General features: G+C 37.8%; 1 long non-coding RNA gene across 1 annotated transcript; it reads left to right on the top strand.

Annotated features, from left to right (window-relative positions):
- The first annotated feature begins 231,878 nt into the window (after positions 1-231,878).
- LOC131415326 (uncharacterized) lies at positions 231,879-573,446 on the top strand. Its single transcript, XR_009222414.1, has 5 exons — positions 231,879-231,925; positions 377,297-377,409; positions 379,784-379,984; positions 415,362-415,646; positions 573,386-573,446. It is a non-coding gene; the product is annotated as an uncharacterized LOC131415326 (long non-coding RNA).
- Positions 573,447-576,716: the final 3,270 nt, after the last annotated feature.

The raw sequence follows: 576,716 nt of genomic DNA, 5'->3' as shown, positions 1-576,716 counted from the left end.
GAGATAATATTTTTTAATATAAAATTTACTGATGAAATAACTGTAAATAAAAAAATTTATTAAAGTGCCTTGGTTTTATTGGGAATAAAATTAATTGCTCTTACTAAAACATAAACAAGCAAAAACTGGATTGAGAGTACACTGTCCTGTGGCTAGGTAGCAGTGGTGTGCTGGGTAGAGAAAATGAAGACATGATGGGAGGAAGAAGGGCAGGGAAGAGCTGAGGATGGGGCTGAGAAGAGAGGTTTTTCTTCTGTCCTTGACCTGTTGCGTTGTTTTCACTGGATCATATTACCTCCTATTGCCACAGCAGGCTAATCAAAGGATCTCTGGGACCATTTTTAGGCATTCTTTCTACTACCATCTTGGCCTCTATCTAGACTGAAAGTCTAAGGTTCTTTCCTTATTTAACATTTAGAAAGATGCTCTCTGAGGCTGGAGGAGATATAAGTAATTTCTTTCTTTTTAAATGCTGATACATCTAATACCTTGCTACTCAAAGTATAGTCTATGGACTAGCAGCACCTTCAGCATGGACATCACCTGGGAGCTTGTTAGAAATGCAGAATCTCAGGCCCCACCCTGATCTACTGAATCATAATCTGCATTTTAACAAGATCTCCATGGGATTCATATGCACTTTAATGCCTGAGAAGTACTGATCTAACATATTTAGTTTGCATTCCTATAGGGTCTTATCTACTCCCAGGGTGTCAGTAATTTCTTGGAATTGGTTTAATTGGGGCTGTACTCTCTCTTAATTAATCCATTATCACATTTGATCCTCACAACAAGCCTTCAAGATACCTTAATCCTTACCTTGCTGACGAGACAGTTAAGTAATTTATCCGAGGTGACACAGCTAGTAAATGGTGAAGATGTTCTACTTGGGTCTGACTGATTCCCAAGTCTTTTTTCTTTTCCTACACTACATTGCTTTTTCTTGAACTCAATCCCGAGTAATTGTTTACGCATTAGGAGAATAAAGCTTATTAATTAAAAAAAAAAGTAGTAAAAGAGAGCACTTTTGAGTATGTTAAAAGAAAGAGAGGTTTCAATCATTCGAAGATTCTTTCAAATAGTATTTCACAGTTCTGGTGATAAAGCAAAGAAGTGAAGCATCGTTGGTCCCTGGCTCTTGGTGTAACTTGGGGATGTGAGAGGATTGCATCCTGTCATACCCACACTTCATCCTGCCCATCAGCTGACTTGCATCTTGTTGCTGCTGAGGCAGGCCCCATCTGCCTGTGTTCAAGCCTGTGTTGAGCCAGGTGCTAAGAGCAGGACTGATTGTGTTGTGTTGCAGCTGCCCACACGCTTCCCTGCAAACTGTGGTTCAAGAGCTGTGAAACTATTTGCATTTTCAATCTATCGGATGGCTTTGAACAAAACCAGTGCCCATATGGCTATTTGAATGCTTTGTATTTGCCAAAAGAGTGTGGAACTTATAGCTACCAACCAAATTATTAAGAAATACTGTATTTTCAGAATAGCCATATTTTCCAGGGAGAGGTGCCAGTGAAGAAACCCTATAAAACACTGGATATGACCCTGATCACCCTTTGTTCTTGGAAATCTCCATTCAGCTGCAAAAAATAGAGGATAAAACCCAAAGCAACTGACATCTGCTTTGAGGCTGGAGGACCTTGTGTCACTTTAGCTCTGGGGTTGAAACACAGGTGGACTTGTTTCAAGCTGGGTAACCATTTAGTGTGGGATGTCCACACTGCACAAACATATCTTGGGGGAACTAGATAATGCTTTAAAGTAAACACTGGATTAGAAGCATGAAGTGAGAGTGGGGCATTCCAGTATCTTGAGAATAGAACTGGGTGTACATGGGGGCGCAGCTTTCAGTTGGGTGAAGGCAGGGGAAGCACCAATGTTTCTTGGTCGGTCTTAGGGCTGTTCTCACACTTAAAGGGGATTCTGTTGGCTCAACCTTTTATAGAGCGTGCGAGTTCGTCGGTGGAGGAGACCTGCCTCGCCGAGGTCTCTTTCCTTTGCCCTGGCCGGCCTAAAGTGATGACCTTGAGGGCCTCCAACCTTAGGAGCTTTCAGAGCCACATTGGCCGCCTGGGAGCAGGCCTGATGGCGGCGCCCTCCTCACGCGCTCCAGTCACCTTGTCCTTCCCTCTAGCTCTCTTTCTGAAGTTAGCAGAAGACTGGGACTCGGGTCGAGAGAGGAGTCGTGGATCCTCAAGGATCGATTAACTTGGGGGCCCCACCCCTCTCTTCAGAGCCAGCCAGCCCAACTCGGAGAACTCAGAGTCAGCCTCGGGAGTAAATCTCTTTGAGTTATTATTATTATTTTTTTTTAAAGGGCAAACACGTCCTAAATGTCAGTCCAATATCCACTGGGGCGAGCGACAGCAGGTAATTGGAAGCAATTAGCTGTCCCCCTGCTGGGAAGCCGGGCAATTACCTTTTTCTCTCTTCCTCTTCCGTCTTTCCTTCTCCCGTAGAAGCCGTAGAAGCGTTTTGCTCCCTAAGCAGCAGCGTACGCTGAGCTGGCACAGGAATGAGGGATGAACTGAGGAGGGATTCGGTCTCCTCCTCCCGCCGCCGCGGTGGCCGCCGGCAGAGCAGTGCATTGTGGAGGCTGAGCGCGTCCCGGCGGCTGCAGCCGCGGCCCCGGGATCGCGCGGTGGGGAGCTGTCCGAGGTGCTGACCGTCCCGACCAGCAGCCGGTCCGCGCCCTGAGCGCCCACCTGCACCGGACCCCTCCAAGTCCTGGCCTTCCTCCCACCCTCCGTCTGTCTGTCTGTCTCTCCTTACCTAGGGTGTAGCGGCTGGAGGAAATCATGGTGTTCGCTCCAGGTACACTTGCACTTTGCTTTTTCACCAGGTGTTGGCAGGGAGCGGGGAAGAGAAGGGAGAGGACAGTGAGAGAAGGCCTTTCCCTTACGACCCATCTGCGTGTTTTGGAGTTACTCTGTGTGAGCAAGGAGCAGGAGAGTGTCTCTCTGCGGCGTCTTCGCTCCTTTCCCAAGTACCGCCGCATCTGTCCTCTAACAATCTCCAGCCATCGTCCCGCCGCTGTTCTTCCCGCCTGGCTCCTACATATCCCATCGGAGCTCAGGCACCTTGAGAACTGGGACCTTCGCCAGCAGCACAGGCGCCTACGTGGGCGGGAGGGTGGAGAGATGGGGCAAAGAGTAGTGGGCTTCTGGTTACTTCGGTGGGAAGCCTTTTCACTGCCACTTCCCCCCTCCGTCAGAAGTGGCAAAGTGACCCAGTTCTTCTCGACCTCCTGAGGAGAGAAGTGGGTGAAGCCCAGGGGAGTGGGCCCAAGGGCAGAGGAGCGATACTCCTTAAGGAATTAGATCTGAAACTCCGGTCGGAGGCTGCAGCCTACTGCGGCGGCGCTGGCGTTTGCAGTCTTTTTGGAGCTGCCGGTGAAGGACTTGGATCTCTTTGTTGCTGTCTGTGGCTACAAGTTGGCGAAGAGTCAGATTTGTTTGCGGTTGACCGGCTCACCGACGTGTACGTGTGTGTGCAAAGACCTGGGTGTGTGTTTCAGGGGAGGTCAGGCGGAGTCAGGGAAAGCGTGGAAAGCGTGGTCATTGTTAACGCACACAGCTGTCTCTAGGGATAGATACAAAGTTTTTTTTTCTTTTAAATTCTGGGCTCTGCTTTCATTAAAGACTGCTGTGGAAAACAGCAAGTAGGGAAAAGGGTAGAGAGGGTAGAGGGGGCTAGAACTCTTTAACTGTGTTGTGGTTCTTTAACTTGAGAGGTTGTTTGCATTTGCTGTGGCCATAAACCTCAAATAGCTGGAGAAGAAAGGTATAATGCATTTTTAAAAGGGAAGAAGTGAGTGTAGGCTTCAAAAAATTCAATTAGCAAAACTTGAAAATGGGAAGTTGCAACCCCCACCAACCCAAATCAGGATGCTAGCCGGGGATGGAGGAATGAGTTTCTGTCAGTTCTGACAGTCACCACAAGCAGTGGCTCAGAGGAATGCATTAGAGGAGAGCCTAGAAGCCCTTCTGCTGCCCATCCCAAATAACTCAGGGGGAGAAATTGTTCTGTACAGTGAAGGGCATTCAGTCAGCACAGGATCTGTGAAGTCAGAAAACAACAGCTCTTTGTTGCATATATAAACTACTTAACACTTCATAAAGCACTTTCATGCCGCTAACTCATTTGGTCTTCAAATTACCCTCTGAGGTAAGCAACATCATCCCTATTTTATCCTATTTCCCTATTTTACCACCCTTAGGGAGGCTGATTCCAGACAGTCTTGCCAGCCTCAGCTGGAGTTTCCTGACCTCAGATTCTGTCTCTTTTTCCTATACCTCAGAGCTTATCTTCCTGACAAAATGCCTTACCAGTTTCAGGGATAGATTGTTTTTTGGTTCAAGGTCAGATGTAGCCAAGGGGAAGTGTCCTTCCATTTTTGAGATGGGGGATGGGCTGGTGTTGTCCAGAGTTAGGGTTGCTGGGTGATGTTAACTTGACATTCTCTAAAAGCACGTTGTGGGTGAAGGATTGTGTAATGAGCAGTGGGGCATTTCTGGAGTGGACTGATTTGGCTTAAGCAGCCCACTATTTGGACAGGGCTTTACTTTCCCATTTTTCTTCCAAGTTTTGTACTGATATTTTTTTCCTGTGAGAAAAGTAGAAGTTATTCGTAACTGTCAGAGATGGAGTTAATTGACCTGGTTAGGATAAGTACAGAAACTTGTGGGGAGATACTTTTTGAACATTTCTTCGATTTTGAGTTTCTCTTGAAAAATCATAAGCATTTGAGGGCAATAAGAACAGGGTGCTAAAAATATTGTCAGATTAGCTTCTCATCTACTGATCATATGTCTTCTAACTCATATAGTGATATTTTTCTGAAAGAAAATCAGAATGATGAATTGTTTTTGAACTCGGCCAGATTTTCAACATTACAACCTCATTTCTAGGACTATTGCTCTTCTAAATCTCTATAATCTGGGGATCCAGATGTTTTGTACTAGTCAAGGGAAATGCTCCCCCACCCTTTCTCCAAGCCAACCTAACACTCAGGAAGGGAAGGAACAGAGGAATGTGCTATGATCACTCCAAAATTAATAAAAAGTGTTGGATAATCCAAGGTGAATATAACAATAAATTAACAATGAGCTGTTTATAAAATTGGGTCAGTGGGTACTATGCCCTTCAAAACCTATTATAGCTTTTTGAATTTTAGCAAAGGGAAACAAGAACCCTGAGTTCTAGTTCCAGCCTTGCCTCTGTGGACTGGCCTGCCTTTGAACCATTTGCTGCCTCTTTGCTTACCTTAAAGGCAAAGGTGAAAAGTGACAGAGATTCGTGAAGAAGGTTTCAGTCTGGAAGTACAATGGAATGAGGGGGAAATGGAGTAGGACTTTATATAACCATAATTAGGGTTCACTCTTATCATGTGGTATAAAATATCCTCAAATTCTCTTGTGTCAGTTAATCTACAGATTGTAAGGAACAGGGCTTATGTTGGGCAGGGTCTTGGTTTACGTAGGACAGACAATTCAATTCTATACTTTTCCTCTTTCTTACACTGTTCATAGACTTTTTAATTTAGGAAGGTTCTAGTTTTGTACATACCAATTTTTAAACCCCTTAACGGTAAGGGGCCATGACTACTAATTATTTAAGGATTCAGTTACCCGAAGCCTGTCACTCTTTTGTTCTCCCCTCCAAAGAAATTGTACAAAATTAATAACAATGGAATGAGGAATAATGTATAGATACATTAATTTCTCTGTAAGTACTGTATATCCCTAAATACAAGTTAAACTAAGCTGGGGTACATGGCTGAGGTTCAAGGCCAAAATGAGGCCTCTTGCTTCCCTTTCCTAAATCTCTTATCTATTCCTCCTCCTTACTTCCACTCACACTGCAGGTGGGATCTTTCTTTCTAGAGCAATGTGAGAAGATTTAGAAGCAGACCACCAGGGCCAAAGGAAAGAGGATGACACAACCAATATACGCAAAAATATTTTGTCTCCTATGCATAATGCTAAGCTGACCCAGGTTACTTAGTGTGTGGCTATAGGAAAAGCTTCCATTTGGGCCACAAAAAAAAAAGTTCTGGGAGGAGATATGGTGCTGTTGGTTTTGTGGGGGAATATCAAGGCATTCTTACCAATTTGTGGAAAAGTCAAAGTGGAAGAAAGGAGAAAAACCACTGGACAGTGGTGTTGGCAGTGAAAAAGTACACAAGAGAGTGTCAGGATATTTCTTGGCCTATTGCAGGAAGAGAAAGAGGATATGCTCACAAATTCAAATGTCTTTTCAGTGCCATGATTTTACCCAAAGAATTCCAGACTCTGAGCAATCAGATTGGCAGCTTTTCCTCCCTTGAAGAAGAGCTAGTAATGAATGGAGCGTGAGGTGGATCATTGTAAATATCATTGTAAGCCATTAGACAGCCAGCTCCTTGACTTCTTAGTTTGAAAAACATTAGCAACAATAGTTATAGAGAGAGTTATCAAAAATATTTAAGAAAATATCTTATTTATTACAACATAGTTATAGCTTTTATTTATTTATATAAACCTCTTACCGATTCTTGGGAGATCAATGAATAGTTAAATTATATATCAGACTGTCTTAACTGTAAGGTTGACAATCTGCCAACCCAAATAAATTCTCTTCTGTTGACATAAATTATTTTTTACATTAATTTATTATTTTAAAAAATTAAATACAGTTACATTGATTTTTTTAGTATACAATTCTTTGAGTTTTAACACATGTATAGAGTTTTGTAATGACCACAGAACAGTTTCATTGTACTGAAAAATCTTCTTCTGCTACCCCTTTGTGGTCAAACTCTTTCCCTCTCCCCTAACATCTGGTGACCACTGATCTGTTTTCCATCCCTATAGATTTGTCTTTTCCAGAATGCCATATAAATGGAATCATACAGTGTGTAACCTTTTGAGACTAGCTTCTTGCACTCAGTATAATGCCACTGAGAGTCATCTATGTTGTTGCATGTATCAAGAATTCATTACTCTTGATTGTTGCATAATATTCCATTTAAGTTGGAATTTAAATCATTGAAAGACATTTGTTTTCAATTTTTGGTGATGATGAATAAAGCTGCGATAAACATTTCTTTACCTGTATGTGTGAACATAGATTTTCATTTGTCTAGGGTAAGTACCTAGGCTTGTGAATACTGGATCTTATAGTAAGTATACGCCTGACTGTTCTCCAGAAAGGCTATACCACCAGCAATGTATGAGAATTCCAGTTGCTCTGCATCTCTGTCCTTCTGATAGATGTGTAATGATATTCATTGTCTATTTAATTTGCGTTTCCCTAGTGACTAATGATTTTGATATTTTTTTTCAGGAGCTTATTTGCCATATGTATATCTTCTTTGGTGAAGTGTGTTCAAATCTTTGAAGTCTGTTCAAATCTTTTGCCCATTTTTTGGGGGGATGTTTTCTTTTCGTTGAGTTTTGAGAGTTCTTTGTATGTTCTGGATAGAAATCTGTTATTGGATATGTGATTTGCGAATATTTTCTTCAGTTTGTGGCTTGACTTTTCATTCTTTGAACATCACCTTTTTTCAGAGCAAAAGTTTTTAATTTTGATGCAGTCTAATTTATCAATTTTTTCTTCTATAGATTTTGCTTTTGATGTCGTATCTAAGATCTTTTGCATAACCCAAGGTCAGGAAGATTTTCTCCCATAGTTTTTTCTAAAAGTTTTATAATTTTACATTTAAATCTAATCATGGGATTAGGTGTCCACCCTCATGATTTCATCTAAAACTAATTGTCTCCTAAAGGCCCCATCTCCCATACCCTCACCTTGGAGGTTAGGACTTCAACACATGAATTTTGGAGGCACACAACATTCAGTCCATAATAAGTTGGTTTTTGGATAGGGCGTGGATTATAAATCAAGGTTCATTTATTTTGCCTATGAATGTCCAATTGTTCTAATGCCATTTGTTGGAAAGGTAATATTTCTTCATTGAATTACCTTTGCAACTTGTTAAAAGTTAATTGGCTATATTTGTGTGGGTCTATTTTTGGACTCTCTATTTCATTTGTCTATATATCTATCCTTCCATTAACACCATGCTATCTTGATTGCTGTAGCTTTATACTAAGTCTTAAAATCAAGTAGTGGGAATCCTCCAACTTTGTCTTCTCTTTTAAAATTGTTTTGACTGTTGTAATTCCTTTGCCTTTACATATAAATTTTAGAATCAGCTTGCCTATAGCTACATAAAACACTGCCAAGATTTTGATTGGAATTCTGTGAAATCTATAGATCAGTTTGTGGAGAATTACTATTATTAACTATGTTGAGTCTCCAATCTATGAACATAATATGTCTCTTCATTTATTTTGCTCTTCTGTGATTTCTTTCATCAGTATTTTGTAGTTTTCAGCATACAGATCTTGCATGTGTTTTGATAGATTTATATACCTAAGTATTTCTTTTGGGAGGAGCTACTGTAAATGGCATTTGAAAACAATTCAATTTCCAAATATTCATTGCTAGTATAGAAATATGATTGATTTTTGTATGTTGACCTTGTTTCCTATGATTTGCTTAGCTCTCTTATTAGTTGTAGGAACTGTTTTGTAGATTTCTTAAGGGTTTTTATGTAGGCAATCATGTTGTCTGCAAATAGGGATCATTTTATTTCTTTTCCAATTTTATGCCTTTTTGTGTGGGCTAGAGCTTCTAGTACAATATTAAACAGAAGTAGTGTGAGTGGACATTCTTGCCTTGTTTCCAGTCTTAGGGGAAAGCATGCAATCTTTCACCATTAGGGATGATGTTAGCTATAGGATTTTTTGTAAATGCTCTGTTAGGTTGAAAAAGTTCCTTTCTAGTACTAGTTTGATGTGAGTTTTTATCATCAATAGATGTTGAATGTTGTCAAATGTTTTTTCTGTTTGTAATGATGTGATCATACAGGTTTTCTTCTTTAGACTGTTAATATGGTGGATTTTGTTTTTAGTCCAGTTGATTCTGACTCCTAGCTACCCTTTGTACAGCAGAGCAGAACCCCGGTTGGTCTTTTTGCACTATCCTCTCACCTTCTCGCACTATATCAGACAATACTCCACTGCTATTCACAGGGTTTTCATGGCCAATTTTTTCAGAGGTGAATGGCCAAGTCCTTCTTCCTAGTCTGTCTTAGTCTGAAAGCTCCATTGAAACCTGTCCGCCATGGATGACTCTGCTTGTATTTGAAATCCTGGTGGCAGAGCTTTCAGCATCACAGCAACACACAGCTGCCACAGTGTGACAACTGACATATGGGTGGTATGGTTCCCTCACCAGGAAACCAACCCTGGGCCTCTGCAGTGAGAGCACTGAATCTTAAGCACCAAACCACCAGGGCTAATATGGTGGATTATGTTGATTGATTTTCAAATGTTGAACCGCACTTAGACTCCTGAGATAACACTCATTTGGTCATGATGTGTTATTCGTTTCATATACTGAAGGACTCAGTTCGTTAATATTTTGTTGAAGATTTTTTTGGTCAATGTTCATGAGAGATATTGCTCTATAGTTTGCTTTACATGTACCATCTTTGTCTGGTTTTGGAATCAAAGTAATGCTGTCCCTCATAAATGAGATGGGAAATGTTCCTTACTCTTCAATTTTCTGGAAGAGATGGTGTAGAATGGTGTAATTTCTTCCTTAAATGTTTGGCAGAATTCATCAGTGAAACTGTTTTTCTAGATGTTTTCTTTGTAGGGAGCTCTTTAAACTTGAATTCTTCTTCTTCTTTTTTTTATTGTGAGGAAGATCAGCCCTGAGCTAACATCCGTGCCAATCCTCCTTTTTTTTGCTGAGGAAGACTGGCCCTGGGCTAACATCTGTGCCCATCTTCCTCCACTTTATATGGGACACTGCCACAGCATGGCTTGCCAAGCAGTGGCTCCGTGCGCAGCTGGGATCCGCACCCGGGCCGCCAGCAGCGGAGCATGCGCACTTAACTGCTACGCCTGTGGCCAGCCCCTGAATTCAATTTCCTTAATAGATACAGGACCATTCTGTTTATCTTGAGTGAGCTTTGGTAGTTTTTTAAGGAATTAGTCCATTTCATCTAATTTATTGAATTTATGTGAATAAATTTGTTTGTAATATTCTTTTATTATGTTTAATAGGTGCAGGGTCTGCAGTGATATCTCCATTTTGTTCTTGATAATGGTAATTTATGTTTTTAATTTATTTTTCTTGTCACTTTGGCTACAGGTTTTTTTTTATTGTTGTTTTTATCTTTTCAAAGAAACTTCTTTTTGGTTTTATTGATTGTCTTTCAATGTTTTCAATGTCATTCATTTCTACTCTTTATCATTTCCTTATTTCTGCTTGCTTTAACTTTATTTTGCCCTTCTTTTTCTAGACTTAAGATTAAACTTAGATTGTTTATTTGAGGTCTTTCTTTTTTCTAATATAAACATTTAATGCTATAAATTTCCATCTAAGCATTGGTTTAGCATATCTTACAAAATTTAATGTTGTGTTTTCATTTTCATTCATTCATATTCAGAAAATATTCAAAATATTTTCTAATTTTACTTGATACCTCCCCTTTTTCCCATGAATTATTTAGAAATGTGTTGTTTAGTTTCCAATTAGTTTGGGATTCTCTACATATCTTTCTGTTATTGATTTCTAGTTTAATTCCATTATGGTCAGAGAATAACCTTTTTGCGATTTCAATCATTTTTAATTTGGTAAGATATGTTTATGAGACAGAATATGGTCTATCTTGGTGAATGTTTTTATGTGCACCAGAAAGAATGTGTATTCTTCTCTTTTTGGGTGGAGTGCTCTATAAATGTCATTTTGATATAGTAGGTTGATAGTGTTGTTCATTTCTTCTCTATCCTAGCTCATATGCAGGCTTCTTGGTCCATTGATTACCAGGAGAGGAGTGCTGAAGCCTCTAGCAAAAATTGTGGATTTTTCCATTTTTTATTTTGGTTTATCATGTTTTCCCTTGTATTTTGCAGCTCTTTTATTAGCTGCATATATCTTTAAGATTGTTATGTCTTCTTGACGAATTGACCTTTTATCATTAAGTAGTGTCCCTCTTTATCTCTGGTAATTTTTCTTGCTCTGAAGTCTATTCTGACTGATAATAACATAGCCACTCCAGCTTTCTTTTGATGTTTGCCTGGAATTCATTATTCACGAATTTCATATTTACAAATTTGCCTACTCATTAAAACCTATTCGTAAAATAGATCAACCAATATCAATACTTGTAGCACTTTCTCTGTTATTCAAGGACGTGCACAGAATGGCAAAAAATTTGAGTTGCCTGACATGCATGTTCCCAGCTGAGGTTGAAGAAGGCAGCAGTTTGCTTTCTTGTTTCAGCTCTCATACTGTAAACAAGTATGTATTAGTGGTCTATTTAGTTTTTCACACATTTGTGCTTTTTGTTGGTGTTTTCGCTGTTTAATATGGCCCTCAAGTGCAGTGCTGAGGTGTTGTCTAGTGTTCCTAAGCACAAGAAGGTTGTGATGTGCCTTATGGAAGAAATTGTTGGATAAGCTCCATTCAGTTATGAGTTATAGTGCTGTTGGCTATGAGGTCAATGTTAATGAATCAATAACATATGTTGAATAAAGTGTCTTTAAACAGAAACACACATAAAACAAGGTTATGTATTAATCAATTAACAAAAATATTGTGACCAGAGGCTCACAGGAACGTAACCCTGTGTTTCCTTTAGGAGCAATGGTTCCATACTTGTTAATTCAGTGTTTGCAGCTACTTTATAGAACATGACTATTATGAATAATGAGAATAGACTGTATATCGTTTCCCATCGTTTTACTTTTAAATTACCTTTATCATTATATTCAATGTGGGTTTCTTATAGACAGCATATTGTTGGAGCTTGCTTTTTAATCAAATGCATAGAGTTTTAAAGGCAGTTTAAGTTAGCTACTGAATGCCTTGATGTCTTCCTTCTATAATTACTGCATTTTCTAATTCCCCATTATCATTTAAAATTAAATAATATTTCATCATTTGAATTTTTTGTTTTAGTTTTAGAAATTTTAGTGAGCATAGATAATCAAAAAGAAAATAAAAATCATAATATTATCCAGCAGTAACCACTGTTAATATTTTATACATAACTTCTCAGATCTTGTCTCTATGAATATATCTCCCACTTTTTAAAACAAAAATGTTATCTTGACATGCATATTATTTTTTGACATGATTATTTACACAATGTACTGTTAGCATCTTTTCATGCCATTCAGTTGTCTTCTATATAACATTAAAAAAAACACATAGAGCAAAATGTGTCATTATACCTATTTTTACAAATGATAAAAGTAAGGCTCAAAATGCCTGACTGATTTGAGGTTGCAGAACCAAGATTTGACATTGGATCCACTTATTTGCTATATACAACATAGTTTTCAAATAAATAGCAAACAACAATTTGCACACTAGAATTAGAGACAAAGAAAAAGAGTCAAAACTGATCTCCTTTGGAGAAAATCTTCTGTATATTGAGCACGTCTTCTTCCAAGTTAGGGTTTCCAAGGTGTTCTCCTCTCAACCACACAGGAATGGGCTCTCTCCTTTCACACTTCCTGGATTCTTCATCTTCTCTGGGCTGCTGCTCTTAGTGATAGAGAGTGCAACAATGGACAGGTAGGATTGCCAAAAGTTGACCAGGAGAATAAAAAGATCCAACAAATTTACACAGTGCTTTATAATTTTCACAGCATTTATATTAACTAAGTGCCATATGCAAGATATTTCTTGAGTTGAGAATAAATGGCTTTGGGCTAGGTATAGTCTCTCTTCCAAACAACTGATGAGAATTTTTCAGTTCTTCCATGGCAATTCAAATAAGAGGCAAAGTTGGTTGCTGCAGAAGCTTGGGTTTGGGGACAGATAGGCTTGGGTTCAAACAGCTTACCTCTTCCATGTCCACACTTAGTGGCATTGGGTAAGTCATCCAGTCTTACTGATTTGCTCATTTATAAAATGAAGATTATAATATCTATTTTCCAGGGTGATAATGAAGATAAAGGTGAAGTGCAGTAAGCTAAATGGTAGCTATACTGATGTTATTGTTTTAGAAGGGAGTGACTAATAATGTGTTTTTTATATACGTATGCACGCATATGATTTCAAGATTGGACCTTCAGTCTCGAGGAGCTGTATAGTTGATTCTTTCTGTGGAATATGACTGACTTACTGGTTCACTATGTTACCTGGGTAGAGGTTATGAAACTTTAAAGCAAAATGCTATGACAAGCTGAACTGATGATAAAGCAGATGTCTGAGTGCATCCCAGGATGAATAAGTTATGAATCATGGAAAATTGCTGTTTAAAGGCTAGCAGCTGCATGCTTGAAAGCAGATGGCCATCTTGCTGATCTGAATAATTCTGATCTTGTCTAAATTTAAAAGCTGAATGATGATTTTCTGATGAGGGTATAATGCATTATGTTTTTAATATTTAACTACTTAGTTAGGGTAAACTTGTATTTTGAGATTTGAGATATTATTTTACATTTACTATGCCTTTTTTTTTTTTTTTTTTGGAGACTCAAGTTTCCATTCTGTGTTCTTATGTCATAGCCACACACACATTCTTAGATACTATTCTTTGAACAATTATCTTTGGTCCTACATAAATATTCTTAGGAAGAAAACTATTTTTTCTTCTTACAAAGAAACTTTGTTGGTGAAACAACCACACAGTCACTAACTAGAGATTAAGAGAGAGGTTGGAGTTTTCCTGACATGCTGTGTGACTTTGAGTTAGTTAATCTGCTTCCTGTGCCTCTTTCCCAATCAGTTTCTAAATAGTCATCCTCAGCTTTAGAGGTTTAGTGTCTTAGTTGTCAATACAGATGTTTATTGGGCAGAGGAGATAAACGTAAGAAAAGGCTACATTTGTAGAAGACCTACTGTGTGCTAGGTATGTCACATGCATTTTTCTTAAAGCAAGGAACAATTTTATAAAGTAAATGCCAAACGAAAACTGTTTTTCTTTAACTTGAGGCTGAAATGCTGTTTCATTCCAAATAGTCGCAGATGATCTATTGCTGAACCCAGTAGACAGAAATGAAATGCCATCTCCCATTCTTTTAAAAAATTGTTTTTGTTTTTCTTTAAAAGGAGAGAAATAGTGCCAATGGTACTCAAGAAATACACTCAAATTATGAATGCAATATCTCTGTTCTGGCCACCTCTCATAACCCGCATATGATGGGTCTGTTTGGTATTTAGACAGGAGGCCTCCATGGAATCCACATCTTGTGTTGTCTGATGGAAGTTGTTAATTTTTATCTCCATGGAATTTATTTCTAACATTCTTGTGTACTTATTTCTGCCTTTCCATTTTAATTTTACATTTTTGCAGGTATAAAAAATAAAATTATATGTTTATTGCAGTACCATAGATGAGATTTTGATCACCCCTAACCAGGCAATTTGGAATGAAGATCCCTATAGCCTTAATTGCAATCTGACTCATGCTTCAGAATAGCTTATTTCACCACATCATCAGGCCATGCTGTACAAGTCAATAAATAAGAACTGTTTTGCTCTAAAAATAACCCATGTCAAGGAGAACAATATTTAAAGCTTCATTTATCTTGCCATCCTGTCTTGTGCCTGCAGGGCGATGCTAGTTGGGTGGAGCTGTGGGCCATTAGACTGGAACTCAGTGAAAAGAGTAAGTGTGACCACTCCTCCACCCAACACCTTAGTCCAGAGCAGATCTCTTAGTGAAGGTCACTTGCAGCCTGCCCTGGGGAAAGAGATAGTAGTAGCCTTGGTGGGAATGGAGCTGAGGATATCAGAGAAGGCCATAAAAAGGTGAGTGTGGATGGGATATGAACCCTTTAGATATTTACATTCATTCATTCAACAGACATTCACTGCCTGTCTTCTCTGAGGGAGGTGCTCTGCTAGCTGGTGGGCACTAGGACTTTAATATAAAGAAGTATGCTAAAAGGTTAGAGTTCTGTGACTGAAGGGCAGAGAGTAAAGGGGATGAAGAGAATGGATGGGGTAAATCTGCTGGGGAAGAAGTGGCTTTCTTGCCTGCATCTGATTCTTCCTGGGGAAGACTGCCCTGGGGAATGGTTAAAGCCTTATTCCAGTAGGGAAACCCACTTCTATGGGCCATCCTTTAGGGCCCCTGGGCCATGCATAAGGGCTCTCTTTGTGAGTGCTGGAGTATGGTATGGGGAGGCAGTGACGAACCAAAGGAGAAAGAGAGACTTCCTTTTGTCTTGTGTTTTTAGGTACATAAATGCCCCTTATAAAGAAAAGGTCTCTATTACCTTTAAATGACAAAGATGCCCTTAAGGCAAGAGCATATTAAAGACCTTGAAAGGAGATTCTCTAAGAGAAGCAGATGTATTTGATCTGGGCATGAATCTGACCCCTGAAGTTTATCTTCTGCTTGATCATCTCCCTTTGATGACCACTGCCACCACCAGGACAGGATGAGGGCATACTATGCTCTTTTTAAAGAGTTGCCTTGAGCATGGATAGACATATCTTTTCCTGTTTCTCCAAGCATAGCTCAAGTGGACTTTCATTCAACACTAAGGGACAACCCACAGGAAATTAGCATACAAATACATTAAAAGGGTCAGAATTTTGATCTGATCATAGATATGTTACTTCTTGGTCGCTGTTCCAGCTCATCCCATTACTACCTGTGCTATAGCTCAGGGGTTCTCAGTGCTGGCTACATGTTAAAATCACCTGGGAAACTTTTAACATGTATCAATGCTCCAGGTCCAACCCAGGCTGGTAAAATAAAAATCTCTAGTGGTGTGCCCTAAGCATAAGCGTTTGTTAAAAGCTCTCCAGGTGGCTGATTGTGCCTTTGGGCTGAGAACCACTGATCTAACTTCCAAGCACAAGCATACCAGGCAGGCGGCTTGCCTGATTCCTTACCTTCTTGTTCCTCATGTGCCTTCTCTTAGAACAGGGCACATACAAGTGCTTGGTACATGTTGGATAAACAAATGAATGAAAGAACAAGTGCTCATCTTTCTTTTCACCTCATAGTCATCCCATTTAAGTAAAAACCAAGAGAAGACTAACTCTGCTACCCATATGGGTCCTTTACATCTAAGCCCTGCCCCAGTTTGAGGAAGATACCTTTTCTGGTCATTGGCAGGACTGTAGGATTGTCACTCTTTAGAAACGGGGAGTGGTCTTGTCCCGCATGTTCATGGTGAGATCTCAACCATTTAATGACCATAGCAATCATACAACCAGGATTATACGCATCAATTAACAAGAGAGTCTGTATATCTGTAGGCAGATGAGTCCTATCGTGGCTAGGCTAGGGGTCAAAGCTGAGTTATCAGGCTTCCAGTGCAGGGCAGAAGGCAGGAGCTCATGGCCCCCAGAGGGACATCAACCAGGGCTTTGCACTGGGGACCTTGGGGGTAATATCCCTCCTGCCTGGTGGTTTGCCTGCAGGCATGACTCTTAGGTACTGAGTCACAGCTGGGGAAGGAATAAGGCAGAACCCACGACATGTGTGCCAGAGATTCCTCCTGGCAGGGTTGATGCTCTGTCCTCTCCAGTGATGTTCTAAGTAGCTTTTCATGTTTCTACAATAATCTGGGTCAAATGGAGAAATAAGGACAGTTTTCTTGGTTCCACATTTCAGAAGGGCACATTACCACAAATTTCAAACACAGAAGAAAAGAATCAAGGTAAGTATATTATCAAATCAGACATATTTTTGATGTATAATTTAATTTAGGCTTAAGATTTATATTTTTGTTATATAATTTAACTTAGAAGCAATTTACATATGGTAAAATAAGAACAGTGTATTTAACATTTGTAGAGTGTTGCATGCAATGCATGAGTCTGAAAATAAATATCTAATGCTACTTAATATGCTAAGTGTCCCACTTTGTTTTGGGAATCCTGGGATTGAATTGCCTAAATGTTTTGTTATACTGCCATAAAAGGCAATTATATATATTTGGTCTTTAAAATGATTCGTTAGACTTCAAATCTTAAAAAAAATATAATTCATAGTTAATATATGAATTATACAGGCAGCATGGCATTGGAAAACATTACTTGGCTTGGAGTCAGATACCTAGCTTTAATAACAGGATTTTCTACAAGCCTGCTATGTGATTTGGGGAAAGTTATTTAGTTTTTCTGAACCTCAGTTTAATTATAGAATAGTAATAATAACCTTTCTTATCATATCGGGTTGTGATAATGATTTATAGAGAAATTACTATAAAAGATGTTTGTTAGATTATGTACCACATAAAAATTTGAGGTATAATTTGTATTTAATTTTTTAAACCTTAATTAGAGGCTCACCTTGCGTGAATCTATAAGAAAAAAGTCCTATGATAGCCTTAACTGTTTTCCACCTTTTTATGAGCCCATTGCTGCCACTGAGCTAACTGAAGTCCCGACTCCATTTGGTGCTGGACTTTGGGAATTGCTGTATTTTGCTGCATCCCCAAGACCAACAAACCTTGAAGCCACAGTTGGTCTCTGGGTGGAACTATATGTACTCCTGGAAGTACGTGAAGACTTTCCAAGGGGTATGTGGATACAGGGAGAGTTTTAAGAGAATCAATTTCTATGTCATTATTTTAAATATATGTTCTCAAAATTAATTTGCTTGAAAAACCACCTGTGGTCTGCAGTTTCCATTATCTAGCCACCACGTTTATAATTGTCCTTTTCTCTTTATACAAAAGAGATATGTCTCACCCTCCTCTAATCTTACAATGTCCTGAAATGGAAAAACCTGAGAGGCACCAAACACTCAGGAAAGGATCTTAAGTTCTAGCGTCTTATCACCGCACTTAGATCTTACAGAGTCTACAGAATTTAAAACCCTAGGCTTCCATAGCACTTTCATAGTTTAGTCTTTACTAAACACACACTGTCTAGGGCAGTGGTTCTCAACCACAGGTATTTTGTCCCCCTCCCCCTTCTCTGGGGGAACGTTTGGCAAGGTGTGGAGACATTTCTACTTGTCGTGATTGAGGGGTGCTACTGGAAGGGCCAGCTATATAATTTGTAGTGCACAGTGCAAAATGAAAATGCGGGCCCCCTTGTTTAACAAGAAGGACAAAATGTCATTAAAGGTACTAAAATACAAAGCTTTTTCCTTTCTTCTTTGGTCTCCATCTCCCTTTCCCCGTGCCTTTCTCTCTCTACTTGTCATAGTGTTTTTAATTTGCTACTTAATGTTTTCCTAAGTCAAGAAAAATTAAAATTTTAAATTATTAACATGAATTTTTTTATTCCACTTAATACCATGCAATACTAGTTTTAAGTTAAACATGACATGTCGCACAATTTGAATTTCGTAGCTTGTGCGTGCACAAAACTTATTTAACTATTTTTATTTCACGTCTTGAAATGCACATGATCTACCAGCATGCCCTCCCTTTGGCTTACCGATGAGTCAGAGAGAACTGAAAGTAGAGCAACTAAGGATCACTCTATCTCTCTCTCTCTTTCTATGACATCATTTTCAGCATAAGTGGTCGGCTAATACAGGGAAGTTACGAGAGAAAAAAAGAATATTCGAGGGTCCCTTGGTTGTTCATGTTTCTAAGAATGCCATTTCCTTCTTTCTGTCTTCTAAGTAAGTTGTGGTTCTAATAGCAAGTGTGGTCTCCCTCCAACCCCTCACTCAGTTGTAGACATAACACACTTAACTCATACTTGCTTTGAGGTTTGGAGCCTCACTGCACTCACACACACCATGATCCACTGGAATTCTGTGCTCATGGGGCATTACTAAAGCCATATGTATATGCAAATTGGGTGACAAGGAATGACACACTGTGTGCATCTCCTCTGTGCAGGCATATGTTCCATTGTCCCATCGAACTTCACTCACCAAATGCAAGTTCAAAGATAAAATTATTAAGAGTTTCAATATGGCAACAGCAGAGCACTAAATCAAGTACAGGTTTCTTCTGAATGTGGGGCTCTGTGTGACTTCACATGCCTATGAAGTTGGCCCTGGCTACTGGCATCCAGTTTTCAGAGGTTAGAGATGCTGCTAAACATCTTGCAGGACCCAGCAGAGGCCCCCACATCAAAGGCACTGCTGGGGAGGTTGGAATTCTGTCTTGGAATAGTATCCGAGGCCCGCACACAAGACCAGTTCTCTCCTTTTCAGTAGAGTTCTTCCCATGGTGGGCCTGCTCTGTGTTTTACAATGTCATGGTCACTCCACCTGAGACAACCACTTTCTGCTCTTTGAGAGATTATTTACTCTGCAATGGCCAGGCCCCTCAGCGTTTCATCTGAGCAGTCAGTTTTGCTTACTGCTGTTTGCTGTCAATTTGCTGATGAGACCAGACAAGGTCGCCAAAGAGGACCTTGACCACTCCTGGATGTGGTACATGGACCTCAGCATCCCTGTAGGCAGTGCCCCCTTGAAAGGGAATCCTCATGAGCACTGCCTCTCCCATGGGGTATGGCATTGGGAGAGGTGGCCCTCAAGAGCTTGGACCTCCTTATGTGATGGCTCCCAGGATTGTCTAAGCAGGCTAGATCATCTCCAATACCAGAGGCCACAGCACAATTGCAACTTCCCTGCAAGTCTAAAAGTTAAAAAAAAATTGTTCCTGAGAGAAAAGCTGGCTTAGGCAGCCAGGAAACCAGGGGAAGGGAGCAAATATTAGATGTAGAACGAATGCAGGAGAAGGGCTGCCGGCAAGCGCTCAGAGCATCTGTCTTGGATTTTGGTCTTCACGTGCCAGGAAGAGTGCTGGGAGTGTGTAAGCAAAGATCCTAGACAGCCCAGAATCAATCCCCCACCCCATTTTTCTGGCTATAATTCTATTTCTGGGTCTCTAACCATGCACAGCAGATGGCAGAGAGGGATCATGTCAAATAAAGCCCAAGTGGGACAGTGCTTTCACAGCACTTGCTGCTGCTGCTTACCGCCATCAACGTAGTCAAGTGCTTAATGATCACCAACCCCACCACGCTTCTGGACTCCTAGGGTTCAGGATTATTCTTTAAACTTTTTCTCTGAATTCCCAGCATCTATAACAGAGCTTGGTTCATATTAATTAATTATTTATTGGGAAAACCTTATGTGCCAGACCTGGGCTAGTCCTAAACAGACGTGACCCCTGCTCTCAGGGGGCTTAGCATGCTTAGGCACAGAAACTGGAAAAACAATATGTGCCAGTTGTCTTGACTATGTTTTCTCCTCCAAAGGAAAGTACATAATTTTATTCCAACTAGAATATAACAAAAGTCAACCCCCCATTTCTGTTCTGACTCACAATAGAGTTGCCAGCTGCTTTTGTTGGGCTTTCATGTCACTGATGGCTGTTTCTTTTTGGACATGAGGAAAAGGTCAGTATTTTGAATCAATGATTTGGAAAACAAAAAAAAAGTTGGGACAGCTACAAAATATAATACAACATACATAAAAACCAAGTACATTGCCCCATGATTTGATATTTAAAAATTTTTATTTCTACAAAAGCCTTTTAGCAATTGTGTTCATTTAGTGCCAAGGAAATTCACATGTATTATGCAGCAGTGTTATGGTCAGTAAAAGCGAGTTCCCTCCTGGGAGAGGATCTGAGCACTTTCATGGTTAGTAGTAATTAGAATGGTTTATTACGCTCTTTATTTTGCCAATTATAATATCAACTTGTAGGATTTTAATGATTAAATAATTTTAATCAGTTGTGAAATGAAACATTTTTTACGCATTGTAACTCAGACAATGTTTAAATAAGATTTTCACCAAATAATTTATCTTGCTTCAAAATGTCTAATTATGCTGTAAACTTTAAAACAAAAAGTGTATAATTTAGATACCACCCTATTTTCTTCTATTATAACTCTTTCCTTCATTGGCAGGACCCTGATCTTTATAGTCTTAATATGTTCCTCAGAGGGAGTTTGATAGATATGGTAAAATTGAATTGAGTCAGGCTCCTTAGAAATTGCTTCTCTCAGCAGTAAAATTTCAATTTCCTGTGTTTTTGGGAAGTATAAGTAGAAGAGGCCAAGAAAAACTCTTTTCCGTTATAGGGTTTTTTTTTCCCCTAAAATATTGTTATCAATTATCTTAGCCTTTGGTAACATAATTTCTTGGGGGAAAATAATACAATTGTATAAAAATTATGTAAAATATATAATATATTAAATAATTTGGTTAGGTAAGGTGCACTATGAAATACCACATGGAATAAGTAGGGCTATGAATCAATGACTAACCATTCTTTCAATAATTACTTGTTAAGTGGAAGTATAATATAGTGTCTAAGAGCCCAGCATGTGGAGTCAGACTGCCTGGGTTCAAATTCTGCTTACAAGCTGCGTGACCATGGGAAATTTACATAGTCTCTCTTTGCCTTAGTTTCCTCATCTGCAAAATGTGGATAAAACACTATCAACCTTGTTCTAGTCATTTATTACTGCATAATGAACCACCACAAAATTTAGTGGCTTAACAACATGTTCATTTCATGTTCATTTCAGTCATGAATCTGTAATTTGGGGCGAGGGTGGGAGATTGGCAGGGACAGCTTGTCTCTGCTCCACTTGGCATCAGCTAGAATGACTTGAATTCTGGGGGCTGGAGTCATCTGAAGGTGCGTTTACTTCCATGACTGGTGGTTGGTTCCAGCTGTCAGCTAAGATCTTTGCTGGGTGCTGTTGGTTGGAACACTGATATGTGGCCTGGGTCTCCTTGCAGCATTGATGGCTGAGTTCCAAGAAGAACATCCAAGGGAAAAAAAGCCAGGTGGAAGCCCTATCACCTATCCTTGGAAGTCATGCCATGTCCCTTCTACCATATTCTGTTAATTGAGGTGGTCTCAAATGCTCACACAAGTTCAAGGGGAAGGAAAATAGACTCCATCTCTTGATGACTGATGGCAACGTTCTGAAGAACGTTGGGGACCAGAGATATTGCTGTGATCAATGTTTGAAAACACAACCTTCTACTTACTTAATATGGTTTTCATGAGGATTAAATGAGTCAATTCATACAAAAATATTTGCCACATGTTAAGTAGTAAATATGAGTGTGTAGTATTATCATGGAGCATGTGAAATATGCTAGGGGAGTGTATAAATTCTTTGGTTTGCAGAGACTCAAAATTCTAGAGCTGCCAGTCTAACCCTGAATTTACGCATAAGGAAATCGAAGCCTAGGGGTTAAGTTGCTCAGTCATCCAGTGAAAGAACTGGGGTCATGAGGCCAAAGTTGTGAGTACTTATTACTTACAGTCAGACTGTGGAGTATGGAAACTTACAGAGCTGGAAATCGTGGAAATAGACCTCTAAACAGTTAATTAAGTCAAGTGATACATGCTCTGTCTCCAGAGATCCTTGGAATCAAAGATAGATTTGACATAAACAGGCTAGTTCTTCTCTTTAAGTTGTAGTATATTTGTGTTCAGTTGCAAAGTTGGTTTTTTGCCTTTGTTTTGTGATTGATAGGATCAGATAAATTTCTGTCAAAATTACTAGTGCTACCTATTTTGCCACATAATGCATAATAGGCAGTATTTTTGTTAAAAATCAGAATGTTTTTGAATATTCCAAATTTATGAATTAGTAATACAGAAGGTATGCCAGTCTTATATACAAATATAATTGTACCCAATATAAAATTTCAATGGTTACAGTTATTAAAACTTTAGACTAGTACGAGACTGAAAAGTAACTATAATCGCTGGGCATTGGCTATAATGGTAGATATGAATATAAACAGGTTTTAATGAGAGTATACTCATTTTTTTCCTAGAGAATTATGTAGGTAGTTTATTATAATGCCTTGTCTTTTTGGTCAGAAATATGTTAATTGGATAAAAGTGCTTTTCTCACTTTTAGTTTATCTCGATTTTCTGAGTCTGTCCATTAGACCTTCTAGGTACCTCAGAGGAGATTGGAGCTGCCAAGTTAGCTGATGATGGGCACGTCAAACACGATCCATAGTCATGGTGCTGGTGTGGGGAAGGATGCTACATTACCTTGTAGGCCATAGACTGCTAGTAGATTTCATCTCATATTCCAATTCAGTCTGGCTTCCTAGAGCTGAGCTGTGTAGAACTCACTGAAGAAGAGGGCCTTGGCTGATGAATGGTGGCTGGCATGGTCTCAGGCAGAGTGGGTGGCTGTGCTGACATGCTGTTTATTTGCTGTCCTTGCTGTGATTTTTCATCCAACCCTCCTGTGATGGTTAATTCTGTGTGTCAACTTGTCCAGGCAATGGTACCCAGATTTGGGTCAAACACCACCTAGATGTTGCTGGGAAGGTATCTTTTAGATGTGATTAACAGTTAAATCAGTAGACTTTGAGTATAGCAAATCACCCTCCATAATGTGAGTGGGCCTCAGCCAATCAGTGGAAGACCTTAAGAGAAAAGACTGAGGTTCCCTGAGAAAGAAGGAATTTTTCCTTCAGACTTCCCTTGGGCTCAAGACTGCAGCCTCAACTCTCCAGCCTGGTGGCCTGTCCTTCAGATTTTGGACTTGCCAGCTCCCACAATTGTGTGAGCCAACTCCTTAAACCTCTACCTCTACCCCTACCTCTACCTCTCCATCTCATGATCTCTATCTCTATCTCTATCTCTAGCCTATTAGTTCTGTTTCTCTGCAGAGCCCTAACTAACATACCTCCTTTAGGTCTCTTTTGTAGTTCCACCTGCTTTTATTAAGAATTGCCTTATGTGGAGAGACGAGCACCTGTTTATTATCCATGTCATCCAAATGCCACATTTCTAGGGAGTCTAGATTTGTAGGCAGGAACCATAAAGAAGTGTTCATACTAAGATAAAGACACACCAATTGGTAATAGGTTTCAAGATAAAGTAGCATTTAAACAGTATAAGATATGGAGATATGGAGACAGCATGGTGCTGAGGAGGAATGGGCGTGAGTTTTGGGACTGGGCAGCTTGGATTTGAACTGTGATCTGCAACTTACTGGCTGTGTCACCTTCGAAAAGGTACTTAGCCTTTTTGAGGTCCAGCTTTCCTCACCTGTAAAACAGGGGAAATGATACCCCCCTTTTGAGGTTAGTAGATAATGTAGGTGCTCGATCAATGGTGGCTACTTTGGCTGTTCCGGTTGTCAAGAAGGGCTGTATTAAGGCAATGGCAAAATAAGGAGGCAGGTTATGTTTTTATTTATTGCTTCCTTCTGTTTGCTAAATAAAAATTTTTCAAGTTAGCCTCCTCCCTTTACTTCACCCACCCCTGCTTGCAGACTGTTCATTCATATCAAGAAGTAAGTGATAAATAAGAGCACACACTGTTACCCCATTTTTGGTAATAGGGCTTAAGAATAAGCAAAAGTGACAAAATTCTGGCAGGAACCACAATGCAGGGGAAATCATGTTCAGACTGAGTTGGGGGCGGGGAAAGGAAATGGTAGTGTCCTCTGCAATCAGTCAGCCCGTGCACATGGTCCTATCTTTCTGCCTGCATGTAGGAAAACAGCACTGCTTCCTAACAGTGTTCAGAGGAGTAAATGAGATAATTCACAAAATGTGCTTTACTGTGTCAGGGACATAGCAAGTGTTCAAGAAAGGTTAGCTAGAAACAGTAGCAGCTGCAGCAGCAGTAATTTTATTACAAAGATTGGCCTAGATCACTTCAGGTGGGGTGAAAGTACAAAAGAAGACTACATGGGGAGGTAAATGTGGTGTGTATTCTGGCACCAACAGACTGTAGGAAAAAGCTCACACTGGGGATTAGTGAAAAATAAAATATTTAATGTAGAGCCAGGACAGTGTCATAAAACTCAAAACACTGTTATATGATTATTCTTGCCACTGTTTGGCAATGGTTTATGAGACTCTGCCCTGTACAACATCACTTCTGTTGTAAATCTATTTGTTATAACCTCTTGATGCGATGATGTTGCCTGTTATTTCTGCGAAGTTAACAACATCGATGGGGCAAACATTAATCCTTGACTAAACAGTAGCAACTCCTCTTTCATCTGTGTTAAGAGTCCTGATTTTGTCCTGGTATCGACCTTTCATCCGTGTGACTCAGGTTACTGCTGACTAGGCTAGGCTATAATGATGGTTCCATGTCTATTGCCAGTGATTGGCCAGGGGTGGCCATATGACCAAAGGATAAGAAAGGAAGCCTACTGGTTGAGATGTGTGTGGAGGGGGGTGGAAAGGGTGGAAGGCATCTAGCAAAAAATTTCCTAGCTCTTAGAAACAGTCACAAGGAAGGAGTCCACTTTCTGCCACTGGCTGTTGCTTTAAGAGGATGTGATACGTAGATCTATTGCAGCCATCTTGTTGACATGAGGGAGAGACTAGTCATCATTTTATTTTATTGTTGGTATACTTTTGCCAGGGAAGAAATGCATATTGTCATGTTTTTATTCTGGATGAGGACAGGGCTGAAGAAGGAGGATGAATGCATATTGCTGTTGTCTTTGAACATTCTGCCTGTGTCGAATCCTCCTTCTCACTTCTGCCTCCACAATACTGTGGATTCTGATCCCAGAGTTTCTCTGTTCTCTTAGGCTGAACTGAGTCCCACTTTCTTGGCAATCCTATTATGGTATACTCCAAGCTGTGGCTTTTCCTGGCTATTTCCTATGTCTACTCAATCCCATATGCTTTCCTTCTTCCAGAAATTTGTAGACATCTCTATTCGTTGCCACTCTCTGTTCCATTCTCTCTTCTTTTCATGGTTGTAGGTTTATTCTTTTTTGTATTTTTATACATTGAAAGGTACACAGGCTAATGCTTGTACTTAGTTGATCATTATCATTATTTCTTTTGTTAATTATTCATTATAATTAACTCATATTTCTGTTGGGATTGTTACCAATTTGCAAGACCTATTTTCATGTTAAGATATCAACCCTTTTCACATATATAACAAATATTTTTCCTAGTTTATTACCTTTTAAAAATTATTTGTGTTTTTCATACCAAAGATTTTATTGTAGTACAGTAAAATTTATCCATCTTCTTTGTGTTTTCTTTCGTTTTTATTCTTAGAAGGGCTTTTTCTTCCCCAGATCAGATATATACTCACTATATTTTTGATCCTCTCTTCTTCCTTTTCTTACTTTTTGATCCCAAATGTGCTGAATTTAACTGATCACATTCCTCAGTTCATCGTCCATCATCATTGGTTCATGCAGAGTCTCTATTTTTCATTTTATTATTTTTTGTTTGTTCATCCTCCAGCCTCAGTGCCATTTCTCTCCATTTCATTTCTCCAATCATAGATATCTACTTTAGTGTCTATAGTATATGTTTTTCAGTTTTTTAAAAAAAATTCATTATTTTTTTCTCCATTCTCACATTAAAAAAATTTTTAAATGTTTATCCAATGTTTATCCAATTTTCTCAGTGCCTTTCTCTGCTCTTTTGAACTGCCATCTTTGCCAAATTCCAGGTACCAGGCTTTCTAACCTGTTCCATTTACCCATCTGTCTGTTTTGGTGCTAGGATCACAAGGCTTTAATTATTATATAATTTTCAAAACATTTGTATGTAGGAGTGAAAATCACATGTAACGTCCTTCATGTGTCATTTAATTCTCTTTTCTCTTTTTTAACATGATAGAGAAGGGAGACCATTCTTTAATAATTAGCATGTGTATCTATATTAGCATAGCAAATTGCTAGTCACTGTTACCTAAGCGGATCACATGCTACATTGTGCAGATGGTGAAAAACATGGAAGATGTGACTTTAGGAGCAGAAACATATTTAAAAGAAGTGCCTGTAACTAATTCAAAAGGAAACAGATGCTCACTTGTTTTTGTGAACTCTGGTTTAGAATTACTCAAGATGCTTACTGTGATTAACATTCTTGCAACCTTAAATCACGCTCTGTCAACTCTTAAGAAAACAATTTCAAGTGTCATTTTGAGCACTGGGGAAAGAGGAACCAAGAATGAAATCAGGTTTTGACCTTCTTTTTATCCATGTTGAGCGGACTCTTCTACTTGAAGTTGATTTTTATCAACAACTTTTGTCTTTTGTGCATGTTTATCATTGAGATATGGTTCAAATATGGTTTTCGTTCCACGAAGTATGTGGAAATATGCTGGTCGGCCCTGAGAATCAGGTTTTCTGCTTTTGGACACAAAATGGTGCCTTGTTCCATGAAGAAGCACTGGACAATGGTTCTATGTGCCTCCAAAGGCAAAATGAGAGGGGAAAAGTTGGCAGCTCACTACTGCATAAAGAGTCAAATTTATTGATTCAGAGAAATAAAAACTCCAGCATTTCATTATGGCAAAACAGCAAAAACCAAATGCATTGCTATAAAACTTGAACATTTTAATTTCTACCAATAATCGGTAATGTAACAGTGATTTGGAGGGGGGCTTATACATAGATGACAACATGACACTTTAAGTAATTTGTTATTTAGTTCAGAGAACTTTCTCACTAATAGATGTTTATAATCATTCTGGATACTATTTACATTTTAATTAATTTGCTAAAAATCAGATAGTTTAAAAGTGATGAAAATAATAGCTTATCATAATAATTGCATAACACATTTTAGAACGTTGACTATTAGAGGAATTTTTCTCTTCGGAAAAGGAAGCTTAAAGCTAGACAGGTCAAATGAATTGCCAAAGTGACTTAGTAGGTTAGTGGTGAAGCTGGCTGCAAGTCCAGACCTTTATTTTCAGCCCAGTGAGTGTTCGACCATGTAGGAACTGCACCTGCTTTCTGCGAGGATCAACTGGCAAAGGCCGTTTGGAGCACAGTGTGAAGGTTTCTGAGGATACAGCCACGAAGGATTGGCAGTGCCTGCCTTAGACGAGGCGTCTATCCACTCTTCCTATGTTACACCTTCCTTTTACTTCGAGAGACCCATTTGTAGATATTCTTAGCTTATCTGTGAAGGATTCCACTTAGGCCATATTGGACGTGTGGGTGAAGCTCCCTTTCACCTGATTTGAGGACAGGTCGTGAAGGTAGAACAGATGCTCAGATAGAACCCTTAGTATCCTGTCTTTGGAAACTCTCATCTGTACTTTAATCGAAAACTGGGTGAGGTCCCAGAGTGTCATTATTCTCACACTGATTTTAAGGGTTTAAGTGCATTCTATAATTACAGAGAAGAGATAGAGCACAAGGAAGTGAAGTGCTTTGTCATTGCTGCTGTTCTTTCTTGCACCTTACTCATCATTTCCTACCACCCTTGGGGTGTTGACAGGTATCTGCCAGGCAGGTCTTACGACTTTCTAGTTATGAGCTGAGCATGGGATAGAGCCAGTAACTGATGGCCCACTTTATCTGCTTTTGTTAGGTACTAATTAAAGTCTTGGATGACATTTCCCCTTGATTAGCAGAACCACAGGTTGAAACATATCAATAGGATGTTTTGCTGGGTTCGTCTTTCTCTTTTAATGGGCACTTATACTGATCTGTATTTCCTTGGTTAGTTTTCACGCTCTGCAACCTGCTTGGCTGGCAGATTGGAGTTAGCATAAGAGAGACACCGGTTGTACACAGCAGGAATGAAATAATGAGTTGAAAATTATTTCATAGGTTAGAAAGGTGAAAATTAATTCAAATCATTGATGATGATGTTACAAATTTCATCTTTAGACATAATGGAATAAAAATTAGTGGTTTTTACTCCAATTCTTTAATATCCATTCAAAAAGACCAGTGATGTGGCAATTTCCCTAACCCATCATCACTGGGAATGCATTATTGCACCAATTTATTTTTATGTTATGTGGGTGATACAAATGTTATGAGCTGCCTTTTATATAAAGAATGACACTAATGTATTATGTATTACTTGTAAGGCAGGTGCTTGTAAATGTTTTCAAATGTGATGAAGTTTTCTTAAGCTAATCACCTTCTGGTTCCCTTCCCCCATGACCATTGGGGGATACACTGAAGAAAGCTTACATGACTGAGAGATGCTATCTATTTCTAGAACGGACTGAGGACTCCTGGCTCATCCTATACTGTAGGTATGACCTTGACCTTCTTAGCTCTGTGCAAAACAGTTGAGTTCATTGGATTAGAGATAATGTAGTAGAAGTTAGATACACATTTTTTACTTGCTTTCCTGAGGTAATTTTTTTTCCAGTGAGTGAAAAATTCATTTGGTAAAATAAATACAAAATTGTCGTATATCTGCAATCCACCAGTGGCTCTAAATTGTGTTAGGTCTACCCCGGATCACAAGCAGTGAATTGTTTGCTCCTCTACTTCGCTGAGTTCTAGGCTGTTAAGGCAAATGAACTTTGTAATGATAGTAGGCACTAATAGAGTATATTTTCCATCCTCTATCATTTTGCTATGAATTAATTTATCCCTGCCCCTGGGGTAACATGATTTTATATAAAATCACTTCCATGTGCTTTTAAATTCAAATATGAGTTGGGTTTTTTTTCGCTGTCCTTTTTTCATCTTGGTCTAGATTTTCTACACATAGTTAGAAAATATTTTCCAAACACAGGTGCAATATCTTCCTATGATATATATTCAGATGTGTAATGATCTTTTCTGTTGGTCTGTTAGAATTGCACCCCCCTCCCAGTTTTCTAAAAAGACATAATTGTTATACTGTCAGATTTTTAAAATAAACTGCCCGGTACATTATGTGACTCACATAAGTACACCAGATGGATCCAGAAGATATTGAGTCATATTGTTCAGCCTTTTGAACACACATATTGATAACATTATCTGCCAGCATTTCTTTTTTATTGTTTGCGAATATTCTACATTGATTCACCTGTTAATGCTTCATGAGATTTGAAACTGTGTCTTTTAATTTTCTTACTTCTTAGAACCCATTTTAATTCATACCTATTACTACCAATCAGGTATGGAAATTAATAGCTTGAAGGCTGCCAAGAAGACAACATAACTTTAGTTTAATATACAAAGAATTTAAAGCATATATATGAAAGGAAATTTTTCCATAGGTAAGAGCTTCTAATTTGATGGTGTTTCTGGCCATTTATGCCTTTGGCCTCACCACAAAGTACGATTTGAATATTTTCCACTTGATTTACTTCCATCTCTCAATGATGCAAAAATTATCATCGAAGCAGTTTCATTTCCCCTCAACAAAAGGTTGTTTCTTATATTGTCCATGAACCTGAGTGCTTTGACAATTTTAACTGTAATGAAAGAGGAAAACCTTGGAAATGATGCTAATCTCCAAAACCCTGGTTTGAGACCTAGAGAGAGAGTAGATGAAATAACAGTCAGAATTTTGAAATTAATGTTTAAACCTTGTTGAAGATTAATGACTGATTTGTTTCCCAAAGTACAGTACAGATTTGGCAATTAGCTAATTCAGTAAATGGAAAAAGCCCACCTTGCACTTTGGGGCTTGAATCATGTGCTTGGTTGTCCCCATTAGTTAAATAAACTGTGAAATGATCAATATCCACTGAATCTCCTCATGCTCTGTGGGTATAGACTGAAGATGATCCTTATATAATGGGGTGGCCCATGGGAAACCTGCCTCAGAATTACCAGCAGTAACGGCTAAATATGTAAATTCCTGAGCCACATCCCATACAGTCTTCACTGTAACTAGCAATCCTAGGTGGTTCTTTGGATACCGGATTTTGAGAACCACCAACCAACCAGAAGCTCAATGACCTGCCTGAGGCCTGTCCCTTAGATCTGACCCTTCCTGTAACAGATCATCCTCTTTATCTCTTCTCCCTTTGTGCTCTGCTTTCTACCCCCCTCCCCCACCCGTCTCCCCCCCCCCCACCCCCGTGCCATGACGGGGCAAGGCCTTTCTCCTTTACACCACTGGTAGTGCTGATTTTAGGTCATTCTAAAGAGAAATCTGCAAAATGAGAATTCTGAACTCATGGAGGAATTTGAAAGAAACCCATCAGCTTTATGTATATTATGTATATATAATAAACATATATATTATGATGTGATATATATATATATCACATTCAACTCTTCATAGCATTTAGATATTTATTATAATTTTTATCCTCCTATTTATCCCATGAAATATACGTGGGAAGGCATTTCTATTGTGATTTGAAAGATGAGTTAAGCTAGGCTAGAGGGTTAAGAGGCTTGCTCATAGGACCAGATCATATCCTATGTCTTCTGTGAACATCTTGAGGACCAGAAAATGTGGACTATCTCAATATCCCTAATGCCTAGCACGTTGCCTGGACATAGTATATGCTTGATAAATGTTTGAATGCCTCCGTGTATCATTTCTCTCCTCTGGCAGGCCCACCACTCCCGGGCAAGAGCAGAGAGAGCAGTCAGAGCAGGGGGTTGCCTATACTGCTCTGAATCCTTACACAGGGACCAGGAGATGAGACGCACCTGTCCCAGTCCTGCATTCCTGATTTCTGGGGTTTCTTTCTAAGAGAAGATGCTAGTAAATAAGCCAGGTGAGACAATGTGGCCATGAAACTACATTATTTGTTATTTTCACTAACTTTGACCTGAGTCCCTAGAATCTCTTTAGAGTTCATCAACTCAAGTTAGCCCTTTTATACATAAATCCTTTACAGCTGAACTGCACAGTTTCCCCAGAGTTGACTTCTGATGCCTGTCCTTTATCCTATGTTCTAGAACCCTGCTCTGATTAGTACATTCCACTCAACGAAAACAAAAAAATGAAACGTTAGTGCTGTGTTTTCTCTAATGCGATAAAAAACACTTACCTTTTAAAAAGACTAACTTCTCACTCATGTTCTACTTCACCAAGATAACTTTATTTGTCCTCTCTGCCAAAAATCACACCATCTTATCCTTGAAATCCTCAAATGCTCAGATTTTGCTTTGAAGGAAAGGATACTAACCTGAGGATGAGGAGATCTGAGCTCTTCACACAACATAGCACGTTACGTTGTAAAATAAGGACTTGGAATAGATGTTCTCTACAGTATTTTTGCTCTTCATTTCCAAGACTCTTATATTTCCCTCATCTCAGCAAAGTAAAAGAAGATATAGGCAAAGTGTTCCAAATTCTGCTAACTCCATGTCTATGCAAAGTTGCTCTTACTTATTATAGGAAGATTAAAATTCAATTAAAATATGTTGACTTGTTACTAAGTATTAGGTACTGTGTTAGAACATTTTATATTAATATATATGTGCATTTATTTTTAATTTGAGTCTTACCGTGATTCCATGAATTAGGTTCAATAGTTGATAATTCCCTTCTGGTCATGATGAATCTATTTCCAAAACCTCATATGGGTGATTAGAACAAGTAGATCAGTAATAATCAGTAAGAAGTCAGAATGTTGAAAACATAATGAAGGAATTTAACCAAATGGACTTATACAGAGCAATATACTTAAGAACTTCAGGATACAAATTCTTTACAAGCACACATGGAACATTTACAAAAACTGACACATAGGCCATAAAAAATTTGAAAGAATTAAAATCAAACATCTCTCTTCTGTGATGAAAATAAAATTATAGTAGAAATTAAAACAAAAGGTAAACTGTAAAACCACTATATACTAAAAATTAAGAAGTATACTTCTAAGTAACCTATGGGTCAAAGATGAATCATAATATAATATTAATTATAATTAATTAATATATTTAATAATATTATATAATATTAATGATAATATTTGATGTGTAAAAATTATATATCAAACCTGAAGGAGTGTAGCTAAAACAATACTTAGAGGGAAATGTACAGCCTTAAATATTCATATTAGAAGAGAAGAAACACTGAAGATTAATGAGATCAGTATCCATCTTCAGATGTTAGGAGAAAAAAAAAAAAGAAAAATTAATCCAAAGAAAGCATAAAGAAAGAAACAGTAAAGTTAAAGCAGAATTTAGTGAAATAAAAAAACAAACGATAGAGAGGATCAACAAAGATGGAAATTGGATTTTTGAATAGAATAATAAAATTGATATAAGAAAAAAGAGGGAAAGCGTATAATATTAGAAATAAGTTACCTAACTATAAATGCTTCATTAATTCAAAAACGTAAGAAGAGAACACTCTGAACAACTTCATGGCAAAAATTTTGAAAATTTAGATCAAATGGACAAATTCATAGACAACTTATTAAAGAGACAATTTGCCACAACTGACTTCAGAACCAAACCCAAACCCAAACAACACAAAAGAAGAACTCCAGACCCAGTGGTTTCACCAAGTAAGTTCTTTTAAATATTCAAGGGACAAATAAAATCAAGTTGTTATTAACTGCTGTAGAAAATCAAAAGAGAGGAAGCATTCAGAAGCTCATTTAATGAGGCTGCCAGAATCTGTCAAGGATGGTATGAGAAAGGAAATTATAGGCCATGCTCAGCCAGGGACATAGGTGCAAAAACTCTAAATGAAATATCAGCAAACAAATTCAGCAATGTATTAAAAGAATAATATATCACAATTGAGTGGGTTTATCTAAGGAATGCAAGATTCGTTAACATTAGAAAATTGGCCAATGTAATTTGCAACATTAATAGATTTAATGAGATTAAATCATAAGTTTATCTCAATGGATGCAGGGAAATTATTTGACAAAATTTGACAAGCATTCCTGGTAAAAATTCTTAGCCAGCTTGAAATAAAAGGAAAATTTTTTACACTTATAGATGGTACCTACAAAAAACTCCAGCAAATATCACACTTAATGTTGGGATGAAAAAACTTTTTTCTTCGAGATTAGGGACAATACAGGAATCACTACTTTTATTTGACCTTTTACTTGAGGCTCCAACCAGTGTAGAAAGGTGAATAAGTAAGTAAATAAATAATAGAAGGCAGAAAGATTTGAAAGGAAGACAGAAACTTGTCATTGTTGGGGGATGCTATCATTGTGTATGGAGGATTCAACAGAATAATGATTAGAATTATTAATTAATAGGAGAACACAGTGAGTTTTCTCACTGGTTCACACAGTTTAAATTCACACAGTGAATTTAAAATCAATAACTAACATAAAAAGATCTATTTCATTTCTATACATCAGCAACAAACACTTAGGGGAAAAAAAAAACCATTGGCTGTGGTATGAATTTCCTTGCGATAAATTTAACAAAAAGCATACAATACTTTTATGAAAAAAACTTATAAAACTTAAAAAAATGAAAGGAGACAAATAAATGGAGAAATAACAGTATGGGCGTGGAACACAAGACTAAAATACATAAAGATGTAACTCTCCTCAAGTGGACCTATAGAGTCAGAGCAATCCCAACCAAAATCACAACGGGCTTTTTTGTTTTGATGTTTCTGACATCTTGATTCCCAAATTCACATAAGAACTCAAAGGATCAAAATTAGCTAAGACATTATTTACTAAGAAGGATAATATGGAGACACTTGCTGTTCCAGATATTAAGGTTTATAAAGCAAAAGTATTTAAGGCAGAGAAATTGGTGCAGGTCAAATAGTCCAACAGGAAAGAATAAATAGTTGAACAACACACCCCCACACATGTGGACACCTGATTTATGATAAAGGTGCCATGGCAGGTCAGGAGGGAAAAGACAGACTTTTCAAAATCGAATTCTGTGGCAACTCACTATCCATGTGGAAATGCATGAAATCACAGCCCTATCTCACACCATGCACAAAAATTGATTCCAAGTGGATTAAAATCCTAAATGTAAAAACAAAATGGCAAGGTTTTCAGAAGACAATAGAGGAGGAGAACTTCGTGAGCTCAGGAATGAGAGATCATGACCGCAAAAAATCACTGACCAGAAATGAAAAAAACATGGTAGATTTGGATACACTAAGATAAACAACTTCTCTTCACTAAGAGAACCACAGACTGAAGAGGAAAAAAACCCACAAAGAGGGAGAAGGTATTTGCTGCACATATAACTGACAAAGGGATTGTGTTCAGAATATATGCAAAACGATAAAGAAAAGGAAAACAACTCAATTAAAAAATGGGCAAATAACTTAAATAGGTGCTTCAAAAAGGGGAAATCATAATAATCCTGAAAAGATGTTCAACCTCGTTAGTTAACTGGGAAAAGCAAATTAAATCCATGAGATGTAATTACATGCTTACCAGTTTGGAAATTTAAAAAATATGGCGTACTAGGTATTGACTAGGATTTTGAACAATGGGAATACTCCTTGCTATTGGGAGTGTAAATTTGTACTGCTCCTTTGGATAACAAGTTGGCAATACTCAGCGAATTTGAGCATGCTTATTCTCCTCAACCCGGAAGTCTAATCCTTCTTCAGGATCTTGGAACTTTTGCACATGTGCCTTAGAAGGCAAAGTCAAGAATGTTTGCAGCAGAATCATTCATAATAGGTAAAAATTAGAATCAAGCCAAATTCTATTAATAATAGAATGGATTAAATATTTTGATCTAGTCATTAAATGGGATGCTATATAGCAGTGAAAAGGATCAAACTAGAGCTACAGGCAACAATATAAATATATAGCAAAATATTAAAGAAAAGCAAGAGAATGATTATGAGAAAACTCTGGAGATTGTCGACCCTTAGCAGGAAGGAGGGGGTGTGATTGGAGAGGGGCACTCAGGTGGCTTCTAAGATCCTGCCAATCAATGTTTAGTTCTTATATGGAGTGATTAAACTCCATATGATTAAACAAACAAACTAAAAAATTATGCCAGAAGAATTTGTGGCTGAGGAACTTGAGGTTTCATGAAAGGAACTGTAGGCTATAAATCTCTCTGTGCAAACCCATGCAAATATCTTATTTTCCCTAAATAAAGCAAAAATGAGAGCACTTTAAAGAGTATATCCATGTAAACTCTTGCATCTTAAACTAGTTATAATGTGTCTCGTATAATTAATATCTATTTACCACAGTTTTCTCCAGAAACTTTTAAAGGCACTGTCTACAATTTCAATTAGATGCATGTAATTTAATTTCATTTTGGGGTGGCTAATTTGCATCCTCAGAGATATTGTTTCTCTTTTCCTCCCTGGCCTGCATCTCTCCCTCCCTTCCTTCCTAATTTTTTCCATATCTGGTTCTTCTTAGACCAAATGCTCAGTACATTTGCTATGCTCTGATTTGGAGTTCTGGATGCTGGCAGCCAAAGCTCCCCATACACAGGGTAACACACATGAGGTCAGCCCCCCCGTCACACAGTTCTAACAAATGCTTCTGAAGTCTGGGTTTATCTTCCTCCAGCCTCTTTTTCCTTTTTAAATATCATTGAAAAAAAAAAGACATAAAACATCTGATCTTGTTCTTCACTTCCTTTTCACTTCCAGCTACCTATTCTCTTTTTCTAATTAACCCCAACACAGTCAAGACAGCCAAGATTCTCATGGTTATATAAAAAAGGCACAATAAAAGAAAAGCCATATATACTAGAATTTTGGCCAAGGCAACTCATGGTTGGTTGAAGGAGTTTTGTATTTCTTTGTCCAATTTGTAGATAAAGCAATGGTGACTTTTCCCATTCCTCTGCTTTAAAAAACTAATCAAATGTTTCCATGTATATTCATGTGATTTAACTCTGACAAAGCTGAGGCTTATTCAAGCGAGCTCAGAAAGGCCCAGAGATGGGATTCACATTCCGTGCCTCTAGGTCTGGGGCCTTCTCAGCACAGGCCAATGGCTGCAGATTCATTATATACTGAGGTGTGCAGGGCTCAGGGCTTTTATAAATGTGTGGAGAGTGTTTTCATGGCAAACCATTGATCGATAGGAACAAAATCATCTGGGAACATCACTGGACCCAACTGAAGGGAGCTTGTTTACATACTGCCTTGTTCTGAAAAGTTTTGAACACATTTGAAACCAGACGGAGGGAGCTGAGAACTGACCCTTAGAAGGGCTTATCGGGATGCAAAAGGAGGAGAGAATGGAGAAAACCAGGAAGACAGGAAATGAGGGATATGAACTTGTAAAATTTCAAAAAAGGTAATTGGCCTAGTTCTATGTGGCCTGGAAATTGGGGCAGCTTTTGTGATATTCTTAGTCCAGTGTGCTTTCTGCACTGTTTTTTCTGCGGAGGGTCTGAGCTGGGGCCCAAAGAGCATCTCTTCAGCTGTTTCCTCCTGTGCTTGAACTCTAATTGCATTGAAGAAGCAAAATGTAGCGAAGGAAGCCAAGAGCAGGAAATTAATGGGAACAGAAAGAGAGGGGAGGGAAGGACAGATTGGAAAATGGAAACGGGAAAACCAGTGCAACAGTCATTCATTGAACAAATACCGAGTGCCCACTGTGAGCCAGTGCTGTGCTAAGTCCTGGGGACTGAGTGGTGAGCAAGACAAACCAGGGTCGTGTCCTCGGGAGCCAATGCTCTGGTGAGGAAAGATGGACGCTCACAGGCCATGCTGCCATTAGCAGATGGGACACGTTAGCTTCGTTTCTGATGGCTGCACACTCATTCCCTCCTGACAAGAGACTTTCAAAGCAGTGTTGCGTATGCAAGGCTTTTCTTCTCAGTACTAGTGTCAGAAAGCTAAACGCAGTATCGCTGTGAGGTCGAACACCTGTGTAAAGGTTTTAAATTTTAGACCAATATAGACTGCTTGGAATCTGTAAAAATAGACCCAAACTCTTTTTAATTTTGTATTTTGATTTATTTAAAAGACACTTAGGTACTGCTCACTTTAAGTCGCACATCTAAGCACTTTGCAAATATTCACTTATTTAATCAACCTTATCCTTAATATCCCTCATAAGACTCTAATGAGGGAGGTGCCATTATTGCGCCCATTTTATAGGTGAGGAACCTGCCTCGCCCAGCGTCCCACAGCATTATGGACGGAATGCTTGTGTCCTCCCAAAATTCATACATTGAAATCCTAAGCCCCAAGGTGATGATTTTAGGAGGCAGGGCTTTGGGAAAGTGATTAGGTCATGTGGGTGGAGCCCTCATGAATGGGATTAGTGCCTTATAAAAGAGACCCCAGAGAGCTCTCTCGACTCTTCCCCCTTGTGAAGATGCAGGGAGAAGATGGTCATCTATGAGACAGGAATTGGGCCCTCCCCAGACATCAAATCTGTTGGCGCCTTGGTCTTGGACTTCCAGCCTCCAGAACTGTGAGAAATAAGTGTTTGGTGTTCAAGCCACCCAGTCTATGGTGTTGATGTTATAGCAGCCTGAACAGACTAAGACACACGGTGAGTGCTAACAGGCTATTCATACATTCAAAACTGGACCTTATCTGTGATGAATTAGATACAAAGCCAAGTAAGAGAAAGAGGGGGGGCGTGAGGTCGGACAAGAGGCAGGTGCCTGGTCAGCAGGGCCCTGAAGGCCATGGTGAGGGGTTGAGCTTCATTCCAACTGCAGTGGGAGGCCAAGGAAGGTTTTGAGCAGTCGAGTGACATATTGGGTTTCCATTTAAAGAGGTTACTCTCGCTGCTGTCATGGGAGCAAGTGGAAGGACAAATGGAAGGTGTAATCACAAGACGATGATTTGATATGGAAAGAAAACAATGAGGAAGCGAGTGAGGGCATATGTTGACGTGTTTTCCAATTTGTGCAGAGAAGGAAATCATCTTGAGGCTGTATTACTGGCTGCCAACTCTTTGCCTTCCTGAAGACTAGGCGGCAGCAGGAAGGTGTCATGGAAAGGACTCCAGAGCATGTGGTTCTAACCCAGCGCTGGGACTCACAGGGTGGGATCCCAAGTGAATGACTCCATACAGTATCTGGGCCTCCATTTTCCACTTAAAAAATTGAGAAAATTGATTCTTTATCTCTGTTAATCTTTTTAAGTCTTAAAATATTTTTTGGTGCTTAAAACTGTGAGAAATCTTACACATTACATCCTTCCTGAAGGTGAAAACTTGGCCTGTCTTGTGCAAACCTGGTACGTTTAGACATTTAATAAATATTTCATGAGTAACTATTTAGGACAGGGTAGAATTTGAGGAGAGCTGGTGGAAGGCTTCTAGTTCCGCACCATGCCCTGGCCCCTACCTGGCATTCCATCATCAGGAATTAGTTTATAACATCTGTCTGCTTTTTATGGCTTCTAAGGTCCCCAGCCTGGGGCGGGAGCAAGAAAGACCCTGGGGCCATGGAGCTATTTCAAGGGACAGGGATGCCACATATGCGCCACACACTTTTGGGTTGGAATACACAGTCTCACATAACTCCTGCAATTTTGCGAATGTATATGGAGGCTGTTGTGATTAATAACATTCAAATTCATCTAAAAGCATTACTGAATTTGTAGCCTCTTTTTGTCATTGTGTCATGAAAGGATATGTGAAATATTTTGACATTACACAGGAATCTTCTTCAAAAGGTTGGGAGTTACTCCTTCAAGGAGAGGAGAATAGATTTTACTTTATGTCAGAGCATAATCTTTCTCTGGTTAGCCTCCTGAGATTCTTACTATATACTCATGTCCTCCAGGGATGAATAATTACTTTTGAGAAATTATTTAGTTAAATTCTAGACTAGCACTTTCTGATGACTGTCACATTCTTCTGAAAAGAATTCCATTCCTTCTTTAGCAGGAAAATGGTGATTGTGAGGATTATGCTCATTAGAGAGAATAGTTTTTTAAGGATTCCTTTAAAATCACTCAGAGAGCTAATTATCAGTTCCTTCCTCCCTCCCTCCCTTCCTTCCTTCTTTGTTCTCTCGCTCCCTCCCTCCCTTTGTATGATGGATAGGAAGGGAGAGCATGTGGCTCATTTTGCCTAGGAACTTGAAATCTTTTGTTAAATATTTAAGAGATCTGATAATTTGGTCAAGTAATTTTCATCTGAATGAGGACGGGAAACCTCTGGACTGTGTTTCCAGCCACTCCAGCAAACGTGGGAGGATGAATCTATAAATGGTCAGACCGTACCTTGAATGTGCTAGTTACTCTAAGTGTGTTTGATAAAATAAAACAATACTCTTGTCTCATGGGTCATGGATTTCCCCTACTAACACTCACACACACATTTACACACTGACACATCCCCACATCCAACACACACACACACACACACACACACACACACACACACACACAAGCTATCCAAGAACCAGGGCAGACCTCCTGTCTTCAGTTCTGTGGCAACCCTAGGAGTCGCCACCAAGGGGCAGCAGAGGCTGCAGAACGGGCCATGGCCCAGCTGGGGAGGTGGTGGACTGGGAGCTGAGTCTGGGTGGGGGAGGTACGTGTTTAGGGGCAAAGACCTAGTTCTGAGGATGGGAAGAGAGTATGTGATCCCCAGGGTTCCACGGTTTGTTCTGCTTTCCATTCAGGTCTCGTGTTGCTTTCTTTAATACACAGGCTCACATGGTGCTTACTTTTTCTGTCCTCTAAATACCTGACTCCCATATTTCCAAAGAGCAGTCTAGGCTGTGCTGTCCCCACCTACTCTCCCTTCCTGGCATATCGCCAGGGCGGGAAGGAAGGAGCTGACAGTTTGGGCCAGCTGGGTTTGTTGGGTGACTCTGGGAGGGGGGTGGGCACTGGGTGACATGGCCGCTCTGGAGGAGTGAGCTGGTTAGAGAACGTGAGATGACAGGCAATGGCCGTTGTGAAGGGTGGGGAGGCCCCATCTCCTCCCTCCCGTTTCCAAGATGGCGTTTTCACAAGCATTTTTCCCACTGCAACTTTCTCACATGAAAAGCCTTCTTCCATGTCTTTGTGTTTCCATGACAAAAACCACTTAGTTTAATGTAGCCCGATTTATCAATGTTTTTCTTTATGGTTACTGCTTTTTGTCTCCTGTTTAGGAAATCTTTGCCTACTCCTGGGTCATAAAGACATTCTTCAAAATTTTCTTCCAAAAGCCGAAAGTCTATTATTTCAGAGCAGTTTTAGGTTCATAGCAAAATTGAGTGGAAATTACAGAGATTTCACATATGCCCCCTGCCCCCACACATACATAGCCTCTCTCATTATCAACATCCCCCACCAGAGTGGTGCCTTTGTTACAACTGATGAACCTACATTGACACATCATTGTCACTAAAGTCCATAGTTTACATTAGGGTTCATTCTTGGTGCTGTACATTGTATGGGTTTGGACAAATGTGTAATGACATATATGTATCATTATAATATCACACAGAATATTTTCACTGACCTAAAAATCCTCTGTGCTTTGGATTGTTTTACTTTTAAAATATAGACATGAAATCCACTTATGTGTAGTGTAAGGTAGTCAAAGTTCTTTATATTTCTGTATGAATAACTACTAGGCCCAACCTCATTGCTTGAAAATACAGTTCTTTCCCCACTGCACTACACTGTCATGTTTTTTGTAAATCAGATGACTGCATATGTGTAAGGCTGTTTCTGGACTCTATTCTATTTCTTTTTCTTGTGAGGAAGATCAACCCTGAGCTAACATCCATGCTAATCCTCCTCTTTTTGCTGAGGAAGACCGGCTCTGAGCTAACATATATTGCCAATCCTCCTCCTTTTTTTTTCCCCTAAAGCCCCAGTAGATAGTTGTATGTCATAGTTGCACAGCCTTCTCGTTGCTGTATGTGGGATGCGGCCTCAGCACGGTTGGAGAAGCAGTGCGTCGGTGTGCGCCCGGGATCCGAACCCGGGCTGCCAGTAGCAGAGCGCACTCACTTAACTGCTAAGCCACGGGGTGGCCCCAGCGCTCTATTCTATTTCATTGGTCAATTTTTTGTGTGTGTGTGAGAAAGATTAGCCCTGAGCTAATATCCGATACCAATCTCCCTCCTTTTGCTGAGGAAGATTGGCCCTGGGCTAGCATCTGTGCCCATCCTCCTCTACTTTATATGGGACGCTGCCACAGCATGGCTTGACAAGCGGTGCGTCAGTCTGCACCCAGATCCGAACCTGGGAACCCCGGGTCACTGAAATGGAGCACGCGCACTTAATCACTATGCCACTGAGCCAGCCCCTCATTGGTCAATCTTTCTATCCCCATATCAATATCATACTTTCTTAATTACTATAGCTTTATAACTGGTAGTGACAGCTGGTAAATTAGGTCTGTCCTATTTGCTGTACTTTTTCAAAATTACCTTTGCTATTATTTGCCAAGATACTCAAATTTGATTTCTTGATTAAAATTGTCTTTTCCTTTTCAGGTTTTATTGGCACTATTCCTTGTGGCTTTCCTAAAAGTAACATATTGCAGGCCAGTAATATTGTGTAAGTTAAATTATACTCTAATATAATGCAATAGCTCTACAAGGTAAAAGCTTTCTAGGAGATTGTGAGTCAGTGAGTCACATGTCTCTCCTGCTCTCCAAGGCCAGGGAAAGAATTCTCTTTCTTTTCCCGTTGGCCTTTCCAATTTCCATCTGTCTTTCAAGTCCTGCTCCAAATCCTGCATGTTCCCACCTCGATTACATAACTCTCTTCAGACTCCTCCAGCTGCCCTGCGTGGCACAGATTTGATGATGCACTGCAGCTTTCCTCCGAGCAAAAGACCCAGCGCCTCCCAGCCTCCCAGGACCTGCACGTCTGGGCTGGCCTACTTTCCACAGTGTCATCTCCTGTCTCCTCCTCCCCCAGTGGTCGCCCAGCCACTCAGGCTGCCTTCAGTTCCCTGCTGGGCCCTGGTCCTACACACAACGGGATTTGATCTTCCTGCCTGATGTCTTCTTCCCTTTTGGCTCCCACCGCCTTCCTTTTATTGGTTAACACCTCATTAACCCTCAAATGCCCTGTCTGGGCATACTTCCCTGACCCCCAGACTAGATCAGTTCCTCTTGTAAAGTGCTCCCTGTGCCTCCCTCATGGCATGTGTCACAGCTCAAAATTATAAACTTGTTTGGTTGTTTGAGTAACACCTGACTCTTCCACTAGACAGTAAACTCCAATAAGGCAGAATCCATGACTGTTTTGCTCAACGTTTTAATCTCTAATACCTAGCCTAGAGTTTGTCATGTAGTAAGTGCTCTGCAATTCTTTTATGAATGAATGCATGAATGAATGAATGAAGCACTTTGGCCTGGTGGCCTATGTTACTCTCCATAGTACCATGCATATAGATGCTCAATAAATATCATTCTGATTCACCTCACTATGTTCGATAAGAACTATTTTTTTTGCTGAGGAAGATTCGCCCTGAGCTAGCATCTATGGCCAATCTTCCTCTATTTTGTATGTGAGCCCCTGTCACAGCATGGCCACTGATGAGTGGTGTAGGTCCACTCCTGGGAACCGAACCCAGACTGCCAAAGCGGAGCGCGTAGAACTTAACCACTAGGCCACTGGGGCTGGCCCTTGATAAGAACTTTTAATCAAGAACTCCATATAGTGATGAGTAGCTTGCCTCATTCTGAAATGGTGTGCCTGGCCATCCCAGGCAGAGTCGGGGTGATTCTTAATTCCCCATACCTGATTTGATGGGGTGGTGGTAATAATGGGACATCACTGAAATATGACTTAGAAGTGTCCTACATCTTGCCTTCTGTGTCTCAAATCTACTTTTTGGAAACTCTAAAATGCTGCTGCTGCTTTAGTTGTGGTGCATGCAGATGCAGCGTTTAGTTATGGTTTGGCAGGAAGCTGGAAATTCGGAGGCTGTGACTTTCCATTCCTGAGAAGTCACATAGCTTTAGCTTGCTCAGGGGCAAGGCAGAGTGGCCAGGACGGCTTTTGCAGTTGGCGTAGATGAGTGAGATCTAACATCTGGGCTTTCGTGGAAAATTCCTATAGTTACAGAGCAGGAAAATAGACTACCATTCCATTAATAAAGGGATCAGAATTAGTTCTTATTCTCTGTGTTCCATATGCTAGTCATTGATGAATGATAATACTGTCTTTACAGCCTCAAGCAATCAGAGGGCAAGATAAAAAATATGCTCCATGGTCAACCTCAGCAGCACTGAGCGCTGGAGATTTGGGCAGGCAGTGGGGGCAGAGCCCTATCCTGCTCTGATAAGGATGTCTGTAATTCACATATGACCCAGTGGGGAGAGATGATAGAGATGCTGCTTATGATACAACCTCTGCCACACTCTTTGTGCAATCAAGGGAAAATCACTAATCGGATTCTGCCTCAACATGAGAACACTGACCTTTTCTGAAGGTCACCTCACTGGAATGTAATAGGGTTAATGTAATAGAGGCAAATGGCACTTAGGTTCTTAAGGGAAAGAAACAATGTAAATTTTTATCAGGGAGATCTTCCTATGTTCGTTAGAAGCATGATTTTAATAGATATAAATAAGGAATTAAGACCGATTATTAACCATGTTGCTATTGAGTTCCTCAGGCACCTTCAAGTGGGGCAGGTGAGAATGGCATGTGGAACAGCAAGCTCTGAGGGGAGAGAGGAGAACTGCAGAGCTCAGGACAGCCTGTGGAAGGCTGGCCCCCATGGGGTGGGCTTGGTGGTCACAGGAATGCATGACCACAGGGATACCTGAGTGTGTGTCTGTGGGGGAGGAGGCCGGTAATGATTCAAGGTGGAAAGACACTGAAGACAAATTTAGTTACGTCACATTCTTGACTTCAATGTATTTATATTGAATATATTTAGAGTTTAAAGCTAATTAAATCGATTCATCATCTTTTTTGAAATACAAAAATGGTTTTGTAAATGCTAATTAGGCTAGAGGACATTTGCATCATTTAAAACTAGGCAATTGGCCACCTACAACATATAGGTGATTCATTAATTTCAAGTAAATGTAATGCATGTAAGTAAATGGCAAGACTCTGAGGATTTCTGTGGTTGGCTCTGCCTTCTGTCGGGTTGTAATGCACTTCTGTACACTGTACTTATATTAAGGGTCTCCACCAGGATGTTCTCAAATACTCTATTCTTTCAAGTGAATGCCATAGGAGTACCAGTTGGTTATTATACTGGATGAAGCCAGTCTTGTGAATGCCTGCTCTGCCCATTGTGCCTTGCTAGGCATGGGGCCTAGGTGGTTCCTTCCTCTTAAGTAGCTATGTTCTTACCTCTTGATCCAACCTCTCAGGCCACAGCTGATTGGACTACAATGAGCTGTGGGCATTTAATCTGTGGCTGGCCTAAGAGGTGGCCTGGCATGAAAAGGCTGTTTTTCAGGGATAACGGTGGTATGCTGAGTCTTTCAGTTTCTCTCTCAGGAATTTTAACTGAAGATGTGGCAAGAGTCAGTCAGTTGCAAGCAAAACCTTAGTGGAAATACCCTCAGAGAGAAGGCAATATGTAAAAGCGTCAAGAACTACAAGTCATGAATAAGCAGAAACAAGAGTAAGTAAATGCCATGAAGTTGCGGAGACTCCAGAAGAAAGGGAGAGTTGTTAGTTGGTAGCAGCAGATGGAGAGTTGAGACTTTAATGGCTGAGGATAGTCTAGATAATCCAGTTACTTGAGCTATATTGGATTCTTCCAATTTCTGAATTGCAGTGTGAGGCTCAGCTAAATATTTCCATGATGCCTGGCTATGACACAAGTATCCTCATAGTAACTGCTGTCCCTACTCCCCCCGTAACTTAAGGTACCAGAAGAGAGTATCTTTCCCTGCACACCAAAGAGCCTAACACACAAGTATGTATAGTCATGTGTCACTTAATGACAGGGATACGTTCTGAGAAATGCCTCGTTAGGCAATTTCATTGTTGTGTGAACATCGTAGAGTGTACTTACACAAACCTAGATGGTATAGCCTATTACACACCTAGGCTATATGGTACTAATCTTATGGGACCACTGTTGTATATGTGGTCCATCATTGACTGAAACATTGTTTTGCAGAGCATGACTGTATGTGGTTTGCATAACTTTGTTTTGCTTTTATTGCCTTTCAAGCGCTCTGGGTGGCTTTCTCCCTCATCTTCATTCCTTACTTTCTCTTTTCCAGCCAGTTGCCACTTCCTATGTCCCACATCCTCCACTGCAGATAGATATTCATGATCCAGAACAGAGTGGTAACGAGGGCAGTGAGGGTTAAACCAACCTTGCCAGTCCAAAGGGTCCTCCAGACACGGCTTTGCACAGACTGCCTTTGACTTTTTAATCAATTTATCTTCATACTGGATGGATGAAGACATGGCAATTTAGCTGAGATATTAGGTTGCAGCTAAATTTAGAGTAGATTTTCTCTTCTCTCTCTGCCTATTATTAAGGAATCAGCTTATCTTATCCCTAGATTCTTCCTTCCTCCATCCAAAGACAGAAAAATAGATGCACAGCAGGGACATTTTAGAGTTAACACACATCCAGTTTGGCTAAGATACTCTTTCCAGGAGCAAGCATGAACCTTTTGAATGTCTTTTTGTTTGTCCACACATGTATGCTGTACAGTGGTAGTAGACAGAGCTCCCTGAGTATCAGGTTTAACCTCTTGCAAGTATACACTCTCCCTTTTCAATTGAGCCTTGGCGCTTGCATGGAAGTAATTTTAAAAAAATCCTGAATTGCTTCTTTGTTTTAGCATTAGAACTTCCCAGAGTTTTAGTAGGGCATATGGCTGCCCAGTTTGCAACTCTGTGTCCTAGCCTCCTTTGTGACTAGATGTGGCCATGTCACTCAGTTTCCCCCAACAGAATATGAGCAAAGTGATGTTTGCAACGTCTATGACAATTCTTTAAAAGGAAACTGCTTGCCCTCCGTTTTCTCTTTTGCTACTTTCCAGCCCCAGATGGGATATTGGTTAACCAGCTTCACTCATACAGTTGAGGTCAATCTAGTAGGAAATGGTGGAGCTATAAGATAGAAGGAAGTAGAGTCCCCAGATAACCTGGTGGAGCACAGCCACCTACATACTGGGTACCTCTAGGCTGTTACATGAGAAAGCAACAAATATCTCTTCCTTGTGTGAGCTGTTCAATTTTTGAGTTTCTCTATCACAACAGTTTAATCTATACTGTAACCAATACACAGTGGTGAGCGTTTACTATGGCTTACTGTGCGTCAGGAACCACATTAAGTACTGAATAGGTGTTAGGTCACTTAATTCTCTAGGAATCATCCTAAAATAGATACTACTTACCCGTTTTACAGATGTGCAAACAGGCTTAGAGAGGCGAGGTGACTTGCCCAAGATTGCATGGCTGTTAAGTGGCAGAGAAGACTTGAACTCAGCTCTGAAGTACTTCAAAACACATATTCTTAATTGCTGTGCCCTCATGTCTCTTAACATTACTGTTTACTCTTTTTCTACAGAGAGTATGCAAAGTATTCTTCTCTGCCAATTTAAAGTTTCAATCTGTTACACATTGTAGCTCTGGACTCCTTCTCTGCTCAGTTTGGTATAGATTGCTCATTTTAGCTTACTTTTTGGGGGAGGGGGACAAATATTGTTCTTTAGTTTTGAATAGAATTATCTTGCCTTGTTTGTTAGATTGTAAATCCCTCAGGAGACGGTGCTGGTGACACAAATGCTGAATAAATGACAATTATATGTCTAAAGGGATAAGGGCTTTCTGGTCTTCAGAATGACTCGATATTCTCTTCTGTGATGTCGTTCTCATGGGTGTATAAATTCTGTTGTTAATGAATCAATCCTGGTGAACCCCCTCCCCTCCTCCCTTTAAAATACATTTTCATGGTAGCAGCAACTTTGAATAGAGGAAACATCTGAGAAGATGATTTTTAATAAGGAACGATGTCCATTCTATTTATCACTATAAATATAAGCTGGAGGAATTTAAAATTTTCGTGATTGCACTTTAGTCAAATGTTAGGTTCATGATTATTCTGCCATATCTGAGTTAGTAATAAGTTTTCTGCATAATAAAGGAAAATCCAAAGTAACACTGCCTTAAATAAGCTATTTTTTTTCTAACATGGAAAGAGGCGTCAGGGTGGGCAGCTGAGGACTGATATGGTGGCTTCTTGGCCACTGGGATCCCAAGCTCCTTCTAACTTTTTCCTCCCAAATCCCCGAAAATGGTTTCCACTCTAAAGGTTCCCTCATGGTTCGCAAGAGCCCCTGTAATGACAACCATTGTGTCAGAGCAGCAGGCAGTAGGATGTGGAGAGGGAGAAGGGACTTTATCTACCTATTCCCTTTTAAAGATCTTTTCCAGAATTTTTACTAAGTGAATTTCTACCTCATTGGTCAGAACTTAACTATACCTAGCTACTTAGCTGTCCAAATAAAATCAAGGCTTTGTCTTGTTTTTAACTAAGGAAGAAAGGGAAGAATCAATGTTGGGTAGACTGCCTCGCCTTCCAGTTAGAAAATTCCCACCATTCTAGATCAGGGATTGGTAAACTATGGCCCACGGGCCAAATCTGGCCTGCAGCCATTTTTTTGTAAATAAAAAGTTGTTGGAACAAAGCCATATGCATTCATTTATGTGTTGTCTATAGCTGATTTCATGTGACAACAGCAGAGTTGAGTAGTTGTTACAGAGATTGTATGGCCCACAAGCCTAAAATATTTCCTGTCTGGTCCTCTATAGAAAAAGTTCGCCAACCCCTGTTCTAGATCAAGGAGGACTGATTCTGATGAATGAATGGCTTTATTCCTTGAGATGCTATTATAGGAGCAGAGTTGAGCTTAATATGGATTCAGTAATAATCTATTCTTCTCTAACCCCAGTGAGGGTATATCTATTAGGCATATGTTTGGTTGCAAGTAACATAAAACCTGACTAATAGTGGATTAAACAAAAAGGAGTTTGTTAATCTCACATACAAGTCCAGAAATACATGGTCCGGGGCTGATGCAGATGCTCAATGATGCCTTCAAAACTGGGCTATTTTTTTCCTCCCCAGTCATGCAGAGAATGTTGGCTTTCATCTCCACGCTTATTGTGAGACGGCCGCAGCGCCTAAAGGCATTATGTCTGCATCCCGTGTAGGAGGAAGGGGAAGTGCCAAAGGCCAAAGGGGCATGTGTCGTCCCTTTCCAAAAACTTTCCCACAGATTCTCATTGGCCAAGGCTATGTCTCATGACCACCCACCACTAGCAGCAGAGGATTCTGGGGTGGTGAGAACAGAAGTTGGGCACATTACTGGGGCAAAAAAATGGAGATTCTACTGGAAAGGGAGAAGGGGAGACAATAGCAGTATGTGCTACAGAGGGCTGCTCACAATTAACTGGGCCACTCTAGCATGTTCTCATAGCCTCACTTTCCCTACTGCCTTTCCTACCTGCGCTTCCCGTCACAGTTCCCAAAATTAATTTTGTTCTTTTCACCTCCCTCTCATATTTTTGTCTAGGTGAGAAACCTGGAAATGAGCCTGAGGAGGTGAAGCTGCAGAATGCCAGCAAACAGATTGTGCAGAATGCCATCCTGCAAGCTGTGCAGCAAGTCTCCCGGGAGAGTCGGCGGAGGGAAGAGAGAAGCAGCGGCAACCAGGGCAGTTTCCAGCTGGGTGTAGCGGAATTAACCAAGAAGCATGAAAAGAAGTAACACAGTGGATTGGGCTCTTGTCATATGCTTGGTTTCCAGCCTTCCTCTTAGTATAGGATGCGTCGCCAAAATGTTGCCAGTAAAGCAAACCAAAGTGTCATTGGCACCTAGCAGTAGAATGAATTCACACTAGCCCTTGGCTGAGAAGCACTGTTGTGAAAAAGTGCATTAGATGATTCTGTTTATATTAATGCAGTGCCTCTGAAACACAGTGGGGCCAAACACGACACTGTAATTGCAAAAGTAGTTTTGTGGAACAATTTATTTTTAAAGTTCTTTTTTAAAAAAATGATTCAGCCTTGTTTATTTACTTCTGCCTTTTATGCATTCTTTCTGTGAATTTAACCAGCAGTCCTTTTTGCTGAAATACTGAATGCAGTACTGTGCTGTTTATAATATTTAAAAAAGACGTGCTGGAAAGGTGAAGGAATGGAGTTTCAGTCACCTTCACACATAGAATTGGGGGCTTATATAAAGTGGGTTCAGGTCCAAGATCAAATTAGGCAAAGGCAACTTCTAAGACCCCGTCCCTCAGGATCTTACCGAGGCATGTATTTATATTACTTTTATGAGAGGAAGAGTTTAGCTTTTCAAGAACTCAGTCTTTTAGTCTCAGTTCTCTCAATTGTTTGATAGTTGGTGTTTACTCTCTGTGTGGAAATCCTTTGGAAATATCATGGATTTCTTTTTCCATCTCCAGATTAAAATAAGACAAGTGAATCTATATGCACAGGTTGCCGATGACTCAGTTCTTTAGCAGCTCCATGGAGAACAACTAGAAGATTCCATCCTGGAGATTCACTAGGGTCTGGTTATGGGATTTAGTGTCCTTGGAAGGAGCTCTGGGGCCTTATAAATGCTATGTTGCCATCAGGCCATGCATTTGCACTAATACTACCCTAATAGGAACTTTTCTTTTCCCACCTACAAATTAGAATTATTTTTTTGAGATTTTGAAAATCATACGTATCAGGAAGGAATAACACGTAAAATGGAAAAATCATTTTCTCAACTCTTTGAAACATGAAAATACAGTGGGCACAATAAAGTGGCGGTGTTGTGAATGTGGTTATGGAAATGTATGTGTGTGTATGAATAAAGCCATATCTGTTGCAACAGTGTGACTTCTCCACTCCCATGTGGATAATGCACGTCTTTCTGGACTCTTTAAAGTCCCATTTCCTGGCTTCACAACAGTTATTGAGTTGGTGCTACTGGGGACAGAGAAAGAATTTAACCTTTTTTTGTTAAAAAGCTTTTGGCTTCAGAGCACCTATGTCTACATTTAATAGTTTTTTAAAAAGCAAAGTATTAGCATATAAAATGTGACTGATATTAAGATATACTTCTAAAATTCCAATATGTTACACTTTCCAGAATAGATACTAGTGATAAATGAATGAAAACAATCTCTTATCAGCTCTGTTAGACTATCTCACATGATACACAGATGGAATAAATTCATAGGGAAAACGGCAGCAGGAGCGAGCAGAGGGGTTAAAATTTAAATATGGTTAATTCATAAATTTTTTTTAGCAGAACTCATGACAATTGAAGAATGAGTTTAAGTTGACCTGAAGTCATATAATTGATGTGATATAATTGCACAAAGTAGACTGTGGGAATGAAGGTATTAAGGGAAGTTATTCAGGAGTATCCACAAGTAAAAAAAAAAACCCAAAGCTTTGTAGTTTGCAAGTGACCTGGCACTATGTCTACTAAGATGTCTGGATATAATCAGCCTTCGATCTTGCTGTCATATGGCAGAAACACACAAATGTGCTATCTTTCCTCTCTGGTGTGTCTGTGCTAATACATTGGGGATCTTTGAGAACATGTGCTTAACCTCTGTATTTAAATGATATTTATAAAAATAAAAAATATCCAGCTTTGAAATATGTTGTCATTTTAAGCAAAGTTTCCTATGCCCTACCATTTGGCTCACTTTATATGTGGACCTTACATTCATACGGCACCACGAGGTTTCCCAGGTCTGTTTTCCAAACCCCTAGAAATCAAGACCCTGAAAGAGCTTCTTTAGTGGGCTTCACTGTAACTGTCTGAGGAAAGCTGTGGGATGGTGGTTCCTGAGGCTTGAACTGAAAAAGGCGTGTGCTAACAAGTGGCCTTTTGTTCTCAGGAGATAATGGTAATTGGATCAGGAAAGTTGAGTGTCTTTCATGATCTTTCTTAGTCGGAAAGTCTATAGCAAGGAACAGAGATGTTGATAAGTTCTTGGAAGAAGAAAAGAGTTAATCAACCCTTGCACTCAACAGATAGGGGCCATATTGGCAGAATCCTAAGAAAGCTTTGCCATAAAAATAAAGGCATCTATTAGACTCTTACTGGTATCTCTCCCAGTGTAAAGTTATTGGCTTTTACCAGACAGAGAAAGACAAACATGGTATGATTTCACTCATATGTGGAAGATAAACTAACACATGGACAAAGAGAACAGATTACTGGTTACCAGAGGGGAAGGGGGTTGGGGGTTGGGCATAAGGGGTAAAGGGGCACATTTATAAGGTGACTGAAAATAACAATGTACAACTGAAATTTCACAATGTTATAAACTACTATGACCTCAATAAAAAATAGTTATTGGCTTTTAAAGGGGCTTACAGAACTTCATTTAGCATAGGATTAAGTTGCGCCTCCACTTGGTTATTATCACAAAATAGCACACAGCTTTTAGTTTTAGGAATTAGTGGGAACGCTTATTTAATGTCCTTTATCTTCTTGACTAACTACATGGTAAGCTGTGCGTGGGTCTCCCAGCTCTGTGTTCAGCTGTTCGTCTTTTGCGTTGCCTATCTCTGGGGTAGAACTAGAGAAAGAGATCCTTTTATGCTACTTTGTTTTTCTGTAATCATCTATCCAGTGTGAACAGTATTATAAATAGATACAAAAAAACTTACTGCTTCCTCCGTTTTTGTCTTTTAGCTGCTAGTCTTCCCTTATGGTGTGGTTTCAGGTTACAAATAAATGAATCAACCATTTAAAAATAATCATTAAATTTATGCTATTCAGGCTATTTTCAAGGTTTTAAGGTCTCTTTAAAAAACACAAAAAAGAGGGAATTTTAAATGTATCTACTGTAACAGCTATTTGAATAAAATACAGTACAGAATGAAATCTCTGAAAAATCTGGTAACTAGGCTAGCAATGATAGTACTCAAACAGATGTAAAAACTAAATACTCCAGTTTATGTAATTCCTCAGTTTATGTAAGGAGAAAGTGGAAACTACAACAATACTATCATCTCTAGAGTGCATGAAAGTTTTCTGAAATATATTACTACCCCTTAGCCATTTATCTCATTGTCACAACCTCACAATAAGGTGTAGCTGGCAAAATCTTACTCTCCTTTTGCAGATAAAGTCACACTGAGTCTCAGAGAGGATAAGTATATCACAGGTGGTGAAAAGTGGGTACTATGGGGCATAAGAATACACAAATCACTGATCTTGATTTGTGAGCATTTGAATCAGCTAAGGACTTTATGAATATCAATTCTAGGGATATCTATGTTAAGAAGGAAAAATAAAATTGCCTCAGAGAATACCTTTCTGAATAAGAAATGTAACAAAAATAACAATGGGCCAGCAAAAATCATCATCAATAGAAAAAACTCAATGTCATTACCCTCCAAGAGTGATAGCTAAGCAAAGAAACGGGCAACTCCAGAGGGAACAGAATAGAAAATCACAAGAGAGTATGGCACGTCCACTTCCTTTTCTTCTGCTCCTCAGAAGCCACAGTGGTAAGTCCACAGAATCTTGACCAGGTGTGGGAAAGACGAATGAAATGGGTGACTTTATTGTTTGTCTTCTGGCTTCAGTGTGGTAGAAATGACTGCTGGGAAGAGATAGGTGACATAGGAGAAGGGACTTCTCTCGGACAGAAGTGATGACCTTGTTACAGAAATGAAAAAAGAAAGAAAGAAAAGAGAGAAAATGCATATTAAAAGCCCTCATCATGGGGCCGGCCTGTTGGCGCAAGTGGTTAAGTGTGCACGCTGTGCTGCAGCGGCCCGGGGTTCGCTGGTTCGGATCCCGGCACACACCGATGCACAGCTTGTCAAGCCATGCTGTGGCGGTGTCCTGTATAAAGTGGAGGAAAATGGGCATGGATGTTAGCCCAGGGCCAGTCTTCCTCAGCAAAAAAAAAGAGGAGGATTGGCAGATGTTAGCTCAGGGCCGATCTTCCTCACACACACACAAAAAAACCCTCATCATATTCTAGGAATATGGATACAAATGCTCAACAGCCATATTTCCAGAATAAAAGACAAATTCTTGAAACTTCTAGGCTGAGAGAAAGTCATTGACAAAGGTAATATTTCAGGCTGGCATCAGAAGATGTCATAGCAACATTCAATACCCTGACGTTGGGGGGAAAGGCAACAGAGGAGCTCTGAAGGGAGGAAAATGTGAGGTAAGGATATTGTTCTCAGCTAAGACGTCACCCGAGACTAATGGCAAACATAAAAAAACAAAAAAATCTTACAGGTTACCAGTCCTCAAGGGCCCTTCTTAAAAACACTGCTTGACTGTGAACTTCAGCAACTAAAAGATAAATCAAAATGAAGAATCTAGAGGTAGGGAAGCTGCAGTAAAAGGACCGGTGAGGAGCAGGGCCTTCACTTAACTATCAAGTGAATATGACATAATTGTGAAAATTAGGCTAAAGTAAAAAAGGTAAATTGTTATATCTTGACAGTATAAAAATATAACTAACAAAAATCAGGAGATGGGGCAAGGGAAATGACATCATGCTAATGACTTCATCTGTTAGAGAAAGAAAGAATTTATATGATCTTATGTTGAATGATCTAGTTAAAACACCCCAAGGACACCAAACTCTTAATAGATTTCATAATTCCTTTCCTTACTCTTAGAGGAAGGTATTAGAAAATAATATCTTGTGATAAAGATTAGTTTAAAATTTAGCAATTCCTTTAGTTTCCATTTAGTTTCTTTTTCTTTCATTAAATTAAAAATATATTAAGTGATATACATATAAAATCCTTTGATACCATACATGACCACTATTCACTCTTCTACTGAAGCTGACCACAAAGACTTGCAGCACGTGAAGACCCAGGGTGATCTTCACACTGAGAAAAGTAATTCCTTTGATTATTAGACTTCGGCTACAGATGGTCTATAGGCTAAGTAATAGCAGAAGAAAAGAATGGCTTTATTCGCATCGTGCTTTTCAATTTTAAGGCAAGTCACTATTGTGTAGTAGATCCTCTCTTAGCTGATTTCTAATTAACCAGTGCTTGCTCCACATGCCTGATACTTGTGTCTAAGAATTGACTCTCTTGCACACCCTTGCACTAATGCTCCACTAACTGAGTTGTATGTGTAGCTGACACTGTTGGTGGCCATTCATATTCCCTCTGCATTTGCCATTTTCCTGTGCACAGATGGCTTCTTACTGCAAATAGCTATCACTTTTTGCCTGTGGGCTTTTTCTAGCTAGACCACACAAGGAGCTGAGAGCAGCAGGGAGCTAAGTCCCCGGGAGCAGCCTCCAACAATGATGGATGGGAGCTGGAGCCTAAGTACCCTAGCCTCCTGGCCCCCCAGGTGGGACAACTCTGAGGCACGGTCCACAGTCTCCTAGCAGTTGCCAGCCTGATGAGTCCCACGTGTGCACAGCTTTCCCTTTTTCTCTCTCTCTCACTTCGCCATCTTCTCACCGGTGCTTCCTAGGTGAGCTCCCAAATGAGATACTTTCACTCAAATCCTTGTCTCAGGGAATTCTTCTCAGGGAAGCAAACTTCAGATGGTGGTATTATGGTTGTTTCTTATCAAAGAAAACAGGTTACTAACAACTTGTGTTTTGTTGCAGGAAAATTGAACCGGTCTTGCTGCAGAGGTGATCCGCTCCACCAGATATTGAGCAGTAGCTGGCGTCTTTCAAAATAAATCCCCAGAGTAATAGACAGTGAGTTGGTTAAGAAATTAGATGTGTTGTGTATTTTAATTTTATTATTGGTATCTTGCTTGTCTTAAGATTAATTTTTCTCAGTTCTGTTTTCTGAGATGGCTAATTTATAACAATTGGATCCAAATAAATACCAAATAAACAGGCACAGGAGGCAGCTCTGCTAAGGCAAAGTGGTGGAGAGACCATCGCCAGACCATACACCTTATGAATTTAAAGAAGCGAGATTCAACAAACAGGGAACAAATTTCAAGTCCAATGATTTTAGGAGTGCCTTCCTTGCTGAAATTGAGTCTTTTTTGGCAAGTCTTGGGAGGGAGTCATCCTTTTGAATTTACTTATTGTTTTGCTTATGCCAAATTTACAATTAAAGGTTGCCCTTTGAAATCTGGAGAAATAAATTCATGTAGATCTATAATTTGCCCCTAGTTTTTAAAAAGTTCAAAGTTTATGGTAAAAGGCAGTGCTGTTGGAGTCAAGAGAGCACTACTCTGTCAGCCGGGTGAGCTGGGTTCCTGCTCCATGTGCAGTTGCTAAAATCACCCTGTGTCGGTCGGTCCTTCGCAACATTTATCACGATCTACAATTGCATATTTATTTTTTAGGTTATTTTTTAAATTTCTGTTTCTTTAGCTAAACTGTAGGCTTCATGAAAGCTGGCAACGTGTCTGTCTGGTTTAACCTGTATCCTAACGTGGTCTCAGCAAAGAGTAAGCATCTAGTAATTACTTGTTGAACAAACCAATAAATCACCTGCATGACATTAACAAGCTTGTTAGTTTTTCTGAGCCTTGGTTTCCTCATCTGTAAAACAGAAGTTGGCCAAGGTGACCACTAAGCTTCTTTCTAGTTCTAAAATTAAGTGATTCTGTGTTTTCTCTTTTTTTATTGAGGTTTCATGTGAGTGTACAGCTTGATGAATTTTTATATTTTTAGCCAAGTAAGTGCCACCAGATTGATATAGAACATTTCCAGCACTCTAGCACATTTTCTTAGGCCCCTGCCAATTGATACCTCCCCAAAGCTTACCATTCTGACCCCAAAAATCATAGATTAGTTTTGCTAATTTTTTTTCTGTGAGGAGGATCAGCCCTGAGCTAACATCCGTTGCCCATCCTCCTCTTTTTGCTGAGGAAGATTGGCTCTGAGCTAACATCCGTGCCCATCTTCCTCTACTTCCTATGGGACGCCGCCACATCATGGCTTGACAAATGATGTGTCAGTCAGCACCTGGGATCTAAACAGCTGAACCCCAGGCCGAGGAAGCTGAGCGCACGCGCTTAACCACTATCGCCACCGGGCCGGCCCCGAGTTTTGCTAATTTTTGAACTTCATATAGATGGACTTATACACTATACACTCTTTTTTGGTCTTTTTTTCCCCTCAACATTTTGTCTGTGAGATTCATTCACGTTGGTGCAAATAATGGTAATTTGTTCTTTTTATTTGCTGTGTTTTCTATTACATAAGTATACCATTACTTATTTATCAATTTTATTAGAGTTTCCCCTCAATTTTGGTTGTTACAAATAAAGCTGTTACAAATATTCCTTTACATATCTTTGGGTAGGTATATGCCATCTCCTTCGGGTAATACCTAGAAGTAGAATTGCTGGGTCGTAGTGCATGTGTATTTACTAGATTCTGCTAAAGAGGTTTCCAATGTGGTAGGACTAATTTACCCTCCTACTAGTGGTATATGAGAGTTCTATTGCCTCAATTTTTGAGGCAGACCTCATCCTTCTAAAGGGACTTTGTTTCCTGAGCATCATGAGATCATGGGAAATTTCACTTTGCCTTTCTAAGCCCTTGGTTCTTCAGAATCCTACTTGTAGTGCCAGAATTCAGCAAGAGTCCTTTGGGGGGAAAACTGGCCTCATTTTGGATACTTCAAGTTTCTATTCAGTCCATCTGACTGCCAAAAAGCTTGCTGATTTCATTTTCCTCCAGTCCTCACCCAGGGTCAGCCAAGACGCCTCTCCTCTCCCCCTCATAAGAGAACAGCTGCTGATAGTCAGCACACCCGGGAAAGATTTCCACTAATCTGGAATTCCAGTTCTTTTGGTTCCCCTTGCCTCCACACCACGCTGCTTTATTTAAAGTATACTGTTTGTAATTTATCCACTCTTTTTTCTAGTTGCTACAGTGGGAGCATTGGGCTACATCTTTCCCAGAAGCAGAAATCCTCTGATTCTATGAATTATTTATCCAGGCATGTCAGCACCAGTGATACTGTACCAGTTACAGATCATATTTATGATACTGGGATTTCATATAAGAATGAAAACCAATTTTCACTTTCATTTGCTTTAGAATCACAACATTGGAAGCAACCTTGAGTAACTGCTTATACTACTGATGTGCTTTCTGATACACAGTGGTTTGCAATGAGGAAATTTTGATAGGATCATAGCCATTTAACATTACCCTTGAGGTAGGTCATAAAGGAATCCAACACTATTAGATAATAACTCTCTTTATCTCTTGTCTTTTTTGTCCAACTTTCTGCAAACCCTCTTGTACTCTTCTTCAATAATCTCTTTCCTACCTCCACCAAGCTTCTGCCTCATCACCATCCCTTAACAATTTTGAATCCAATTGTGAAAGCAGAAGAGGTGAAAGAAAGAAGAGAAAAGAGGGAAAGAAGGCTAAAATGAACCAGGAAAGTAGTAAGTTTTATGCTCAATGTAGAAATGTGCATGATCACATGCATGCACATATGTGTTTGTGTGTGTTAAGGTGTATTTATATCCTAAGTCTGAACATGCACGTTTAGGATGAAATTAAGTAAATTTTTTTTGTCTTGGTTATAAATGAAAATAGGGCTATTGTGTAACAACAATTCACATAAGTATTAAACAGAAACAATTTGCATAAAAAATAATTATTTAGACTTTCACTCTTTTTCAAAACTGAAGCTCTATGGCTTTAGGACAAGTAAAAACAGTCCTCTTCAAACATATGACCTCTTGATTTCCTAGAAACTTGCAAGCCAAACTTCCAAAGAGAATTCGTTCATTCAAAGTTAGTGATGAACCTCAGAGCCTTGTTATTGTTTTAGAAAAAACAAAACAATCTACACAACAAAAATACCTTCCATCCTCCTTGTAAAATAGTTTTCCTTTTGGAGTAGCTTAATTTCCTAATTTGTCTCAAGTAACTTACTTTTATTTTTATTAAATTAAAAGTTTATTGAAAATTAGAGTTCACGTTGAAATAATATAATTATTAAGCCATTGTAAACCACTCTCATGCTGATATTTATTCAAAACTAATTAGCTTTGTGACCTTAAGAAAATGAGTTTATCTTTCTGGTATGTGTTTTCATTATTTTAGAAAAAGAGGATCATTATACCAGTCCCACTTGTTATTAGTCATGTTACTATACGATTGGTATCTGAATGTTGGTGTCATTAAATTCAGTCCTGCGGAAGGGCCCAAGAACTAAACCAATGGAGAGCTCTTGAGGCAAATGCATCCTTAACACCAACCAGACATCAGCGCCAAGATCACTATGTGGTTTCTTAACCTGGTGAAACCAGCAGGATAAACCTTTTACCTAGACTAGTAGAAGGCCTGAGCGTCCTACTGTACACCTGCTCTGTGTTTTTTTCTTAAGCCCGCCTTCATTATTTCTTGGCTCCAAGGACAGGGGAAATCCTTGACAAGGTCTTTTCATACCATGTGTATAAGAGGGTGAGAACCATCAAAAGGTTGGTCTCATACAGAAAAGAGTTCCAAGAAAATGTAATTTTTTCTCCAGTCCAATTCTATTTAAACTACCCGTAAAAGCTACATCCAATCTCCTAAAAGCTATGTTCCGTGGTGAATGACCCAGTTATAGATTAATGAGGATTTCCTTTTGTCCTTAACCCACAAAAAAAGAACTCTGGATGTGGAGTGAAAGGAAGTGCCTCGCACTCCCTCTAGAGAGAGAAGTGTGCTATTAACATTCCTCCAGAGGATTAGTTCAAGAAATTGTGAACGAATATGTATAGTTAGAAAAGTTTAAAGTACCATGCAAATTCATTCAGTTCAGAACCTATGATACTAGGCACTATGTGACAACCCTAATTTGCCTAAAACATGGTTTTAAGGTAGAGGAAAGGGAAGGGAGGTAAAATGTTATTTATGCAAATGCATATAATGTAATGTAGAAACTAACCGGTTTATTAAAATAGATACAAAATGGTGAAGGAGAGTGGGAAAGGTTTCACGGAGGAAATGATATTTCAGTGGAAATCTTTATGATCTAGAGAAACAGAAGAAAAGGAAAGAAAGATCATTGTTTTTTTGTCTTTTTTTGTTTTTTGTGAGGAAGATCAGCCCTGAGCTAACATCCATGCTAATCCTCCTCTTTTTTTTTTTTTGCTGACGAAGACCGGCTCTGAGCTAACATCTATTGCCAATCCTCCTCCTTTGTTTTTTTTTTTCCCCAAAGCCCCAGTGGATAGTTGTATGTTATAGTTGCACAACCTTCTAGTTGCTGTATGCGGCCTCAGCATGGCTGAAGAAACAGTGCGTTGGTGCGTGCCAGGGATCCGAACCCAGTAGTGTAGCACTCGCACTCAACCGCTAAGCCACGGGGCTGACCTGGTAATTGTTTTAAATAAACTTTCTAAATTACAATCTTTAATTTTTTTGGATTTCAAAAATATGTTTTTCATATATCAAAAATACTGTGTAAGTTGTAGACTTCTCTACTTGTTTAGCTTCCTCTCCTGTCACTTTCTACCTAACACTTTATGCTCTAGTCATTCTAAAATACTTGTAGTTTCTCTTGGATTTCACACTTGAGTGTCTGTGATCATGTAATCTCCTCTACCTAGAACATTTTCCCCAACCTCTCTTATCTTGAAATCTTTTATTCACTTTTAAGAATCAGCTCAAGTATCTTATCTTCCTGGAAGTATTTCTCACATGGCTACGTTTTCATTCATTCGATCAATGAGATTGGTCTAAACATGGTCTTCTGTGTGCCCAAAGCTCCCAGGGATGCCTCTATCTTAGTATCTACCACATATTCTTGCAATTATCTACTGAAGCATCCATCTCCCTGCTAGATTATAAATCCTCCTAGGGCACAGGCCATGTCTTAGTCATTCTTGTACTCACATGATATAGTACAGTGCCTTGAATGTAGTTCGTACTTGGTAAATGTGGAATTGAGTTATACTTTTAGCTCTTCCAATGTGTATTCTGAGCTGTGCTGCGTTTTAGGGATGGTGCACAGATGAAGGGGGGGGTCCCGCTTAGTCTGGCCTTCCTTTATTTTGCGTGTGTGATGAAATGGGTGAGGGAATTTTGTTACCCCTAATTACAATGCTCTTTGGCAGCTACTAAAAGGTGTGTGAGGACTAAGATTTACATTGTCTTGTGACAGGAATTACTTATGTCAAAGGGGTATTCAATAGCAGTCCATACCTCAAGTCAATGAATCAGAGAACTCTCAGGCATAGTACCAATATTGATGTCTGTTGTAAAGAAAGTAATCACTTTTATGTATTATTACAGTTGAGAGTGATCTGCCTCTAATTTTTCAGTAGCCGTGTAGAAAGGTTTAAAGAGATCTTCAGACCTTATACGGATTCTACTTCTTTGTATCATGTCCAGTAAAGTCAGCCCTCTCCATACTGCTCATTCCTACCCCCATCTCTTCCTCTGTTGTTAAAAATCACCCCCTCAAGTGTACTGAAAGCATTACCAAACCAAAGAGAAGAACATGACTGCTGAGCAGAAGGTGAAAAGTGCTCAGGAGGAAGAGCCTTAACTGTGATTTATAATAAGACCCCTCAAGACAGGAGCGAACCAAAGGCTGAATTAAAATGAATTTGTTGGATCCTTCAGAAAAACTATATCTACACACTCAAGACCTGAAGACTACTTAAGAATTCCACAGGATATTTTCCTGTGCTTTTGGATGTCCCTTGAATTTTTTTTTCTCTATCTAATTGAGAATTTAAGATGGTGGCTTAAGTAACTTAAACCTAAGTGGCATGATAGAAATTCTGCTATCAAGAAATCAGTTTGAAGAGACTAATGGAAATTTTGGAAAATAAAGGTATGAATACCATTAGAAAAGTGTTAATAAGCTTAATTTTTCTGATTTATTAACTATTATTTTAAAATGCTTTGGCCTACCTAGGTATATTCCATGCCCTCCCATGGGCACTACTCTTGCCTCACAAGGTGCTACTATTCCTTAGTCTTCAGCTTTCTGGGCTCTTCATCTGTCAAGTGCTCATGTAAATTATAATAATTATAATAAAATAGCTGCAGAATCCATGAGGGCAATAACCACGACTCCTTTGCCTGGCACAGAGGGGGTGCTCAATATACATGTTTTGGATGAATAAATAAATTAAGTAATTAATAGAACTTTCAATGAATTAATTAGCATTTATTATGTACCAAAATCCATGTTCCATTGGTTGCACGCAGTAACCAATGTAATCCTTAGCTCTCTATAAAGTGTGTACCACAATATGCCCATTTTACAGTTTGGGAAATTGAGACGAGAAGTTAAGTAACTTAACCAAAGCTGTCCTCTAATAATGGTGATATGATAAATGGTGAGATCAGGATCTAAAGAAAAGCATCCTGCTATTTGTAAGTTGTGACCATAGCCTGTTGCAGAGCCGTGTGGCAGAGTAGGAAGCACCATGGGAGTAGCCAGAAAACAAGGCTCCCATTTTCCCCTCTGGTGGGCATACGACCTTTCCCAGCCTGAGCGCCCTCACGTGTTAAGTGTGGAGGGTAACAGCCTCCTCCCTATCTTCTGACAGATTATTTGAGGATTGGATTTAGACCAAGGTGATTATAAAAGGTCTGGCAGGGGCCAGCTGGTGGCGCAAGTGGTTAAGTGCGTGCGCTCTGCTGCGGCGGCCCGGGGTTTGCAGGTTCGGATCCGGGCGCGCACCTACGCACTGCTCAGCAAGCCATGCTGTGGCGGCATCCCGTATAAAGTGGAGGAAGATGGGCATGGATGTTAGCCCAGGGCCAGTCTTCCTCAGCAAAAAAAGAGCAGGATTGGCAGATGTTAGCATAGGGCTGATCTCCTCACCAAAAAAAAAAAAAAATGTCTGGCAAATAAGTAAATGTATTTTTGAAATACTAGGTAATGTGGGAGTTGGGAGAGAGGTTACCTTCTCTCAGAGTTTACTAAGCTGAGGAAGCTGAGGGCTTGGGGGAGCTTCAGATTTCCCTGGAAATCTTGGTCAGAGTCAAGGGCATTGGGAGTCAGATATGGGAAGAAGAGGGACCCTTTTTTTTTTTAATTTATTTTTTTGGTGAGGATACTAGCTCTGAGCTAACATCTGATGCCAATCCTCCCCTTTTTTCTTGGGGAAGAGTGGCCCTGGGCTAACATCTGTGCCCATCTTCCTCCACTTTGTATGGGACGCCGCCACAGCATGGCTTGACAAGTGGTGCGGCGGTGCGAGCCGGGGATCCAAAGGGCGAACTCCGGGCTGCCAAAACCGAACGCGCGCACTTAACCACTTGTGCTGACCCCAGAACCCTTTTGTTTTTAAACAGAGGTTGGTATTTGCAGAATCTACATACATATATAGATCATAGATGCTAATTGACCTTAGAAGGCCTTAATCAATACTATAAAGTATTTTGTTAATAAGCCTTAAAGTGCATATTAGTAATTAAAATGTGATCAGAGAACGTTTTTAGTCACAGAATGATTCTTTCTGTTTGCTAAAGCTTCTTTTTGTGCTGTATCTGGAACATATCTCAGGGTTCTCTTCAAATATGGGATAAAAAGGTTTTTCTCATGGTATTAAAGATGCGGGATTATCTAACTGAATTACGAAGGGGTGATCTCTTTCCATCCCCCACCCCTGCCCTCCTGCTTCTTTTCATAATTGAATTAACATGCAATTTAAATAGAATGAATTATAACCCATCAGGAGATATACTTTAATAGCTGCTGGAACAAAAACTAATAGGAAAATAAGCTTAACTGAATCTAAAGTTGTCTTAAAATTTAATTTGAAATCGGGTTTTGAATCACTTAATGTATAAGTTCCGGAGTTCAAAAATGTGATGTATTTCGGTTTTTCTTGTTTTTGTGTTATGTGTGTGAAAATTTGACACATTTCTAAACTATGGAATTTAATTGTAGCAATAGTGGCCATATTGACTTTGATCATTTATAATTAACCCTGTATAGTCACAAAATTTTAGAACTGAAGGAGACTTTCAGCATAGCATTTCTCAGAGTTCTGTAGAAGCCTAGTCCTGTAAGATGCTCTGGAAGGAAAATTGCTCTCCATCCAGTCAAGCTGGGAAACATTGTACACCAGAGCTCACTCTTGGAAATTGACAATGCACAGGAACTTATTAAAGACTCCAAGAATTTCTGCGATAATGAAACCTATCAATCTTTGTTTATCTGACTGTAGGTTTCACCGTGGAACCTTTCTAGCTAAACAGCTGCTAGTGACTTGCAGGGAAAACACTTTGAGATATTTAGTTCCAGGTCAAATGACTTGCTCATGGCCACACAAACTCAAGGATCTTGATTCCCAATCTACAACAGGTAGCTGATATGCTTTCCCAAAAGAAAAGAAAATGTGGTTGTTATGGCCTATTTTTAGAGAATATATGGTTACTAACTAGAGATTGCTTTTTTTAAATGTGCACAAACCATCTCTTTAATCTGTTCTGAAATGTTGCTGGTTGTTGATATCAAGTTCAGTAATTAACACTATTTGAAACTTGACACACTTGCCAATTTTTAATCGTCTGGTGTCTTTTTCATTTGTTTTGGTTTCCCAGAGATTATTGATAATGGTGCTGTAAACACATATTCAAGTCTCATGATATGATTCTTCTGGTTTGGATATTTAAAACCTTTGGAAGCAACAAATTACTCTGATATAATTACCTTGTATATCTTGGTTTCTTTTCCCCTTTAACCTTTATTTTGCCTTTTCCAATTCTTCTCCTTCTTAAAAGAAAAAAATGGAATATTAGTTTTATTTCTGTTTATTACCAGTTCTATACAACATTAATGGAGTGTAATTTAATTTAATATATAATATTTGTATATTGCCCTTTGGAGCTGTAGATAAAAACGTTAAATATTTAAACAATTTTGCTCATGATACGCCTATAATTTGAATTTAACCCTGCAGTATTTCTCAACTTTACCTTGAAAAATTAACTCTTCCATTTGGATTAATCTTTGATTAGTTTAACATGTTAGTGCCCACCTCCCAACAAAAAGGGAAAACTGATATAATCCTGGCTATCATCTGCATTAACAGCAGAAACTATCCCTTGTATTAATAGTAATAAGTTCCTACTTGGGATACTTGTGAAACTCTTAACGTAAAGCTTCCCTAAAGATACGCTACAGCTGACAGAGTCCGCAGGCTGGTAATATAAAAAAAGAGAATTTGGAGGGGCCAGCCTCCAGTGACACTTATTACTGAAAAGCCAGAAAACCTGAAGCCTACAGGGGATACGATTCAGTCCTGCAGCTTTGAGAAGGTACAATACGTATAATGGTCCAGAATGTTGTCCTAGTAGTGGAACTGTTCCTATACTAACTATTGATTTGATGGTCAACCATTGAGAATACTTTTCTTTGAGAAAGGTTAAGAGCTTGATATTATGGAGGGTTCCGTTCTATGTGAAATGATGAGGTATGGAAGTGAAAGGCCTGGTAAGCCTCAGAAAACAGCTGGTGGGAGAGTGGGGGAAGGTAAGAGGTGTGGGATACAGACCCAGGTTTCAACCAGGCATTGTTTGAGACCTACTTAGTGTGATGCATGATGCAAGGCAAAAAAAACGATTCCAGGTAGCCTAGCCACATAGTAATAAATACCATTTCCTAAGCTTCTGCTATTCCAAGTATTTTAAAAGTATAATTTCATTTAATCCTCAGCAAAGCCATGTTAAATATCGTTATCCTCATTGTACAGATTTGAAAGCTAAGGCTTCAAGGCGGGTAAGGAATTTGTTGAAGATCCTAGAAAGTAGGAGGGCCAGAATTTAGATCCGAGTCTGTTGCTTCCAGAGTCCAGTACCTTGGCCAGTTCCTGGCTATACTGTCAACTGATAAAAGTGTCCAGGCAAGCCGTTGACCCTGACTGCCCAGGATATCTAAACAGAACAAGTACAGCAGTAGGGACATTTGGCAAAACATTCACTCACCTACCATGATCTGAACTTTAAGATGTGGTGCTAAGCATCAGTAATGAATTAAACGTAATATTTGCTGTAGGGAGGTCTCAGTCTAATGCTTGAGACAACTACCTTCAATGCATTTGGACAGCAGGAAAGAAGATGTTAAAGCATTTGATTTTGCATGCCTTCTGACGGGGCATGTGCTTCTCAGATCCCATAGCCTTCGTCACTTCCTGCAGTGATTTGATTCACCTGTTTTCAGTATGCTCCCAACCCCTAAGATGTTTGGGTTGGCAACTTGGCCCCAGAATTTGCTGCATAGAGGAGGGACAAGCAATGTTCAATAGATCCAGTTGTAGTGAAATGATGAATATATGAGCAGGAAATAGTGTGGCATATTTTATTAATTTTATATTTATCAATACTTTCTTCCTACCCTATTTTATGTATAATTTTCCCCTAATTTTAGTAAAATTAGGGGAAAATTATACATAATTTGCTTCTATTTTTTTAATTTATGATAGTTTAGTGTCTTCCTAGTTTTCTTCTTCTTTTTGCCTTTGGTAAAAAAATTTAAGTTGTATTTTTATTGCAAAAGCAATATATATTTATAAACAGAGAAAAAAAATCACCCTTAATCCTATTACTCAAAGGCAAACACTGTTACTGTTAACTTCTGGGATTTAACATACAGATATATGCATTTTTAAATTTTTTACAAAATTCGGACATTCTTTCTATGTTGTTTATAGCTCATTTTTTTCCTACTTAGCAGGCTATTATATATGTTTCCCCCATATCATTAAACATTTTAACTTTTGAGTTACATAGAGTTTTGTTGAAAGGATATGTCATAATTTATTTAATCAATCTTCTATTGGAGGACATTTTTTGATCTTTATATTAATGACTTTTATCTACTTTTAACCCGAATTTGCAAATAAATATCCAATGTGCATTGTCTGATTGTTAAGAAAGAGTTAAGTTCCTCCATGATTCTTAGCATTGTCAGTGCTGGTGACTTGAACAGCTCTGCCTACAATTTCCTATTAATGTTTCTGATATGAAAGGAGCCAAAGACGGCATTTTAACTAACCCTTGACAGCACATGTGAAGCAAATGAGGAAACAAACCTTCAATGGCTCTAAACTTGAGACCTGACTCACTTCTCTTGCTCGACACTAGGTGTCACTTTAGCTGTTGAAAAGCAGTATCAGGCCATCTTTAGAAACTGGCTCTTCAGAGTAAACATTTAGGCTTAATTTCTGCCAAATCTTTTCAGCGATGATTACTTACACTCTTTTTTTTTTTTTTTTTTGAGCTTTCTCCTCTATGACTTCCCTACAGTAGCACCATTAGGCTGGCTTAATCAGATGAGTACATTTCTGCCTCATTTTGTCTACTTTTTTTTAACCTCCAAAATATTAGTTTTCTTCTCCCTCTTACCTTGTTAGTCTGAACTAAAAAAAAACCCAAAACCCAAAATAAACAAATGAAATCCAAATGACCAACCAACTAACCAAAAAAACCTTGATTGAAAGTGCTATAGCATCTTAAGTTTGGGGAGTCTCAACTCAGTTGTAACATCCGGCATAAGTAAATAAAACTTTCTTTTAGTCTCCTATTAAATAATGAACGTGACCTTTCAAAAACCATGCTTATGAATTATCTGTATGTTAATGATTTGTGGGCCAAGGTTGAATCTGGCTCCATATTTTGTCATCATCTTGTTAAGTACTCACACTCAAGGTGTATGTTTGTATATATGGAGAAGAAAACTTGCTTCAGGGATGCAATAAGAAGGCACAAGCCACATTAAACTCTTTTTGATTGCCACAAGTGGTTACTTTCTTGGGTTATCAGATGAGTAAAATGACACTGTTGAATCTCCTTTACAAAAGGGCAGATCATTGGGAATTAACCTATATATTAGTTAGATTAAGTTTGACAGTGATGGACGTACAAATTTCCCAACCAGCTTGCTTGCGTCTCTTGTTGGGGCAACTAGATTAATTTCAATTGTTCAGGGAAATGAGTGTATTTGTGCTAAAAGCTTTATTTTATTTTATTTTTCTAATTCAGCTTATTTTCCAAGGATAAGTTTCTATAAATGGAATTACCAGGTCAAAAGGTATGCACATTTTTAAAGATCTTAATACATATTACCAAACTGATTTTGAAACAGATCAACTGATTCTTAAGGTAGAACGGCCATGAATTTGTTCTCCCACGTTAGATTCTTAATTTAGTTGGGGTTCAATTACTCAAGACATGACCACTTTAGAGATGTTTGAAGGTTTTTCTCCTTCAGTGCAGATTTATAGGATCATCTCCTTTCTTTCAGAGAAAAGTAGCTCTCTATCTTTTTTGAAATGTACCATATTACATTCAATGAGATCGTTTGCAATAAATTGTAAGGCTTTGGTAGACCCATTTGATAGTTCTCTTGTTATCTTGGAATTTGTGCTATATCGACCTGCTGATTTTATGGTTATATCATATTTTCCAAACATCCTTGCAGATTTTTTCTTGCAAGTTTTTTCCAGCCTTGTCTTCTATGAGTTAAAAAGCAGACTTAATATATTAGTAAGAGGACAAATCTTTAAATTACTTTAGTCTGTTTTCCTTCCTTATTTGATTTGTAGCTGAGACGCAGGCATTATTCTTAGCTTTCTGATAATCTCTCTGGATAAGCTCTGGGGTTGGCATCTATGATACCTGAAAAAGTCCTATCTCTTTAAAGGACTGTGGGCCTAGGATGAGACAGACAAACCCTTAAATCCTGTGGATCATATACCAGGGCTCTCTGACGTGCAGTCAGTTATGTCCCCTGTCTGCTGGAGAAAATCTGGTTTACTCCTTTGATGCTTTTGAGCCACTTATAAAAGATATACTAACAGGATGCTATATACTAGAAGTAAGAAAAAGATGCTGTAGGCTAGTTATAATACTTTAATAATTAGTACAACTCTAACCAGAATTTTAGGTTTGCCTATATAATTATCTTAAAAAATAAGCTATTACTAGCTGATTACTAAAACAATACATACTAATAAAAATTTGGTAAATGAAAAAAGTACAAAAGAGAAGTATTAGGAATCTTTTGTGATCAGGTGACAGAAACCCATCCAAACTAATATGAACACAAGGAGAAATGTATTGCTCACATAAATAGAAAGTCAGGGGTTGATGAAGTTTCAGGAAAATCTGGATCTAAGGGTGATCTTCTCTCTAGAGAGCATATTTCTTGAGAGAATCTCTCTTTCTTTCTTTTTCTCTCTCTCCCTATTTTGTACCTACTTTCCTATATCTTGGCTTCATGTCAGAAGACTGTCTTAATGAGGTGGCAAACCCACCACAACAAGAAAGGTCACACTGGCAACTCTAGGTTAAAAGTGGCTTTACCAGCTGATAGTGATCCCCAAGAGAAGAGAGGACCTCTTTTCTGATGGCTCCAGGAAAGGTGCTGACGGACCAAGTTCAGAGCCTGTGCACATCCCTGAACTAACCACTGTCACCAATTGTTTACCAGCATTCTCTGGCTGGGCCTGGATCCCATGCCTTTCTCTGCACTCAGTGATGAGAAGGTCAAGCTACCTAAAGCTCATAGAACGGTTACCCATAAGATAGAGGGGTTGTGTTACATAAAATAGTGGAAAACGGATGTCTTCTGGGTAGAGAGAACAATGGCTACTCTAGTTATCTGCAGAAGAAAATAAAATTTATAGTGATACTACTCAGAGATAAAGACCAGTCACATTTTTAGGTATATCTTTCCAGTTTTAAAATGTATACATTTAAAAAAGTTAAGCCCATCCTGTTTATATCTGACATTTTGTTATGTTTTCTTTTTATTTAACAACTTATTGCCAACTTTGCCAGTATCATCTACTTGTACATTCAAATGCTTTTAACAACACCTAATTTATCCAGTGGTAATTCTGTCCTTCTATTACATCTTGAAGTGAAGAGGCTGTTATATCCCTTCTCTATGGTTTAGCACTCAATGAACATGTATGTTCCAGGCTTCAAAACTACCCCACCTGCCGCCCAAGTTAGAGTTCTCGACATTGTCTCCTGTTTTCTATGCTCATGTATTGTAATTACAACTGGACTGTGTGTTTATTGGCGGGGTTATTTCTCAGAACCTCTCTGGTTTCTTGACCAGTCCCAGATACCTCCCTCCCTGTCCCACATGAGCTCCAGGGCAGGGCTAGGGTAAGGATAGGAGGTGCTTGCCTTGTCTCCCCAGTTTAAGAGGGTGCCAAAAAACTCAGTCATCAAAATAAGTAATATATTAATGAAATAATCTCAAAATCAAAATTAATGCAAACCATAAACATGATGAGTTGTCCATGATGAACTAAATAAAATTTTAAATAAAGAGAGGGTGAGTATTACTGATTGTCCTTTTGCATCCAGTATGGCTTAGCACAAACATTGATGCCAAGGCCCTGTCGAATATGTCTCCCTGCTACCCATGCAGTGCACTTGGGTGTTCCTCCCCTGTGCTGATTGCACTGAGGGAAAGTTCAGGTTCCTATATTACCCATGATTAATTTTTGTGTACGTAATTCATGTGTATGATATAATAATTAGAAAAGAGAGACAAGAAAAATCACATATGATACTGCTACCAGAAATAACCATTCATATTTTGCAATGCTCTATTTACAAAAATGGGAATATACACACACACACACACACACACACACACACACCCCATATGTACCAGTACGTACTTTTCTTATTTATAAATATGGAGCAATAATATTATGTTATGTTAATAAATACATACCTACATCATCATACCTTATTTATTAACATAACATACCTGATGTTAATAAATACATACCTACATCACCATTTTTAATTCTCTTTGATACCTATAACCCTGCCACCCTGCCTTTATTCCTCTCTTTCTGCCAGTGCAGATTTTTCAGTGATACAGGTCCTCCCCATCCTAATCTCAATCCCAGCAAAGACCAGTTATTTGTGGGTGGAGGTGGGGAGGTCTGTGATGGGTTGGTACATTTTTGCAAACGCAGAGAATATCTCGACTTTGAGGGCCTAGAATGTGTCTGGGTCATATGTCACAAAGGGGACAGTGGGGAGAAAACAGTTCTTTAGGTTCAAGCCGTTCATCCTCTCCTTCCTGCCCTCATCCATTTCACAGGTCTTTGACTCATATCGCCATTTTCGGTCCTGGCATATGGTGATTCCATTTCCCAGCAATTTGTGTGTAGGTGGAGCCATGTGATATATTTTGGCCTTTGAAACATGGGTGGAAGTTGTAGGGATCACTTCTGGGCTAAGGCAGAGTAAATCCCTGCACAGGGGAAAACAAAAAGTCCTCTGTTCAGAGGACAAACATCATGAAAGTGGTGTAGTCTTTACAGCTGCTGACTTTACATGCATGAGGAATACACATTTATTGGGTTAAATCACTGGGATTTTGAGGGTGATGTTCATCACAGCATAGTCTATTCTATCCTCAACAAATTTGTTTACTTTGATGTTATCACCTTGAATGATAGCTGCCCTGGGTCACAAAGGGAAAGCAATTCCAAAGCTGATTTTTGGAATTTATTAGTCCAGGAGCTCAGGGAGCCTTTTAGTAGATCCATAGGCTCTTTCAGGTTCAAGACTGGTTTGGAAAACCCTTCCTGATAAGATTCTACAATTTTGAAACCCATGAGGAGGAAAAAGAAGAAGTCTAGAAATACTTGTTTCTTCAGGCAAGTTCCATCCATGGTGAGAGAAGGATCTTGGAGAAGAATAGGCATCTGAACACAAGAACACACTATTTCACATGATGTGCCTGGAACATGTGAACGGGAAGCTGGTGGTAGTAGGCTATCTTTGACTGCAGGTCCCAGGCACTGGCAAACTGGGGTGAGGAGTGACCAATAAACACGGGCTCTGCTCTCCAACTCCTCACCATTAATCTTCCTTGTTTCTGAAAGACCAAGGGTCTAATTTTAGGGAAGAAAAACTAAAAGTTCTCCAGTGTTGAAAGAACATTAAGCTTAAATGTACATAATGTAACTGAATCTAGATAAGAGTGGGAAAAATCAATCCCATCCGTTTAACTTTCAACTCACATTCTGACATTTTAAACTACAATTATTATTATTTGAGCATCTAGGACATGAGCAAATGATGGAAAATATTTAGCAAATTTTAGATATTTGTGTCTAGATCTTTTTGCCTTGATTAGGCCATAGGTTTCTTCAGGGCAGGGACCTCTATATCTTGTTCGTCATTATGTTTACCCAGAACTTGACAGAATGACTGGCACTTTGTAAGTGCAGTTTAAACAGCTGGATGGGTTTAAGTAATTCTCCCTGGATACCTGCCAATGGAGGATCCAAAACGTCAACTGTTCCTCAACGACTTATGATCCACAGATGTTCATGCTGTTTTCAGCAAGGACACAACTTCCTGCCACGTGGAATCTTGGCTATTCCTCTGTGACTCCTACCCAGAGAGCACCAGGGGAAGCAATGCTCCAGAAACAGATGGCAGAATGTCACCTGCCCCTCACTTCCCTGCCATTGGAATTCCACCTATTTTGGTAGGTAGATAATCTGGGTGATATTTTTGCTCTGGGCTTAGTAATGGATCATCTGCTGATGCAGGTGGTGTTCATGGGCAGGAGGGGTTTAAGAGTCGAACTCAGAGAGGGGTGTGGTGGGGGCATGGGTAGATGAAGGAAAGATTGAAGGAAGGAAGGGAGGGGAGAAGGAAAGAAAAAAGAGGGATCTTGCATACTATAGAGGTAGATGTTAGCTTAGGTGTATATGTCAGTAGCAATGTGGTGAAATGGTACTTTCAGCCATTTCTATAATTTTTATCTGAGTTTCAATGACCCATTCTGGGTGGCGATGGGAGAAGACTTGTAATAATAATGATTTTTAAAATATACTCTTTATTGAAGTTCTTATTGCTTTGATAGGTAAAGTGGTTTGCAAAAAGTTGTCCTTCTCCAGCCCAGACTTAAAAGTGTAACATATGCTCTGGTTTGGGATATGTGTGCTCAATTAGTCGCAGGAGACAGAATGAATCGTCACTTCGAAAAAAGACTCTTCTTTTTGGGCCCTGCATGGTTGTTTGTGTTAAATCTGTGAAGATTTGGAAATCGTTTAAGCTTTAAAGCAAGGAACCAATTCTCAAGAGCTGGATTTCTGGGTGCAATAAAAAAGAAAATTTTTACTTGGGTATTCCTGTATTAATTCCCAGCAAGACTGAAAACCTCATTGTCGGCCAATCTGTGCGCTACTAGCTCAGGTGTAGCTGGTGTCGATATTGATGTTTTGAATAGTGAATAAGCACATGGGGATTATCTGATATAAAAAACATAGTGTTTAAGCCTGTAATCTACCTGCAGGAGCTATTTACGTCCAAATGTTTCAATTGATTTTGGTTTAGTAACAAAACCATATGAAAATTATGTTTTATTGGCTTGCAACACACACCACAGGCAAGCTTGTGCAGGACTCCACACCTTCTGCAAAGTCACTTGAGGGATTTCTGAGAGTCCCCAGATCGTGTCCAAGTCCTCACCAACAGGATGGGTCAACCACCACAAGGAGACCCCCAGGCTTCCTGCTTCTGCTGGGCATTGCAGCTACCATCTATCTACCTTAGTGGTTCTCTTTAGCATCCAGCTTAATCCTGAATCTCATTTGGTAAGGATTAAAATGTAGGATCTGCTTTTGTAGATACCAGGTTTTAAATGAGCTAGCCAGTGCTGAGTCCTGGACCTTGGATTGCCTCAATTCTGTCATTTTGGGCCTCAGACACATCCTCCAGTTTCACCCCAAAAGTGCACTCTTAGAGCTCAGCCAATCGATGAATTAACTGTTCTCCTATGTTCTGCAAGGAAAACTCCCTATTGATGCTCCTAATTCTTCCCTGCCCAGGTCAATTCTTTGAGAGAGTTTTTTTCTTAATCTCTTAGTTTTATGAAGTTACATTATTTTAAACCCCTTCTAGTCATTTTCCTTTTTATTGAATTAATCTCTATATCAGTCAGGGTTCTCCAGAGAAACAAAACCAATGAGGGGAGAGAGAGACAGAGAGAGAAAACAGAGAGGGAGGGAGAAGGGAAGGAAGAGAGGGGTGAAGGGCCGAAGCGGGAGAGGGAGGGAGATTGATTGATTGATTTGTTTTTAAGGAATTGGCTCATGTGATTATGGGGGCTGGCAAGTCCAAAATCTGTAGGGCAGGCTGGCGGGCTGGAAACTCAAGAAGGATTTTTACGTTACAGTCTTGTGGTAAAATTCCTTCTCAGTCTTTGCTCTTAAGGCTTTCAACTGATTGGATGAGGCCCACCCACATTACTGAGGATAATCTACTTAAGGTCAACTGATGGTAGATATTAATCACATCTACAAAATGCCTTCACAGCGACATCTAGACTGGTGTTTGAACAAAGGACGGATCACCATAGCCCAGCCAAGCTGACACATAAAATTAACCATCACAATCTCCTTCTAAATCCCTTTCCTAAGTAGACTACCAGACAGCACTCTCAAGCACACGTTTATTTACTTCATTCAGACTTCATCCTAATTGTTCTGTCAATCAGTACGCAGACCCTCGTGAAATTAGCAATCTCAAATACACATTTCCCTCAGCTTCCTTCAGATAACTTGTGTCTTCCATGGAAAGAAGGAATACTTGAACATATTACTGAAGAGGTACCTTTTTCATGAAAGGTACACATGAAGAGGACAGATCTAAGTTTGGAGATTAAGGGCTGTAGTTACAGAGTTTCAATTGCCAATGGGTTGTATTTTAAAGACTGGTTATGATTAGTTTTTGAAACTTGATTTTTAAAAAAGAAATGGTGGTTAATTATTGAGCACTTCAGAAAATTTGTAGTTCATAGTATATATGATGAGAGTATTATTCTAATAGTTCAAGAAAATATATCCACATTTATAATAATGTTTCAATAAACAAATATATTTGGAATGTCTGTCTTGGGAACTATAAATGCATTACTTTGCAGCTACACTATATATTCCCCACTAGACTGTAAGCATGATGAGGGTAGGGGCCATGTCTTATTTGTTATTATTTCTCTAGTGCTAGCACAGTGCCTAGAACAAAGCACGTATTCAGTCCATGGTTGTTAATTTAGTAAAAGAAATACCAGGCACATATATCCCTTCTCTCCCTTCCCCAGTACATCCTTGCAAAGGGGATTATGGATTCCCTGGATGGGAGGAAGATTCACCCAGAAAGACATTCTTAGCGGTGGCTCCCAGGATGTGGATAGGTGCTGTGGTGGATAAGCCTAGGCAACAGAATTGGGGCCTCCAGGGTCCACAGTGAGGAACTGAGGGTCTGCACCTCCTGCCAACATCTCATGTTCAAGATCGTCGTCTATCCTTGAATAAGCACATTGTGCTTTTGAGAAAATAAAATACGATAAATAATGGAGAGGTAAAATGCTTTCACCTAAGCCATTCTTCCACCTCTATATTTTTGTTTAGAATATGACCCAGGGACATACAGATCTGAGTAGGAATCACACCCCTGTGATGAGACTTAGAATAAGTCCTTCTATGACAGAACCCCAAAGTTCACTTTGGGACCTGGAACCCGGGAAGTTCTACACTCAACCTACATTTTACTTTCTCTTGCCCCTTTGCTTCCTGCCCACTCTCTTGTCCTGATATGTGTACATGTTTCTCTCTTCATTCTTGATATAAGCTCCTTTGAGGCTTATATGTATTTGCTTTATTCAGAACAGTTTCTAGGATGGTGCTTTCTTAATAAATGCTAAAAGCAAAATTTGATATAGACCTTAAACTAAAAGGAAAACATCTACAGGTGATGAGCAGCCCTTGTTAACTGCATACTCAACAGCCATCTCTCTTACTTTCCTTGCTGATAGATCCCCAATTTTTTAGGGGTTTAGATAATAATGGGCTCAGGAAAGAAAGGCTCATCTCCAGAAATAAATTGAGATTGGTTGAAACCAGTACTGTCAATCCCATTCTTTGCCAGTTATTGGTTTAGCGGTGGCATGTGACCCAGTTCTGGTCAATGAAACATAATGGAAGGACATCTGGGATTTCAGGGAAGGATTTCTTCCTATCAAAAAGTGAAGCAAAAGAGGAGAAATCCTTTTTCATTCTTGCCTTTGGACATCGTCCTGTGAGGATGTGGCTGCTTGGAGCTGCAGCAGTCATTTTGTGACCATGAGGAGAAAGCCAAGAGAATTGCAGAGAAGCCCATTCAGAGTCCTGACATCGAGCTGCTGAACTAACCAATCTTGAGGACTCCTAGTTCTGAATTTCTTGTTGTGTGAGATAATGCACCACCACTGTTTAAGTCACTCTCGGTCTAGATTCCATAACTTGCACCCCAAAGAATTCAAACTGATACAGAAAAGCATTCAAGTACATTTTGTGATACAAAAACACAAATACCTTCTAGAACAGTTCTTCTGTGGGGAGCATTTCAAAATCCCCCATGGGAAGTTCTAAGTGCCCTTTCCCTAGAAACACTGTATCATCACTGCTTGTTCACTTGGCAGTGTCACCCCACTAGATTGTGAACTTCAGGAGGAAGCTTCCTACTCGATAGGATGGGAGGATCTCACAGGTAGGAATAAGTAAAAATCTGAACGGTATCCAGACACTTTTAGAATCACTTACCATTTTCTCAGGTGAAAGGATAATTTCAGATGTCTTGGTTTTAATATACATTCCTGTTGGATTGCTTAATTTGCAGCCAGGAAGAGGATATCTAGTAAAAACAGCTCTTTATAAACAATATCTTTTGTACTTTACAACAACATTCAGTGTTTAAGATGGAAAAGGCATCCTAGGATTTGGCTGCTTCATTGATACCTTTTTTTTTTTTTAAAAAGAAAGAACCTAGTGATTTGAGGAGTTACACTCCAAATGGATTTAGGAAATGAAAAAGTCAAATCCCTGAAACCAGGGTCTTCGCTTGCTTCTTTTTAGCCTACTTTTAGCTTTGATTTGCTTCCCTGCCACATAAGTGCAGCAACTCTGACTGATAGGTTCAATTATTTCTTACCCTTTTCTGTTCAATGTAATGAATCTTTTACTCCATTAGGTTTTATGCTCTCCATTATGCTCTCGCCAAAGTCCCCATTTGTTTGCCCTGTTGAATCTCTAGGTGTTTTAGGTGCACCATTGCCTTAGAAGCTCGTCCACTGTTCTCATCCAACCCTTGCTCAGTTCCAGAATAGATGAGAGTGGACATTAGATATTTAGGGGTACATACTCCAGGCAAGCTTTTTTACCTTTGAAGCAGCCTTGAAAATGGCTGTCTTCCTTTCCTTCCTGTTGGTAGAAATTAATGAATTGAATGCCCTTTGCACCACTACGAAATGGTTTTCAACCTTTCTTCCATCGTTGAAAAGGAGCAAATCATGGGGTTACCAATCATGAGGACACTAATGCTAAGTCTTCTAACTGTATGATCACAGATACATCATTGAGTCTTGTGCCTCAGTTTCCTGATCTATAGTCATCAGAGCATGTTCTTTCTATGGTTTCTTTCTCTGCACCAATAATATCACTGATGCAAAATTAGGCTTATTATTTGCCCTGACCATGACTAAAGTCAGCTCAGATACACATATATATATCACCCCAAAAATTCCTGAGCTTTGAGACCTAGATTATTCTTTGTGGTGCACATATATTACCATTACTAATTTTTCCACTCTTGACGTCACGCAGTGGCATAGCTGCTTCTGCAGAAGTTTCCCTAGAGTGGAGTTAGCATACCCAACGTGCTGCTTTGCCTTTAGGTGTCTTTACTTCATTTATATTAGCCCATGCTCCTTTCAATGTTATCATCAGGCCATGAGGCTCATTGTGGAGTAATGGGAGTGGTGTGTGCTTAGTTACTCCTTACAAAGAACTCGACCCTATTGTTCAGAATTCACTTGTGGTCTAGACTTGCCTCAATTTTATCATCACAAGAGTGGAAACTATTCTGGGTTCTCCTTCTTCCCATTGTGTCTGTTTCTCCATGAGGTCTCATTGACCTATATAATTTTAAAAAATACATTTACCAGCTTAATTCACCATATTTCCACTAACTTACCTTTCCCTTTTCCAATACAATAGATTCCATTTCCAATAAAAATTACCCTCTCTACAGGAGCAATGATATTTTCTCTTTGTTCTGAAGGATATTAATAAAGATTAAAAGGAATAATATACATAATAGCACTTGGTCCATAGGTTTATACTTTTTCATAGATAAAAATATTATTATGTATAATATTAATTGTGACCTACTATCATCAATATTTACTTTCTCTGTCTTCAACCCCCAGTAGTTGACTAAGTCAGCTTTTTGTTTGTTTTGTATTTGGATAGGAACCTGGACTTTTGGAGTCAGAAGAGCCCTGGATTTTATTTCTCACTCTGCCATTTACTAGCTAGGTGACCTTGGACAAGCTACTTACTCATTTAGAGGCTCTCTCAAAAATGAAAATATTATCGCTTTTGCTAGAATTAAAAACAAACAAGAAAATAGAATGCAAAGTTCTTGGTGTCATCCCTATCTCATTTCATAGGCTGTTATTAATCCTTACAAGAATCTTGTGAGTTGTCTTTTTTAAGCCAATATTTTACTTTCCTTTTGTGTTGGTAGATGTTTAATTTTCTTTTCTTCCAAACATATTGAAAATAATTATCTACACAACTCAGATGACTATCCTTCATTTCCTCACTGTAGAACTGAATCCTTTTTTTCTGCTTAATTTTGACAAATTCATGTGTGTTTTTCTGGACAGGTGTGAAACCTGAGATATATTTGACTCAGCCATTTCTTTCCACCTTTAATTCATTAGCAAGTTCTACTGATCCTTCACGAGGTTTCATTCATCTCTGGTGTTCCTCCGCCATCACCACCCCTGTTTCAAGACCTGTTACACCACGTGTTTAAAATATTGCATCTGCTCTCCTTTTCTATAGCTGGCCTCCCTTTTAATCCACTTTTCACATTTACCAAAGCACTATTTTGCCACTTTCCTGCTCATAAAGGTCAGTGGCTTGCCATGGCCTGTGGAATAAAGTCTAAATTCCTTACGGTATTTCCCTGAGAACCTGGAAAACCAAACTCCATTGTATATCTCCTACTTTCTCTTTGCCCCCCTTCTACATGAACCCACCAGACTGTTCTACTCCCTCTGCCCTTTCCCAAATCTAAATCTGCTTATAAAATCCTGACCCCACTAGAAAATGCTCCCGGAGAACTCTCGCCCATAGTTATCCTCCCTTCTCTGAATTTAAGCAGTTCTTGCTGAGTGTCACTGAGTTGAGGGTGAATATTTTGATTTACCACAGGCATTTTTCTTGCACTTGCTTCACTTATTAGGAATTGAATTACTTTGTCACTTCAGCACCTCTTTCTCCACGTCCCTACTGTCTTCCCATCTATGAGTCCTTTTCCTTTGCCCAGCCTGAACCCTACAATGAATCATCTAAACAACACCCTCACCTATGCTCCGATTCTTTTCTTTTCCCACCTTCCCAGCAAAATTAAAGCTCTGAATCTATTTTCTTTTTTATGCCCTGCACCCAGACAGCTGAGCCCTGTGGAAGAGAAATCTGCAACCATGCAGATTAGTTCAGCTACGTAATCCTTACTTCAAATGCAGCAGAGAACTTCAGCACCTTTTGATAAATCTTTTCATTGTTCTTGGGCATCTTCCTCTCTCATCTCTGTCAGCTACCATTCCAAATTTGCGTCATTCTCAAGCATCCTTCTCTACTCCAGCCCTCCCTCTCAGAAGATGAGCTTGCTTCCAACTTTATAGAAAACATGGAGGTCATCAAGCATGACCTTCTTTGATTCTCTCTATCCATCCCATAAAATATATACAAACATATGTTCACCACTCATTACCTGCTTTCCTCCCGTCTCGGAGGATCAGGTGTCTCTCTTCTGGCAAAGGCCAATTGCTTCACCAGGATCCTAGATCTGATCCCAAGCTATCATTCCAGAATCTTGCTTTATCAATTATTCCTTCTCTGTCCCATCTTTACTTCTCTTCAAAGACTATAAAAATGCTCAAGATTTTCACCAGTCTAGCCAAATGTCATCAACATGGCGGAGTGAGCTGTTCCCTTTTTCTCTCTCCCTCTGAATTACAACGAAATGGACATTTATTGACCAATGAAGGATACCCACACAGAACAGGATGCCTGAGAGACCCATGCAGCAAAACATCTGAAGGTGGGTGGACTGGATCCCCATGAAGCAGTGGAGATAGGTGAGTGCACCCCTCTGTCTCCCTGGCAGCAGTGAGCCAGGTCACAGAGCCTCACACAGCAGCCGGCTGTGAATCTAAGAGGAGGGGGGACAGCCCAGCCTGCACACAAATGCTATCCCAGCCTATGGTAGCACCCACTGTGCTGTGGTGGCCCTGCCAGTGGGAATGCTCCCCACTGAGTGGCCATGACTCAGCCCCTGTGAAGGAGCACCACCCACCAAGCACAGTGGCTGGCACGACTGTAAGAGGAGGTGGGAGCAGCCCAGCGTGTGCATGATTTGGAGGTGTAGCCCAGCCTGTGGGAGCGCCCAGCCTGTGGGAACACCCACCATGCCGCAGTGGCCCTGCCAGTGGGAAGGCTTCCCATCCAGTGGCTGCAGTTCAGCCCTGGTGAAGGTGTCCAGCCCAGCAAGCACAGTGGCTCAGCCAAACCACCAGTGAGCACAGTGCTGGCCTGCATCTGCACAACCCACCTGCTAAGCACAGAGTCACAGAGGCCCCACCCTACAAGAGCAACCCCCCAGGTGGCTGTGGCCACCCCCTTGTAAATGCAGAACAGCCTTACCTGGACAACTTCCAGCACACAGGTCAGGATCAGAAACACAGTTCCTGCTTATCCTCAGTGGTGGCAGGTGGAATTACAACCTGGTACTACCACAAATGCGCTGGCAAAGGTTCAGTTCATTGAACACCATGAAAAATTACAGTAACACTTCAGAGCAGAAGGAAAATGACAAGTCTCCAGAAATGAATCCTGAAGTCACAGGAATTTACAATCTAAATGATAGAGAATTCAAAATAGTTGTCATAAAGAAACTCAATGAGTTACAAGAAAACTCAGAAAGATAGTTCAATGATGTCAGGAGTAAAATTAATGAGAAGAAAGAATACTTCACCAAAGAGACTGAAACTCTAAAAAAAAAAAAAAAACAAAAACCAAACAGAAATTCTGGATATTAAGAACACAATTAATGAGATAAAAAAATAATCTAGAATCCTTTAAAAATAGAGCTGACATTATGGAGGACAGAATTAGTGATTTTGAGGATAGAAATAGGAAATGCTTCAGGTAGAGGAGGAGAGTGAACTAAGATTCAAAAAAAATAAAATTCTTTGAGAAATATCCAACTCAATTAGGAAAAGCAACATAAGGATTATAGGTATTCCAGAGGGAGAAAGGAAGTGAGAGCTTGTTCAAAGAAATAATAGCTGAGAACTTCCCAAACCTGGAAGCCAAGAATACTCTATCCAGTGAAACTATCCTTCAGATACAGTGGAGAAATAAAAGCTTTCTCATATAAACAAAAGCCGAGGGAGTTCATTGTGACTAGACCTCCCTTACAAGGAAACCCTCATATCTGAAACAAAAAGGCAAATGTTTACAAAGCTGTGAGAAAGAAGATAAATGGACAAAATCAGAAAATTGCGGTTCTCTATCAGAACAGGTTAGCAAACACTTAATTATAACATAAAAGGCAAAGAGAAGGAAAGCATCAAAAATAACTATAAACACTACAATTTAGTCACAAACTCACAACACAAAACAGAATAATTTGTGACAACAATAACTTAGAGGGGAAGAGGAAAGGGATGGAACCTACTTAGTCTGATGGAGATAAGAGCCTATCAGAAAATGGACTATCTCATCTATGAGATCTTTTATACAAACCTCATGGTGACCACTAAACAAAAAATCAGAGCAGAGCCACAATTCATAAATAGAGAGACAGCTGAGAAAACCATCACAGAAAATCACCAAACTGAAATGGCAGTCAGAAATATAAGGGAAGAGAAGCAATGAAAGTATAGGACAACTGTAAAGCAAGAAATAAAATGACAGTATTAAGCCTTCATATGTCAATAATCACTCTAAACATAAATGGATTGTATTCTCGAATCAAAAGACACAGAGTAGGGACCGGCCCGGTGGCATAGTTGTTAAGTTCATGTGCTCCACTTCAGAAGCCTGGGGCTCGCAGGTTCAGATCCCGGGTGCGGACTTATGCACTGCTTATCAAGCCATACTGTGACAGGTGTCCCACATAAAACAGAGGAAGATGGGCACAGATGTTAGCTCAGGGCCAATCTTCATCAGCAAAAAGATGAGGATGGGCAACAGATGTTAGCTCAGGGCTAACCTTCCTCACACACAAAATAAATAAATAAATAAAAAAGACACAGAGTAGCTGGATGGATTACAAAATAAGACCAACAATATGCTGCCTCCAGCTCTAAAGACAAACCTAGGCTCAGAGTGAAGAGATAGAAGATGATACTCCAAGCAAATGGCAAACAAAAGAAAGTGGATGTTGCCATACATATATCAGACAAAGTAGACTTCAAGATAAAAAGACAATGAGAGATAAAGAGGGGCAGTATATAATGATTAAAAGGATGTTCCATCAAGAGGACATAACACTTATGAATGAATATATATGCAACCTAACACAGGAGCACCAAAGTATATAAAGCAACTATTAACAGACCTGAAGGGAGAAATTAACAGCAACACTATAATGGTAGGGGACTTCAACATCCCACTTACATCAGTGGATAGATCATCCAGACAGAAAGTCAACAAGGAAATAGTGGATTTAAATGAAACACTAGATCAGATGGATTTGATATACATAGAAGATCCCATCCCAAAACAGCAGAATACACATTCTTCTCAAGTACACATGGAACATTCTCAAAGGTAGATCATATGTTGGGAGGCAAGGCAAGCCTCAATAAAATAAGAAGATTGAAATCATATCAAGTATCCTTTCCAACCACAATGATATGAAGCTAGAAATCAACTACAAGAAAAAAGCTGGGAAAGTCAAGTATGTGGAGACTAACCAACATGCTACTGAACAACCATTAGATCAATGAAGAAATCAAAGGAGAAATCAAAAAATACCTGGAGACAAATGAAAATGAAAATAAAACATACTACTCCTAGGGGATGCAGCAAAAGTGGTTCTAAAAGGGAAATTCACAGCATTATAGGCCTACCTCAACAAACAAGAAAAATTTCAAATAAACAATCTTAAACTACACCTAACAGAATTAGCAAAAGAAGAACAAACAAAGACCAAAATCAGCAGAAAGAGGGAAATAATAAAAATTGAAGCAGAAATAAATGCAATAGAGATTAAAAAAATAGAAAGGATCAATGAAACTAAGAGCTGGTTCTTTGAGAAGATAAAGGAGATTGACAAACTCTTAGGGAGACTCACTAAGAAAATAAGAGAGAAGTCTCAAATAAAATTAGAAATGAAAGAGGAGAAGTTACAATGGATACCACAGAAATACAAAGGATTATAAGATAATACTATGAAAAACTATATTCCAACAAATTGGACAATCTAGAAGAAATGGATAAATGCTTAGAATCATAAAACCTCCCAAAACTGAATCAAGGAGAAATAGAGAATCTGAATAGGCCAATCACAAGTAAAGATATTGAAACAGTAATCAAAAGCCTCTCAAAAAACAAAAGTTCAGGACCAGATGGCTTCACTGGTGAATTCTACCAAACATCCAAAGAAGAATTAATACCTATCCTTCTCAAACTATTCCAAAAAATTGAAGAAGACAGACCGCTTCCTAACTCATTCCATGAGGCCAACATTACCCTGATACCAAAACAAGACAAGGACAACACAAAGAAGGAAAATTACAGGCCAATATCGCTGATGAACATAGATGTAAAAATCCTCAACAGAATATCATCAAACTGAATACAGCAATATATTAAAAGGATCAGACACCATGATCAAGTGGATTTATACCAGGGGTGCAGGGATGGTTCAACAGCTGCAAATCAATCAATGTGATAGACCACATTTACAAAATGAGGAATAAAAATCATATGATCATCTCAATAGATGTAGAGAAAGCATTTGACAAGATCCAACATCCATTTATGATAAAAACTCTCAATAAAATGGATATAGAAGGAAAGTATCTCAACATAATAAAGGCACCATATGACAAACCCACAGCCAACATCATACTTCATGGTGAAAAACTGAAAGCTATCGCTCTGAGAACAGGAGCAAGACAAGGGCACCCACGCTCACCACCCTTCTTCATCAGAGTACTGGAGGTTTGGCCAAAACAATTAGGCAAGAAAAAGAAATAAAAGGTATCCAAATTGGAAAGGAAGAATTGAAACTCTTGCTGTTTGTGGATGACATGATTTTATATATAGAAAACCCTAAAGAATCCACCAGAAAACGGTTAGAAATAATCAACAACTACAGCAAAGTTATAGGGTACAAAATCAACTTACAAAAATCAGTTGAAATCCTATACACTAATAACAAAGTACAAGAAAGAGAAGTCAAGAATACAATCCAATTTACAATTGCAACAAAAAGAATAAAATATCTAGGAATTAATTTAACCAAGGAGATGAAAGACCTGTACACTGAAAACTATAAGACATTATTGAAAGAAATCAAAGAAGACATAAAGAAATGGAAAGATATTCTATGCACATGGATTGGAAGAATAAACATAGTTAAAATGTCCATACTACCTAAAGCAATCTACAGATTCAGTGCAATCCCAATCAGAATCCCAATGACATTCTTCACGGAAATAGGACAAAGAATCCTAAAATTTATACGGAACAACAAAAGACTCTGAATAGCAAAAGCAATCCTGAGAAAAAAGAACAAAGCTAGAGGCATCACAATACCTGACTTCAAAATATACTACAAACCTATACTAGTCAAAACAGCATGGTACTGGCGCAAAAACAGACACATAGATCAATGGAACAGAATTGAAAGCCCAGAAATAAAACCACGCATCTATGGACAGCTAATCTTTGACAAAGGAGCCAAGGACACACAATGGAGAAAGGAAAGTCTCTTCAATAAATAGTGTTGAGAAAACTTGACAGCCACATGCAAAAGCATGAAAGTAGACCATTATCTTGCACCCATACACAAAAATTAACTCCAAGTGGATTAAAGACTTGAATGTAAGACCTGAAACTGTAAAACTCATAGAAGCAAATATAGGTAGTACACTCTTTGACATCGATCTTAGCAGCATCTTTTCGAATACAATGTCTACTCAGGCAAGGGAAACAAAAGACATAATAAACAAATAGGACTACATCAGACTAAAGAGCTTCTGTAAGGCAAAGCAAACCATCAACAAAACTAAAGGACAACCCAACAACTGGGAGAAAATATTTGCAAATCATATATCTGACAAAGGGTTGATTTCCAAAATATATAAAAAATTCATACAACTCAACAACAAAAAAACAAACAACCCGATCAAAAAATGGATATTTTTGATCCAGAGGATATGAAAAGACATTTTTCCCTAGGAGATATACAGATGGCCAACAGGCACATGAAAAGATGTTCAATATCACTAATTATTAGAGAAATGCAAATCAAAACTACAATGAGATATGACCTTACACCTGTCAAAATGGCTATAATACCAAGACAAAAAATAACAAATGTTGGAGAAGATATGGAAAAAGGGAACCCTTATACACTGCTGGTGGGAATGCAAACTGGTGCAATCAGTATGGAAAACAGTATGGAGATATCTCAAAAAATTAAAAATAGAATTACCATATGATCCAGCTATCCCACTACTAGGTGTTTATCCAAGGAACTTGAAATCAACAATTCAAAGAGATTTATGCACCCCTATGTTCATTGCAGCATTATTCACAACAGCCAAGATGTGGAAGCAACACAAGTGTCCTTCAACTGATGAATGGATGAAGAAGATGTGGTACATATATATATATACATATATATATATATATATATATATATATATATATATATATATATATATATACACACAGTGGAATACTACTCAGCCATGAAAAAGACAAAAATCATCCCATTTGCAACAACATGGATGGACCTCGAGGGTATTATGTTAAGCAAAATAAGTCAGACAGAAAAAGACAAACACCGTATGATTTCACTCATATGTGGAAGATAAACAAACACATGGATAAAGAGAACAGATTAGTGGTTACCAGAGGGGAAGGAGGTGGAGGAGTGGGCGAAAGAGATAAAGGGGCACATATGTATGGTGATGGATAAAAACTAGACTATTGGTGGTGAGCACGAAGCAGTCTGTACAGAAACTGATAAATAATAATGTAAACCTGAAATTACACAATGTTATAAACTATTATGACCTCAATAAAATAATTGAAAAAAAATAAAAAGATTTTCACCAATCTAAAACACTTCCATTTTTCTGTTCTTGCATCCCCCTCTCCCTCTATTAAGATTTCAAAACTCCTTGTTCTCATTCTCATTCACCCTAATCTGTTGCATTTGACTTCTAGAAGCAACATTTGACTAAAACCACTCTCAAGATGGTATCCAAAGACTTCCTATTTCCAAAATCAATTGCACAATTTCAAGTCTTATCTTGCTAGATCTCACTGTTGCATTTCACATTTTTACCATTTAAATTGTATGTATTTCTTCCACCCTAGACTTTATCTTGCTAAATCCTTTGAATAATAATAATAACTATCATTTATTAAGTACTCTCTGTTTGAGCTAATTGCTCAACATGTATTCCTTATAATAATTCTGAAAGGTAGATGTTATTAGCTTCATTTTACATAGAAAACTGAGGCTCAGGAAGGTTAAGTCACTTGTTCAGGGCACCTGGAAGGGGCAGAGCCAGGATTGGCACCATGGTCTGAATCCTTCCAAAGTCCACTTCCTTCTCTGTTCATGGAGGATATAACTCAGGGGCCACTTCTTCCAAAATGCCATCCATGACCACTCCTTGGGTTGGATGCCCCTGTTACGCTCCCGTCATGTCCTACCTGTGTCTCTGTCATTTCACTGAACACATTATATTCTAAATTAGCTTTTTGTGTCTTCCTCTCTATCCAGAGATTTCCTCACTGGGGATAGATTCATGCCTTAGTCGTTGTCCGGTTCAGTGCTGGCATATATGTTTTCCAAATGCTCCTTGATGGTAGACGACACATCTCTACTTTGCATTCTCCAAGACATGACACAAGGTCCTATCTATGCTTATGTTGTTCAATCATGAACAATAAATAAAATATAAATAATATAAAGAATAATAAAATATTTCTTGTCAAACACTCACGGGCCTCACAATGGCAGGTACTTTTCTAGGACCCTTTAATAACTGAAAACTGTTCAGGCTGAATCTCCCTTCCTCAATCTGTCTGCTTGACGTGACAGAGTGGATTTTATGTTTGGCTAATGATGGTGTGCAGGAAGGCCACCAGGGCACTGCTTCAGGGCAGACCACCACCAGGAAAGATGGTTCTTTGGAGAAATGACACTATTTCTCTACCCTCTTTTCTTATTTTTCTTCCAAAGCAGTCCCTCATGTGTGTCTCTTAGAGATAAATTTTGGACTTCTGGCATATCAAGGACTTTCCACCACTTGAGGAATGATCTACCTTCCTTCCCCAACCCCATTATGCAGGAGTTAGAGCAGCAAGCATTGAGGGTCTGGGGATCTGCTCAGCTTTGTAGCTTTGTGGGTTTCTGCCAAGCTCTGTGATCCCTAAGAGCCTATGAGCTCCCTTATCTGGGACCCTAGTGCTCTGGAGTGCTCTGGAAACCTGTCAGAAGCAGCACCTCACAGCAGGCAAGGTCAGATGGGCTGCATGAATGGTTAGTTAACTCTTGTTCTTTCTTCTGTAGACATAGTTCTTAATGCTTTTGTATCTTCACTGCTGAGTAAGGACTCTCTAGGCTGTGACCTGAACAGAAGTGGCCGAATGGCCATCTCCATAAACCTCTGGTCTTCTAAACTGTGACCAGTAATTCTTTCTTGGATTGGGATGGAAAATTTCAACATTGTCTCTTCACCAACAGGGCATTTTTTCCTCTCGCTAACTCCAAATTGTTATAAATGTGGTGCTGAATGTCCTATTTATTTTGGGACAGAGGCCAGAGTGAATTGCTTCTCCATCGGTTATGCTAAGCAGTGTGTAATGGGGTAAATTGATAAAACAGCCACAGCCAGTGATGTGATTCCATTTTCAGAAAATGATCTACTCCTTGGACCAAAGGATTGTCTTTTTTTGGAAGCCAGGCGTGCAAACAAGTCCCTGAGAGCTGGCAGCTTGGCCTCTGTCACACTGTGCTCACCCTTTGGTATGAGTAACATTGCCAGACACGCCAACAAGCTGACTAGCAGAGGGCTTGCCCTTGAGCTGGCAGAGCCCTCTTAGACAACCTCTGCTTACCTGCTGTGTGGACCCACTTGGAACAATTAAAGCTGCTTGTGTTGGGCTAGCTGCGAGCACATTTGCATAGAGTGCAATGAAACAGACAGCCTGCTTTCCTCACAAATCCATCTACTGATCATCAGGAGAAAATCACAGGGGAAGACTGGGAAAGGCAGGCCAATTTCCTGTAAGTAGAACACACAGAATCACCACTGTGATATTCAGGGAAATGGAGCAGAAGACAGGTCAGGGCACTGCCTCCAGCCAGGAAGCCAGTCATGAGGTAGCACATTGTACTCCAGGCTGTCTGAGGGACTGGGGCCTGGAGGGAAACAATTTTTTTTTTTGGTGAGGAAGATTGGCCCTGAGCTAACATCTGTGCCCATCTTCCTCTATTTTGTGTATGGGAGTCCGCCACAGCCTGGCTTGATGAGCAGAGCACATGTCCACGCCCGGGATCTGAACCGGCGAACCCTGGGCCACAAAAGCGGAGTGTGTGAACTTAACCACTATGCCACCAGGCCAGCCCCTGGAGAGAAACAATTTTTAAAGGAACTTACGTTCTTTTCAAAATAAAATTCATTTTTAGAGCACTTGTAAGTTCATAGCAAAATTGAGAGGAAGTTACAGAGATTTCCCACATACCCCCTGCCCCCACACATGCACAGCCTCCCTGATTATCAACCTCTCCCACCAGAGTGGTGCATTGGTTACAACTGACGAACCTACATTGACACATCTTTATCACCCCACTTCTTTTTAATGGACTCTAACAATTCTTTAGTTGCTTGGATTTCTTTAGATTTGGGGAGAGAGAACTAGGACTAGTTTTTCCCTCCTATTTTATTCTTGATGTATTTTTCTGCCCTTTTTATCACAACTAGTGCGTACTGAAGCACCCATGGCAGGATCCTAGTCTGACTGTTCCCCTGAACTCCCCCATAGTTGAAGGGCCCTGGTGCTTCATTGAGCACATCTAGAATGCTTACTGCTGTTTTATGTGCATTCGTTTTAGCTTTTCAAATAGGTTGTGTGCCCTCTGAGGGCAGGGACCATTTCTTGGTCCTGAGCTCACATGCTCTCAATAAAATACATGTTGCTGTACAGAAGTTTGCTTATTTGGAAGTGTAAAGACTAGACCAAACACTGGGATAGTTCTGAAAGAATTGTTATTATGATCATCAATTTTGTAATCACTCTGCTACAATAATGGAGGGACAGTCTGCTTTAGGGCATGACAATAGTACCATATGCCAGGCTGCGGAAATGGGGGGATATGTCCCAGTGGCTCAAGCTACATGATCCAGATGGTGTGATGGGGTTTGTAATAGACATATGAAAAATGACCCTGTCAGATGTTGTTCGATGTTATGAAAATCTCATAAATTACATGGAACAAAGGTCATTTATTCCAGAGCAAGAGATATTCCAGACATATAGACAAATAAAATTTGTAAAGGAAGATGTAGCAAGAGTAAGCAGAGGATACTGACGGATCTTTTCAAAGATCATTTCTGATGGTGAGTGATTTTTGCCACGCTCCTACTCACAGGTCAATAAAGATTTCCAGAAACACAAAATTTCTGTACATATTTTACAGTTTACTTTATCTTGTAAAGTGAATATGTAACGCTAATTTTGATTTTTTGTGCAAAAACTATGTTAAATGTATTTATTGTGTTTATGGTATTTTTTGGAATATTATATGATTTTTGTTCATTTACCAATAAAACCAAGTAGTTTTAATTAATATTAATGGATTATAGATACTCAATATAGTCTTCAATTGATTTGTACTAAAGAAAAGACTTTGTAAGTTTTATTTAATTCTTACTATACTTTATTCCATTTTTTGGTACCATTTCCTTATGGGCTAAAGTGTTTTTCTAAAATATTGTGTTATTTTGAAGTTAAGATTTCTAAACGTCAGAAATATCATCAACCTGGAAGCAGTCAGTTCCATGACATAATGAGTAAACCCTCTACTATATTTCTATGTTTATCAGTAAACTTATAGATCATCTAAAAGATCTTGGTAACTTGAGTCACCATCTCTACATTATGGTTTACACCGTCAATTTAATTAGGTAAACTTAAACCATACACTTAGGACTTGTCCTTTTTTTTCACTGAGGTATATAACATTGTATTCGTTTCAGGTGTACAACATAATGATTTGATATTTGTATATATATATATATATATATACACAAATGTACATCTATATATTTGTATATATATTTGTATATATTATGAAATGATCACCACAATAAATCTAGTTAACATCTATCACCATAAATAATTACAAAATTTTTCTCTTGCAATGAGAACTTTTATGACCTACTCCATACTTTCAGGCATGGAATACAATATTATTAACTATAATCACCATGCTGTACATTGTATCCCATGATTTATTTATTTTATAACTGAAAGTTTGTACCTTTTGACCCCCTCACCCACTTTGCCCACTCCACCACTCCCTGCCTCTGGAAACCACCAATCTATTCTACGGATCTATGAGCTTTTTTTTTTTAAGAACCCACACATAAGTGAGATCATACGGTATTTGTCTTTGTCAGTCTGACATTTCATTTAGCATAATGCCCTCAAGGTCCACCTACAATTGTTGCAAATGGCAGGATTTCATTCTTTTTTTATGGCTGAATAATATTCCTCTCTGTGTGTGTGTATATAATGCATTTTCTTTATCCCTTCATCCACTGATGGACCCTTAGGTTCCTTCCATGTCTTGGCTACTGTAAATAATGCTGCAATGAACATGGGGGTACATATATCTTTTTGCGTTAGTGTTTTTGTTGTCTTCAGATAAATAGTCAGATGTAGAATTGCTGGATCATATGGTGGTTCTATTTTTAATTTTTTAAGTAACCTCCAAACTTGTTTTCCATAGTGGCTGCACCAATTTAAATTCCCACAAACAGTGCACAAGAGTTCCCTTTTCTCCACATTCTTGCCAACATTTGTTATTTCTGGTCTTTTTGATAATAGCCATTCTGACAGGTGTGAGGTGATATCTCATTGTGGTTTTGATTTGCATTTTCCTGATGATTAGTGATGGTGAGCATCTTTTTACATACCTGTTGGCCATCTGTATGTCTTCTTTGGAAAAATGTCTATTCAAATTCTCTGCCCATTTTTTAATAGGAGTGTTTGTTTTTTGCTATTGAGTTGTGTGAGTTCTTTGTATATTTTGGACATTAATCCCTTATTCAGTAGGCTGCCTTTTCATTTTGTTGATAATTTCCTTTGCTGTGCAAAAGCTTTTAGTTTGATAGTCCCACTTGTATATTTTTGCTTTTGTTGCCTTTTCTTTTCTAGTCAGATCCAAAAAATAATTTCTAAGACTGATGTTAAGGAGCTTACCACCTATGTTTTCTTCTAGGAGTCTTATGGTTTCAAGTCTTACATCCAAGTCTTAAACCCAGTTTGAGTCAATTTTTGTGTATGGTGTAAGATAGTGGTCCAGTTTCTTTCTTTTGCATGTGGCTGTCCAGTTTTCCCAGCACACTTTATTGAAGAGACTATCATTTCTGCATTGTCTATTTTCAGCTCCTTTGTCATAAATTAATTGACCCATAAGTGTGGATTTATTTCTGGGCTCTCTATTCTGTTCCATTGATGTATTTGTCTGTTTTTATGCCAGAACCATACTATTTTGATTACTATAGCTTTGTAATATAGTTTGAAATCAGGAGGCACGATGCCTCCAGCTTTATTCTTTCTCAAGATTGTTTTGATTATTTGAGGTCTTTTGTGGTTCCAAACAAATTTCATGATTATTTGTTCTATTTCTGTGAAAAATGCCATTGGAATTTTGATAGAGATTGCATTGAATCTGTAGATTGCTTTGGGTCATACGAACATTTTAACAATATCAATTTTCCAGTATAAGCACGGAATATCTTTTCATTCATTTGTGTCTTCTTCAATTTCTTTCTTCAATGACATAGTTTTCATTGTACAAGTCTTTAATCTTTTTAGTAAAATCTATTCCTAGATATCTTATCATTTTTGATGTAGTTGTAAATGGGAGTGTTTTCTTAATTTCTCTTTCTGGTAGTTTGTTATTAGTGTATAGAAACACAACAGATTTTTGTATATTGATTATTTATCCTACAACTTTATTGAATTTATTATTTCTAACAGGTTTTTGGTGGAGTCTTTAGGTTTTTCTATATGTAATGTCATTTTATCTGCAAATAGTGATAGTTTTACATCTTCTTTTCCAATTTGGATGCCTTTTATTTATTTTCTTGCCAAATGGCTATGGCTAGGACTTCCAACTGTTGAATTGAAACAGTTATTCCAACTGTTGAATAAAAGTGGTGAGAGTTGGTGTCTTTGTCTTGTTCCTGATCTTAGAAGTAAGCTTTCAGCTCTGCACTATTGAGTATGATGTTAGCTATGGGCTTGTCATATATGTCCTTTATTAGGTTGAGGTATGTTCCCTCTATGCCCGCTTTGTTGAGAGTTTTAATCATAAATGGATGTTGAATTTTGTCAAGTGTGTTTTTTGCACCTTTTGAGATGATCACATTTCATTTTGTTAACATGGTATATCACATTGATTGATTTGTGGATGTTGAACCATCCTGGCCTGTAATTTTCTTTTCTTTTGGTGTCCTTGTCTGGTTTTGGTATCAGGGTAATGCTGGCTTCATAAAATGGCTTGGAAGCATTCCCTCCTCTTCTATTTTTTGGAAGAGTTTGAGAAGGACTGGTATTAATTCTTCTTTGACTGTTTGGTTGAATTCACCAGTGAAGCCGTCTGGTCCTGGACTTTTGTTGTTGAGAGGTGTTTAATTACTGATTCAATCTCCTTACTAGTAATTGGTCTGTTCAGGTTTTCTATTTCTTTATGGTTCAGTCTGGAAAGTTGTATGTTTCTACGAATTTATCCATTTCTGTAGATTCTCCAATTTGTCGGCATAAAATTGTTCATAGTAGTCTCTTATCCTTTGTATTTCTGTGGTATCAGTTGTACTGTCTTCTCTTTCATTTCTGATTTAATATATTTGAGTTTTCTTTTTTTTTTTCTTGGTGACTCCAGCTAATGGTTTGTGAATTTTGTTTATCTTTTTGAAGAACCATTTCTTAGTTTCATTGATCTTTCCTATTGTCTTTATCATTTATTTGTACTCTGATTTTTGTTATTTCCTTCCTTCTACTAACTTTGGGCTTCATTTGTTCTTCTTTTTTCTAGCTCCTTGAGGTGTAAAGTTAGGTTGTTTATTTGAGATTTTTCTTGTTTTTTGAAGTAGGAATTTATCATTATGAACATCCCTCTCAGAATTGCTTTTGCTCCTTCCCATAAGTTTTGGTATGTTGTATTTTCATTTTCATTTATCTGAAGGTAGTTTTTGATTTATCTTTTGATTTCTTCATTGACCCCTTGCTTGTTCAGTAGCATCTTGTTTAATCTCCACATATTTGTGGTTTTTCCAGTTTTCTACTTGTAATTGATTTCTAGTTTCATACCATCATGGTCAGAAAAGATGCTTGATATGACTTCAATCTTCTTAAATTTATTAAGAATGTTTTGTGGCCTAACATATGATCTAGCCTGCAGAATGTTCCATGTGCAGTTGTGAACAATGTGTATTCTGTTGCTTTTGGATAGAATGTTCTGTATGTATCTGTTAAGTCCATCTGGTCTGATGTGTCATTTAAGGCTGATGTTTCCTTATTGATTTTCTGTCTGGATGATCTATCCACTGATGTAAGTGGGGTATAAAGTATCCTGCTATTATTGTATGTCTGTCCATTTGTCCCTTTAGGTCTGTTAATGTTTGCTTTATATATTTAGGCACTCCTATGTTGGGTGCATAAATATTTACAAATGTTATATCCTTTCATTGAATTGACTTTTTATCAATATGTAATGCCCTTCTTGTCTCTTATTACAGTCTTTGTTTTAGTCTATTTTGTCTGATATAATTTTGGCTACCCTAGCTTTTTTTTTATTTCTATTTGCATGGAATATCTTTTCCCATCCCTTCACTTTCAGTCTGAGAGTGTCCTTACATTTGAAGTGAGTTTCTTGTAGGCAGCATATAGATGGCTCTTGTTTTTTAATTGATTCAGCCACACTATGTCTTTTGATGGGAGAATTTAGTCTATTTACATTTAAAGTAATTACCAATAGCTATGTACTTATTGCCATTTTGTTAATTGTTTTCTAGTTTCTCTCTTCCTTTCTTCTCTTGTTCTCTTCCTTTGAGGTTTGATGACTTCTTTAGTATGCTTAGATTCATTTCTCATTATCTTTTGTGTATTAACTGTAGATTTTTGCTTTGTGGTTACCATGAGACTTACATATAACAACTTATATTTATAACAGTCTATTTTTAGTTGAGAACAACTGAAGTTTGAATGCATTCTAAAGCTCTACATTCCCTCTCCAACATTTTACATTTTTAATGTCACATTTTACATCTTGCATCTTGTGTATACCTTAATTAATTATTGTAGTTATAGTTATTTTTACTACTTTTGTCTTTTAACCTTCACACTAGCTTTATAAGTGATTAATCTACTACCTTTACCATACCTCGATATGTGAAAATTTCTTATCATGTGTAAGAGTTCCCCTCTGAGGGATACTGGTGCTCTGGAGGGTGACAGAGGCAGAGTCTGAAAATAGTACCTGCCCTGCAAGGTCTCTGGAAAGGATTATATTCAGTTTTTAGTTGCATGTTTAATTAGAAGCCTGCCCCTCAGGCTATAGCTATGATGATAACCTAATAGATCTCTTTCACAGAAAGACTGAACTCCTGGGTCTCTTGCCTCTTGCTGTGCCTTGAGGGTGATATCTGTTTAAGAACTCTTTTTCCATAGGTTATAGTCCTGGGGGACCCATAAGCATAAGCCCTGCTGGTCATCAGAGCCAGGTGATATAGTGGTGTCCCCTGGCGGCAGCCACAAAAATCGGGGCTCCAGACAGGGGTATAAACTCCTTTCTGGGAGACACCAGCAAGCTGGAGCAAGGCAGCATAAGAGTGAAAAGATTGTGTCTACCAGCCTCCATTACCTGAGAGCACCTCTGTAGGGCCCTAGATGAGTATCAAACCAGAAGCCTACCCCTCAAGCCAAAGCTCCTGAACAAGCAAACAGGGATCTTTCTCAGAAAGACTGGGAGTGTGTTTCAGTCTGCTCTCTGCGCAGTGCTCTATGGGTGGTAGTCTGCCAAGAACTGTCTCTAATTGTTACAGTCTCCTGGGACCCAGGAATGCACGCCCCCCCCCCCCCAGCCTCCAGAGCCATGCGATCAAGGGGCATCCCCTTGGTGGCAGCCATAAAAACTAGGGCAGCAGACATAGAAAACAGGCACCAGACATGTGCAAAATCTTCTCTTTGGGAGTCACTGGCTCTCTGGAGCACAGCAAAAGGAGAGCACAAAGATGGTGCCCACTGGTTGCAACAAGGCAAAGGAGGAGCTAAAGATGGCACTTGCCAAAAAACACAAAAGTCACCTACTGGCTTTAGCAAGGCAGAGAGAGAGTGCGAAGGTGTCACCTGCCAGCCTCCATCACCAAAGAGTATCCCAGAAGGCCACTGCCCCTCAGGCCGATGCTTTAAGATTAGCAAATGAGCCTCTTTCTCATAAAGTCTGGGTGCTTTTCAAATGGCTGCTTTTACTCTGGGCCCTGGGGTGAGTAAATCCATGTGTGAATTCTTTAAGACCCACTTTGCAGTTGCTACAGCCTTGTTGGTCTTGTGGGCATGAGCCCTATTGATTTTCAAAGCTAGATGTTTTGGGCACATGTCTCTCAAGTGTAGATCTTAAAAGTTCAGGTGCCCTTATGTTGTGTACAATGTCTTCACTCCTCAGGGAGAAGCTCTGGGTTTTGAGTTTTCTCCTGATTGTGGGTCACCGCCCTGGAGGATGGGGTTTATGGAGACATTGTGTCTCATCTTCTCCTACCTGCTTTGACGTGTTTTTTATCTCATTTGCCCAAAGTGAAGGGTCACTCAGCTAGTTTTTAGGTTTTTTTCAGAGGAAAATTGTGGCATATGTAGCTGTAGATTTGGTGTCCATGGGAGGTGGTATATTCAGGATCTGCCTGTGTCACCACCTTAAACCAGAACCAGAGGACTTGTTCTTGACTCATTCTTCTCAACTCCATGTCCAATTGCCAAGTCCTACCAATTTGAATTCCCAAATATTCCTCATGTCTTCCTATCTCTCTTCTTTTCCATGGAACCAGGCTCCACAGCTCCCTGGATGTTTCCTCAGAGCACTGACAGAACCTCTAACCTCCACGTGAGTGGCCACTTGGTCTGCTCACTGCTTTGTTCTTAATCCCTAGCAGAGTACCAGACACATGCTAAATAGTGAATGACAATTTGGTGAATGAATGAAAGCCCTATGCAGTTTGAATTATTAGGAATTCTGAATTAGTAAAACCTAGCATATGAGGTTCAATTAAAGATTACAAACAATTTATACTAGGCAGTGCCTGTCTAGGTTGCAAGCAATTCTCTAGTAATTGTTTTATGTGCCTGAATTCCCTACTTGATAGATTCAATGTGCACATTTTGTTTATGCTTGTTGGGGCTTGTGTCTTCTGAAACAAATTAACATGTTGGATTGAAATGACTAGCATGTCAAGGTTGTAGGTATATGACATTTTCCCCAAAAAGGAGAGGAGAGGAGAGTGACAATTGGTATGTATTTTGAAAAGCAGACAATGAGGTAATGACATAATAGCTGTGGTATCTTTAGTTCAGGAAAAGAGACAACAATAAATGAAATACGGGTGTGCTAGGGTCACGAAAATATATTCTGTAGGTCAGGCCAAGCCAAAGACAGAATCAAGAGGTCTGTGGAGGTCATGGAAATTTGAGATCTCATTGGCCTCCTGTCCTTCTCAATCTTGTGGAACGTAGCTTGGAGAGAATTTTAAAATGTTAAGGGCAGGCATACTTCTTTAGAATGAATAAATGAAATTTTCTAGTGTGCAGTGTGCATATTTGGGATCCAAAAGGGAGCCCTAGCGATGTTAGAAATAACGTGCTGCTGTCATTTGTAATTTTTATTACCATTCCTTCTTTAAATAGTTTCCCTTTAAATTTTATCCAATTTTTTTTATGGGTATTCTGTTTTGTCTTCCCTGGGATCCCTCCTCATTGAAATGAAATTTGAGATTGTGAAATGACACTTTGCTCTCATGGCTTTTTAGAGGTGAGTAAAATGTTCTCTCCCTGTTTAATATACTCCTTGTGTCATTACATGTATGTTCCTTGTCTTCGGTGTGTGTTCACTTAACATTTTGTGGTAACAGAAAGATGCCTTTAAGGTTTTATTTCCCTTCTAGTTACAGTTACAGAAATCCTGCAGCTCAGAGCCGACATTCATAGTGAGAATTTTTATGCGCTTTAACTTTGGGTCTGATTCTCCTGGGTCGCTGTAGTGCCTGTTAGCATTAAGGAAAATCAGACGGAGGCTGCAGGGGCTGTGGCCATCTTCATGCTCAGTGCTTGGGGCTGAAACACAAGTGAGAGGGTCCCTGAATCCTTATTTCTTATGTGGAAATTGCCCAGACCCAGAGGTTTTAGGGTCTAGAATTAATTGAAAACAGAGAAAGAAAAATCTGATATTTGAGTATAAGAAGTGATATCTCCTCTGGTTCAGAAAAGTATCAGAGTGGTTAGAAAGGCTTGGTTCTTTTAAGAGAGAGGTTTGATAATCTAGATTGAGTAAAAGGTGGTTTCTCAGTTTTGTCTGCATAAGGCTGAGAAAGCTCCCCAAATTCGAAAGAAAAATAAGCCAACCATTTTTATTAGGAAAGTAGTATGTTTCTGAAAGGACCATTCATTAATATCAAAAACAATGCAAATGCACTTTATTTCTAAATCCTTTGATTGACTCCAATGACAAAGCCAGATTAAGGCCTCTAGAGGCCCTAAGCAGTAAAAATATGTCTATAGCCCACCCTAACACATGTAACTTAAAATGAAATCAATTTTAAATGGTAAAATAAGTGTAGGGAGGTCAAGAAGTTCTGCCGTTTTTTTTTTTTCTAGAATGACTGTTTTAAAATTCTCTTTTTTAATTTTAAAGGACATGTTATTTAAAAATAATTAGGAGAGAGGTGGGGGTTATACCACTTTGCCCCCAGCTTATTTATAATTAGCATTTGGATAGTTCTGTGCTAAGCAGAACCCCTCTAGGAGAAAGATGCTTATTTTCATAACAGGCATACGGGCAGAGTTACTTGGTGGCAAAATCTGTCCTTGAGAACTATGTCAACTTGAAGTACAATGCTGTCACCTGGTGACCACATTTTGAAATTACAATAATATCATCCTTGAGGGCTGCTGTCTTCTGCGTCCTGCCCCCCCTCCCTAACGTTAGGCAACCCGTCGAATTTTAGAGCCAGAGCAACTTTAGAACAAATCACATGCAGCTTCTCCAGCTTGCAGGCGGGAAATCGAGACTGTAAGAGGTTAAAGTGACACAACCCTGGTATATGCCTAGTTAATGGTGTGTTTAGTGTTAAAAGTAAGCTCTTGGAGCCAGCCCAGTTGGATTTAAATGGCAGCTCTGCAATTTACTAGCTGTCAGATCTTGGGCAAATTATCCAGGTAAAATGAGAATTCCATCAGAATATACCTTGTAGGGCTCTTGGGAAGACTGAATGACATGTGTAATTTACCTGCTATATAATATATGTAATTTGCAGCCATGAATGAGACATGCCCAGAAGAGGACAGAATTTGCCAGAATAAATGTGATAATAGACTTAAGAGTGCCTTGAAAATTCACAGAACTGTACAAATATAGAATGATATGATTCATGGTCAGTTGAAATCAAATGAGGTAGAATTAAAAAAAAAAAACATCATTTCCCCATTTCCTTCTTTTCCTTTGAGAAGATACCAAATTGCTCTTGATTCATTTCATGGCTTTATTATACTTTTTCTCTTCTAAGTTCTAAAGCTGTGCTTGGCTGAATTTCTTGCAGAGTCTGAACCTTTCAGGGTAGGTAGGGTGCTTATAACTATTGTCTAAACTGAAATCCCTGTGAATTATTTTGTTTTGAATCCTGAAGTGCCGAGACAGAGTTACCTGATGAGGCTGACTTTAGCAGCTCACTCAGCCACGTTAGCATAACAAGCCCAACCAGGCATAGCCTGACAACCTGCTTTAAGCCTCCTCTGCATTTTGTGAGCTTGTGCAAATGTAGCCTGGAGAGATCAAATATGGAAAATCTAATCATCAGAGCTGGACATGTAATAAGTTTCCTTTTTTGTTCCATTGGTTCAAAGGCTGGTCAGGCAAATGATCTAATGTGTTTGATCCCTTTTCAACTGTCAAGGCACTATTGAGCATGCCAGGACTTATTTAATTATTTTAAGTAAAAAAAAATAAAAACCTTGTAGTTACTTCTAATACCTGAAAATGAAAACTGTTTCCGTCTATAATGAATGCTTGTACAATTTGTAGAGGAATGCAATGCGCATGGTGGATTCTGATCCAACTACATTTATTGAGCATCTGCTACATATTAGACGTGGGCTAGGTGCATTACATCCATTACCTGGGGGTGGAATGGGCAGATGCTGTGGCTGGTAACAGCTATATTGAGTCATCTTGAGATAGAGAGTATCGCAGTTTGTGTTCCCCCAGAAGCAAATCTCGAGAGACAGTTTTGATTGCAAGTCATTTATTTGGCAGGTGATCTTAGGAAACAGCAGTAGAGGAGGGGAGAATTTAGGCAAGGAAGAGAAGGAAGCTGATAAAGGGTGTATAATCACGCAAATTTCTACTGCGGGCAAGTGGAGCTTAATTCTGATGGGGGACTCTGGGAAACAGAACATGAGCCTCAGAATTATCTCACCATCCATCAGTCATGGTTCCATGATGGCTGCTCTCAGGCCTGTTGATTCCCCCAGTTTTTCCCTCAGGAAAAGATTGCAGGCACTGGTGGTTTTGAGTTGGCCCAGCATGCCTGTGGGGGATCAGAATTGGCCACCTCAAAATATGTCTCTTTACCTTGATTATTTTCTCTGAAAGAAACTTTGATATCCCCCCACTAACTGCCTAAAAGAGTTTATTGACCACCTCAAAATATGTCTCTTTACCTTGATTATTTTCTCTGAAAGAAACTTTGATGTCCCCCCACTAACTGCCTGAAAGAGTTTAAGATAGGAGCCTACCCCCGGCACAGGCCATCTCCATAGATTACTCTGGGTATAGATAGACTGGGAGGGTCCTTGCTAAGCCCATTCTTATCAAAGCTCTGAAAACTAAGTAAAAGGAGAAGTTATCCTTTGTAAGAGACATTTACATTTATAAGGGAAATCTCCATTTGCAAAGGTATCTCCCTCTCTGTACCAAGAAAAAGGGTGGATGATCTTATCTCTAGAAACTCTTATCAGTGTGAAAGGCAAGGACTTAAATCTGCATATTAACCTTACTGTGGTTTACTGTGCTTTTCAGGTAATCTCCCATAGCTAACTCCCTCCACCCCCAACATCCTCCTTTGTCTTTAGCTGAAGATAGTATTTAAGATGAGAACCTCTGCTATTTTATTGAGTTACCCAGTTATTCCTGAGTCTCTCCCATGTATACGTATTATACAGCTTTGTTTAATTTTCTCCTGCTATTCAGTCTCATGTCAATTTAATTTGTAGCCCAGCCAGAAAGGAACCAAAGTGGGTAGAGGCCAGTCTTCTTCCCCTACACCTGCAAATAGTAAGTCTCTAGGTGACATGATTGGGGTTGTGACACTGTGTGCTTCAAAGAGGGAGAAGACCACAGCCACATCCTTTGGTGATTCTCCAACCCTCTCTATCTAGAAATCAGAATTTGGTAGGAGAGGGGCATACAAAGATTCTGGAAAGAAATCAGATGAAAACCAATGTTTCTTTATGTGTCATTTTTACTTGAGTCTCTTAAGCAGGTCTGATATGTCACCTAGATGATGTCCTTGTGCAGATCAATGTTAGAGGTGAATAGATTATGATGGTCTGGAGCTCTGAAGCCTGGACCACAAGTCCGTGAGGGCAGTGGGAAGAGGGAATGTCCAGGCGACATTTGTTTTTAGTATACAAAGCTTTTGCCCCATAGTACTGCCATCTCATGATGATCCAGGAGGGACCACATGAAGAGGAATGACACCCAGATGAGAGGTTAAGTCAAGGTCCTCACTAAAAACAAACCATGGGCCTCCAAGACACTCTCGCTAATACCAAGCCATAGATTTTACACCTCTGATGGTGAGGAAAACAAATAAGACAAATAAGTGAGGAAAGTGCCCCATACCCAAGGCCTAGAGCCAACCTGAGTGGTTGATTAGGACTCTGGAGCCAGGCTAGTTCTTATCCTGGCTCAGCCACTAGGTGGCGTGGAAATCCTGAGCTCTCTATGACTTGGTTCCCTCATCATGTACCTACCTCTTAGGGCTGCTGTGAGGATTAGAGGAGGTAAGTATTTACAGCCAAGCTTGTAATGGAAGCTGTTAATGTGTAAGCTTCCTACTGTCAGTGGGCCCCAGGGTCATCTTACTATATCTGATTAAGGGAGAAGAGAAAGAAGCAATTTAAAGAGAGAATCTAGAGTTAGTCCAATCTCTAGCTCCATGATTAATAAATCTTCTTTATCATGACTCATTGTTTGGGGACAGTGAGAGAGGAAAAGGAGGCAGAGGGAGGAAAAGAGGAAGGGGGAGGGAGGGTTAGAAAGGGGAAGAGAGAGGTTTGAGCCATGTCTATAAGTTGGAATGTACCAAGAAATATCTATTTTACTTTTTTTTTTTTGCAATTTTAATCCCACATTTATGCAGTGATGTAGCTGAGTTTTAAAATTTTTTAAGTGTCCCTCAACCCCCACCTTTTTTTAGCTATGGGCATTCTTTGATATATACAGAGATGGGATTTCAGTCTCTACAGAGATACACAGAGAATTTAAAAAATAGATAATATCTTTACATGGTTCTATGTGTGTGTGTGTGTGTGTGTGTGTGTATACACATATACAGATATTCATTGAGAATTCTTGCTTTCATCCTGTTCTCATCCTCTACTCCCCACCCCCACAGGTAACCACTTTTTATGGGTATCTTATATATACTTTCAGAGTTTCTTTATGTGACTGAAGCAAATATGAATATATATTTTAATTTTCATCCCCCAAGAGATGTTTAACATGGGTAATAATAATAAGTAACATTTTGTTAAGTATTAACTATATACCAAGTGTCCATTTCATATATATCAGACCCATTTTACAGATAAGGAAATTGAGCAAAGAGAGTTAAATAACTTTCCCAAGGTCATAGAACAAGTAAGTTAGGGAGACAAAATTTGCACCTAGTTAGTGTTCAGACTCTGAGCTCTTAGCAATACTACCTCTTAGAAAGTAATTAAAATCCATAGAGAAAATATTCTTATCATCTCCAAATGGGCAGTCTTGCTAGTAACTTTCTGCCCAGAAGCTATTCCTTTGCAGCCAAAACTTTTAGGACCATATAAGTCATCATTCCTTGTGTGTTAGAAAAGAAGTAAGTCCAATCCCCGGATACAGGAATCAGCTACAACTGAGTGGCCCATATTCCCAGAGTCGCCTGGAAGATCATTAGACCAGAGAGATGTGTCAGTCTCTGCTTGAGACTAGAACTAGCTGTGAGCTGTACCCAACATGTGGAGAAAGAGCTGTACAGTGTGGTTTTATTATAGACTGCAGAATAAAAGTCAAATTCCTCAACTAAATCTAATACCTTTAACTGCATGTTTTACACCAGCACAGTGCTAAGTATCACATTTTTATTCTCATAGACTACCATAGCAAGGTTCTTATGGAACTACCTAAATGTTCCTACCTTTCTGTTTAAGGTTTCTGAAGTACCCAGGAATTATGGTGTTGTGGTAGAGAGTTTTTTCCAGCCTAGTTGAGCAAAATCTTAGACCTCATGATCTTGAAGCCAATAGTAATAGATACTTACAGCTGAGAACTCAGAAACAAGAGTCCATAAGCCATTACTTGGGTCAGATCAATCCCTTGGAGAACATCAGTATTGGACTTGCTTCTGCCCTCTTCAGGTATACAAAAGACCTGGTTTGCTGGCTTCTATTAACTATAGAGCTAAGGAGCATAAGCTGGCTCTGTAGAGATTTGCACTTAGAAGACTTCTCACAAACTGTCTTGATCCTAAGCTTTTCAGTGAGTAGGTAGGCGAGGATCTATATTCACTATTTCCATTTCCTCCCTTCCCGTATCACCCTTAAACCCACTTTGGCAGCCATGAGAATACACTGCTCAGATCTCCTTTCAAGAGAGAACCTGCTGTGATGAATGTAGTGAGCTGATAGCCTCCAGCTGATATGCCTATGAGATCCACCCCACGGAGGCCATACTTGAGCTTTCTAGCCAATGACTGAGCATGATGGGGTACTAAACTCAAGCCATTTCTGCCAAATGTGAGACTCCTATGGTGGGCACCCTTGCTCTGGGGTCCCCCAGTGGCCTTTCTGAGACTCACTTAGAGCTACAGTGCAGATCAAAGCTCTTGCTACTCAAGCCTGCTTCCTTCCCTCTCCCTCTTCACAGGTCTCCCACCAGCATCACAGTCTGAGGCTTTCCTCACCTACTTAGACTCCCTTTCCCTTCTATTCTTCAGAACCATTCTACCTCCAATCCCTTGCACTTTTAATTCCTTCTCTTTTTTTTACCCCCTTCACTCATTCCTCTCCCCCCCCGACACCCACTAATCTGTTCTCTGTATCTATGAGTTCATTTTTTTTTAGATCCCACAGATCATACAGTATTTGTCTTTCTCTGTCTGACATTTCATTAGCTAAATGCCCTCAAGTTCCATTCATATTGTTGCAAATGCCAAGATGTCATTCCTTTTTTATAGCTGAATAATATTCCATTATATATATATACACACACCACATTTTCTTTATCCATTTATCCATCAATATACATTTAGGTTGTTTCCATATCTTGGCTATTGTAAATAATGCTGCAATGAACATAGGGGTGCATATATCTTTTTGAGTTAATGTTTTTGTTTCCTTTGGATAAATACCCAGAAGTGGGATAACTGGATCATATGGTAGTTCAATTTTTAATTTTTTGAGGAACCTCCATACTGTTTGCCATAATGGCTTCATGAATTTACATTTCCACCAGCAGTGCACAAGGATTCTCTTTTCTCCACATCCTTGTCAACACTAGTTATATCTCATCTTTTTGATAATAGCCATTCTAACAGGTGTGAGGTGATATCTCATTGTGGTTTTGATTTGCATTTTCCTGATCATGTTGAGCATCTTTTCATATACCCATTGGCCATCTGTATGTCTTCCTTGGAAAATGTCTATTCAGATTCTCTGCCCCTTTTTTAATTGGATTGTTTGCTTTTTGCTGTGGTGTTGTATGAATTCTTTATATAGTTTGGATGTTAATCCATTATCAGATATATGGTTTGCAAATAGTTTCTCTCATTTGGTAGGTTCCCTTTTTATTTTGTTGATGGTTTCTTTTGCTGTGCAGTAGCTTTTTATTTTGATGTCATCCCAGTTGTTTATTTTTGCTTTTGTTGCCTTTGCTTTTGGGGTCAGATCCAAAAAAATCATTGCCAAGACCAATGTCAAGGAGGTTACTGCCTATGTTTTCTTCTATGAGTTTTATAGTTTCAGGTCTTACATTCAAGTCTTTATCCATTTTGAGTTAATTTTTGCGTATGGGTGAGATAGTGGTCTGGTTTCATTCTTTTGCATGTGGCTGTCCGGTTTTCTCAACACCATTTGTTGAAGAGACTATCCTTTCCCCATTGTATATTCTTGGCTACTTTGTCATAAATTCATTGACCATATATGTGTGGGTTTATTTCTGGGTTCTCTCTTCTGTTCCATTGATCTGTTTGTCTGTTTTTTATTCCAGTACCATACTGTTTTGGTTACTATGGCCTTGTAATGTAGTTTGATGCATTGTCTTATCTTTTAATGCCATATCATCACACCTGTCATTCAACTCACCTTCTCCCTCATTACTCCTACTATCACAAGACTTACCAATTATGTTTTTGAAGTAATTTTAAAATATTCTCTTTTCTTTCCATCTGTTATGCGTTAAATTTTTTCTCCCCCCACCCCCAATTCATATGTTGAAGTCCTAACTCGAAGTACCTCAAGATGTGACCTTTCTTGGAACTAGGTTTTTTATACAGGCAATCAAGTTAAAATGAGGGCATTAGGGTGAGTCCAATTCCAATAGGACTGTGTCCTTATAAAAAGGAGAAATTGGAGGAGTGATGTCAGCACTTTGGTGGAATTTGAAGCCTCAGGCCCTTAGTCTCCCATGAACACATGGACGTAACAAGAAAATACAGATGAAAATGTCTCTGGTAGATCACCAGAAACCAGTTAAGATGGTGCAGCACCCCAGGTAGGCACAAAGCCAAGAAGAGCCACATCAAAATGAATAGGAAAGTGTGTTGCATTTTGCCTGCCCTAGTTCCTTTACCTCCTCAGTATAGCATGGCACAGCTGGGAGAAAACTCCCAACTCCCAACTTCTACCTTGAAAGGGAAAGAGAAGAGTCAAATGTGTGTCCAACATTCTCACTTTTCAGGAGGCCGCCCAAGGGACTGGTTTCTGTCTTGCCTGACTCAGAGAGCTGATGGGAACTGTGGCATAAATTGGATGCCAGGTTGGGAGTCGCTGAGAACAAAGACAAGCACTGTGTCTTGGTACAGCTCTAGAGAGACTGCAGTACCACAGACAGACATCAGGAAGAGCAAAAGATTATGGGCTCCTGAGAAGAAACTGTATAAACCTTTTTAATTGGGGATTTACAAGCATGAACTCAGACAAGACACATCCCCAGAAAAGATTTGAGAAGTCCCTGGAATCTCTAGCTGAGCTGACTGTATGAAACCAGTGTGTAAAGACTGGGAGAGGTCGTTGTTTTTAAAAATACTTAAATCTCAGCAATAGATGGCAAAGCATACAGAGATACAGGGAAACACGCCCCGATCAAAGGAACAACTAAGTCTCCATAAACTGACCCTAAAGAAACAGAGGTCTATGAATAATTTAACAAAGAATTTAAAATAACCATCTTAAAGATGCTCACTGAACTAAAAGAGGACACAGATAGGCAAATAAACAAAACCAGGAAAATGATGCATGAACAAAATGAGAATATCGGCAGAGAGATGGAAATAATAAAAAAGAACCAAATACATTTTAGAACTGAAGGATACAATTACTGAATTGAAAAATTCGCTAGAGGAGTTTAATATCAGACTTGATCAGGGAGAAGAAAGAATAAGTGAACTTGAAGATAAATCATTTGAAATTATTGAGTCAGAGGAACAACAACAATAAAAAAGAATGAAGAAAGTGGAGAGAGTCTAAGAGACTTATGGAACACAATCAAAAGAACCAGTGTATACATTTTGAGGGTCCCAGAAGGAAAAGAGAGAGAGGGGAAGAGAATGCCTATTTGAAAAAATAATGGCAAAAACCTTCCTAAATTTGAGGAAAGAAACAGTCATATAAACTCAAGAAGCTCAATGAACTCCAATTAGGACAAATCCAAAGAGACCCATACTGAGATGTAATCAAACTGTCAAAAGTCACAGAGAGAATCTTGAAAGCAGAAAGATAAAAGTGACTTGTCACAGGTTTCTCATCAAAAACTTTGCCAACCAGAAGGGAATGGGATGATATATTCAAAGTGCTAAAAGAAAAACACTGCCAACCAAGAATACTGTATCTGGCAAAATTGTCCTTCAAAAATGAAGGAGAAATTGAGACTTTCCCAAATAAACAAAAGCTGAGAGAGTTTATCACCATGAGACTTGCCCTACAAGAAATGTTAAAGGGAGGGCTTCAAGTTGAAATGAAAGGACACTAGACAGCAACAGAAAACCATATGAAAATATAAAGCTCTCTGGTAAAAGTAAATATATAGATAAATATAGAGTCCTGTAGAATTGTAATGTTGATGCATAAGTCACTTTTAATTCTGGTACAGAATTTAAAAGACAAGCAAATAAAAATAACTATGAACTTATGTTAATTGATATACAATATAAAAAGATGTAATTTATGATATCAATAGCATAAAGTGGGGGTTGCAGAGATGTAAAAGAGTGGAGTTTTTGTATGTGATTGAAGTTATCAGGTTAAAATAGAGTGTTATAATTTTGAGGTGTTTTATGTAACTCCCATGGTAACCACAAAGAAAATATGTATAGAAGATATACAAAAGGAAATGAGAATGGAATTAAAGACTGTCACTACAAAAAATGAACAAAACATAAAAGAAGGCAGTAAGAAAGGAAATGAGGGTCAAGAGTGCTACAAGACATACAGAAAACAATGAACAAAATAGCAATAGTAATTCCATCCCTACCAGTAATTACTTTAAATGTAAATGGACTAAACTCCTCAAATAAAAGACATGATGTGGTCAAATGGATAAAAAACAAGATCCAACTATATGCTGTCTACAAGAAACTCACTTTAGATTGAAGAACATGCATAGGCTGAAAGTGAAAGGGTGGAAACAGATATTCCATACAATTGGTAATGAAGAGAGAGTGGAGTGCCCTTATTTATGACAGACAAAATAGATTTTTAAGTCAAAAATTATCACAAGAGACAAAGAAGGACACTATATGATGATAAATGGGTCAATTCACCAGGAAAAATTATAAAAATTTAAATTATAATTTTAAATATAAAAATTACAAATATATATGCACCTAACATCAGAGCTCCCTAATATATGAAGCAAACATTGACAGAATTGAAGGGAGAAATAGACAGCAATACAATAACAGTAGGAAACTACAATACCCCATTTTCAATAATAGAAAGAACAACCAGACAGAAGATCAATTAAGAAATGAAGGACATGAACAAAACTACAGACCAATTGAACCTAACAAACATATACAGAATCCAGCAACAGCCACATACACTCTATTCTCAAGTGCATATGTAACATTCTCCAGGATAGACTACAAATAAGCCCACAAAACAAGTCTTGACAAATGTAAGGAGACTGAAGTCATACAAAGTATATTTTCTGGCTATAATGGAGTGAAACTAGATATCAGTAGCAGAAGGAAAATTGAAAAATCCACTAATATGTGGAAATTAAATAACACACTCTTAAATAACCAATGGATCACAGAAGAAATCACAGGGGAAATTAGAAAATATATTGAGACAAATGAAAATGAAACCACAACATACCAAAACTTATAGGATGCAGCAAAAGCAGTACTAAGAGGAAAGTGTATAGTGATAAATACTTATGTTAAACAAGAAGAAAGATCTTGAATCAGCTGGCTAACTTTACACCTCAAGGAACTATAAAACAAAAAGCAAACCAAGCCCACAGTTAGAAGAAGGGAGGAAATAATGAAGATTAGAGCAGAGATAAACAAAATTGAGAATAGAAAAACAATAGAAAATATCAACAAAACTACAAGTTGAGAGAGAAGACTCAAATAACTAACATCAGCAATGAAAGAAGGGACATTACAACTGACGCCACAGAAATAAAGAGGATTATATGAGAACACTATGAACAATTATATTCCAACAAATTGGATAATCTAAAAGAAATGATAAACTCAAGGAAACATACAATCTACCAAGAAGGAATTATAAAGAAATAAAAAATATGAATAGACCCATAATTAGTAAGGAGATTGAATCAGTAATCAGAAACCTCCCAAGAACAACAAAAACAAAAGCTGAGGACTAGATGGCTTCACTACCAAATTCTACCAAACGTTTATTGCAGCTTTATTCACAATAGCCAAGACTTGGAAGCAACCTAAGTGCCCATCAAGGGACGAATGGATAAAGAAGATGTGGTATATATACACAATGGAATACTACTCAGCCATAAGAAACGATGAAATCCAGCCATTTGTGACAACATGGATGGACATTGAGGGTATTATGAAAAGTGAAATAAGTCAGAGGGAGAAGGTCGAATACCGTATGATTTCCTTCATTAAGTGGTAGATATTAACAACAATAAACAAACACATCGAGACAGAGATTAGATTGGTGGTTACCAGAGGAGAAGGGGGAGGGAGGAGGGTGAAAGGGATAATTCGGCACATGTGTGTGGTGATGGGTTGTAATTAGTATTTGGGTGGTGAACATGATGTAATCTATGCAGAAATAGAAGTATAATGATGTACACCTGAAATTTATACAATGTTATAAACCAATGTTACTGCAATAAACAAAAAATTAAAAAATAAAAATAAAAAAATAAAGAAGAATTAACACCAATCCTCCTCAAAGTCTTCCAAAAAATTGAAGGGGAGGGACCACTTCCAAATTAATTTTATGAGGCCAGCATTACCCTGATACCAAAGCTAGACAGAAACTACAAGAAAACTATAGACCAATATCCTTGATGAACGTTGATGCAAAAATCCTCAATAAATACTGGCAAACAGAATTTAACAGCACATGAAAAGAATTATACAACATGACCAAGTGGGATTTTTTTCCCCCCAAAGCCCCGGTAGATAGTTGTATGTCATAGTTGCACATCCCTCTAGTTGCTGTATGTGGGACGCTGCCTCAGCATGGCCGGACAAGCAGTGAGTTGGTGCGGGCTCAGGATCCGAACCTGGGCTGCCAGTAGCGGAGTGCGTGCACTTAGCCGCTAAGCCACGGAGCCGGCTCTGACCAAGTGGGATTTATTCCTGGAATGCAAGGATGATTCAGCTTATGAAAATCAATCAACATAATACACCGCATTAACAGAATGAAGGACAAAACCACAGGATCATCTCAGTTGATGCAGAAAAATATTTGACAATATTCAATACATTTTCATGATAAAAACATTCAACAAACTAGGGATAGAAGGAAACTATCTCAACATAATGAAGGCCATATATGAAACCCCACAGCTAAATTCATACTCAGTGGTGAAAGACTGAAAATTTTCCTCAAAATCAGGAACCAGGCAAGGATGCTCACTCTCATTTCTTCTATTCAACATAGTACTGGAAGTCCTAGCCAGAGCAATTAGGCAAGAAAAAGAAATAAAAGGCATGCAAATTGGAAAAGAAGAAGTAAAATGATCTCTGTTCACAGATAACATGATCTTATAGTAAAAAAAAAAGTAAAGAGTCTGCACAAAAAACTGTTAGAACTAATAAACAAATTCAGCAAATTTGCAGGATACAAAATCAACACACAAAAATCAGTTGTGTTTCTACACACTAACAACAAACAGTCTGAAAAGGAAATTAAGAAAACCATTCCCGTTACAATAGCAACAAAAAGAATTAAATAGGTAGGAATAAACTTAACCAATGAGAAGAAAGACCAGTACACTGAAAACTACAAAACATTGCTGAAAGAAATTAAAGAAGACAGAAATAAATGGAAAGTCATTTCATGTTTACAAGTTGAGTGACACAATATTGTTAAAATGTCCATTCTACCCAAAGCAATCTACAGATTCAATGCAAAATCTGAATGGCATTTTTTGCAGAAATAGAAAAAAAACTCCTAAAATTCATATGGAATCTCCAGGGACCCTGAATAGCTAAAACAATCTTGAAAAAGAACAAATTTTGAGGCCCCATACTTCCTGATTTTATTTTAGTTTTTCTTGCCCTTTTACTCTGTTGCCCACTCCCTTACTCCCTTCCCCTCTGGTCACCACCAATCCATTCTCTGTGTGTATGTGTTGGTTGTTGTTGTTTTTTTTATCTTCTATGAATGAAATCATATGGATTTGGCTTTCTCTGTCTGATATATTTTACTTAGCACAATGCCCTCAAGGTCCATCATGCTGTTGCAAATGGCAAGATTTCATAATTTTTTCTATGTTAAGTAGTATCCCATTTTCTTTCTATCCATGTATCTATCTATGTATCTATCTATGTATCTATCTATGTATCTATCTATCTATCTATCTATTTATCTATCTATCTATCTATCTATCTATCTATCACATTTTCTTTATCCATTCGTCAGTTGATGGGCATATAGGTTGTTTCCAAGTCTTGGCTATCGTGAATAATGCTGCAATGAACATAGGGGTGCATGTTTCTTTTTGAATTAGTGTTTTCGTGTTCTTTGGATAAATCCCCAGAAGTAGAATAGCTGGATCATATGGTAGTTCTAGTCTTAATTTTTTGAGGAATCTCCATACTGTTTTTCATAGCAGCTGTACCAGTTTACATTCCCACTAACAGTATATAAGGGGTTCCCTTTTCTCCACATCTTCTCCAACAATTGTCATTTCTTGTCTTTTTAATGATAGCCATTCTGATGGGCATGTGGTGATATCTCATTGTGGTTTTGATTTGCATTTCACTAATAATTAGCGATGTTGAATAACTTTTCATGTGCCTGTTGGCCATCAGTATATGTTCTTTGGAAAAATATCTGTTCAGATCCTCTGCCCATATTTTAATCAAGTTGTTTGTTTTTTGTTGTTGAGTTGTATAAATTCTTTATATATTTTGGATAGTAACCCCTTATTGGACATATGATTTGCAAATATCTTTTCCCAATTGTTAGGTTGCCTTTTCATTTCATTGATGGTTTCCTTTGCCATGCAGTAGCTTTTTGGTTTGATGTAGTCCTATTTGTTTATTTTTTCTTTTGTTTCCCTTGCCTGAGGAGACATGATATTCAAAAAGATACTGCTAAGGCCAACTTCAAAGAGTGTACTGCCTGTGCTTTCTTCTAGGAGTTTTATGGTTTCAGGTCTTACATTCACATCTTTAGTCCACTTGAGTTAATTTCTGTATGTGGTGTAAGATAATGGTCTTCTTTCATTCTTTTGCATGTGGCTGTCCTGTTTTCGCAACACCATTTATTGAAGAGAATTTCTCCATTTTATGTTCTTGTCTCCTTTGTTGAAAATTAGCTATTTATAGATATGTGGGTTTATTTCTGGCTCTGAATTCTGTTCCATTGATATGTGCGTCTGTTTTCCTGCCAATTCCATGCTGTTTTGATTACTATAGCTTTGTAGTACATTTTGAAATCAGGGATTGTGATACCACCAGCTTTGTTCTTTTTTCTCAGGATTGCTTTGGCTATTCAAGGTCTTTTGCTGTTCCATATAAATTTTAGGCTTCTTTGTTCTATTTCTGTGAAAAATGTCATTGGGACTTTGATAGGGATTGCATTAAATCTGTAGATTACTTTAGGAAGTATGGACATTTTAACTATGTAATTCTTCCAATCCATGAGTATGGAATATCTTTATATTTCTTTGTGTCTTCTTTGATTTCTTCCAACAATGTTTTATAGTTTTCAGTGTTCAGGTCTTTCACCTCTGTTAAATTTATTTCTAGGTATTTTATGTTTTTTTGGTGTGATTGTAAATGGGACTGTATTCTTGATTTCTCTTTCTGCTAGTTCATTGTCAGTGTATAGAAACTCAAATGGTTTTTGTATGTTGATTTTGTACTCTGAAATTTTACTGTATTCATTTATTATTTCTAATAGTTTTTTGCTGGATTATTTAGAGTTTTCTACATATAAAATCACGTTATCTGCAAATAGTGACAGTTTTACTTCTTCCTTTCCAATTTGGATCCCCCCCCCCCTTTTTTTTTCTTTTTCTTGCCTAATTGCTCTGGCTAAGACTTCCAATACTATGTTGAATAACAGTGGTGAATGTGGGCATCCTTGTCTTATTCTCATTCTTAGAGGGATAGCTTTCAGTTTTTCATCGAGTATGATGTTAGCTGTGGGTTTGTCATAGATGGCCTTTATTATGTTGAGGTACTTTCCTTCTATACCCATTTTATTCAGAGTTTTTATCATAAATTGATGCAGAATCTTGTCAATGCTTTCTCTGCATTTATTGAGATGATCATGTGATTTTTTAATTCTTAATTTTGTTAATGTGGTATGTCAAGTTGATTAATTTGCATATACTGAACCATCCTTGCCATTCCATCCTTTATCCTGGAATAAATCTCACTTGATCATGGTGTACGATTCTTTTAATGTAGATTTGTATTCAATTTACTAATATTTTGTTGAGGACTTTTGCATCTATGTTCATTAGTGATATTGGCCTAATTTTCCTTCTTTGTGTTGTCCTTGTCTGGTTTTGGTATCAAGGTAATGTTGGCCTTGTTGAATGAGTTAGGAAGTGTCCTGTCATCTTCAATTTTTTGGAAGAGTTTGGGAGGGTAGGTATTAAATCTTCTTTGAATGTTTGGTAGAATTCACTGGGAAAGCCATCTGGTCCTGGACTTTTGTTTTTTGGAAGGTTTTTGCATTACTGTTTCAATATCCCTACTAATGATCAGTCTATGCGGATTCTCTATGTCTTCTAGATTCAGTTTTGGAATCAAGAATAATTCTAAGAATTATTCTAATTCTGTATAATTATTCAGATTATAATCATTATAATTCTGTATAATTCTAAGAATTGATCAATTTCTTCTAGGTTATCCAGTTTGTTGCTGCATAGCTTTTCATAGTATTCGCTTATAATCCTTTGTATTTCTGCGGTATCTGCTGTAATTTCTTCTCTTTCGTTTCTGGTTTTATTTGTTTGAGCCGTCTCTCTTTTTTTCTTAGTGAATTTAGCTAAAGGGTTGTCAATTTTGTTTATCTTTTGAAAGAACCAGCTCTTACTTTCATTGATCTTTTCTATTGTCTTTTTAGTCTCTATTTCATTTATTTTCACTCTGATTTTTATTATTTCTTTCCTTCTACTGAATTGAGGCCTCATTTGTTCTTCTTTTCCTAGTTCCTTTAGGTATAATGTTAGATTGTTTATTTGAGATTTTCTTGTTTATTGAGGTAGTCCTGTATTACCATAAAGTTCCCTCTTAGTACTGCTTTTGTTGTATCCCATAGATTTTGGTATGTTGTATTTTCATTTTTATTTGTCTCCAGGTATTTTTTGATTTTTGATTTCATCATTGACTCAATAGTTGTTCAGTGGCATTTTATTTAATCTCCACATATTGGTGACTTTTCCAGTTTTCTTCTTGTAGTTGATTGCTAGTTTCATACCATTGTGGTCAGAAAAGGTGCTTCATGTTATTTCAAATTTCTTAAATTTATTAAGACTTTTTTTGTGGGATAATATGTGATATATCCTGGAGAATGTTCTATGTGCATTCAAAAAGATTGTGTGTTCTTCAGTTTTTGGATGCAATGTTCTGTATATATCTATTAAATCCATCTGGTCTTGTGTCATTTAAGGCCAATATTTCCTTATTGATCTTTTGTCTGGATGAGCTATCCATTGATGTAAGTGGAGTTAAAGTCCCCTACTATTATTGAGTTGCTGTCAATTTCTCCTTTTATGTCTGTTAATATTTGCTTCATATATTTAGGTGCTTTTATGTTGGGCACATAGATATTTACAAATGTATTATCCTCTTGTTGGATTGTTCCCTTTATCATTATGTAATGCCCTTCTTTGTTTCTTGTTATGGTTTTTAAGTCTATTTTGTCCAATATAAGTATTACTACCTCAGCTTTCTTTTCATTTCCATTTGCATGGAATATCTTTTCCATCCCTTCACTTTCAGTTTGTGAGTGTCTTTAGGTCTGAAATGTGTCTCTTGTATGCAGCATATATACGGGTCTTGCTTTTTTTTTAAATTCTGTTCAGGCATCCTATGTCTTTTGATTGGAGCATTTAGTCCATTTACATTTAAAGTAACTATTGATCAATATGTACTTATTTCCATTTTGTTACTTTTTTCTTGGATGTTTTTGTAGTTCTTTTCTGTTCCTTTCTTCTTCTCTTGCTCTCTTCCCTTGTGATTTGATGTTTATTTCTTTAGTGTTATGCTTGGGTTTCTTTCTCTTTATTTTTTGTGTATTAATTGTAGGTTTTTGGTTTGTGGTTATCATGAGGTTCATATATAATAACCTATATAAATAACAATCTATTTTAAGTTGATGATCTCTAAAGTTGAACCTCTTACTAAAAGCCTACACTTTTACTTACTCCTCCCCTCAGGTTTTATGTTTTGAACATCATAGTTTACCTCTTTTAATTTTGTGTAAAATTTTAAAACATATTACAAAGCTACAGTGATCAAAAAGAGTATGCTACTAGCATAGAGACAGACATATAGACCAATGGAACAGAATAAAGAGGCCAGAAATAAACCCTCATGTATAGGCCAAATGACCTTTGACAAGGGTGCCAAGACCACATATCTGGGAAGGGATAATCTCTTCAACAAATTATGCTGGGAAAACTGGATAGCCACATGAAAAAGAATGAAGTTGGGCTCTTACCTTAGAACATATATAAAAATTAACTCAAAATGAATGAAAGTTCTAAATGTAAGACCTAAAACTATAAAACTCCTAGAGGACAACATAGGGGAAATAATTCATGACATTGGATTGGGCAAGGATTTCTTGGATATGACACCAAAAGCACAGGAAATAAAAACAAAAGTAGACAAATGAGAATACATCAAACTTTAAAACTTCTGTGCATCAAAGAAACAATCAGCAGAATGAAAAGTCAACTTACAGAATGGGAGAAAATATTTATAAACCATATGTTTGATAAGGAGTTAATATCCAGAATATGTAAAGACCTCCTACAACTTGACAACAACAGCAAAGTAACCCAATTAAAAAATGGACAAAGGACTTAAATAGACATTTCATCTTTGGAGAATGTAGGTGAACTCTAGAAGCTGGAATATACAAGAGACAGATTCCTCCTGGAATTCCTCCCAGAAGCCTCCAGAAGGAATGCAGCCTTGCCAAAACCTTAGTTTTAGAAATTCTGACCTCCAGAACTGTAAGATGATAAATTTGTGTTGTTTTAAGCCCCTAAGTGTGTGGTAATTTGTTATAACAGCAATAGGAAACTAATACAGTCTATAATGGTCTTCTAGCTTTTCTTTCATTTTTGCTTTCCTCACATCTATCTTCCCCGTGATTAGTGTCTCTAAAACACTAATAAGACCACATGACATTTATGGTCTTTCAGTGAATTGAGCCATTCACCATTCACTTTCTGACAATTACTGCCAGAATCAGCTTAGGTGGTAATTGTGTGATCTTCATTCTCATTAGATTATAAATTCCTTTACATCAAGGATACTTATCCCACTAAATGCTAACAAAGTTCCTTTCACATAGTAGAAACATATACACATATACATACACATATACATATACACATACATACATACTGTGTGTATGTGTGTATATATGTATATACGTGCATATATATGTATGTGTGTATATATACGCGTGTGCATATATATATAGAAATAGTCATTCAGTCAATATATATATTCAGTCTCTTTATATATAAAATGAATTTAACAGTCACTGAACAACTATTTCTTGCCTTATGGAATCTAGTACAGATAATGTACACAATCTAGTACAGATAGTCTAGTACAGAATCTAGCACACTTCTTCTATGGAGAGAGTGGAGGAGGGAAATGAAAAGCTTTACATGTGCCAGAAGGCTCTCTACTCATGACAACCCCTGGCTTAGGAAGAAATTTTATGAAAGTCAACATCCATTTTAACCCCTTTATAAGCAGACTTTATGGCAGAAGAAAATATCTCTTTGCAGTAAATATTCTCCTGAAAACAAGCTAAAGCCTGTTTAACTTCCTAAATCTTGTAAGAAGAAGTTACATGAAAACTGCCATTAGGAAAACCACTTAAAACAAAGGATACTGGGTTTCTGTTCCCAGAGGCCCTGAAATCCTTTTAAAGGTGGTTGAGGATAAACAGCATATGTGCAGCCACAGTGGCCCTTTGCTGGCAGCCTGTGATTTCAGCATGTGGTGCTCCTGACTGCAGAAACCATACGCTTTTAACTGACGTGACCTCTGGAACAGGCATAGTAAATACTTTAGCATTTTTAGACCTTACACATCCTGACTCTACTGAAATTGTCCAACCCATGAATATGTCTCCACTGTGTGCAATACAATCTCTGGAAGGTAACCCCAGCTTTCCCTTTCTTCTCCATTTTTCTCATCCTCCCATCTCCTTTTTCTTAAAGGAAAAGGAAACTCTTTGCCCTTTCCTGATGGAATCACTGAGCTTTTTCCATAAATGGCTGTGTAATCTTGGTCACATCCAGTTTCAGGACATTTTGAATCAATTGGCTTATCCTTCTGATTGTGACGATGAACACACCACTTCTCTTTTTAATCATGACTCCAAACAGTTACCAGCTTTTCCCTAGCCATACTGGTCAGTGGCCCAGGTCATTTGCACTCCCTTCTGCCAACTATGCTTTTGATGAAAAGAAATACATAGCTGGAAAGTTACCAAATTTAGCCTTCAGTGCTCACTCCAACTTTCCCCTTCCTTCACATATGCTGTGCTCCACCAAGTCTCTCTCATTGCACTGAACCACTCTTGGAGACCACACAGTCTCCACAGAGACCACTAAATGAGGCATTTGCCATCACTTTTAGTGATATTTGGTGGGGCTGAGACTTTCTCAATTCCTAGGGGCAGAAAGTGCTCTTCTTAGGAACTTGCAAGTTTTAGACATTCACACAAGTAGCCAGAGCTTTTAATAGGTTTTTTTTTTTTTTTGAAGAGGAAGATTGGTCCTGAGTTAACATCTGTGTCAATCTTCCTCTATTTTATATGTGTGACCCAGCATGGCTTGATGAGCAGTGTGTAGGTCTGCACCTGCGAACCTCGGGCTGCCAAAGCGGAGCGGGCAAACTTACCACTATGTCGCTGTCTGGCCCCTGTGGGTATGGTTTTTTGAAGTCTCAGGCTTGGGTGAGCAGAAATGAAAATTTACTTTCTTGTAACGGAACTTTGCTTTTGAGTCCTTATTTCTGTTTAGGGAAAACTTAATTTTGCAGCTTAAGATAATCCATCCATTTTTAAAATTTACAATTCCGTCTATTTTCCATACACAGTCAAATGTATTGTACTCCTCTTCGCTGTTCCTGTCTTTTTGCTGGGCGTACCATAATTCTCTGGGGCTTACACACCACCCTGTGGTTGGGGAAGGGTAGGTGGTGGTTTGCAGTGGCAGCTATGACAACATCCAATTCTGGTGTTTTCTCAAGAATGGCTCTGATTCTGGGGGAGCCCCGTGGCCTCCTCCTGCCGGTTTGGCCATCACCTCAGCTCTCTCTTGCTGTTTGCCCACTGAGACTCAGCCACGCCTTCCATCTGGTCTAGACCTTGGGTTTCCACTCCATGGGTCCTCTCACCAACTTCACAGCAACGCTTGACTGGACCTCATTTCTCACCCTTCTTAGGCATGTGGGAACTTTTTAGAATTCACTCATGCCCCAAGGGAGACAAGAGGGGCTCGGAAGGGAGGTGGAGTTGGGAACTATTCTAAGCCTTTTCTCTGCCTGGACAACCCTGCTGACATTTCAATCCCTCCACCTTTGTTGCTAGGAGGTTCTCTGGGAGCCTGTCTCAGTCTAGAGTTCCAGGGCTTCCCGTGCCTTCAGAATCTCAAACCTCCAGGGGCCCGGACCCAGAGACAGAGAGCCCAACACTCGTGTCTAATCTGCCTTTTCCCCCTCAAAAGTCTAGGAAGGCTTGTGCCTGAGCTCTTGTCAGTGGGAAAGCTGCTCTTCCTTCATCCTGTTTTCTTTCCCAACCCCAAACTGAGACCAGCACACAGCTCCATGTTTTCAGTTCCCCGTGTTGTGTTCTTATTTATTTGTTCCATCACCTTATATGGCTATAAATTTTTTTCTTGTGATGAGAACTTTTAAGGTCTACTCTCCTAGCAACTTTCAATTGTAGAATACAGTTTTATTAGCTGTAATCATCATGACCCCATAACTGATTCATCTTTCAACTGGAAGATTGTACCCTTTGACCAATATCTCCCCATTTTCCCCAGTCCCTGGCAACCACCACTCTATTCTCTATTTCTCTGAGTTCAGCTTTTTTAGATTCCACATATAAGTGAGATGGTACAGTATTTGTCTTTCTCTGACTTATTTCATTTAGCAGAATGCCCTCAAAGTCCATCCATGTTGTTGCAAATGGCAGGATTTCCTTCTTTTATGGCTGAATAATATTCCATTATATATATGTAATATATTATGTGTGCATATATCACATTTTCTTTATCATGGGGGTGCAGATATCTTTTCAAGTTCATGTTTTGGTTTTCTTTGGATAAATACCCAGAAGTGGAATTGCTGGATCATCCATGTTTTGTTCTTGATCAAAAGCAGGTTTGTTGAATTCCAAACACTTTTTTTTTCCCCAACGCCTGGCTGTTCCAAATCCTCCTTTGCTCTTTCAGGCTGTTGCTCCTCCCAGATAGTTAAGTGATCCAGTCAGAAATTGACTGCTCCATTCTAGGCTGGCTTGGCTCTCTGCTGTGCCTGTGAATGCCATGGATTCACAGGTAGTACGGGCTCAGGAAATATGAAAAACGCAAAAAAGAAGAGCTTGGTTATTATCTCAAAGTATTCTCCTTATATAAGCACATCAACACTGTGAAAAACTGATTGGTGGTAACAAATGGTCATTCCTGGCTTTTCTTGGTCAGTGCATGGTTCACGAATGTATGACCATTGACCTTAGTTTTGAGGCATTTTACAGATGTATTATCTCATTATGTCCAATAGAACAACTGCAATGTCAATGTTGGATGTTCTGGCACAAATGATGCTTACGATCAAGATGGAAATTAAAGAAGCAATCATTGTTGAAAAAGATAAAGATGGTGCAGAAATGATGACTTTTTCCCCTAGGACTGGATCTAGGTTTTGTGAGGCCTAAAGTTTTATTAAAACTTTTGAGGTTCTCTTTAAGAAAAAGAATATAAAATTACAAATATAAAATATTAGATACGAAAGTGGGTGGTGGGAGTATTACCAGAAACCACTCTAAAATGGAGACAGCCAGCAAAAACTTAACTACACTCCCAAATGACTGTGAGCCACTTACATATACCCCACTAAACCCTACCCAAAGGTGTGCCCAACCCTCTTCCCCTTAGTCAGAGCCCCAGCATTCTCGCAGCCTCTCCAGTGTTACCTAAGTGAGAGGGAATGGGATGGATAGGAGTGGAAAGACACAGCAGTCTTCACAAACCATTGCTATAGTATTTTAGTTTTGCAAATTTTATAATAACATACAATATTTTCTGGGACCATGAAGGCTTGAGTGCAAATGAGGGGCCCTGAAGAGTCATTTTCTTCACAGTAAATCCACCTCTGATTGCTCATGCCTGTGGGATAATCACTTGACACTAAGGATGAATCTAAAGGACAAAGAGTAAATCATGTAAGAGTTGAAAAGTGTGTGCTTATGCAATCAATAGTAAATAACAAGAAATGATGAAAGGTGATTGGCAAAACAAAAGGCTTTTGCAAGCTTGGCTTGGCTCACAAAGAGCATCATTACTAATGTTAGATGCTTATTTACCCAACGTTAATTCAAGGCAAGGCTAGGAGTTTATTTTAGAATTTAAGCATACTGAAAGAACTGTTGATGTTTTTGTTTTTCACAACTTGGAAACCAGGGATGGCTTTGCTCGTTTAAAGCGCTTCTATTATATATCAAAGTGGTGGAAGGTGGGTGTATCCATCAGGGTTCTTCAACAGAGGTTGAGAACTGGTCCTTGAGCCAAGTCTGGCGGGCCATTTATTTTTGCAAATAAAGTTTTATTGGTGCACATCCATGCTCATTCATTCATGCATTGTCTGTGCTGCTTTTGGACTACAGTGGCAGAGTCGAGTAACTGTAGCAGAGACCTTATGGCTGGCAAAAACCGAAATAGTTACTATCTAGCCTTTACAGAAAAAAACTTGCCAACTCCTGTTCCAGAAAGAAACAAGAGGTACACTCTAAAGAGTTTAATGAAAATCATTCAATAATGAAACTATTACAGAGGTGTGGAAAGGCGCGAGGGACACATGAAGGGTAACAACGTGCCCAGAGACTAACGAGGTCAGAAGCACTTACTGCTCCTAGGCCTGAAGGGCCCACGGCAGAAATGGTGTTGCCAGAGCTGAGAGGGCTGTAGCTGTGGGGTAAGGGATGCTCTCTGCCAGAGCTGCAATGAGGCAGCGGAGGGGTGAGAGCAATACGAAGCCTGACCCTTCACTCCTTGTTATGGGCTGAATTGTGTCTCCCCCACAATTCATATGTTGAAGCCTAACCCCCAGCATTTCAGAATGTGACTGTATTTAAAATGTAGTTGAGGTAAAGAAGGTGTTAGGGTGCACCCTAATCCAATATGATCAGTGTCCTTATAAGAGGAGGAGATTAGGACACAGACACATACAGAGGGAAAACCATGTGAGGACACAGGGAGAAGACGGCCATACACAACCCAAGGAGAGAAGCCTCAGGAGGAACCAACCCTATTGACACCTTGATCTCAAACTTCTAGCCTCCAGAATCGCGAGAAATTAAGTTTCTGTGGTTTAAGCCCTCCAGTCTGTGGTACTTTGTCACAGCAGCCCTAGCAGATTAATATACTCCTCATCTCCCAGAGATGTTCCCCCCTCTCAAGGGCCCAACTCAACAGGAAGTCAGAGGGCTGGGAGCCCAGAAGATTCCATCTGCACAGATCAGTCTCCCGGCCTCAGAGTGGGAAAGAGAAAGATGTGATATGGACGGGAGGGTGAGGGGCAGCAAGGCAAACAGAGAATTACCAGGATGAAGAACAAGTGCAGAAAATATAACTGAAGAAAAAAAAAGAAAAGTTGCTTATAGAACATATGTCCACAAGGAAAATGAGAATGTGTCTCATTTTAAAACTTGAAAGGACTGATTAACACTCTTATTTAGTGTAAATCTAGAGACTTGCAAGCTTGAATTTCTCATAAAACCCATGAATCTGAAAATAGCTTTTGGAACCTAATCTATTGGTAGGCAAAGAGTTCTGGCAGTTGACTTGCAATTGAGATAAGTTGCCTCCAAGTTAATTATAGGTCCATAGTTTGAACAGCTAGATTTGAAATTTTCCAGAACATTTATTAAGTGCTTATGAAAAAGCATGGTGCTAAGCTCTCTGCAGGATAGAGCAGATTTATTTTCTATAAGATGTTTTATGAGACTGGTATCCCAATTTCCCCACCAGGGATAGTACTTGAGCAGACCCAGCACTCCTATTTGACTAGAAAACGCAGTAAAAGCATTGTGCATATGGCAGTACCTTTTTCTCCGTGAAGGAAACAGTCTTCTGGTACTTACGTGGGTCTTTTGAGCCCAGGCCTGGTGTAGTTACTAGCCATGTCCACAAGATGGCAGGCACCACCAGGAAGAGCCTGCAGGAGCCGCTGGATGTCAGCCTTCAGGCTGGCCAACTAGTGAGGTCTCTGGACTCTCCAGTGAGGGTAGTGGGCGAAAGGTGTGAGATTAGGCTTCTGTAATAGCTCTTCCTATGAGTAGGCAAAAGGATTAGATTAGAGGACAATGAAGAAGCTGGGAGGCAGTCATGGGAAGGGGAAGAAAGAGACAATCAAATTAAAGCAAAAATTCTGGAGAGAAGAGATAGGAAAGTTTTGATATAGAGTTGAGGCCTGGAAGACAAACCGCAGAGACAGGAGGAACGTCAGAGGAACCGGAACACCAGGTAAAAACGCGAAAGGCTGGGAGATAAAGCAGACAGCAGAGCCCGGAGGAGGTAGGGAAGAGGAGAGGAGCGTGTCAGGGGCAGCCAGAGGAGAAGGTGGGTCTACAGTTCATAATGTTGATCCTGGACTCCTGTCCGTGTCCCTTGCTGTTTCCAGGAGAGATGACTGGTAGGACGGATTGCAACTTACTGGATCTTAAAGGAGGAGCAGGGACAGAAGAAATAGAATGAGCCAAGTTCACAGCCAGTTCAGCTAATGGCAATGCTTCTGATGGGCTGGAGCAGAGCTTCATGGACAAGGGTAGGGAGATGAGACTGCAAAACTGGGGGTTTGTCAATTCCGGAAGAATCCTTGAATGCTCAATCAAGCAGTGTGGACTACTTGATTGAATAGGAATGAGGCAGTCCGTAAGATTTTTTAAAGAAGAAAAATGATATATACTGGTGCTTTGGAAAGACCGATTTGGGGTCTAAAAATTGGTTTGAAGGAGAGCGATCTGAGGCAGTGAGAGCAATTACAAAGCTGAAAATAATTTAGAGGTATGGATTTAAGCGTCCAATATGGTAATGATATTTGAAAGGAAGGAGAAATATTAAAAGGATTGATGGCTTACGTGTAACAGAGAAAAAAAGCTTACAGAATGTTTTTATACTGATTCTTAGGAGAACTATTAAAATACGTACACACATAATTAGATTATGTAAATTTAGAGCAAGAGTTAAAGAAATGCTAACACCTGAACACATTTAGATATTTTACTTTTATTTAACTATTTTCTACCATTTTCTCTGAGGCATGGATATAACTATCTCACCCCAAATGTTTTACTTTATAACCAAACCTTCAGGAGTGTATACATGGCCTTGGCCTACGTCAGGGTTGCAATGTATTCTAGAGATGTTTCCATCGTTAGAATTCCTAGACACCTATGTACTTATCCCTGATACAAATAGATATGGAAGAGTCCTGCCCCAACTCAGAACATGACCCACCCCGCCAGACACCCCTGGCCACTTTAAAGAATGTGCTAAAACAAAAGCATTGCGTATTCCCTTCCTTCCTTCTCCCCAGGCTCAAGGTCTACTGCCAACTTTGATAGGGATTGTTTTAATCTGGTTTTAAACTATAACTATTATTTTTTACCCATTCCTCTAAGTCCTTCTTGCAATAGAAAATGTCTTTGGACACACAAAGATCTAGGAAATCCATGGACCCAGGGATCCCAATATTTGTTGTAGTTTTTGGTTCTGTTCTCTTCAAAAATTTTTAATTTAACTTGACGATAATTATCTCCATGGAGTAAATCTGCACACCAACAATATGAAACAGAATTCATGTCTTTCCCAAACAGAAGCACATCTACATGTTTCTCTCTTTTAAGTGATTACCAATATTGATTAAGGGTGGGGTGGTCTAGCCGCAGTCATTTCTAGAGTTATAAGAACGTATCAGGACTTAGTTTTAGAAATACACTTAGAATCTGCATGATGTGGCACTTTTGAGATAAAGTAGCATAGTCCGTTTCCTTACAAATGCTCTGGCTTACCCAAGGGCATACATCTGTTGGGTGGAAGACTTGGAAGAGCTGGCAACGTGGGATAGACATCCATCTTGACATGCTGCACGTGGTCCAGAAAGAGGGCCTCTCTCTGGGCGTGGGCATAAAGAACAAGAACATGGATATTGTGACTTGTGGGCTAGTGGAATTTGCCACTTAATCATACGTAGCCCCCAATTTCAGGCTATGCTTGGGTAGGAATTTGAAACACCCACCACTGAACATGTTGAGTTTTAAAATAAGAATGAAAACTGGTTTTTCTATCAGTGAAATATCTTCGTTCTTCCAGAAATTGACCTTCATTTTCATGCTCATAAGCCTCTGCTTCACCTTCATTGTCATCATTGCTTCTCTTTGAGGTTTTCTCTTGTTGGCTCTTAAACTTTCTGCCATAGCCTTGCCACTACATTTGCGTATGTGTATTCATACCAGTCCACTTTCCACTGAGCTATGGGCTGCAATTTATTCTGACCTTTTTCTTCTCCAAGGCTTTTTCTATCTTGCTTGATATTCAATGCCATGGGTTATGTTTGTGATTATTTTCCCTCTTAGTGTAAGGGATCCTTTACTTTACCTCCAATCACTGGCAGAGTATAGATAGATCATAATGCATTTGTTTTAAAGTCAACAATATAGAAATAACTGGAATAGCTTAGTGAGAGACCTAGTTTTGGGTCAGCCCAAGAGAGCTATGTTTTGTCATAGTGGTTACACTCTCATCAACCTTTCTGGTGGCCGTTAGATCCCTATGTTCTTATGTTTTAACTTTGCTGATGCTAAACTTTCCTTCTGGGTTGTCTATAGTAGAGCAGGAGATTAGGGCAGGTTATCTCTGTAGTGTTGCCAAGAAAGAGTATGAATAGCAACAATGCTCAGTATTGTAAAACTGGGCATTGATCATTTATTTTTATAATCCTAATTAATTTCCATGGTACCTAAAAGAAAAACAAAAGTTAAATCTTGGGAAAGCATGCTAATAATTTAGCTTCAGGAAAGCTGAGAAGGAAGCACTCTTAAGACAGTAAAACTTGAGGCTCAGGCTGCATTGATTCTAATTTTATGATAATTCCCATAGAATTTGGCTGAATTGTTTTTACATCTTCAGTTTGCCTAAGCAAACCCATTCATGGTTGACAAAGGCTCAGGGTTGTTTACAAGCAGGTTATTTATGTACGTAAGAGACAAGTACTAACCATAAAGGCCTACTTGTCTGTGCATGGTGGGAGATTTCCTAGAGATCTCTACCAGCAGCCTTTTGCTAGTTTAGTTCTAGTTGCTCTGTGTATTTGAAAATGGTAGTTGCTTTTCCTTGAAAATATTTTGTTTATTTACTAATTTATTGTTTCATTAAACAAGCATTTGGCTCCCTACAAAAAATTTTATTAATTCAGTGTTTTTCTTATTAAGCAGAATTTTGTAAATTTTACTGAGTTTAGGAAAATGTAGTCAAGAAGAATATGTTAATTAGTTGTAGAGTGTTAAAAATCAGGTTACCTGGGTTCTTGTACTGAATGGACTCTTTGCTAGCTGGGTGAGTGTAGGCAAGTCATCCAATTAGTCTCAGACTTCGTTTACTTACTCGTAAAATGAGGATATTATCTACCTGCTTGGCATCATAGGATTTTGATAAGGATAAAGGGAAATAATTTGTGCAAAAATGTTTTGCTAGATTGTAAAATGTTACCTAAGGGTAAAGAAGTTGGCGTTGGCTTCTGGCAGCTAAGTTGGATGGTATAAAGGTGTACTTCTTTTCTAACTTCTATGGTTTTAAGCTTATTCTTAGAACATTAAAAAATTGGACCTGTCAGCAAAATTATCCATTTGTGTTTTAAAAACAGCACCTAGAAAAATCTCTTGAGCCCGAGTCAACTGTTATGAGGCAACAAGGCTTCCAGAACTTTCCTGTTGTGGACATTTACACCTTGTGGGTAGAACCAGGGTAAATGGCTTCCCTGGCCTCTCAGAGTTCTGATAGACCAGTAAGTTTCATGCCTTGTGTCCTGAGCTCAGCACCCAGGGTGTAGCTAATCTTCAAAAGGTTTTGGTTTATTGCTACTTGTTGGCCTTTGTCATTGTTCTCAGATGTATTATTTTAAAAAAATTTGTATTCATATTTGTTTTGTGCTATGATAAAATGTGACCAACAAGATTTGTAAAATGGAATAGCCATCCATTATGTCCCTGTTGAGAGATAAGGCTGATGTCTGAGTATAGACTTTTCCTGCTTTTCTGAGAGAAAATGGTACCTATGGCTACAGAAGCCGTGGATTTATCTGTAGAATGATCAAATTCATGGCACTTGTAGATTTCTTTTAGCAGGTGGGGTGGGAGGACCAAGAAAAGGACCACCCTTCTTATTCCACCCTTGTTTCGACATTCCAGAGATTGCGGGATTTATGTAGCTGGACTCACACTACGTCTCTGGGAGTGGCTGTGCTGCCCTTATCAAGAGAACTTTTGGGAGTAAGGGATGGAGGACTAGGGTGTTATATTAATCGGAGTTCTGCAGAGTGACAGAACCAGTAGGTTGTGTGTGTGTGTGTGTGTGTGTGTGTGCGGGTTTGAGTGTATTTTATTTATATATATTTATGTACTTTTAATTATATATATATTTATATATATTTATTTTAAAGAATTGGCTCACATAGTCGTGAAGGTACAAGTTCAAAATTTGCAGGGCAGACCGGCAGGCTGGAGACCCAGGAAGTGCCAATGTTGCAGTTCAAGTCTGAAGGCCGTCTTCTAGCAGAATTTCTTCTTACTGAGGAAAGTCCGTCTTTGTTCTATTCAGGCCATCAACTAATTAGATGAGGTCCACTCACGTTATGGGGGGCAATCTGCTTTACTCAAAGACTGAAGAAATCTTAATCTTATCCAAAAAAAACATCTTTACAGAAACATCCAGAATAATGTTTGACCAAATATCTGGATCACGTGGCCCAGCCAAGTTGACACATAAAATTAACCATCACAAGTATGTTGAAACATTCACATTGTTGTCCCTGTGCCTTTCCTGCCTGATCCCTTCAGAAGAAGGTTATACTCTCTGATAGCCACTCTAAGATAGGTGTTGGCAGAACAGTGTCAAGGTTAGAAAGAAGGCCATATCTGTGGGCATGGATGGGCCTTTGACCTCTTGTCTTCTGACTGTGCAGCTAAGTTTAGACGCGTATGAGATGTGGACACGACAGACTGCCCAGGCCAATGCTGAGCCAAATGTGATGATTACAGACAGATCTGAGATTAAGAAATATTGCGCAAATGTGCTGAGGTGAGATTTTAAATAATTGAGTAGTGGGACCAATTGTTAAATCAGTGCTTTCTCTCTGATATGTTACTCAAAGAAGTATATAGCGTTTTTGTGGCGTGGTTAGTTTGACTTTAAGGACATTGCCTCTGCTTTCATATACCACTTACTTAGAGATAGTCATTTAAAAGTTATACTAAGTTTATGTATGTATCTAATTGCCGTCACTCAAACACGTGTAAATATGCTGGGCTCCATGTTGTATGGACTATTGATAACCAGAAACGCTAAATACAGCTGCAAAGAGCTGAAAGCTAGCACTTAATCCTGTTGTTAGGCTGCTTGCTGTCCAAAGTAGTGCTTTCAAGTAATACTTTTCACTTTGTTAAACTTTTGATGAAAACTCCACCATATTTTCTACTGTTAGGGTGCTTGGTTTGGAGGGACTGGTGGGGATGTGCACAAGGATTCATCAAATGAATTATTGAACATATTGCTTTTAAATTAAGTCTCATGAATGTCTATTAATCTCAGTTTCCTTTGTGCTATTTATGTCTCTTACCTGACTTTGAGTCCTCTGTTGAGTGTATATATATATTGCTCATTTGCCACACTATTTGGTGGTGACATTGATGGACAGTCCCAGTCTGATGACTTGATGGAAGATACATGTTATTTAATAATGTTAGTTAAACAAACACAGCGAAAAGTTTGTTAGAACACAGACAAAATACTGACGTCATGTTCCAAACTAAACTCCAGCTCTACAGTGGTTTATTCAGAGTTGAGAATCCTAGGTCTTCCAAAGGTTTCACACCTATTTTTTTGATATCATTATAACATTCTATATATTTGTATATATTATAGCATTATTAGAACATTTTCTATAGAATATGTGGCACCTGCATGGCTGGATCACCTAAAAGAATATTCGCTGAGCTTACAAAACATGTTATAAACGTGCTTGCTTCTAAATGTTTGTTTAATAAGTGTTGGGATGTGTGCTCCGAGGCTGGCTTTCATTATAACCTAGAAGCAAGGTTGTGGGGAAGGAGCTGACCCTCATACACCTTCTACTTTTGGGGGCTACCATTGTCTATTAAACCTACCCAAGATATTTGTTCAAGGTGGGCCTTACTTGGTATCACCTGAAAGGATAATAAACTGTAAACTTCAGACCAAGTTGGTAATATGAGTCACTAGTAATCCTGCTGGTAGCATGGGCTCTAAGGATTTTGTTCTTAGAGAATCCAATGGGATCATATCCTCAAGGGGAACATTCCTAATGTAGGGGACAAAAGGGTCCTTAGAAGGGCTTAATTAAACATTCCAGAACTCAGACAGACATGTTTGAGAAAATGATGAGGTGGAATTAAATCTGTCACAAGTAGTTCCGCCCCTAACATTTGTGGGGTCCACATACCATATGTCTGAATATTTCCACGTTATAAACTGAGCTAACAACATTTTAAATAAAATATTTATGTATGTTCCTCCTCCCTTGATCAATAGACCTTCAAAACAACTGGACAGCCAGGTTCTGATTAGGGATTCTTGGACTCTGTGGAGTTCTGTGATGCAGTGGGGCACTGGAGGAGAGCTGTCTGGATGCCTGACCACGTCTCCTCCCCCCTCGCTCCATCTCTCAACTGCAAAGGGTCTTGTATGAGTATAGACACCCGGCTCACACTTCATGTCCCCATCCACTCCCTGTCACAAGCACGCACCCACTGGACCACCCTTTGTGCCTGGAAATGTGCATTTGGGCCCCAGCACCAGGCCGCGAAGCCATCTGGGCAGGTGTCACAGGTTGGTTTTCCAGGAGCTGACTCTGAGGTGGAGGTTAGCGTGCGTGAGGTTTACTGGGGACTGCTTTGGGAATCACCACCTGTGGAAATGAAGGGGAGGAAGCAGGATTGGGCATAGGGAGAAGGTGGGCTCAGTGCAGTGTCAGTTGCGGTCTCAGCTGACCCCAGGGAGGCTCCGGAGCTGATGATGGCCCTTTAGAGTTGTCCCAAGTTGGGGGAGTAGGCCAGACCTTCATGCTACTGGGATGACCAGTCACTGGGTGTGGGCTGCTCCAAGAAGGGGTATGACCTTGAGTGAGGGGAATTTTTTCAGTGGAGGTATTTCTAAAAGGGGTTAAGAGCTAAATCTGTCTGCTGGCAAGACTTGCAGCAGCTGGGGTAATCAGTTTTCTGTCCCAAAGTGGACATGGTGGTGAATCATAGCATCCACATGGCAGGTATCTCTGGAGTCCTGAGTACCTAGGATGTGACCCGGGGGGTAGTAGAGGTTCTTGAGTATTGACCCCTTGGCCCTGAGGACAATTTGTGCTAGGCGGAGGGGCACAGTTGGAGAAAACCAGAGCAGGGTTTTCTAAAGAGTGGGGCTGTTCTTAGTCAGCTCATGCTGCCATAACAAAATACCATAGACTGAGTGACTTAAACAACAGAAATTTATTTTCTCACAGATCTGGAGGCTGGAAGTCCGAGAATAGGGTGCCAGCATGGTTGGTTCCTGGTGAGAAAAGTCTTCCTGGCTTGCAGATGGTTGCCTTCTTGCTGTGTGCTCACAAGCTCTCTGTGTCTCTTCTTCTAAGGTGACTAATACCATCATGCCACAGCCCCACTCTCATGACCTTATCTAATCCTTAGTTATCTTCAAATACCATCACTTTGGGGGTTAGGGCTTCAACATATGAATTTGGGAGGGATACGAACATTTAGTTCATAGCAAGGGCCTGGGCAGGGCCCCTCTTGCTTGTGTCTAAAGGTGATACTGACCATATGAGAGGGATGTTATGAGAAGCAGCCTTTTGCAATTCATTGCTGTTTTACTGTAGGAAAGTTGTAGGAGATGTTATATAGTGTTCTCTTTATGGGAACTGATGGGAGAAATTTCTTTTTGGTCTTATTTTCAAGAATAATAGTTGTTCTAGGCAATAGGTTTATTTGCATTGCATGACCACTATGACTCCCATACCCGACCCTCTTTCCACTTCCTGGTTGGTTACTAGAAAAGCCCAAATCCACACTGGTGGAACATGTCTAGAATGTACACAGGACCTTAGGAGACATGTTTAGTATTTGGAGTGTTCTCCTGGCTTCATCTTACCTTTCCAGTCCTCATTTTTCCTTTGTCCTGATTCCTTCACCTACTCATATTGTAGATAATATATATAATTACTATTATTGTGTACCTCTATATGTATATTGCATGTATTTATGTAAGCACATAAATCATTTCTGGGATAAAGTGGGAGTCTGAACAAGCATAGTACACATTTCTTCAAATATTCTCTCTGTAACAATCACTTTTTTTCTTTCTGGGACTCCAACGACAAGAAAGTTATACATTTTGATGTTGTATTATAGATCCATGAAACTCTGTTCATTTTTTCCCCATTTTTCCCTCCATTCTTCTGACTGAAGAATTTCTATTGATTTATCTTTAAGTTCGCGGGTTCTTTCTTTTGCCATATCCATTCTGCTATTGAGCCTAGTTAGCAAAGTTTTCATTTCAAGTATTACATTCTTTAGTTTTAAATTTTCCATTCAGTTCTTTTTTATAGTTCCAATTTCCCTGTGAGGACATCTTTGATTTAAGGCAGTTTACCTCACGGAGCGTAGTTGTCATATTGCTTTGACGCCTTGTCTGGTGATTCTGACATCTGGGCTGGCTGGGGTTGCCATCAGTTGTCTTTTCACTTGTGAATTTGTTGTGTTTCTTTGGACCTTCATATGTTGACTGATTTTGGATTATATCCTGGACATTTTCAATATTATGTTCTAGAACTCTGAGTCTTATTAAAATCCTCTGAAAAATGTTGAATTTTTGTTGTTGTTTTAACAGATGATCAAACCAGTTAGGTTCAGACTACATGCTCTGTCTATCCTTCTGTGGGTGGTAGGTCCAGTGTCAGTTTAGTTTTCTAAACCTTTGCTATGAATGCAGGGTTTGACAAGGGGGTGGCCTGGACTTGGGTTGTGGTTTATGTATTTATTTATTTGTTTAAATTTGTTATTTATTTATTGTTATTTTTTTTAACTTTATTGACGAATCATTGACAAATGTAATTGTATATATTTAAAGTGTACAATGTGATGAGTTGATATACATATACATTGTGGAATGATTACCAAGATCAAGATAATTAACACATATATCACCTCGCATAGTTAACTCATTTTTTGTGGTGAGAATGCTTAAGATCTACTCTCAGCAACTTTGAAGTGTACAATACCATATTATTAACTATAATCACCATGCAGTACATTAGATCTTCAGAACTTAATCTTCTTATAACTGCAAATTTTTACCCTTTGACCTATATCGCCCCATTTCCTCCTCCCCCCAGCCCTGGCAACCACCATTCTACTCTGTTTCTCTGAAATTGGGTTTTTAAAAAAATTTTTAAATTCCGCATAGTAGTGGTACCATGCAGTATTTGTTTTTCTCTGTCTGGCTTATTTAACTTAGCATAATGCCCTCCAGGTTCATCCATGTTAATGCAAATGGCAGAATTTCCTTCCTTTTTGTGACTGAATAATATTCCACTGTATTTATATACACCACATCTTCTTTATCCTTTCATCCATCAAAGGACATTTAGATTGCTTCTATGTCTTGGGTGTTGTGAATAGCACTGCAATGAATATGAGTAGTGCAGATATCTCTTTAAGATCCTGATTTCAATTCCTTCGGACTTATACTCAGCAGTGAGATTGCTGTGGTTTACATTGTAGTTCTGTTCTTAAAGTCTTTGGCATGCTACTTTGCATCTTTTCCACACATGCGAATCTCAGGAGCAAATCTAGGACCTGTGCCAGTTCATGCATGGAATTAGGGGATGTGCTTCTCCAGTTATCCTCTTTCTGGGATTACTCCCACACTCTGGCTCCCACTGGTCCCTTCTCTCCGGATTACTCCCACACTCTTTGGCTCCCAGTGGTCTCTTCTCCCAGTTGTCTGGCTGGGAAGCCGGGGTTCCTCTGAGTTTAGCATGCCTGCACTAGTGCTTTGCAGTTTAGTGTAACTGAAGTCACTCTTGACACTAAGTGGCAAGAGAGAAGCAATTTCCCTTACACTCTTTGGACCACAGGATCTCCTTTTCGCTGTTATCCAGGCCCAAAAGATGGGGTCAACGTTTTGCTGCTGCCTCCACTGTGCGGTCCCATGACTGGGGCCACTCTCTGTTCAAAGCTGGAAGGAGAGAGGAAAAAAACCTCACCCATATATGGATTGCTTCTTCAAGTTTTGACACCCTCTTCAATTTGCCTGCTATTAGTTACTTTTCTAAATCCTCACATTGTTGCTTTTTCTGTTTTGTCCAGAGATTCGAGTTGTAATCAATGGGTGTAATGGGCTTACTCTGCCTTGGCTGGCATCCAAGGTCCTCAATAGAATGTTGATGTTGATCATTGTTAAGAATATCACGGGAACCTTATTAATATCTTGCTCATCGAGACCAAGAGTCTTTTAGATAAATAAATTATCAATAAAACTCAGAGACAAATTTAAGAATTGAGTTAAATTTTCTTGCACATTTGCAGCAGAGACCATTTATTATAGAACTGACTCCCAGCTTAGAGGATACATTGGATTTAAAGGCAAAACCTATAAAGCTATGGTGAGTCTGCTCATTGTTCTCTTTGGTGGGAAAATAGTAGTTCTTCTTTGTGGTAAAAGTCAGCAATACATTTATTTTTCCCTAGGGAGTAAGACACTTATAGGAAAGGAGCCTAAGTATTCTTGTATTTCAAGGAATAGAGAAAAGCAGAAATATTGGCCAATTAAAACAGAACAAAATATTCCTCTTTTTCATGATTTACCTTGAAATCCAAGTCTTTCAGTATATGCCATGGATACTCTGTAGCTGTAATGATGAACATGGCTAAGGGCTAGAAGCAAATTTTCTTTCTGAGAATAGAGGAATCTTAGAACTTTGTCAGAAAGAGAAAAACTGTCAAAAAATTTTTACACAAAAATATTTTAGAACTTTGTATATTATAAAAAATTCAGTGCTAGGCAACAGGAGAATAATAGTTAGAAATAATATGTGAGGAAACCTCTATTGAGAGATTGCTCTGTTCTAAGCACTAGACATGCTAACAATAATTTCATGATGTGGTTATTATTACCCTCATTTGTAGATGAGGAAACTGAGCCATGAAGACATCATAATTTATCCAAGTTCTTATAGCTGGCAAGTGTCAGACTTGAAATTTGAAAACAGGCAGTCGGGTATCAGAGAGCCTGTGCTTTTAAATGCCCTACTATATTCAAGTGCAAATATCATACATGTGTATAAAGTCAAAGTCAGTGTGGTATAATGATATCTGGAAGTTCCGACATATATTTTAGGCTTGACCTGGTCACTGATTAAGTATGTGACCTTGAAGAAGGCATGCCATCCTTTTGATCTTCAGTTTCCTTATCTAGATGATCTCTAAGATACCTTACAGCTAGAAGAAAATATAGAAGAGTGACAAATTTCGGGAGAGGTAATGAGTTTAAGCACAAAAAGAATTCATTCATCCAACGCTTAGTATATGTTATATACTCTTTTTGAGAACTGAAGATACAGAGTGCACAAAATTGATAAAATTGCTGATACCATGGAGCTTTCATTTAAGTGCAGAAGACAAACTTGTCAAATTATAATAAAAACATATGATAATGTTAGGTAGGGATAAATGCCATGATTGAAAACAAAGTACAGTCAGGTACCGCATAATGATGTTTTGGTCAACAATGGACTGTATATACGGTAGTGGTCCCATAAGATTAATACCATATAGCCTAGGTGTGTAATAGGCTGTACCATCTAGGTTTGTGTAAGTACACTCTATGATCTTTGCACAACTATGAAATTGCCTAACAACATATTTCTCGGCACATATCTTTGTTGTTAAGCAATGCATGACAGTAATAGAGAATAGAGAGTGAGGATTAGGTTTTAGACAGGGTGTTCAGGGAAGGTTTCTCTGACAAAGTAACATTTGAACAGAGAAGTGGATAAAGTGAGGGAGCAAGCTATGTGGATATTTGGCCAAGAGCATTCCGAGCAAAGAGAATAAGTATCTCAGTGTACAAGTACAGTGTACAAGTATCTTGTACATGTATCTCAGTATATTTGAGCAAGCATTTCTGTAATATAGATCTAGAAGTTGAATTATATTTATGAATATAATGTCTAATAAAAACTAGTGGGTTTATGCAGGTTTCTGAAAAACTCTGCATAAATTTGAAGTAATTTATTCCATTACCTCCAAACATTTCATTCGGCAAGGATTTCAAAGTTTACTTATATTTTAGATGTTCTATGAAGCCTGGAGCCATTAGTTGCAGGTCAGGATTATTTGTTCTTGCTTTCTGCCAAAACTGACAGAACCAGGCAGTTTGCCATCAAAATGGGAGCCATCCAGCCTCCAATTCCTGAATGAGATGGAGAAGGGAAATACATTTGGAAAACAAAATATATTTCATTCAGAAATAATTGAATTCACTTCTTGAATAATTGATATGAACTAACCTAAAGTTATCCAATAAAACAATAAGAGTTTGAAATATATAAACCAAGTCAACAATATTCATTTTGAAAGTCAAAATCAAGAAAGCTCTAAGTATTAATTAGTATTCTGTTATATTCAATTTTGATTCATTCAAAACCTGAATTTAGGAGTGATATTTGCATATTAATTAGGAGAAATCTTCACCCCAAAGAGGAGGATTAGGATTCCTATGGAATGGGGACCAGGGAATGTTCAATCATTATTTGTTCCTGTGGGGCACATAGAGAGTATTTAGGAAGAGGCAGTGGGGAAAGCAGGCTTCTGTGCTCCTGATATTTTCTCTACTTAAAATCTTGCTAGAAGACATTCTCAAAGGCTGCCTTGAAGACCCTGGGGTTCCTTGGACAGTTTTTCAGAATACCATATAATGTAGCAAATTTTAGATATCATAGCTTGTGCTAGCGTATTTGTGTTTTTTCTCATGTGAATAATATGTTTCTATGTGAATAATATAGGTTTCCTATACAAACTTTCATGTACTAAATAGCCCTTTGCATATTATAAAATATTTCCACATACTTTATCTCATTTGATACACAAAATTCTCTTTAATTTTCATGTGATAGTAAAAATAAGAACATTTATTGAATGCATTAGTCTCATCTTATCTTTATTTATTACTGTTCTAATTTTACAGGTGAGGAAACAGAGTTTTAGCAAAGTTAAGTAATTCTCAAATGGTTCTGAACAATTGGAGTGATAAAATGCCCCATGATTATGTTACTAATGTAATTGGGTATGAGATTCCTTCTCTCTCAGGTTCTGTGGTAATTTTTAAGTGCCCTCAAATGAAGTACCCGCCCCTAAAAAGTATGTCCAAATTTAAAATTGAGGAGACAGACTAAGATTAGTTAGTACTGTTGATCATCCATTTCCAGATAAAAACAGTGTAGGCGGAAGAGATTGGCAGAGGAAGCTCTTAGAAGAGAGATGTTGGATGACTGTAGCATTTCCTCTGTTTGCTGTGGGGCAGGGAAGTATTTCTCCCTATTTCAAGCCAAATGAGAAGGGGCTTCAAGGGAATCACCTAGAAAGTTTGATATGTTTCCGCTGTAGTTTGGGGGACACAGAGGAACTGGGGTTTGTCATACGGCTTAAAAAATATCTAAACCCAAGTAGTTCGGATAATTGACTTGAGAAGCAAAAAGAGAGAAGGATGGGCTAAATTACGAGTAACTTTTATGTGGGTCAAAATGTATTCCCCTGGACCAGGTATGACTAGCCTAGTCCTTTAAAGAACTCTGCCCAAGAGGACTGCCTGGAGGGGTGGAGGGACTAAGCAGAAAGGCAAACTACCAGAAGCAGGGACTAAGGAGTCAAAAGCAACCAGGTAGAGAGGGGCATTGCCTGCATCTTGGGAGGTGGGGCTATCTCTGAGGATCTTGTGAAAGTGCCCCATGTGAGAAAGAATTAGTTTCTGGAAATTGCCACACCCAGAGGACAATGCCTGACTGCAACCGTTGCACCTAAGCATGAACTTTCCTGTTGGTATTAGTCAAGATAGAATCGTTTATGCTGCAGTCATAAGTTAACTGCAAATCACATCAGCTTAACACAATGAAAGCTCTTTCCTTGCCTGTATAAAGATGGATGGGGTTTGGGTGCCCTGCTCCATCTTGCTGCTGTGTCATCTGGAACATGTGGTCTCCAAGGCTGCAGCAGCAGGGACCTTGAGAGAGATGGACAAGGCACACAGACTCTTACCTCTGGTCTGGAAATGACGTTTCATTAGCCAAAACTAGTCACACGCCTCCAAACTAACTGTAAAGGAGGCTGGGAAATGCAGTCCACCTGTATGCCAAGGATGAAGAAACAGTACAGTAAACACATAGCAGTGTCTTTGCCAAATGTTCCTTCCCTCTCTTCCCAACTCCCTGTCCCAGCACAGGAGGAACTATAGGCAGCCTACTGAGTGGAAGGAGGAACAGAAAACTAAGGTAGGCTAAGAATGAAGAAACCATCCATGGCTTCCTCGCCACTATAGGCTTTGAAGTCTAAATTACATCAGAGCTAGAGAAGAGGAAGTGTTTTTAACTATATAAGATTATTTAACATTGGGTTGGACATTTTGATTACTGAAATGAAATGGTTCTTGTGGCTGAAAATGACCAGAAGAAATTTATTATTTGAATTTGGTCATAACATTTATGGAAACTGCGTAAAATTTTATTTTATCCAAGGAATGGGAAATATGAACCTATAGATAGGACTGAAAGGGACAGTTGTGTAGAGGCAATAAGTTTACACATAGCAGAATGGTTTATTGAGAGCATGTTGGGATGGAGGACTGGTGATACAGGATACAAAACTCACTGATACTGCAAGCACTTCAGACTTCCTTGAAAGAAAGGCTTCCCACGGCCACCTGCCAGACTGACAAAGGGTCCATCTGGGATGCGGGAGCTGCTTGGGAAGCACCAGCAGCCACCACTGTGGCAGATGATCTAGTGCTGTGGACTGAATGCTTATGTCTCCTGCCTCCCATTCATACATTGAAGTTTAATCCCCATTGTGATGGTGTTTGGAGGTAGGCCCTTTGAGAGGTGATCAAGTCAAGAGGAGGCGGCCCTCATGATGGGATTGGTATCCTTATAAGAAGAGACATGAGAAAGCGTGCCTCCTCTCTCTATGCAATGTGAGGACACAGCAAGAAGACATCCATTTGCAAACCAGGAAGAGGACCTTCACCAAGTACCGAAAGGGACAGCACCTTGATCTTGGACTTTCCAGCCTCCAGAACTGTGAGAAATAAATTAAAAAAATATATGTTTGTTTATTATTAAGGAATGATTGACATATAACATTACATTAGTTTAGGTTTACAACATAATGATTTGTTATGTGTACATATTGTGAAATGATCACCACAGTAAGCCTAGTTAACATCTGTCACCATACATTGTTAGAAATTGTTTTTCTCATGATGAGAACTTTTAGAATTTACTCTTAGCAACTTTGAAATATGCAATCAGTATTATTAACTATAGTCAGCATGCTGTACTTTACATCCCCATGACTTATTTATTTTATAATTGAAAGTTTGTACCTTTTGACCCTCTTCACCCGTTTTGCCCACTTGGCACCCCTGCCTGTGGCAACTGCCAATCTGTTCTCTGTATCTGTGAGCTCAGTTTTTTTATTTTACTTTTTTTAGTTTTCACATATAAGAGAGACCATCTGGTGTTTGTCTTTCTCTGTCTGACTTATTTCATTTAGCATAATGCCCTCAAGGTCCACGTATGTTGTCACAAATGGCAAGATATCAATCTTTTTTATGGCTGAATGATATTCCATTGTATATATATACCACATTTTCTTTATGCATTCATCCATCAATGAACACTTAGGTTCCTTCCATATCTTGGCTATTGTAAATAATGCTGCAATGAACATGGGCTGCACATATCTTTTCAAGTTAGTGTTTTTGTTTTGTTTGGTTAAATACCCAGAAGTGGAATTGCTGGATCATTTGGTAGTTCTATTTTTAATTTTTTGAGGAACGTCCAGACTGTTTTCCATAGTGGCTGCACCAGTTTACATTCCCACCAACAGTGCACAAGGGTTCTCTTTTCTCCACATCCTTGCCAACACTTGTTATTTTTTGTCTTTTTGATAATAGTCATTCTAACAGGAGTCAGGTGATATCTCATTGTGGTTTTGATTTGCATTTTCCTGCTGATTAGTGATGTTGAATAACTTCATATACCCATTGGCCCTCTGTATGTCTTCTTTGGAAAAATATTTATTCAGCTCCTCGGCCCATTTTTTAACCAAATTTTTTGGGTTTTTTTTTGCTATTGAGTTGTATGAGTTCTTAATATATTTTGGATATTATCAGATATATGATTTGCAAATATTTTATCCCATTTAGTAGGTTGCCTTTTAGTTTGTTCATGGTTTTCTTTGCTGTGCACAAGCGTTTTAGTTTGATGTAGATTCACTAATTTATTTTTGCTTTTTGTTGCCTTTGCTTTTGGTGTCAGATACAAAAAAGTCATCACCAAGACCAATGTCAAGGAGCTTACTGCCTATGTTTTCTTCTAGGAGCTTTAGGGTCTCAGGTCTTAAATTCAAGACTTTAATCCAATATGAGTTAATTTTTGTATAGGGTGTAAGATAGTGGTCCAGTTTCATTCTTTTGCATGTGGCTGTCCGGTTTTCCCAACACCATTTATTGAAGAGACTGTCCTTTCCCTACTGTATATTCTTGGCTCCTTTATCATAGATTAATTGACCATATATGTGTGGGTTTATTTCTGGGCTCTCTATTCTGTTCCATTGATCTGTGTGTCTGTTTTTATGCAAATACCCTATTGTTTTGATTACTATAGCTTTGTAATATAGTTTGAAATCAGGGAGTGTGATGCCTCCTGTTTTGTTCTTCTTTCTCAAGATTTCCTGGCTATTCAAACTCTTTTGTGGTTCCATACAAATTTTAAGATTGTTTGTTCTATTTCTGTGAAAAATGCCATTCAAATTTTGATAGGGATTGCATTGAATCTGTAGATTGCTTTGGGTAGTGTGGACATTTTAACAATATTAATTCTTCCAACTCATGAGCATGGAGTATCTTTCCATTTATTTGTATCATGTTCACTTTTTTCATCAATGTCTTATAGTTTTCAGTATACAGGTCTTTCATCTCCTTGACTAAATTTATTCCTAAGTATTTTATTCTTTTTGATGCAGTTGTAAATGGGATTGTTTTCTTAATTTCTCTTTCTAATAGTTTGTTGTTAGTATATAGAAACACAACAGATTTTGTATATTGATTTTCTATAGTTCAACTTTACTGAATTTGTTTATTAGTTCTAATAGTTTTTCCGTAGTCTTTAGAGTTTTCTGTATGTAATATTATGTCGTCTGCAAATGGTGACAGTTTTACTTCTTTTCCGATTTGGATGCCTTTTATTTCTTTTTCTTGCCTAATTGCTCTGGCTAGGACTTCCAATACTATGTTGAATAAAAGTTGTGAGAGTGGGCATCCTTGTCTTGTTTCTAATCTTAGAGAAAAGCTCTCAGCTTTTTACTGTTGAGTATGATGTTAGCTGTGGGTTTGTCATATGTGGCCTCATTATGTTGAGGTACGCTTTCTTTATACCCAATTTGATGAGAGTTTTTATTATAATGGATGTTTAATATTGTCAAATTCTGCATCTATTGATATGATCATATGATTTTTATCTTTCATTTGTTAATGTAATGTATCACATTGATTGATTTGCAGATGTTGAACCATCCCTGTATCCCTAGAATAAATCCCCCTTGATTGTGGTGTATGATCATGGTGTATGTATTGTTGAATTTGGTTTGCTAATATCTTGTTGAGGATTTTTACATCTATGTTCATCAGAAATATTGGCCTGTAATTTTCTTTTTTTTCGGCATCCTTGTCTGGTTTTCATGTCAGGGTAATTCTGGCCTCTTAAAATGAGTTTAGAAGTATTACTTTCTCTTCTGTTTTTTGGAAGTGTTTGAGAAGGATGGGTATTAATTCTTTAAAAGTTTGGTTGAATTCACCAGTGAAGCCATCTGGTCCTTGACTTTTGTTTGTCAGGAGGTTTTTGATTACCAATTGAATCTCTTTAGTAGTAATCAGTCTGTTCAAATTTTCTATTTCTTCATAATTCAGTGTTGGTAGGTTGTATGTTTCTAGGAATTAATCCGTTCCCTCCACGTTGTCCAATTTGTTGTATATAATTGTTCATAGTAGCCTCTTATGATCCACATCTTTCTGTGGTATCACCTGTAATGTCTCCTCTTTCATGTCTGATTTTATTTATTTGAGTCCTCTCTCTCATTTCTTGGTGAGTCTAGTTAAAGATTTGTCAATTTTGTTTATCTTTTCCAAGAACTAGTTTTTAGTTTCATTGATCTTTTCTATTGTCTTTTCAGTCTCTATTTTATTTATTTCTGCTCTGATCTTTGTTATTTCCTTCTTTTTACTAACTTTGGGCTTTGTTATTCTTTTTCTAGTTCCTTGAGCTGTAAAGTTATGTTGTTTATTTGAGGTTTTCTTGTTTCTTAAAGTAGGCATTTATCACTGTGAACTTCCCTTTTAGAACTACTTTTGCTGCATCCCATAAGTTTTGGTATGTTGCATTTCCATTTGTCTCAAGGTATTTTTTTATTTCTCTTTTGATTTCTTCTTTGACCCATTGGTTGTTCATTAGTATCTTGTGTAATCTGTACGTATCTGTGAATTTTCCAGTTTTCTTCTTGTAACTGACTTCTAGTTTCATACCATTGTGGTTTGAAAAGAGGGTTGATGTGATTTCAGTCTTCTTAAATTTATTAAGATTGTTTTGTGGCCTAACATATGATCTATCTTGGATAATGTTCCGTGTTCACTTGAGAAGAATCTGTATTCTGTTGCTTTTACAAGGAACGTTTCACATATATCTGTTAAGTCCATCCGGTCCAACATGTCATTTAAGGCTGATGTTTTCCTACTGATTCTGTCTGGATAATGTATCCATTGATGAAACTAGGGTATTAAAGTCCCCTAATATTATTGTCTTGCTGTCTATTTGTCTCTTTAGTTCTGTTAATATTTGCTTTATATATTTAGGTGCTCCTATGTTGGATGCGTAAATATTTACAAATGTTATATCCGCTTGTTGGATTGATCCCTTTATTATTATGTAATGCCTTTCTTTGTCTCTTATTGCAGTCTTTGTTTTAGAGTCTATTTTGTCTAATTAGTATATCTACCACCCTTTCTTTTGGTTTCTGTTTGCATGGAATATCTTTTTCTATCCCTTCACTTTTAGTCTAGGTGTGTCCTTACATCTGAAGTGAGTCTCTTGTCGGCAACATATGGATGTGTCTTGTCTTTTAATCCATTCAGCCACTATATGTCTTTTGATTGGAGAATTTAGTCCATCTATATTTAAAGTAATTATTGATAGGTATGTACTTATGGCCATTTTCTTAATTGTTTTCTGGCTGTTTGGTAGTTCCTCTGTTCCTTTCTTCTTTTCTTGCCCTCTTCCTTTGTGATTTGATGATTTTTTCAGTGTTATGCTTAGATTTCTTTCTCTTTCTCTTGTCTGTCTACCATAGGTTTTTGCTTTCTGGTTACCATGAGACTTACATATAATAACTTACATTTATAACTATTTTAAGTTGATAACACTTAATTTTGAATGCATTCTAAAGATCTGCATTTTTAATCCCCTCAACATGTTTTATGTTTTTGATGTGACATTTTACATCTTTTTATCTTGTGTATCGCTTAATGAATTATTGTAGTTATAGTTATTTTTACTACTTTTGTCTTTTAACTTTCATACTAGCTTTATAAGTAATTAATCTACCACCTGTACAAGATTAGATTACTTTAAATTTCCCTATATATTTACCTTTACCAGTGATATTTATACTTTCATATGGTTTCCTGTTACCGATTAGTGATCTTTCTGGCTAAAGCTTAAGAAGTCCCTTAACATTTCTTGTAAGGCTGGTTAAGTGCTGATAAACTCCTTTAGTTTAAAGAAATTCCTTTAAAATTTCTTGTAAGTTCAGTTTAGTGCTGATGATGAACTCCTGTAGCTTTGGTTGTCTGGAAAACTCTTTCTCTCTCCTTCAATTCTGAAGGGCAACTTTGCTGGGTAGAGTATTCTTGGTTGGAAATTTTTTTCTTTCAGCACTTTGAATGTATCACACCACTCCCTTCTGGCCTGCAAAGTTCCTGCTGAAAAATCTGCTGGTAGTCTTATGGGGGTTGCCTTGTATGTAACAAGTTGTTTTTCTATTGCTGCTTTTAAGAGTCTCTCTTTGTCTTTAACTTTTGAAATTTTAATTATAACGTGTTTTGGTGTGGGTCTCTTTGGGTTCATCTTATTTGGAACTCTCTGGGATTCCTGGCTCTGCATGTCTGTTTCTTTCTCTGGGCTTTTCAGCCATTATATCTTCAAATAAGTTTTCTGCCTCCTTTTCTCTCTTTTCTCCTTCTAGGACCCCTAAAATGTGAATGTTAGTTCGCTTGATCTTGTCCCATAAGTCCTTTAAACTATCTTCATTTTTTTTCATTATATTTTTATTTGGCTGCTCTGATTGGGTGTGTTCAACTGCCATGTCGTCGAGTTCACTGATCCTTTCTTCTGCTTCATCTAGTGTGTTGTTGAACCCTCCTAGTGTATTTTTCAGTTCAATTATTGTATTTTTCAGCTCTGTGACTTCTATTTAGTATTCTCATATATTTCTTATCTCTTTGTTGAAGTTCTTACTATATTCATCCATTCTTCTTCTGAGTAGAGTGAGTATTTTTTTTCTTGAGGAAGATTAGCTAGGAGCTAATATCTGTGCCAATCTTCCTCTATTTTATAGGTGAGGAAGTGTGCTGTAGGTCCACACCTGGGAGCTGAACCTGGGCTGCTGAAGCAGAGAGCGCTGAACTTAACAACTAGGCCACAGGGCTGGCCCCATCAGTGAGCATCTTTATGGCCATTATTTTGAACTCTTTTTCAGGTAAGTGACTTATCTCCATTTCATTAAGGTTTTTTTTCCTGAGGTTTTATCTTGTTCTTTCATTTGGAACAGATTCCTCTGTTTCTTCATTTTCCTTTACTCTCTATGCTGGTTTCTATGCTTTAGATAAAATAGCCACCTCTCCCAGTCTTGAGGGAGTGGCCTCTTGTAGATGAACTTTATCATTCAACCCTGCCCTAGCTCTTGGTTGTCTCTCAAACCTTTGTGATTGTCCAAGCAGCCTATTTTATTTTTAGTGGCTTCCTGTAGTTGAGGGTATGCCAAGACTTGTCAGTTTCCAAAGGGGAGAATCTCATTCAGTACCTAGATTCAGGCTGATTGGAAGCCAGGCCCTCAGGCTGCAGCTTTTACAGTGTGCAAATATATATAGTCCTGTGGGACTGCAAGCGTATGTCCTGTTGGCCACCAGAGTAGGTGATCTAAGATGTCCCCTGAGTGACAGTCACAAAAATCAGAGTGCCAGATGAGTATACAAGTTCCTTTCTGAGAGATACCAGTGATGAGAAGTGAGGCAGAAAGAGAGTGCAAAGATGGCATCCACTGGACTCCGTCCCTGGAGAGCACCTCAGTAGACTCATACATGTGTGACAAACCTGAAGCCTGCCCCTCAGACTGAAACTCCAGGACAAGCAAATATGCCTCTTTCACAAAAAGACTAGGGATGTGTTTCAGTCTGCTGTCTGTGCAGTGCCCGACAGGTGGTAGCTGACCAAGAACTGTCTCTCCATTTGTTACAGTTTCATGGGACTCAGGAAAGCAAGCCCTTCTGGCCACCAGAGCTAGGCAATCCAAGGGCATCCCTGGGCAGCAGCCACAAAATCCGGGGTACCAGACACGTGTACAAGCTCCTTTCCAGGAGATACCAGCAAGCTGAGATGAGACAGAGGGAGAGCACAAAGATGACATCCACCGGCCTCTGTTTCCTGAGCGTTCTTCTGTAGGCCTCTAGATGTGTGCCAAACCAGATGCTTGCCCTTCGGAATCAAACTCCAGAGCAAGCCTCATTCACAGCTGGGGACGTGTTTCAGTCTGCTGTCTGCGTGGAGCCCCGGGAGTTGTAGCCAGCCAAGAACTGTCTCTCTGATTGTTACAGTCCCCTGGGACCCAGGAACGCAAGCCCTCCTGGCCACCAGAGCCAGGTGATCAAGGAGTGTCCCCTGGGAAGCAGTTGCAAAAACTGGGCACCTGATGTAAAAACCAGGGCACCAGACAAGTGTAAAAGCTCCCCTCTGGGAGATACTAGCATTTTGGAATGCAGCAGAGGGAGAGCACAAATATAGCGCAAGCCCTCTGAGGTCTCTGGAAAGGATTACAGTAGGCCCTTAGATGTGTGTTTAATTAGAAGCCCGCCTGTCAGGCCCCAGCTATGACGATAAGCCAATATGCCTCTTTCACAGAAAGACTGGGCTCCTGAGACTGTTTCTTCTTGCTGTGTCCTAGGGGTAGTAGCCATTTAAGAACTCTTTCTTGGTTGGTTATAGTCCTGTGGAACCCACGAGCATAAGCCCTACTGGCCACCAGAGCCAGGTGACCTCTAGACTTTGCAGCAGCCACAAAAATTGGGGTGCCAGAGGAGGTCACAAGCTCCTTACTGGGAGATACCAGTGAGCTGGAGCGAGGCAGATGGAGAGTGTAAGGATGGCACCTGCCAGCTTCTGCCCTCGGAGTGTACCCAAACAGGTCCCTAGATGCGTGTTAAATTAGATGTTTACCCTCAGGCTGATGCTTTAAGATAAGCAAATAACCCTCTTTCTGTAATGTCTGGGTGCCTTTCAACCAGCTGCCTCTGTGTTGCCCCCTGGGGCAAGTGAGTCTGAGTGCGTGAGCCTTTTAAGAGCCATTTCTCAGTTCGCTACAGCCTTGTGGCTCTTGTGGATGTGAGCCCTATTGGTTTTCAAAGCTAAATGTTTGGGGGCTCATCTCTCAGGTGCAGGTCTTAGAGGTTGGGGTGCCCAATGTGGAGTTCACACCCTTTGCTCCTCTGAGAGAAGCTCTGGGTTTTGAGTTCCCTCCTGATTATGGGTTGCCTTGCTAGGGGTGTGGTTTATGGTAGACTGTGTCTCAGCCTCTCCTACTGTTTCAGTGTGGGTTTTTTTTCATTTGCCTGATGTGTAGGAGTCACTCACATAGTTTTGGGTTGTTTTTTTTTTTTTTTCAGAGGAAATTGTTCCATAGTAGCTGTAGATTCAGTGTGTCCACGAGAGGGGGTGCAGGATCTTACTGTGTTGCCATCTTGAACTGGAACTCAAATTTCTGTGGTTTAAGCCACCCAGTCTATGGCATTTTTGTTATAGCAGCCCAAACTGACTAAGACATCCAGTGTTCTTATTACAGTTCCTCTATCACTTTAGTCTGCATTTCTTGGAGCAATCCACCTCCCCACAAGTGGGTTTTGCAGCTGCCGTGGGAATGACATCATTCCTCTCTGTGTGGACATTTTCTCCTGAGATATCCTTGATAAATAATGGGGCAAGATCACTTGAGCTGTAGAGGCATTTCTTTTCCACAGTCCCTTTTTTTCAATTCTCAATCCAATAAGCATTGGAGATGGCTATGCCAGAAACCCTTTTACAGGTCTTTCAAAAAAACTTGCTCCAGATCACTCACCATTGAGTAGCAGAACTAGGGCTCGAACTCAGTTTTCTCTAACTGCAAAGCTACTCTTCATCTCTATACTAAGCTACCTTAGGTATATCAAAGTACACAGATGTTGTGACTTCCCCGATGTTACGTAGTTAGTGAGTGGCAAAGGTGATAAGAAATACAGATTTTTGAAATCTTAGCGTAGTGTGCTGTCTTTTATAGTCATGTAAACTCTTGATTGCTTTATTAAGAACACAAAATGAGAATGGATTGTTACAGTTACCTTGGATGGTTTGATTTTTATTGGTGAGCTTCATTCCATGCGTATCAAGGGCTATGGCCCCAGAATCTGTTTGGATTCTTCCCAGGGTCTCTATGTCTTCATACAACGAGAACTTGCTTGTCCTAAAGGACACTGATGGCACCTGCTGCTAATTTTGATTGAAGTTATTATGAAAGCACTTCCTTGATTTTTCTTTTTCAGGCATGATTTGATGCTTGGCCTCTCATAGCTCTCAGAGTCCTAACAGTACATCTTTTAGTGCCCCATGACCGTCAGTAGCCTGCTAAGAGTTCTTGCCCTGTCGACTTCTCTCTGTGTATATATGGGCCAGAGGCATGCCAGCTATGTGTCAGCTGCAGGTAACCTCGGAACATTTCTAGCCAGTCAGCTTCCAATGTGGTGATTAAATTTCCTTCCAGCAATCTCTCTTCTTGCCCTTGTCTCTCTATTTTCTCCTTATTGATAAAGACTTTCAGGTTAAAAATATTAAGTGTGAGAGAGAGAAAGAGAAAGAGAACACACTCATGGATACATATTAAACCTCTAATATGAAATCTTTGGAGACGTTAGGAGAGTACTTCTCAAATTTTAATGTGCATGCAAATCACCATAGGGTCTTATTAGAAAGAACATTCTGATTAGGGATGTCTGGGATGGGCCTTGTGAGTCTGCATTTCTAAGAAACTCCTAGCTGCTGCCAGCACTGCATGCCCATTAGTTACTACAATTTGAGCAGCAAGAGTTTAGGATATATGAGTCTATACCTTCTAAAGTCAAGACCAGCTTCCATTATTTGAATTTTACAGATGAGGAAACTGATACTCAGTGAAATTAAGTAACCTCCAAGAGGACTTGAGCTACTAAGTTACCACTTTAAATCCATGTCTGTGTGACTCCCTAACTGAGCTCTTAAATATGACTCTGTGTAACATTCCCAATGTAACTCACCTTAAGAGAGGAGGCTAAATTAACACTAGAGAGGGGAAAAAAACCTCACTTCTCTTCTTTTGTTCCCTGTGAATTCCCCTCCTCCCAAAAGGTGAAAGTACAGAGATTATTCAATCTTTTAAAAAGGCAAGCTTTATTTTAGTTATTGTATTAGAATGTGGCCACCAAAGTTTCAAATGATGTAAGAAAATATTTATTCCTGATATTTAGTAAATTAATCCATGTCTACTTAGAAAATTAAGGGAAATTTTGCCACTTTTGAATTAACCCAAAATGAACCTTACTTTCTCATGGGATGGTTTACGATTTAATTAATTCAGTTTAGAAAGTAGGGTTAGTCATTATTACTAGGTTGAGAAAATTAGGCTACCTTTTTTTGTTGTTGTTAAGTATCTTAAATGGTTCAAAACTTGGATGCCTTATTTTCATTATACCTGGGTCATTTGGTTTTATAGGTATTCGTTCATTTTTGGACTGTAGGATGACTTTCATTTTCAGAAAATAAATTTCCATGTCATGGAAGATATTTATATGAAACATTTGTAATTCGTTTGAGTTGTAGTTGCATCATGAATAGTCAACATAGATTTTAAAAAGAGAGACTCTGAGGAACAGATTATAACATTGCATCCTTATGTAGAATTAACTCTAAAGTGGATATGCAAAAAAGTGCATGAAAAGGGTGGTGTTGTTGCAGAAAAACTAGTTAACTAGTTATTTTTAAGATGACAATACTCCCCAAAGTGGTCTACAGATTCAATGAAAGCACTGTTAAAATCTCAATGGCCTTTTTGTAGAAATGGAAAAGCCAACCCAAGAATTCATAAGGAATTGCAAGGGACCCAAATAGCCAAAACGATCTTGAAAAAGAAGAACAAAGTTGGAGGACTCATACTTCCTGATTTCAAAATTTACTACAAAGCTACAGTAATACAAACAGTGTGGTACTGGCATTCAGAGAGACATATAGATAAATGGAATAGAATTGAGAGTCCAAGAAATAAACCTATACATCTATGGTCGATTGATTTTCAACAATGGTGTCATTCAAATGAAGGAAAGAATAGTTTCTTCAACAAATGGTGCTGGGACACTTGGATATCCACCTGTAAGAGAATGAAGTTGGACCCTTACTTTACACCATATATAAAAATTAACTGAATGTGGTTCAAAGATCTAAATATAAGAGCCAAAACTTAAAACTCAAAGAAGAAAATGGGGATAAATCTTTATAATCTTAGATTTGGATTGGAATGGGTTCTTAGATATAACATCAAAGCACCAGCAACAAAAGAAAAAATAGCTAAGTTGGAATCCATCAAAATTAAAAACTTTTTTGCACCAAAGGACTATTAAGAAGAGTGAAAAGACAACCCATAGAATGGGAGAAATCATCTATTTGTAAGGTATATGCATATATTGGCATATAATGCAAATGATATATCTGATAAGGGTTTAATGTCTGGTATGTATAAAGAACTCCTACACCTCAATAACAAAAAGGCAAACAACTCAATTAAAAAATGGGCAAAGGACTCAAATAGACATTTCTCCAAAGAGGATATACAAATGGCCAACAACTATATGAATTGATGGTAAACATCACTAATAATTAGGGAAATGCAAATTAAAACTACAATGAGATACCACTTCATACCTATGAGGATGACTATGATTAAAAAAAAAAAAAGGAAAATAAGTGTTGGTGAGGATGTGGAGAAATTGGAACTCTTATAGATTGCTGGTTGGAGTGTAAAATGGTGCCCCAACTTGAAAACAGTTTGATGGTTCCTCAAAAGTTAAACAGAGAATATCATGTGACCAAGCAATTCCACTCCTAGGTATATACCCCAACTACTGAAAACAGGTGTTCAAACAAAAATTGTACAGGAATGTTTACAGTAGCCCTATTCATAATAGCCAAAAAGTGGAAACAATTCAAATGTCCATCAACTGAGGAATGCATAAACAAAATGTGGTATATCCATACAATGGAATATTTTTCAGCCATAAAACAAATGAAGTAATGATACATTTTACAACATATATGATCTCTGATAACATTATGTTAAGTGAAAGAAGTTAGACACAAAAGGCCACATAAGGTATGATCCCATTTATATGAAATATTCAGAATAGGTAAATCCATAGAGACTGGAAGCAGATTAGTGGTTGCTAGGAGCTGGAGGCAGGGAGAAATGGGTGGGGAATGACTGCTTAATGCCTTGGGGTTTCGTTTGGAATGATGAAAATGTTCTGGAACTAGATAGTGGTGATGCTTGTACAATACTGTAAATGTACTTAATGCTGCTGAATTGTACAGTTTAAAATGGTTAAAATGGTAAATTTTATGTTTTGTGTATTTTGCCACCATTAAGAAAAAATCCTGGCAAGTCTCCCTCTCAAGGATTGGCCCCTGTGTTTCCCTGCGAGCCAGAGTTAGGATGAGCAGGATAATGCTCCCACCTCTGCATGAAAGTGGCTGAGCATTCTCAACTAGCCCTGCTTTTGTATAAGTATAAAGGCAGGGGATTGGCAGGTATAGTGTGGGTAAAGGAAGTACACAAAGTACCTGAGAAGAAGCCAGCCACCTCTCCTGACACCATGCCTGTTGACAGGAGTGGAGAGTAGGGACCCTGTTAGCCTGTTTTCAGGTGGGTAGCATGTTTCACTGCATAACAAGAACTTTCTGTTGTGCCATCAAGATTTGGACAAATAGCCAGATTTTGATTTCAAATACCATTTCCAAATGGAACCAGGGGTGCTTCTTGGAGAAATGTCTTATTCCAGGGCTAGAGCAGGGAAAGCATGAGAATGAACTTGGAACATCTAATTGGGTCAGAAAATAAGAAAGTGCTCAAAAAATTATGGGACATTTCGAAAGGGCACAGAAGCCAGCTTGAACAGGCTTCCATTGGCCAAATCTAGGACCATTTTAAATACCAAAATAAATCATGATGGGAATCTGTAGTCCATCTATAATAGTATAATATTTTACTAAGAATAAATAAACAAATTTAAAAACAAACAAGCCAACACATAACTGAGGGATCAGGAAAAACTCTTGCTTTGAGTAGAACACTCACCAAAAGAAACCTGCTATTTGCAACCACCATAGATCATCATAGATATAATCGATTCTGGCAAATATCGTCAATGGATACTAAAACCATTGGGTAAAAGTTAAATGAGGAATAGAATATTTATGCAATCTCAAAGTATCCCCCCACAGATAATTATTAATTTCAAGGGGAAAAGTGGAAATTTTACATTGGAGAAACCCGGCGGACACCACTCTAACAAGTGAACAAAGCTGACACCACCAATTCTTGGGAAAACTGACATTAAGGGCTCTGTGAAGCTCTGAGCAGGACATACCAGAAATGCGTAACCCAAATCTAACTACATGGTTATATGAGACAAACCCAAACTGAAGAGCGTTCTCCTCTTCAAACATGTCAAAGTCATGAAAGACAAAGGCAGAGAAAGACACACACACACCAAATGCAGCGTGTTACCTTCAATTAGATCCTGGAGGACAAATACTGCAAAGGACATTGCTGGTAAAATCTGAATGTGACTGATGATAGTAGCATGTCAATGTTATATTTTCTGAATTAATTATTTTACTGTGGCTATCTAAGATAATACCCTTGTTCTTAGGAGATATATGCTGAAATAATTAGGAATTTTTATGGGGAAAGGTCATGTTGTCTGAAACTTTCAATTAGTTTTCTGATAATAATAATAATAACATATATATTACATATACATATATATAATAAAGCAAATATAGCAAAATGTTAGCAATTGGTAAATCTAGTAAAAGATATACAGCTGTACTTGAAACTTTCCTGTAAGTTTGAAGCTTTTACAAATAAAGTTTAAAAAATGCTTATACCCATTCACTCCCAAGGTAAAATTCCGCCTTCTAAAATTCCTTCCTGCAAAGATGCAGCAGGGTGAATCAGTGATGAGTTCGTTTCTGAAGTACCTTCCACTGTATGGCTTGATTTCTATGTATCTGCATTTCCCCACAAGGATAACTTCAGTCCTGATCAAATAAAACAAACAAACATGCACTCTCAAACCCACGTATACAAACACCTTAGGAGATCCCTCTTGCTAGAAATTTTAAGAAGATTGACTGGCTGGGCCAAAGAAACAGATGGGGGGAGATTGGTGTTGGTGGAGACATTTTGTCACCCTTAGTTCAAAGTAGATAGTCCCAGCTGGAACTCACGGCTGGGGTGTGCTCAGCTGGCCAGTGACTACACAGCCTGATGGAGCAAACAGACTAGAGGAGTGAAACAGATAACGTGGTAGCAGTTCTCACAGTTGTGGCTGACACCCCGTGACATGCCTGTCACTAGCATTGTCAGATGCTGCAAACCACATGAGCAGGGAATAATTTCCTGGTATAGCCAATCTCTTGCACGCTAGAAGATACCATTCTGAGCAGCTTATTACTGTGACGGAAGATATATTACCAAGAGTTATCTGAAGACACAGATTCAATGGGAGATTGCTGGAATTTGCCTGGCTGTGTATGTTCTTTATCCACTGTCAGTCAGTTTTGTTTCAGCTGTCCAACTTTGTGTCAAGAAAAGTCAAATTCTATTAATATTTAGTATATCTTTGCTCTTAAAAATTCCAGAAAAGTCTCAAAACAGATTAATATTTTTTTAAATGAGAGATTTATATTTTAAGCGACTTCCTTTATTTTGGGGGAATTCATTCTTCTTTGACACGTGAGGAAAGAAAACAAGAAATTATGCTGTGAGCAGAAGATTAAATAATTGATTTGACTGAACCACTCAGCCCTCCAAATTCTACTTCACTAGATATCAATGCTTCCTTTTTCTTTCAAAGTAATGTGGATTCAAAGTATAACTAAAAATTAAAATTGCCATGGGAGCATCAATTTGCTCCCTGGAATCTGCTGGTTTTCCCGGGTCAAGATTGAAAATACTCTTCTTATGGTTCATTGGTTCCTGCTTAATCTGAGCCTACAGCAAGCAAGTGTATGTTAGTGTGTTTTTGGTAGCAGGGTCATACACAAGCACATATGCATACACACACACACGCACAGTCTGGCACAGTTTAAAAACAGAAAAATTAAGCTGAGTGATTTTTGTTGTTCATGGATGCTGATGTAAACATTTGGATTTGATGTTATCGTATGTGCTGTACTCGTTAAATCAAATCAAACATAATCAAACATCAGAAGTAAAGAAAGGTAACAGAGGCAAAGCATATACTTCTTTCTTTCTTTTTTTTTATTGATGTTTTAATAGTTTATAACATTATAAAATTTTGGGTTGTACATTTTTGTTCCTCCATCACCATATATATGTCTCCCTTCACCCCTTGTGCCCACTTCTTACCCCCATTGCCCCTGGTAACCACAATACAGTTTTCTCTGTCCATGTGTTTGTTTATATTCCACATATGAGTGAGATCATACAGTGTTTGTCTTTCTTTTTCTGGCTTATTTCACTTAACATAATACCTTCCAGGCCTATCCATGTTGTTGCAAATGGGACGATTTTGTCTTTTTTTTATGGCTGAGTCGTATTCCATTGTATATATATACCACACCTTCTTGATCCAATCATCAGTCAAGGGACACTTAGGTTGCTTTCACTTCTTGGCTATAGTGAATAATGCTGCAATGAACATAGGGGTGCATAAGCCTCTTTAGATTGTTGATTTCAGGTTCGTTGGATAGATTCCCAGTGACGGGATAGCTGGGTCATAGGGTATTTATATTTTTAATTTTTGGAGGAATCTCCATACCGTTTTTCATAGAGGCTGCACCAGTTTGCATTCCCACCAGCTGTGTATGAGGGTTCCTGTTTCTCCACATCCTCTCCAACATTTGTTGTTTTTTTGTCTTTGTGATTATAGCCATTCTAATGGGCGTGAGGTGATATCTTAGTGTTGTTTTGATTTGCATTTCCCTGATGATTAGTGATGTTGAACATCTTTTCATGTGCCTATTGGCCATTTGTATATCTTCTTTGGAGAAGTGTCTGTTCATTTCCTCTGCCCATTTTTTGATCGGGTTGTTTGTTTTTTTGTTGTTCAGTTGTGTGAGTTCTTTATATATTATGGAGATTAACCCCTTGTCAGATATATGTTTTGCTAATATTTTCTCCCAGCTCGTGGGTTGTCTGTTCATCTTGATTCTGGTTTCGTTTGTCTTGTAGAAGCTCTTTAATCTGATAAAGTCCCACTTGCTTATTTTTTCTTTAGTTTCCCTAGTCTGGGTAGGCATGTCATCCGAAAAGTTTCCTTTATGACCAATGTCAAATAGTGTGTTGCCTATATTTTCTTCTATGAGTTTTATAGTTTCAGGTCTCACCTTCAGGTCTTTGATCCATTTTGAGTTAATTTTTGTGCATGGCGATAGCAGATGGTCCACTTTCATTCTTTTGCATGTGGCTGTCCAGTTTTCCCAGCACCATTTATTGAAGAGACTTTCCTTGCTCCATTGTATGTTCTTAGCTCCTTTGTCGAAAATTAGCTGTCCGTATACGTGTGGTTTTATTTCTGGGCTTTCAATTCTGTTCCATTGATCTGTGTGTCTGTTTTTGTAACAGCACCATGCTGTTTTGATTACTATTGCTCTGTAGTATGTTTTAAAGTCAGGGATTGTGATGCCTCCAGCTTTGTTCTTTTTTCTTAGGATTGCTTTAGCTATTTGGGGTCTTTTGTTGCCCTATATAAATTTTAGTATTCTTTTTTCTATTTCTGTGAAGAATGTCATTGGGATTGTGATTGGGATTGCATTGAATCTGTAGATTGCTTTAGGTAATATAGACATTTTAACTATGTTTATTCTTCCAATCCATGTGCATGGGGTGTCTTTCCATTTCTTTATGTCATCACTGATTTCTTTCAATAATGTCTTGTAGTTTTCATTGTATAGGTCTTTCACCTCCTTGGTAAGATTTATTTCTAGATATTTTATTCTTTTTGATGCAATTGTAAATTGTATTATCTTTTTTAGCTCTCTTTCTGTTAGTTCGTTATTAGCATACAGAAATGCAAATGATTTTTATAGATTGATTTTGTACCCTGTGACTTTGCTGTAGTTGTTGATTATTTCTAATAGTTTTCCAAGTGATTCTTTAGGGTTTTCTATATATAAAATCATGTCATCTGCAAATAGTGAGAGTTTCATTTCTTCATTGCCTATTTGGATTCCATGTGTTCCTTTTTCTTGCCTAATTGCTCTGGCCAAAACCTCCAGTACTATGTTGAATAGGAGTGGTGAGAGTGGGCAACCCTGCCTCATTCCTGTTCTCAGAGGAATGGCTTTCAGTCTTTCCCTGTTGAGTATGATGTTGGCTATGAGTTTGTCATAAATAACCTTTATTATGTTGAGGTATTTTCCTTCTATTCCCATTTTGTTGAGAGTTTTTGTCATAAATGGATGTTGTATCTTGTCAAATGCTTTCTCTGTGTCTATTGAGATGACCATGTGGTTTTTATTCTTTGTTTTGTTGATGTGGTGTATCATGTTGATTGATTTGCGGATGTTGAGCCATCCCTGTGTCCCTGGTATAAATCCCACTTGATCATGGCTTATGATCTTTTCAATGTATTGCTGTATTCTGTTTACCAAAATTTTGTTAAGGATTTCTGCATCTATGTTCATCAGTGATATTGGCCTGTAATTTTCCTCCTTTTATTGTCTTTGTCTGGCTTTGCTATCAGGATGATGTTGGCCTCGTAGAATGAGTTAGGAAGTGTTCCATCTTCCTCTATTTTTTGGAATAGTTTGAGAAGGATGGATATTAAATCTTCTATGAATGTTTAGTAGAATTCACCAGAGAAGCCATCTGATCTTGGACTTTTATTTTTGGGGAGGTTTTTGATTACTATTTCAATCTCTTTACTTGTGATTGTTCTATTCAGATTCTCCATTTCTTCTTGGTTCAGTTGGGAGGTTGTATGAGTCTAAGAATTTGTCCATTTCTTCTATATTGTCCAATTTGTTGGCATATAATTTCTCATAGTATTCTCTTATAATCCTTTGTATTTCTGTGGTGTCCATTGTAATTTCTCCTCTTTCATTTCTAATTTTATTTACTTGAGTCTTTTCTCTTTTTTTCTTAGTAAGTCTGGCTAAGGGTTTGTCAATTTTGTTTATCTTCTCAAAGAACAAACTCTTTGTTTCATTAATCCTTTCTACTGTTTTTTTGGTCTCAATTTCATTTATTTCTGCTCTGATTTTTATTATTTCTCTCCTTCTGCTGACTTTGGGCTTTGTTTCTTCTTCTTTTTCTAGTTCTGTTAGGTGTAATTTAAGGTTGCTTATTTGGGCTTTTTCTTGTTTGTTAAGGTGGGCTTGTATCACTATGAGTTTCCCTCTCAGGACCGCTTTTGCTGCATCCCATATGATTTGGTATGGCATATTTTCATTTTCATTTGTTTCCAGATAGTTTTTGATTTCTCCTTTAATTTCATCAATGATCCTTTGGTTGTTCAGTAGCATGTTGTTTAATCTCCACATTTTTGTCACTTTCCCAGTTTTTCTATCGTGGTTGGTTTCCAGTTTCATAGCATTATGTTCTGAAAAGATGCTTGTTATGATTTCAATCTTCTTAAATTTATTGAGGCTTGCTTTGTTTCCCAACATATGGTCTATCCTTGAGAATGTTCCATGAGCACTTGAGAAGAATGTGTAGTCAGCTGTTTTTGGATGGAGTGCTCTGTATATGTCCACTAGGTCCATCTTGTCCAGTTTTTCATTTAAGTCCACTATTTCTTTATTGACTTGTTGTCTGGATGATCTATCCATTGGTGTAAGTGGGTTATTAAGATCCCCTGCTATTATTGTGTTGTTGTTAATGTCTCCTTTTAGGTTTGTTAATAGTTGCTTTATGTACTTTGGTGCTCCTATGTTGGGTGCATATATATTTATAAGTGATAAGTCTTCTTGGTGGAGTGTCCCTTTTATCGTTATATATTTCCCTTCTTTGTCTCTCTTAACCTGTTTTATCTTGAAGTCTGCTTTGTCTGATATGAGTATGGAAACACCTGCTTTCTTATGTTTGCCATTAGCTTGGAGTTTGTCTTCCATCCTTTCACTCTGAGTCTGTGCTTGTCTTTAGAGCTGAGATGTGTTTCCTGGAGGCAGCATATTGTTGGGTCTTTCTTTTTAATCCATCCTGCCACTCTGTATCTTTTGATTGGAGAGTTCAATCCATTTACATTTAGGGTAATTATTGGTATATGAGGGCTTAATGTTGCTGTTTTGTCACTTATTTTCCAGTTCTTTTGCATTTCCTTTGTTTCTTGTCCTATTTGTTTCGGACTGCCAATTCAGTTTTGTTGTTCTGTCTTATGACTCTTCTAGTTTTTTCTTTGTTTATCATATGTGATTTTGTTTTGATTATTTGTTTAGTGGTTACCTTGAGGTTTGTATAAAAAATCTTGTGTATGAGGTAGTCCATTATCTGATGGCCGCTTATTTCCTTATACTAAGTCAATTCAATCACTTTCCTCTTCCCCTTCTAAGTCATTCTTGTCATACCTTATTCTATCTTGTGTTGTGAGTGTGTGTTTACAGTGATGAGGTTATATTTATTTTTGGTGAATTCCTTCCTTTGATCTTTGATTTTGGTATTTAAATGACTGCTAGCCTATTCCGGTAAAGATCTACTATTTTTCTGATTTTGTCTACCTATTTTTCTCCTTGCTCCAAGCTTTGTATTCCCTTTCTTTTCTTTTTTTCAGGCCTGAGTGTCAATACACTTCTTGAGTATTTCTTGTAGTGGGGGTCTCATGATCATGAACTCCCTTAGCTTTTGTTTATCTGGGAAAGCTACTATGTCTCCATCAAATTTGAAGGAAATTTTTGCTGGATAGAGTATTCTTGGCCGAAAGTTTTTGTCTTTCAGTATTTTGAATATATCATTCCAGTCTCTCCTAGCCTGTAAAGTTGCTGTTGAGAAATCTGCTGAGAGCCTGATGTGAGTTCCTTTGTAAGTTTTTTTTGCCTAGCTGCCCTTAATATTGTTCCTTTGTCATTGACTTTGGCCAGCCTTAGCACTACATGTTGTGGAGTGGGCCTTTGCCTGTTGACGTATTTAGGTGACCTATTGGCTTCACTTACTGGTATTTCCTGCTCCTTCCCCAGATTTGGGAAGTTCTCAGCTATTATTTCCTTGAATAGGCTCTCTGTTCCCTTTGCCCTCTCTTCTCGCTCAGGAATACCTATAATTCTTATGTTACGTTTCCTAATAGAGTCACATATTTCTTGGAGACTTTCTTCATTTCTTTTTAGTCTTAGTTCTCTCTCCTCTTCCATCTGGAGCATATCTGTATTCCTATCCTCTACAATGCTAATTCTTTCCTCCATATTGTCAGCTCTGTTCTTTAAAGATTCCAGATTCTCCTTTATCTCCTCCATTGTGTTCTTCATCTCCATCAGTACTGATTGGTTTTTCTTTGATTTCAATCCCTTTTGTGAATAAACTCCTAATCTCATTGAATTGTTTGTCTGTGTTATCTCGTATTTCGTTGAGTTTTTTTTATGATAGCTATTTTGAAATCTCTGTCATTTAGGTTATGGATTCTGTGTCGTCAGGGCTGGTTTCTGGGTGCTTGTTATTTTCCTCCTGGTCTGGTGATTTCATGTACCTTTGCATTGTGGTTCCTGTATTGGCTTTGTTTTTCCTCATCCTGGAAATATCTGGTTGCAATTTCCACCGCCGCCACTGTGTGGGGGTTAAGGACTGCGTAATCTGAGCCCCCTGCACTCTGCCCTGGCTGTTCGCTGCAATTCGCCAGATACTTAGTCTGGTCTGGTTGGCTGAGCTGCAGTGTCTGGCATGTGGCAATGGGGGGGGGCTCTCTCATTTGCCCACTGGGTCCCTGGCATGGGGGGCTTCTCACTCGCCCCTTGTTATCCGCTCTCCTGGGGTGCTAAGATGTTGATGGCATCCCTGCAGCAGTTCTGATTCCTCTGTGTGGGAGTTTCCCACTGGCTGAGAGACCCCGAAGAGCTACGATTTCCTGGCAGAGGGCCGCCCCTCCCTCCTCTCTGGGAGCTGCATGGACCGGGATCTCTGATCTGATGGGGAGGGAGAGGAGTTCTCCTTACCTCTCCCCACTTCCTCTGGGGGCCTGGCACATTCCACTCTCAGATGTGCAGCAGTGTGGATCTTTCCAATCTTGCTTTTCGCTGTCTAGGAGACTTTGGTCTGTGACTGTTCTTTTGTTTTATCTTATCAGGGGAAGAGTTTACGAGAAAGCTTACTCCACCATGAGGCTGACGTCACCCTACACTTCTTTCGTATTGTTAAAAAGAACGGTCTGAGCCCCTATGTGTCCTTGTTCGGAATAAGTCCAGCACTTTTTGAGCCTCCCCTCCAACCCCTCTGGTTGTTTAAAATACAGAGGGCTCCTGTAGGTCAGTCCTTCCAAACACTGTTGGGGAAAGAACTAGCAGCAGAGCAGTCATTCAGGAATCATTGAACACGGGGACAGCATGGTCTGGTGGAGCTTGTTGGCTGTTTTCTGGAAAGCCTTTTCTGGGAGGAGCCCCACACAGGTGGGTGGGGTACCCCTGGCCGGGCCTCCAGTTCTGGAGCTCATTTTGTTCACAGTCTTGTACGCAGACGTTCTTCTAGTATGAACTTCACGTCAGAGTAGCTGTGTCCAGAGGGACTTCTCATCTCAACCACATGCGGAACAAGAATTAATCCTCCCTTTCCACACCTTAGACTCTTTAAAAATTTTTTTAATTGTTTATTTATTTTTAAAGAATTGTGATAAAATTTACATAACATAAAATTTACCATTTTAACCATTTTAAGCACAGTCATGCACCACGTGATGACATTTCATTCAACGATGGATCCCATATGCGATGGTAGTCCCATAAGCTTAGTACCATATGGCCTAGGTATGTAGTAGGCTATACAAAGGTTTGTGTAAATACACTCTATGATGTTCACACAATGACGAACTCACCTAACGACGGATTTCTCAGAACGTATCCCCACTGTCAAGCGACACACAACTGTATACAGTTCAGAGGCATTACTCCCTTAGGTTCTTCTGTTGAGCTAGGAAATATATTTTTAAAAGCCACAAGTTTATATTGGTATCAACATTTTCAATTCAAATTTAATATTCAGTGGTTTTCTTACATGTCTCACTTTGCAAGATACATTTAAACGTCTGAAAACTGCAGTTGTAATATTACTTTTTATGAGTGAAGGTTAGGATTTCTTTGCAGTTTGATTTGTTTTTAGAATACATCCCATGAAGGAGGTATGGTCAGAGTATGGGGTTTGAAAATCTTCTATGATATTCTCTGTTAAGTTCATTTGTTTCAGTTTCAGTATTTGCTTTTGAAAAATCTTTGAATTGATATTTTGAATATATAAAACATTTATATAATTCAAAGTAAAAATATTTTTAAAAGGTTTACTCAGAGAGGTTCCATTTTCATTCTTATTCTTTCCATCCTGTCCCTCCTTCATGTAAGGCCCCTAAAAATAATTTTTCTTTATCCTCTCAGAGTTTCTCTTTGGAAAAAAATACGTATATATATTTATATTCTTATTTTCCCTCCTTTCTTACCCAAAGAGAAGTGTACTATATACACTGTTCTACATCTTCCTTTTTTTTAAATTAATAATCTGTCTTGGAGATAGTTAGTCAATACAAAGAGATCTCATTTTTTCTTTTTATGACTGCATAGTACTTCATCGCGTGGATGTCCCACAGATTATCCAACCAGTTTCCTACTGAGAAATTTAGGTTGGTTTCAATATTTTACTATTATAACTAATGTCTCAATAAATAACTTTGTACATATGTTTCATTCTTGTGGAGGTATATTTTGAGGGAAGATGCCTCAAAGCGAGATTGCTGGGACAAAGGGCAAATACATACAGTAATATGTATCATACTGCCAAAGCCCCCTTCATAGAGGTCACAGTATTTTGCACTCTTACCAACAACATAAGTATAACAGCAACAGCAACAGTGTAAGAGTATCAGTTTCCTCACAGCCTAACCTGCAGAGCATGTTGTTGATCCTTTGGATTTTTGCCAAAAACATTTGGATTTTTTTGTTTTTTTTCCTCCCACTAGATTTGCCCAGAGTCAGCAGGAGAAACAAGACGTCTGAGCTCAGGAGTATGCTGGACCTGGCTTGGACTCGCTTACCAAGGTCTATCATAAAAATGTCAGAAACTTTGTACTGGTTGTTAAATGGGGCCATCATTAAAATTAAACTATATGAACTTATAATTAAATAAATATTAAAAACAAATGCAATAAATACTCAAAACACTTATGACTTCCTGATTATTTTATTACATTTACTATTATCTGTGGTAATTTACTCCTATTGTCTCTGAGGTGGAAATTCCAGTGAGACACTGGGTATCTCTTACCGTTTCTGTGCTTAGTGACTTTGCACTGGTAACTTGAAATCAGCCATGGTGGGAGTATGTATACCATGAAAATCAGTAAGCAGTGCAAACCAGGGTCTTTTTTCTTTCCTGGAGAACGAGTTGTAGAACATTTGCCAGCACACCACTGGATGCCTAGCTCTGACATTTTTACATACAAATGAAACCCAAACACCTTTCCCTCTTGTGTATCTTCCCTTTACTCTGCCTAATTCCTCCCTCAGGATTATCTTGCAATAATGTCTACCCATAGACATTAAGTTCATAATGCTCTTTTTTTTTATTATCACATCATTAAACATAGGGTTTGGTTTGGTGTCTTGATCTACTTTATCTGGTGCCTTGGCAGGCTTTCCTTGGCGATGACGATAATGCTAGTTAAATTTCTTCCCAGTTTATGCATGCCGTATTATGCTTATGTGTTTAAAACCATGTGAGAACAAGATAATTATACCTCACTGATGTCAGTTGGTATAAACTGACCAGTCTGTTTTCCACTATTTGTGTATTCCGGCCCCCCCATGGCAGAGGCCTGCTTATCTTTACTTCTGTTTATATGTTTTCTAGAGCACTATGAGAACCAGTTTTATATCTTAATTTAATCTCCATCCCTTTTCAAAAATAAATTTTCTTTCCTTTGGTTTTGCAATAGTTGGACAAACACTTGCTGAGGAATTTAATCACACACAACTTATTTTTGTCTCCTACTGTCCCTTGTTCCTCTTTTGCCCAGAATTAAATCTAAGGCATGTTTGCTAGTATTCTGGTTTCTCCCAGCAAATGTAAACAGCTTCATTCCACTGACTAAAATGTCCAGTCCCCATAATACACAGAACTTTACCCGTCATTTAAAGATGCGTCCTCTCCCTTCCCCAGCCTGGACCTATTGCGTGTGCAAGTTCTCTGGTTGGGTAGGCGGACTTGGTCAGCATCTTCTCTCTTTCCCTACTTCTGTTCCTACCCCATCAGGGGTACATGCAAAGAGAAAGTTGAGGAAAGAGGGTCAAGAAAGCTCTTATTTGACGGCTATTCCATGACCTAGCATCAGCACTCTATGCACTTGGCAGATGTTTAAAGCAGAGTTAGCCAGCCCTCTTGGACAAGACTGAACACTGGCTCTCCCTTGAGTGCCCCACACCTGACCCATCCCAAACACTCACACATTCTTTGCTCTGAAAAACTCATTTAATGCAGGACATCCAAGATCCAGTCATTTTTCTTTGACTCTGCCATCAAAGCTTATCTCTTACACCTTACATCTTCTGGGCAGGAAAAAGACACCAGTTGACCATATCCTCCAACTTAGGGGACACATAAAGCCCCTGTCTCCTGACTTAAGATGAAGAGGAAATACATCCATTCTCTTCAGTCTTGGAGGAGTGCTCTCTCCAAAGATCCTCTCTCTCCAAAATAAAAAATAAAATTCTTCTTCAATATCCAACATTTTTTTTTACACAATTAATGTGAGTGGGATATGAGGCTTATAAACTGCTTCCAGACACCTCCTTTATGAATTCTACATGTGGCCTAGCACTTCCTTTGGAAAGCAGTGTCTGTTGTCCCCTAGGTCGTTGGGTGAAACTTGCATTTAACATCCTGTTACATGAAGAGGATGACAGACACTATGATGCTCATGTTGCATAATATGAATAATTTTAACTTGCATGTTTATACAAAAAATTGGCATGATCTTAGAATCAGTGAATATCAGAACTGTGCCAACAGTTCATTATTAATCAGTTTTAAATGTGAATAATTCAACCTAAAATTCTTGCACTATTCTATTCTAGGCATCTTGATGGTACTGAACAAACCTAAATGTTCCAGATTTATTAAACTTACTCGTTTTTAAATTTGCCTGCATTTTTGTGTAATTTAAAGGCATCATTTCAACTTTCAAAATTGAGTTTAGTTCAACTGTGTCAAAATCTAGTTTCAGGAGCCTATGTTTAGAGGTAATATTTTGTATCTATTATAATGGCTGTGTCATGCTCTCTTGGAGGGAATATTAGTTGTTTCTACAGGTAAATAACATTTAGAGCTAAGAACATGGACCTGGGAAGCATGCTAGCTAATAATTTAAAATTTTAAATAAAATTACCTGAACCACTGGACATTGTAGAAAGGATGAGTTTTTCAGGAAGGAAGATGAAATTAGAGTAGGAGGGAGAGTGTAAGTAAAAATTAAAAAGGAATAAGCAGAATAAGAATTAGTTTGAACTCCTTACTTTGGACCATGGAACCCCTGAGGGTCAGTTTTAGTCTTTAGGGAGTCGATGAGCCTCCTAAATTTGCTGCAATTATTTGTGTTAATGTGCTAGTGTGCGTTTTTTGGAAGAGAGGATTCTTAGCTTTCACCAGATTCTCGAAGGGACCCCGATGACACCCAAATAGAAAGAACCATGATTTATTGCCATTCACATTACATTTGGACTTCTGAAATCTGGACTTCATTGAGCGTTCTTTCGCTAGCTAGGCACACAGTTGAGCAAGTCACTTAGCTTCTTCGGGCAGCAGTGTTTTTACCTACGCCGTGGTGTGGGCTCTAACGGAGGACACGCACAGGGGTGAGGTATAGGGAGAGAACTAAGTAGTATCATTCTTCCCTTCCAGAATTTGGAATCACATGATAGTCAATTATGTGAGTAAAACAGACGGAGACCAAATGTCAATTTTATAAAAGCTGGATTGGAGAATATGGTTTAGATCTGCAGCCGAATGCCCTTCCTTATACTTCATCATACTGCTTCTTTGATCGGTGCATTGATACATTCACTGGAACAACAAATTTACAAGCTTACTGTCTGGAGAAGCAGAGACTATATGTGTCCTGAGGGTATGCTTTTCCAGAAGGAGTATCCAGAAAGTACTGAATCAAGTGTTCTCAGTTCCTTTTCTCAATTGCACCAAAAAGATAAATGAGAGAATTCAAAGAGACCATTCCCTTCTAGGGGAAGAAACCATCAATTTCTTGCTCTATAAAACACGGTAGGAATGTTAGAAGGAGTAGAAAATCACTACCTTATGGACAGATGCACCTTGCTCATCCAAAGCAGAAAGGCTATTCAATAAAATAGCTTGAAAAGTCATGTAGGGTCAATGAATGTAGAATATTTTATGTAAATCTAAGAAAGTTTAATTTGATCAAAGAAAACAAAGTTATTTACTTTTTGAAACAAATGTGGTATAATGAAAGTGTTTAGATACAATGTGACAATAATTATACAACATATTAGAGTAGTAAAAAATGGAAAGATAGAAACATGAACCAAAAGCTATTTTAAAAATCATGGTGTTAGGCTAGCTATTGCTAACAGTCTCCTGAATTCCTGAATTGCTAGCAGGAGAAACTAAAATAAATAACTGTGGTGATGATGCATTGAATGCTGGGAGCAGGAGGGCTATGGAATATGGAATAAGAATCATGTGTAATGCTAAAGCTTAAGTCTTTGGAGGATGAGGACTGAATAAGGAAGGAAGCTTTTGGGGTTGTGACCAACGGTGGTTTCAATTTTGCCATTTTGATTTGCTAAATTCAATTGGTGATTGGAGTGAGAAATACATATTTCACAATTAATAAAACTGAGACTAACAACAAACAGCCAAGAGTATACAATTGGGAAAGGAAAGTCTCTTCAGTAAACTGGGAAAACTGGACCACTATCTTACACCATACAGAAAAAGTAATTCACAATGGAATAAAAATGTGAATGTAGGACCTGAAGTCATAAAACTCCTAGAAGAAAACATAGTCAGTGGGGTCCTTGACATTGGTCTTGGAGACGATTTTTTGGATTTGATAACAAAAACAAAGGCAACAAAAACAAAGATAAACAAGTGAGACTACATTGAACTAAAAATCTTCTGCTCAACAAAGGAAGCCATTAACAAAATAAAAAGGCAACCCACTGAATGGGAGAAAATATTTGTAAATCACATATTTGTAAACTACATATAGGAGGCTAATACCCAAAATACATAAAGAACTCATACAATTCAATGGAAAAAAAACAATCTGATTAAAAAATGGGCAGAAGATCTGAATAGACATTTTCCCAAAGAAGACATACAGATGGCCAATAGGTACATGAAAAGGTGCTCAACATCACTAACCATCAGGGAAATGCAAATCAAAACCACAATGAGATATCATCTCACACCTGTTAGAATGGCTATTGAAAAGACCAGAAATAACAAGTATTGGTGAGGATGTGGAGAAAAGGGAATCCTTGTGCACTGTTGGTAGGAGTGTAAATTGGTGCAACCGCTATGGAAAACAGTATGGAGATTCCTCAAAAAATTAAAATTAGAGGGCCAGCCCCATGGCCTAGTAGTTAAGTTCTGTGTGCTCTGCTTTGGCAGCCCAGGTTTGGTTCCCAGGTGCAGACCTACACCACTCATTGGCAGCCATGCTGTGGCGGTGACCCACATACAAAATAGAGGAAGATTGGCAACAGTTGTTAGCTCAGGGTGAATCTTCCTCAGCAAAAAAAAAAAATAAAAATAAAAAAATTTAAGACTACCATATGATCCAGTAATTCCACATCTGGGTATTTATTTGAAGAAAACAAAAACATTAACTCAAAAGATATACGCACTCTTATGTTCATTGCAGCATTATTGACAATAGCCAAGATATGGAAACAACTATCCATTGACAGATGAATGGGCAAAGAAGATTATACACACACACACACAAACACAATAGAATATTATTCAGCCATAAAAAAAGAGGAAAACTTGCTATTTGCAACAACATAGATGGACCTTGAGGGCATTATGCTAAGTGAAATAAGTCAGACAGAGAAAGACGAATACCATATGATCTCACTTATATGTGGAATCTAAAAAAAATAAAAAACTGAGCTCATAGATACAGAGAACAGATTGGTGGTTGCCAGAGAAGGAGGGTGGGGGGTGGGTGAAATAGGTGAAGGGGGTCAAAAGGTACAAACTTCCTGTTATAAAATAAATGTCATGGGGATGTAATGTACAGCATGGTGACTATAGTTAATAATACTGTATTGCATATTTCAAAGTTGCTAAGAGTAAATCCTAAAAGTGCTCATCACAAGAAAAAAAATTTGTAACTATGTATGGGATGGATGTTAACTAGATTTGTGATCATTTCAAAATATCTACAAATATCAAATAATTATGTTGTACGCCTTAAACTAATATAATGTTATGTGTCAGTTATATCACAGTTAAAAAAAAAGTAAAACTGAGGTTAGTATTAGTTATTATCTATCCAAGATTATACCTTAATTGGAGCTTTCCAAGTTATCTCAGGACTATGCAACTGGTATTTGTGTTATTATTTATAGGTACATTCAATTGAATTTTATGATTCTTTACTAAGCGTTATGCCAGTTATCAATTTATTGCCCCTCAGCTTCAAATTCACCCTTCATTACCTTCCTGCCACAGTGGAGCATTTCTCCTTTGCTGCAAGTATGATATCAAGCTTTGCCAGTAGAGGGAGCTGGAGGGACGTTGTAGGAGGACCAGACTTCCGGTTCCCGAGCAGCTGCTGGCTGGCTTCTTTTTCACGGATTTATCAGTAGTATGTGTGTGGGGGTGTGGGGGGGGGTTGGGGAGCATCCAGTGGCACATTATTCTTGCTGTATGTCCAAAGTACACAGTCATTTTGTAGTCCCAGTCCTAACTCTGCCATGGTGACCACCTTACATGGACATCATACACCTAAGACCTCTTGACGCCCTGCTGGTGAGTGGGCTTCTCACCATGACATCCTTTGTATATTCGCCTGTCAGCTTCAGGCAGTGTCTCCAGTGTGCAGTTTCTTCAGTGCTGGACTCCTGCAGAGTGTGATTTCTCCAGTGCTCACCTCCTCCAGCAGCCTGGTTTTCTCTAACCCTGGGCTCCTTTACACTGCACTTTCTTCAGTAGTCAACTTTTGCAGTGGTGCAGCTTTCTCTAGCTCTGGGGTCTTCCAGGTTCATGGCTTTTTCTTACACTGGGCTCCTACAGGGAAGTCTTCCTCCAGCTCCCAATTCCGTCAGTACCCAGAGGCCAAGAGATTCCCTTGGTGCCCTAGGGGGCTGATTTTCAGCAAGTCCCCACACCTTAGCAACTTCCCCACACCCAGAGAGCCACGGCTTTGCCCTTCCCAATGAGGATTGGATTTCAGCCCCAGAGAAGACAGCTCTTCCGTAGGTGTCCTATTTCAGCCTTAGAGATACTGGTTGCTCCTTATATCTGCTACTCCTGTGTTCTTAAGAATTCCCTTTAACTCTCATTAGCCAATTCTCTATTATTCCAATTCCATGCTAATAATTCTCTATGTTAAACTTTTCTCACTCATATTACTGTGTAGTTTCTGTCTCCTGATTGGACCCTAACTGATACAGGCATTGACCTTGCAACCTCGCTCATCTTCTCTCATCCTCTATCAGTAGCTGTTTTGTTTTTCTGTGTAAGACTCATTCTACTCTATAATGAGCTCCTTTTTGTGTCTAAATAGCCCTATCCACTTGAAAAAGACTCACAATAAAGCAGCTTGATTCTGAATTACGTAAATTTTGGAGATCTAATTCATTTATGGAGAATAATTTCTAGTTGCTCACTTGAGTAGAATTCTTAATGGAATAAAATGAGAAAGATATGGGTCTTGAAAGCTGGAATGACCTACCTTTTCCTTTCTCAGCAGGCAACTGGCGTATAGCTTTTTTCCTTTTTTTTCTTTTTTCTCACTTTTATCCCTGAGTAGGCAGGAACTGAAATAATACTATAGGATTGGAATTAGACTGTCTGGGATTGGGGAGACTGGAATGAATTATGGCAAACAGAAGATTTCAGTTTTCCAAGCAAGTCTGATTACTCTAATCAAGACGTTAGTAAGATATACCTCCGTAAGATTGCCCACAAATGAATGTTGGGCCCTTACCTGGCAACCTAGGGCCACCTGTCTCCTTTTCTTTCTCTATTTCCATTCCCCACCCCATCCTCCGGGTGCTCAGTGTCCACCTGGTGTCAACATGCCACAAGGTTCTCAGCCCCAATGTGGTCTGCTCTACTCCTCCCTCCCTAAATGAGTCATTTTCCATGATTGCTTTTCCTCCTTTTCATTTTAATAAAAACTCCCAATTATTGACCCTGAATTAATTTAGTCCTTTTTAACATTAAGGAGTAATGACTACTATATTTAATATCCATTTGTAGCCTCAAAGAGGAGCTTTTTACCCCAATTATCTTTAATTGATGGCATTTGGTAAGGGAAAGAGTAGGTGACAGGTTTTGAGAAGGGGACTTTATGATGGTTTTTGCTTAACCTAAAGGTCTCCTCCTTCTCCATCATGCCCAGCTAGGTTTCTGAGGGAAAAACATCTGTGAAAATGGTTGGTAATTAGCTTGGTGCTGCGGGCCTCTCAAGCCTTAGTAGTTACCTTTACAAATGCTACTATATTCCCTTGGGACCGTATAAGACCAAAGAATCATGCTTGGATTGGCAAAGTAAACTCTAGAAATTATGGATTTCTAGGTCATCTTTTGAGGTGTGCATTTGCTTCTGACAAACATTGCTTGTGACACTCTCATTTCTCCTGCAAATTTGGCTGATCCAAGCACTCGTTTCTCTTTGCTTTATACAATGAAGTAATCAAAGAGTTAACTAAGTTGCTCAAGGTCATGGTCCATCTAGGCATCAAAAATGATTAGAATCGTGAGTCTTTGTGTTTGATCACACTGCTTTCTATCAGGGGATTTAACTTGGAATTTTTCAAATCCCTGACGCATTTTAACCTTGCACGTTGGGCTTATGAACTAAGGAAAATGGTAATTTGCAGGGGAGAGATTTCAAATTCCTATTGATAGGAAGAACTGCCTAAAGTGGCATAAAAGATCTCAAGAGGTTTTCAAAGTACTTCACAAGGCTTTTTGAGTCTTCTGAACATCAAATGGTTCTCACAAATAGAACATGCTTCTAATCTGAAGGTTAAAGAAAGGAGGGTGAAAAGCAAGGACTATTGGCAGAGCCTGTTCTAAAAAATATGGAAGAACACATGAGCAGAAGAATGGACTAGTATAAAATGTTTTCATCTATACTTTAATATAATTATGTGGCGATTTCTCTCCAGACATTGATTTGAAATATCCAAATTAACCAATGATTGGTTTTCTAATTACATATTTGTGGCTTAGAAGAGTAGTGTATATTGAAAAATTAAAAATAAAAATTTCTAGCACCTTATACATTTAGATTTGCTAGATTAACCCTGATAGTTTTTTTTTTTTTCTTTTAGAATTCCCTTTATTGAGGCCATGGAGGATGGATGACCAGCTAAGCTTTCTTCAGGTACAGATAAATAAACAATCATTCACTCATTCATTTATTCATATATTAATTCTGGAAACATCCCATGCACATAAGAAAAGTGATCATATCATCCATTTCATCAGGGTTCTTATTTTATTTTAGATTTCTTTATTTTCTTAATTAATTACGTATTAATTGAATTTTATTCATTATATATGTGTGTGTATGTGTATGTATATATACGTGTGTATATATGTATATGTATATGTGTGTGTTTTCACTGTGCGAGTGGTAGAGGTCCAGGAAAATTTGAATTTTTAGCCTTAGCAGGTCTGTTATGCCAATGTCAGCACTCTGATTTGGTAGGAACAGAAAATTAACACTTGGGATCTAGACATTTGAGTTGATGCACTCAAGTATGCGGAATTTCCTGGGCCCTCTGGGCCTGCAGGAGTAAGAGCTATCACTTTTTCCAGTTGAAGGCTTGTTCTTCTGCCTTGCTCAAAGATGATATAAAGACTTCTGCCTTGCAAGATTAGTCACATTCCTTCAGAATCTACTCGCACTTTCCCTCCTAGTCACCAAGGGCAAGGAGCTCTCAGAAACACTGAATTCCCAAGTTTCTGTGAACTTTTCCTAAACTAAGGGTTAGTGCTCCCACCTTGTTTAAAGGTAATATAAAGGCTTCTGCCTTGCAAGACAAATCATGTTCCTTTAAGATCTATCCCAACTTTCCCTCTTAGCCTCCAGACTAATAACTAGGGTCAAGTTACAACGTAGTCCAGCTGGGAAGGTGCTGGGCCTGCTAGGGACAGAAATGGATTGTTTACCAAAGGAACTGTAGTAATCAACATGTACTGGCAGGAGCTAAAACAATATATTTGGGACTGGATCCTTAGGAATTGGATCAAGAGGGAACAAAACATAAATTTTATAAGAGAGATTTTATCAACATGAGCACACGCTCCAATGATATAGGATTTAACATCCTGGCAAGGATCCCTGGATATGGTGATAAACCTTCTAGGTTGGCTCTTAGAGGTTTGGAACAAGTAATTGCTCACACTAAGTGAAATAGAAAAGCCAGATATGCTTTGGTAAATATGGAAGCACGGATCAAGAGTTCCAAAGAAGTAGGCACACTAGAGTGGGTATACTACATAATGCCAGAAAATCCACAGTTAGTTGTTTTCCATGAGAATACCCAGTTGATATTTCATTCACTAAAGCACTAAGAAATGTGCTGGTAAGAGGTGTACCAACATGATTATTAAGTTCCTTGTTGGTTTTCTTCTGTAAACCAAGGATGACAGGAGATATTAAAGAACTGAGATCTTGGCTAGAAATGTATTTGATAGATCCCAAACTAATAGAGGCTAGGTGCTTAACAATTGAAAGCAAAGTGGCATGATTCTAATGACCAAAAAATTTGGAGTGATAGCTCAGGGATTTGAACTACAGAGAGCTATGGAGATAGTTAATAGAATATAGTGTTCCCAGGGACAAGATAGATAGAAAGCCAAAAAATGTAATATAAAAAACCAAAAATTTTGAATGGATGATGGGTTTCAGAAATGGTATTTTTGCTAGAGCAGATTAATACAGCCTCGGGTATACGGCATGTGGCCATTGATCTGGCAAATACATTCTTTTCCATCTCTGTCAAGAAGGAGGATTTGAAGCAGTTCACATTTCCATGGGAGGGGTAACAGCGCACATCCATGGTCTTGCCCCAAGGCTATGCTAATTCTCCTGTCTGTCACAGTCTGAGGAGACCTAGACCAGATAGTCTGGACATTTTGCAGAATATCACACTTATGGATGACATCATGTTAGTCATACCAGATCAACAATAAGTGTTAAGTACTTTGGAGGGCTTGCTTTCCATAGAGTGGGGATAAACCCAACAAAGATTTAGGGGTTCAACACATCACTGAAATTTTTGGAGGTTCAGTGATGTGGGGCATAGCAGGAAATACCCTTCCAGAGTAAAAGACAAAATTATTGCATTTTGGACCCCCCACCACTGTGAAGAACTGATTGGATTTTTTTTCCTTCTGGAGGCTGCATATTTCACACTTGGAAATACAGCTTTGATTCATTTACCAAATCACAAGGAAGACTTTCAGCTCTGAGTAGAGTTTAGGGCAGAAAAGGGGTCCTGGGCCACATACCTGGCATTTGAAGTATCTGTGGTGGGAAAAAGAAATTGTATGTAATTTATAGAAAATGTCAACTAGGAGAATAATGACGTAGACCTCTATGGTTCTGAAGCAATCCATGCCATTTGCATCAGAGAGTTACACAACGTTTGGTAAACAGGATGTGGAGTGCTATTTGGCCATCTTGAGTACAAATATGGAGAGCTTGACCTTGGGAACAAGTGACCATGGATACAGAGCTTCCCATCATGAACTGAGTTCTGTCAGACCCACCAAGTCATAAGGCCAGGCAGGCTTAGTAGCAATCACTGTTGGATGGAAGTGGTGCTCCTGGGATTGGCATGAGCAGTGCCTGAATGAATATTAAATTCTATTTGGTTGAGGTGAGTAATTTTCTTAATGGCAGAACTGAGAAAATGCTGTTGGAGGCATAAGACTTTTTAAATTGCAAATCCAAGGAGATCAAGGAATGGACAGAAGTTATTTGCCCAGACCCCCTTTTTTGACTGTGGCATGTCTTCTTGCTGCTGTTTGTGTTGGCATTACGTTATTCAAAATATTCTTTGGATGATTTATATAATATGGGCGTTATTTTTTCCTGAAAGCTTGAAAGAACTTACAAGTAAACCAATATGGGACTAGAATCTTTTTTAGAAAAAACTTGGTGTGTAGATTAAACAGAATAAATCACTTGAAAACTACCCCCACAATATAAAAGAATTTAATGTATGAAAAAGGAAACATCATAAATCCAGTGGGATGGAAGTAGATTGTTCCATAAATTGGGAAAATTTGCTGTTTGGAACAAAATCAAGACTCATTTGAAAAATCTACCCTTAATATATTTTCTTCTTAAGTCAAATTTGATAGTATATTTTTCTTTTTTTTCTGTTTTATTAAGTTCTAGTAGTTATATAGAGATTTATATATTGTATACTAATTATAAATATCTTTTACATCATGAGTATTATTTTATTTCTAGTGGTATTTTTGGGGGTTGTGATTTTATTTTTCCTTGATCAGATTTGCCAGCGTTTGGTCTGTTTTATCGTCTCCTGTTCCACTTCCCTCCACCCCACACATCCACTCCAGTGACCCTGCTCTTGGTTTATTAGTTGCTACATTTTTCTGGTTTCTAAATTATTAACTAACCTTTTATCTTTATTTAGCTAATGGTTGTGATTACTTACTCTGTGCCAGGTTTTGTGCTAATGATTTTACGTTTAGCACATTAATTCATTTCCTTCTATTTACTGATTTCATTGGATTTGTTTTGCACTCCTTTTTTAAATTTTAGAGTTGAATAGCTAATTTATTTAAAATGACCTTTCCCATAAAATGTTTTTCTTTAATAAAATTATGTTATGTAAACATTAAGAGTGAATCACTGATAAAATACAGTTGTATAGACTTTAAATGGAAAATATTGTTTAGAGCAATATTTAAGACATATTTAGGTCTGGGAGCACTTTAGGGCTAGCAAGGAGTAGACCTGCTAATTTAATATTGGAAAAAAAATTTTAAATCAAAGAATTCTTTTCGAAAAAATTCCAAGTGTAATTTTATCCTCCATCAATAAAAGTTACGAGAGTATGTCTCTTTGACTGAAGCTGGGTTAAAGGACTAGGAGCTCTGACAACTCAGTTCTGTTTTTCACGTCACCGTTTTCATCTCAAAGTCACCTCCATGAGACCTTAATGCTCCTTGAGACATAGTGTGATCTGTCACCCTTTTTACTTTACAGATGTGGAAATTGGGAACCAAAGGCTTCTATCTTGTTAAGTGCTAATTGCTGTACATCCTTGCGTAACTTGATTTTGGCTTTCCCTATTCTCCACCTTCCAGTTTGTTTTCTTATATGTCAAAATATTTTAGGAGCTTCTGGCTAACTTTGTCAGGTTTGGAGACTTTAGAGAAGTTGTTGGGGAAAATATTTCTTAAAGTCCCTTAAAATTTTGCTAATAATTCCTCAAAGAGGTAGCATCGATTTCCCATTTAGAACCCAGAATATACTATTTCATGCTATCTTCTTTGAGTATACTTTGACCTCAAAACAGTATCCTGTCCTCATGGAAAATTAGTGACTACAACTCCCACAGACATTTGCATTTGGAAGAAGACCATACAATGAGAAACATCATTGATGTCATTTTCACCATCATGGTAATAACATATATAAGGTAGAGTCCTATGTGTTCCAGTCTCTGTACAGAGTCACATTTAAAGAAGCACAGAACAATAACCCAAAATAATTAAACAGAAACGTCGATATCATTAAAGGGTATTCAATCCATAACCCAGAGCAACACAAATCTCAATACATCTCAAAGGCCCCTTTCCTCTCCTAAAATACCCAATACCCCACCTGCTCTGGTGTCTCCACACAACTGCCTCTCATTCTCCCTGAAGTCTGTGCAGGGTTTGTTTATTTCTCTCCTACTTTTCTCCACTTCTATTACTCCCACTCCCCTGATCCCACCATTATTCTGAACCTGTATCTCAAAATCCTGGGAGTGTAGTGAGCAAAGACAATTCTTTCAAGGGCAAGTGAGGGAAGAAAAGAAAAGAAAAAGAAAGCAAAAGAAAGAAAAGAGAAACACAAATCTTTTCTTTTAAAGGATTGTGTGGGAGGAAACATTGGAGAATTCATGCAAGAATACATTTTGTCTTTGTCACTTAAGCAGTTATATACGCATTAGCTCATTCAGTCCTCGTGGTAACTGTATGAGGTAAATAATGTTATTACAATTTCTATTTTGTTGTCAGGGAAACTAAGACTTAGAGAGATGAAGCAATGTCCTCAGGTCACCCAGCTAGTGAGTGACAGAACAGGACCCCTGCTTTTAAGCAACCTGCTACACTAATTGTGTAAAGTTTCCAGAGTTTCATAAAACTCAATAATGGTTATTTTCCAATTAGAATATATTTCTTCCCCTGTGTTCCATTTTTCCTCTCCAAATCTAAGCTCTTATGAGGGAATATTTGCTTAAAATGAATCTTTATCAGATTACTTATATTTATACGTTACCAATCTGCTGACTTCTCCTTAGTTTTGGAATCTGGCCTCTATCAAATATTTGCTTTAGTTATAAAAATTTAAAACAGATTTTTACAGAATGGTAGAACTAAGTTTTCATGTAACCATTAGGATATTTTTTGTTGATTCTGATAAATTAGACAGAATGAGTTTCTTGTAGCACATAAGATTAGCATGGAGAAGTCTTGGATGTATATTCACCAACATGAGAGCATGTGCACATGCCTCTGCAATACTAATATTGATACTGGAGTCTTGAGAGATAAAGGCAGGGTTGGGGAAGAAGCAACAATGATGCTGTCTTGCCATGGTAAGAGATAAGACAAGTTATAATTTTCTAACGGGAGGAAATTATATCTTTAATCTCTGGTCTGAAGGAGGAAGACACATGATTGTCATGACATTTAAGGAATATCAAAGGGTTCTTGGGAGTAGGCACCACTATGTTGATTGCATAATACGTGTTATACATTGTTCTAATTCAACGTATGGTCTATTCCTTGGATTGTAAATTGGGGAAGGCCTGTTCAGATATGCAGGAGAGCACAGAGTGTAGGACAACAAATACGTGTTTGCTTTACTCTGAGACTCCCAGCACCCAGATATTCATGATGAAATCTGCTTTGAGGAATGAGCACAATAGCAAACACTCACTCTCCCAACCAATTATTTATCCAACTTCATTAACAAAAATGAAACTAAGCACTCCTTGGATGTGGGCAAGCAAATTGCAAAATAATTTTTGAAAGGGTAAATTCTAGGATATTTTTACAACCAGGAAGGCAGAGAGCTTTTTTTAGTTGATGCTTCTGCAGTCAGAGGCTCTCTGTTCTGAGTATAATGAGGATGCTCTGTGCTGTACACAGTCGTTCTTGATTAATCACTACCTTCCTACTTTTACAATCCAGAAGGATAAAGACCACATGACTTTGGGTTTTAGTATGTGTCTGAAACTGGGTGCATGGTGTTCTTTGTCGTCCACTAGTTCTTCACAGCTGAACTTCTAAGCTGTGAAGGAAATGGGAAAGGGAACAAATGTCTGGATGCCTGCTGTGTCCAGGTACTCAATGTACATTATGTCATTTATCTTCATGGAGACACATAAAGTGGGTAATACTGTCCCCATTTCTCAGATGAAGAAACAAAGAAGTTGATGTGCCTCATCCAGGCTCACACAGATAGTTAAGAGGCAGGGTAGGGATTTGAATTCAGATTTGCCTGAGTCCTCACCCCATGCTACCCTAAACTGATATTCCAAAGGATCAGGTCCACATGTTCACCCTAGGATCCTCTTCATATAGTAGGTGTCAAATACTTGTTAAACATTTGTGGCATATATCTAGGGGAAATGATTGGATTTTGTCAAAGATTAAAATTTGTTTACATAATTAAACTTTGTTATATATATATATGATGTTTTAATTTGACCAGTGTTAAGAGCAAAATCTGATTGTTTTCTCCTTTTCTTTTCAACTTTCACAAAAAAAACACAAAGTAAGCAAACAAGGAAAAGTAATGTGGAAGGAATGTACAGAAGTAACGAACCTCAGCTGCAGTTTTTGTGAGGGTGTTTTTTAAAAAAAAATCCCAGATAGATTCAATAAAACTGTCTGCATTTCAAAGAAAGCATTTGTGGTCCCTTGAATTCTGAAGCTGTTGTGATAGTCCTGGCCATGTGCCCCTTCACCAACCCAGGGGCTTCCCACACTCTCTCACCTAGTATTATTGAAAACACCTCTGTGGCAAGAAGGGAGACTACATCTCTAAGCGAAAGAGTGCTTCTATTTGTGGGCTAAACTAATCTAAAGTCTATAGTACTTACTCTAAACAGATCAGTACTTAAATAATTGATTTGTGTTGAAATAAAGTGTTGAAAAACTTCATATGTATGTAGGTCATTTATTTTCTGTGTGTGTGTATGTGTTGACCATTTGTATGTTTTCTTTAGTAATGTGTCTGTGAAAGTCTTTGCCCATTTTATTAAAAGGTTATCTTTTATTATTGATTTATAGGAGTTCCTTATATATTCTAAATGAATATGTTAACAAAATTAATATTCTAGATCAGAGTTTGGCAGACTATAGCCTGCAGGCCATATGCAGCCCACCACTTGTTTTTGTAAATAAAGTTCTATTGAAATGCAGCCAGGCTCATCTGTTTATGCATTGTCTATAGCTGAGTGGTCCTACAATGATAGTGTTAAGTAGATAAAACAGAGACTGTATGGCCCACAAAGCCTAAAATATTCACTATTTCACTCTTTATAGAAATAGTTTTCTGACCCTTGTTCTAGATGAACATCTTAACAAAATTGTGTTTTACAATCTATAGACATAGTATATCTCTTCATTTAGTAAATTTTTCCAATTATTTTTTGCTAATATATAGAAATACCATTGCTTTTTGTATATTGACCTTGTATCCTGAGACCTTGTGAAATTTACATATTAGTTCTAGTAGTTTGTAGACTTAGGATTTTCTACATAAAAAATGATATTTGTGAATAAAGACAGTTTCACTTTTTCCTTTTCAATCTTTATGCTTCTATGTTTTGCTCCTTGCCTCATTGCACTGACTAGGACCTCCAATACAATTGCTTAGCAGTTGTCAGAGTGAACGTTCTTACCTTGTTCCTGATTTTGAGTTGAAAAGTTTTTCATATTTTCCCATTAAGCGTAACGTTAGTGTAGGTGTTTCTTTGATGAGTATTTTTTCTTTTAAGGTAGTGATTGTATGATTGTGTTCTTTAATGTAGTGAATTATAATGAATTATTTGCAGATATTAACCAACCCTGCATTCTTAGATAAATGCCTTTGTTCATATTGTACTACAATATGCTGCATTTGATTTGCTAATTTGCCAATGTTCATTAGGGCTATTGGTGTGTAGTTATTCTCTTTTATAATGTCATGTCAGGTTTTTCTAGAAGGGTTATTCTGGCCTCATAAAAGGAATTGTGAAGTGTTTTCTTTCTACTATTTTAAAGAGTTTGTGTAAGACAAAGACTTTATATATTCTAAGAGATTGTGTAAGTTTGTGTAAATTTGTGTCGTATTTCCTTCTTAAACATTTGATGGAATTCACCAGTGAAGCTGTTTGGGGAATGGAGTTTTCTTTGTGGAAAGGTTTTAATTATGAATTCAATTATTTGCCACATGTAGGGTTAATCATGTTTTCTATTTCTTGTCATGCTGATTGACAAGAAGTTTGTCCATTTCATGTAAAATGTTGAATTTATTGGCATGATGTTTAAAATATTTCTTTATTGTCATTTTTATTTGTGTTATTTGTGGTGATATTTCTTCTTCATTATTGATACTGGTAATCTGTGACTTTTCCCTTTTTGCTTGGTTAGTTTTATTAGAATATTATTTTTACCAATCTTTTCAAAGAACCCAACTTTCGAACATGTTAATTTTCCATATTCTTTCTTCATTTTTCATTTTATTTATTTCTGCTCTTACCTCTATTACTTCCTCATTTCTGCTTACTTTGGGTTCAATTTTCTTTCTTTTTCTGATTTCTGAAGGTGGAAACTTAGGTCATTTGCTTTTACAACTTCCTTCTTTTCTTCTATGAGAATATGGAAATCATAACTCATGACAAAATAGCAGAAATTTCAGAGTTTATATGGAATGAATATAATTATAATCTTGGGGTAAAGAACAGGATTTTATGAAACCTGAATAATTTAGAACAGCGTGGAGGATCCAAGGACTACATACACTCTTGGAAGGAAGCCAAGTCTCCACAAGTGTAGCCTTCCCAATTTGCCTTTAAGCTTCTCTTTCTCTGAAATAAATGAAGGGTATTATAGCATCATTCATTATTATTTCAAACATACAGTGATAATTTATTAGGGACTATCCTCATCAGGGCTGGAACTAGCCAAAATTCATATTTAAATTATATTTGTTGAATAGCTCCTGTGAGGATCATGTTGGGGCTCTTATTTATTTTTATTTCACTCAAGCCTTAAAAGAACATAGTGAGAACACCTAGCACCCAGATCTTGGTTTCTAATAACATTCCCAATAAAGGGAAGAGGGATCCTTGGAGAAATGGCTGATTGGACTGGGACAGGAAAACACAAGATGAGCCAGGATCATCTGTAGCACCAGAAAGTAAGGAAGTGCTTAAAGAAAATCCCACACTAAGGGGGTTTGTCAAAAGACACAGAAGCCAACTGAAAGACTCCTAATGACCAAATTGGGACAATACGAGCAACAAAACAAATAAAGTAGAATTGGATTCTAACTCAATATATAATATAAATATCTATGAGTCCTTACTGATATAAATTAATGATTGAAGTAATAAATGGGAGAAGAGGCAAATCTCTCAGATAAAATTTCCACATAATTTATGTACATACTTTCTCTCAAGAAGGTAAACCATAATTCTCCACTCCTTGAGTATAGGCTATACATAATGACTTTCTTCCAAAGTGCAGTTTGGAAATGGGGGAAAAGTTTAATTTTATAGTGTTAAAAGCTGACAAACACTATCTCAGCCGGGTGACCAAGGACAACTTCAGCAGTGAAAATTACGTTGATAATATCTACCCTTGGCATGATGTGATGAAAATGATACATATTTTCCTCTGTGATCTTCCTCCCCCAAACCCATAACTCCAGTCTAATCATGAGGAAAATATTGATTAAATTCCAACTGAGGGACATTCTATAAAATACCTCAGCAGTACTCCTCAAAACTCTCAAGCTCATCACAAAAAAAGGAAAGTTTGAGAAACTGCTATAGTCAAGAGGAGTCTAAGGAGACATGACAAATAAATGTAGTATGATATTCTGGATGGGATCCTGGAACAGAAAAAGGACAGTAGGTTAAAACTAAGGAAATCTGAATGAAGTACAGAATTCAGTTAATAATATATCAATATTGGTTCATTAATTGTAACAAACTAACATAAGATGTTAATAGTAGAGGAAACTGGGTTAGGAGTTTATGGAAATTCTCTGTACTATCTTCACAATTTTTCTGTGAATCTAAAACTGTAAAAAAGTTTGTTTAAAAAAACATAGGGGCGTGATTTTTCCCATATTTCAGATTAGAAAACAGAGCTTCGGAGAGTTTAATGACTTGCCCAAAGTCAAGTAATCAAATAGTAAGTCGTGAATCGGGGGGGTTGACCTACGTTTGGACTAAATGGCTTGTTTCATCACCTCACATCTTATGTGCCCACAATCCATTTCAGTGCCTTCTACCCCGCTATCAAAATTTCTCTTCTGTTCCTTCTCACTCGTAGAACTTCCAATGTTTTCATGCACTCCAGTCTTTTCTGCTACGGAGGAACACCAGAAAATATATGAATCCATTTGTCCTAGCTTGGGTTGCCTCAAAAGTAGTCTTTAAGACAAGAATGTTAAGTGCAAGTAGCTGATTTGGAAAGTGATTCAAGGAAGCACAAGGGAGGAAGTGAGATAGGGACAGGAAAAAATGCCAGTACATTGTCTGTAATGAACAGATTATGCTTTAGGCAGTTGGAACTCAATTCCACTTGGGGTCCTCCAAAAGAACATGTGGAGCATATCTCAGAATCATCTCTCTGGAGACAGGGTGGCTGTCATTTATCCACTGACTCTCATCTTCCCATGGTTGTAGGTCGCTCTGGAGGGATTAATATCCCTGTACCTGGGTTTCACGTTCTGGAGAAAACCCTCATCCAGAGAAGAGAGATTCAGGGTCTTGAAGTAGGATGCTATCAGTCTATCAGCAACTAAAGTAGATATAGGAGAACTCAGGCTGAAAGGATAAGGGATTGGGGTCTGCTATACACACCAAGGAATTTTTGATAACGTGACTCCTTACAGACATAATTGCAAGGGACAATTTTTAGTGCAAAGAAGGACAATCCTAATGCAAAGGACAATTTTTAATGCAAAAGTGTAGACAACTGATTTAGAATTCAAGACTATGCAGAGCAGGTGTTGGCAAACTATGGATGGTGGGCCAGATCGTGCCCACTATATGTTTTTGTAAATAAAGTTTTATTGTAACATAGCCATGCCCATTTGTTTCCATGTTGTCTCTGACTGCTTTTGAACTACAATGGCAGAGTTGAGTAGTTGTGACAGAGACTATATAGCCCACAAAGTCTAAAATATTTACTATCTCGACCTAATGAAACAAGTTTGCTGAGCTTAAATGGGAAGATTTTTAGACAGGGAAGCCCTCCATCTGCTGCACCGAATTGTCTGTTGTAGGTGGTGATGACTTGCCCTTTTGTCGAAATACTCACTGGTCTGTGGGATCATTTGAGTTCTTTGAGATCTGGTGCTGTCTGTTATTGATGGAAAGTTCCTTACTGCTAGTTTGGGCAGTTTCCCCTGAAATAATACTAGAGCACAGATCTCTTGAGGCCCTTTCCAGTTTAAGCTCTGGTTTTGGGAAAATACAGAGTGTTGGCAATGTGAAATGACAGCACATTTTGGAAAATTAGTTATCAATCTATATGTACTCCTTCAAATTAGGCAGATGCTGCACTCTATGGGGAGAAAAAAAAGTCACTCTTTATCCAGGTTAGAGTGTCATTCGAGAACTGAAGAATCTGTTTTGCTCATAAGGAAATTTCAAAAGAACTTGTTATAGATAATAGATCACACTTTTTGGGCAATTCCTCCATGTATTACCACAAAGAGACAATTTCTGATGCTTTACTGCCAGTTCTCATTATCTTCAATTTACTGGAGAGGCCAAAAGTGCTGTGCAAATATGTAAGAACATCCTTTAGCAGGGTGACACAAATGCTGAGTTATTGAGGAACTCCCACGATATCAGCTAAATTCAGCCCAGTCCAATTGATGCAGAGTAGATTTATTAAACCCACATTTCCCAAATTAGGAAACATTTTGCTTCCTAAATTGTCAAAGCAAAAACAGGAAGTTCAAACATCAGCCACGTTATGGTAAGCAGAGCTAATGGAGACTCTTCTGTGAAAAAATTGACTCTTTAGAAGGACAGTACAAAAATACAGTCAGAGATACAGGAAGATTAAAAGAAAAAAAGTAATTCACTAAGATTTCATGCTCGTGTAATAGGATTTTAATTTAGAAATTTTGACTGAGCTGTCAACATATGCAAAGAATGAAATTCCAAAGGGAGGGTACAGACCAAGATGCAAATTCTCAGAGGAAGTATTCACGAATCTGTTTCGTGACTCTGGCATTGTACCTGTAGTAAGGGCATAATAAGATAGGCTACTTTAATATAGGTAGAAGATTTAGTGATGAATATTTAAGAGAAAGCTGTTGATTCATAGAGACAGAAAGTAGAATGGTGGTTGCCAGGGGCTGGGGGGAGGGGGTAATGAGAGTTATTATTTAACAGGTGCAGAGTTTCTGTTTGGGATGATGAAAAAGTTCTGGAAATGAGAGTGGTGATGGTTGCACAACATTGTGAATATAATTAATGCCACTGAATTGTACACATGAAAATGGCTAAAATGACAAATTTTAGGTTATATACACTTTACAACAATTAAAAAAAAGAAAGCTATTGTTGTGTGACAATTTCCCCCCTTTAAAGGGAAGAAGCGGGGTGTGTTTTCTTCACCTCAAACACAGTGAGAAGATAGTCAAAGGAACCATTTGAGCTTGATATTTATTCCCCTTCTGTCCTGTCTCCATACATTAGGGTATTCGAGGACATGATGCCTCACAAAGTCTGAGAAAGGCAAACAGTATTTGGAAATAAGAAAGGGCCTTGCATGAGAATAAATACTGTCAACTACAATGGAAATAAGTATTCATGAATCCTACATGTAATGTAGAGCAAATGCAACTCTTGTATACTAATGGTTAAGGTATAAATGCACAGTCACTTTGGAAAACCGTTTGGCAGTGTGTACTAAAACTGAACATACGCATAGCCATAATCCAGAAATTCCACTCCTAGGTATATATCTAACAAAACTGTGTTTGTAAGTGCACCAAAAGACATATACAAGAATGTTCATAGCAGCTCTATTCACAATAGCTCTCAAATGGGGACAATAACAGAGCCAATTTATAGTAGAAAAATTCAATAAATTATGGCATATTTATATGACTTACCGTATTGCCATAAGATAATTAACTATTGCCATACGCAACACCATGGATAAACTCCTCCTCCAAAAAATGTTGAGCAAAAGAAGACAGATACAGAATTCATTTAATATTTTCTAATCATTCTTTTAACGTCTATAGGAGCTATAGCTTTGTCCTTTCTTTTATTCTTGATATAGGTAATGAGGGCCTTTCTCTTTTTGTGGTCAGTCTAGCTATAGAATTTCCAATTTTATTGATCTTAAAAAGACCCAGATTTTAGATTCTTCAATTTTCTCTTTTTTTGTTGTTTACTTACAATTTCATTGATTTCTGCTCTGCTCTTATTATTCTTTTCCTTATGATTGCTTTGGGTTTGATCTACTCTTTTTAAAAAATATTTTTAAAGGTAGAAGATTAGGTAATTGATTTAAGATTTCTTCTTTAATATAAACACTTATTGCTATAAATTTCCCTTTAAGCACTGCTCTGGCTGCATTTCACAAATTTTAATATGTTGTGTTTTCATTCAATTCAAAATATTTTCTAACTTCCTTTGTGACTTCTGCTTTGACATAGTTATTCAGAAATGTGCTGCTTGATTTCCAAATATTTTGGAAATTTTCAGATATCTTTCTGTTATTGATTTCTAGTTTGATTCCATGTGATCAGAGAACACATTCTGTATGATTTCAATTCTTTTAAATTTCTTGATGTTTGGTTTATGTCCTAGATATGGTCTATCTTGGTGAGTGTTCTATGTGTACCCGAAAAGAATTTACTTTCTGTTATAGTTGGGTGGAACATTCTATAAATATCAATTAGGTTAAGTTGGTCAACAGTGTTATTCAGATTTTCCATATCCTTACCTATTTTCTGTCTACTTGTTCTATTGTTTACTGAGAGAAGATTGTTGAATCATCAACTTTAATTGTGGATTTGTCTATTTTCATTTTCAGTTCTTTCAGATTTTGCTTCATGTATTTTGAAGCTCTGTTGTTAGATGCATGCAAATTTAGGATTGTTTTTTCTTCGTGATGAATTGACTTCTTTATCATTATGTAATGTCTTCTTTTCTTTGCAATGTCCTTTTTTAATCCCTTGTATTATTTTTTTCCTCTAAAGTCTACTTCTTCTGATATTAATATAGCCATTTCAGCTTTCTTTTAATTAGTGTTTACATGATATATCTTTATCTATCTTTTTACCTTTAATCTATGTTTATATACTTAAAAATATATTTCTTGTATATGGCATATAATTGGGTCTTGATTTTTTATCCAGTAGAATCATTCCCTATTTTTATTGGTGTGTTTCTACCATTTACAATTAATAATCTTTGATATGGATGGATTTAAATCCATCATCTTGCTAGTTGCTTTTGATTGAATGCTGGACAATGTGTATACAGCAATAGAGACTGAGGGTATTTCTGCCTAGCAATGGGCGTGCCTCTTCCTCTGCAGGCCATTTGTGTCAGAAGTTGAGCTGAGTTTGGGTCTTGTTGTGCTGTGATTACCTTCAGTGTACCATCAGCTTCAAATTCCTTTTGGGTTCCTTTGTACTTAGGGTGGGGCTGTGATGCCAGGTGGTTTTTCCTTATTATTTCTGCCCCACTCTCAGATCTTCTCTGTTCACCTCCACCTTGGAGGAAGTCTCTTCACCCTTAGAAGTCACACTCCATCATTTCTACAATATCCCATGGTTACACAGACCACCTTTATTCACTGTGGTAGAGGAGAGCACAGGAACATGCATACCAGGTGGCAAGAATAATTAGGAGTCTTATTGGAGGCTGCCTACCAGAAAGACTTTTGTTTAAGTTTGACGGACAGGAAATTTTTGATCACTTTAATTTCCATATTAATACTAATTAATGTTTTATTATTTTCCAAAATTAAGCCTTTAATCAAGACGTAAAATTATCTTTTGAATAGCAAATCTTGAAAATCATCAGTACCACTTTATACTTCAATACTTAGTAGTATTATTGCTTTAATTCCTCCTTGTTTGCCAAGCTTTTTAGATGATGAGTGGAAAAGAGGATGAAAGTGTTAGAGCCTTTCTCTCCTTTTTGCTTATATGCTGATGGCTTATATCACAGCTATTTCCACAGTTCATCCTGAGTTACTTCAGTCATTCATACTTCTTAATAGAGAGTGTGGCACTCTATAGTTATTGAGCTCTTTCCACGTACTGAGGCACTCTGCTGGAGGAGTCAAGTGGATTTACTGCCAGTTAAACTCTAGGATTACTTCAGTCCCAGACTATCCTTTACACCATTTTCTTTTTTCCTGGAGCAGGATTTGGCTTGCTCTTCTTTCTATGTTAAATTTGTCACTTCCCGGTCTATTTCCTGAAGTTCCTCTTTCCTCAAGCTTAATTTGTTTTGCCTAAATATATGATACTTGTGTCTACATTTTTTTCTCAAAATTCAGTTATTATAGAGAAATCTATTGCAGACACCAACAATTACAGGTAAGTCACAAAGGTACCCGTAATCTTAGAAAGTCATGAAACCATAATCCCCAACTTTTTTTCTTTTCTTCTTTTTTTTTCAGAAATTTCTGTTTATTTTTTTTATTTATTTATTTTTTTGTGAGGAAGATCAGCCCTGAGCTAACATCCATGCCAATCCTCCTCTTTTTGCTGAGGATGACGGGCCCTGAGCTAACTCTATTGCCAATCCTCCTCCTTTTTCTCCTCAAAGCCCCAGCAGATATCTGCATGTCGTAGTTGCACATCCTTCTAGTTGCTGTATGTGGGAGCCGCCTCAGGATGGCTGGACAAGCGGTGCGTCGGTGCGCGCCCGGATGCCAGTAGTGGAGCGTGCACACTTAACCACTAAGCCACGGGGCCAGCCCCCTCATCTCTTTTTCTTATAGGTTTTAGAGGTGACTGTCAGTTGGCATTGGAGGTCAATCAAAAATAACTTTGAATTCCATGGTGAGCTGCTGAAGGTGGATTCAAAGGTCCGGGTAGCCTCTACTGAGAATTAATCTCGGCGATGTGACCTGCCTGCACTACTTCTCCCAGATGAGTCCCTCTGGTATCTCTAGGTGAAGATGACATTTTAATTTTACCTGACTTCCCTGGCTGTGCAGTTATTTATTCCTTTTACATTTATTGGCAGTTCCCACCCCTCCCCCCACACCGTTTTTTTTGGCTTAGGTATCTAGGCTTTCTAAGGAAAAGCCAAAAGCCAAGACATACACAAATTCATACTGCTCTTATGCAATTCTGCAAAGATATTTTGGTAATAGTTTTCAAAAAATCCAATCTTATGTTTACTCATTCATTCATTACATGTTATTTATTCCTCAATCACTTAATAAGCATATATTATGTATCAAGCACCATCCTATATGCAAGAGAGGGTGGGCAATCAGCAGTTCAAAAGGAAAAAATGGATATGGCACCAGCTCTAGAGGAGATTTCACTTTTCTTTTTAGAGATCTCTGTCTCTTTCCTCACTCTCTTTTTCTCACATATGCATACCCCTAAACAAACTCTTATACAGAGAAGCTTAACCTGGAGTGTTCCTTAGTAAAATAAAAATCAGTCTGTCATTTATTAGAAGAAATCTCAAATTGGGTTGATAAAGTTTGATATAGATTTTCTGGAGGTGGTAAAAATCCGATCTGGACTTTTCAGGGAATAATTAAAACATGAGAAGCAAAATTTATATTTTGGATCCTTAGTAGAAGAATCTGCTGGTTTTTAGACCACAAAATGAAAACATTTTCAGACTTTTCAAAGCAGAGGTTAGCAGAAGCACAAAGAGTTGGAAGGGAAGTGGACCTCAGAGATAGGCTAGCTTAGTTCTCCTGCTTTACAAAGGGTGGAACTGAACCCAGGAGAGGTGAAGTGGTGGAGCCTGGATTATAACTCAGCTCTGCCAATCATTCAGTCCGATGTACTTTTGCTGATGCCTCCTCTTTGCTGCTGCTCTTTAGAACAGTCGAGAGGGTTTAAACCCAACACTACAAAAACTTAGTAAGTGCTCACTATGTACCAGGTAGCAGCTGAAATGCAAAGATGAATAAGACTTATCCCTTGCCATCGCACAGTTATAATCTGGTTGGGAAGACAGACGTGTACATGCCTAATTATGTGATAAGTAGAAAGAGATAAGTGACATTAGTTAAGGAGCAGAGAGAAGCGAGAGATGAATTCACCCTTCTGTGGCAGGCTTCAGAAACAATTTTTGAGGTTAGATCACATTTGAGTTGGAAACAAAACAGTCTCCAAAATGTGGCTGTGTTTTGCTTAGTTTCTTCCAGAAAAATGATGTGGGAAGGGCTTTGCAGTTCCTCCACAGCTTGGCTGGCTCAGCTGAAAAGACTCTTAAATGTCCTCATGGGCACGTGCCCAGTAATGAGCTCAGAGACCTGAGCCAAGTTGTTATAGTAGTTGCTTCACACTTTCATCCATGTAATAATTTGAAGTTCCTTTTTGCTCTTTCTGGCGTGGCCAGGTCTTGTGTATCAGAGTGTGTTGAGTTTCTCTAAGGGCCATGAAATGGGATGGGAGAAAATCATCACAGCATTCTTCTTCGCTTTCCAAAATGTGTAATATCTCATAGTAAGGATGCATCAGAAGTGATAAACAATTCTTCTATTATTAGACGTTAAGGTGGTATACATGCTTTGTCTATAAGCCTTTTTTTTACTTGACATTTTGTTCAGTATGAAGTAAAATAATTGTGATTGGTCTCTGTAGTCAACTTCATTGAATTCAGTTTTCTTTCTGTTTTCTCTTCCTTTTTTTTTTTTTTTTTTACTATTATTAATAGAATCACAGTACAGAAGTTGGAGGTCTGATAATGCGGGGGACTGATCTTGAGAGGTCACGAACTTACTCCCTTGCCTTTAATTAGTTTATATTTAAACTATTTCTAGTGTTTTCCATCTATAATGAGATAATACTACTTGTCTGGGTTTTGGTAGAGCTACGAGCCACTTATTTTCTTCTTCACTGTTAGTAAATATAAACAATATCATATTTAGATAACACGTTAAATATTTTGATTTTCTTTACACGTGTATTCAAACACAGCTTCTGTTCCAGATTTTGCCTACTGCTCCCATGTGTTGGCAGTTGTATGAAGCATATGGAATAAAAATAACAGTAATGAATACTGAATGAACATGTGGTTTCCACGATCTGAGTGACCAAAATGACACGACGAAAATGTGCAGGAATGTCTGCTGACCCTCTCCTCCCCACGCACCCATGCCGTTTTCTCCTTCTGCTTCCAGTGACCTGAATGGCCACTCCAGGAAGCAGTTGCCCAAGCCTCCAAGCTTCTGCAGATTTCTGTTGTGCGGGAAAGGATACTAAATTATAGGAAAACCATCTATCTCAGCTCTGTCCAATAGAAATATGATGTGAGCCACAGGTGTATAATTTAATTTTTTTAGAAGCCTCATTAGAAGCATAATAAAAGTAGGTGAAATTAATTTCAATAATATATTTTTACCCAATACCTCCCAAAACATTATCATGAGAACGTATACATGAAATTATTAATGGGATATTTTGCATTCTTTTTTTGTGTGTCTTTGGAATTTGATATGTATTTTGCATGTATAGCACATTTCAGTTCAGATTAGCCACTTTTCAAGTACTGTTGCTCAGAGTACGAGGAGTGTAGGAACTTGCTGGGACTTGAGTGAGGGTCCTAGTGTCAGGATGGAGGACCAAGGGGGATGGCAATCGATGGTAATAAGTGTCCCGTTTGTTCTCTGCTTTCACTTTTTCAGTTAATCCAAACTGGGCGTGGCTGTTCCTAGCTACTTACCAACTTCTTTGAATTCTATCCGTCTTGGTCTTTGGCAAAGTCGGTGGCACTGGAATTTGATCGATTTGGGTCAAATCACTTATAAATGGTCTGACCTCAGTCAAGTTATTTAACCTTTGTGCTGCATCAGTTTTCTTGCCTGTAAAATAGAGCCAATAATAAATGCTACCTCCCTTGGAGAGTTGAGGGTTAGATGTGATATATGAAAAGTATATAGCACAGTGCCTGGTACATTCTGTGTGTTCAGTTAATAAGAGTTGTTATTATTATATTCAGCATAAGAAAGTTATGTATAAATAGGCTTTTATGCTAGTCGTGTTTGGTAGGTGGCAGATTGGGTTTAGAGTTTGTTATCCTCAGGCAGGTTATTATAAATAAAGTCTATTTGAAGAACACCTTACACCTAGAAGAGGTTCCCAATCCTAACAGACAAGGTCTCCTTTTTATATAGTAAGTGTTTTGTAACACTACTCTTTACTTTCCTGAAATAAAATTCATAGGTGATATAGCTTACCCACATATAAAATATTTTTAAAAATCAATGTAATATTTTATTGTAATGTAAATGGGAAATCCAAGGAATGAAATTACCAATAAAATACGTATTTTAATATGCAAATGCATAGGCACCACTGCTCTGGAAAACATAGTGAAGTAGTCAGATGATGTTCCCCATACATAGAATCATTGTTAGTGGGACAGCTCCAAGACTAGATTGATGGAGTTGATTCAAATACTAGAAGTGGCACAGTTAATGGTGACATGATTTCATGAAATCATGAACAACTCTTGGTAGAGTTTCCAACGAATCAAAGTGACACTTTTCCTTATTTTACTTTGTAGTTGTATCCCTGCTTAATTTAGTTTATGGTAAAACTGTGCAAAAATAGTTTATATTTAAATGTAAAATGAACTTAGACTCTAGACTCAGAAACTTATAAGCAGATTTTCACTTATACTGATTGTTCTGTGGGACATTCAGGAGTGGTGCAGGACGTGGAACAATTTTTCATTGTGCAAGAGTGTTCTTAATGTTGCAGGTCATAGAGAATCCTTGCCTCCCTCCTCCCTCATCTTCACCATTAAGTGCCAGTAGTGCCCTCTGACTTCTGTGATAATCAGAAACACCCCTACACATTTCCAAAATGTCCATTAGGAGGTGGTACAATCCCAGTTGAAAGCCAGTGCTCTGTGAGAAGGAAGTTTCACTATCTCCTATTTTTAGACAGGTCCATGGTCTTGGGACATGCCTGAGGAAGGCAGTACTTACCCATTCTTTAGAACCGTGCCATGCACTGTGGGCACCCAACTGTTGACACTAACTAGAAAACAACCCTTTTCCTGGGTATTCTAAGAGAAATGGAATGTCTCTGCTCAGGTCAAACCATAGTGTTATTTCAAAGAGTGCTTGTAGCGTCAAAGTCACTGCCGCGTCGTGCCCAGGTAAATGAGAATCTTCCTTCAGACTCACACGGACTTTCAACTCCAGTGTCACAGGGGATGGACATCAGCATGGGAGGAGCTGTCATAGGTGCTGGGCTGAGTTGGAGAAGAACCATTGCTCATGGAGTAGATCCACCCACTGGAAAAGCATCTAATAAACTGTGCCCATATGAAAAGCTGGAAAAACTCTGCCTGTTACAAAAGCAGCACAAAATCAGTTCTGAAATCACAGTAAGAGAACTATGCCTGGGCTGATGAGGTAGAGTAAGGGGATAAAAAAGAGACATGTGCAGTCAGGTTGTTCTTATGCCTGTGTCATATCTAAAAGTGATGTTGCCGTCAGCTCCTGAGGGGAGGATGTGCGTTACTACTCAGGCTCAGAGAAAATAGCCGGTTTAGAAGTTATCTATTTGGGTTATTATCTCTGACCCAATCCTTTCAATTTACCCAGCACTCTGGTTCAGCAAGGAGGGTGAATGTAGGTTAGGTTGAGGCAAGTTCATAGTTATGCTGCTGAGTTTATCAGAAGAGGAGGGACTATTAAGCACAATTGGCTGGATCAACCACATTAGGCAAATCCCATTGCTGTGCTTCAGAATTAATTAGAGGAGTAGAAAAGTTATTAGCCACTGTAGTAACCAAGGGAGACCATGGTGAGTTTGGATATCCTCAAGGATCGTGTAAAGGAAGGTCAAAGGAAATCTGTCAGAAAACGCAATAGTATCGAGATTGAACATTAGGTTAGAGGCCAATATAAACCTAAATTGTTTGGCACAGTCCTATACAGATTGCGTGTGCCAGGCAGGAAATACATTGAGCAGCATTAAGAGAGGCTGCAGGCGATAAAAGAGATCAGAAGATCAGTGAGCAGAAGCGATATCAAAGGGAATATTTAAATATCTATGCTCTCGTCTGTAAATAATGTTGATTCCTTTCAGCAATGTGAAGGATAATTGTGAGAAATCCTTATTATTTTTAAAATGCTTATTCATTTTACAGTTTTCTTACATTGAAATTTTATTTGCCATTTAAAATGATTTTTTCAACTTTATTTTCAGATCTGTGTGGCTTAGTTAAGTCAGGGTTTTTTAAGCAGGGATGTGCATTAGAAACATCTGGGGAAATTTTTAAATAAGATTTAAAATAAGGTTCTTGGCATCAACTCCAGACCTCTGAATCAGAAACTTTAAGATGTGAGGCCTGGAAATCTGTGTTTTTAAAAGCTCTAAAAACTCCTTAGGTAGTTCTAACGTGGCATTGGCTTGGGAAAGCATGATCTCAGATGATGTTCCCGCTAGAGCCTAACACAATTTCATTTCACGTGGCAGACTGTTGGCTTTTTCAACTCTTGCCCTCTTGAGTGCATTTTCAAACAAGTAACATTTTAAAAGCCAGGGCAATTTTGTTGAATAAAAAAAACGATTATGACATTCTCCTGCCTAAAATTTTCTGGTGACTTCTCATGGCTCTTAGAATAAAGTCCAAATCCTAAATGTCCTAGGCTGGGCTACTTCTCCAATGTCTGTTCCCACTGTCTTGCTCTTTACTCAGTTGGCTTTTTTCCTGTCCCTTGGCTATGACACTTTTGTTCTTCCTGCTCCTTCTCTTCTTTCTGCCTAGCCTGCAGTTCCCTGAGATCTGTGCATGATTGCGTGCTTGTTTGGATCTCAGCTCACATGTCAGTTTCTCAGAAAGACCTTACCTAACCAGTCCCTACTCTTATCACTAACTAGCTTATCACTTCATTTGATTTTCTTCATAACACGTATTACTATCTACATTATTTTATTTGTTTGGATATGATATAGCTCCCTCAGTTAGAATGTTAAATATTACATTGCTTCTGAGTCTAAGGCTCCAATGACAGCACACTGTAGATGTCGAGTATGGATTTAAAAGTAAGATGAAAGAAAGCAGCTCGTAAAATATCACATGAATAAGAACAGCATGTTTTAACCTTGAAACAACAGCTACTTAGCAGTTTTGTCATCCAACAGTCTAGTGTCCAAAAGTCCACTTTGGAAAAATCCATCCTGTGCATTGTGTTAGAGGCATTAATGTTTTAGTAGGTTGGAGAAGGCATGATGAAATAAATTGAATCTAATAGTGTCTTGCCTTTTTAGGGAATAATAGCAGAGTTAAGATTTGGAGGTTAGTTTCCTCTTAAAAATTCTCATGCTGGATAGTGATCACTTGAATAAAATTTCAATTCCATTATGAGCAGAATAGAGCAAGGAGAGCTTGATAACAAGGTAAACCACGTGTGTGTGTCTCAAAGAAAACAATGAAGAAAAAGAAAAAGTAAAACAAGAGACTTTCAAGCTTCTGCAATTCTTTGGTCACAGATTCTGAGTTAGAAGAGCAATGTGACAGTAGTAAATTAACCTTTGACCAATCTCATTAACTAGTGCTAAAGTGCTCAGAAACCACTTAAAGAATACTGTCACCTAGAAAGTACTGTGTTGTTAATGATGATAATAAATGGATGTCACTTTTCAAGTTTCAAGGGCTTAGGGAGAATTCTCTAGGCGAGTAATTCTTTAAACCACAGGGAAATAAGACAATACAACTTTTCCCCAAGAAAAATTCAGCAGGTTAACCTCAATTATATATACAAAACAACTTAGAACCTTTCAAACTAATGATGGTGAAGTTAAAATCAAATCTTTAAGTTCTTGTAACAAGGCAGGAACAACTAAATAATAGCATGTAGAACATGAACAAAATTTTAGTTTATGTCATTGATTAAATTGAATTTAAAAATTGGAAATTTTAGAAGTATTAATAATTATAGAAGTATTAACCTCCAAGCTTATGCCTGTTTTATCATTAACCATCCGGTGTCCTGATATCTAAGGCCAACATTTGACATGAGGATAAACAGGCCGTATAGTAGAGCTATTCCATATGGTAGACTATTATTATATCATTCATAATCTAGTGGCGAAAACTTCAGAGAATATTTTGGTTTCAGTTTTTTAGTTTTGGTTTTTTATTCTGTAATATTTAGTGACTATGTGTGTGTGTATGCGTGTGTGTGTGTGTGTAGATGGCAACCGGTTTTGGGTTAAAATACATAGGTTAAAATAGAGCCCTCATTACTGATTCCTTTACATTACAGAACCTGTACCTCACCACTGTCTTGAAATGAATATCTGAAATGTCTGAATCAGCTCTCCCCTTTCAATGTCTTTTCTCCCCTCCACCTACGTGCTCATTTTGAATTAAAAATATCATGTCTTCTGGGTATTCACTTTAACTATAGAAAGGCCCTTTTACATATAAGGTAATGTGGCATGTGCCAGAGGGCCACAGCATTATTACAGAGTGTTAGAGAAAGACTTCAATGGCAAAGCCTCCTAACATTCCATAACTAACTCAGAGCACTATCACCTGCCCTGTAGAATGATATCTTTAGTTTTCATTAAACTACCATTAACAATATCAAAAGAGAGAAATGAGTAGCTAAGACATCATTGAGGGTCTGTCTTGAAGCCTGCACCAAGAGTCAAATTTCTTTAAAACTTTGTGTTTCTTTAAAAAAATTAATGTGACTTTTGAATCATAGTGCATAATATTTTCATGTTATTTAAATAATAAAATTGTATTTTAACTGATCATCAGACACAATTGACATTCTCAAAATATGTACCATATTTCTTCTGTATCCTTAAGCTCTCTTACGAGGTAGGCATTAACGCATAGGTGGCTGTGATTGGCAAGCTTGATTGGCAAGAACATTGACATCCTTCATTGGGCTAAGGGCCAATAACAATACATGTTTTGGTCAGCATTGAACCACAAAGGAAGCCATCAGTGTAGGATGCTCTGGTTTCTCTCCCATACTGCCTATCTGTTGGAGAAGCTGGGTGACATCTGTTTATGAACCTTGGAAGTGAAGTAGAACGCTAAATTTGTTGGATCTGTGGATTCCCCCTGCCTTTATCCATGTGAATTCCTTATATTTACCATCATTGCACTCTAATAAGATCCTGGATTTCACCCTAAATCTTATGTAGATGAGGAAGACAATTCCTCTACCCTCTGGGTCCTTCTGGCTGGTCTACGAATTAAATTGACATGAGACAGAATAAAGGAGAAAAATCAAACAAAGCTTTATAACATATATACATGGAAGAAACCCAAGAAAACTGAGCAACTCACCAGAATGGCCAAGGTCACCACCTTAAATACCATCTTCAGCTAAAGACAGGAGGATGTTGGGGGTGGAGGGAGTCAGTTATGGGAGATTACCAGAAAAAGCACAGTAAAAAAGAGTAAGGTTATTATGCAGATTTAAGTCCTTGCCTTCCACATTGATAAGAGTTTCTAGAGATAAGGTCATCCCCTCTTCCTAGTACAGAGAGGGAGACATCTTTACAAATGGAGATTTCCCTTATAAATGTAAATGTCTCTTACAAAGGGTAACTTCCACTTGATTCTCAGAGCTTTTCCTATGTCTGCAGTTTTTTAAAAAATAACCAGCCAAAAATAATCCTCATGCCAAAGAGACACATCTTGAGTGGCAAATTCTGCTCCCATACACTTACCTACCAGGAAAACTGGATGGGAAACAAGAATATGTTGCAAAGAAGATGTTGGATTTCCTATTATGTCCTGGACTTCTCTAGCACCTAGTCTTCTGAGAAGAGTAAGACCTTGGCAGAAGTGTCACGAGAATACCACCTAATATATTGGAATTCTTCAGAGAGGGAGTCAAATTTTCTACCAGGCAAATCTGAGCAAAACTTGCTCTTCTACCTCTGAGGAGCCTAAGAAAGATGGTTTTCCATCTGGCCCTGTTTGAAATTTGGATTTGGATGTACATTTTCTTGCTACAAAAGTTGAAGAGACTAAAAATATTCTCTTATATGTGGATTATTTTGCTTATTATTACAATGTGAAGGAAATAGATGATTTATTTTGCTATCTCGGAAACAATATTTGGAAACAATAAATAAGGTAAGTTAACTCTCTAATGAAAACAATTGCATTGGACAGATATTTCCAGAAACTTAAAAAAATGGTTTTGCTTAAAATGTACTGAGCCAAGTACTTTACTTCATTGTCTTGTTTAATTTGATTTATTACTCACAATGACCCCATGAGTTGGCACTTTTATGATCTCTGTTTTACATATGTGGAAATGGAGTCTGAAGAGGACATGTAACTAGCCATTTAATCCTTAGCAAGGGTGTGATGGAGGAGTAATCTCGCTATCTATTGGCTTACAACTAATAACCTTTGCTGTATACATCCATTTAATTACTTGAGAGTTTGGAATTAAAAGCATGAACTCTGGAGCCACCAGACTCCTTAGTTGAATGTCTGCTCTAGCCCTTATTAACTCTGTGAACTTGGGTCATTTACTTATGTGTTTCTCAGTTTCCTCATCTGAAAATAGGGATAAAAATAGTACCTCAAGAATTTGTTATTATTATTAAGAGATACAGTGCTCAATTAATTTATCCTGTGATACTATTTTATAGGCCACACCAGCCTAAGATTACAAGTTGATTTCACAAAGTAGTGCACAAGGCGTTTTGTACTTGTAACCATTATATTCATGGGTTATCCTGTTGGTAAGCAACTCTTAAGGTCTGTGACATGTAATAATGTATAATATTGCTGAGGTATAAATCTTAGTCATAAATATAGAGAGGCTAGTGTGTGAGAGGAGGGCTTAGCTACTCACCTCTCAGTTCAGCTTTATTGTTCCTTTTTATTGTTATGCTGGCAATAGTTCATGCAAAGTGATAAAACAATAACAACAAAATTTTGGGGGCTGTGTGTGTATTTGTGAAAAATAGCTCTAAACATGTTGGTGATTGAAATGAAGAAAACGTGCTGAAGTCTACGAACTAGATGGATCTTACCTAGAAAATATGAGCTGTGGGTAAATTGACATTTCAGATTCAGTGGCAATCAATCCTTTTATGAATGAGTCTACTACACTATCCTTAGGGAATCAAGACCAGACAACTCATCAGACTGTTGCAGTGGATGCTCAAACCACATTTATTTTAATATCTTCATGAATGAATTTTAGTCTTTGTAAAAGTCAGGGTCTGACAGGAAAGAGATGACACATTCAGATAAGATAATTGAGGGGAGATGAAGAAAGGGATTATTTGCCAAGGTGAAGATAGGTTTAAAGGAAACAAACAAGCAATGGTTCAGGACCCCAAAGCAAGCAAAAATGGGGAGCTGTTACCACCCGCAGGTCAAAGTGCCAAGGGATGGGAATGGTTATCTGAATCTGGAGAGAGGGTAGTGGCTTATCCTGTAGGGTGGTGGCCTTTAGAGGAGAGGTGCAGCCAGCCTGTGGCTGAGATGAATCCAGGGAAATACTCATCTTTATACTCCTCCTGCCGTCTGATATCCTGCTAGGGCCTGTCATTGATTGAGCCTTAATTGAAGCCAAGGAGCGAGGAAAGCTTTTGATGGACTCAATAAAGGTCCACAGAACAGGGTGGTGTTTGTTGAGTAGATCTGGAGGGACTAATGGAAAATATTCAACACAATCCTACGTTTATCAAGTCATTGACGATTTGAAGTTTCTTAAAATGTTTGGCTCATTTATTCAATCAACAAATATTCATATGTTATATGCTGGGTATTATTCTAGTAACTAGAGATATAGCAGTGAATAAAAGAGACAGGAATTCCTACCCTCATAGAGCTTACATTCTAGTTGGGGTTATATCTAATTGCATTTTATGGAAGTAAATTATATGCTCTAAAATTAGTTGTGTATTTCCATATTCACAGAGATTTCTGAATAGATATTTCTTGTATACTTAGGGGACTTATTTATTACTCAGGCCCTTCATTGAATTTCTACCAAATTGTTTTAATAGTCTTATTTTTTTTTGTCTATAAGCTAGTCTTTTTTCCCTTGGGGTGAGTTTATTTCTAGGAGCCTCCTAAATCATTCATGTAAATAAATATCCCCTGCAGACTAGTCTTACCCTTTCTCCTGCAATATCTGAATGATAGCATAAACAAAAAGAATTATCAAAATAATAAAAATATTATTTATTATAATAGAGTATAATAGTGTGTCATAATCATAATACTGTGTTATAATTATAATAGCGTGTACCATAAACTACTAGGAAAAAAATTGAATGAGAGAAAAATGGTTAATCACTATAAGAGAAGGTAAAAAAAGAAGGAAGAAAAAACATAGAAAGAACTGGCAGAACAAATAAAAGCACAAAATAAGTTAGCAGCATAACTCCAAAATTGTCTGTAATCGCAATAAATACAAAAGGATGAAATGTTATAGTTTAAAAAATAAAGATTGTTAGACTGGATTTAAAAAGTAGAATTTAACCTCTTGCTGTCTAAGATAGACACATCCAAAACATAATGACAGAAATTTTAAAGGTAAAAGTTTAGAAAAAGTAAACCATGCTAATAATAAATGAAAATCAATTGCAGCCTTTTAATGTCATACAAAATAGACTCAAGAGGCAGAAGCATTATATGAGTTAATCAATGTTACTTCATAATGATAAAATAATTCTAAAGTTGTATGCATCCAACAACAAAGACTAAAAATATGTAACGCAAAAAATAATAGAACTATAGGGAAATAAACAAATCCACCATGAAGATGGGTATTTAAAAATATCTAGTTCAGTACTTGATAGAAAAAGCAAGCCCAAAAAAATATCAGCAATGACACAGATTTGTTAAAAACAAATAATTTTAATGTAAATGTAATGGACATATGTGTTATCATATTCAGCAGCTGCAGAATACACATTCTTTACAAGCATACACAGAAAATTGGCCAAATATTGGGCACTAAAGGAAGCCTTAATACATCTCAAAGAATTAATATCATAAAATTCACATTATCTTAGCACTATGCTATCAAAATAAAAATCAATAACCAAAAGTCAATCAAAACACATTAAAAAATGTATGAGTCAAAGACATCATAATAAATATTAGGAAAATATTAATAACTGAATGATAAGCAAATACTACATATCATCACTTTTAAAATATGGAATTTAGACAGAAATATGAAGCCTAAAATCTTATATCTGTAAAGAAGAAAGGCTGAGCTAAGCATCCATCCTAAGCAGTTAGAAAAAAAACAGCAATGTAAACCTAAGGAAGAAGGAAATTACCTGTCATTACAGAACTGCTTGTTTAGATTCTTAAATCCTTGAGTTTTTAGGACAATTGAGGAAAAAAAAGATGAAATAGAATGGAGGGAACAGAATCTTAACAAGGAGTTCTGAAATGAGGGGTAATAAAGACCCTCCAGCAAGTAAAAAATCAGCAGTTTTCAGAGGCTTCAAAGCAATACTTGGCAACAGTAAACCCTTTAACAAGCTTAGCACTTCAGAAAAATCATTTTTTATTTAGCTGAACTACAGATTGCATTATATGAACATCGCTTCTACTGTGGTTTAAATGTCAGGAAAAAGTAATGGAAGATTATTTCTGTCCTAAATCCGTTCTCCTCACCAATACGCATATTGTTTTGCTTTTCCCACCTCCAGCTGTCATGTACATCCTCTGACCAAGTCAAACTGCTTTTGTCTGATACTGGGATTTTGTAGGCTAAAGCAATCACTCCCAGAGTTTTGACTTTCCTAGAGTTTTAAATTTCAGAAAATATATATTTTAAATTGAAGATTAACATAGTGTAATGCACATATGTTATTTTTCTAAGAAAGAACATCATTATTTAGTTTTAAAAGGGACATTTTAATTTAAAAAATGGAGAAAGAGCAATTATCACCCTAACACTGACGCAAAATGCTGCCTTGTCTTTTTGTTGTAGTTGGCCATTGCTTGCTGGTAATTTTATTTTGGAGGTATACCAGTTGGCAGAGCAGTGTTTGAGGAAACACTGGGGAAGAGAGATTAATGTTTATTTCTTGATGTTTGAATCACTGTAAGGGAACCTCAACTAAAATGGGGAGATTCCAATGCTTTCATAAAAGATCATCAGTGACGTTCCAATGACAATTCTTAGTCTCATCATCCTTGATCTATCAGCAGCATTTGACACAGTTGATCTCTTTTGTCCTTCTTGGTACAGTTTCTTCACTTCCCTCCGGGATACCATATTATCACATTCTCTAGGTTATATCTCCATTCCAGACTTCTCTCCTGAACTCCAGTCTTGAATATCCCACTGTCTACCTGACCTCTGCACTTGAATGTCTAATCTCAAACTTAATGTGTCCACAGGTGAACTTCGGCTCTCCGTTGTGTAGCAGAAGTCTCTGATTTCAACTTTGGCTGTTATGGAATGTTTTTGGTGAGCTCAAACTCACATCGCATTGACAGTGGTCCAACCGATACAAATGCCATATCTTTTTTCATTCACCCCAGTGCCTTTTCCAATGCAGAAGGAACTTGTTTATGCTGTGCTCTGGAGCATCCCAGAAGTGAAGGAACCTAGAGAAAAGACTGGGAGCTGGCAGATAAATGCTCCCATATTTCAAACAGAAAGTTCTGAGAGGCATTCTGTATGCCTGTGAGGATCCCACAACAATCAAGCCCCCTTGCCTGTCTTACTCTCTACTCCCTCACTCCTGCTTCCTGTGGTCATCTGTCATGTAAATATCTGCACCCAAGTCCTTGTCTCAGAATCTGCTTTTGGGGGATCCAAATGAATACACACTTGTGCCACCCGCAGCCTCCTTCATCGCAGTTGGCAACTCCATCATTTCCTATGCTTAGATCACAAAACTTGGATTCATTCTCAAATAATCTCACACTCAAAATCTAATCTCTCGGCAAATCCTGTTTTCTCTACCTTCAAAATATTTGTAAAAACCTGACACTTCTAACCATCTCTACTGTTAACTATTAACCACAATTATGCCACAGCCTAGAACATGTCTCCTTCTTTGTACTCTTGTTCACTATGGTCCATTCTCAACAAAGCAATCAGAATGATATTTTTAAAACTTAAGTCAGATCAAAACCTTCTTGCGGCTTCTCATTTTACTCTGCCCCATCTGTTATCTCTCTGACCTGCTTCTGTATTAACTATATTTTTAAATTTTCTTTATTCTTGATGCTCTGGCTTCTGGGGCCTTGATGACCATGGAGAGACTACTCTTCTTAGGGCTAGTCAATTCTTAGAGATAGCAAATGACTCATCTGGGAGCATGTCTTTCATGTACAAACTAGCCCTCAGAGCCCACACCCCAACTACCTACCTTACTGTGCTACTATCAGTCTGTCCGAATCACCCCAGGGCCAGGGGCCAGACAACTCAGGAAGCCCCTACACCTCAAGTCCACTGAAATTATTCAAACTAGCCAATCCTAGGCCTGCTTACCCTGCTCACTTGTTTCTTTCCTTGGAAGCCCCAAGAAAGGCTCCTGCCTGTGTTTTCTTCTCACTCCTTCTGCCTCCTGACTGACCCTGGTGCTTCCTTTTGTGGCCCTGAATAGTGTGGCATGCCCCCTCCTCTTGGGAATTGTGAGTAACAAACTATCTTGTCAGTGGCAGTCGTCTCCTGTTCTGTTGGCCTCACCATACTTGAACGATAATAAAACCTACATTTTAAAACACTCTCCCACTCCTCCCTTTCTCCTTTCTAGCCACACTGATCTTCATATTATTCCTCAAATGCATCACCACACTCCTGTTTATGAGGCCTTTGCTTTAAGAGTTCTGTCTGCCTGAAAGGTTCTGCCAGATTTTTCCTTTGTTAAATTTCTAATCTCCTTCCAGTGTTTGCTCACAGCTTGCCTTCTCAACAGGCCTAAACTCACAGACCCTGTTTAGTCCTGCACTGTGCTGCCCATTCCAAAACTCCTAATTGTTTCTCCCTACATTTTGTTTTTTTTCCTGTATCACCTAGTATATGATATAATTTCTTTTTTTTTATTATAGAAATTATTTTTAATCTGTTTCCCTCCGTCTGGAAGGTAAGTTCCCTAAAGGTGGGAATCTTTGGTTATATTCAAGATGAATCCCAAAAACCTAGATCAGCTCCTGGCAAATAGTAGATATGATATAGACAATTGTTAAATGAATGAATGAATGAACAAATAAGTTAAGTCATTGTATGTTGCCATTAATGACTACTTTGGAGTCCACCAAAACTTCCTACTTAGTGAAGAAAGTGGTTGGGTGCGTTAAATTTACAGTTGAAAATTTAAATTTATAAATAAAACAAATTGTAAAAAAATTACATCTGGTTTTAGATCAGATTTACTGAGGCATAAGTTACATAAATTTTCAACAAAATTCACCCCTTTAAAGTGCACAGTTTGATGAAATTTGACACATCTACAGAGTCATGTAACCACCACTGCAATCAAGATATAGAACATTTTCATCACCTCAAAAAGATTCCTCCTGCTTATTCACAGTCAATTCTTTCTGTCCACTCTTAGACTCTGGATTTGATTTCTGTCCTTTTAGCATTATCTTTTCAGAATATTAAATCAATGGAATTATACAATATATGGTGTATTGTGTTATGCTTCTTTCATTTAGTGTAATTCTTTTGAGGATCATCTATATTGTTGCATATATTAATATTTTGTTTCTTTTTATTGCTGTATTCCATTTTAAGGACATACATTCCATTTTAAGGAAGTACAACAATTTATCTATTCATCAGTTGATGGATTATTTCCAGATTTTGGCAATTATGAATAAAGCTTATGTGAACATTTGCATATGAGTCTTTGTGTAGACATATGCTGTATTTCTGTTGGTTAAATGCCTGGAAGTGGAATTGATGGACATTAAGGTAAGTATACGTTTAACTTGATAAGAGACTGCCAAACATTTCCAAAGTGGCTGTATCTTTATACATTCCCGCCAACAATATATGACAGTTCCAAATCCTGAACATCTTCATCAACAGTTGGTATTTTTAATTTTAGCCAATTTAGTGGATGTAGCTCATTGTGGTTTTAATGTGCATTTTTCTAATGATTAATGATGATAAGCATCTTTTCTTATGCTTATTTTTCATTTGCATATCTTGTTTTGTGAGGAGTCCAAATCTTTTGCCAATGTTTTATTGAGTTGCCTGTCTTCTTTTAAATGAGTTGTAGGAGTTCATTATATATTCTGGATAGAATTCCTTTATCAGATATTTGTTTTGCCAGCCTGTGGCTTTTACCTTTCTTAGCAATGCCTTTCAAAGACTGAAATTTTAATTTTGATTATCAATTTATCGCCTTTTTATTTTATAATTTGTGCTTCATGTTTCCTAAGACTGAACTCAAAGTCATAAAGATTTTCTCATTTTTTTTCTAGAAGTTTTAGCTTTTATATTTGAGTCCATGATCCATTTCAAGTTAGTTTTTGCATATGGTGGGAGGTAAGGATGAAGGTTCATTCACTTTTTTTTGCATATATCGAATTGTTCTGGTACTGTTTATTGAGAAGACTATCTTTTATTCTCTCTCTAATGAATTGTATTTGCATCTTTGCTGAGACTCAATAGATTGTATATATATGGACCTATTTCTGGACTTTCCATTCTTTTTCATTATCTATCCTTTTGTCAATCAGCTGTCTTGTAGTGTAGCTAGAGAGTAAGTCTGGAAATCAAGTAGTACATATCCACCAATTTGTTTTTCAACAATGCTTAGGATATTCTATGTCCTTTAGATTTCCATATACATTTTAAATTCAGCTTGTCAATTTCTCCCAAAAATCAAGCTGAAAATGTGACTGGGATTTTGTTGATCTGTAGATCAATAAATGAATTTGGTGAGAATTAATGTCTTAATATTGAGTCTTCTGACATGTTAACATGGGATATCTCTCCATTTATTTGGGTTTTCTTTAAATTTTTTCTCAGCCATGTTTAGTGGTTTTTAGTATCCAGGCCTTGCACACTTCTTGTCAAGTTTGTTCATATTTGTATTTTTACAAAGTTATTATATATAGTACTATTGAAATTTCAATTTCAATTTCCGATTACTCATTGCTATTATACATAAATTCTAAATGTGTGTCTTTATTTTTTTGTATAGTGACCTTGTATCTTGTGACCTTGCTAAACTCGCTTATTAGTTTTAAAATCTTTTTGTGGTAGATTCATTAATATTTTCTACGTAGAAACTATTCATACCATCTGTGAATAAAGATTATTTTACTTTGTCCTTTATAATCCGTATGCTTTTTGTTTATTTTTCCTGCCTTATTGACCTGGACTGGACTGTCAGTACGTTGTTGAAAAGAAGTGGTGAATTCAGACACCCTTATCTTGTTCCTGATTTTAGGGGAACAAGCCACATTATTTCACCGTGAACTATAATGCTATATGTAAAATTTTCATAGATACTGTCCATCATGATGAAGTGGTCCTTCTAGTCCTAGTTTACTGAGAGTTGTGTTCAAATGGACATTGAATTTTTTTCTAATGCTTTTGCAGCATCTCTTGAGACAATCATATGAATTTTCTATTTTTATCTGTTGACGTGAATTACATTGATTTTTGAATATTAGAACAACTCGCATGCCAAGGATTAACTTTATTTGGTCATGATGTATTATCCTTTTTATATATTGCTGGATTCTTTTTACAAAATATGTTATTCAATATTTCTGTATGTCTGTTCATGAGGGATATTATAGTTTTTTTTTTCCTTGTGATGTCTTTGGATGGTTTTGGTATAAGGATAATGCTGCCCTCATACAATAATTTGGAATGTGTTTCCTCCTCTCTATTTCTTGGAAGAGTATGTAGATTTGGTATCATTATTTTCTTAAAAGTTTGGTAGAATTTATTAATGAAGTCATCTTAGCCTGGAATTTTCTTTGTGAGAAAGTTTCTAATTATTTTCTTAATAGATATGGGGCTCTTCATGTCCTCTATGCTTATTGGGTGAGCTTTGGTGACCAATGTCTTCTAAAAAAGTTTTATTATTCACCCAAGTTGAAAATTTTATTAGCAAATGTTTTTGGTCATATTTATTTGTTATCCTCTAGTAATGCTCCTTCTTTCATTCCTGATATTGGTCTTTAGTGTGTTTTCTTCTTTTTTTTGATCATGCAGACTAGAATTTTATCAATTTTATTAATCTTTCCAAGGAACCAGTTTTTGTTTTCATTAAGTTTTCTCCATTGATTTTTTATTTTCTATTTTCTTGCTTTTTTGCTTTTATCTCTATGATTTCCTTCTTTCTGTTTACTTTGGGTTAACTTTGGTCTTTTTATTCTAGTTTCTAAAGTGGGAATCTTAGATTGTTATTTTGAGATTTTTCTTTAAAATATAAATATTTAAGTTTATAAATTTTCTCTTAACACAAATGTAGCTACAACTCACAAATTTTTGTGTTGTGTTTTTATTTTCATTCAATTCAAAATATTGCCCATTTCTCTCATAATTTCTTCTTTGATGCATTAATTATTTAGAAATATGTTTATTTGAGGATTTTGTTCTGTTTTGCATTTCTAGTTTAATTCTGTTGTTATCAGAAGACATATTTGTATTATTTTAATCTTTTTATATTTATTGAGAGTTACATTATTACTTAGATTATGGTCTGTATTGGTGAATATTACATAGAGATTTAAAAATAACGTGCATTCTGCTATCTCCTATATTGTTACTGATTCTTATTTAAAATTTTTTATTTTTTATTTTTTTATTTTTTATTTATTTATTTTTTGTATTTTAATTTTTGTTTATTGCAGTAACATTGGTTTATAACATTGTAAAAATTTCAGGTGTACATCATTATACTTCTATTTCTGCATAGATTACATCATGTTCACCACCAAAATACTATTTACAACCCATCACCACACACATGTGCCTAATTATCCCTTTCACTTTCCTCCCTCCCCCCTTCCCCTCTGGTAACCACCAATCCAATCTCTGTCTCTCTGTGTTTGTTTATTGTTGTTACTATCTACTGCTTAATGAAGGAAATCATATGGTATTTGACCTTCTCCCTCTGACTTATTTCACTTTGCATAATACCCTCAATGTCCATCCATGTTGTCACAAATGGCTGGATTTCATCGTTTCTTATGGCTGAGTAGTATTCCATTGTGTATCTATACCACAGCTTCTTTATCCATTCGTCCCTTGATGGGCACTTAGGTTGCTTCCAAGTCTTGGCTATTGTGCGTAACGCTGCAATGAACGCAGGGGTGCATGTACCTTTACAAATTGGTGTTTTCAAGTTCTTTGGATAAATACTCAGCAGTGGAATAGCTGGATCATATGGTAGTTCAATCCTTGATTTTTTGAGGAATCTCCATACTGTTTTCCATAGTGGCTGCACCAGTTTGCACTCCCACCAGCAGTGTATGAGAGTTCCCTTCTCTCCACATCCTCTCCAACACATGTTATTTCCTGTCTTGTTAATTATAGCCATTCTGACGGGCATGAGGTGATATCTCATTGTAGTTTTGATTTGCATTTTCCTGATAGTTAGTGATTTTGAACATCTTTTCATGTGTCTGTTGGCCATCTGTATATCTTCTTTGGAGAAATGTCTATTCAGGTCTTTTGCCCATTTTTTAATTGGGTTGTTAGTTTTTTGTTGTTGAGATGCATGAGTTCTTTATATATTTTGGAGATTAAGCCCTTATCAGATGTATGGTTTGCAAATATCTTCTCCCAATTGCTAGGTTGTCTTTTCATTTTGTTGATGGTTTCCTTTGCTGTGCAGAAGCTTTTTAGTTTGATGTAGTCCCATTTGTTTATTTTTTTTATTGTTTCTCTTGCCTGGTCAGACATGGTGTTTGAAAAGATGTTGCTAAGACCGATGTCGAAGAGCGTACTGCCTATGTTTTCTTCTAGAAGTTTCACAGTTTCAGGTCTTACATCCAAGTCTTTAATCCATTTAGAGTTAATTTTTGTGTATGGTGTAAGGTAAGGGTCTACTTTCATTTTTTTGCATGTGGCTATCCAGTTTTCCCAACACCATTTGTTGAAGAGACTTTCTTTTCCCCATTGTATGTTCTTGGCTCCTTTGTCAAAGATTAGCTGTCCATAGACGTGTGGGTTTATTTCTGGGCTTTCGATTCTATTCCATTGATCTGTGTGTCTGTTTTTGTGCCAGTACCATGCTGTTTTGGTTACTATAGCTTTGTAGTATATTTTGAAATCAGGGCGTGTGATACCTCCAGCTTTGTTCTTTTTTCTCAGGATGCCTTTAGCTATTTGGGGTCTTTTGTTGTTCCATATAACTTTTAGAATTCTTTGTTCTATTTCTGTGAAAAATGTTGTTGGAACTTTGATAGGGGTTGCATTGAATCTACAGATGGCTTTAGGAAGTATGGACATCTTAACTATGTTAATTCTTCCAATCCAAGAGCACGGGATATCTTTCCATTTCTTTGCGTTGTCTTCAATTTCTTTCAGAAATGTTTAAAATTTTTTCTTGAGGTATAATTGAAATATAACATTGTTAGTTTCAGATGTACAACATATTGATTCAATATTTATGTATATTTCGAAATAGTCACCACAATAAGTCTAGTTAACATCCGTCACCATAATAGTTACAAATTTTTTTTCTTACCGTGAGGACTTATAAGATCTACTCTCTTAGCAACTTTCGGATGTGCAAAACAGTATTATTAACTATAGTCACCATGCTGTACATTACATCCCCATGACTTATTTATTTTATAACTGCAACTTTGTACATTTTAACCCCCTCACCCACTTTGTCCATCTCCAGCCCCTGCTTCTGGCAACCACCAATCTGTTCTCTGTATCTATGAGCTTGATTTTTTTTTTTTAGATTCCATATATAAATGAGATCATGTGATATTTGTCTTTCTCTGTATGACTTATTTCACTTAGCATAATGCCCTCAAGGTCTATCCATGTTGTCACAAATGGCAGGATTTCCTTCTTTTTTAAATGGCTGAATAATATTCCGTTGCATATATAAAGCACATTTTCTTTTTCCATTCATCCATCAATGGACACAGGTTGTTTCCATATCTCAGCTATTTTAAATAATGCTGCAATGAACATGTGGAGCATATATCTTTTCGAGGTAGTGTTTTCATTTCTTTGGATAAATATCCAAAAGTGGAATTGCTGGATCATATGGTAGTTCTATTTTTAATTTTTTGAGGAACCTCTATACTGTTTTCCATAGTGGCTTTACCAATTTACATTCCCACCAAGAGTGCACGAGGGTTCCCTTTTCTCCACATCCTCGCCAAAACTTATTTCTGGTCTTTTTGATAATAGCCATTTTAACAAGTGTGAGATGATTTCTCATTGTGGTTTTGATTTGCATTGCCCTAATGATTAGTGATGTTGAGAGTCTTTTCATGTACCTGTTGGTCCTCTGTATGTCTTCTTTGGAAAAATGTCTATTCAGATCTTCTGCCCATTTTTAATTAGATTGTTTGTTTTTGTTCTGTTGAGTTGTATGTGTTCTTTATATATTTTGGGTATTAACCTCTTATCAGATATATGATTTGAAAATATTTTCTCCCATTCACTAGGTTGCCTTTTCATTTTGTTGATGATTCTCTTTGCTGTGCAGAAGCTTTTTAGTTTGATGTAGTCCCACTTGTTTATTTTTGCTTTTGTTGCCTTTCCTTTTGGAATCAGATCTAAAAAATCATCACCAAGCCCAATGTCAGGGAGCTTGCTGCCTCTGTTTTCTTCTAGGAGTTTGAAGGTTTCAAGTCTTACACTCAAGTCTTTAATTCTTTTAGTTAATTTTTGTGTATGGTGTAAGATAGGGGTCCAGTTTCATTCTTTTGCATGTGACTGTCCAGTTTTCCCAACACTATTTATTAAAGAGATTGTCCTTTCCCCATTGTATATTCTTGGCTCCTTTGTCATAAATTAATTGACCATGTATGCATGGGTTAATTTCTGGGCTCTCTAGTTTGTTCCATTGATCTATGTGTCCGTTTTTATGCCAAAACTATACTGTTTTGATTACTGTAGCAATGTAATATAGTTTGAAATCAGGGAGCATGATGCTTCCATCTTTGTTCTTCTTCCTCAAGATTGCTTTGGCTATTTGGGCTCTTTTGTGGTTCCATATAAATTTTAGGATTGTTTGTTCTATTTCTGTGAAAAATGACACTGGAATTTTGACAGGGATTGCATGAATCTGTAGATTGCTTTGGGTAGCAGCAATATTAATTCTTCCAATCCATTAGCATGAATTATCTTTCCATTTGTTTGTGTCTTCTTCAATTTCTTTCATCAATGTCTTATAGTTTTCAGTGTAGAAGTCTTTCACCTCCTTGGTTAAATTTATTCCTAGGTATTTTGTTCTTTATGATGCAACTGTAAATGGGATTGTTGTCTTAATTCTCTTTCTGAGAGTTTATTGTTGTTGTAAAGAAATGCAACAGATTTTTGTATATTGATTTTGTATACTGGAACATTACTGACCTCTTTTATCAGTTCTAACAGTTTTTTGGTGGAGTCTTTAGGGTTTTATGTGTATAATATCATGTCATCTGCAAATAGTGACAATTTTACTTTTTCCTTTCTGATTTAGATGACTTTTATTTCTTTTCTTGCCTAATTGCTCTGGCTAGGACTTCCAGTACTGTGTTGAAGAAAAGAGAGTGAGAGTGAGCATCCTTTCTTGTTCCTGATCTTAGAGGAAACACTTTCAGCTTTTCTACCATTGAGTATGATGTTAGCTGTGGGCTTGTCATATATGGCCTATGTTATGTTGAGGTACATTCCCTCTATGCCCGGTTTGTTGTGAGTTTTTATCACAAATGAATATTGAATTATGTTACTGATTATTTTGACCTACTTGTTCTATCAATAATATAGAGAGAATGAATTCTCCAACTGTAATTATTGATTTGTTTATTTCTCTTTTCAATTTACTCAGTTTTTTCTTTATATATTTTGAAGCTTTCCTATTAGATGCATACATAGACACTTTAGATAGATATTAAAGATATTAAAATGAATTTCTTGCTTTATCTTTATGTAATGTTTTTCTGTCTCTGGTAATCTTTATTGTTCTTAAGTCTGCTTTATCTGGTAGTAATATAACCTCTCCAGTTTTCTTGTGATTTGTCTTTTCATGCTATCTCTTTCCCTATTCTTTTACTTTATCTATATCTTTATATATAAAATGGATTTTTTATATAGAGAATATAGTTGGTATTTTTTTTAAATCCAATCTGACAATCCCTGCCTTTAATTGGAATTTTTAGATCATTTGTTTAATGTAATTATTGATATACTTGGGATAATATCTACTTTTGGCTCTTTGTTTTCTATTTGTTCCATCTATTCTTTGCTTCTTTTCTTCCTTTCTTTTGGATTAATTATTTCTTAATGATTCCATTTTATTATCACTAATGGCTTTTAGTCTGTATTATACTTCACTAGTTTCTCTATATTTTATATAAATTTTTAACACATCAAAATCTGCTTTTAAATGATATTATACCACTTCATGCATAGTGAAAGAACCTCAAAACTGTATATTTCCATATTTTCCCTCCTGTCTTTTGTTGTCGTGCATTTTACTTCTATGTATATTATGAACCTCAAAATACAGTTATATTTTTTCCTTAGACTGTTGATTATATCTATATGCCTTGTATTTTTATTTTTGGTTTTGTATTTTTAATGTTTTTTCCATATGTTAAGGAGATTAAAAATAAGAAATTTTATATTTATCCAAGTTTTTATCATTTTTGTTAATCTTCATTCCTTTGAATAGATAAATTTTCCATTGTGTTTAATACTCCTTGTATCTGAAGAACTTTGTTTAACCTTTATTATAGTGCAAGTTTGCAAGCCATGATAATTCCAACATCTGTCACCTCTCTGTCTAATTTTGCTACTTATTTTATTTTTTGACAATGGTTTCAGTAAAAATTCTAGTAAAAGAATACTAGAGACTAAGGCAAATTATAATTTTGATTAGAAATAGGGGTGCTTCTTCTGTTTTCAGGCCATTTCTGTGGGAATTACGGCAATGTAGTCAGTAGTTGAGCTGGGTTTATGTTTCGTTCTTACTATTGTTACTTTTACTGAACCATAGGCTTCAAATTCCTCCGATAGTGGACTCCCTCTGCCTTGTGATTATTGTGAAACCTGTCATTAAATAGAGTTCTCCTAGTTCTTCATCCTACTTTGTCATTTTTTTTTTTACCTCCATGAAGCACCTCCTCAATCTTAAATATTCTGCTAATTACTAATTAACAGTCTATGACAGTGTACATGCATTGGTAAGTGAATGGGGCCTCCTGGAGTTTTGCAAGCAGGTGGCCTTGCTATGAGCCCTGATTGATAAAGCATTGGATCAGGCTGGACCATTCATGATACCTCACTTTCCTTGTCAAAAACTGTGATTCAGGATGGGTATGTAGTCCACACAGGACCAAAACCTTTCTGTTGGATTTTTCTAAATGAGGGTTGTGTGGATAAGCTCTCCTTCTTCTCTGACATTAATCCTATAAGGGAAGGATTTTCAAGCAGGGACACGTGTTCCCCCTGGGGGACATTTGGCAATGTCTGGTTTTTGGTTATTACAGCTGGAGTGGGGGGTGCTACTTGTATTTAGTGAGCAGAGGCCAGAGAGGCTGCTAAACCTCCTACATTGCATAGAACAGATCTCAAAAACAAAGAATTATCCAGCCTAAAATGTCACCAGTCCTGAGACTGAGGAAGCCTGATGTAAGGGTATTAACTCAGAATTGTCTGTGGTCATGATTCCAATCAGGAAGGAATAGCAAATCTAAACCAATAGAGAAAAGCAGATATAAGAGGTGTGTAAAAGGAGAAAAAGTGAGTACTCACGGTGCCTAATATCCTGGATCCAGTCCTTCCAGAACCTAGCTCCATCTGTACCCTTTCTTTGGTTTTGTCACTGAGCCCTTTTAAAATTATGCAATTTTGTGTTGCATTTCTATTACTTGCAATCCAAATATTACATAAAATATACAGTTTTTGCCATAGGTGCTGGATTAGGTTAGAACTAGGATGGTGAAGCAGCTGCTATTCTTTCCACCCCTTTTCAATTGGTATTCATTTTTTAATAGATATATGTCAGAAAAATTCTAAGAGAAAGGAATAGTTGAATCTATCTACATCAAAGTTTTGCAGCATGTATATTAATTTCTTCTAAAAGGAAGGAAAGTTTACCTATTTCTGATTATTATATCCTTAAATTTACGTTCCTGCATTCATCCATACATCTGAAACCAAAGGTTTCATTAAACCTCATGAACAAATGACCTCTCAAAGTACCTTTTAAGGATATGACTCTTTGTGGGAGAAAATATGAGATCCATAAATAAAAATGTCAATGTAGAGTTTATCTCTGTGAAATTTCTTAAGCTTTTATTACCTTATAACTGCCCTTAAAACCCCATAACACACCTGCTTGTTATAGTCAGTTATTGGAACATTGAATTTGTTTTCAGGTTCTTTACTTATATCACCTTCTAAATCACAAAGCACAAACTTTTTCATAGAAGATAAGTTACCAGCTGCCAGATCATTATTGCGTTCCAAGTTTATACAGTTTATTTAGGACTTTCACATTAACGTCCAAACTCCTTAGAAATTTATTCAAAGTCCTTCCAAACATATTATGAAGCTAAATTTCAATTATACACACACACACACAAACATATATAGCCTTTTAGGTGCATACAGTCTTGGACTGGGATTGGACTACCCACTATCTTCTCAATATTGCCTACACTTTTAGGTCTCTCCTTAAATCAAGCTATCCTGACAGCCTGGATTATTCTCTTCTCCTTTTTCATATGCTGAAAAGATACCTGTCCTCAAGTGTGACTCAGAAAAATCTGTCCTCCTTGAAGCTTCTTGTGATCCTTAGTCATCAGGCTCAGTACTCCTTCCTCCATGTTCCCACACACATTGCCTGTGATAGCACTTGTGTTATCCTTACTGACTACGTTGTTCATGCTTAGCTTCTCCTGATTAGACTCTAAGTGCAGTGAGGCAGAAACTCGATCTTCTTCATCTCCTCAGTCTCCTTCCTTCTGTCACATTAGTTGCTGACTTGGACGTCATCTGGCAATGGGATTCCTTGTTTTGGAGTGGAGAAACAAAGAGCATGAGGCTGAGGTTAATTTAGCTTAAAGTGAAGGAAATTAATCTGTGCAAAATATCTGAGAATTATTAATAATTATTTAAAAGAAAGGTATTATTAGCTACTTGTCAAAAGTGAGGAACAATTTGTATTGTGTAAGTGGCAAAGAAAACTCAATTTATTTATTTTATTATTAACATATTGCTTAAGGATCAGTGAGATCAGCCAAGAGCAAAACCTGTATCTGATAATTCCACAGATGGAGTGCTTATTTGTGATGGACAATTATATGTTTATGGCTACATATTATTTAAAGCTTTAGCTGTTGAATAGAATGGCTAAGAATTGTATGCTATATCAGAATTTTAAAAAGGTCTCAGCAGATATTTCATGTTCTTCCATATTAGAGTAGGAACCCCAATCTCTCTGTGATTTATTTTGATTTATAGAGTTGTTGTAAGTGCATATTACTAATTATTTTGACCTGCCAACTCAGCAGCAAGTCCCTAAACTATATACACCAGTTTCTCTTGAATTATATCTTTTAAAGTCTCACCCTAGGGGCTTTTGAACAACTTCCTCCTCCAAGAGCTATAGACACTTCTTGGATATTGAATTTCAAAAAAGCAACCTTAACTCAAATTCTAATTATTTGAGTTACATTTACAATATACTTATTATATAATTTGCAGCCACTTTAAGGAATTTCTCCTCAGGATTGCTAGGCTGGGCTATTGTCTTGCTTATGTGAGAAAGAAACACAAAAATAATGGGAACATGAACCAAATAAATTGCATAAGTGCCTATTTATTTACATTAGTATGTGTCACACAAAGGAAGGGGTAAATTTGCCTAAATGAAAAGACAAGAATGGCTTGTGCACCAGAGTGAAATAGCAGTTTTCAGGAGTCAAATCTCCAGCTAAGTAACTCACTGGACAGAAACAGAAAGCTGAGATTCTGTTTATACCTTTCCCTCTGGCTGTAATGCTTTCCGCAGGTTTTTTCTGCCAGTTCAATTCCTACTTAAACTTCAAGACCTGCTTCAAATATCACCTCTTTTGCAAATCTTCCCTGAGACCTCCACAACTAGTTACGCATTTGTATTCCATTAAAAAGATTTATTTTCTCCACAAAACCATAGATACCTTCTCAGAGTTAACCCATCCACAGATGAATGTATTCCAGCTCAGTGTGAAGAATATCTCTTCATGGTCGTGATCCCAGATCCTAACATCATTCTAGGCAACTCACCTGTCCATGGCACTGTGGCCGTCATAGACTCAAAGTTCCTTGACCAACTCAATTCTACCAAGTTTTACCTTCATGGCACTTCAGACACCATCTCCCTTGGCCATACCCATGCTCCTCTCTGAAGTATTAAACCTTGTCTCTCTTGCTGACCAAAACTTCTCTTCTTTTAGCTCTTTCTCTCATTTATTTCCACTACATCTGTCCTTTGGCATGCTTAGAATTTGCAGTCTTTGCCTACTCAATTCATCTACTCCCCTCCTGGCTTCCCTTCCCTAAGCAATAAACATCCTATGGTGAATTGCTGCATCCTCTTTCTTTCTGGTCCCCGCAACTGCTGTGCCTTCTTGTCGTTGATTCATATCTGATAAGTTCACTTCCTAACCACTTGCTTACTAGCGGTCGTACCAAGGTTGCCAGTCAATGATGGAGAAAATTCTCTGCAAATTCGTGGGTGCTAAACCCAGCTGGGCCCTAAGTGTGAGTCAGCAATTTCTGAACGTATTTCTGGTTACCCCATTTCCAGTTGCGCATAGACTTATTCCTATCCTTCTTGACCTGTTCCCCTTTTGCCCGGCATATGACTCTTCCCCTTCCCTAGAAAATTTATTTTTTATGATATTGCAGAAGTAATATTAATGAAACATCTCCTTGAGTACTTTTATTATTAGTTTTTTAATTGAAAAATATGTGGTAACATGTTAAATGACACAAACAAAGAATCCTGTCCACCCTAGATGAGCACTGTTCTTTCCTCAGGCAACCCGGTGTTAAGTTTCTTACAATCCTTCCAAATATACTTGATGCATATGTAAGCATAAATGTGTATATATTTCCTTTTCATCTGTCACTTCCTCTGCAACATGCTGCAGTGCAGACATATGAACTGCTTGCACGCTCCACTGTGCCGTAGGCGTTAAAGCCTCCATGGCTTTGCACTTGATGTTATCATTGGAATGTCCTTTCTCGTCATCCTCCGCACCCCATCATGTCCTTGGGAAATCTGCCTTTATCATGATAGCCTCACTGCTGAGCACATTACCCAACATATAGGAAGCATTGAATAAATGTTAGGTGTTATTATTTTTATTATTATTTATAAAGAATGGGTATTTTCTACTTCCAATTCTTCATTGGTGAAATTTAAGCTTTTTTTTTTTTTTCTTGAGCAAGCAACTGCTCTTGGAGCTGTAGAGGATAATAGTTAAGAATTCTTTAAAAGGATTATATGAAGACGGATTAATTATATAAAATGCCAAGAGATTATTTTGCACGTTTTAGGTGGAAAAATTGTATGAAAAAAAGACAAAGGAGTAGAATTCTGGGAAACAATGCATACCTCATCTGACTGAAAAGAAGTCCTAATTTAGGATATTTTTCTGAACTCTGAGTCAGTCAAATTGGAGCCCCAGCTGTGTTTTGCCCCTGAATTTTCTGGTGGTATTTCACAGTTCTTTCATTATAGACAGGACTTTACCTTCTTCTATTTCCCTATAAGATGTTAGAAAGTGATGTTAGAAAATGAGAAATTATATTCCTGGGTTAGCATGTTAGCAATGGTAGCTCTGGGATAGCTACTGGGGGATAGGAGGCTGGGGGCAATATGGTTGGAAGTGAGGGCAACAAGTCTTGCTCAGGGTTATGTCTGGATAGGAAACATATTGTTTCTATTTTTTTAGGGTGGCTTTTGGAGGCTGACTTCACACTGCTAGTCACCATTTAGGGCTACCCTGTTGTCCAAAATTAAGTCACAAAATCCATTCCTCAGGTCAGTTCTGATTTTTTTTTTGTTCTTTACCAATATCTTACTGAAATTTGTTTACTAAAATAGTAATTAAACTATCTAAAACAAGAAGAAAAGTTCTGAGGGCATTATAACCTGGGAAAAAAGTGTCTTCACCTGCTAGTATTACCTTATTTAGAACATAGCTGTGATATAGCACATTTCTTCTCTTTCTTATTTTTGGTCATTATAGCTAGAAGAAAATATTCATGAGCTATAAGTGTGCTTCTCTCCTCACAGGGACACGTGTAGTCCACTGGATTCAGGGTCTACCATTTAAAATTCATCTCTCCAAGATGCATCTGTGCTATGACTAATGGCTTTATTAATAATGAAAGCCACGAATCGCTTTGGTTGCAAGGCAAATTAAAGAGTAGAACTCCCTTGGGACTTCTATCCATGAATGTCAAGGTCAGGAGCAGCAGCTGCTACAGTGAGGTCCTCTCCCCATGTGATGGACATCCAGGCACCTGATTTCCAGAAGCAGTTGCTAATTCTGCTTCTGACACTGCAGGAAATGTCCTGCCAACTAGAGACTTATTGAAGTCAATAAATATTCTCACAGATGAAATATGACAGTAATTCAACAACAAACAACAACAAACAATTTGGCAACAACAAACAAACAAACAATTTTCTAACCATAAAAGCAAAACGTGGCAAACAAATAACAGTGAAAACTGCTTAAAGTTATTTTCTTTTATTTCTTGAAAAGTAGTTTTTTGACGTGTATATTCAAATATATGTTATTTGTGCAAAAGCTAATCCTAGATAAATCCAATCTTCAGCCATTTCCCATTTATTAGGTGTAGTTTTATTCAACAGTTGGAGTACTAGATTTTTCTAAGGGACCAGAATTTGGAGAGCTCTGATTCTCTCTCTCTTTCATGTATATATATTTAGACACACAAATTGCCACATATACATTGTTAAATGTGTATATGTATTTTTAAAGCCTTGATAACTACATTTATTTATTTTTCCAAAGAAAATGCCAAGGCATTCAAATAATTTTAACTTCCAGAACATTTGCATTGGCTTCTCCTAGGGATCTTCATTCAGAATGTGTGTTTCTATAGACCCAAAGAAAAAATATTAATTAAAAAAAACCCCACATGGAATTGCCTTTAGTAATACTAAACAAAGCTCTTTTTCTATTTGAAGCAAACATTTTGGTTGTTAAACACAATAATTTGTTTAACTCACATAATTTGCTGCCTTGAATGTTGCCGATGTAGTTGTAGGCGTGTGATCATAAAAAAGCCACTTGACCTATAGGCTTTTGTGAATATTGTCATCAACAGTTATTGGGGTTCTCAAGGAGTAGCCTGTGTGAGGCTGGCTAGTTTCCTTCAGATTCCACCCAGGCATTTTTGCCTTCAGACTTCGTCACCTTAGCCATCTCTTTTGGAATTATGTGGGACTCAGATACCTGGGTGAGCTGGGCTCCATGGGATAAGGACATAGAGTAAACTGAGTGAGACTCATAGTTCACTTTATTATTATGTTTTTTTTCTATTAAATATAGTTATTAATCTTAATTTGCAATTAGACAATATATTTTTAAAAAGATTGATAAACATTAGAGCAATAATCTTTAATGTTCTCAATCACTGTTAAATCTAAAGTGTGGCTTAAATGCAGCCTGGGTAGGACTTGACAAGTCAACCCAAGGAAATACATGTATAGTAGTTTGTGTGCTAGAAAGGGCTTTAGGAATCTCCTAATCTGATGGTGATTTTCAAACTGTGCCTCAGAGTCCTAGTGGTAATCTAGTTGCCTCTCCAACCCCAGCTCAACTAGGACAACTCTCCTTTTATCTATTTCACAAGTTGAGTCTTTTAGTCAAATTTCATTTGTGTGTAGTATTCTGTAGCTGAAAAAAGTCGAGAGCCACTGCTCTTGTCTAACTCCTCCGTTAAATTTATTTATTCAATATAGAATGTGGTAATTGCCCTCACAACAGCTTAAAGTTGTAGGTAATATTATTATCTTTCCTATTTTACAGATAAGGAAACTGAAACACAGAGAGCTTAAACAATTGTCCTGAGGTTGCCCAGCTAGCATGTGGCAGCACTAGGACTCCAACCCAGGCTTTTGCCTTCAGATTTCACAGCCTTAGCTACCTTTTTTGGGAAGTTATACTCTTCTGGGGCCTGTTGACATCTTTCAACAACTTCATCAACTATTAAGTCACTATGATACCTTTCTTTCTTTTAAAAGTTTTTACTATAATTTTATTGGCCCTAGAAGGAGAGTTCTCAGTCTGACTTTCTGCTATTCCCAAGAAAATTCTTTGGATACTTTTTTATATATCCTCTTCCCACCTCCTTTCATGCTCTGAGCAGTCAAGGATTCTATATGCTTCCTTTTATAGAGTAAAGAGCAGAAGAGGAAAGATCACAGCTTTTCACACCCTACACTTTCCGTATGACTCCTCAGGGGCTCCCCTGTCCCCAGTTAGGGAAATTCTTTTCCTTGATCTAACTGACTCGTCTTAGCGCTTTGCCCTTCAGAATCAGAGCCAGGGTGATTCTCAGCGCCATCTGCTGCTTTCTCTCACCCATTGCACGCACCCACAGCCTGGCTTAGAACAAAAACAGCCACACTCAAAGGAATTTTAATGCCTTTTCTGGAATGTAGCATTTTATTAATTTTTTTCCATTAAAAAATTTAATTTTGAGTGACGTCAGCATCATGGCGGAGTGAGCTTTCCCGTGAACTCTTCCCCCGACAAGATACAACAAAAGCAACAGTCACAGACCAACAACGGAATCCCAGACAGTGAAAAGCTAGAGCGGAGGGATCCACACTGCCGCACATCTGAGAGCGGAATGTGCTGGGCCCCCGGAGGAAGTGGGGAGAGGTAAGGAGAACTCCGCTCCCTCCCCATCAGATCAGCGATCCCAGTCCACGCGGCTCCCAGAGAGGGGGGAGGGGCGGCCCTCGGCGGGGAAACCGTGGCTCTTCGGACTCTCTCAGCCAGTGGGAAACTCCCGCACAGAGGACTCAGAGGAGCCACAGGGCTACCATCAACATCTGAGCACCCCAGAGAGCAGATAAAGAGGGGCAAATGAGAAGCCTTCCACATCAGGGACCCAGAGGGCAAAAGAGAGAGCTCCCCACTCCCCGCAACCCGGACTCTGCAGCTCAACTGACCAGACCAGACCTAGCGATCTGCGGCAGACCTGATCAAACGACTGGACCCGTGGATCTCAGCGGGAAAAAAAAAACCAAAAAAAACACTGCGGATTGCAGCAGAAAAACCAGGGCCGAGCACAGGGGGCTTAGACTACACAGCCCTTTACCACCAGACAGTGGCGGCAGGTGGAAATTGCAGCCAGAGACTTCCAGGATGAGGAAAAACAAAACCAACACAGGAACCACAATGCAAAAATATATGAAATCACCAGACCAGAAACAAAATGACAAGCACCCAGAAATCAACCCCGAAGACACAGAAATCCAAAAACTAAATGACAGAGATTTTAAAATAGCTATCATAAAAACACTCAACGAAATACGAGACAACACAGACAAACAATTTAATGAGATTAGGAGTTTCTTCACAAAAGAGATTGAAATCATAAAGAAAAACCAATCAGTGCTGATGGAGATGAAGAACACAATGGAGGAGATAAAGGAGAACCTGGAATCTTTAAAGAACAGAACTGACAATATGGAGGAAAGAATTAGTACTTTAGAGGATAGGAATACAGATATACTCCAGATGGAAGAGGAGAGAGAACTAAGACTAAAAAGAAATGAAGAAAGACTCCGAGAAATATCTGACTCTATTAGAAAATGTAACATAAGAATTATAGGTATTCCTGAGGGAGAGGAGAGGGAAAGAGGAACAGAGAGCCTATTCAAGGAAATAATAGCTGAGAATTTCCCAAATCTGGGGAAGGAGCAGGAAATACCAGTAAGCGAAGCCAACAGGACACCTATGTATATTAACAGACAAAGGCCTTCACCACGACACCTAGTGGTAAGGCTAGCCAGGGTCAACGACAAAGAAACAATATTAAAGGCAGCTAGACAAAAACAAAAAATAACGTACAAAGGAACTCCCATCAGGCTCTCAGCGGATTTCTCAACAGAAAATTTTCAGGCTAGAAGAGACTGGAATGATATATTCAAAGTACTGAAAGACAAAAACTTTCAGCCAAGAATACTCTCTCCAGCAAAAATATCCTTCAAATATGATGGAGAAATAGTAACTCTCCCAGATAAACAAAAGCTAAAGGAGTTCATGGCCACGAGACCCCCACTACAAGAAATACTCAAGAAGGCCCTCAGGCCTGAAAAAAAGAAGAGAAAGGGAACACAAAGCTTGGAGGAAGGAGAAAAGTAGGTAGACAAAATCAGAGAAATAGTAGATCTTTACCGGAATAGGTTAGCAACCACTTAAATACTAAATTCAAAGATCAAAGGAAGAAATTCACCAAAAATAAATTTAACCTCATCACTGTAAACTCACAGCCACAACACAAGATAGAATAAGATATAACAAGAACAACTTAGAAGGGGAAGAGGAAAGTGACTGAATTGACTTAGTATAAGGAAATAGGAGGCCATCAGATAATGGACTATCTCATACACAAGATTTTTTGCCCAAACCTAAAGGTAACCACTAAACAAATAATCAAAGCAAAACCACATATGATAAACAAAGAGAAAACTAGAAGAATCATAAGACAGAACAACCAAACTAAATTAGCAGTCCAAAACAAATGGGACAAGAAACAAAGGAAATGCAAAAGAACCAGAAAATAAGTGACAAAACAGCAACATAAAGCCCTCATATATCAATAATTACCCTAAATGTAAATGGATTGAACTCTCCAATCAAAAGATACAGAGTGGCAGGATGGATTAAAAAGCAAGACCCAACAATATGCTGCCTTCAGGAAACACATCTTAGCACTAAAGACAAGCACAGGCTCAGAGTGAAAGGATGGAAGACAATACTCCAAGCTAATGGCAAACAAAAGAAAGCAGGTGTTGCCATACTCATATCAGACAAAGTAGACTTCAAGATAAAACAGGTTAAGAAAGACAAAGAAGGGAAATATATAATGATAAAAGGGACACTCCATCAAGAAGACATATCACTTATAAATATATATGCACCCAACATAGGAGCACCAATGTACATAAAGCAACTATTAACAAACCTAAAAGGAGAAATCAACAACAACACAATAATAGTAGGGGATCTTAACACCCCACTTACAGCAATGGATAGATCATCCAGACAAAAAGTCAATAAAGAAATAGTAGACTTAAATGAAAAACTGGACGTGATGGACCTAGTAGACATATACAGAGCACTCCATCCAAAAACAGCTGACTACACATTCTTCTCAAGCGCGCATGGAACATTCTCTAGGATAGACCATATGTTGGGAAACAAAGCAAGCCTCAATAAATTTAAGAAGATTGAAATCATAACAAGCATCTTTTCAGACAATAAGGCTGTGAAACTGGAAATGAACCATGAAAAAAAAACTGGGAAAGTGACAAAAATGTGGAGATTAAACAACATGCTACTGAACAACCAATGGATCATTGATGAAATTAAAGGAGAAATCAAAAACTATCTGGAAACAAACGAAAATGATAACATGACATATCAAACCATATGGGATGCAGCAAAAGCGGTCCTGAGAGGGAAACTCATAGCGATACAAGCCCACCTTAACAAACAAGAAAAAGCCCTAATAGGCAACCTTAAATTACACCTAACAGAACTAGAAAAAGAAGAACAAACAAAGCCCAAAGCCAGCAGAGGGAGAGAAATAATAAAAATCAGAGCAGAAATAAATGAAATTGAGACCAAAAAAACAGTAGAAAGGATTAATGAAACAAAGAGTTGGTTCTTTGAGGAGATAAACAAAATTGACAAACCCTTAACCAGACTTACTAAGAAAAAAAGAGAAAAGGCTCAAGTAAATAAAATTAGAAATGAAAGAGGAGAAATTACAACGGATACCATGGAAATACAGAGGATTATAAGAGAATACTATGAGAAATTATATGCCAACAAATTGGACAATCTAGAAGAAATGGATAAATTCATAGACTTATACAACCTCCCAAAATTGAACCAAGAAGAAATGGAGAATCTGAATAGACCAATAACAAGTAAAGAGATTGAAATAGTAATCAAAAACCTCCCAAAAAATAAAAGTCCAGGACCAGATGGCTTCTCCAGTGAATTTTACCAAACATTCAAAGAAGATTTAATACCCATCCTTCTCAAACTATTCCAAAAAATAGAGGAAGACGAAATACTTCCTAAATCATTCTACGAGGCCAACATCACCCTGATACCAAAACCACCCTGACAAAGACAATACAAAGAAAGAAAATTACAGGCCAATATCACTGATGAACACTGATGCAAAAATCCTCAACAAAATATTGGCAAACTGAATACAACAATACATTAAAAAGATCATACACCACGATCAAGTGGGATTTATACCAGGGACGCAGGGATGGTTCAACATCCGCAAATCAATCAATGTGATACATCACATCAACAAAACAAAGAATAAAAACCACATGATCATCTCAATAGACGCAGAGAAGGCATTTGACAAGATACAACATCCATTTATGATAAAAACTCTCAATAAAATGGGAATAGAAGGAAAGTACCTCAACATAATAAAGGCCATATATGACAAACCCACAGCCAACATCATACTCAACAGGGAAAGACTGAAAGCCATTCCTCTGAGAACAGGAACGAGGCAGGGCTGCCCACTCTCACCACTCCTGTTCAACATAGTACTGGAGGTTTTGGCCAGAGCAATTAGGCAAGAAAAAGGAATAAAAGGAATCCAAATAGGTAACGAAGAAGTGAAACTCTCACTATTTGCAGATGACGTGATTGTATATATAGAAAACCCTAAAGAATCTGTTGGAAAACTATTAGAAACAATCAACAACTACAGCAAAGTTGCAGGGTACAAAATCAATCTACAAAAATCAGTTGCATTTCTATATGCTAATAATGAACTAACAGAAAGAGAGCTAAAAAAGATAATACCATTTACAATTGCATCAAAAAGAATAAAATACCTAGGAATAAATCTTACCAAGGAGGTGAAAGACCTATACAATGAGAACTACAAGACATTATTGAAAGAAATCCATGATGACATAAAGAAATGGAAAGATATCCCATGCACGTGGATTGGAAGAATAAACATAGTTAAAATGTCTATATTACCTAAAGCAATCTACAGATTCAATGCAATCCCAATCAGAATCCCAATGACATTCTTCACAGAAATAGAAAAAAAAATACTAAAATTTATATGGGGCAACAAAAGACCCAGAATAGCTAAAGAAATCCTAAAGAAAAAAAACAAAGCAGGAGGCATCACAATCCCTGACTTCAAAACATACTACAAAGCAATAGTAATCAAAACAGCATGGTACTGGTACAAAAACAGACACACAGATCAATGGAACAGAATTGAAAGCCCAGAAATAAAACCACACATATACGGACAGCTAATTTTTGACAAAGGTGCTAAGAACATACAATGGAGAAAGGAAAGTCTCTTCAATAAATGGTGTTGGGAAAACTGGACAGGCACATGCAAAAGAATGAAAGTGGACCATGTGCTATCGCCATTCACAAAAATTAACTCAAAATGGATCAAAGACCTGAAGGTGAGACCTGAAACTATAAAACTCATAGAAGAAAATATAGGCAACACACTGTTTGACATTGGTTTTGAAGAAATCTTTTCGGATGACATGCCTACCCAGACTAGGGAAACTAAAGAAAAAATAAACAAGTGGGACTTTATCAGATTAAAGAGCTTTTATAAGACAAATGAAACCAGAATCAAGATGAACAGACAACCAACCAGCTGGGAGAGAATATTTGCAAAACATACATCTGACAAGGGGTTGATCTCCATAATATATAAAGAACTCACACAATTGAACAACAAAAAAACAAACAACCCGATCAAAAAATGGGCAGAGGAAATGAACAGACACTTCTCCAAGGAAGATATACAGATGGCCAATAGGCACATGAAAAGATGCTCAACATCACTAATCATCAGGGAAATGCAAATCAAAACATCACTAAGATACCACCTCAAGCCCGTTAGAATGGCTATAATCACCAAGACAAAAAACAACAAATGTTGGAGAGGATGTGGAGAAACAGGAACCCTCATACACAGCTGGTGGGAATGCAAATTGGTGCAGCCTCTATGGAAAACGGTATGGAGATTCCTCAAAGAATTAAAAATAGAGATGCCCTATGATCCAGCCATCCCACTACTGGGAATCTATCCAACACACCTGAAATCAACAGTCCAAAGAGGCTTATGCACCCCTATATTCATTGCAGCATTATTCACCATAGCCAAGAAGTGGAAGCAACCTAAGTGTCCCTCGACTGACGATTGGATTAAGAAAATGTGGTATATATATACAATGGAATACTACTCAGCCATAAAAAAAGACAAAATCGTCCCATTTGCAACAACATGGATGGGCCTGGAGCGTATTATGTTAAGTGAAATAAGCCAGAAAGAGAAAGACAAACACTGTATGATCTCACTCATATGTGTAATATAAACCAACACATGGACAGAGAAAACTGGACTGTGGTTACCAGGGGCAGTGGGGGTGGGGGGTGGGCACAAGGGGTGAAGGGAGTCATATATATGATGATGGACAAACAAAAATGTACAACCCAAAATTTCACAATGTTAGAAACCATTAAAACATCAATAAAAAAAATCTCTTAATGGTTTAATAAAAAGCACTTAACTCAGAAAAAAAAATTTAATTTTGAATAATGATTAACTGACTAGGTAGTGCATTCACGTGGTTCAAAATTCAATGGATATGAAGGGGACGTGAAGGGTCTTCCCACTCCTATCCCCAGCTACTCAGTTTCACCATCCAGAGACAGCCAAATGGAAAAACGTAAAACATAGTTGGTATCTAGTTCCCTTTTAACATCTATACCAATCAATTTCATCTTCTCTGAATAACTTCTGACTGTTTCTGTACTCACATCTGGCCTTGCTTTTCTATGACTTTTTCAAGACTTATTTGGTTCATCAGATGGAACAGTTGAAGTAAACAACGTGTTCATTTGCCTAAGCAAAGTACTGCAATAATGAAAGACAATTGTAAAACATTTAGGAGTTCAAGGTGTCAGAGGAAACTTTTATTAATGAGAATGACTCATTCAGGAGAAGTTGAAATAAAGTAGACAAATGCAAAATCATCTTAAATTCTGTATGGCATATGTTCTTGTCCTGCTCCCCATCCCAACTCATTGTTTCACTTCCCTTGGTAGTCATCAGCCAAAGCCATCAGCTTTGATAGAGATGCAAAGGCAAACAGACTGGGCATCTCTTTCTTGGCTTGCCACTTCCTTGCTGTTTACCACTCTACCTCTGTTTTCACAGTTGTCAAATAAATAGACCTTTTACCATGGTCTTAAATAGGGATGTTAGCATATTTGCTCCCTAGTAACCGCACAAGTTATGCAATACAATAGAGAATTAAGCATACAATAGAGAATTTTGAATCAGTAGACCTAAGTTCAAATTCATCTTTTCCTGTATTCATTATATGACTCAGGACAAGTTATTTTACCTCTTGAGACACCAATTACTTATGCAAGAGTAATGAGGTGAGGGCTGATGGAGGCATGTGAAATGTCAGGCATTTACTAGGTACCCAATATGTGGTAGTTTCCTCTGCATACAGCAATTTCAAATTTCCAGAATTTTGTTAGTAGTATTTGTTGGTAGCAGAACTATGGGTACTTTTAAATTGAGATATAATCCATATAACATGAAATTCCCTTTTAAAGTATATGATCCAATGGTTTTAGTATATTCACAAAACCATCAACAAAAGTTGTATGACCATCAACACAAACTAATCTGGAACATTTCATCATGCCCAAAGACTCCCATATCCATTAAGCAGTCACTCTCCATTCCCCTTGCTCCCCTGTACCAATCAGCCCCTGGCAATCACTAATTTGCTTTCTGTCTCTATAGATTTACTTATTCTAGATATTTTATACAAATATTTTATATACTTTTAATATATTTCATTTATTTATATTATTTTATTTTATATATATATATATATATATTTGTGTGTGTGTATGTGTGTATGAGGAAGATTAACCCTGAGCTAACATCTGTTGTCAATCCTCCTCTTTTTGCTGAGGAAGATAGGCCCTGGGCTAACATCTGTGCCCATCTGCCTCTATTTTATGTGGGCCGCCTGCCACAGCATGGCTTGATAAGCGATGAGTAGGTCTGCGCCCGGGATCTGAACCTGCAAACCCTGGGCTGCCGAAGCGGAGAGTGCGAACTTAACCATTACGCCACTGGGCCGGCCTTTATGTTATATATTTTATATATTTATATACTTTAAATATTTTATGTAATATATATAAAAATATATATATATTCATATAAATATGTTATATAAATGGTCATATGTGACCATTTGTGTCTGGCTTCTTTCACTTAACATAATGTTTTTGAGGTTTATCCATGTACTTTATTCTTTTTATGGTTGGATAATATTCCATTGTATGAGTATACCACATTTGGTTTATCCACTCATCAACTGATGGACATTTCAGTTGTTTCCACTTTTTGATTATTATGAATAATGCTACTATGAACATTCATACACAAATTTTTGTGTGGACATGTTTTCATTTCTTTTGGGTAAATACTTAGGAGGAGAACTGTTGAGTCATTTGATAACTCTATGCTTAGATTTTTGAGGGACTGCTGAACTGTTTTCCACAGCTGCTGCACCATTTTACATTCCCATCACCAATATATAAGCATTCTAATTTATCTATATCCTCACACACTTGTTATTTTTTTGTCTTTTTTTTTTTTTTTTGTGAGGAGATCAGCCCTGAGCTAACATCCGCCAATCCTCCTCTTTTTTTTTTTTTTTTTTTTGCTGAGGAAGACGGCCCTGGGCTAGCATCGGTGCCTATCTTCCTCCACTTTATATGGGACGCCGCCACAGCATGGCTTACCAAGCAGTGCGTCGGTGCACGCCCGGGATCCGAACCAGCGAAGCCCGGGCCGCCGCAGCGGAGCGCGCGCACTTAACCGCTTGCGCCACCGGGCCGGCCCCTTTTGTCTTTTTTATTATAGCCATCCTAGAGGGTGTGAAGTGGTATCTCTTTATGGTTTTGATTTGCATTTCTCTAATAACTGATGATGTTGAGCATCTCTTTGTGTGCTTATTGGCTATTCGTATGTCTTCCTTGGAAAAGAGTCTATTAAAGCTTGTAGCTCTTTAAAAAATTGGGTTATTTGTTTTTATTTATTTTTATTTTTTATTTATATATTTTTTAAATGTTTTGTTTATTGCAGTAACATTGGTTTATAACGTTGTAAAAATTTCAGGAGTACATCATTATACTTCTATTTCTGCATAGATTACATCATGTTCACCACCAAAATACTAATTACAACCCATCACCACACACATGTACTGAATTATCCCTTTCACCCTCATCCCTCCCCCCTTCCCCTCTGGTAACCACCAATCCAATCTCTGTCCCTATGTGTTTGTTTATTGTTGTTATTATCTACTACTTAATGAAGGAAATCATACGGTATTTGACCTTCTCCCTCTGACTTATTTCACTTTGCATTATATCCTCAACGTCCATCAATGTTGTCACAAATGGCTGGATTTCATCATTTCTTATGGCTGAGTAGTATTCCATGGTGTATATATACCACAGCTTCTTTATCCATTCGTCCCTTGATGGGCACTTAGGTTGCTTCCAAGTCTTAGCTATTGTGCATAATGCTGCAATGAACACAGGGGTGCATGTACCTTTACAAATTGGTGTTTTCAAGTTCTTTGGATAAATACCCAACAGTGGAATAGCTGGATCATATGGTAGTTCAATCCTTGATTTTTTGAGGAATCTCCATACTGTTTTCCATAGTGGCTGCACCAGTTTGCACTCCCACCAGCAGTGTATGAGAGTTCCCTTCTCTCCACATCCTCTCCAACACATGTTGTTTCCTGTCTTGTTAATTATAGCCATTCTGACGGGCGTGAGGTGATATCGCATTGTAGTTTTGATTTGCATTTCCCTGATAGTTAGTGATTTTGAACATCTTTTCATGTGTCTGTTGACCATCTGTATATCTTCTTTGGAGAAATGTCTGTTCAGGTCTTTCGCCCATTTTTTAATTGGGTTGTTAGTTTTTTTGTTGTTGAGATGCATGAGTTCTTTATATATTTTGGAGATTAAGCCCTTATCAGATGTATGGTTTGCAAATATCTCCTCCCAATTGTTAGGTTGTCTTTTCATTTTGTTGATGGTTTCCTTTGCTGTGCAGAAGCTTTTTAGTTTGATGTAGTCCCATTCGTTTATTTTTTCTATTGTTTCTCTTGCCCGGTCAGACGTGGTGTTTGAGAAGATGTTGCTAAGACCGATGTGGAAGAGCGTACTGCCTATGTTTTCTTCTAGAAGTTTCACAATTTCAGGTCTTACATTCAAGTCTTTAATCCATTTGGAGTTAATTTTTGTGTATGGTGTAAGGTAAGGGTCTACTTTCATTTTTTTGCATATGGCTATCCAGTTTTCCCAACACCATTTGTTGAAGAGACTTTCTTTTCCCCATTGTATGTTCTTGGCTCCTTTGTCAAAGATTAGCTGTCCATAGATGTGTGGGTTTATTTCTGGGCTTTCAATTCTATTTCATTGATCTGTGTGCCTGTTTTTGTGCCAGTACCATGCTGTTTTGGTTACTATAGCTTTGTAGTATATTTTGAAATCAGGGCCTGTGATACCTCCAGCTCTGTTCTTTTTTCTCAGGATTCCTTTAGCTATTCGGGGTCTTTTGCTGTTCCATATAAATTTTAGGATTCTTTGTTCTATTTCTGTGAAAAATGTTGTTGGAACTTTGATAGGGATTGCATTGAATCTATAGACAGCTTTAGGAAGTATGGACATCTTAACTATGTTAATTCTTCCAATCCAAGAGCATGGAATATCTTTCCATTTCTTTGTGTCTTCTTCAATTTCTTTCAGAAATATTTTATAGTTTTCAGTGTACAGATCTTTCACCTCTTTAGTTGAGTTTATTCCTAGGTATTTTATTCTTTTTGTTGCAATTGTAAATGGGATGGTATTCTTAATTTCTCTTTCTGCTACTTCGTTGTTAGTGTACAGAAATGCAACTGATTTTTGTATGTTGATTTTGTATCCTGCAACTTTACCATATTCGTTTATTACTTCTAAAAGTTTTCTGGTGGATTCTTTAGGGTTTTCTATATATAAAATCATGTCATCTGCAAATAGTGACAGTTTCACTTCTTCTTTTCCAATTTGGATCCCTTTTATTTCTTTCTCTTGCCTGATTGCTCTGGCTAGGACTTCCAGTACTATGTTAAATAGGAGTGGTGACAGTGGGCATCCTTGTCTGGTTCCTGTTCTTAGAGGGATACTGTTCAGTTTTTCACCATTGAGGATGATATTAGCTGTGGGTTTCTCATATATGGTCTTTATTATGTTGAGGTACTTTTCTTCTATACCCATTTTATTCAGAGTTTTTATCATAAATGGATGCTGTATCTTGTCAAATGCTTTCTCTGCATCTATTGAGATGATCATGTGATTTTTATTCTTCATTTTTATTAATGTGGTGTATCACGTTGATTGATTTGCGAATGTTAAACCATCCCTGCATCCCTGGAATAAATCTCACTTGATCATGGTGTATAATCTTTTTAACGTATTGTTGTATGCGATTTGCTAGTATTTTGTTGAGGATTTTTGCATCGATGTTCATCAGTGATATTGGCCTGTAATTTTCTTTTTTTTGTGTTGTCCTTGTCTGGTTTTTGTATCAGGGTAATGTCAGCTTCGTAGAATGGGTTAGGGAGCTTCCCCCCCTCCTCAATTTTGTGGAAGAGTTTGAGAAGGATAGGTATTAAGTCTTCTTTGAATGTTTGGTAGAATTCACCAGGGAAGCCGTCTGGTCCTGGACTTTTATTTTGGGGGAAGTTTGTGATTACTGTTTCGATCTCCTTACTGGTGATTGGTCTATTCAAATTCTCTACTTCTTCTTGATCCAGTTTTGGAAGGTTGTATGATTCTAAGAATTTCTCCATTTCTTCCAGATTGTCGAATTGGTTGGCATATAGCTTTTCATAGTATTCTCTTATAATCTTTTGTATTTCTGAGGTGTCTGTTGTAACCTCTCCTCTTTCATTTCTGATTTTACTTATTTGTGCCTTCTCTCTTTGTTTCTTGGTGAGTCTAGCTAAAGGTTTGTCAATTTTGTTGATCTTTTCAAAGAACCAGCTCTTGGTTTTGTTAATTTTTTCTATTGTTTTTTTGGTCTCTATTTCATTTATTTCTGCTCTGATTTTTATTATTTCCCTTCTTCTACTGATTTTGGGCTTTGTTTGTTCTTCTTTTTCCAGTTCCTTTAGGTGCATTGTTAGATTGTTTATTTGCAATTTTTCTTGTTTGTTGAGATAGGCCTGCATCGCTATAAACTTCCCTCTTAGAACCGCTTTTGCTGTATCCCATAAATTCTGGCATGTCGTATTTTCATTTTCATTTGTCTCCAGGTATTTTTTGATTTCTTCTTTGATTTCTTCATTAACCCAGTCGTTGTTCAGTAGCATTTTGTTTAATCTCCACATATTTGTGGCTTTTCTGATTTTCTTCCTATAGTTGATTTCTAGGTTCATACTGTTCTGGTCAGAAAAGATGCTTGGTATTATTTCAATCTTCTTAAATTTATGGAGACTTGTTTTGTGGCCTAATATGTGATCAATCCTGGAGAATGTTCCATGTGCATTTGAAAAGAACGTGTATTCTTCGGTTTTTGGATGGAATGCTCTGTATATGTCTACTAGGTCCATCTGTTTTAGTGTGTCGTTTAAGGCCAATGTTTCCTTATTGATCTTCTGTTTGGATGATCTATCTGTTGGTGTAAGTGGAGTGTTAAAGTCCCCTACTATTATTGTGTTACTGTCTATTTCTGTTTTTATGTCTGTTAATAATTGCTTTATATATTTAGGTGCACCTACATTGGGTGCGTAGATATTTACAAGTGTTATATCCTCTTGTTGGATTGTTCCCTTGATCATTATGTAATGCCCTTCTTTGTCTCTTTTTACAGTTTTTGTTTTAAAGTCTATTTTGTCTCCTATGAGTACTGCTACCCCAGCTTTCTTTTCATTGCCATTTGCGTGGAGTATCTTTTTCCATCCATTCACTTTCAGTTTGTGAGTGTCTTTAGGTCTGAAGTGTGTCTCTTGTATGCAGCATATATATGGGTCTTGTTTTTTTATCCAGTCAGCCACCCTATGCCTTTTAATTGGAGCATTTAGTCCATTGACGTTTAAAGTAGCTATTGATAAGTATGTACTTACTGCCATTTTTTAACTCTTTTTTTTCTCAGTGTTTTAGTAGTTCTTCTCTGTTCCTTTCTTCTTCTATACAGAATTGATGGTCACTTTAGTTTGACCCCTGTCTGAAAGCTCTACTCTTTAACTCCCCTCCTCCCTCCCTTTATGTTTTTGATATCATATCTAACCTCTTTTTTGTGCATTTGTATCCATTACGTTCTTATCAGGGAATAGATAATTTTTCCTATTTGTGGTCTTCTCTTTTCCCCTTAAATCAGTCCCTTTAACATTTCTTGTAACACTGGTTTCTTGGTGAAAAACTCCTTTAATTTTTGCTTGTCTGGGAAAATTTTGATCTCTCCTTCCATTTTGAATGATAACCTTGCAGGGTAGAGTATTCTTGGCTGTAAGTTTTTTCCTTTTAGCACTTTAAATATATCGTGCCATTCTCTTCTAGCCTGTAAGGTTTCTGCTGAGAAGTCAGCTGATGGCCTTATGGGGTTTCCTTTGTATGTAACTTGACATTGTCTTGCGGCTTTTAGGATTCTCTCTTTATCTTTAATTCTGGACATTTTGATTATGATGTGTCTTGGTGTGGGCCTCTTTGGGTTTATCTTGTCTGGGGCTCTCTGTGCTTCCTGTACCTGGATGTCTATCTCCTTCCTTAGGTTAGGGAAGTTTTCATCTATTATTTCTTGAAATAGATTCTCTGCCCCCTTGTCTCGCTCTTCTCCTTCCGGGACACCTAGAACACGGATGTTAGTGTGCTTGATGTTGTCCCAGAGGTCCCTTAGACTGTCCTCACTCTTTTTAATTCTTTTCTCTTTTACCTGTTCACCTTGGGTAATTTCTTCTAGTCTTTCGTCCAGCTCACAGATCCGTTCTTCTGTATCCTCTACTCTGCTTTTGAGTCCCTCTGGTGAATTTTTCATTTCCACTATTGTATTCTTCATTTCTGATGGGTTCTTTTTTATATCTTCCATTTCTTTGTTGACATTCTCACTGAGTTCATCTATTCTTCTCCCCAGATCAGTGAGCGTCCTTAACACTCTTAGTTTGAACTCTCTGTCAGGTAGGTTGCTCATTTCTGTTTCACTTAGTTCCTTTTCTGGGGTTTTGTCCTGTGCCCTTACTTGGAATGTATTCTTTTGTCTCCTCATTTTGCCTCTTTCCCTGTGCTTGTGTCTACGTATTAGGTAGGTCAGCTCCGTCTCCTGCTCTTGGATAGGTGACCTTATGTAAGTGATGCCCTGGGAGGCTTCCAGTGTGCTTCCCTCAGTTCTCAATGTTCCAGGGGTGACCCCTATGTGGGCTACGTGTGTCCTTCTGTTGTGGCCTGTTTGCTCTCCCTGTAGGCGCCCAGGGAGGCCGAGTTATGCTCCTGGCCAGCTGTTGTAATGCTCAACTGCTTGTAGTTGTTGTGGGCCCTTCAGTCTCTTTATCAGGTTTGGGGATCCCCAGCACAGTTGGCTGCAAGTTCTAATACCACATTTGTGTTGCAGTATTTCTTTTAAGTGAGTAGGCCCCCAGCGTGGCAGGTTGTTAGGCTCAGGGCCTTACAATTGCTGTAAGCCTCTAGCCTATTAGGTCTCTTGTCAGCTCTCTGAGGATTGCAGCTGGGTGGGGCTGGCCTCAGGAACAGGAGCACCCAATTGTTTCAGGCTTTGGAAGGTGGGGCAAACCCCCTATGTGGGTCTTTGAGAAGCACAAGTCTTCTGCAGCTGACAAGCCCTGCCACCCACAGGTCCACATACACAGTCAACACAGTCCTGCCCCATGTGAGAGCCCCGACCTCCCCAAGCGGACCCAGTCTCTCCATGGCGGGAGCCCCACACACTCCGCCACCGCCGCACACTCTCCACCCGCTCCTTGTGCACACCCTGCCCCGCTCAAGTCAGCTCAGTTGCCAGGCTGCAGAGAATCCAGTCACCAATCTATGCAGGCCCACAAGTTGCCTGAGGGCTTGTTGTTGGGTGGGGCCAGTCTCTAGGGTGGGCTGCCTGCCCTGGCTGAGCTGGATTAAATTGGTGCTCTAGTGGGTGGGGCAGACCCTGGGCTAGCAGGCCTCAGGGAGAACTCCAATGGCATCTGTGTCAGCCAGCCCACACCAGGCCACAACAATGGCCGCCGCCAATGTCCCAGTCCCTGGAGAGGTCTCACCCCTCACCGAGATGCACTCAGGGCCTATTAGGTGAGTCTCTTGTCACCAAAGCACTGCGCACCTTTCTTTCTGGTGATTTTAGGATGCTTTCTGAAACAGGTGAGTTTGCACGCGGGCCCTTTAAGAGCCGGTTTTAGTTTCTTTGTGAACCGGGTTTTCTGGGGGTCCTCCCCAATGTTTTAGTAGCAGGCACAGTCAGATATTATGCCACTCGTCTCAATTGTGCTGGGTCCACAAAATGCCCACAGTGGGGGCGCTCCCCGGCTCAGGGCCCCGTGCCTCCAGGGAGGGCTGCGTACCTGTGGGCTGCTCCCCGCGATCGTGAAGCTGGCGGCTTGTGAAGGCAGCGTTTTTCCTCTCCAGAAGGGAGTCTTTGCCTCTTCCACCTCAGTTAGGATTGTCCGTTATTGCAGGAGTTCCTCTTATCCAGTTTTCAGTTCTGTCTCAGGGGTAATTTTTCCACGAGTAGTTGTAAATTGGCTGTGTCCACGGGAGGAGGTGAGTTCCGAGTCTGCTTACGCCGCCAACTTCTGTAAGATCTCTCGGGTTATTTGTGTTTTTATTGTTGAGTTATAAGAGTTCTCTACCATAGAATGTTCCATGTGCACTTGAGAAGATGTGTATTCTGCTGTTGTTAAGCTTTCTAAGGATATCTGGTAGGCCTAGTTGGTTTATAATGTTGTTCAAGTCTTCTTTTTGTTCATTGATCTGTAGCTAGTTGTTTTTTAATTTTATTGGGTTTTTTTTTTTTTTTTCGGTGAGGAAGGTTAGCCCTGAGCTAATATCTGTTGCTAATCCTCCTCTTTTTGCTGAGGAAGATTGGCCCTGGGCTAACATCCATGCGCATCTTCCTCCACTTTATAGGTGGAACGCCTGCCGTGGCATGGCTTGATAGGTGGTGCATATGTCCACACCCAGGATCTGAACCTACGAACCCCGCGTCACCGAAGTGGAGCACGTGAACTTAACCACTACACCACTGGGCCAGCCCCTAGTTTTGTCTATTATTGAAAGTAGAATATTGAAGTCTCCAACTATTATTTTTGAAATGTCTATTTCTTCAATTCTGTTAGTTTTTACTTCATGTACTTTGGGGCTCTGTTGTTAGGTGTATGTATGTTTATAATTGCCATTCTTCTTGATGAGTTAACCCTTTTCTCATTTTTAAACATCCTTCTTTGTTTCAGTTAATTTTTATTTTAACATCTCTTGTTTTGTCTGTTGTTAGTATAGCTACTGAAGCCCTCTTTTGATTACTGTTTACATGTATACATCTTTCCGTCCTTTTACTTTCAATCTATTTATGCCTTTGGATCTAAAGTGCGTCTCTTATACACAGCCTATGTTTTTTTAAAAATTTAGTCTGACAGTCTTTTCCACTTTTTGAGAGTGTTTAATCCATTTACATTTAATAATTACTGATAAGATAGGAGTTTTGTCTGCCATTTGCTATTTGTTTTTTTGTCCCATTTTTTGTTCCTCTCTTCCTTCACAGTTGCCTTCTTTAAAATAAATATTTTGTATTGTACCATTTTAATTCTCTTGTTGTTTCTCTTACTAAATTTTTTTGAGTTATTTTCTCAGTGGCTGCCTTGGGCATTACAACGAACATATTGCCTTATAACAATATAGTTCAGTTTATTATATATAGTTCAGACAATATAGTTCAACAGTATGCAAAGCTGTGTTCTTATATAGCTTTGTTTCCTCCCCCTCTTTCGTGCCATTATTGTCATGTACTTTCATCTCTATATATCATAAGCCTATCAACACAGTTGTATAATTATTATTTCATGCAATTGTCTTTTAAATCAGGTAGAAGGGGAGAAGAGGTACAAATAAAAATACATTTCTACTGTCTTATATTTATCTATATTGTTATCTTTGCCAGAGCTCTTTATTTTTTATGTGGTTTTGAGTTGCTATCTAGCGTCCTTTTATTTCGGCCTGAAAGATTCCCTTTAGTATTTCTTGTCGGGTAGGTTGCTAGTGACAAATTTTTTGTTTTTCAAAAAAGACATCTGGGAATGTCTTAATTTCTCTATCATACTTTAAGGATCGTTTTGCTGGTGTAGAATTCTTGGTTTAAAGTCTTTCTTCCAGCACTTTGAATATATCATTTTACTGCCTTCTGGCCTCCATGGTATCTGATGTGAAATCAGTTGTTAATCATTTTGAGAATCCCTTGTACATGACAAGTCACTTTTCTTGCTGCTTTCAATGCTCTCTCTTTGTCTTTCAACAGTTTACTTATGGTGTAGATCTTTTTGAGTTTATACTACTTGGTGTTGATAGACCTTCTTGAATGTGTAAATTAATGTTTTTCATCAAATTTGGGGAGTTTTGGGTCATTATCTCTACAAATATGATTTCTGTCTTATCTGTCTCCTCTCCTATTGGAACACTCATTATGCAGATGTTGGTATGCTTGACAGTGTCCCACAGGTCTCTCAGGCTCTGTTCATTCTTTTTCATTCTGTTTTCACATATTTCTCAAGCCAGATAATCTTAATTGATACATTTTAAAGTTTGCTGATTTTTTTATTCTGCCAATGGTTCTCTTCTCATATGATCATTTCATGTTTAATATCTCATAGCTGCTAATATTTATTGGAGTAAAATATTATTTTTTATTTCAAACACTTCTGTATTATTTTAATGTTATGACAAGTGTGTTTCTTTGGTAGTTGAAAACAACAGTTAAAAAATAAACTGCACACGTGGGTTGCAAATGTTGAGTTTTCTTGGTGGAAAGTTACTCAAGCTAGTGTGCAAGAACTAATATAATTTTATTATGAATGGTGTTAAATGTACCTTTAAAAATATCAGATAGCGAGTAGTGTTTATTACTAAATTTGTAAATATGATTTTTACTCATATGCCATGTGTGAATTCCAGATATAAAATATCATAAATTCTAATTCCAGAAGAAGTGAATGATATAAAGCAATATGAGTCTGATGAGTTTACAGTAAATGCAAAGGAATATACTCTGCAGGCAGCAGTGGTGAAAGAACCATCATGATATTTCATTCCTTTCATCCAAAGATGATGAATCTTTTCTACAGCATTTTTATAATTTACTTGTGATTTCTCTCTTCTATGATTGTATCACTTTCTACATTGTTATATAGGTATTTGTGTGCATCTCTTATCTTCACAGCTGGCCTTGGAACTCATTGTGAGCTGGAATTATCTGTTATTTATCTTTGCATCCCAGCACGTAGAGTAGGACTTGGTAGGTCAAACAGGGCACCAGAAGATGGTGAGTTTTATACAAAAAGGCAATTTGCAGGGTTGCTTTTTGTTTGCTTTTGTTTGTGCTTTAATTCATGCTTATTCTGCCTTGAGGAGGAGGTTACATCTCAAGATAGAACAAGTATTGCTTTATTTCATTTAGAATTTTTCTAAATATATATGATATAATAATAAAAGTTCTGGACTATAATTTAGTTTTTTGGGTTTTTTTTTTTTGTTTTTTTTTGTGAGGAAGATCAGCCCTGAGCTAACATCCGTGCTAATCCTCCACTTTTTGCTGAGGAAGACCGGCTCTGAGCTAACATCTATTGCCAATCCTCCTCCTTTTTTTTCCCCCAAAGTCCCAGTAGATAGTTGTATGTCGTAGTTGCACATCCTTCTAGTTGCTGTATGGGGGACGCGGCCTCAGCATGGCTGGAGAAGCAGTGCGTTGGTGCGCGCCTGGGATCCCAACCGGGGCCACCAGTAGTGGAGCGCGCGCACACAACCACCAAGCCACGGGGCTGGCCCTATAATTTAGTTTTACAGTTACTTTTTACTTGTATTTAACCAAAGGTAACTCACTTCAACTTTCTGTCAGTTAAATAGTTTAAATTTGCTACTAGTAAGTTTATGGGTTACTACAACCCCTCCATTCCAATTCTTCCTTTATTTCTCCATTTTTAATAAATTATAAAATTTAGAGGTAACATGATTTTCCTAAGCAGCAATGTTAGTATGTCTGCTGTTTAAAATTTGTTATATGTTATAAATTTTTTGTGAAAAACTAATTAGTAAAATGAATTGTGTCCTGTTTTCAGGTTAGCTAACTTTTAGGAAAAAAATCCACAAAACAGGTGAGATATTTTTCTCTTCCTAATGCCCAGTCAGGAACCAGGCTTAGTATCACTGGCCTCAAGTTTATTGAGTGTGAGGACAAGGGGATTGGAGCCCTGCTTTCTATTGCCTTAATAAGATTGTGCAATGACCAATTTAGCAGTCACATTGGCATAAAGGACTTCCCAACTCGGGGGATTGTTTAGGACCCTGGCACACTTTTATAACCAAAGGGAGGAGAGAACCTCCCTAGGAATCACTGATGTTGCATACCTTGCCATGTTTGATGAGTGGAAATACGGATCTAGATTTTACTTGATTTGGAAAAAAGAAGTTTTGTAAAAATTTTTTAGCAAATGTATACTTCCTGCAGCCATAAGTTATTTCCACCTGTAAGACTGTAGTAGCGTCATTTCCCCCACAGCCTAAGAGGGAGTGTGTGTCAACTTGGCAAACAAGGAGAGGAAGAGCATCCTTAGTGTAAGAGCACTGGGTAAGTAGCATGACAATGAAAAAAAGAAGTAAACTAAAGGAGTTTTCATGAATCCAATTCAAGAGCATTGGGGGGAAAATTGTGGGAAGAATTCATTCTTTAATTCATGGATTCAACATTTTCTGAATACTTATTATGAGCTAGGCATTCTGCTTTGTGCATGAGATCTGCAAATATTGGCTTCAGGGGGAGATAGGAGCATAGATAAAGTGAGGATACAGTAGATTTGCAAAGGGCAAGGAGTGGAAAGAAGGGATTGTCAGGAAATTTTCATGTAAAAGTTAGCCCTTAGAGTAAATCTTGAAAGCTGAGGAGGTCTTTGTCAAGTGGAAAAGGTTTGAATGGACATTCCAGGAAGAAGGAACAACTTGAGAATATTAATCATGTAGGTTAATTGCTTTCACAAACAACCCCAAAATTTCAGTGGGTTAAGACAATGAAAGTTATTTCTCATTTGTGCATCAGTTCCACAGTTTCCCTGGCTTAATGACTCTCCTGGTCAAGTCTCCTCCAGGGCCAATAATTCAGAGATCCAAGTTCCTTCAATGGCTCTATTCTCTATATTCTCCAGAATCCTTTCCATTCATCTTGAAGTATCGTGCTGGATGTCATTAAGGGGTCAGGCTTGGAAGAGACATGTATCACTTCCACTACCCTCCATTGGCCAGAACTCAACCATGTAGCCTTATGTAGTTGCAAGGAAGGCTGAGAGACGTAGGCTAGCTATACGCCCAGGAGGAAATAGAAAGAGGATTTGGTGAGCACATATTTGGTGAGCAAGGGAAGGGAAGGTGAAAACCAATTGAGCCAGGCTAATTCAATATCATTGTGGCTGGTGCATAGCATGAATGAGATGGTAAGATGAGAGATTGGACTCAAGAGGTGAGAAGGACTCAGTTCAAGCAGAATAAATAGGAATTGGAATATAGGTAGGCCTGAGTTCCTAGGTATTGTAAATTAAAAGTTGGATGCTTATATTTTACATGGGATGAGTATGAATGAATATGATGATTACATACCCTCTCCATGCCAGTCATGTATCTGGAAATGAAGAGTCTAAAGACATTCCTTACTTTTCAAGAGCTCAGAGCCTATGACAAAGACTGATCAGTAGACCAACAGTTACATCACAGCAGGATAAGGCCTGCCTTAGAGCAAGCCCAGAAATCAATGACAGGATCATTCCAGGGTAAAGATCATGCTGGGGGAACCAGGCTCCTCTTGAATACGTAATTTTGACCCAGTTACGCCTCTCTCTAGGATTCAGTTCTTTATTTGCAGAGAGATGGATGAAATAAACTCTATAGGGCCTATAAATTTCATACTCTTCCCTGGACTTGGTTTTTTAAATTCTGTTTTGAGTTCATTTTGCTTCACACATTTTTTCTCATTCATCTTATTCTGTTGCGATGGGCAACTTCTTCCTGTATGTTTTTGGGTAGTGTTGATCTCCTTCCTTTTATAACCTGCCTTTCTCCTTCTACTACCCCTACTTGCAAGAGACATCTTCTAGCTTTCTGAGCAAAGAGGAAGCTTGGTCCAGACTAATGGTGGAAAAGGATCACTGGGTATTTCTTTGAGTAGTTAAGTCTCTTTCATGACAATAATGAAACTCCCAATTCAGTTATTATTTCACTCACTCAATAAACATTTATCCTGAAAAAAGTTAGATATTTTGTATGCCACATTTCTTTCATTGTAGTAAATTGTTATGGAATAATTCGTTTTCTTGCCTAAGACATACTACCTAATTCAGTTTATAGAGATTCTCTAATGGGATATAGGTTAAGGGATAATATATTATTTTGTGATTTCAAGATGAAAAGCTGAGAACTAGACACAGTTGAGCTGCTTTAGAAAACAATATTATGAGGCAAATGTGAGCCCATACAGAGCTGAGAGGCAAAGAAATATTATACAACATATTTATAATGAAGGGGCAATTTGACTTATGTAAAATTATTTAAAAGTAATTGAAAATATTGGATTGCTTTTTCCTCAAGATATTACTCTTGAATGTGAATGGATTCACTGGATCTCTAAAATCACTCAACAATTGTCCCTTGCCTCAGAATAGACTTTTTCTTTCTAGGATTTTGAAAGAATGACCGTTGAGGGAATTTCATTGAAAAGTTGCTTTGGGCAATTTTTTTAATCGTAGGTGAAGGAGAGAAAAAGAGAGACAGATTGAAATTGACTATTTTGTCAATCTAGAATTTGGACGGAATAAAAGACCGCCTAAATAAGAATATAAGCAACCATATGATTACTTAAGTGTAGTTTTGTAAACAGCTTCCAGATCCTGTGTGTGGTGGTGGTGGTGGAGTGTGTATGTGTGTGTAAATGAGGGTGGAGAGGGAAAGGAGCATAGAGAGAGAAGAAGGGTGAAGTGATGATTTTGTTACTCTACTTTCCGAATAACCCTCTTATCTTTGGAGAGTTTAAAGAAGACTGAAAGCTGGCCCCAACCTTGATGTCCCATCTGCTCTCTACCCCCGCCCCCACTTGGTGCTCCCCCTGCCCAAACCATCTCACCCACGAAATGGTTTATCATCACGGCTGAGTACCTCTAGGCCACAATCAATGTAAGTGGAAATATTTGAGTCCTTTCAGCCACTAATTTCTAATTAGATTCTGGCTGACACTCTGAAACAGGAGAGTCACTGTTTTTGCTTTTGTGCTGTCCAGCCTAATTAATGAACAAACTCTTTCATAAGTAGATTAATGGAAGCCGTCTCATTACCCTAGTTATTTCAGGCATGGCTAGATTGCACCTCATTAGAGAAGCATGAATTGATGCAGCTTTCAATTAAAAGACAAAACACATGTATACTGTAGGCCTCATTATTTTTAGAATAGTGTATTTTTCTCATGTTTCCAGAAAAAAATTCTTAGCTTTCATTCCTTTATCTATATTCTCATTCAGGATAAAAGAGCTTTTAAATAAAATTGGTGCTGATTTTCTACTAATCTGTAATCAGAATGTTTTGTGCAGCCCTAGATCTGTCATTTAATAAATTTGTAACTTTGGTGAATTTGCTTAAAGTCTCTGAGCATCACTGTTCATTTGCAAAATTGTAGTTAATATCTTCATACCTTATTTACCTTATAGCGTTGAGAGAAGGTGAACAAAAGTACTTAATAATCCCCAGTGTCTTTCTTTTCCTCACATGTATATCCTTCCTTGTGCTCCCTCTTTTCTGTTCTGTTCAGGTCTTTCTTCCTACTACGTGTTCTTTCTTAATTTCAGTGTTTGAGTCAACAACGCATCCTTGACTTCCTCAACTCCAGTGAGCTGCACCTCTGGCTTTACTTCATGGTCATGGTCATGGTCACATCCTAGTCTTATCACATCCTTTCCAAGCCCATGGTCACATCCTAACTAAATCTTATCATCCCCGTGAATTTCTTGCATGAAAACTCTTACCCTTCATTGTCCCACCTTCTGATCAGAACCTCCTATTTCTTTATTCTTTTTCTCACTATCACTTCATCAGTTAATTTAGATATTTAAAATTTTTGGACTTTATATGTTGATTAATAAAGAAATAACCCACCTTCCAACCCCGTCACCTGTTAGCCAGATATTTAGACACACTCCAAGAAAAAAGCAGCTCCAGCCGACAGCTGGCAAGGACCTCAGTCCCACAATGAAAAGGCAGTGAGTTCTGCGAACATATAGTGAGCTTGAAAAAAGACCCTGAGCCAGATCAGAGCCACAGGCCTCACGAAAACCTTGACTTCAGCCCACTGAGACCCTCAGCAGGGAATCCAGTCACACCATGCCTGGGCTTCTGACCTACAGAACTGGGAACTCATAAGTGGGTGTTGTTTTAAGCTACTAAATATGTGGTAATTTATTACAGCAACAAAAGAAAACTAATACAGAATTATTATGAAGAAAGCAGCAATTCCTTGCCTTCACCAACTCTAGTCCTCAAAGCAAACACTTGCATTTTTATGAGCATCAGTTTTCACACATTTACTCCTGGAATGTTTCATTTTATCGTAAGAGAACATGCTTATAGTACTATGTCTGAATTTACCTGATTTAGATATCTTTTGACTTGCTGTGATTTCTGGGAATTAGCTCAAATAACCTTCACGTTCCCCTCTCTCTCCTCTAAGTAGTTATATATCTGTTTTTAGTTTCTTTTTTGATTATATATACAATTATGAATAATGTATTAAAATCTCAGATTCTTGTTACATCAACTATGGATTATTCTCTCTTAATTCCCATCATAATGTGACAATAATAGAGAACCTAATCCACTCTCCGTATCTTCCTCCATCTCTCAGATTTTGAAGACTGTACTTTTGTATTGCCAAACTGGTAACACTGAAATTCTCTTTTTTGATGACTATGATAAATCTTTGTTGACTTTTTCATTTTAAAATTTGAAGACTAATAAGCAGAATCTTATACTTTCAAATAAAATGAGAGCCCTCTTTTCTCAATCACCTAGAAATGTGACATAAAATAGATAGAAATCTCAAAGGGATATTGAGTGAAAAGTCTGCCTACTTGCTAGAATGAATAATAAGAATCTTGATTGTCTTGTTTTGGGCTTAGGAGGCAACTAGAGTACACCCTAAGAATGTCTAGTGAAGGTCCTATGCCATAACACACTACTATAAGATATAGGGATCAGTAAGTCGACAAATTAACAGTCAGAATAGTCCCCAAACAACAATGCAAGGTCTCTGGGCAGAAGCAAATGCAAAACCTCTCTGGAATGTTATGACTGTAACTCCAGATATAAATTTCCCCTCAATTAGGAGCTACTAAAGATGAGTTTATTATCCTAAATTATCAAAGGCATGAAACAACATGAGTCTGAGTCAGCAATGTGATGACAAATGTATTTAAACCCCACAAAGATCAGACACAGCCTAGGAAATAAGTATTAACTAAGCATTTAAAAATATAAAATAGAATCAAAAGCCTCAAGCAAACAAACTGACACTCTAAAAATGGCAGATTAGAAAATAACCCAAAAGAACTTCTATAAATAACAAAATATTGTCAAATAAAAACTTCTATGGATGAGTTAAATAACATATCAGAAACACCTGAAGAGAGTATTAGTAAACAGGAAGATAAAACTAAGAAGAATACCCACAATGCAGCATACAGATTAAGACACTGAAAAGACATGGAGGTTGTTAATAGACAGGCTGGAGAGAGTGATGAATTCCAGCATATATCCAGTAAGAGTTCCAGAAGGAGAGAATAGAAAAATTGTGGAAGAGGCAATACATAAGGTGATAATGGCTATGAATTTTTCAGAATTAACAAAAGAAGTGAATCTCCAGATTCAAGAAATTCTACATGTTCAAATCAGGATCCCAAAAGTTCTCTATATTGGGTTGAGTTTTCTGTTGCTTAAGTCTCCTTTATACCATCATAATTATCCTTTTCTTTTTCTTTTTTCAGTCATTTTTTTTTAATGCTATTGGTTTGTTGGGGGGAATTTGGCTATTTGTCCCACATTCCAGGTTTGGCTAACTGCTTCCTTGTGGTGTTATTTAACTTATTCCTCTATCCTCTATAAATTAATAGTTAGATCTAATGGTGTTACGAGATTCAGGTTTAATTTTTTAGGTCAAAATATTTCATAGGTGTTGTTGTGTACTTTCTAGTGTATTATGTTTCAAAGCATATAATGTCTGGCTTTCTTGATTTTACTGATACTGATATTCGTCAAGAGATTTAAGTGATGGTAGCCTGATCTCACTGAAAGAATAATTACAATTTTTAAAAATATTAAAGAAAACAGTAATATATGGTTTTTGTGTCTCATACTATAGAAATTACATTTTCTTTCACAAAAACTCCTTTTATACTATCAGTTAACCTGCATTTAACACAATAAAGATGCTTTTATCAAATATTACTGTTACACTTAAATTAGGAAGTTATTTCCAAGCTCATTTTCTAGATCACATCATTTCAGTGAATTGAAGATGTAACAATATATTTCAAACATTTCAATATTGTTCATTGGGTATATTGTGCAATGATTTTCTTGAAAGCAGTCAGTGCTCAAAAATGACACAACAATAATGAAAAATTTTTTGAAGTTGTTTCAACTGCTATATAACGTAGCACCCAGCACCAAGTAGGCTGGAAGGATCAATGAAACTATTATTAAAAGTTTTTGAATAATATCTCAATGATGATTTTTAACTTAGGAAATTAATTAACCTTAATTAACATTTAAGGAAATTATTTTTTTAACTTATCAATAGATTTCAATATTCCTGAGGTTTCCCTGACTTCACTGTTAAGGATACTTGTAGTGGATTTTGTTGCTGTAATATTCCATGGACATCTATCCTGTCAGATCTAATTTAGGCTGCATAGAATTATCTTTGTTGCTGTTTCCAACTTGTTGTTGTGTATCCTGATGTTCTCACACTTTTGTTTTGTTTCTCTACCCCTTTTTTCTCTAGTTCTTCTCAGTAGCTGTGATACTGAGCACCGAACTTGGGATCATGTGCTCTGAACAGGAATTTCCCAGTTGCTTAGTTACTGTTGGATTTTAAAAAATCCTTTTAATCTCTGAGCTTCATTTACCACATGTGTAAAATCATGTTAGTGATCTCTACCTCACAGCACTGTTGAGAAGATTAAATGAGACATTCTATATGATATTCCCTAAGACATTGCCTAGCACATCATTGGATTTCAAAAAATGCTGGTTTAATACTTTTTATCAATTGTCTCTTCACTCTCCACATTATTCAAGTCCTCTCTTTATATGCTCATTTGTCCTTTTCCTGGTCCAACTTTGAAAAGCAATATTTAGATCCTAGCCTTTTTTGAGAATTTATTTAAAGTTATGGGCTCTTTTTAAAGAAATAGAAACTTACAACATTTTAGATATAAATTCAGGGTTCACGGATACCCATAGGGGATTCACTGACCCCAAGTTAATAATCCTTCCCTCTGGATGATCTCGTTCACTCCCATAGTCTCAGGTATAATTTTTGAATATATTGTTATCCCTGTCTGGTCATAAGCTTCTGTCCCCCATTCACAATTCCCATTGGGCATCTTCCTCTAGGTAAATATCCAGCCTATGCTTTGAATTTAACATACTTTAAATGACATTAATCTTTCCTATCCTAAATCAGTTGTCTCTTAATGACTTTCTTCTTTTGTTAAGATATCATTATTTTTTCAAGCATCCAAGTTTGAATCATTACAGTATGCAGAGATGACAAATGTCATTTACAGTATGGCAAGTTTTGAGGAGCCAGTAGAATAGTCTGGATAAGAGATTAAACACCGTCAGTCCATTGAAATACTTTTTGCAAGTTTATCCTGTCTTCTCCACTACCATAGCAAGAAACATTCCTTGATAAGAATTTGGAATCTTATCCAGAGAGATAAGTGGAGTGGCAAATGGCTCTAATTAAAAAACTTTTTCCCTAGAGGACTCAAGTAAAAACACACACACATGCACACACACACTGTTTCTTTTGGACTTTGTGTAAATGTATCACCTGCTTTGTGATTTGGAAAAGGATCCAGAGTTATCTAAGGCATTTTTCAGGATCTAGCCCCAAAGATGTTGGTTTAAGTCTATGCATCTCCTCTCCTATTTCTAATATCAATGGTTAAATATCACACCATTCACTCATATCACGCTATTCGTCCATATCAAATAACGGAAATGTGAAAGATTCCAGCTTTAACGTTATAAATTTTTTAAGACGAAACCAAATGTAAGTTACTACCAAATTTTTCTGTCCTAATAAATAAAATAAATCTATAAGAGTTCTTTATCTGAATAATCAAAGAAAGTACTGGAAATAGACAGATTTCAAATCTCTGCCCTTTAACCTGAGTATCCCATATAGTTTACCTAAATCAGCAAACTTCTTCTTTAGCACTAACTTTCTCCTCGATTATTTTCATCACTTTATCGTTTATAGTATTAGCTTTTTGAGGAAATACTGTTGTCTAATCTTCATTACAATCTGCAACACCTGGAATGGCATTGTGTAGGTCATGATGTCAGGGTCCTGTGTAGCACATGACAGTTACAGGGCCTAAACCCAATCCTTGTCTTTATAAAGAGCCTTCTATTTTATTTTTTATTTATTTATTTTATTGAGGTCACATTGGTTTATAACATTATATAAATTTCAGGTGTACATCATTATATTTTGACTTCTGTATAGACTGCATCGTGTTCACCACTAAAAGTCTAGTTGCCATCGTCACCATACATATGTGCCCCTTTATTCCTTTCGCCCTCCCCCAACTCCCTTCACTTCTGGCAACCACCAATCTGTTCTCTGTATCTATGTGTTTGTTTGTTTGTGTATCTTCCACATGCGTGGAGTCATATGGTAATTGTCTTTCTCTGTCTGACTTATTTCACTTAGCATAATATCCTCAACATCCATCCATGTTGTTGTAAATGGCATGATTTCATCTTTTTTATGGCTGACAAAGGAGTAGTATTCCTTTGTGTGTATGTGCATATATATACCACATCTTCTTTATCCATTCATCTGTTGATGAGCTTTTAGGTTGCTTCCAAGTCTTGGCTATTGTGAATAATGCTGCAATAAGCATAGAGTTGCATATATCTTTTTGAGTTAGAGTTTTCGTGTTCTATAAAGAAACTTCTGAATTCAGAATTCTCCTGAATGCTGCAAACTTCCATTAATGTAATTGCAATTTGAAATAAATCCTAAAGTTGTGCAATGTAAACCAGATCAAATGTCCCAACTCTTATCTTCTGGCCTCTCATAACTGCTTTATTCTTAGTATTCATTAAAATGTTCTCATACATCACAAAGACCAAGTAGGATATACTCAGATTCTCACACACATAAATAGCAGCTGTTACTAATGACTGCTAAGAAAGTAACCCCACTGAAACAGGCACAGAATGTAATTTTCAAATAACCATTAACATGACATATAAAAAGCATTTTTGGTCTTATAGTTCCAAGACAACCAATAATCACTGGTTTTATGCCAATAGAAAGGCAGCAGTCAAGTGACTCAGTTTGGAAAAATAAGTTGAAACAAAATATTTTACCACTGCACTATTTCTGGAGCAAAATCGACCTATTAAGGGTTATGGATTTATTTGCTAGGACTTTGAAATAAAGACTACAACACAAAATAGTGTCGAGTTTAATCTTTTAAGCTGTGATAGTAGTAACTATCTAGGATTGTGTCATAATCAGTAATAATTGTAAAATATTTATTTTCATACTAAGAAATGTAGTGTCACATTGAGATTTTTAGATAAACATCCCGAACATTAGACAAAGATTTTGACTAGAGAGTTGATAATCTAATAGGAAGGGCAATTCTAAATTACTTTTTAATAACTGGGAATACATGTGTGGAAGCGGTTATATGTTAGACATGAATCATTCAGCTAACTATTTTACAGATATTCTAAACATAACACAGTTTAGACTTCTAAAAATATTGTCAAAGCACTTGAAGTAATAAGGAAAATGATAAATGAAGAATTCAAAAGTAATAAAAAAGAAGTTTCTTCTGAGAAAAGAGAAAAATCAGTGAAAAGAGCTTCTCATGTTGACTTGACATTCAGAACATCTATTGTGGGGAGCATTCTCCCACATCACACACATTGGGGTCCCCCAAAACACCTTTCTGTAGGATGAGGATGTATTATCACGGAAGTCATGTGTTTACAAGAGAATCTGTTGGCAGCCCTGAGCCCTTTGCCTAGAAATGTATCCACATTCACATAAAATTTTTCATACAGTTAACTCCCTTCACCAGTCTGTGGTCTCCCATTGGCTCTACAGTCAACAGAAACACCTCTGTTTAGGGAACCTTGAGAACTGCCTGTTAAAAAACAAGCATTTGATGATCACAAAAGCAAGAAGTCAACAACCCAAATTCACAAACCTGTTTTTTTCAAACCAAAACATCATCAGAAACAACTACCTGCCTAGGTCAAATGTGTCATAGATTAATGAACCACTTTAAGGATGCCAGCTGTGGCGCCACTGTCATGGGTAGGCCCCATACATACAGTCATGCATCACTTAACAATGGGGATATGTTCTGAGAAATGCATCGTTAGGCAATTTTGTCGTTGTGCAAACATCATAGAGTGTAGTTACACACACCTAGACGGTATAGTCTACTACATACCTAGGCTATGTGGTACTAACCTTATGGGACCACCATCACATATGCTGTCCACTGTCAATGGAAACATCATTATGTGGTGCATGGCTGTATTCCCTGACGATGATTAATGAGGAATTGCTCCCTAGAGAAATAGTGTTTAGACTTGACTTTGTAGGCACTGGACAAGTCTGGTAGGAGGAGACTAAATTATCTCTAATTGATTCATCATTTTTGACCTCCTCACAGGCCTTTTAGAATGTAAACCAACCCTCAGCACATTAATCAAGTTTGAAACACTCATCTTCCAGAAACATTCATCAAAAGTCACTTCTTTAATACTTCTAAAAATTACATAAATTAAGTTAGGATGTTGAGATGCCTAGGTAATAATAATTTACATTCATTTGCATTCATTAGTTTCACATTTTATAAGAATGTTTACATATTATCTCCTTATATTCTAATACTATATTCTTATAATAATTTTGTAAATAATATAGTGGAAGTCCATTTATCTTTTGCTATAAAAAGAAAACTAAGGGGCCAGCCCCATGGCTTAGGGGTTAAGTGCGCGTACTCTGCTACTGGAGGTCCAGGTTCGGATCCCGGGCGCGCACCGAGGCACCACTTGTCTGGCCATGCTGAGGCGGCATCCCACATACAGCAACTAGAAGGATGTGCAACTATGACATACAACTATCTACTGGGGCTTTGGAGAGAAAAAGGGGGAAAAAAGGAGGAAGATTGGCAATAGATGTTAGCTCAGGGCTGGTCTTTCTCAGCAAAAAGAGGAAGATTGGCATGGATGTTAGCTCAGGGCTGATCTTCCTCACAAAAAACAAAAAAAAAAGAAAACTAAGGCACAGTGATGCCAGATGATCTGCCCAAGCAGATCATTCAAAAGAAAAAAAAAAAGATTTTCTTTTTCTTTCTCTCAAAGAGCCGCAGTGATATACGTCACATAACCAGAAAGCTCTATTGGAAAATATCTACACTAATAAAAACCAATTGGCTTATTGTTTATATTGGTTTTCTCCCACTTATTTGAGGAATGCCTCCATTAAGATAGAAACACATAATAAACATATAAGACAATACCAGTGTGAACTTAGTTTTCTGAGTTTGCTTCTTATAGATGTTATCGGACTATAATGGCAAAGAGAAATAAATGGTGATTTCACAGAAATGTATTGTATGTGCTATCACTGAAGACTATTTTAGATTCATAGAAAAGTATCCAAGAATTCTTACTCCCCATAGAAGCCTTTATATTTATTGTAAATTACATTTTAGGCCTCTATGTGACTTTTCCATTGCAATCACAGCATATTGGGTTATGTAACAGAAAATTCCATTCTATAAATTATATTTACTTCCTACAAGCAGACTTCGTCAACTAGAAAATAAGCTAGTTCAGGAAGCATAGAATCAGAATTCAGATTTTTATGACAACTACATACTTTCCTCTATTCTTTTAACTTTATAGATTTGTTTAAGCAGAACTATGACAACAGTTCTGGGCAAAGATCCTTTGTCCAGCATTTCTCAAAGTGCTGTGTTTTTTTTTTAAAGAAGTATCCATTCACGTAGTACCCAAACTATCAAAAATCATTTGAGAAAACCTCCATGTCTGGCATATTCTAGACTTAATATGGATTAAGACAATAGGGTTTCCTAAAGAAGTACAGAGTATGAGACATTTCTGAAGGATCATCTGAGCTTGTTTAGAAAAAAAGCAAGTTTACATGCAATAATTAGAAAATGATAAATTATATACATGTTGGGTAACAATTATAAATAATGAGTTAAGAAAAAGAGTTGTGCCTTTCAAAAATGGATCTTGAGATAGCCCTCTAAAAACGGACAGCTTATGATGCTAGAGACAAAGGGGGAACTTCCGGTAAGAAAAAACAGTAGATCACAATGTGGTTAAAAGAGAGGATGTGAAGTAGATCAGGCTGACCACAGAGAGGGCCAGGTCATCTCTGATGTGGTGAAAGGTTGGCCTGGTGGATGAAATGAAAGAACACTTTGGGTCTTAAATTGTGTTTAGCTTTGAAATTTTAAAAAATATGCTAAAATCTAGAGTAGATATATTCTCTTTTTAAAAAATCCTTTGCTTGAGGCAACCTTTCTTACTTCAGAGAAAGTTATTTCATTAATTTATACACAGTAGGAGTTGAACACCTACTCTGCGCCAGCCCTGTGGTTGTCATTGCTGGTGGGTGGCACACAAAGAGGAATCACATGGTTCCTGTTCATCAGGAGTGCCCTACCTCCTGGCAGAAAGAGGCGTGCACACATTAATTACAGTAGAATTTGATAAATGCTATCAGAGAGACATGGACAAAAGTGCAGTTGACACACAGAAGACTGACCAATGCTCAGGAGATGTATATCAAGGAAAGCTTGGTTTTTTAATATGAATAGTATTTTGTCAGCAGAGAAAATGAGGAAGGTTTTGGTGGGGAGAGAGAGGGAATATCATATGCAAAGGCACAGAGGCATGAGAAAGCTTGCCATATTGGGAAAAGAATACATTCATAGTCATGGATAATAAAGTGTCTTGGGGTGCAATGGCACAGTGTTCCCAGTAAGCAGGGGAGAGATTATGAAGAGCCTTGCCACACTAAGTTAGGAATTCATCCCGTAGGCAATGGAAACTGAGGAAAGTTGATCAGGAAACAAATGATATGGGTCTCTCTGAGATTAGAGAAGAACAAGTAACTCTGCTAGAGGGTGGAAGATGGATTGGCAAGGGAAAATCTGGAGGTAAGTAATTTGAACAGGATTTATTTGAATCATTCAGCCAAGATGTGAGGGCTTTGTCAATAATATCTCAATAAAGCTGTTAAAAAATAAAGAAAAATTAAAATAGTTGATTAAAAAAAAAGACATTAGCAGTGGAGGAGAGGAAGAAGTTTGAGAGAGATGTGATCACTAACTAGGCTTAGAAAATCAAAAACACCCACAGACGTTATATTGGAATTTTGTCACTTGTTAGTGGCTATTGGCAATAGCTATTCTCACTTGAATTACTCAAACAGCCAAAACTTTTAATTTGACACTAGCAATAAAGGAATTATTATTTCTCTACTAACCACCATATAGACTATTAACATGACTAAGATATAAAGCTAATTGAAGTCATTCTCTATCTATTGGTGTGGTTTTTTTTTTTTTAAGTGAGGAAGATCAGCCCTGAGCTAACATCCAATGCCAATCTTCCTCTTTTTTTTTTGCTGAGGAAGATTGGCTCTGAGCTAACATCCATGCCCATCTTCCTCCACTTTATATGGGATGCCACCACAGCATGGCTTGACAAGTGGTATGTTCGCACACGCCCAGGATCCGAACCTGAGAACCCCGGGCTGCCGAAGCGAAGTGCATGCACTTAACTGCTTGCGCCACCGGGCCAGCTCCCTATTTATAGGTATTTTTAAATAGATGAAACCTACTTTAAATTTAGAGTGAAATAAAAATTGTTGAGATCATATATAAAAATTGCTATCTCTAGAAATTTCATTATTCAGAAGTGGTTTGTAATTTCTAACACCTTTTAAATTATTATTATAGTATTTACAAATGTAAAAGGTTAATTATTTCATCATTTCCTCTGACAAAATTCAGCAAATTTGGGGGGAAAAAACCACTATGTATTTCGCGGTGGATCTATGAGCAGTTGTAAATTCTTATGATGACTTCACAAATGGTTCATTTTTGTGGGGTTTGGGGTATGATTATTTAGAATCTTCATCCAACAAACACCCTGAAATACAAATCTCATTTATATGTATACTCCAAAAAATTAAGATTTATTTTTTCTTGATAGAGGTCGAATGTTATTGTTTCATGGATTAGCAATGATTTTACTAAAAAGAGTAGGCAAAATTATAATCATCTGAGGACCATCACTTATCTGAAAAGCATTAACACTATCCTACTACTAGTGTAATAATATGCTAATGGGATACTATTGGCTACAAAAAACTTGTGGTACATTATCACTGCAGAAGTCATATTTAATAAAAGATATTTAAGAAAGAAACAAATGTAATGTAAATTTGATGGGTAGCTTTTCTTTGGTACTGATTTTTTAAAAACTATATTAGAGTGTATAAAATAAATAATAAGTATCCTGTGATGTCAATTTGTGAGAATTGTAATATTATCCATAAAAATTTATATTTAATCACATAAAATTAGAATCTGGTTTGAAGTTATTCAATGAAGTCCAGCTTTAACTTTTGAGATTTTTTCTCATTGTGAGTCAGTAGATGTATTAGTCATGATTCTCAAGAGAACCAGAACTAATAGGAGATCTATATCTGTATCTGTATCTTTATCTACACCTATATCTGTATATAGAATTGGCTCATGTGATTGTGGGAGTTGATAAGTCTAAAATCTGTGGAGCAGGCTGGCAGATTGGAAATTCAGGTAAGAGTTGATGTTTCAGTCTTGAGTGCAAAATCTGCAGGCTGAACATTCAGATGGGGTTTTCATATTGCAGTTTGAGGCAGAACTGCTCCTTCCTCTTCTTTTTTTTTCAACTTTATTGAGATATAATTGACATGTGATTACCACAATAAGGTTAGTTAACATATCCATCACTATGTAGTTACAATTTTTGTCTGTGTGTGGTGAGAACTTTTAAAATCTACTCTCTTAGCAACTTTCAAATATATAATACAGTATTGTTAACTATAGTCACCATGCTGTACATTACATCCCGAGAACTTATTCATCTTCTAATTGGATGTTTGTACCCTTTGACCACCTTCACCCATTTCTCCCACCTCCCAACCTCCACCCCTGGCAACCACCAATCTGTTCTGTTCCTATGAATTTAATTTTTTTAGATTTCACATTCCACTTCTGAGTATATAAATCAGAAGGAAATATATATCTCAAACAGATATCTATACCTCTATGTTCATTGTAGCAGTATTTACTTCTTCTTATTTAGGAAACCTCAGTCTTTGCTCTTAAGGCCTTCAGCTGAATGGATGAGAGGGTCATCTGGTTTACTTAAAGTCCACTGACTTAAATGTTAGTCGCATCTGAAAAATACCTTCACAACAACATCTAGATTCGTATTAGAACAAACAACTGGGCACTGTAGCCCTAGTCAAGTTGACACACCAAATTAACCATCACAGTAGATGTGATAAAAACAAAAGAATTCTTATTTGGTGTATGAGGAAGAAAGGTTTATTTGAAATCTCATCATAGGGATTTTTGAGTTTTAGTTTTCTATAGGAACATTCTATCTGAATGCTCTATTTGAATTCTATTTGAATGCTTTGAATCGTTCACATTTGAGTTAAAAGAAAAATTTTAAATTTATTTTCTAAAGTCAGAGAAAATAACATTTTTTCTTTAATAGAGACTTTAGTAGAGACTCTTAGATATTCACACAACTTGAAGAATGCAAATATGATGGCTCATTTAGTTAACACATATTACCTGTAATCATTTTAGTGATAATTTCATGTACAAATGGGTCAACATAACGACCTCATACAAATGATATATGACATTCAACTTCTTCAAAGTTGATGTCGTGTTTATAAATGGTAGTGCTACAAAGCAGATTTGCCAGGGACATCCTGCATAACTGGAGGAGGAGGAGAAAAGGGAATAGCATTTCTATGGTGCCCCCTATTTGTAGGTACTTTACATATACTGACACACTTAAATCTTAAGTCTTATTACAACATTCTCATTCTACAGATGGAGAATTATAGACTTAGATTAAGAAACCAATTCTCATCACATGTCTAATAAGTAGTTGAGCTAGAATTCAAACTTTTATCTATATGACTACTAGGTAAGACTGCCTCTCAAAGTAGGAGTGCTAAATCTACTTTTAAAAAGTATAAAATTAAAGTTGACAACTTTCTCATTTGCATATCCAAATACCTGAGTTTTCAGAATAATTTTCAAGTATGGGCATCACAGGAAATGAATGAGGATAAATGGGTATGGGGAAAGGAAGAAAGTCTCTTTACTTCATGCTTCTTTGTACTCCTACAAAGTGTGTGCTACCCTCAGACGAGGAGGGAGGATGCCCACATTAAGCACCTTAATCGTATTGGCATCTAAGTGACCAAGTGGGGCCCCACACTGGGGATGGATAACTAAAGTAGAGAAAGGGGAGCTAGCCATCCAGAATCAATGTCACAAAAGATCAATTCAACTCAAAAAATATTTTTTGTCCAACAAATGCCCTACCCATTAGTCCTTGTCCTTCCAAACCTACTTGTTTTCAATTCCTAGCTCAATATCCACCTTTTCCATCAAGTTCTTTTATTAGTCAGACTAATTTCAGTTGCAAATACAGAAATTTGACTCAAATTGCCTTTAAATTATAAGGTTATTATCTCATATATGTGGAGATTTAGAGTTAGGGCCAACTCAATGTTGTCTTCAAGGATATGGGTCCTTTCTCTCCATGGAGCTTTTCTAAACTGTCTTTAACCTATGCCGGGTTCCCCTCTGGTCACAAGACAGCTGTTAGCAGCAGTTGGTGCTATGTGATTCCTTGTTTGTATGTGTTAAGAGGGGAAAGAATCTTCTCTTCAATCGCGGAATGTAATTCCTTACCTTCAGTCTGATTGAGGAAAATTAAGTTGGCCAACGTATGTCACCTATATCCTCCTGTTCAAATAACTGTTACTGGGGTTTATTCAGAATTCCTCTCTGTTTCTGGAAATTGTATCTGGATATTAAATACAGACAGAAAAAAAATCAAGGTTCTAATAAAGTAGGAAGGAATTGATGTTGTGTAGGCAACATAGAGTGTTTACAACAATCATCTGTTTTTTGACTTACGTAGTTTGACCCTGGTAGAATTATCTGCGTACAGTAATAATCGCATATATACAACAATTTAAAACATTTTTGAATTTTTTCATATTTTATACAATGAAGTGTTAACATTGTTTTATAAACTTTTATAAAATATTTCATATATACACCAGAAGGTGTAAGGCAAATATAGAATATGTGAAGAAAAATATAATGCACATTTCCTGGAGTAAATGCCCACATTAAGAGGTAGAACATTACTTATACCTATGAAGCCTGCTGTGTGTTCCTTCACTATTGGAATATCCCTCCCTCCCTCTATTCAGAAGTAATTACTATCTTGAATTCTTACTTATCATTCCTTTGATTGTATTTATAGTTTTTCTGTATATTCAACTTGTCCTAAACAATATAGACACTTTAAACTTTATACAAATGTACTGTATGCACATTTTTGCATTTCCTGTACTTTCTTAATATTCTCTTGGTAATATTCATTGATGTTGATATGTGTAGCTCCCATTTGTTCCTATGCATTGGTACGTAGAATTTCATTGCATGACTATACTATACATTTTTTTTTTTGGTAGTCATTCTACTGATGAAGGATATTTTTTTTTTCCAATTTCCTTCTATTTTAAACAATGCTGCCATGAATCTTGTATGCATTTATCCTGCTATGCATGTGCAAGACCTATTCTACAGTGTATATATCAAAAAGCTGAATTGCTGGATCCTATGAAATATGCATCTTCAATTTTACTAATTATTACTAAACTGTCTTCCAGAGTCGTTCTGCCAGTTGACAGCAGTGCATGAGTGTCCTCTTTGCTGTACATTCATGCAACAATTGAGACAATAAGACTTAGAATTTTTTTTTTCAGTTTTACTTATATGGGTTTAAAATGGTATCTCATTCTAGCTGTCCCGTAATTATACATAAGAGTAAGCACTTTGTTGTTGTTGTTTGGGCCATTTATGTATCCATAAAATGCCTATTTATACCTTTTGTTCATTTTTCTCATCACCTTAGAAATATATATTCTGAATAACAACCCTTTTTCTGGCTAACGTGGGGCAAATAATTGTCCCAGTTTTTTGTCTTGTTCTGGAACCTTTTAACTACTGTCTTTTAATAACTGAAAGTTTTTAGATTATTATGCAGCTGAATATGACTATCCCGTTACAATTTGTGTTTTTTACATTTTTTTTTTTTTTTTTTTTTTTTGTGAGGAGATCAGCCCTGTGCTAACATCCGCCAATCCTCCTCTTTTTTTGCTGAGGAAGACGGCCCTGGGCTAACATCTGTGCCCATCTTCCTCCACTTTATATGGGACGCCGCCACAGCATGGCTTGCCAAGCAGTGCGTCGGTGCGCGCCCGGGATCCGAACCAGCGAACCCCGGGCCGCCGCAGCGGAGCGCGCGCACCTAACCGCTTGCGCCACCGGGCCGGCCCTGTGTTTTTTACATTTTAATTAAGAAATCCTTTACTAATCCTAATTTATGTAATAGTCTTGCTTTTTTTCTAAATCCTTAAATCCTGCTTTTCACAGAATGTAATCCACTGGAGATTTGTTTCCATGTATAATTTAGTGTTGAAATTCCCATTTTATTCCCTTTTTTCATATGGATAATCTATTACCCAGGAGCATTTTAAAATTTCCTCCTTTTCTTATGATCTACCATGGTAGCACTGAAATGGAATAGGTTTTAATTTATGCATGGATCTAATTTTAGACTCTTTTCTGTACAGTTGGGTCATTCCTCTATTTCTGCACTTACACCACACTGTGTTATAAAAAGCCTCAATCTATTGTAGGGCAAGTATCTCACTTCATTCTTTTTCAGGAGTGTTTTCATACTTCATGACCCTTTTCTTTTTCATATATATCTTAGAAACAGCTCAAATTGCATGAAATATTCTGTTGAGGTTTTGTTTGAAATTACCTTGAATTTGTATGTTATTTTGGGAAGTCTATATTATCGTAATAGTGAAACTTCTTGTCCATGAAAATAGTGTATCTTACCATTTATCTAAGAATTTTTTTGTGTGTCTCATTGACATATTTATAATATTCTAGTTTTCTGATGTTTCTAGGTATGGTTTTCTTTTTATCTATCTTGCTTGAGGTCTGTAGGAATTCTTAATTAGTGGCTTGATATCTTTAGTCAGCTTTGAAAAATTCTAGACAATTATCTGTTCAAGTAATGTTTCTGTTCTCCTTACTCTCTGCTTCACTTCTGGAACTCCATTTGCAAGTATATTAGAACTTTTCTCCATATTCTATATGTTTTTTACACTCTTTTCCTTATTTTCTATGCTTTTTGCTTTCTGTGCTTCAATCTGGATGTTTTCTGTTGATTTCCCTACCAGTTCATTAATTCTTTCTTATGCTGTCCAATCTAATGGTAAACCCAACTACTTCTTAACTTCAGTTATTGCATTTTTCAAATTTAAAATTTCTACTTGATTCTTTTTGTAAATTCCAGTTCTCTGATGAAATCTTAAAGTTGTCATCTATTTTTGACTATATTAATCATAGCTATTTAAAACTTCATGTCTCACAGTTCAAGTTCCTAGGTCTTCTGTATGCGTTTTGTTGCCTGACTTTTCAGTTTGCTTCTAAGTAGTTTTATGACTTATGACTGAATGCTGGACACTGTGTGATCAATTGTAAAGGAGTTGGGTCCTTTGGATAACATCTAGGTAATGTTATCTTCTTTCAGAGAAAGTTCACCACAGGTTACTCTAATGTGATCAGGATTTCAGCTGACTAGAAGTGTGTTGCGATTTTTGTAATGCTTTGTTAACCAATGGTACATCTTTGCTATTAGGTTCTCCAGTTTTTGAAACTGGGATCTGGGTGCTTTTACTAGATCTATTCCACCTTGGAAGACTCAGAATTTTTGTCTCTTTTGTGGAAAACACTTCTCAGCCGTTCAGCAGTTTTTAACCTTGCTTCTTATCTTCCTGCTTTGAGCGATTCAAGAATTTGGAAGCATTAGAACGTCAGGCTCACTTTCGTGTACTTCTCTTCCACTAGGGTCCTGCACCCTATGTGGTTGCTTTGGCAGCCCTGATCTCTAATTTTTATCTCTCTAGCAAATTAGGATTGCCAACATTTCTGCTGACTCTTCTGCATCCTATCAGTGGCCTCTGATTGGAAGTTCTTTTTGAATTCATGCTAAAAATTGGCAAATGTACTGGAAAAAAAATGGTGGCAGAATGTCAGCTCATCTCTGTGTGGTTTCTTTCTCTACAGGATGTTGGCCCCTGACGTCCTATTTGTCTTAGAAATTGTATAATGCCTTCAAGCAGAAGTCTTCTTACTGGATTTGTTTTTGTTTGCATTTTATCTAGTTTTCTTAGTTGTTCTTTGTAGGAGTGCTGGTTTGCTGCAAGCTATTTTATTGTATTCAGGAATAAAATTTGCAGTTGATTTTTAAAATCTTGTTTTAAAATAAAACACAAATACAGAAAAAACATACTAAATCAAAATGTACAGCTTAGAGAACTATAATAAGGTAAACACATATAACCATTATGTAAAGAAATGGAACTTTTCCAGATACCTCAAGATCCACTCGATAGGCTTCATCCCAATCACAGCCTTCTCAATCCCTCCCTCAAGATAGCCGTTATCCTAAATTTTACTCCTTTTGTTACTTGAGGATTTTTTTCATACAAGTGTACAATATTTAATGTCATAATTCAGTCTTGTCTATTTTTTTGCACCATGATTTAAGTATCTTTTAATCTATAAGTTCTGTCTCTGTCCCTCTTTTTCCCTTTACAATATGTCTATTAAGGATCTTGAGCTGTTTGACCCTTGATGTTTTCTGACTTCTGGATGTTGTCGGGCAATTGTTCTATAAATGTCTGTTAGTTGATGGTGTTGTTTAGTTCTTCTATATATTGGCTGAATTTCTGGCTACTGAGTCTATTACTGAGGAAGGAATGTTAAAGTCTCCAACTATAATTGATGATTTATTTATTTTTACTTTAGTTTTGTCAGATTTGCCTTCATGTATTTGGTATCTGTTATCAGACATATACACATTTAGATTTCCTATGTTTTCTTGGTGAATAGACCCTTTTATCCTAATGTAAAGTCCCTCTTTATCATTTATAATTATCTTTATGCTGAAGTCTACTTGTCTGTTAATAATATACTACCACTTGAGTTTTCTCTTCTTTCACCTTTTTTTAATGGTGGTAATATATACATAACATAAGATTTACCATTTTAACCATTTTTAAGTATACAATTCAGTGGCATTAAGTACATTCATATTGTGCAACTATCACCACTATCCATCTCCAGAACTTTTTCATATCCCAAACAGTTTTATATCCAAAACTTTGAATCCCATTAAACAATAGCTCCTCATTTCTCTCTCCCCTCAGTGCCTGGTAACCTCTATTCTACCTTCTGTCTCTATGAATTTGACTACTCTGGGTATCTCGTTTAAGTGGAATCATACGTTACTTGTCCTTTTATGTCCAGCTTGTTTCACTTAGCATAAGATTTATTCATGTTATAGCACGTATCAGAATTCCATTCCTCTTTAAGACTGAATACTATTCCATTGTGTGTGTGTGTATATATATATATATATCACAGACCACATTTTGTTTATGCTTTCGTCTGTTAATGGACATTTCAGTTGTTTCTACATTTTGGCTATAGTAAATGATGCTGCTGTGAACGTGAGTTTACAGATAACTGTTAGAGTTGCTGCTTCAATTCTTTTGGTATATATGTAGAGGTGGAGTTGCTGATCATAAGGTAATTCTATTTTTAATTTTTTGAGAAATCACCATATTGTTTTCCATATTGGTTACATCATTTTACTTTCCCACTAGCAAGGCACAAAGGGTCCAATTACTTCACATCCTTCCCAGCACTAGTTGTTTTCTGTTTTTGTTTTTAATTTTTAAAATATCCAGCCTAAGAGATGCACTGGTATCTCATTGTGGTTTTGATTTGTATCTCCCTAATGACTAGTGATGTTGAACATCTTTTCACGTGCTTATTAGCCATTTGTGTATCTTCTTTGGAGATATGTCTATTCAAGTCCTTTGCCCACTTTTAATTGAGGTTTTTTTCAATTGTATGAGTTCTTTATAAATTGTGGATATTAATCCCCTAACAGATATATGCTTTGCAAATATTTTCTTTCATTCCATGGGTTGTTTTTTCACTCTGTCAATAATGGGCCTTTCAGGCACAAAAGTTTTTAATTTTGATGAAGTCCAATTTGTCTATTTTTTCTTTTGCTGGCTGCTTGTGGTGTTATATCCAAGAAATCATTGTGAAATCCAAGGTCATGAAGATTTTCCCCTATGTTTTCTTCTAAGAATTTTATAGTTTTAGCTCTTACATTTAGATATTTGATCCATTTTGAGTTAATTTTGTATATGGTGTAAGGAAAGTGTTCAATTTCATTTTTTTTCATGTGGATATATAGTTTTCACTGCACCATTTGTTGAAAAGACTATCCTTTCCCCCATTGAATGGTCTAGCATCCTTGTCAAAAGTCAATTGACCATATAAGCAAAGTTTTGTTTTTTGAGGCTCTCTATTCTATTCCATTGGTCTGTATATATCTGTCTCTAAGCCACACTGTTTTGATTACCATAGCTTTGTGGTAAGTTTTGAAATCAGAATGTGAATCCTCCAACTTTGCTCTCCTTTTGCAAAACTGTTTTGGCTATTTGTTTGGGGTCCCTTAAGATGTCATATGAATTTTAGGTTGGATTTTCTATTTACGCAAAAATAACTGTTAGGATATAGATAGGGATTGCATTGAATCTGTATATTACTTTGGGTAGTGTTTTCTTCTTAACAATATTAATATTCTAACTCATGAACATTGACTGTCTTTCCATTTATTTATATCTTTTTAAATTTCTTTAAGCAATATTTTGTAGTTTTCAGGATATGAATACTTTGTATGCTTGGTTACATGTATTCTCCTCAGTTAAATTTATCCCCAAGTATTTTTTTGATGCTATTGTAAATAAAATTGTCTTCTTAATTTCTTTTTTTTTTTTAAAGATTTTATTTATTTATTTATTTTCCCTCCAAAGCCCCAGTAGATAGTTTATGTCGTAGCTGCACATCCTTCTAGTTGCTGTACGTGGGACACGGCCTCAGCATGGCCTGAGAAGCAGTGCATCGCTGCGCACCCAGGATCCGAACCTGGGCCACCAGCAGCGGAGTGCACGCACTTAACCGCTAAGCCACTGAGCCGGCCCTGTCTTCTTAATTTCTTTTGGGCTTGTACTTACTAGTATCTAGAAATGCAATATTTATGTATTGATTTTGTATCCTGCAACTTTGCTGAATTCTTATATTAGCTCTTTCCAATTTTCATGTCTTTTATTTATTTATTTTTTTGCCTAATTGCTTTTGCTAGAATTTCCAATACTATGTTGATTAGAAGTGGTAAAAGCAGGCATCCTTGTCTTGTTCTTGATCTTAGGGAAGAAGTTTTCAGTCTTTCACCATTAAACATGATGTTAGCTGTGGATTTCTCCGATACGGCCTGTATCATGTTTTGGAAGTTTCCTTATATTCTTAGTTTATTGTTTATTTTTTTTTAACCAAGAAAGGGTATTGAATTTTTTCAAGTGCTTTTTCTGCATCAATTGATGTGATCAAGTGTTTTTCCCCTTCATTTTGTTAATGGGGCATGTTACATTGATTGCTTTTTGGGTGTTGAACCATCTTTGCATTTCAAGAATAAGTCCCACTTTGTCATAGTGTGTAATACTTTAGTTGATGAATCAGTTTGCTGGTATTTTGTTGAGGATTTTTGTATCAATATTCATAAGAGATATTTGTAGTTTTCTTTTCTTGTAGTATCTGTCTCTGGCTTTGGTATCATGGAAATTCTGGGCTCATAGAATGAGTTAGGAAGTGTTCCTTCCTATTCAATTTTTTGGAAGAGTTTGAGAAGGATTGGTGTTCTCTTTTAAAGGTTTAGTAGAATTCACCAGTGAAGCCATCTGGTTCTTTATTTCAGTCTGAGGGACTCCATTTAACATTTCTTGGAGAGAAGTTCTAGAAATCCCTCAGCTTTTGTTTATCTTGGGATGTTTTAATTTCGCCCTCATTTTTTGAAGGATAGTTTTGCTGGATATAGAATTGTTGATTGACAGTTTTTTTTCTTTCAGTAATTTAAATATATCATTCCACTGCCTTCTGGCATCTGTTTCTGATAAGAAATCAGCTGATTATCTTATTGAGCTTCCCTTGTATGTGGTGAGTAACTAGTCTCTTGCTGCTTTCAAGATTCTCTTTTTGTCTTTGTCTTTCAACAGTTTCATTATAATACGTCTTTGTGTGGATCTCTTTGGTTTATCCTACTTGGAGTTTGTTGTACTTCTTGTATTTATAGATTCATGAAATTTGGGATATTCTCAGCTGTTATTTCTTCAAATAGTCTTTCTACCCCTTTTCCTCTCCCTTCTCCTTCTGCAACTCCACAATTTGTATGTTGGTTTACTTGATGGTGTTCTACAAGTCCCTTAGACTCTTTCGCTTTTCTTTTTTTTTTTTTTTTTGCTCTTCAGATTCAATTTCAATGGTCCTGTCTTCAATTTTGCTGCTTCTCCCTTCTGCCTAGTCAAATCTACTGTTAAACCCTTCTAATGAATTTTTTTGTGCGTGTGTGAAGAAGATCAGCCCTGAGATAACATCCATGCCAATCCTTCTCTTTTTTGCTCAGGAAGATTGGCCCTGAGCTAATAGCCGTGACCATCTTCCTCCACTTTATGTGGGACACCATCACAGCATGGCCTGACAAGTGGTGAGTTGGTGTGCGCCCAGGATCCAAACCCGGGCCGCCAGCAGCGGAGCGCGCACACTTAACCTCTATGCCACGGGGCCAGCCCCTAATGAATTTTTTATTTCAGTTATTTCACTTTTCAGCTCCAGAATTTCTATTTGGCTCCTTTTAATAATTTCTATCTCTTTGTTGATATTCTAATTTTGTTCATATATCAGTTTCCTAATTTCCTTTAGTTCCCTGTGCATGGTTTTCCTTAGCTCTTTGAGCATATTTACAACATTTGTTTGAAAGCCCTGGTGCAGTAAGTCTGATGTCTGGGATTCTTCAGGGATGGTTTCTGTTGATTTATTTTGTTCCTTTGAGTGAGCTATATTTTTCTGTTTCTTGTGATTTTTTTTTTTGTTGTGAAAATTGGGCATTTAACTATTATAATGTGGTAACCTGGAAGTCAGATTCTCCTCCCTCCCCAGGGTTGGCTAATTTTTTTTTTGATTGTTGAAGGCTGTAGTAGTCCATTTATTTTGAGACTTTTCTAAACTATTTTGCGCAGACTATTGCTTGTAATGTGTAATCACTAAAGTATCTATTCCATAAGCTTGTGTTCAGCTAATGTTTTCACATAAATTTACTTGAATGTCGAAAGCTGTAATGAACAAAATAACAAACAAATAAACAGCAAAAAAAGAGAGAAAATAATCACCTCTCCCAGTCTTTGCAGTTTGGCTCTGTGCTGGGGAACTCCTTCACCACCTTCCTAGGCTTGTTCTAAACCCAGAGATCAGCCTGACATGAGAGTTTAAGGTCTTCTCAGGATTTTTCTGAGTGTACATTTTGCCTAGGCATATGTCTGGCTTTTAAAATTCTCTGTATACCCCATTGCTTTTGAATGTCCTAATTTCCTAAAAGGTCTCACTCCAGCTTCTCCTACAGGCCTTAGATGGCCTATTGTATGTCTCTACCGGTAATCTTTTGCCTTAGGTATCTGTAGGTTTGTAGTCTGCCTTGTAGCTTTTACAAGTAATTCCTGCCACATTTACTGCTTATATTCCTAGTTATGCTTAATGAGTGGCTTGCATCAGTACTTCAAGTATCCCTCAGGCAGGTTAGAAAAGACGTACACAATAATTTGCCAATATGGTCTGCTCTATAACCTTTGATTTTGCAGGGAGAAGGGGGACTAGGAATCAGGCTGCTGCTTGTGCCAGACCAATTCCACCATCATGCTGGGGAGAGGGTGGGACAAGGGTGAGTAAGTACACCACAAAACTTTCCTTCCACTTTAAAGATGGCTTTTTCTTTATTGGGCATTGTTTTGGTTGTGGTAAATTTTGACTGTTTTCCAGAAATCCTACAATATTGGTTCATTCAGCTTCTGGTTGTTCTTTCAATGTTTCTGTGGGCAAGCAAGAACTTGGATCTTCCTAGTCCACCATTTTGTCGATGTCACTCTTCCAGTTTCCTTTTGATTAGTGTTTTCATGGTATATTTTTTTCCATACTCCTGCTTTAAATTACTCATATTTAACGTTAGTTTATTGTAGACATCATATAACTTGATAATTTAAAAAAATCGATTCTCAATAAAGATAATTCATGTCTTTAAATTGGTGTATTTACCCTTAATAAAATTAATATGTTTGGTTTCAGGTCTACCAGTTTATTATTTATTTTTGTTTGTACCATTTTTTCACTTCCTCTGTTTCTCATTTCCTACCTTCTTTTGGGTTATTTAAACATTTTTAAGTATTATATTTTAATATATCTATTGTAATTTTGACTATACCTCTCTGGTTTGTATGGCAGTTGTTCTGGGGATTACAGTATATATTCTTAACTTTTCATAGTCAATTTAGAGTAGATAGTTTACCACTTAAGTGGAATTTAGAAACAGTGTCACACATAGTTCCCTTTACCTTCTCCCCTTTATGTTATAGTTGTCATATATTTTACATATATATATATATAAAATTACAACAGAAAATGTCACACTTTTGTGTTTGAACTATCAAATATATTTTAAAGAACTAGAGAGGAGAGGAATAGTCTCTTATATTTACCCAGATGTTTATGACTTCTGCTGCTATTTCTTCATTCCTCATATCCCAAGTTTCCTTCTGATGTAATTTACTTTCTGTCTGAAGAACTTCCTGTAGCAATTCTTTTAGAGCAGGTCTAGCAATGAATACTCTTAATTTACCTTTTTCTGACAAAAGGTTTGTGGCCCCCCTCCCCCCAAACCAAAAGATACATTGGAATCCTAACCTTCAGTACATCAGAATGTATCATTATATGAAGATAGGATCTTTACAAAGATAATCAAGTTAAAATGAGATCATTAGGGTGAACCCTAATCCAGTATGACTGATGTTCTCATAAAAATGGGAAATTTGGACAGAGACAGACACACATAGATGGAAGATAATGTGAAGAAACATGGGGAGAACATGGCCATCTACACACCAAAGGGAGACTCCTGGATCAGATCCTTTCCTCACATCTCTCAGAAGGAACCTACCTAATGTCACTTCGATTTCAGACTTGTAGCCTCAGAACTGTGATACAATAAATTTCTTTCAAGTCACCTAGTTTGTGGGACATGATTATAGCAGCCCAGCAAACTAATGCAGTCTTTTTCTCCATCTTCATTTCTGAAAGATTTTTTCACTGGAAATAAAATTCTGGGTTGACAGTTGTCTTTCAGAATTTAAAAAATGTTGTGCCAAACCCTCTGGCCTCCATAGTTTCGTATGAGAATTCCACAGTGATTCAAGTTGCTCTTCATCTAAGGGTAATGTATTGTTTATCTCTGGCTTCTTTCAATGTTTTTACTATGTTTTTAGTTTGGGGTAGTCTGACTGTATTATGATTTGTGGATTTCTTTGGTATTATCCTGTTTGGGGTTCACTGAGCTTTTTGAATCTTTAGGGTTTTGTCCTGCTTCATACGTGGGATGTTTCCAGCCATTATTTCTTTACATGGTTTTTCAGCACCACAGTTTTTCTCCTCTCCTTAATGGAATGTGACGGCTTGAATTTTAGACATGAATGTTACTGTCCTATAGGTTTCTGAGGCTCTGTTTACTTTAAAGTCTTTTTTCTCTTTTGTTTAGATTGGATAATTTCCATTGATCTACCTTCAAGTTCACTGACTATTCTGTCATTTCCAATCTTCTATTAACCCCATCATGTGAATTTTTTTATTTTGGTTTTTGTAAGCTTCTATTTGTTTTTTTCTATATCTTATATTTCTTTCCTGAGATTCTCTCTTTTTCCATTTATTTCAAGAGTGTTTGTGATCGACTATTGGAGCATTTGTATAGTAGCTGCTGCAAAATCTTTGTTAGATAATTCCAACATCTGTGTCATCTCAGCCTTGATTTCCATCATCTTTTCCAATGTGAGTTGAGATTTTGTGGGTTCATTGTATGTTGATTTTACCTTAGACACTTTGAAAATTGTGTCATGAGATGCTGGTTGTTATTTGAACCCTTTGGAACATGATAATGTTTAATGGGCAATCAATCTGGTTAGAGTCATGCCGCGAGTTCATGCCTTCTCTGGGCTATGATTCATTGTCAATTCAGTTTTCAAAACATTTGCAGCATTAGTTGGATCTGTCTCTTGTGTGTGCCACCTGATGGCTAGTCTGGAACTTGGATGGTGTTCTGTCTGTTAATTCAATTCTCAAAGACTTTGGTCTGCTAAGATCAGATGCATTCATTCGTAGCTTGTGGGTGAGAATGAGAATTCATAAACAACTTTATGGTGTTGCTTTTAAAAAACTCCTCCCTTTCTATGATCTCCTTAATATTTTCTGCTTATCTGGGATTTACCTTTTCAGGTAACTGGCCAGAAAGCTGGAGATTTAGTTATCCTGCTCTGCCAAGCAATTATGTGATTGTTCCCAAGTGACAAGTGCAAAAGCAATGGGAGAACAGAGAAACAGAAAAAAATGCAATGATAGTTTGCCCTGCCATCTTGGAGTCATAGCTCCACCTATCAGAGAGGAGGTTTCCCTTCTCTTGGAGTTTTGTTTCCTGCAGACTCCCAGTGGGTCCTCTGCTACCACCACCAGAGGGTTGCTGGGAGCTGGGTTGTGAAATAATGCAGAAAAGAAAAACAACTTGAAGATTTCCTCACCCTATGTGAGCATTAGGAGTTCCCTTTCCTGTTCTTTTAGCCATAACTAGAGAGTTCCTCCTTGATCTACTTCTATTCAGCTAATTCCTACTTCCAAGTTTCAGACTGTGATGCATTCAGTCTTGAGGATACATGAAGAAGGTAAATGTTAAACTCACTGATGATTCAGTGGTACTTCAAATTCTGGTCTTCTTCCCATATCTGCCTGTTAGTAGTCAATTTTCAGAGTCCTCAAATAGTTACTTCATACAGTGTCCAGTTTTTATAGTTAACATTCTGTAGTAAAGACTGTGTGCTTACTCCACTTTACCCAGAACTGGAATTATGTGAAATCTTTATTGATGACCCTTCTTTTGTACCTAATATTGTCAAATCTCTCTCTCTACCTCTCTACTTCTCTCTCTGTCTCTGTCTGTCTCTGTTTCTGTCTCTCTTTAATCTCTCTCTCTTTCTGTCCATCTCTCAGTCTAGCCAGAGATTAATCAATTTCATTGATCTTTTCAAATAATCAGCTTTTTGTTTCATTGATTTTCTTTATCATTTTTTTTTCTATTTCACTGATATCTGTTTTTATCTTTATTATTTCCATTTCTCTGCTTGTTTTGTGTTTAATTTGTTATTCCTTGGCTGCTTAATTCATTGATTGATATTTGGAAAATTATATCATGGTAAAGTTCTAATTTTGCATTTTGTCCTATAAACATATGCTGTTATTATTTCTCTTTTAGAGATGCTTTATCTGTATCCCACAAATTTTGATATATTAAATATTCATTTTTATTACATTTAAAATGTTTTGTAAACTGACGTGATTTCTTCTTTAAACCATGGGTTACTTAGGAGTATATTGTTTAATATTAAATATTTGAGCTTTTTAAAATATATTTTTATTTTTATTGCTTTAACTTAAGTTGTTTGTGATCTAAGAATATGTTCTATATTATCTCAATCTTTTAAAATTTAGTTTTCTTTTCCTCTTCTTTATATTTAACCTTTCTGCATTTTTTGTAATATGCGTATCACTTGTAAATAGGACTTATGCTAAATTATATATTTTTCTAAATCAGTGCCACAAAAGTCTTTTAAAATAGGATTTCTTCAAATATACAATGCATTCAACAATATAACAACTCTATTTTCATTTTTAATTTATCCCACTTCTTTTTCCCTATTACGCTCTCCTCTCTCCTTTCTCACTCCTCTCTCCTTTCTCTCCAAAGTAGGTAATCGTTATTATAATTCCCTTGAGTATTCTTACAGACTTTCTTTATGCACAACAGACAACAAATCAACAGATTTTACAACAAAAATCTTTGAACACTTTCCATATTGGTGCATAGAGAACTTTATTTATTTTACTGCTGCATAATATTTTATTCTATAAATTCCATTTAACCAGACACCTATAAATGTATATCCAAATTTCTCCCATTCTTTTGTCATTAAGATAATGCTGAAATGAAAAATGTTATGCTTATGCATTTTGCACAAGTACAAATATATACTTTCTAAAGTCCCAGAAATAGTAGTAAAGTGTTACAAGTTATATATCTTTTAAATATTGACAGCTTTGACAAATTTTCCTTAATAGGAATAGTACCAATTTACACTTTCATAAGCAATGTATGAGAATGCCTGTTTTTGCCTAAACTCATCAAGAGAGTATGTTAACAAACTTTTGGATATTGATCAGATGGTTGAAAAATTGTGTCGTGGTATAGTTCTATATTTTCATTTTCTTTATTATTAGAGCAGTTGAGCATTTCTCACATTTAAGGACTATTTATATTTTCTGTCCTGTGAACTAACTTTTCATATCCTTGGTCTAATTTTCAGTTGGGTTGTTCATCTTTTTCTTATTGTTTGTAAGTAAATTTTTAATATATTAAAAAGTTTTTTTCCCTTTGTCTTTGGTGTATGTTACACGTATATTTCTTCAATATTTTATTTTTCTTTTGACTTTTTTCACCATGCAGCATTTTATATTTATGGAATTCAATTCATCAACCTCTTTTTTTTAAAAATAGTTTCTGGATTTTGGGTCATGGATAGAAAGTCTTTCTATATCTCAAGATTGGAAAGAATTATCTCCTGTTTTCTTCTAGCATTTTCATGGTTTCATTTTTTATATTTAAATATTTGATCTACTTGGAATTTATTCTGAGTGTGAGAATTCACTCCTCTTTTTCTCCATCATTTCTAATTGTCCCAGCACCATTCATTAAAAAGTCTTTCTGTCAGTTTTTGAGATACCACACTATGTCATGTACTAAATTCCTTTATGTATATAGGTTTATTTCTGGACTTTGTATTCTACTTATCATTCTCCTATTTATGTGCTGTTTCCACACAGTATTATTGTGAATAACATATTATAATAATCCAAAGAACTGTTTATCTCTGATCACCCCTGCCTTCAGAATACGTTATTGTTGTCTAGTTCATCAGTTCTATCTTGTCTTTTTAAAGACCATCGAATGCTGACATAATTCTCATTGTTTTTCCAATCAAAAGTTTTTAGATTCGTCATATATTCAGAAATTTCTTTGATTGCCATTCCTTGTTGTTTTCAGACCTTCTTTCTGGGATTATTTTTCACTTCCTAAAGCATATATTTTGGAATTTCTTTTTGTGATGAACTGTTAGTAATAAAGACATTTCCATATAAACAAAAGATAGTCACTTTAGGTATGTAGTTTGGGGTTTTCAGTAATTTTCTTTCAGCACTCTGAAAATCTTACTGCATTGATTTTCTTTGACTTTTTTTTTTTTTGGTGAAGAAGATTGGCACAGATGTTAGCTCAACAACAATCTTCCTCAAGCAAAAAGTGGAAGATTGGCAATAGATGATTGCTCAGGGCCAATCTTCCTCTATTTTGTATGTGGGACCCTGCCGCAGCATGGCTTGATGAGCAGTGTGTATGTCCACGCCCAGGATCCAAACCGGCTAACCCCGGGCCGCCAAAGCGGAGCACACGAACTTAACTGCTACACCACTGGGCTGGCCCCTTTTACTGTTGTTTTTGACAAAATCAGCTCTCATTAAAATTTTCGTTTCTTTGTAGGTATTTTGACTGATTTCTTTGCCTAACACTCATTTTCTGCTAGATGTATATTAGACCTCTCACCCTATTCTTCCTTTCTCATGATCTCGCTCCCTGTTTGTTTTTTTTCCTTCGTATTTCCCATCTCTTTAATACCTATGCTCCATTCTAGATGACATCTTCAGATTAATCATCTGATATACTAGATCTCTCTTCATAAATTTCTAATCTATCAATTAACTATTCTGTTTTGTTTTTAATTATTATTATTTTGTCATTTCTAGAAATTCTGTTTTGTTCCCTTTCAAATATACCTTCTTGTCTTTGATAGCCTTTTCCTTGCTCTTGTTTTTGACACACTTTTTATTTTCTTAACTATGTTAAAATATACTTAATTCATATTTTGCATTTTAGGATAAACAATTATCTCAGTTTTCCCAGCATTGTCTTGATTTTAGCACTGAAAATTCAGTGTCCTGGAAAACTCCTCAGTCCTGGGCAAACTGGGGCAGTTAGTCACCCTAATATCTCACAGTCTAACAGGTCTGGTTCTGCTATTTGTTGTTTCTGCTGCCTTTCCCTACTGATGACTTGTTTCCTAATTTTTAAAAATAATTATTATGACGATGCTCTCAGGTTCTTTGAGACTTTATCTGTGAGAGTCTCTGAGGCCTGATTGGAGAGAAGATTTAATAGAAAGAATTTGAGTTTCCTTCAGTCAGTCACCTGGGGATGCTACCAATCCAGAACCACTTAATTGTTTTTAACTTTTTAGTCTAAAATAGTTTAAAATTTACATAAAAGTTTCAAAAATAGTACAAAGAATTCCCACATACCCATCACCCAGACCACCAAATCTTAACATTCCCCCCCATTTGCTTCTTTATTCTTATTTTCTGAACCATTTAAGGGTAGATTGCATTCGTTACGCCTCTTAATTCTTAAGTATTTTAACATATTTTTCAAAGAAAAAGGATATTTTGAATAGTCTGTTATCAAATGCAGGAAATTTATCATTTATACTATTAATATCTAAAATAGAGTCCATATTCACATTTGCCAGTAGTTCCAATAATGTTCTTTTTAGCAAGAAAATGTTTCTAATCTTGCTTTAGTTTTCATGTCCCTTTAGTCTCCTTTAACTCTGAACAGTTTTATTTTATTGGTATTTTTGAAGAGTACAGGCCACTTACTTATTGATGTCCCCTTGCTGGGTTTGTCTAATGTTTCCTTATGATTTGTTTCAGGCCACCTGTTGAGATTGTACACATGATGCTTTCTCTTCAGTAGAAGACCACCTTAAGTGTGTGTAATTTCCTGATCTGGGTTTTCTTGCACCATGCAGCAGTGTGCATTTTATCCCAATGCAGTGTAAGGGCTGCCTGGGGTTACTAACAGTCAGGGAGGAATCCTGCTCCATCATGGCCAATGCTATGGGTGTTCTTCCCATCTCCTTCTGCAGGAGAGGATTCTTGTTGTCATTATTTCCTAATTCACCCTTTCATGAAGGTTATGACTCTTCACAGTTCCCTGCATTACATGGAGTTCTTCATGGCCACAGCACTCCTTATGCCTACAAGATACCTCAACTCCCCACAGGTATTAAAACCCAAAGCTCTAGGTTTTCTGGAAGTAGCAGTGCCCCTCGGGGGTGCAGTCAGCATTAGCTCTTGCTTTCTAGTCTAGGTTCATGTTCCTGTTTAGTTGGAGACCTCTGAGGTTTCTTCTGACTTTCTTGTAAAGTTAGTTATGCATTTAGAAGTATATCTTTCATAAGTTAAGCTGCATTTTAAGAATTTTTTCATGCATGATTTTCAGAATATTTAAACTACCATATTGCCAATAGATATTGACATAAACTTTTGATCTCTATTTTCAACCTCATTCATTGATTCTTTATTTCCTTAATTATTAATTCATTCAGAAAATATTTACTGAGGAACTTTGCCAAGCATTAGAAACCCAAACTTAATTCTGTCTCCCATTTTCCCTCTACCTTCTTATTCCTTGCCCTCTAAATTAAGCCAAGACATGAGATCTAGGCCAGGTGAGCTGCAACAAAAAGACTTGTTTTATCCTAATCATCTCAAGATAATTTGTTCCTCCTCTCAGCTCCTACAGCACTTTGTAAATTCCTTTCCTCATTCTTCTTTCAATAAACACGTATTGAGCACTTACTGTATGCCAGACACTGTGCTAGGTTGAGAGTAATCACTGCTTTGTCCCTAAGGAACTCACAGAATGATGGTGAGAGAAAACATGTAAATTCCTAGCTGCAAAGATGAACTGTCAGCTTATTTCAATGATAATAAAATAACAACAACAATACTAGCAAACACTTGTATGTGACAGGCATGGTTCTAAATGCCTTATATGTATTAACACATTTAGCTATCATAACCAGCCTATGAGAGGGTATTGTTTTCTATCCATATTCTACAGATGAGATAACTGAAGCACAGAAAATTTGGTAAAAGCTAGGAAGCTGCTGAGCAACTTTCCAAGATTGGAACCAAAACAGTTGGACTTGTGAGTCTGTGTGCTTGGTGAACATGCTGAACTGCACGGACATACTTAGGGAAGTATGTACAAGGGACAGCGATCTGCAAGCCGCCTTTATTTGCACGAGTACCTTGGAGGGAGTCTTTGGACTTCTCATATTTGCACCCCCACAGCATCTAGTCCATTGCCTGTTCCCAGCAGGTGTTAAGTGCACATCTGTTGAATTGAATTTTCTTGGGCTGGCTCCTGTGAGTGGGATTTAAAGGGCACTGACAGAAATAGCTGTTCTGTTGCTATCAACCAACCATGGTCGTCTGTTTCTATTGAACAGCCAGGGTGAGGTGGAAAGGCAGTTCCCAGTGTTCTCTTCAGTTGTTTGCTGATCGGGAAAGAGTAACCAGCTGTCTGTGCAAAAGGTCTGAAGAGGTAGCTGTCCACCTGAATGACCTTTAAAGATATGGAAAGGCCCTCTGCTCCCTGATGTCTATTGTGTCCTCTCCAAAGGGCCTAGAATTCCACCATTTCCCTTTCAATTAAGCAGGAGATATTCAAGGCTCTTATGAAAATGTTACCCTGTCCAAAAGGGTAGACATTTAGCTGTTACTAACCAATAATATCTTTTCTCTAATTAATTTCTTAAGCCAACTGCTTTATCAAAACTTCAGTACATGTGATTTGATGAGAAAGTGTGAAGGAGAAGCATAACTGTATAAAGGTCAGTGTGTGACCTGACTGAGGTGTCTTGGGTAGCAAGAAGGCATCCTTCCCACTGCTGAGCCATAATGGGGACATGCTTAGAAAGGAGAATGGTGTCTAGAAAGGTGACAAAGACCTCAACAATGTGTGTCTTTATCTCCATCTTGAGCAGGCTTCTTCTTTCTTTTATATATCTTTCAGCTGCTTTAGTCCTATCAAAAACCCCTCTGTCACTGAGGATTTTTAATTTTACATGGGAGAAGATTATGGGTTTATAAAGCAATTAATGATTTCTACTAATCTGTAGCCATTTTTTAAACCGTGACATGCACTAGAACTAATTACCTTTGTTGAACAAGATATCCCATTATAATTTAGTATATATTACATTCAAAATGTATTAATTTTACCTAACCATAGTGTCTTAGTAGTTCGAGCAGCTATAACAAGTTACCATAGGCTGGGTGGCTTAAATAACAAATATTTATTTCTCACAATTCGGGAGGCTGGAAAGTCCAAGGTCAAGGTGCTAGTAGATTCGGTTCTTGGTGAAGGCCTACTTCAGGGTTTGAGGACAACTGTCTTGTCATTGTATCCTCACATGACAGAGGGAAGAGAAAGCAACAAGCTGTCTCATGTCTCTTCTAATAAGTGTGCTAACCCCATTCGTGAAAGCTTCACTCTCATGCCCTAGTTACCGCCCAAAGGCCTCACTTCCTAATACCATCACATTGGGGATTAGGATTTCAACATATGAGTTTTGGGGGGACACAAACACGTGGTCCATAACATATAGAATATTTTACAATATACTGTTGTGCATAAGAAATTCTGAACTTTGTAATCGGAAGAAAATGCCACTATTTAAACAAACACTAAACTCCGTTAAATTTTTCTTCTATGATTCTATTTCCCTGATGAAAGTCTTTGTTTCCCTAGTCTTCACTGGCAATGTTACCTCCTTGAATTAGCGGGCCTCTACAATTTAGACCTCATTTCTCACTAAACCTGACTTTCAGCGTCAGTCATGCTGGCTGCATCCTTGTTAACGGATGTGCCATGCTTCTTCTATGTTCCTACTTTTCACCATTGTATTCTCAGGGCTTAGAAGACTGCCTGCCACTCAGGTTTCTATTGCATAGCCGTCCCCAAGCATTAGGACTACATGATTCACCATGCATACTAAGTCTACTACAGATGCCCAAAGGATAATTGTGATTTCCTCTTGCTTCTGCTGATGCTACCTCTCATGTAAATCTTACTCATCCTTTAAAATCCAGGCTCAGATTTGACCTTTTTCATGAAAACTTCTTTATCTCAACTTGATTCCAAAACGTGTTCATAGAAACATGACTTCTGGGAGATGCTAACAAGGCATTACAGACAAAAATGAAAATATTTTAGTAAATAGGATCCAATGTGCAGATCTTCTGAGAATACTTTTTTTATACCAGTGGATGTTTTGAATCGTCAATAAATGAATAGAGTGTTCTCTGGACATATATTGGCAGGTTTGCTTTTTATTTGATTTCTCACTCCTCTGAGTTCCTGTAGAAATTATAGTCTGTAGTATACTATGTAGCACTCATTTATTTAGTTACTAAATATGTTTCACTACCTATTTCCCAAAGGATTTGTGATACCTTATTGATTAAATCAAAGTACATGATAAAACATTTAATATGGATTTAAATAAAGTGAAAATGAAAGAAATACAAAATTTTAGTGACTAGAATCACAGATTATGCTACTTAGATAATATAATTGCCTTTAGTTTCCTGGAAATACATGTAAAAATAACTCTGTTATAGAGCTGTTAATTTCTCACAAGAATATAAAGTAATTTAAAATTATTTTTCCTAAAACAAAATCCAAGCAAGAATATGACACAAGTATTCTTGTGTAAGGGACATTGAGAAATAAATCACAAAATATCTTTGCTCACCATTTTTCTTTTTCTTTTATTTTTTTTGTGAGGAAGATCAGCCCTGAGCTAACATCCACGCCAATCCTCATCTTTTTGCTGAGGAAGACCGGCCCTGAGCTAACATCTATTGCCAATCCTCCTCCTTTTTTCCCCTTTTTCTCCCCAAAGCTCCAGTAGATAGTTGTATGTCATAGTTGCACATCCTTCTAGTTGCTGTATGTGGGATCCCGCCTCAGCATGGCCCAACAAGTGGTGGGCGGTGTGCATCCGGGATCCGAACCCGGGCTGCTAGTAGTGGAGCGTGTGCACCCAACCGCTAAGCCGTGGGGCCGGCCCCGCTCACCATTTGTCAAAAGTTTGGAGAAACACTATTTAAATGAAGGGGCCTTGGAAAGAAATGCGTGGAGGAAATAATATTAAACTATAATTCAGTGAAGGAATGTCTGTGAGAAGCTAAGGTAACAACCAGAGTATTAGGATATATGTTCAGCCGCAGGAAACAGAAACTCAAGGTAGGCTTTGTTTCAAATAAGCAAAATCTTTATTTCCCTTTTACCTACTGACCTAGAGTACAAAGCTGAGGGCTGGTCTCTAGGTTCCTCTCCCCCAGGCTATCCATGGACCAGGATTCTTTCTATCTTGTTGCTTCACATATCTGGGCTGTTGCCTTTGTTGTCACCATGGTCATGACTGACCAAGATGGCTCAGTCCCACATCCTCAATCTGGCCAGCAAAAGGAGGAGAGAAGCATGGAGAAGTAGCACACCTTCCTTCTGCTCACATCCCAATGGCCTGTACATCCCTGTGTGACCAGACAGGGCTGCAATAGAGATGAAGAGATGTGGTGTTTTTCCTGGATGGTCATGTATCTGGTAAAATAAGGAGTCTCTGATAAAAGAAGGACAATGAATATTGGAGTAAAATTGGTAATCTCTGCCACAACTGGTTTCCAGCTTTCTTTCCTGGTGTCTAAATTAACAAGGAGGAAGTAAATGTGTACAATAATCTGTTTCTTGAAATGTCCTAGCTCTGGACAAACAGTGTATTTATTTTAGATTGAAATCTTAAAATATATGGTTACTGTGAATATTTTATATTGCTTGTTAAAGTAAAGGTCCTCAACATTAGATTCCAGACGTGAGGGAGAGAGAAGGGATCCTCTTTGTGGAAGTCACACAAATGCCTTCCTGTCCCAGGCTGGGTGTCAAGCTGCACTGGTACTGGCACAGTAGTAGGGAAGGCTCAGAGCTGCTTTAGGAAGCATTTTGGATTAGTCCCAAGATTTTTTTACTCTAGAGACTAAGGTTCCCCAATTCTAGGCCATATAGACAGTAGTGCTTGAAATTCCAGAGATGCCACCTTGGGCTTTGCCTCCATTTACCATTACCACAATAATGCCATATTATAAGCCACTTCAAAACTTAATGGCTCAAAACAACAACCACTTATTTATCTCACAGTTCTGTGAGTCATAAATGTTGGCTGGGATCCCCAGGGCTCTCTCATGCCTCAGCAGTCAGATGTGGGTCCGGTAGGCTGCTCTTTTGCTCTTGGCTGGGCTCGCTCCCAGGCCTGGGCCTTGCCTGGGAGAACTGGGTGATTTGGCTCTGCTCTCCATGGGCTCTCACCCTCTAGCAGGCTAGCCAGGCAGAGGCAGCAGTCCAAGTGAGAGAGAGGATTTGTGCCAGGGCTGGAACTGGTGCATCATAAATTCTGGCACATTCTATCAGCAGGAATGAGTCACAAACCCAGACAAGAGTTAGGTGTAGGAAAATAGACTCCACCTCTTGGCCGGAGGAGCTACAAAGTCACATTGCAAAGACCTGGAAATGGAGAGGAGTAGAGCATTGTGGCCATTTTGTTATCTATCTACCACTGTTATTTAGTTTGATATTTTTTAGTTCTAGTTAAAGAATAATACCTTGGGAAGGTTAAAAATCATTTTACCTTAGCATAAATAATTTTCTAGTCCTTTCCAGAAAGTATGAGGACTCCAGGAAAGAAGGGATGTTTACTATCTCTTCTGGATTACATTGAAAATATGACGATAAATAATGGGGAAACTATTATTACTTAAGATGTAATTTACAGCCTTCCAATTTTTGCTCTGGATCACCTCTATTGAGAAATATGCAGTATACATTACCAGTTTCTACAGTAGAGAAACCAATTTCTACTAACGTTATTGGGGATGTATGTATATCCCTTTAAGCTATGATAAAAGTATTATATTATTGTGGCTAAAACTTGGGCTCTGAAATGAAAGTACCTGAGTTTCAATCCTCACTCTGCTCCTTGTGGAAAATTACACAGTTAAAAGAATTATGATGCTAGATGGATGTCTAACCTCCATGCCCCAGTTTCCTTATCTGTAAAATGGGGGTAATCATTGTACCAATCTCTTAGGGTTGTTGTGGGACTTAAATAAGATAATGAGTGTAAAGTTCTTAAGATAGTACCCAACACATAGTAGTGCTCAATAATAATAGCTCTTTTTGTTATTCTTACTAATATCATGCAACTGAAATATAATAGTTTGACTTTTCTGTGAATCCAGATATATGTGACATTCAAAACAAACATTAGGACTTGCAGCAGAGCTGGGCAGATTGCATACACATGTTTACTGCCACTTTCTCCTTAACAATAAAGGGATATCAACAGCAAAAAGAGAGGCATTATTTTGGAAACTAAGAAGCAGATGGAAAAGTGAAGGGAAAGTTTCATGACATTGGTGTTGGCAATGATTTCTTGGATATGACACCAAAAGCACAGGCAACAAAAGCAAAAATAAAGAAGTGGGACAACATCAAATTTAAACGCTTCTGCACAGCAAAGGAAACAATCAACAGAGTGAAAAGACAACGTATGGACTGAGAGAAAATATTTGCAAACCATATATCTGATGAGGGGTTAATATCCAAAATATATAAGGAATTCCTATAATTCAACAGCAAAAAATCAAATAACCTGATTTAAAAATGGGCGAAGGACTTAGATATTTTTCCAAAGAAGACATACAAATGGCCAGTTGGTATATAAAAACATTCTCAACATAAATAATCATCGGGGAGATGCAATCAAAATGACAATGAGATATCAACTTGCATCTGTTAGGATGGCCATTATAAAAAAAACCAAAACAACAAAAGATAAGTGTTGGAGAGGATATGGAAAAATTGGAACCCTTGCATACTGAGGATGGGCATGCAAAATGGTGCAGTCACTATGGAAAACACTATGGAGGTTTCTCAAAATATTAAAAATAGTACTACCATATGATCCAGCAATCCTACTTCTGGGTATTTATCCAAAAGAGTTGAAAGCAGAATCTTGAAGAGATATTTGCACTCTCATGTCCATTGCAGCAATAGACAAGATGTGGAAACGACCTAAATGTCCATCAACAGATGAATGGATGAAGAATATGGAATATACAGTATGCAATATGTGGTAGCATGAATGAAACTGGAGGACATTACGCTAAGTGAAATAAGCCAGTCCAGAGAGACAAAAACTGCATTCCACTTATATGATGTGATGGTTAATTTTATGTGTTGACTTGACTGGCTAAGGGATGCCTAGATAGTTGGTAAAACATTATTTGTGGGTGTGTCTGTGAGGGTGTTTCTGAAAGAGATTAACATTTGATTCAGTAGACTGAGTAAACAGATCCACCCTCACTGATGTGGGTGGGCATCATCCAATCCTTTGAGGGCCTGAATAGAACAAAAAGGCAAAGGAAGGGTAAATTTGCTCTCATCTTGAGCTGGGAGGTCCGTCTTTTCCTGCTCTTGGACATCAGAGCTCCCGGTTCTCAGGCCTTCGAATTCTCGGACTTATACCAGTGGCTCCCTGGTTCTCAGCCCTTCAGACTTGGATTGAATTATAGTTCCAGCTTCCCTGGTTCTACAGCTTGCAGATGGCTAATTGTGGCATTTCTCAGCTTCCATAAACGCGTGAGCCAATTCCTACAATAAATTCTCTCTCTCTGTGTATATATGTGTGTGTGTGTGTCCCATTGGTTCTGTTTCTCTAGAGAACCCTGACTAATACACATGAGGTATCTAAAATAGCAGAGTGAAATGGTGGTTTCTGGGTGTTGGGGAGAAGGGAAATGGGGAGTTGCTATTCAAAGGGTATACAGTTTCAGTTATGCAAGATGAGTAAGTTCTAGAGATCTGCTGTACAGCATTGCAGCTACAGTTAACAGTACTCTATTGTACACTTAAAAATTTGTTAAAAGGGTATATATCCTATTAAGTGTTCTTACTACAATGAAAAAATGAATGGCTTCATTTCCAGAAAAAGCTAAGGCCTATGATGGAAGTGCGGGAGGCAGCTGGTTAGGAATCAGACACATGGGCTCCTTCTGAAAGTCTTAGTGCACACGGGGCATGTTGGTTGGTAGTCTATAAAAAGCAGAGAGAAACACCTCCCTGGCAAGTCAAGGGGCTGCACTGGCCTGGGTAGGAATGAGTCAAAACTGGCAAGCAAAGAAGAGTCACCAAACCAGAATCCACGCATGGCAAAAATCAGAACTATCCTATAAAATACATCAGGTTATGTTACAGGAAGGAGCTTGGCAGAATGTTCTGATTCCAAGACCTTCGATGTCATGTCTATAAAGCATAGGGGTTAAGAGTCTGTACTTTGAAGCATGATAGATCCCTGTTTGAATCTGGGCACCTTCCCTTACTAACTGTATGTCCATGGGCAAGTCAATTAAACTCTTTAAGCCTTAGTTAAAGAGTTATTTTGAAACCATGTCTAAAGCACTTAGGACAGAGTCTAGAATTTAGCAGAGATTAGTAAACTACAGCTATTTTTAGTCATCATCATCATTGTTTACTTCTTAATTGGATTTGATAACTGCTGATGCATGAAATGTATTCAAGGTTTAGATGTCAGTTTTCTCATTGGTAAATAAGTATCATATTGGAATTTATTTCATGGTGTTATGAGTATTAAATGAGCTAGTATATGTAGTGTTCATATCACTTAGTAAATTCTAAGTAGATAATGTTGATTATAGCAACAACACTGCTATTACTTGACTGATTAACAATCATGTTTTTGAGTAATTTTTTGCCCAGCCTGTCAGTTGCAGGACATTTTGGCCACTACTGGGTGGTCTCTTCTTCACTGAGCAGTCTGGTAGTCTTAGCTCCTTTTAGACAGTAGCATACTACGAAGTTTCTTTTATAGTCATGCATGCTTTTACTAGAGGGAACTTATTATTATTATATAAAATGTGTGACTGTAATGCATTAAATCTGAAATATAAAAATAGAAAGAAAACCACATTTTTAAAAAGATAATCTCACCACCTGAGTACAAGCACTATTTTTGGTGTAATCCTTCCAGGAATGTGTTGTATTTATTTATGTGAGTATGAGGAGAGATGTGTCTGAAATTTTTTCCTAAGGCAATGACCATATCGTGGGAATATTTCTGTATTCTAAATATTATTTATAATGGCTGCATAATGTGGGCCATAATTTATTACTTTTTCTGTTGACAGTGGTTTAATTTCTTTTTTTGGCTTTTTTGCATGTCTAGCAATTTTTGATTGAAAGCTGGACAATTTATATAGAACCCTAATGGAGATGAGCACACTTTTTTTTTTTTTTTTTTTCTGTCAGGCCCTTGGTATGGCAGGTTGAGTCCATCAGGTGAGCTGGGTTTGGGTTTTTCTGTTGCTATAGTTACCTTCAGTGCACCCTCAATTTCAAGTTCCTCCTCCCGGAGGTTGGGCAGGTGTTTTTCAGACTTCTGCTCCACTCTCAGCTTTCAGTAGTCCCTGCACATCTGCACATCCAGGGGGATTTCTCTCCACACTCTAGCTCTTCTCTCAGCAGGAAGTCCTTATTCAGTGATCAGCTCATGGTGGGAGAAGGAGAGTCCTTGGTTTGCCTGGTCCAGCTCCAGTCTTAGGGACAGCCTGCGCAGCTGAGTATTCAGGGTGGGGCTTTCTCAGCATTCTTGTTTCTCTGCCGAATGGCAACCAAATTCTGCTTTGTATTTGTGGGGGGTCATTGGGTAGGAGAGTGTTCCCTTTGCCTCGCCCAACAATAACTGACACCTTTTTTGCATAGGTGCAGGATCCTGGGACTGAGGAGTCTTCCTACCCTTTCCCCAGAGGCAGGACTTTTTGCTCCTACCTCTCCCTCAAAAGTAGTGGACCTTTGCCTGGGACCCGAGAATGAAAATATTTCTTACCTCTTCTCCAGTGGCTTTAGGCTTTTGTTTCCTATGAGTGAGAAGTCTGGGAAGTGAGTAGATTTCATGTGCCCCACTGAGGGGCCCTCTCTTTTTCTCCTGCTCTACTCCCTGTCTTTTTCATGAGCATCCAGCAGAGGCCTGCAGAAAAGAGTTTGTGAATGAGTGAGGACTACCTCATGTCAGGGGCTCTCGGGTGTGTTGAACTTGATGTTAGCCCATACTGGGCCTTTAAGAATTAGTTTAAATGTCAGCTGCTTTCTCCACGTCTGCTTGTAAGGTGGCCATCTCTTCTGCCTGTGTTTTCAAAGGAACCCCTGTTCCTGTGTCCCAGCTTCCTGGGTGGGATTTGTCACTCTTCAGAGTTTGATTCATTTGTTTGCCTTGCAACTTCAGGTCTCTGACAGATTCAAGGAAAGTTGTGATTTAGAGTGGGAGAGACATTTTCTTGCAGTTTCTGACTCCTAAGCAGAAGCAGAACTGCACGATATTTGTTGGAGATTGGCCTTCTGTAGGACATGTAAGTTGTTCCCATTTCTTTGCTACTGTGAATGATTCTGTGAGGATCATCTATGTACACAATTCTTCACTGTTTTCCTAGTTATTTCCTAAGTTTACAATCTTCAAGGTGGACTTGCTGGCACAGAGATGGTGAGCATAATTAAGTCCTTTGAAACACATCACCATGTTGCATTCCAAAGTGGTTGCACTCTTACTGATGCCAGTAGTATATGAGAGAAAAGTTAGTGCTTGAACCTTTTCTAACATCACTTATTTTTATTAAAAATATTTGTCAGTATGACAGGTGAGAATGGTAAAGATATAACTGTGTTAAAATTTAGATTTCTTTGATTTCTAGTGAGGTTGAATATTTTACCAAACAGTTGGTCATTTGTTTCCTTTCTGTCTTTCTATTGCTTAGTTTATCATTGCTGTGTGCTTCCTTGTCGATTTAGTATTAATAAGTCACGGCTGTAATAGTAAGCAGTCATGAATTTCACCTTCAGAGAAACGTGGATTAAAAAAACAAACAAGAAGAGCATCACATATCTAATTCATCTATAAAACTATGTATCATGCATCCTCCATGGACCTGTGAAGTGGCTACTCCCTAGGCCAGACCTCTGGGTCAAGTATGTGGAGTGTTGACACCCAGGCCTCAGCTTTCTGCGCTACTGCCCTCCTGCCCTAACATTCCTGCCAAAGGACCCCAAACTAGAGCTGATCGCCAGCTAATGTGTGTCTACTTGTGGGTTTGGTTGTCTCCAGTTTATATGGGATAAAAGAAGCCATTTTCTTCTCACCTCTCATCCTAATTCAGCTAAACAGACTCCAAATAAAATTGAAACTCTCTGAGTGTCTTTCTTCCTGCCTCCATCTGCCTTTAGACTCCACCTAACAATGTTTTCAGCCTATCCTGTGTTCCTTCACTCCTAGGATAAGACAGAGTTAGTTTTAAATAACCCAAACTATGTTTTTAATGGCTTTCCTTTTGATGCTGATGGATAACTATGGGAACAAGAAACACAGACAATTCTTACAAGCAACATCCATACTTTTGAATAGTGCATTTGAATACCTTTCACTGCAGTATTTTTCCTCATAGTTCATTTATACCTTGAGTGCTGAAATTGAGCCTGGGAAAAGTTAAGAAGTTTGAGGAACAACTTTTATCAAGAGAACGTTTCCATATAAATGATTTTTGTCATTGTTTAGGACCTCCTGTCTTCTTTTGAGAAATTGCTCTGATTCATTTCTTCACTTTTTATATTTATATTCATATTCCATTTATGTTTTGTTTCGTACATAAATCTCAAACAAAAAATGTTGTCATTAATAAAATAATATATAGTAATGTTATATTATAATATAATAACAAAAATTTAGAAAACAATAGTTTCATTATAGCATTGGTTGCAAAATTACAATATATGCATTTAGATCATATCAAGCATAGGAATACAAATTGATGGGAAATCCGTTCTGGTCTTATTGTCTTTATTTTTTTTTATTTTTGTTTTTTTTAATTTTTTGTTTATTGCAGTAACATTGGTTTATAACATTGTAAAAATTTCAGGTGTACATCATTGTACTTCTATTTCTGCATAGATTACATCATGTTCACCACCAAAATACTAATTACAACCCATCACCACACACATGTACCGAATTATCCCTTTCACCCTCCTCCCTCCCCCCTTCCCCTCTGCTAACCACCAATCCAATCTCTGTCCCTATGTGTTTGTTTATTGTTGTTATTATCTACTACTTAATGAAGGAAATCATACGGTATTTGACCTTCTCCCTCTTACTTATTTCACTTTGCATTATACCCTCAATGTCCATCCATGTTGTCACAAATAGCTGGATTTCATCGTTTCTTATGGCTGAGTAGTATTCCATGGTGTATATATACCACAGCTTCTTTATCCATTCGTCCCTTGATGGGCACTTAGGTTGCTTCCAAGTCTTAGCTATTGTGAATAATGCTGCAATGAACACAGGGGTGCATGTACCTTTGCAAATTGGTGTTTTCAAGTTCTTCGGATAAATACCCAACAGTGGAATAGCTGGATCATATGGCAGTTCTATCCTTGATTTTTTGAGGAATCTCCATACTGTTTTCCATAGTGGCTGGACCAGTTTGCACTCCCACCAGCAGTGTATGAGAGTTCCCTTCTCTCCACATCCTCTCCAACACATGTTGTTTCCTGTCTTGTTAATTATAGCCATTCTGACGGGCGTGAGGTGATATCGCATTGTAGTTTTGATTTGCATTTCCCTGATAGTTAGTGATTTTGAACATCTTTTCATGTGTCTGTTGGCCATCTGTATATCTTCTTTGGAGAAATGTCTGTTCAGGTCTTTCGCCCATTTTTTAATTGGGTTGTTAGTTTTTTTGTTGTTGAGTTGCATGAGTTCTTTATATATTTTGGAGATTAAGCCCTTATCAGATGTATGGTTTGCAAATATCTTCTCCCAATTGTTAGGTTGTCTTTTCGTTTTGTTGATGGTTTCCTTTGCTGTGCAGAAGATTTTAGTTTGATGTAGTCCCATTTGTTTATTTTTTCTATTGTTTCTCTTTCTCGGTCAGATGTGGTGTTTGAAAAGATGTTGCTAAGACCGATGTGGAAGAGCGTACTGCCTATGTTTTCTTCTAGAATTTTCACAGTTTCAGGTCTTACATTCAAGTCTTTAATGCATTTGGAGTTAATTTTTGTGTATGGTGTAAGGTAAGGGTCTACTTTCATTTTTTTGCATGTGGCTATCCAGTTTTCCCAACACCATTTGTTGAAGAGACTTTCTTTTCCCCATTGTATGTTCTTGGCTCTTTTGTCAAAGATTAGCTGTCCATAGACGTGTGGGTTTATTTCTGGGCTTTCGATTCTATTCCATTGATCTGTGTGTCTGTTTTTGTGCCAGTACCATGCTGTTTTGGTTACTATAGCTTTGTAGTATATTTTGAAATCAGGGCGTGTGATACCTCCAGCTTTGTTCTTTTTTCTCAGGATTCCTTTAGCTATTCGGGGTCTTTTGTTGTTCCATATAAATTTTAGGATTCTTTGTTCTATTTCTGTGAAAAATGTTGTTGGAACTTTGATAGGGATTGCATTGAGTCTTATTGTCTTTAAAAGTATGTACATTCCAGAAATTTTCAAACAAAAGTTAACTTAATTTTCTTTTTTTTAATGAATACTACTTTGATAATCTAAATCTTTTCTTTCTAAATTAAGAACCATTTTACAAATATAACAGGAACTCAAGAACATAACACATTCCATGTGGGTGATTTCATATTTCCTTTGCTTTTTTTGCATTGAAATTATTAATGAAATGTTAACCTAATGCTTTTGCATTCAAGTTCTTTAGAGGTTTATTTTTAAATAAGAAGGTGGGAAGAACAGAGTCTGTACATAGCTATCCACCTCTGCAGCAAGGGAGCAGCATGAAACCACAGCTTCAAAACTATCAAGTGTACTCTTTAAAACCTATAGTCAGTGGAATAATTATATAACTCAAAATGTGCATGAAACTCTCAAATTTCATGAAGTCCCATGTCCAAAACACTTTCATAATGCAATTTTTTATGTCCCCTTAAGAACTTCGTATAACTATTGTTACCTATGGCATAGTCGTTGGAGCACAGCTAAACTTCAAAATAAAACCTCATTGCAAATGCATCAGTGTATGCATTTGAGCGTTAGAGTTTATTATATCTTGTCAAGGAACTCCAGCAGGAAAAGTGAGAGAAACTGCTGACTGAGAGAAAAGTATCTCTCCAGAAGGATTTTCCTTAAATATTTCATATCTACAATGTTCAAGATGATGTAAAGTTATGTGAAGATTTCAGTGTTCATTTTTAGATTAAGAATTGGGTGACTAGCCCACTGGGATCATAAATGAAAATGCTATAAATATCACTTTTTCAGGTTGCTCTCTATACAAAGCATATTAAAGGTCATAAATTATTACAATATTGCCAACTTTTATATTTCCTCAAGAGCTGATTCTACATTTTGCTCAAAACAAAAGAAGAAAAACTTTGGGGCTGAGATTAATTAGAGAAAAGAGTCTCAGTCAGGAAATAGGTCTTTCATAATTTCTCAGGACTAAAATGGGTTTAATGGGAGTTGATATCACTTTAAGTAGGATTTACTTCAGGACAAAGACATGGTACTCTATTTTTGTTTTGAGAATTATGAATATGGCTATTTCATTTGGAGATTGTATTCAATAAATTTGTATTCAATTGGTTCTGTTCAGTTGAAGATATTGGTTCCTTTGAAATACTGACCATTTCTGTCGCTATGGAGACTGCAGTGCTTATCCACAGTGGGTAGCTAATTGGCAAAGAAGAATGCTTTTCGATAGGCAGCAAAATAGACCTCATTAGTTTAGTTCTCCCCTAGCATTTTAACTTTATAGGAGTTGAATGATATAGAAATCTGATACTTTTGACTAGGAGGAATTCATATCTTATTATGTTAATACATTTACAATTATTACTACGTGTTATGGGATGAATTGTGTCCCTCCAAAATTCATGTGTTGAAGTCCCAATCTCCAGTACTTTAGAAGGTAAGCATATTTGGAGCTATGGTCTTTAAGATGTAATTAAGTTAAAATGAGGCTGTTAAGGTGGGGCCCTAATCCAATATGACCAGTGTCCTTATAAGAAGAGGAAGAGACACCAGGGATGGGCATACACAGAGAAAAGGCCATGTGAGGACACAATGGGAAGGCAGCTGTCTGCAAACCAAGGAGAGAGGCCTCCTTGGAGAGAAACTAACCCTGCTGGCAACTTGATCTTGGACTTCCAGCCCCCAGAACCATGAGAAATAAATTTCTGTTGTTTAAGCCACTGATTCTGTGGTATTTTGTTACGGCAAACCTAGTAAACTAATACATTACATAATGTATTATTCTTCTTATAAAATTATCCTTTTATAATTAAAGGATAATTATAAAAATTATAAATAAAGGATAATTGTAAAATTATCCTTTTAGCAAATAGATATAAATGGGATCTCAGTTCAAAGGATGTGTTTGGAATCTGGCGTCTTTTGATTGTCTCATTGTTGCCTTAAGAAGTGTGCTGCGTATCATCTATTCTAGAAAAAGAAAGAGAAAGAATCCAAGGAGCTTAACACACTTGTTAAATGTGAATAGCACCTTAAAAATGTTCAAACAAAGAACCAAGGATCCACATGCCTTTTCTTCCTTGAAAAATAGATACATAATTTGCTTCTTAGTTCTTGTTTTTGATATAAATAAAATGCATAATACAGAAGATTGGTGGCATTAGTCTAGAAAGAGAAAAATGGAAACATGTTTACTGCAACTTCTACCCTCTGCCCACCTTTGATGCTGTATCACAATTTTCCTTTGTCCCTGTTTACATCCTAATGGGTTTTTTTCCAGAGTACTTTCTGAGAGGGATTTCTTTTTTTTAAAAGTAAAGGCTAATGTCATGATGCTGTCTGAGTTCCATCTATGAGCCAGAAGAGGTTTTACCTTTTTTAAGTTAAGCATTTGGCGTTTGGTTTGCTGATGTGTGCCCCTATTCAGTAGCATGTGAATTGAGAACTCTCCATCCTGTGGTGCGAGGCTGGAGACAAGGGTGGGGAATTGCACCTCCCACTCAGTGTCTTCCATTCCATACAGCTGATAGTTACTGCCATTCTATCTGGATCCCCATTATTCTACCCAGAGATAAAAATCACAAGAAGCTTTCAAAAACCCTAAGCAATCAGAGGCAAACCACAGACAAAATGGGAAAGAACTGCTTTGTAAAGATTGGGTTCATGGTGCTTCCTTCTTTCCTTTGCTTCAGGGGATCATTTCTCTGCCAGGTTTATAGAAGTCTGGAGTAATGATGCACAAGTCCCCAGCTCCCTGTTTTTCCATGTTTATTGTAATAGAGTTGGGGAAGGGAAAGGGAGGAGGAAGAAGCTGCATGGAGTAAATTCTTATCTCCTCTTTAAGGCATAGCTTCCCCAGCTGGAAGTAATTATTTTCCTCCTCTGGACTCCCATACCCCTCAAAGTGTAAACTCTCTTATGGTCCTCAGCTCTCAGTTTTGCATTACAACTGTAGCGCCACTTAGAAAGCTATTGTTTCTCAGCTCCAAATCCACCCTTCAGTACTCTACTTTGGGATGCTGCTGTGGCTGCCGCTCTGTAAGCCACATCTCTCTTTGCCAGCTGCTCCCTGTTAGGCTGTCTAAATAGGGAACAAAGCAGGAGACAGGAAGCTGGACGAGAGAGAAGAGATTGCTCTGTCCTGTTAGCTTCCTGTCTGTTTCCTGTAGCTGTGAGCTACAAGTAGTTCGGTCCAGTTGCAGTGGTTGAAGGCAGTGTGCAATTTTTCCCAAATCTGCAGAACCATCCTCATGATGCCCATGTCAGAGACACCAGCCAAGCAGCATTCTCTTCTCAGAGGTCTGACCTGGTTTCACAGGCCTCCTCCTCCAGGCTTCTAAGTTTTAGTTTTTTTTAATTTTAATTTTTTTTAAATTTTTATTTATTTATTTTTTTCCCCCAAAGCCCCAGTAGATAGTTGTATGTCACAGTTTCACAGCCTTCTAGTTGCTGTATGTGGGACATGGCCTCAGCATGGCCGGAGAAGCGATACGTCTGCACGCGCCCGGGATCCGAACCCGGGCCGCCAGCAGCGGAGCGCACGCACTTAACTGCTAAGCCACAGGGCCGGCCCCAGGCTTCTAAGTTTTAATAATTTCATCCTCTCCACTCTTCTCACAGCTCTTGTCCTGCTTCCTGCAGCTACTAACTCTGGGATACTCTGATGTTCTCTTTTTGCCTTTTCTGTTCTTATATACATAGTTAATAGTGCTTTTTAGCAAATTCTCACTGTTAAAATAACTGATGTGATTCCTGTCTCCTTTTAGGACACTGAGTGAATTATCCATGTTCATATTTTCTTTCCTACTTATTTGTGAGCTCACCAGCCATACCAAATAATATTGTAAATAATATGATCATCATTTATTGAGCAGTTATGTGCTTGGCTAAAAGCTTTACATGTGGTCTCATTTATTCTTCATAACTTTATAAAACAAATTTGTATTAGCCCCATGTCACAGATGAAGAAACCAAGGCTCAGAGAGTTAAGGATAAAGGGAGTTAAGTATCTGCCCGATGCCAAGACTGGGATTTGAACCTGACTCCAAAGCGTAAGCTCTTCAGCATTCTATTAATTTGTCTACTTCATATTTGTACCCTAATTCTTCACTCCCTGCTCCTATTAGATACCTAGTGTACTGCCTTTTTAGAGTAGGCACGATGGGAATGATTGCTAAATAACGAGTACATCAATTAATTAAACTAGCTAGGCTTATGGTACATTCATCTGAGAACATAAAGCTTTCGCCTAATTGTGCTAAATTAAATCTGTGGTGTAGAGGATATTTGCCTTAAGCCAGTAAGAAGAGTGTGATGCCAGATTGACCACTAATCCAATCGTGTCCTTGGGTCTTGGCACCTTAATCTGTGTAAATAGGGCTTGGATTATAGATCTTTAAGGCCTCTCTAGATGTATTATTTTATTTTATTTTTCTGTCAGCCTGGGAGTCTAAAGAGGAGGAATTCTATCACTTAGACTTTGTCAACACACGCAAACAATTTGAAAGAATCTAGTCTCAAATCGTGTATCACAAAATAACCCATGGCAACATGAAATTGGCTGGAATGAAATGTCTGTGTTCAATCAGTTTGCTATCTTCAGCACCAATGCTTCCCAAACTTCAATGTGCACAGGTATCATCTGAGGATCTTGTGAAACAGCAGATTCTGCTTCAGAAATTCTGGGGCATGGCCTAAGAGTCTGCCTTCCCACAAAGCTCCATATCATGATCATTCTAGTAGTAACAGTGGCAGCACCATTTATTATTGGTCGTTCACTATGTGCCCTTTATTATCTTTAATCACAAGAATCCCATAAGGTTATTATTATTTTTCTAATTATTCAAATAAAGAAACTAAGACTGGGAACAAATTCAGAAACTTGGTGACAGTCTCACAGCTGGAAAGTGGTAGGATTGGAATTCAAACCCATGTCTTCTGACTCCAAATCTTTTGCTCTTTGCTCATCAACGGTGCACCACTGCAACCAGCAAAGTAGTTAAGAATAGAGCATGAGGTTTATGTCTATAAGATTAGTACTATAATACATCAGAGTAGTTACTTTTATTAAATTCTTTGATACTTTGAAGTTAATCTGTTTTGAAGTGTTTTGTGGAATTCATTATTTAAATTTTAAACTCCTGTTTATACCTTGTCTAAAATTATCACAATCATTTCAGTAGCGTACATAGTCTGGGTATTCATTACAACTTAGCAATTCATTAGAACAAAACTGTGATGTGGATAAAGGGTATATGTTTTTCTCTGTCAAACTTGAAAAAAAACGGAAATGCAGTTGGGGATTGAATGTGAACATTAACGTGCCATGCTAACTAAGGGTAAATCCATATTAGCACCAGTGATTTTTAACTGTTCCCTTATTCATGGTCCACAGATTGAAGCCAGATTAAGGGAAAAAAAATTATTTCACCAGCAGCCCCCAAAGATTTCACCTATAGATGTAGATAATGAATGTTGCCGTGGATACAGTATGATTATATCACCTGAATAGAATCTAAGGGAATTGAAAAACAAGAGACAAAGAAAATAAGCTTAATTATTCATTTTTTGAAAAATCTCTACAGGCAATTTAACAGTAAAGTAGGGTGACTAAGGAACACATACATTTCATGCCCATATGCCACAGAAACAACTAATTAGGCACAATGTGCCAGTACTAATTATAGAAATGATTGCTGGAAGAAGGAAGGCTGAATATAGAGTAGCTGGCAACTTGATGGTCCTCCTGCTATGTAGAGTATGCTGAATGTTGCATTGGGCTGATTGGTTGTTTTCTTTGCATGAGAATTAGATTGTAACCGGTTTAAATTTTTTTTTCCTGATAACTTCCTGATTACTGAAGAGGATGCTGAGGCTAGGACAGCAGAGTATGCCTCTGAGGATGGAGAAAAGAGGGTAATTTTCTTAGACTTGGGAATTTTCACCCAGGGTGACTGATCCTCCGTGTTTTCCCTGCTCAGATGTAAGAACTCACATCCCCAGGAGTATAGGGTGGTGTGAACAATGGAGTCAACAGTTACTCATGGCTTTAATGTAAGCTCTACCTACCAACACACCTATCCGCAAATCTCTTCAAAATGCTGCCTGAAATTCTGCCAGGAAATCATTTTAAGTTAATGAGAAGATATCTCTGAAGACCAAGGTTTTCAAGAGAAGCTGTAGTATTCACACTATTAGTCTGTAGTGAATTAAATTGTGTTCCCAATCCTGGCTGAGAGAAATGAAATGTTGTAAGTGGACAGGGTGTGGTAGGCAAAATTCTGAGATGGTCCCCAAAATTTCCTGCTCCCCTGACATGCACGCTCTTCTTGATCCCCAGCGCGGGGAATGTAATGGATTTTACTCTTGTGATTAGGTTATGCTGTATGACACAGTTGAGCTTAAGTTAGGGAGATCATCAAGGAGGGCCTGACCTAATCATAGGAGCCCCTTAAATCCGGGTCCAGAGGTCAGAGGTGCAGGAAGTCAGAGATTCAAAGCATGAGGATTCAATGCACCTTGCTGGCCAGGAGATGAAGGGGCCATGTGGCAAGGATGCGGGTGATCTCCAGGAGCTGAGAGTGACCTCTGGCTGACAGGCACCCAGGCAATGGTGACTTGAGTCCTACAATCACAAGGGACTGAATTCTGCCAACAACAAGAATGAGCTTGGAAGCAGAGTTTTCCTCAGAACCTTCAGATCAGAATTAAAGCAGGCTGACACCTTGATTTTGGCCTTGTGATGCCCTGAGCAGGAAACCCAGCCATGCTGTGCTGGACTTCCAACCTATGTGACCCAAAAAAGTGGGTGCTGTCGTAAGGCACTAAGTTTGTGGTAATTTGTTACACGGCAATAGAAAACCTATACAGGAGTGTGGAAGAGGAGGAGCCAGAGGGACCTTTGAGTTGCAGACCAGGAGAGGACAGGTGGGTTGAGGTGGTGAGTGGGGGATGGCTTGAGGACAGCACACGCAGGTCTGGTGATGGAGGCAAGGGCCCTCAGGTAGGCAGAGAGTCCAGGGAGGCAAGTGGAGGGCTTGAAACATGTGAGTCCCTTTGGAGTTCTCCATCTGTCATTCTCAGGTCATACGCAATTAGTCCTGAAGGCCAATTACTTCTGCTGTCACAGAGCTTCTTCCATCCACTTCCTCATTTTAAGATTTTAAGCCCTTGATATGTCTTCTTTGGAATTAGAAGCATAAGTTGGGTTCTAGTTCTGATCTATCATCATTAGTTCAATGAACTTGGGTGAATCATTGTCTCCATCTAGACTTTAGGTTTTAAATTGTAAAACAAACAGATGGACTAGTAGAGATTCTTGAGTCCCTTCCAGCAGCAACGTCTTTTAGAGACTACCATCATTGCCCTAAACTGGTCTTCCTGCCTCCAGTCTCTCTTTCAATTTATCTTGCAGATCTGATCACATCACTTTGTTGCTGAAAAGCTTTCAGGTTTAAACTCTTTAGAATGCCATTGAAAAATCCTTCATGAATGGACAACAAAGTGGCACTACTCACCCTCAAAGCACTCCAAGTTCTAGGCAATCGGGACATTTCACTATTCCCAGACATGATTCTAATTTTCCTGTCTTCATGCTTCATTCACAGTTCTTTGGGGATGAAATACTCCTTTATCTGATCACTAAGGTGATCAGGCTCAACTTATCCATTAAGATGCAGCTCAACTGATACCTCTTCCAAGAAGCATTTCCTCATCCCTCCAACTGGTGATAATAGCCGCCTTCTCTGAACCATGATCATAATGATTCTCTGAATCACTTGACTTGCTTTGTAACCTTTTTTGGTAGCATCCATCTAGATAGTATTTAATAGTAAATATATGTATATATGTATGTGTTTATATATAATGCGTATGTATATCTTTAGATCTGATCATTTCTAATTGATTATAAATTCCTTGAGGACTGGAAACTTACTTATTTACCTGATCTCTGTATTTTCAACAGTATTTGGCAACATGGCCTTGCTTAACAAAGGGTTGAATCAAATAAAAAATCCTAATCTTTTGTACCTGTGTTGCATCTGGTCTGATGCTCTGCCCGATATGGTGAACTTGAAGGGCATTTTGTAAAAGAATTTTTGATCTTCTTGATGTTGACCTTTGAGATCAGAAGTTTCCCCAAATAGCTTGGAATTCTCTTCTCTAATTATATGTATACACATATACACACACACATCATTAATGTATCATTTAGAATTCAGCTTCTATCTGTCTATAGCTATTTTAGATAACAGAAATCTTAGGTTTATTACCATTATGCAAAGACAGACTCCACTTTATTTATTCAGAATTTACTTCTTTCCACCTTAAATAGCAGGACCCATAATCCTAGCATAATCCTTCTATCACAAAGTTTGTGATAATAGAAATTTTTATTATGTCTCTCCACTTCCATCGTTGCACACTTGAGTGCAAGTCTTCTCAGTCTCTACTCACAGGATGATCCTTCTTCCCACTTGACCATTTCATTTTCCTTTTTCTGATCCTTTTCTAGTTCCATATATAGCTTGCTTGAGAGTTGACATACGTGTAATATTTTTTTACAAGATATCCATTCACAATTATGACACCACCCTATTGTCAGGGGTCAGTAGAATCATTGAATAAATGTCTGTTGAACATCCTGTAAGAATGAGAAGATCTTGAATAAACACGTCAGAGAGAAACGAAAATGCACAGTTTTCAGGAGATCCAGTCAGTCCATCAATAACTTCTCCACATGACACACCAAAATACAGCTTAAAAGCTGGCAACACAGCTGCCTGCATTGGATGCCAAGGAAACAGATGGTGGTAATGCAGGAAGAATGTTTTCTATCACTTGGCATTAGGTTCTTTTGATTATTCATCAAAAATGGGGAAGGAATTGACAGGAACCAGGGTGACAAAAGCAGCCTTTGTCATTTTATCCAGACTGTCAGCAGGAATACTTTAAACACACATTGATGAAGAATCTTTGGGGCTCACTCTATTTTTTCCCAGGTTCTCAAAGGAATTTCCTAGAAAAAAATTGTCCTGGTGATGGATAGAAAAACTAAGGTCTCGAAGGAAATGTGACTGAGGATGATTGACTCTAGATCAAATGTTCACTCCTTTCCAAGATCAGACCTCTAGAAACTGAAACTTCTTCCATTCTAAAACTTTCAAGGAGAGAGTCACACCTGCTGGTTGATAACATCATATATTTCCTCTTGTACTTGTTGTAATAACATCATATATTCCCTCTCATGCTTGTTATAGCAATGTCCTCTGTTTATTTATTTATTTTTTTATTGTGGTAACTGATTTATAACATTGTATAATTTTTTTTTTAAGAAAGAAATTATGCAGAAGAGTAAAGCAGTAGAGCTAGCAGATGTTAAGAGAGGGAGGCTTGTTCTGTAAGGTTTAAAAGTCTGTGATTACTTCCAAACTATTTCAATGCACTTGTCAGTTATCTCCTCAACTAGTGAGTTGCAGAAGCAAGCAGGTGCTATGATAAGGAGGAGAAACCACAGTGGAATATTTGCTTGCAGCACCTTAATACCTCCTATGTGGGATATAGTGTGTCTAAAATTGGCCTTTGAGCCTTATAACTGGAGAATTGAGGGCAAAAGGCATTTTCATTTTACTTGGTTTTATATCCTAAGGTTTGTAATCTGTCTTGACTGTATAATGATAATGAAAATAGCAGGGTTAAATTATTGCTATTAATTCTGGAACAATTTTTAGCAAGGAAGGAGAAATAGTGGGTGTGCTTGTTTTTATTTGTTATCTCTCAGTTCCAAAACTCATCCTTCCCTACTCTTCTCTGTGATGCCAATGTTGGGTCTCTGCAAATTCTATTTCCCGAACACCCTTGCTAGTTGACCTCAAGTTCTGCCGTAGAAGGCACTAAAGGGAAATTGGAAGGTGGAAGAAGCGAGGAACGGATTTCCCTCCTGGGTTCTCCGGTTCCTACGGTCATCACTCTAGCACTGGCAGTTGGCTCTGGCAGCCATTTGGTTTTAGCACTACTAGAATCAGCTTCATTCCTCCCTCTCAGAAGCACTGGTACAGCTCCTTACAGTCCGAGCAACAGCAGCATGGAGCCCCTCCTACGGGATCCAAAGTTCCTGAAACCACACCTACTACTTCTTGTTCCCCCCGCTCTCTTTAACACCATGTAACCAACTCACTATATGAAATAGCCATGTCCCTGCATGAATCTGGATTGTGAGAGAGGCAAAAGGACAAATTATCTTGGAACAGGGTTTCACAGGAAAGTTCGGCACGCCGATTTTGGCTCAATATAAGGGAGGACTGGCTTTCTAACTGTGGGAGTTGTCCCTTAATGGATGGAAAGAGCTCTCTGTGGCTGGAAGCATTCAGCAGGAACTAGATGACTTCTGTCAGAAATGCTGTAGCAAAAACAATTAGAAATATTTCGCCCGTAAGACTGGCAAAGATTTAAAATACTGGTAATACATACAGTGCAGAGATTAACATGCACACACTGCTGGGGTATAAATGGGTACAGCTTTCCTGAAGGGGAATTTGGCAATATGTATTCAGTCACCATTTCATTCGAGAAAGGGGTATAGAAAATAAGTGTGATATGAATATATCATATGTCAAGGATATCAGTGCTTACTAGTCACAAGGACTAATGAGAAAAACAAGCAGGGAAATGGGCAGAGAGTGGGGAGATTGCCATTTTAGGTGGAGTGGGAGGGGAAGGCTGTTCTGGAGCAGCTACATTTGAGCAGAGACGTGACTAGCAAGCTGTGTGAAATTCTTGGGGAGGAATGTTCTGCGGAGAGGAAAGGGTAAGAGTTCTGGGAAGGAAAGGGTAGGACCTTCCTCGAGGAAGGTCAGGAAATGAGAGAAGAATGGGAGGAGGTAATGTCACAGAGGTGTCAGAGACCAAGTTGTGTGGGGAATTATGGGCAAGGATGAGAACATTTCATTTCTTTCTGAGTGACGTCAGAAGCCATTGGACCATTTTTTAGCAAAGGAGAGCCACGATCTGACATGTGTTGTCGATGAAAGTCTTGAAAATATGTTCAGCCTTTGACCTGGCAACTCTGCTTTTAAGTGTTTGCTTTAAGAACATTATCAGACAAAAATGTCTAAGGGTGTGTGTGTGTGTGTGTACAAGAGTGTGCACTAAGGGCAGCTAGCTTTTTTGAGCACTTATTGTATGCCAGACGTTATTTCAAGCACTTTGCACATATTAGTTCATTTAATCTTCATGACTGTTTCATGAGAGAGATATCATCCCTATTTTACAGATGGGGAAGCTGAGGCATGGAGAGGTTAAGTGTCCTGCCCAAGCTATTAAATGGCAGAGCATGGATTTTAATCTAGGAAATCAGGCTCCAGAGTCCACATCTTTAATCACTTGATATAAATGGAAATATGTTCACCTTATGACACCCAGTGAAAAAAGGCAGATTCCCTAACTGCAATGCTTTCACTATAAAAAATATAAATACATCTTTAGAATTACATATGCAATGAAGTGTGGATACTGGGTATTTCTTTGTATTCCCAGCATTCTGTCTTTTATTTGGAAATAGCCCTGAGCTTTCCATCTTCCACTTTACCTTGCAACTCTATGGGGGGTGGTTTCCAAACAGAACACCCAGCTGGGGATCTTGATCCACTAGCCACAGAGGGGGCAGTGATCCTGGCAGGCACCTCCCCTCTCCAGGACCGTCAATCACCCTGCCTTCCTGACCTGAGCTGGTTCGTCCAGGGGAGAACATCTGGCCCACGCTGGCCAGTCAAACTCTCTGTCCCAGAAACTGAAACTGCAAGCCAACCTACAGCCTGGAAGTTGTTGGAATTGAGCCATGTTCATGGCGGCCCCCAGAGACTCCATATTCTCTCACTGTCCGGGCCAAGTTGTGTGGATGCTCGCTGCCTTGAAGCATGGCGGCTCCGCATTTCTTTTGATTCTCTGAATGACTCCACCACCTGTCTATTAAGTCCTGGGTATGGTTTATATAAGCAAGGATTGTTGCTGCTTGCAGACTAAAAGGATGCGTATAGAAATGTTAACAGTGAGTGAAGGGATTTGCATGACTTTTGTCTTCTTTACAAATGACAAATATTCAAATGTGAGGTTAAGAATGCCTAAGTTGATTTTGCTGCCAATTTCTTCCAAGTGTGACATAAAGCTCCCTGAGGTCTACTTGTAGCCAGTAGGACCCAGAGCACCCATAGCCCAGACTTAAGTAAAGATCTTAAGTAAAGATCTACAGCAGACATAATAAAAAGACATTGGATGATGATAAAATACGAGTCATGGAAACGTCTGAAAGTGAGATTAAAACTTGGAAAGTTTCAGACCAGAAGGTAGAACAGACAGTGCAGGGTGGAGGTGGATGTGGGAAGGGGACTCATGACAAATCATATTTCAAAATCCTGGTGTTCCCATTTGCGCTATGACTGCTGTAATGAGCACTCACGGAACTATGTGATTTACTTACCTAGAACGTGTTATTAAAACTGATTAGTGTTCGTGATTCGTGTTGTTGGAGACACAGCTAGTTTGCTGTACTTTGCCCGTGTTGGAACAACATTGTTCTCTAGGGCACCCAGATTTTAAAGGATTTGCACTAAACTAAACAGACAGACCTATAATGTAAATGGGTTATGACTAAAAGAAGTGTTAGCTGATGGAAATCGATGGGCAAAAATATATATTTCAGTCATTTCTGACCAATGGCCTATTACAATTAACTGCCTATTTCATTAGGCATTCAGCAAAATCCTAAAATCCATTCATAGCCTTTGTTCCTGCTAAGTTTCTCCGGGCCTCCTTGAATCAATGCCACAAACAGTTGCTGAGTGCTCCTTCTGTATCAGGCGTGGTACCAGGCAGTGGGGACGCAGAGCCATCTGAACCCTCAGTCTCTGCCCCAGAAGGTTCACACTGGGACAAGAGAGATGGAAGACAATTTTCAGTGCACACCCAAAATTTTAAATGCTCAAATATAGGACTACATAACAGTCATAATTACATTTATTGATTTTTTTACTCTGCTCAGGCCCTGTGCCTACTGCTTTACATCTTCACGGTGATCTTTTTAGCAGGTGCTATTATTACCATCCTCGTTTTACTGATAAGGAAATTGGCCTCAGGGAGTTAAGTAGCTTGCCCAAGGTTACAGCATTCAAACCTGGTTGACTCAGGATTACACATACACACATGCACGCACACATACACACACACATGCACACACACACGCACACACGTGCACATGTACACATTGACACAGAATGTCATGGAACTCCAGAGTTGTAGCTTTAAACCACTGCTTGAAATGCTTCCAGTCTATACCTCAGTGAGGGGAGATTAACACTCTCTGATGGGATAGGAAGTCAGGATCTGTTATTGACTGAATGTTTGTGAGCCCCCCCCCATTCATGTGTTGAAGCTCTAACCCCCAATGTCATGGTATTTGGGGGTGGGACCTTTGGGAGGTAATTAAGTTTAGATGACGTCATAAGGGTGGGACCTTCATGATGAGATTAATGTCCTTGCAAGGAGAGACATTGGAGAGCTTGCTTCCTCTCTCTCTCCACATGCACGCACCTAAGAAAGGCCATATGAAGAAACAGTAAGAAGATGGCCCTCTGGCAAGCCAGGAAGAGAGCTCTCACCAGAAACTGACCATGCTGACCCTGATCTGGGACTTCCAGCCTCTGGAACCATGAGAAACAAATGTTTGTTGTTTAAGACACCCAGTCTATGGTATTTTGTTATAGCAGCCCAGGAAGACTAAGACAGGATCACTTTCTGAAAAGAGATGCTAGGTCACAGAAGTTCTCTCCTGGGCATGGAGCCCTTACCTCTAGAGAACTGGCCTGTTCTCTAGGATGCAGGAGCTTTATTGGGAAGTGCCCTTGCTGAGTGTGGGAAGCAGGACCAGGCAGGGGCAGAGGCTAAGCTGAGATGCAGTTGCCCCAAAGGCCTCAGTTGATCTCTGAGGAGCTCCTGAGCTGAGATGGTCCTCCTGATAAGGGGAGGGTGGGGGACCTTTATACTTCTGCATATGCCAGTCCTTGGCAGCTGCCCGTGGAAGGGGTCATGACCTCAAGGGATGGAGCTCTCTTGGGCCAAGCATTAAGTCTCAGAGGGAATGTCAGCTGAGCGCTGTGTCTGTCAACACTGCCAGAGACTGGAGGAATGAGGGCTCCTATCCTGGAGAGGGTCTGGATGGGACACCATGGCATCCTCTACACCTCTGTCCTCCATCTCCCAGGCACCCTATGTTCCCATGTCTTAAGATCCAAATACACCCTCAAGTGGCACCTGTGTGCGCTTTTATGAGTGATAGGAACACTCAAGTTTTATAGTAAAATCTGCAGTAAACTCACAAAATGTTTAAAGACTCACAGAAACTAGTGCTAATTTAAGTCTCATGTTTTCACCACTCCCCTCTCAACTTCAGCTTTCAGGAGGAAAAATAAGATTGGAGTCTCTGCATGATTTCACATTGGCAGACTACCACTATCATAGTAAGAACAATCTGGAACTTTCAAAATTCTGGTAAGACTGGTGCCTATAAACTCAAGGTAGGATTTTCAGGACTTTATATAATAAATGGTGAATAAATGGTGCCAGTGTTCATTTAGTTATACTACTGTGCAAATCAGGTCTGTGCCTTTTTGGTTTTTAATACCACGATGTATCTTCCTGACATTTAGCATGGGAGAAGCATTCTTCTGCCAACTTTCTGACATCATTGGAATTCATGTTGGTGACACTTGGAGAGGGTATTTTTCCAACCCGCCTCCTCTTTTTTTGGGGACCAGAATTATTAAAAAAACATCACAGCCTCATAAATGTGGTATGCTTATTTCAGATGCTGAATTAGGATTTAGATTCTAGATCCTACTCTCAAGAGAAATGCATTTACAAAAAGCACTAAATAACAATACAAAGATCAAAGACCAACAAAAATTTTGATAACCTTGTAACAAGGCTGAAGTTTGAGGCAGAGGCATCACGGATGCAGGCCTGCAGAATGTTCAGGGAGGTCCTTCCAGACTGACTGCATCTGTGTAGGGTCTTCATAGGGTCACAGGAGGGGCAGCCTGTGTACATTACCCTACTGAGCGGTCAGGAAGTGGCCTAGAACTCACTTACATTGCATCTAAATACAAATCTCCTGTTAAGACTTTTAGTGGATCTTCTCTTGCTATGGGCAGAAAAAAATTTTATCAAGGTTCAAGCTCACGTTGGCTAGTCCTGGTCATCATGGTTTAGAGTCTGAAAATAGGTACATGCAGGCTTGTTTCTACTTCTAGTTGGCCAGACTCACTATATCAAAACATACAGAGTCTGGAATAGAAATAAGCATCCCAGACTATTAATTTAAACTGAGAAACAAAACTACCAGGTAGAGTATAAAGTCAGGGTGACTTATCCCCGCATACTCCCCCTTAGAGAAGAAAATACCATTACGAACTAACATTGTTCCGAATAGTGCGCTGATGTTCGTATCCAGCATGATGCCCATCACTTCCTTACGTTTATGTCTAACAAAGAGACTTAGGATCTGTCAGCCAATCAGTGTTGGCGGAGTCAAGCCTCAAAGAACAGTTCTTGCTATTTGACTCGTCTTGTTTAGTCTACATTCGAAACATCTTTCTTTTTTCCAAACATTTTGCAAAATAGATTAGAATGCTATTGATTTGGCTATTGCCTCTTTTTACTTTCCAAACTGTTTTAGAACTGTTCTAAAACTATACAAAACAAACAACAAAAAAAGAAGGGTCATCAATAAACATATGCAATCCATAGTATAATAGGCTATGTTTAACTATTGCTTTTTTGCCAGGAGAATAATAAATAATGTGACCTTGGTGCGTTAGCCATAGGAAGAAATTTATTTGTGTGACATCTTTTTACAATATGAAATGAAATTGTGGCTAAAGAGTCTACAATGTTCATTTGGGCATATCTAAACCATAAAAGAAACTATGAAATAGTATCATTAGGCAATAACTTCACAATGATAATCAGGGTAATTAGTAGAAAGTTATCTTAAAACAGGATAAGTAATGCCAGCTTATAGTTTTAGGAAGACACATGAGATGATTTTAGATGATGTCTGACACACAATGTGTAGCCATGTGGCAGGCTCACATTAGATACTCATTAAATGTCCTAAGGGATGAGTAAATGAATAAATTAAGGAGGCTATTGCTCAAGGAGACAAACCAGTCCTACTGGAATTTTCAGTTCTAGGTGGGAATGCCTTGGCTCACATCGTCCCCCTGGGGTCTAAGGGTTTTCTTGGATTTTAGTCTTTGCCTGTATCCAGGACTGTGTTGGAGGCTCAGAGCATCTGGGAAGGTAGACATGGTGAGCTGCCCTGTGTATGAGGCATGCTGACTAAAGTGCTGATCTGGTACGTATCTTCCGCCCAAGTGACGCTAGAAATATCACAAGAACAGAAGGGCAAGTTCTGCCTGTTGCCAAGTTTATTTTGTATTTTCTGCATGTTAAAAATGAAAACCCACGCAACCAAGGGCACTCATTCTTTCAACAGGAAGTGATTAGGAAGGAAGGGTTTTGTGCCTGGGAACAGGCACAAAAAATCCTAAGAAGGACCAGGAAATATGCAAATTTTAGCATCATCCTTAGACCTGGCACAAGAGGCACCTGCCCTGAACCCTGGCTTTAGAGAACCCCACTCTCGCTCATCACCAGGCACAACCGTCCTCATGGGACGACGAGTCTGTAGGGCCAAGGGTTGTTTCCACCAATAGTCTTTGTTCCCTCCCTTCTAGACTACACCATGGATACTCAGGAACCTGGCGTTCCCTGCCAGACAGCCCCAACATCATTTCCAGGACCTGCACAATACCTCCCCAGGTTGCATCCTCTTAAGGGATTTCATGCCGTGGTGTGTATGCCTAGGTCTGAGAGGTAGCCAAGGGTGGCTGTTCTTGTGGTGAGAACTGAGAGTGGATGTGCCATCTGCATGTCCACGTCTGCCTGCGAGGCCCCTTGCCTTATGGGAGACCGCGTGTAGTGCAGTAGGTGTAGGATAGCAGCAAGCCGGGAAAGAAGCTTGGCTGTCTGTTGGCTGGTTCTTCTAACACTGCCATGTTCCTGAGTGGGACTTCAAGGACACTTAGAATTTAGGACATGGCCTTCCAGGTCACTATGAAGGTATTATTTTTCACAGTAAGTGGATAGGACATATTTTATTTAATAGTTTGATAACTTGATTTATAACTTTTAAATATTTAGATATCCGGGATGAAGGCCCCCATATACTCTTTCCCCAGACCTCAAAAACATTAGTGCCAGGACTGGAAATGTAGACCCGAACTGTTGTATGAATTTGAAGATGTTTTTCTCTCCTTTTTTGAAGGCCCCCATATACTCTTTCCCCAGACCTCAAAAAACATTAGTGCCAGGACTTGAAACATAGACCCGAACTGTTGTATGAATTTGAAGATGTTTTTACTCTCCTTTCTTACTTTTCCTCAGGAAAGGTGCTTGGGTCATAAAAGAATATACTTTAGGACATGGTGTTCCTTATTTGTTTTAGAAAGCAGAAATAAAGAATTTGACAAAATAGGTTTATAATTTTAAAAAAGAACAAAAAAAATTTTTTAAGGCTAGTTCAAACCATGAGATCTACTATCCAGTGATTGTTTTTGTGATCAGTGTTCTCTCAGGTGAAGCTAAGAAGCTTCACCTCTAAACAAACCTGGGTGCAAATACAGCTATTTTTTCGAGTGGACTTCTTGTCAGTGACATGGGCCACAGGGTCCCAAACTTTCTCTATTCACAGTATGTTCCATCATTTTCTCCTGGATCCCCTAGACCAAAAGAAATATCTGACAGCTCTACTTAGTAAGTGGTTAGCTCCAACAACTTAATAATTATTTATGTACGAATGCCTTAGTAGCCATTTGAAAAAAAATTGCAAGAAATAATATAGTTTAAAAAATGTTTAAATGACTACTGTTATTTACTAATGGGATATTGGCCACCTGTTGGGCACTGCACAATTTCTGAAGCTGTAGACCAGACTGGACGCCACCACCCTCAGTTTCCATTTCACATTGATTTGTGGGCAGTGCTTGCTTCCTATCACAGCAATTGCCAAAAATCCAGGTTGGCGAAGATGGCTGTCATCAAAAGGCATGTAGTGTGACCTTATATTGCAACTGTGAACTACCTTGAACTAGTAGTTTGCGTAGATCCAAGAGTTGTCGAGTTCCCCTGAAAAATGTAAAATATCCCACAGCACCCCTGTGAGTTCATTGTGACATCCTGGGTGCCTTAGTGCAGTTTGGAAACCACGAATGTAGACATTTGCAGAGTCGAGAGTACAGAATAGCTTGAGAATGATGGGTGATCATTTTCCCTGTCCATTGGAGCAGCTATGCCAAAACTATCTGCTCTTTACTACCGATTTCTGTAAATATTAAATGTTTCATGAAGACATTTAAAAATAAGTATTTTAATGATGACTTATTTTTGGAAATATTACTTTTAAAAATTAATATATAATAATTATGATTATCTAGCACTTGTACAGTATTTGAGGTTTCCAAAGCCTTTTGCTATAGTTTGCTTTCTTCTAGTAAGGAGAACAATCTCAAAGAGGCAACATGTCCTCCCCTGAGCCTCTTGTGACCCTACACACCCATCCAGGCCTACCTCAGACATGGCATAAGCTTTCCCTGGCACAACTTGATTGTACTCTCTCCCCCTCTAAATATCTACAATTGTTTGCTTGTAATTTCCCAGAGAAACTTTCCATATTCTGCCTTGGGTTTTAGCAAACTTTGTTACTTTTATTTTATCACTTCTTGGGTCATAAGTGCTTTATTGTCACAAGTCATGTCTAATTCTTTTTAATTTCCTCAAAAGCACCTTGATCTAAGCATCATTAGCTCAAAATATCTATTTGTTGAGTAAGTGAATGAACAGTTAAAGGAATGATGAATTGCTCTGGACCTTTCATCAAAAGGAAAGGTATTTGCACTAATCTGGACTGAAATGAGAAATTGTTTTAATTTCCTCACTTTTAGATCTATGTTCCAAGGGCTACCTAGCTATTTTAGAAGGAATGAAAGACGAGAAAACCACCAAGAGCATTGTTATGTCAGTGAAAATAAACTCGTGGCTTTCTCAAGCCCACAAAACCACCAGGAGTTTTAAGGCAGTGACAGTTTCTTGATAAATCTGAGGGAAGGAGAGTCATTGGGAAAGTATATTTTCACCATTGTAAACAAAGTGGAGAACCAGGCTCGCTTTTCCCCTAAGCACTCAGAGTTTCTTAGCTGTTTTGAAAACAATAAGATGTGAATGCATAAATTTTTATGGATTGGGAAGCTAAGCCACCATGAAACTAAGACTTTTGGCCCTAATCACAAAGTTATTTTCAAATCCAAGAATCAAATTAAGCTTCCCATTTTTCAGTGCAATTCACAGACCGCTGTGAAGAACATAAACCAAATATTGCTTTCCAATTTCTATTAATACAGTTCAGCAGAGCATAATACCTAAAGTAGACAAAATTCAATGTTTTATATCTATGTTCACACCATAATACAATCAGTTGTCTAGTGAGAAGCCTTTTAAATCAAAACATTTAATTATTACCCCCAAACCAAGGAGTGTGTCAGGTTCAAAGGCAAATCTCTGCTAATACTTTGTGTTAGTCTGAAAGATGGATTGCTGGGAGTTTGGATTGAGGAGCAGGAATGAATATTGAAAAGGCAATTAAATATAACATCTTTTGTTTTTAGGTTCATTGTTTGGATTCATTTTGTCTTTAAAGTGCTACATATTTCTGAAATACTAGACAAATTAATATGAAAATACATTTTAAAATATATTCCAAAATCAAATATAAATGACTTGGATTTTTTTTTTTTTTGGTGAAGAAGATTGGCCCTGAGCTAACATCTGTGCCAATCTTCCTCTATTTTGTATATGGGATGCTGCCACAGCATGGCTTGACGAGGAGTATGTACGTGTCTACCTGGGATCCAAACCCGCAAACCCGAGGCTGCCGAAGTGGAGCCCGTGGACTTAACCACTACACCACCAGGCCAGCTCCAGATTTCTTTTTTTTTTCTTGCTTAAAGCATCAATTTATTATTTATTTCTCCCAGTACTGGGTTGGGTAGGTGATCTTTCTGGTCTCCATCAGCTTGATGGATACTGCATGGCCTAGGAGAGCCTCGCTCACATGTCTGGTGACTCAGATGAGATGGCAGGAAGGGAAGAGATGACTGGAGCCTCTCCACATGTGGTCTCTCATCCTCCAGAAAGCTATCCTGGGCTCCTTTACCTGGTGGAATAAAAGTTTCCATTGACCAGAAAGAGCAAGCCCCAATATACGAGTACCTCTCAGATCTCTGCTTTTGTCTTTTTTTTCATTCAATATTTCTATGTATTGTGAAATGATCACCACAAAAAATTCTTTTTTATCTGGTGGTAAAAACTTTTAAGATATACTCTTTTAGCAACTTTCAAATATGCAATACCATATTATTAACTATATTTACCATGCTATACATTACATCCCCATAACTTATTTTATAACTGGAAGTTTATATTTTTTGACTTGCTTCACTCATCTCACCCACCCCCCACCTCCGGCAAGCACCAATCTGTCCTCTATATCTGTGAGCTTGTTTTTTTTGTTTTTTGTTTGCTTCTAAATTCTACATATAAATGAGTTCATACGGTATTTATTTTTCTCTGACATTTCACTTAGCATACTGCCCTCAAGGTCCATCTTTGTTGTCGTAAATGAAAAGCTTTAATTCTTTTTATGGCTGAACAGCATTCTTGTGTGTGTGTGTGTGTATGTTTGTATCTCACATCTTCTTTGTCCATTTATCCATTGATGGACACTTAGGTTGTCGCCATCTCTTGGCTGTAGTAGATAATGCTACAGTGAACATGGGAGTGCATATATCTTCTCAAATTAGTGTTTTCATTTTCTTTGGATAAATACCCAGAAGTGGAATTGCTAGATCATATGGTAGTTCTACTTTGAATTTTTTGAGGCACTTCCATACTGTCTTATGTAGTGACTGCACCAATTTACATTCCTCCAACAGTGGACAAGAGTTCCCTTTTCTCCACATCCTCACCAATGCTTGTTATCTCTTGTTTTTTTGATAATCACCATTCTAACCGATGTGAAGCGATATCTCATTGTGGTCTCTTGGACAGATTTTATTGACATTCTAACAGGTTAAGGTCAGACCGCAGGATCCTTTCCACCCTGTCTCCAAGGATCAGAGGTTTCTCTCCCTCCTTTTATATCCTTTGCTGTATATAAAAGGAGAGAAGAAATTGTTCTGTCCCTCATGTACAAGTCATAACTTGTTATTTGCATAAAAAATTTCCATCAATTCTCATCACATCACCTTCAATTCTAGATGTGGGGACTAATATTATGCAAGTTAATTTTATGGTTATGAATATCACAAAGAACTCATTTCCCTGCTATATGCACTGCTTCATTTTTCATCTAGCTACCTTCATCATTATCCTCCTCTATGGTACAGAACTTGTGGAAGTGGAATAACATCTCAGACCCTTCACAGTTCTTAACAAAACTCATAAACATACACTATTTTGAGTCTGCTCTTTGACGAATCTTAGCAATTATATGCACCCATATATGCCACCACAACAACCAATATATGTATATAATATTTCCATCACCTCAAAATGTTTCCTCATGTACCTTCACAATCAATCCCCTTCCTCAGGTTGCAGGCCATTACAGATAAGTTTTCTGTTACCATAGATTCATTTTGCTATTCTGTACATGAAATCATACAGTAAGTACTCTTTTGTGTCTGGCTTCTTTCGTTTGGCGTAATGTTTTAGAGACTCATCCATGTCATTGATTGTATCAGTAGTTATTTTAATTGCTGGGTAGAAGTCCATTGTACCTGTATGCCACCACTTGTTTATGCATTTATCTGTGGCTGGATATATGGATTTTTCCCAGGTTTTGGCTACTATGAGAAAAGTTTCTATGAACTGTTTGTGCAATTTTTGTGTGGAAATATGATTTCATTTCCCTTAGTAAATATCTACGATTAGAATTATTGGGTTATATCGTAAGTGTATGTTAAATTTAACTTTATAAGAAGCTGCCAAACTGTTCTCCAAAGTGGTTTTTAACAGTTTACACTCCAGCTAGCAATGAGTCAGAGTTCTAGTTGCTCCACATTCTTATCAACACTTGATGATGTCAGCCTTTTTAGTTTAAGCTTTTCTAATCAGTCTGCCATTGTGGTATTAATTTGAAATTCTTTTAATACTAATGATGAGGAAAACCTTCTCTATTGCTTATTGGAAATTCATAGATCTTCTTTTGTGATTTGTCTTTTCAAGTATTTTGCCCATTTTTATTTGACTTGTTTACATTTTTATTATTGAATTGTAAGAGTTCCTTTAAATATTCTGAATAATTTTGTCAGGTAGATGTGCTGAAAATATTTTCTGTCATTATGTGGCTTCTATTTTCATTATCTCAATAGTGTCACTTCAAAAGCAGAAGCTTTTAATTTTGATTAATCCAAATTTATCAAATTTTCTTTCTTTTATATTGAGTACTGATAGTGTTCTCTTTAAGAACTCTTTGTGTAACTCAAGGTCACAAAAGTTTTATTTTATGTTTTCGTCTAGAAATTTTATAGTTTTAGCTATTATGATTAGGTTATGATTTGTTTTGAGTAATGATATAGTGGTAATAGTTGAGGTTCATGTTTGACATACAAAATATCAGTTATTCTGAGCATGTTTTTTTTGTTTTAAGTCAACTCTTTTCCCATTTATTTATCTTGGCAACTTTGTTGAAAAACAATTTGCCATATGTATATCTGGACTCTCTAGTTTTTTCCTTGGTCTGTATAGCTATTTTTATGCAGGTACTGTCGTATTAATTATTGTAACTGCATTGAAATCATACAGTGAAAGTCCTCCAATTTTATTATTAATTTTTCAAGATTGTTATGGCTATTCTAGGTACTCTGAATTTCCATAAGTTTTGGAATCAGCTTGCCAATTCCTACTAAGAAAAAGTGTGTCGGGATTTTGATTGGAATTACTTTGAATCCTTAGAGCAATTTGGAAACAACTGATAACAATATTGACTCTTCCAATACATGAGCATGGTATATTTCTTTTTATTCAGATTTTCTTTATATTTTTTTGTATATGTTTTACAGATGTCACTGTACAATCTTGAAATATTTTATTAAATTTATTTCTAAGTATTTCATGGTTTTGCTGCTATTGTAATTTGATTTTATTTTATAATTGTTTATTGTTATAATTTATTAATACAATTTATTTTTATGAGATGATTGTATTTTTTGACCTTGCTAATTCACTTGTTAGTTTTAATAGTAGTTTTGTTTTAGATTTCTTAGGATTTATCTTTTTATCAACCATGTTATCTAAGAGTAAAAACAGCTTTACACTTTCCTCTCCAATTTATGTACCTCTGCATTCTTTTTCTTGTTTTATTGCTTTGACTAGGATCTCCAGTACAATATTTTATAGAAGTGATATTAATTAGTGGACATCCCTTCATTGTTTCCAATCTTAGTGGAAAAATATTCAATCTTTTTTATTATGTATAATGTTAGCCGTAGGTTTTTTGTGGTCTTTTAAAAAAATCAAGTTGACAGTTCCTTCCATTCCTTATTTGCATGAATCATGCATTGGTGTTGAATTGTATCTGAATTATTTTTCTGCATTGATTTACATGATCATAGGGGATTGTTTTTCATTTTAAGTCTGTTAATTTAGAGAACTACCTGGATCTATTTTTCAAACATCAACCTAACTTTTCATTCCTAGGACAGATCTAGCTGATCATAATTTGCTATCCTTTACATATTGCTCATTTTACCTACTAATATCTTGTTAAGGATTTTTGTCTCTATATTCATGAGAGATATTCACTTGTAGTTTTCTTCTCTTGTAATATATTTTTCTGACCTTGGTATCAGATGATGCTGGCCTCATACAATGTTTTGGGAACTATTTTTTCATTTCATATTTTCTGAAAGATTTTCTGTAAGATTGGCTTTATATTTTTCTTTAATACTTGTTAGAATTCATGAGTGAAGGCATTTACGCCTACAGTTTCTTTGCTAGGTGGTTATAAATTATGATTTTAGTTTTTTAAATAGATTGAATAACTTTAATCTTTTCATATTCATCCAGACTTGATTTATGGCCCAGTGTCTAGTTCATCTCTGTACACGTTCCAAGGGCATTTTAAAAGAATGCATATTCTGTCATTCTTGAGTATCATGTTCTATAAATATCAATTAAATTAAGTTGGTTGATTGTGCAATTCAAGTTTTGTATATCCTTACTGATTTTTTGACTACTTGTTCTATCAGTTACTGAGAGAAGAATATTTAAATCTCTAACGGTGATTGTGGTGAACTCCTTCTTGAGTGCCTTTGACTGCTATTGTACTTAAACATTTTTGTCCAAACTTTATAGATGTTATAAATGTGAATAGGTTAGTAAGACATAAACTACTTTGATATTATCAGAATTAGAACTCCTGTGTAGATCACTTTTATTATTTATGAGGAATATAACCATCATCACTTATGTTTAGCAGAGACTAGCAAAAGATAACTGACTGCCCTGGTCTAGAGGCGTACTAAAAAAGGCAGAGCAGAGATCCATTACGGTGAAGCAAGTGGCTTGAGGTGGAATTGATGACAAGATGATATATGGGTTAGGTACTGATGGGAAGTAAGGGATAACAATTTTGCTGATGGCCCTGAAGTCTAGGAAAAAACTGAAATTTTCATCTGTTTGGTTTATATACCAGCAGGATGGAAGTGTTACAAGGCTAGTAAAGAGTATGAGAAGACTTTTGCATAAAAGGGTTTCGATTATAGGTTTGAGCCCTTCCTTTGCTTCTGGATTCAAAGATATTGGGGAAGTTTAGGTTACAGTGGGATCTATGTGAACTGTAGTAGATTCTGATCAAATTACTTTTCCTATGCCAGTGGAATATTAGCCCACAAGTATGGTATCAAGATCTGAATCTGGAGTATGCGTCAAATATCACAGAGAAGGAAAAAGTATATCCAGAGCAGACACAATTTGATTTTGACTGTAGGAGTCCTTTAGAACCACAAGAAATGGTCTCTCTGTTGTATATTTAATATTACAATTCCATTTGCAAAGTATGTTCATATTAAATTTGCAGGAGTGATGTTGTGGAGCAGGAAGAAATGTTTTTAGTGAAGTGTCCAAGTGTTACAGGTAAGGGCTAGGAGATAGGGAAAATACGTGGGTTATTTGAAATACCTATCACCTGTTGTTGTACGTTGGCTCTGAGAAGAATAAAGAGGTTGAGCAAAGGTGGCAGTGTTAAGTGTAGAAAGGATATTGCTTTTTGCTAATAGGAATTGATGAGGGTAACCATCTATATTTATAGTTAATTCACCTTGAGTAAACACTCAAGGGTAAGGTCGAATATTGGGTGTCTTTTCCTTCCTCAGAGCACCCTCATTGATCTGAATTTTGGAATATTTCTATGCCTTGGTTTTTCTTTTGTAAGATGGGACAATCTTTCTTCCATGTCTCTTCTCTTTATGATATCTACAATTACCCTTGTCAAAAGGTGGTCAATTGGGAAGTGAGTCACATAGCTGTTTGATCTGCAGGACCATAAGTTTATTTGGGGTCCTGTCTAATTTTGTTTTAAAGTTCTTTCAGAATGCTTTACTAGGTGTTGTAATTCAGGTAAAGTTCCTATTTCTCATTTTAATTTCTGTTTTTGAATTAGGTCTCCAATTTCAGGTTTAACTCCAATGACAAAATTGAGAGGAAAGGGCTGCTATTACATTGGCACCTTCTTTAACTTCCAAATTTTAGGAGGTATTGGCTAGTCTATTACAAATATCTCCAATGGTTTAATCATTTCTCTATTTGCAGAGAAAATTATGGTACAATTTTTATTGAAAACATTTTGGGTATAGTTTTTTTTTTTTGGTGAGGAAGATTGTCCCTGAGCTAACATCTGTGCCAGTCTTCCTCTATTTTGTATGTGGGATGCCACCACAACATGGCTTGAGGAGTGGTGTAGGACAGCACCCCAGGATCCAAACCCTCGAACCCTGTGCCACTGAAGCAGAGCATGCAAACTTAACCACTACACCACCAGGCTGGCCCCTTGGGTATAGTTTTTTAGGACACTTGGCCCTACTTTTCAGGCCCCTTTTTGACTCTCAGGTTTATTGTGGAAAGAAGAATCCTGTAGGTCCCTTTGCAGGTGAGTCTAATCAGCTTTTGCCATCCAGCATTTAACATCTGAGGTTCTAACCAACATGTGTACAAGTTGATACGCATGATACAAATTGATATATGTTAACTTGGGCTACCCAAAAAGGACTCTAAATTCTTCTATGAATAGCTGCTGATCTTGTCTTAGTTTAGGTAAATTCTTATTAATATCTCTTCAGCTTGAGTCCAAGGTTTAAATTCTATAGTTGCCTGCATACCTGGCTCATGGGAGGAATATATCCTTAGAGGCAAGTGGCATTTTGGGGTTTTAGGAGAATTTTGGGGGAAAGGTAGGAAGTCTGGACAAGGAAGAGAACAAAGGAGGTACAGAAGGAGAGAGATCAGAAGGGTAAGGGGTAAGTGGGACAACTGGATGGAGGGAGGCAACTGGAGGAGAAGGGGGAATATTCACTAGGAAAATGAGTCTGGTTTGTTCTTGCTTAGGTTTGTCAACTGGCTCATTCGCTTTGGCTGAAGAATCTTTTATTGAAACAAAGTTTAAGTCAGAATTTCCTTTGGAGTCCTCTGCCTACCAATCAAAAGATGCTGCCTATTGGGCTTGTGACATCTTATTTCCTTTCTTTCCTAAGGTACCTTTCAAATGAACACTTTTGTTCAAGTCAAGTGTTCCCCAGAGTGGTCACTGAAGACCCAAATCATCCTTGGTGAAGTTATGCCATTTCGAAAGATAGGCATAAAAATCTCAATTGTAATGAGAGTACATAGAAGAGGCAGGCATTTTTGCAGGTAGGGAAGAGGATTTAGACTTAGATGACTCTGTGAGAGCTGGCCATAGTACACAGGAACATAATGCTTGTGCACCTCTGGTCTTGGGCCCCCAACCTAACCTGGTGATTGGCTGCCTCTGAGCACAGACCTGACAATCTGTACTCCCCACCCCAACCCCGGCACGCAGAAAAGCAGAGAGAATGCTCTCTTTGGATCCAAGCCAAGCTCTCAGGACAAAAAAATGAGAAAGGAAGAAACGTCATCTGATTTTATTGGTGACCTGCAGCAAAGTTTTTCCATGTGGACATGGATTCCATGAGAGCCACAAACTCCCAGTCTGCTGTGAGCCTAGCTGAAACAGTAGATTTATAGGGTCTAAGCCTATAAGACCCTATAAGCCTGGGTTCTAACTTGTGATTCTCCTTCTTATAACAAACAATGCTTTTAAACAGCACAACACAAGATAGTAGCACAAAAACAAAAACAAGGTGAAAGAAGTGGACTCATTCCACCAAAGATGCCAAACAAATGAGCGTCAATAACGAAACCCTGTTACCAAACTGAGAATAAATAGCCGAGGATCGAGGATCGCAATGCACAGGGAGTGGAGTTCAGACCCGGTGCTGACTTACCACTTTGGCAAGGCTTCCAAAAGCTGCCCCTAGCAAATGACAAGGAGATTCTGTGGGTACCATACCTGGTCAAAGACTGGGGTCTGTGGCACCTGATAGAGAAGACTGTCATGGTGAGACCTTCAGGAAACTGTGAAAATAGGTCAAGAGCACCCATACTGGAACAAATGGAGGCTATTTATGTCGAGCTTGCTATAGAAAGGAAGTCAGCCACCGTCACTTGCATTTGGCAGAGACTCAAAGGCAGGCAGAAGAGCGGGAAAGCTTTATAGTAGTGGGAAAAAAGGAAGACTCAGGTGTGCCTTGATTGGAGGTTGTTGTTGGGGAAGCTGGAGGTGGGCTAACTAGAAGAGGACCTCTTCTGAGACTGGCATATTTGCCTTTCTGTGGTTGGTTCTGAGTTGGAAGCAGGGACACAAAGTAGGGAAGCTGGCAGTCTTTGGTAAAGTACTAATTTTCTGGGCGTATTGCTGCAGAGGTTGTGGGTCGGAGTTCTATTGTCATATACCGTCTGACCTTGGTCCATCTGTATATTCAGTCTCTTACAGTTATGTACAGAACTCTAGAATATCATTTTTTTTCTTCTTATGCTATTGAGGTACATTTTCAATGTCATGATTAAATAGATGGCCACAATGACAAACTTATTTGCTTCACACAAAGTATGTGAAACATTTTAGTTAAAAGTGTACCCATTTTTAAAAATTAGTGCCGTAAAAGAAATCCAAACAAATATTCAGCCAGAAAATAATGATCTCAAAGAAGTTCTAAAGAAAAATCCATTTTTATCTTTCTAAAATCTCCTAGGACATCTCCTCAATGTCCCTGCCGTTTCTCCTCCAGGCTGTTTACAATGAATAAGTGGTTTTTACCAGGCGTGAACTAAACCTCTTTACAGGAGAAAGGTGACCATTTTAGACTTTTGCACCCTTGACAAGAGTATTGTGTGACTAAGAAGCCAGGAAACCTCGAAGGCACAAACTAAAAGAAACCTTTGGAATATTCACTGCAGCCGGTAAATGGAAGTTTTAAACTGTGTGAGATCTTAGCACCCTCAACATTCTGGCTGACAATGTGTAGCCTCGTAAGCTCAGTGCCAAGAGAAGCTTGTCCCTCTGAGTGAAGATGATTGAGGAACAGGCTGCACTGCTTTCCTTGTTACTTTCAGCAATCTCTGCCTTCCTTCCTCCACCTCTTGCTATAGTCTTTCACAGACACCTCCTCTAACACCTCCATTTTCATTTAAATTTCTTGAGGGTAATGCAAATCAAGATTTTTTTTTCCCCCTCAGCTTGACTTAGAAAAAGATAGTTCACCTTATCTGGCTCAGAGCCTACGATGACTGCCTACTTTTAGATTTTGTGCCTTTGACTTATTCAGAAGCCATTTCGTCTTAAAAAAAAGTTTCCTCGTGTGAAAGTGCATTTTAAGCCCTAAACAAGCAGAAGGCATTATTAGTTTTTGAATCAGTTGAGTTTTACATTTGACTTGGAAAGATATTTCTTACCAAAGAGATATGGGAGATTGAAACCTAAAGAGAGCAATGTGCTGGTCATATCATTTTCACATATGAATATGCACCTTCAAAAATGCCCAAACTGCATACAACTGGAAATGCAGTCACCTTTTCATCAAGGAGAGGCATACTAAAGGCACATACAGTTATTGTGGTCAGCTGCATGTTCCAACACCTCTATGTCTTATGCAAATGGCATGTAGCTTCTAATGATCTGGTTGCGTACATTAAATGAAAAGCTCCATCATTGCAAACATTCAATATGCAATGGCAGACAGAGAAAGAAAATCAGTGCGATAGAAAATGTTAAAAACTCCCACTTAATTTATGCATGACATAACATGATCTCTGGTATTGGCTTTAAAATACTGCAGTAAAGAAAATAAGGGAAAGAGATGAAAACACTTTGGCAAAATGATGATTGTTGAATTGAGTGATAAAGTATTCATTACATGATTTTTTCTACTTTTGTGTATATTTAAAATTTTTCGTAGTAAAGGTTAAAAAACACCTCCCACATTGGAAAGTAGGAGTCTATTGTCTCCTAGGCAAGTAGGGTCACTTGTCTATCTAATATCAATTTGGGCAAAATTAGGAAGGACTTCCTGCCCTGGCAAAGGATGGAAATTCCATCCTTTGACTAGGGAGTCAAGTGACTGGCTCTTCTTGGCTCTGAAATCAAGAAGGATTTCTCTTGGTAGTCACCTTGATGATCACTTGAGATGAGTAATCTAGGAGATATCCCTTTCGGGGGCTTTATTTTGAGTTACCTACTTTCTGTTGACATGGCTTCAGAGTCTAGACATTGCTTTAGGGATTTAGCAAACACATAGCAATTGTGGCTAGGCTCGGGATCTCTCGGGCAACATGATTTCATTGGCAATTAAGCAGGCTTTGGTCTACTTCTGCTTTTGCACTCCACGGGCTAGTAACAAGTTAAGATATCTTGTCAGGTGGCTCATAGTCTTTGAGTCTAGAACCCAGCCCAGGAAGAGTCCACTGGCTTCTCTCGCAAATCCTTCCTCAGGAAGTTCAAGAGAATGGCCTGGAGTGAGAAGGCGCAGTTAATCTGCTTCTCTCTCCAGTACATTTTCATATTTCCCCAGCTGTCCCCAAATGTCTTTTACAGATGTCCTCCTCTCCGCCCAAAATGAAGGAAGAAGTTCTCTTTGTTGACTAAGTATTGCCATGAAAATGATGTCAAATGAACCATGCAGCAGCATGTGTAGGATGTGACATAGTTAATTTAGATTCTTGTGGAAGCTCCTAGTCTTGTGGCCTGATAACAAATAGTGATGCAAATCAGCAGCAGCCTGTGACCCACGCTTTGTGGAGCTCTATTGTAGTACGTTCCCCATGTTTGATTTGGTTTCCACTTGGTGGCTTTTGACTTCTTTCTCCTCTATTCCCTGTAAAATAGAAGTTGAGTGTAAGGCAGCACTCTCCAATATAAGTGTAATGTAAGCCCCAAATGAGAGCCAAAATATGATTGTAAATTTTCTAGTTGCCACATTAAATATGTAAAAAGAAACAGGTAAAATTAATTTTAATAATATTTTATTTGAGCCAAAATATAATGATTTTAACTTATCAATATAATCATTAATGAGCTATTTTCTTTTCTTTTAATTTTCGTTCTGTCTTAGAAATCCAGTGTGTATTTTTCCCTTACACCACACATCAGTTTGGACTAGTCACATTTGAAGTGCTCCAAGGGCCCACTAGTAGCTACCAAATTGGACAGTGCAGGTCTAAGGTCCCGACTGCATTCAGAATGAACATATTTGGAAACAATTATTTATAGGTGATGCTGGGTATCTCATATCACATCATATCTGATGGTGCCTGATGTCAGCTTACCCGACCATATCAGTTAATAGGAAATACCATTTTCTTTTCATGTCAAAAAACTGCTTGCTGTCTAACCAACCATTTAAGTAAGATAGAATCCCATGGGCCAATTAGAAATACATGGTTAGGAAAACATTGTAATTGGCTATAAGAGATGAGTGGGGAAAGAGCAGAAATCAAAGAGGACTGTCTTAGATGACACAGATTCTTCTACAGGCATTAGTAAATTTGAGGAATTTTAAAATGTGCTGACATGGGATAGAGTTGTTCAAACATTCCCATGATTGTCTCATTATAGATGTCTATTGTATGTATTTCATGTGAAATAATGAGCTGCTATGTAGCAGACAATAGTGTCCAACCTAACAATGTTAACAAGGTACAAAGTTCCAGCAAGAACTGATGCTAATTCTGTTAGTCTTATGTTGTAAAGACTGTAGCAGTTTCCTCAGTATCTACATAAGAAAAAACCCAAAACTTGTAACCTAATAGCTTTAAACATTATTTTAATAAAATTGATGGATGAGTTATACATTGCCTTTAAAAACTATATTTGACTATGTTTTCTTTCTATGTATGCATTCATCATCTAATGACATAAGCATTTTGGTAGCAATTTTGTTGCTAAATTCTGTATCAGACAGTTATCATGGGACCAAGTCAGAGGTAACTTAATTCTTGCATAAGGCTGCTTGCCATTGGATTTAACAAGGGACAAAGTGGAATTGAGCACTTCCCATTTCGTGAGCCTGTTCTGACTGGGATTGGCTTGCTGGCCTCCATCTTGGGCTGCCTTCCTTCTGGGTGTCCATGGCCCTGCATGTCCCATTAGGACGTGCAGGACAGCATCATCAGGACCTCTGACCAGCTGTCGTTCCTCAGCAAAAGGAGGAAGGGAGACAAGGAAGAGGCAGCCCCGGGAGAAGGAGGGCTCAGTGCATAGCTAGGACACCAGCTTCCTGCCTCGTTTCTCCTGGACTTCTAAAGATCAGGTCGTATTTGGGGACCCTGAAAGAAGGCACTAATAAGTTTCCTTTAATAAAAAGAAGTTAATGCAGGGGCCGGCCCGGTGGCGCAAGCGGTTAAGTGCGCGCGCTCCGCTGCGGCGGCCCAGGGTTCGCTGGTTCGGATCCCGGGCGCGCACCGAAGTACTGCTTGGTAAGCCATGCTGTGGCGGCATCCCATATAAAGTGGAGGAAGATAGGCACCGATGTTAGCCCAGGGCCGTCTTCCTCAGCAAAAAAAGAGGAGGATTGGCGGATGTTAGCTCAGGGCTGATCTCCTCACAAAAAAAAAAAAAAAAAAAGAAGTTAATGCATTTATTGGATTTACATAGGCCCACTCCTTCAAAGAGTTCAGCATTCAAAATTTATTAAGCTTTGGAGCTAGTCGAGCTAGCTCTCTGAGCTCTGAGGGCTTCTGAGGATTTTCCTGAGAGCCTCACACGTAAAAGATGAGGAGCTGCTGTCTGTCTCTGTTGAGTTGCCTATCTATAAAGTGGGAATTGAAACAGTCTTGTTAAAACATTTTAAATTCCTTGGCTATAATTGCATGCCGAATCATAAAATGTTATTTTCCCTTCTTCCTGGTGTTTTGAGAGTAGCTTTAGTACAGTGGTGTAAATCACCACCAAAGGGATGAGGAAATGAAAACTATGCTTGGATGAGTGTGTGATTCTGGTTTCCAGCTTCTGCTGTAAAGCCTTATAGTGCCCTCTCTGCAGATCGTTTCTCATTTTCCCAGCATAGAGCATCTGCTGCTAAGGCAAATGAAAATCAGTTGGAACCAAAAAAACAGAGATTGAGTTTTAATAATCATATATAGTAAATGAGCTTATCGCTGTGTGAGCATTGCTCTGAGCAATTTGATACACCATTTATATAGCCTCTAAATTAGCATAGTGCTTTTCTTCCAGGGACTAAAATGCTTCGTGTGTATAACCTGGCTTTATATTACAGAACATAGAGAGCAGAGTTGTCCTAGAAGGGAACAGGAAAAAGCACTTACCGCTTCTTTGTTTAGGTTAGTAGCGTGTGGCTCATGGCGAGGCAGTGTAGTACAGTGAAGAGAGCAGGCGTCGATCCCAAGGCCCAGCTAATTCTCTCAACTCAGCCTGTGTAGGCTGGGAGAGACTGGGCAAACACAAATCTCTATAAGTGATCATTTCCTCCTCTGTAGAAGGGTCGTAAGGATACTTTCTGTGTAGAGATGTGAGGACGATCAAATGAAATGAGGTAGCACTTCGTCTCCCTTCGCTCAATACCCTTCCATGGCACCTGCTCAACAATGCCTAGCTTGCAGTCAACCCAATAGCCTGATTTCTCAATGTCTACACCTTGCTGAGGATACTCACTGGAGAAAACTTGAAAGCCCACATTTTTGTGCCTCTGCCAATTCATGCATTTAGGCTCTCCAACCAAAGCTGTGTCCCCTGGGCTTCCTGGCAATCTTTCTGTTTTCCTAATCAGTTCTCTCTTGTCTCTGCTCATGATCTTCTTTTAAAAAAAAGAATTTGAATCCACTCTGCTATGATTTAATCTCAATTCTCAGAAAATGACTTTGACTCTTGCTGTACCAAGAATAGAGAGAAAGAGGAAGAGAACAATATAACGGAAATTCTCTCAACTTTCTACAGCCCTATGCTTAAACTAATCAGCATTCTAGTTCATCTTTTCCCCCTTCTTGATGCTCATTATAGAATAATGAGCCCCCCTGTTCAAGGCTAATCCTCTATCTTTTGCTCTGGATCCCATCTACTTTCAGCTCCTTAAGACCTAGTCTATTCATCATCCACTCTCTTCATTCTCTGTTATCATTTCCCTCTTTAATGGCGTCTTTGCCATGACACTTGATTACCTTCAATGTTTTCGTCTTAACAAAAGAAACCCTCCCTAGGTCTGGGCTCTATGTTGACATGGCTGGCAGCCTATGTTCTTCCCTTCTCTTCACTGCCAAGCTTCTCAGAAGAATCCTGTTTCCTGCTTCACTTTTATTCACTCTTCAACTCACTGTAATCTGACTGCCTCTCTACATCTTCATGGAAACTATTTTTGCCAAGATCATCTAGGATTATCTTGTTTTAAAACCCAGTGGTCACTTCCAGGTCTTTACCTCATTTAGCTTCTCTGAAACATTTATATCCGTAAGCACTCCCTCCTAGTTAAAATATTCTTTCCCTCAGTTTTTGCGGTTTCACACTCTCTTTGATTTTTCTCCTACATCTTTGCCTCCACATCTCAGCACCCTTTGTGAGTTCCTCTTCCTAGTTACATTCCTGTAATGTGGTATTCCCCCGGCTTCTATCCTGGGATTCCATCCGCTCTCAATTCTACACCTTCTTCCTGGATGATTGCAACAACTTCCAATAGGGAAGCCTAAAACTATGACCCCAGTCCAGCTTTCACTCTGAATTCTAAGCCTCAACAGACTTCTGCCCAGTAGATAACTTTCCTTAAATATCTCCTCAGCCCTTCAAGCTCAATGTGTTTATACATAAAACTCACATCTTTTCCCAAACTGTTTCCTCACCTTTTTATCCTATCCCAGTGAGGGGCCCTACCTTTCATTCACTTGCCAAAACCAAAAACCTGGGTGTTAACTCAAGATCTTCTCTTTCCCACAGAGTATGCGCTACCAACATATCAAGACAACATCTGAGTCCTAGAGCTTTGACCTCTTCATATCTCCCACTAATTCTTCTCATCATCTCTCATTGAGGTGCTGCCACATCTGCCTCTGACCTCCCCTCCCTGCCTTGGGCCTGGCCACTCTCCAATCCATTCCCCTTTTGGCACTCACAACAATCTTTCTGAAACCCAAACACCAATGTGAACATTTCACTCCCCCTGATTAAAACTCTATGTATTCCATTTTGCATTATTGATATATACAAGGCACTGCATAATCTTGCCTCTGCTTCACTTTGTGGATTAATAATGTTTTATTCCTCTCTTCCTGAAATGTTGTGATTCAGTCAGAGTAAACAATGGACTGCTCTGTAAATGCATCATGCTTACTGGCACATGCTTTTGCATATGCATTTCCTTCTTCCAGGAGTCTCTTTCCCTTATCCCTCCCAAATTCATCTCACTAACTTTTAACCACCCAGCAGATGTCACCTTCCACCTACCTCCTCTAGGAAGCTTTCACTGGCCGTTTCTTTCTCTTCCCCACTGACAAACTATCCCCTGTGTGGGTTCTTTCTAGTGTTTGTTGTAAATTTGGTGTTCAATAATTGATAGCTCTTGTTATTGTCGTTACTGTTATTATAATTACTATTAGCAACCTTGACCTAGAGCTAAAGCTTTTGGATTCCAAATCCAGTATTATTTTCATATTGGACTATATCATTGCTATGTTTACCTACCCATATATCATGAAAAGCTTTGGTTGCTATGAATGATAATTATGAGCTTTCAGAGGTCTCCGGTAATTTGGCAGGCTCTTTGATCCCCCAGGTGCTGAGCATTAATCTTAGTTCTGTGGGGAGAAAACAAAAGACATTGCCTTTGCAGTAGGAACTTCGATTAGAATGAGTTAGTGTCCACCGTCACCATTGTTCCATGAAGACTGAAGATGTGTGCTCACATGGTCTTAACCGTAGTGTTGGTACAATACTCTAAAGGGGCCCCATGAATGGAGGAAATTCCTCTATGGTGATTGCAGGGAATGCTATTGAAGTGGAAGAAGTAAACAAATGCTAAGTCAGAGATCACCAAAACTCAAGCCCTGCAAACTATCACTACTCTCTGGCTCCTTCTAAGACTTAATATTCACAAAAATAAAGAATTTATCAAAATGCATGCTGTGAGATGGCTCACATATTCAGGTGACCTTGATTTATATTGAAAGGTTTTTTGTATTTTTAAGGTCAAATGCTTGTGGATTCTAATTTTTACCTAAAAGTTGTAACCTTTGCTTGTGAGAAGAATGTGAAACTCTTCATTTGATTAACACTACATAATATGCTTTTCAAGTTGTCAGGACTGTAAATATTCAAATGAGAAAAGTCATTGTGCTTTAGTAGCCTGTACACCCTTTGTTCTGGATAATGAGCACAAATATAAAAGCCTAATTATCACTGCTGTTTTACACTCCGTGGAGTGTTGACAGCGTGTAAGACGCCATACAGAGTGTGGGAAAGATACAGTCTCTGACCTGAATGAAGATTGATAGTCCTTTAAAAGAATTGATTTTTAATTGATCACCAAATATGTTATTATATTTGCTAAAATTGTTTTAAAAATAATTTTTATTATTTTTACTATTATGGTAAAAATTAACAGATATGTGAAAGATTGCATAATGTCAGATTAGTCAATTGTTAAAACACTAAAACATAGACATTATTTATAAATAATGTAGATAGATACATGTGACCAATTGATAGGTTAAGGATTACAGTCTCCTGAATCGCTGCCAAAGCAATGTTTGATATGTCTCTGTAAGATGCACTTGCATGTCTGATCCTCTCCTAGGTTCTAGTGTTGCAGAGATAACTGTGGCCTGGTATCTGCCCCACCACTCCTATTATAAGGCATGCAAGTTATCCACGTACAATAACAGACCCCTGGGCAATGTCAGAGGAAGCTCCAAGACCAGTGTGAGCTGCTGCCAGAGAACAGGTTGTCCTAGAGAAGCAGGTGACTTAGGAGGATAAAAAGGTGTTCACCAGGTAGACAGCAAAAAGAAGTGGGTGGAAACCAGATCATGAAGGACATCATTAACAATGTTACCTAATAATTTATTGTCCGAACTGGGGCGCTTCTGATAGTGAAAGGGAGTTATTTGATAATTATGCTGGAACAATGGCCAATATTGGGTAAACAGAAACAAATGATCACCCTAGTCATATGCTATGCTCATGTGACGGTTAGCTGAATTGTTTTAAGACTAGAGAGTGATTTTCCTTCTTAAAGGTCATTTTTTGTGGGACTGTGGTAGATAACTAGTAAGGGAGAGAGTGTGGACACAGAGATCACTTCCTTGACTAAGATAATCCGTCCCCTAAGTGAGAGTGCTAAGAGCCTCATCTGAGGCGGAGACCACAAGAAAACAGAAGGGGCAATAGATTTGAAAAGTATTTAGAAGTCGGAATCAGTAGGACTGGGGATTAGATTTGGAGTAATAAGAGAAGGAAAGATTTTAGGATAACTGCAGAGTTTCTGGGTTAGGTGACTGTGTTGATGATGGTGCAACCAGTTAAAATAAAGATCACAAGATCAGTAGATGTTGATGGAGGGAGAGCATAAGATCAGTGGTGGCAGGCTAAGCTAGACATATTTGTGGGACACAGTGTGATAGAAATATCTAGTAGTTGATTGGAAAGATGGGCAGATATTCAGTGGAAAAGTCAAGGCTATAGATGAACACATGAAACTATTGTAATTACAAAACTACTTGGCTTCAATTGAATATTTCTCACTGTCAGTACTTGCTTGAATTCCTGGAAGGGCCTCTGGCTTCTCAGTATTAATTTTTTTAATGTTAATATGTCTACTAGAAATACAACTCATAATACTTTCTATTGCATTCTTGTTTTATAGCAAATGTTTTCTCTATCTCATTGGAGAATATTTATTTGTTTGTTTTCATAGCTCTATTTCAAAACATTTTGCACAGGTTGTTTCCAAAGCAATCACATATGAAATTTGTAGGATTGTGGAAACCCACTGACAAATACTGAATAATGCCATTTAGCAGCATCATGCTTGAGGGTGTGACCCACACTCTACATTTCATTCTGTTGTTTCATCTATCATTGTCACTGAGGTACATTTAGGCATATTGTAATGAAACAGTCCAACTAGAAATATTACCATAAGCTCAGACATGTAGACACTCATTCCTTTACTGTTCAAACAGTTAGTAAGTCCCTACTATGTTCTCGGTGCTTTTAAAGGTGGGAGGATTTTGTAAGAAACAGATGCTCTCCCAACCCTAACTATAATTACAGTCATGATATTCATCTTGGTTGAGCTAATGTAAGGTCGTCCTGTCCAACTCTTTGAATTTCTACCTCTGACCTTGCTATGAACCCATTTTTCCATCTTTTCCTGGGTCACAGCCTTCCCATGTTTGAGTAGTATAAAGCTTAATTAGTGGGCAAAATCTTTAAGTAAGAAATATTTAATTATGTAGTAAATTTGATCATGTCACTCTCCCACTTAGACCTTTTCAATGGCTCCCAGTGACTCTAGGATAAAATCTAAACTCTTCAACATGTCATGTAAGGTCGTTCATGATATGTCCTGGGCCTGTCTCTCTAACTTGTTTGATCTCCACCTTCTCTCATACATCTTTCTGTCCAGTCATATGGGCTTCTTTACTTGCATTATACACAAATGGTCCTTCTCTCTCTCATTCTGTCTTATGCTTTTATACTCTGTTCCCTCTTCCCAGTTCACTCTTACTCCCTTCTTCTCCTAGAGAACTCTTACTTATCCTTCAAGATTCCTCTTAGGTATCACTTCCTCTGAGAGATATTCTTTGTTTCACAAGCTGAGTTGAGAGACCCACCTACTTGCTCTTCTAGCACTCTGTATTTATTTCCACCCCAGTCCCTACCATGCTCTACATTAAATATCTGGGATTAATTTGTCTCCTTGAAACTGACAGTTCCTTGAAGCTAGAAATCATGTTTTCATCTTAATCTCCCCAGCACGTTGCTCAATACCTGGCACGTGGGAATTGTTCAATACATGTTTGTCAAGTGACGTGAATGAGTAAATGAGTGAGTGAATGAGTGAAAGAAGGAACATGTTCCCTGTGGCATCCGGCTTCCCAGGATTCTAGCATTCTGTCTCTCCCTCCCTCCTCTGCCCCTCTGAGCTTTCCTCCTCAGGCTGTGAACACTGCGCTCCCTCTACCCTTCCAATGCCACACGTCTTACCCGAGGTCAGAGCAGCTCTGGGCTCCTGTGACCCATTTTTCCACGCAAGTGTCTCTGGCCTATGGAATATTCTCTTAGGACTTCACTCTCCAGGGCTAGCCACAAACAAGGAATCTCCCTGAGTAATTTTTTCACATTTTCAAAGTAACATATTTTCAGTTAGTCAATAAATAGATAGAAAATGATTATCCAGCACCTTGTTTATGTCTGAGTTGTGCTGGGCTTTGCCTGTATAGCAAATAAACATGTCCCTATTCACATGTAGACAGCATTTTACTTTTTTATAGCACTTTGTGACCCACATTATTTCCTTTTTTAAAGTTTGTCCTCACAGCGGCCCTATGAGGTAGATACGGCAAATTTCAGTTTTCCATATTTTAAAGATGAAGAGAAGGAAAATGATTGGCTAGTAAATAGCAGCTGATACTCACACTCATGCCTTTGACTCTAGATTCAATTTACTCTTCACTAAACCAAGCTGCCAATGTCTTCCATCTTCCCTGTGGGGTACAGTCATCCTTACAGTGCAATGTTTAGGAGAGCGTGTGTGCTTTGGCATTAGCCTCCCCCCACCTCACTTTTTTCTAAATCCTTCCTAGAAGAATATTCTTTACTGCATCCCCATGTTCCTAAGCAGGAAGAACAGTTGGAGATGCAGTTCTTATATGAATTCATGTCTTGTTTCAGAGGTGATAGTGAAGCGTTAGAGTTCCCACCACCCAGGCATCTGTCTAAAGTCTTCACAGCCATAGATAGCTTGTCGCTCACCCAGCTTCCTAACAGCTACGTCTCTCAGGGGGTGGATGAGGCAACTAAGAAATGGCTACTTTGGCCATAATTTTGATCCAAAGAAGGAATTTATTTGTGAATGAGAAGGATAAGACAGAAACCTGAGGAAACATGATCATGTTATCTTAAAGCAATGAGTCTCCATCTTTAGGAAGTGAAAAGAGCGTCAGCAGTGTGTTTAAAATACACATTGCTGGTTTCTACTTCTCAGAGATCCTCAGACTCTGAGGTGGTATTTCAGATTCTGCATTATCAGGCACACCAGACAGGTAATCAGAGGACAGACTTTGACTTTGAGCAATATAGTATAAGAAACACTTGCTAGAACCTGTGAGGAAATGTAAAGAAGAAGGTATTTGGGATTGACTATCTTGGGTTCATCTACCTCTATTGCCTACTACCTTGGGAAACAACCTTAACCTTAAGGGCTTTAGTTTCTTCATCTGTAAATCAAGGACCTCTCCAGAAACAGGACCAGAATACTTTATCTTCTATCTCATGAGGTAATTTGGAGGCTCTAAATATGTTGCAAGGGAGCTTTATAAAATGTTAAAGCCAATAAAGTGATAGGGGACATTCTAATGCTCTATATTTTGGTTTGTCCTCACAACAACCCTACGTGGTAAGTTTTCCAAAGTTTCAAAGAAAAGACTCCTTGATTCTATGCCACAAAACCCCGGAAGGAGAAGAGAGCCGAAAAGAGTCAGCTTTCAAAGATTAAATTCTATGTATTCTTGCTTTTGACCTCAGCAAGGAAGAAAGGGGCATGGAGGCTAAAGAACCCACCTAGCCTGGTGAGTCAGGGAGTTCCTCAAATGAGCACAAATTTGTAAATCACATGTATAATAGAAAAAAGAAAGTAAAATAACCGAAGACAAGTAAAACTTAAAAAAATTATGTCAGGGAGAATATGCAGCAAAAATGGCTAAGGTTTGCAAAGAAGTCCAGGAATAACCACAAAGGGCAATTTTATTTATCTTCAGTGTATTCGTTTTCTACAACTACACAAAAATGTACTTCAATCACCCATTTATTATTTCACATTTTCCATGGGTTAGGAGTCTGGGCACGGCGTAGCTGGGTCCTCTACTTGGGGTCTCACAAAGCTGCAATCGAGGTGTTGGCTGGACTGCAATCTCATCTCAGGCTGAAGTCCTCTTCCAAACTCATGTGGTTGTTGGTAGAGTTCACTTTCTTGCAACTGCAAAACTCACCATGGCTTGATTTTCAGGGCCAGTGGGAGAGAGAGAGTCTCTGCTGCTTTGAGTCTCTGAACTCAGGCAAGACATAAACCCTCTTTTAAAAGGCTCCATGGATTCGGCTGGGCCTACCCAGGGCAGTATTTCTTCTTCTTCTTTTTTTTTTTTTGGTGAGGAACATTGGCCCTGAGCTAACATCTGTTGCCAATCTTCCTCTTTTTGCTGAGGAAGATTGTTCCTGAGCTAACATCTGTGCCCATCTTCATCTATTTTGTATGTGGGACGCTGCCACAGCATGGCTTGATGAGCAGTGTGTAGGTCTCTGCCCAGGATCTGAACGTGCAAACTCCAGGCCACCAAAGCAGAATGCTGGGTTCTTTTGCCATATTTTATTGGTTAGAAGCAGGTCACAGTTTCCATCCACTCTCAATGGTATGAGATTACACAAGGATGTGACTCATTAGGGGTCACCCAGGATCTGTTTGCCACATTTGGAGACAGAAGACCTGGTTCTGTTCAGTAGAACATTTGTTAAGCACACAGGATGCACCAGGTTCAGTATTAGGATCCCGAGATGAGTAGGTCACTTTTCCTGCCTGCCTTTAGATAGCTTACAGTTTAATGCAAGGTACAAGCCAGAGGTTTGGGGCCAGTAAAGGGAAAACAAATCTCTATCTCTTATTTTGTTTCTAACTTCTTATTAAAGTGCTGTGAAGGGGAATGATCTTCAAACTGAAAAGAGCAGCTGTGGAGGGGGAAATGGAGAGCCTAGGTGGGTGAAGGAATAATATAGAATCACTTACCTACTCTGAATGCATCAATGACTATTTGCCTGATGAATATCATTGATGGTAGGAAGAATACTTATAAATAAGGATGCTGAAGTGCTGTCAGTGATCTTTGAGCAATCAAGGAGAGAAGTGCTAGAACACTGACTTAGGAAAATATTCTAATGAAAATTTATGCAACAAATATCATTTGGAGGGACTCTATGTGCAGACATCATGCTCAAGTTCAACGATTCTCTTGAGTGGCCAGGAAATCCATGGGGCTCCTCTCTTATGTCAGCTTTGCAGACCTTTGCATGCCATATAGGGGTTGACCCCATTGTCTCTCAGACCCTGAGGAGACACAAATAGTACATAGAAGGATATGGTTACACTTCTCTTTGCTGTTGAAAGCATAGAGCACAATTGGAAATGAAATTAGGTTCCAAAAAAACCTGAATCTCTTCACTGAGGCTTATTATATAAACTAATGCACTTTCCTTTCTCACCTTCTTCCTTTCTGCTAACTTTGATGCTGGGAAAGAAAATGTTGGGGGAGGTGAGGAAAAAGAAAGAGAGAGAGATTAAAACTAAAGAGCTGATGTATAGGACCAATATTTGGAAACATCTTATGCCCTGCTGTCTTCCTAAGTGATAGGCTTTTTCATACCCTATATTGCAGGGTTAGCATTTCCCCAAGAATAGCCTAAGGGAGCACTCAAGATAATTCCTCAAAGTCCAAGGACCTAAAATATCTGCCGCGTGTTCTTCTATCTCTATTCCCCAAGCAATCAGAGATCATTCTTCGGCGCAGGGAAGAGTGTTTTCTTTGTCATTGCTTTGCAGGCAATACAAGCGCAGCACAGCTGTGCCCGCACATGGCCTCTGTGCTGAGCCCCCGACTTCCTGCCTGGCAGAGAGCTCCGGTGCACCACTGCTCCGCCGTTGACAGAATTTGACTCAATGGGTGGAATTTGCAGCAATGTGTCCCTTGAGTGCCCTTGTCCAGAATGATTTTTCTCCTCATATAGCCTCTCTGAGTCAGGTCCCTTTGGACTTGAGATGAAAGATGATGCACAGAGCCTCAGAATGCGACTGTGCCCAGAGGTGACACACACTTCTCTCGGGGTGCCATAGGGGAAGCTGCCTTAGGCCAGGCCTTGACCTCTTGGGATTCAGAACACAGGGCCTCCATCCCGACCTATGCATCCCCCTCCCCATTTAAAACCACCAAAACTTCAAGTAAAAAAATTAATTAATTACAAAACCAACACACCTTTCGGATTTCTCTTCCTCTGGATGAGTCCTATTTCCTATCATGGCGGAAGAGGATTCAGATAAAGTCTCAATTCCTTGTCAAGGGACTCTGAGATTTAAACTCTGTTCACCTCTCAGCCTCATCTTCTATTATCTCCTCAAATAGAGCTGGAGCTGTTCAAAACTCTTTGGAGACCCCTATTTCATTCTGTTCTCTTAGGTCTATGGAAAAGTTTTCAGTTTTCTCAGGCAGTTACGTCTTTCCCTACTTGCCTTGGCTAGGCTTTGGTTCATGTCTCCAAACTGACTTCAACTTTTACGTCACTGGTGACCCCTTCCCTTCCCCTCTCAACTCCCCCTCAGGAATTTTGTCTTCTCTGCTCTCTGCTCTAGCACTTATCCTTGAACTGTAATGATTTGCTTTCCTGTCTGTCTTTTCCACTATGTCCAATCACAATGAGAGATGAAATCATGTTTTATTTTTATACACCAATTATTTAGCATGGTGCTTTTATGTAACAATAAATATTTGTTAAATAAATGGTGAATGGTGTTGACCTCATGTAAAAAGATATAACAGGGAGGGCATAGGAAATGGAAAGTGCTCAATCTTAACACAAAATGTTTCCCTTTGTAGTTTATCTACAATAAGATGAACCCTGTACGCTGATGAATATTATGTTTAAAAAAGCAAACCTCAAAGGACTTATTGTTATTTTACCAATACTAACCCCAAGACTTTGGTATGTTGCTGAGGAATGAGACAGATCTTACTACTTTTAAAGATAAATACTGTGAGTTTGTGGGAAAAGAGATTCACTCCATAGCTATAACTATGAAAGCCATTGAGAGCCAGGCAGATGAGTTCATAATTGACGCAGTGGAAAACATGGAGCCAGGTAAGGTTTTGTAGAAAGAGAACTGACAATGGAAGTTGTGTTTGTGGCAAATTAATCCAAGAATGGCTTTGCAAAGTGGTCTACTCCTTCTTTCCTGCCAATGTGGAAATTCCTTCTATTTCATCACTGACACAGGAGTTTTCAGCTCCTACTTAAAAAATTCTAGTGATAAGGAGTTTAGGATTTTATAACAAATAGATAGGTCTGATTGTAAATATGCTCTTTATTATATGTGGCTGAACTCCTTCTACCTACAGCTGCTATCCACTTGCTGTAATTTCGAATCTCTGGGACTACAAAGATTAATCAGTCTCACATGTTAGGGGGTGATTGGCTTTATTTTCAAAGTCTTCTTGCTTTCTGGCAAAATACTTTGGTTAACTTATGAGGACTCTCACTAACAGACCCTCAAAGTCTTCTTTAGAAACCTATAACTGAACATCTTACCTGGGATACCATCTAAACTGTGCAGAATAAAATACAACTCTTGTTTCCACATCTGTATTATGGGATTTTTGTAAAAATAGACCAGGTCCTGGTTACTTCAGTGGGTGTGTAGTAAATGATTGTTGGTTAGGTGAATGAATGAATGAATGAACAGGTGAAAGTGTGGTGGAAGTGATTAAGTGGTGGAGGAAATAGTGAAAAACGATGTCAGCTTTGTTTCTCTGTGTATCCTTGGAACTAATTTCCCTCTTCCATTTATAATAATGCTATACACTTTCGTCTGTCATTCACATCTTTTCATAGCTATTCTGTGGTAAATGAGATTTTCTTAGAGGCCATAAAACAGTTCAAAACTGCAATTTCATTAGGCATTCAACTTCTACCATAAAATTTAATGACTAAGCAGATGAACATGGAGATGATTTTGTAAGAATAAAGCACGCAGGCATACACATCATAATTGCAAGGCTACTGTACAGCTTAAGCAATTCAGACAAGCCAGCTGCTCTGAAAAGAAAACAAGGCTGCCTTCCTGACAGCCTTTATCAGCTGAATTGTGCTCACAACTCTCTTTCAATGCATCCTTGATTTTGATTGGGCCATTCTGAATATATCATGTGGTAAAATCACATGGTCCCATAGCATTCTACCTTTTCAAAAGCACTATGCTTGTTGATTAGTCCAATTATATATCTCCCTTTCCAACTCACAAATTTGTCTCCATTTCATAGATGGAGAAACCGAGGCAAAGTCAATTTAAGTCATATGACAAGTTGGCACCATAACTAGGATTACATTTGACAAAAGAAGTGTATTTATATTATATTCTAGTTAAACACTACTAATAACATTTATATAAGGTGATAATAGTTCTTGTGAAAGTGTTATGTGGCAGGTACTCACATAAATTGTTGGCAGAAGTTTAAACTGGCAGAATATTTCTGAAAAGTCACTTGTAAGTATCTACTGAGAGCAGTAAAAATGTTTATATGCGTCAACAGTGTAATTAGATTCTAGGAATCCATACTGAGGTAAGAATCAGGGATATGATGAAGGATTCATGCACAAAGACAGTATTAATAACTCCTGTTTATTGGGCACATAGCACAATGTCAGGCACATAGTAAGTGCTCTACATCATTTCATTTAGTTTGCATTCCTCCCATATGAGAAAGGTACTGTTCTCCCCGTCATATAGATAAAGCAACTGAGGCTTAAGAAGACATGCAGTAATAGTAAAAAAGATGAAATAACAAGTCTATGGCTACTTGGCTGGTAGAAGGAATGGGAATCCAATATTATTTGTTGCATGGAATTTAGAAACTGCCTAAATTCTCAATATTAAGTATAGATATAGTATACTAGTATAGTATATAGTATAGTATAGATATAGATCTATCTATATATAGATAGATAGATAGATAGATAGATAGATAGATAGATAGATAGATATAGATAGATCTATATATAGATAGATATATATAGATAGATCTATATATAGATAGGAGATTAGGCAAGAGGTCAGAGCTAGAGATAAAATACTTGAGAGTCTTCAACATGGCATATAATATCTGAGGCATTGAATGCAGTCAGCTAGGGAGTGAGTGGGATAAAGAAGAGGTTCAAGAGTTGACTCCTCAAACCTTCAATGTTAAGGTTAGGGAGAAGACGGAAACCAGAAAAGGAGACTGAGAAGTTGTAGCTGCTGAGGTGGGAGGACAGGGAGTCTGGGAAGTCAAGCAAAGAAAATATTTAAGAAAGAAGGCATGATCAACCAGGTCAAATGCTATTGAGAAATTGAGTAAATATGGATTGAGACTTGAATTTGGCAATGTAGAGGTGATTGTTGACCTTATAACTGTTTCATCAGGAGTGATGATTACAAAAACTTGTTGGAGTGGCTTGGGGAGAAAGACAAACTGAAAAATTGGAGAAAACAAATAAAAATAACGCTTTCTCTGAGTTTTGTTATAAAGGAGATCAGTAAGTGGAAGGTAGTGATAGGTCAAGGAAGAGTTTTTTGTCCATTCATTTAAGAAAAAAGACACTGCAACGTGTTAATTTATAGGATTGCTATAGCAAGGGAAAATCAATATTTTTAGAAAGAAGTTAATTGCAAAAGTGATGTCCTTGAGTAGGTGAGAGAAGATGGGCATTGCCTAGGGGTTGACCTTAGATTGGGTCCTAGACAGTTAACCTATTATAACAGAAGGAAAGGCAGAGCACATGCATTCATATGGTTGGCAAATTTTATGATGGGAAAAGAATGAATATCTCCTCTTATTGTTTCTATTTCCTTATGAGATAAGAAATAATGTTGTCAGCTGAGTGTCTGGAGAGGGAAGAGGTGTTGGAGATTTGAGGAGAAACATTAAAGAGTTTTTTGGAGAGTGGGAATGTGGATTGACAATAGAAGAACAGATAAGATGGCCAGGCAGTATTGAGGGTCTATTTGGTCAAAAGACAACTGTGATACAGAGGGGTGGAGTGACAGAACTTAATGGCAAAATGCTCAAAGTCAGTGGCATTTCCTTTTTAGAGAACAAAGAGAGAAAATAGACTAGATGTGGCAATGAAACCCTGGAAGTCCAGCATCATGTGGGATAAGGCAGAAAACAAAATAGCCCCTGCTTGTAAGTGATACTGGAGAAGGATTGTCCTCAGGGGTGAGTCCAGGTTGAATTACAGCTAAAAGATTAGAAAAACATCCAGAGAAGGTGAGGAGGATTTTGATGATGACAGACTAGGAGTTCTAGAACTGATTGGAAGATGCTTCAAGTTGACTGGGGAAAGTGTTTAGAAATGAGACTTGGACATCTTGAGATGCTGAGGTTAAACCTGATACAGGTTTAGGGGAGGAAAAAAATTTCCTTCTACCCTTTTAGGTTCTGTGTCTAGTCAAACAATGAGAATGACATAAAGCAGATTAAGAGGAGAGAAACAAATTTAATTTACATGTGTACAGGAGTCCTCCCACAAAGACAATGATACTCAAGGACGAATAGGAAGTTGAGGTTTATATGCCATCTTGAGGTGAGGAATGGGATAGGGGCCTGGGGCTTCAAAGGACAAGAGGGTAATTCACAGGATGACAAGAAGAGCACATGTTTAGATGTTTGCCCTGCCATACAGATAGGTCATTCAGATAAAAATTATTTCTGGTAATAGCTCTCTTTCTGGGCCAGGTCCCCTATCTAAATTCTTATAGGTAGTTAAGGGAGAGGTGAAAGTTTTTCTTGAGTTTGCTGGGTCTTGATTGCCTTCGGCTCAAAATAATCCACATGCCAAAGTGTTACATTTTAGGGAGGCTCATTCTGAACCCTCGCACAAGAAATGCTACCGTATGCCCTGAGGTTTCTCAGAGAAATGTATGCATTTGTAGTCTAGTTACTGAGGCTGGATTCCTAGTCAAGTGATTTTAGTGAGTTGGGGAGTGTATACAGGGAAACGGAGTGGAATTGTATAGAACACATCGAACCCCTCTTTGCTGTAATTTTTGTTAGTGTCTAGGTGAAGAAAGGATGATGCATTGATAAAGGACATACTTTTTGGATAATATTAATAATTCTTGTAATTTAATAGTAAATACAACTGTGGAAATCAAAGTTGAATAATAAGAATAAATCATGTAAACTGCAAATGGCAATTTCTTTTAGATATGCTACTATGTGCATGATTCTTTTCTTATTTCTTGTTCTTTTCCTACAATAAGCATGAATATATTCAGAATCAGAAAAATCATTTCTCAATTACTTGTTTGTGTATAATTTTGCATCCATTTATTGTTTCTGTCCTTCCAGTTATGGACTCGTATATTGGCCTGTGAAAAAGCAACATAGACAAAAATAAAGGAGAATTAAAAGGGATGGATTAATAGTAGCATGAAAGGGAACAAAGAGTTGAATGTATTCCATCGTATGAGAATACCACAATTTGTTTGCATATTTATTTGCTAATGGACATTTGAATTGTTTCCAATTTGAGGCTGTTATAAATGAAACTGCTACGAACAATCACATTCAAATGTTTACGTGGACATATGCTTTTATTTCTCTGGGTAAATACCTAACAGTGGAATATCTGGTTCATATGGTAGGAGTATGTTTACTTTTTAATAAACTGCCAGACTCTTCCACAGCAGTTATAACAATTTGCATCCCAAATGGCAGTGTGTAAGTGTTCCTGTTGCTTCCACCTTCTCATCAATATTTGGTATATTTATTCCTTCTAACTTTAGGCATTCTACTGGATGTGTAGTGGTATCTTATTATGGTTTTAATTTACATTTTTCTAATGACTAATTATGTTGAGTTTATCTTCATATTCTTATATGCCATCTATATCTCTTTGCCGGTGAAGTGTCTGTTCACATTTTTTGACCACTCGAGTTGTTTTTCTTATTATTGAGTTGTATTTTTTGTATATCCTAAATACAGTCCTTTGTTGGATATGTTTTGCAAATATCTCCCCCCAGTCTGTGGCTTACCTTTTCATTTTCTTTTTTTTTTTTTTAACTGAAATGTAATTGAGGTACAACATTACCTTAGTTTCAGGTTTACAACATAATTATTTGATATTTGTGTGTATCGAAATGATCACCACAATAAGTCTAGTTAATGTCTGTCGCCATACGTAGTTAGAAATTTTTTTCTTGTGATGAGAACTTTTAAGATCTACTCTCTTAGTAACTTTCAAATATGCAGTACAGTATTATTAACTATAGTCACTATGCTATAAATTACATCCCCATGGCTTATCTATTTTATAACTGGAAATTTGTACCTTTTGACTACTTTCGCTCATTTTGCCCACCCCCAACCCTGCCTCTGGCAACCACCAATCTGTTCTCTTTATCTATGAGCTCAGTTGTTTGTTTTAGATTCCAAATATAAGTGTGATCATATGATATTTGTCTTTCTCTGTCTGGCTTATTTCACTTAGCATATTGCCCTCAAGGTCCATCCATGTTGTTGCAAATGGCAAGATTTCCTTCTTTTTTATGGCTGATTAATATTTCATTGCATATATATATACTACATTTTCTTTATCCATTCATCCATTTATGGACACTTAGGTTGCTTCCGTGTTTTGGCTGTTGTAAATAATACTGCAAGAAACATGGGGGTGCATATATCTACCTTTTCATTTTCTTAACGATGCTTTTAAAGAAGAAAATTTTTTAATCATTGTGAAATACAGCTTATTAATTTTTTCCTTTTAGAGTTTACATTTCTTGTGTACTAAGAAATCTTTGCCCAAACCTGAGGTTGTTAAGATGTTATCTTATGTTTTCTTCTAGAAGTTTTATAGTTTTATCTCTCACATTTCTGTCTATGAATGATTTTGAGTTAATTTTTGTATGCGGTGTTAGGTGAGAGTCAAGTTTCATTTTATTTTATTTTTTTGCATATGACAATCCAATTGTTTCAGCACCATTTGTTGAAAACATGGTACTCTTTTTTCTATTTAATTTCCTTGGCATTTTTGTCAAAAATCAGTTGACTGTGTCTATGTCAGTCTATTTCTAGACTTTCTGTTCTATTCCATTGATTTATTTGTTTACCTTTATGTCTTAATTACAGTAGCTATACACAAAATCTTATTATAATACAGTATAGGTCCTCCAACTTTATTCTTCTTTTTCAAAGTTTGTTTTGGCTATCTTAGGCCTTTTGCATTTCCATAAAAATTTTAGAATCATCTTGTCAATTTCTAGCAAAAATATTACCTCTGGGATTTTCCTTGGGATTGCGTTACATCTATAGATTCATTTTGGGGAGAAATGACATCTTAAAAATATTAACTCTTCTGATCCAGGAATATGGTATATCTCTCCATTTATTTATGTATTCTTTAACTTCTCAGTAGTGTTTTACAGTTTTCAGTGTACAAATATTGCACTTCTTTTATCAGAGTATTAGATTTGTCCCTGAGTATTTCATATTTTTGATGCTACTGTAAAATGGTATTGTTTTAAACTATTCTAAGCCCTGTAGGAGTTCTGAATGTTGTTTTCTCTACTCCTTTTGGGTAGCTTTTTCCCTGGCCTCAGGGAGTTTACACACATATGTGTGCTAATCAGTGCTCAGCTGATGACTCCTGGGGACTCTCTGTAGGTCTCTGGAGCTCTGTAGGTCTCTCTCCTTTCTGGTAATCTTCTCTATGGTGTACATAGCCCTGGCCTCTGCACTCCCAAGTTTTTCTCCTCAACTGAGGGAGATCTCTGGGATTCTCCCTAGGTTCTCCCTCCGTGAGCTACAACCTGGACTCTCTCTCCAGGCAATAAGCTGGAACAATCTTAATGCTCACCTTGTTTCCTCACTCTCAGGGATCACTGCCCTGTGATGACTGATTTCCAATGCCTGAAAGCCGTATATTTTGTCTCCTTTTGTTCTTGTTTCAGCTAAAAAATGTAAAAAGACTCCCTCCATCCTGGTCACAAGCAAAACTCCTCTTTACTCAGTCTTTAATACCCCATTTAAGTATCACCCCTTTCTGTGAAGAATTCTTTGATAACCGCTGTAGTAGGCAAAATAGTGCCCCTTAGTAGTATCCACTCTCTGATCCTCAGAATCTGTGGATATGTTACTTTACATAGGAAAAGAGACTTTGCAGATGTGATTAAGGTTAAGAACCTTGAAAAGGGGAGATTATCCTAGATAATTAAGATGGGCTCAATCAAATCACAAATGCTTAAAAGTGAAGGACTTTCCTAGCTGCAAAGACCAAAGAGATGACAGAAAGAGAAGGATTGATCTGCCCTTGCTTGATCTGGTTTTGAAGATGGAAGAAGGGGGCCACACACCAAAAAATGCAGATGGCCTCTAGAATCTAGAAAAGGCAAGAAGATCAATTCTCAGGGGCTGGCCCCATGGCCCAGTGGTTAAGTTTGGTGTACTCCACTTTGGCAGCCTGGATTCAGTTTCAGGCGCAGACCCACACCACCCATCGGCAGACATACTGTGGCAGCATCCCACATACAAAATAGAGGAAGATTGGCACAGATGTTAGCTAAGGGAAAATATTCCTCAAGCAAAAAGAGGGAGATTGGCAACAGGAAAAAAGAAAAAAAAAATAAGATCAATTCTCTTCTAGAGACTCCAGAAAAGAACACAGCCCTCTGACACTTCCACTTAGTCCAATGAGACCCATCAGACTTCTGACTTACAGAACTGTAAGATATTAAGTTTTTTTTGTTTTAAGTCTCCAAGTTTGTGATAGTTTGTTACAACAGCCATAGAAAATGAATATACCTGCAAAAAAATTTAAATTTTAAAATGGATAAACTTCAAAAATAGATAATAAGCTATACTTTTCTGGGTGAGGAATTTCTGGGTTATACTGCCACCATTTCAGTACCCATTTGTTAAAATATCCTCTGAAGTTTTTTTCCAACTCGAGGCCTCAAAAACTCTAGTTCCATGGCTGATATTTTGTAGATGGTGTTCTAGTTTCATTAGTTTCTCAGCCATTTATCATTTATTTGCTAGTCACTAGTCATCCTATCCCCTTGGTGACAACTTCATATTTAGGATATCGTTATGTCCCTTCCACTTTATCACTATGATGATAATTTTTACTTAGCAGGAAAGTATGTGTCAAAAAGACCAAGACTGATTTAAGAATCAGAATTTCAGGAGTATAGTCATGGTTTTATTATTGTATCACTTTGGGCAGTGTCACTCTATAAAATAGAGTTCATGTTGGTCTGTCTTGGAGGCAATGGCGTTGACTCTTGCTCAGCAGCCCTACAGCAGGTGAAGATAGAGAAAGGATTCAACATCCTTTTGTTGTTGGATTGTTGTTTTCATTTTGAGAATAAAGAATTAATAGAGGAGGAGAGAATTTTACTTAGAGATGAAGGATTTTAATGTAAGTCAGCATGCAAAGAAAGAATATACTTTAAATTGAGGCAAATTTTACTAACAGTGAAATGTCAGATTTAAGTGTACAATTTTTTTAATTTCGTTAACTGTGTACACCTGTATAACTACTGTCAGGGAAGAAAAATTTCTCCTCTATCCTAAGTTCTTCTGGCTGGTCTAAGAATTAAATTGACATGAGACAGATTACAGAAGAAAATCAAATTTAATTTCATATGTATGGGGCTCCATAAGAATATGAGGCCGAAACACAGTCAGGCAATTGAGGCTTGTATGTCTGTCCTGAGCTAAGGAGAATGGCATAGGGGTCTGGAACTTCAAAGGGAAGGAAGATAATTCACAGGAAGATGAAAAGAGCAAATGTTTTGTAAACAATGGTTTGATGGGCTGTGCAGAAACAATAGGACTCAGAGGAGAATTTTAACAAGCAAACATTGCTAGGTTCCTCCCTGTCTACACCTTGTTCATATTATACTGTAGTTATATATGGTGATAGCTCTTTTCCTGGAACAGGTCTTCTATCTAAATTCTTTTAGATGGTTAAGGGGGAGGTAAAAATAAAAACTTCCTGAGGTTTTTGTTTCTTAAAAATATTCACCCTAAAATAATCCTCATGCCAAAGAGACATGTTTTGGGGTGGCAAATTTTGCTCCCCTACAGTCCCACCTTTGAAACTTCACCAAGAAGTTTCACAGTCCAGAAGTTGAGTTGGTAGATTGTCCCATCTTATTGAACCAGTCTCTTAGTCCTGACAATAGATCAGTTCAGTTAAATTCATTTCAGGAGGTGATGATGCAGGTGGGCTCCCAGAGTTAGGCCTATAAGATGCAAGCAATTGGTATTTAATGAAGCATTTCTACAGAAATAAAAGAAAAACAAAGGTTAATGATTGGAGCAGACTTTAAATCCAGTCTGGGTCTGGAGGGCAATCAGTTGGGAGAAGATTTCTAGATGTCAGAGTTAAAGTCTTTTTTGTATTTTGAAATGTCTCTGATGATGTCATTGGGTGTTCAGGTAGACTTTTTGAGTGGCTAACAAAGCGACAGGCACAGAGATTGTCTAAACATGGGCTGTTGTGGCAATTTTTCTTAAGTTTATATCAAGTCGCTCATGTTTACTTTGCAAGGCTTAAGGGAAAAGGACACTTTTTGTTCTTAATGATTTCAAGTCAGAAGGGTGAGAGAAAAGTTAGAAGTGTTAGTTTGGAGAGTTGTAGCCAAATATTGGAGGAAAGTAGAAGAATTCAGGATCCAGTCTAGTTTATAGGTAGAAAACAAAACCTTAAAAGACAATGAACAGCACTAGAATCTAATTTTCAAAAAGGTGTATTACTGAAACATAATTTTTCACTCTAAAATCACCCTCATTTCTATGACAGATAGGCAATATAAGATTAAATTGTCTGCAAAATAAGTCTAGTTTCAACAAGCTTGGCCTGATTATTTATATAAGTACAGCAAGAACAGTGATTGATCATATAGACTTTTAAAAATCTGTTTTGCTGGAACTTTTCATAAGGAATCTCAGGTTGAACTTTTAAAGGCCTACTGAGGCCAGGAAAGCCAAGCCTTTGGTTTGGACTTGCCATCAGACTTTTCCTGCAATACCTATAGATTTGGGTGAATTCCTCTCTTCTTGAGGTCCCCAAAATATCTTGAGGTTCCTAGTCCCTCCAGGGAGTCACCTTCCTTACTCACCTGGTTAGGCTATTGGGAACCTGTAAGCAAGGTATCAGGCTGTTTTTTCAAGGGGCTTTATTGGCTCTATAAAGTCAGTCATAGTTCCTTTAAAGCTGCCTGGTCATATCTGAGTTTATGTATATCTCTCTCAAATATGACATTCCAAAGTGTAGGAAGTATAAACTGTATAAAAATGTTTGCAGTGTGTCCTGTTACAAGAATAGATTCTTATTCAACTTAGGTGAATAAATATATTACCATGAAAATAAGAATAATTACTGAGAGTTTCCAAATTCTGGAGGGATCATGAAGGGAGAAAATGTAAATGTTTTACCTTTGTTCACAAAGATATATCTTACCAAATTGTTGATATAGCTTAAGAGAAAAGAGAAAAAAGTTTCCTTAAATCTGGACAATCAAAACATTAAAAATATCATCAATATTTCAAACAGAAAAGTTATAAAAAATTATAATAATCCTCATCAGTTTATTCAGTCCTATATAATCAATTTTTGTTGATCTTGCTCTTTTGTTAGAAATTTTATGAAGCCATCAGTTTATCCATTAGAGTTTTATAAATTCAAACCCAGTTCAGTGGCATGGTCCGAAAGTTATCAAAGAACTGTATTCTATTGTACCCATCATAGTCCTTTCCATTAGTTTCTCTGAAGATGAAACACATTTGCACAAGCATCAGAGTAAAACAATAACTGTCTATAAATGATAAAAGACTCAAAAATGGCATGGTTAAACATCTGATTAGAGTTCATCACAATGCTATTGACAAGGAAATTTGGTTATTTCTGTGACATACAACATTTTAAGATAATAACTAGAATTATGACTGATAACATAGGACATATCAGAATTTTAGGAGTTTTATATAATTTTTAGACACTTATATCAATAACATTCATCCACACAATATAACCTAAGGTTTATCATCACTTATCTGACAATGCTTTCCATGCAATTTAACATACCAAATAAGTCTAATTAGTTTAATATCTCCCTTTTTATAAGGAAAGAGAACAAGTCCTTTGAAATATTCCAGAGTCAGGGCTGGACTGGTAGCATAGTAGTTAAATTCGCACACTCCGCTTTGGTGGCCTAGGGTTCGCAGGTTCTAATCCCGGGCATAGACTGATGCATGCTCATCAAGCCATGCTGTGGAGGCATCCCACATACAAAATGGAGGAAGATGGGCACAGATGTTAGCTCAGGGCCAATCTTCCTCAGCAAAAACAGGAGGATTGGCAACAGCTGTTAGCTCAGGGCCAGTCTTCCTCATCAAAATAAAACAAAAGCTTAAGAAATGTTCCAGAGGCCCACAGGAAGATTTCAAAGTTATTTTGAAGTCAAAAGTCTTCATTTAGAATTTGATTTGGGGAAATTCATTTAAAATTAAAAGGTTTTAGACACTTGCCTAAATAGGATCACAGATCATTATTAAACAATATTTAGTTATCTACTTGACTGAAGTGACAATGAGAGACATTGCAGGCAAATACACTTAAATGGTTATGAAAAGGAAAAATTAAAATAGCTCTTTTAATAGAAAAAAACCTTAGCTTTCTTAAGTAGTTAAAAACTTGATGATAAAGACAGCAAACAATAAAATTTATTTATTTTGATAAATCATAGAATACTTGTTTCCTAGGCATATTACTTTAAAAGATAAATAAAAACCCTTTATAATCTCTTACCAAGAGCAGACCAATAATCCAAGAAAATGTTCTTTTGACAGAGAGAAAAAAACAGATTATAATTTTGTACCAGCTTACTTTTTTGGTTTTGTTTTGCTGAGGAAGATTCACCCTGGCAACATTTGTTGCCAATCTTCTCTCTCTCTCTTTTATTTTTTTTGCTGGAGGAAGATTTGACCTCAGCTAACATCTGTGCTACTCTTCCTGTCTTTTGTATGTGGGCCACCACCATAGCATGGCCACCAAGTGGTGTAGGTCCACACCTGGGAACTGAACCCAGGGCCAATGAAGCGAAGCACAATGAACTTAACCACTAGGCCATGGGGCCAGCCCAACACCACCACCAGCTTACATTTGATATTAAAATTCATTCATTCCAATCTTAGCTTGTCCTAACCATGCATAAAATTCCTTTCCAAAATTTCTTCTCCATAAATCTTCTACAACTTTCTTCTTTACGTTCAGATTTTGTGCTTTTTGTTTTCCATAAACAGTTTTTACTTTGGGACAAATTTACTTTCTTTTCCCTCAAAAAAATGTGTCATCCTATCTCATACCTTTTTTTTATTGATGTCACAATAGTTTATAACATTGTAGAATTTTAGTTGTACATTATTGTTTGTCAGTCACCGTATAAATGCGTCCCTTCACCCCTTGTGCCCATCCCCCAACCCCCTTCCACTCTGGTAACCCCTACACTGTTCTCTCTGTCTGTGTGTTAGTTTATCTTCCACATATGAGTGAAATCATGTGGTGTTTGTCTTTCTCTGTCTGGCTAATTTCACTTAACATAATACACTCCAGATCCATCCATATTGTTGCAATGGGATGACTTTGTCCATTTTTATGGCTGAGTAGTATTCCATTGTGTGTGTGTGTGTGTGTGTATATATCTACATATATACACCACATCTTCTTTATCCAATCATCAGTCGAGGGACACTTCAGTTGCTTCCATGTCTTTGCTGTTGTGAATAACGCTGCAATGAACATAGGGGTGCATAAGCCTCTTTGGATTGTTGATACCAAGTAGTGGGATAGATGCATCATAAGGTATTTCTATTTTTAATTTTTTGAGGAATCTCCGTACTATTTTCCATAGAGGCTGCACCAGTTTGCATTCCAACCAGCAGTGAAGTAGGGTTCCTGTTTCTCCACAACCTCTCTAACATTTGTTATTTTTTGTCTTGGTGGTTATGACCATTCTAACAGGTGTAAGACAATACCTTAGTGTAGTTTTGATTTGCATTTCTGCAATGATTAGTGATTCTGAACATTTTTTCATGTGCCTATTGGCCATTTGTATATCTTCCTTGGAAAAATATCTGTTCATATCCTCTGCCCATTTTTTGATTGGGTTGTTTGTTTTTTTGTTGTTCAGTTGTATGAGTTCTTTATAGAGTATGGAGATTAACTGCTTGTCAGACATATAATTTGCAAATATTTTCTCCCTGCTGGTGGGTTGTCTTTTCATTTTGATCCTGATTTCATTTGCCTTGCAGAAGCTCTTCAGTCTGATGAAGTCCCACTTGTTTATTTTTTCTTTTGTTTCCCTTGTGCAAGTAGACATGGAATTCAAAAAGATCTCTCTATGACCAAGGTCAAAGAGTGTACTGCCTATGTTTTCGTCCAGGAGTTTTATGGTTTCAGGTCTTACCTTCAAGTCTTTGATCAATTTTGAATTAATTTTTGTGTATGGTGAAAGAAAATATTCTACTTTCATTCTTTTCCATGTGGCTGTCCAGTTTTCTCAGCACAATTTATTGAAGAGACTATCCTTTCTCCATTGTGTGTTCTTAGCTCCTTTGTTGAATATTAGCTGTCCATAGGTGTGTGGTTTTATTTCCAGGCTTTCAATTCTGTTCCCTTGATCTGTGTGTCTGTTTTTGTACCAGTACCGTGCTGTTTTAATTATTATAGCTTTGTAATATATTTTGAAGTCAGGGATTGGGATGCCTCCAGCTTTGTTCTTTTTTTTCAGGATTGCTTTAGCTATTCTGGGTCTTTTCTTGCCCCACATGAATTTTAGTATGCTTTATTCTGTTTCCATGGAGAATGTCATTGGGATTCTGATTGGGATTACAATGAATCTGTAGATTGCTTTAGGTAGTATGGACATTTTAACTATGTTCATTCTTCCAATCCATATGCATGGGATGTCATTCCATTTCATTACATCATCGTAGATTCTTTTCAATAATGTCTTATAGTTTTCATTGTACAGGTCTTTCACTTCCTTGGTTAAATTTATTCCTAGATATTTTATTCTTTTTGTTGCAATTGTAAATGGGATTGTCTTCTTGAGTTCTCTTTCTGTTGGTTCATTATTAGAGTATAGAAATGCACTGGATTTTTTAAGTTGATTTTGTACCCTGCAACTTTGCTGTAGTTGTTGATTACTTCTAATAGCTTTCCAATGGATTTGTTAGGGTTTTCTATGTATAAAATCATGTCATCTGCAAACAGCGAGTGTTTCACTTCTTCGTTGCCTATTTGGATTCCTTTTGTTCCTTTTTCTTGTCTAATTGCTCTGGCCAAAACCTCCATTACTATGTTGAATAAGAGTGGCAAGAGTAGGCACACTTGTCTTGTTCCTGTTCTGAGGAATGGTTTTCAGTTTTTCCCCATTGAGTATGATGTTGGCTGTGGGTTTGTCATATATGGCCTTATTATGTTGAGGTACTTTCCTTCTATATGCATTTTGTTGAGAGTTTTTATCATAAATGGATGTTAGATCTTGTCAAATGCTTTCTCTGCGTCTGTTGAGATGATCATGTGGTTTTTATTCCTTATTATGTTAACGTGGTGTATCATATTGATTGATGTATTCTGTTAATGTGGTGTATCATACTGATTTGTGGATGGTGAACCATCCCTGTGTCCCTGGTATAAATCCCACTTGATCAGAGTATATGATCTTTTTAACGTATTGCTGTATTTGGTTTGCCAATATTTTGTTGAGGACTTTTGCATCTATGTTCATCAGTGATATTGGCCTGTAATTTTCCTTCTTTATGTTGTCCTTGTCTGGCTTTGATATCAGGGTGATGTTGGCCTTGTAGAATGTGTTAGGGTGTGTTCCATCTTCCTCTATTTTTTGGAATAGTTTGAGAAGGATAGGTATTAAATCTTCTTTGAATGATTGGTAAAATTCTCCAGAGAAGCCGTGTGGTCATGGACTTTTATTTTGGGGGTTTTTGATTACTGTTTCAATTTCTTTCCTTGTGATTCGTCTTTTCAGATTCTCTATTTCTTCTTGATTTAGTTTTGGGAGGTTGTATGAGTCTAAGAATTTATCCATTTCTTCTAGATTGTCCAATTTGTTGGCATATAGTTTTTCATAGTATTCTCTTATAATCCTTTGTATTTCTGTGGTATCCATTATAATTATTCCTCTTCTAATTCTAATTTTATTTATTTGAGCCTTGTCTCTATTTTTCTTAGTGTGTCTGGCTAAGGATTTGTCAATTTTGTTTATCTTCTCAAAGAACCAGTTCTTAGTTTCATTGATCCTTTCTACTGTTTGTTTTTTGTTTATTTTTTGATTTCAATTTCATTCATTTCTGCTCTAATTTTTATTATTTCCCTCCTTCTGCTGACTTTGGGCTTTGTTTGTTCTTCTTTTTCTAATTCTGTTATGTGTAAGTAAAGGTTACTTATTTGGGATTTTTCTTGTTTGTTAAGGTGGGCCTGTATTGCTATGAGTTTCCTTCTCAGGACTTCTTTTGCTGCGTCCCCTATGAGTTGGTATGGTGTATTTTCATTCATGTCCAGATATTTTTTGATTTCTCCTTTCATTTCTTCAATGATCCATTGGTTGTTCAGTAGCATGTTGTTTAGGCTCCACATCTTTGTCACTTTCTTGGTTTTTTTTTTTTTCGTAGTTGTTTGCTAGTTTCACAACATTATGGTCAGAAAAGATGCTTGTTATAATTTCAATCTTCTTAAATTTATAGAGGCTTGCCTTGTTTCCTAGCATATGGTCTATCCTTGAGAATGTTCCATGTGTGCTTGAGAACAATGTGTAATCTGCTATGTTTGGATGGAGTGCTCTAAATGCATCTATTACGTCCATCTCGTCTAATTTTTTGTTTAAGTCCACTATTTCCTTATTGGCTTTCTGTCTGGATGATCTATCCATTGATGTAACTGGAGTGTTAAGATCCCTTACTATTATTGTGTTGCTGTTAATATCTCCTTTTAGGTTTGTTAATATTGCTTTATGTACTTTGGTGCTCCTGTGTTGGGTGCATATATATTTATAAGTGATATGTCTTCTTGGTGGAGTGTCCCTTTTATCATTATATATTGCCCCTCTTTGTCTCTCATTACCTGTTTTATCTTGAATTACTTTGTCTGATATAAGTATGGCAACACCTGCTTTCTTTTGTTTGCCAGTAGCTTGGCATATTGTCTTCCATCCTTTCACCGTGAGCCTGTGTTTGTCTTTAGAGCTGAGATGTGTTTCCTGGAGGCAGCATATTGTTGGATCTTGTTTTTTTTTTTTTTTTTTTTTGTGAGGAGATCAGCCCTGAGCTAACATCCGCCAATCCTCCTCTTTTTTTGCTGAGGAAGACGGCCCTGGGCTAACATCGGTGCCTATCTTCCTCCACTTTATATGGGATGCCGCCACAGCATGGCTTACCAAGCAGTACTTCGGTGCGCGCCCGGGATCCGAACCAGCGAACCCTGGGCCGCCGCAGCGGAGCGCGCGCACTTAACCGCTTGCGCCACCGGGCCGGCCCCTGGATCTTGTTTTTTAATCCATACCACCACTCTGTATCTTTTGATTGGAGAATTCAATCCATTTACATTTAGAGTGATTGTTGATATACGAGGGCTTAATATTGCTATTTTATCGCTCATTTTTCAGTTCTTTTGTATTTCCTTTGTTTCTCGTCCTGTGTGTTTCAGACTATCAATTCAGTTTGGTATTTGTATATGATGGTTTTCTTAGTTTTCTCTTTATTTATTGCATGTGTCTCTGTTCTGATTATTTGTTTAGTGGTTACCATGAGGTTTGTATAAAAAATGTTGTAGATAAGATAGTCCATTTTCTGATGGCCTCTTATTTCCTTAGACTAAGTCAATTCTATCCCCTTCCTCTTCACCTTCTAAGTTATTATTGTCACAAGTTAGTCCATCTTGTGTTGTGAGTTTGTGTTTAAAGTGCTGAGGCTATATTTATTTTTGGTGTTTTCCTTCCCTTAATCTTTGATGTTATAATTAACTGTTTGCTTACCTATTCTGCTACAGAGCTGCAATTTTTTCTGATTTTGTCTATTTTTCTCCTTGCTCAAAGATTTGTATCCCCTTTCTCCTTTTTTTTTTTTTTTTCCCCAGAGATGAGGTCTTTCTTGAGCATTTCTTATCATGGGGGTCTTGTGGCAATGAACTCCCTTAGCTTTTGTTTATCCGGGATAGTTATTATTTCTCCATCATATCTGAAGGATATCTTCACTGGATAGAGTATTCTTGGCTGAAAGCTTTTGTCTTTCAGAATTTTGAATATATCATTCCACTCTCTCCTAGCCTATAAAGTTTTTGCCAAGAAATTGGCTGCGAGCCTGATAGGAATCCCTTTGTATGTTATTATTTTTTTGTCTTGCTGCCTTTAATATTTTTTCTTTATCATTGACTTTTGCCAGCTTTACTACTATATGCCTTGGAGAAGGTCTTTTTATGTTGATATATTTAGGAGATCTATTGACTTCATTCACTTGTATTTCCAGCTCCTTCCCCAGGTTTGCGAAGTTCTCAGCTATTATTTCTTTGAACAAACTCTCGGCTCCTTTTTCCCTTTCTTCTCCCTCTGGAATACCTGTAATCCTTATGTTGTGTTTCCTAATTGAGTTGGATATTTTTTGGAGAATTTCTTCATTTCTTTTTAGTCTTAGTTCTCTCTCCTCCTCCATCTGGAGCATTTCTGCATTCCCATACTCAATATTGTTAATTCTTTCCTCCATATTGTCAGCTCTGTTCTTTAAAGATCCCAGATTTTTCTTTATCTCCTCCATTGTGTTTTTCATCTCCAACATTTCTGATTGGTTTTTCTTTATAGTTTCAATCTATTTTGTGAAAAAGTTCCTGATTTCATTGAATTGTCTGTGTTTTCTTGTAGTACATTGAGCTTTTTAATGATAGCTATTTTGAATTCTCTGTCTTTTAGGTTATAAATTTCTGTGCCTTCAGGATTGATTTCTGGGTGCTTATCATTTTTCTTCTGGTCTGGAGATTTAATATATTTTTGCATCCTGCTTGAGGGTGTGGGCTTATTTTTCCTCATTCTGAAAATATCTGGTTGCAGCTTCCACCTGCCACCACTGGGTGGGGGTCAAGAGCTGTGCAGTCTGAGCCTGCTGTGATCTGGGGGTGCTCTGGCCAACAGGCTGTGCTGGTGCTCTGGGCAGGGGGAAGGGCTCTTTCTTTCACCTACCCAATCCTGGGGGCTTCTCACTCTTCCCTTGCTATCTGCTCTCCTGGGATGCTAGCTTGATTAAGACACCCCTGCAACAAATCAGTCGCCTCCATATGGGAATTTCCCACAGGCTGTGAGAGAACTTGGAGTGCAATGGTTTTCCTGCAGAGGGCTACTCCTCTCCCCCATCAAAGAGCTGTGTGGTCCCAGTCCCAGGGTCACTGTCATTGGGGAAGGAGAGGAGTTCTCCTTACCTCCTTCCGCTTCCTCCGGGAGTACCAGCACCTCTACTTTCAGATGTAAGGCTGCGTGGGTCACTCAGATGTCTTTTGTGTTATATGAATGTCCTCTGTTGGTATATGAATGCCCTTTTTGTTGTATATGCGGGGGAGATTCTATGAGGGAAAGCTCACTCTGCCATGATGTTGATGTCACTCCTCTCATACCTTTTCTTAGCAAACAACACATCCTACTTTCTTTGCATACAGAGATATTTCCCTTGTTATTCCCAGTAGTTTTAACCACATATATTAATTAGAATTTTCAACCCTTAAAAACTTTAAATTCCAGTAAAAACTAAGAAGTAAGCAATTGTGAACTGTCTGCAACACTAGCATTCTCTATTTTTTTTATTTTTTTAAAATTTTTTGTTTATTGCAGTAACATTGGCTTATAACATTGTATAAATTTCAGGTGCATATCATTATACTTCTATTTCTGCATAGATTACATCATGTTCACCACCCAAATACTAATTACAACCCATCACCACACACATGTGCTGAATTATCCCTTTCACCCTCCCCCCTCCCCCCTTCCCCTCTGGTAACCACCAATCCAATCTCTGTCTCTATGTGTTTGTTTATTGTTGTTATTATCTACTACTTAATGAAGGAAATCGTACAGTATTTGACCTTCTCCCTCTGACTTATTTCACTTTGCATAATACCCTCAATGTCCATCCATGTTGTCACAAATGGCTGGATTTCATCGTTTCTTATGGCTGAGTGGTATTCCATTGTGTATATATACCACATCTTTATCCATTCGTCCCTTGATTGGCACTTAGGTTGCTTCCAAGTCTTGCACACTAGCATTCTTTAGATTGGGAAATTTATGAATACATTTCATAATTTCTAGGGACACATGCTTCCTCATAGTACTTTTTTTTTTTAATGTGGCATAGAACATGTTTGCTAACAGAACCAAACATCTTTAGTTTCTCTGCAAGAGTAAGCCAAAAGTAGATAGACCTATGTTTAGTAATTAATGTTTCATTAGTTTATCTGACTTGGAATTGATCTAGATATTTAATGAATTTTTGTTATTTAATTTAACTTGGCAATTTTCTATGGTTGGAAGTTACCAAAGAGATGTGGGAAACTATTTAAGTAAACATATAAAACAATCATTGCTAAAAGTTCACCTAAAAACTCTTATTTCACTTACATCTATTTAATTCATTTGTTCTTAACAATCATACTTGGGTTACTCCTGAAAATTTCATGAAACGTGAAAGCAGTTAGCCACCATTTTAAGGTGTTTTTTCTGACAATTGTGTAACAGAGATAACATGAGTATTTTTGACTTTTATTAAACCTAGGTAGAGTAAAATATTGATAACTCTAATGACACATCTGTATTAATTAAATCAATAAACTTAAACTAGCTCTTATTTACTGAAAATTATCCTAGATCACATGAACTTGAAAATCATTTGGGTTAGTTTCTATATTTCTGAGAGTTTTAGAATACACAGTCCTTACAAGCACTTGCCTTCAAATCAACTACATAGAGCTCTTTTACAAATTAATTTTGGCAGTACAAACCAGAGGTAGAAAAATATCAGACATTTACAACAAAAACACATAGACATACAGACAGATGCAAACAGAGACCTTATATAACTAATATTTGTAGAGAAGATTTTCTATTTGCCCAATTTCCAAATACCTCTTTTGCAGTTCCTTCTAATGAGAAATTTCTCCCTAAAGTTTGCATTTCAAAGAATGGTTATTAGGTCCTAGAGAAGGTAGAGGTAGAAAATCCACATCACAAAAGCACAGAGAAAGTATCCAAGTTTTTTTTCCAAGGTGGCGTTTTGGGGGCATATTAGTCTATTACCAGAGGTCTAGGGTAATTACTATTTAAATGTTTTCTTTAAGTGCAGAACAATTTTATTTCCAATATTCTGGTCTTTTGTAATACCCACAAGTATTTTGAGATGAGTAGGGGAAGTTTGGGGGATGGTAATTGTTTCTAGAGTTGCATTTCTGGGTTTTCAAGGATTTGTGAGATAAGGACAGTTGCTTTCAGTTCCTCCAAAGAATTGGCTTTTACCTAAATAATATCAAGGGGCAGATCCACCCATCCAATTACATTATCTCAAATTAGCTTCTTTCCCTCTGGGTATATAGTTTTATTTTAGCTTAGGGGAGAAGGCCTAAAAAGAAATTCCTATCAGGCTCTGAATATGAGCTGTGGTCATGAGTTCAGTCAGACTGGTGGCCTCCCATCTTACTTTTTGCCTTTTTATCTATCCACTAATCTCAGAGGTAATCTGTTTACAAAAACTTTTAAAGATCCTTCCTGCGTTTAAGAAATTCTTTAACTATGGCCCTTAGTTTGGCCTTTGACCAAGGAGTAAAGGATATTTGAGGAGGATTGCCTTTAACCTCGAGTGGTTTTATTTTAAAAGGTAGCTGTTTAATAGTCTCTTCAGAGTGGAAAAAAATCATACAAAAGATTACTAGAATGAGTATTCAAATAAAGGAGGTTAAAGGGGAGTCATAAGGGTTATGCCAGTCTTATAGTTTTTTGTTTTAGACACCTCTTATATATTTAATTTTTCATTAGCCTTTTTACACAAATCTTTCAATGAAGGTATTTTGGAATTGTGAAGCCTTTTGCAGCCTTCCACATACCAATTAAAATAGGTATCCCATTCTGTTTGTTTTATTTGGGAACCCTTACTTTCAAATGTACTTCTTAAATGATGTTATCTAATTGGAACATTTCTCATAATGGCCATTGGACTTTTAGGTTGTAATTTCCCTGAGGGCTGGCAGCAGTTTGGTAGGACCCTAAACTACCAAATGGAGTTTAACCTGCATTTTCTGCCCAGTGATATCTAGTTGCAAATGGGGTGCAACCCACATTTATGTCTGGCCATATTTTTGGGCCCCCAACCTGACAGTTATCAAGCTAAGTTCTAAGGACACAAAATGAGCTTAGTAAGATTTTTCTATTTTTATAGATATATATGGCTTCTAGGACCATAATTCTTTTTTTTTTTATTTTCAATTTTTTGTTTATTGCAGTAACATTGGTTTATAACATTGTATAAATTTCAGGTGTACATCATTATACTTCTATTTCTGCATAGATTACATCATGTTCACCACCCAAATACTAATTACAACCCATCACCACACACATGTGCTGAATTATCCCTTTTGTCCTCCTCCCTCCCCCCACACCCTCTGGTAACCACCAATCCAATCTCTGTCTCTATGTGTTTGTTTGTTCTTGTTATTATCTACTACTTAATGAGGGAAATCATATGGTATTTGACCTTCTCCCTCTGACTTATTTCACTTTGCATAATACCCTCAATGTAGGACCACAATTCTTAAGGAGATGTGCCAGAAGGTGGCACATTTGACTCTTTAGAATTTAATAAGAGGGAATTTATGTTGGCTGTAGAGTTTAATTTTGTTTGTTTGTTCTAAGCCTAACTTCTCTTCTTTCATCTTGTTAAAAGGAGTCCCTCAGGCTAGTTGTTATGTTTCTTTCTATCCACTTTTTAATTAAGTCTTTCCATACAGTTGTTTTGAATGAGAGCTCTCTAAAATTTTCAAATACAGAAGTTTTTCCAATTCTAAAGATCCATTGTCGGGCCATTGATGGATAGCATCTAATCTCAATAGTGATGCAAACCAATAAGCCTACTTATGGCTTAACCAAGAACACAAGAGGCATCCCATAGAAGAAGGCAAAAAATGCATTCAAGATCCAGAAAGTTCATTCCCAAAGGTACTCTAAGAAAGCAAAGTCCTTCATTGTAAAGGCATTAAGAATAGTGTAATGAAAATGGTGTCTCTGGTCTCTCGTGGAAACAAGAGATGCCTCCAGTCGCAAACCCCCTAATCTGTGACACCAGGTATGCTCTACTGAAATGAGATTTTTCCAGCACTAATATAGTAGCAAAGGTTAAGATGACAAAAGCCTCTGATGGACTGGGGGCCCTATGACAAACTCCACTAAGAGCTGCCGTGGCCAAGCAAAAAGAGTGCTGTTTGTGACTTCATGTCTTGGAACCCCAGTCTATTCGACTGGCCACCAGATGTACCCTCGGAAGTATACCTTCTGTATGGTGGGGACCAGAGAGAACATTCTCAGTGATCACAAAGCCAAGCTCTCAGGACATAAAACAAGGCATAAGGAAAACCTCATCCAGTTTCTACATAGGAAACCCACAGCAAAGTTTGTCTAAACATATGCTGGTCTGGTGAGAACTGTGAACTCCCCAGGCTGTGAGTCTAGCTCAAACAGCAGGCTTATAGGGTCTGTGCCTGTGTTCTTCCCTATGGTTCTTCCTTCTTATGACAAACCCCACAACATACAGAGACAAAGGAAAACGTTGACCATCTATGGAAGGAAAGGATCAATAAAAATTAAGGGAACTCATCTATGAAATTTTTACAAGAGTTGCTATGTCTAGGAAACTAGTTCCACAAATATTTTCTCCTGCTAATCTAAATTTAGAAAGGGAGAAAAAGGATTCTCACCACTTTTACTTCCACCAGACCTTGCAGGCAGAGACCTAGGAGGCTGGTGTGGTAAGAATGCTTACCTTGCCCCAGCTTTTGTCAGAGGTCCTAGGGTCTCCTCATCTGCAGCAGTCCCAAGGAGAAAGCAGGTTTCCAGCCAGTGAAGATGGCTGGAACTACACCAACTTTCTGGGAGGAAAAAAATCTTCCTCTATGCTTCTAAGCTCTTCTGGCTGGTCTAACAAGACAGATTATAGGAGAAAGTTAAATTTAATTTTGTATGTATGGGGGTTCCATAAGAATGTGGGGCTCAAACACGGTCAGGCAATTGAGGCTTATATGCCTGTCCTGAGCTAAAGGATAAGGGGGTAGAAATCTGGGACTTCAAAGGGAAGGAAGACAACTCACAGAAAGATGAAAAGAGCATATGTTTGGTAAACAAAAGTTTGCTGGGCCATGGAGAAACAATGGGACATAGAGAGGAATTTTAACAAACAGACTTTGCTAGTTTCCTCCCTGTCTACCACACCTAGTTCATATTAGGCAGTTAAGGAGGAGATAAAAAGAAAAACTTCCTGACTCTTTTGTTTCTTAAAAATAATCATCCTAAAATAATCTTCATGCCAAAAAGACACATTTTGGGGTGGCCAAATTTGCTCCCCTATGTTACCACTTGAATGAAGGTATAGAACAGCCTCATGCACAAAGAAGGTTCCCTTGTACCCCTCACAGTTTACCCCACCTCTCTGTGGGCAAACACTGTTCTGACTTCGATAACAATAGTTTACTTTTGCCTGTTCTTGAACTTTATCTATATATGGAATCATGTAGTATGTACGGCTTCTTTCACACAACCTGGTGTTTTTGAGATTCATCAACATTCATAATATTGTTGCATATATCAATAGTTCATTCTCTTCTTTTATTCTTATCAAATTGGCTTTAATGAAGAACAATTTACCTACTGTAGGAAAATAAAGTTTCCCAGAATTTCTTAGTGGTCCTGTAAAAAAGCCTAGACTCCTGAGACATGGAAATGAATATGATGGAAAGATAGGGAATGTTTGCTTTCCTTTCCCCTAGAAACATTTTACTCTTTCCATACTATGAGAAGAGTATGTTGCCATTGTCTACTTAACTACTCTATCTATAAGGACAATACAACTTTTCTTATCTCCCTGAGAGGGCCAAAATGTTATAGCTCAAATGAGGCTACAAAGGCCCCAAGGTGACATGAAGCCTGGAGTGCCATCTCCTCAGGTATTTACACGTCAAAGGAATAAAACCCAGATCTTGGAAGCATTTCTAGGTCAAAAAAAAAATCCAAGACGCAGGGTCTATCTGACTCTTAGAGAGATTTTATTGACATTCTAAAAGGTTCAAGTCAGAACTGAGGATCCTGTCCATACTGTCTCCAAGTAGCAAAGGTTTCTCTTCCTCTTTTTGGAAAGAGAGAGGGAAGAAGCAGCTTCTTTGCTGTATATGAATGGACAGAAGCCATTGTTCTCTATCTTGCATCTATAAGGTGTAGCTTGCCAGTTGCATAGGAAGTTAAACTAATTTGAAGATAAAGAATTCAAGTATACGTGCTTAGTAATCTCAGGACAATGTAATCATTTGTTGTTTTAAAAAAAACTGACAGGCCAGCCCCGTGGCTTAGCGGTTAAGTTTGCGCGCTCCACTGCTGGCGGCCAGGGTTTGGATCCTGGGCACGCACTGAAGCACCACTTCTCTGGCCAAGCTGTGGCTGCGTCCCACATGCAGCAACTAGAAGGATGTGCGGCTATGACATACAACTATCTACTGGGGCTTTGGGGGGAAAAAATAAATAAATAAAATCTTTAAAAAAAAAACTGACAATTTCACTATGCAGAAAGTTTTTCTGTACCACCTCCAAATATTTTTCAAAAACAAACATAGGAAATATTAAGTTAAAATATGTGTATACCACCCAATACTGATGTGGTTGCAGTAAAACTGCAGTAGACATATAGGGGAGCAGAATTTGTCACCCCAAAATATGTCTCTTTGGCATAAGGATTATCTTGAGCTGGTTTTTTTCTTTTTTATTTATTTTGTTGAGGTCGGATTGGTTCATAATATTGTTCAAATTTCAGATGTACATCATTACATTTCAGCTTCTGTATAGATTGTCTCGTGTTCACCAACAAAAGTCTAGTTGAAACTGGCAAACAGCCATTGATGATTAAGCAGCTAGAGGATCGGAATTAGCCACCTCAAAATATGTCTCGGCTTGAAAGACATTTTGACCCCCACCCCCACTAACTGATCAAAAGAGTTTGGGATGGGAGGCCTGCCCCCAGAACAAGCCATTACCATAGACATCTCCAGGTAGCTGGGAGGGTCCTTGCTAAGCCCATTCTTAGTTCTGGTTACCCTTTGTAAGAGACATTTACATTTGTGAAGGAAATCTCCATTTGTAAGGGTATCTTCTTCCCTGTCCCAGGAGGAAGGGGGCTGTGGCTTTACCTGGAAACTTATCAAAATGGAAGACAAGGACTTAAATCTGCGTGATAAACTTGCCCATTGTTAACTGTGCTGTTTAGGCGATATGCTATCTGAGTTCCACTGGGTTCCTATGGATGACATCTCCCTGGAGCCTGGGTCACCATGGTAATGGGTGTTTAAGCTATTTTTTTCAAGAATTGGAGCTCCTTGTCTACTTCAGGCTGGACTGAGACCACCAACCCTTCTACTGGGCCCACTCAGACATATGTCCAATAAGCGACCGTTTGACGTCAACAGGTGGAACTCCACCCTCAGGGCATGCTAACACTGCCATTCTGTGAACATGCGTCCTACGAAGAGGCATGAAGCCTGACTACACTTGCACAGAGATCATCAATTACCTCATCTCTCCTCACCTCCAATCATTTCAGACCACCTTGCCCTTTCTCCTTAAATATCCCTGAGTCCCTATTTTCGGGGAAGCAGATTTGAGATTCATTCTCCAATTTCCTCACTTGGCTGCCTTCTAATTATTAAACCTTCTCTCTGCTGCAATCTTGTTGTCTCGGTGTTTGGCTTTCTGGGCGGTGGGCAAAAACGGACCTGGTGCAGTAACATAGTTTCCATCCGTCACCATATGTATGTGCACTTTACCCATTTTGCCATCCCTCTACCCCTTTCCCCTCTGGTAACCACCAATCTATTCTCCTTATCTATGTGCTTGTTTCTCTTCTACATATTGGTGAAATCATACGGTATTTGTCTTTCTCTGTCTGACTTATTTCACTTAGCATAATACTCTCAAGGTTCATCCATGTTGTCGAAAATGGCACATTTTCATTTTTTTTATGGCCGAGTAGTAGTTTATTGTATATATATACCACATCTTCTTTATCCATTCATCCATTGATGGGGTTGCTTCAAAGTCAAGGCTATTATGAGCAATGCTGCAATGAACATAAGGGTGCATACATCTTCTTGAAGTAATGTTTTCATGTTATTTGGATAAATACCCAGAGGTAGAATTGCTGGATCATATGGTATTTCTATTTTTATTTTTTTGAGAAATTTCTATACTGCTTTCCATAATAGCTGCACCAGTTTGCGTTCCCACCAGTAGGGTATGAGGGTTCCCTTTTCTCCACATCCTCTCCAACACTTGTTCTTTCTGCCTTTTTAATAATAGCCATTCTGATGGGTGTGAGGTGGTATCTCGTTATAGTTTTAATTTGCATTTCCCTAAGAATTAGTGATGTTGAACATCTTTTCATATGCCTGCTAGCCATCTCTACATATTCTTTGGAAAAATGTCTATTCATATCCTCTGCCCATTTTTTGATCAGGTTGTTTGTTTTTTTGTTGTATCTGAGTTGTATGAGTTATTTATATATTTTGGATATTAACCCCTTATCAGATATATGATTTGCAAATATCTTCTCCCAATCAGTAGATTGTCTTTTCATTTTGTTAATGGTTTCTTTTGCCATGCAGATGCTTTTTAGTTTGATGTAGTCCTATTTGTTTTTTCTTTTGTTTCCCTTGCCTGAGGAGGTATGGTATTCAAAAACATATTGCTAAGACCGATGTCAAAAAGTGTACTGCCTATGTTTTCTTCTAGGAGTTTTATTCAAGTCTTTATTCCATTTTAAGTCAATTTTTTGTATGGTGTAAGACAGTGATCTACTTTTATTCTTTTATGTGTGGTTGTCCAGTTTTCCCAACACTACTGAAGAGACTCTCCTTTCCATGTTGTATATTCTTGATCTCTTTGTCAAAGATTAGCTGTCCATAGATGTGTGGATTTGTTTCTAGACTCTCAGTTTTGTTCCATTGATGTATGTGTCTGGTTTTTTTGCCAGTACCATGCTGTTTGTTTGTTTTTTTAATTTTATTTATTTATTTTTCCCTCAAAGCCCCAGCAGATAGTTGTATGTCATAGCTGCACATCCTTCTAGTTGCTGTATGTGGGATGCGGACTCAGCATGGCTGGAGAAGCGGTGCGTCGGTGTGTGCCCGGGATCTGAACCCGGGCCGCCAGCAGCAGAGCGCGCACTGAACTGCTAAGCCACGGGGCCAGCCCAGTACCATGTTTTGATTACTATAGCTTTGTAGTATACTTTGAATTCGCAGAGTGTGATACCTCCAACTTTGTCTTTTTTTCTCAGAATTGCTTTGGCTATTCAGGGTCTTTTGTCATTCCATATAAATTTTAGGATTCTTTGTTCTATTTCCAGGAAGAATGTCATAGGGATTCTGATTGGGATTGCATTGAATCTGTAGATCGCTGTAGGTAATATAGACATTTTAAATATGTTTATTCTTCCAATCCATGAACATGAAATATCTTTCCATTTCTTTATGTCTTCTTCAATTTCTTTCAATAATGTCATATAGTTCTCAGTGTACAGGTCTTTTACCTCCTTGGTTAAATTTATTCCTAGATATTTTATTCTCTTTGTTGTGATTATACATGGGATTGTCTTCTTGATTTCTCTTTCTGCGAGTTCGTTATTAGTGTATGGAAATGCAACTGATTTTTATATGTTGATTTTGTACCCTGCAACTTTACTGTATTCGTTAATTATTTCTAATAGTTTTTTGGTGGATTCTTTAGGGTTTTCTATATATAGAATCACATCATCCACAAATAGTGACAGTTTTACTTCTTCCAGTCCAATTTAGATGCCTTTTATTTCTTTTTCTTGCCTGATTGCTCTAGCCACGACTTCCAATACTATGTTGAATGAGGGTGGTGAGAGTGGGCATCCTTGTCTTGTTCCTGTTCTCAGAGGACTAACCTTCATTTTTTCACCATTGAGTATGATTTTGGATATGGGCTTGTCATAAATGGTCTTTATTATATTGAAGTACTTTCCTTCTATACACATTTTATTGAGAGTTTTTATCATAAATAGATATTAAATCTTGTCAAATGCTTTCTCTGTGTCTATTGAGATGATCATGTGATTATTCTTCATTTTGTTAATGTGGTGTATCACATTGATTGATTTGCAGATGTTGAACCATCCCTGCATCCCTGGAATAAATCCCACTTGATCGTGGTATAGGATCCTTTCAATGTATTCGATTTGCTCATATTTTGTTGAGGATTTTTGCATCTATGTTCATCAGTGATATTGGCCTGTAATTTTTCTTTTTTATGATATCTTTGTTTGGTTTTAGTATCAGAGTAATTCTGGCCTTATAGAGTGAGTTAGCAAGCATCCCATCCTGTTCAATTTTTTCAGAGTTTGAGAAGGATAGGAATTAAATCTTCTTTAAATGGTTGGTAGAATTCACTGGAGAAGCCGTCTCATCCTGGACTTTTATTTTTTGGGAGATTTTTGATTACTGTTTCAATCTCTTTATTTGTGATTGGTCTATTCAGATTCTCTATTTCTTCTTGATTCAGTTTTGGGAGGTTGTATGAGTCTAAGAATTTATCCATTTCTTCTAGGTTATCCAATTTGTTGGTCTATAGCTTTTCATAGTATTCTCTTATAATTCTTTGTATTTCTGTGGTATCCATTGTAATTTATCCTCTTTCATTTCTGATTCTATTATTTGAGACTTCTCTCTTTTTTCTTAGTGAATCTTGCTAAGGATCTGTGAAATTTGTTTATCTTTTCAAAGAGCCAGCTCTTAGTTTTATTGATCCTTTCTTTCTTTTTTTTTTTTTTTTTGGTCTCTGTTTCCTTTATTTCTGCTTTGATTTTTATTATTTCCTTCCTTCAACTAACTTTGGGCTCTGTTTTTCTTCTTTTTTCCTAGTTCTTTTAGGTATACTGTTAGATTGTTTATTTGAAATTTTTTCTTGTTTCTTGAGGTAGGCATGTATTACTATAAATTTCCCTCTTAGCATTGTTTTTGCTGCATCCCATAAGTTTTGGTATGTTGTGTTTTCATTTTCATTTGTATCCAAGTATTTTTTGATTTCTCCTTTGATTTCTTCATTGATCCAATAGTTGTTCAGTAGCTTGTTGTTTAGTTTCCAAATATTATGACTTTTCCAGCTTCCCTCTCGTAGTTGATTTCTATTTTCGTACCATTGTGTTCAGAAAGGTTGCTTGATGTGGTTTCAATCTTCTTAAATTTATTGTGGCTTGTTTTATTTCCCTACATATTGTCTATCTTTGAGAGTGTTCCACGTGCACTTGAGAAGAATGTGTATTCTGCTGCTTTTTGGTGGAATGTTCTCTCTATATATATACCTAGCGTTTTGTTTAAGGCCACTGTTTCCTTGTTGACTTTCTGGATGATCTATCTATTGTTGTAAGGGGGGTGTTAAAGTTCCCTACTATTATTGTGTTGCTATCAATTTATCCCTTTAGGTCTATCAATAGTTGCTTTATGTAGTTCGGTGCTCCTATGTGAGGTGTATATATATTAATAAGTACTATGTCTTCTTGGTGGAATGTCCTTTATATCATTACATATTGTCCATCTTTGTCTCTTGATACCTTTTTTGGCTTGAAATCTATTTTGTATGGTATAAGTATAGCTACACCTGCTTTCTTTTGGTTGCCATTTCCTTGGAGTATCATCTTGCATCCCTTCACTCTGAGCCTATGTTTCTTTTCAGAGCTGAGATGGGTCTCCTGGAGGCAGCATATTTTTGGCTCTTGTTTTTTCATACATCCAGCCACTCTGTGTTTTTTGATTGGTGACTTCAATCCATTTACTTTTAGGGTGATTATTGATATATGAGGATTTAATACTGCCATTATATCTTTTGTTTTCTGGTTTCTCTATATTACCATTGTTTCTTTTTCCTTGTGTTTCTTTCTGCCATTTCAGTTTGGTTGTTTTCTTGATGTTTTTCTCAGTTTTCTCTTTGTTTATGATTTATGAGTCTGCTCTGGTTTTTTTTTTTGGTGGTTACCATGAAGTTTATATAAAAGATGTCACAGAAAATATAGTCCTTTTTCTGCTGATAACATCTCGTCTCCACTAGCCTATGCAGGTTCTGCCTTCTTCCTCTTCCCCTTCTAGTTTTTGTCATCACAAATTATCCTTTTTTGTGTTGTGAGTTTGTGATCAAATTGAAGTGGTTAGAGTCATTTTTGATGCTTTCTTTTCCTTTAGCCTTTATGTTATGATTGTTTACTAACCTATTCTGATATAGAGTTGTAATTTCTGTTTCTGTCTGTCTATTTATCGCCTTGCTTAAAGCTTCATAAACCTTTGCTTTTTTGTTTCAGATATAAGGGTTCCTTTCTACATTTCTTGTAATGCACATCTAGTGACTATGAACTTCCTCATTTTTTGTTTGCCTGGGAAAGCTTTTATTTCTCCTTCATATCTGAAGGATAACTTTGTTGGATAGATTATTTATGGCTGATAGTTTTTTTCTTTAAATATTTGGAATATATCATTCCACTCTCTCTTAGGCTGCAGAGTTTCTGCTGAGAAATCTGCTGATAGCCTGATGGGATTCCTTTGTATGTTATTTTTTCTCTCTGGCTGCCCTTAATGTTCTTTCCTTGTCATTGACTTTTGACAGTTTTAATGATAGTTTTAATATAATGTGCCTTGGAAAAGGTCTTTTCTGCATTGAGATAATTAGGAGTTCTATTAGCTTTACGTACTTGTATATCCGGTTCCTTCCTAGGTTTGGCAAGTTCTCAGCTATTATCTCTCAGAATTAGCTCTCTGGCCCTTTCTCCTTCTCTTATCTGTCTGGGATATCTATTATCCTTATGTTGCTTTTTCTAATTGAGTTGTTCATTTCTCATAGAATTTCCTCAGTTTTTAAACTGTAGTAATCAATGTAAATAGCAATCTATATTAAGTTGATGGTCTCTTAAGTTTGACCTCTTACTAAAAACCCTAATCTTTTACTCTCATCCCCCCACATTTTATGTTTTTTATATCATATTTAACCTCTTTTGTGTGTGTGTCTATCCCTTACCCTCTAATCATGGAAATAAATAATTTTAGTACTTTTGTCTCTTGACCTTCATATTAGCTTCATAGGTGGTTGATCTGCTACCTTTATTGTATATTTGCCTTTACCAGTGATTTTTTTTCTTTGATAATTTTCTTATTCCTCTTTGTGGTCTTTTCTTTACCGTTTAAATAAGTCCCTTTAGTATTTCTTGTAAGGCCAGTTTATTGGTGATAAACTCCTTTAGTTTTTGCTTGTCTGGAAAACTCTTTATCTCTCCTTCCATTCTGAGTGATAACCTTGCTGGGTAGAGTATTCTTGGCTGTAGGTTTTTCCCTTTCAGCACTTTAAATATTTTGCACCACTCCCTTCTAGTCTGTAAGGTTTCTGCTGAGAAGTCAGCTGATAGCCTTATGTGGTTTCCTTTGTATGTAACTTGTTGCTTTTCTCTTGCAGCTTTTAGAATTCTCTATCTTTAATTCTTGACATTTTAATTATAATGTATCTTGGTGTGGGACCCTTTGGATTCATCTTGTTTGGTGCTCTCTGTGCTTCCTGTACCTGGATGTCTGTTTCCTTCCTTAGATTAGGAAAGTTTTCAGCTATTATTTCTTCAGATAGGTTCTCTGCTCTTTTGTCTCTCTCTTCTCCTTGTGGGATACCTATAATGTGGACATTAGTATGCTTGATATTGTCCCAGACATCCCTTTGGCTGTCCTCATTCTTTTTAATTCTTGTTTCTTTTTTCTGTTCAGCTTGGGTGATTTCCTCTACTCTTTTGTGCAGCTCGCTGATCGGTTCTTCTGTGTCATCTACTCTGCTGTTTATTCCCTCTAGTTAATTTTTCATTTCCATTATTGTATTCTTCAGTTCTGATTGTTTTTTTTTTATATTTTCCAATTCTTAGTTGAAGTCCTCACGGTGTTCATCTATTCTTCTCTCAAGTTCAATGAGCATCCTTATGACTATTGGTTTGTACTCTTATCAGGTAGATTTTTTATCTCTGTTTCATTTAGTTCTTTTTCTAAGGATTTGTCCTGTTGTCTTTTTTGGAACATATTCCTTTGTCTCCCCATTTTTCCTATTTCTCTGTGCTTATATCTATGTATTAGGTAGATCAGCTACATCTCTCTATCTCGGAGATATGGCTCTTTCTGTGACATGCCTTATGAGGTCCAGCAGTGTGCTTCCCTCTTGTTACCAGTTCCAAATGTTCCAGGAGTGTCCCCTGTGTGGGCTACATGTGCCCTTCTGTTGTTGTGGGGTTGCTTTTGCTGCAGGAGTACGGATAGGCCAGGCTGGCCTCCTGGCCAGCTGGTTGTAAGGCTCAGCTGTGTTTCACCGCTATGGTCACTTTAGTCACTTTATTGGGCAGAGGGAGCCCCGGCACAACTGGCTGCATGGTCTGATAGTGCACACCTGCTGCTGTTTTGCTGTTAAGTAAGTCAGGAGCCCTGCATGGCTGGTTGCTAGGCTCAGGGGCTTGCAATTTATGTAGGCCTCTGGACTGTTAGGCTGTTGTTAGCTCTCTCATAAGTGCAGCTGGGTGGGGCTGGCCCTAGGCATGGCAGCACACAATCACTTCAGGCCTTGGAAGGTAGGCAGATCCCCTATGTGACTGTTTGAGAAGGCCAGTGCCACAAGACTGCAGCAGTTGACAAGCCCCACCTTCTATGGGCCCACACACCCCATCAATGCAGTCCTGCCTCACGCACATACCCTACCCCACTGAAATAGGCCCATTCACCTGGCTGCAGAGGTCCTACACATTCCACCAATGCAGGCCTGCCCCTCATACACACTCTGCGCAGCAGAGGCTGACCCATTCACCCTGCTACAAAGGTCCCACACACCCCACCTATGTGGGCCCACAACTTCCCTGTGGGCTTGCTGTTGGGTGTGGCCAGTCCCTAGGGCAGGCTGCCTTCCCTGGCTGAACTGGATTAAATCAGTGATCTAGTGGGCAGGGCAAACCCCTGCGCTAACAGGCCAGGGGATGAAATCCAATGGCGTCTGCCAGCATCTGTGTCAGCAGACCTGTACTGGGTCACAATAATGGCTACCGCCAGTGTCTCAGTCACTAGAGAGGTGGTCCCAGCCACCTCCTGCCTCTCTGATATGCACTCAGAATTTATCAAATGAGTCTTTTTTGCCAAAGCACTGTGCACTTTTCTTTCTGGTAATTTTGTGTTGGTTTCCGGGACAGGTGAATTCTTGTGTGAGCCCTTTAAGAGCAGGCTTTTCTTTCTCTTGCGTTCAATAGTTTTCCTAGGGGTATTCCCTGTTCATTTTAATAGCCAGCAAAGTCAAGTATTATGACATTCATCTTGGTTGTACTGAATTCAAAAGCTGCTTATTGTGGCATAGCTCTCCCACTCAGCTCCCCCACTCCTCCAGGAAAAACTTCCTACCTTAAGTTTGCTCCCAGCCATGAAGCACCATGGCTAGAATGTGTTTTTTTCCTCAGTAGAAAGGCATTTCTGCCTCCTCCACCTCAGTCAGTGTTGTCCCTTGTTGTGATGGTTCTTTTAATCCAGTTTCCAGTTCTCTCTCAGAGGTAATTGTTCCACAGGTAGTTGTAAATTTGTTGTGTCCATGGGATGAGGTGAGTTCAGAGTCCTCTTATGCCCCCATCTTCCCTGCAATTCCCCTGGTTTTTTAAATAAATCTTAGTTCTCTCTACTTTTCCACCTGAATTATTTCTAAATTTCTATATTTGAGCTCACTAATTCTCTCTTCCATATGGTCAGCTCTATTTTCAATGCTTTCTAATTTATTTTTCATCTCATTAATTGTGTTCTTCACCTCCATAATTTCTGTTTAGTTGTTTTTAAGAGTTTCAGTCTCTTTGGTAATGTATGCTTTCTGTTCATTAATTTTACTCCTGAGTTCATTGAACTGTCTTTCTGAGTTTTCTTGTAATTCGTTAAATTTCTTCATGACAGCTATTTTGAATTCTCTGTCAGATTGTATTCTTCTGTGACATTAAGTTTGGTTTCTGGAGAGTTGTCTTTTTTTTTTCTATTCTGCCGTCTTACTGTAGTTCTTCATGGTACTTGATGAGCTGATCCTCTGCCAGCACATTTGTGGTAGTAAACACCTTTCTTGTTTGGGTATAGCTTTAGTTACTTTGGTTCTGAGCTGCTTCTGGTTATATTTGAGAGCCTGCACTTTCCACCCCCCACTGCCTCTGCCAGAGGCATCATCAGTGTCCTCCTTGTGCTGCCTGTACCTTCTCGGTTGCTGGTGCCTTGCTGCTTACAGTGTCACTTTAGTCTCAGTTGTTGCCTCCAAGGTCAGCAGGCTTGAGCACTTTTGCTTCTGGGGTTGCCTGGGTCTCCTGTTCCCCCACTGGCTCTCTGCATGCTGTCCACAGGCTCAGGTGCTGCTGCCCTGTGCACCATCTGCTCTGCTGTTCCCAAGTTATCTGGGGGTGCTGCAGCACCACTGCCAGGGACACTGGGTTCACGGGTGTCACCACTGCCAGGGGCCTGGGGTCTTGTGAGCAGCCCTCACTGCTGGTAGAGCCATTGTCTGAGGTGCCACCAGTGGGGGCTAGATCACAGGTTCTGCTGTGGTTCCTGAAGCCTCAGGTCACAGGTGACACTTGCCACCAATGGGGGGGCAAGGGCTAAGCCACAAACGAGTGTCACTGCTGTTCGTGCAGCCTGTGGTCACTGGCATGTGTTGTGCATCCTGGAACCCTAGGTCAGGGTACCACTCCCCAGCTGGGAAAATCCACATTTTGGATACTGTTCCCACTGCTGGAAAGACTGGAGCCACTGCCAGGGGAGGGGAGGGCTGGGTCACCAGCTCCACTCCTCTGTGCTCTGAATCCTCAGGACATTTGTGCCACCTGCCACCAATGGGGGGGGCAGGAGTAAGCAGCAAGTGAGTGTTGTTGCTGCTCGTGCAGCCTCTGGTCACTGGCTGGTACCAGTTTGCTTTGAAATCTCAGGTTGTGGTGTCCCTCCACAGCCAGGAAAATCCACACTTTAGATGCTATTCCCACTGCTGCAAAGACCAGCACCACTGCTTGGGGAGGTTGAGGGGGCTGGATCACCGGCTCCACTCTGTGTCCAGAATAGTCAGGATGTGTGTGCCAACCACCACCACTGGGGGCCAGGGGGCAGGTACTAAGCCACAAGTGCTGTGTCTGTCCCTGTAGCCTCTGTTCACTGGTGGGTGTGTGAGTATGAGGATTTGCTCTTTGGATCACTGCTGCTGAGATAGGGGCAGGGGACTGCTCCCCTACTTCTACTGCCTCCCAGAGGTTCAGTCTCCTCACCTTCAGGTGCATAAATGCGTGAATCTGGTGTGCTGTGTAAGGAGTCCTTTGTTGATCAATGGATGTCCGACTGGTTGTAACATAGAGAGGAGGGACAAAGGGAACAACTCACTCTGTCATGATGCTTACGTCTCTCCTTGAGCTGGTTATTTTTACGAAATTGCAGACACAGGAGAAGCTCAGAAAACTGAATAGAAGTTACCCTTTTGTAAGAGACATTTACATTTATAAGGAAAATCTCCATTTGTAAGGGTGTCTCTCTTGCTACACCAGGAAGAGGGGGATGACTCAATCTCTAGAAACTGTTATGAATGGAGAAAGCAATGATTTAAATCTGCTTAGCAAGCTTACTCTTGTTTACTGTGCTTTTTCTGGTAGCTTCTCATAAATGACTCCCCACCCCCAACATCTTCTTATGTTTTTAGCTGAAGATGGTATTTAAGGTGATGGCTTTGGCCATTATGGGGAGTTACTTAGTTTTCCTGGGTCTCTCCCATGCATACAGGAGGTATACATGTTATTAAACTTTTGTTTGTTTTTCTCCTGTTAATCTGTCTTATATCAATTTAATTATTAGACCAGTCAAAGAACCTAGAAGGGAAAACTTTTCCACCCCTACACATATAATGCTGAGGTGATGTCAATTTTTAAGAGACTTTGATTAATTCAGTAGTCCCACTGGTAACTAAACTCTAGAAAATAATTCAAAATATGTGTATCAAGTTACCATGGATAGATACGGCCATATGGATCAGATGTGTATCACCTCCTCTTATATGTCTTCTATATGCTAGAGAATTTGGTATATTCCACAGCTGGAGTTCAGTTTTGTGCATATATTTCTAGTAAACCATGAGGGCTGATTTATATCGTATATTGGTAATGTTACTGAACCAAAGTGGGTTCACCTCCTGGTGAGTTAAAATCAGACTCTCCACCAGAAGTAGTGTTCATATAAAGTAGGGTATATTTGCAGCAAATAGGAGGCCACAAGGAATCATTTCCAAAGTCATGGCTGTCCCTGAACACGGGAAAGCAGAGGCCTTTTATTTCGAATGGGGAATGAATATTCAAAATGGAGAGGTGGGTATTCTCTTGCGCAGGCTCAGTTGGAAAACATGCTTCCACATACACTGCAGATTATGGTAATAAGGCCTGAGCTCCTCCGGGAGGGGAGATCTTAGCATTAAAAATGAGGCAAAGGTCATAGGGGTTGCTCTTGTGGTGGGTCTTGGTTTGGTTCAAGGCGGTTGGTGATTGCGTCTCTTAAACAGTTAAATGCTTCTGAACCCACTCTTGAGTTCCTCGGGGCAATTAGTCAGTGATGGTAAGACCTCAGAATAGCCAGAATACAAAAAGGAAAATCATGGTTCTGGAGATAACTATTTCTGATTAAGAAGGTCATCCTCAAGGCTGGGTGCCACATGCAGTGACAACTCCAAATTCAAGATGATCTATGCATGACCCCAACATCCCCAGAAAACCTCTGTGGTCTATAAGAGAAAGTTATTACAGAAATAAGGTAATCACATCATTAGAAGCCCAAACAAAAATCCTAAAACTTTAAGCATTCTCATGATTCTCTGAAATATTTGGATGTGGAGGAAAAAAACACCCAAATATTAGTTAAGCCAATAAGACGAGGGATGAAAGAATTCAGACTTATTTCTAGGTGTGTTATTTAAAATGTGTTATATGTCTCAAAATGTTTATTGTGGCATTGTCTATATTGATAGATATTGATAGCAATATTCTATATGATTTAGTAAAATATGGTACATCAAATTCTTCCTTTGTGCTCTCATGGCATCTATTCTAGCACTTTTTACCACGGGATTGTTTCTTATCTTTTCCCTCATCAGTCTGTAAGCCTTCTGAGAACAAGAGTGTATCATAAATACACATTATTTAAATCACTCCCTTGGATATTCCCTCAGTTCTTTGCTTCTCTATCACTATCAAAACCACAACACTGGTTAAAGCTAACTTTGAAACACCTTCACACCTTAATTCATGCAGTTAAAAACGGAAAAAATCACAACTACACTGGTTGGTGTCTCTTTTTTTGACCACAAACCTCCAAAGGGCCTTTCATCCTCACAGCAATCAAGTAGAACTTCCCTAGTCCAATCACTGGCCTAAACCACTATTTTTACCTTCTTTTTTCCTCAAATCTTCATCACCTTCTCCAAAAGCTCCACTTTTTGCTGATCACTTTGCTTTCTACTTTTCTACAGTTATTAAGAAAACTGAAACAATCACTCTGTTCCATATATTCTGCCTTCTGCATGTCCTGTGAACTAAATTCTTTCTCTCTTATTTACCACAGGATACCTCTCCAGCAAGGCTCTCTCTCTCATATCATCAATTTTCCTCTTTCTACTACATCATTCTCATAGCATACAAATATGTATTTTTTCCTTAAAACAAACAAAAAAAATCCTCTTGACCCTATTTCCTCTCCCATTCATTTCTACCCCACTTCTTTGTTCAATATTATTCATATAAATTGAATGAATCTTTGCTTCTCTAGTGGTTCCATGGTGCTTTGCATCTTACACCTCCTCAAATAATATTTTCGAAGATCTAATAGTCTTTATAGTTGTATAAAATGATAGCTGTAAAGACTATGTAATAATTTAAGAAAATGTATGTAGTACTATGCTGAATGAAAAAATCAGCAAATATATGTGTACCATTTATATAAAATATGAACATATTTTGACAAAGAACAGAAGCTGTTAGACAAAAATGAGACAGTTTTGTCATATTAAAAGGATTAATGATGATTGATTGCTATTCTATGAAAGTCTTTCAATGTTTTTTACAGTTTCAAAGTTAAGCTAAAGGAAACAGAGCCTCCATCAGGGCCGGTCTTCAAGAATGAATCCATCAGACACTGGTGGAACTATGTGCAGTGAGAGTCAGGCTAACTGAGTCCAGGCCAAATAGCCTCAGCGCTCAACCTCAGGCCTGACCCAGGACTGGCTAGAACTTAGCCCTCAATCTGTTTTTCAAGAGTAGCTTACCGAGTTCCTGTTAAGTGCCAAGTACCATGTTAGGTATTGGGGATACACTAGTGAACATAAGTATCCATGCCATTCGATAGGTTAATTAAAGAGTCCTGAATTGGACTGGGAAGGGGAGGTGTATGGGGAAGGCTTCCTGGAGGAAGTTGTCCTGGAGTGAAAGCTAAAGGATGAAATGAAATTAACTGAGTGACGGTGAAGTGTGAGGGTGAGATATTCTCATTTCGGAGAGATCAGCATACACAAAGTCTATGAATGAAGGGAGCATGCTGCTTTTAAGGAAATGGAAGCAGTCAGGGTAATTGGAATGCAAAAAGTGAGAAGAGGAGTAGCTTAAGATAACACTAGAAAGGAAGCATGGGTAGACACGCAGGGCTTGGAGTCCATTCTCTGTATCTTGACCTTCATTCTAAGAGGAGTTATATGATCAGATTTACTTTGTTTAAGTCTACTTGGACTATAGATTAGAGCCCTGCTTACCCAAATTGTCCATGTCATGGCACACATAGAATGATGATATTTTTTGCATGCCCTGGTGAAAGTAAAAGGGGATTTGGGGGTATTTAGACGATATTTGATGAAAAATAATTAATTACATGTTCATCATATAGTGTAATTATAATAAGTCAAATGAAATACAAAGCACTAGGATGTATATTAAAAATTGAACTTGCAAAAAATGTCCAATATAATGCTGCAGATCTAATTTATGAAATGCACTTGCATACATGCATTGTTAGAATGATCATCTTGCAGTTTACTTAGACATCAGTGAAATGACCTCAGACATCAATAAACACAAGTTTATTTGACACAGAGATTTGGGGCATGTCTTGAGCTGCACATAGAGAAGCTTCCATCCACCTTATTTTCTAGTCCCCACAAGCCAGACTTTGGGTTGTACACCTTGCTCCTTGGGCACCTGTAACCCCTACATATCATTGCCTGGGAGCTCTGGGTTTGGAGAATGGATTGGAGAAAAGCCAAGTAGGTTGTGCACGGTCCATTAAGTTGGATTAGCATGGTAAGGTATAAATGCAGGAGTGTATGGATTTGAAAGATATATTGAAAGTAAAATTGATAAAATTGATGACGGTTTGGATGTGGAGGATGATGGAGAAGATGTCAAGGATGACTTCTAGGTATCCAGCTTGCCAAATGGATGGTGGTGCCATTATTCTAGGTAGAGGATCATCAGGTGGGGTGGGGGATTATGAAATTAGTTTTATGCATGTTATGTTTGAGACATCCATGTAGACAATTCAGTTATTACATGCTAGGCATTCTGTTAGGCACATTATGGTTTAACCTCCATTTTTAATCACCTCATTCCCCTAGGATCGATTATATTATTAAATCTATTTTTCAAGTGAGAGAATCAAAACCTGGAGTGACCAAACATTTGCCATGGTCACAGCCAGGAAGTAGTAGAGCTTGATTTTAGGCCCAGGCAGTCTGTTTCAGGAGCTCACTAGTCTATACTGCCTATACTGCTCATCTCTCTGTGACTAACCCCAGGCTGGTCTTCACTTTAATTTTAGTCCCACCTTCTGTACACACCAAGATATATCTTAATTTTTTTTTTGCCTCTATGGACTGACCTCACGAGAGGTCCACAGCTGACTCTCCTGCGTGTCCCCTCAGAATGCCCAGATTTCCTTTCTTTAATTTTCATGTATTCCCTAGGTCTACCTGGTCTTCTGGTCTCCTAATTCAAACTACATTTTCAGATTGTCTGGGACTGAGCTTCCAGCAACTACCAATGTGCTCTCTGAACGGGCACACTCACTGCCAACTCTCCCAGCTTCCCTCAGAACGCTGACTCCAGCTGGGGGCACCTGGGCTTACAACTGACCAGGACCCTGAGTCAGGGAAGACCCTGAAGGCTGGCCTGTCCAAACCTGTAGATCTGTGATGGAAAGATCCATAGCTGAGGCCTCTATGTGCTCAGAGAATGTCTCCTTCAGGGACTTTTGGCTCACAGAGAAATATTTTATCCCACTTCTCATTTGGGGGTATAAAAGATATTTATTTCTTTTAACAGCACAAGTGACCTGTTGCCAGATTCAACTTCCTTTGTTCTCTCCTCATTCCTCTGGACCCCTCTGCTGTACCGGACACATTTCCATAGTTACTCCTCTAAAATTTTTCCTACTCCTGCTCCATGGCATAAACCTTTCCTGGATTTCCATTTTTGTTTTTACTCCTCTTTGTTTTTTACGTGACTATGCCATATTTCTCTTCTTTCTTGGCTTTCCCCTTATGCTCCTTGGTTGCCAGTGTTAGGTTCTCATTTTTTCCCTCCTGTCTCTGTGTGCAGGGGTTTACCTAGTCTCCCAACTTCCAATTATAACTTTATGGGGGAAAATGATAAACTCTAACCCTGTATCTTTTGTTATCAGATTCCCTCCAGGCTTTTATCTCATATGTCCAACTTTGTACAAGTTAATTCTCCTTGGAGGAGATTTGTGTCTTATGTCAGAGCCCCTCTGATGTGTTTTTCCTTTCAAACGTACCAACTACTTTCAAGCAACACTACTTGTCATTTTCCCTGAAAATTCCCCTTTGGCTGCCACTCCTGGTTGACCAGATGTGTGCCTGGGATTTCGGGATCCCCACCCACGTTAGGCCTTGGATGAAATCCCACACTGCAGGTTCTGGCAGCCTAAGTGCCTACCTAAGAGCCAAGTGATGAGGGAGTTAATGCCCCTTGGAGTGAATTCTGACTAATGAGAAACAGGAATCTAAGGGAGCCAAGGAGATTGATTTCCTTTCTTCCTTTCACCCACCGACTAATCTAAAGCACAGGTTTTCCTCCCACCCTGTATGGAAATGTCCTGTGAGCTAGTGAAACATCTGGTATGCCACCTGTCTCTCTCCTTGTTTCCTTGTGAGAGGATGGCTGGTCCAGGAAAGCATCATTGCGTGGCTCACTTCCTTTCTCACCTCACTTCTCTGTAACTTCTCCCTCACTGCTCCGGTATGCACCTGCAAATAATGCATCAGCACGTTAATCATCACTTCAGGCTCTATTTTCAAAAGAAACCAGGTTAAGAGAGCCCTTCAAATTCAATGTTTTTTAAAAGAAAGGGAACATTTGTTCATCGCTCAATTTAGCTCCTGTGTCTGTCAAAAATAACACTATTGTCCTATTACTTAAGATGAAAATCTTGTGGTCATTTAGCGCTGCTCATTCTTTCTTTTGTTGATAAAATTCAGACTTTCAAAAGCCCTGTTGTTTCTTCCTTCACAGGAGGCACATCCCCTCAAAGGCATACCACCAACACTGCTCTGGCTCAGGATGGTACCAGTTGTACCTCAATTATTGCACAGACTCCTGCTTTCTTGATCAGATTCTCTGACTCCATTCTCTCCTTCCTGTAATCCATCTTACATACTCCTTCAGTTTACAAGACTGATTTTCCTTAAATATCACCTTTGTTTCCTTCTCCAGAAACACATGCACAAAAACACACACAACATAACCTTTAGTGATGCTTCATAGCCTACTATAAAAAGTTGAAACTCTTTCTGGAATTGAAGTCCTTTCAATTATCCAACATTCTAGTCCATTCTTCTCTTTCTGGTGTAGTCACCAGCCAGGTTGTTTTTAACCTTTGCACCTTTGCTCATATTATTTCTTTAGCCTACAGCACCTTTTTCTCCTTTTGTATAATTCTTCCCTGCCTTCCAAACCCCAACTTAACACAGTCTCCTTCATGAGGCTTACCAGATCTCTAGAACACACGGCCCTTGAATTTCTTTAGCATTAATCATCTATAAAGTGTAATTTCTTAATTGCATATTGCTTCAGGCTGCTCATTAATTGTTTGATATTTTAGTTCCATTTTCTGAACTAGGTCACATTTTTTGACCACAGAAAATGCGTTATTCTTTTATGTTGTCTTAATTACTCAGGGCACAGAATAGACTCCCAAAACGTTTCTTTATTGATTGTGTCTTTGAAAGTGAATAGTCCGTATACTATAACTAGAAGTGTCTTGGTCAATTGAAGGCTAGGTAACACTGCCTGATAATAATGACAGTAATAGGGACAGTTCAATTTAATGAACAAGGTGATATCAGATGCCCACTATACAAGCTTGTGAATGCCACTCTAAAGGTGATCCAGTGATTGAAGACTAAGCATGTACCGCTCACCACTGTGCTCTCCCCTCAGTCTGAGCGATCCTGCCCCTGCTAGGTAACAATAACGTTTGGATAGGCAGTAGTGCAGTTAAGGATGCAAGTAACATCCCAGCTCCACTGCCATTTTAGACCCAGATCAAACTTTCATTGACCAAAGTACCAGAATGCACCAAGCAAGAGGTGTGAGAGTAGACAGTGAAATGGTCAGCGTGGCTCAAGTGTGAACTGAGGTGTGATGAGTGACTGGAGGTATACTCAGGTTGTGGAGGGTAGAAGTTCATGTTAAGGAGTTTGTATTTCTTCCTATAGTTAATGGTGCACCACTAAAGCTTTTAAAATAGAAATCTGATCACATGTATGTTTTAGAAAGATAATTTTAGTAGCATTATGGTTGACGGAAAGAGCAGAAGTAGGGAAGTTGGTTGGGAGGTTTATGTTTATGGCTGGTTTTCAAACTGTATTTCAGGGAACGCTGTGAGTCCCTTAGAGATGCCTCACGGGCCAGCTCAGAGGACAATGAGGGTGAGTGGGTGGGAATCTGGCCTCCCATCCAACATCAACCTGACAACATCTGTGTATATCTGTTGCAACTGGGCTTCTAAGGAAAATTTTGTTAAAAGAAAATATTTTGTGGTTTAAAAAAAAGGAAAACTCTCAGCTTACTTAAACAGACTGTGTGGGAATTTTTAAAGAGATTTCAGAAATATCTTGAAGTAAATTCAACTGAACTTGCTTATCAGTAGTATCTGTGAGGTTAAAAATGAGGAGTTAAAGATCATTAGGTGATAGCATAGAAGTGATTGCATTAACCAAGGTAGAGGTCACTCCAGCTGGAGGAGATTTACAGACAGGGAGATTCTCATCAACTCCTCCATTGTGCATGAAGTACCTTGGGCAAGGATTTGCCTAAGAAGTGATTAGAAATTGTGATCTGGAACTCAGGAGTAAAGTCAGGTTTAAGTTTGGGAGTCAGAAACATTAGATAAACTTTGAAGCCAAGGAGGTGGTTGATGTCGTCTAGCAAGAAAGTACAGACTCCATGAATTGAGGTAACAAACTGAAGACTAGATGACATCCAGACCATGCATATCACCTTCCTGCCTACATCAATTCTTCAGCCTTTCCAGTGTTTTACACTTGGTTTTTAAATTTATTATCAACTTTTAAAATTTGTTATTTCTGACTTCCCTGGACAAATTAGAGGTTCTAATAATCTCGGGCTACCATTCCCTCACAGCCACCATAGGCCGGAGTTGTTGTTCAGTGGTGCCCCCTGCAGATGGGCACGTGCTCTGCAGGTGACCACCACCCATCCCAACAGGCAGTGCCAGCTGTGCACAGTTGGTTCATTTCCTCTAGACATTTGCGTCTTCAACCCCTGAGAGAAAAGAGCACTGACAATGAGACCCTGGGACACTGGTATTTATTATGAAGTAGAGCTAGCAAATAGGTTTGTTGTTTTAATTATTTTCTTATTTATTGTTTTGGTTTATAAGGGATGAGCCCAAGAGGTAAACTGACGTTATGTCTTTAGAGTTAGGGAAGACAATAGGGCTTCCTCAGCCCAATAAACCTAAATTATAATGACCGCTTCTGAATCCTAGTACCACCATCATATAACATGAAACATCACGTAATGTAATACGACGTAATCATATATTGTCAACTTATGGGTAGAACGTAATCTATTAGGGTATAACATAGCCTGATCTAATATAATAAAGTGTATGTTAGATTTGGCGTTAGGTGGGAGAACAATGTGAAGGTTAAGGGCATGGACTCTGAAGTCGGACAGCCTGGGTTCAAATTGTCACTCTGGTTGGTTACCACCTGTGTGACCATGTGCAAGTTATTCCGTCTTTCTCTACCTTGGTTTCCTCACCTCAAAAGGCGATCGTGAGGATTAAATGTGTTACCACAAGGAAAGCTCTTAGGACATCTCTAGTACATAGTAAGTAATTACCAAAGTTAATTGTTGCTGCTACTTTTTCCAAAGTGGTTCATCCTTTACCATCCACACACCTATAAATCTACTGAGTTTTTGTAAATCCATAACTAAGCAAGCAGGAACTAATAAGAAGTTAGTAGCTAACATTTAAATATGACATATTGTTATTGCAACTATAGTCTTAAATCTCTATTAGAAATGGCTGAGCACTTTGAGGGTTAAATGTCTGTTGCTCTGAACATATGGATATTGACATATGTTTCTATTTTCTAAGATGAAGGGCATATTCCTGTTCAAGAGCTGTTAATGCATGCTCTAAAGTATTAGTTATTCTGTAAATTTGCAATGTTGCATGATTAATTGAGGCTGAAACAATGAATCAGAATTTAGATTACCAGCTCCATCAAGATTTATAGTCAGAAAATTATGTGAAATTTACAGGAAAAGGAATACTTGCAGAAAGGGTTTTTTCTTCTGTAAGGAGTGCTAAGTGATTCAATTACACACTCCCATAAATTTTTACTCAGAAGCTGAATTTGCTGTCTAGTTTCATTTAAAAATCAACCTCAAAATCCAAGAGTTTAATTTTGGGGTCCAAACCTCATGCATATATGTTTTTAGGAAATTGATAGAGATGTTAGACATTTGCAATAAGATAAATAATAAAGTTGAAAGGAGGCTTGGAGTTAAAATTTTAAAGAGCTTGCTTAAAAGTGTTTGTCCAGATAGTCCTTTAATTTCTGAGAGACTGACTTTTGTTGGAAAGAAATGAAGAGAGGCTTTTTGGGCCAAGTCTCCTCTTCAGATGGATGCATTTAAGGAAAGTCCTCAGGAGGACACATTAAATCATATTTCCCTGCTTTTTAATATTTAATAGCAAATGTTTTGACCTGAGGAATCCCCAGGTTAGAATCATAGGATTTTAGAGCCAGAAGAGCCCATAGAGATCATTTAGAGCAAGCCTTCATTTTGTAGAAAGGAAACTGAGGCCGATGTTTTGCTTCGTGTAAGAAGAATAATTTGTATCTCATCAATTAGTCATATTTTTACATTTCAAAGAAAAGCAAAGTGTAATAATTAGTTAGAATCTGCTAGAAAGACAAACTTTGCATTAACCAGTTACGTACAAATTGGCTGCTTATTTGAATATTGGCCCAGAATCTGACAGACTGCTTGGCAAAGCATTTAAATAGTAAAATAATTTTTATATTCACTAAACAACCTCATTCTTTTGTCAATCTTATTGGAATAAATAGAGCTGGGGAGGGATGCTTGCATATGGATGCGTATATATATATGTGGCTATTCTCTCCTCCTTATGCAAAGGCGTCCAGTGAGAATAAAAATGAGTAAAGAAGGCTAACATATCAGAAATGTGGAAAATTATGACTAGAGAAATACAAGGAGAAGTAAAACCAAAGACTAGAAATAAGGGAAAGAATAGGCAGAGATTACTGTCACCCAACAGATGAGGAGGTTGAAGTACGAGGATGCTAAGCAATTCGTCAGCTAGTAAGTGGCAGTGTCGGAAATCTAAGCCAGTTTTCCAGACTCTTAGCCTATCCACTGAGCTATGCCGTGCCTCCCAAATGCAAATGTGTCGGCATGTCTCCTGAAGACCTTATAGAAAATGCCGATTCTGATTCTGGAGGTGTGAGGTGGGGCCAGGAATTCTCATTTACGACAACCCTGCAGATGAGAGTGATGCTGCTGGTATGGGGCTCACACTCGTAGCAGTGAAGGGTTATAGTTTACACCCTTAATGTGGGCAGAGACAAAAAACAAAACAACTTGTTGACTAGGAAATAATTTCTTCTTCATAATGCTCACCTGTGGCCCTCAAGAAACTGAAAGGCCCCAATTGAGCAGAGTTGTGAGGCTGGACAGGTTTAATCTCAGTGCCTTGAATTTCACCTTGTGTTTTTCATCCTCTTGTGGCCCAGCATCTTCCTGAGGGAACAAGTTCTGGTTTTGCTTTTTCCCTATTAAGACTTGCTCTTAGGAAAAGTCAGAAATTATTTCACACTAACAAGTGAGTGCCTGATACCAACTCAGAATACTTTTCTTGGAGTATTTGAATTTTATCAATACTCAACGTACCCTAGTTGTAGAACATCATTTCTCAGTCACTGGGTGAGGAATGTCCATTTTGGAGTACTGAGGGATGCTCTCTATCCTCTAGTGACCTGGAAGTCGTTCCACACCAGGGAATTTTCACATGTTCAGCTTACATGAGTTCCCATGTTACAAGTTTCTCTCCAGCTTTCTCTTTCACTCCTTTGCTTCCTGCCCCTCCTCATCAAGGACTAACCTAGGAATCTCAGAGATCTGGGGGCTTTTCAAAGGCTACATGAATCACATTCCTTTTCCTATATTTGACTTGTTGAAATGTAAGAAATGTCTGTTGGGTTTGCCCTACTTTGGAAATCAAACACATGATAGTCTTGAACAGAGAGCAAGAGTTGAACCAATTTAGGATCTGGGTGAGGAAAAGGATTTGTGCAAGACGAGTGCCGTAGCAAAGAATCTTGTATCAAACAAGAATTTGGAGCAGAACCAGCTCTCAGAACTGTACGCTAAAAGGCTTCCATTAAGTGATTAGTTAAATGAATGAGAAAATTAATGAATGAGTTATTCTGTAGCTGAGGAGAAAGTGGCGAAGGTGTAGTGATTCCAAACAGTACTCTTCCATTTGTTTTGTTTGATGCAATCACAAACGTGGTAGCTGGGAAATTCCAGTAGCAGATTGTAGAAAATAACAGAGGGAACTCAGGGAGGAGGGAGAATATTTCTCTCTCATTTTTCTCCTCTTGTCTTCCTCCACCTATCCAGGCACCTGTCATTTCCTAGTCTTATTTTTTCTACAGCCTTTTCTAAACTGCAAGACTAGTTTTATCTTCTTGTATTTGGGTCTCTGAAGCATTTCTTTCTTTATGTGTACTTAGGAGCCTATATATTTTACTGGAGAATAAATGGGCTCCTCTTTTTTGCTGGTATAAATGCCATGTGTTGGTGTGAGCACAGCATGAAATGTACAAAAAAACAAGGCATGCGATACCTCCTGAAAGATTGGGATGACCCGGAAACAAAAAATTTTCATGAACTGGAAGACTATCTGCAATATATTGCTACCCTCTTCAGCAAAAACCAATCCTGCCTATCCCTGGCTTCATGACTGTGGTCCTCAGAAAAGCAGATTCCAACATTGAATTAGATATGCGAGAAGTTACTGGAGGAATACCTGTGAAGGATACAGGGGAGAAAGCAGGAGTGTGTAGGGAGGGGCTTCAGACTGATGCATGTAAAAAGAGAGGAGAAAGGAAGGAGGATTGGGCTGGAAAGAATCTCAGACTACAGTGCAGTTCTAAGAAAGTTTCAACCAGGCTAACAGGGAGTCCTGAAGGCAAAGTCATCCTTTAGAATGGTCCTACATCCCAGAGGAATGGGTCTGCACTAATACTCTCACTATACTCACTGGCTGGGAGCAGCCCAGTAAGAGTAGCCTCAGTGTGAATATGATGGTATTTCCAGAGGAGCAGTAGCTGGGTCTATCAATCAACTCTATTCCCTGCAGTAAGAGATCTAGGTAGTACATTTTCATGGCCCTGACAGTTAGCCCTTGAACTGTGCAGATCTATGTCTCCACGCAGGTTCAGGGAGCAGCTCCTCCATGTTTCCCATGGACCACTCTTCCTGAGAGGTAACAGGAAGGTGAGATTAGTGGATCAAACTTCAGGCACTATTGATGAAGTTGGTCTTCGGGTCTCAATATGTACTCATCTGCTGTCTACTCTAAATTGCCGTCACTCTCAGCTGTCACTTTGGTAGGTCTTGCTGGCTTCTTGGTGGTGTAACTCAAATTGTCATTACCGAGAGGTCTGAGACTTTGACACTTCTCAGACTAAGGCTGCAGCATGTGTCCATCAATAGTTACAGTGGAACAAGCAACTAACAAGAGGGGCCCAAGTGGATCACCTGGTTTCTGCAGGTATTCCTTCCTGCTCTCATTGGGCAAAGGCAGCCCCAACTCCTCCTGCTGATCAGGATCGATTACCTCTGCCAAGATGGTGACTCCAATTCTTGCTTATTGGTCCATGGATAAGAGGAGTCCAAAGTGCCCAGATGACAGCCTTAGCTTGTGGTTCAATGGGACCTTGCTGTGTCCTCTGGAAAGAATGCTCCCCCTTTGGTGACCAGGTCTCCAGCCCTGCAGAGCCCAAAGGTGCAGGGATGAGAAATGCAAAATCCCCCAGTGGGGTCCTTGGGAGTGATAATAAGTGGGGCCACTCCATCTGCCACTCCTTGTTTTTCAGACTGATATATCCTTCCTATTTGGAACTCCGTGCTATCTAGAGGTCACTGACCAAATCCTTATATTACATCCCGAAGAATAACACCCCATCCATTCACAGTGTTGCCTCTTAACTGGTGCTTCATTTGCACCTTTAGAAAGCCATTCCAGCATTCTATGAGTCTGGCTGCTTCTGAATGATATGGTATGAAACTGAAGTGGATCCCATGGTCATGGGTGAACTACCTCACCTCCTTGACTACAAAGTGGGTCCCCTGGTTGAATGCTATGTGTGTGGGATCCCATGCCTGTGGATCAGGCATTCCACAAGTCCCAGAGAGGGTTGCTGGCTGAGGCTCTGCAAGCAGGAACAACAAATCAATACCTAGAAAATACCCAGAACATATCTATTCCTACTGGCCCTTCTAAGGTGGAAGGGGCCTCATGTAGTCAACTTGCCACCACATGCTGGTTGGTCTTCGCAAGGAAGAGAGCCATATCAGGGACTGAGCACTGGTCTCTGTTGCTGGCAGGCTGAATATTCAGAGGTAGAAGTCTCTAGACCAGCCTCTAAGCAGAAGTTCATGCTTTGGGCCCCATATGCAGCCTCCACCTCTGCCATGGACACTCCATTCATGTGCCCATCATAATGGTGCTGATAATGTCATAATGGTGATAGCTAATGTCAACTGGCCAAGTCATTTTGTTCCTACTTGGTTGTCCTGCACCTCTTTTATTTTGAACGGTTTCTGGTGCTGCTTTGGATTTCTGAGTATCAATATCAATTCAGACCCTGTGTCTGACAGTCTTCATCATGTCTGAGTATTTCCCTTTCTCCAGTGTAATCACCAAAGTGACAGTTATAGGTCCCTTTTGAAAAGGAAAGAACAGGGAATCATTAGTACTTGCTGTAGTTTTGCAAATTCCTTCCCTCCAGTCAGTGGATTCCAGATCTGAACAAGGAATTATGACATTTTATTGGGGCAACTGCCCTCAGCCTCTTCCTCCTTAAGTCTGCCTTCTCTGGCTCCAGATATTAAGTAGCGTCCTTGTTGACTGCCCATGTGTTTTGTCTCTAGGGATGACATGTCCTATTAACCATCTCCACACCTCTTTGGGAGCGAATCTGCATTGACTGCCCTATCGACTTTTCCAGTTGTTCCAAGAGTATCAGCTTCCTGGCTTCTGGCGGGTAAGCGTCATCACATGATCCTTACTGACTCAAACCCCATCAGCCCCATGCATATTAATGAACCCAGCTCTGGGACAGCCTGTCTTCTTATCAGCCTTTGCCTCAGAGGAGAACCATTACTGCCATTCTTGGTGACAGTGGTGTCCTCTCACCAGCTGCCTTTCATGTACCCTCAAAACCCAGGGGCACTGCCTTGGCTATTGCTGCTACATGCAAGTTAATTTTTGCATGTCTTTTTAATATATAATCTCTTCCCTGCTTTATCAGGCCCAGCATATTCCCAGCTGGGTTTTAACTGTAGCTATCAGCTTGACACCCCGGAGAGGAGGTGGGAGCAGCTCTTGAGGGAGGCACCATGAGTCTTGTGGGAGAGGGGGCTCTGCAACATCGTCCAGCATGGAAGAAGTGCTAGCTCCTAGCAGAGAGGGGTGGGCCACATCTGTAGGCTCTGACGGTTAGTGTCTATAGAGCCAAACTCCACCAGTACATCCATCCAGATGTCCTGTCCCATATTTCACAGTCCCAGGTTTTCTCAATCAGGGCTCCAGGCTTAGTAAAACAGATTGCCATGGCTGAGCATTGAAGCTTCTCTGGAAGCTTCTGTCAAGTGAGTCTGTTCCTTGGCTGTGTCAGACCTCTCACTACAGGAGTTAAGGGCCTCTTTGAAAGCAACCAAAAAGGTCCTCTGGCTCTCACTCTTCCCTTTAATTGTTTGTTCATGGCCCTCAGTTTCTCATTATGCTCCTGCAGGGTCTCAATACAACTTAGCAATAAGCAGCCAGCTCTGCTCGCCTTATAGTGATTGCTCCCCCATATCCTTCAAGTGCCTGGACCATTGCCCTTGGAGGGGCATTCCCTCAGCCAGGATGTGTTTCCAAGTCACCAACGAAGAACTCTGCAGCAACTGGGCCACTGCTCATTCCAGGGTCTCTGTGTGCCACACACCACTCAGGATGGCATCCTTGTGTCCTCCAGGCAGTGAGTAAGGCAGCCCCAAGGCCCTCTTCAATTCCTGCTTCCTTGGACCAACCCTGGCACCATCTGCATTAGTTTGAATCCTCTGAAAAGCAGACACCAGGACGGAATCAGACATGCAGGGAAGTTAATGGCAGAATGCCAGGGAAGGATCACAGGAAGAATCAGGAATGGGCAGAGAGAGCCTTGACCTGACACCCGTGAAAAGACAGGGGGCAGGGATGGTGGAGGATAGAGTAGAAAGAGAATCAAATCACAGAGCAGTGCTAGGAATTCCACCTGGCTGAAGCAGAGTCCTCATGGCAAGGTTGCATAGTAGAGAGGTCTCCTGTTTAGAGGAGTGGCCCTGCACTGGTCCCCCACTGCCCAGTCATTGTGGGGTCCAGAGGGGCTGCAGCCAGGAGTGGTGGTCAACTATGCTCCCCATTGCCACCAATAAGAATATAATTGCTTCTTGATCAATAGTTAACATTTACTGAGCATTTGTTATAGGTACCGTGTAAGAGCTTTTGAATGCATCTTTACATTTAATCTTCACAATCAGTGTAAAGATTATGCCCATTTTTCAAAATTGAACTGAGCTTTAGAGAGGTTAAATAATTTGCCAAAGCTTATAAAGAGTTGGTCCTTTTAACAAGAATCCTATACAACTTTCCATTAAAGCGATTTTGTATATATTGACCAAACATGTATTCTGTCTGAAGGTTCACCAAGTTCTTGGAATAGTGGACCAGGCGGCATGGGCCTCCCTCCCAGATCCTAGTAGGGGACGTTGATGTGCAGATATGCAATTAGAATATGGCTTGTCAACTGCATAGAAAGGCCCTTACGATGTCATGTTAGGCTTCCTAGAGGACACGATATTTAACGTGTGACTGGAGGATGAGTAGCTTTTAGCCTGGTGACAAAAGGTGGGCAAAAGAGAGTACACCAAATGCAGGTAGAAGAAACACCAAATGCAAATGCCTACGGGCCAAAGAAAGCATGGCACCTTCAGGAAACTTTGTGGCAATGTACATCACAACATGTGGAGAAGGGCTCGAAACTGTTAGTAATTTTAAGCTGTGTTCTATATGGTTGTGTGTAGAAGCAGAGTAAGGAGCAGGAAGACAGAATTACATACCCTCAAAGAGGATGTTTTAAATAGTATGAACGTTGCCATGGAGGAGAAATAGAACATTATTTAAGGAAAAAACGACTATGGAATTGAATTGCATTGCATTTAATTGACTTAAGGTTTTTACAAACCTTCCTATTTGACTAACACAAGAGTTTCCTGGCTGAAACGTCTCCCCTCCAGCTGCCTCCACATGTTGCTCCAGCGGCACAAGCCCTGAGATGTCACATGGGTGGTTTCACTCCTAAACTCAGTACAAGGGTTTCCTATTGATTCTCACAGAAAGTCAAGTTTTGTGTCCTGGCCTTCAAGACACCTCAGAAGATAAGGGACTTCTGGTTATGGTTGCAAGAAGAGGTCGGTGATTCCTTTGCATAAAACTGGTCAAAACTATCAAAAGTAACCATTTCAGGGCATTGGAAATTGATCCAGGGAAGAAAACACATTGAAGCATTTACTTTTGAAAAAGTGCTAGATCTTCAGGTAAGAACATGTTACTTTCTTGCCTAGGGCACTTTCCTTCCCTCTCGCTCTTTTGGGTCGGAGGCGTAGTTCTGCTAGATGAGGCTGGCCCCCAAATCAGAACTTTGCTGCCAGGAGGGGTATAGTCCATTGGGGCAAGTGGCAAAAACCTGTGGATTTGCAGTATAAAAGTGGCATATTTTTACCTAAATGGGAAATAATCCAGTCACCAACTGGTGAATTGATAAACAAAATATGGTGTATGCACACAGTGGAACACTGCTCAGTGATATAAAGGAATGAACTACTGATACATGCTGCAACTTGGAAAAACCTAGAAAATATTATGCTAAGTGAAAGACACCAGTTATAAAAGAACTTATATGATTCTATTTATGTGAAATATCTAGAAAAGGCAAAACTACAGAGACAGAAAACAGATCACTTGGTTGCCTGGGGTGGGGATCAAGGACTGACTGCAAACAGGCAGTAGCATTTTGGAGGTGATGGAAATGTTATAAAGCTGCATTGTGGAATACTTGCACAACTGTATAAATGTACTAAAACCTGGCCAAACTCTACATTTAAAATGGATGCATTTTATAGTATGTAAATTATACCTCAATAAAAGTGTTTTAAAAATTCTCCAAAATCTTGCTCCATCACACTCATACAAACATCTTTCTGAGACCGTCACATTCACTGTGCAACAGAACCTTTGTCCAAGCTGATTCCTCACCTCTGCTCCTCCTTTCTAGCAGCTGCACGTCATCCATTCTTTTTCTTTTTTTTTTTTTAATTTTTTTCCCCCAAAGCCCCAGTAGATAGTTGTACATCATAGTTTCACATCCTTCTAGTTGCTCTATGTGGGACGCGGCCTCAGCATGGCCGGAGAAGCGGTGCGTCGGTGCGCGCCCGGGATCCCAACCCGGACCGCCAGCAGCGGAGTGCGCGCACTTAACCGCTAAGCCACGGGGCTGGCCCCTCTTTTTCTTTTTTAATTGAGGTAACATTGGTTTATAACATTATATACATTTCAGGTGTACATCATTATATTTCAGCTTCTGTATAGACTACATTGTGTTCATCACCAAAAGTCTAGTTTCCATCTGTCACCATACAAACATGCCCCTTTACCTCTTTTGCCCTGGAGAAAGACAAATACCATATGATTTCAGCCCACCCATTCTTTAACCAGGAGGCTGCAGTGCACTGCAGAGCTGAGCACAGGTAACAGTTACAAACCTGATTACTGCCACTTTGAATGCAAGAAGCCCTCTGTTCGCCCCAGTGGGATGAAGAGATATTATCACTTCTTATATTGCCTCTCTCATGAAAACTTTAGGGAACACAGCCTAAGTCCCATTTTCCTCACGAAGCCTTCCCTCACTTATTCTAGTTCATAGTGATATACGACATATAATTAATTATTCTCCAATAATTTAATTCAGCAGTCTTTGAGCAAATTTTGTTGAAAGCTTATTATGTGCTGGATACTATTAAAGTGCTAGAGAAAGAGTTCTTACTTCCATGGAACCTATATTCTAGCAATTATATATGGTACTATACCCACGTAATTAAATCTTTGTTAGTTTTGTTGCCTTTGTTATAGTATAATTAGTTCTTTGAGGGCAAGGAGTCTCTTATACCTCTTTCCATAATCTCTAACGGCGTCCTTAATGCAATTTAGGCCATTTAGTAAAATGAATGTGTTTTCTCTTTCAGGGATATTTGCATTTAAGTCTTAATAGTATATATATGGAAGAAAAACCTGGGAACAGCACTCTAGGAATTTTTAATGAGGGAGTGGGTAGAGATTTATTTGTCCCCAGTAAGTGAGAAAGGGAGATTATTTTTCTGCACTTCTGAAATTAAAACACTCAATGAGGGGGCCGGCCCGGTGGCGCAAGCGGTTAAGTGCGCGCGCTCCGCCGCGGCGGCCCGGGGTTCGCTGGTTCGGGTCCCGGGCGCGCACCGACGCACTGCTTGGTAAGCCATGCTGTGGCGGCGTCCCACATAAAGTGGAGGAAGATGGGCACCGATGTTAGCCCAGGGCCGTCTTCCTCAGCGAAAAAAGAGGAGGATTGGCGGATGTTAGCTCAGGGCTGATCTCCTCACAAAAAAAAAAAAAAAAAAAAAAAACAATGAGTTTCAACTCTGCCTACATTTAAGGAAAGTTCTGAATCTACTCCAGCTTTCAATCTACGCTTGTTACTTGGAAGTATGTTAAAAGTGTCACTGATTAGGGTAGGTAAAGCTAGCTGCTATAATATAAACTTCTGAAATTCAGTAGCTTAGTAGAAGTTTATTTCTTAACTGATGTCAAGTCCAAAGTGTCTTGGCAGGTGGTCTACCTCATGGTCATTCCAGGACCCAGGTTTATAGGCTCCTTCCATTCAGCTGGCGGAGGATGAGAGATTCCACAGGGAAGACACACCTGTCTTCTTAACCACTTCCATCTGAAATTGACTCATACCCCTTCCACTCATGTTCTGTTGGTTAGAACTCAGTCACATGACCACATCTAAATACAATGGGGTGTAGCAAATATAGCTTTGCTACATGCCGAGGAAAAGGAAACAGGTTTTATTGAACATGTAGCAATGTGTGCCTCAGAATTTGTACCCTGTTGTTCCAGAATAGCTCAGTAACCTTGGATATTTCTGACAAATGCTTATGAATAATTCACTTTGACACAGTAGAGAAATGCCATATGCTGGCTATATTTGTGCTATCTTTAATTTTCATCTGGGTTACTTTCTTTTTTTGTAGTAATAATAACTTATATTGTTTCATATTACATTAAATAAAAATTGCATTTTACCAATAAATGGTATAGTATGATGCCATTTTTATAAAATGGGAGTGTGTGCACAAAGTCTGGAAGGAAAAATATCAAAATGTTAATAGCGGTTATCCCTTTAGAAATAGAAACAATTTTCACTATGTTTTCTATTTTCCAAGAAGTTTTAGAATAAGAAGATATAATTTTACAATCAGAAAAATAAAACATTTCTATTTAAAACAATAGGGACCAACTTACGTAGGGTGTAGCTGATAGTATAGGTTACTTTCACATACTCTATTGCTCTTCTGGGTTAGTAAGTCAGGCATTAGTAGTATGCCCATTTTGCAGATGAAAAGGAACTGAAGCTCAGGTAGAGCAAGTGACTTGCCCAAGGCACACAGCCAGCAGTAGCCAATCTGGGACTTGAACCCAAATCATATCCTTTCAAATTCTGTGCCTCCCCACAATATCAAGCTGGTTTCAGGAGTCCAGAAGGGAAATTTTGTACTATTGAATGTTCCAGTTCCTAGTTATTAAAAAAGAAAAACACACAGAACCTTGTTTTGGGGGATTTTTCTAGAGCTCCTCTTAGAAAGATGCCAGAGAAGATTCACTGTGACTTTTCCAACAAAGTGACACAAAACTAGGAAAAGGGAAGCACTGAGTGCTTTTAGGTGTTTTTAGGTGAGGGCTTTTTGACCGAGAAATTATTGTGTAGAGTCACCTTTATTACCTCTATCTGCTTGGACAGAGTTTGCTTTCTGGCTCTTGGCAGCTCTCTTTCTATAACAAGGATTAGAAAAGTTTCCAGGCCATCTTGTCTGTGCCACATCTGATCCAGATGGCTTTGCACACTCCAATTTTAGTTCCTATTTTGTTTTCACCTCTCAGGGTAAAAAAGAACAGCCTGTAACATTGCTGGGGAGAAATTTCTGGAGCAAACACTGCACGGTGACTGCACAGGAAAGGCAAGGTTGCCACTGCTCTGGTGTGCTAATTAGCCTCTTATAATTGTCACAGCCATCAGAGTCCCCAGCTTGCCGGATTTCAGGCAGTGGTCTATTTCAGGGGCATCTGGTAGGGACCAGAGAGGATGATTGGCATGTGGACTGTTCAAGGTGTGCCACGAGGCTGGAAGTCTCATTAAGAAAGCTTGCACACATGCTGAAGGGCAGAGAGAAAGAGAGAACTGCTTCCTAAGAACCAGTGTTTGAGGTGGGCTAGAAATGAGTCATTATGTTACCCAAATGGCATGTCCAATTTGAAGCTAGTGACAGATAAGGTTAGCGCCAAATAAGCAAATACAAACACATTACAGCTTTTATTTCAGCTGCCCCAAACTCCCGCCCCCTCCCACTCTCTCTCTTTAACCTTCCTCTTTTCATGGCTGCGTTTGATGTTCTCTTTCATTTTCTCCTAACAGAGCAAGTTTTAAAGAACCAACATGGTGGTGGTGAAAGGGGAGGGGATGTTATTTTAGGTGGCAGCATCATTACGGTCATGAGAGGGCTTTCTTTACCATTTCAGCAGAGCTTCCTGAGAGCCTGGACATAATGTTCAAAAATGAGAAAATCAGAGCTTGACTTTCATCTGCTCAAGTGCTGTGGCTGAGCAGAGAGTCAAGGAGTAAGTTCTCTAGGTCAGAGTGTCTGCATCTGAATGTCACAAAGAGCAAGTAGGACGTGTGTCATCTTCTCCAGATAAGACACAATAGTTCCAACTCTGTTCCTGAAACTTGCTTGGAAATTGTTGAAGATACTCCGAAAAATTTGTTTCCCAGATAATTAATTGTCAAAAACTTAAGAGTCGCAATAGAAATTATTCTCCAAAGAGGACATGAAGTAAAACATATACACATTAGCCAAGAATGTTTCAAACTCTCTCACACTGGCCTCTTGAAGTGTTACATAATTTGTTTCCTTAATAATTTGCAGATCTGTCATTAAGTCAGAAGTTGAGAGAGAGAGGAGCAATGAGGCTCTCTAATTTCTAGAAGAGAAATTTAAGGCAGATGTGCACACCAGATGTTATGGAATAGTGGTGGTTTCCATGCATATTTATGTGAGACTGTTAAGTTTTATTATTACAAAACCTCTGTTGACAGAGCGAAGATGATATGACTTGAGTTTGAAAGAAAAAGCACAAGTGGGGAGAATGAGAGCTGGTACTGAGGTAGGACTGCACTTGCATATAAGGAAATGGTAATGAAGCATGTCCTTAATCCTGTTTTTGAAGAGGAATAAAGAAAATTGGAGATTTCCTAGACCAGTTCCACCTCCTGGCACTTAGTTGGTATTTGTAATGAGAGGGCCTCTCAAGATGAATAAAAACTGTCAAGGAGACACAGTGAGGAAGGTTGGCTCAGGCACATACCGAGTCCTTGAAAGACCTGGAGGGCAGTGTTCTCACAGCTGACAGTGGCCTGGACAGGAATCCAGACACCTGGGGATTCTGCTTCCATAACTTAAGACCTGTGTGACTCTGGGTTATTCTTCCTATGCCTCATCTCTTTATACTGCGCAATGGGTATAGCGTAGTAATGCCTTATACATTGTTATTAAACCTGAATTCAATCTATATACATTAAATGAAACTTTCTAATACAGGAAATATTCAGCAAGATTGAAAATAGAGAGAAATTGGGGCCGGCCCGGTGGCATAGCGGTTAATTGCTCACTCTGCTTCAGCAGCCTGGGCTTTGGATCCCAGTCACGGACCTGTGCATCACTTATCAGGCCATGCTGTGGCGGCATCCCACATATAAAATGGAGTGAGATGGGCACAGCTGTTAGCTCAGGACCAGTCTTCCTCAGGAAAAAGAGGAAGATTGGCAATGGAAGTTAGCTGGTGGCTAATCTTCCTCACAAGAAAAAAAATAGAGAGAAATCTCAGACTCTTAGATTTCTCCCAGGAAAATATTGCATGCCCACATCTGTGAATACAGCTGCCATTTAGAAAATGATTATACTTTACAGAGTGAGGAAGATTAAGTCAGAAGTTCAGAGAAAATGGATTTTTAACACATGCTCCCTAAAGAAGCATATTTAGATAACAAAATGCTAGGGATCACCTCAGTGTTTGTCTGGTTTTATCACATAGTGGCCTGTGTGGCCTTACTTGAGAGCCTGTAGGTCTCACTTGGGAAGACCTAATTTCATTTTTTCTGTTCATTCTCACGTTGTATAAATTGTCATCATTCAAGGTCATCCCTAAGCACTAGCACATACAGGGACCTTTTAACCTATAAGGTTAAAAGCACTTCGCTCACAGAGTATTTGCTCATCTCCTACTACCCTCCTCCTATCTAGCTGAGATCAAGGACCTGTGTTGGCAGGAATGGAGGAAAAAAAAGAACTTTCTGGAATCTTTTGAGTGTCAGCAGGTTGCTCTGTAGAGAAGTAAGACAGCATGAAGATCTTGAGGATTTAAGGGAGAAGGAGGATAGGAAACTTGGAAGGAAAGATGGAGCGGCATCATGGATTGAGATAAAAAAATTAAACTTACCTATTTCGCAGGAGCATTGAGCTGCAGTAATCCATAAAACTAAACCCCGATTTTTATTGTATTTCTCAAATAATTAGTGTTTCTAATCATGCCTTAAGGTTTCCAGGCTGGCTCTTTTTCTTTGACCTCTAACCGACCTCCCCCATTTTTATGTGCACCTTTTGTTTTTCTAACTTTTGTGAGATAATTCATTAACACCCATTGCTCTTGGCTCATTCGTCATTACACTTTCACCTTTGTGATGACTTTCTTTTCAGATTGCCGCTTCTTGTTTGTTTCCTCAGAAATAGTTTTACTATTTGGATGTAACTGCAAATGTAACCATTTCCATATTAGTTGGGAACATCTTTAGCGCTCTAAAATGTGCAAAGCTTTTCAGATTGAGAACAATGAACATAAACTTCTTTGTCCTATCTAGGCTGCTTCTTCATAGCTCACTTTCCTCTTTTCCTCAGTTCAGGGGAAACTATAAGTCTTGCGATGCCCCTAAAATACTTCGCCAATTGCTCCTGAACATCTGATCTTCAAGGCTTTATTTGCATCTCTCTGCTTCAACTTAATTCCCCTGGAAGTGTTCTACTTGCAAACCCACTGCCCGACTCTTTCCCGAGGGCAGCAGGGAGTGCTGGTTGTGGTAGCTTCTCAAAGAGATTCTATCTGCTCCCGCAGACTGCTGAATCAGGCCCAGTGCCGAGGCTCATCATGAGACTCTTCAATAACAGCCAGTGTGCACTTCAGTGCTCACCACAGGTCTCACACTGTTCTCAGCATTTCACGTGCATTCAAGCCAGATGACAACCGCAAGAAGTGGATATCATTGCAGTCATTACCTCCATTTTACAGATGAGGAAACTGAGGCCTCGAGGGCATAAGTAATTTCCCAAAGCCATAGAGCTGGTGGGTAGAAGGGTTGATATATGAATGCAAATGGTTTGGCTCTCATACCAGAACTTCTAACTGTTATGTTCTTACATTAATTGATTTCAATATTCTGCTATAGTTTTTTGTCCCCAAAGTACATCTCAGTTAGCATTTCATGTTGACCTGGTCCTGCGACTTCATGAAAGCTTACTTTGACTTACTATAGAAACAGTACAAGAACAAAATGTTTTGCGAACAGCCGAGGACAGAGGAAATATCAAAAATAAAACTAAAGAGCTACTTACCAATAGGAACCTTGAGTTCTTAGAGGGCAAACTACACCTATGTAAAAAAGAGATGGTCTTGATCTTGACCACTTACGAAAGTACAACTAGAAAACAGGAAAAGAGTGTTACTAGATCAGAGTGACGAGGTAACAAAGGAATCTAAAAGAGGAAAATATGCAATAACTCAGAGAGCGGGCTGAGTTATACTCTACTTATTAGTTCATTTAACAAATACGCTGTGCCGGGGGAAAACCAGACTGGGGAAAAGCAGTGAACAAAATGGGCAAAAATCCCTGCCGTCAGCGAATATACTCTCTAGCAGGGGTGTAGATAAGATAAATAAGGCAAGTCAGTATAAAACGTAGTAAGTCAGATGGCAATAAGTGCTATGGAGGAAGAAAAAATAGGGAATGATAAGAGGATAAGGGGGTTGCAATTCAAAAACGAGGTGAGGGAAGCCTCTTCCTGAAGGTGACGTTTGAGTGAAGACCTAAATGGAGCGAGAAAGTGACACCCATGGGTAACTGGTGGAAGATTATTTCAGGCAGGTGGACTATCAAGTTCCCAGTCTTGCAGGAGGAAGATGCCATCGTGTTTGAGGAATCACAAGGAGCCGGTGTGGCTGAAGCAGAGAAAGAAGGGGACACGCACTAGAAGATGACTTCAAAAATGGTAATGAGGTCCAGATATTGTAAAACCTTCAGGGCATGATGAGGACTTTGATGGAAAATGACTCTTCTAGAAGCATGCCAGATAAGAAAATTTATTGAGAGCTGCCCCTTAAAGATGCAGAAAGTAGATCCAAACAAAGCACTTCAGCAATTATCAGGTGAGTAGCTTCCAGTTATGTCAGATTTTGTCAGCTTAAACCAGCAAATAACAACTCTAAACTCTAAATAAAATATAAAAGGCTATTTGAGGCAATGGAGAATAGATTAAAAAGGAGGAAGAAACTGGTGCAGAATTCATCGTTAAAAGAAGGTAACCACACTGAGTGAGATTCTTATTGATGTTTTTCCCCCTTTGAGGGCATTTACCAGTTCTCATGGAGCATTGCTGATAGAGCTCAAGCAGAAAACTATAGTCCTATTGGCCTGAAGAGTCAGAGGATGGAGTGTCAGGCTGCCAGCGCGGCTGGAAATTGACTGGGGGAGGAGAGGAGTAATTCTAGGCGGGAGGGAACCACAGGGGGGAAGCTTCCATATCTGTGTATAAACTCCCCTTAAATCCTTGCTGACTCGTGATCTGGACAAGGCAAGATCACAAGGATTCCAGAGGAAGAAATAGCCAGAGAGTTTAAAGAGCTGAAGAGATATTACAGCAACTGCCCACCACAGGGGTGTAGGGGTATCTGAGTCCCAGCAAAAGAGGGAGACTTAGAAAATACCCTGGGATTTACACTGAAATCCCAAAAGAACCATACCTTGGGAGTAAAGACCATATCCTGGGGCTAAAAGATTCACCCTAGGTGAATATATTATGATATGATCAATGCTATAATAGGGATGTCCTGAGGAAGGGAATGACGTAATCATATTTGATAAAATCATCGCTCTGCCTCCTGTATGGAGATTGGGATGTAGGAGTCAAAAGTGACAGCAGGAACCTATTGTAGTAGTCCAGGTGAGAGATGATGGTGGTTAAGACTAGGATAGCAGCTGTGAGAAGTCGACAGGAGGGGTAGAATTTGGTATGTGCTTTGAAGATTGACAGAACTTACTGGTGGGTTGGATATGGATGTGAGGGAGAGAGAGAGAAATCAAGGATAATTCTTGAAATGCTCTGGCTGGGAAATGTTCACTCCATCAGCTTAAGGCAGACTACAAAATGTAGGACCACACAATCCATCAAAGTCCCTAAGATGGGGAAAGCACTAGTGGATGGTCCAAGATGTACAAAATGGCAAAAATGGCCAACTAGACAGGCTAGCATGGTATCCAAAAAGTGTGGCAACAGGCTGCAGCCCAGGCAAGCAGTCTGTCGTGTCAGGGAGGTCAAACAACAGATAACAGAGCATTGCAATTGGTGTCTGGGGCCTAGCTCCTGAGAATCAAGGAGCCGACAACATTCAGGAAAGTGTGGAGGCAGCTAGAAATAGGGCTGGGGCCAGAGTTCTCTGGGGTGACTGACAGGAGGAAGAGGGCCTCTGCATTACAGGGCCAGAGGTACCAGGCAAACCAGCACTCACAGGGAGCAGACACACCCAACCCACCCAGTTTGGGAGAGAAAACGAGACCTTTGTCCTGGGAAAGGAAAATGTCTAGTTAATGTGTCTGAGGCACCTGATCAGACTGAAATGATCAGAAAAGGGTGCTTTGGTATGGATTACCTGGGTATTGGACTAGAGCTCTTTGAATGCCCTGTCAGAACAGAGCAGGCAGACCCCAGGGTTTGGAGCAGCGCCATCTGCAGGTCAGGCCCCTGCAGTTGCCTGCTATGGGAGTCATAGCGGTAAGAAGATGGAGGACCAGGGACGCTGTCAAACCCCAGGGTTAGGAAAAATGAGAGGAAAGGAGCAGAGCCAAAGCAGGCCCAGAGGTCAGCCATCTGTTACTGGGAAAAGGAGGTTACGCTCCCTCCTCTCCTCGGCTCTCTGCATTTCCTTGTTCACAAGGGCCCTCGGCCTCTTTCACCCATGAGTGTGATGGCTTAAAATGCTTGAAAACATGCCTTCCCTACTGTGACTTAGTCACACCGGACTGAAAAATTTCATTCAAAATGTACGCTGTTTCATTCTTTTTTTTTTTTTTTTCAGAATAATTTACTCAGCTTGACCAGTATTTTATCTCTGATTTTATTTTGAGACTTCCTAGAAAATAGTAAACTAAAAGACATTTTGGAGTTCCCCAAAGTAAAACCTATAGAACTATTGGGAATTTGGTCAATGGTGAATTTAGTGGAGGGGGGTAATTTTTAACTGACACCTTGCTCATGTCAGGTTTCATTTACTTAAAAGAATTCTTGTGATTGAATTTGAGTTTCCTTCTTCACTGGCCTATAAGATCTTGGAAGCCAAGATTTTTAGCACGTTTATCTTTCCTCTTCCATGATGTAATAAAGTGACTGCATATAATAATTGATAACAAATATTCCTTGAATTGAAATAACATTCACAGTATGTTTTTCTTAATTTCTTTCAGCTTACTTTGAAACAGTGCTTATAGTTTTGACTCTCTTTTCTTTATGCATATATTTCATGATTCTAAGAACCATATCATTCATTGTCTTCTTTTTTTTTTGTTCTTAGAGCAACTTTGGATGGAATTGGACCTCAATAGTTTTCTGTTCCTTTTTTTTTTTTTTCGGTGAGGAAGATTGGCCCTAAGCTAAGATCTGTGCCAATCTTCCTCTATTTTGTGTGTGGGATGCCACTACAGCATCGCTTAATGTGCGGTGTGTAGGTCCACGCCGGGGATCCAAACCCACAAACCCCAGGCCGCCAAAGCAGAGCACACAAACTTAATCACTATGCCACCAGCCCGGCCCCTCTGTTGCTTATTTCTATAGAAATTTGTTTCCCTAAACATTTAGAAGGAGTCTGGGTTCAGAGAACTTTTGCAACTACACAGAACTCTCTCTCTCTCATATTACTTTTGTGTAGTGTTATTAAAGCAGCTTGCTGTCTGAAATATCCTGGCCTGGTCCATCTCCCTCATTTTATGTGGACAACTTTTTCTCTTTCTCTCTATTTTACCAATTCTGCTAAATTTTGCTTTCACTCCCAACAGTTTGTCTTTAATGTGCAGCCTTGTCAGGCAAGGGAGCCCTGTGGGTCAGTTATGGGAGTTCATACAAAGCTGGACTGCTGCCTCCCCTTGGGCCGTGGGGAAGGCAGGGTGGGGGGCTGGGGAGGCCTGTAGTCACCTGATGTTAGAACTGGCAGCACTGCTCCCAGCCTCAGCTGTTGTCCTCAGGTTCGCCCCCCACACTTTCCAGCGAATCTCTGCAGCTATTTTGGGGTTTTCTTGTTCTCAGGTCCTTCAGACACCCTGTTGGCTCCCTCTAATTTCTCTGGCACAGATACCAATACACGCAGGTGTGCTAACATGCTGCTATGCCTATTGGTGTTTGTCCCCATCTGCTTGTATTTCGGGATTGGTATGGATGCCTTGTCTCTTAGTTTTCTTGTAAACGTGTCCATGGACTTTTGATCTTGCTGCCTCATCACCTTTTCAGGGAGCGGGTATGTGCGTGTGAGTGGAAGTGCGGAGTAGGGAGTGGTGGGAGTGGGGCAGTGTGTGAGGATCCCAAAGCCATGCTGCCGCCATAGCCACTATCTCGCCAGTCTCCCCCAAGTGATTTTTAAATCAAATAAACACACAGCCTGGAAAAGGGACACTCTAGTTTCTGTATAGAGATATTTCACCAGGATCTGAATCAACCTAAACTGAGGCCGGGCCTGTAGCAAGAATAAAGAGCAAGTACTGCTTTTGCTCCAACTGGAACAGAGCCGAGCTCCTTGCTCCTTCCTCTCTTTCTGGGGCCTTCACTCTGTTTCTCACTTGAGCTAAGTGAGAAGGAAGGCTCAGCGCTGTCTCGATGCACAAACATCTTGGAATTTTGAGGGAGGAAGATGGGGACTAGGGTCCAATTTCAGCCAAAGGTGAAAAAGGAGTCCCCCGTGTGGAATCAAGCTCTTCACTTCTCCTAGTGCAGCATCCGTGCAGCGTCACGACTCCACACTGTGTCCTTCATCTGTTCAGACATCCTCTTGGCAGCATTGCAGATAAGCAATGAGGGTGAGAGAGTGCCACTAGGGTTTTCCCAATGCTTGCGTTTTTTTTTTCATCTAGGCCTAAGGCATTGCTCAAGAGTATTGTTCGTGTTGTCCCTCTCAATGGAGCATCACAGATAAGGGTCAGAAAAGATCTATGGGCATCTCAGTGAGGCTGCTTCTCATGTCCTCACCATATATACTATGTGTCCTGGATATTGGACCAAGAAGCCACTTCTACTGATCATTAACATTTAGGTAGTTATGCTTACAAGCAGAGTACCTTACACACTCAACCAGGAAGTCACATCACACACACACCCCACATTTTATACCCCATCTTATGGTCCAGTTGACCATGCTGTCCAATGCATCAGAATTGTACATTTTACACTAGATATAAGTGATCTCAATTTCTCTTTAACCTTCTAAGATGTTAAAAACCCCTCCTTGTTTCAAATCAATTTTCTCTTCCCTCATGTAAAGGTGCCAGTGAATGAGTCTTGTTTCCCTTGTTCCCACATGTGATGGTTAATTTTATGTGTCAACTTGGCTGTGCCACAGTGTCCAGATATTTGGTCAAACATTATTCTAGATGTTTCTGTGAGGGTGTTTTTGGATGAGAATAACATTTAAATTGGTGGACTTTGAGTAAGGCAGATTGTGCTCCATAATATGGGTGGGCCTCGGATCAGTTGGAGGCCTGAATAGAACAAAAGGCTGACCTGCCCCGAGCAAGAAGGAATTCCCTCAGCAGATGGTTTTCGGACTTCACTTGCAACATCGGCACTTCCCGGTCTCTGTCCTGACTGCCTTTGGACTCCAACTGCAACTTTTTCCTGAATTTCCATCCTGCTGGCCTCCCCCATCAGATTTTGGACTTACCAAGCCTCCACAATTGCATAAGCCACTTCCTTAAAACAAATCAATCAATCTCTCTCTATATATATCTCTATATAAATATATAGATATATAGATATCTGTATCTATACTATATGCATCCTATTGGTTCTATCTCTCTGGAGAACCCTGACTAATACACCACACAAAAATGAAAACCTCCAAATATGTATACAACATCTTCACACGTTTACAGCTCTGTTTCAACTACTGCTTTCTCATGCGGGAGCATGATGGGAATGTGTTTCTTTGAACAGCTCCTGAGGGAGGAACCTTTCACTGCAACCTCAGGATTTTTCTCATCTTCCCAAAGTTACAGAAAAGTGACAGGACACAAAATAATGTTATAACTTTTTTTGGCATGCAAAAATTCATGAAAACATCAAATCACAGAATTGCAGCGGTTTAAAGTTTAGCGCCAATTTCCTTCTACCATAATATATCTCACACAAGGAATGTTTACCCCTAGAAGCCAAAGTATCTTACATTCTAGGTCCACATTGTCATTGATAGCTATAGAGCACAGCAGAATAGAAGTATTAACTGGGGAAAATAGAAAGACCTGATGATAGTAGCTTTGTCAGAATGCCAGTTAAATAGTGCCTTTAGTCCAAAGTCAACTTTTGAACCTAACACTCAGCCAAGAGAAATGTTCCACGTAGAGGTTAACAGTGACATTAAAAGTTTTGTGCCCTGGTGGGGAGTGAGGTGGGAGCTGCTTTCCCAGCTTCTAGATTGACTCTTCTTTTGGAGACTAGCATCTAAAGCATTCCTATCTTATAAGAAGTTTTAGAAATGTGTTTAGAAGGCTCCTCCATCTCCCATGCCTTACCTACAGCCCACCGGCCTTTTGGAATTTTCCCTATAAGCTCTCATTATTTTACCTAATATCCCATATCAGGCCCTGTGAATCTCGTACTTCTGGGCTGAGAAAAGTGTGGGTGTTATCCAGAAGCTCAACAAACAGGGTACTCCACATTAATAACAGATGACTTTCCAAATAAAGTGCTTTCTTGCACTCTTTCACTTTTCATTCTTGCATTCTCCACAGCCCAAATGTCCTTCTACTTCTCTTCCTCGGTACGAAGCTATATCAACTCCATCCTGCTACGGTTAGTGCTTCTCCAGCTCCAAGTCAGTTCCTTTGGGAAGCACTACGTCTTGGGCTCCTCTCCAAACCTTTGCCTCTCCTCAGCTTCTGAATTTCCTGGGCCTTGGAAGTATATACTTTTCTAATGACAACATAAACAACTCCTGTGTCATTTCTATTTCTCTGGAATAAAATGCTACCCCCTAAAAGTCAACACAGAAACAAGACAAAGGACAGAAAGCCTGGAGTGTTAAACAGTGTGCTATTGACCAAAACATAGCACCATCAAGCAAAAGGCTTGATTCCTTGATTAGCCCATTTAGAGGTGAACAAGCACTAGGCCTGAAGATGAACCCCCTGACCACCAGGAGAAATCATACTCCCTGGTGAGAGATTGCAGGCTACCATTTATCAGGTGTGCTTACCACTGAGCCAGACCTGGTGCCAGAATGAAGCTGGATTACTCTGGAGGCAGGAATCAAGACATTCTTCTAGGTCAAGAGCTTTACTCTCCCTCTACTAGGCTTTTCCCAAGAGAAATACATGATCATGCATGAAAAATATGAAAACAAATCCAACAACAACTTACTTAGAAGCCTAAGTGCTCCTGTTTCTAGATGCTTGTCTTGACATTGTTGTAGTCTGGACACCACAGTATTCCCAGAGGGAACAGGAGCATAATATAGGAGAGAGGGCAACTCAACAAAAAGTGATAGGAAGGGAGTTAAAACTGACGATCAAAATTCTGGTGGATTTGCTTTTTATTTCTCTTTCACTTGCAAGTAGAAATGCTATAATGTGAATAAATATAATTCTGAGATAATATACTTTTCCGTGAAGTTAATTCATTTGTTCATTTATAACTCAACAGACACAAGTCATTGCAGTTAGGTCATTGGAAAAGATTTGACCACTGTACACATGGAGCTTACAATTCAGTCCAGCAAATGAGCAAGTACCTGCTCTATGTTGATGACAGTGAAGTAAGATATTAGGAAGAAGAAGATGATATAAATATGGTGTGGCCACTTAAGCAAATCCACTTCTACTCCAACACAGCCTGCATAGGGGAAAAATGGAAGGGGAGAGGAAGAACAGAGTGATGGAGAGAAGCAGCACAAGCATGACGAAGGCAGGGTGATTGAAAGTGAAGGCAGCATTGGAACAGAAGTAGAGTTTCTTGTGGGACAAGACCATGTTTTGTATCACACTTCAGAGGTTCCTAATATTTGGAGGGTGATGAAAAGATATTTGTTGGCTATAATTGGAAGCTCTTAAGTGCAAGGATCCTGTCTCCAGTGACCATTATAACCCTCAGAACAATGAATGCAGTATCTGTATAGTGCAATGCACACAGTGAGGAGTGAAAATTCACCATAAGTTCCCCAAAATATTCTGATTTCATTTTCTTCAAAAATTAATGCTTTACTATAATTCAGGGTAATATTGATAGGAGCAGCCCATTTTTCTATTACAAATCACTTAGAGAATGTTATTTTTCAATTTTCTGGATTCTATTTTGGTAGTCTATTTAAAAAAATTTTGTATTATATTAGAAATAATATCCAATTTGTTTTCTGAAAACTTTTCAACCTTCTAGACTTCAAGTAATTGATGTTTTCTCACCCAGTGGAATTCTCTGTAGGTGGTTGTGAGTATGAGTTAGTTATTTGATAATTTTGTTTGTATAATCTATAAAATTAGTTATCAATTATGGTAAAGGATAAGGAATTTTCCTTGTTTCTATAGCAATGTAAACCCTAGAGATGTGTTTCAGCAAGTCTGCCTCCTAAATTATTCCCTGGCTATGACTAAGGAGGCTGAGGAAGATCCATTGGTTCAATTAGTTTACTAAGAAGCCATTTAGTGCACTGGTGGAGAAAGATAACTGAAACACTGGAATGCAGCATACCCCTGGCTTGAATTTAACACTGTTTGTTGGGTGAATGGTATGTGAAAGACACTGCACTAAACTCTGTGAGAAACGGCAGATGAATTAGACAAGGGGCAGATGAATTAGACAAGGGTCCTATTCTTCTCAAGGAACCTACAGTTCAGTGGGAAAAATTGAAAGTAAATGAATATAGGAAAGAAATGAATGTAGGAGCGAAACAGTAAGAAGGAGAAATTAAGGGAAAAAAAAGGAGAAAAGGTAAGTGCATTCTGATATATGAACACCTAATGAATTTTTAGCAAAGAGGAAGAGTACATTACTAACTTTTTTTAACTCTAGGATCTTAAAAGTAATCTAATCTAATGGAAAAATCCCCATGCTTAAATCTCATTTGACAGTGGCTTCAAATGCTGGCTTAGGGAAGGAACCCAGAGCTCTCTAATTTTATAAAGCTCCCTCAACTTATTTTGTTAAGTTGCCAAGTTGGGAACCACCACTATAGCATCTTGGCTAAGGGGTAAAACAGTCTGATGTCAACTGGCAGAGGACTCACTACCTTGCCAGGCAGCATATTCCTTCCTTGGAAAACTGCAGCATAGAGTATTCATTATGATTTTAAGTGGAAATTTCTCGATGAAATTTCAATATCTTGATCCTTGCTCTACACTTGAAGCCAGACAATCCAAGTTCAATCCTTATTTTCTCCTGTGCTATCTTCTACAAGTTTTATAGTTTCGTATTTTACATTTAGGTCTACAATACGTTTTTAGTTAGTTTTTGTGGCAAGTGTAAAGTCTGTGTCTTGATTCATTTATTTTTGCATATGTGTGTTCAGTTGTTCCAGCACCAATGTTGAAAAGACTATCTTTGCTCCGTTATGTTACCTTTGCTCCTTTGTCAAAGATCAGTGGACTACATTTATTAGAGTCTATTTCTGGGCTTTCTATTCCACTCCATTGATCTATTTGTTTATTCTTTTGCCAATACCACACTGTCTTGATTACTGTGGCTTCATAGTAAGTCTTGAATTCAGGTAGTCTCAGTCATCCAACTTTGTTCTTCTCCTTTAATATTGCTGTTACTAAGCAAGGGCTCGCTACCTAATGTGCATAAAAACCAACACTATGGCACTGGCTTTTGAGAAAAAAAAAGGCTTTATTGCTAGATTGGCCAACAAGGAGACAGGAGGCAAGGCTCTCAAATCTGTCTCCCCATTCCAGGGTTTAAGGTAAAATTTAAGGTATTAGAGAGGGCAGGCTGGTATGCAGAAGCACTAGCAGGGCAGGTTTCTATTGGAAGGACTCCCAACAAGACCATTTATGGTAGGGTGTGGAAAGGAGCTTTAACACAGGCTCTTCCTGGACAATGGATGCCTCACTTCTTAAAAAGGGTCCATCTTGGCACTGGCCCAGTGGCTCAGCAGTTAAGCGTACACGCTCCACTTTGGCAGCCCGGGGTTCGCAGGTTTGGGTCCCGGGTGCGCGCCAACGCACCGCTTGTTAGGCCATGCTGTGGCAGCCTGCCATGTAGGGTAAAGGAAGATGGGCACGGATGTTAGCCCAGGGCCAATCTTCCTCAGCAAAAAGAGGAGGATTGGCATGGATGTTAGCTCAGGGCTGATCTTCCTCACAAAAAAAGAAAAAAAATGGTCCATCTTTCAAGTTCCAGTCATGTCCCAGTCCTTTTGGTTCCATGGCATGGGGAGAATCTTTGGTTCTGTGAGTTATCTCAGGTCAAGATTTTCTCCTCTGCACATGCTTCGGCTACATGATGCAGTTTTGGCTCACTGTCCCTGCAAGACAGCATTAAACAATCCGTCGTTGATAAGATGGGGTCAGTTTAAACCAGTTCTGTGGTTACATTGTGTTGGCGATTCTGGATCTTTTGCCTTTCCCTATAAACTTTACAATCAGTTTATCAATATCCACAAAATAACTTAGTGGGATTTTGATTGGAATTGCATTGAATCTATAGATCAATTGGGGAAAAACTGACATCTTGATAATATTGAGTCTTCCTATCCATGAAATGTCTCTTCATTTATATAGTTCTTTTTTGATTTCTTTCATCAGAGCTCTCTAGTTTTCGTCATGTAGATCTTGCACATATTTTTCTAGATCTATACCTAAGTATTTCATTTTTTGATTACTAATATAAATATTTTGTTTTCAGTTTCAAATGCCACTTGTTTACAGCTGGTATATAGGAAAGCAATTGACTTCTGTATATTAACCTCATGTCCTGCAACATTGCTGTAATCACTTATTAGTTCCAAGAATTTTTTGGTTGATTCTTTCAGATTTTCTGCATAGATTATCATGGCATCTGCAAACAAAGACAGTTTTATTTCTTACGTCCCAATCTGTATACCTTTTATTTCCTTTTCTTGTCTTTTGGCATGAGCTAGGACTTATAATACAATGCTGAAAAAGAGTAGTGAGAGAGAACATCCTTGCCTTGTTCCTGATATTAGCAGGCAGGAAAGCTTCTAGTTTCTTCCCATTAAGTATGATGTTAGCTGTATTCTTTTTGTAGATATTCTTTATCAAGTTGGGGAGGATACCCTCTATTCCTAGTTTGCTGAGATTTTATTTTGAGATTCATTTTATCATGAATGACTATTGGATTTTGTCAAATGTTTGTTCTGTATTTATTGATATGATCATGTGATTTTTCTTCTTTAGCCTATTGATGTGATGGATTACATTAATTGATTTTCAAATGTTTAACCAGCCTTGCATACCTGAGATAAATATCACTTGGTTGTAGTGTATAATTCTTTTTATACATTGTTGAATTTGATTTGCTAAAATTTTATGGAGAATTTTTCATCTATGTTCATGAGAGATGTTAGTCTGTAGTTTTCTTGTGATGTCTTTGTCTGGTTTTGGTATTGGGGCAATGCTGGCCTTGTAGAATGAGTTAGAAAGTATTTCCTTTGCTTCTATCTTCTATAAGAGATTGTAGAGAATTGGTATAACTTCTTCCTTAAATATTTGGTAGCATTTGCCAGTAAACCCATCGGGGCCTAGTGCTTTCTGTTTTGGAAGATTATTTGCAATCTTATCCTGTCACTGCTATCCCTAACATCTTTTAATGACTCTACATTGCTCTTAAGATAAAGTTCTAAGCCCTGAAGTTGGACAGTAGCCTATATGATCTGACCCCTCATTCCTCTACAGCCTCTGTCTCATATTTGCTTTCTAGATCACAATTCTCTAGACATTTTTCAGTTTCTTGAAGGTGTAATCCTCAGAGTTTTGCCCCTGGTCTTTTGTCTATCCATAATACCCTTCTCCCAGATTCCTTTACCTAGGTAATAAAAGAGGCACTGGGCTTATCCTTCAGATCCCTGCTATACTTTCCTTGTGTGTCTCTTTCATAGTACCCACTGAAATGGAATTAACTGTGTATTGTTGTTATTATGTGTTTACTGCTTATCTTCCCTACTAGACTATAAGTTCAATGAAGACTCTCTCTTGTTCACTCTTGGATCACCCTACACTTAAAACAATGACCATAATGTATTAGTCATGTAACAAATATTTTTTGAAAGAGTAATTCTCACACTGTTTCTATGGAGAAGGTACTTACATTATCTTTCTTTTATGGATAAGGAAACTGAGGCATAGGGAGAGCAGGTAAATTGTTCAGTTGCATTACTACTGAATTAGATGGATAGGTTGAAAGACATGTCCATAACTCTGGTCCTCATGTTATCAAAAACTGTACTAGGGCAGGACCCTTAGCTGGGACTCCATGTAGACCTGAGATATACTGGCCTTCAGAGGATCCTTGAAATCCTTAAATTTCTTTATAAATTATTTTAGATAGGCGGATATTAAGAAAATTGAAGCTCTATAAATGCCATTTGATTCTTAAAATATTCCAGCTCACAAAGAATTTTAAGAACTACTGTCATAGAGAATCATCTTAAAATTTCATCATTTGCTTTTCAACCTGTATAGACAAGGCTGTCAGTACTGTTCTTGGCACAAAGGAAAAGCAAAAGCTTATTAAGAAATACAATAATAATGGTTTTAACTACTTGAGAAGGGTAGTGCTAAAATAATTTATATTGTTAAAAAATTAATCTTAAATGCTACTTTGAGAGGGATGGATTTTAATCTGAACATTTTTAGTAGGGTTTCAAATTAACTGATGCTAACCGTCTATTTAAACCACATAAAGAACTTCAAGAGGAGAATTATTGAGAGTTTTTTAAAAATCTGTTTTTCGCTGTTTCATAAATAAACTAGGCTTGGAATTTTTTAGAGAGAACTGACATATTATATGGAGAGAGTTCAAGGAGAGCTATGTCTCCTCAGCAGTTTAAATGCATAAACATTTAAGCAGTGTAATGAGGAATTAAGTAATTGCATTAGAATGTTTGGGCCCCAGTCTTTTTGTATAAGCTCCAGCAGAAGCCTTGCTGGAGGGAAAACGGTTTGGTGATCATAGGCTTTAGACCAAACTCAGGATCAAATCCCCTCAAGATTCAGGGAGTGCACTGTAGGGAAATGGATTCCTGGGTCCCTGGAACTGAGCCAGAGACACTTGAGAGCTGATACTGATTTCTCCTCCCAGATGAGGATGTGACTTTGCTGATGGTTAAATTGTATCAGGAACCATTAGAGCTTTATATACATTAATATTCCCTTAAAAGGAATTTAAATTATTTCCTTAAAAGGAAATGCATATATTGGGATGGAATATAACCCCCAGGCATAAAATGTCTGTGGTGTAACAAGAGGGTGGTGATTTCCTCAGCTCTGGCAGGGCCTTATTTGTACTGAGAATGTTCCCTGAAATTTGTCCCATTAGGGCTAAGCCATACTGAGACGTGCTGCATTAGCCCCTGCATTATGTAGCCTCTTCTTTTTAAAGTTCTGTAAACTTGGCTAAATAAACCAGACAGTTTATAGAGAGATATAGTGTGAGTTATCTCTGAAACCATGCAGAAGGAAAAGTTCAAAATGGGAACTCCTTTTTTTCTCTCCTCCCTATCTCTTCTGGCTGTTGCTTAACAAATACATACATAATTAGAGATAGGATTCAAAGTTTAACTGGTATGTGGCACTACCACATATGTTTCCCGTGGTCTCCTGGGATTATTACTATGGGGACAAAATGATTTGGAGTGATAGTATCTTTTTCCAAGCTCCATTTTGGGACTATATTTCTGCTTCAATCAAGAGACCTTAGCTATAATGCATTGTGTATCCAGTAGGAAGGAAGCTAGTTACAACATAGGTTACAATTATATATCTATCTGTGCATTCTAGGTGTTGAAATTCTGTAATTGACAACTCTCAGTTGTGTATTTGTATCATAGTTTACAACTATGTGTATCAAAATTTACAACTTAGAATACAACTCAGAATATTTAATGAATGAAAAATGATATTAGAAAGGCTGCAATATGGGGGCTTTAATGGCTTCAGAAATCCTAATACTTTAGAGATTAACTAGAGGAATCAGCTGTAGGGTGGAAAGTTCCCAGTATGGACCGGCAGCAAAATGCTGCTGAGAGGAGGAACCAGATAGAGTAGACTCCTGAAAATAGTAAAAATCTATCTGTATGCCTGACTGGTGAGACAAGGATCTTCCCCAAATGGATTCCTGCCATAACACTACAGATAAGATACATTCAATATTTAATGTGTATAGCATTAAGGTAAGTGCTCAGCTGAAAGCAGCAAAAGGATTTTGAAAAAAAACAAATATCTCAACAATTTGTTTGTAAAAAAATTAAAAGAACACTATAAATCATCTAATTAAAAGAATACTATACTTCATCTAATTTTTTAATTCATTTTTGGGGGGAGGGAAATTAATTTAAAAAATTACCATCATTGATTCTGTAAAGTGGGTTGTTACCTATTGGATCAATCTCCCGTTAGGCTTTTCCTTTTTTTTTTTTTTTTTAGTCTTTTTATTTTTTGTGAGGAAGATCAGCCCTGAGCTAACATCCATGCTAATCCTCCTCTTTTTGCTGAGGAAGACCGGCTCTGAGCTAACATCTATTGCCAATCCTCCTCCTTTTTCTTTTCCCTCAAAGCCCCAGTAGATAGTTGTATGTCACAGTTGCACATCCCTCTAGTTGCTGTATGTGGGACGCGGCCTCAGCATGGCCGGAGAAGCGGTGCATCGGTGCGCGCCTGGGATCTGAACCCGGGCCGCCAGTAGCGGGGCACGCGCACTTAACCGCTAAGCCACGGGGCCGGCCCGGCTTTTCCTTTTAAATAGGATTGTAGAATGGATATTTTGCTAGACACATGAAAATAAGACAGTATTCAAAAATCTGCGTTCATAGCGGATTCAATACATAGCAGTAGCATATTTAAAAACATCCTTGAGTTATCCAAGAGTGTACATTTTGTTTTGATATGCTTCTCTTGTGTTATTGATATTTTCCCTCTATTTTATGGAATAAAACTGAGGAAAAATCCTCTAAAAATTAAGCAATTGAGGTAGACATGCCTTAATATGAATATGTGGTGAATGAAACATTTATATAAATCATTATAAAAAACTGATTTACATTTCAGCGACTGAAAAAGAATTCTGTAACGCATTTCACGTCACTTGCAATATATTTAGAGGCATTAATCAGATGGGAATTTTTTTCTCTTTCTATACAAATTGTAAGGTTGATTTTATCTTTCATGTTTAGCAAGGTATACCAACACAGCCTCTAGAGATATAGAAAAGGAGAAGCCACTTTATTAATTTGTTAATGGAGTTATGTCAGTGTATATGTTTCTTACTTTCATGTTATGCCTTTGCTTAAACTTGTTTGCCAGCATCCTTCATCTTATATTCTTGTGATATTAAGGGCACCAAATGAAAGCAGAGTTCAGGGCAAAAGGTATACCATATTCTGTCTCATGTATATCTAATAACACAGGTTATTGTTGCAATTTGTCAGGCCTTTTCTGCTTTATCTCCTTGGTGACCCAGTTCAAGCCTTACCACATCTGGAGACCTTTAGTGGAAATTATAATTTGGCTTCTATTCTTTTGTTTTTGTTTTGTTTTGTTTTTTGTTTGTTTTTTGTGTGTGTGAGGAGATCAGCCCTGTGCTCCATCTCCCTCCACTTTATATGGGACGCCACTACAGCATGGCTTAACAAGTTGTGCGTCGGTGCGCGCCCGGGATCCAAACCGGTGAACCCCGGGCTGCCGCAGCAGAGACCACATACTTAACCGCTTGCGCCACCGGGTTGGCCCCTCAGCTTCTATTCTTACTGTGGTTACCCTCAAATTTTTAAAGTAAAATTTTGGGGGGAAATAATTCCAAACTTGAAAAATTTGCAAAAATAAAAATAATAGAAAGAACACCCATATACCCTCTCCACAGATTCACTTATTGTTTATTTATGTTTGCTTTATCATTTCTCATTTGCACTTCTCTCTCTCTTTTCCTGTCTGTTTATATAATCCATCATGTATCTATCATATATACACATGCATAATTATTTTCCTGAACAATTTGAGAGTAAATTATACACATTAGGTCCTTTACCCCTAAATACTTCAGTGATTAGGGATATTTACTTACATAACCTCAGTGCAATCTCTAATTCATAAATTTATATCAATATGATATTTTGACCTAATCTTCTTTTCAGATTCCAATTTTGTCAGTTCACCTAATAAAGTCTGTTAGAGCATAATTATTCCCTCCAACACAGGATCCAGTCTCGAGCCACATATTGTTTTTTAGCAGTCATGATTCCCTAGCCTCCTTTATTCAGAAATATTTCTACAGCCTTTCTTTCTTTTTGTAACATTGACATTTTTAAAACAATACACTCCCAACCCCACCTTTTTATTTATAAAACATTCAGCAATTTATTTTTATGACATATCTTTATAAATAGATTGAGATTATGCATTCTCAGCCAGAATACTGCATAATGATGTTGTGTTCTTCTCAAGGTATCACCTCTGGAGGTGCATGATGTTCATCTGCCCCTCATTGGTGCCATTTGTTGGTCCAGGCATGGCCTGATTTCCCCACTGTATAATTACAGTTTACTTTTCTCCCTTACAATTAATAAATGGTCTGTGGAGAAACACTTTTTGGTCATTCAAATATCCTGCTCACCATCACAATTTCCTCCTAGATTTAATTTCCATTGGTGGTCCTGACCTGATCCAGTCTCTACCGTGATAGTTGCAAACTGATGATTTTCCAACTCCAGCATTCTCTCCACAATTACCCATCAGCTCTTAGCATTCTGCTGTAAGCAAGAGCTCTTCCTTATCTATTATTGATATAGACTCAGAAAATTTATAACTCATTACTGTATATACTATCAAAGAAAAGTAATTTGAAAATATAACTATTCTTGATTCTGTTTTTTTCATCGCCAACTGTTCCAAGTCTTCACCATCCATTTCAAGCAACCATCACTTCTCTCACTCCAAGGTTGTCTAGCTTCCTCCTTACTCAAGCAAATTGGGAACATCAACTGTGAATAATTCAACCTCCCTTCTCTCACCTTGCACGTGAAAATGTGTTCACATCTATACCTATTCTTGTCGACTTTTGTCAAGTCACAGATGAGGTAGCCTTTCTCGTGATAAAGCCAAATGCTTTATCTATGGTTATTTCTTCCTCCTCTTTTATCTTATTGGAACTGTGATGTATAGATTGATTATTTCTTTGGTTCACGAAACACTCTGTGCCTTGGTCCATGCCTGACCTCTTTTTATCTTTCTATCTGTATATCTCTCTTTGTCTGTCTCTTTTTTTTTTTTTTTTTTTTGTGAGGAGGACCAGCCCTGAGCTAACATCCAATGCCAATCCTCCTCTTTTTTGCTGAGGAAGACTGGCCCTGGGCTAACATCCATGCCCATCTTCCTCTACTTTATATGGGACGCCGCCACAGCATGGCCTAACAAGCGGTGCGTCGGTGCGCACCCGGGATCCGAACCGGCGAACCCCGGGCCGCCGCAGCGGAACGTGCGCACTTAACCGCCTGCGCCACCGGGCTGGCCCCTGTCTGTCTTTCTTTTTTTCCTTTCCTTTCTTACCTTTCTTTCTTTCTTTCCTTCTTTTGTCTGTCTATCTATCTACTCATCTATCTATCTGTCTATCTATCCATCTATCTATTTTAGATAAAGTTGTGAGCTCCTGTAAACCAAGGAACTCTTCTTATTAGGTGACCAGCCATATTGAATTAGAGCCCCCATAGTGACCTCATTTAACCTTAATTACCTCTTTAAAGGCCCTATCTCCAAATACCATCACATTCTGAGGTACTAGACCTCTAGGACTTTGACATATGAGTTTTGGAGGTACACATTTCTCATTCCACGTAGCATCTCACATGAATCTTTCAATTGATCTCCCTGCTGGCATTCCAGCCCACCCAAAGTCCACCAGTGCTCCCACTGTTATCTAACTAAACTACAAAACAGATGAGGAACAATTTGTGTATTTTAAATACCTCTTTATTCTAGTCCCATCTGATCTTTAGCAATATCACTGGTGTAAGCATTGCAGTCTTGGTAAAGCAAGGAAGTGCTATCAAAAGTGATGTCATCTGCATACAAGTTGATTACTGTGCACCAAATCCCTTTTCAACTTTATACTTCACTTTATACTTTCAAATTTGATATATGTTTTCTTTTGTGTTATTCTATGATCACATGTATAGTTAGGAGAAAACTCAACTCAGTCTATAGTTTACTTTTAATTTCTTCTTTCATTCATGAATTAGCACGACGATGCTAATTGCACCAATATATGGTATGGTCACACATCCTGTTCAGTTCAATGAACATCCACGGGACACTTGCTGTGCTCCTAGCATTCAGTATTCAGAGGTGAATAAGACATGAATCCTGTCCTCTAGGAGCTAAAGTCTGTATACATAGATGCGTATATGTGAGAAAATAAATTATAGTTCGGTATGATGAATGAAGATAATGGATGTTTCAGCACCTTTTCCAGTAAATCAGAGGGTTTAAAGAAAAATCTAACACATCCAATCATAAGCCTTTTTTTAAAAAAAATTTTCCCCCCCAAAGCCCCAGTAGATAGTTGTATGTCATAGATGCACATCCTTCTAGTTGCTGTATGTGGGACGCAGCCTCAGCATGGCCGGAGAAGCGGTGCGTCGGTGCGCGCCCAGGATCCCAACCGGGCTGCCAGCAGCGGAGCACGCGCACTTAACCGCTAAGCCCCAGGGCCGGCCCCAATCATAAGCCTTTTTACCTCTCTTTCTCCTTTAAAAACTGTCTTTATTTAAAATCTCTTCCTATGTTATTAGTCATTTACTTATTCTGCCATAAACTGGAAAAAGCACCAAAAGATTGTGCACTTTTCCTCAAAATTCCTGTATAAAATTCAGAGCTGGACCCTTACATCTAGGAACAAGCAGGCCATTCACATTTCAATACTGATGCTTCCTGTTAGGAGATGTGGGGTATTTTGGTCTTTTCTTTGATATATCACCTTTGACCTATACTATTTTCTCTTTATTTTTCCTTTTAAATAGTTCCATGAATACTTTTCTATTAAACATACTTTCTCTTTTGGTACTATCTTTCTTTTTTAATTTATTAAAACCACCACCAACCACTCTTCTCTCGTTCTTCTTGTTTATGTCTTTTCCTTCATCACCTCTACTTTGTCTAGTCAGAATTAACTCCCTTGCTCATTGATTTTCGTCTAACTCCAGCTGAAAATCTTTTTCTTCATTCCATAAATTCTCTACGTTAGAAAGCATCTGATACTAAAAACATTAATTTTATTTTTCATTGGCATTGGCATTATTTCTTCCTTTATATAATTGTCTCAATATTTTATGACATCTTAAAAGAAGTAGAGCTTTCATCGTTTCTCATGTAGTTTTTAATCTTTTAAGAATTTCCTCACCTTTACTATGTTGATACCAAATTTTCTTTCTTTCCAACAGTTTGATCACATTTTATTTCACAACTTTTATTAGTTCTTGTAAATAAATCATCTGATTGGCTGGCTCATTTTCTTTTTTATTTTTCTTTTTTTTTTCAGGATTTTAGGCTGCAGTGTAAATAAGAATACTTTGGAGCCTCTATTTAAGTGTTTAATTTCTTTAAATCAAGATCACTAATTTTTATTCTCTCCAATTCACAATGCATTGCCACACATTCTGAGAATTTTTACTTTTCAAAGGCCCAGTTTTGGATGTGGTAAACATAAAAAACACCCTTATGTAGGGAACTTTTCCTCTGTTGACTGATGTGAAAGTTTAAATAAGTGCATTTATCAACATTGTTTTTTATATTGCTTGAAAATAAATTTAGTCTGTTTATCTTCACTCAAAGATATGTTTGCATATTTGCACTGTTTATAATATGAATTCCTATTTTATGCTGTCTCTTGCACAATGTATTTCTATATTTTCATTGCGTGCTCTAACTTCCTTTTCTCTTTCCTCCGGTGGCTTCTGTCATCCAGATTCCCTCTGTCTGGTCCCTATGGTAGCAGAGCACAGTTTCTTTTGGGAATAGATACTCTGTTCACTTATAAATTCTCTGAACTCCTTCTCTACTATATGTATTTTCTTTTCCTCTGCAAACTTCAGGAAAAACTGACTCTTCTAAAGTTATTTTTTTTTTCTGCATTCTTTTCTTGTGTGAGAATGATATTCTCACTGATGAATTCTGTCTGGATTGGATTTAGCTCTAAGTGCTTCACTTTTTCCTTTCCTTCCTTTCTCCCATCTCAAATGTTGCATAAGACACATCTTATTTCTTTTTCCTGAAAGTTTTGCCTGCTGTCATTTTAACATAGAACTCCAGTAGATTTACATTCATCTATTTGATCAGATGCAATATCATTGCTGAAGTACATACCTAGAATTGGGCAAGGGGCAGAGCTAAACTTGTGACCCCTATTCACAGCTACATTGAGTAGTTGCATAATTTTGGGAAAGTTATTTCCCAATTTGTCATCTGGATAATGAGTATGTGAGAATAGCACCAACCACACAGGGTTATTTTAAAGATTTTTGAGGTGTTATATGGTAAGATTCTTAGCAGAATTCTTTGCATATAGTAAGTATTTAATAAATATTAATGATATTTTACTTTCGTCTACATCATCTTCCCTTTTATTCTGAATTTTCAAAATGTCCTTGCTTGTACCCAATAACACTGTAATATGTATTGTTATACATTTGCAATCTAAAAAATGACAATTTCCATTTTTAAATGCAATATAGTGTAACTTTTCCCCCAACTGGGATACTTTTCATGTCTAGGTCTTAACCAAAAATAATTTCTTGATCCATGTCAGTAGTAGGTTTTTTGTGGGGTTTTTTTGTGTGTATGTGAGGAAGATTAGTCCTGAGCTAACATCCATGCCAATCCTCCTCTTTTTGCTGAGGAAGACTGGCCCTAGGCTAACATCTATGCCCATCTTCCTCCACTTTATATGGGACCCCGCCGCAGCATGGCCTAAGCAGTGCACCGGTGCGTGCCCGGGATCTGAACCTGGGCCACCAGCAGCGGAGCATGTGCACTTAACTGCTACACCACGGTTTTTCGGGGCGGGGGGGGGGGGGTGAGGAAGATTAGCCCTGAGCTAACATCTGTGCCAATCTTCCTCTATTTTGTATGTAGGTTGCCGCCTCTGCATGGCTGATGAGCGGTGTAGGTCCGCGCCAGGGACCCAAGTCCGCACACCTGGGCCGCCGAAGCAGAGCACACCGAACTTGACCACTATGCCATGGGGCCGGCCCCTCTGTAATAGGTTTTTGACTCTTTTGTGAACTTCAATTCTTCCCTCATCCTAACTGAAGGTGATCTAGTGTGTGGTAAAGCCAATAATTCCAGTGCTCTAGTTCTATTTTAAACTTTTAGTAACCTGTTCAAACATCAAACTGTGTACTAACTTTACAAGAAGTGATAATCCGGGCCGGCCCCGTGGCTTAGCGGTTAAGTGCTCGCGCTCCGCTACTGGCGGCCCAGGTTTGGATCCCGTGCGCGCACCAATGCACCGCTTCTCCGGCCATGCTGAGGCTGCGTCCCACATACAGCAACTAGAAGGATGTGCAACTATGATATACAGCTGTCTACTGGGGCTTTGGGGGGAGAAAAAAAGGAGGAAGATTGGCAATAGATGTTAGCTCAGAGCCGGTCTTCCTCAGCAAAAAGAGGAGGATTAGCACAGATGTTAGCTCAGGGCTGATCTTCCTCACAAAAAATAAAAAAATAAAATAAAATAAAAAATAAATAAAAAAAGAAGTGATAATTCACCGTGATGGAGTTTATGTGAGAGCACAGCATCCCCTACACCCACTACCTCCTTTCTGAAGCTATTGAACAGAGTCATTAACATTTGCTTGCACATGAAATCAATACTAACATCTTGCAGTCCTTTCTTACTTCTAGCAGATAGTCTAAATTGCATTTGGTAGATCAGTATCTTAGGAAACAGCAGAAAACCAAACAAAACCTCGTTTCCACAGAGCTTATATTCTGGTTGGAGAGGGAGGGAAGGAATAAAAAACAAATATGACAAATTATGTAGTATACTAGAAATATGTATGTTACTGCCGTGAAAAAAATGAGCAAGATAAGAGTGATTGGAGGTTCTGGGGTTATAATTTTGAATAAGATTGTCATAAAGTGACATTTGACCAAGATTTGAAGGAGGTGAAGGAGTTAGAAACGTGCACATCTGGCAGAATGGTTCAGATGGAGGAAAGAGCTCACGGAAAAGCCCAAAGGTGAGGGCATAGCTAGTGTGTTGCAGGACTAGGAAGGAGGCCAGTGTGGCTAGAGTGGATTGAGTGATGGGGAAAGTAATAGAAGATGAGGCAGATAGGTAGTGTGAAACAGATTGTGTGGGGCTTTGTAGGTCCCTATGAGGACTTTTGGCTTCACTTTGAGTGAATTAAGTCTGCTGGAGGGTTCTGAGGAGAAAAATGAAAGATCTGACATAGGTTTGAAAGGATTACTCTGGCCACTCTATTAAGAGTAGAAAATCCAATTTTACTCTTTTTACAACCTATTGTTTGCTTTTTTTTTTTAGCTGTGATCACAAGCAAATGTGATCTTTGTATCTATATTAATTTTAGTAACCAAGTTCTCTACTATTTTACATCCCACTGGAAAGTCTAAAAAGAAGGCTTATAAGCGGTGGTGGTGGGAAGCAGGGTAGTAAAAACCTGCCCAATTCTTGTTCTTAATAATTAAAGAATGTAATTCTAAAAATGTTTTTGAAAAACAGAGTAATTGAGTAAAAAATATTTAAAGGATGTATATTTTTTAAATCAAGAGAAAATAGAAGCAGCCAAACCAATAGAGAACAAACTATTTGAAAAAGGCAATTACAAATAAGCATAAAAATAGAAAGCAAAGGATGATAAAATAGAAATAGGCCTAATTATAAGTTATTACAATTGCTTACTGTGAACAAATGAACTCATGTTGAAAATATTTATACGTCACACTTAAAAGGATATACATACAGTTAAAAAAAGAAAGAAATATTATACAATGGAAATATTATCAGGCAATGCACAAAAATAAAGAAAGGAAGAAAAGAAGGAGGGAAGAAAGGAAGGAAAGGAGCAATAATAATCCATCAGTCAATAAATATTTATTGAGTACCTAAGTGCTAGACACTTGAAATACAGAATCAAGACAGCTTTTCTGAACTTCATTGATATTTTCCTGAGAAATAGAGGTGGATATTTGTGGGAATGATAGCTGAACACCATTTAAGTAATATTTTTGTTGCTCTGAAGCAAGATAAGCAACATGACATGGTGAAAATCACGCATTTTGGAGTACGGCTGACTGGGGTTTCAATCCAAACTCCACTGCTTACTGGTTTTGTGACAGTGGGTAAATTTCTTAACTGTCTAAGTCTGAGGGTCCTCTTCTGTACATCAGTGATATGTAGAGTGGCTTTAGAGAATCTAGGATGAGGGCGGGAATAAATGGAATAATGAGTACAATCCCTGGCACATAATAGGTATTATATACATATCTGGTGAAAGCAAAAGTAGTTTATTAATAGAGAATGTGGCACTTCTTTGCAACGGTTTTAAGTTTCTCAAGTGATATTTTGTATTTGGTGGAGTCAGGATTCAAATCCAGCTCTCACTTACAAGATTCTGTCCTTTCTACTACACTCTACAGACATCTGCCTATGTTAGATAACAAAAAGACAAACCAGCAAGGGGCATCTAATTTTTGTTTTCCCAGTTCCTTCTCCTTCTTTTCTTTTTTTTTTTCCTTCTTTTTTTAACTTCCAACCTTCTTTCTGTTCCAAATCATCAGAGTTTTGTTTTGTTTTCTTCTCTCCAGTTGCTGTTGGCTGCTCGGTAAACGCGTCCTCGTTGAGTCAAGAAGAGCAAACTCCGGGGCTCAGCCCTTTTGAGCCCACTCACTGTGCTCCCTTCCTTGTTGCTCACAAAAGTTCCTGTTCTAGAGCTCATTCTCCAAGTTATATGTCTACAGTGCTCCTCATAGTGTGGTATATTGAAAGCAATATGAAGAGGAGAATCAGGAGGTTGTACCATTACAAACTCTTGACTAAATAACTTCATATTTTAGACCTCAGATTGCTCATCCCTCAATGAGGAAGTTTGGCTAAGATTATTGCTAGGCTTCTTCACCATTCTAAAGAATAAGAAGTCACATGTCTATGGTGCTTTATTATAGTATCTTAGATAATTCTTATAACAATTCTGTAAGAGTTGCCCTTTCTATTATATTTTTTACAAAAAATAAATTTTTTTCTTCAGTGTAAAATCAAATTCTGTCCATTATAAAATATTTAGAAAAAGCAAACAAAAATATCTTAATAGAAATTATCCACATTTTTGTTGTGAAGAGATGAAAGTTCAAGAGTTTAATTTGTCCAGGGTCCACATTTACCTACAGGGTAGAGCTGGATGTCTATCCTAGGTCTCCTTACAGTCTGTACTTCTCTCTCTCCAACAGGCTGCCAATCTGGGATTAGCACTAAAAGTCTACGTCTTTGGGAGACCTTCTCTTAGTCTGGCTGCTTGAACTCCATACCGTTATATTCTAGGTTCTCTGCCCCCATCTGCCTCACTTCTAATGACACTGACATCCTCCCAATGTACATCGTTTACAGTGGAACTCATTTAAGCTTTGTAGTGACTCTGAGAAATAAGGTAGAGATAGTATATGCCCCCATTTATTGATGAGGTGACTGAGGTTCAGAGAAATTAACACTGTTCCTGGAGTCATTTAAAGACATTTATCCAAGACTAGACCCCAGGCCAGTCTTCTCAAATTGTGGTTTTCCTATTTTCAAAAAGCATAAATTTATTTCTTATAGAATAACATAGGGAAAATAACAGACTAGAAGATAGATGTTTTACGTACTATTTCCCACCTAGAAAATCAACAATTAATAGGTTTTTGACAAACATACCTCTTTTGTTTTTGCTATCTCAATTTAAGTTTTCAAGTATTGAAAATATTTGGCTAGGAATATGTTCTAAAATGCTGCTCCCAGAAATTACAGAATTTCACAAAAGAAATACAATGGTAGCTTCTCAAAAGAAAGCATGCTCAGGGTAAGAATATTGAATTATATCATCTCCCTCCCTTCAACCATTTCAAGCTACTTAGGAATCAGGAATATGAAAGTTCCGGGTTTCCCAAAACATCACACATTCCCTGTAATCGACTGCAGACCTTGAATACGGCATGTCCTTAAAGTAGGCAAATCCGATCATTATTCTCAGGCTTGAATGGACCTTTCAAATGGTCAATTATAGTTCAGTTTTAAAGATCGTAGTCAATAGCCATGATATGCCACTTTTTTGTTATTTGAAGCTTCATGTCGAGAAAGTCAATCTTCAAGTTGCCATTTATATCTAATGAATCTTTGAAACTCTTAAACACCTGTTTTGCGTTTTTTATCATTTTTGCAAGTTTTTTTTCAATTTTCAAAATATTCTTTTAGTTGAAAAATTCATCAAGATACTACCACGAATAACCACAGTATACAATACAACCAACCAATATCTTTTTAAAAGACTCTTTTCAGATAGTCACCATCCTCTAGAAAGAAAAATGACTAGAGAAAAACTCATGGTGTCTGAAAATTACACAGACAGTCTTACTGGAAAATATTAAAGTTTACTAGATTTCATTGAAAAGGACCTGTGGATATTTATGTATGTATTTTATCCTAATTTTTCCCCACCTCCAAGTCATCAGCATCAATTCCTGATAGTTTTGTACTGATGTATTAATGTTACCCGAAGCAAAATTAAAGTCTACCTCCGTTATACTAAACATTTTTGTTTTTATTTTGAAGAAGTATTTTTTAGGAGTTTGAGAAGAAATAGATAAGTCCTTTGAGAACAGGACGTAATCTTCACCCTTGAGATTTTTTCAGTAAATGTAGGTGGTCACTGACATATCAAAAATGAATAAATCATAGGAATGAACATTAGGCAAAATTAATTCACAAAAACAAATAGTTAAATTACATTATAGTGGATATGACCAAAATATTATAGTTATTGCAAAGACTAATTTTCACATAAAGCCATTCTGTAAATTCTAAATCAATACTGTTTTTGTTACTTTACAAAAGGATTTCCTGGAAAGGGTCTTTATCTAGCAAGGAACCATAGAAATTTTAAATTGTGATTGGCTTAAAAATTCAAATTTTAGGAATCTGTTTCAAAGAAAATAAGTACCTAAGAGCTAGTAAAATTTTAGCTTAATAAATAAAAGGGGGAAAGTGTTTACTTAAGTATTTTGGTCCAACTCTGCAGGCAGGCCCACAGGGAAAAAAAGGGCAAAAGATAGGGAAATACATAAGAAAATAGAAATTAAAAGATAACATCTATGGATTCAAACAAAACAGAACATTCAGTATGCTGTTATGTTTTTAAACACAAGACAAAACACATTTTAAAACATTTTAGAATTACTGTAATCTTAGGAAGGGAGCCTTTCTAAAAGGCTCTGTGCATTATACCATATCCCCATTTATGCAGAATCAGATAAAGTTACATGAAGACGTTAATAGAGCAAATTAGGGCAAAGGCTGGTGGAGGCCGAAAGACTCCTGAGCAGTAGAACTACTACTGAGCAGTAGAACAATTTTAACTCTTGGGACAACGGCGGTAAAAATAGATGACCTCAGCATCCGGAGAATTAATTGAATCAAACCAATCCATTCCTACTTTCACGCTTTGTCCCCTACAAGACATTCAAATTTCGTCTGCCATCTCTTTCACAAATCAACGCTAACCCTTCCCCTGTTTTACATGCTAACTAGAGACTCTCCAGTCCAGATGTTTGTAACTGATGGCAGAGAAGCTTTCAGCAAATGGAGTCTATATAATTTGTTCATTCATTCAACTGATATTTCCTGAATGTCTAATATGTGCCAGGGACTGTTCAGCAGATACACAGGTGAACATGACAGTTTCTGCTTTCATGTGTAAATTGCAGTAGAAATAGGTGCAGAGGCATGCAGGAGGAAGGAGAGACTGGAAGAAGGGAGGGGCCTCAAACACGACACACTCCACTGGCCTCGAAATGTTCCCATGAAGGTGTTCCGAGGGTCTAGGAATATGGCACGTGATTCTATATAGTCTATATTGGGGAGAAATTTTTGAGTTGAGCTACTTGAAATTTCTTTGGGCTAGGCTTTGTATCACATAAGGAGGAGTGGTGGCCAATCCTTCAATTGGCATAAGAAAGGCAGAGGCCTCTTGCCCCAGGTAGGTACCAGAGTTAACCCCATGGTGTGTGGCAAAGGCAGCAAGGGATTGATTCAGGATGTTCAAGTGGAGAGAGAAACAGAGATTGATACCCCTTCCCCAGCTCTAGAAAAGAGCCATTGATCCATTTCATGGGTAAAACTCATGAGCCAATTTCCTGGTTTAAATTTGTAGAACTGTCATTTGTGTATTTATACCTTAGAGGCAGTATTTATTTACACCTCAATTTAAATTATCAACAATTAAGTGGCAAACCCGCTTTAACTTCAAAGTCGTTCCCCTAGTCCCCCAGCTGTAACTAAACCTCCTGGAGCTTTGGCTGCCAATGTGGGTCAGGTGATTAAGACGCTTTTCAAACTGCAGGTGGAGGAGGTTGAATGGATTGTATTGTCTCAGAGGTGAGAGATAAGGATGAGCATGTGCTTAGAATAGGCCACAGTTGCTGCAGGACTGGCCAGCTTTGAGGAAGAGCTGTTGGTGATTGCGAGTTACGGGATCTATAGGCTGTTAGCAATCTCTGGGAGGAATATAAAGCAATATTTAAAATTGTGGGATTCATGATTCTAATTCAAAACCAAATATCGAGAGAAAAAAATGGAAATGTTCCACTTGTGCTTCCCTCAGGGCTATTGTAGTACATCATCTAACAAGACGCAATGCAGCTGGGCTCGTCAAATCAGTGACACCTCGATCAAGTTAGTGTGGGAACAATTTACATCCAAAAGATACTGAAAAAACCTGGAGTCCACCACTAACTCAAGGGCCATGCTTTAGGTTCTTGCTTTAGTGAAGATAACTACAGACTTGAAGGAGAGACACAATTTTGAGATACTGGACCTCAGGGAACAAGATGGACCAGCCAAGTTCTGGGTCAAAATGTCGAAAGGAACATGAGGAACTGGAAATGAGGTAAGTCGCCTTGCTTTCTGATGTCAGACAGGACAGCCTTGATGCCAGTGAGAGATGGGTGAAGACAGCCTTTAGCTGGCAAGCATAAGTTTTAAATTTTTACCTAGACAAACGTATTATATTTTCCTTTGTGTTTTCTTTCATCTCTAATATGCTTAGGAACTCTTTGCCCATCCAAAGATCAGTTAAATATATTTTTTTCCACTTTTTCTTTTTTACATTGAATTCTTTATGTTAGAATATAAAGTGAAGCCTGCATTTGATTACTATTCTCTTCAAAGGCTAATTTCCCTAAAACCTCTTTTTGAATAAGCCAGCCCAATTGTTTTGTGATGGTCCTTTTTCACTTACATGCTTTAACTGTCTGACTTAGGCTATGTTTCAGGATATCTATGCCATGTTTTCGCTCTTATGCCATCTTTTGCACCAATTCCACACTATTTTATTTGTGGTAGTTTTATATGTTTTACGTTTTGTGGGTAACTTACTATTGTAACATTTCTGTGTGAGACTTTTTTTAAGTATTGCTATACTTATTCTTCCAAATAAACTTTAAAATAATTTTTGTCAAATCCACAAAAATACCATCATGATAGAATTAAGCTACTTATTACTTGGGAAGTATTGAATTTTCAATAATAGCTAATCCTTCGGGGGAAGAAAATGCCCATCTTTATATATTTGATCTCCCTTTGCATCTTCCAATTAAGTTCTATAGCTTTTTCTCATAGGAATTGCAAACTTTTCTTGCTAATTCTAGATATTTCATGTTTTTTTTTTCCTCTGTGAATGAAAAATATTTTTCTTGTGTTTTATTTTCTAATTCCTGTTTGTTGATATAGAGAAATCTAGTTGTGAGTGCATCATATATAACAACTTACTAAACTAGTTTTAAAAGTTTTTTTAATTGATTTTTTGGGGGGATTTTAAGGACACATAATCATATATTAAACAAACAGCAATAATTTTTTTCCACATAATTAGTGAGAATTTCTGGTATATTTGGCAAATTTTCATTCTTAGTGTTCTGTGTTGTGGCTAGTGTTTATTACTGTAACGTATACCTAGAAACAAAATCATAAAATTTATAATCAGAGTTACAGGTTGTATTGGGTGGAAAATTGAAATCCTAGTTGTATTTAGTTTGGCTCACTTTTTTTTTAAACAAGAATTTTCTTTCTTGAGAACATATTTTGGTGTCACTGGCACTCAGGATTTCTGTCCGAGAACCAATAAATGCAATGATTGTGCTTTTTAGTGAATTGAGGTAAATTTTTATCTCTTATGATCAATAAAATTTCACCCAAATGAATCACTGAAACTTTTGTGAAGAGTTTTATAATGGATTATAACTGTAGTAGTAGTTCAGCTTGCAACATATGAAGTGAAAGCTGGAGGGAATTTTCAAAATGACTCTTTGCTCTGTATGTTTAAGATGGGAGCTTGCTGCTTTTTAAGAAGTATTCCAAAAATGGCTAGCTTTGGTAAACATTAATGGAGAGGTCAGCCAGTCAATCAGCGAGCTTGTCATAAGTGCTATTCTGGGTTTAGCACCATGCTGTATTCTGAGGAGACTGTAGAAAATGTTCTCCCCTTGTGTTCAGCCTGTCACACTAAGGACTCCCTCCCTCCTTTGCAGCTTTAGTTTCCTTTGACCATCCCTTAGACATCACTTTTCCTGCTAATTCCATCCTTGGCCCTCCTCTTCTCACTTTACACTCTCCTTTCCCCTGACTCCAACAGACACCACTATACAGATGACTTCCGAAATACCCAGCTTTAGTCCTGACAGCTTTATGTCCTGAGCTCAGGAGCTGAATATCAAATCTTCTACCAAACATCTCCATTTGTATGTCCTTCAGGTATGTCACATTCAGTATATTCCAAACTGATCCATCATCTCTCCTGACTCTAGACTTTCTGCCTCAAATTTACTGAATTGCCCCTGCTTGAAAATCAAGTGTCATCCCTAATTCCCTCCTATCCCTTGCTTCTCAGATCCAATCAGTAAGAAAGACTTACTGATCCAGTTTTCTTTAACACCTTTTTATTCTTTCCTTTCCACTCTCTCACCGTTGCTATTACCTTAGTCAAGACTCACCACGTAGGTCCCCTGGGTCACCACCATGACATTTTTAGTGTTCTGTCTGCAGTTCCCTCCAACCCGGCCGCCAATCATTTCTCTACATTTGCTTCATTTTGTTTTGGGTGCTATATGACCATGTCACTTTTCCACTTAAGATTGCCTAACAGTGCCTGGTTGACTCTTTAGATGGTACATAAGGCCATGTCATCGTCTTCTATTCTCCCTTAACACTCATACTATTTTAAGCCAGATAACATGGAAATTTTCTTTTTTTGTTTTTTTATAGTCTTGCCCCAAAACCTTTCTTCTACCCTTTTCGCCCAACATCTTTTAAAATTCAATTTAGATTTCACCTCCTCTAAGAACTATCAGCTACTTGTGGTGGTTTTAAAATATGTCCACAAATTCTTTGATACTTCTCCCTTCAAGAGATGAAGCTAATTACCTCCCCTTGAGTATGAACTGAACTTGGAGGACTTGCTTCTAACAAATACAATGGGCTGAAATGATGGTATATCACTTCCAAGAATAGGTTAAACAAGACTGCAGCTTCCCTCTCGGTTGCAATCCCTTTCTCTCAGATAACTTTTTCTGGGGAAAGCCAGCTGCCACATCATAAGGCCATTTGGGCAGACTACGGTAAGGCCAATGCAGAGAGGACCTTAACTTTTTTGGCCAGTAGCCAGTCAGGAGCTGAGGCCAGCTCACAGCCATGCAAGTGAACTTGGAAGCTGATCTTCCTCCAGATGAGCTTTCAGGTGAGATTGTACCTCCAGCCAACAGCTTGACTGAAACCTCACAAGAGACCTTGAGCCAGAATCACCCAGCTAAGCCGGTTCTAGATTCCTAACCCACAGAAACTGTGAGATAATAAATAGCTGTTGGTTTAAACTGTTAACTTATGGAGCAGTTTCTTAACCCTTTCCTCATCTCTGCTCTCATAAGACCCTATGCTTACCTGTATGGGACCACCTATTACATTATTGAAATTGTCTGTTAATTATTCTAATTTCCCAACCAGATAGTAAACACTTTGAAAGTAAGAAGTATGTTTTTAAATTACATATTGAATGGAGAAATGAATATAGCAGGTGGCCCTGCTCTCAAAAAACTTACTGCTGAAAATATTACCACGCATAGAATAAGAGTAAACAGTAAAAGACAGCCTATAGTAGACTGTACTGTTAGATGATACAGATTCCACTCTATGAGAGTTCAGAGGGAGGAGAGACATGTGAGAGCTAAAGGCGCCCTGGAGGTGACAATGGAGCTAGGGTGCTGAACTCGGATGAGAAGTGTTTAGACAAAGGGAGGAAAGGCATTCTTAGTACAGGGCCTACTTCTATCAAAGGCATGGTGGGATAAGCATGTTCATCAGGTCCAGATATCCAGAAACAAGAAGGCTTACATGAACCAACATTAAACAATAAATAAAGTAAACTGAGCTCAGTTTATGGGAACCTTGAAATACAGGGGAAAACATTTCAGACAAGGCCCCTGTGATGGTCAATTTTATGTGTCAACTTGACTGGGCCTTGGGGTACCCAAATATTTGGTCAAACACTATTCTGGATGTTTCTGTGGGGGTGTTTTTCGATGAGATTAACATTTGAATCAGTACACTGAGTAAAGCAGATTACCCTCTCTAATGTGAGCAGAGCTCATCCAATCGGTTGAAGGCTTGTATAGAACAAAAAGGCTGAGTAAGAGGGAACGTCGCCTGCCTGACTGGTTGAGCTGGGACATTGGTCTTTTCCAGCCTTTGGACATGGACTGAAACATCAGCTCTTCTTGGGTGTTGAGCTGCCAGCTTTCAGACCAAAATTACACCATTGGCGCTCTTGGGTCTCCAGCTTGCCGACTCACTTTGCAGATCTTGGGACTTGCCAGCCTCCATAACTGCATGAGCCAATTCCTACAATAAATCTTTTTCTCTATCTCTCTACACATCCTATTTCTTCTGTTCTCTAGAGAACCCTGACTAACACAGATCCTGTAATTGCTTTCTTCTTCCTAAAGGAGGGAGAAGTAGAAGGTCTTCATTCACATGTGAATTTTGAGGCTACACTTAGGCACTCTACAAAAAAGGGGAAAAAATAACAAGAGTGATAGAGAATGCTTTGTCTCATACAGAGAAAATATCTCCAAGAAATGTCTTATTTTCTCTAATACTTGATGCCATTTTTAGATTTTTCTAACGTTTCTTAAAATAATACATTCCTTTTTTTAAAAAGTTCAGCAAATATTCAAATGACTGGGTTTTATACTCTTTCTTAGAGGAATGTAGAGTTTGTGTTTCTGGTCACCTTTGTGATCATATTCTCTCCCTTACAAAAATATACATTCTATTTCAGTTACAGTTTAAACATTTAAGAAATCTGAATAGTAATGTGTCTCTTTTGCATCATAACTAGTGTGGGTGGCCCATTTCTGCCTTAATCATAATTAGTTGTCCATTCTGGATGCACTGCCTGAGATAATTATAGAATTTAAGGAACAACCCAGTGGGTCTGCACTTGAGCTTCCTTTTTATAAAAAAACAATTCTATAAATTCTGATAAAGCCCATGACTTCCTCTCCAGCTTATTCCTTTTAGGGGGTTCCAGCAGGCACTGGCTTTGATTAACAGTCTCTAACAACCTTCTTTTTAAACACTCCTCCACTTATGAAGTTAAATTTCATTTTAGTGCTAGTTGTCATATTATAGTGGTTGCATAGCAACAGTATTGGCAAAAAAATCTTTTTTCCCTACACACAAACGGTATTTGTCAGTGCTGATCAAAACTTCTCCTTTGCTTTAAGACTAAAAACTTTCGTCAATTCATTGGGTGAATTGAGCTAGGCAGCAGGTGTAGTTTTCAGAAACTGAGGCACTGAGGCCAATTGTCTAGGAATTAACTTGGTCAAAAGAAGAGGGAAAACCATGTGGAAATTTCGAAGATATAAGGACAGTTTAAACAATGGAACACTTGAAATGAACACACATTATCTGAATTGTGGGGGGTGGATTACAGTTTTCTGGGCTTTGTAAAGTGGTGAATTAAAGGTCATATCAGAGCACCGGTGCTAAGCAGCGCAGCTGGGGCACTGCTGTATGTGTAGGAAATCCATTTCTTTTATCTTCAGATTTTTTTAAAATAAAATAAAGCTTCAATATACAGTAAAAGCCCTAAGTTTGTACCTTGTATCTAGAAAACAAAGCTCATGTGCAAATGAAACATGAGTTTTGTTTTCTAGATAACTTAAGAATGGACACCTATAACATGTAAAATACTATACTAGGCAGTATAAGAAATAAAAAGATGGATCAGACTTAGATAACGAACTCAAGGAGTCTCAGTCTAATAGATATTTTCTGTTTGTGTTTCAATTAACTTAAAAACCTTTTTACGCCAAGTTTCCATCCAGAGGATCTCTATGACCTGGGCTTTCCCTTCCTCCCCTCTTGTCCCCTTAAACTCCCTCCCTCCCTACAGCTCTTCTGTCCACTGAATTCCAAGCCATTATCTGTTGCAACTAAACCACAAGAAAAGGAGTTTACTGATTGCCTTGGATTTTTGCTATTTTACTCCTCCATAGCAACTTCTAAATGATTATCTTTTACATACATTATCACATTTAATCATGGCAACCCCTCAGTTGGACAAACAGGATATTGCTCCTACCTGAAGTCACAGTTTTTAGAGTTGGTAATAGCCAATAAGTAACAGAGTCTTACCGGAACATCATTTTTTCTCCAGTTGAGGACTCTTTCCCCTAGATGATATTGCCTTTTATGAAAGAAAATCATAGCTACGTGACTCAAATTGTAAAAGTTAGTTTGGGAAACAGTTCAAAAATGAATACATATTTGTTAACATTGTCATAATTTGTAGGCTTCTAGAAAGGAAGGACCAAATTTGTTAAATTTACTCCATGCTATCACAAACTATGAAACATGCATTCAGCAAAAGATAAAAATATGCAGTCCCCAGAGACATAATCATTCAAAGTAACATCACAATATTGGTCACTTTAGGTAAATATGACTTTTGTTGTCTTGCAATAATAGCGCAACAAACTGCGTGGAAGTATTTTGCTATTGACTTTATAGTATAATCTTCATTTTGAAACAAATCCTGTACATAGCCTTCGCTTTTTACCTATTGATTGTGCTTTCATATAACAACATTACAAACATGGTTTGCAGTGAGAGAAAAAAGAAATTATATATGTTATATTCTTCTTTTAAAAAATTGAGGTAACATTGGTTTATAACATTATATAAATTTCAGGGGTACATCAATGTATTTTGACTTCTGTGTAGACAACATTGTGTTCATCATCAAAAGTCTAGTTGCCATCTCTCACTGTACAATTGTCCCCCTTTACCCTTTTTGACCTCTCCTCACCCCCTTCCCCTCTGGTAACCACCAATCTCCATTCTGTACCTATGTGTGTGTTTGTTATTATTTTTTTTATCTTCCACATGTGAGTGAAATCATATGGTGTTTGTCTTTCTCCATCTGACTTATTTCATTTAGCCTAATACCCTCAAGGTCCATCCATGTTGTCACAAATGGCAAGATGTCATCTTTTTTATGGCTGGGTAGTATTCTATTGTATATATATACCATCTCTTCTTTATCCATTCTTCTGTCAATGGGCACTTAGGTTGTTTCCAAGTCTCAGATATTGTGAATAAGGCTGCAATGAACATAAGGGTGCATATATCCTTTTGAATTAGTGTTTTCATGTTCTTTGGATAAATACCCAGAAGTAGAATAGCTGGATCATATGGTAGTTCTATTTTTAAATTTTTATTTTTTTACTTTTTCAATCTTTTATTTTTTTATCGATGTTTTAATAGTTTATAACATTGTGAAATTTTTGGTTGTACATTTTTGTTTGTCCATCACCATATACATGTCTCCCTTCACCCCTTGTGCCCACCTCCTACCCCAATTGCCCCTGGTAACCACAATATAGTTTTCTCTGTCCATGTGTTGGTTTATATTCCACATATGAGTGAGATCATACGGTGTTTGTCTTTCTCTTTCTGGCTTATTTCACTTAACATAATACCCTCCAGGTCCATCCATGTTGTTGCAAATGGGACGATTTTGTCTTTTTTTATGGCTGAGTAGTATTGCATTGTATATATATGCTACATTTTCTTGATCCAATCATCAGTCGAGGGACACTTGGGTTGCTTCCACTTCTTGGCTATAGTGAATAATGCTGCAATGAACATAGGGGTGCATAAGCTTCTTTGGATTGTTGATTTTGGGTTTGTTGTATAGATTCCCAGTAATGGGATAGCTGGATCATAGGGTATTTCTATTTTTAATTTTTTGAGGAATCTCCATACCATTTTCCATAGAGGCTGCACCAGTTTGCATTCCCACCAGCTGTGTATGAGGGTTCCTGTTTCTCTACATCCTCTCCAACATTTGTTGTTTTCTGTCTTGGTGATTATAGCCATTATAACGGGCGTGAGAGGTGATATCTTAGTGTTGTTTTGATTTGCATTTGCTTGATGATTAGAGATGTTTAACATCTTTTCATGTGCCTATTGGTCATCTGTATATCTTCTTTGGAGAAGTGTCTGTTCATTTCCTATGCCCATTTTTTGACCAGGTTGTTTGATTTTTAGTTGTTCAGTTGTGTGAGTTCTGTATATATTATGGAGATTAACGCCTTATCAGATACATGTTTTGCAAATATTTTCTCTCAGCTGGTGGGTTGTTTGTTCATTTTGATTCTGATTTCATTTGTCTTGTAGAAGCTCTTTAATCTGATAAAGTCCCACTTGCTTATTTTTTCTTTAGTTTCCCTAGTCTGGGTAGGCATGTCATCCGAAAAGATTCCTTTATGACCAATGTCAAATAGTGTGTTGCCTATATTTTGTTCTGTGAGTTTTATAGTTTCAGGTCTCACCTTCAGGTCTTTGATCCATTTTGAGTTAATTTTTGTGCACGGCGATAGCAGATGGTCCACTTTCATTCTTTTGCATGTGGCTGTCCAGTTTTCCCAACACCATTTATTGAAGAGACTTTCCTTTCTCCATTGTACATTCTTAGCTCCTTTGTCGAAAATTAGCTGTTCTTATATGTGTGGTTTTATTTCTGGGAATTCAATTCTGTTCCATGGATCTGTGTGTCTGTTTTTGTACCAGTACCATGCTGTTTTGATTACTATTGCTTTGTAGTATGTTTTGAAGTCAAGGATTGTGATGCCTCCAGCTTTGTTCTTTTTTTCTTAGGATTGCTTTAGCTATTGGGGGCTTTTGTTGCATCATATGAATTTTAGTATTCTTTTTTCTATTTCCGTAAAGAATGTCATTGGGATTCTGATTGGGATTGCATTGAATCTGTAGATTGCTTTAGGTAATATAGACATTTTAACTATGTTTATTCTTCCAATCCATGTGCATGGGATGTCTTTCTATTTCTTTATGTCATCATTGATTTCTTTCAATAATGTTTTGTAGTTTTCATTGTATAAATCTTTCACCTCCTTGGTAAGATTTATTCCTAGATATTTTATTCTTTTTGATGCAATTGTAAATGATATTATCTTTTTGAGCTCTCTTTCTGTTAGTTCATTATTAGTATACAGATATGCAACTGATTTTTGGAGATTGATTTTGTACCCTACAACTTTGCTGTAATTGTTGATTATTTCTAATAGTTTTCCAATGGATTCTTTAGGGTTTTCCATATATAAAATCATGTCATCTGCAAATAGTGAGAGTTTCACTTCTTCGTTGCCTATTTGGATTCCTTTTATTCCTTTTTCTTGCCTAATTGCTCTGGCCAAAACCTCCAGTACTATGTTGAGTGGTGAGAGTGAGCAGCCTTGTCTCATTCCTGTTCTCAGAGGAATGGCTTTCAGCCTTTCCCTGTTGAGTCTGATGTTGGCTGTGGGTTTTTCATAAATACCCTTTTATCATTATATATTGCCCTTTTTTGTCTCTCTTAACCTGTTTTATCTTGAAGTCTGCTTTGTCTGATATGAGTATGGCAACACCTGCTTTCTTTTGTTTGCCATTAGCTTGGAGTATTGTCTTCCATCCTTTCACTCTGAGCCTGTGCTTGTCTTTAGAGCTGAGATGTGTTTCCTGGAGGCAGCATATTGTTGGGTCTTTCTTTTTAATCCATCCTGCCACTCTGTATCTTTTGATTGGAGAGTTCAATCCAGTTACATTTAGGGTAATTATTGATATATGAGGGCGTAATGTTGCTGTTTTGTCACTTATTTTCTGGTTCTTTTGCATTTCCTTTGTTTCTTGTCCCATTTGTTTTGGACTGCCAATTCAGTTTGGTTGTTCTGTCTTATGACTCTTCTAGTTTTCTCTTTGTTTATCATATGTGATTTTGTTTTGATTATTTGTTTAGTGGTTACCGTAAGGTTTGTATAAAAAATCTTGTGTATGAGATAGTCCATTATCTGATGACTGCTTATTTCCTTATACTAAGTCAATTCAATCTCTTTCCTCTTCCCCTTCTAAGTCATTCTTGTTACAACTTATTCTATCTTGTGTTGTGAGTGTGTGTTTACAGTGATGAGGTTATATTTATTTTTGGTGAGTTCCTTCCTTTGATCTTTGATTTTGGTATTTAAGTGGTTGCTAACCTATTCTGGTAAAGATCTACTATTTTTCTGATCTTGTCTACCTATTTTTCTCCTTGCTCCAAGCTTTGTATTCCCTTTCTCTTCTTTTTACAGGCCTGAGGGCCTTCTTGAGTATTTCTTGTAGTAGGGGTCTCGTGGCCATGAACTCCCTTAGCTTTTGTTTATCTGGGAAAGTTACTATTTCTCCATCATATTTGAAGGATATTTTTTCTGGACAGTGTATTCTTGGCTGAAAGTTTTTTGTCTTTAAGTATTTTGAATATTTCATTCCAGTCTCTTCTAGCCTGTAAGTTTCTGTTGAGAAATCCACTGAGAGACTGATGGGAGTTCCTTTGTATGTTACTTTTTGTTTTTGCCAGCTGCCTTAATATTGTTTCTTTGTCATTGACTTTAGCCAGCCTTACCACTATATGCTGTGGAGTAGGCTTTTGCCTGTTGACATATTTAGGCGACCTATTGGCTTCACTTACTTGTATTTCCTGCTCCTTCCCCAGATTTGGGAAGTTCTCAGCTATTATTTCCCTAATAGGCTCGCTGTTCCTTTTTCCCTCTCTTCTCCCTTAGGAATACCTATAATTCTTATGTTACATTTCCTAATAGAGTCAGATATTTCTTGGAGGCTTTCTTCATTTCTTTTTAGTCCTAATTCTCTCTCCTCCTCCATCTGCAGCATATCTGTATTCCTATCCTTTATAATGCTAATTCTTTCCTCCATATTGTCAGCTCTGTTCTTTAAAGATTCCAGATTCTCCTTTATCTCCTCCACTGTGTTCTTCATTTCCGTCAGTACTGATGGGTTTTTCTTTATGATTTCAATCTCTTTTGTGAAGAAACTCCTTATCTCATTGAATTTTTGTCTATGTTATCTTGTATTTCCTTGAGTTTTTTTGTGATAGCTATTTTGATATCTCTGTCATTTAGGTTACAGATTTCTGTGCCCTCAGGGTTGGTTTCTGGGTGCTTGTCATTTTCCTTCTCATCTGGTGATTGCATGTACCTTTGCATTTTGGTTCCTGTATTCGCTGTTTTTCCTCATCCTGGAAGTATCTGATTGCAGTTTCCACCTGCCTTTACCATGTGGGGGTTAAGGGCTGTGTATTCTGAGCCCCCTGCACTCCATCCCAGCTGCTCACTGGGATCGGCCCGGCCGCTCTGTCTGGTCTGGTGGGCTAAGCTGTAGTGTCGGGCATGTGAGGGGGGGCTCTCTCTTTTGCCCGCTGGGTCCCTGGTGTGGGGGCTTCTTGCTCGCCCCTCGTTATCCACTCTCCTGGGGTGCTCAGATGTTGATGGCACCTCTGCAGCAGTTCTGAGTCCTCTGTGTGGGAGTTTCCCACTGGCTGAGAGAACCTGAAGAGCTACGGTTTCCCTGCAGAGGGCCACCCCTCCCTGCTTTCTGGAAGCCGTGTGGAACTGGATCTCTGATCTGATGGGGAGGCAGAGGATTTCTCCTTACCTCTCCCCACTTCCTCCGGGGCCCCAGCACATCCACTCTCAGATGTGTGGCAGTGTGGATCTTTCTGGTCTTCGTTTTTGCTGTCTGGGAGTCTGTTGTTGGTCTGTGACTGTCACTTTTGTTGTATCTTATTGGGGGAAGAGTTTACGGGAAAGCTCACTCCGCTATGATGCTGATGTCACTCCCCTCTATTTTTAATTTTTTGAGGAACCTCCATAATGGCTTTACCAATTTACGTTCTCACCAGCAGTGTATAAGGGTTCCCTTCTCTCCACATCCTATCCAACACTTGTCATTTCTTTTTTTTTTTTTTTTTTGTGATGAGGATCAGCCCTGAGCTAACATCCAATGCCAATCCTCCTCTTTTTGCTGAGGAAGATTGGCCCTGGGCTAATATTCGTGCCCATCTTCCTCTACTTTATATGAGATGCTGCCACAGTATGGCTTGACAAGCGGTGCATCGGTGTGCACCCGGGATCCAAACCTGGGAACCCTGGGCAGCAGAAGTGGAGAGCGCGCACTTAACCACTACGCCACTGGGCCAGCCCGAAGTTGTCATTTCTTATCTTTTAATAATAGCCATTCTGACAAGACATGAGGTGATGTCTCATTGTGGTTTTTATTTGCATTTCCATAATAATTAGTGATGTTGAACACCTTTCATGTGCCTGTTGGCCATCTGTATATCTTCTCTGGAAAAATTTCTTTTTAAATCTTCTCCCCATTTTTCAATTGGATTGTTTGCTTTTTGTTGTTGAGTTGTATGAGTTCTTTATGTATTTTAGATATTAACCACTTATCAGATATATTATTTGCAAATATCTTCTCCCAATCAGTAGGTTGTCTGGTCGTTTTCTTAGCTGTTTCCTTTGACTTGAAGAAGTTTTTTAGTTTAATGTAGTACCACTTGCTTATTTTTTCTTTTGTTTCCCTTGCCAAAGGTGACATGCTCAAAAAGAAACTGCTAAGACATATGTCAATGAATCTATTGCCTATGTTTTCTCCTAGGAGTTTTATGGTTTCAGGTCTTACATTCAAGTCTTTTTTAATCCATTTTTAGTTAATTTTGTGTATGGTATAAGACAGTGGTCTACTTTCATTCTTTTCCATGTAACTGTCCAGTTTCCCAACACCATTTATTGAAGAGACTTTCCTTTCTCCACTGTATGTTCTTGGCTCCTTTGTCGAAGATTAGCTGACCACAGATTTGTGGTGTTATTTTTGGTCTTTAAGTTTGATCCTTTGATCTATGTGTCTGTTTTTGTGCCAGTACCACACTGTTTTGATTACTGTGGCTTTGTAGTGAAGTCTGGGATCGTGATGCCTCCAGCTTTGTTCTTTTTTCTCAGGATTGCTTTGGCTATTCAGGGTCTTTTGTTGTTCCATATAAATTTTAGGATTCTTTGTTCTGTTTCCATGAAGAATGTCATTGAGATTCTGATTGGCATTGCATTGAATCTGTAGATTGCTTTAGGTAATATGGACATTTTAACTATGTTAATTCTTCTAATCCATGAGTGTGGAATGTCTTTCCATTTCTTTGTGTCTTCTTCAGTTTCTTTCAACAATGTCTTATAGTTTTCAGTGTATACATCTTTTACCTCTTTGGTTAAGTTTATTCCTAAGTATCTTCCATTTGTTGCAATTGTTGATGGTATTGTATTCTTGATTTTTCTTTCTGCTAGTACATTGTTAGTGTATAGAAATACAACAGATTTTTTTATGTTGATTTTGTACCTGAAACTTTACTGTATTCATTTATTACTTCTAATAGTTTTCTGGTGTATTCTTTAGGGTTTTCTATATGTAGAATCATGTCGTCTGCAAATACTGACAGATTTAATTCTTTCTTTCCAATTTAGATCCCTTTTATTTCTTTTTCTTGCCTAATTGCTCTGGCTAGGACTTCCAATACTATGTTGAATAAGAATGGGGAGAGTGGGCATCCTTGTCCTGTTCTTGCTCTCAGAGGGATAGCTTTCAGTTTTTCACCATTGAGTATCATGTTAGCTGTGGATTTCTCATACATGGCTCTTATTATGTTGAGGTACTTTCCTTCTATATCCATTTTATTCAGAGTTTTTATCATAAATGGATGCTGAATCTTGCCAAATGATTTCTCTGCATCTATTGAGATGATCATGTGATTTTTATTCTTCATTTTGTTAATGTGGTGTATCATGTTGATTGATTTGTGGATGTTGAGCCTTCCCTGCATCCCTGGAATAAATCCTACTTGACCATGGATATATATCACCAAAGGGATTAAAGACTTGAATGTAAGACCTGAAACCATAAAACTCCTAGAAGAAAACATAGGCAGTACACTCTTTTACATCAGTCTTAGCAGTAGCTTTTTGAATACCATGTCTACTCAGGCAAGGGAAACAAAACAAAAAATAAACAAATGGGACTACATCAGACTAAAAACCTTCTGCAATGCAAAGGAAACCATCAACAAAATGAAAAGACAACCCACTAACTGGGAGAAAATATTTGCAAATCATATATCTGACATACATCTGACAAGGGGTTAATTTCCAAAATATATAAAGAATTCATACAACTCGACAAAAAAACAAACAACACAATCAAGAAATGGGCAGAGGATATGAACAGACATTTTTCCAGAAAAGATATACAGAAAGTCAACAGGCACATGAAAAGATGCTCAACATCACTAATTAATAGGGAAATGCATATCAAAACTACAATGAGATATCACCTTACATCTGTCAGAATGGCTGTAATTAGCAAGACAAAAAATAACAAATGTTAGAGAGGATGTGGAGCAAAGAGAACCCTCATACACTGCTGATGGCAATGCAGACTGGTGCAGCCACTATGGAAAACAGTATGGAGATTTCTCAAAAAATTAAAACTAGAAATACCATATGATCCAGCTATTTCACTACTGGGTATTTATCCAAAGAACATGAAATCAACAATTCAAAGAGATTTATGCACCCCTATGTTCATCGTAGCATTATTCACAAAGATGTGGAAGCAATCCAAGTGCCCATCAACTGATGAATGGATAAAGGAGATGTGATAAATATATATACAATGGAATACTACACAGCCATAAAAAAGACAAAATTGTCCTATTTGCAACATGGATGGACCTTGGGGGTATTACGCTAAGTGAAATAAGCCAGACAGAAAAAGGCAAACACTGTGTGATTTCCCTCATATGTGCAAAATAATCACATGGATAAGGAGAACATATTAGTGGTTACCAGAGGGGAAGGGGAAAGGGGTAAAACGGGGCACATATGTAAGGTGACAAGTAAAAACTAGACTATTGGAGGTAAGCATGATGCAATCTATACAGAAACTGATACATAATAATGTACACCTGAAATTACACAATGTTATAAGCCAATATAACCTCAAGAAAATAATTAAATAAAAAAAAATTTCCTCAGGAGATTCATCGTGCAGCTAGGGAGGCAAAGTATTTCTGCCTATCTTTGTGCCAATGTTCTCAGTCCTTATTCATTCTGTATTTTCTTATCAAGGACACATGCTTTGGTTGGTTTTGTTTTTAGTTACTCATCTTTGAGTTTATCCATACATGATCTTTGCAATAAATAGGATGACTAGCCTCCAAAATATATATATATATGTTTTGGATACAGTCCTGCATAAGACATGTGTTTTACAAACACATCTTCCTAGTCTCTTATTTGTCTTTTCATTTTCTAAGTGGTACCTTTTGAAGGGCAGAAGTTTTTATTTTTGCTGAGGTAGAATTTATCAATTTTAAGTCTTATAGACCACGCTGTGGTGTCATATAAAATATTTGCCTAATCCAAGGTCTCAGAGATTTTTCTCCTATGTTATCTTCTAAAATTCTTACTGTTTTAGTTCTTACATTTAAATCTATAATCCATTTTGAGTTAATTTTTGTGTTTGATGTGAGATAATGCCTAAATTCATCACATTGCATGTGGATATTCAGTTGTCCATCCACCATTTATTTAAAAGGCTATCCATTCCCCAATCAATGGAGTTAGCCCCTTTGTCAAAAGTCAAATGAGCATAAATATAAAGATTTATTTATAGCCCCTCAGTTCTGTCTCATTGACATATATATCACATATGGTATTCATGCCAGTAGAACATACTGTTTTAGTAATTGTAGTTTAGAGCAAATTTTGGTTTGGGTGGTAAAAGTTCTCCAAGTTTGTTCTTTTTCAAAATAATTTTGAGTATTCTTGGTCTTTTGCAATTTCATGTAAGTTTGTGGTCATCTTGTAAATTTCTGCAAAAAGTCTGTTGGAATTTTGGTAGGGATTGACTTAAATCTATAGACAATTTTGGGGAGAATTTTCATCTTGGTAATGTGAGTCTTCTAATCCAGGAACATGGAATGTCTCTACATTTAGTTGGATCTATTAAAATTTCTCTCATCAATGTTTTGGACTTTTCCAAGTATTATACTACTTTTGTTAAATTAATTGCTAAGTATTTCATTCTTTTTGATGCTATTGTGAATGAAGTTTTTTTTATTTCATATTGAAATTTTTCACTACTAGTATGAAAAAATAAAGTTTGATTTCTGTGTGCTGGTCTGGGGTCCTGCAACCATGATGAACTTGTTTATTAGTTCTAGTAGCTTTTAGTGGATTCTTTAAGATTTTTCTATATATAAGATCATATTGTCCGAGAATAACAATAATTTTGCTTCTTCTTTTCCAATCTAGATCTCTTGAGTTCTCTTTCTTGCCTGATGACACTACTAAATTCTCCCATACAACATTAAAAAGAAATGTCCAGAGTAGACATGCTTACTTTGTTCTTATTCTTAGGGGAAAAGCCTTTATTTTTTTTTACCATTCAGTGTAATGATAACTAAAGTTTTTTTTAATGTCCTTTATCAGTTGATGAAGGTTTCCTTTATTCAAAGTTTGTTGAGAGATTTTATAATGAATAGGTGTTAGATTTTTTTCAATTGCCTTTATTCGTTTGTTGAGAGAATCAATTGGTTTTTGTCTTTTATTTCATTAATATATGTTAATTGATTTTCAAATATTAAATCAATCTTATATTCCTAGGATAAACCCCACTTCTGTGTAATTTGTTTTTATATTGTTGGATTCAGTTTGCTAACATTTTGTTACGAATTTTTGCATCTATGTTTATGACCAGTATTGATCTATAATGTTATTCTCTTGTGATATCTTGAGCTTTAGTATTGGGGCAATACTGGGCTCATAGAAGGAATTAGGCTGTGTTTCTTTCTCCCTTATTTTCTGGAAAAGTCTGTGGAGTATTGGTATTATTTCTTTTTTAAATGTTTGATGAAATTTATCAGTGAAGCCGTCTGGGCCTGGGCTTTTCTATATGGAAAGATTTTAAATACTTAACTCAATTTCTTTACTTGTTATACATCTCTTAGGATTTTTATTTCTTGAGTCAGTTTTATTTATCTATGAATTTGCAAATTTTGTATAAGTAGTCAAAAATGTTGGCATCAAATTTTATTATAGTAGTCCCTTGTAATCCCTTAGTTTCCAAAGAGTCAGTGATTATGTGCCCTCTTTCATTCCTAATTTTGGTAATCTGTGTCTGTTATTTATTGTTGGTTAATCTAGCTAATGGCTTGTCAATTTCATTAATTTTTTTCAAAGAACCAACTTTGATTTCATTGATTTTTCTCTATTTTTTGTTGTTTTGTTTTGCTATTTCATTGGTTTCTACTCTAATCTTCATCATTTTTTTCCTTATCCTTGCCTTGGGTTGAGTTTACCCTTATTTTTTCAAATTCTTAAGGTGAAAGCTTAGGTTATTGACTTGAGATATTTCTCCTTTCTAAATATTGGTATATAAAGCCATATATTTTCCTTTATGAAATGCTTTAACTGCATCCTATAAATTTTCGCATGTTTTCATTTTTTCCAGCCTTATTGAGATATGATTGAAAAATAAAAATTGTATATATTTAAGAATTACATTGTGATATTTCTATATATGTACTACCACAATTAAAATATCCATCACCTTGCATAGTTACCATTTTTTGTGTGTATGTGTGTGTGTTTGTGTGGTGAGATCTACTCTCAGCAAATTTCTAGTATAAATACATTATTATTAACTATAGTCACCGTGCTGTACATTAGGTCTCTCCAGATCTTATTCATCTTATAACAGAAAGTTTGTATGTACACATTGATCAATATCTCCTCTTTTCCGCACTCCCCGGCCTCTGGTAACCGCCATTCTACTCTCTGTTACTATCAGTTCAACCTTTTTTTTTTTTTTTTTTTAGATTTGACATATAAATGAGATCATGTGATATTTGTCTTTCTGTGTCTGGCTTATTTCACTTAGCATAACATCCTCCAGATTCATCCATGTTGGTGTAAATGTCAAGACTTCCTTCTTTTTAAGGCTGAATAATATTCCATTGTATATATATACCACATTTTCTTTATCCATTCATCTGTTGAGGGACATATAGGTTGTTTCCATATCTTGGGTATTGTGAATAGTATTGCAATGAAAATAAGACTTCAGATCTCTTTTCATATCTGTTAACATTTGTTTATAAATTTAGGTGCTCCTATGTTAGTGTGTTTTTTTACAATTAAACATTTACAGTGTAAATTTAATTTTTTACAATAAAATTTAATTTTTTACAATTACATTACAATGTAATGTAAACAATTACAAATAAAATATTTATAATTTTTATTTCCCTTGACAAATTGACCCCTTTATCAATATATAATGACCTTCTTTGTCTCTTGTTACAATTTTTGACTTAACATCTATTTTGTCTGATATAAGTGTAGCTACCCCTGCTCTCTTCTGGTTTTCATTTACATGGAATATCTTTTTTCATCCCTTCACTTTCAGTCTATAGGCAGCATATAGTTGGATCTTGTTTTTTATCCATTCAGCCACTCCATGTCTTTTGATTGGAGAATTTAGTCCATTTACATTTAAAGTCATTATTAATAGGTAAGGACTTACTATTGCCATTTTGTTCATTGTTTTCTTGGTATTTTTGTGTCCTTTGTTCCTTTCTTGCTCTCTTGCTATATTCCTTTGTGATTTTCTGTAGTTGTATGCTTTGATTTTCTTCTCTTTATCTTTTGTGTATGTACTATAAGTTTCTGCTTTGTAGTAACAATGAGGTTTACATAAAACATCTTACAGTTATAATAGTCTATTTTAAGCTGATAACAACTTAACTTCAATCATGTACAAAAGCTTTATATTTTTATTCCCCTTCCCACATTTTATGTTTTTGATGTCACAATGTATATCCTTTATATTGTATAACCATTAATAAATTATTGTAGCCATAGTCTCTATTGTTTTTTTTGATGAGGAAGATTGGCCCTGAGCTACCATCTGTTCCCAATCTTCCTCTTTTTTCTTGAGGAAGATCATTGCTTACCTAACATCTGTGCCAATCTGCCTCCATTTGGTATGTGGGATGCTGCCACAGTGTGGCTTGATGAGAAGTGTGTAGGTCTGCACCTGGGATCTGAACCCATGAACCCAGGGCTGCTAAAGCAGAGCGCACAAACCCAACCACTACACCAGGCGGCTGGCCCCCGTAGTTATTTTTAATACTTTTATCTTTTTTTTTTTTTTTTTGCTGAGGAAGATTGGCCCTAGGCTAACATCCGTGCCCATCTTCCTCTACTTTATATGTGGGACACCACTACAGCATGGCTTGATAAGTGGTGCTTGGGTCCGCGCCTGGGATCCGAACCTGCAAACCCCAGGCTACCAAAGCAGAACATGCAAACTTAACCACCACGTCACCGGGCCAGCCCCTATTTTTGTCTTTTAAAGTTTATACTAGAGTTATAAATAATTTACACACCACCATTACCACTATTACACACCATCAGTTTCAACTTAAAGAACTCTCTTTAGCATTTTTTGTAGGACAGTCTAGTCCTACAAATACAAATATAATACAAATACAAAATAATTTTTTCAGCTTTTGTTTTTCTGGAAATGTCTTTACTTCTCCTTCAATCCTGAAGGACAGTTTTGCCAGGTAAAGTATTCTTGGTTGGTAGGTTTTTTCTTTTAGAGCATTAAATATATCACCCCACTCTCTCTTGGCTTGCACAGTTTCTGCTGAGAAATTCACTGATAGCCTTATGGAGGTTCTCTTGTATGTGATGAGCCTCATTTTTCTTACTGCTTTCAAGATTCTCTCTGTCTTTGATTTTTGACAGTTTGAGTATAATATCTCTCTCTCAAGTCTTCTTTGGGCTATAACTTCTTTGGGAGATCATTGAACATCATGTACTGGGATGTCCATATCTCTCCCCAGATTTGGAAAGTTTTCAGCCCTTATTTCTTTAAACAAGATTTCTACCCCTTCTGGGTCCCAAGATGAGAATGTTGGCTCTCTTGATAGTGTCCCATACATGCTGCAGGCTTTCTTGATTCCTTTTCATTTTTTGTTTTCTCCTCTGACTGGATAATTTCAAATGACTTATCTTTGAGTTTGCTGAGTCTTTCTTCTGCTTGACTGAGTCTGATGTTGAAACTCTCTCTTGCATTTTTTAGTTCCGTCATTGTATTCTTTAGCCCCAAAATTTCTGTTTGGATCTTTTTTATGTTTTTTCTTTGTAGAACTTCTCATTTTGTTCTTTTAAAATTGTCTTCCTGATTTTGTTAAATTTCTTGTCTGTATTCTCTTGTGGCTTCCTGAGCTTCTTTAGAACAATTATCTTGAATTCTTTGTCAGGCATTTCATGGATCTCCATTTCTTTGGAGTTGGTTACTGGAAGTTTATTGTGTTCCTTTGGTGGTATGTTTCCCTGATTGTTTGTGATCCTTGTAGCCTTGTATAGATGTCTGTGCATCTGAAGAAGCAATCACTTCTTCCAGACTTTATGGACTAGTTTTGGTAGGGCAAGACCTTCACCTCTGGAGAGAGGGGGAGCACACTGTGGTCCTGGGTCTAGTGCCACAGGACATGAAGTATGGGGGTGTGGGGCAGCTCTGAGTTCAGGGGGGCACAGTGTCTCGTTGGCTAAGGCAGCTGGGGTCTGTGTCATCGACAACTGCTTGGCCTTTGGTGTCTAGAGCTGAGGGGGTCATGATGGTTGTAAGTGCTGTTGGGGTCCTCAGTGGCTCCTCTGGTTTCAGCAACAAAGGACTGGGGCAGGCAGAAGTGGTTACTGGGACCTGTGCTGTGCATGCACTCAGGCAGGGGCCAGCTGCTGGTGTGTATGTGGCAACTGTGGCTGGCTGCAGGCACAGGCATGGTGGTGAGGGCCAGGGCCAGCAGCAGGGGCTGGAGCAACTGCTGGAACATGTGCAGCTGCTGGGGCTGGAGCTGGCAGTGTACAGTTGCACGGCTGCAGGGGCCTGCCATGAGTACATGCTTACTGGGGGCCAGTGACAGGAGTCAGGGCCAGCTGCATGCATGGTGGCTCTGGTAGCTCTAGAGCTGGCTATGGTAGCTCTACTGGAGGAGAGGAGGGACTCAGGCAGCTGGAGTCTGCAAAGGCAAAAAACTGTAGGGGTTCAGCAGTGAAAACTATAGGGGGTCTGCAGTGGCTATGCTGGCTGTTGGTGTCCTCGGCAGTGAAAGCTGCTAGAGTCTTCTGCAGAGCAGGCTGCTAGGGTCTACAAAGGCACACATTCCAGGGTCCTCAGTGGTGAAAGTTCTGTCCATGATGACTATTGAGTTTCTCAGTGGCAAAGTTTGCTGGGGTGCTCTACAGAGCAGGACACTGGGGACCACTGTTGCTCCTGCCACATGCTTAATACTGGTAGCCCCCACTCTTCTTCTTTGTTCCTAGCAATCTCTAGACATCTCAGCTGTGTTGATCTCTCCAGTGATCTGGATGGGGTAAAACTGAATCAAGTCCTTTGTGAAGTGCCCCAAAAGGGTGAGGAAGCTGGTTGCTCACCCTTCTCTCTCAGGCCAGAGAGTTCCCTCTTGGTGCTGAGTGGTGCCAGTCTAGGGCATGGAATGACGCAGGCAAAAATGAAACTCTTCTTTCTACCCCTTTTATTCTCAGGATTTTGCTCCACTATGTTGCTGCAGCTTCTTAAGATAACTCCTGAACTCTCCCAGAGCTATTTTCATTTGTGTATGGCTCTCTAAGTACTGTTTTTTGTTGGGGGATGGAGGCTAGATTCTCTTATACTGCCATCCTACTGACATTCATATTTTCATGTTTATGCAGTTTAAAAACACTTTCTAGTTTCTCCTGTTGTTTTGTCTTTGACCTATGGGTTATTTAGAAATTTACTGTTTAATTTCCAACTATCTGTGGAGTTTCCAAGTTTCTTTCTGTTGTTGAAACCTAACTAAATTTCATTGTGATCAGAGAACATACTCTATTTTTAGTCCTTTGAAATTTATTGAGATTTGTTTTATGTTCTAGTATATGCTCCATCCTGCAGAACTTTCAATGTTTGCTTGAAAAGCATGTGAATTCTACTATTTTGGGGTTGAGTGGTCTACAGCTGTCTATTAGGTCATGTTGGTTTATAGTGTTGTTGGAGTCTTTTATATCCTTGGATATTCTGTTTAGTTGGTCTGTTCATTATTAAGAGTGGAGTATAGAAATCTCCAACTATTGTTGTTGAATTTTGTATTTCTCCCCTCATTTTTTTCAGTTTTTGTTTCATGTATTTTGGGGTTCTGTTTTTTGGTGTATATATGTTTACAATTATTATCTCTTGATAATGAATTCACCCTTCTTTCATTATAAAATGTCCCTCTTTGTCTTTGGTAACATTTTTTTTAAATATTAAAGTCTATTTTTTTTGATATTAGTATAGCCATCCCAGGTCTCTTTATGTTACTGTTGCATGATCTTTTTCCACTTTTTTACTTAAAACTTTTTGTATCTTAGAGTCTAAAGTATGTTTCTTATAAACAGCATATAGTTGGATGTTGTCTTTTTATCCAGTCTAATATCGTCTGCCTTTCCATTGGAGTGTTTAACCCTTTGACATTTAATGTAATTATTGATATGGTATGATTTACATCATCTGCAATTTTATTTGTGTTCTACACGTCTTTTTTGTTCTTCTGTTCCTCCATTACTGCTTTTTGGGTTAAATATATACTTTCTAGTGTACTATTTAAAATTCTTTAATTTTCTTTTTACTACACTTTTGAGTTATTTTCTTAGTGGCTGCTCTGGAGATTACAATATGTATCTTAATTTAAGTAAATCTACTTTAGATTACTGTTAACTTAATTGCAGTAGTACATAGAAGCTTTGCTCCAACATAGCTCTCCCCACCTTATGTGCTATTATTGTCATACAATGATGTCTTTTACATCCACACAAACAAGAAAAAAACACTGGTAAAAGTAATTACATAGGTAAGTGTAAAAGACAGCATAACATTTTAAAATTCATGTCTTCTTCTAATTGATTAAAAGACAATTGCATAAAACAATAATTACAAAAATGAGCTGATAGGCTTATAATGTAAAAGACATCATTTTTGTTGCTTTTGTCAGGGGAGTAGATTCTCTGAGGGTCTCACTTCCTCATTCCAGAAATCTCATCTGCCGGTTCTCTTCAATATTAAGGATTAAAGACCTTTGTGGTCCCTTCTTTGAGGAGGGAGTTAAATAAAAGACCCATTTCTGGAGTCATGGGGAAAAAAATCAACAAATGCTGTTTAAAACATCTTTCTAAGGAAAATTATACATTTTATATAACCTGGTGGTACTTTTCAGTATCTTAAATGTAATATCTGTTATTAAATCTACCATAAGTTGTGAAAATGCTAGGAAGAGTTACCTTGATAACAGGAATGTGATCTTTTAAAAATTTTTACCAAAGCACCTGGGATTATATTAAAAAATTTTAAATGACTTACCCCTCAGAGTGTTAGCTCAAATTATGTAAAAGTAGTACTTTACATTAGTACTTTTCTCAAGGGACAGTCATGACAAATATAGGAATAAGGTATTCATGACAGCAAAATCTGTCATATTTTATACATATTTGTGAACTAACAGATATGTATAGATATATAAATAATACATAAATATATATAATTAAAGTACCCAAATTTGGCTGTGGGAAAAAATCAACAGTATACTTTGTTTGGAAAATTATACACATTACTTTAGCTGTTTTTATTTGAAGGAAAAAATTGTCTTTCTTACTCTACAGTTGCTTTCATAATTTTTCCATTGTGGAGGAATTTTTGTACAGACTTTTACTTAGGAATTCAAACTTAATAGTTGATGATGATCAATAGAAAAACTTCCACATAAAAATCAGTAGGAAATTGTGTGACTCCTTCCTCTTTCGATCTCAACCCCTTCCAGTTGTATAGAACCTTCCCTATAAGACCAATCTTATTCACTTCAGCAAAAAGGGATTTATTTCCATCCACACTGCCAAAAATGCAAATGGCATACAGAATACACAAGACATTTGATTATTTTTAATTTTAGCAGATTATGTTATGTACAGAGCTTTAAAGATGTGAAATGAGCCAGTCAAGACCACAGAACATGGAGTCAGTCAAGGGCAGAGTCAGACACTGCTGTGCCCCATGATCTTGTGTATGTTACTAACTGGCAATGAGGTCTTGGACAAGTCAGTTTGAAGCTCTAAGACTCAGTTACTTCATCTATTAAGTGGGGAGAATCATACCTCACAGCATAGTTCTTGATCAATTAGATAAAGTATTAAAGTACTTGGCAAATTCATCACACACATAAGCTGAATAACAGGTCCTGTAGTAGCTTTGCCCTTGGAAGAAGTTTCTAGGCTTTAAAAAAAAATGAACAGTTATGGCCTATGAACTTTTCATATCGGCAGTCAGGCCAGGGTTAAAAGTAACAAGAAATAACAGCCAACAGGAAGAAAAATTAGAAATGGATACATTGTACGTGAACCACATAGTTTAAGGACAAGTGGGCTTTGTCCTCTCCTTTTTTTTTCTGAAGATATTTTTCTATTATCAAATAGCAGAGTTTTATTTTTAATGATGCCACTGGTCATGAATAAAGGTTGAAATCTCTCCATGAAGAATGTATACTCCTTGAAGATGGATGTTTCTTCTATATTCTCCCAAGTATCAGTATCTAGCAAGCACTCAATAAATAATATTTGTTGAAATTTAATCCAGTTACATGTTTTGAAAAATGGTAATTAAAAGTGGAGTGCACCTAAGCAATACCAAAGTGAGACCCAGTAATGCTAGACGTTCACATACCAAGTCTCACTTGGAAAATAAAAGCTTTAGCTCCATTTTTCAAAATTGCCCTGGCTCTGACTTGTTTTGGCAATAAGACTAAAACAATTCATTAATGTGACATGTCAGAGATATATGTGTCACTATACTGCGTATGATCATAACAAAACAGACTAATGTAAAATACTTTTTTTCAAAAATAATCATTATTAAACATGTTCCAAAAAAGTTAGAAGTATGATAAAAGATTACTCTGTGTAGGAAAGAAAAATGGACTTAAAATGAGTGCACCCAAAACTTCTTTATTAGTTTTAACACAGTATTTCTCCCCGATGTCTCATAACCAGTCGTATAATTATTAGTCTAAATTCACTAGGCAGCAATAATGGATAAGTTACAATCCCCAGCATTAAATTCAATGGAATCCTTACCCAGTGGACCCACAGTCTGTTCATTTTTAAAATGGCATACCAAATGCTTATTAATTACAATAATAATAATCTAAGTGATTAGTGAATTTTCTTTTCAGAAGCAAATTTAAAAGTAGGTCTGAAAAAATCATACTGTGAGGACATAATAACCTTATTCAGCAGAGGGACATTGAATGACTGTTCCATTTATTTTAGAAAGAAAGTTGCTGGACAAAGGAGGATCTGAGAATGAAGACCATTCTTTGGACAGGCAGGAACTTGTACCAGTAGCAATAATGGTGCCTTCTACTCTGCATATCTAGAATTTTCAAAAAGCTTTTTACCTGCCTCCATGGAGTAGCTTTTTGAAAAGCCATTCAAACCTCTATGAAAGTCATGTGAAGGAACTGACACTTTTCTATTCTCCACATTTCACTGTAGATATTTCAGCTTTCATCAAAATCCAACACTCAAGAACTATGGAAGAAACTGGCAACTTTCCATCCACTGATGCTACAGAGAGAAACATGTAGGTGTGGTCTCAGTAAAAGCAGCCATACATGGAAAGAAATAGCACTTAGGTTATTTAACTCTGGAAGAAATTTACAATGTATGTGGCAGAAATGTCACATATGTGTATGTGTGTCTATGTGCATATGAATGTGTGTGCGTGTGTGTAGATACACACAGGTACACATGTATGTTCTATTTCATTTGTACAATGGGAATCCTTCTAACTATGCAAATCGGAGAGTCAGTCTGCTAAGCAGTGTGGAAATGTAGTGAGAATACTCTACCTTCTTCGCTGCAGATCAGACCCAAAAGAGATGTGCTTGTTCTATCTTAGGAAACAAATACCAGCTAACATGTTTAAGTCCCTGCTAGTTTCCTGTCTCCTAACTGCTGCCTGACAGCTCTGTCTGCTGCTGAAGTTGACCTCTGAGTCCAACCTGCTCTCCGCTTTGCTAGATTGTCTGCCTGCTTTATAAGCAGCCTTCACCTTGTTTTCTCTTATTGATACGTGGTCTGATTCCCTTGCCCGTTTGGCTTTCATTTTCTTAGCCTTTTGTCCCTGTGCATCTGGGATTTTGCATTTTTATTGTAACAGAGAACTGATTTTTTGTCTCTTTATGCCTTCATTACATTTATCAGCAAACAATAGATTTATTGAACAATCCAGGTGCTCCTCACTAAGGTGAAAGAGCTTTGAGGTTAAAATATTTTGTGGAAATTAATACATATTTTCATCTATCCAATATAAGAAAATGTAATTGTAAAATATATAACGATACTAGCTACCATGTTTTGAAATTCTACTATATGCAAAATACTTTACATGTTTTATTTCCTTTAATCTTTGCACAATCGCATCAGTTACTGTTGTCATTTTCATGCAATTTACGGGAAACCAAGGATCACACAAAGCGTATAGCTAGTAAGCAATAGGGAATGGATTCCAACTCAGATTTCTCTTCTGCCCCGACGTTACTCTCCATAAAACTTACGGATCTAGAAAACAACTCCTGTGCTATTTCAGTGGAGGACAAACCTTATCAATATAGGTAAAGCAGAAGGTAAAACCTCCAATTTTCTGGCCAAAAGTGGGCTTTGTGAACATGGTTAGGAAAGTCACTCTTTATAGTTAACTATACTATTTTCCTTCCTAGTGATCAATCTGAAATCAACAGTTCATGAAGTCCATAAGAATTAAAAGAAGAATAGTCCTTGACTCTTCCTTCTCCAGCGTCATCCGTGTTCTGTTGTGTACATCCTCTCTTGACCATTTGATGAATTCCATTCACCCTCCAAAGAAGTTTCTCTTGATCTCCTTTGTCTTTATGTCGAACTCCCAAGTACACATGGACACAGTTAGGTCCTCTGCGCTGTGCTCCCATTGCATTGACTCCATATTTCTGTCATACTTATTGTACGTAGTCTGCCCCCATGCTGCGCCATTATTTGGTGAGCTTGCGAGCAAGCATTTCCTTTTTCATGTTTGTAACCCCAGTACCTAGGATACAACAGTAACCAAGCATATATGAATGAATGAAAACCTTGAAGATGAGCAACCCATCAATTAATTGTCAAACTTGATGAAGTCATAGAGACCATTCAGATGAAATGAAGTTTCCCTAAGTTGCAAACTTCAAAGCCTAATTTTCTGCTCTCCACCTCCAATTTCAGAGGTATTCCCAAATAAAATTTCTAGTGCCAATATAATTTTAATAGCTTTATTGAGATTTAATTTGCTTACCATACAATTCACCTATTCTTGGCATAAATAATTGATACTTTCTATATCTAATCATCTGACTAGTTTTACCATTTCTTAGCTTTGTGGTCCTATGTAAACCCTTTAATCCCCCTGAGCTGAAATTTCCTAATCCACTAAAAGAATAAAAGTGTGTAAACCCGAAATCAATTCATAAAACGATTGTTTTGAACTTTATGTAGAGTAATATTTGTGGTGTCATTTTGTAGTTCTTTGATCAATATTTAACACAGTTGCATTCTATAGGGGAGCCTAAATTTGGGGGTTCTTTTATGTTCTACTTTTATGAAATAAAAAACTATACATTTTTGTCTCTTCCATATTATTTCTCTTTTACTGAATATGAAAGAACATTTTGCTTGAACTTTCTCTTTCCCGTGGTCAAACTGTAAGACCTTTATTTACCTAAAGAGTTTGTACTACATATTAGCATGAAAATGATTGTTCCTCACCTTTGGATATTATCAAATGGAGCAGAGTAGTTGAGCTCATTAATACTGGCCCTTTGTAAAAGAACAACGTATATATTTTAAAATCCTGATAAATAATACATGGCTTCCTTAAACCTATCTTTGGTACAAAGGTTACAAGACTCTCTTTGGTCTCCTTTCACATTAGTTTGCTGCCTTGAGGATTAATTAATATGCATCGTCGCTTGGAATTTCCAGAAAATATGGGCATAAAACATCCTTTTCTATTTTGCTAGTTCATGAGTGAAAATGATTTTTGCTTCTGATAAGATCTACCCCTCCTCAGAGAGTCCTCATTGGGAAGCCTGCACATCCTAGAGCATGGTTCCAACTAGTTCCACTTGAATCTTCAAGTTCTGATTATGTCAGTTACATCTGAGTGATGGTCATCTGGGGGACTCGAAGAAATTTTCCTACTTGCAGTTATATGGCTCTGTGTGTGTGTGTGTCTGTGAGAGTGCACATGCACACCTAGTAAAAATCCTCTATAGCTATCACTTATTCAAAACACTAAAAGCATTTTCAAGGAGGTTGAGTGAAAGTATCACTGGGGAAACATTCCAGATAGAAGGTACACAGCACTAACAGTACTGGGTAAAATAAGATGCCAATTAAATTAGTCCAATCATCCCCATTTTATATCAAATAAGAGCACCAGCCTGGGTAATGCTAAAAGACCAAAACTGCTTATGAAACATTTTAATTATTGACTATCTTATCTGAATTCTTCTTTCTGGGCAAAATTTTTGAGAATTAGCAAATTTTCTCATCTTTACCTTCTAATAAAATGCCATCAGCATGACGTTGATGCTCCTCCACGTACTATGCTGATGCTATCAACGCATCAGCTACTCTCGAATTCCACTCCATCCAACGATCAAAGCAAAAACTGCAGATTGGCGCTCTCAGCAGCTTGTTTCCTTGTCTAGAACAGCATCCCTGTCAACTGTTCTTATTAAGATGCATAAATAAGTTCTTTCATTTATAGTCATCTCTAGATTCCCTGGAAAATGGAGGGAAGCCGGAGAAGGAGTAATTCAATGAACATCCTGGAGCTTTTAAAAAATGCTATCACAATGATTTCCAGAAGCAGAAATCCAACAGTAATAAATACAGGGAGGTGGAAAAATAATACTAAGGGAACCAGGAGGTAGAAAGGAAAAATTTTTCTTCTCATCATATATGCTTATTTTTTCCTGAATCTTAAACTATTTGAGGGAAGGAAGGTACTAATGATATTTTGTTTGAACTGATTCTCTGGCCTCTTCTCCCTACTCTGACTCTTTACCTGGAATTCTACCAATCCTTTAAGTCACCTCCTTGAAGGGGCTTCCCTGACTTCCAGGTTATGATAAGGTCCCGTAATTTATGCCCCCTCATTTACAGTAATAACTTTATTGTAATAACCTTGTAGAATATCTGTCTTCCCATCTTGACAGTGGTAAATAAATGGCAACCAATAGGACATATTGGAGCATATGAGGAAGCCATTTGGTGTAAAACTAATTTGGCTTAACCTTGTTTTACCAAAAGGGCCTTTGGCCTTTGAACTTACATTGTATATCTGCTTTAAGCATTTACCACATCCCAAAGACAAGAACAAATGCCCTTAAGATAAGGATGCAACTTCCCCCACAGTGGCATTTCCTTAAGGATAAGCATTTCTCCCTAGGCTAGGATTTGATTGCTGTGCTCATCCTGTGACCACCCAACTCATGACAGCAGGCCTGCTACCTTCTGTGCCCATCTGAGACAGCAGACCTGATACCTGCTGTGTCTGTCAATCACTGTGCTAGCAGGGCAATCTCGTGACTATTGTAAAAGGGACATTGCAATCATATGTGATACATGCTCTTTGACGGTATATAACCACTCTGTACAACCCACTTCTTTGGTGACCTTCCTTCCTTGGGAAAAGAAGGCCCCGGGCTATATGGTCCTCAAATTTGGCTCATAATAAACTCATCCCAATTTTGATTTATAGATTGATTGTGGATTATTTGCATCCAGAACAGTAAGTTCCATTACAGCAAGATGAGTAATCACTGTGTGTTCAGTGGCATCCCAGGGTCTGACACATAGTAGGCAGTCAATAAACATGCATTTAATGAATAAATAAGTAAATAATGTCCACTGGGGAGAAAAACTGCTCCTGGTTGAGAAACACTGCTTTAAGTCTGCATGATACATGGTTGTTCCACATTTTTAAGATTGACTTCTAAAGAAGGCAATTCTAAAATTAATATTTAAAGTAGCATTTTTTTTATGGATAAAATTTGCCTTTCTCTCCCACAACTAAATATGCTAGTTTAGCCACACTTTTATGAATTTAACATTGAAACATTCTCTGGGATCTAACCCTGGTCTTTGTTACATGGTGTCACTTGGAACATTTTCCCAATTGCCAATACTTTAAGACTCTATATTTTTCAGAAGCAAAGGTCCTATTCTTATTGTGATTACGGTGCACCTCTGGTATTTTTTCACTGCCTCCTGTAAGAGTTACTGGTTATTTTTAGCCTGAATAACTCTTAAAGTCATCCTTCATCTGTCTCAGTCATTCATATTTGTCATTTATTTCAGAGTTCCTTTTACATTAGCTCTATTCTGTTAGAATTTAGATGAATAAGGACAAAGTTGCATGGACAAAGGCAAGAAAAAGTTAAAAGGATTGTCATTTAAATTATCTTCCTTTACCTACCGCCTGAAGAAACGTCTCCTTTCTTTGAGTACAACGTTGCTATTATATACCATTTACATTTTAGTCAGAGATTGAAATAATAGAGTGCAGAAATCCCAGAATAGTGTGAATCAGTTTTTTGAAATACTTTAGAGTAATTTTAATATACCCTAAAATATGGCTTTATAGATATGTTTGAGGTCTGGGATGACTGGAACCAAATAGAGATGCTCGCCTTTCAGCCTTTGCAGAATTGATTTCTTTGCTTGAGGAAATCCCCAAGAAGATATCTTCTTGATAGTAACCACAACCAGGTGCAGTGCCCAATTACCTGATACGGTCTCCCCTGAAGGGCTTGACTCTTCCTACGCAGAAGCACTGCCGGCATCAGCTCAGTACAACAGGAGGCTTGGACAGAGCATAACAATGTGAAATGGTGGTTTCCGTTGGCCATTCAGTCCTTAGGACAGGATGGCAGCCACAAAGCAAGCTGTATTTATTGCTGTTGGAATTAGTCCAAGTCCCCAGGGCTAGCTTACGTCTGTTCTAACATTCTCTACCAGGGGTCAGCAGCTGCAGAAGCAGAGGGTCAATTTGCTAACCCTTGTTTTTCTAGCATGATGGTGGAGATAAATGTCATTAAGTACTAAAATAAACACTTGGGAGTTCCCCTTCTCAAGATATCTCCTGCAGACCTTATACCAATTGCCTTCATTTGACAAATAAGCAGCTCTTGAAAAAGATTCCAGTACTGTTGAATGGAAAGATTGATACTGACTCACTACAAGGTTGACATAAAGGAAGCCATATTGTAGAAAAGAAACCATATTGTAAATTTGAATAACCTCTGACTAACTCTGGATTTTACAGCCCCTCCCAGCTGCTATAAGTTGTTAACTTTGTTCTTTTGAGCTCCTTAGGAATGTGATGACCCCTGGGCAGAGAGTCTATGCTGATAGCCATCATCAATGACAACTGAAAGATCAGGGTAGAGGGTGTTGCTCCAGTCTCTGATGCTTATCAAGTAAAACACACGACTGCCATGAACTAAGACTAGATGGATGCCCCCACGCCGAGACTAGATGCCTCCCCCACCCAGAGACCAGCCCCCTGTATAACTGGCCTGTAGTCTTTGTTCTGTAAGATGGTTCTTTGAGACATTAGTCAGCCATCTTCCCCCTTGCTAGCAAGCTGTAATAAACTGCCCTTTCTTTTCCACCATCTTGCCTCTTGACAACTGGCTTTTGTCTTGTGGCAAGCAGATCATGCCCTTTGTGCGATAACAAGATCAGAACTACTCTTCTGGATCCCCCAGCTGAATCTCTCATTTTGTGGGTGATATCAAGAGCAGTTGATTATCTTGGCTGAGTCTACATGACTTATTCTATCAGAACCTGAGTCATTTGACTCTATAAGCAGAAAAAAAATTTTTTGTACTATGTATTTCCTATGCTTTAATGTGATTTTGGAGGACATGGAGCAGATGAGATTTCTTAGTCAGCATGGGCTGCTGTAACAAAATACCACAGACTTGGTGGCTTAACCAATAGGAATTTATTTCTCACAGTTCTGGAGATGGAAGTCCAAGATCAAGATGCCGGTAGGGTGAGGTTCTCTCCTTAGATAGCAGATGCTGCCTTCTCACCAGGTCCTCACTTGGCCTTTTCTCCATGCATGAAAGTGTAGAGAGAAAGAAAGCAAGCTGTTTGGTGTCTCGTCTTGTAGGGGCACTAATCCCATCATGGGTGCTCCACTTTCATGACCTTATCTAAAACTAATTACATCCAAAGGCCCCTTCTCCAAACACCGTCACATTGGGGGTTAAGGCTTCAACATATGAATTTAGAAGGGAACCACAATTCAGTCCACAGTAGGGGGAGAGGATCAGTTTTGGAGCATGGGCCTCTTTGGAAATGGACAGACCTGAGAAGAAGACTCTGGACTGTTACAAAGTGGTGTGAGATTGCTAGTTGGGTTAGGGGCTACCAAGGGGGAAAAGAAGCCAAGGCAACTTGACAAAGTGTAGGCAAAATTCACAATTTGATTTTGGACCTACTAGAAACCGCTGCTCCACCTAACAGGGAACATCATGCCTTATAAGCTGCTGATGTCTGTTTATGCTGGAACCTGCCTGTGGTCTCAGGTTTTCAGTGGCATTTGAATAGCAACTCTCTTCTTTCTCCATCCTGCTACACATCCCAATATTGCCTATTTTTAATTAAAATAAGTACTTTGTCCCTCTTACTATAATGACAATATCTCCATCTTATTTTAGTCAGTTTTCTTTCAACTCAATATATACGTGGAATGCTTTCTTCTCTTAGACCTGTGCAGAATCACCCCTGGAGGACAGCAACCAGTAGCCTGTGCTTTGGGAGGAGTTGTACCAGCCAGAAAGGAACTCAATGAGGCAGCTGGCAGCTACGGTACATTAGCATCAGCTAGGAGTTTCCCTTGGGCTCCTCTCCGCCCTTTAATCCTTCTCTAGTTCCTGCCAGCAGCTTTTTTTGGATATATCTTTGCTCCTTTTCTGTCCTAGTTCTTTTCTTATACACTGCAGTAGATGTTAGTACACTCTTATTTCCATTATTTGAAGCTGCCTCAAGCCTTCATCCTTGGATATGAGATGGTGTTTGGGAGAAATACAATGGTTTCAAAAGTCATGGTTATCAGATGTATATGTCAGGAACTTCGTAAGACTATCTGCTCCCCAAATACAGTTATTGGTAGAAAATATCATTGATAGGCATGCTCTAAATTTGTGTGCTTTTCTGGTTATTTGTGGCTTTTATATTATTTATAATTCAGGTAAGTTAGGTACTGGTTTATTCTGTTGGTGCATAATAATTAAGAAAAAAAATTGTCACTGGATTTAAGTTGTCTTAACTCTAATTCTATATACTTTACTATAAACACTGCCTTACCAATTTGTTCTTTTTGTGTCACTGAGTTCTGTTCAGTGACTCACCATGAAATCTCTTTAAAATAATCCAATTTTGGTTTCTTTTATGTTTCCTTTATTAGTTAAATAACCACCTAGGTCACTGAAAGTCTCTACTAATTATTCTCCAGAGCATCTGTTCTTCAGTCAGTCAAGGCTTTTCCCAATTTGGCAATTGACCACTTTCCTTTCAAGCTGCTTCTCTTGCATGGAAAAAGTCAGCTTATGCAAAGCATCATTACTGTTCCAACAATTAAGGATTGCCTGTGGTCAAATTCTTACTTATGGGGTAAAAATAAATTATTAAAATGAGAATAAACACTCAACCAGTGAAGAACTAAGATAGAACTTTAGATAGGAAACCAAATCAGATTCTGCCTGGAAAATGATCAGTAGAGGCTAAGTGAAGTAACAGACTGATGCAACATTAAAAGGAAATAATTTTAAAGCATATTTTAAAAAGAATGTAGTGGGGCCAGCCCGGTGGCTTAGTGGTTAAGTTCTCATGCTCCGCTTTGGTGGCGGGGGGTTTACAGGTTTGGATCCCAGGCACAGACCTATGCACCACTTATCAAGCCATGCTGTGGCAGGCGTCCCACATATAAAGTAGAGGAGGATGGGCACGGATGTTAGCCCAGGGCTAATCTTCCTCACCAAAAAAAAAAAAAAGAAAGAAAAACAAAGAATGAGGTAATACTGGCTACGGAGACAGTAGCATTTATTCATTCAATCAATATTTACTGAGAGCCCCTTATATGCTAAACTCGGTGCCAGTTACTGGGCTAGGTGCTGGTAATAAAGCTGTGAATAAACTGAAAAAAAAACTCCCCAAAGAACAGAGAATACTTACAACTGTCAGATGTTTGTGGCACGCTTTTAGTACTAACCAAAGTATTTGTGCTGAAGTGGATTCTAGAGAACTCAACGGCAAAGTAGCAAAGTGTGAGAAAGCATAGGATGTTGATCTCAAGCTCTGTCACTTACAAAAGGTGAATTTTCAAACCTCATTTTCCTCATCTGCAAAATAAGGATATTAATTGTGCATACTTCCTATAGTTGTGTCATAATTAAATTAGTTAATACAAGTAAGCAATTAAAATAATGCCTGGCATATAGTAAGCATTCAGTAAAGTCAGCTAAAATCGAATCCAGGATTATGCTGTGATAAAAAGGATTCTGAAGCAGTGTGTGAGTTCAACAGGAAAGAGTTTTATGCTTGATTTTTAATGCCTGCAATGAGTGTAAGAGTGGATAGTGGTGGCATCTTCTCTGCTCTGTCCCTTACTTTGCAGATAAAAAGCTGAAACACAGAAAGATTAAGATATATGATTAAGGTGACACACTTAGTTAGGAACAAAGCTAGAATTATAACTTATGCCTGTATGCTAATTTTCTTAGCCCAACAAATCATTTACTATATATAATGAAATGATTTTCAGACAAGGCTCTGCAAATAGTTTCTCAAATGAAGAAGAGAAAATTTTACCAAATATCTATAAGTCAGCAATATCCAAGGGAACTAAGTAGAAAATACTTCACCTGACTTGCTGGATTTAGGTATTTTAGAGATGATTTCAAGGAGTTAATTGTTGAGTTGGTTCTTTACAAATTGTATTCTCTTTTGCTTTACCAGTGGCTTTTAAACATAACTGGTTAAATCCAGTCTAAGATCATTTTCACCCACTTTTCCAGAGCACCGTGAAATGTTTCTCAAATCATATGCGTAAGAATTTCTATAGGCATGACAATGTGCACAAACTGGATGGTTCTAATGTATGTATAGGTTTATGTAAGGTGGCTGCCAGGAAACTATGCACTTTTTTTTTTGGCAAATTACAATGTATTTAGTAATGGATCTAGGTAGGAAATTAAATGAACCCATTAAACCTAGTCATTGAGTTCTTTATGTACTCCTGTGTTCACAAAAGAAATAGTTCCTTCTTTCTTTGTAGCTAGGGAAATTAAGACACAGAAAAGTGAATTTTCTGTGAAATGAACCACAAAAAGCAGAAGTAAACCCATGAGAACTGCCTTCTCATCCAGTGTGCTATCAGTGCAGCTCCTTACCAGTTGCCCTACATTCTCGTCTTGGCAGAAAACATGGGGAATTCATGGGAGAACATTTCTAAGACGGGAGGATTAAGTCTCTTTGTTTTGGAGACAAAGAAAATATTATAATATAGTGCTGTCAACGTGTGGAGCTCAAGCTGTTTAGCTCGTAGCGTGATAATGGAGCTGATGTTATGTCAGGTACACAGTAGGTGCCAAGAAATTGTTATTAAATTCAAGTGAATAAGGAGCACTACCGGGTTTAAAAGATGAACAAACACATGAACATTTTTACTTTATTAAAAACTAGTGAACAACAAAGCACCCAGTTCTGAGACCCGTGGGATTTATTAACTCACTTCTGGATAGATATTCGATGAGCGCACACACACACACACACACGCACACATACACGCATGCAGTCGCAAATAGAAGGGTGTGCTGTGTCATAGCAGAACTTCTATATAAAACAAAATCTTACTAAACAAGAAAGAATGTGAGAATTTCAATAATGAGATTGAAAAACATAAGAGAAGTGGATGTATTAAATAGACTCTTCACTGCTCATAGCCTCACAAGGGATAGAAGCATAAACACTCAGACAACAACCAAAAAATCCCCAAAGTCATAGATAGCTGGTGTGACTTGTTTTTTTTGCTTTCTTGTTTGCGTTTTCTTTCCAGATGTCCTCTTCAGTTTACTTTTGGGGAATTATCTGTCCCCACATTGTGTGTAGGTTTGAAGGGAGGCTCATTCCAGGTGTCTATGCCCCACAGTGGAAATGAGGGCATCATCAGGGCTGACATGTGGCCTTATCAGCTGAGCCAATCAGATTCTCTCTCCTGAGGTGCTGGATCTGCGGCAGCAACTGTGTCAGTGGTGGCTTGTGCTGTCTGCTGGCTTGACAACATCCTTGTGCTTCCTGCTTCCCGCTTCTTGTCCATTTATCCATTTCCAAATCAAATCTCTGCCAGCTTCCTTCATTTTATTAACATCTTTTTTGAGGTATAATAAACATACAATACAGTACATATATTTTATGTATACATTTTTGATAAGTTTTGACACACGTAGACACACAGGAAACCATCACTACAATCAATATCCATCTCCCCCACAAGTTTCCCTGTACCCCTTGGTCGTCCATATCTCCTACTCCTCTGTGTCCCCTAGTCCCCAGGTAACCACTGACCTGCATTCTGTCACTTTTGGTTAGTTTGTATATTATGAAATTTTATATGAATTTTACATAAATGAATCCTACAAAATGAATATGTTTTGTGTCTTCCTTCACTCAGTATAGTTTGAGATTCGTCCACATGGTAACACATATCAATAGTTTATTCCTTTTTATTGCTGAGTAGTATGCCATTGTATAAATGCACAACAGTTTGTCTATCTATTCTCTTTTGATGGAAATTTGGATTACCTCAAGTTTTAAAGTTTTAGAAATGAAGTTGTTATGAACATTCATCTACTGTATTTTGTATGGACATGCACTTTCATTTCTCTTGGGTAAATATCTATGAATGGAATGGCTACACCATATGGTAGGTATATGTGTAAAAAGAAATTCCAAAATGGTTGTGCCATTTTATATTCCCACCAGAAGTGTATGAGAGGGGCCTGCCCCATGGCTTAGCGGTTAAGTGCGCGCGCTCCGCTACTGGCGGCCGGGGTTAGGATCCAGGACGCTCACTGACGTGCTGCTTCTCTGGCCATGCTGAGGCAGTGTCCCACATACAGCAACAAGAAGGATGTGCAACTATGACATACAACTATCGACTGGGGCTTTGGGGAAAAAAAATAAGGAGGAAGATTGGCAATAGATGTTAGCTCAGAGCCGGTCTTCCTCAGCAAAAAGAGGAGGATTAGCATGGATGTTAGCTCAGGGCTGATCTTCCTCACAAAAAGAAAAAAAGTGTATGAGAGTTGCAGCTCCTCCAGCACATCTTCACCAACACTCGGTATGGTCAATTTTATTAATTTTAGCCATTCTACTAAGTGTGCAGTGCCATCTAATTGTGGTTTTAATTTGAATTTTCCTAATGACTCATAATATTGAGTATTTTTCATAGGCTTATTTTCAATCCATATATCATCCTTGGTGAAGTATCTGTTCAAATAATTTGCCCATTTATTTATTGGGTTGTTTTTCTTTTTTTTTTTTTTTTTTTTTTTTTATAATTTTATTTATTTATTTATTTATTTTTTCCCCCAAAGCCCCAGTAGATAGTTGTACGTCATAGCTGCACATCCTTCTAGTTGCTGTATGTGGGACGCAGCCTCAGCATGGCTGGAGAAGCGGTGCGTCGGTGCGCACCCGGGATCCGAACCCGGGCAGCCAGCAGTGGAGCGCACGCACTTAACCGCTAAGCCACGGGGCCAGCCCCTGGGTTGTTTTTCTTATTGAGTTTTGTATGTATTTTTGATACAAGTTTTTTTTTTTAATCAGATATATGATTTGCAAATATTTTCTAACAGTCTGTGGCTATCTTTTCTTCTCTTAACTGTGTCTTTATAAAGTAAAAATTTTTTACTTTTGATGAAATCTAGTTTAGCAAATATTCTTTTAATGACTTGCACTTTTGGTGTCATATCTAAAAAATCTTTGTCTAACTTAAAGTTTTGTCCTATAATTTTTTCTATAAGTTATATAGTTTTAGGTTTTCCATTTGGATCTACGACATTTTTCAGTTAATTTTTACCTATTTTTCTTTTCAATTCTATCCGTTTTTGCTCTATGTACTTTAAAACTCTTGTTAGGTATATAACCATTAAGGATTGTTATGTAATCTTGATGAATGAACCCTTCTATCATTATGAATTACCTTATTTTATCCGTTGTAGTACTTTTTGCTCTGAAATCTACTTTGTCTAATATTAAAATAACCACTCCAACTTTCTTTTGAGTAGTTTTGGCATGTGATATCTTTTTTCATCCTTTTACTTTAAACCTTTATGTGTCTTTATATTTAAATTGTCTTACCTTTTTTATTCATTCTTAAAATCTCTTCTTTTAATTGGAATATCTAGGTAATTTAAATTTAATGTGATTATTGATATTAGAAATTAAATCCGTCATCTGGCTATTTGTTTTCTGTTTATAACATCTGTTCTTTGTTTTCTTTTTCCTCTTTTATTCCACTTTAGTTTCTTTATTGGTTTATTAAATATAACTCTTTTTTTTTAATTTAGTAGTTGTTTTAGGGCTTAGTAGTATATGTATTTACTTTATCAAAGTCTACCTTAAAGTGATATTGCATCATTTAACATACAGTATAAGCAACTTACATTCCCATTTATCCCTTCCTGGCTATGTTACTGTCATACATTTTACTTTCACATATGTCATAACCTCCCACTCTGTTGTTACTGTTTTTGTGTAAATAGTCAATAATATTTTTAAATTTTTAAATAAAAAAGATATCTTATATATTTTTCCCATAGATTTATTATTCCCACTGCTCTGCATTTCTTTCTGTAGATTCATATTTCATTCTGGAATCATTTTCTTTCAGCCTGAAGAACTTCTTTTAACATCTCTTATAATGTAGATCTGCTGGTGATGAATTCTTTTCGCTTTTTACATTTGAAAAGTCTTTACTTCACCTTCATTTTTGACAAATAACTTCACTGGGTACAGAATTCTAAGTTGACAGTTTTTCCCTTTCAGCTCTTCAAAGACATTACTCTTCTTGTTTCCGTTGTTGCCAACGAAAAACAGTATCTTTTGCTTACAAAATGTCTTTTTTCTCTGGCTGCTTTTAATATGTTTTCTTTATCACTGGTTTTGAGCATTTTGATTATGGTGTGCTTTGGTGTAATTTTAATCATGTTTCTCATGATTGGGGTTCTTTGAGCTTCTTGGATCTACACTTTTATTGTCTTCATCACATTTGAAATTTTTTCACCAATTATTTCTTCAAATATTTTTTCTGTCCCACTCTTTCTCATCTCTTTGGGGACTCCAGGACATGTTATTAAGTACATGAAGTTGTCCCACAACTTGATGATGCTCCGCACCCTCCCCCCCACACACACTTTTCTCACTGTATTTCATTTTGGAAGGTTTCTCTACGGCTTCAAGTTTCCTAATATTTTCTCAAGTCACGTCTAATGTGCTTTTAATCCTTTCTAGTTTATGTTTTATCTCACATGTTCAGTTCATTTTTCTATCTAGAAGTTCAATTTGGGTCTTTTTAAAAATGCCTTCCATGTTTTAACTGTTTGAACATATGGAATACATTATAATGACTTTTAATGAGCTTGTCTGATAATTCTAACATCCATGTCAGTTCTGGGTCAGTTTTCATTAATTCCTTTCTCCACATTATAGATCTTATTTTCCTACTTCTTTGCATGACTTGTAATTTTTTGTTCAATGCTAGATTTTGTGAATTGTAATGTGCTGAATGTTGGATATTTATTTATTTGTATAAATATTCTTGAGCTTTATTCTGTGAGGTGGTTAAGTTGCTTGGAAAAATTGATCACTTTGAGCAGATGTTGGCTAATTTTTTCTGTAAAGAGCCAAATAGCATAAATGTTAGATATTATGGGCCATACATGATCTCTGTTGAATATTCTTTTTATTCTTTTCCTAAAACTCTTGATAATGTAAAATAAATAAAACAAAACATTCTTAGCTTGCAGGCCATTCAGAAACAGGCCATAAGCTGGATTTGGCCCACAGGCCAGAGTTTGCTGACACCTGCTTTTGAGTCTTACTTTTGTGAGTCGTTAGGCAGGACTGGAGTAGAACTCAGTCTAGGGTTTATTGTTCTCCACTCCTGAGGCAAAATCCTTCTGTGGATTCTACTCATCAGGTTTCAGTCAGTCAGAAGAGGTACTGTTCCTGGCTCGAGTACTGTTATTGCTAACCCTTTCTGATGGTCCTTTCCCCAGCATTGGTTAGTCTCCTCATATGCAGACCCTCATCAGTACTTGGCTGAATACTCAGGAGGATCCTGTGCAGATGTCTGGGGTTCTCTCTCTTCTCCAACACTTTGTCCTGTGAATTCTAGCTGCTTTGTTCTCCCTGCAATCTGAGCTTTGTCTCCTCAATCTAGAGAGGCCACCTGGGTTCCCCTTTCCTTGCACTATGGCCTGGAAACTCTCTCCAAACTATAAGCTGAGACAATCATAGGACTCACCTAATTTGTTTCCTGTCTCTCAGGGATCACTGTGTTTCATTGTCTGATGTGCAGGGTCTTGAAAACCATGGTTTCATATAATTTTAGTCTTTTGTGAGTATTTCTGGTGGGAGAGTAATTCTGGTCCCTGTCACTCCATCTTGGTTGGAAGCAGAAGTACCTCCAGTTTCCTTTTGATTCTGCCATTGATCTACCAATTCTGCAAGGCTGAATGATTCTTCCAATAAATTTCTTTATGCTAAATTAAATAAAGTGATTTCTGTAGCTTGCAAACAAGATCTAAGCAGATACAGTATATCAACAGTGTCTTATTAAGATAATTCAGTTGTACTCTATAGGGAAAAGAAAAGCAGTGTATTGCTTTCTGGTGCCCTGCAGAAATTGAGGGTTTGGTTTTGGTTTTCAATTTTTTCTTTTTTTTTTTTGGTTATGAAAATGCAACTGTGGCTTTTTAAAGATTATTGTGTAAAGTTCTTACATATAAAACATTTAAGATTTACACAAATTTTTTGAAAATTTATGTGTATGAAAACACATCTCTAAACATGCCCCAAATATCATGTCTCTTCAATGAAGTGGTAAGAATCCATTAGCGATCTTGCTGGTTCTCCTTGTGATGACCTTAGAAGGTCACAGACATTCAAGGAAGAAGAAGCCTGAAGGACATGATTTCTGCACTGTCAGGGGCCAGGTTATTTAAGGAACCAACCTCCAAGCTATGTAATGGACAACTCATTTTTTTTTAAGAGATAGAAATTGGAATCTTTCTTTTTTTTTTCATTGTATTCACATATTCAGAAGTAAACCACTTAAAGTCAAAGCTTTAAGTTAAGATTTAGAGAGAAGAAGAGAAATTATAATATAAGATAAACCCTTCAATCCACTGTTGAAGACATCTAGCGGATGATGAAAATAAGTGTCTGGAGCTAGAGACATTTAAAGAAGAGGATCGAATTTATAACTGCTTACATGAAGCCAAGACAACTTTGATTTATTGACAAAAAATAGAATAAAATAAATAATGGAAGATCAGAAACCTATATTTAAATGAATTCTCTAACATATAGGTAACCAGCTGTACCAATCCCTCTATCAACAGTACCAGGCTGTTCCCAGATGCCATGCTAACCCGGGGTGCTCTGGTTCACTGTCCTGAGCGTGCCACTGGGGAGCCTGTTGTTTTGAGGGCCACCAAGCTCTTAGAGCATATCCTGGTGCAATGTTGGAGCCAGTGAAGGATCTGCTGGTGCAGCTCACTTCCTACTGACAGTATTCTGCGATTACCAGGAGACTTTGCGAAGCTTGGAGCTCTGGATTGATTTGCTGCTGGTTTTGCACCACTTTTACTGCATGAACAGGGCTCTGGATGGGAGCTGCTTTGACTTCTCAGACCCTATGGTCACCTGCTGACCCTGTGGCCACCTGCATCATGGCACTTTATTGCTGGCCTTCCTGATGCTGACTATTAGGCAATGTCCAACCAAAATTAAGAGCATAGCCAGGTCCACTAGAAAACCTCCAAGTGCAGTCAAGGGGGTCTCGGAGGGGAGGGCTATGCATCTTTGCACAGTGCAGCTGTCAAACCAGGGACATAGTGGGGTTCAAGACCCTGCTATCTCCAAAGATACTCGTAATCCACACAGATAGCCAGCATTGGAGTCACGCATTTATTGCCTGCCTAACCAGGTTTTCCTGCTTTCTTTTCAAATGTTACTCCTCCTATTGAGTTGTATGTGTGCACGTGTACACATGATCGGCCATCATCTCGTGTAGCAATGAAAACATCCCTTATTCTCATTACTCTAAAAGATTTTTTTAAAGACTTGATTAAGAAAAGAAATTAAAATTCCTTATAATTCCACCATTCAAAGGAAATCATTTTTAATAACTGTATTTATACTATGCCTTTTCCATACATAGTCTATATAATATATTCTTTTTTTACAAATATAATTAATTTTCTTTTTTTCTAATTTTTTTGTGGTAAAATACACACAACAAAATTACTATCTTAACCATTTAAAGTGCACGGTTCAGTGGAATTAAGTGCGTTCATAATGTTGTGCAACTATCTCCACCATCCATCTCCCTAATTCTTTTCATATTGTAAAACTGAATCTCTATACCCATTAAACATTAACTCGTCTTTCTACCCTCCCCCAAGCCTCTGACGACCACCATTCTACTTTCTGGCTCTATAATTTTGACTCTTTAAGTACCTTATATTAGAATCACACAACATTTGGGTTTTGTGTGTGTGTGTGTGACTGGTTTATTTCATTTGGCATAGTATACTCAAGGTTCATCCATGCTGTAGCATACGTCAGGATTTCTTTACTTTTTAAGGCTGAATAATATTCTATTATGGTAGATACCACATCTTGCTTATCCATCCATTCATTGATGGACACTTGGGTTGCTTCCACATTTTAGCTATTGTGAATAATGCTTCTATAAAGGAACACAGGTGTATAAAATCTCTTTGTTTATTGTTGAAACCCTGCTTTCAATTCTTTTGGATATATACCAAGTGGAATTTCTGGATCATATGGTAATTCTATGTCTAATTTTTTGAGGAACGGTGTACTATTTTCCATAGCAGCTGCCCCATTTTATATTCCTACCAGCAGTGCACAGGGTTCCAACATCTCCGCATCCTCACCAACACGTTATTTTCTGTTTTTTTTTTCACGGTAGCCATCCTAATGGGTGTAAGGTGGTATCTCACTGTATTTTTGATTTGTGTTTCCATAATAGTTGTAATGTTGAACATTTTTTCATGTGCTTATTGAACATTTGTTTATCTTCTTTGGAGAAATGTCTATCCATGTGGTTTGCCTATTTTTTAATCAGGTTGTTTGTTTATTGTTGAGTTTTAGATGTTCTCTATGTATTCTAGATATTAATATCTTATCAGATATATGATTTGCAAATATTTTCTCCCATTCTGTAGTTTGCCATTTTACTCTATGATATTCTTTTGATGCATAACATTTTTTTAATTTCTTAATTGGAAGTCCAATTGTTTATTTTTTATGTTTTTGCCTGTGCCGTCAGTGTCATATCCAAGAAATTAATGCCAAATCCAATGTCGTGCAGTTTTTGCCCTATGTTTTCTTCTTAGAGTTTTATAGTTTTCGGTCTTACATTTAGGTCTTTGATCCATTTTGAGTTAATTTTTGTAGAAGGTTTTAGGTAAGAATCCAGCTTTATTCTTTTGCATATGGATACCTACTTTTCCCAGCAACGTTTTTTGAAAAGACTGTCCTCTCCCTATTGAATGGTCTTTGAGCCCTTATAAAAAAATTATTTGATCATATATGCGAGGGTTAATTTCTGGGATCTCTATTCTATTTCACTGGTCTTTATGCCAGTACCACACTGTTTTGATTGCTGTAACTTTGTAGTAAGCTTTGAAAGCAGGAAGTATGAGTCCTCCAGTTTTGTTCTTCTTTTTCAGGATTATTTTGGCTATTCAGTGTCCGTTGAGATTCCATATGAATTTTAGGATAGATTTTTCTATTTGTGGAAAAAAAGAAGTCGTTAGGATTTTGATATGGTTTGCATTGCATCTGTAGATCACGTTGGGTAGTATTGACATCTTAATATTAATTAAGTCTTCGAATCCATGAACATGGGATGTGTTTCTATTTATTTATGTCTTCTTTCATTTCTTTCAGCAATGTTTTGTGTTTTTCATTGTACAAATCTTTCTCCTCAGTTAATTTTTAAGTATTTTATTCTTTTTGATGCTATCATAAATGGAATTGTTTTCATAATTTCTTTTTCAGAGTATTCATTGTTAGGGTATAAAAATGCAACTGATTTTTTGTATGTTGACTTTGTATCCTGCTACTTTGCTGAATTTATTTGTTAGTTCTAACAGTTTTTTTGTGGAATCTTTAGTCTTATCTGCATATAAGAACATATCATCTGCAAACAGAGATAATTTTATTTATTCCTTTCCAATTTGAATGCCTTTTATTTCTTTTTATTAACTAATTGCTCTGCTAAAACTCCATTGAATAGAAGTGGCAAAAGCAGGCATCATTGCCTTGTACCTCATTTTAGAAGAAAAGCTTTCAATCTTTCACCATTGAACATGATGTTTACTATAGGTTTTTCATACTTGGCTTTTATTATGTTGGGGTAGTTTCCTTCAATTTCTAGTTTGTTGAGCGTTTTTATCATGAAAGGGTATTGAATTTTGTCAATTGCTTTTTCTGCATTAATTGAAATGATCATGTGGCATATACTATTGATGTGGCATATTACATTGATTGATGTTTGTATGTAGAAACATCCTTGCATTTCAGGAATAAATCCCACTTGGTCATGGTGTATAATGCTTTTAATACGCTGCTGAATTCTGTTTGCTACTGTTTTGTTGAAAATTTTTGCATCAATGGTCATAAAAGCTATTGGTCTGTAGTTTTCTTTTCTTGTAGTGTCTTTGTATGGCGTTGCTTTCATGCACTACTGGCCTCATAGGATGAGCTTCCTCCTCTTCAGTACTTTGGATAAGTTTGGGAAGGGTTGAAGTTAGTTCTCTTGTAAATGTTTGGTAGAATTCTCTAGTGAAGCCATCAGGTCCAGGGCTTTTCTTTATCAGATTTTTTATTATGCTTCAATCTCCTTAATAGCTATAGGTATATTCAGATTTTCTGTTTCTTTGCAATTTAGTCTTGGTAGGTTTTGTGTTTCTAGGAATCGATCCATTTCATCTAAGTTATCCAGTGTGTTGGTGTACAATTGTTCATAGTACTCTTTTGTAATTTTTTATTTCTGTAGAATCAGTAGTAATGTCTCACTTTTATCTCTGATTTTAGTAACTTCAGACTTCTCTTTTTTCTTAATCCATCTGGCTGAAAGTTTGTCAATTTTGTTGATCTTTTCATTCTGTTTTGTTTATCTTTACTCTGATCTAATTTCATTTTTTCTGCTGGCTTTGGTTTAGTATGTTCTTTTTTTTTGTTCCTTAAGTTTTAAAACTAGATTGTTGATTTGACATCGTTCTTGTTTTTTAATGTAAGCATTTATATCTATAAATTTCCCCCTTAGCACTCCATTCACTGCATTCTGTAAGTTTTGGTGTGTTGTGTTATCATTTCCCTTGGTCTCTAAGTACTTTTTAATTTCCTTTGTGATTTCTCCTTTGATCCTTTGGTTGTTTCCATAAATTTGTGACTTTTCCACAAATTTGTGAATTTTCCCGTTTTATTTCTATCAATTTCTAACTTCATCCTGTTGTGGTTGGAGAAGATACTTTGTATGGTATCTATTTTTTAAATCTATTGAGACTTAATTTGTGTCCTAACATATGGTCTATCCTGGAAAATGTCTCATGTGCACTTGAGAAGAATGTTATTGAAGAATGCTATTATTGTTAGGTAGAGTGTTCTCTATATATCTATCAGATCTAGTTGGTTTACTGTGTTGTTTAAGTCTTCTATTTCCTTATCTTCTGTCTGGTTGTTCCATCCGTTATTGAGTATGGGGTATTGAAATCTCCAACTATTATTGTAGACTATTTTTCCCTTCATTTCTGTTTTTCCTTCATATATTTTGATGGTCTATTATTAAGTATGCAAATGGCTATAATTATTATATCTTCTTGCTGTATTGAAATTTTTATTGATGTATAATGTGTTTTTGTCTCTTGTAAACTTTTTTGATTTAAAGTCTGTTTTATCTGATCTTAATATAGCCATCCCTGCTCTCTTTTGGTTACTGTTTTCATGGAATATCTTTCCATCCTTTCACTTTCAATCTATTTGTGTCTTTGGATCTAAAGTTAGTGTCTTCTAGACAGCATATAGTGGAATCACATGTTTTTATCCATTCTGCCAACCTCTGTCTTTTGATTGGAGAGTTTCATTCATTTACATTAATAATTAATAAAGGACTTATTTCTGTCATTTTGCTATTTGTTTTCTATATACCTTATAGATTTTGACCCTCATTTCCTGCATTACTGTCTTCTTTTCCATTTAATTGACTTTTTATACTGAAATGTTTAAATGCTTTTCTCATTTCCTTTTGTATATATTCTACAGTTATTTTCTTTGTGGTTACCTTGGGAATTACATTTAACATCCTGAAGTTAAAACATTCTAATTTGAATTTATAACATCTTAACTGCAAAAACATACAAAAACTCTACTCCTTTAACAGCTCTATCCCCACCTCTTTTGATTATTGATGTCACAAAATTACATCTTTATACATTGTGTACCCCAAAACATAAACTAATAATTCTCTTAAATACATTAATCTCTGAGATTATGTAGAAAACAAAATGTGGAGTTATAACCAATGTTACAATAATACTAGATTTTAGACTAATGTTTTTAAAAAATGTATTAGTCTCTAAAATCATGTAGAAAACAAAAAGTGGAGTTGCAAACAATTGTCACAATAGTACTAGCTTTCATAATTGCCTGTTTATTTACCTTTATTGAGATCTTTATTTCTCCATATGGCTTCAGTTACTGTCTAGCGTCCTCTCATTTCACCCTACAGGACTTCCTTGAGCATTTCTTACAGGGAAGGTCTAGTGGTTTATCCAGGAATATCTTAATTTCTCCTTCATTTTTGAAAGACAATCAGCTAGAAGATTCTTGATTGACAGTTTTTTCTTTTAGTAATTTGAATATATCAGCCCACTGCCTGCTTGTCTCCAAAGTTTCTGATGAGAATCTGCTGATAATCTTATTGAGGATCCTTTATATATGACAAGTCACTTCTCTCTTGCTGTTATCAAGATTCTCTCTTTATTTTTGGCTTTCAAAAATTTGATTATAGTGTGTCTCAGTGAGGGTCTCTTGGAGTTCATTGAGCTTCTTGGATGTTTATATTAATGTATTTCACCAAACTTGGGAAGCATTCAGTCATTATTTCTTCAAATATTCTCTCTGTCCCCTTCTCTCTTCCTCTTCTCTTTCTAGGACTTCCACAATGCATATGTTGGCCCATTTGATGGTGTCTCACAGGTCCCATAGGCTCTGTTCACTTTTCTTCAACCTTTTTTCTTTCTGTTCCTCAGACTCTATAATTCCCATTGTTCTAACTTCAATTCACTGATTCGCTCTTCTGCCTGCTCAAATTTGCCTTTAAATTTTTCATTTCAGTTGTATTTTTCAGCTCCAGAATTTCTTATTGGTTTCTTTTTAGGTTTCTATGTTTTTATTGGTATTTCTATTTTGTTCAGACATTGTTTTCTTAACTTTTTCCACATCTTCCTTTAGTTCTTTGAGAATCTTTAAGACAGTTGTTTTAAATTCTTTGTCTAGTAGATCTTCCATCAGATCTGTTTCAGGGACAGCTTCTGTTGATTTATGTTTACTTTTGAATGGACTGTACTTTCCTGTTTGAATGCCTTGTGACTTTTTGTTGAAAACTGGATATTTGAATCTAATAATGTGGTAATTCTGGAAATCAGATTCTCTTCCTTCTCCAGGGCTTGCTATTTTTTGTTTATCTTTTTTGTTTCTGATTGTTATAGGCTGTGTCTGTGCCAAGGATCAGCCTAATGTGGAAATGCAAGGTCTGCTCAGGTCTTTTTAGCCTGCGTCTTTCATGGGCATCCACGGTGACTTTCTAATTTTCTCCATATATGCATTAGCTTTTCAATGTCCAGTCTGTAATGTCTGGCTCCCAAAAGGGGGAAAATAAAAAAAGGAAGGAGAGGGGAAGAGCACCAGCCCTTTAAATCCCCTGGAAGTCACTTCAGCCAGAGGAGGAAGGGCTTGCAACCACGGGGAGAGGTTCAACAATAATGGCCACCTGTTTCCTTGTCTGCACCTCTGTGATCAGAGGCAGCAATCAGCAATCACAGCACAGATCCTTGATATTTAGAATGTAGGATCCTTTTTGCCCATCCTAGCTCCTGCCGCCTGCGGGCAGGTTGCTCTTGAGACATGTGCATAGCTGACTGGCACATGGCCGGGGTGGGAGATGAGTAGCTGCTACTGTGCTAAAAGCTGAAATAGACCAAAATTAACATCAATAATTCACTGTCCAAGCCCATCCTGAAAGTTACAAGCCTTCAATATATACCAGAGTTCCAAAAGATTTGACAGATTCTGCCAGTACAATTGCTGTCTAGATAAGGAGACAGATTCCTGATGCTTCCTACAGGGCCATGGTCCCAGAATCCTTTAACTTGCTTTGTGAGCTTAATACGTAGTGACATTATTTCATTTTAAAAGTATATGTCTGCATTGTCATGATTGATGACTACATAGCATTCAATTTTCTAGATCGGGGGTTGGCAACTTTCTTCTGCAAAGGGCCAGATAGCAAATATTTTAGGCTTTGCAGGCTACGTGTAGTCTCTATTGAGGATGCTGCCCCTGCTGCTGCTGCTTCTGTTCCTTCCTTTTCTTCTTTCCTTCCTTTTCTTATACCACTTATAAACGTAAAAGCCATCCTTAACTCAAGGGCCATTGTCTAGATATAGTATAAATTATAGGCTAAATAAGATTTTTCCTCTTATTTTCTACTATAAACACCATCATAATATAAAAGTAAAATAGGTAATAGTTCTGGTTTATAGAATTTCTTCAATCTTCTGCTTCCAGCCTTTATATCATTTTACTGATGATTAGAATTTCCTCACTAAGTGAGGAGAATTGTTTTTCTTCTTTCTCTAAATTCTGTTAACTTGATGCAAAAATGTTACAACAAACTCTTTCAATTATTAATTCAACACGTGTACTTTGAGTGCATTGAATGCACTGTAACATGCTGGTAGTGGATTGGATCAGTGGTTTTAGCAGAATGAGCCCTCATTTCAAAACAGAGAATATTAGTAACCTCATTTAAGCTGTACTTATACTGCATTTTGTACAACAACTTTAACTTGGGGTGGATCTTAAATTTTTGGCACTATGAACTTTTTGAGGAAATGGTGCCCCAAAAAATTAGGCAGTGAAATTTAACATGTTGACCTCCTAAATACCCTCTCTGCCCTTAAGGTAACTGCAGGTTACTTTCTGCTATGAAAATATTCCAATTTCTCCCTTCTACATTAATCTTAAATGACCTTCCTGTAGAACCTGGTTCAAAGGACTAATTTTGAACAACAGTGCCACGCTGTTGACAGAAAATGTTAAGTTAGACTTGCTGAATGCTTTCAGATGCTGACACAGTTGTTTCAAATACATATTTTTCAAAAATATATATTGAATAAAGAGAGCCAAGGATGCTTAAATCCAAATATAGTGACATCAATGACATATAGTAAAACACTGGGTAAAAACGTTGAAAATGGCAAACGGAATTTTTATTATCCATTTGATTAATGGATTATGTCTTAGAGAATTGCTTAGAGGTAGAGGCTGGGCATGGAGTTGTTCTTAACATCCAGTATCTTGGTCAGAGAATTGACTAAACGACGAAAATCTGTCTGGAAAGCAAATGGCACAGACAGAGGCTGCACACTGGAAGTGTGTGTATATTGCCTCTAAAGGCATATTTCATTAAACTTTCATGTGCAACTTGGGATTTGTATACTTACTTTCTGTTGTTTCAATAAAAAACAAGAAATTATTTTTTTCTTGTTTCCAAGTTCTTTAGGAACAAAGCTCTAAACTGTAAAGAAATTGCAAAATTTGAGAATATAACAGATATGGTTTCCTATGTCATTAATTAATATCCATAGATCTAAAATATTTGGAAACTATTTAAATGACTACTCTCTGTCAGGCACTGATCTGGGTGCTGTGGATATATTAATGGACAAAAATGGATAAAACCCCCTGCTGTCATAGTCTTGCATTACAGTGAAGGGAGACTACAGATTGAAAATGAGTAAATAAATAAAATATAGTGGTAAAGTCTATGGATAAAAATATGGCCCCCTACAAGGGAGAGTATAAATACTTAAGTCTCACTGTCAAAGTAACATCTTAGGCTTCACTCTCAAGATAATATCTGTGCTGAGACCTAAAGGAAACAAAGAGTGAACCATGCAGATATGGGGTATGAGGGGAGACTTTCAGGCCAAGACCCTCAGGCAAGTGAAGTCTGGAGTGTTTGAGGATGAGCATGGAGGAGGCCTGGGTGGCTGGATCATGTTGAATGAAGGAATAACAGCAGAAGTTGAGATCAGAGTGTATCAGGGAGATACACCAGATGGCCCAGACTGGGAGCCTTGTGGGCCATGTAAGAGTTTGGCTCACTACGAGTGGGGTGGGAAGTCACTGAAGGGGGATCAGCAGAGCAAGGCATGATCTCGCTTATAAAGTGCCATCTGAAGGTTGTGTGGAAAAGACGGGAAAGGATGGAATCAGCCAGAGCAGTTAGGAGCCTTTTGAAATAACCTAGGCAAGAGGCTAATGATGGTTTGGTCCCTAATACTCATGCCTGGAGGTAGTGAGAGGTCTGGTGAGAAAGATGTAGAACGTGAGAGATTGAGAGGAACCATGGATGACTTTCTTGTTTAATGATTTTTGCTTACCTCTTTACTGTAGCTACAAAAAAATCTACAGCAAGCATCTTAATTGGAGACATATTTCCCCTTGAAATTGGGTAAAAACAAAGATGCCTCTATGTCCATTTCTGTTCGTCATTGTACTGGAGGTCTTGGCCAAGACAGTCAAGACAAGATGGAGTAATAAAATTGTAAGAACTGAAAAAAGAAATTAAAATGTTATTTTGTTATTGTGATTGGATATACAGAAAATGCAAAAGAATCTAGAGATAAATTATTAAATACTGAGAAATGTATCTCCTAGGAGAGATGCAAGACTCTACAAAGAAAATTATAAAACTGTAATGAAATAAACATCTAAAGAAATGCAGGGGTGAGGGGAGACAAAAATCATGTTCATGGGTTGGCAGACTCAGTATGGTAAACATTGTCAATTCTTCCCCAGTTGATTTATGGATTCAATGCAATCCCAGTCAAAATCTGAACACTTTAAAAATATGAACAGTTTGTTTTCTTTTCTTTTTAGTGGAACTTGAAAACCTGATTCTAAAATTTATGAAAATGCAATGAACAGAAAAGAGCAAAGAAACTCTGGAAGACCTAAGGGGAGAGGACCTGCTCCATCAAGAGTTAAGATTTAGCCTAAAACTATGGAAACGAGAGTGTGATCTTGTCTCAGACAGAAAAACCAAGTGCAGCAGAATAGAAACAGATCCAGGTGTCTATGAACGACTGCTTTATGACAAAGGCGGCTCTACAGAGCAGGGAGAGAAAGGTGGTCTTTCCAAGAAATAATGTTAGAAGAGCTGGCTATTCAAAAAAAAAGAAAGAAAGAAAGAAAATACCTCTATCTCACTTCATGCATAAAAAAAGTAATGCATGTTTATAGTAATATACAATATCTTCATGATCTGCAAGTAGAAAACATTTTTTAAAACAAGACTCGGAAAGTACTCATCAGCAAGACAAAAATGGATAAATTTAACTACAATAATTTTTTGCAATCATCTAAAGACAACCTTAAGAGAGGTAAAAGGAAAGCCACATTCTGAAAATATATTTTTAACACATCACCAACAAAGAGCTTGTTATGCCCCAAAGGTGTAAATACTTTCAAAACCAATAAGAAAAAGAAAAATGATCTAATGAAAAACGACACGAGATGTGAGCAAGTACTTCCCAAAAGAGAATATAGACAGGGCCAACACACCTATAAAATTGTTCGCAACATCATTAATTACAGGGAAGCACAAATTACAACCACAATGAATGAAACTACAATGACACCAGTATGAATCCACCAGATTGGCAAATATTAAAATGTCTGACAATAGCGAATGTTAGAGAGGAAATGAAGAAACCAGAATTCTTATACACAGCTAATGGGAATACAGGTTTGTAAAGTGTAGAGAGCAAAATTTGGCAGTAGTGACTAAAGCTAAAGATCCACATACCGTTTTATACTGCTCATTTTATACTCTACAGAAACATACGCTTATATGCGCCAGGATACACGCAGAAGAATATAAAGAGTACAAGTGTTCAAAATAGGTCCAAACAGGAAGCAATCAAGTGCCCATCAATAACAGAATGGATAAACACAGTGTGGTGTATTCAAACTATGGGACTTTATACAGCATTGGAAATGAACTACAGAAACACACAACAGCATACGTGAATCCTAAAGATGTAATGTTGAGTAAAAGAAGCTAGACACGATGGAATGAACAGTGCACTGTACCATTTGTATAAACTTCAAAAAGAAGGTAAAAGTAAACTATATGTATTAGAGATACTTAAGTAATAAAATTGTGAAGAAAATCAACGAAAGGAACACCTTAAAATTCAGAATAGTGGTTGTTGCTGGAGGACAGGAGGAGGTGATGACTGGGAAGGATCACCAGAGGAGCTGGTTATGTTTATGTCTTGATCCAGAGGGTGTCACACAGATTTCATAATCATTTGTCAAGCTGGAAATTTGTATTTTTTGTACCTTTCTGCTTGTTTCTTATGTTTCTTAACAGTAATATAAACTGAGGCTCAGAAAGTGAGAAAATCCCTTCAATGTGACAAAGCTAGTAAGTGACAAAGCTGGGATTTGAACACCATCTTGTCTGCTTCAAAGCACATGTCTTTTCCAATATATCTTTGGTTCTTAAATTGTGGTTCATGGACCATATAAGGGAAAAAAAGGCACTCATCAAAAACGCACATTAGAGAATTCTATATAAAACTAACTGAATCAGAATCTCCATGTGTTGGATCCATGAATCCGCATTTTATCAAGTTCTTTAGGGGTGATTTCAAAACACAATGAAGTTTAACAACAACTGCACTGAATCACACTTAACTTTCCTCAAGAGAAATGACTCCAATAATCCATCCCCTCTGAAGGTCTCACATCTTTCTCTTTGCTCCAGAAAGGTAAGTTATTTTAACAGTTAAAAAAAAAGGAAGAAGATGACTGCACCTCCTGGAGCCAAAAGCAGGAGTTGAGAGCGAGTAAAAACTGTCTGGGAGTCTGGGTGAAAAACAAAACAGAAAAGAGTAAGAAACTTGGTGTGCCAAGACCACATATTCAGAGTGTGGATCCAGCATGAGGCTCTCTTCTCTGGCCAGCCTTTGTATAAAATTCAGTGTTTCTAAGTCAAAGGAGGAAGCTGATTTCTTATGAATTTTGTGTTTATTTTCATATGTCCCCTTGGTATTTAATAAAGTCTTCTAGAATGTTATAGTTTATCTCAGCTATTCTGAAAGTAACTACCGAAAGAACTATCAAGGGATAAAAATGAAAACAAGACGGTTCTCAGATGTTGTCTTCCTTCTTCCCACCAAAGAGGACTCTTGGGCTTGGTCCTCACAGTGTCTTCCCTTCCCTGCACTTTAGTGATGGAGCTGCCCTACCACACAGATGGTGTGTTGGGGGCGGGGTGTGGCGCGTGTGTGCTTGTGTGCATATGTGTGGTGTAGAACCTGGAGGAAAGACGACAGAAGGGAAGATGAAGAAGAGCATGGGATAGAACTGGAGATGAACCATTCACAAGAAGTATGGAAGCAGGTGAAAGGCGTATGTATATGGATGAGAGATCCAAAAGGAGTTCATGCAGAGAAAGTGAAGAATTAACTTTTGGGTTGAGTTTCTGTGACCACAGCACCACTCAGAGGCCAGGCCACATGGGGCGCAGGTTTATCAGCAAACTGGAGCCAGAACTTGAAAAGGTAATCAGGGCTCCCGTAGAAGACAGTGGGGTTCTCTGGTGGCACCAGTAATTGGTGAGAGAACACCAACACAAAGGTGGAAATCAGGGGTGCAGAGCTGTGACTGCTGGGTCAGCTGCCCTCCCCTTGCCTGTGCCTGCAGATACTGAGGCCCGAGCTCAGTCCAGCAGCTCCATAAACTGCAGTAACACTTGGCACGACTTTCCTTTCTGAGTCTGTGAACGGTTAGGCTCTGTATTTGAAAGCAAATCAACAAGATAACATTTTTACTTCATAGAAATACTGCTTTCACTAAACCACCTGGGTGGAAGCATCCTTTCACAGTGGCCAAATTATGTCTTGTTTTAGGTAACTGCAATAGCGTATGCTGGATATTGTGCTCACAGCAAAAGAACAGAACAATTTCTTTTTTATTCCCTGAACATTGCTACAAAGCGTAAGCAAACAATTCAGAGTTTGAATTTCATATTCTTAGATGTAGCCTACATATTTGTTCAAAGGGGAGCATTTTTTATGTTTATAGGTTTTTTCTGAGAAGCCAAGTTAAACCCATATTATATTCTTCTCCAATGTGAAAATGATTTAGGATTAAAAATAATAACACCTAACATTTATCGGGCACTTTATAGTTTACAAAACGTTTCATGAATATTTTCATATATGATCCCCTTCTCAACCCTATGACATAGGGTTTATTATTTCCACACTACACTAAGGGAAACCTGAGTGCAGGGCTGGAAGTGACTTGGCTAGGTTACCTGACTTAGGATGTGACTGAGTTGGGCAAGAACCAGATTGTCTCCCTCTACGTCATCAGTGCCTTTAGCTCTATTACAGCTGCCTGTACACACACATACAGCTATTTTTCAGGACATGGTATTGAGTGTTTTCTTCACCGGCCACAAATTTTAGCATTTGGTTGATTGAAATGGTAACCAACCTAGAAACACAAAAATGTCAACTAGCCCTGGGACTTTAAAATGATCAGGCAAAATGATTTGGACATTTTTGACTTCTTAAAACTAGAACTACCTTAAAACACAATTACTGTCTCAAATACAATGGATGACCACCGTGAGCTTTTCCTCAATTTGATAGAAGGTCATCATAAGAAAGACCAGCATCTTTTGTATTTCTTACAGCACCTAATGCTGCTGCTCATGGTAAAGTGAATGGGTTTGGCAAAGCAAGGCTCAGGCTCTGGTCCTGCCGCAAGCTACGTTTTCTTATTACGGGAATATAACCCTTCTGAGGTTGCACCTCCCAACCTGTGAGATGGAGGAAATAGCATCTATCCCACGTATTCACTAGAATATTATAGCAGACAAATTAGGTAAATTACACAGTACAGGTGAGACTATTTTTCAATTGTAATGTATTGTGCGAATATGAAGCACCATCATTCAGCATGAAATCCATTCTGGGTGACTAGATGTGACCCACTGTGTTTCATCATGAATATTTTGATATGGGCATTAAGGACTTTTAAATATCTTAAAAAAAATAGATCATGGGAAGAACAGGCTATTTTGAAATAACATAAAATTCCCTTTTATAATTCAAATAAGAACACTGAGTCGGTGGGTCTTGATGAGTTTTAAAGGCACAATATAAAATTGAAATCTGTAATAAATGTATGAATTACTTTGAATAAAAATAGAAAGCTGAATTTTTTTATAAAAGTAGAATTAATAAGTGATCCTATTCATATGGATTAATTTTACTAAAATAATACTTTTTTTTAAGTGCCCACAAACTTTCTGGTATTAAACAGCAAAATTCAGTAACAAACAATATAATTTTAGTAGTTTTCAAAAACAGAGGGTTTGAGTATTTTTTCAGTAACAACATGTGGAAACTGCAGATGACACAGCTATAATGGCACAGTCTCACTTCTGAGATGTGTGAAGTGTGATGAGCCTTGAGTGAATCACATGATAGTGTCCTTACCTCACTGACAAATCTGTGAGAAAGAGAGGGAGTAGAAAGACTGAGTTAGCTCTGCAGAGTGTAATATACCCAGTAACCAGAAAGTACTCAATGGAAACTTTTTCTTGAAAGAAAAAAAGACTACTGAGGTTACAGGAAATTATTTGTAAAAAGAAAATGAAAAGATGTTCAAGCGGACTTTGTTCCTTGAGTAGTCCTACGTCTAAGAGGATATCTTTATACTGAAAACAACCGACTAATTGGAAGTAAAGGCAAATAAATTGATCTACAGATAAGACCAAGCAGTGATAAGGCATGCATATAACATTTGTTGGTTTTTTTGCCACTTCAAACAATAGCACATGGCTTCTGCTTTTGGCTTCCATACACAACAATGCGAGGATGTATAATGACTGTGGGAATAGCGGCACATGCAGGCACAACATCCTCTCAGATGCAATTTCACATTGATCAGAAGTCTCTAGTGGCCTATTTCAGGGTTCTGTATCATTCTGTTGAAGAGTATAGCCAATGACTTTGAAGGTAGAATTACTTATCAAAGGCATAGTTTATACAAAGCTAGAAACGATTGTAAATAAATGAGGTGGCAGACCAATAAATAAAATAAAGTCAACAGTCTAGAACTATGATCCAAAATAAATAATAAAATTTGACAGTAATAAAAAACGAAGTCCTCCACTGAAGTTATATAAATTAACGGCATGAAATAGGATGGGAAACCTGGTTTAAATACTTACAGGGTAAATGCCTTTCTTCTTGCTCCATATTTCCATATGAAGAGTCTTCCAAGATGGTGACATTCTTGGTTTCTTATCTTATGACTTACCTGACTGGTGGGTGACAATTATTAATTGGCAAATTCAGTGAAGCCGATCTTCTATGAATGTGTAAGTACCGGAAGTCATTCTTACTTCTGTATCCTGGGGCATTCAAGACAGCAATTAAGAGTAAGTGCATCTATTCTACAAAATTTTTCATGATTGCACCGTCCTGATACCTAGGTTCACAGGAGCCAGGTATAAGTAGTAGCAAACCCATTATATCCCACGCTTAAGCCACATACTCCATTTTAACTTGTATCTTTAATATATTTCCATTTGTGTGACTTTTTTATCTATCTGAATTTTTCCAAAGCGGGCAAAAAATATTATTTATTGTGTTCCCTCAAACTCAGATAAACATGTAATGTAAAACTACTTAAAAATATTAATATTTAGCCAGGAATATAGAAGATTTAAAGGTAGGGAATAATAGTGGTTTTCAGATATGTGAAGGACTCTCTTTTAGAACAGAAATTACTCTCTGTAGCCTCAGAGGCAAACATTTTTGTTAAATATAGAGAAAACGTTTCTAGCAATTAAAGCATGGGCGAAAGTATTCATTCAAGAATCTACCAAGGGCCAATCGCAGTGCAAGATCCAGCAGTGAACATCCCCAGCATGATCCCTTCCCTCACGGAGTTTGCTACTGAGAGGGAATAACAAACAAGAAATTACAACACAGTGTGCTGAGTACTGTTAATAGGGAAAGTAAAAGGATGTCATTGGAACACATATTATAATAGAGTGCCTAACCCAGTCTAGGGCACATGAGAAGGATTCCCAGAGGAAGTAATATTAAGTTGACAGCTAAACATGACTAAGATGGTTGATTCAAGTGCAGGAAGGGGGAACATAACAGTGTTCCAGGCAGAAGGAACAGCATGTGGTGAAGCTCAGAAAGGAAGAAATATGTACGAAGCTTGAACTTTATATTAACGATCATGGGAAATCACTGAAAGTAGAAGTGTACCAAAATCAAATTTGTAATTTTAAAAAGATTGCACTAACTGTTCTATGAAGAATATAAGATGGTGTAAGGAGAGGGGTGATACAAATTGAGTATGTGGGGATAGATAGAGGTGGAGAGATGTGGAACGTACTTAGAATGTGGGATGAATGACTTGTGAGGTGGTGTGCTCCCTCTCACTTGAAAGGTTTGAGAAGATGCTGAATGAGCATGCAATTATCAGAGGTGTTATGTTTAAGTTTCACATTTTGACTAAGCATATGAGCCACTGCTACCTCTAGATCCCTTCACTGCCCTGGTTAGCCAAGTTGAACAGAACTGAGCAAAGGTTATGACTGATGGAGATTGGACATGTTAGTGAATGCTCAGCCAAATGAGGCTTAGCAGCTGTGTTTTTTCCATCTAACCACCCAAATCTGTGGTGGATTTCTGATGTGGAGGAAGTGAGGACTGAGTTCAGCGTGACGGGATGAATTTTTTTGACGTATCTATTTTCAAAAAAGATATCATGACTGGGAATTTAACATTCCCTAGAGAACATTTAGAGACAGGATTGATATTATCAGGAGCCATTACAGATAAGTGGAAGCAATCTGCCTAAATTATGGCTAGTGGTTTTACTTATGTATATATATATTTAAAAAATTTGTTCTTTATATTTTCGACTCTTATCAAAATAGTATATGCATATAGTTTAACAAATCAGATTAAACCAAAATATTTATAATGAAAGCCAGCAGTCTCCCTCCCGTCTTCCCCAAACCTCAAACCCTGTTCCCTAGAGGCGTTCACTGTTAGCTCTTTCAGCTATTTCTTCTGGCATTTACTTTTTATAATATTTATTCTATTTCTTTACTTATCTCTTTTAAAAATTATCTATTTGGCTTCAATTATAATAGATTCAAATTTAAACTTATTTTCCTCTTCCCAGCTTTAATTTCATCCTCTGTAAAATGTAAGAAAACAGTAAACATTCAACCACTAGATCACCATGAGGCTCAGATGAGATCCTCTCAGGTCCCTGTCACTTCCATATGGAATCTCTCTTTCATCCGCAGAACCATTCTCCCTCCTCCCCTTTAGCCATAGAAGCTCACCGAGTTTTAGCAGGGCACATGGCTGCCCAACTTACATTGCAGCTGAGACTGGCCAAGTGACTGTTCCCACCAATGGAATATGAACGATAATAACGAGTGCCACTTCCTTAAAAGGAAATGTTACTTCTCCAAATCTTCCCTTCCATCCTTCCTAAAAGCTGGAAAGCAGATATACTGATGTGAGAAACCTTGGATCCAGAACAAAGACAACACCTTAAAACACAACAAGATAGCGGGATAGAAGAATCCTTATTCCCCGGATGATCTGTCCCATGAAGCAGAATTGTCCTCCACGCCTCTGCATCAGCAGTTCGCCACTAATTTGGATAGCTAATGGAGAAAACATAACTTTATCTTTCCATCCTATACTCCTCTATCCTCTAGGTTATAGATATAACTACATTTCAAAGTATCTTTGTTACACTACCTCAGCCTGTATTCTATCGCAAACATTTTGTAAACCATCAAGTTCTAGCTAATGTCCAGTTATAATAATTTGGCTCAATCACATATAGTCATTCACAGTGGCAATGCTCATTCCCTATGCCCTACCAAGTTCCTATCCCAACTAAAAATTTGAGCAAGTCAGCCATGCAAAATTAGCACAGAACTAGCAATTTACTAAATAGATCCCTTGTGGTTTTAAAGAGTTAATACAGCTTCCAAAAGTACTTAACCAAGCCTGATCAAAACTTAAGCCCTGGAAGGACCTGGCTCATTATAAACTAGTACTTTCAAGTTTTGAGATTTTGATAGTAGTTTTATAACATTCAGCTATTTGGGTGAGAACAACTAAGGAATTCAAAGACAATTGGTTGTTCAATTTAGCAAACATTAATTGAATAACCAAAATACATACAGCACTGACTTAGTAAACCTCTCCTGCCTATGTTTGCTGCAGCTAGATTAGGAAATGGAGACTTTTGGGAAACAGTTGGCTGCTAAGGTCTAAAATAACTAGGAGGCTTTGTGGAATACAGAAAATAATGGCATTTAACCAGGCGTCTAGGAGTACACACTCTCCATCCCATTCCTTGAACCAAAGGGGATACTCAGGAAGAGAATTCCAGAAAGCCAGCTGGTGGGACTCAACTTTGGAGAGAGGTTGATTTTGTCTTGCACAGTGGTGGCACTTCAGTAGTACAGTGATAACAGCTTGGCATATGACATTTTGACGTCATTGTGGCACAGACCTCTAGTATACTTGATTGAGCTTCTCAAAAAACTTCTAAAACAAAATAACTGACTTGTATTACTTTCTTAATCTGACTCAATGATTTTATATATTTTTTTGAGCTAAGTTTGCGACAGTTTGAATTTCTGAATTCCAATATCCAATTCCTCTACGCAAACAGAGTGATCATATTCTACTAGTGAAAAATTTGGGCATGCTGCCTGATGAGTATGAATATATGGAGACAGTGAAACAGGTCATTCGAAATTGAGACATTCCTAGAAAAATCTGCATATATAATTGTCATTACAATTTTCAACTTATGGTAGTATCAAGCTATGTATAACCTAGGTAAGAATAAGATGATTTGCTCTGGAATTAGAATTAATGCAAGTATTCCTTATCTTATTTTTAAAGCTGGAATTTAACCTCATGAATATTTTGCAAAATCAAACTTTATTAAGATAAGTGATATATTTAAGTGCTTTAATAAGAGCTATGTTTTTCCTCCAAACAGCATACAAGAAAGGGAATAGTCTTTTAAATATTAAGGTAACCCACACACTATCTGATCTGTGGTTTCTGGGATGGATATTTAATGTTGTGGCAAAGGGAGTATATATTTCAGAGTAGCAAATTCTGCAGTACCACAAAGTATCTACCTCTTTGCTCTAAGGTGTCACAATGTGATCGGTGTACGGTTCTGCACTAGTGTCCGTGTGGTTTTTGTATCCATATTAACATCTATGCTAAATATAGTAAGGGATTGCAACCAGTTAGACGGGCTAATGACAAACCTTCTTGAGTTCCTGTTGGGTTTTTTTTTAAACATTATTTGGAAATAATTCACATACTCATACAACTCACCCATTTAAACTATAGAATTCAGTAGTTTTTAGTATATTCCCAGAAATATGCAATCATCGTCACAGTCAATTTTAGACCATTTTATCACCCCCAAAATAAACTCTGTACCTTCAGCTGTCATCCACCTAAATCCCCATCCTCTCCAGTCCTAAATCCTAAGCAACCACTAATCTACATTCTGTCGGAATAGATTTTCCTATTCAGGACATTTCATATGAATGAAATTGTACAATTGTATGTGGGTTTTGTGACTGGTTTCTTTTACATAGCATAATGTTTTCAAGATTCACTAACGGTGTAGCATTTATCAGAACCTAGTTCCTTTTTGTGGTTGAATAATATTATACTATATGGATTTATCACATTTTGTTTATTCATTGATCAGTTGATAGATACTTGAGTTTCCAGTTGTTGGCAATTATGAATGATGCTGCTATGACCATTCATGTTCAAGTTTTTGTGTGGACATATGTTTTCATTTATCTTGGGTATATACCTCGGAGTGGAATTTCTGGGTCATAAGATAACTATGGTTCATCCTTTGAGAAACTACCAGACTGTTTTCCAAAGCAGCTACACCATTTTACATTCCACCAGGAGTGTATGAGGGTTCTGATTTCTCCAAATCCTTACCAATACTTGGTATTATCTGACTTTTTGATTCTAGGCATACTAGTGTGGTTTGAAGTTTGGTATCTCATTCTGGTTTTGATTTGCATTTCCCTGATAAATAATGATGTTGAGCATCTCTTCATGTTCTTATTGGTCATCTGTATATATTCTTTGGATAAATGCCTATTCAGATACTTTGTCCATTTTTCAATTGGGTTATTTGTCTTTTTATTCCTCCAAAGAGTTCTTTAATTCTTCTACTATCCCATATTCCATGGATACACAGCTTCTCTTTCCCTTTGCTAAAAAGTAGTTGAACTGTTTGTCGTTTTTGTTTTTTTTTTTCTTTTCCGAAGGTTAAAGCCTTTTTAGAACATTTGTTTCCATGTGGTAAGCTTCTGCTTTTCTGGAGAGCTTCAGAGATTTTTATTGCCTTCCTTAAGTCTTCATGACATGACTAAATAAGCCCAACACAATTCTTTTCTGCACTAGTAGTTAGACTTTTCCAACCAGAACAGCTTTTATTGATCCCTAGGGAACTAGCTAACAGAGAATGACAATGAGTTGGAGAACTAGGTAAGCTTCTAAAGTGATTACAAAATTTCAGTATTTTTCTTTCACATTCTTCCAAATCCAATGAATTTTTCATGGTCACTTTCAAGTTTTGCTTTGTATATTCTGGATTCAGACGAAAAGCAACTTATTTCACAAACCTTAAACAGTTAATTTAAATATGATTAAACATTTATTTTTCTGTGATTTGTGTGTTTTTGGCATTTTAATAAAGATTATCGTTCATAATAAAGATTATCGTTCATAATAAAGATACATTTTTTCATGGAACTTTTATGTGCTAAATAAATTACATAAACACATGTATATGAGTCAAAAATATGAGAAATGGACAAAACCAACAGTAATGATAGACTCTAACACACCATTTTAAGTCTTTAATCAGTAAGCAAAATAAAAATAAAAGACAAAAGGAAATGAATAAAATAATCATAGGAATACAATAGAACTGATAAATAATCAAAAGCTAGCTGTCAAGCAATAAAAAGTCAGGAATAGTCCTTTCACCAAGAATCTTTTTAAAAAGTTAATCTAATAATTTTGTTCTCCTGTCTAAAATCCTCAAAAGGCTTTCCATTGCTCTTATGATAGAATTGCAAATATTTCATGTGGTGTAAGAGCAAGTCCTTGCACAATCTGGGCCCACATGACCCCTTATGCCTCATTTTCACCAGTTTCTTCCCTGATTCTCTAAATTCCATCCATATTAGCCTTCATCCAATTTTTCTTCAAACGCATGAAGCTCTTTCACATTAAAAGCCCTTATATATAAAGCTTATGAGAACTTATGGTGAATTTGCATTTGTATTAAATGGTATTAGGGTCAGCGAACCCAGGAATAAACAAATCCTACAGAGACTCTTTTTCAAGAGGCTCTCAAGGGAGATACTTAAAGAATAGTAACACAGGGACACAAAAGGATCACAGCACTCACGCGGGTTTTGGCCTAATCTAAACTGGACGCTGGTTAGCTGAGTTAGAACATGTGCGCTGAGCTAGTGGACTCATTGGCTTCCTTATTTCCTAAGGCAAAACCCAAATCTTGATTTATCATACAGCAACCAGTGTCATGGAAGACAGAAAGCAGTGAGCCCGAGCAAGTCAGCCTGCTATTTCCTAAGGGCTGCTCCAGGCAGGCAAACACCTCAGACAAACGGGTAGAAAAGGAAGAAGGGAACCTGCCACAAGAGGGCGCTAACAACATCAGGCCGTGAGACCCTGCCCACCAGCAGAGCCGCACCTTCGTTGTTCTGGATGCCAAGAAATCCATAACAGTTTCCCATCCTGGGAGAGGGGAGAGCAAGCAAAATCCAACCCCGGTGTTAGTAACATTATTCCCTTTTCTGAGATTACTGAAACCTTTCCATTTTTAAAAAATAAATTATAAGAACAGGCTCAAAAAAAAAAAAAGGCAGAAAACCACAACAAGTAGCTAATGGGGAACAGTCATAAAAATTATTTTTCCCAAATAACATCTAGAAGGGCCAAATCCAGACTGATTTACAAATAAATTTATGCAAACACTTAAGCGAAGTTTCTTCTTTATTTAGGCCTTTTAAGTCCGGAGCAAAAAGTAAAACTTCTCAATTTACCTTATTTATTAATGGTGAATGTACATCAAATAGAGAAATTAATGTTAGGTTCTCAGTTCACACTCAACACCAAGATAAATCTCAAGTCAATAAATAGTTTCAAATTCTTTTAAATGCCTTAAAAGTGCTCGAAGAAATATAGATCAATGTTATTATAAATATGAGATGTGAACCTATACCCCAAAACAAATAACAAAGAAGAAAAAGACAATAGAATTGAATACATAAAAGTTTATACTTCTTTATGGACAAATTATCATAAATGACCTGAAAATAGCAACTGGGCAAACTATTTACAATTTATATAACTGACAAAGAATTAAAATAACTATGTAAATAACTAAGACCCAAGCAGAGAAATAGGTGAAGGAACTGTATAAGCAACTTACAAACGTGAATTATACGTTTGGAAAAAAATTGTTTTTTTTGTAATGCATATAACTGATTAAAAACTAGAATGCAAGGGCCGGCCCAGTGATGTAGTGGTTAAGTTCACACGCTCCCCTTCGCGGCCCGGGGTTCATAGGTTTGGATCCTGGGTGCAGACCTACACACTGCTTAGCAGCCATGCTGTGGCGGGTGTTCCACATATAAACAGAGAAAGAGGGGCATGGATGTTAGCCCAGGGCCAGTCTTCCTCAGCAAAAAGAGGAGGATTGGCAACAGATGTTAGCTCAGGGCTAATCTTCCTCACCAAAAAAAAAAACAAACTAGAATGCATGTAAAAATCAGTAATGTAAAGAGTAAACACCCAAGTTGACAAATAAGTAGGGCTACCGTATAAACAATTCACAAATGTTTCATAAATATGTAAGAAAATGTGCATTAAAAAATAGTGTCTTTACAGTAACTATTAATAATTCAGACTCTCCCAGGCATTTCTTTTGTCTGTCCTCTAAAACAATTCTGAGATCTACTACTATCTTCCCCTCCTCGTAGGTCCTTTCAGCAATGTAATAGAAAATAAAGAGAAAAAGGGGAAGATGGAGAATATAGCCTGGGAAGAGATTTGAGTTGTTTCTCTGCAGTTTGTGGAGGAGACAGATTCAGAAGCAGCCGTGGTATACGAGAGAAAGGATGAGGGGAAATGTGAATTTTCTGACGTTATTGAAGACTTGTTGAAAACCATGGGGACCTTATTTTATATTTTCCACTGTTTTCATGCACTCAGTTCTGTTGGTTTCATGCACTGAGTTCTTTTTTGCATTGCTCTTGGAATAAACTGTGTGGGACACGGCCTCACATGATTTACAAATAATCTTGCAAATGTAGAATGACCGTCTTTATAAAGATATATATTCAGGAGGGAGAGGGAAAGGAAAGACCAAATGCTTTTTGTTATCTCTGGATAGATATAAGGTAACCAAAGATATTTTTTTTAAGTTTCTGTCCAATACTTTAGAAACGATGTATTTATTTTTGTTATTCTCTCCTCAAAAAATACAGAAAAGTAAGGAGAAAATTTAAGACATTTCACGAGTTGGTTATACTATTTTTAAAAGTGGCATTGCCTTAGTGTTTTTTAAGTTATTTTTAGAACATTAGAAAAGTTGTCTAAATAAAAGAGGATCAACAAATTTAATATTTAATTTTTAAACAAATTTAATATTTTTATAGAATTAATCTCTGCACTTAATCTATATGATTCATATCCCATTTATTGTAACTTTAGAATATTGAAAAGGGAAATTCAAGTTTGTATTTTTTAAATAAGAAAGGTGACAAATCTTATTAAAATCTTTGAAATGACCAAAACGAAAAAGAATCTTTTTATAGGCAAGTTTCAAAATATATCATTGAGTCCTGCTTTAATTTTTTTCTGAGCCAGTACAAACCTTTTTCACCATAACTAGAGGTCTTTTCACTTTCTCCATAAAATTATGTTAGACTTCAACAATGAAAAAGTGGTAGCACCATAAATGCCTCGACAATGCCTATCTAGTCCTGGTGTGCTAAAAGTCCATGCACCAATACTGTTTATTTATTGTTTTGTGAGGAAGATCAGCCTTGAGGTAACATCCATGCTAATCCTCCTGTTTTCTCTGAGGAAGACCAGCTCTGAGCTAACATCTATTGCCAATCCTCCTCCTTTTTTTCCCCAAAGCCCCAGTAAATAGTTGTATGTCATAGTTGCACATCCTTCTAGTTGCTGTATGTGGGACGCGGCCATGAGGCCGGAGAAGCGGTGCCTCGGTGCGCACCTGGGATCTGAACCCGGGGCCGCCAGTAGCGGAGCGAGCGCACTTAACAGCTAAGCCACAGGGCCGGCCTGCACCAATACTGTTTGACATGTACATCTCTAACTTTTAGTCCTCACAGCAAGTAGGGATGTATGCTAAAGATGCTGCCTAGGAAAACAAAATAGAACATAGAAAAGAAACAAGATGTGTACTAGATGCACAAACGCTATAGTCATGCTAAATTTTGGGCAATTTATCATCATGTAGATGAGCTAAGACTATATCTAATTCTATGAACAATAATACGCTTTTAAATTTTCTAAGTGGGCAAATTTTCTAAGACCTGCTGGAAGAAAGCTGGAGAAAATCCCAGCTTTCTTAGGAGTCATGCAAAAACACCACATTTTAAAAGTCAGAAACAAATTTTTGCATGAATTTTAACCTCATACTGACTAGACTAAAAGAACCATTATTTTAAAACCTACAAAGTTCCTGCCCATTTGCAAGATTTTGTGAATGCTTTGTGCAAAAAAGAAGTAGTGAAAAATCAATGCTGGTTCCTATATATAGTGGGTGTTGGAGGAAAAATATTCAGTGCAGTTTGGAAGCAGGAGTGCAACTGTGAAGGATGTCACAAAATCTCTCAAAACTCAAGCTCATTTTGTAGAGGTGGCAAAAGTCATCTGTTGTCTAAGATGGATCTGGAATTTTCAGTGTTGAATTCTAAATTATACATAGCACTCAATCAATGTTTGGTAGATGAATATATAGTATTTTATGTTATGTTACTTGGAATAAGTGCATCTACAATAAGTATCTAGAGTAAGATAATTTGTCCCATATTTCGGATATTAGTGGGATCTCTTAGAAAGAAGACGCTTCCACTTATCAATAGTCCATCAAATAGGTTATCTGGGGCAAGCTGCTCAAATCTGGATTCTATAGAATGGGAAATGCCGTATGCTGATCACCCTTCTGGGTAATTCACTCTGCGTATTAGCACGTGAATGGCTTTCAGAGATCCTGTAGTAGAGATATCTTTTAACTTGGTATAACCCACTGTTTCTGAAAATTACTTGACTGTTGTTTTAGTCAGTTCAGGCTGCAATAACAAAGTACCACAGACTAGGTGGCTTATAAACAACAGACATTTATTTCTCACAGTTCTGGAGGCTGGAAGTCTGAAATCAGAGTGCCAGCATAGCCATGTGCTGTAAGGACCCCCTTTCAGGTTGCAGACTGCTTCTCGTTATATCTTTACATGTTGGAGAGGGAGTGCAAAGTAGCTCCCTGGCCTCTTCTAAGGACATTAATCCCATTCATGAGGGCTCCACTCTCATGACTGAATTACCCCCCGAAAGACCCCACTTCCTAATATCATCACATTGGGGATTAGATTTCAACATATGAATTTTGGAGGGACACAAACATTTGGTCCCTAGCAACCATGAAATCTTTGGGTTTTTTTTTTTTTTTATATAAAACAAACTAATATTTCCATCAGTTTATATTCTAAAAACACTTTTAGGAAAATCAGATCAAGGGAAATGCCCTGATTCCAGGATCAAATTGTCTTGACATTGACTACCTACCATCGTTAAAACACTTAAAAATACCACAGTGATGCAGGCTCCAGCAGGCTACTGTGGCCAGCGACCTCCAGCAGCTGACCCAAGAGATAATTAGCGTACATAAAAACACAGAGTCTCAATAGTCAAGACTCAAAATACACATCCTGTTCTCTTATCTATTTGAACAAAGAACATAAGCAGAGACTCTAACATTATTTCTGGAAAGATGTCATGAAGCGATGAAAATTATCCATCCTAGAGTCAATTTGTGAGTACTAGAAACCGTTAACAGATTCTATCTTAAAAGAGAAATGGAAAACTGGATCAAACTCATGGAGTAGCTGAATCAAAACAGGGTGTCTATAGTCTATCACAGTGTTCCTTCCTAATGCAAAATGGGATTTTTCCATTGGTTGTGGTCTTAATAGGGAAATGTGGATGAAATTAATTCAGTGAAATGTCATAGGATGAAATCATCTGAGAAAGTACTTAGAGAAACAGAAAAAGCACACAATACCTTTATTGAACTTGGCAAATTTTCTAAGGCTTACAGGAGGAAGAAAGAAATGAGGAAACAAGGTGTCTCTAATTGTAAATTATATGTGATAAGTGAGAGTAAAAATCATAGCTAAATTTCTTCATGTAATCATATCCCTTTTATTTCCAATTATACTTTTGCTCTATTTTTATTTATTCTTTTATTTTGGACTGTTTCAGTCAAGACTGAACCAGAGAGTCAGAACCACTGGGAGATACATATTAAGAGAATTATTGCAAGGAGTTGGCTTATGTGATTTGGGGGCTGGCTAAGCATGATGAAAATCAGTACAGCAGAGCATGAGGAAGGGCAGGCTGGAATTCAAGGAGAGGAGTGGACACTACCATCCACAGGTGGAGTTTCTTCTTCATCAGGAAAACTGAGTTTCCTTTTAAGGACTTTCAAGTGATTGAATCAGACCTACCCAGATTATCTAAAATAATCTTCCTTACTGAAAGTCAACTAATTATAGATTTTAGTTACATCTTCAAAATACCTCACAGCAGCACCTATGTTAGTGTGTGATTGAACAACTGGGATTATACCCTCGTCAAGTTGACACATAAAACTGACCACAAGAACACATGAATTCATAGATGCAATATAGTTTTTAAAAATGATTAATGACTCTGAAGAGCTATATATATTGGTTCTACCTCTATATATATAGAGAGTCTTATATATATATATAAGACTCTATATATTGGTTCTACCAACCAGCCAATCACACACATACGCACCTACACACACACACATCAAATTACATGGTAACATGCCATAGTCTAAGACAAATACAACATATTTGTTAGGCTTATGCTTGGCTTTATATAACAACAACAAGAAGACAGCATTGTTTTTAAAAAAAGATAGTTTCTTTTTCACGGAAAAGCAGTTTGGAGCTACACTATCCAGGGCTGGTACGGCCGCTCTTCTGTCTTCTCAGTGATCTAGGGTCCTATATTTCTTGTTCCTTTCTGCTCCACTGTCTTCAACACATCTTTTCCATCATCGAGGTCAACTCACAGTCCAAGAAAAGTTCTGGAGTGCCACTCTTCATTTTTGTTCTCTAAGCAACAAAAAGGGCAAAAAGGAGAAAAGGTTGGTCCCCTCCCCTTTGAAAGAGTCTGGAAGTCCTGCATGTCTGCTTACACCTTGTTGGCCAGAGTTAGGTCATGTAGCCACACACAGCTGTTAGGTATAGTAGGGAATGTAGCCTCTGGTTCCACGAGGCAGTGTGCCCAGCTAAACTATGGGCTCTATTACCAAGAAGCAAAGGGAAAATGGACGTTGGAGTAGACCACTAGTATCCTCTGCCTCACAAGGTGATCTTAAAATTCTTGAAAACATTTGGTCTCTTACAGTTGCACTAGCACAGCCTCTTTGAGATTGACTGTGAAGGGCGGGTTGAGCAGGCCTTATAGATACACGGATCAAGTACACTGGTGCTTTTTTACTTGCTCTTTCAGACTTTGCCAGGGTCACTACTTCTTCTACCTTTCCTTTTTAACATATACTGTTCTACCAAAAACGCCAGACTTAGCTTTGAAACCCTTATGTGGGAAAGGGTTTCAGGGTCTATGACCAAACTCTTTGGAATTGGCATCAAGCTACATTGAAACGGAGAATGAAGAAGTTAAAAAAAACTTCCCCAGAGCAAAACTTTGAGATAAGCTTTGCTAACTGCAGCTAATATTCAGCATAATTGACTGTTGTTCAAAACTAACCAGGCCTTTCTGTCCCTCCTTAGTATATGAGGGAGCTGTCTGTCCCAGGAAGTCAAGGTCCAGATGTCAAGAGTCAGCCTCACAAGGACAAATGCAGGCTGAAGATAAAAACTAACAAGAAAAGTCCAGACAATCAAGGGGAAAGAAAGTCAGTCTTCAAGGCCAAATGCAGGCTGGTGGGAAGGCACCAACCAGCAAGGCCACATGTTCCCCTTCCCCTACCTAAAACACCAGATGAAAACCCCTACCTGTTTCCCTTCAAGGAGGTGGATCTGAATTCTAACTCCCATCTCCTAGTCTGGCTGCTTTTCGATAGTAAACCTCTTTCCTTGCCATAAGCCTGGTGTTTCAGTTTACTTTTCTTTATTGGCCCTTCTGTGCGATGGGTAAATGAACCTGTGTGATGGGTAAATGAACCTGTGTTTGGGTTCAGTAACAATGTTATTTGGCTCTGACTTTGTGCCAATTCTGGCAACTGGGCTTCTGTATTGTTCCCCAATGTAGTTCTACTCTATACTCAGTTTTAGCCAAAGAATTTGTGTGTGTGTGTGTGTGTGCGCGCGTGTGTGTGTGTGTTTCTTTCTGTTTTTATGTTTCTGTCTCACTCATATGGTAGATTCTGTGTTAGGTGGGGAAGAGGGTTGGTCCTGCCTTGCTTGTACTGGTGTGGTCTTAGGGTTTGATATGCTTCCGATAATGTTACTGAAGAGAAGCAAATTTTTTTTGCCATTTTTGATTTCTGAAAATTATTTGAAGGCCTACATTATATGATACTTGCCTTCTCCCTTTCTTATCAGTTACCCAGGGTAACATTTCTCTCTTTAAATATTGGAATAAAATTATTACTCTTGTGTTCAATAAAGAAAGCTTAAATATGTGACTCTAAGAAATGTGCTTTGTAGAGAGTGGCAGTGTTTTGAAGAGGACCATAATTTACTTTTACGTTATCAAACCTGCAAAGGGGGGAGGGAGTAGAGAGCAATATACACTTCTATTTGTAAGAAGAAATGCCTCATTTGTTCATTACTGATTCTTTGATGAATATTGAAATGCCTTGACTATGCAATAATGAGGTTGAATACCTTTTGCTTATTGCAGTAATTTGTAATCATTTAAAAGGTTGCTGAGTAGTAATTGTATTATTGTTGTGAGGAGATGAGTCCGTTAGGAAACAGTAATTGCCAACTGTTTATCCCTCACAGCACCACGCAAAGAGAATTATGATACCAATCACCATTTTCTATGAAACATTGTTCTTTAATTGGTGATACCAGAGTACAGTAACAGCTAGCAGATAACTGCTTAAAGGTATATTGTTTTCCCCAGATGGTTATAAAGGGACCATTGTCTTCCTACAGTCTAAGTAGCAGTTAAGCCTGCATTTTATATTCTCTACAATTCTCAACAGCCAGCCCTGGTGATCTAGTGGTTAAGATTCGGTGCTGTCACTGCCACGGCCTGGGTTCATTCCCCAATCAGGGAACCACAACACCCATCTGTCAGTTGTCACACTGTGGCAGCTGTGTGTTGCTGTGATACTGAAAGCTATGCCACCAGGATTTCAAATACCAGCAGGGTCACCCACGGCGGACAGGTTTCAGTGGAGCTTCCAGACTAAGACAGAACAGAAGGAAGGGCCTGGCCACCCACTTCCTAAAAAGCTGGCCATGACAACCCTATGAATAACAGAGGAGCACTGTCTGATATAGTGCCGCAAGGTGAGAAGATGGCACAAAAAGACCGAGCAGGGTGTTGCCCTCCTATACAAAGTGTCACCAGGAGTCAGAATTGACTTGATGGCACCAACAACAAAAGATTTTGAACATTTTCATTTCCTCTCTTTGTTTTGGCCTACTTCTTTTCTGGCATCATCTTTCAGAAAAAACTATTGAACTATCATATATTTCATTTGATTCTCATATGTAAGCAATTCATAAATTTAGACCAGCATTTGGGTTTTATGTCATTTAAGATATTTTTTCCTTCATTCAAAAAGTAGGTGTGTGATTTCAGCTCAAAAATGTAGAGAGCTGGAAAAGAGCAACAATCCCACTCTCACAACAAGAAAAAAACTGGACAAATTGCAAATTAAAGACTTAAATCCATCAGAGAACTGAGGTAACAGGGCCAGACCCTAAAAGATACATATTATATGATTCCATTTATATAACATTCTGGAAAAAGCAAAACTGTAGAGATAGAAAATAGATGGGTAGGGCCGGCCCCGTGGCTTAGCGGTTAAGTGCGCACTCTCTGCTACTGGCGGCCCAGGTTCGGATCCCGGGCGCGCACCAACGCACCGCTTCTCTGGCTATGCTGAGGCCGCGTCCCACATACAGCCACTAGAAGGATGTGCAGCTCTGACGTACAACTATCTACTGGGGCTTTGGGGGAAAAAATAAAATAAAATAAAAAAGAAAAAATTAAAAATAGAAAGAAAACTTAAAAAATAAATAAATAAAGACAAGCACAAAAGAAAAAAATGATTTAAAAAAAAAAAGAAAATAGATGGGTAGTTGCCAGGGGTTGAGGTTTGAGGAAGGAGTGGACTACACAGGGATTGCAGAGAAGTTTTAGGATGACAGAAGTAGGGTAACCAACTATTTATCTTAGTTTGCCCAAGATTGTTCCAATTTTAAAACTGAAAGACCTGCATACCAGGAATCACTCTTAGTTCCAGGCAAACCAGGATAGCTGGTGACCCTAGATGGAAGTACTCTGTATAGTACTGGCTTGGTAGACACATGACTCCATGCCTTTGTCACAACCTGCTGCACTGGACATTGCAAAAGGTGAATTTTACTGTATGAAAACCTTTTTAAAACTCAACTAATATGTCATGGATCCCAGGACATAATGCAGGCTGTGACAAATGAATCTGTTAGAAATGAAGAGAACTTCATAAGAAATTGGAATCACATGAGTACATATAAAGAACAGCTATTTAGAGTTTTGAGAAGCACATGATAGGAATCTGCAAATATTTGCAGGGTTATCATGGAAAAAATGAATTGAACTCTTTCAGTTCTAGCAGCATGATGTAACTCATACCCCTAGATTTGAGTAATGTACAACCTGAACAACTGTGTTTTGTGGCCCTGCATAATTCATCTTAATCATTAAATATCTTGAGATCTTATTTTCCTCATTCATAAAATGAAGAAATTACAATGATGATCCCTTTTGCAATTGCTTGTTGAGGCTATGGGCTCTGGTATTGATCCCATCTACATTCAAATACGGGCTCCAAAACTTCCTACCTCTGTGACTTTGGTTAAGTTATTCAACCTATTTGTGCTTTTGATTTTCTCTTCTTAGAATAAACATTATAGTGGCACCTCCCTCCAGTGCTGGGAGAAAGGTAAAATGAGATGACGTATATAATGAATAGCACAATGCCTGGCAAATAGTAAAAATAGACAACGTCATATCTTATATTTTCTAAGTGGATTGCTAGCATTCTCATTTGACATTTCTAGTTTTTGGACTTATGTAATACAGAAGTATACAAAATTTAAAATGCTAAAATGGACTTTTTTTCTGTTTCCAAAAAAAAAAAATCAGAGTTGCAATTCTTGTAAATTTAACTTTATCACCTACATACAAGAATGGAGTTGACAAGAACATAGAAGAGTGTTACAGGCAAGAAATAGTTACATAACAGAAAAACAAGTACCAAAAAAATGAGCCTTTTTTTTTTTTTTGTCTGACCTTAGGTCAGGCCCTTTTTACCACAGAGCTTAGAAACTCTTGTTGTGTTACATGTATTAGAATTAAATGCCTGGAATACTTATTTCTAATCTGCTGCTACATGTATATATAGAAAGCTAACACAGACAGTTGTGCAATTAATGACCTAAAATAGTAGGCAGGGACTTCTGGTTTCTGGTTCCACATGTAAGGAGCTTCGAAGTTGCCTCTCTGTCCTAACAACAAATAAAAGGCCGAACATTCTAAAAAAAATCAATAGCTCTTCTTGGATCCATAAGACAGGAGAGAGCACAGGGTAAACGGCTGCCCCACAATTGGAGAGACAGAAAGACAAGTACGGGCTATCATGGCTTACCAGAGCAGAGACTCATGAACAGAAACCTCTGCAGGAATCAATGCTGGGGCATGAAAACCTGAACCATAATTGTGTCAACTGGAAAAATAAAACAGCCAGTTATTTTACCAGCAAAACGAGTTTATTCAGGAATAGCCAAAGAATGCAATTCAGGATCAGCATGCCACTGCAGACCACAGGCAAATCCAACAAACAAGGGAGAGGAACGTTATTTTATGGAGAAAAAGGAAATTGGGAGTGGTGGTTTTGAAAGAAAGTCCATTGGAGAAAAGCCAGAGTTCAGGGTGTTGATGGTTTCTTATTGACTGAGTTGCTGGGGTAGTGGATTTCTGTTTGGGATGCAATGTACATTTCTTCCTGTAATTAATGATTCTTTCCTGCTGAGGACTCCTGTTGAGGTCTGTATTTGACTATCTTTCCTATAATTGACCTCAAGTGGCACTGCGTGGGAGCTCCCCTTATGACGTCCTGACTTCATTTTAAATGAAGTTTCCCTGTATTAATTTTCACAATTGATTAATTGCTGGAGGCTCAGTGCCAACAACTCTGAGTTAAAAACTCTAGGGAAGCTCAGTCATGGGGAGGCCCTCAAATTAGTGTGAGATTTACCTCCAGGAATTCCATCAAGTTCCCACAGTAAATATTGGAGAAAAATCCCCTAATACTTCTGGTCAGGAGAGGGGAAAAGGAAACATTTTGAAATATACCAGAGCACTCTGTTCTTAACAAGGCCTGCCCTCAGGAGAAACTAGTGAACCAGAGCCCAACCTGCTGGGTTATTATCAGAGCCTAACAGACCTGAGGAAGGAAAGCACCCAATTCTAGGCCACTGTAACCAACCTTTCCCAGCTAAGGGGAGAGAAAAAAAAACTGAGAAACACCTGTGAAGTTCACAGTCAAGAGGCATGGGCTCACTAAAAGACTGAAACCTAATCATAGGGCTATAGGATGCTCCCCTCCCTCCACACCTCACCACCACATCACTAAAGGCCTGTTTACAACAGTTCCTTTTACCTGGTACATCACATCTGGCTATCAAGAAAAATTACAAAATGTACCAAAAGACAAAAATGCAATTTGAAGAGACAGAGCAAGCATCAGAACCACATGTGGCAGGGATGGTGGAATTATCACACCAGAAATTTAAGACAGCTATGATTAATATGCTAAGGGCTCTGATGGATAAAGTAGACAGCATACAAGAACAGATGGGCAAGGTAAACAAAGAGATGGAAATCCTAAGAAAGAAACAAAAAGAAATGCTAGAGATAAAAAACACTGTAACAGAAATGAAGAATGACTTTGATAGGCTTATTATTAGACTGGGCATAGCTGAGGAAAAAATCTCTGAGCTAGAGGATATATCAATAGAACCCTTGAAAACCGAGAACAAAGACTGAAATAAACATCTCAAAATATCCGAGGACTGTGGGACAACTACAAAAGGTGTAACATATGCATAATGGGAATACCAGATGGAAAAGAAAGAGAAAGGAACAGATGAAATACTTGAAGCAGTAATGACTGCAAACTTCCTGAAATTAATGTCAGACATCAAACCACAGATCCAACCAGAGATTGTGCAACTCTGTGAATACACTAAAAAACATTGAATTGTACACTTTAAATGGGTGAATGAATCCTATAGTATATGAATTGTATCTTAATGAAGCTGTTATTTTAATGAGCCCGATCATTGAAGAGTTACTAATTCAACTAGATAAAAGGGCAAATGAATACATACTTAAGTGATAGTAGAAGAATACACAGCACCTCCTTGGAGCAGGGTGAGGAGATGCCACACTTTATCATGCATTCATGGACATGCATTTACTCTAATAAGATTACTGGATTGAGTTTATAAACTCAACACCCCAGAAGCACCTGTATACTAAATTTACCCCAGATAAAAAGTATATATTTCAAACTGAAATATAGATTAAAAATCTTATCTCTCCTTTTTCATAAAATATGCAAAAATTAATGAGCACAAAACCATATCATGACAACTTATTTTGCAAATGTGTGCAGTGTACCTGTATATGTTTCTACATGTTCATAATCAATATAATTATACTAATTTAGATTTTATAATTTTACACATATTTTGATATATGTCATTACATTTGATATTTTGATATATTTATAGTCCATATACCTATAAATTTAGTGACTATGCATATTTGTATCACTTAAAGGGATACCAAGTGATTTTATCATAGCATACAATTAAATAAGTGTGATATAATATACACCTGGAAAAAACAGAGAAAATGGACCAGAAAATATCTTCATATAAAATTGACAAATCAAAATCAGTAATATTAGCATTATAACGAGATCTTAGTAGCCTCTAGTCCAAGTCTCTTCCAGAAATAGAAATCCCACTTACTGTATATTTTTTAGTTGATCACCCAGTTATGCTTGAATATCTTCAATATGAGAAGCTCACTCCTTTATCAGGCTGCCGGTCCCCACACGGACCAGCTCTAATCTCTTGGAAAATTTACTCAGAATTTCTCTCTTTGCCATGGCTCCAGTGTGACTTAGTTTTGCCTTTTTTTTTTTTTTTTTTTTTTTTTTTTTTTTTTTTTTTTTTTGTGAGGAGATCAGCCCTGAGCTAACATCCGCCAATCCTCCTCTTTTTTTTTTGCTGAGGAAGACGGCCCTGGGCTAACATCTGTGCCCATCTTCCTCCACTTTATATGGGACGCCGCCACAGCATGGCTTACCAAGCAGTGCGTCGGTGCGCGCCCGGGATCCGAACCAGCGAACCCCGGGCCGCCGCAGCGGAGCGCGCGCACTTAACCGCTTGCGCCACCGGGCCGGCCCCTAGTTTTGCCTTTTGGAGCAGCAGAAAATAGACCCATTCCACATTAAAATCTTACATATGTATTATTCTTTAATACCTTTCAAGTTGTTTCACACACATTACCTCATTTCATTCTTAAGCAACCCTGTAAGGTTTGCAGAAGTATAATTTGTTTCAATTTTGTAAATAAACAGCAGAGGCCTCTGTTATCAGAGTTTGTAAAGAGAAACAGTAAATCCCACTTAAGTGGGGAAATTGTATTGTTTGTTTGTTTGTTTTTTAAAATGTTAGCAAAATCTTTGGCAACTTTGTGAGAACAGGGTCTGCATAAAACAACTTGGAACAACTCCCAGAATCATAGCTCAGAGCTGTTCTGGCAGCCACTGAAACCAGCCACACCCCCAAAATCAATGCCTTCGCCTCAGGCAGCTCAATTCTGACCAGACTTGTGTGGATGCAGCCCATGGAGGGAATATAAGTCTCATGTCTGCACCTTAGCTACAAGGGAAGCTAGGAAATGTGGTTTTTGCTGAATTTTATATGGAGAAGGCAAGATAAGAATGTAAGAAAATATCAAAATGTAGAAAGAGATTAAATTACTTTGAGCTGTCAGAAATGACAAATGCCTGCTATGACTTCCCAATTTAGTCTTCTGTTCGAGTCCCCTCCTCCCAAATTATCTTCTAAGCCTTTCTGTTCTTTTCTCTACATTTTAAAACGTGCACAGGGAACTTTACATCTATACCTGTTTAACTTAAATTTACTAGCTTGGGCTCATTGCTTCAAATTCTTCAGATCATGTCAAAACCAGTTTTGTCACTCATCATAAGAGCACATCAAACCAGTATTGTTTATTAACACATTGAGTATGTGTCCTTGTTAATCCTATGGGCGCATATCAGAATCTCTCTTGGGTGGTGAGGATGGTTTGAAAATGTTACCAAGGATACTCTGATAACATTCTCTACTTTAAGAATCACTACTTTGTATACTTTACATATACTTGAATGTTATTTGTCAATTATGCCTCAGAAAAGCTGAAAAAAAGTTGTTATCATCAAAAGCTGGGTGAAGGGTATACAGGACCTCTCTGTACTATCTCTGCAAGTTTTCTATAAATCTAAAATTATTCCCAAATCAAGTTTATTAAACACACAAAACAAACAAAAGAGTCTCTATTTTGTTGTATAGTTTATTCAAGCTTCCAGGAATTCACCTGTCTTCCTCACATCTCTCCACCCTGTCCTTAAGAACATCATGAAATGGCAGGTCACCTTTGCCACAGTTGCTGGTTTTACTACCTCACTGCTACTGTATTCATACCCATCTGCAGCATACTTGCAATAGTACTCCAACCAATATTTTTTATTCCTACCCACAACATTTTATTTTCTATTTGTTAAGAGTGTTTCAATGAAAACAAGAAGAATGGTAAGGGGGAGAGTACAGAAATTTAACCACTTCAAAAAATGTCCAGTATTCTAGAAATGATTTTATTTGTTGGAGGACTCATTCATTCATTCATTCAACAAATATTGATTGGGTACTGTGGGGAATATCCTTTCCTTGGGGAAACCAGCTCCTCCTCCCCCGTAGGATGAAGCTTTCAGTCACTGTACCTTAACCTAACCCTGAGACAGGTGTGAATGAGACCCAGGCTGAGACTACCAGAATCATTTTGGGGGATTAACACGTAGACAACTTGCTATATGCTTAGAGCTGGATGCAGAATGACGCTGCCCAATGACAAGACTTCCAGGGAATAGGAGAGCCTTGATGGCATCCTCTGATCCCCAGGATCCTGCTGTATATAAAGCCAATGCCAGCTTTAGACTTCTCAGTTTAATGATCTGGTAAATTCCACTTTTGTTTAATCTAGTTTGTGTTCCATTTCTGTCACACATAACAGAAAGGACACTGAAAGGACACTAAAAATATTTTATCATCAGTCTGACTTTTAGGTGTGTTTGTGAGTTTTTTCTCTTCTATCTTCAAAAGTATATACAGGAAACACAAAGAGGCACTGCCAGGGGCTGTTCTAGTCTCTGTCATACAGGGAGGAATTAATAATAATGCGGGTGTATTGGGTGAGGTTAACGACAAGATGTTCAAAGTTTTGTGGGAATACGAAGGAAAAAGTGACTAAATGCAACAATATAAAATCATTCCCTCGTCCCACCTCATCACCACCTCTCTCCCACTCACACCCTTTAGCCTGAGACCTGTTTTAGTGTCAGATCCTTGGTCAGCACCTGCTCCTGCCCTCAAATCTTGCTTCCAGACAAGCTTCAATTTCCCTCTTGGCAGTACTATAGGGTCAATGATCATTTTATTTCTCTTCCTTCTTTTTTCCCTAGAATTTTTTTTAAAATGTAGAGGGTTGTTTTAGGTAGAGTTTTTATGTTGTCTTTTGTGCAATATCTAGTCTTCAAGGTTAACCTATGAGCTTATGTTAATTGCAGTGAAAGTTGGCTATATACTTTTTGACCTTCACTTTCAGGTAGTTTTTCTTTTTCATTGACTCTACATCTGTAGACGCCACTGGCTAGTTCACTGTGGTATACTCAGGGGAAGCAAGAAGGGTAGGATTTAACCTTTGATGAAATGATTAGAAAATAGCTACTTGGTTTGGAACACATCTTGATAGCATTAGTCTGTTGGCTAATTGGCTCTAAGTCATACATTTTTGACCTTTTAGAAAATGACAGTGTTTCATTCTGATTCATTAGCCCGGTTACTTTTTTGCTTTAAAAAACAAGAGGTTCCTCAGTTTTACTTAACTTAGCTGTATTATTTATGCAGAATTTAACACCCTTTGCTCTGACCTACAGTTCTTGCCAATGGCTAAAATTTTCTAATGTTCAGTAGAAGTTGCATTCAAAGACTGCTCTGGGCAGCTACATAAAAACAATGAAACTGGACCACTATTTTACACCATTTACAAAAATAAATTCAAAATGGATTGAAGACTTGAATGTAAGACCTGAAACCATAAAACTCCTACAGGAAAACATAGGCAGCCAGCTCTTTGACATCAGTCTTAGAAATATTTTTTGGACCAGTCTCCTCAGGCAAGGGCAACAAAAGGAAAAATAAATAAATGGGACTACATCAAACTAAAAAATTTTTACATGACAAAGGAAACCATCAACAAAATACAAAGGCAACGTACTGAATGGGAGAAGATATTTGCAAATCATACATCTGATAAGGGGTTAATATCAAAAATATATGAAGAATTTACACAACTTAATATCAAAAAACAACCCAATTAAAAAAATGGGCAGAGGACTTGAATAGATATTTTTCCAAAGAAGATCTACAGATGGCCAGCAGGCACATGAAAAGATGCTCAACATCACTATCATCAAGGAAATGCAAATCAGAACCATAATGGGATATCACCTCACACCTGTCAGAATGGCTACTATCAAAAATACAAAAAATAGCAAGTGTTAACCAGGATGTGGACAAAAAGGAACACTTGTGCGCTGTTGGTGGGAATGTAAATTGGTACAGCCACTAGGAAAAACAGTATGGAACTTTATCAAAAAATTAAAAATAAAACTACCATATGATTCAGCAATTCTACTTCTGGGTATTTATCTGAAGAAAACAAAAACACTAATTCTAAGAGATACATGCATCCCTATGTTCAGCATTACTATTTACAACAGCCAAGCCATGGAAGCAACCTAAGTACCCATCGATAGGTGAATGGATAAAGAAGAGGTATATATATATATATACACGTATACACAATGGAATACTACTCAGCCATAAAAAAGAATGAAATCTTGCTGTTTATAACAACATGGATGGACCTCGAGGATATTATGCTAAGTGAAATAAATCAGACAGAGAAAGATAAATACTGTATGATTTCACTTATATGTGGAATCTAAAACACAAAACAAATGAACAAGCAAAACAAAACAGAAACAGACTCGTGGATACAGGAAACAAACTGGTGGTTACCAGAGTGGGGAGGGGTTGGGAGGGTATGTTAAATAGGTGAAGGGGATTAAGAGGTACAAAATTCCAGTTATAAAATAAATAAGTCATGGGGATGAAATGTACAGTCAATAATATTGTAATAACTTTGTATGGTGACAGATAGTAACTGGACTTTTCATGGTGATCATTTCATAATGTTTATAAATATCCAATCACTGTGATGTATACCTGAAACTAATAGAATATTGTATGTCAATTATACTTCAATTAAAAAAAAAAGGCCAGCTCATGGGGTAATGGCATTGATGAATTGATCTATTTGAAGATAATAGATTACTTTGCTGCCCACAGTTTGTAAAACCCAGTGGGATCATCACTATATCTTAGTGATATTTTATTCCTCATGCAACTAGCACAGTTTCTGGCACATAACAAGAGCCAAATAAAAGTTTATAAATAATAGTTTATACATGAAAAATGAATGGACAAATTTTCTATGTTTGAAAAGAATATATTAATTTTCTGTAAACTATGTTCTGTTATGCTTAAAGAGATTGTTTAGGTTAGGTGTTCTTTTAGGTAGATAGGGATGAAAAAACAAGCATTTTCTACAACCAATGGACTTTTTCCATTTGGGGTATATTTCTCCTTTGCAACAGGTATTTTCAAAGTTTTTTCACCAACATTTTATATAAAAAAGTCTCTAATGCCTTTACTGCTGTACCTTATTGCCATAGCCACCGTTCTGCAGTGTTTCTGTTGATCCACATACTGTAGCTGCAACATTATTCACAAATCGTTTCCTACAATCTTAACAGAAAAATGTTAAAGGTTATCCAATTTAATTATTGAAATAACAACACGGCACTATGTGAAGATGCCTTAGTATCTCAGATAATAGAAAGATAAAGACATCCAAAGAAAAAAATGTGTAAATCAACTATAAAGGATCTTCAGAGAATTTATCTTCTTAATGTTATTAAGGTAGTCTGGTTCATTCTCATTTCATATTTTAATCTACATTAAGAATGAGAACTAAATCATATTAGGGCATATTCAGTGGTAAACCAGTAAAAGACTCACAAACATGAGAAAAATGTGTGTATTCATATACTTTGAAAAATAGCATTAGCTATTAATTAGCTAATGCATTAGCTAAGCATTAGCATCAATAAAAATAATTTTAAACATTTCTGAAAGTGGTTGTATGTATTATTGTATTGAAACCTGCCTTTTCATTTGTTTCATTTCTTCAGAACGAAATTGCCCACCTGTGGCAGGAAATTCACAGCTTTCTCACAGATGAATAAAGAGCTGTTGATTTTATTATCATGCACCTCTGCTCATTTAGGTCCACATCACACCTTCAGTTGCAAACCTCTAGGTGCAAACATTTCCTTGGGAGGCTATACAAGTAAGAACTTGGACTCAGAACAGAGTGATGCATTTAAATCTTAAGTTGGCCTCTTGCACAGGTTAAACATAACGTCACTAAACTCCCATTTTCTCGTGAGAAATTTAGAAATCATAACAAGATTGTTGCCTTGAGAGGCAAATGAGATAATACATTTAAAGTGCTTAGCATGGTATCTGGCATAATAAGTGATCAATTATAAGAATAATAACTATTATTAACATAGTACATAGATGAAATCTTATAGGCCATGAGACAGCGATGTTGTCTGTTTTCTGAAAATTTTTACAAAAATTGAGATTAGGAATTTCTAAGTGTAATAAAATAGAAGACTTAGTCAAACAAACATTTCTCCCAAATTTTTATTTTGAAAAATTTCAAAAACATAGAAAACTTTCCAGAGTAATACAATGAACACCTATATTCACCAACTTTTCAGTTTTTACCACATTAGCTGTCTCTCTCCTTCATGTTTTAATACATCGGCATACATCTCCTAAAACCAAAGACTTTCTCCTACATTTTCAGTATAGGATCACGTTCAAGAAGTTTAACACTAATATACTACTATTTTGTAATATAGTTCATATTCAAATTTCCCCAGTTGTCCAAATAATGTTTTTTATATCTGTTTTGTTTTTATTTTCGTTTTGATCCAGGACCCGATCAAGGATCATTATTTGCCTTTCGTGGTCATGTTTCATTTGTCTCTCTTAATCTAGAAAATCCCCAGCATTTTTTTCTAGTCTTTCACTACAATTTATTTGAACAGTATAGGTCACTCAGTTTGATTTGTCTGATCATTTCCTCAGCATTAGATTCAGGTTTAACTTCTTGGCCCGATGTTACCATATCTGGTGCCCTGTCCTTCTCAATCCTCACGGCAGGAGGTGAATGACGTCTCATTCTTTGTGATGTTAAGTTTGATCTCTTGGAGTATCCACCATATTTCATCATTATATAGGCTCCTCTGCTCCTTTTCTGATTAATACATAATCTATGAAACAACACTTTGAGAATGAGTATGTCCTGTTCCTCAGCAATTTTTCATCCACCTAGTGGTTTTACTATCAAATTATGATTTTTGCCTAAATCAGTTATTACAGTAACGGTTGCAAAGTATTGACTTTTCTACTTATACCGTTCCTTCTACATTTATTAGTTGGTATTCTCCCATAAGGAAGAGCCTTCCCTCCATGTTAGAATCACTATGGAGTCATAGATTTTTAAATTATGATTAAACATATTAGAGCACATTTAATATGTACAAAATATAGATGTCAAGTATTTTTCAGATCTAGAAGATCAGAACTGTGTGTTGTCCCTTCTGAATACTGTCCTCAATTCAAACCTTGTAGCAAAAGTTCAAGTGTATATTAGATCCTTCATAGGGATTTTTAAACGTGAGGTGATTTTTAAAGATAAATTTGTGCTTTGTTGATAACACGTTGGGGTATTTGTAGTGCTACTGCTCTCCATATTGATAGATGCTTGACCCAATTTGTTTTTAAATATAAATCTCTATCAATCATAATACTGTTTAAGATATAAAATCATTCCTTTTATTTACGGCTATGCAAACTGCAAAGGTATGGGAGTAGTACCAGAGCAAGAGCTTTCCACTTTTTATCCTAAACCTATAAAATGACATATTAAATAAAAAGTTATATGCTTCGGGATTCTTCCTTGGAATAATTATTAGTAATGGTCAGAAAAAAAAGTTTTTGACCCAAGGGTGGAGATTTGCATTGAGTTTCCATTTGCAGAACTATTCTGCTTAGAGTCACTGCCCTAGAAAAGTTCCCAATTCTGCTGATTTCCCAGCCTCATATTTTAGCACGAAGGGTTATTATTAAGTCTGTGGTCTAACAAATCTCTATTTCTTTGTAAACAACCTGTTTTTCTTATTTGATTAGTTTTAAGATTTTTCTCTTTGCTTTACTTTTCTAAAATTTTACTATGACGTATCTAGTTGTGAAATTATTTTTATTTATCCTCTGTTTGAATATTGCTTCTTTCTTTTTCTCTCTATTCTTCCTTCTGAAACTCTTTTGTACACGGGATCTTTTTATTTTATCCTACATGTCACTCATCCCCCTATATTTTCTCCCTCTTCATTTCTCTGTACAATATTCTAGGTAACTTTTTCCTCTCTCTACTTATTATTATCTCTCTATCGCTTCATCGATGTCTAATAGACTACATTTTCTTCATCTGAATTTCAATTTAGATCTTTTCAAATGTCTGTCTTCTTCTTAGTACCTTGTTTTCTTTTCATAGAATTTCAATTATTTTTTATGTCTGTAATTATTTGTAAATTACTTCTTTTATATTCTTTCTTTAGATTCTTATACTTTGTCCTTAAATTCTTGAAATATTTTTCCTAATCAAAGTGGATAATTTCCTTAAGCATTATGCAGTTTTATAACGGTGAATTCATCTTTGATGAGCTGGGTTTCCTGTGGGAATCCACAGTGGCCAGAGTCGTGTGAGTCTCCCTTCAGAGCAGTCTGCTATTGCTTTGTCCACCATCCCAGTTGTATCACCGTCCAGCGCCTGACTTTTATGTTAATTTCTTGACATGAATTTTATTGAACCAGAATTTGTACCTTAAACTCCTATGAGGACCAGATCACTCGCAGGGAAAACTTTTTTCCATATAGATATCAAAAGGAAACAATCCCTTTCTTATCATCTCCCTCTGAGGTGGGGGATGTTTTCCTGCCACCCTTTTATTGAGAAGACTGCCACTTGAGGATCCTATCTTACCGTGCATTTCTCAATCCTCACACCTTGCCTTAGGCAGCCTGAGGTCCATGTCCTCTGCCCACATGGGGACTCAAGCACAAATCCCTAGATTATGCAGGCTGAACTACCCCTCTCCCCTCGTCATCCCACTGAGCATCAACATTGACTTACTATTCCAATTTCTTGGCCCATCTTCATGTCCAGTATCTAGGGGTATCCATTTCTTTCTCAAGAATGTTGCTTTGTTTATAACAGAATGTTTGCTATTTGATCTTTACAGAATTTCTAGGTATTTTTAGAAAGAGGGCTTTTAAATTATCAACTCAAGCATATTGTTGCCAATAGAAGTATAATCCTATATTTTATAACTAGTCTTTACTTCCCCTTAAAATATATATTAAAATTATTTGTAGTAGCATAATTATGCCATGTAACCTTGTTCAGGACACAGAAATGTAAATGGAATTCCACTGGATGAAGTTTCCTTCACTTTCCTGAAAAAACAAGAGGCACTTTCCCTTTCCCTGACTAGAACTTTAAGCAGTGCCTGGAGGTGGAGCAGTCTTGTAGCCAGGACAATGGATGTAACATTCTATAGAGGACATCAGGAAGACAGAAGAGCCTGGTTCCTTGACCAGGTGCCCCAGATCTGAACTCCAACACTGGGATTCCTTGGCGTATGACAAAAGTAAACCATTTTTGTAGTTTGAGCTGCTGTTTTTCAGACTCGGTAAATGCAGCTAAATGCAATTCAGGTTGATACTGTAAATGGTAGCTTCAAATAAATAAATTTAAAAATAAATCTTTAAAAAATATGTGGCTTTGGGGCCGGCCCAGTGGCATAGTGGTTAAGTTCATGCTCTGCTTCGGTGACCCAGGGTTCACAGGTTCGGACCCCGGCCGCAGACCTACGCACCTCTTATCAAGCCATGCTGTGGCAGCGTCCCATATAAAGTAGAGGAAGATGGGCACGGATCTCCCTCAGCAAAAAGAGGAGGGTTGGTAACAGATGTTAGCTCAGGGCTAATCTTCCTCACCAAAAAAAAAAAAAAAAGGCAGCTTCAAATCTTTTGTATCTAAGTTAAAAAGGCAGAAACTTGAGACTAGCTACTGCATTTATCAGCATTAAAGTAAACAAATTGCAAATTTAGGGCTTGGAACACCTCGTGCTCCTGGCATGTGAAAAAATACTCTTCTCTGAAAACAGTGTGCTTCTCCATGTCTTCATACCTTTTCACCTGCTGTCTTCCCAGCTAAACTGTCGTCTGTACCATCTACTTATCATATTGTTTTACAATTTTTGCTTATTAATGTGTCTTCCTTATAAGGTAATGTATTCTTTGAAGATAGAAGATACGCCTTAATCATTTTGCATCCCCAGCACTTAAAAGAGAGTCTGGTATCACTAATTCATTCATTTCCTTATTAGTTCTTTAAATGAGCAAATATTATAGTAGATTACTGATAAAATACTAAATGCCAGGCACTATTATTGGTGCTGGTGACACAGCAATGAGCAAAAGAAACACAAATCTTTGCCCCTGTGGAGTATATGTTATTTATGCTCTATTCATCTTGGTGAACTGACAAAATACACATGCTGAAATCTTTTCCATATTTGTGAGTACACAAAAACACAGTAGAATAATACTGGAAAGGAGCCTATGAAAAATCACATTTTCTCAGGATATGATTTGGTCCTCTTATTCATGTTTTATGTTGTCTGGGGAGCGTTCATTAACATACATCACTTTTAGCACATGTTGATGCATCACAAAAACAATTATTTCCAGCACAGAACTTTCTCTTGAGATCCATAGCCATATCTTCAGCCTTCTTGTAGATAAATTAAATTGGGGACCACAAAGATATCTGTAATTCAACACATCAAAAATACACTTCCTTTCTCTTCATCCCAAATCATGTTTCTCTTCTTATATGACCCTATCTCACAAAAGTACCTCCGCCCACTTATTCATGTCATTTAAAATTGACCGTCGTCCTTCTCCTTCAGAAGAGTCCCAGGACTTTGCAGAAAATATCTAGCTCCTTGGAAACATGTCCCCCAGATGTCTCCAGCTGCAACTCCAGCCACTCCTCTGCATGTATCCTTCTCTCTCACCATAAGTGATGACCTAATTACTAGCAATTGCACAAACACACCACTCCTTTTATCATCTTTGCTTTTCCTCATATTCTACTCTTTCTGGAATGCTCTTCCCCTTCAAACCTGACTAACTCCTACTTGAGTGTCACTTCCACTTAAAGCTTGTGCCTCACTGCCCCAAGTGAAGCCCTTACACGCCCCTCCTCTGTGCTTTCTTAGGCCCCTGTGCTCACCTGTATTACAATACATAGGAAAATATTTTTACATGCTTATATTTCCAAAGGCATTCTTTTTTGGTGGCTTTAAAAATAGCATGCAATGGTCCTAAGTAAAAAGAAAACAAAAAGCAAAACACAGCAAAAAAAATTTTGCCTTTTCCTTCTTAAAAAAAAAAATCACTCTTTCTTTGTTTTACAAAAATGTTAGTACATTTTTCTCATTTTCAAGTTTTTAATCTAACCCTGTGAAACTAGCAAAAACTAAGAAATTCTATATTCCATGAATACAAATAGCTTACACCACATTTAGAATAAAACCTCATGTTTAAAAGTAAATTAAATTAGTAAATTTTAAGTTATTTTCTGGGTTATGTTTGTTTTTATATTTAGTAAGCTAAATATGGTAATAAAATTAGCATATTAAACTATGTAAGTTGCATTTTTATGTTCCTGTAGTGTTATAAGTAACAGAAGCACCCCAAAACAGTCAGCTTCCAAATGAAACTATATTTTAGAAAATCACATAATACTTTCTTTATCATACAAATACAAATGCCTTCAATACCATGGAAAACAGGGATGCAAAAGGAAAACGGGCACTCTCAGATGGTACCATATCATCTCTTGCCAAATTTAACAGTTCTTAAAGTCATGAAGTAACTCAGTTTTGAAGTTAATTCTATTTCAGAAAAACAAAACCCTAAAAGTTCTCAATTTTTTTCTATTTTCCTGCAATATCCATTAAATCTTACTTCTATTTTTTTCTTCATGTAATCTCAAGAAATACTCTGAATGTTTAGGACAGTGAGGAAAAATATAGAATCAAATAGAAGCCCCTTAACTCCCCTTAGTCACCCGTGATAGTGGCTGTGAAATTTTGTACAAACCTGATCCTCTGTCCTAAGTTTTCACCTACTTCTTATCCTTATATTTATTGCTCTGTGATTTTTTTAAAAATTCTGGTATATCTTGAACACTCATATTTTCTTTTCCTTTCCTGAGAATGAAGATTGATTACCCCACAGAATAAGGGCACATGAGCAGACTCATGTGTTATAAGTCAAGCCTGTGCCACAGCATCCCTCAGTTCCCAACACCGTAATAGGAATAGACTGAGTAGAAGTTAAGATAGTAAAATATAATTAATTTCACACATTTTCAAGAGCTATTGCAGTCTTTGTCACCAGTGAATGTTTATAGAGAAGCTCGATCTATCTCTATGGTAAGTCCCCTGGCAAGGATGGCCTTTCCTGTGGGACCCCCCCTTCACTCATTTTAACGTAAATATATATTCGAGACAAATCAGTATTGTTTTATATTTGAGATGATTGCTTTTAATATCTCTTTTTAGCCAAAATTTTTTTCCACTTTTGAAGGTAATTTTGTCCTAAGAATTTTGATTAGCTGTCAGCAAATCCTCTTCCAGAAGAGTCCACAGAAAATAATCCCCGTTAGATTAGTGTTAGCAATTCCGCATCAGAAATCAATAGGATAGCCACCATGAGGGTGCCACGTAAAATTTATGTTATTTATGAATAATAATTCCTAATGATTACATGAATTTGTCCATAATTACTGATGTTGCCTGCAGAAACTTTTGGAATTATCACTCTGAACCACAGAGAGTTAAATTCAGGCAAAGCGATGCCAACTTTGCATGGGTTACAGCTTTCATCTGATGGGTTCTCAGTGGACATATTTTTAGTAGGAAATTCTAATTCTGATATGTTTATTTAAAAAGCCAATTAGTATCGAATACATGTTACCTTTCTTCAGGTTTAGTTTAATATTCATTCACACAATATTTTAAAATTCAATTTGCAAGCCTTAATTACCTTTATTTTCTCTGAACCTTTTGTGATTTTTGACCCCAAAAAAGCCTGCTCTGAGGAAATTTTAAAGTCTCTGTATCTAATCCTCGCTGTCTACCAATCTGTCTTCTCAGGCCCCTTGCCTTTCACTTCTAAATCCATTTCCTTTGGTTTGTTCTTTGCTTCTTGGGAAAAAATTATGTTTGAATCAAGGTGTTACCAGATAACACTCAATTCACAGAGAATTCAGATTTCTTGACCACTCCAGGGGATGCAGCAAGCATGAAGCAGAATGGTGGTTGCTCACCGGCGGCGTTTCTCAGGAAGTGCACCTGGTCTGCTGATTTACAACACTGATCCAGAACTGGGCACTCCATTCTAGAGAGAATTTGACCTTTGCTGAGAGAAAAGGCACCATTTTACTTTTGTAAATATAGCCTGAAATAATAGGCATAAACTAGTATTTTGTTCTCATAAGGTACTTAAAATATGCAGTATTGTTCAGAATTAATTTGAGAAAAGTCAAGGTGGATAATGTGTTTAACAACAAATTCAACAATCTTCCTTACCTACTCTTTTCATTCTTCTTCCTCAGAACCCACAATGGCTTCCTCTTTCCCCATATCCTTTTCTATCTTTCTAATCTCTCCTTGCATTACCCCCAGGGCAACTTCTCAACTCCATACCTTTGGACATCATTGTTGATTCAATATTTAAATATGTTAAGGAATGTCTAATACAATTCCATTTATTTTGGATTCCTCCTCTCTAATGTGCATGCTTAGATTTTTTGATGGTATAAACCATGTTCTTTTGTACCTTCAAAATATATCCAGAATCCAACAAATTCTCACCACCTTTATTGCTGTTATCCTAGTCCAAGCCACCATTATCTCTCACCTGGATTATTACAATACTCCTCATAGGTCTCCTTACTTTCTTTTAATTTGAGTTATAATTGACATATAACATTGTATTAGTTTCAGATGTACAACATAATGCTTTGATATTTGTATATATTGCGAAATGACCACCACAATAAGTCTAGTTAGCATCTGTTACCATACATAATTACAAAATTTTTTTTATGTGATAGGAACTTTTAAAATATACTCTCTTAGCAACTTTCAGATATGCAATATGGTATTGCAAACTATAGTCACCATGTAGTACATTGCATCCTCATGACTTATTTATTTTATAAACTGGAAGTTTGTATCTTTTGACCCCTTTCACTCATTTTGCTCACCCCCTCATCCCCCTCCTCTGGCAAACACCCACCTATTCTCTGTATATATGAGCTCATTTTTTTGTTTGTTTTTGTGTTTTTTTAGATTCTACATAAAGGTGAGATCATACGGTATTTGTCTTTCTCTGTCTGACTTATTTTACTAGGCATAATGCCCTCAAGGTCCATCCAAGTTGTCACAAATGGCAAGATTTTCTTCTTTTTTATGGCTGAATAATATTCCATTATAAATATATACCACATCTTCCTCATCTGTTCATCCATTGATGGATACTCAGGTTGTTTTCATATCTTGGCTATTGTAAACAATGCTGCAATGAACATGAGAGTGCATATATATTTTTAAGTTAGTGGTTTTGTTTTCTTGGGATAAATGCCCAGAAGTGGAATTGCTAGATCATATGGTAGTTCTATTTTTAATTTTTTGAGGAAGTTCTCTACTGTTTTGTATAGTAGGGAACTATGGAAATTGCAATTTCTATGCAATTGGCTATGCCAATTTGCATTCCCACCAACAGTGCACAAAAGTTTTCTTTTCTCCTCATCTTTGCCAACACTTATTTCTTGTCTTTTTGATAATAGCCATTCTAACAGGTATGAGGTGATATCTCATTGTGGTTTTGATTTGCATTTCCCTGATGGTCAGTGATGTTGAGCACCTTTTCGTGTACGAATTGGCCATTTGTATGTCTTCTTTGGGAAAATGTCTATTCAGATTCTCTGCCCTTTTTTCGTGTGTGAGGAAGATCAGCCCTGAGCTAACATCCATGCCAATCCTCCTCTTTTTGCTGAGGAAGACTGGCCCTGGGCTAACATCCGTGCCCATCTTCCTCCACTTTATATGGGATGCCGCCACAGCGTGACCTGACAAGTGGTGCATCTGTGTGCGCCCGGGATCCGAACCGGCCACCAGCAGCGGAGCATGCGCACTTAACCACTATACCACGGGGCTGGCCACCTGCCCGTTTTTTAATTGGATTGTTTTTTTGCTATTCAGTTGTATGAGTTTTTTATGTATTTTGGATATTAACCCCTTATCAGACGTATGATTTGTAAATATTTTCTCCTATTCTTTAGATTGCCTTTCATTTTGTTGATGGTTTCTTTTGCTGTGCAGAAGCTTTTTAGTTTGATGTCGTCCCATCTATTTATTTTTGCTTTTGTTGCCTTTGTTTTTGGGGTCAGATGCAAAAACTATCGCCAAGATAAATGTCAACACGCTTCCCACCTGTGTTTTCTTCTAGGAGTTTTATGGTTTCAGTCTTACATTCAAGTCTTTAATCTATTTCGAGTTAATTTTTGTGTATAGTGTAAGATAGTGGTCCAGTTTCATTGTTTTGCATGTGGCTGTCCAGTTTTCCCAACACCATTTATTGAACAGACTGTCCTTTCCCTATTGTATATTCTTGCTTCCTTTGTAGTTAACTAACTGGCCATATATGCATGGGTTTATTTCCGGGCTCTCTATTCTGTTCTGTTCATCTATGTGTCTATTCTTATGCCAAACTCATATTTTCTTGACATCTGCAGTAGCAACTGATTCAGTGTGATTTACATGAAGCCTGGATGCTCCTTAATCTTGCTCTTCCAGAGACCTTAAAACTACACTAATCATGGGTGGCCATGGAGTGAGCCGGAAAATGGGATTGAGAGATTCTAAGAGACTAGACCACAATTTCCAGAGATGTGGGCTTCTCCTCACACAGACTGGAAGCATAATAAGGATAGAAATTGTGTTGGTGTGTGTATGTGCATATGTGTGTGTTATATTTATATAGTGTATATATCTATATCCATCTGTATCTATATCTATGTCTAAATCATATTGTATTCTTATACCTCGCTCCTGGGGGCATATGTGCCTAAAAAACATATGTGGAATAAACAGACAGAAACATGTCCTATTTTAAACAGCCTATGCAAAGTGTGATTCTCAACAATAACGAGCTTTGTTTATGTTACCTGGACAAGTTCTAGCTATGCATGGGGTCCCCTTAGAAAGCCAGGAGAATATAAGTAAACTTCAAAACAAAATCCTGTCTTCATTCTTTCCCCTAATTTTGGCTGAGCACCTCTCAGGGCTTCTTTGCAGTTTTATTTTTAATCAAGTTTAAGGGAGTTGACAAATTGTATTGCACCTAATGTCCACTATCTGTGTCCTGAAAAAGAAGCTGCCTTAATGAGTAAATAGTAATGATATTTTCTTCAGTCCATGGAAACTGTCGCTTTAAGAATCCATCTTTTTCTTATCCAATAAGAGACTTTCTATAGTACTAAACTCCTCTAAAATTATACAACTGCCCCCAATTTTTCCTGTATTTTTCTCTCCCACGTCATTTTATTGTCTTATAAGTCTGGTATACTTCCTTAGAGAAGTGGTAAACAATGGCAACCACAATACCCTATCTTTCCAGCCCTCAAAGAGTTAGGAATCAGTGTTATTTCCCATCAGAGTAAGGGGCGTCAACCTGTACGATATCCCAATTGTTACACCAAGTTTCAATCCATGAGTTCAGTTATTTTTGTGACAACTGTCAAAACGTACATTGAGCTGAGCACAATGTGCCTCCTGCTTCAGAGTGAGGTACAACTGGCTTCTGGGGAGAAAGTAACAGTAGTCCATGCCAAGGAAGGTCATGGATTTATTGGAGCCATGAGGATATTGACTCATCTGAGTATCAGAGGGGAGGTCACAGTAGAGAGCAGCTCTACAGAAACAGAGCAGCCTTGGAGGGACACCAAGTGAATAGTATAGCTGTGGATTTCTAGAAATTCTGTGAGACATCGCAATACTCATTATTAACTGGGCAGTGGTTACTGTTGACATGTTTGATATTGTTTTGAGTCATTCAATTTCTTCAAGTGCCTGCCAACATTTCTAGGATGTAAAAGAGAGTCATAAAGTCCAAGAAGTTGAGAACTGCTACCTCTGTAAATAAAGCCATTTGAGAAGAAGCCTAATATTTTCTTCTGCATGATGAAGAATAACATACTCTACATTAGAGATTGTTATACTAATTAAGAATTTAACAGTTTTGCTTGTCTATGCTACATAACAAACCACCCAAAACTTAGTGGCTTAAAACAATGACAACATTTATTTCTGTCATGAATCTGTAACTTGGGCAGGCTTCAGTGGGGACAACTTATCTCTCTCATTTTGGGCTCCACTGGAACCACTCAAAGGCTAGGACCTGGAATCATCTGAAGGCTCATTCACTCACACATCTGGTTTTTGATACTGGCTGTAGGTTGGGATCTTAGCTGGGGAATGTCAGCTGTAACATCCATACACAGTCTCTCCATTTAATCTGGGTTTCCTTAAGACAAGGTATCTCAGTTCCAAGGGCAAATGTCCCTAGAGAGAGAGCCAGATGGAAGCAGTGTCACCTTCTGTACCCAGCACTAAAAGTCACGCAATGTCACATCTGCCACATTCTAATTTGTCAAAGTAATCACATAGGCTCACTCGATTTCCAGAGAAAGGAGAATGAATTCTACTTCTTTGTTAGAGATTGCCAAAGTTCTGGAAGAGCACATCAGACCAGAAATGCTCCTGTGGTTAATTTAGGAAAATATAGCATGCTACAGTCTGCTCTTTGACCATAATAACTCACATCCCTCCCACATGCAAAATACATTTTAGTGAATTTTCTTTGTCCTATTTTTTTCTGATGATTTTGCTAATGCTTTGCTTTTATTTTTTTTAATTAATGGGGTTATTGTCTCTTACCTTTTAAATTACACTTTTTCCTCTATCGTTTTGGAAGTTATGCACATTACTCTTTACAATTTTCTTTTAAGGTATACCCTAGATACTTTGACATACAGTCATGCACTGCATAACAATGTTCTAGTTAACGATTACTGCATATACAACACTGGTCCCATAAGATTAGTACCATATAACCTAGGTGTGTAGTAGGCTATACCATCTAGGTTTATGTAAGTACACTCTGTGACGTTTGCCCAACAAAATCACCTAACAACACATTTCTCAGAATGTATCCACTTCGTTAAGCAACACATAACTGCACATACTAACCTAACAGATTTTTTAAATGATGGATAGCTTAATGTTTGTCCCAAGCAATGCAAGGATCCTAGCACACTTGAACTCTGATTATTGCCTCACAGCTTGATGTGTGTCTTAACTTGGGCTGCTATATCAAAACACCGTAGACTGAGTGGCTTAAACAACAGACATTTATTTCTCAAAGTTCTGGAGGCTGGAAGTCCAAGATCAGGGTGCCAGCAGATTCAGTGCCTGGTGAGGACCCTCTTCCTAATTTGCAGATATTTCCTAATTTGCACACCTTCTTGCTGTGTCCTCACATGGAGGAGTGAGGGGGTCTCTGGTCTCTTCTTCTTCATGTAAGGGCACTAATCCCATCACAGGGCTCTGCCCTCATGAGCTCGTCTAAATCCACTCACCTCCGAAAGACCTCACCTCCAAATACCATCTCATTGGGAATTACGGCTTCAACATATGGATTTGAGGGGGACACAAGCATTCAGTCCATAGCAATACGCTATTACTTTCTACTATTTTAGATCTGGCTTATTTTCCCGCCAAAAATTAGGTATTATTATTGTTGCTTTAAGAAGTTAGAAAAAAATACAGTTTGTTGTTGCATTAACCCACGTTTTTGCCAATATTTTTTCTCATCACTTCTTTTTTTATTGGGATATAATTCATGTATGATAAACTTCACCATTTTAAAATGTGTAATTCAGTGGTTTTTAATATATCCACAATATGATATAGTATATCCACAATGTAATGTGCAACAATGACCAATATCTTAAAACATTTTCATCATCTCTAAAATCAAAGCCCATATGAGTTAGCATTTCCTCCTCATTTCCCACTCCTCCTAGCTCCTGGCAACCACTAATCTACTTTCTATCTCTTGGATTTGCCTGTTCTGGACATTTAATATAAATAGAATCATACAAAATGCGGCCTTTTATGTTTGATTGCTTTCACTTAGCGTAACATTTTCAAGGTTTCTCCATGTTGTAGTGTGTATTATTCCTCATTCCTTTTCATGGCTTAAAAATATTTCATTGTATGGATATATCTCGTTTGGTTTGTCCATTCATCAGTTGATGGACATTTTGCTTGTTGCTTCCACTTTCTGGGCATTGTGAATAATGCTTCTGTGAATGCCAAACATTCACAGCATAGAAGCATAGTGACTGCACCCTTTTGCATTCCTACTAGTAGGCTATTAGAGTTCTAATTTATTGACATCCAGACCAACACTTCTTATTTTCCATTTGGTTTTTTTCTTTTTGATTATAGAAATACTAGTGGGTATGAAGTAGTATCTCATTTTGGTTTTGATTTGCATATGCCTGATGGCTAAAGATGTTGAACATTTTTTCATGTGCTTGTTGGCCATTTGTATATCTATCTTGGAGAAATGTCTATTCAAATATTTCACCCATTTTTAATTGGTTTATTTATCTTTTAATTATTGGGATATAAAAATTCTTTATATATTCTAGATACTAGACACTTGTCATATGTATGATATGCAAACATTTCCCCCTTTCTGTGGGTTGTCTTTTCACTTTCTTGTTGGTGTCCTTTGAATCACAATAGTTTTTAATTTTGATTAAGTTCAATTTATCTAGTTTTTCTTTGGTTGCTTGTGTTTTTGGTGTCATATTTAAGAAACCATTGCCTAATGCCGAGTATGAAGATGTACATCTATGTTTTCTTCTAAGGGTGTATATTTTTATCTCTCACATGTAAAATCTTTGAGCTATTTTGAATTAATTTTTGAATATGGTGTAAGGTAGGGGGTCTAACATCATTCTTTTGTATGTGGGTCTCCTGTTATCCCAGCACCATTTGTTGAAGATTATTCTTCCCTCATTGAATAGTCTTGGCACCATTGTCAAAATCAATTGACTATAGATGTTTGGGTTTATCTCTAGACTGTTCTATTTCGTTGACCTGTATGTCCATCCTCGTGCCAGTACCACATTTTCTGGATGACTATTGCTTTGTAGTAGGTTTTAAGATTGGGAAGCATGAGTCCTCTCACCTTGTTCTTCTTTTTCAAGTTTGTTTTTCCTATTCTGGTTTCCCTGAATTTCCATATCAATTTTAAGATCAACTTATCTTTTCTGGAATAAGGAAGTTGAAATTTTGATAGGGATTGCATTGAATCTGTAGATAAATTGGGGAATATTGCCATCTTAACAATATTAAAGTCTTCCAATTCATGGACACAGGATATCTTTCAATTTTTAAATTTCTCTCAAAAATGTTTTGTAGTTTCACTGTGCAAGCCCTCATCATTTCTTGCATATTGGCTATTCCATCTGGAATTCTTTTCCTTTTGTTTAAAAAACATCCTTTAGAATTTCCTTTCCTGAGGATCTGCTGTTAAACTCTTGGCTTTTGCATGTTTAGAAATATCTTTGGGGGCTGGCCCCGTGGCTTAGCGGTTAAGTGCGTGCACTCCACTACTGGCGGCCTGGGTTCGGATCCCGGGCACGCACCAATGCACTGCTTGGCCGGCCATGCTGAGGCCGCGTCCCACATACAGCAACTAGAGGGATGTGCAACTATGATGTACAACTATCTACTGGAGCTTTGGGGAGAAAAGAGGGAAAAAAAAGGAGGAGGATTGGCAATAGATGTTAGCTCAGGGGCGGTCTTGCTCAGCAAAAAGAGGAGGACTGGCATGGATGTTAGCTCAGGGCTAATCTTCCTCACAAAAAAAAAAAAAAGAGAGAGAGAGAAAGAAATATCTTTGTTTTTGCTCTCGTTATTAAAAGACATTTTTGCTTATTATTGACTTCTAAGTTGATAGTTATTTCTTAGCATACTAAAGACAGTGTTTCATAATATTTTGGCTTTTGTTGCTGCTGTTTAAGTGTCATTTTTTCTATGTCAGTTTGAGCCTTTACTCTTCCCTATATAATTTAGAATCAACATTTCAAGTTAAAAAAACAGTACCTTTTTGGAATATTTTTTGGAGTTGCGGTGAATCTATAGCTCAGCCATGAGAAAAGTAGCACGTTTACAATATTAAGGATTCCGAGGGGTGGAGTCAAGATGGCGGCATGAGCAGACTCGGAACTCACCTCCTCCCGTGGACACAGCCAATTTACAACTACTCGTGGAAAAATTACCCCTGAGACAGAACTGAAAACTGGATAAGAGGAACTCCTGCAACAATGGACAATCCTAACTGAGGTGGAAGAGGCAGAGACTCCCTTCTTGGAGAGGAAAAATGCCGCCTTCACAAGCCGCCAGCTTCACGGCCGCCGGGAGCAGCTCACAGGTACGCAGCCCTCCCTGGAGGAGCGGGGCCCTGAGCCGGGGAGCGCCCCCGCTGTGGGCATTTTGTGGACCCAGCACAATCGAGACCAGCGGCATAATATCTAACTTTGCCTGCTACTAAAGCATTGGGGAGTACCCCCAGAAAACCCGGTTCACAAAGAAAGTAAAACTGGCTCTTCATGGGCCCGCGCACAAACTCACCCGTTCCAGAAAGCATCCTAAAATCACCAGAAAGAAAGATGCACAGTGCTTTGGTGACAAGAGACTCACCTAATAGGCCCTGAGTGCATCTCGGTGAGGGGTGAGACCTCTCCGGGGACTGGGACATTGGCGGCGGCCATTGTTGTGGCCTGGTGTGGGCGTGCTGACACAGACGCCATTAGAGTTCTCCCTGAGGCCTGCTAGCCCAGGGTCTGCCCCACCCACTAGAGCACCGATTTAATCCAGCTCAGCCAGGGCAGGCAGCCCACCCTAGAGACTGGCCCCACCCAACAACAAGCCCTCAGGCAACTTGTGGGCCTGCATAGATTGGTGACTGGACTCTCTGCAGCCTGGCAACTGAGCTGACTTGAGCGGGGCAGGGTGTGCACAAGGAGCGGGTAGAGAGTGTGGGGCAGTGGCGGAGTGTGTGGGGCTCCCGCCGTGGAGAGACTGGGTCTGCTTGGGGAGGTCGGGGCATGCACACAGGGCAGGACTGCGTTGACTGTGTGTGTGGACCTGTGGGCAGCAGGGCTTGTCAGCTGCAAAAGACTTGTGCTTCTCAAAGACTCAGGTAGGGGGTTTGCCCCACCTTCCAAAGCCTGAAACAATTGGGTGCTCCTGTGCCTGAGGCCAACCCCACCCAGCTGCAATCTTCAGAGAGCTGACAAGAGACCTAATAGGCTAGAGGCTTACAGCAATTGTAAGGCCCTGAGCCTAACAACCTGCCACGCTGGGGGCCTACTCAGTTAAAAGAAATACTGCAACACAAATGTGGTATTAGAACTTGCAGCCAGCTGTGCTGGGGCTCCCCACACCTGATAAAGAGACTGAAGGGCCCACAACAACTACAAACAGCTGAGCATTACAACAGCTGGCCAGGAGCATAACTCAGCCTCCCTGGGCGCCTACAGGGAGAGCAAACAGGCCACAGCAGAAGGACACACGTAGCCCACATAGGGGTCACCCCTGGAACATTGAGAACTGAGGGAAGCACACTGGAAACCTCCTAAGGCATCACTTACATAAGGTCACCTATCCAAGAGCAGGAGACATAGCTGACCTACCTAATACGTAGACACAAGCACAGGGAAAGAGGCAAAATGAGGAGGCGAAAGAATACATTCCAAGTAAGGGAACAGGACAAAACCCCAGAAAAGGAACTAAGTGAAACAGAAATGAGCAACCTACCTGACAGAGAGTTCAAACTAAGAGTGTTAAGGATGCTCACTGATCTGGGGAGAAGAATAGATGAACTCAGTGAGAATGTCAACAAAGAAATGGAAGATATAAAAAAGAACCAATCAGAAATGAAGAATAGGGCCAGCCCCGTGGCTTAGCAGTTAAGTGCACGTGCTCCGCGGCCGGCGGCCCGGGTTCGGATCCCGGGCGCGCACCGACGCACCGCTCCTCTGGCCATGCTGAGGCCGCGTCCCACATACAGCAACTAGAAGGATGTGCAGCTATGACATACAACTATCTACTGGGGCTTTGGGGGAAAAATAAATAAATAAAATTAAAAAAAAAAAAGAAATGAAGAATACAATACTGGAAATGAAAAATTCATTAGAGGGACTCAAAAGCAGAGTAGAGGATACAGAAGAACGGATCTGTGAGCTGGACGAAAGACTAGAAGAAATTACCCAAGCTGAACAGGTAAAAGAGAAAAGAATTAAAAGGAGTGAGGACAGTCTAAGGGACCTCTGGGACAACATCAAGCTCACTAACATCCTTGTTATAGGTGTCCCGGAAGGAGAATAGTGAGACAAAGGGGCAGAGAATCTATTTCAAGAAATAATAGATGAAAACTTCCCTAACCTAAGGAAGGAAACAGACATCCAGGTACAGGAAGCACAGAGAGCCCCAAACAAGATAAACCCAAAGAGGCCCACACCAAGACACATCATAATCAAAATGTCCAGAATTAAAGATAAAGAGAGAATCCTAAAAGCTGCAAGAGAATGTCAAGTTACATACAAAGGAAACCCCATAAGGCTATCAGCTGACTTCTCAGCAGAAACCTTACAGGCTAGAAGAGAATGGCACGATATATTTAAAGTGCTAAAAGGAAAAAACTTACAGCCAAGAATACTCTACCCAGCAAGGTTATCATTCAAAATGGAAGGAGAGATCAAAATTTTCCCAGATACGCAAAAATTAAAGGAGTTTGTCACCAGGAAACCAGTGCTACAAGAAATGTTAAAGGGACTGATTTAAGGGGAAAAGAGAAGACCACAAATAGGAAAAATTATCTATTTCCATGATAGGAGGGTAATGGATACAAATGCACAAAAAAGAGGTTAGATATGATATCAAAAACATGAGGGAGGAGGGGAGTTAAAGAGTACAGCTTTCAGACAGAGGTCAAACTAAAGTGACCATCAATTCTGTATAGAAGAAGAAAGGAACAGAGAAGGACTACTAAAACACTGAGGAAAAAAAAAAAAGTAAAAAAATGGCAGTAAGTACATACTTATCAATAGCTACTTTAAACGTCAATGGACTAAATGTTCCAATTAAAAGGCATAGGGTGGCTGACTGGATTAAAAAACAAGACCCATATATAAGCTGCATACAAGAGACACACTTCAGACCTAAAGACACTCACAAACTGAAAGTGAAGGGATGGAAAAAGATACTCTACACAAATGGCAATGAAAAGAAGACCGGGGTAGCCGTACTCATATCAGACAAAATAGACTTTGAAACAAAAACTGTAAAAAGAGACAAAGAAGGGCATTACATAATGATCAGGGGCACAATCCAACAAGAGGATATAACACTTGTAAATATCTACGCACCCAATGTAGGTGCACCTAAATATATAAAGCAATTATTAACAGACATAAAAAAAGAAATAGATGGTAACACAATAATAGTAGGGGACTTTAACACTCCAATTACACCAATGGATAGATCATCCAAACAGAAGGTCAATAAGGAAACATTGGCCTTAAATGACACACTAGAACAGATGGACCTAGTAGATATATATAGAGCATTCCATCCAAAAACCGAAGAATACACGTTCTTTTCAAATGCACATGCAACATTCTCCAGGATTGATCACATATTAGGCCACAAAACATGTCTCCATAAATTTAAGAAGATTGAAATAATACCAAGCATCTTTTCTGACTACAACGGTATGAAACTAGAAATCAACCATAGGAAGAAAATCAGAAAAGCCACAAATACGTGGAGATTAAACAAAATGCTACTGAACAACGACTGGGTTAACAAAGAAATCAAAGAAGAAATCAAAAAATACCTGGAGACAAATGAAAATACGACATGCCAGAATTTAGGGGATACAGCAAAAGCGGTTCTAAGAGGGAAGTTTATAGCGATACAGGCCTATCTCAACAAACAAGAAAAATCTCAAATAAACAATCTAACAATGCACCTAAAGGAAATGGAAAAAGAAGAACAAACAAACCCAAAATCAGTAGAAGAAGGGAAATAATAAAAATCAGAGCAGAAATAAATGAAACAGAGACCAAAAAAACAATAGAAAAAATTAATAAAACCAAGAGCTGGTTCTTTGAAAAGATCAACAAAATTGAAAAACCTTTAGCTAGACTCACCAAGAAAAAAAGAGAGAAGGCACAAGTAAGTAAAATCAGAAATGAAAGAGGAGAGGTTACAACAGACACCTCAGAATTACAAAAGATTATAAGAGAATACTATGAAAAGCTATATGCCAACCAATTCAACAATCTGGAAGAAATGGAGAAATTCTTAGAATCATACAACCTTCCAAAACTGGATCAAGAAGAAGTAGAGAATTTGAATAGACCAATCACCAGTAAGGAGATCAAAACAGTAATCACAAACCTCCCCAAAAATAAAAGTCCAGGACCAGACGGCTTCCCTGGTGAATTCTACCAAACATTCAAAGAAGACTTAATACCTATCCTTCTCAAACTCTTCCAAAAAATTGAGGAGGGAGGGAAGCTCCCTAACTCATTCTACAAAGCTGACATTACCCTGATACCAAAACCAGACAAGGACAACACAAAAAAAGAAAATTACAGGCCAATATCACTGATGAACATCGATGCAAAAATCCTCAACAAAATACTAGCAAATCGCATGCAACAATACGTTAAAAAGATTATACACCATGATCAAGTGGGATTTATTCCAGGGATGCAGGGATGGTTTAACATTCACAAATAATCAACGTAATACACCACATTAATAAAATGAAGAATAAAAATCACATGATCATCTCAATAGATGCAGAGAAAGCATTTGACAAGATACAGCATCCATTTATGATAAAAACTGTGAATAAAATGGGTATAGAAGGAAAGTACCTCAACATAATAAAGGCCACATATGAGAAACCCACAGCTAATATCATCCTCAATGGTGAAAAACTGAAATCTATCCCTCTAAGAACAGGAACCAGACAAGGATGCCCACTGTCACCACTCCTATTTAACATAGTACTGGAAGTCCTAGCCAGAGCAATCAGGCAAGAGAAAGAAAGAAAAGGGATCCATATTGGAAAGGAAGAAGTGAAACTGTCACTATTTGCAGATGACATGATTTTATATATAGAAAACCCTAAAGAATCCACCAGAAAACTTTTAGAAATAATAAACGAATATGGTAAAGTTGCAGGATACAAAATCAACATACAAAAATCAGTTGCATTTCTGTACACTAACAACGAAGTAGCAGAAAGAGAAATTAAGAATATCATCCCATTTACAATTGCAACAAAAAGAATAAAATACCTAGGAATAAACTTAACCAAAGAGGTGAAAGATCTGTACACCGAAAACTATAAAACATTTGTAAAAGAAATTGAAGACACAAAGAAATGGAAAGATATTCCGTTCTCTTGGATTGGAAGAATTAACATAGTTAAGATGTCCATACTTCCTAAAGCCATATATAGATTCAATGCAATCCCTATCAAAGTTCCAACAACATTTTTCACAGAAATAGAACAAAGAATCCTAAAATTTATATGGAACAACAAAAGACCCCGAATAAGTAAAGGATTCCTTTCAATGAACATGGGATACTGGTCCATAAAATCTTTTACTAAAGTTTTATAATGATCTACATATTGTCTTTGCTCATCTTTTATTAGATTTATCTTCAGGTATTTATAATTTTTAATGCTATTTCAATTGTTATCTATTTTTAAATTTCATTTTCTAATTTTTTTTTTTTTTTTTGCTGATGCATGGAAATACAACTGACTTTTAAATATTCCTCTTACATTCAGAAACTTGCTATACTCTTCTTTTTCCTAGTTATTTATCTGACTATCTTGAAAGGAATTTCTATATAGTCACCTATATCATCTGAAAATAATAACAATTAATTTTACTTCCTTCATTACAGTCTGTGTGCATTCAGTTTTGTTATTTTCTTATTGTGTTGGTTAGGAATTTCAGTATAATGTTTAATAGAACTGACAAAATTTTATATTTTTGTCTTGTATCTGAATTTAGAGAAATGTTTTTAACATTCTTTGATGCTTTTTGTAGCATTTATTTAATCTCCATTTTGTGTAAGATGAGATGTTGTGGTATAGAAAAGGTAAATTATTTTATTTCCTTCATTGTCCTATGTTGGAATTAGGAATAGGATCTGGAATTTTGAAGTAATGCCTCTTTTAACCTCATCATTTTTAGTCTCATGACCTTTAACCTCATGGACATTTTCTCGTCTGTAGAGAGCCAAACCATTTTTTTCCAATTTATTTTAATATTTGGGCCTGGAATGAACTTAATGATTGTCTAAATTATCAGGTAATTCAGAATGTAAATATTTCAAGGACATCATCAGCACATGTTTTCTTTTTCCTCAGATATATAGTAGGTTTCCACTATTCATTTATCATCTGCATGCAAGCAGGCTATAACTATTATGCTAAAACTTGGAGATAATCCTGTATAGACTCCCATGTTCTCTGCAACCCAGAGTCTTATAGCAGCTCAGTTTGCTGATGGCCTCCTGGCTTTGGCTAAAGGCCATTTGGAAAACAATGGAGAACTTCAATTAATACCTATCTTGAATATGCTTGGATATTACTTTAATTTCTGAACTAACATCCTATACTTCATTGTTGCAGTTGCCACATTTGCACAGTTACAGAGCTGTTTGCATCTATAACACAGAAAGCAAGTGATATACTTGCCAAATGAGGGATCACACTTACCTTCAAATGAAGATCTGAAAGAATGAAATCATGTTCTCAGCCATTGAGAGCTATCCCTAAGGGACAACACAGAGGGTGATCAGTGCCTGGGTCAAGTCTATTCTAAGAAAGGGATTTAGCTTATTTGGAATACCATTTTCTCATATTCTTTCAGACCGTTTGGAACTAGTAATAAAACATACTTATTCTTTCAACCTATTTAGGTCGGTGAGAATTGTCACTCAATGCCAATTTAATCTAACACATGTCACTAATAGCCTACTGTGCACCAGAAATCCTTATTTCAAATGACATACTGTGGTAAACGGAGTCAAAGGATTCCCCTATATCCATGGTGACCTCAATGGATGGGGGGACAAAAGTTCAGATGGTATGTCCTATGATGAAACTATTCCGTTGAGAGGGAAGCACACCTGAGCCAATGCCTACTCCTCTTTTGTTTTGGAAGGCCCTAACTTATTGAAAGTAAATATATTTTTCTGCCATCTTAAAATATCTGTCCAGCACAAGTCAATAGTCCCTTTCCCTACAAGGTACCGCTTTGAGCACAGTTGTTAGCTTTAGCATTTTCCTCATTAGTGACCTGCTCCTGGTATCACAGTGAGTGCTACCTCCATGCGTGGGCCTCATCTATTACACTTGCTGTAAGTGCTCTGAGGTTATTTTTCCTGGTCCCAGCCTCAGAGAAGGACATCTCAAAAGCCGAGTGCTTGCTGGGCTTTTTTGCTGGGCCAAAACACTTGCTCTGTTTTGGAGTGTCAGACTGTCAACAGTGGCTGCTGCAAAGACTGGATGATGTGCTCTAGAAAATATAATTTTGAAGTTTTGCTGATATTGACATCGGTTTGACAGTCTAGATAGAAGGAACCACTTCATGCTTATTTAAATGACATACTACGATTTAATAACTATGGCTTCTTAGTCTCTAGGAATTAACCTACTCTCAAAATAGTTCTTCCTTTTATACTTGATGTTTTATAATCCTGATAATCCCTTTATCAAAATGCTGACTACCTAGGATAAGAGAGAATGAGTGCAAAGGAAGAAAAGGGGGAGCATTAATATACAATGTGGCCCATGGTAAGTATGCAGAGAAATCTGCACAAATGCTACCCATCATTGCTCTTTTTAGTACCGATGGATGGTTCTAAGTAAAAGAAGAAAGAGGGAGCACTGTAGATGAGAAAAGGATGTCTAATTTCAAAACAAAAGACATCTGGGCTGATAAGAAAGACTAAAGGAGGAATCAATAACTACAACATCAAGGACTACTGTCAAAGAAGTAACTATTAACTGCAGGATTCACAAATAGGAGAAGGCACCCAAATTATGAACAAGAATTTCTGTGTTATTGATGCCCAAGCTATTAATATTTTTAGATTGTGATCTTTCAAAATAGTTAGAGCGAAGGATGCATGGAAAGGATATGCTTTTTAAGCATATTTTTTTGGCATGTTATTGATGTTAGAATTAGTTTGAGAGTACAGTCACCCCTCAGTATCTGGTGATTGATTCCAAGAACCCCTGTGGATACCAAAATCCACAGATGCTCAAGTTCTTATATAAAATGGCGTAGTATTTGCATATAACTTACGCACACCCTCCCATATCCTTTAAATCATATCTAGATTACTTATAGTATCTAATACAATGTAAATGCTATGTAAATAGTTCTTATACGATATTGTTTAGAGAATAATGACAAGAATAAAAGTCTGTACATGTTCAGTACAGATGTAACCATCGCCTTTCCATGGCTATTGGTTGAACCGAAAGACGCGAAACTGCGGATATGGAGGGCTGACTATACTTGGGATGGCTTGCTGTGTTGGCAGTATAGGGGATATTGATGAATAAAGCTGTTGGGTTGACTCTGAGAAGCCGGGACACTGTGTAGCACAGGATAGCCTGTTCTCTTGGTATGTTTGGCTAAACTTCCTCACAGAAAGTCTGAAACAAGATACTCACCCACTACATTGTAGAGAAGACCATATTTTCCCAACCTGCCAAACCTGATTATTATTACCTGTAAATATTTGCCCATGTGCTAGGTAAAAACTGAAATTAATTATTCTTTGGATTTACATATTTTTATAATTAGGGAGAAAAACTTTTTACATGTGTCCTTGGGCCATTTCTCCTTTTGGATTTGTCTTCATGTTCTACCAGTTGTCCTATAGGTGTATTTCTGATTTTCCTTTAATTTATAGATTTGTTTTTAATTCATAAATCTTTTCATTCGTTATAGTATTTTATTTGCATATATGATAAAATATAATCCCATGATTCATTATTTACTCTTTAATTTGACTAAGGATATTTTATGATGAAAAGTCAAATTTTATCAAGTTTTTTAATGGTTGAATTTCTTGAGTTTAGCCTTAGAAAATCCTATAAGTAAAAGACACTCTACTTCTCAGAATGTGCAAAATCACCACTGTTTTCTTCTCACCATCTGATATTTACTTTCTAAGAGTTACTGCATGTGTCTAGTTATAAAAAGAGAAAGAAGTAAATCACTCTCTTACTAAACTATTTCTAGTGACAAGGATGAGTAGGAATAACTGCTTTCCACAGGTAGTGATGATGCAATATAACAAAAGAGGATGCGATCTCACTAAGCACAGAGCGGCATTCAGACTAGTGCATTTTAGAGCAGACATGCTGGTTAGGACGCTTCCACACCAAGATAGACACAATACCTCGTGCTCACTTACTTTCTAGCCTTCCTTCAAGGCTTTGTATTTGGTCCTGAAAGACTGGGCTTCCTGGAAAATTATGCTAGATAAATATGAATGACCTCATATTTAAAGATTACATGCTCTTAATCATACCAAAGATTCTGATGCTTTATCTATCTCTGTTCCTAGAAGGAAGAAAGAAAAATTAGAAAGAAAAAAAACTCTTTAAAACCAATTGTCTTGAAAATAGTAACCATATAATAAATGTTTATTCATACCAATGTTGTAATTTATTTTAGCCCGAGGCTATTGAAAATAAACTAAAAATATATATATCCAATAGTTCAATCAACATGTATTGAGCACCAATTATTATCCTTTTTCTTATTTCATAGAGATTATAATCTTACTCTATTGCTGGGTGATGCTCCATAAAAAAAAAGTGAAGAGGAAAAATTTAAATAGTCATAAGTGCTATGGAAATAATTAAAATACATGTGACAAAATAATTAAAATAATGTGACATAAAGTGACAGACTTGGCTGGGTGGTCAGGGAAAGTTTCTCTGAGGAGGTGACATTTAAACTAAGATCTTGATGACAAGAACCACACTCTTCCTCTTTCTTTAATAGCCAATAAAGTAAATTTACCCTTGTTGTAATTCAATAATACAAAATCACTAAGAAGATTATTAAAATATCTGGAATATTGAAAGAATATATATTTATTTGGAACATTTATTTTCTATTATAATTTTTATATAATCATGTCAGTTGTGTCAATAATTCTTAAATTCATGTCTATATTGATAATTTTTTTAAAAATGAGGTCTACATCAATCCAGAATTTTAAAAATATTCAAAATCAAATTTATAGGGGATTAAAGATGGGCCATGCTTATGTACCTATCATGTTATAGGGAATTTATAGCTAGATCATGATAAATTTAGGAATTCAGTGCAAGTGAATAAATATGAATCTGGGTTTTAAGTTAAGAGCAATGACCATTAAAAACATAGATTGTACAATCAAAATAAAACTCAATCTAATGAAAAACAGGATAGGAGAAAAAAACAACAAAAATAAAGCAGAATAAATGGAAAAGTAAGGATTAAAAAAGTGGAAAGAACTCCTAAATTAAAAGTAATGAGAATATATATAAATAAAGTAAACTCACCAATCAGAGACCCTAAGATTGGATTTTTAAAAATTGAGCAACATATTTTACCTAGAAAGCACTCTTTTAAAAAATTTCTCATAGGTTCATAAGAGAATATGTACAAAATATTTTTTGAAACATTGTTCATGATAGTTTGGGGTTGCAGGCAATTTAAGGTACGTTCTTGGAGTTTATAGGTCAAATATGGTGGATGGACAACATGCGATATTATGCAGCAGTGTGAAGCCATGGACTAGATGTACACTGGGTGTACTCAAAGCATAGGATGGACTAAGAATAGTAAGAAACATAATGTGAGTGCAATAGAATTTATATAAATTAATCTTCTACATAAAATAATACACATACACAGACAGAAAGATACAAGTTAAACATAAATTGTTGCTCTCATAAATCTGACAACTCAGAAGAAATGGAGCATTTCCTTGAAACCACCAACTACCAAAATTCAACAAAGATGAAAGGATTTAGGATATTTTATGAAAACATGAAAATGAAATAGTTAATCTGAATAGTCCTATAATCATTAAATAAATTTAACTTGTAATTAAAAAGGTGCCATAAAAGAAAATCCCAGACCAAGATGGTTATACTGGGGAATTTCACCAAAAAATTAATGCCAATTTTACGTAATCACAGAAAACATGAGAGGATATAACACTTCTAGTTCATTTTCTGAGGCCAGTATTACCCTGATACCAAAACCAGACAAAGACAGCACAAAGCAAGGAAACTATTAACCAATAACTCTCATGAAATGAGATGCAAAAATCCTCAACAAAATACTAGAAAATCAATCCAGCAATGGATACAAAAAATAAAATACTACAATCAAGTAGAATGTGTAAGCCTGGCTCCACATTTGAAATTTAATTAATATAATCTATCATATTAGTAGGCTAAAGAAGAAAAATCATATAATTATATCAATTGACACAGAAAAAGCATTTCCCAAAATGCAACATTTTCATAAGGAAAGCTTTCATCAAACTAGGAACAGAGGGAACTTTTTAAACTTGATAAAGAACGTCTATTTTTTTTTTTAAATAGCTAATATCATACTTAACGGTATATGACTGAATGCTTCCCTGTAAGATTGTATACAAGGCAAGCTCTCATCACTCTTATTCAATATAGTTCTGGAAGTTGTAGTTGACATAACAAGGCAAGAAAAAAAAATAAAAGGCATACATATTGGAAATTTTTTCCCCAATTTACAGAGTATTTGATGATTCTAACATTAAAAATCCCAAGATATCTGCAAAGAAAAAAAAACTCTGAGAACTAATAAATTGAGCAGGATGGCAGGACACAAGATCAACACACAAAAATCAGTCACATTTCTATATAAACACAATGGACAGAAAAACCAAAATTAAAAGCACAATATTATAATCACTCAAAAGTTAATTAAAAACTTAAATATAAATATTAAAAAAATGCACAGAATCTGTATGCTGAAAATAACAAAATGCTGATAAAATAAATTTTAAGTAATTGAAGAGATTTGCTGTCTGTATATCTTCTTTAATAAAATGTCATTTCTTCTGTCCATTTTCTAATCGGATTTCTTTAAGGTTGAGGGTGTTTTTTTTGTGTGTGTGAGCAAGATTAGCCCTGAGCTAACATCTGTTACCAATCCTCCTCTTTTTGCTGAGAAAGATTGGCCCTGGGCTAACATCCATGACCATCTTCCTCTACTTTATATGTGTGGGACACCTGCCACAGCATGGCCTGATAAGCAGTGCCTAGGTCCACACCAGGGATCTGAACCCACGAACCCCGGGCTGCCAAAGCGGAGCACGTGACTTAACCACTATGCCGCCAGGCTGGCCCCTAATGTTGAGTTTTGATAGCTCTTAATATACTATGGATACCACTCCTATCTTAATCTGTTTGGGCTGCTATAACAAAATACTATAGACTGAGTGGCTTAGAAACAACTGAAGAGGATAGACAGACAGCACAGAAACACATGAAAATACGTTTACATCGTTAGCTACTAGAGAAATACAAAGGAAAATCACAATGGGCTGTCATTACCCACCCGTCAGAATGGCTAAAATAAAATATAATGGCAACACCAAATACTGGTAAAGATGCAGAGAAAATGGATCACTCATACATTGCTGGTGAGAATGTAAAATGATTCAGCCATTCTGGAAAACAGTTCATCAGTTTCTTTTAAAACTAAATATGCGCTTAACGTACAACCCAGTAACTGCGCTCTTGAGCATTTATCACAAAATTGAAAACTTACTCTGAAGCGAAACCTGTACACAAATGTTCATAGCAGCTCTATTCATAATACCCAAAAAACTTAAAGTGCCCAAATATCCTTCATTGGGTGAATGGCTAAACAAACTGTGGTTTATCCACTCTATGAAATACTACTCAGTAATAAAAAGTGAACTAGTGATGCATGCAACCACTTTAATAGATTTCAAAAGAACTATTCTCTGTGAAAAAAATCCAACTCAAAAGTTTACATATTGTATGATTTCATATGTAATGTTCTTGAAATAACAAACCTATAGAGATGGAGAACAGATTACTCATTGCCTGGGCTCAGAGATTGAGAAGGGAAGGAGGAGGGGCACAAACGAATAGCATGAGGGAGTCCTGGGGTAATGGAACAGTTCAGCATCTTGATTGTGGTGGTGGTTACACAAAGTTACACCTGTGATAAAAGTGCGTAGAATTATATACACATGTACACCATCATGTGCTTGTAAAACTAATGGAATCGGAACAAGCTTTGTGAATTGTATCAATGTTAATTTCCTGGTGTGGATAGCACACTATAATTACGTGAGATGTTGCCATTAGGGTAAGTTAGGTGAAGTGTGCATGTACTTTTTTTTGCAACTAAATTGACTTCTAACACCAATTACCCAGAGTTAGGCCAAACTTCACATGTTAGGGCTCTGTCCTCTACCAGACTGCCTTCCCTTCAGCTGTAAGTTCAGGGGTCCCCAGGCCACTCTCATTTCTGAAAAGCTGACTACAAATTTGGCTGTTCTCAAGATCCAACAATTTGCTAGAATGATTCACAGAACTCGGGATAACACTGGATTTATGATTACAGATTTATTTTAGCAAAGAGAATCGAATCAGAACCAGCCATAGGTAGATAGCTACATACATACATACATTATAAATAAATTGCAACTACTAGCAGAAGAAAATATTGAGGTGAAGATCTGTAAAACCATGAAATAAAATCCAGACATCCTAAAAAAGATTGTTAGAACTGACACCTCATACAAAGTTAAAACATATAAAAAAATATATAAGACATATACAGTAAAGTAGTAAAGCAATGATAATCCTGAAATACAAGGAGTCCCTGTACATCAGTAAGAAAGTAAAACTGAAGAGAAATATTAGCAGGGATAGTAATAGACAAATTTCAGGAGAAGTAAATTTCTCCAATAAACATATGTACAGTCTTGGTATCACCAAAGAAATGCAAAGTAAAATACCGAGACATCACATTTGACCGATTAGATTGCCAAAAATTTACAAGATTGATAGTTTCTAGTACTAGTGATGGAAAAAGTGTCCTCACACACTGTGAGGGTGTAAAGAGTTTAGGTTTTCTCAGAGTGAAGCGCATTAAAAAGTAAACTGACATAAGAGGCTCTTTGCATTTTATGTTGTTTTCCTTTACTAATCTTAATGGGCACATATTAGTACACATTTACTTCATTTATTAACTAAAATATACAGAAAAACAGAGTTTCCCTGAGGCAAATCAAGTTTTCTAAAAACAATTATTGGGGAAAAAGATTTTTTAAAGTGTGGATTTTTTGTCAAAATAGATTTAAGGTTTTATGTGAAACAAGCATATATGAAAAGTGAATTCAAATAATTATGTTTTCTCTGTAAAAACCCAATGCCTAAATATTCCACGTGGTTACGTTATTGTGATGTTTGAAGATAAATATATGAATATCAAGGAGCACCTTTGGCCATTGTTTTTTATAGACAGATGAACAGAGATACTTGAGGATATACTTAAATCTCTGCCCTCATTTGTTAGGGGTGCTCAGTGCGTGAGTAGCACTCTGGGAACCCTTTGCACTTAACACTGCTCTGGTTTTGTTAAGTGTATCCTATCCTGGGATATGAGAAATTCAAGGAAACTAATGGGAAGGGGAAATGCATAGCAATCTGTTACTACAAAGAAAACTATCTTTTAATAAAGTGATGATTTTTTATTTAAAATTTTGTAAAGCAATCCCCCATTCCAACTAAAAAGCAGAATCCCAAATCTCATTTTGGGCTATGAAGCATACTATATTGAAATACATGTATATATATATATACTTTTTAAAATTTCTTAGAAATTCTATCGTTAGGCAAATTTTTACTTTTCACCAAAGTAACACTTTGTCAGAGAATTCAATAATAAAGGTAAATGAAAATTTCATCATGGCGCCAATTGCTTTTAAATATTGCTCAACAAATCCATAATGGAATTAGAGATATTATATCTCAAAAAGAATTATCCAACCCAATTCTGCATTTTGAGTTGAGGATTGCAAACACAGCAGACTTTCTCATTTCTTTAATGCCTCCTTAGCATCTCTCCTGACCTTGCCATGTCTTTGAACTGAGATGTACCTGAAGGACTGCCAGGAGTGGCATATTAGGACAGCTGTCTGAGTTTGGGGTATGGAAGGTAGATGTCAGAGTCAGGAGATAAGAGGCTAGATGGGTGCTTACCATAGCTGGGGGAATTTTCATCTCCCACTTCAGATTGTACATTGGAACAATGAGTGGGGAATGAGGCAATTGCCCTCTTAGAGTGACCCCATTCATATTTTGGGAAACACATCTGGTTAATTGTGCTGGCACAAATTTCTGGAGGGCCCCAGTAATAGTGAAAATTGGCTTCATTCTTACTCAAACAGAGATGATCAGGGAAGAAATCCTAAAAAGTATACTCCAAATTTTTAGTTTATTTTATAAGTTGTTTGTGGCCAAGGCCTAGGAAAGTGAGAGTTGGTTGTGATCCAGTTCTAAGAAGATATTTAAGGGCAGTAAAAATGAATAAACTTGAGCTACACAAAACAATATAGGCAAGTCTGTAAAAATCCTGTTGGTAAGGATAAAAACCAAGCTGGAAAAGAACGATATAATTCATATACAGTTCAAATATTATGTAATGATTACAGGTGCAAAAATATGTAGAGAAATATGTAAATATGTATGATGATTTAGAAGACCAAATTAACTTAACCACTGCACAATTTTTACTATAACAACATATAACAATATGTCAATGCTTTTATTGATGGACATTTTGAATACTTAATTTTTCACTATTATAAGTAGTACTAAAAAATCACTGCAGAAGTCTATCTGTACAGGTGTGTGTTTCTTTAAGATAGATAGACAGATAGATAGATAGATAGATAGATAGATAGATAGATAGATAGATAGATAGAATTGCCATTCAATGACATCTAATATTTTAAGGATATTAAAAATCTTTCTGTGATGTGAGTTGTAACTATTTTTCTCAGATTTTCATTTGTCTTTTGACTTTATGTTGTTTGATATGCAGATATTTAAATTTTTATCTGATTGACATTGGCAGTCTTTTCCTTTATGATTTCTGGGTTTTGGGTTATAATTATATAAACCTTCCTTGTTCTAATTACCAAAAATTCCCCATGGTTTCATTTTCTGCATTTTATTTTCAGCATTTCTGACTGATTTTGTTTTCAATGTTTCTTATATAAGCATCATAGAGGAGATTTTTAAAATCTAATTTTTCTTTCAATATCTAAGCATAATTTTTACGGTTGTGATTTCTGAAATATTTTGGACTAATTTTAATAATCATATCACTTTTCTATTTATTATCTTTATTATATGTTGAATCTTTTTCTCCCTTTCTGACTTCTATTATATTGTTAACTTTTTTAAAAAAAATGTCCCCTTCATTACCCCTCTGCTGATTTAAAAATTATCCATAGTATTGAGCACTTCTACTCTTACGTTTTTTCTTTAAAATATCTAAACTTATTCAGTATTCTTCTCCCCCTCTCCCAAACTTGAAAATATGCTTACAACTCTTTTAATTACTAAATAAACACACCTTTCTAATCTTGTCATTACTGTATAGACTATTAGGCTTAGATGCTTATTTTAAAATGTGAGTTTTTACTTAATGTTCATAGTCAATAGTTAATGAAATTTCCTGGAATTTAATCAATTTTGGAATTTATATTTGTTTCTTGAACCCCACAACTTCCTTCTTTGTTCTGTTTTCTTCTTGCTGAAGTATATATTTAATAGTTCTTCTAAGGAGAGTCTGTGTAGGCGGTAAATTCTTCCAGTAATTGTAAGCATGAACATTCTTTATTTTTCATTCACTCATGAATAATAATTTATCTGCGTATAAAATTTTAGGTTGACAGTTATTCTCCTTCAGCACTTTCAATATATTATTCCATTGTCTTCTAGTGTCTATTATTGCTGATGTCTCTTATTGATTTAATTGGTCATACCATGGCTGATAATATGTTGTTTCTCCCTCTGATGCCTTTAAAGATTTTCTCTTTATCCTAACGTTCTACAACTTTACCACTATATGTCTATGCATTCATTTATTTTATTTTATTTTATTTTTTATTTTTATTTATTTATTTTTTTTTGGTGAGGGAGATCAGCCCTGAGCTAACATCCGTGCTAATCCTCCTCTTTTTGCTGAGGAAGACCACCCCTGAGCTAACATCTATTACCAATCCTCCTCCTTTTTTTCTTCCCCAAAGCCCCAGTAGATAGTTGTACGTCATAGTTGCACATCCCTCCAGTTGCTGTATGTGGGACTCGGCCTCAGCATGGCCAGAGAAGCGGTGCGTTGGTGCGCGCCCAGATCCGAACCCCGGGCTGCCAGTAGTGGAGGGCGCACACTTAACCACTAAGCCACGGGGCCAGCCCACATTCATTTATTTTAATTCATTCTGCTGAGTACTTGGAATATAGTTTTGATCTGAAAATTTTCAGCAATTACTTCTTTCAATTTTATTGCTTTGACATTTGCTCCATTTCGCTTTTATTGAACTCCCGTTACAGGAGTGTGGGACCCTCACTATGTATTCATAATGTTTCTTGGGTGATTTTTCTTTTACTTTTGTTTTTTTTGTTTTACACTTGTTTCTCTATGGTACATTCTGGGTGACTTCCCCAATACTGTCGAGTAAAACCCACTATTAAACTCTCTTCAGTCTAGAATTTGTAGGTTGCCATTCGTTGCCCTCTTCTGGAAGACCCAGGGCTTTAGCTTCACTCGTCCTTTGATATTTCCATTCCAGTAGTCCTTTCCGTTTGAGCTTTGAATGTGTTATTGGTTACTGCTCTGTGTTTGAAGCAGAGGGGATGATTAGAGAATGGACTAAATATATCAGTTTGTCTGTACATCTTAAATCGTTTTTAAAGTGGTATGTGTTAAAACCTTGATCAAATATTTGGCATTCTTCAGTACAAATGTATATTATCTACACATCCTTGCCAAAGAGAGCCAAAATGAGTCATCTGAAATATCTAAATAAATTTTGAATACAGGGGCAAGAACACATTAAGACATATGGAGATAAGTTGTTAAAATACTTTATTAGTTCATTTCAACAGATGTCATAATGAATCATTATAGTAACCACCACAGTGAGAATGAGTACTGTATTTTTAATTTTGTTCAGATTCCTTTTTTTCTGAGTAATTTTAACAATTATTCAGAAAACAAGACTAAGTTTCTAAAATATGACAAGTACTTCTGAAATTCCTTTAATGCCTATAGTTTTGTCTGTCCTTTTTATTACATTTTATTATATAATAACAAATTTTGAAGTGGCATCTTTTGGTATTTATAAGTTATTACTAAATGTTTCACTAAGTTTTTTTGAAAACTGAAGCTCTGTAACTGCTTCTTTGGTTAACATTAACTTCTCCATTGCATCTTTTAACACTTTCCATCTTCTAGTATATAATATTGCCAAATTTAGCATTTGCTTTCCATCCTAATAGCATTATAGCTTCATATATTGCAAAAAGCATGCTTGAAAATTCTCATCACTTGATAATTATATACACAATTTCCATTTTTTACTGCAATACAAATGTAAGCTCTCTTCTGAGAAGTAATATATAGTGGAAAAGAACATGAACTCTGAAGACAAACTGCCAGTGCTCTAAGTGTTTAGACCATGAGCAAGTTTCTAGATCACCGTATGCCAGTTTCTTTGTCGGTAAAATGGGGATATTGATACTGCCAAACTCATTGAGTTGTTGGAATGATTTAGGGAGATATCATAAGTGCCTAGAATAATGCCTTGCATGTAAGAATTGCATATAAGTGTATTTCATATATTTATAGGTATAAAATTATAGCCATAAAAGCTATTCTTGTGTGCCTAAAATATATTATTTTCCTTTTATAACTAAAACTAAATACTTATTGTTAGTTATAAAATAATTATTCAAACTACATTTTAGAGAGTAATATTGAAATAAGAAAAACATATGAGAAATATCTTGGGAAGAATTTATGCAGTTCTGTCATAATTATTTGCAGCACATTCAAAAAACAAGAAATGAATAAGCAGGACTAGAACACAACGTTCTTTAAAGGGTAAAATAAGTTTTGGGTTAATGTTAAAATCAATTACCACATTTCTTTGCTTCCCATTTATTAAAATATTTTAAAAGTTGAATGTAGATCTCTTAGGACATTTCCAATGAAAATTTTATGTTAAATGCATAGCTTTTAAAAGGCAAACTTTGTTATGAGCAAAGCTTTACAAATTAAATTCAAATAAGCAAATTAACTTTTACTTATTCTCTCTACTTTTCATTAAATGTACTGAAAATTACTTCATTTCAATGTCATGCAACTTTCACCCCATCTCTTTTACATCATCAGCATACTAGGTTATTTAAATATAACTTTGTGCTACTTCTATTTAGTAACAATATATTCAGATGTGAACCAAAATAGATCTAGTTATGGAACACCTGAATTCATATTGCAACGTATATTATTTAGCAAAATGACTTTTGAATAAATGTTTTAAGCTGACAGAAATATGACAAAAGTTGTTACACTTGTAGGCATACTAGCAAATTGGAAGGTGCACTAACAATTTAATAGCAGCTTTGTGTGGAGAAAAATATTCACATATTCCATGTACACTTCCCGATTCTAGAAAAAGTAACAGATTAAAAGAAAATGTGTGGTTCTGAGTTGAAGAAATTTTGCCTATTTGTATGTCTATCATGATTTATTTTTATATATTTAATACAAAGTGCTTATTATGTGCCAGGCATTCTTCTAAGCACTTTAGAAATGTAAATTTAGATTAGTGACATCAGCATCATGGCGGCATAAGACAGCTCTCATTTTTGTCCCCAACCAATAACAAAAATTTGGCATCCATCCACAAATAAAAGTGCCTCTATGAGAATTGTGGCATCTAGCACCATACACCAATGGACCCAGGAAGAGTCTCATCCCAGAGTTGGCAGAAGGAAGGAAATAACAAATATCAGAGAGAAATAAATCAAAAAGAGACCAGAAAAACAATAGAGGAGTACAATGAAGCTAAGAGCTGATTTTTTGAAAAGATAAACAAAATTGACAAACTTTTCGCTAGACTAAGAAAAAAGAGAGAAGGCTCACTAAAATCAGAAATGAAAGAAGAGATATTACAACTGATACTACAGAAATACATAGGATCATAAGAGACTACTATAAACAGTTATATGCCAGCAAATTGGATAACCTAAAAGAAATGGAAAAATTTCTAGAAACATGAACTTAGGAGGACTGATTCATGAAGAAATAGAAAATATGAACAGATCATTTACTAGTAAGGAGATTGAATCAGCAATCAAAAACCTCCCAACAAAGAAAAATCCAGGACCAGATTGCTTCACTAGTGAATTCTACCAAACATTTTAAGAATTAATGCCAATCCTTCTCTAGATCTTCCAAAAAATTGATGAGGAGGGAACACTTCCAAACTCATTTTATGAGGCCAGCATTACCCTGATACCAAAGCCAGATAAGAACACTATAAGAAAAGAAAACTACAGACCAATATCCCTGATGAATATAGATGCAAAAATTCTCAACAAAATATTAGCAAACTGAATTCAACAATACATTAAAAGGACTATACACCATGAGCAAGTGGGATTTATCCCTGTATGCAAGGATGATTTGATATACATAAACCAATAAATGTGATATGTCACATGAACAAAATGAAGGTTAACAATTCTTTGATCATTTCAATAGATGCAGAAAAGGCATTCGACAAAATTCAACATCCTTTCATGGTAAAACATCTTAACAAATTAGGTATAGAAGAAACCTAACATAATAAGAGCCATATATGAGAAACCCACAGCTAAATCATACTCAATGGTGAAAGTTTGAAAACTTTTCCTCTAAGATCAGTAACAAGACCAGAGTGCCCACTCTCACCACTCTTGTTCAACATAAAACTGAAAGTCCTACTCAGAGCAATTGGGCAAGACAAAGAAATAAAATGCATCAAAATTGGAAAGGAAGAAGTAAAATTGTCTTTGTTTGCAGATGATATGATCTTATGTATAGAAAATCCTAAGACTCCATCAAAAAGCTGTTAGAACTAATCAACAAATTCAATAAAGTTGCAGGATACAAAATCAACATACAGGAATCAGTTGTGTTTCCATACACTAACAACAAAATATCTAATAGAAATAAGGGAAACAATCCTATTCACAGCAGCATCACAAACCATGATATACTTATGAATAAATTTAATCAAGGAGTGAAATAGCTGTACATTGAAAACTACAAGATTTTAATGAAAGTAACTGAAGACATAAACAAATGGAAGGAAACCCATCTTCATCAATCTGAAGAAATAATACTGTTAAAATGTCTGCATTACCCAAAGCCATCTATATATTCAATGTAATCTTTATCAAAATTCCAACAGTGTTTTCACAGAAATAAAAATAAAAAATCCTAAAATTTTTATGGAACCACAGAAGACCCCAGATAGCCAAAACAATGATGAAAAAAAAAGAAAGATAGTGACATCATACTTTCTTATTTCGAGCTATCCTACAAAGCTATAATAATCAAAATAGTATGATAGTCACATAAAAATAGACACATATAGACCAATGCAACAGAATCAAGAGCACAGAAATAAACACCCGTGTATACGGTCAACTAGTATTTGACAAAGGAGCTAAGAATACTCAATGGGGAAAGGATAGTCTCTTCAATAAATGGTGTTGGGAAAACTGGATAATCACATGCAGAAAAATGAAATTGGACCCCTATCTTACACCACTCACAAAACTTAACTCAAAATGGATTAAAGACTTAAAATAAGACCTGAAACCATAAAACTCCCAGAGGAAAACATAGGGGAAAAGCTGCACAACATTGATCTTGGCAACAATTTTTTGGATATGACACTAAAAGCATAAAATCAAAACTATGACATACAAAGGCAAAAATCAACAAGTGAGACTACAACAAACTGAAAAGCTCCTGCACAGCAGACAAAACAATCAAAAAAATGAAAAGACAACTACAAAATGAAAAAAATTATTTGCAAACTATGTATCTGATAAAGGATTAAAATCCAAAATATATAAAGAATACATACAACTCAATAACAAACAAATAAAATCCAATTAAAAAATGGGTAGAGGAACTGAATAGACATTTTTCCAAAGAAGACATACAAATGGCCAACGGGTACATGAAAAGATTGTCAACATCACTAATCATCAGGGAAATGCAAATCAAAACCACAATGAGATATCACCTCATACCTGTTAGAATGGCTATCCTCAAAAAGACAAGAAATAACAAGTGTTGGCAAGGATATGGAGAAAAGAGAGCACTTGTGCACTGTTGGTGGGAATGTAAAGTGGTACAGCCACTATAAAATCAGTATGAATGTTCCTCAAAAAATTAAAAGTAGAACTACCATATGACCCAACAATCCCACTTCTGGGTATATATCCAAGGGAAATGAAAACAGGATAGTGAAGAGACATCTGCACTCCCATATTCATTGCAGCATTATTCACAACAGCCAAGGTATAGAAACAACCCAAGTGTCCATCAACAAATGAGTGAATAAAGAAGATGTGGTATATATATATACAATGAGATATTATTCATCTATAAGAAGGAAGGAAATTCTGCCATTTGCAACCACATGGTGGATCTTTGAGGGCACATGGTAAGTGAAATAAGATAGACAGAGAAAGACAAATACTGCATAATCTCACTTAAATGTGGAATCTAAAAAAGCCCAACTCGTAGAAACAGAGAGTAGAATGGTGGATTGGGGGACTGGGGAAATAGGGAGATGGTCACGGGTACAATCTTCCAGTTAGAAGATGAATGGTAATCATTTTGCAATAAAATGTATGAAATCAACCCGTGCTCCTTAAACTTACACAATGTTATATGTCACTTATATCTTAATAAAGCTGAGATAAAACTTTTTAATTAAAAAATAAAAAAGAGAAATGTAAATATATTTAGCCTATATTGGCATATATTAATATTTCTATAAATTTTAGGCAGATAGCTATATCCTATGTATATAATATATTTTATTATGTATAGTGAACTAATATTATATTTATGTATGTTATGTAGCATATATTGTTTTGTTTTTGTTGTATGTTATATCGTATTAAATAAACAGTATTCCCATATAGTTCACTAGTCTGGCCTCTGCAAAAGCAGTGAATGTGTAATAGATGATGGTGGACTACCTGAAGCTTAACAAAGTCGGACCCCTAATCACAGATGTTGTGGCAGATGTAATATCTTTGCCGGTCAACACAGACTCTGAAATTCATATGTGGCCAATGACCTGGTAAATGCACTCTTTTCCATTCATAACCAGAAAGAGAATCAGAAGCAGTTTGCATTCCCTTGAAATAGACAACAACATATATACATTTTCTTGTCCCAGGGCTATGTCTTGCCTTAGTGACTCCTGCTCTTTCCCAAATTAGATGGAAAGGAACCTAATAATCTGGATATTCTGAAGAACATCACATTTGTTCTCTGTATTAATTGACCTCAGAGTAATAGAGGGGCCCTTAAATAAGATCCCAAAATGTATAAATAATAAATGAATATATTGATGCATTTTAAAACACTAAAATTTAAAATGAAAAGACAAGAAAATGACTGACCATAATTTTATCATCAACATTATTTAATTTGGAGGAATGAGAGAGAAGAGGTACACCACGGCCTCAAAAGGTTGGTTTGGTTCTATTTCTTAAGCAGGAGATCTGGTACTTGAGTGTTTTTGTTATCATTATTATTATTTAAATCATGTATATGTTAAACTGTCACATATGATATATTGCTCAATAATTTTTTTATGAGCTGGCAGAGCTCTAATAAAAAAATGAAAATAAAGTTAAATCATTATAGAAATGAATGATGCATCAAAAGCAATAAGAAGGAGACTAGACATCACTGGAAACAGATATCTGAAGGATAGGCTTGAGATATTCAAGCAAAATAGAATAGAAAAGAACATAATGTTTAAAAAGTTAAGAGAAAAAAATGGAGCTAATGCCCAAAGCATAATCAACCTCTGGTGTTATTAAACAAAATAGGACAAATGGAAGATAAATATATTTTAAACACAGAGGAAAACTTGATAATGATTAAAAAAACATAGCGAACTAGGAATCTGTAAGAGATAGAGAAATGGGAAATAAGTTATCTTACTTCTTTCTTAGTGGAATAATGTTCATATCTATGAGGACAGGGAAATGAAGATGATTTAATTTAGCTAGTAGTGGCTAGTGTTACATTTTACCAGTTAGGAAATAGTTTAGTCATACATTCTATACCTTATAAAATTTATTTTTTTCAAGTATTCTGTTTTTCAGCTTGAATAAATTTGTATTTACATAGTTACTAATTAGTTGTTTTACAGGCATATTTATTGAAATATATATAACTTACAGAAAAAGTCTAACTCATAAGTATACAAGTTCATGAATTATAAAAAGTGAAAGCATCAATAAGATCACCACCAGGTCAAGAGATAGAATAATGCTAGAATCCCAGAAGTCTCTTTTGTGTCCCTTTCCAATCACATCCACCGTCTCCTTCCCAAATATAACAACGAATCTGAATTCTAACATCACCAAGTTTTGGAAATTCATATAAAGAGAAAATATTGTTTTATGACCAGCTTCTTTTGCCCAAGGATGCACTGGTGTTGTCAGTCTTTTCCACTTTAACTATCGTGGCTCAAACGAGCTATTCCCTGATGGCCTTTGAAGTTTCCCAACTCTTCATGTTTATTGGCTCTTTGGGTATCTTCTTTTGTAAATGACTATTCATGTCTTTTTCCTTTTTTTAGATTATCTCTTTGTTTTATTGGTTTTTAGAAGTTCTTTATATTTTCAAGATAAAAGTCTTTTGTAGGTTTTACATATATCAAATATCTTCTCCCACGCGGTGTCTTGCCTTGTCACTTTCATAATGTTCTCTTTTGATTACACCTAATTTTAGATCAGTACACTTTATCAACTCTTTCTCTTATAGTCAGTGTGATTTTTGTGCCCTGTGGAAGAAAACTTTGATTATTCCATGTTTGCAAAGATATTTTCCTATGTTATCTTCTAGAAGTTTTTTTCTTTTGCTTTTCACGTGTAGTACTAACATCTCATTTGAAGGGAGGTTTCTGAAGGAGGTATTGAAGTATGAGTTTGAAGGGTGTGAGGGGTGATATTTTTAACAGCTTTATTGAGGTAGAATTGATATACAAAATATGCACATATTTTATGTGTACAATTAAGGAGTTTGGACATATCAACACACACATGATACAATCAAGGTAATAAACATATCTATCACCTCCAAAAGTTTTCTTGTGACCTGTGTGTGTGTGTGTGTGTGTGTGTGTGTGTGTGTGGTAAAAGCACTTAGCATGAGATTTTCCCTCTTAACAAATTTTTAAGTGTAACATACTGTGTTGTTAACCATAGGCACTATGTTTTACAATGGAAGTCTAGAACTTATTCATTTTATATAACTGAAACTTTATACCCATTGAATAATAACACCTCATTTCCCCCTCACCCCAGCCCCTGGCAACCACCATTCTATTCTCTGCTTCTGAGTCTGACTATTTTAGATACCTCATAAGCAACTAGAAAGATGTGCAAGTATGACATACAACTATCTACTGTGGCTTTGGGGGAAAAATAAATAAATAAATAAAATTAAAAAAAAGATACCTCATATAAGTGAAATCATACAGTATTTGTCCTTCTGAGACTGGCTTATTTCACTTAGCATAGTGTCACCCAGCTTTATCTGGGTTGCTGCAAATGGTAGGATTTCCTCCTTTAAGACTGTATAATATTCAATTTTGTGTATATGATACATTTTCTTTTTTCATTCATCCATTGATGGACACTTGGGTTGTTTCCATATCTTGGGTACTGTGAATATCTGCAATGAACATAGGCATGCAGATATCTCTTCAAGATCCTAATTTCAATTCTTTGTGGTATATACTCAAAAGTGGAATTACTGTATCATATGGTAATTCTAATTTAGTTTTTTGAGAGATCTCCATAATTTTTTTCATGGTGGCTGCACTATTTTACATTCCCACCAAGAGTGTACAAGTGTTCTAATTTCTCCACATCCTTGCCAATACTTGTGATCTTTTGTTTTGATTTATCCACATATTTACTCTTTCCATTGCTCTTTATTTCTTCTTACATCTCCATACTTCCATCTGGGATCATTTTCCTCCTGCCTTAAAAAGATTCCTGTATTATTTCCTTATAGTGCATCTGCTGGTGACACATTCTTGCAGCTTTCCTTTGTCTGAAAATGTCTTTCTTTTTCCTTCATTTTTAATGGTGATTTTACTAGGTTAAATTTTAGGTAGGCAGTGTTTTTTTTTTTCTTTCAGCATTTAAAGATGTAGTTCAGTTGTTCTCTGGTCTCAGTTTTTTTAGTTGGTAAATCAGTTATTGGTCTTATTTTTACTCCTTTGAAGGCAAGATATTTTAAATCTCTAATTACTTTTAAGATTTTTCTTTGCCTTTGGTTTTCAACAGTGTAACTATGTACCTAGTTGTAATTTTCTTAGTTTTTATCATACTTGGGATACATTTTAATTCTTTAATATGTAACTTTATGCCTTTTATTAGTTTTAGAAAAGGCTCACCAATTAATCTGTTCAAAAACTGCTTCTGTTCCATTCTTTCTGTGCTCTCTTTTGTGAATCTCAATTATATGCATATTAGGACTTTTCACTGTATTGCATATGTCTCATAAATACTTTTTCGTATTTTTCTCTTTTTTTGCCTCTGTAATTTCTGTCTGGATATATTATTTTGATCTATTTTCCATTCTACTAATTCTCTCCTCATCTGTATCTAATATGTTACTGAACACAATAGCTGAATGTTTAAGTTCAGTTTTTGTATTTTGAGTTCTAGAACTTCCATTTGGTTCTTTTTTATAGTTTCTTGTTCTCTTCTAAAATCTCCATCTTGTCATCTAATTTCTGAATATATTAATCACACTTATGATATTTAGGTTATGGTCTATTTCTGATAACTACAAGGTCTGGATCTCCTGTGAATCTATTTCTCTTGGTCTCTCTCTCTTTCTCCTTTTACTGGTCATTTGGTCTTAAGTCCTGATATATCTTGTAATGTTTGATTGAATGCTGCTCATTATGTATGAACAACTATAAAGATAATTTTAGTCTCTGGCTGATGTTATCCTCCTCTAGATAGAGTTTTTTTATTTTTTTGCCTTCTGCCAAGCAGTTATGTAGGGGAAGGTCACCTTCATACAATCAGAGATCGAAGGAACTTTATGGCGTGCTATAGGCTTTGTGGAAGCCAGATCTAGCTGTTTTGCTCCTATTTCTGGAATGTAGCCAGATTTTCAGGGGTTCTAAAGGGAAACCCCCTTCTCCTTGGTGGACTTTTATGTCAACTTTTGTACGTCAAGCTATTAAGACTTTGGAATCAGTGCTCAGCTTTTTAGCCTCTCTTGTGACTTGGCAAATGGCCAAATTAAAAGTTATGTCAAATGTATGTTCTTCCTTTCTCTCTGAGCCCTTTACATCTTAAGTGCATGCTGCCTTGTTAGCTTTTTGATGCTACCACTTATGTTTTTCATTTCCAGAAATTATAGTTGATCTCAGGGGGAGGACTGACTGGTCAGCAGAAAGCTAGTCTGCCTTTATTGGAAATGTAAACACTTCTTAGTTATATTTGAAAGTTATATTTTTTATGCGGTATTTTTTTTAATTTAAAGACCATGTTTCTTAATTTAAGAGGATATGAAGAAACTTATTTTGACAGCAATTAGGAATTTGAAGAGGGCCCTATTACCCTTTGTTAATTGCAAAATCAGTAGATTTTTGTCCAAGTTGTTGAAGGTCAAAAAGAAAAAAGAAAGCAGTTTGTAGGGTTCTTGACCTTACTCTTGCTCTGCTTTTGATTTTATTTTGCTTTTATGTTCCATGAATTGTTTTGGACTCCAGTCTAGCTTTACGGAGTCATAGAAACATAAACTATTTGAGTTGAACTTAGACTTCATCTTTAACCTTTTCCTTTATTAAATCCTCTACTTCCATTTTGTCATTAAATCCTATCATTTATTCTTTCCAGGGTCTTTTAAGTTTATTCCCTATTCTTTTTTTATTTCTATATCACCATCTTTATCATGTCAGGTATGAAACATACTTTATAATCTGTATTTCTAAAGAAGGTAGTTTAAATTTCCCAGTTTTGTCTCTACTGTAATGAAGAAAATTAGAATTGTTACTCTACAGATATTTTCAAGAGTACCACTAATCCACTTAAGACACAGTGTTGGTAAGAGGCCTGGGAAAATATCCCCAAGGAAACAATGAATCTCTGATTCTAGAGGCCAAAGATACAATTTCTATCTGCTGTTCCATATACACAAAATTTCTATTTATTGTCAGTGAGCTTAATATTATTGAGTGAGAGGACTCATTTCCTTATAGTCTATACTTGAATAATTTTCCAACTAATCTCACCATTTTCAAATTCATCCTTCTAGTATCTGCTGGAGTGAGCTATCTAAAACACAAATATGAACATATTAATATATTACATTACTAATTAATATATTATATATTAATGTCCTTCCTCAAACTTTTCAGTGGGTCCCTATCACTTAAACAAAGTTCAAATTCCTTAGGCTTTTTGTGATTTGCCTCATATCTATACCTCTAGTCTATCTAAACTTAAATCTTCCACCTTACATATGTATGATGGCATTTTGGCCATAATACAGGTATTCTTCAAATATATGTGATTACATGTACACGATTACATAAGAATTTAACACCCATCTTGTGAGAAGACTCTCTCTCTTGCTGGCTTGATAAAGTAAGCAGCCATGTTGGGGGAGCCTGTATGGCAAAGAACTGAGAAGGCCTTTGGGAACGAAAGGCAGCTACCTCCAGTCAACAGCTAGGCAGGAACTGGTGTCCTCAGTTCTATAGCAACAAGTGAATGAATTCCATCCACAACCTGAATGAGTTTAGAAATGAATCTTTCTCCATTCAAGTTTCTGATGAGACTGCAGTCCTTGCTGACATCTGGATTGCAAGATTGAGACTCTGAGGAAGAGAACCCAGCTAAACCATCCCCAGACACCTGTCCCACCAAAACTGTGAGCTAATAAATGAATGATGTTTTAGGCTGCTAAGTTTGTGATGATATTGTTGCACAGCATTAGAAAACTAGTACTCACATCATGCTGTTTCTCACCTTCATACTTTTGCATTTATAGTTCCTCAGCCTTGATGTTTTCACCTACCCAGCTGGGGGTGTTCAGCTAACAAACCACTATTTGTCATTGATGACTTAATTCATCACTTCTACAAAGTTTGTGAGTTCTTTCCTTTTTTTATTTGTTTTTATGCAAAATACAAATAATCATTCATCTTTGTCCTTAACCTAGTTAATTTTAAACTGTCTTTTTTGCATATTTAATGCTATATTAGGTATGTTTATTTTCCATACACTAAACTTGAGGACAGAGACTATATCATATTTACCTTTGTATCCACAGAGCCTACCACTCTGCCTGGTACATAAGTACCCAAACATCCCTATTTATACTTTTATCATGCATATTCCTATTGCTCTGACTTCACTCTTTTATTCCCCTCCCAAGAATGTCCTTCCTATTTCTTTTCCCGTATGCAAATCTAAATCGTTATTCAAAGTCAACTGCAATTTTACCACCTCTTATTGTCTTTGAATATGTATGTTTGACAGTCTAAAAATTCCTTTCAAAGACAAACTGTAGCTTTGATTGCAGAAGGTAAGGAAGTTGCTTGGCTTTCTTATCATGCCTCACTGTTTGGAACTACTTCCCTTTCTCTATTCCATGCTGTATATAAACACTGCCTCATACAATGAAGCAAGGCACCAATTAAAAATTATTTCTGTGTCCTTATTGTACTTTTGTCTAAACTTTGTGTGTTTAATCCTTCATATTTTTGAGAGGCATCAAAAATAGGAAAAAAAGTTTGTAATAAATGAGAAACAAATTGTTTATAATAGTACTCTGAAAAGAATTTATATACTATGACAAAAAATATTTCAAAAATACTAATGAATTATGAATAAAGTATGTAGTCAATTTATAGAAAAAGAAACTTCATTTTTGGCTATAATTATTGTGCATTCTCTTTGTTTCAATACAGTGCTAAAATGTTTTACATACATACACCATCTCCTTTCAGTCTTCCAGCAGCTTTGTGAGCAGCATAGTGTAGGAGTTCACAGCATAGATTTTGGTGTAATAATAATGCCTTTTTTCATGGAGTTGTGCAGATCACCTGAATTAATATATAAAGTGCTCTTAGAACATTGCCTGACATTTAGTAAATGTTAACTAGTATTATTACTATAGAAGAAACAGGCTTAGAGAGGCTAAGTTACTGGCTAAAGGAACATTACAAGTAGATGAGCTGCTGAAGTTTGTTTTTTTTTTTTTTTTAAGATTTTATTTATTTATTTTTTTTCTCCCCAAAGCCCCAGTAGATAGTTGTATGTCATAGCTGCACATCCTTCTAGTTGCGGTATGTGGGACATGGCCTCAGCATGGCTGGAGAAGCGGTGCGTCGGTGCGCGCCCGGGATCTGAACCTGGACCGCCAGCAGCAGAGCGCACGCACTTAACCGCTAAGCCACGGGGCCAGCCCTGAGCTGCTGAAGTTTTAATCCAATCAGTCCGATCCTAAATCTCATGATTTTAACTCGACTATATTGCATAATAATAATTTTTTAAAGTTTATTCTAGACAAAGAAGTGCAAATTGACACAATGCTATTTCTCATTCAAATTAGCAAAAATTAAAACAAAAGTGGGGCAAATCTCCAAGTTGCCATGTAAAAATGAAACCAATGAAATTATCAGTCTTATATGTTGGTTCCAGGAATTTAAATGGTTAGACATTGATTAAAAACTAACTCTACAACATGACTACTTAATAATCTATTATTATGCTACTATTTCATAATCTAATATTTCATAAGCTACTATTTAATGATTCCCATTCTATGGATCTATCCCAAGTGGGGAAAACAAAATAAATAACTGGTTACAAAGATCTTGGTCACTGAATTATTTATAATACCTTTGACTGTCCAAGAATAGCACAATGGTTAAATAAATTCTATTATTTTTATTATTGAATATTTTATATTTATATATTTGTATTATTGAATATTATACTGCTATTAAATTCTTGTTTTTAAATAATGCTGTCATATGGATAAACATTTTAAAAACAGAATTAAAATAGAGTATTTTGATTCATTTTATAAAAGAATTACGTAAGAAAGAAATTTTATATGTAAAATGAAGTCCGAAGGGAATAAAATCGTAATGGAAATAGTGTTCATATATAGATGGAATAAATGAGCGACATTTTCTATTTGAACATTTATTTACCATACACATATCTATAAAGAGTATGTATTACATTTAAAACAAGAAAAAGAACAAAACATATGATTTAAAGCCCACTTTTAGTTTGTGGGTTATTAGAGGAATAAAAATAAAGAATTGTGAATAGATTCAAAATGTTAAATACTTGTAAGATCATGAAAGTAATATTTGCTATAGATAATCCACCAATTGATATAATAATACTATACTTTTGCCTGCCAAAAATGACTATTTCAGTATTAGAGGTATTGTGACTTGGAATGAGTTCCACTCCACTTGCACTCATTTCACGATTCTATGAATTGAGAAACGGGTACTACCAGACAAAGGAAGAAAAACACCCAGCCTATTCATGTCACATACTCCTGCCCAATTCTTTCCATATCCTCGTGGCGATGGATGATGATGAGCCATGGCCAACCATGTCCCTTTATAATCATTGCAAGAGCCTCATAGCCTATAAGCTCATATCAACAGGGAATCCTATTTACATTGTCTGTGTTTAACATAGCGCATAGTTGAGTCTTTTAACTTTAGTAACGATGCTACCCAGGAGAAAAGGAGATGCAAAATATTCATGTCTTCCCAAAATGTCAGTTATGAGCAAGTACATATTCCATCTCCCTAATGAGTTGGTTTGGTAAACGAGGAGAAAACATTACCTTGTTACTGCGAAATAGTAAAAACCATGAATCAAAGCCTGACCTTTTGCATTCCCTCCACAGTAATGCTGGCTGTGTGGCTCCTTTATGACAGCATTTAAACATAATATTTAAGTCTCTCTAATATTTACAAATAGCCTTCCTAAAACCAACATTCCCCTTTGTTTCTCTTCCCTCTCACTGTCAAACTTCTTCCACAATTGATCTCTCCACTTTTTCATTTCCCTTTCTTTCATTAAAGAAAAGCAACTTCAGCGGCTCCCACCCTCAACACTCTACTGAAGGGCTGTCTTCAACTTTACCAACAATCTTCACAATGATACATTTCATGACTGCCTTCAGGTCATTATTTAACTTGATTTTTTTTCCAGTTTTATTGAGAAACAATTGACATACATCACTGTATAAGTTTAAGGTGTACAGCATGATGGTTTGATTTACATATATTATGAAATGATTTACCACAATAGGTTTAGTTAACATCCATCATCTCCTATAGATACAATAAAGAGAAAAGAAAGAAAATTTCTCCTTATGATAAGAAATCTTAGGATCTACTCTCTTAACAACTATTCTATATAAGACACAGCAGTGTTAACTATAGTCATTTGACACTGATAAAGACTTCCTTTAAAATAAATTTCTATTTTCCTGGTTTCTATGACATACTGCTATTTCTTCTTTAATTCCTTTTTTTTTTTTTTTTTGCTGAGGAAGATTGGCCCTGAGCTAACATCTGTTGCCAATCTTCCTCATTTTGCTTGAGGAAGATTGTCCCTGAGCTAACATCCATGCCCATCTTCCTCCACTTTGTATATAGGATGCCGCCACAGCATGGTGGCTTGATGAGCGGTGTGTAGGTCCACCTCTGGGATCCCAATCCGCAAATCCCAGGCCGCCAAAGCAGAGCACGGGAACTTAACCACTACGCCACTGGGCTAGCCCCTCTAATTCCTTTTTATGGTTGCTTTTTCTATGTCTTTTCTGTAAATCCTCCTTCCTATACTATGTGTGTGCCACAGCACTGTCTTGGGTTTGTCTTCTCACTCTCCATCGGCAGAGGCATACATTCCTATGGCTTCACATTTACAAATTATATAGCCTTTCTCCTACGCTCAGAATTTGAAATAGCCCATTTCCTACTTTGACATCTTCATTTTAAAATCGTACTGCAACCTCAATTCAAAATATATAAAGCTAGTGAAAAAGCAGGCTGGGCCTTTGAGTTTAAATCTCACTTTCCCAATTTACCAGCTGTGCCACATTGGACATATTATTTAAATAAACTATCTGAGGCTCAGTTACCTTATTTGAATTACTGGGAATGTTGATTAAGATAATATGTGAAAAGCAAACATCACAGCTCCTGGCATATAGTAGGTGTGCAACTGCTATGCTCCTGTCTTGTGATTCTATTCTCAATATACGAACTGTTAATACACCTAATTGTCCAAGTGAGTAACTTGAGTATCAACATTTTGTTGTTTTGCTTTGTTTTAAATATATTGGGGGCGGCCCCGTGCCTTAGCGGTTGAGTGCGCGCGCGCTCCACTACTGGCGGCCCGGGTTCGCATCCCAGGCGCCCACCAACGCACAGCTTCTCCGGCCATGCTGAGGCCGCGTCCCACATACAGCAACTAAAAGGATGTGCAACTACGACATACAACTATGTACTGGGGCTTTGAGGGAAAAATAAATAAATAAATAAAATTATCAAAATAAATAAATAAATAAATAAATAAATATATTGTTTATTGCAGTAACATTGGTTTATAACATTGTATGAATTTCAGGTGTACATCATTATAGTTCTATTTCTGCATAGATTACATCATGTTCACCACCCCAATACTAATTACAACCCATCACCACACACATGTGCCAAATTATCCCTTTCGCCCTCCTCCCTCCCCCCTTCCCCTCTGGTAACCACCAATCCAATCTCTGTCTCTATGTGTTTGTTTATTGTTGTTATTATCTAACACTTAATGAAGGAAATCATACAGTATTTAACCTTCTCCCTCTGACTTATTTCACTTTGCATAATACCCTCAATGTCCATCCATGTTGTCACAAATGGCTGGATTTCATCATTTCTTATGGCTGAGTAGTATTCCATTGTCTATATATACCACATGTTCTTTATCCATTCGTCCCTTGATGGGCACTTAGGTTGCTCCCAAGTCTTGGCTATTGTGAATAATGCTGCAATGAACACAGGGGTGCGTGTATCTTTATGCATTGGTGTTTTCAAGTTCTTTGGATAAATACCCAACAGTGGAATAGCTGGATCATATGGTAGTTCTATCCTTGATTTTTTGAGGAATCTCCATACTGTTTTCCATAGTGGCTGCACCAGTTTGCACTCCCACCAGCAGTGTATGAGAGTTCCCTTCTCTCCACATCCTCTCCAACACTTGTTGTTTCCTGTCTTGTTAATTATAGCCATTCTGACAGGCGTGAGGTGATATTTTATTGTAGTTTTGATTTGCATTTCCCTGCCCTGATAGTTAATGATTTTGAACATCTTTTCATGTGTCTGTTGGCCATCTGTATATCTTCTTTGGAGAAATGTCTGTTCAGGTCTTTTGCCCATTTTTTAATTGGGTTGGTAGTTTTTTTGTTGTTGAGATGCATGAGTTCCTTATATATTTTGGAGACTAAGCCCTTATCAGATATATGGTTTGCAAATATCTTCTCCCAATTGCTAGGTTGTCTTTTCGTTTTGTTGATGGTTTCCTGTGCTGTGCAGAAGCTTTTTAGTTTGATGTAGTCCCATTTGTTTATTTTTCCTATTGTTTCTCTTGCCTGGTCAGACATGGTGCTTGAAAATATGTTGCTAAGACCAATGTCAAAGAACGTACTTCCTATGTTTTCTTCTAGAAGTTTCATAGTTTCAGGTCTTATATTCAAGTCTTTAATCCATTTGGAGTTAATTTTTGTGAATGGTGTAAGGTAAGGGTCTACTTTCATTTTTTTGCATGTGGCTATCCAGTTTTCCCAACACCATTTGTTGAAGAGACATTCTTTTCTCCATTGTATGTTCTTGGCTCCTTTGTCAAAGATTAGCTGTCCATAGATGTGTGGGTTTATTTCTGGGCTTTCGATTCTATTCCATTGATCTGTGTGTCTGTTTTTGCACCAGTACCATGCTGTTTTGGTTACTATAGTTTTATAGCATATTTTGAAATCAGGGAGTGTGATACCTCCAGCTTTGTTCTTTTTTCTCAGGATTCCTTTAGCTATTCAGGGTCTTTTGTTGTTCCATATAAATTTTAGGATTCTTTGTTCTATTTCTGTGAAAAATGTTGTTGGAACTTGATAGGGATTGGATTGAATCTATAGATGGGTTTAGGAAGTATGGACATCTTAACTATGTTAATTCTTCCAATCCAAGAGCACGGAATATCTTTCCATTTCTTTGTGTCTTCTTCAATTTCTTTCAGCAATGTTTTATAGTTTTCCATGTACAGCTCTTTCACCTCTTTGGTTAAGTTTATTCCTAGGTATTTTATTCTTTTTGTTCCAATTGTAAATGGGATGGTATTCTTAATTTCTCTTTCTGCTACTTCGTTGTTAGTGTATAGAAATGCAACTGATTTTTGTATGTTGATTTTGTATCCCGCAACTTTACCATATTCGTTTATTACTTCTAAAAGTTTTCTGGTGTATTCTTTAGGGTTTTCTATATATAAAATCATGTCATCTGCAAATAGTGACAGTTTCACTTCTTCCTTTCCAATTTGGATCCCTTTTCTTTCTTTCTCTTGCCTGATTGCTCTGGCTAGGACTTCCAGTACTATGTTAAATAGGACTGGTGAGAGTGGGCATCCTTGTCTGGTTCCTGTTCTTAGAGGGATAGCTTTCAGTTTTTCACCATTGAGGATGATATTAGCTGTGGGTTTCTCATATGTGGCCTTTATTATGTTGAGGTACTTTCCTTCTATACCCATTTTATTCAGAGTTTTTATCATAAATGGATGCTGTATCTTGTCAAATGCTTTCTCTGCATCTATTGAGATGATCATGTGATTTTTATTCTTCATTTTATTAATGTGGTGTATTACATCGATTGATTTGCAAATGTTAAACCATCCCTGCATAACTGGAATAAATCCCACTTGATCATGGTGTATAATCTTTTTAACGTGTTGTTTTATGTGATTTGCTAGTATAAAGTTGAGGATTTTTGCATTGATGTTCATCAGTGATATTGCCCTGTAATTTTCTTTTTTTTTTTGTTGTCCTTGTCTGGTTTTGGTATCAGGGTAATGTCAGCTTCGTAGAATGAGTTAGGGAGCTTCCCTCCCTCCTCAATTTTTTGGAAGAGTTTGAGAAGGATAGGTATTAAGTCTTCTTTGAATGTTTGGTAGAATTCACCAGGGAAGCCGTCTGGTCCTGGACTTTTATTTTTGGGGAGGTTTGTGATTACTGTTTTGATCTCCTTACTGGTGATTGGTCTATTCAAATTCTCTACTTCTTCTTGATCCAGTTTTGGAAGGTTGTATGATTCTAAGAATTTCTCCATTTCTTCCAGATTGTCGAATTGGTTGGCATATAGCTTTTCATAGTATTCTCTTATAATCTTTTGTATTTCTGAGGTGTCTGTTGTAATTTCTCCTCTTTCATTTCTGATTTTACTTATTTGTGCCTTCACTCTTTTTTTCTTGGTGAGTCTAGCTAAAGGTTTGTCAATTTTGTTTATCTGTTCAAAGAACCAGCTCTTGGTTTTATTAATTTTTTCTATTTTTTTTTTTTTTTGGTCTCTGTTTCATTTATTTCTGCTCTGATTTTTATTATTTCCCTTCTTCTACTGATTTTGGGCTTTGTTTGTTCTTCTTTTTCCAGTTCCTTTGGGTGTCTTGTTAGGTTGTTTATTTGTGATTTTTCTTGTTTATGAGATGGGCCTGTATTGCTATGAAGTTCCCTCTTAGAACTGCTTTTGCTGTATCCCGTAAATTCTGGCATGTTATATTTTCATTTTCATTTGTCTCCAGGTATTTTTTGATTTCTTCTTTGACTTCTTCGTTGACCCAGTCATTGTTCAGTAGCATTTTGTTTAATCTCCACATATTTGTGGCTTCACTGATTTTCTTCTTATAGTTGATTTCTAGTTTCATACCGTTGTGGTCAGAAAAGATGCTTGGTATTATTTCAATCTTCTTAAATTTATGGAGACTTGTTTTGTGGCCTAATATGTGATGAATCCTGGAGAATGTTCCATGTGCATTTGAAAAGATCACGTATTCTTCAGTTTCTGGATGGAACACTCTGTATATATCTACTAGGTCCATCGGTTCTAGTGCGTCATTTAAAGCCAATGTTTCCTTATTGATCTTCTGTTTGGATGATCTATCCATTGGTGTAATTGGAGTGTTAAAGTCCCCTACTATTATTGTGTTACTGTCTATTTCTGTTTTTATGTCTGTTAATAATTGCTTTATATATTTAGGTGCACTTACATTGGGTGCGTAGATATTTACAAGTGTTATATCCTCTTGTTGGATTGTTCCCTTGATCATTATGTAATGCCCTTCTTTGTCTCTTTTTACAGTTTTTGTTTTAAAGTCTATTTTGTCTCATGAGTACTGCTACCCCAGCTTTCTTTTCATTGCCATTTGCGTGGAGTATCTTTTTCCATCCATTCACTTTCAGTTTGTGAGCGTCTTTAGGTCTGAAGTGTGTCTCTTGTATGCAGCATATATATGGGTCTTGTTTTTTTATCCAGTCAGCCACCCTATGCCTTTTAATTGGAGCATTTAGTCCATTGACATTTAAAGTAGCTATTGATAAGTATGTACTTACTGCCATTTTTTAACTTTTTTTTTTTTCCTCAGTGTTTTAGTAGTCCTTCTCTGTTCCTTTCTAATTCTATACAGAATTGATGGTCTCTTTAGTTTGACCTCTGTCTGAAAGCTCTACTCTTTAACTCCCCTCCTCCCTCCTTTTATGTTTTTGATATCATATCTTACCTCTTTTTTGTGCATTTGTATCCATTACCCTCCTATCATGGAAATAGAAGACCACAAATAGGAAAAATTATCTCTTTTCCCCTTAAATCAGTCCCTTTAACATTTCTCATAGCACTGGTTTCTTGGTGACAAACTCCTTTAATTTTTGCTTGTCTGGGAAATTTTTGATCTCTCCTTCCATTTTGAATGATAACCTTGCTGGGTAGAGTATTCTTGGCTGTAAGTTTTTTCCTTTTAGCACTTTAAATATATCATGCCACTCTCCTCTAGCCTGTAAGGTTTCTGCTGAAAAGTCAGCTGATAGCCTTATGGGATTTTCTTTGTATGTAACTTGACATTCTCTTGCGGCTTTTAGGATTCTCTCTTGATCTTTAATTCTGGACATTTTGATTATGATGTGTCTTGGTGTGGGCCTCTTTGGGTTTATCTTGTTTGGGGCTCTCTGTGCTTCCTGTACCTGGATGTCTGTTTCCTTCCTTAGGTTAGGGAAGTTTTCATCTATTATTTCTTGAAATAGATTCTCTGCCCCTTTGTCTCGCTCTTCTCCTTCCGGGACACCTATAACAAGGATGTTAGTGCGCTTGATGTTGTCCCAGAGGTCCCTTAGACTGTCCTCACTCTTTTTAATTCTTTTCTCTTTTACCTGTTCACCTTGGGTAATTTCTTCTAGTCTTTCGTCCAGCTCACAGATCTGTTCTTCTGTATCCTCTACTTGGCTTTTGAGTCCCTCTAGTGAATTTTTCATTTCCAGTATTGTATTCTTCATTTCTCACTGGTTCTTTTTATATCTTCCATTTCTTTGTTGACATTCTCACTGAGTTCATCTATTCTTCTCCCCAGATCAGTGAGCATCCTTAACACTCTTAGTTTGAACTCTCTGTCGGGTAGGTTGCTCATTTCTGTTTCACTTAGTTCCTTTTCTGGGGTTTTGTCCTGTTCCCTTACTTGGAATGTATTCCTTCACCTCCTCATTTTGCCTCTTTCTCTGTGCTTGTGTCTACATATTAGGTAGGTCAGCTATGTCTCCTGCTCTTGGATACGTGACCTTATGTAAGTGATGCCTTAGGAGGTTTCCAGTGTGCTTCCCTCTGTTCTCAATGTTCCAGGGGTGACCCCTATGTGGGCTACGTGTGCCCTTCTGTTGTGGCCTGTTTGCTCTCCCTGTAGGCTCCCAGGGAGGCTGAGTTATGCTGCTGGCCAGCTGTTGTAATGCTCAGCTGCTTGTAGTTGTTGTGGGCCCTTCAGTCTCTTTTTCAGGTGTGGGGAGCCCCAGCACAGTTGGCTTCAAGTTCTAATACCACAGTTGTGTTGCAGTATTTCTTTTAAGTGAGTAGGCCCCCAGCGTGGCAGGTTGTTAGGCTCAGGGCCTTACAATTGTTATAAGCCTCCAGCCTTTAGGTCTCTTGTCAGCTCTCTGAGGATTGCAGCTGGGTGGGGCTGGCCTCAGGCACAGGAGCACTCCATTGTTTCAAGCTTTGGAAGGTGGGTCAAACTCCCATATGGGTCTTTGAGAAGCACAAGCCTTCTGCAGCTGACAAGCCCTGCCGCCCACAGGTCCATACACACAGTCAACACAGTCCTGCCCCATGTGCGCAACCCGACCTCCCGAAGCACACCCAGTCTCTCCACGGCGGGAGCCCCACACACTCCACCACTGCCCCACACTCTCTACCAGCTCCTTGTGCACACCCTGCCCCACTGAAGTTGGCTCAGTTGCCAGGCTGCAGAGAATCCAGTCACCAATCTATGCAGGCCCACAAGTTGCCTGAGGGCTTGTTGTTGGGTGGGGCCAGTCTCTAGGGTGGGTTGCCTACCCTGGCTGAGCTGGATTAAATGAGTGCTCTAGTGGGTGGGGCAGACCCTGGACTAGCAGGCCTCAGGGAGAACTCCAATGGTGTCTCTGTCAGCACGCCCACACCAGGCCACAACAATGGCCGCCGCCAATGTCCCAGTCCCTGGAGAGGTCTCACCTCTCACCGAGATGCACTCAGGGCCTATTAGGTGAGTTTCTTTTCACCAAAGCACTGTGCACCTTTCTTTCTGGTGATTTTCGGTTGCTTTCTGAAACGGGTGAGTTTGTGCATGGACCCTTTAAGAGCCGGTTTTAATTTCTTCATGAACCAGCTTTTCTGGGGGTACTCCCCAATGTTTTAGTAGCAGGCAAAGTCAGATATTATGCCACTCGTCTGGATTGTGCTGGGTCCATAAAATGCCCACAGCGGGGGCGCTCCCCGGCTCAGGGCCCCGCTCCTCCAGGGAGGGCTGCGTACCTTTGGGCTGCTCCCGGGCTGCCTTGAGGCGCTGCGGCTTGTGAAGGCAGCGTTTTTCCTCTCCAGAAGGGAGTTTCTGCCTTTTCCACCTCAATTAGGATTGTCCATTGCTGCAAGAGTTCCTCTTATCCAGTTTTCAGTTCTGTGTCAAGGGTAATTTTTCCACGAGTAGTTGTAAATTGGCTGTGTCCACGGGAGGAGGTGAGTTCAGAGTCTGCTTACGCGCCATCTTGACTTCTCTCTTGAGTATCAACATTGATTCTCCTTTCTATCTCACACTCCTCATTCAATCACCTAGTTTAGTTGATGGTCCTATTTAACTATATCTCAAATATATCCACTTTAGGTCTCCACTGGCCATTCCCTAGTTGAGGCCATCAACATCTCCTGACTGTTTTCCTGATCTATCATCATCATCAGAACCTCCTGGTTTTTCATGTTCACTCTCATTCATCTCAAATCCACAAACTCCAAAGTCACCAGATAAAGTTTCATGAGATTAACCTAATTGAATCTTTTTAGCTGTTAACCATCCCTTTCAGTATAAATCCCACGCTCTTTAATCGAATATGGAAAGGCTTTACAAATCTCTGCCCCACCTGATCGATCTTCATCTCTTGACATTCACTTTATTATATCCTCAAACCACACTGTGCAGTGGTCATCTCTTGATTTTGGCATGATTTTGTATACTTGCATACAACAAATATTTTTAAGTGCATTATTTAGTTTTATGATTTACAAAGTTATGTTGAGTCTTTTTTCAGGAAAAATAACACAAAAACATTGCTGCCTCCACTTTGAAGACCATATGGAATTATCAAAGGAAGAGTGCAGAAAGTATTCTGTCTCATCATCTGATTACAAGAGCTGACTTAGAATGCAGAACACTTAAATTCTGTGATAACTTACAAAAATACCAACAAGGATCTGCCAATAATTCCAAAAATGAAACAAAGGAGATTATAAGTACAATAGGACTAGCTCAAAACTGAAATAATTAGGTACAGAACATAAAGTATGTGGGATAATAGCTTACGAGAAACATAACAACTCAGGAATATTTCCAGATAAACTTAATATTCAAGTGACACTAGAGTAGGGGTTTAATTCCAATTCATTGCTTGGTTTAGGAAGAAGATATCTTCTAAAGCATAGATATAGTCCCTTTATTTTACTTGCTTCAGAACCTTTAGTGAGACCATGCCAACCATGGATTGCCACTCACAGTACATTTCTAAAATGTAACCTATCAGTGGATAGGGATCAGTGTTCCTGGAACATGTCATATTCTCCCTCACTTCCTACTGTGTTGTACACTATTTTCTTTCTTTAAATATTGTTCCCTATTGTTACACTCTTTTCTGTAGGTAAATTCTACCCATCCTTCAGGTCATGGAGCCTCCAGAAAGGCTACTCTGAAGTCTTAGCACTTGGTCAGATTCCTCTCCTGAGTCTTGTCCTATGGCTGCACTTCTCACCTGACTTGCAGTCACCTCATTTCTTGTATTTGCCCTTATTATACAGTCATTTCTGTAACGTGAGGGACCTTGACTGATTCATTTATATTCCCATAAGCTAGCAGAGTGCCTGCCTCTTGAGAGCTCAAAATGCATTTGTAATCACATTTAATACTTTTAAAAGTGGAAGCCAAGAATCAGTGATAAAAATCTTCTGCTTTCTTATAGAACAATTTTCTTAATGTTTCCTATTTTCAATAATTTTCTCTAGCCAATGCTAATAAATACTCTATTTGAAAATTAAGTCTAGTGACATCTGTTTCAATAATGTGCTTAGTGCCCTCAGAGACTGTCAGCAAAGTCCTCTCTCATTATGAAGATCCTTTCCTAATTTGAGTACCACTGTTTTTATTATTTTGTTTTTGCTTTCCTTATTCAATATTTCTCTTTTCCTAATTTCCTTTTAATTTTATTTCTTTATCATCTTGTCATCACCAAAATATCTATTTTCTTTTTGCACTTGTTTTCAGGGTGAAGAGAAATGATCTTGTTAGCACATCTCAGGTGCCTGACAGCAGAGTCACTCTCCCCAGTAATAACGCTGATAGCCCTGGGCCAGTCATTATCAGATATGATGATGCTGAAGTTTTATGTACAAGACCATGATAGTAGTTTATCACTCAGAAAAAACTGATGAAAGTTTTTAGACAATTAAAAAATCTGTTAAGCTTCTGGATACTTCTTAGAGCTTTCATAGTCATAATTATTTGCCTAAAAGTTACTGCCAAAAAACCCCATATTTTATTATAATTTACTAAAGTTATCTTAAAATGAGATTTTATTCTGGTTTTACAAAGAAAAACAGAAGCAAAACTGGTGATCCAACTGGCCATAGTGTGATAAAAGTACAAAGTATGAGGAAATACAACTTGAAATGAGAAAAGAAAAAAGTAAGATGTTTTCTTGCCTTTAAGGAGTTTCCAGTACTCTGGAGAAAATGGACACATAAGCTAGAAATTATCAGAGTATATTCACATGTGCCATAATAAAGATGGACATGGCTTGGAGGTTCAGAGCACAAGGATAGTCCTAGACACCAAGATCTGTATTCTCATTCTGTCAATAGTTTAGTGTTATAGCCTCACGTAAATTAATTAATCTTTCTAAGCCTTTGTTTCCTCATCTGTAAAACTGTTATTAATAAACTTTACCTCACAAGAAATTTTTGAGGATTAAATGAGACAATACACGTGCCCGCTGTATAGCAAATATTAAATGCATGATAACTATTATTATAATTTACAAAGGAGTAGGAGAATACATAGTAGTTCTTGTCCTGGAAAGGACAACTGAGGCACAAGAGTAGGCACAAGAAGAGGCCAAGAGTAGGCCACAAGGGATATCCTTGGGGTATTTGGAAGGCAGAAAGTAAGCAGCAACACTTTGCAGTTCACATATGTTGTTACAGATCTGCTGACTCACCTCGTTGGTGTGAAGCAGTAGCTGACTCTGCAATTGTTCCCCCTTTCTCTGGAACCTCCTCTTGCTTTCTGACTCCTGTGCTACATGTCTATGCTTAGCTTCATGACAAAGGGAATGGCTTTTGCAGGGTACCCTCGTAACCAAGGCCAGAGACAACAAGACATAGATTCAGTCTGTCCATGTGGGTTTCCAGCTCATGCTTGTGGATTCTATCCTGCTTTTGGTCTTCCTCGTTTGCATCCATGCTCCTTTTGACTGCCAGCCCTATCACCTTCAAGATCTAGCACTATATGTGGAGACACCAGTCTTATAGAGACTGCTTAACAAGCTTCCACAATTGTGTGGGCCAATCCCACACACACACACCCGTACACAAACATGCCCTCTCACCTACTGGTTCTGCTTCTCTGATTGATCACTGACTGATATATGTTCTGTTCTACTGATGTTCCAGTTTTTCTTTGTGGGGCACTACCCTATGGCCCCATCATCCATTGAATACATACATCATTCCCAGAACAAAAGTGTGAAAATTTCCCCATAAGTGTCTCCAAATACAGTAGCAGATTTCTGACTGCATGATGTTTATTTAGATTTTCATTATCATTTCATGTAATTATTAATCTATAAGATAAATGAAAATATAAATGTATGAATGAAATCTTTGAAAATAGAGCTGAACGACTGGTTGAAGTCATTTCTTCAAAAGCAAGATTACAGTATTTGTATTTCTACCATAACAAACATTGGATGACATTGAAGGGGCAAACCATTTATAAGACTGTTTATTCTGGAGGACAGTCCATGTGTCTCCTAATCATTTTTGTAAACCTTACAAGATTTTACAAATTAACAAAAAAGAAAGGATCAAAACAGGATACGATGGAAATAGCTGTTAATAATACTTATATCAAGACTTTTCTGCTTCTATTAGGAGGGACTTTGACATTTAAAAAGATCAGAGTCTGAAACAAAAGAAAAATTCAGTATCTTTCAGAAATACATGCTTCATGTGAAGAAACTATTCTTGGTTCTCATTATTTTCTTTTTCTCCCACTCATGATTTTCTGCACTGCACTGGTGTCCATGGTAACATCCATAGCTAACGAGTAGATTACTACCAATGTCCTGCCATTGCCAATCACTATTTTCTTGAAGTCAAAGCAAATTCTAATTTCAGTATTTTTCTCATCTCCTCTCTGATAAACAAGATCTGAATCTATACCAAGAATGCATAGCATCAACACATGACTGTCTGTTGCCTTGTCTATTTTACCGCATTGGAAAGTTTTGTCAAGATGATAACATTTATTCATAAATACTTGGACAGATTGAAAACCTCCCTATTCTCTTTACATAACGAACATGAAAATAATAGATGAACATATGTCAAATTGTTCATAGAAGGCACTGTGCCTTATGTACCATATTGAGGAGTATTCCTCAATATTTTTTCTATTAAAAACTGTTTATAATATTAGAAGCAACAGACAAGAATAAAACATAATTTAAAAGAATGTAATCATGATTATTTCCAATTAAATACAGACTAGTTTTGGCTCTGTGGAAATAGTGTGAGAAAATTAGGGAGTGCTAGAGCAGTGTTTTCCAGGATCGTTACTTTCCATGATTGATTAATGAAATCAATTTGGTTGGTCATGGTCAGCCTTCATTTATAAGATCAAAGAGAATAGAATAGCATAGAAATAATAGAATAGAATAGAATAAAAAAGACAAATCAGAGTGCATCATGTGTGGTAAGAGTTAATATTTTGTGAAACTTTTAAAATTGAATATAAAATATATTTCTCACTGTTGTCATTGTCCTACACAATTCTAAAGAAATAATATCAAACTTTCTTTTGATTCTGTGAGATTTTGGGCTTTTTTTCAGGTGTATGTTATTATATTTCAACTTCTGTATAGACTATAACGTGTTCACCACCAAAAGTCTAGTTGCCATCCGTCACTATATACATATCGCCCTTTACCCCTTACACCCTTCCCCCACTTCTTTCACCTCTGGTAAAGACCAATCCTTTCTCTGTATCTATGTGTTTGTTTCTTTGTTTATGTTCCACATATGAGTGAAATAATATGCCATTAGTCTTTCCCTGTCTGACTTATTTCACTTGGCATAATATCCTCAAGGTCCATCCACATTGTCACAAATGGCAAAATTTTGTCTTTCCTTATGGCTGAGTAGTATTCCATTGTATGTACATACCACATCTTCTTTATCCATTCATTCTTTGTTGGGTACTTAGGTCGTTTCCAAGTCTTTACTATTTGAATAATGCTGCAATGAACACAGAGGTGCATATGTCTTTTCAAATTAGTATTTTCATTTTCTTTGGATAAATACCCAAAAGTGGACTAGCTGGATCACATGGTAGTTCTATTTATAATTTTTTGAGGAATCTCCATACTGTTTTCCATAGTGGCTGCACCAGTTTACATTCCCATCAGCAGTATATTAGGCTTCCCTTTTCTCCACATCCTCTTAAAAACTTTTTATTTCTTTTTTTTTTTAATAATAGCCATTCTGACAGGAGTGAAGTGATATCTCATTGTGGTTTTGACTTGCATTTCTCTAATAATTAGTGATGTTGAATATCTTTTCTTGTGCCTCTGGCAATCTGTATATCTTCTTTGGAAGAATGTCTGTTCAGATCTTCTGTCCACTTTTTAATCAGGTTGTTTGTTTTTTTATTGTTGAATTGTATGAGTTGTTTATATATTTTGGAAATTAACCCCTTATCAGATATATGATTTGCAATTATCTTCTCCCAATTGGTAGATTGTCTTTTCATTTTGTTGATGGTTTCCTTTGCCATGCAGAAGCATTTTAGTTTGATGTAGTCCCATTTGTTTTTTATTTTGTTTCTCTTGCCTGAGGAGACATGATATTCAAGAAATTCTAGGGCTGATCTCAAAGAGCATACTGACTATGTTTTCTTCTAGGAGTTTTATGATTTCTTACATTCAAGTCTTTAGTCCATTTTGAGTTAATTTTTGTGTATGATGTAAGATAGTAGTCTATTTTCATTCTTTTGCATGTGGCTGTCCGGTATTCCCAACTCCATTTTTTGAAGCAACTGTCCTTTCCCCATTGTTTATTCTTGGCCCATTTGTTGTAAGTTAACTGACCATATATGCGTGGGTTTATTTCTGGGTCCTCTATTCTGTTCCATTGATTTGTGTGTATGTTTTTCTGCCAGTACCATTCTTCGAATCCATGAGGACAGAATATCTTTCCATTTCTCTGTCTTTTCTTGGATTTATTTCAACAGTGTCTTATAGTTTTCAGTGTATAGGTCTTTCACCTCCTTGGCTAAATTTATTCCTAGGTATTTTATTCCTTTTGTTGCAATTTTAGATGGAATTGTATTCTCAACTTCTCTTTCTACTGGTTTGTTGCTAGTGTATAGGAATGCAACTATTTTTTGCATGTTGATTATGTACCCTGCAACTTTACTGTATTTGTTTATTATTTCTAATACTTTTTTGGGTGGATTCATTAGGGTTTTCTATATATAAAATCATGCCATCTGCAAATAGTGACAGTTCTACTTCCTTTCCAATTTTAACTGCCTAATTGCTCTGGCTAGAACTTCCAATACTATGTTGAATATGAATGGTGAGAGTGGGCATCCTTGTCTCATTCCTGTCTTAGAGGGATAGCTTTCAGTTTTTCGCTATTGAGTATATGAGCTGTGAATTTGTCATATATGGCCTTTCTTATGTTGAGGTACTTTCCTTCTATACCCATTTTACTGAGAGTTTTTATTATAAATGGATGTTGGGTCTTGTCAAATGCTTTTTCTGTAACTATTGAGATGAACATATGTTTTTTATTCTTTATTTTGTTAATGTGGCATATCACATTGATTGATTTGCAGATGTTGAACCATCCTTGCATCCCTGGAATAAGTCTCACTTGATCGTGGCATATGATCCTTTTAATGTGTAGTTGTATTTGATTTTCTAATATTTTGTTAAGGATTTTTGCATCTATGTTCATTAGTGATATTGGCCTATAATTTTCTTTTTTTCTGTTGTCCTTGTCTGGTTTTGGTATCAGGGTAAAGTTGACCTTGTGGAATGAGTTAGGAAGCATCATTGATCTTTTCTATTGTCTTTTTACTCTCTATTTCATTTATTTCCTCTCTGATTTTTATTATTTCCTTCCTTCTACTGACTTTGGGCTTCATTTGTTCTTCTTTTTTCTAGCTCTTTTAGATGTAGTGTTAGATCATTTATTTGATATTTTTCTTGTTTTTTAAAGTAGGCTTATATATACTGTCCTCTTAGTTCCACTTTTGCTGCATCCCATAGATGTTAGTATGTTGTGTTTTCATTTTCATTTGTCTTTAGGTATTTTTTTATTTCTTCTTTGATTTCTTTGTTGATCCAATAGTGGTTCAGCAGCATGTTGTTTAGTCTCCATATATTTGTGACTTTTCCAACTTTCTTCTTGTAGATGATTTCTAGTTTCTTAGCATTGTGGTCGAAAAAATGCTTGATCGGATTTCAGTCTTCTTAAATTTATTTAGACTTGTTTAGTTTCCCAACACGCGGTCTATCTTTGAGAATGTTCCACGTGTACTTGAGAAGAATGTGTATTCTGCTGCTTTTGGATAAAATGTTCTAGATATTTCTTTTAAGTCCATCTGGTCTAGTGTTTCATTTAAGACCTCTGTTTCCTTGTTGACTTTCTGTCTGGATGATCTATCCACTGATGTAAATGGGGTATTAAAGTCCCCTACTATTATTGTGTTGCTGTCAAATTCTCCCTTTGGGGCTATTAATAATTGCTCTATATACTTTGGTGCTGTATGTTAGGTGCATGTATATAAATAAATGTTATGTCTTCTTGATGGAGTGTCCCGTTTATCATTATATAAAGTCCATATTTGTCTCTTGTTATCTTTTTTGGCTTGAAGTTTATTTTATCTGGTATAAGTATGGCTACACCCTCTTTCTTTTGGTTGCCACTTGCTTGGAGTATCATCTTCCATCCCTTCACTTTGAACCTATGTTTGCTTTTAGAGCTGAGATGGGTCTCCTGGAGGCAGCATATTGTTGGGTCTTATTTTTTAATCCATTCAGCCACTCAGTATCTTTTGATTGGTGAATTCAATCCATTTACATTTAGAGTGATTATTGATATATGAGGACTTGGTACTGCCATTTTATGTTTTGTCTTCTGGTTGCTCTGTATTTCCATTGTTTCTTTTTCCTTGTGTTACTCTGCCATTTTGGTTTGGTGGTTTCCTGTGATGTGTTTCTGTTTCCTCTTTTTTTATGTTCCATGACTCTGCTCTGAATTTTTGTTTTGTGTTTACCATGAGGTTTGTGTAAAAGTTCTCATAGATGAGAGAGTCCTTGTCTGCTGATAGCATCTTATTTTAATTTGCCTGTGAAGGTTTTTTCCTTTTCTTCTTCCTCTTCTATGTTTTGGTTGTCACAAATTATCCTTTCTTGTATTGTGAATTCTTATGAAATTGAAGTGGTAATACTTATTTTTAATACTTTATTTCCCTTTAACCTTTATGTTGTAATTAAGTATAGACTTTAACCTAGTCTGATATAGAGTTGCAATTTTCTGATTCTGTCTGTGTATTTATCAACATACTCAAAGCTCTGTATAACTTTACCTTTTCATTTCACATAGAAAAACTCTTTTCAAGAGTTCTCGTAAGGCAAGTTTAGTGGTGATGAACTATCTCAGCTTTTATTTGTCTGGGAAAACCTTTATTTCTCTTTCATATCTGAAAGATAACTGCTGGATAGAGTATTCTTGGTTGATAGTTTTTATCTTTCAATACTTTGAATGTATCATTCCACTCTCTCCTGCCCTGTAGAGTACTGCTGAGAAATCTGCCAAAAGCCTAAAGGTGATTCCCTTGCAGGTTATTGTTTTTTCTCCCTGGCTACTCTTGATATTCTTTCTTTGTCATTGACTTTTGATAGTTAATATAATGTGTCTTGAAGAAGGTCTTCTTGCATTGATATATTGAGAATTAGGTGTTCTATTAGCTTCATGTACTTGTATATCTAGTTCTTTCCCCAGTTTAGGAAGTTCTCAGCTATTATTTTTTTAATAAGCTTTCTGCCTCCTTCTCCCTCTCTTCTCCTTCTGGGATACCCATTATCCTTATGTTGCTTTTCTAATTGAGTTGGATATTTCTCCTAGAGTTTCTTCATTTTTTTTTTTAAACTTAGTTCTCTCTCTTCTTCCACCTGAATAATTTCTAGATTTCTATCTTCAAATTTTGCTAATTCTCTCTTCCTTATGCTCTGCTCTATTTCCAATGCTTTCTACTTTATTCATCTCATTTATTGAGTTCTTCAGCTGCAGAATTTCTGTTTGGTTCTTTTTTAGAGTTTCAATCTCTTTGTTGAAGTACTCCTTCTGTTCATTAATTTTATTCCTGACCTCATTGAACTGTCTTTTTGTGTTTTCTTGTAGCTTGTTGAGTTTCTTCATGACAGCTATTTTGAATTCTCCATCAGTTAGATTGCAATTGTTTGTGACTTCAAGTTTGGTTTCTGGAGAATTGTCATTTTCTTCTTCCAATTCTGTGTTACCATAATTTTTCATGTTGCTTGATGAATTGCTCCTCTGCTGGCACATTTGTAGTAGCAAACACCTTTCTTATTTGGGTAAGGCTTTGTTTACCTTGATTCTAAGCTGCTTCTGGTTGTATTTGAGAGTCTGCACTCTCCATCCTACACTGCATCTGCCAGAGGTGTTTTCAGTGTCCTGTTGTGTCTCCAAGATTGCTGGTGCCTTACTGCTTCTGGTGTTGCTGTGCTCACGGGTGTCACCACCAGGGTCACTGTGCTGGTGAGCACATGAATTGTTTCCAGAGTTGCCTGGGTAGTGCATTCCCCCACTGCATCAGGGGAAAAGGGAAGATGGAGCTGGAGCAGGGGTCATTGGCTCCTCTGGCACATCCAGGGTTGTTGAGTCTGCAAGCACCACTGCTGTGGGTGGGGAAGCCAGGGTTGTGAGCCCCACTGCAGCTGCAGGGGGGAGTGGGGTCATGGGCTCTGCTGTCACTGTTACCAGGCTCTCTGTAACCTTCAACACTGCTGCAGTTGTGGGGCTGCTGCCACATATGCTGCCTCTTCTGCTCCTCCCAGGTTTTCTGCAGGTGCTGGTACCACTGCTGCCTGGGGCACCGAGTTCATGGGTATCACCTTTGCTGCTGGGTGGGCTGGGGTCACAAACACCACTGCCACCACCACAGGGGGAGGTACTTGGGGAGCCACAGACACTGCCATGATTCCTGGAGCCTCTGGTCACAGGTGCTGGTGCAGTTCCTGGAGCCTCTGGTCTCAGGTGCTGCCAGGGTTCCTGGAGGCTCAGGTTGTAGGTGCCATTGCCACTACAGAGGGAAGGGGAGAGGCTGAGTCAGGAGCGCAACCACAGTTCCTGGAGCCTCTGGTTGTGTGCACCTTGGTTCCTGGGACCTCCATTTACAGGCAGTGCCACATTCCTGGAGGCTCTAGTCACAGGTCCCACCACAGTTCCTGGAGCATCTGGTCTTGGGAGATGCCACTGGTGCTCCCCTGGTTCCACTGCCTCCATGAGGTGCTGTCCACCTTGTTTCAGAAGTATAGATATATGGACCTCTCAGGCATTCCGGTGTGTTGTTCAGGGGATCTTCTGTTGGTCTATGGATGTCCTACTGGTTGTAACTTAGAGGGGAGAGACAAAGGGGGCAACTCACTCCACCATGATGCTGATGTCACTCCAAGATTTTGTTTTAATTTTGTTCTATGACATTATAGTCTGATTACCAACTGGATGTTCATATATTTAGGCTTTTGTCTAATGGCTTACAGATTGAAATCTACATTTCTAAAGAATTTAGATTTCTTCAATATCATAAAACTCCCTGTATTCATTTTATAAGGCTGCCATAACAAATTACCATGAACTACGTGGCTTAAAACAACAGAAATTTATTCTCTCACAGTTCTGAAGTCTAAAAGTTTAAAATCAATATGTTTGGCAGGGCCATATTCTCTCTTCTCACTTCTGGTAGTTGCCAGCAGTCCTTGGTGTTCCTGAGCTTGCCTCTGTGTAACTTCAGTCTCTGTCATAATAGGGCTATCTGATCTGTGTGTCTTCCCAAGGCATCTCCTTACTGCATGAATAAGGGGGAATAAGATCCCTCTTATTTCCTCTCATTCCAAGCTGGCAGGGTTTCTGCTGAGATAGTTGATTGTCTCTATGGGTCATATGCCTAATCTCTTCACCAAGAGATTAACCAGACATACTCTTGGCTCTGTTTCCAGAGCAAGCTATCCAAATAGGCTGAGAATTTTCCCAATCATCAATTCTGGTTCCATTTTGCTTAACAGTTCCTTTCTTGAATTTATCTCTTTCCTCTAGCATTGCACTATAGGCAGCATTGAGAAACCAGGCTGCACCCTCCACACCTTTCTTAGAAATCTCCTCAGCTACATATCCAAGTTTGTCACTTTATGAGTTCTAATTTCCACCCAACAGCAGAAGACAATTTAATCAGGTTCTCTACCACTTTATAGCTAGTATCACCTTTGATCCAGTTTCCAATAACATGTTGTTCATCTTTATTTGAGATCTCACCCAAAGCAACTTTAATGTTCCTATTTCTTGCCATATTCTGTTTATGTTGATATATGTATTCTCTAAGATAAAAGAAGCTTTTTCTGCAGGGGCCGGCCTGGTGGCGCAGCGGTTAAGTACGCACACTCTGCTGCGGTGGCCCGGGGTTTGCAGGTTCGGATCCTGGGAGCGCACCGACACACCGCTTGCTAAGCCATGCTGTGGCGGCATCCCATATAAAATAGAGGAAGACGGGCCAGGATGTTAGCCCAGGGCCAGTCTTCCTCAAGAAAAAAGGGGAGGATTGGCATCAGATGTTAGCTCTGGGCTAGTCCTCCTTGCAAAAAAAAAAAGAATTTTTTTCTGCAGTATTTTCTTTCTGAGCCCTCACTAAAATCACTTTTAACGTCCATATTTCTACCAATAGTCTATTCAAGGATGTAAGTTTTTCTCTAATGCACCACAAAATTCTTCCAGCCCTTACCCCTCACCCAGTTCCAAAGCACTTCTATGTTTTTAGGTGTTTGTTATAGCCACACCCTACTCCTGGTACCAAAATCTGCATTAGTTTCCTAGGGCTTCCATAACAAAGTATTACAAATTGGGTGGCTTAAAACAGCATAAATTTATTCTCTCATGGTCTGGAGGGTGGAAATCCCAAATCAAGGTCTTTGTGGGGTTGGTTCCTCCTGGAGGCTCTGAACGAGAATCTGTTCCATGTTTCTGTCCTAGCTTCTGGTGGTTCCTGGTAATTTTTAGCATTCCTTGGCTTGTGGATCTGTCACTTCAACTTCTGCCTCCACCTTCACATGGTGTGCCCCCACTGTGTCCCTGTGTCTGCATCTCTATTTCCTCTTCTTATAAGGACATCAGTCATATTGGATTAGGGTCCACCTTAATTGAGTATGACCTCAACTTGATTACATCTGCAAAGACCTTATTTCTAAATAAGGTCGCATTCACAGGTATCAGGGTTAAGCCTTCAACAATCTTTTTTGGGTACACAGTTCAATCCACAACATCCCCATGGAACTTTTAACTTCTTCATAATACTTTTCCAGATTCCTCACTATTCATTTTTGTTACCATTTCACTACCATTTTAAAAATGCAGTATTTTGGCTGTAACTTCTGGTTTTACTGTGATCCTTGGATATTTAGATCATGTTTTACTCATCTTGTATCTACCTCAGTACTCAGGATATTGCTATGTACAAAGTAAAAAAAAAAAATCAATAAATATATTGAAATGTATTGAATTGAATTTTATTGACTGTTGTATCTCTATCCAGGAAAGATGATCTAATCTTAAAATGTTATGATGTACTTGGAAAAGGCAACTAATTTGAAGAAGAGAGGATTCTATCTCAAAATACCAAAGTGACCCCTTTAAAATTAGTAATTAAAGAGAACAGGATAGCATCATGGGAAAATAATTTTTGGCAATACTTAAGCTTCTCAGATATTGTTATCATATATAAATAAAATGTCATTAGTGTTATTACTGAAGTCTCTTTAAGCCCTAGAATGTTGTGGTTAAATATATGTATATTCATTTAGCATTCACACACATGATTGGACATGTACTCTAACATCCGTATTCTTCTAGGCCCTGGGAATCCTAGTCAAGACAAAGCAGCGGCTTAACCCAACATGGTAGTTATAGAAGTGGCAAGTAGTCATATTCTAGATATGTTTTAAAGAAAGAGGCAGCATGATCTATTAGTGAATGCAGGTAGAAAGTAATAGAGAGAGAAAAGTCAGGATCACTCCACAGATTTGGGCTTGTATAGCTGAAATAATGAATTTGTTATTATTCTGAGATGGGGAAAACTTGGGGAGAAGACTGTTTTCAGCGAAAAAATTTAGTATTTTTTTAATATGTTAATACTGAGATGCCTAGTAGACATTCAAATGAGGATGTCAAATAACGAGATGGATACAAGTTTGATTTTCAGGAAACAGGGCTAAGCATCTTCAAGAATCACAAGCATATAGATGGTATTATAGCCATGGGAGTGCATGAGATTATTTAGACAAGAGAATGAGTGACATGGATATGAGAGGAGGTCCAAAGACTAAGCCTAGGAGCATCCCCTTAAACAGAGATGATTAGGAAAATAAAGAGAATCCAAAAAGGGGACTAAACAACAATAGTAAGTGAGGTAGGAGGAAAACTAAGAAAGAAAGCACCACGAAGGCCCCCAGTGGGTATTGATGCAATGTGATCTCTGCCCAGTGTTCTGAATGTCAAAGTGAAGAAATTCCATGAAATATGATTCCAAAAGTCAAGTGAAGAATGCTGGATTCAGCTAGAGTAAATGATGCTGATAGTTTAAGAAAAATAAATTCCTAGCATTGGCCATTGGATTTGGTAATTAAGCCAAATCTCTAACCACACCTCAATTAATTTAGAAAAAACATATGTGTTTTCTAAACACATGCAGTAAGAGAATGCAAATTAAAACCACATTGATATATAATTTCTCACTCATCAAATTGGCCAAAATTCCAGAGCTTGACAACAATACTCTGTGTTCTTTAATTTAAAAAATACAAGTTGTTCAATATAGGTACTATGTGATAAGTACTGTATATTCAATTGTATTTATAATATTTTAATTGTTTAAAAAGTGATCTGTATTTCCAGAATGCAAAGCTGGTTCAGTATTAGAAAATCAAGTAATGTAATTCATCACATCAACAGGCTAAAGAAGGAAAATCATATGATCCTATGAATATATGCAAGAGAAGCATTTGACAAAATCCAGCACTACCTGAAGTTGGGGAACTGACTCTACTCATTTTCGAGATCTACTATAAAGATACAGTAACCAAGACAGTGTGGTATTGGCAAAAGAATAGACAAATGGGGCAACGGAACATAATAGAGGCCAGAAATAGACCCTCACAGATATAGTCAACTAAACTTTGACAAAGGAGCAAAGAATTCGGTGGAGAAAGGATAGGCTTTTCAATGAATTGTGCTGTAAGAAATGTATATACACACGCAAAAAAATGAGTCTGGACACAGACCTTTCACCTTTCACAAAAATTAACTCAAAATGGATCAGAGAACTAAAGATAAAAAGCAAAATTATACAACTTCTAGAAGATAACATAGGAGAAAAACTAGATCACCTTGGATTTGGTGATAACTTTTTAGATACATCACCAAAAGCATGATCCAAGAAAGAAAAAAATTGATGAGTTGGACTTCATTGAAATTAAAAAATAATCTGGATGGCTATTATTAAAAAGACAAGAAATAACGAGTGTTTAAGAGGATGTGGAGAAAAGGGAACCCTCGTACACTGCTGGAGGGAATGTAAACTGGTGCAGCTGCTATGGAAAACAGTATGGAGATTCCTCAGAAAATTAAGACTAGAACTACCATATGATCCAGTTATCCCACTTTTGGGTATTTATCCAAAGAACATGGAAACACTAATTTGAAAAGATATATGCACTCGTATGTTCATTACAGCAATATTCACAATAGCCAAGACTTAGAAGCAACCTAAGCGCCCATCAACAGATGAATGGATAAAGAAGATGTGGTATATATACACAATGGAATATTACTCAGCCATAAAAAAGATGAGAGCTTGCCATTTGCAACGACACGGATGGACCTTGAGGGTATTATGCTAAGCAAAATAAGTCAGACAGAGAAAGACAAATACCATATGATTTCATTCATATGTGGAAGATAAAAAAAGAAACACATAGACACAGAAAACAGGTTGGTGGTCACCAGAGAGGAAGGCAGTGGGGGGAAAGGAGAAAAGGAGAAAGGGACACATATGTACAACGACAGATGACAACTAGACTTTTCATGGTGAACACAAAGCAGTCTATACAGAAGTCAAAATATAATGATGTAGACCTAAAATTTACAAACAATGTTATAAACCAATGTGATCTTAATAAAATAAAAACGTAATCTGGAACACAAATGAAAAATGCTAGGGTTTGCTAGAGGTGGGTAGTGGGCACATAGTTTGTTATGTTTTCATTGTACTTTTCTGGATATCTGAAATTTTTAGTAACAAAAATGATTTAAAATCAAAAAAAAGAGAAAATACCGATATTTTCCCTCTATAACATCTGCTGAAAATGTTTTATTTAACTGTGTACATGCCTTTTTTAAAACATATCTTTATCATTACTAAAGCTGTGTTTTGAGAGATCTAATATGGTTATTGTTTGAGATGCAGATTTTTGACCTATGTATGGTATTGGAACTGAAAATTTGACTCAGGACAAAAAGACCCATTTGCATAACACGTAACAGTTCCTTTTCTTTCTTTAATTCTATCTGTGGATGTATATTTGCAGTCTCCACAGATAACTACTTATTTTATTGCTTGTTAAAGTATCTATAAATAGGTTATTTATAATGACATTCAATACTCAAAACCTTGAGATAACACCCCAAGAATAATTAGTAAATGTGCATTAAATTCCTTTACCCACTTTTACTTCTATCTCTTGACCTCTCTAAGCAGCCAAAACGACTGTTGATAGTTTGGGTGGTGTCTTCCTTAAGCACCAACTTTCCAAATAAAGTCATTGAGAAATGATTGCAATATGGAAGACTATATTAGGATTCATATGTAAAGTGATTATACTTTTTCTGAAAGACAATATCGAGGAAATAATCCTTTGTTTTATACTCAGATATAAGATATTACCAGTTAAATCTTTCCAATAGAGACTAGGCTCCTTCAGTTATGAGCCGTGTCCAGGGTATTCAAATACCCCTGGTACCTAGAGTTGTGTTTATGTTAAGTAAATGCTTGTAAATGAATGAATGAGTGAAATAGCATTTGCTTCAGTCAAGCATCTGTATGCATGCAGGTTGTGCACTGCACAACACTTGGAGGTAACATTCACATCATTGACAACATAGAATTGTACGTTGAGTATGTCATTTTTTCTGGTACTTGCCCAGTAAGTGTCGTGTCTTAACAAAATTAGTATATATTATGACAACTTTCTGACAGAAAATGGAAAAATGTTTAAGAAAGGTGCACCTACTGTGGACTATGGCCAGCAATAGCCTTGGTGTTGTGCTACAAACTGAGTTTATTTAAGGTCTGAAACAATTTACCTCCTTGTTGTGAGTTGAAAGCATCCCAGAAGGAATTTTTACCACTTAAGAGAGAAAAATTATGTAAAATACTTAAATAAGCAATATTTAAGCATCAAAATAATGCAAAATTTTAAATATTTAAATATGGGGTCATATTATGAATAACTTGATTATAAGAATAACTTAATAGAATTGATATTTGTTTGTATAAAATAGCTTGAAATGTTGTAGGCAATATTGTCAACAGCAGATTACAGAAGAGTTGTATTTTGCAACAGTAATAGCTTACTTGGCACCTCTATTTTAAAAAAATCACTTTTGGTGAAACTTAATTATGTGTTTTCAGTACATATTACAAATATTAACTTTTGGCTATCTGGCTTATTTCTTCTTTCTGTAAAGCTTATTTTTAAATAATATTTTACTTCAAATAGAATGAATGAGCCTCAGGCAATTTCATGCCTATTTTGTAGCTGTGTAAAGAAGCATATTATTTTGTTATAAGTAAATTTTTGTCATACATATTTTCCACTCAATTGTTAACCAATATATATCTCCTACTTATCTCTTCAGATTATTGACTGTGTTTGAACTCTCCTAAAGAAGGCTTTGACAATCTGTCTAAACCATTTTTTATGACATTGCTTACAAGAAACTACTCTATTTTGACTAGAATATGAAGTGTCTGTAGTGCATTAAGCAAAAAGAGAAAAGAAGCAATTCATTAATAGCTACAAAATCTTTGAAAAGGTAGTTAAATAATTTCACGCTACTTGTACTATTTACATTGCCCTAAATGTTTATCACCAGTTTGAGTGATTCTAGATAAATATATGACACAACGGTAACACAGCTAAGCCAATGTTTCCCAAGAAATGGATTGCGTACCACTGGTAACAAAATATTATTTTAGGTAATTCAGAGACCAACATTGTCTAACAATAATATATTTATATTAATATGTGTGATAGTCTACAAAAACGATCCCCAATTAACCATTCTTTTCTGTTTTCAAGTCACTGTTTAGTCACCTGCCACATAGAATCTAGATGACTTGCTTTAACCAATAGGATGTGGCAGAAGTGATGTTGTGTTATTTCCAGACCTAACCTTAAAGAAGACCTGACCCCTTCAACTTTTTTATCATTTAGGAAGGTCTGGGCCACCAAGTAATAAATCTGGTTTCCCTGATAGAGAGACTATGTGGCAAGACCGCATGGAAAAGCTGTGTGAAAGGGGAGAAGCTCTGGAACCACATGCATAGAGAGAGAGGCCTGACATCCCAGTGTCCAGCTGAGCCCAGAATTCCATCTATCCCTGCTGAGGCACCAGTCACACGAAAAAAGCCATCTTGGAGGTTCCAACCTCAGCACCATCTAACTGGAGCTACAAAGCAGATCCTGAGTGAGACTAGCAGAAGAACCATCCAGCTGATCATCAGTTAACCCTTGAATCATGAGAAATAGTAAAATTGGTTTGTTTTTAAAGACACTAAGTTTTGGGGTGGTTTATTATACTGTAATAGATAACCAAAACAGAAATTGGTATCAGAAGTAGGTAATGCCATAGCAAAAAATGTGGTATTGGTTTTATTAGCAGGTAGCAGGTAGAGACCGGAAGGGCCTGAAGGTGTTGTTAATGAAACCTGGAAAGACAGTATGGAAATCATGATGAGATGCTGGAGGACAGGGAATCCAAGTTATATAATAATAGAAAATTAACAAAACAGATGCCTGAGATAATGTGGAAGATAAAAAAGGCATCTAAGAAACTTAGATGTTAGCTGTGGAGATTTCCAGACAGAAAGTTGAAAGTGCCAACTGACTTATTTTTGTCCCCTTTGATCAAGTATGGGAAGCAGAAAATGAGCTAAAGAACTGTTCAGTTTGCAAACAGAATTTAGATGGAATATAATTGAAACTAGGGCTTGCTAAGTCTGAGAATACAACTGTTTCTCATTCCAAGTATCTCCTGGAAAAAGACTCTCAGAATAATTGGCTTCAGTGCAAAGATCACATCTATGATAAAATGTAGCCTCAAGTAAAGATAGATCAGATCTAGGTTTCATTTGTAAGACCCTTTGTTAAAACCTCAAAAAAAATTTAAGGCAAGGTGTGCAGGTCACCTCATCTAGACAAAAAGGCTTCTAAAAATCTAAGGGTGTTCCTTATAGACCATCCCTGATAGATTATAGGGTGCCTAAGAGAACATCTAAGAATCTTAAGAATGTTGTTCTATAGCAAGCTGACCCATGGCCCAAGTAGACAGGGGCCTGTCTTGAAGAGTTTTGTGCTCATGGCTTCTGTCTAATGGAGATTGTTTAACATAATAAATAGACGGCTTAAAAAGTTTATTTAGGGTCTATAACAGCTCAGATTAAAGGGTAAAGAGGTAGTTCAAGAAGAAAAGAGACCTATAACTCCAAGAACAAAAAGCAGACTGAGAAATTTCCTTAAGCTGCCCACACAGGTCATCTCTCATGGAAAAGGAAGAATGACCTCAGAAATCAGAACCATGAGTCCAGAGGACAGAGCTAAGTGGTTAGAAGAATCACTCCCAGGAAGCAGAACTGGGTCTAAATCGATATCCATTTTCTGCTCCAGAGCCAGGGCAATTGGCAACAGATATCTGTCTGGATTTTAGAATTGCTATGGGCCAGCGTCTGTTATAGGACTTCCTAAATCTTTTTGAATGAATCTTCTCTTTCTGTACTCCTGTTTCTGTCTGATCTTTATTATATTTTGCTAATTTAAAGCCTAAACCTTAAAAACTCTTGGTATCTTCTATTTTTGCACTTTTGTAAGTCCTGAAAGACCATGTAAGAAGTCCAGCTACTCTCCTGAAGAGAACAATGCAGGGAAACTACATGGAGAGACCTCATGGAGAGGGAGAGGCCCCAAAACTACATCAAGAGAGAGAGACCCAGCCATCCCATTGCCACAAGTGAGCCCTGACTTCTGAAACCATCCACATCAGGACACCAGACATGCCAGTGAAGCCATCTTGGACACTCCAGCTCAACCAGCATTAAATGCTGCTACATGGGAGTCCTCAAGTAAGAGCAGAAGATCCATCCAACTGAATCCTAGCCAAACCACAGGATTCTGAAGATAATAGAATGGTGGTTGTTTTAAGATACTACATTTTATAGTGGCTTGTTATGAAGCAATAAAACAATCTGTTTTAGAAACAAATATAACTATTATATGACACCTGTAATCCCCAACATTTTGCTGCTCTAGAGGAAGTGCCCATAGTGGATCCACCCAGACAGTGGATTCACCCTTAAATTTCAGGCCTATCAACTGAATGTGTGAAACCTATGGAAAATGAAACGTCCACTGCAATTTCTTAGAAGGATGCAAAGTATAAAAATGTGGGTTTCTACTGTGGATTATTGAATGTCAAGTTTATAAGCGCATCACTACATTTTTTTCAGCAGTACTTTCAAATCGTCACTTCTGGGGGTTGGCAGTCATTGATTATAAAAAATACTTATAATTATACACAATTGTGAATTGGAGTCAGACCTGTCATTGATATTTTTGTTGGTTTTTATTTTTTATTTTGTTCTTAGTTAATCCCATCATGGATGAATGATTTAAAAAAGAATTTTTAAAGCATGAAGACAGAGTGACAGAAATGTGAGTACTATTACTGCTTAATGATTCAGTCATATGTCTTCAAAGAGTTATGAGCACTACGTAAATAAATTACTTAATGTTTTATAAATATCATCTATAAAAAACTAAAATGTCATTAAAATATAGATAAATAGTTAGCTACGTCAAACTAAAAGCTTCTGCACAGCAAAGGAAAGCACCAACAAAAGGAAAAGGCAACCTACCAAGTGGGAGAAAATATTTGAAAATCATATATCTGGTAAGGAGTCAATATCAAAAATATATAAAGAATTTATACAACTCAATAGCACAAAAACAAATAATCCAATTAAAAAATGGACAGAGGATCTGAACAGACATTTTTCCAAAGAAGACATATAAATGGGCAACAGGTACACGAAAAGATGCCCAACATCACTAATCATCAGGAAAATGCAACTCTAAACCACAGCGAGATGTCACCTCACACCTGTTAGAATGGCTCTTATCAAAAAGACATAAAATGTTGGTGAGGATGTGGAGAAAAGGGAACCCTGGTACACTGTTGGGAATGTGAATTGGTGCAGCCACTATGGAAAACAGTATAGAGGTTCCTCAAAAAATTAGAAATAGAACTACCATATGATTCAGCAATTCCAATTTAGGGTACTTATTCAAAAGAAACAAAAACACTAACTCAAAGAGATATACGCACCCCCACGCTCTTTGCAGCATTATTTATAATAGCCAAGACATGGAAACAACCTAAATGTCCACTGATGGATGAATGGATAAAGAATATGTGCGGGTGTGTGTGTGTGTGTGTGTGTGTGTGTGTGTGTGTGTAAAATATATAATGGAATACTATTCAGCCATAAAAAAGAATGAAATGTTGCCATTTGTGACAACATGAATGGACCTTGAGGGCATTATGATAAGTGAAATAAGTCAGACAGAGAAAGACAAATACTGTATGTTCTCCCTTGTATGTGGAGTCTAAAAAACAAGCAAACCAAAAACCCAAGCTCATAGATATGGAGAACAGAATGGTGGTCACTAGAGGCGGAGGATAGGGCATGGGCAAAATGGGTGAAGGGGATCAAAAGGTCCAACCCTCAGTTAGAAAATAAATAAGTCATGGGGATGCAATGTACAGCATGGTGACTATAGTTAATAATACTGTATTGGATATTTGAAAGTTGCTAAGAGAGTAGATCTTAGAAGTCCTCATGGTAAGAAAAAACTTTTTTATGACTATATGTGGTGACAGATGTTCACTAGACTTATTGTGGTGATCATTTAACAGTATATACAAATATTTAATCATTATGTTGTACATCTGAAACTAGTATGATGCTATATGTCAATTATACCTCAAGAAAAAATTTAAAAATAATAAAATATATAGAAATATTTGACATTTCTTATTTTTATGAACTGGCAATGTAATTTATTCTGTTCCAGTTTGAATAATATATTTAGAGACACAAGTTAAACTAATCAACCTCAAGCATGATTTTGAAGTACTTAAAGAATACCAAGGGTAGGGCCGGCCCCGTGGTTTAGTGGTTATGTGCACGCGCTCTGCTGCTGGCTGCCCGGGTTCGGATCCCGGGTGTGCACCGACGCACCGCTTCTCTGGCCACGCTAAGGCCGTGTCCCACATACAGCAGCTAGAAGGATGTGCAGCTATGACATACAACTATCTACTGGGGCTTTGGGGGGAAAAATAAATAAATAAAATTATTAAAAAAAAAGAATACCAAGGGTAATCTATCAAAATATTTGAAGTTAAGTGTAAAGATATTCAAGTGTGTCCCAATAATGTGTATTGTGACAGGGGACAAATGCTAAAGCTTTGGAATACTTGAGTACGGTGTCACTTTTAAATACAAGGTCTAGAGGTGGTGAAGTGTTGGCAGGATCTTTAATAAATTTGCTGTGAATAAAATGATGAAAATGATGTTTGGGCACAGAACACATAAAATGATTGATAAAGTACTTTCATCAAAAAGTAAAGTTTATTTTAATATTCTAGATATGGCAGAAACCATAAAAATGATTACTATCTTAAGTATGGCAAGGTGTGATTCATTAACAACTGTTTTTCAAATACGAGTGAATAAAGAATTCCATCAAGACATTTTTTTCAGTCAAGCATTGAAAATAGTCATGATTAGAGATGTCTAAACGCATTGACAAATTTGTCCCAAATAGTAACATAGGCTAAATGTGACATATTGGGTTAAGAACTGATACTAAAGATGTCTTTGGTCTTAGGCTAAGAAAACCTGTTTCAGGCATTTAAACTGTTACAGCAAAAGCAAATTATATTCTGTGTTGAATATGTAAGGAATTTTTTGTTCCATCGAGTATACACAATTATTTAGGAAAAGTATTATAAAATCTGTTAAAATTGTCATTTGTATTAAGGGTGGACCTCCAAATTCTTGCCTGTTTGTGAAGAGATGGGGAATGTTTACAAATAACTGCTATTTCTGACTGAAACATGTTGACTTTCACTCAGAAAGTCTTCAGTGTTTTATCGGGTAATTAGACCTTCAAGCGCCTCTGGAAGAAATATTTAATCAGTAAGATTTATATGCAGGAATTTGCAAATTAACTTAATTTTGTACATGTATCTGGTCATTTGAAAAATCTAAATGTGTGTATATTCTTCAGGGTGGGCTAGATTAAGCTGTAGCAATAAACAATCCCCCACATTCTTTGACTTGCAAAACGTGATTACGAGAGCTTCTGAGTTTGGCTAGAACTCTGCTCCACGACGGCGGCCTTCATTTTAGAACCTGATGTAACAGATGGTCACCATTGAAATATTGTGAATCGTCAGGGCAGGGGCAAGGAAATACAAGGAATTGTATGCCGGCTCTTAAAGACTTCCCCCGGGAGGTGCTCCACATCACTCCATTTACCAAAGTCAGTCATCCGGCTGAATTCCAGAGAGCAGTGAAATGCAAGCCTGCCATGAGCCAGGAGGCAGGAGAGCAGAACACTGTGCGCTCCCTAATGACGCCATAGTTTCCTTACAAGCTGAGTTTGCTGAAGTAGGACGCCAAAAAGAATGCGACCACCACATAATTAGAAGTATGCATATATCCTTGATCAGATTGATGTCTTCTTTTTGTCTAAACTGCCTATGAACTTTTTTGAAGAGTTTGCTAAAAAACATTTGGATTATTATAAAAAGGCATTTGAAATATTTGGAAAAATTTCTTAATAAACATTTTTCCTAATCAGAAGATACGGTAAATGGAGAATGAATCCTTTTCTTATAACATGTGGGCA

This window comes from Diceros bicornis, chromosome 16 (genome assembly GCF_020826845.1).
Source record: "Diceros bicornis minor isolate mBicDic1 chromosome 16, mDicBic1.mat.cur, whole genome shotgun sequence".
Lineage (NCBI taxonomy): Eukaryota > Metazoa > Chordata > Mammalia > Perissodactyla > Rhinocerotidae > Diceros > Diceros bicornis.
This window is presented reverse-complemented; position numbering and strand designations above follow the sequence as displayed.